This window comes from Zootoca vivipara, chromosome 4 (genome assembly GCF_965207765.1).
Source record: "Zootoca vivipara chromosome 4, rZooViv2.hap1.1, whole genome shotgun sequence".
Classification (NCBI taxonomy): domain Eukaryota; kingdom Metazoa; phylum Chordata; class Lepidosauria; order Squamata; family Lacertidae; genus Zootoca; species Zootoca vivipara.
In genome coordinates, this window is record NC_142587.1 from 95,033,180 (window position 1) to 95,609,895 (window position 576,716).

General features: G+C 46.9%; 8 protein-coding genes and 1 non-coding gene across 22 annotated transcripts; 5 read left to right on the forward strand and 4 right to left on the reverse strand.

Moving 5' to 3' along the window:
* Nucleotides 1–27,977: 27,977 nt before the first annotated feature.
* Nucleotides 27,978–117,177, forward strand: PAK1 (p21 (RAC1) activated kinase 1). Of its 4 annotated transcripts, none has more exons than XM_088668450.1 (16): nucleotides 27,978–28,212; nucleotides 39,071–39,146; nucleotides 72,459–72,669; nucleotides 77,825–77,925; nucleotides 82,661–82,808; nucleotides 84,742–84,779; nucleotides 93,712–93,828; nucleotides 94,962–95,139; nucleotides 99,560–99,623; nucleotides 103,497–103,545; nucleotides 103,757–103,869; nucleotides 107,849–107,966; nucleotides 109,400–109,499; nucleotides 111,286–111,482; nucleotides 112,986–113,123; nucleotides 116,367–117,177. In XM_088668450.1, the coding sequence occupies exons 3-16, from the start codon at nucleotides 72,480–72,482 to the stop codon at nucleotides 116,451–116,453; spliced, it is 1,638 nt and encodes a 545-aa protein (XP_088524576.1). In that variant the 5' UTR covers nucleotides 27,978–28,212; nucleotides 39,071–39,146; nucleotides 72,459–72,479; the 3' UTR covers nucleotides 116,454–117,177. The 4 variants fall into 4 exon arrangements, with proteins under 4 accessions (XP_088524576.1, XP_088524574.1, XP_088524573.1 ...); XM_088668448.1 differs by lacking the exon at nucleotides 39,071–39,146 and adding an exon at nucleotides 71,265–71,355; XM_088668449.1 differs by lacking the exons at nucleotides 27,978–28,212; nucleotides 39,071–39,146 and adding exons at nucleotides 69,203–69,327; nucleotides 71,265–71,355.
* A 10,723-nt stretch (nucleotides 117,178–127,900) lies between these two features.
* On the forward strand, nucleotides 127,901–129,728 carry LOC118084922 (uncharacterized). Its single transcript, XM_035115062.2, has one exon. It carries the CDS (start codon nucleotides 128,835–128,837, stop codon nucleotides 129,726–129,728), a length of 894 nt encoding a protein of 297 aa, XP_034970953.1. The 5' UTR covers nucleotides 127,901–128,834.
* A 12,882-nt stretch (nucleotides 129,729–142,610) lies between these two features.
* GDPD4 (glycerophosphodiester phosphodiesterase domain containing 4) lies at nucleotides 142,611–183,383 on the forward strand. 7 transcript variants are annotated; one of them, XM_060273919.2, is made up of 16 exons: nucleotides 142,611–142,747; nucleotides 148,330–148,524; nucleotides 150,510–150,613; nucleotides 154,535–154,628; nucleotides 155,823–155,882; nucleotides 158,535–158,633; nucleotides 166,858–166,951; nucleotides 169,038–169,183; nucleotides 170,185–170,267; nucleotides 173,406–173,556; nucleotides 174,951–175,175; nucleotides 176,528–176,685; nucleotides 177,648–177,795; nucleotides 178,924–179,006; nucleotides 179,693–179,775; nucleotides 182,756–183,383. In XM_060273919.2, exons 2-16 carry the CDS (start codon nucleotides 148,357–148,359, stop codon nucleotides 182,782–182,784), a joined length of 1,725 nt encoding a protein of 574 aa, XP_060129902.2. In that variant the 5' UTR covers nucleotides 142,611–142,747; nucleotides 148,330–148,356; the 3' UTR covers nucleotides 182,785–183,383. The 7 variants fall into 7 exon arrangements, with proteins under 7 accessions (XP_060129902.2, XP_088524583.1, XP_060129900.2 ...); XM_088668457.1 differs by lacking the exon at nucleotides 158,535–158,633; XM_060273917.2 differs by lacking the exon at nucleotides 182,756–183,383 and having other exon boundaries at nucleotides 179,693–180,022.
* Nucleotide 183,384: 1 nt separating this feature from the next.
* On the reverse strand, nucleotides 183,385–341,588 carry MYO7A (myosin VIIA). Of its 2 annotated transcripts, XM_088668456.1 has the most exons (50): nucleotides 341,318–341,588; nucleotides 320,135–320,192; nucleotides 294,457–294,570; nucleotides 293,697–293,849; nucleotides 288,589–288,773; nucleotides 286,760–286,881; nucleotides 285,972–286,114; nucleotides 284,105–284,218; nucleotides 282,280–282,433; nucleotides 279,392–279,468; nucleotides 277,075–277,194; nucleotides 275,105–275,247; nucleotides 273,834–274,044; nucleotides 271,361–271,496; nucleotides 269,069–269,175; nucleotides 259,411–259,467; nucleotides 251,945–252,082; nucleotides 247,442–247,600; nucleotides 245,610–245,702; nucleotides 241,231–241,325; nucleotides 238,338–238,422; nucleotides 236,968–237,186; nucleotides 235,323–235,430; nucleotides 233,717–233,926; nucleotides 232,203–232,406; nucleotides 231,210–231,386; nucleotides 230,273–230,362; nucleotides 228,588–228,715; nucleotides 226,704–226,830; nucleotides 225,432–225,551; nucleotides 220,919–221,092; nucleotides 217,842–218,069; nucleotides 215,604–215,774; nucleotides 213,606–213,723; nucleotides 212,252–212,378; nucleotides 209,603–209,772; nucleotides 208,589–208,779; nucleotides 206,076–206,200; nucleotides 204,724–204,881; nucleotides 202,398–202,551; nucleotides 200,912–201,067; nucleotides 199,868–199,973; nucleotides 195,163–195,276; nucleotides 194,080–194,167; nucleotides 193,182–193,288; nucleotides 192,130–192,315; nucleotides 190,181–190,297; nucleotides 188,422–188,505; nucleotides 186,920–187,039; nucleotides 183,385–184,520 (listed from the first exon to the last, which is right to left on the reverse strand). In XM_088668456.1, the coding sequence occupies exons 2-50, from the start codon at nucleotides 320,150–320,152 to the stop codon at nucleotides 184,431–184,433; spliced, it is 6,591 nt and encodes a 2,196-aa protein (XP_088524582.1). In that variant the 5' UTR covers nucleotides 320,153–320,192; nucleotides 341,318–341,588; the 3' UTR covers nucleotides 183,385–184,430. The 2 variants fall into 2 exon arrangements, with proteins under 2 accessions (XP_088524582.1, XP_060129904.1); XM_060273921.2 differs by lacking the exon at nucleotides 259,411–259,467.
* Nucleotides 341,589–346,224: 4,636 nt separating this feature from the next.
* Nucleotides 346,225–421,989, reverse strand: CAPN5 (calpain 5). 2 transcript variants are annotated; one of them, XM_035115499.3, is made up of 13 exons: nucleotides 421,858–421,989; nucleotides 401,672–401,849; nucleotides 383,655–383,786; nucleotides 365,793–366,001; nucleotides 363,972–364,164; nucleotides 362,998–363,191; nucleotides 360,423–360,500; nucleotides 358,492–358,687; nucleotides 354,179–354,301; nucleotides 352,431–352,627; nucleotides 350,462–350,583; nucleotides 350,198–350,334; nucleotides 346,225–348,547 (listed from the first exon to the last, which is right to left on the reverse strand). In XM_035115499.3, the coding sequence occupies exons 2-13, from the start codon at nucleotides 401,831–401,833 to the stop codon at nucleotides 348,365–348,367; spliced, it is 1,926 nt and encodes a 641-aa protein (XP_034971390.3). In that variant the 5' UTR covers nucleotides 401,834–401,849; nucleotides 421,858–421,989; the 3' UTR covers nucleotides 346,225–348,364. The 2 variants fall into 2 exon arrangements, with proteins under 2 accessions (XP_034971390.3, XP_060129905.2); XM_060273922.2 differs by lacking the exon at nucleotides 421,858–421,989 and adding an exon at nucleotides 411,625–411,645.
* On the forward strand, nucleotides 355,645–355,753 carry LOC118085809 (U6 spliceosomal RNA). The gene has a single exon (XR_015949868.1). It is a non-coding gene; the product is annotated as a U6 spliceosomal RNA (small nuclear RNA).
* Nucleotides 369,811–370,723, forward strand: OMP (olfactory marker protein). Its single transcript, XM_035115500.3, has one exon. The coding sequence runs from the start codon at nucleotides 369,905–369,907 to the stop codon at nucleotides 370,382–370,384; it is 480 nt and encodes a 159-aa protein (XP_034971391.3). The 5' UTR covers nucleotides 369,811–369,904; the 3' UTR covers nucleotides 370,385–370,723.
* A 23,266-nt stretch (nucleotides 421,990–445,255) lies between the features above and the next one.
* On the reverse strand, nucleotides 445,256–493,272 carry ACER3 (alkaline ceramidase 3). 2 transcript variants are annotated; one of them, XM_035115059.3, is made up of 11 exons: nucleotides 492,916–493,272; nucleotides 471,199–471,309; nucleotides 467,999–468,051; nucleotides 467,090–467,142; nucleotides 464,601–464,682; nucleotides 462,380–462,415; nucleotides 458,271–458,329; nucleotides 456,984–457,085; nucleotides 454,785–454,889; nucleotides 452,913–452,958; nucleotides 445,256–448,149 (listed from the first exon to the last, which is right to left on the reverse strand). In XM_035115059.3, the coding sequence occupies exons 1-11, from the start codon at nucleotides 493,016–493,018 to the stop codon at nucleotides 448,078–448,080; spliced, it is 822 nt and encodes a 273-aa protein (XP_034970950.1). In that variant the 5' UTR covers nucleotides 493,019–493,272; the 3' UTR covers nucleotides 445,256–448,077. The 2 variants fall into 2 exon arrangements, with proteins under 2 accessions (XP_034970950.1, XP_088524587.1); XM_088668461.1 differs by lacking the exon at nucleotides 445,256–448,149 and adding an exon at nucleotides 452,630–452,786.
* A 33,552-nt stretch (nucleotides 493,273–526,824) lies between these two features.
* TSKU (tsukushi, small leucine rich proteoglycan) lies at nucleotides 526,825–559,901 on the reverse strand. Of its 2 annotated transcripts, none has more exons than XM_035115993.3 (2): nucleotides 559,296–559,901; nucleotides 526,825–528,018 (listed from the first exon to the last, which is right to left on the reverse strand). In XM_035115993.3, the coding sequence occupies exon 2, from the start codon at nucleotides 528,007–528,009 to the stop codon at nucleotides 526,948–526,950; it is 1,062 nt and encodes a 353-aa protein (XP_034971884.2). In that variant the 5' UTR covers nucleotides 528,010–528,018; nucleotides 559,296–559,901; the 3' UTR covers nucleotides 526,825–526,947. The 2 variants fall into 2 exon arrangements, with proteins under 2 accessions (XP_034971884.2, XP_088524577.1); XM_088668451.1 differs by lacking the exon at nucleotides 559,296–559,901 and adding an exon at nucleotides 558,642–559,216.
* Nucleotides 559,902–576,716: the final 16,815 nt, after the last annotated feature.

Below are 576,716 nucleotides of genomic sequence, written 5' to 3' on the forward strand. Positions count from 1 at the left end.
TTTAATTTCGTGACTGCTGTCACCATCTGCAGTGATCAAGGAGCCCAAGAAAGTAAAATCACTGCCTCCATTTCTTCCCCTTCTATTTGCCAGGAGGTGATGGGACCAGTGGCCATGATCTTGGTTTTTTTTTGATGTTGAACAAAACACAGCATTTTTAAAAAGAAAAGAAAGCAAATCAATCATAATATAAATAGAAACCGCTTAGAGGAACCCCCCCCCACTTCTACAATCAAGCGGTATATAAATTTTATGAAATAAATGAAATAGACAGCACTGTGCTTTTAAAAAGTTGCCTGATATGGAGCAATTTGGCAGGGATTTTGTTTTTTCTGGCGTGGTGGAGCAAGCTTCACCTGTTGCATTTCTGCCTGTTCTATCGGCTAGTAAAGGCCCAGCGAGTGGCCTGTCATGAGGTGGCAGTTGCTCAAATGCATTAGTCCCAGACCATGGTCCATGAGGCAAACTGGGCTCAGGCAGCAGGATCCACAGGGGCAGCAGATCCCAATGCGGATTTCTATTCCACCTTTGCTCCTGATGTAGATCTTACCAGGCGGGTGACCGGGGTGGGGTGGGGGCACCATTTTCTGTTTCACCTCAGGCGCCACAATCTCTTGGCAGTGGCCCCTGGTTAGTGCAATTTCTGGCAAGGCTCCTAATGAAACCTTAATAGCATCAGGAGGAGTGGAAATCCAACAGGTGATTCTCTACCACAGAATTGCCCTGCTGGAGAAAGCTACCGTAAGTTTGCTGAATGCCTTCTTTCTGCCCAGCTTCCTAAAAGCATAATGCATAGGTAAAAACGACAAACTAATCATCCTGATTTGGTTGCACAAACCTTATGCAGAGGTATGATCTAATCTTTGCTGAGCATTCTTTTTGATCTGTTGACAGGGCAATTAATACGACAGCTATCATTAATCCTGATTTACTTGCAGGGTGTTTCTTCCTGTTAATCAGCCCACACTTCTGAATGCATTTCCCCTTCCTTTTCCAAACCATAAGAAAACAAAAACAAAATCCACCTTTTTAAAATTTAAAGTGGATGTGTTGTGCTAAGAACACAGAATGTTTTAACCCACTTTTAATGGCATAAACCTAAAGTTCCTGCATTTTGAAGCCTCCCCCCCACCGCAAAATACTGACAGTCTGGAGGAACACTTAGCATGTTTAGCAGGAGAAGCTTTTTCCTTCCAACCACAAGAGGATCAAATGAAGGAGAAACTCTGCCTGGACTACAATTCACATCATCCCTGACCACTGGTCCTGCTAGCTAGGGATGATGGGATTTGTAGTTTAAAAAAAACAACCACCAGCTGTACACCCAACTTTGGGAAACCCTGGTTTAGATGGTGCCTGCCATCACTCACAGAAGAAGACGGACAAGCTCCAAGGAGCATGCAATATATACATAATTCTACACATGTTCATTGGTATCTAATGTCATGCAAATACTTTTCCACAAGAGGGTGCTAAAGATTCAAGAATGTTGATGGATGTTTCCTTGTGTTTCTGACTGCCTTGTCCAAACCTGAAGAATAATCTTTTCTGCCTGCTAAGGATAGAATTACAGCAGAAACAACAGTCATGTCAAAGATGTGAATATGCCAGCATGTGAAATGATGATTTTGCTTAGGCACGGTTTATGTTCAAGCTGCTGGGTTGGTTTTTGCCCATTTGAATGCTTTGCCATACCAAAACAAAAACAAAAAACCCAACCCCAAAATAAAATATCCTGGACATGGGAAAGTAGCATGCTAGGAGAAATATGTTCCTTACATAATCAGAGCTGGAGCAGGCCTGGAAAGCCATCTGGTCTAACCTGCTGTTCGATGCAGGAAATCCAGAGTTAGACATCTCCTGGCATATGGCTTTCAAGCAACTTTGAAGATCTCCAGCAAGTAAAAGCCCACGCTATGGTAGGACTATAGCTCAGTGGTAGAGCATCTTCTTTGCATGCTGAAGGTCAATCCCTGGCATCACCCTGAGCTGCTGCCAGTCAGTGTAGACAATAGTGATATAGGCAGTGCTTTTTTTTCCTAAAAGAAAAATGTTTAGGAGTACTTTCATTTTCCTACTCATATTGAAATACTGCCCATCAATGAGGCTAAACTTAGATGCGTCCCCTGCATCCCCCCAGATGCCAAACTAGCAGTTCCAAACCCCCCAGAAAAAAAAGCACTGGGTAAAGGTAAAAAATAAAGGACCCCTGGATGGTTAAGTCCAGTCAAAGACGACTATGGGGTGTGATGCTCATATGGCTTTCAGGCTGAGGAAGCCGGCGTTTGTCCACAGACAGCTTTCCAGGTCATGTAGCCACCAGGACTAAACTGCTTCTGGCGCAATGGAACACCGTTGACGGAAACCAGAGCACACTGAAATGCCATTTACCTTCCTGCCACAGCAGTACCTATTTATATGCTTGCACTGGTGTGCTTTTGAACTGCTAGGTTGGCAGGAGCTGGGATAGAGCAACAGGATCTTAACCCCGTTGCAGGGATTTGAACCCTCAACCTTCTGATCAGCAAGCCCAAGAGGCTCAGTGGTTGCGTCCCTATGATATGGTTGAACCAATTGTCTAATTTGGTATCCCTCCACTTCCTATGCACCCTCTATATTCCATTGTCTAACTGCTCTTGCCATTAAGAAGTTTCTCCGAATGTGACATTACAATCTACTGCCCTGTAGCTCAAACCCCATGGGATCGTGTCCTGTCCTCTGAGGTGGGAAAGAACAAGTCTTTGCCCTGTTCAGTGTGACAGACTTGCAGGTATTCGTAGAGTGCTTTCATGTCCCCCTCAGCCGTCCCTTCTGCAAGCGAGGTAGTCACAGTTTCTCAAGCTTTCCTAAGAGGGCTTGCTTTACACACACCCTGACCGTCTTTGTTACCCTCTTCTGAAACCTGTTCCTTAATTCATAGATATCCTTCTTAACGTGCGGCACCTAGGACTGGGCCCAACACTCCTGATGAGCTCTGACAAGCGCAGAAAAAGGTACTGTTTTCCCTAACACTAGTTGTCTAGGTTTAGGGAAGATTATTTTCATTATAGTATCCAAATATGCAACTAGAGCTGCAAGCTGTTCAGCCTTTAACAGCAGCTTGATTTGCAGGTGTTAGGAGGTGATCACAGTTTAGCTCCAAGCCAAGAAAAGCTTCACCGGCTGAATTCTGTTGAACACAAGGCACAAATCTTCTGGTCAATTGGCAACAGTATGGACTCGGCTACTCTTTGGAAGAATTTACAGAACATTACTGAATATAAGAGAACATCTTCTTCTGCTCCAGAGAGTCAAAAAATTGGCAAACAACCTGAATCAGTTTTATAGTAGGTTCGAAAATAAAGCAGTATTAACTAGTGCCATTCAGTTGGCTCCAGAGGCACCACCAACCACCTCAACCTCTTCTGAAGTCACTCCGCTGAAATAGTGTTCTGCACACTTTGTATAAAGTACTTTTACATTGCAATTGTAGCCGAAACAAAATTCCATGTACTGTATATTAGTACTTGGCCAATAAATTATTATTCTATTCTATTATTCTATTCTATTCTATTCTATTCTATTCTATTCTATTCTATTCTATTCTATATCCAACTCCTTTCCACCTTTGCTCCCTAACTAGTGCAAGACTGGAATATCTTATCTGTTTCATTCATCACGGTGTTGCTGGAGGCCCTATGATCTGATGTTATCCTTTCCCATGTGCTTCATTTATTTGTAATGTAATGTAATTGGCACAATGTGTGTCCTAAGCTCCTTTTCTCTCCCAACCCCCCTAAAAGCAGCAGGCTCACCTGGGCATTGCAGCAACTATTTTCACTCCGACGTCTGTGTAACTTGAAAGCAGATTTGCAGCATTTTTTCAAGTAGCTGGTGCAATAAATCTTTTTCGCTGGTCTGAGGATTCTAACTACCAGAGGCCAGCGGCAAACCAATTGGCACCCAAAGTATGAGCGTCCAACACACACACACATTTGGATACCTTATTTCTTATCGCATTTATAGCCTGTTTCACAACTATGATTCACGATTTGCGTATATGATTTATCCCTATAAGACAATGCATTTGTATACATAGGTTTCTAAATCGGTAAATATAGTCATACCTCTAGATACGAATGCTGCGGATTGTGTACAACACGGGTTACGAACCTGCCGAACCTGGAAGTGCCAGAACGGGTTACTCCCGGGTTTGGCGATTTGCGCATGCACAGACGTGCCGCATGACGTCACACACGTGCATAAGTGCAGAATCGCACGGCGAGCATGCGCAGATTCAGCACTTCAGGTTAAGTACTGCTCTGGATGCATACAGGGCTCCGGAACGGATCCCATTCACATCCAGAGGTACCACTGTACCTGTATTTATGCCATTCATCATTTTTAAAAAAATAAAAATCACCAAATTTATTTCTTATAAACTTAAAGAAGCTTTTTCTATTTGTGGATAACTAATGTCAAGAAACTGAATGGTGTACCAACATGGTGTGAAGCAGTATTAAATAGTGTTGCAGTAGGTAGCAGCTTTAGGGTGAAATCCTGTGGTCCTTGGGAAGACACCCTGGAGCTGATCAGAGCTACATTTCCACACACCCCTCACTGGCATTGCCTCACCCCTCCTTAAATGAGCCGGGAAGGGCTGGGCGATGGCTCTGTGGGGTGGTGAATGCTTCCCTCTGTGAGGGAGCCTTCCCAGACCTGCTGAAAGAGACAGTCATTAAACGGCTTCTTAAAAAAACATCCTTAGACCCGACCAATATGGCCAATTATCGCCCAGTCTCAAATCTTCCATTCTTGGGCAAGGTGATTGAGCGATGGTTGCCGAACAACTCCAGGCATGCCTGGAGGATGCGGACCATTTGGATCCCTTCCAATCAGGATTCAGGCCTCATCATGGGGCTGAAACTGCCTTGGTTGCACTGGTTGATGATCTCCGGTGGGCTAGGGACAAAGGTGAGAGCTGTTTCCTAGTTCTGCTGGATCTCTCAGCAGCTTTTGACACCATCGACCATAACATCCTTCTGGACCGCCTAACGGGGTTGGGAGCTGGGGGCACTGTCATACAGTGGTTCCGCTCCTTCCTCCTGGGCCGTATCCAGAAAGTGGTGTTGGGGGATGAGTGTTCAGACCCCTGCGCTCTCACTTGGGTGCCTCAGGGTTCTGTTCTCTTCCATATGCATTTTAACATCTATGAAGCTGCTGGGAGAGATCACCAGGGGTTTTTGGCTGGGTGTTCATCAGTATGTGGATGATACCCAGCTCTTCCTCTCTTTTAAATCAGAACCAGTGAAGTTGGTAAATGTCCTGTGTAAGTGTCAGGAGGCGGTTGGAGGTTGGATGGCGGCTAACAGATTGAGGTTGAATCCTGACAAGACAGAAGTACTGTTTTGGGGGGACGAGGTGAGCAGGTGTGTTGTAAGCCACCCAGAGTGGCTGGGGAAAGCCAGCCAGATGGGCGTGGTATAGATAATAAAATAAAACATAATTTATTATTATTAGTAAATGTTTTGGTCTGATTTGGCATAAGGCAGCTTCCTATGTCCAGATCACAAAAAGGAGGCAAATTTATATAGTAGCAGATGATCCCTGAGATTAATTGATCTCTCAAGCTTAAGTGTTCAGCTCTTTATTGTTGTGAGTTGTTTTTTCTAAGAAACTCAACAGAATGATAGGAAAGGCAGTGAAGATGTCCTAAAAAAAAATCTGAATTCAACCTGCCTTTTGTTTTCAGAACACATATAGTTGCTAAGAAAAGGCTTATGGAGGCAGCAAAGAACAAAAGCAATAATACTTTGCAAAAAACCTATCCTTAATTAGTTTTTTAAAATCAAAATAGCCTGCATTGTGTTTGTCATAGCCATTATAAAAGCTGAAAATACTATGCAGGGTACTAAATTCTCTGAATGATGATGATTAAATCCAAATGATGCTTCTTGATGCCCATGATTAGGGGATTAGTGGCATAGCCCATGTTTTGCATGCAGAAAATCCCAGGTTCAGTTCTCAGCATTTCCAATAATAATAATAATAAACCCACCGTAGGTGGCAATGGCAGTGCAAAAACCCCGCTTGTTTGCTGCTGCTAGATTGAGTAGACAACAGGACTGGAATGGAATCAGTATAATGTAGTGTCATATGAACGTTGTGGTCCCATGTAAGTTTCTTGATAACCTATTCATTGAAGACCAGTTGCTGGAAACGCCAGGAGAGGAAGTGGAGTCATTGTGCTTCTGGGCTTTCCCACAGGTACCTGCTTGCCCACAAGCAGAACAGGATGCTGGGCAAGATGGCGGGCCATTGGCCATTGGAAGAGCTCTTGTTTTGTTCTTTTATCCCATGGAGGTGGTCATTGGCTGGCCTGTCTGTCATTTGGTAGGTTCAAAGGTGGCAACTGTGCGTGCCTAAGGGCTGTTCACACACGTGTGTCAATGTGGGAGTCAATTCCGGTGCCGCAGACATGGGTAGCGCGGCACCAGAAGTCGCTTCTACGCATTTTTCAGACTTGGCAGCTATGGCAGTGACACAGTCAGGTAATTCTAGATTGTGGACTTAATGGTTTTATGGGAACCCTCTTTGGATGCTAACATGTTTTCTTTCGCTTCAACGTGGGGTAAGCATTACCCTCCCATGGAGGGGGCAAGCCCTGGCAGATGCAAGTCCCACGCTGCCATTTCGGGCAACGCAGGGCCCCAAGCCACTGAGTCACTCCCAGGAGAGACGCATGGCTCGGGCGCGCTGCAGGCCAGGTCCCATGGCAAGTGCCGCCCCCTGCGGTGTGCCATTTTATCACTTCCTCATGGATGACACCCGGGGCGGACCGCACCCCCCCGCACCCTCCTTCTATGTCCCTGCCCCTCTTATTCTGCTGAATTGGGACCCTGGAGTTCAAGATCTGCCCTGACAGCACCACTGGGAAACTGACTCGGTGTGGGATTTGAGATGACTGAGTCACACAAATACAAGATGGGTGACACCTCGCTTGAGAACAGTACATGTGAAAAGGTTCTAGGAGTCTTGGTAGACCACAAACTTGACAGGAGTCAGCAGTGTGATGTAGTAGCTAAAAAAGCCAATGCAATTCTGGGCTGCATCAATAGGAGTATAGCATCTAGATCAAGGGAAGTAATAGTACCACTGTATTCTGCTCTGGTCAGACCTCACCTGGAGTACTGTGTCCAGTTCTGGGCACCACAGTTCAAGAAGGATACTGACAAGCTGGAACGTGTCCAGAAGAGGGCAACCAAAATGGTCAAAAGCCTGAAAACAATGCCTTATGAGGAACGGCTTAGGGAGCTGGGTATGTTTAGCCTGGAGAAGAGAAGGTTAAGGGGTGATATGATAGCCATGTTCAAATATATAAAAGGATGCCATATAGAGGAGGGTGAAAGGTTGTTTTCTGCTGCTCCAGAGAAGCGGACACGGAGCAATGGATTCAAGCTACAAGAAAGAAGATTCCACCTAAACATTAGGAAGAACTTCCTGACAGTAAGAGCTGTTCGGCAGTGGAATTTGCTGCCAAGGAGTGTGGTGGAGTCTCCTTCTTTGGAGGTCTTTAAGCAGAGGCTTGACAGCCATCTGTCAGGAATGCTTTGATGGTGTTTCCTGCTTGGCAGGGGGTTGGACTGGATGGCCTTGTGGTCTCTTCCAACTCTATGATTCTATAACCACTTACTGATGCAGGCATGGAGCAATGAACAGTTCTGTGTGAACTAGCCCATGTGTCTTTCCTCCTACTTGCACTGTAAATTGAAATATATATATATATACATGATAAAAAATTGTGGGCAAAATATCTGAAAACACTTTTAAAACTCTGAACATGTCAATGTACCAGGCTCCAGAATATCCATCACTTCAGACTATTTAAGTAACAGAGGTCTTGATCACACAATGGTTTTGGTTCCAGCAATATTCCCCTATGGTTCAGTAGAAAATAATATTCATTGCTCTTTTCTGTGCCTGTGGGGTTTCTGGCTGATAGAAAATGACAAGCAACATCTCAAAGTGAAAGGGGGGGAATGAAATGTCTTGTACTTTCTCAGGAAGAATGGAGCATACGAATTGGACTTGGGCTCTGAATAGAAATTACATTTCCCTTAAACTCTGTGTAATAAACAGCAACAGTGAAGTAGGACTTGACTCTTCCAGAATAATTTAGGGAGAAGCCCTATGTACAAGAAGCTGGCATAAAGCAAGCTCGTGTAAATTAAGCTGTTGTAAAGTTACACCAGGTTCAAATCCCACCCAGCAGGGCTGCTACTGCTGCTCTGCATATGCAGAGGGGAAACAAGCCTTTAAAATATTGTTGTCAGGTCCATTTACAAAGCAGAATGCACTTAGGATCCAGCCTAAATCCCTCCCCTCTCGCCCCAACCCCAGAATGCCCCTTTAGGGGGGGTTACACCAGCTTTGGCTCAGCCAGTTGAGCCTGAGCCGGGATGAGCCATTTATGCCAGCGTACTTTCAGCTGAGCCAGGGTTGGGGACTTAATATTGGCTGAGCTAGGAATCGGCTGGAAATCTGTTGCATCCTAAACTGCTCACCCCAGCAGATCTCACCTTAGGATTGCCCCCTTAGTCAGTCAAACGGTTGTTTATTTATTTGTTGCTTTCTGTACTGCTTTGCATTTCCGGAAAAAGCTTTAAGCTATTTACAACCTTTCTTAAAACATAAAATAGAACATTACAAAACAGCAAAATAAAACATTACAGATGGAACTCCAATATAAAGTACAACAAGGACCCATATTTAAGGAAGCATAATTAACAGAAAAGGGGAGGCAGGTGGCACTGTGGTCTAAACCACAGAGCCTAGGGCTTGCTGATCAGAAGGTCGGCGGTTCGAATCCCCACGACGGGCTGAGCTCCCGTTGCTCGGTCCCTGCTCCTGCCAACCTAGCAGTTCGAAAGCACGTCAAAGTGCAAGTAGATAAATAGGTACTGCTCCGGTGGGAAGGTAAACGGTGTTTCTGTGTGCTGCTGTGGTTCGCCAGAAGTGGCTTAGTCATGCTGGCCACATGACCCGGAAGCTGTCTGCGGGACAAACGCCGGCTCCCTCGGCCAGTAAAGCGAGATGAGCGGCGCAACCCCAGAGTCGTCTGCGACTGGACTTAATAGTCAGGGGTCCCTTTCCCTTTAATTAGCAGTCTCAATCTTTCCCACCAGCCAAACCGACTAATCATTTATTGCAATGCAAATTCTGAGGTATTTTTATATATATATAAAAAAAACCACACACTTGGCAGCAAGTAACCAGCTTATTCACCCATTTCCATCAAGGGCAACACAGCAACATAACCTTAATATGGGCGGAATCTACACACATATAAAAACCGTTCTGAAAATGCTTTTTTAAAATGCTTTTGAATTTCCCATAAGGCTCACCATCTCCATCTAGTGTCACATTGTATATTGCACTTAAAACACACTTAAAACGTTTTATTTGCAGCTGTATACAGTAGCTGAGTCCTGGGTTGTGAGAGAAAATTCAGGGTTCCCAGAAGTATGGCATACCAAGTTTTTGAATACAAGGCGTGGTGAGCTTACTTGTGATACTACCCTCTTGCCTTGCAGGAATGTCAGGTTCGTAGACGCACACTCCATACGGGCAGGCGAGTCTGTTCCCATCTATGGAGGTGGTGCCTGGACCTCAGTGACAAAACTGTGGCCTCCCCACCTGACTCCGGTTCTGCTGTTGCTGCCTTCTACTCAGCTACCCCAGTGGCTGGTTGCTGCCTTCTTCAGCTCCCGAGGAGGCATTTCACTGCACAGAAAGGGGGGGAACCTACATTCTCACCCCCTGTTCCCCCTTCTGCTACCTCCTAATCCTTCTGCCAAGCCATGCCCAAACCTGATGGGGCTGCAGGGCTCATGGCATCACCCCCAGTTCCAAAATCTGTGATTCGAGGGCTCTCTCGTTTACTAAAACAAGTATTGATATTATTTATTGTGTCCTAAAAAGTGATATTGGGGACGCAGGTGGCGCTGTGGGTTAAACCCCAGAGCCTAGCTTGCCGATCAGAAGGTTGGCGGTTCGAATCCCTGTGACGGGGTGAGCTCCCGTTGCTCGGTCCCAGCTTCTGCCAACCTAGCAGTTCGAAAGCACCTCAAAGTGCAAGTAGATAAATAGGTACCGCTACAGCGGGAAGGTAAACGGCGTTTCCGTGCGCTGCTCTCGTTCGCCAGAAGTGGCTTTGTCATGCTAGCCACATGACCTGGAAGCTATACGCCGGCTCCCTCGGCCAATAATGCGAGATGAGTGCCGCAACCCCCGAGTCGGTCACGACTGGACCTAATGGTCAGGGGTCCCTTTACCTTTAAAAAGTGATATAGATGTCTTTTAAGTACATTTTTAAAAGGGACCTTTTGAACTTACACATTTCGCCCCAAAAATCATCTTTTAAAAAAATAATAATTGTGTTTTTCATATTTTAGGGGATGTGCTATTAACGACAACCTCCAGGACTTATTGCCGACGTGGCCAGCCGCCAGCCCATGAGCTAGCCTGGTCCCAAAGCAATATTATTCGGTCACTGGTGACCACTCCATAGGGACCAGAAGGGACCCAAAAAAAGCAAAGCAAAGAAGAAAGAATATTTTCCACTGCGACCTTAACCAATGGCTGTGGCAACTGGTCACGTAAACTCTTCATGCAGTAGTTTCATTTTAAAAAGAAAGCACCTGCTGATCAACAACATTATAGCTGCTGTCAAGCAAGAGCCACACGCCTGAGACCTCTCAATTGCTCGGAGAGAAACTTTTCTGCTGTAAATGAAGAGACAAAGCACGTTCCCTCTCACTCACAGACAAACCTATTCCCCCCAGCCTGCCCACTCGGTTCTGCACTTCATAGAACACTTCACATCACAGCTTTGTTATGTAAGGCCCCTGTGAGCAGCTGACAATTTCTGACGGGAGGAAGGCCATGAGAAATTCTTCCACCTCATATAAAAATAGCGGGCTGAGCAAACAAAGTGCTCCTTTCACAACCACAGTGTTAAATCACACTTTGAATGACTCACTGCTGAGTCAAGCTCCCGCAAGGAGAGCTTGGCAAACAAAGATGATGGCTTGGTTAGGAGCAAAGCTGCAGCAAAGGTAAACCAACCCACCCCACCCCCCATTTTAAATAACAGCATAGATACGGATGGATGGAGGAATCCTATACTTGCATAGTCCTGGAAGTGGGTGGGTACACTGCAGTGCCGGATTTACCGTCCAGGGGTCCTTTACCTTTTTTACCTTTTAATCCATGAACACCCCATTCCCACCCATCTACACACCTTACCCTGGCTTTAGACAACTGACATGTGTGCTTCCAGGAACACACACACACACACAGAATCATAGAATCATAGAATCGTAGAGTTGGAAGAGACCACAAGGGCCATCCAGTCCAACCCCCTGCCGAGCAGGAAACACCATCAAAGCATTCTTGACCTATGGCTGTCAAGCCTCTGCTTAAAGACCTCCAAAGTAGGTAGCTACTCCTTGGTAGCAAATTCCACTGCTGAACAGCTCTTACTATCAGGAAGTTCTTCCTAATGTTTAGGTGGAATCTTCTTTCTTGTAGTTTGAATCCATTGCTCCGTGTCCGCTTCTCTGGAGCAGCAGAAAACAACCTTTCTCCCTCCTCTATATGACATCCTTTTATATATTTGAACATGGCTATCATATCACCCCTTAACCTTCTCTTCTCCAGGCTAAACATACCCAGCTCCCTAAGCCGTTCCTCATAAGGCATCGTTTCCAGGCCTTTGACCATTTTCGTTGCCCTCTTCTGGACACGTTCCAGCTTGTCAGTATCCTTCTTGAACTGTGGTGTCCAGAACTGGACAGTACTCCATTTTCTGTGACTAACTTGCTTTAACTAGCCAGGATGGCTTATGCTCTAAATACCAGTAATGCTTCCAAATACCAGTTGCTGAAAACTGCAGAAGGGGAGAGGGCTCCTGGGCTCAAATCCTATGTGCTGGTTTTCCAGAGACTATTGTTCAAATATATCTAAAGGGCTGTCACATGGAAGATAGAGCTAGCTTCTTTTCTGCTACTCTGGAGGCTAGGACCCGAACCAATGGCTAGAAGCTACAAGAAAGGATATTCCGACTAAACATCAGGAAGAACTTTCTGATGGTAAGAGCTGTCCAACAGTGGAACGGTCTCCTTCAGGAAGTGGTGGACTCTCCTTCCTTGGAGGTTTTTAAACAGAGGTCGGATGATCTGTCATGTATGATCTAGTTGAGATTCCTGCATTGTGGGGGTTGGACTGGATGACACTTGGGGACCCTTCCAAATTCCAACTTTACAATTCTATGATTCTGTGCTATGCTCAGGCCAGGAAAACACACCACTGAGAACATATTTTGTCTGAAGACAGACTCAGAAACAGATTTAACTGGGGAGTCAATTTGCCAGAGCCCTTTAGTGTTCAGTTACGTCAAATCTTTTTGGTTACCCCATCCTGATCCTTAATAGATTGACATTGATATTACTCCTGGTCTGCATCCTACAGTTCTCGTGCTAGGAACTCTTAATGGCATTGCTTTCCTTTCTGCAAGCAAGGATTCTGCTACCCTACTTCTAGCTTTTGGCCGTTTGTCTCATCCCCAGATCCCAGACGATGGTTCTGTCGCAATAGACTCCTGCCTACTAGAAGCTCATTCTGCAATAAATCCATTGATCCTCAAGGTGTCAAGGACTCATTGTCCTCTGTTAGAGTCAGCTTTAGGTAGGCTTGGCCTTCATTTTTAATGCTTATCTTCACAACAACAAGGACATCAAACAAAGTTGGAACTCTTGGAAACCTGTACGATTTACTGAATCCAGCACAGTGGCAAGAACCGTACATTAAATGGTTGGCCTACTTTTTGATTTCCTTGAGCTGGAGGTTTTCTGCAGGGTACGAAAAGAGCTAAAGCAGAAGGTGGCATCAATTTTATCTTTCTCTAGGCAGCTGTTACCATGGTATTTTTAGGAGCATTTGGAGAAGTGCTAACGGATGCAAGGACAGAAGCGGCAGATTTGGGGGACTAAGAGAAAAGGTAATTGAGCCACACCCCATTGGGAAGAACCAGTGATTCTCACAAACTTTGAGTCATCTTTGGCGATCATGGCGATTATGGAAGATTGTCTTCCATAAACATGGTTTTAACAAAATAAAAAAATTCCTTCAGTAGCACCTTAAAGACCAACTAAGTTTATATTTTGGTATGAGCTTTCGTGTGCATGCACACTTCTTCAGATATCTGAATTTTTTTATTTTGCTTCGACTCAGACCAACACGGGTACCTACCTGTAACTAGAACTATGGTTTTAACAGTGAGTCCGTAAGTGACTGTGGAGGCCAATTTTGGATCCACACATCCTTCCACAGTGGGGACATACCTAGGTTTCTGGGCGGGAGTTGATCATGGTGAAGGTTTCCCAAGCATGCCTTACTCTTAGCATGTTTCTCCCTTTCATCCTGAGTTTGAACATCTTCAAAGTCCATGACACCTTTGGTATAGGCTGTTCTCAAACCAAAGTACTCGCAGGCCAGTGTTCCCCAGTTGTTGGTGTTTATACTCCATTTTTAGAGATTTGCCTTGGGAGAGTCTTTAAACCTCCTTTGTTGACCACCAGCATTAAGCTTTCCATTTTTAAGTTCGGAATAGAGCAGTTGCTTTGGAAGACGATAATCAGGCATCCGCACAACACGACCAATTCATCGAAGTTGATGTTGAAGAATCATTGCTTCAACACTGGTGATCTTTGCTTCTTCCAGTACACTGGCACTAGTTTGCCTGCCTTCCCAAGCGACATGTCAAATTTTTCAGAGACACCGTTAGTCTATAAGGACTCTAAAGCAGCAGGTGACAACTTGGGCCCAATTTGGAATTACACATATCCCTAAAAACTCAGACAAGAAAGATAAACAAATTATTTGCACTGGTCTTTTCTGCAGGTGGTGTCTGAGAGAGACCTTCACCTCAACCATTGTTCTCACGGAGTGAATGTTAAGAACTTGAAGGCTGCTCTTGAACATCATTTCTACTTGCTGAGAATTCTGCAGCTTTGCTTTTAATGAGTCTATTAGACCAGGCATAGGCAACCTTGGCTCTCCAGATGTTTTGGAACTACAACTCCCATGATCCCTAGCTAACAGGGCCAGTGGTCAGGGATCATGGGAGTTGTAGTTCCAAAACATCTGGAGAGCCAAGGTTGCCTATGCCTGTACTAGACCAAGGGTTTCCAAATAACAATGCAAAGTTAAGCGTGACCAGGGCCCCACCTACTTTATCCTATGACCCCACCATGTGGCCTTCAAGCCGACTGAAGTTTCCCGTCCCTGTGCTAGGGGAAGGGGCAGTGCAGGGTCTTCTCAGTGGTGGTAACCATAGTTCAGAATGCCCTGGAGAAATGGCAATAGTGTGGATGCCAGCCACTTCCACCTGTTCATCCCAAATCTGACATTACTGGATCGGCATAGGAAAAAACCACATGAAAGTAGCACCCACATCAATGAAGAAAAATGAGAGCATGGGCCACAGGCAGTGCTCTCTATAGATTTCTCAAGCCTTAACCATCTCTGTATTTCATTGCACATAACCTCCAATGAGTTCAATGAGTCTTACTCTCAGGTAAGTGCATGCTCAGGACTGCAGTCTCAGTTTTCCCTCTGCTCTCCTTTCCCCGCTGACCACCTGTAGGTTTGATTGAGGAAGTGTATTACTTAATTTGAAATGCAGCCTATTAATTACATCCCCCACCCCCACCCTGCTCCCACTCCCCCACAAGGCTTCCAGGCTGCTTGGCAAAAACGAAAGAAGCATGTATTTGCATCTCTTAATATTCTGCTTGTCTGGACGTCGCTATTCATACTGGCTGATCCCCTGAAAAGCCTTTCCTCCGGCTGTCTGATGCCTTCATGGGAATCCATTTTGCCACTTTAAGGATTATAACTGCATTGTCCTGGAATTTCAGCCTGCCCTTTATTAGATGCAAAAAAAGAGACAACAGCAACCCAACAACAACCCAGGGGTTTCTAACGCACACCCTCCATTCCCCCCCCCCGCCCCCGGTAATATTTGGCAAAATGCCTAGTGCTGAGAATGTGGAAGGATAACTTCTTCAAACACTCACACCATGGCTAAGAACCCCTAAGAAGTGCCGCCAGATGCTGTTGCTGGACATAAACTCCCTTCATTCCCACCAGCCAACACTGTCAATTCTCAAGGATGATGTTACCATAGCCACCAGGAAGGTCTTTTCCACGAGTGACTCCTGCAGAGAGGAGGTCATGTCAAAATGACCCAGCTGTTTGGGAAGGGACCAAACACATGGCTCTTGGAGGGAGACCATCATGGTTCATTGATAAAGCAGGCATGGGCGTACCCAACATGGGGCAAGGGGGGCAGCTGCCCCACTAGAAGCAGGGCAGCTGGAGAGGACAGGCAGGGACGCTGCCTGCTGTGCTCCGCCTCAGCCTGCTTGGCTGAAGCGAAATGGCAGCAGCGGCAGCGAAGCTGCCTCCATTGAAAAAAACCTGGGCCTGGACCTGGACCTGGGCTAACTTCAGCCCACACTCCTTCAAGGAGGACTCCCCTGCTCAGCGCCTGAAGGCCCCAGTCCTGCCAATCACCACCTGGCCCAGGGCGGGGCCAAGGCCTATAAGAACTGCTGTTGCTGTTGCTGTTGCTGCTGCTGGGCAGAGAGGGCTCCGTTTTGTTTTGCTTATTTAAAAAAATCCTGTTATTTTTTACCTATGTCATTTTATTAAGGCTGTATTCTTAGTTTTAGATTTTGCTTTATGTGGAAATTGTTTTACATTCGGTTGTGTTTTTTTTGATGTGGTTTATGTATTGTTTGTGACTTTTGTAATTGTGCTATTGCTTTATTGTTTTGATATTTGATTGGGAGCCGCCCAGAGTGGCTGGGGAGACTCAGCCAGATGGGCGGGGTACAAATAAAAAATTATTATTATTATTATTATTATTATTATTATTATTATTATTATTCAAGTCACAGTGAGCACAGCACAGAAAGTGCTGCCCCACAATGCTCTGGGGGGCATGGACGTTGACCATGCCTCCTGGGGGGATCTTGGCCACATCATTGCCAGCTAGCCAATTGGGTGGCTGGGGGGCGTGGCTGGGGGCGTGGCTGGTGTGCCCCCCCCCTAGCTTTGATCCTGGGTACGCCCATGAAAGCAGGTGATGGAAAACACCTCCCTGCCACTCTGGGTCTGGAGAGCTGTTGTTGTTCTGAGTGGATGGTACTAGGCTAGACGGATTAAGCCTGAGAAAAATATTACAGTATTTAGGTTTTTCTGTCCAGTCGTACCTCGGCTCCCAAATGCCTTGGGAGTCGAACATTCTGGCTCCCGAACGATCAAAAACCGGAAGTGAGTGTTCCGGTTTTCAGACGTTCTTTTGGAAGCCAAACATCCGACGGGGCTTCCGCGGCTTCCAATTGGCTGCAGAAGCTTCCTGCAGCCAATCGGAAGCTGCGCTTTGGAAGTCGAGCGTTTCGGAAGTCGAACGGACTTCCTAAACGGATTCTGTTCGGCTTCCGAGGTACGACTGTATATCCATGAGGACTAGAAACACTAATTGTCACACTAATTAGAGATGCACTACAAATCCTGGGTGTTCAGATTTTCAGGTCCCTTCTGTTTCACAAGGCTGCCTTCGGCAAGTTAGGTACCTCCAGGCATTTGGAATATCTCGTTTCTGAGAGTGTTGTCTGAGGATTCTTCACAGCAAACCTCACATGGTTCTGCTGGCACTTAGGAGCTTCTGGTGCAGCATTTTAAAAACAGAAGAGTCCTGTTTGAGGCGGTTACCTTTCCCACCAGGAGGATTCAGTTTAACGCAACAGCTTTGCAACTAGATACCCCTGAGAACAGAAGACCTGAAGGGAGGGGGACTAACTAGCTCAGTGTGCTGTAAAAATCTGAATGCTTCAGGCGTGTTTTGTTCCCTTGAAGGCAAAGGGGAGTTACCGTGTTTCTCATATTATAAGACATGTCTTATATTTATTTTTTCCTCAAAAAAACACACTATGGCTTATTTTCAAGGGATGTCTTATTTTTTCCTCCTCCTCCTGCCGCGGCCGGCATTGCTGCTGCGCCTATCACTATGTCTTATTTTCGGGGTATGGCTTATATTCCTTGAATGCTTAAAAATCCTGCTATGGCTTATTTTATGGGTATGTCTTAAAATATGAGAAACAGGGTACTTTGTACCTTGCCGAAACCAGACGTTAATTTGCCTGTATTTTGTTTCTGTGACGCAATCTATACTTTAGCCACAAGCTCCAAACAGATACAAGCACAACAGAATCTTGTTGACGGAAAAGCGATACCTCTCCAGAGGTCATCAGGTAAAATTGCCGGAGGCTGGAGACAATATTTTTTTTTCTCTGAATGAGAGAGAGAGAGAGAGAGAGAGAGAGAGAGAGAGAGAGAGAGAGAGAGAGAGAGAGAGGTGTTGTGACAAAAGTTATTGTCACAAATTCTCTCCTCAAACAGGCTTTGCAGATTTCTAAGTGTTAGAAAACCCAGTGATGATGGCAGAATGAGCAACAGCACCATACAATGTGCCTATCATACTTCTGACTCGCTGGAGGAAAAACAATCACCTACAGACTTAAATTCTGGAAGGGCAGATTTTGGTTGACCATTGGGAGAGAAATGCCTTGATCAACCTTCCCCAGCTGGCTGCTGTGTTGAGCTAAAAAACCCATCAGCCACAACAAGCATGGCCTGCTGGAAACCACCAGGTTGAGGAGGTCTTATCTTGATCCCAAGAGCAGATCAAGCAATGGAGCCCGTGACTTCAGAGAGGGGTAGCTTCTCCCTTGCTGGAGGCCTTCAAGCAGAGGCCAAGCAGTTAGCCATCTCTTTGGGAAGCTCTAGTTCTGGTTTCCCTCTATGGTGCAAAGGGTAGAGACAGATGACAACAAGCTCTCCTTCAGCACCAGTTCCATTGTTCTAGTTTGGAATAGTTCGAACCAGTTGCTTTTCCACTGGGTGCCATATATTTGGGTGACCTCACCAAGGATGAAAACCGAGATGGGTTTGGGAGGCCATGTGCTATATTTGAGCTTTTCTTGTGAGGCAGATCTGTATATGTGTGTGTCCCAGGTGTTGTTAGGTGTTCTTCCTCTTGTCACTAAAGTGCACTTTGTTAAGTTATTCTTCCAAGTATCTCACGATTAGATCACAAGGGAGTTGAGAAGTGGCTGCATAATATGATTTATCCTTATGGTACAAATATATAAGTTTTTCCAGCTTAAAAACAACAACAGGTGCCGGGACAGCACAAGAATATCAAAGTCTGTGAGCATCTGCAAATATCAAGAATATTAGGAGAAGGAATACCTTATTGTTTTCATTTTAAAAACTTCCTTGGAATCATAGGAGCCAACTCCTAGGGGTTGTGGGGGCTTTAGCAATAAAATAAAATATTTAAGGGGGCTGGGCCCCCACAAAGTTGATGGGCATTTGTGTGTGCATTACATCATGTGACCGATTAAGCGGGGTGGGGCCTACCTGGACCCCCACAATATTTTATTCAAGTTGGCACTCCTGCTTGGAACAAATATTGCCCGTTATCCAGGTTTGTATATAGCCATTCACAGGGCTTCTTTTCAGCCACAATTCGCCGGAACTCAGTTCCGGCACCTCTCAGGTCTGTAGGTGAGGGCCTCCTGCAAACACCATCTTACCAGGAAGTTTGTTCTGCACAATACAGTGGAACCTTGGCTTAAGAACAGCTTAGTTTATGAACAACTTGGATTAAGAACGCTGCAAACCCGAAAGTAGGTGTTTTGGTTTGTGAACTTTGCCTTGGAAGCAGAACATGTTCTGCTTTCTGTTGAGTGTAAATTGAGTCCCCCGGTGCTATGGGAAAGCACGCCTTGGTTTAAGAACGCTTTGGGCTTTGGTTTAAGAATGGACATCCGGAATGGATTAAGTTTGTAAACAAAGGTACCACTGTATGGGGGGGGGGGACTGTTACAAGAGCTATTGTGCAAGAGTTTAACAAACCAGCTGAGCCACTGGCCAACGCCACATCTTGTGTGTGTTCCACATGCTCATTTTGTCCTGTGAAATGAACACCCACCCCCATAGGCTTGCCACTCCCCCCCCCAGTTCAATTCTTGTATTTGAGCAATGGTTTCAAAAGAAGGAATAATAATAATAATAATAATAATAATAATAATAATAATAATAATAATATTTATACCCTGCCCATCTGGCTGGGTTTCCCCAGCCACTCTCAGCGGCTTCCAACAGAAGAATAAAATAATCGATTAAAGATTAAAAGCCTCCCTAAACAGGGCTGCCTTCAGATGTCTTCTAAAAATCTGGTAGCTGTTTTTCTCTTTGACATCTGGTGGGAGGGTGTTCCACATGGCGGGCTCTACTACCGAGAAGGCCCTCTGCCTGGTTCCCTGCAACTTGGCTTCTTGCAACGAGGGAACCGCCAGAAGGCCCTCGGCACTGGACCTCAGTGTCCGGTGCAGAACGATGGGGGGTGGAGACGCTCCTTCCGGTATACTGGACAGAGGCCATTTAGGGCTTTAAAGGTCAGCACCAACACTTTGAATTGTGCTCGGAAACTGTACTGGGAGCCAATGTAGATCTTTCAAGACCGGTGTTATGTGGTCTCGGTGGCCGCTCCCAGTCACCAGTCTAGCTGCCGCATTCTGGATTAGTTGTAAGGGAAGGGAGGAGGTGACACTTCTGCCAGCAATTTTCTCCTTGCGAGGAAAACATTACCTGCCAAGTCTCTTTATGAAGGTGCTGCTAAAAGGAGATCTGGGAAACCTGAGGCTCAGGGTCCAAATGCGGCCTTCTAGGTCTCTTTACCTGGCCTCTGAGAGTCTCCCAGTCCACTCCTAGCAACTATAAAGCGAAATGTAGGGGTGAGTCCAGTTTGGAGAGCAAAATCTGCCTATATACACGCCCCACTTTTAAATAGCGGATTTACGCCTGTGTGTTCTGTTACTCAGAATGTGAACACCCTGAGTGGTTAACATAATATTCAAAAGGACACGGTTGGCAGGTGATGGGCACCGGTGCCATTTTAGAATCCAAAGGAAGCATAACCCCATCATAGCTGTCTTCCAATTAATTGGAAAGAGGTATATCCGTGTATATTCGAAAGGCTTGCAGCTTAGCGGTAGGGGATCTGCTAACACGTAGCAGGTCTTAGGTTCAATTCCTGGCATTTCCAGGTAGGACTTAGAAAGGTGCTTCCCTCAAACACATTAGTGTCAAAACGTCTGAGCTAGTATCTATTCCATGTAGCACTAAAAAAAAAAAATTCTTCTTAAGATTTTCCCTCCCCGGGCACCATTATCTTACCCTCTTGCCACTGCTAAAAGGTCAAGGTACATAACACCTAAGGCTGTTCAAAACATCTCAGAAGCATTTCTCTGCCTCCTCGGCAATAAACGTTGCTGGGACAACTCTTGGGTTGGGGCAACTGGCTAAAATGTTTTAAAATGTTTTAATTTTGGTTCCTCTGTGTTATATTTTTGTTGGGTTGGGGTTGGTTAAATGTTTAGTTGGGGCTGGTGGTTATTTTAATTTGGGCATAGCTGTAAACTTCTTCTTCATTTATTTATTAGTTTATTTAATGTCTGTAAGATATTCTGTTTTTTAATGTCTGATGTTTTATTGTGTTTTTATATATGCTGTGAGCCACCCAGAGGCCTGGGGATATAAACATACTACTACTACTACTACTACTACTACTACTACTAAATATTATTATTATTATTATTACTACTACTTTGTTGTTGTTTAGTCGTTTAGTCGTGTCCGACTCTTCGTGACCCCATGGACCAATGCATTACTACTACTACTATTATTACTGTATTAAGGTAAAGGTAAAGGGAACCCTGACCATTACGGTAGGTCCAGTCGCATTAGGACCTAATGCGCTCATCTCGCATTATTGGCCGAGGGAGCCGGCGTATAGCTTCCAGGTCATGTGGCCAGCATGACAAAGCCGCTTCTGGCAAACCAGAGCAGCACATGGAAACGCCGTTTACCTTCCCGCTGTAGCGGTTCCTATTTATCTACTTGCACTTTGAGGTGCTTTCGAACTGCTAGGTTGGCAGGAGCTGGGACCGAGCAACGGGAGCTCACCCCGTCACAGGGATTCGAACCGCCGACCTTCTGATCAGCAAGCTCTAGGCTCTGTGGTTTAACCACAGCGCCACCTGGGTCACCAGCATTATTACTACTACTGTACTATTATTATTAAACACACACTATTTAATTAATCAACTAATGCACAATCTGCTGCTTTTTTGAGAGAGCCACCTCTGCTGCCTGAGGCAGCTGTCATAGTCTGCCTAATGCCTGGGCCAGCCCTCCATTCACTTGCAGAATGAATAAGCCATGCATACAGTTTACTAGAAGAGAACCTCTGAAAACCAGCTGATGCAGCTCCTGATCCCAGTGTGTGCTTTATGACTTGGAAAGCAACAAAGGAATTGCAAACAAGGGGAGGGGCGTTCTGGCTCCATGTGGCATGCTTGCAGCCCTGCTACTACCGGTACTTCTCTAAGACAGCCTTTGGAGCTGATCTGCAGGTGTTCCACCCAAGACAAAAAGCTGTTAATGAAATCCCAAGCACTCCTTTGGAATCTCAATGGGGCAAGCATTCCAAGGAAGCCAGACGGTTTCTTGCATAACCCCAGCCAAGGAGAAAAACAGCTACTGTATTTAGGAAACAATGCAATGACCCCTAGAGGCGTATTAGCAAGGGAAGCTGTCAGAAGCCTTGGACTGCTGTGCTTAGGTGATGAAACAACATTCTCAGCAGGGCTGTGGCCTCCACCTTCCTGAAGCCTGGGGGGGTGATTTAGAGGTTGTAACAAAAGGTTCGCTTCCAAGTACAGTAGTGGCCGATATGCTAATGACACAACCTTGATGGCAGAAAGTGGGGAGGAATTAAAGAACCTTTTAATGAGGGTGAAAGAGGAGAGCGCAAAATATGATCTGAAGCTCAACATCAAAAAAACTAAGATCACGGCCACTGGTCCCATCACCTAATGGCAAATAGAAGGGGAAGAAATGGAGGCAGTGAGAGATTTTACTTTCTTGGGTTCCATGATCACTGCAGATGGTGACAGCAGCCACGAAATTAAAAGACGCCTGCTTCTTGGTAGAAAAGCAATGACAAAGCTAGACAGCATCTTAAAAGTGTGCATGCACACGAAAGCTCATACCAAAATAAAAACTTAGTTGGTCTTTAAGGTGCTACTGAAGGAATTTTTTTATTAAAAAGCAGAGACATCACCTTGCAGACAAAGGTCCGTATAGTTAAAGCTATGGTTTTCTCAGTAGTGATGTATGGAAGTGAGAGCTGGACCATAAAGAAGGCTGATCGCCAAAGAATTGATGCTTTTGAATTATGGTGCTGGAGGAGACTCTTGAAAGTCCCATGGACTGCAAGAAGATCAAACCTATCCATTCTTAAGGAAATCAGCCCTGAGTGCTCACTGGAAGGACAGATCCCGAAGCTGCGGCTCCAATACTTTGGCCACCTGATGAGAAGAGTAGACTCTCTGGTAAAGACCCTGATGTTGGGAAAGATTGAGGGCACAAGGAGAAGGGGACGACAGAGGACGAGATGGTTGGACAGTGTTCTCGAAGCTACGAACACGAGTTTGACCAAACTGTGGGAGGCAGTGGAAGACAGGAGTGCCTGTCTGGTCCATGGGGTCACGAAGAGTCGGACACGACTAAAGAACAACAACAAAGTAGCCTAAGAAGGGGATGGGGTGGATATTTGGGGTCAGTAAGCAGCAGCAGGGAACCTAAAGCCCCCCACATCACAAAGGAAGTCCTCCCTCCCTTCCACTTTAGAAAAGAGGCAAACTCTTCTACTTTTCCAGAAGGCCATTTTGCTGATGTGCAGGAAGCAAAAGCTATAGAAAGGGAGGACGGCAGTGTTATAACCTGCTGTTGCAGCAACACACACACACTTGTGAGGCGAGATCAATGTGTTTATTGTGGCATTGTCCTTCTTGGACACAAGGGGTAGCCTGGGTTTGTCTGTTGCTGGAGAGACAATGAATAGTCTGGTGGCATGACTAAAAAAATGTAGGCTGGCGTTGAGCATGTATTGTAGTCCAGGGTTAAACTGCTGAACTTTTCAAGAGCTTTGATTCTTTTGGTTAGTACTGAATTGAGACAACGGGTCCCCCCGCCCCCAATCTCCCACTACAGATGTTAATTAACTTAGGAGTGCTAATTAACAATGTTAATTAATGGGGTGCATGGGGTGTTAGGGGAGGGGTAGGACCTCCGATGGGGGTGTGTGTACATTGTGCTCCTTCAGGGGTAATTTGTCCACCTTTGGTCCCCACTCTGCACGGCTCCTAGACTGAAATGGAAGTCTGAAAATTCAGGACAGATAAAAGAAAGTATGTCTTCATGCAGAGCATGGTCAAACAGGGTGCAGTGATGGCCACCAACTTGGATGGTTTTTAAAAAAGGATTCATGTAGGAGGAGAGGGCTATGAATGGCTACCAGCCATGATGGCTGTGCTCTGCCTTTGTGGTTAGAGGCAGCAAGGCTTCTGAGTACCAGTTGCTGGAAGCCTCAAGAGGGGAGAGGCCTCTTGTGCTCAGATCCTGCTTGTGGGCTGCCATGGTTGGCCATTGAGGGCAGGATGCTGGACCAAATGGGCCATTGGCTCTTCTGAAGTTACATTTAGTCCATCTGATGCTTACATGTACAAGCACAATAAAAAAATTCCTTCAGTAGCACCTTAAAGACCAACTAAGTTTTTATTTTGGTATGAGCTTTCGTGTGCATGCACACTTCTTCAGATACACTGAAATAGGAGTCCCCAGGCGCTTATGTGGAGAAGGGGTTTAAACAGAGACATTGGATTCTTATCTCATTATACATGATAAAGCGATCTTCAGCCATCTCAACCCTTGCTTTTTCATGCAAAACCATTTGCAGTCGTTTTCAGCAATCAACAGCTATCAGTCAGTCAATCACCCACTTCCACCACCCTTCTGAGTGATACCCCCTCCTCACCCCACCCCACCCCACCCCTCCCCACCCCTTCTCCACATAAGCGCCTGGGGACTCCTATTTCAGTGTATCTGAAGAAGTGTGCATGCACACGAAAGCTCATACCAAAATAAAAACTTAGTTGGTCTTTAAGGTGCTACTGAAGGAATTTTTTTATTTTACTTCGACCCAGACCAACACGGCTACCTACCTGTAACCATGTACAAGCGCAGAGATCTTTTTCTTGGTGTTGAATAAATTTTATTATTTAAGATTTTCTTCATTTACAAAAGCACACACACTGTCTTTTTCTTCAGGTTGTGTTGAAGAGCATTGTTGTGAGACATTGGTGTTATATGCAATTGGATTTGTGGCGCTGCAGAGGGTTTTTTTTTTTTGCTTGTTGGTGCAGCACTTTGGCCTTTTGGATGTTGAGCGATAGGCCAAGCTGTTCGTAAGCTACCGCGAAGATATTTAGCATGGTTTGGAGGTCATCCTCTGAGTGTCTGCACACTACGTTGTCATCAGCATACTGAAGCTCTATGACGGAAGTTACCGTAACCTTACTCTTTGCTTTCAGCCTGCTCAGATAAAAGAGCTTTCCATCTGTTTGATATATAATATCGACTCTGGAGGGGAGTTTCCCTTAGTCAAAGTGTAGGATCGTGGCAATGAAAAGAATAAATAGAGTTGGGGCGATAATGCAACCCTGTTTAACACCTGGTCCCATTGTGACTGGTTCACTTTGAGAGCCATTGTTATCTGTGATTGTAGCTGTCGTATTATCATGGAGGAGCTGAATGATGTCCACAAATTTATCTGGGCAGCCAATTTTCAGAAGGACAGTCCACAGGGCATAACGAAGGCACATTTGGCACCTCACCAGGGGCGTCTTACCCATAGAGGCTAGTGGCGCAGGGCGCTAGGGCACCAAATTCTGGAGGGCGCCAGGGAAGAGGCGGAGGCTGGACGCGGCGCCTCCCAGCATCAGATCGCCACCCTCACCCACCTTGCTGAAGCAGCGCTGTGCCCGGAGGAGCCGCCCTCCAGCCGCTGCCCACCTCCTTCAGCCCTGCAAAGCCGCTGGTAGCACCAAAAAAAGGTCGACAACTCCGGTGGGTAGGCGCCGGAGGGATCTTTGCACCACGGCGCTGGATATACTTAAGACAGCCCTGCACCTCACCATGAACATCTCCTACCTGGAAACCTATGTCCCCACTGTGGAAGGAAGTGTGGATCCAGAATTGGCCTCCACAGTCACTTACGGACTTACTGTTAAGACCGTGTTTATGGAAGACAATCTTACTCGGCTATGAGTGATCGCCAAAGAAGAAGAAGAAGTATCACCAGCCACAGGTAGGTAGCCGTGTTGGTCTGAGGTAGTCGAAACAAAATAAAAAAAATCCTTCCAGTAGCACCTTAGGGACCAACTAAGTTTGTCATTGGTATGAGCTTTCGTGTGCATGCACACTCCTTCAGATACCACCAGCCAAACATTGTGGTCTGGCAATATACCACAATGCTGAGAAAACAAGCTGTGTTGGCCTCACCCCACAAGGTGCTAGGTGAAATTGCCACAGCTCTCACCACGGGAGCTGATGTGGTTTCACCCTAGTGCCTCATGGGCTGGAACAATGCAGCTTGTTTACACGGCTCAACTGGGTGCAGGAGGGCTCTCGATCCCCAGCTGAGCCAGCCCCAGTGCGCTCTCCATGCTTGTGCGAGCGGTGAAAACATTGGGGCTCCTTTGCGCAGCTCAGCTGCGGGGCAGGAAAGCTTCTGCTCCCCCCCCAGCTGAGCGTTAAACTGCTTGTGCCCCCCAGCTGAGCGAGCCCCATGCCTCTCTGGCTCCTGCATCAGGTATTAGGGCTTGCTCAGCTGGGGTGGGTGTGAACAGTGGGAAAAGAAGCCAAGGGAGGAATAAGGCTGTAACAGTTCCGTGGTGGCCAAGTGACATCAGCATGCTGCAGGGTGTGCATGCATGCTGCAAGACATGCTAATGTCATGTGTGCATGCTGCAGGGGTGTGCTGACGTGCATGCCATGGGTGCTGACATCGGTCGGCCCCAGGCCCCCTCCATCGCTGGGCAAGGCAATGTGTGTGGCAAGGGAAGAGCTACATCAGGAACAAGGGGGTAAGAAAGATGGACAATTGGGATCCTGGGGATCCAGCCACCCAAGGCACTTTCTCCTCATGGGTGGACCGGTCCTGACAGATCACACACATTAGGCTGGACACAGGTAGGCCTCTGCTTGGCGCTTGTGAAAACAGATGCTGGACTAAATAAAAAAAATTGTCCAGTAGCACCCTAGAGACCAACTAAATATGTTCTGGGTATAAGCTTTTGTGTGCATGCACACTGCTGGACTAGATGGGCGGCTGGACTGAGCCAACAGGCAGACTCCTAAGTTCTCTTTTTCAAATTTTTCCTACTTCTGTGTAAATTTACTCTCAAGTAAACTTTCTTTAGGGACCCAGGTGGCGCTGTGGTTAAACCACTGAGCCTAGGGCTTGCTGATCAGAAGGTCGGCGGTTCGAATCCCTGTGACGGGGTGAGCTCCCGTTGCTTGGTCCCAGCTCCTGCCAACCTAGCAGTTCGAAAGCACCTCAAAATGCAAGTAGATAAATAGGAACCGCTACAGCGGGAAGGTAAACGGCGTTTCCATGTGCTGCTCTGGTTCGCCAGAAGCGGCTTTGTCATGCTGGCCACATGACCTGGAAGCTATACGCCGGCTCCCTCGGCCAATAATGCGAGATGAGCGCGCAACCCCAGAGTCGGTCACGACTGGACCTAATGGTCAGGGGTCCCTTTACCTTTACCTTTAAACTTTCTTTAATAAGGAAAGTGCAACCTGGCTGGTCAGTATTTCCCAGGAACGGTGTTTTGTGTGAAAGGTACTCACTCCTCCTTATTTTTCTGTGTTTGGCTGTTTAAACTCTTGAGCTACCCATGTACTTGTTCTTCTGGTGGCTGAATAATGATCCCCCCCTTCCTGTATGAGCACATAGAATTTGTAGTCTGAGAGATGAACTGTCCACCTAGATCTTAAAGGTAAAGGGACTCCTGATCGTTAGGTCCAGTCGTGACTGACTCTGGGGTTGCGGTGCTCATCTCACATTATTGGCTGAGGGAGCCGGCGTACAGCTTCCATGTGGCCAGCATGACAAAGCTGCTTCTGGCGAACCAGAGCAGCACACGGAAACGGCGTTTACCTTCCCGCTGTAGTGGTACCTATTTATCTACTTGCACTTTGACGTACTTTCGAACTGCTGGGTGGGCAGACCTAGATCTTAAGACCTGTTTAAAGGGTTCTGAATGAAACTTGGTATTTCCCCTTTCCCTGTTTAATTCCTTAGTGAACGCTTGTGCCTGCCTGATAGAATGACCGTGTGACCTTCCCCATTCGTGTTTGCGTGCCTATAAGGCAGCGTGGATCTTGCTGAGAATTGGGGGCGTTGTATGTTGCGATCCCTGCATTTCAGGGGGTTGGGCTAGATGACCGCAGGGTCCCTTCCAACCCTACAAATCTATGTCTATGAATGATGGTCCCCCCTCTCTCATATTCCAATTTTGATTTCAATCGATTCCCATTTCCGCCGATCGCTCCCCGAAGCTCTCACCCAGCGAAATCCCCCGCTGTGCGTAATAGCGCTTCGCCATCCCTAATCCTGCTGCTTCCACCGGGAAATCATGACGGTGCGTTTCTCCTCAAACTTTCCCCAGCGCTCTGCCGGCCGGCGCAGCAGCCCTTTTGGCTCCGAGCTCCTCTCCTTCTCTGCCCCCTTCCAACCCCACCTCCCCGTCCAGCCTCCCCACCTCCTGAAAGAAGGCGACGGCGCTGAGTGAGCAGGACACCCCCCGCAGCCATATGAGAGAGGCGGGGCCGAGGGAGGCGAGCCAATGGGCGAGGCGGGGGTAGGTGGCCACGGGGGCGGGCGCTGCCGCAGTCCTCGGGTGGGCAAGGTAGGAGCAGGCGGAGGCTGGCCGGCCGCTCTGACAATAGGGGCGGGCCGAGGGCACGACGCGGCTGGGCGGGCGGCCTCGCCTCGCTGCGGAGCGCCGGCCGAGGGATCGGCAGCCCGAGGAGCCGCGGAGAGGAAGGAGGAGGAGAGAAAAGCCATCCCCGGCTGCCCGTCCGCCTGACCGGCTTGCAGCAGCAGCAGGAGGCGGGGAGAAGCCGGTAAGTCCCCCCCTTAGCGCGATGCCATCAGCCGGACACGCGGAAGCAGCCGCAGAGCCAGCGCTGCCCGGAGCGCCGGGCTCCGACCAGCCGCGTCTCCAGATTCCCAGGCGCGCGCCGGCGCTGCGCTCCGCTCCGGGCGCTGCCAAGTTTGCGCCTTCGCGGGGAAGAGTTCCTTCTCTCTCACTCGCTCTTTTTCGCAGCAGGAAGGGCGAGGACGAAAGGGATCCTCCTGGTGAAGTTTTTTTTTTTGGGGGGGGGTCGATTATTATTTTATTGGGGGGGGCGTTGCGTGGTGCATCTGCCGCACAAAAAAAGAAGGACACGGCTGTATCGCCCTTTCTGAAAAGGCCGGTTCTCGATATTCTGCATTTCATAGAATCCCAGGTTTCCCCGCCCCCCTAGGTATGGGGTGTGTGCGCGCATGAAATAAGATTTTCACACACACACGCCCCCACGCGAAAAGGGCACCTATGGAATTAGAAAAGGCACTCGGCAGATGCTTCCTTGTCAGAATGCAAAATTGCAGGTTTTGTTTGCCCACCTCTCTCCACGCCCCCTCCCCCAAACAAGCAAATAAGAAGAAGATCTGCCGCCCCCCCTTCAAGTGGATGGTGATGGGCCGCCTCCGTGTCCCTTCCATTCAAAAGAATCTCCGCTCCTCCGACGGGCCATTTAACAAAGGGACTCGACCCTGGGCTGCCGGCGCCCCTCCTCTTTTCCCAGGCTGAGTTGGGGACTGGGGCAGAGCTTCCTTGACTCCGGTGGGAAGATGGGAGCCGCCGGGTGTGTGAAGCACCTGGCTCCTTTTATCCGCCATCCGCTTGAGGAATTTAACAGCCCCCCCTCCCAACAAAGGCTTAAAAAATTTTTTTTGGAGGCTTAACAGTACAATTCTCAGAAGTATGTCGTCTTCCCCACACACAATTAGGTTCATTGGGACTTGAAATGCAATTTTTGCAGAACTGCTGAAATGTTTAGCCCCCCCCTTTTAAAATAAATAAATGAATGAATCAGTTTTGCTTTGCTTTGGTATAATTGCAATGTACATCTTGTGCTTTGGACACTGGAAGAAGCGGGTCAGAGTTAAATTTCCCTAGCATCTCAGGGAACAGGATGAAACAAAAGTTGATCTGCTTTGTCCAAAGCTCTAAAGTATTAGGGGTGTGTGTGAGTGAAATTTCCCAGCCTAGCCTTTTCTGGGGGGAAGAATCTTCTCCAAATAACAAACCAGGCCTCTTATTTTCTAATTAGCCCTGTGCATCGTGGGGTAATTCTGGTGCGATTGCATACTCAATATTGCTTAATGCAGATTGATTTGCGACTTAGTATACCTTAATCTTTTTGTTGACCACAAAATCACTGGTTTGGTGGTTTTTTTTTTTAATGCATTGCTTTGCCCTTTGGAGGTGTTGATTCAGATCACTTGATGACTGCAACATGATGAGTTGCATGGGGGAATGAGGCATCACAGGTCAGACCCTTATACTGTATTGCCCAACTGCTGTGTTTCTCAGTGGAGGCAGTTCACACACATCTGAGCGATGTACATTTCACATGTGAACTAGACTTGGTGTATGTGCACAAGGGCATTGAGTGTGCACCTGCAGCACACGAGACTGGAGGCACAGATCTTTGCTAGTTGTGGAGAGTGAAAGCCCAAATTGAATAGGATGTGCCAACACAATGCTATGTAGGCTGGTGCTTCCACTTCTATAGCTGAGTGGTAGAGGGGGGTGCTTTGGTGAACCGGGTTCGCGTCTCCGCTCCTCCACATGCAGCTGCTGGGTGACCTTGGGCTAGTCACACTTCTTTGAAGTTTCTCAGCCCCATTCACCTCACAGAGTGTTTGCTGTGGGGGAGGAAGGGAAAGGAGAATGTTAGCCGCTTTGAGACTCCTACGGGTAGTGATAAAGCGGGATATCAAATCCAAACTCCTCTTCTTCTCTTCTCTTCTTCTTTGCATTCAGAAGGTCCCCTGCTCATTCCCTGGTATCCCCAGGTAGAGGCAGAAGGATCAGGTAGGTGGTGGGAAAGACTGTGCTTTGATACTTTGGAGACCTGCTGCAAATTAGAATAAACAGTATGTGTCTGAGCACAATTCAAAGTGTTGGTGTTGACCTTTAAAGCCCTAAATGGCCTCGGTCCAGTACAGGTGAAACTTGGGAAATTAGAATATCGTCGAAAAGTGCATTTATTTCAGTAATGCAACTTATTATTTTTAATTTTTCTTTTAATTTTTACAAATGCTTTCTTTTGGAAATTCCACAGTAATAAAACAGATAGTTACAATAATACAAAAATAAACAAAAATAAGCATCACTGTTACATTTCATTAATTACATTCCATTTATAATTGACGACAAATAATTACAATTACAACAAATAAAGGCTTGACATATCTTGCTTTGCATGTCATGCATCTATCTCCTATATTGGTTTCACCTTTTAGATTGCATTACTGAAATAAATGCACTTTTTGACGATATTCTAATTTTCCGAGTTTCACCTGTATACCTGAAGGAGCGTCTCCACCCCCATCGTTCTGCCTGGACACTGAGGTCCAGCGCCGGTGGCCTTCTGGCGGTTCCCTTGTTGCGAGAAGCCAAGTTACAGGGAACCAGGCAGAGGGCCTTCTCGGTAGTGGTGCCCACCCTGTGGAACGCCCTCCCATCAGATGTCAAAGAGAAAAACAACTACCAGGTTTTTAGAAGACATCTGAAGGCAGCCCTGTTTAGGGAGGCTTTAAATGTTTAATAGATTATTGTCTTGTATTTTTCTGTTGGAAGCCGCCCAGAGTGGCTAGGGAAACCTAGCCAGATGGGCGGGGTATAAATAAATAATAATAATAATAATTAAACTGGGCCTGGGTTAGATGGGCCAGTGGCCTGACCCACTTTTTGTCATTCTCGTTAGCGCCATATATCTCGAGACACCTCCAGGGTTGAAGCCAAACCGCTGCTTTTGCAGCACAGAGATGATCTCCCTGGGGCACAAGCCCAGACGACAAGACTCCTCAATTGGCCTCACTGATATGGCCCAAAGAAAAGCAGGGCAAGATGTTTGGCACTATCTTCACTGCATGAGTTGCCAGGAGAAGGCGTACAAGTCACCATACAACCGTCTTAGGGACTCCACTGGATTAGTGTAGCCTTTAATTAGCCGGAAGAAGCCTTTTACAGGAATACGTACAGCTGTACCTTGGATCCTGAAAGCCTTGCGAGTCAAACATTTTGGCTCCTGAATGCTGCAAACCCGGAAGTGAATGTTCTGGTTTGTGAACATTCTTTGGAAACCGAACGTCCAACGCAGCTTCCGATTGGCTGCAGGAGTTTTCTGAAGCAAAATCGGAAGCCATGCCTTGGTTTCCGAACGTTTTGTAAGTCAAATGGACTTCCGGAATGGATTTCGTTCGACGTCCGAGGTACCATTGTATGCCGTGTTTCTCCGAAAATAAGACACCGTCTTATATTTATTTTTCCTACCCCCCCCCGCCACAGTGGCTTATTTTCAGGGGATGTCTTATTTTTTTATTACGCGTCCAGCCTTGCCTCTTCCTTGGGGCCCTCCAGAACTGCGCCTATCACTATGTCTTATTTTCGGGGTATGGCTTATTTTAGGAGATGCTTAGAAATCCTGCTATGGCTTATTTTATCGGTATGTCTTATTTTAGGAGAAACAGGGTAGCCGCAAGGCAGCAGAGGTTTAAGACTGGAGTTTTCCTTCTGGCAGGTGGGCCACCTTCCTAGGTGGACGAGCCCCATCTGCCCTGACCCAGTTTAAGGTGGCTTAAAGGGCCATGGGTTCGAGCCCCACGTTGGACAAAAGATTTCATGCATTGCAGGGAGTGAGAGGAGATAATAATAATAATAATAATAATAATAATAATAATAATAATAATAATTTATTATTTATAGCCCGCCCATCTGGCCGGGTTCCCCCAGCCACTCTGGGCGGCTTCCAAAAAAACAAATTCTAAAATACAGAAATCCATCAAACATTAAAAGCTTCCCTAAACAGGGCTGCCTTGAGATGCCTTCTAAAGGTCTGGTAATTGTTGTTCTCTTTGACCTCTAGTGGGAGGGCATTCCACAGGGTGGGTGCCACTACCGAGAAGGCCCTCTGCCTGGTTCCCTGTAACTTGGCTTCTCGTAATGAGGGAACCGCCAGAAGGCCCTCGGAGCTGGACCTCAGTGTCCGGGCAGAACGATGGGGGTGGAGACGCTCCTTCAGGTATACCGGACCGAGGCCGTTTAGGGCTTTAAAGGTCAACACCAACACTTTGAATTGTGCTCGGAAACGTACTGGGAGCCAATGTAGGTCTTTTAGGGCCGGTGTTATGTGATCTCGGCGGCCGCTCCCAGTCACCAGTCTAGCTGCCGCATTCTGGATTAGTTGTAGTTTCCGGGTCACCTTCAAAGGTAGCCCCACGTAGAGCGCATTGCAGTAGTCCAAGCGAGAGATAACTAGAGCATGCACCACTCTGGAGAGACAGTCTGCGGGCAGGTAGGGACTCAGCCTGCGTACCAGATGGAGCTGATAAACAGCTGCCCTGGACACAGAGTTGACCTGCGCCTCCATGGACAGCTGTGAGTCTAAAATGACTCCCAGGCTGCGCACCTGGTCTTTCAGGGGCACAGTTACCCCATTCAGGACCAGGTAGTCCTCCACACCCGCCCGCCTCCTGTCCCCCACAAACAGTACTTCTGTCTTGTCAGGATTCAATCTCAATCTGTTAGCCGCCATCCATCCTCCAACCGCCTCCAAGCACTCACACAGGACCTTCACCGCCTTCACTGGTTCTGATTTAAAAGAGAGGTAGAGCTGGGTATCATCAGCATACTGATGGACACCCAGCCCAAACCCCCTGATGATCTCTCCCAGCGGCTGCATATAGATGTTAAAAAGCATGGGGGAGAGGACAGAACCCTGAGGCACCCCACAAGTGAGAGCCCAGGGGTCTGAACACTCATCCCCCACCACCACTTTCTGAACACGGCCCAGGAGGAAGGAGCGGAACCACTGCATGACAGTGCCCCCAGCTCCCAAGCCCTCTAGACGGTCCAGAAGGATGTTATGACCCTTGTGGTCCCTTCGAACACTTCAATTCTGTATATGTTTTCTTGGGCTCTTGCTGTGAATGCAGGAAGTAAGCCTGTAGGCATGGGGCGTGTCAGACCTGGGGGCCAAATGCGTCCCCCTAGGACTCTCGCTCTCTGTCTCAGGCCACGCTCCTTTCCTGCAGGCCACATCCTTCACGGGCTCTTCATCTTCCGTGAGTGCTTTTTGCCTGGCTAGAATGTGTCTTTGAATTCTGCTAGTGCTTCTTGCTTGTCTAGATGGGGAATAGAGAGGAGGGTGCACCAGTAGATTAACATTTGCTGCGCCTCCTGACCCTGCTTGCCGCTAGCATGTGGCCCTCTGAAGGTTGCTTAGAAAGAAAAATGGACCTCGGGGTGAAAAATGTTCCCTGCTCTTGCTCCGTTAGAGGACTACTCCCTCCTGCCCCTGCTATGAACAGGATACAGCTGTAGCCTGGTTGACGAACACCTTGCGAGTCGAAGGCTTTGGCTACCGAACGCCGCAAACCCAGAAATGAGTTTTCCGGTTTGCAAACCTTCTTTGGAACCCAAAAGTCCAGCACGGCTTCCGATTGGCTGCAGGAGCTTCTTGCAGCCAATCGGAAGCCGTGCCTTGGTTTCCAAACGTTTTGGAACTTCCCGAATGGCTTCCAAGGTACGACTGTATAGGAAAGGCAAGAAATGGATAATTTCTGAGCATCAGGTCCGTAATGATTTCCCCCAGTTCCTCTTCATCTCTCTCTCTCTCTCTCTCTCTCTCTCTCTCTCTCTCTCTCTCTCTCTCTCTCTCTCTCTCTCCCCATGTGCTCACTTAGTGGAAATACTTTCCGGAGAAGCATTCTTCAAATTCGAGTAGCTCAAGCTTTGTGGGTGGCTTGTGACCAACCGTCTGTGGCAGCGCATGGTTCCTGGGAAGGGTTTGCGCGCATTGTTTTATCCGGTTGGGGTCATTTTGCCCTAATGCCCTGGGTCAGTTTCCCCCACTGCTGCTGCAGAGAAGGATGGGGGAGTTGGGAGTGTAGAGATGGATCGTGCTCTTTCTCCAGGGCACAGAACTCTATAGAGGGCATTCACTTTCAGAAAGGGAGCCTCACCACGAGCCTTCTTCTCTATTGAAGGCATTGTTCGCCATCCGTCAATGCAAAGTGTCGGGATGTGATCTTTGCTCCCGTGAAACCGTCCAATAATGCCAACGTCTTCGGTGCTGGCAAAACAAGAGATCCAGCCCACGCATTTCCTCTGGGTTCAGCTGAGCTTTTATGGGGAATTGGTTTGCACCAAGATAAAAAGGAGCAGAAGGCTGTTTCAGCACATGGCCTAAGTTTCCTGTAGGGAATCACAGTCAGTCCATCATTTAAAAAACAAGATTTCAGAGCCACCTTACAAAAAATGGCAACTAGACATTCCGTTTTGGCAACCGCAACCTTGGTTTAAGGGGCCATTAGGTGCCTAGCTTATATATATCTTCAGCTTCTTGCTCTGCTTTCAACCTCACCTCGTGTGTCATACCCTGAGTTCAAATCTCGTCTCTTTCCAGAAATGAGTCTCTATGCTGTACAGGGCACTTAAAAAAAGAAAAAGAAAGAAGAAGCTTCAAGTTACTTTCCTTTCAGCGAAAGGGAGTTAATCACAGGGGTGCCTGATGGGTTGTTAAAGCCATGAATGAAATAAACGGCCTTTATTCTGAAAGCCCTTAAAGATCTAATGGGAGGCTGGCCTGCCGCTCTGTTGGACACAAGGATCCCGATTGTGAGTGTACAATTTCTAATGATGTGTTTTAACAAGAACCATGTGTGATTTGAAAACATTCCAAAAAAAAACCCAAACAAGCCACGCTCCTCTGTTCTTTTTCTTCCGCCCGCTCCTCATGCCGCCACCCCCTGACTAATGCCAGCCCACACACCATTTCGAAAACCCATGTTCCAAATGCAGGTCTCGCATGATTCCAAACGCCTAAATATTTGAGACTGCCCTTTTGCTTCTTTCTTACTTTGCAGGATTTTTTTTTTAAAAAAATGATGCTGCAACCGGGTCCTTTTCAACACCTCCTTTGTCTGAAACGGATTACACAACCGCTAGGGTTGGAAGTACACAAACTCACTGTGCAGGCCGTTTTGCTTCCCCAAGGAGCCTGTATGCAGCAGGGGTTAACGTTTAACCTGCCCCACCCTGCCCAATGATCCGGGCACAGACTATCGATGCTTAAGGGAAGCAAGCCCTTGTTTGCAGCTTTGAGCAACTGAAAGGCAAGATGTGGGGGGATGTGAAAGGCCTCTGTGGGTTCGGGATCCAGGCCTTTTTGCACACCTGTGGTTGTGCACTGCCATCTGGAACCCAGCTGGAGATCTGGTATCGGTAGATCAGTGCCTGGGCTGTGCAGCTTCAGGCTGCGGGTGGGAGCTCACAAGACTTGACTGCACCTCCTTGCAGAAGTTTTCCCACACAAAGAAGAGTAGCATGTCTGTCTGGGAGAAAGCTAGGCTACAGCCCTTCTACCTGATATGCTAATACGAATTCTTGGTTCCTGAAATTCATTCTGATTAAATGATCATAGAATCATAGAGTTGGAAGAGACCACAAGGGCCATCCAGTCCAACCTCCCCTGCCAAGCAGGAAACACCATCAAAGCATTCCTGACAGATGGCTGTCAAGCCTCCGCTTAAAAACCTCCAAAGAAGGAGACTCTACCACACTCCTTGGCAGCAAATTCCACTGCCGAACAGCTCTTACTGTCAGGAAGTTCTTCCTAATGTTTAGGTGGAATCTTCTTTCTTGAAGTTTGAATCCATTGCTCCGTGTCCGCTTCTCTGGAGCAGCAGAAAACAACCTTTCTCCCTCCTCTATATGACATCCTTTTATATATTTGAACATGGCTATCATATCACCCCTTAACCTTCTCTTCTCCAGGCTAAACATACCCAGCTCCCTAAGCCGTTCCTCATAAGGCATCGTTTCCAGGCCTTTGACCATTTTGGTTGCCCTCTTCTGGACACGTTCCAGCTTGTCAGTATCCTTCTTGAACTGTGGTGCCCAGAACTGGACACAGTACTCCAGGTGGGGCCTGACCAGAGCAGAATACAGTGGTGCTATTACTTCCCTTGATCTAGATGCTATACTCCTATTGATGCAGCCCAGAATTGCATTGGCTTTCTTAGCTGCTGCATCACACTGTTGACTCATGTCAAGTTTGTGGTCTACCAAGACTCCTAGATCCTTTTCACATGTACTGCTCTCAGGCCAGGTGTCTCCCATCCTGTATTTGTGCCTTTCATTTTTTTTGCCCAAGTGTAGTACTTTACATTTCTCCTTGTTAAAATTCATCTTGTTTGCTTTGGCCCAGTTGTCTAATCTGTTAAGGTCATTTGTTACTGTACTAATGTGTGAAAACAGCCCCGATCCAAGGATCCCCAGGCATGCACCTCCAGATGGTGGAGACATCAGGCGCCATTCTAGCGCCCGGGCATCTTCACTTGGTTGCAAGTGGCCGACAGCCAGGTGCAAATTTCGAACACTGTGTAGTTTGTTATGGGTGCTGAGAGAATTATTAGGAGACCCCTATTTGCCTCCCACAGCTAGAATCCCCATACTGGTTTAACAATCCATTTCTCTTCCCAGGGAACCCAGAAGCCCTGATAGGTCACATCCACAAAATACATTTAAAGCACTAAGTCCTAAGAGGAGCTGGGTAGGAGGCTCCCCAGGCATGTAGCTCCAGGTGGTGGCACCTGGGCATCTTCACTTGGTCACAGGTGGCTGATAGCCAGGTGCAAAAATGCTCCTGGGAGGAGTGGGAGATTAAGGCGGACATGATTGGCTGCCTTCAAATTTTTGAAGGGCTGTCGCTTAGAAGATGAAGCAGGCCTGTCCTCTTGCTGCAGCGAGCAGTACGAGATCTAGTGGGTAGAAATTGCGGCCAAGCGGATTTAGGCAAAACATTGGAAGATACTTCCTGATGGTAGGAGCTGGTTGATAGTGGAACAAGTTGTTCCAGGAGTGGGTGAGCTCTCCTTCCCGGTAAGTACTTAAGGTGAAAGCCAGGTGGCCATCTGCCAGGAATTCTGGAGTTTGCTTCTTGCGCTGCAGATCCTGCAATCTGCATGTGGTTGGACTGGGTGACCTCCAAGGTGCTTTGGGGGAAAGGCCACAGCTCAATGGCACAACATCTGCCTTGCAAGCCGAAGTTCCCAGGTTCAATCCCAGCTTCTCCAAGAAGGGTTGGGAGAGACTCCCTGCTGGGGCTGGGCAACACCTGGTTTTCAACATCTAGATATATCACCCCCTAAATATACCAATATATCACGATGTCTGAAATAAGCATGGAGCTATGTGCAGTAGAGGCATTGTCTGGTTTCAAATCTGTTGTTGATCGGGGATTCTTACGAACACCCATACCAGCTTTGAAAAGTCGGTTCCGCCATCTTGTCTCAAAATGATGCCCAGTTTTATCCAAACAGCTGATCTCACGAACTGTCTTGCAAAATTTGGTTACGACATCCTCAGAGGTATCGAAATGCATAACAAGTAGTAGATTTGGGTTGACAGTTTTTAGAGGGCCATCGGTGCAAAATAAGCACAGTAGCATTTGGGTTCCATGCACATGTATTTGCTTGTGTATATGTTGTGCAACCAAGATGCATCTAATCCAGGGGTAGACTGATTCCGTTGGCTGAATTCCCACATGTTGGCAGTGGGTGGGCCAGAAGCCAAAGCAGGGTCTCCTTTTCTCCCCCCCCGTCCCCCCAAGCTGCTGTGGAACGGACAGAGTCCTCTTTCCGGAGATCAGACCTGATTTCTTACCAAAGGCTGCATACAACGTCCTGATCTAATCCACTGCCCAGATTCAGTTTTAGATATCCTTTTTAGATGTTCCGATTCTAAGTATGCATAGGGAGGTTGAGCAGCTTGACTTAACTCTCAATGTATGTGTGGCCATTAGAATATATGTGCGTGGAAAGCACTCTGTACATGGCCAGGAACCCCGCAGTAGGGGCTCCCTACAGATGCCCCAACCAACATGTTTCCCGCCTACCCTGCCCCACTGTCTGTTTGCGGGACACACCCGTCAAGGGCTCCTGTAGAAATCGGAAGAATTCAAGGGTAAGTTTGTATAAGCTAAACAATTTTTCGAAAGGAAGGGGAATGGGGCACAGACTAAGTAGGGTGTCCCTTGCAAATTGAGACTGCTGGAGCGCTTGACATAAGTTGCAGCAGCTTCCCTGTGGGTGGTCTGAGTCCCTCTTCCTCCACTGGTGCCTGTCAGTTGCAATCCCACTGAGAAAAGAGAATTGTCCAGCTCTTAAGGCTGTGGATAGAAGCACTCTGGGGGGGAGCAGGTGGCACTAGGGAGCCTTGGATGTCACCTGCTTGAGTGGCTCTTTGTGGCATTCATTCCCCTTCTCAGCGCTGTAGCTAATTTGCCCATTTCCATCAAAGATGCTTCAGTTTGCCGTAGGTTTGGTTCTGCAAGATCAGTTCATGCAGGATGCTCAGCGTGGATCAAAGACTTGCAGCTTTGGGCTTGCTGCTTTGTATCAATAGCCTTAATTAGGATTGCTCTTTATTTTTGCAGAGTGACTTTGGGGTCCGGTTTTCCTTGCAGCTGATTTTTTTTCTGCCTAGAGTTGGGCTAGATGACTTTTGAGGTTCCTCCTCTAGTGATGCTCCTCTGTCAGCGCTCACAAAACTTTAGGAGGTAGAGGGTGGCCGGGGGGGGGGCGGCTAGGAACTTGCCCCTAGGACCTTACAATCTAAAAAAGCCTTCCCCTATTCCCCCACAGGAGCCTTTCATGGGGCCTTCAGATGAAGGGTGTTATACAGTGGTACCCCCGGTTACGAACTTCATTCATTCCGGAGGTCCGTTCGTAAGCCAAAACCATTCATAACATGAGGCACGCTTTTGCTAATGGAGCCTTCCACTGCCGCTGGCACGCGACTTCTGCTTGCATGACATGCAGGGCAAAGATTGCAACTAGGGGTGTCTACTTCCGGGTTAGCGGAGCGCGTTACCCGAAGCATTCGTAAGGGAGACGGTACATAACACGAGGTTCCACTGTACAGATTTGATCATCAACAACATATTGCCAGCCCTTGTTATCCCTTGGTGAGCTCCCACCTACACTCTCCTATGCCTCCTTGATTTATAGCAGTGGTGCCCAAACTCAGCCCCCCCAGATGTTTTGGGACTACAATTCCCATCATCCCTGACCCACTGGTTCTGTTAGCTAGGGGTGATGGGAGTTGTAGTCCAAAAACATCTGGAGGGCTGAGTGTGGCCAGCACTGATTTATAGGATCCTAAACCACTGCTTGATGCAGGCAGACACCCAGGGCTAGAGCGTTTCAAGCACATTTCTGTCTATCTGGTGCTTGAAGGCCTTCCGCCAAAGACAGCCCACTTTTCATACAGGAGAGAAGTTAGAATCTTTGGGAACGCTCTGCAATATCTCTGCTGTTCAGCAAATGGTTTTAGGGGCATGATTCCTGAATTGATCAGCTACTCTGCTGTTAAGGAAGGAATGGATGGCTGGAGCAAATGTTTCATTAAAGTGCTTCTCCATGCTAGAGACTCCCCCCCCCCTCGCTCATTTATTGTTCTGGCCCAATCAGCCTGTGCTGGAGATGGTTAATGCTGCTGTCTCTGCATCGGGCGTAACAGCAGTTAAGAAGCTGAGCTATAAACCTCTCTCATCTTTCTATTCCTATCTGCGACATGGGATAATAATGCTAGACTACCTTACAGGGAGATTGTAAGGATTATTAAGACAGCAGATGTTTCTGACACTCCAAAAGTGATGTTTTGAATGCAGGCAGCAGCACTTGTTCCAGATGCAGAGGTGCTGAAGAGTGACCCATCGTTGGAGGGAGACTGTTGCCTCTCTGCAAGAGTTGCTGCCCTGGCTTCTGTAAATCTGTTGCTTCTGTGTTTTGGGTGTGGCTGGATCACTTTGTTATTCCTTGTTCAGAGATACAGCCAGCTGGCTCTCGGAGGAGGCTTCCTGGTTTTATCTCTGCATGAGTTGCATTCTTAACTCTCCACATCTTGGTTAAGACACACGTGCAAATCAAAGACTCGTGCAGCAACACGGGAGGGACCATAGCTGCCAAGTACCCCGTTTTCCCCGGGAAACCCCTGTTTTTACTTACCTTTTCCCGGTGGTCCCCCGTATCACTTCATCTCCCGTTTTTCTCCGTTATTTTCTCCTGCCGGCGGCCATTCCCCCCCCCCCAATTTGCCCTTCTATGGGCACCAAAAATGGCCGCTGCCGGCTTCAAAAGTCGCATCTACGCATGTCCGGAAGTGCATAGACGCGACTTCCGGTGTCGGCGGCCGCCATTTTTGGTGCCCATAGATGGGCGGAGCGACACCGGAGGTTGCGTTGACGCACTTCCTGACATGCGTACAAGCGACTTTCGAAGCCGCCGGCGGCCATTTTTGGTGCCCATAGAAGGGCAAAGCGACACCGGAAGTTATGTCGACGCAACTTCCGGTGTCACACGGCTGCCGGTCCCGGATTCTGCAGTCCGGGACTTGGAAGGTAAGGGAGGGACTCACCTCACCTCACCAGAACACTGGAAGAGTCCTGTTGCATTGGACCAAAGACACATTTAGCATCCCTTTTCTGCAGTAGCCAAGGAGATGCGTCCAGAAAGCCCAGAAGCAGGATGTGAAAGCAATAGCCCTTTCTGGCCTAGCAAATGGGGTTCAGCAGCTTACTGTCAGCCGTATATCCATCATAGCAGTGTTAGAAATTCCCAGGCGCCAGGAGTGTTTTGCTACTGGCATGGGTCCATTTGCAACCACATAGCCCTTCCAGCTTGCTTAAACAGGTCAGCAGAAGAGCTTTATCTTTCACCCTTTTCTCCAGGGAATACATAGTTCACCCCCACATCCTCAGTTAATCCCTACGATGACCCTGCGAGGTAGGCTAAGAGGCCGTGACTTGACTCCAAGGTCACCCAGTGAGCTTCCTGGCTGAGTGGGGACTTGAACCCTGATCTCCCAGGTCCTAGCCCGACTCTCTAACCACTGTACCACATGGGCTTCCTTGAGTACTTCTGCTATGGGGCTGTTCTATAAATTAAGTACAGTGGTACTTCCGGTTGCAAACGGGATCTGTTCCGGAAGTCCGGTTGCATCCCAAGGAATTAGCAACCAGAGGACCGCTTCTGCGCATGCGTGCAGTTTAGCACTTCTATGCATGCGCACGTTGCAGTTTAACGCTTCTATGCATGCGCATGTTGCAGTTTAGCGCTTCTGTGCATGCGCACATTGCAGTTTAGCGCTTCTGTGCATGCGCACGTTGCATTTTAGCGCTTCTGTGCATGCACACGTTGCAGTTTAACGCTTCTGTGCATGCACACGTTGCAGTTTAACGCTTCTGTGCATGCGCACGTTGCAGTTTAACGCTTCTGTGCATGCGCACATTGCAGTTTAGCGCTTCTGTGCAAGCGCACGTTGCAGTTTAGTGCTTCTGTGCATGCACACGTTGCAGTTTAACGCTTCTGTGCGTGCGCACGTTGCAGTTTAGTGCTTCTGTGCATGTGCACGGCGCATAGAGTGCTTCTGCGTATGTCCGCGGGGCGAAACCCGGGAAAAATACTTCCGGGTTTGCCGCATTCGCATCCTGAAGATTACATATCCAGAGGGATACGTAAGCGGAGGTATGACTGTAGGTAAATAAATATGGGGAAAGCAAAATGTCCCTTAGAGAAGGATCTGAAATATTTTCCTGGAAGCTTGAATTCATTTTATTTTGCTTTAATTTGGTGTTTCGATTTGTTGTAAACCAGTTTGAGCTTTTCTCTTTAAAATATAAAGCGGTATAGAAATGAAATGTATAATAATAATAATAATAATAATAATAATAATAATAATAATAATTCACCTAGACATTTCATTGTGGCCACCGTAACCTAGGTTTAGGGTGTCATTTGGCAATTAGCTTATATATTTAAAAGCTGGCAACAGCCAGGCTTTCACACATTTATAAAACTAATTCATTAAGACAATTAAGGTACCTTTTAAAATACCCAAACATATAAATTCCAAACTCCTTTTTTTTGTGCGCGCACGCACGTTTATGCAGAAGGGAATAATTTTACACGTTGCGACCTGGAAAGTGATACATCAGGGCTGTCTTCAGCGGTGGAAACACCCATTTCCTCCTCAGACCACAAAAGAGATTTAACTCTTGGTGGCAGTTCGAATTTCCTGACTCTCGAGACATTCCCTGCAATGGACCACTGACGCCAAGTGGGTTTGGGTTGGCAAGGTTTTTCAAACCGCAAGACTTCGAGAGACTTCAGCAAGAGTCTGGCTTATTCTCTCTGCTGTGCCTGTAGAGCATCGCAGATAAAAGCCAGTGCAAGATGATTGGGGGTTTGGGGGACGAATGGGGATAAAGAAAGAGGGAAACGAGATTCTCTTTCTCTTTTTGCTTGCTAAAGGCCTACAACAGTTGCCTTGAAGTTGCTGTGCTTGCAGCTGCGTTGATAAGGGAGCACTCATCGAAAGCGATACTCTTTTCCTGCACTGCTAATTTATTTTGAACACATTGCAAGCTCTGCCTTTGTCCTTGCAGTCACTATATTACATGAGAATTGGCAGTCAAGCTTTGCAGGAAGAAGCTGCGGGGAACTTTCAGATCTGCCTCTGAGGTGTCATTCCCTTAAGGCAGGGGTAGATGGACTGTTTTCTGCCTTGGGTGGTCTCTCTCTCTCTCCCCCCCCCAAATCTAGAATCCCCACAGTTCACCAATGTGTGTTAACATCGGAAACTGCCTTCTGCCAAGTCAGATCACAGGTCCATCTAGATTAGTACTGTCTATGCTGACTGTCAGCAGCTGTCCGGGACTTCAAGCCGGAGTCTCACAATCCTAACTGGAGAGCCTGAGGATTGAACCTGGGACCTTGCAAGGCAGACACTCTGCCTCTGATCTATAGCCCATCCCCATAATGTGTGAAAACAGCCCAGATCCAAGGATATGTAGGCATGCACCTCCAGGTGGTGGAGATGTCAGGCGCATACCTGCCAAGTTCCGGCCTGAGAAATAAGGGACTGGACCGGAAGTAGCAGACCGGAAGTAGCGCTGCCGCCATTTTGGAACTGGGCGGAGCATGCTCAGAAGCGACTTTTGATGCTGCTCTGCCCAGTTCCAAAATGGCCGCCGCGCCAGAATAAACCGGGAAAAAACAAAAAAAATCCGGTTTTTCGGCTGGGGACAGCTGGAAAAACGGGGGTTTCCCGGGGAATACGGGAGACTTGGCAGTTATGGTCAGGCGCCATCCTGGAGCCCGTGCATCTTCATTTGGTCACAAGTGGCCGATGGCCCGGTGCAAAATACTCCTGGCGCCTGATGAATTTCAAACACTGCTGTGAGCAACGCCAGATTTACATATAAGCTAAAAAAGCTATAGCTTGGAGCAGGGTTCCCAAACTAAGGCCCGGGGACCGGATGCGGCCCAATTGCCTTCTAAATCCGGCCCACAGACGGTCTGGGAATCAGCATGTTTTTACATGAGTAGAATATGTCATTTTATTTAAAATGCATCTCGGGGTTATTTGTGAGGCATAGGAATTCATTCATTATTATTATTTTTAAAAATATAGTCCGGCCCCCCACAAGGTCTGAGGGCTGTGGACCAGCCCCCTGCTGAAAAAGTTTGCTGACCCCTGCTTTCGGAAGAACTTTCTGGTGGTTCAGAAGTGGAACGGCCTCCCTCGGAAGGTGGTGGACTCTTCCTCCTTGGAGGTTTTTAAGAAGAGGTTGGACGGCCATCTGCCATGGATGCTTCAGCACAGATTCCTGCGTTGCAGGAGGTTGGGCTAGATGACCCTTGGGGTCCCTTTCCAACTCTTGTTGTTGTTGTTTAGTGGTTTAGTCGTGTCTGACTCTTTGTGACCCCATGGACCAGAGCACGCCAGGCACTCCTGTCTTCCACTGCCTCCCGCAGTTTGGTCAGACTCATGTTCGTAGCTTTGAGAACACTGTCTAACCATCACATCCTCTGTTGTCCCCTTCTCTTTGTGCCCGCCATCTTTCTCAACATCAGGGTCTTTTCCAGGGAGTCTTCTCTTCTCATGAGGTGGCCAAAGTCTTGGAGCCTCAGGTTCAGGATCTGTCCTTCCAGTGAGCACTCAGGGCTGATTTCCTTAAGAATGGATAGGTTTGATCTTCTTGCAGTCCATGGGCCTCTCAAGAGTCTCCTCCAGCGCCATAATTCAAAAGCATCAATTCTTCGGCGATCAGCCTTCTTTATGGTCCAGCTCTCACTTCCATACATCACTACTGGAACTCTATGATTCTATTAAATGTAAGGGCCCTTCCACACTTACAGTGGTGGCTGGTCTAACTCAACAATTCTATGCAAGGGTTGGTTTTGAAATTGTCAAAACTATTGACAAATTTATCATTACTGCTTTTGTAAACTGCTTTGAGGTACAGTACTGTTCTTACAATCAAGTGGTACAGTATATAAATTGTCTGAAATAAACACACACAAAAACACACCATTTTTCATTCCTGACGAAAGAGTCCTTTATGAATCAGCAACTAGCAAGTTGCATTTTTAAACACCCAGACACAAACACTGTTTCCCTCGCTTGGCTTGTTCTGCTAAACCAAGAAAAGCTTGCTAAGACTTTTGAGTTAATTCCCCCCCACCCCCTCCTATACATTGTGTGCCTATTCAACACAGATGTGACATGCAGCTTCTTACGAAATTGTTCCAATGCAGATTGATCCCGCCAGCTACAGTCGCTAAAGGAAATCCCTGGTGTGTGAACACAATTGGATGGGATCAAAAATGCAGCGTTCGGCAGATTCTCTAGGCAAGACCCTCCCCCACCTGCCTGACCCCCACCCCACCCCGCCTTGTCCCTGGCAATCCCTTAGGGCACATTTGCCTCTCCCGATATAGATTTCTGGAATGGGTTTATGCAAAACAGCTCCTTCTTCACTCTTAATTAATATATAATTCACATGCCCCCATCTCTGAAGGCCGCCGGGAAGATGACATCAATCAGAGATAAGTCGTTTGTAATTTAAAGATAATCTTTGGGGTAAAGCAGCATGAAGTTAGTGAACTATCCTGGGGAAAACAGTCTACACTACGGTGGGGGATGTGCCAATTTTTTTCCCTCCCCAAGAGGAAAGCAGCTGAGAGGGGGTGTATTTCAGTGAAGGAACAGGCCTGTATTGCAATGCTAAAGGCCCTTGCAGAATTCATATTTTCCCAGGTTGCAGGTGCTGGGAAAAGACCTTTGACAGAGTCCCTGGAGATGGCCTGGCTATCAAAGTAAACAGCACAAAGCTAGGTAGGGGCTTTGTTTTTAAAGTATAAAGCACTTTTTGATTTTCAGCTTTGCTCTGTGCTAAGTGACTCAGCCTCGTAAGGAGAGAGCGGCTGGATTAGACCAGATCTACATCTTGCTTCCCTTCATTGATTCATTTCGGATGTTTCCAAGCTGCCTTTCAGAACGACTGCCTTCCCAATGCCACTAACATTAAACAAGTATGCCATTTCGTGTTTTTTTTATGAAAAAAATTAACAACATGCAACATTAAAAGACATGATTCAAATGTCAACAGAACAGAACAGAACGAATCCAGTGCAATCCAAAATATTTTAGGGAGCAGGCTAGAAGGCGGGGCCCATGACTTACATCATAGGAGCCTACAAAACACAAAACGCTGTTGCTGTATGCAGGTTTTATTTAATTTTTTTATTTTATATTTTGGAAATGTACATCCAGGTTTTGTTTCCTTTAAAAAAAATGGGGGGGGGCAAGAGAGTGGGGCTCAGGGGCCAGCAAACTTTTTCAGCAGGGGGCCGGTCCACTGTCCCTCCTATGTCTCATGCTGTGGAAGACTCCTTAAAATTTCCTAGGATGGCTCTTTAAAAGCGTTCTTCTTTTTTCTGCCCCCCCCTCTTGTTTTCACTAATTGGATTTTAAGGCTCATTCTGCAGACTCTCTTAGCATTCCCGCATGCTGAGCTTCTACATCGGTGAGACCCAGATTTTTCAGGTGCTACTAAAATATCTCCCTTGGTCTGGTCTCAAAGGAAAGTCACATGAACCCAGCTATCAAACTAAGGAATACCTATTAGAATTACTTGTTTTGGTTTCACACCTTACTGCTTTCTTACCTTTTTGGGGGTGACTAAGCAGTGGTTCCCAACAGGTGGTCCGGGGACCCCCAGGGGTCCGCGAGCTATGCCAGAGGGGTCCGCAAGATGCTATTAGAATAAAAAATATATTTCATATGATAACAGATTTTCTGTTTTGGCCGCTTCCTGCATGAGCAGAGTCTAGCGCAAAACTAGAATTAGATAGAGGCAGTAGTTCTGCTGTATGCCGTTAGGTGGCGCTTTACAAACACTACTGTTTTGCAAAGAGGCAGCGCGCACATTCTGCTAATGCTCACCTCCCCAAGATGCTTTGCGCGCGTTGGCTTCATTTGTGCGCTACTGCGCAGGTACCCTGTCTTCTCCATTCCCCTCCCTCCTCCCTGGCGCGCGCTGCCTCTTTGCAAAACAGTAGTGTTTGTAAACAAAGCAAGCATTTTCTTCCATGTGTTTCATGAAAAACAAATATAGGAATCGGCTCGACATGCGGTCAGATTTCAGAGTGAAAGTTTCAAGTTTGGAACCTAATATTTCAGAAATAATGGACTCAAAGGACAGATTTAACTTATCTCAATAAGAACTGAAAAGTAAAACTAACTGTATACTGATGGAGTACTCTGTTGTAACTGTAAAAAGGTAAAGGTAAAGGGACCCCTGACCATTAGGTCCAGTCGTGACCGACTCTGGGGTTGCGCGCTCATCTCGCATTATTGGCCGAGAGAGCCGGCGTATAGCTTCCAGGTCATGTGGCCAGCATGACAAAGCCGCTTCTGGCAAACCAGAGCAGCACATGGAAACGCCGTTTACCTTCCCGCTGTAGCGGTTCCTATTTATCTACTTGCATTTTGACGTGCTTTCGAACTGCTAGGTTGGCAGGAGCTGGGACCGAGCAACGGGAGCTCACCCCGTCACAGGGATTCGAACCGCCGACCTTCTGATCAGCAAGCCCTAGGCTCAGTGGTTTAACCACAGCGCCACCTGGGTCCCTTCTGTAACTGTAAAAAAACATATAAATATAAAATATAAAAAGACTCTTAATTTGGCTCTCACTTTTTAATTTTAGGATTAGGAATTAATGGGGGTCCTTGTCACAATAGTGGCTCGATGAGGGGTCCTCGAGAAAATTTTGTTGGGAACCCCTGGACTAATGTACTGTTGTCCAGCCTCCCTCACAGCAGGCAGCTGTAATATAAGAGGGCCTGGCTTAGGACTGTGTATTTATTTGTATAGCAATTTGATAGCCTGCTCTTAAAATAGTCTTGTATATCTACCTTTTCTCATAGCGCCTGCTGCCCTAATTTAAAGCTTCCTGTCCAAAACAGCCTTGATTTTCTTTAAAGAAAAACCCTCAAAAATTGAGAAGGGCAGGTTCTGATAGAGTAAATCTTAAAACTGATAAGCAACTTAGGAGAGAGATGGCTAAGTTTGTGACTGATGCTTAGAGAGACAATTAGTCAGCGGCGTTGCTTAAGAGCATTTGGACTAAAGGGAAAGGTAAATAATATTTATATAGCACACTGCACTTTTTATGCAAACAAATGCAAATCTCTACTTGGGGATTAATTTCATCGGGACACTTGTAGAAATGTTTTGAGACATGACAACTCGACAGCGTGCCACTTGGCTTGCATTATTTAGATTTCAAGGGGCGGTGGTGGAAATAAGACCCTGAGAACTATTAGCACATTAAATTGATGGCGCATAAATACAGTGTATGTGCTTCTGGGGAGTAGTTGCCTGAAAAAAAAAAGTTTATCCTGTACTATATCCATTTATTCATTAGGCTATTAATTAAACACTTTTAAGCTGTGCATTTATAGTGGTGGAAACATTTCTGAGGGAAAACACGAGTCTGTTCCTCTCTCTCTCCTGCCCATTCTGCATCGTCCTTTGGGGTGAAATTGGCGCATTCATACCTAGCCTAAGCAATGCTCCTCTTGGCATTTGAGAAGCCAAGAGATCTGGGAACAGAGGTGTGCCCCCTGTTTCCTTTGCCCTCCAGGCTTGCCATTTCAACCCTTGCAGTTCTATTCTACGGTGATTCACTCATTCCTCAGTGCCCTCAAAAGACTAGCTGTCAAAAAAATCTCCCCCCCCCCCGGCCAATTTTAAAGGCTGCTTTCTCTCGCCCCTTGTGTTATTAAACTTCCCTGACAGCTGGCGATATTTGATTTGCGCTTGTGTGAGGGAGCTCCCTAATTTGTGATTTAGCTGCCTAATCCGGGGGAAACGATTTCAGGAATCCCTGCGGCTACAATTGGGCTTTTGGGCATGATGTAAAAGCGAAGGCAGAACAGAAGCAGGCTTATTGTGGAATAAGTCCCGTTGAACTCGGCGAGGCTTGCTTTTGCATAAGCATTCCTAGGGCCAGGGTGTGGGGTTGCCGACTCCCAGAGAGACCCCTCCCTGCCTGCTTCTCGACTACCCAGCCCTCCTCTGGCACCCATGCGCACACATCGTGATTTGCAAGGTATCGCCACATCAAATACAGTGGTACCTTGGTCCTCAAACTTAATCCGTTCCGGAAATCCGTTCCAAAACCAAAGCATTACAAACCCAAGGCGTGCTTTCCCATAGAAAGTAATGCAAAATGGATCCATCTGTTCCAGACTTTTAAAAACAACCCCTAAAACAGCAAATTAACATGAATTTTACTATCTGACGAGACCATTGATCCATAAAATGAAAGCAATAAGCAATGTACAGTCTCATACCTCGGGTTACAGCCGCTTCAGGTTGTGTCTTTTTGGGTTGCGCTCCGCTCCAAACCCAGAAGTACCGGAACAGGTTACTTCTGGGTTTCGGCGCATGCACAGAAATGCTAAATTGCGCTTTGCGCATGCGCAGAAGCTCCGAATCGCTACCTGCGTGTACGCAGACACGCAGATGCGGGTTGCCAACGCTGCAGGTTGCAAATGTGCCTCCCGCATGGATCACGTTTGCAACCCGAGCGTCCACTGTACTGCAGTCACACAATCAGTAGCTGAACTGGGTTCCACACAGTCACAAAAACAAAACAAAAAACGCAAAATAAAAAGCAAAAACGGACAGACTTCAGCAGCGTAACATTCACAACTTCCAAAAAAACTTCGGCTTGCAAAAAAGTTTGCAAACCGGGACAGTTACTTCCGGGTTTGCAGCGTTCCGGTTACAAGTTGTTCAAGTGCCAAGGCGTTTGAGAACCAAGGTACCACACTGTATCATGAAACCGTTTCCACGATGTGAACTTCAAACTGGTTTTGGATGTATTGATACATCGCCCAGCCCTAGCTATAAGAATCAGGATTCTGGGTGTGCCACTCAGCAGACAGGGAAGGAGACAGTTAGAGGAACTTATAGGTGCCTCATCTCCTGGAAGACAAGGGGTACGGAATGCCAGCCAGTGGGCCAAATGTGGCCTGCAGTCAAATTTCATCTGTCTGCAGTGAGCAAGCTGAGATATCTATGGTACTCACTGCCCCCCTATCCTCAGCCCTGCACCTCCAATCGCCTTTCTTCACCCTTTCCTTTGCTGAGCTTGTAAACTTGGTTTAAGTAGCCATTTAGCGCCTAGCTTATATATCTGAGTTTAGGTTTTTTTTAAATTAGTTTTTAAAATTTTGAAGTTTACAGACAATTGTCAGACAACCAAAATAAAAAGAGAATTCTGTAGATTCCCCTGGAATTCTCTCTTCCCCTTAGTGGGTCCTTAGTTAACCTTTTCCTCTTGCATTTTCTCCACTAAATCTATTAAATTTCCATTACAAGCGTAATTCAACGTTCAACTACAAGTGTTTTTTCAAGGCTACTAATAATTTTAATTGTTTAACAATGATCCATGGAACGTCTGCGGGCTGGATCCTGAGGGCAATTGGGCTGGATCTGGCCTGCGGGCCGTAGTTTGTATACAGTGGTACCTCGGTTTATGAACACAATTGGTTCCGGAAGTCTGTTCATAAACTGAAGCGTTCATAAACTGAAGCGAACTTTCCCATGGAAAGTAATGGAAATTGGATTAATCTGTTCCAGATGGTCCGCGGAGTACTTAAACTGAAGCGTTCATAAACTGAAGCGAACTTTCCCATGGAAAGTAATGGAAAGTGGATTAATCTGTCCCAGACGGTACGCGGAGTACTTAAACTGAAGCGTTCATAAACTGAAGCGAACTTTCCCATTGAAAGTAATTGAAAGTGAATTAATCCGTTCCAGATGGGTCCGCGGCATTCGTAAACCGAAAATTTGTAAACTGAGGTGTTAATAAACCGAGGTTCCACTGTATAAAGAAATAATAATAATAATAATAATAATAATAATAATAATAATAATAGTGTCACATATGATTCTCAGGGAGGCATCAAAGGGGAACCAGAGATGGATATGGGGAGCTTTAGATAACTCCGCCTTGCCTCCAGCTGGGGATGAGAGCCCAGGGAGGAATGCTTGCCGCCCAGGTTATGTTGAACGAAAATTAGAATCCTGCTGACGTGGCTTTAAAAACATCCATATTGGTGGCCTTAGGGGAAACATCTCAGTTGTGTTATCTGTCACTCTTTGATTCCGTCTTTAGCGGTTTGACCGTCAGGGAGAATCATGCGACTCCAAAGGCCTTTAACGAGGCACTTGAGAGTTGATGGATTGTTCCTGATGACATGATGGAAAGCGTCTCCCCTCAGCACCGGGTGCACAGAGCCAGCTGTTCTTCGTTGGGGGACCAGCCTGCCATGCGAATCGTCTAGCTGCATGATCAAGATAGACGCGAACCCTCCGTGATTTTGGGGGTTGTTTTGTCAGCAGTTCTTGGGGGGGGGGTCTTTGCAAAGCGCAGTGACGTATATCTTGGGGGTGTGTGGGGGGTCTGCTACGCTGTTCCTCCTCTCAAAGCCGCCCCTCCCCACCGCGCGTTTGATTTCGCTCCGTTCTTCAGGAACGCCGCTCGGTGCCGAAGGCCAGTGATGGGAAAACGCAGCTCATTGGAATTGCAGATCGTTCTCCGCTCCTGCATAATGCATGCGGCTGGCGATACATCTGTGAGGGCCGGGTGGACGGCAAGCAAGGGACGTGTGTGTGGGGAGGGGAGGAATCCTGCACTAAAACCTTAAGAAATATACGACAGGATTAGATGACACACCCACCCATGTGCCCTTAATTTCATAGCCTCCTGCCCTGTATAGACCTCATCCCTCGCTGCGTCGTGCCACCTCTGCTCTGGAAGTCTTTGTCTCTATCATCAGATTTCATATGGTGATGATGTCCGCTTGTGGCATGGTAAAATGCACTCTGCGCATGCTCAGGACACACTGCTCCTATGCAATTTTTTCAAAAGTCAAAGGAAATTGGGGAGGGGGCGCAGGTCGGCGGCATGTGGAAAGTCCCCATCTGAGTCTGTTGTGTCTCTGATTAAAAGCAGTGGTGACTAACTGTTTAGGCTTGAGGGCTGCAATCGCTGCTGTCCTGCTTTTCAGATGCCACAAAGATGTGGTGCGTGTAGCCCAGGCACACACTGTCAGAGAGTGAGCCGGCAAGCTCACATAACACCGGTCTTGAAAGACCTACATTGGCTCCCAGTACGTTTCCGAGCACAATACAAATTGTTGGTGCTGACCTTTAAAGCCCTTTAAAGCACATGCATCGGTTGCCAAGACTGAAAAGTCCCTGCCTAAGTCCCCTCCTCCACAGGGTTTGCCCAAGCAATATGAGACTGTGCCTGCGTGCAGCCGCTCCTCTGCCCTTTTCATGCCTCTTCTGGTTCTGGGAGACAGCAGGGAGGGGAGCTGGTCACAGCCCATGTTAGAAACTTGGATGTATAAGCCAGGTGACAAAGGGCTCCTTTAAAACCAAGCTTACAGTCGCCAAAACAGAATGCCTAGCTGCCATTTTGGGGTAAGATGGCTCTAAAGTCTTATTTTTCAACTGATGGACTGACTGTGATTGGTTCTCAGTTAAAAAAACTGGCTACTTCAGATGGCAGCCTTGAGCTAGGTTAAGAACTTTGAGAGGTACCACTGTGGAAACCTTCCGTCAGCAGAAGGACACTGTTGAATTCAACCCAACATCTGCATCCAAATCATCATATGAAATGTATCTTCCTGGGCCGTGTTCAGAAAGTGGTGGTGGGGGATGAGTGTTCAGACCCCTGGGCTCTCACTTGTGGGGTGCCTCAGGGTTCTGTCCTCTTCCCTATGCATTTTAACATCTACATGCAGCCGCTGGGAGAGATCATCAGGGGGTTTGGGCTAAGTGTTCATCAGTATGCGGATGATACCCAGCTCTACCTCTCTTTCAAATCAGAACCAGTGAAGGCAGTGAAGGTCCTGTGTGAGTGTCTGGGGGCGGTTGGAGGATGGATGGTGGCTAACAGATTGAGGTTGAATCCTGACAGGACAGAAGTACTGTTTGTGGGGGACAGGAGGCAGGCAGGTGTGCAGGACTCCCTGGTCCTGAATGGGGTAACTGTGCCCCTGAAGGACTAGGTGTGCAGCCTGGGAGTCATTTTGGCCTCACAGCTGTCCATGGAGGCACGGGTCAATTCTGTGTCCAGGGCAGCTGTTTATCAGCTCCATCTGGTACCCAGGCTGAGTCCCTACCTGCCCGTGGACTGTCTTGCCAGAGTGGTGCATGCTCTAGTTACTTTCTCGCTTGGACTACTGCAATGCGCTCTATGTGGATCACCTTTGAAGGTGATCCAGAAACTACAACTAATCCAGAATGCAGCAGCTAGACTGGTGACTGGGAATGGCCACCGAGACCACATAAAACCAGTCTTGAAAGACCTACATTGGCTCCCAGTACGTTTCCGAGCACAATTCAAAGTGTTGGTGCAACGGCCTCGGTCCAGTATACCTGAAGGAGCGTCTCCACCCCCATCGTTTTGCCCGGACACTGAGGTCCAGCTCTGAGGGCCTTCTGGCGGTTCCCTCACTACAAGAAGCCAAGTTACAGGGAACCAGGCAGAGGGCCTTCTTGGTAGTGGCACCCGTCCTGTGGAACACCCTCCCACCAGATGTCAAAGAGAAAAACAACTACCAGACTTTTAGAAGACATCTGAAGGCAGCCCTGTTTAGGGAAGCTTTTAATGTTTAATAGATTATTGCATTTTAATGTTCTGTTGGAAGCCGCCCAGAGTGGCTGGGGAAACCCAGCCAGATGGGCGGGGTATAAATAATAAATTATTATTATTATTATTATTATTATTATTATTATTATTATTATTAAAAACTCAGTCAGATGGGCGGGGTATAAATAATAATAATAATAATAATAATAATAATAATAATAATAATAATAATAATTCAAGTGCAGCAACTTTCCTGTAGGAAAATGAACCCCTCTCACTCAAGAGTATTGTGTGTGTCCTCATTTTCTACTTCTCTGTGCCAAGGTTATGTAATTCTGGCTAAAGAGAGGCAAACGTGGGTTATCGTTGCTCAGCAGCATTTAGACAATGTTCAGGAAGTTCTGGAAGTTATCCTATAGTTAATCCTGAGTTCCTGGGGCTGATGTGAGTTGTCATCCGAAACGCCCAGAGGACCCCCAAGTTGGCAAAGGTTGTGCAACATCTCCAGCTTGTTCGTGTTGCAAAAGCCCTCTTTTCTTTCTCAAGTGTATGTAACTGGAGCACTTTTAACCCAACCCGGCAGGATATCTCCAGGTAAAATGAAAATAGCTCTTCTGTTTCTACGTGGTGGTTTCTTTCCAAAGCTCTTCTTTCTTTTTTTTCTTTTTAAGCAACTTTTAATTCCCAGCTTTGGGGGACCCAGGTGGCGCTGTGGGTTAAACCACTGAGCCTAGGGCTTGCTGATCAGAAGGTCAGCGGTTCGAATCCCTGTGACGGGGTGAGCTCCCGTTGCTCGGTCCCAGCTCCTGCCAACCTAGCAGTTCGAAAGCACATCAAAATGCAAGTAGATAAATAGGAACCGCTACAGCGGGAAGTTAAACGGCGTTTTCGTGTGCTGCTCTGGTTCGCCAGAAGCGGCTTTGTCATGCTGGCCACATGACCTGGAAGCTATACGCCGGCTCCCTCGGCCAATAATGCGAGATGAGCGCGCAACCCCAGAGTCGGTCACGACTGGACCTAATGGTCAGGGGTCCCTTTACCTTTAATTCCCAGCTTTATGCCACAGTGTCACAAGACATTCACTCGGCTGAAGTCTCTCTCTCCCCTCCTAAAATCTTCAGCCCTAAAGCTGGTTCTTGATCCCTTCTCTGCTGCCTCTACCTTCGCAGCACCTGCAGTTCTTTAAAGAACAAATGCATTTTCTCTCCAGAGCAACGCAGCGAGGCCTTTTAGTGATGGGAGAGCTCGTTGCTGGGACTTCTGCTATTCCCTCTTTGCTGGAGGGCGGATGATGAACCGTGGTTGCTGTTTGAATCGTATCTCACGTAACGGCAGTAAATACATAATAGATAAATGCTGTCAGAGCAGTGGAAGAAAAGGAAGAGAGCTTTTCTTTTCTTTTTTGCGGGTTCCCTCATCTATGCAATGCTATTAAATCAGGCAACAAGCTTTGTTGGGTGCAAATTAATCAACAAAATCTTAATCCAGATTTAAAAAGCTCCACTGCCTCAATGGACAACAATGGGTCTGTCGACAAGCAAAGAGCTTGGGTTGGGGGCTCTGTCGCTTTGTGGGTTTCAGAAAAGAGCTGGCTTTATAAAGAGAGTACACGGCCTCTTTCTATTTCCAAATTTATCTCTGAGACTAGGAGAGAGTTTGTCCTTTCCAAGGTGAAACTGCAGTTCTTTTTGGTCAAATGATAATAAGAACTGCAGGTTGCTGATGCTAACAAGGTTTCGCTGATATTGATGTATCTTTGCAAAACATGGGTCTTTCCTTTCTTCTGTGTCCTTTTGAATTTATTTATATATCTTTTCAGCCTCGTTGACTGCTGCGATAGGGAATGTTTTCTAGATTGGAGAAAAAGAATTAGCCCAGTGATGAAATTCTAGGTGCACTAACTGAAGTTAGTCCTGTTGAGTTCAGCAGAGTTTACTTTTCAGTAAGTGCATACAGGATTGCAGCCACAAAGTAGTCCCCCCCCCCTTGTGGTGCAACCTCCAGGTGTTGTTGGAGTCCATAGCTGTCAACTTTTGGATTTGAAAATAAGGGACCAGCAGCCTCACCTGTCCTGGGGGCAGTCTACGGTATATCTAACAATCCAAGATAGCAGCGGGAAACGGCGCTGGAATAAGGGAATTTCCAGCAAAAAAGGGAAAGTTGACAGCTGTGGCTTAGATTAAGGAAGTTTCCCGCAAAAAAAGGAGGGTTGGCAGCTATGTGTTGGACTCCAACTCCCATCAGCCCCAGCCAATTTGCCCAGTAGTCAGGAGTGATAGGAGCTGTAGTCTAGCATCAATTGGCATTTCAAGCTATGGGAAAAGGCACAGGCTTATCTCCGATCTTAGCGCTGTAGACTCACAGCGCTAAGATAAGCATCTGCTGCTGCCTTTTACCACTAAGCAGAAGCTTGTCTCCCACCACGGTGCTAAAGTCGGAGATTAGAGAAATGCTGGCTTCTCTTTGAGAGTTCACTGTGAAAGTGTAGGCAGAGATTTTAGCCCTGATATTAGCACTCAGCACCACAGCGCTACAATCAGAGATGTTATCTTTTATTTTAGTGCAATGCTGCTTAGTGCTACAATCAGAGATAAGAGACCCTTTATGTTCAGTCTTGGCTCTTGATGCATAACAGCTGACAGGTGGAGATCCCTTGCCAAAAATGCAGTGTTTGAAACTCAGATATATCAGGTAATCACCAAATTGCACCTTAAATCTAGGTTACGGTCACCATAGCAGAATGTCTAGGCACCTTTTTGCAGTGAATTTTTTAATTGTTGTATTGTGGTGGTGGTGGTGAATTTTTTAATTGCTGTGTTGTTCATTTCATTTCATTTCTATACTATATATTTAAAAGGAAAAACTCAAAGTGGTTTTGCAGCTGTATAGCTGAGTCCTAAGTGACATTTTCATAGAATCATAGAGTTGGAAGAGACCACAAGGGCCATCCAGTCCAACCCCCTGCCGAGCAGGAAACACCATCAAAGCATTCCTGACAGATGGCTGTCAAGCCTCCGCTTAAAGACCTCCAAAGAAGGAGACTCCACCACACTCCTTGGCAGCAAATTCCACTGTCGAACAGCTCTTACTGTCAGGAAGTTCTTCCTAATGTTAAGGTGGAATCTTCTTTCTTGTAGCTTGAATCCATTGCTCCGTGTCCGCTTCTCTGGAGCAGCAGAAAACAACCTTTCTCCCTCCTCTATATGACATCCTTTGATATATTTGAACATGGTTATCATATCACCCTTTAACCTTCTCTTCTCCAGGCTAAACATACCCAGCTCCCTAAGCCGTTCCTCATAAGGCATTGTTTCCAGGCCTTTGACCATTTTGGTTGCCCTCCTCTGGACACATTCCAGCTTGTCGGTATCCTTCTTGAACTGTGATGACCAGAACTGGACACAGTACTCCAGGTGAGGTCTGACCAAAGCAGAATACAGTGGTACTATTACTTCCCTAGATCTAGATGCTATACTCCTATTGATGCAGCCCAGAATTGCATTGGCTTTTTTAGCTGCTGCATCACACTGTTGACTCATGTCAAGTTTGTGGTCTACCAAGACTCCTAGATCCTTTTCACATGTACTGCTCTCAAGCCAGGTGTCACCCATCCTGTATTCGTGCCTTTCATATTTTTTTTGCCCAAGTGTAGTACCTTACATTTCTCCTTGTTAAAATTCATCTTGTTTGCTTTGGCCCAGTTGTCTAATCTGTTAAGGTCATTTTGAAGTGTGATCATGTCCTCTGGGGTATTAGCCACCCCTCCCAATTTGGTGTCATCTGCAAACTTGCTCAGGATGCCCTCAAGCCCATCATCCAAGTCGTTGATAAAGATGTTGAATAAGACTGGGCCCAAGACAGAACATTTTGCTTTCCCCATATTTATTTACCTCCTTAATTTAAAGAGGTGTCTCATGGCAGAAGTACTCTAAGAAGCCAGTGTGGTATAGTGGTTAGAGTGTTGGACTAGGGCCTGTGAGATCAGGGTTCAAATCCCCACTCGGTCATGAAGCTCACTGGGTGACCTTGGAACAGCCACAGCTTCTTAACAGGATCGTCGTAGAGGGATTAACTGAGAACCATGTATTCCTTGGAGAAAAATGTGAGCTATAAATGCAATAAATAAGCTCTTCTGCTGGCCTGCTTAAGAAAGCTGGAGGGGCCAGCCGGGTAGAGATGCCCGTCGCCAACCTGGCATCCAGAGATCTCCACGTGGTCGCAATTGGACCCGCGCCAGTAGCAAAATGCGCCTGGCTAATTTCTAACACTGCCGGAACGGTCCCATTCAGACCTCTGTTCTCCACCACTATTTTAACAGGAGATAACAGGGACTGAACATGGCAAGAAACACATGTTTCTCCACTGACCTTTGGCTGCTTCCCATGGAGGAACCGCCCGACATCAACTCACGGAGCCCAAGAGATTCCTGCTCTGTAATTAATACTTAATAACGCTACTTAGCATTCGTGTAGCACTTTCAGAGCACTTAACATGCATGCATTATCTAGCTGCAATCCTTACCACGGCCCTGTAAAGGAACTGAGCGTTATTGCAGCTTGCCCGAAAGCCTTTAGCGAGCTCATGGTGGAGGTGAGATTTGAAGCAGGAGCTGACTCAATGTATTAGCCACAATGTTATATCAACTCTTATAGAAACATAATCTTCTACCCACCTGAGAATCAAAGCTTTCTGAAGCTGGTCTGTACCACCCAAGAGTTTCTCAAACCCCTTGGTACAGGGTGATCGCAGCCGAGAGGAAAGCTATCACCCCAACTTTTTCGTGTATAAGACGAGGGATATATATACAGTATGTGTGTGTGTGTGTGTGTGTGTGTGTGTGTGTGTGTGTATAGTGTTGCTTTTGTTGTTTTTGTTTAGTCATTTAGTCATGTCCGACTCTTTGTGACCCCATGGACCAGAGCACGCCAGGCACTCCTGTCTTCCACTGTCTCCCACAGTTTGGTCAAACTCATGTTCGGAGCTTCGAGAACACTGTCCAACCATCTCGTCCTCTGTCGTCCCCTTCTCCTTGTGCCCTCCATCTTTCCCAACACCAGGGTCTTTTCCAGGGAGTCTTCTCTTCTCATGAGGTGGCCAAAGTATTGGAGCCTCAGCTTCAGGATCTGTCCTTCCAGTGAGCACTCGGGGCTGATTTCCTTGAGAATGGATAGGTTTGATCTTCTTGCAGTCCATGGGACTCTCAAGAGTCTCCTCCAACACCATAATTCAAAAGCGATCAGCCTTCTTTATGGTCCAGCTCTCACTTCCATACATCACTACTGGGAAAACCATAGCTTTAACTATACGGACCAGAGAGCCAGTGTGGTGTAGTGGTGTAGTGTAGTGTAGCGGTAGACTCGTAATCTGGGAAGCCGGGTTCTCGTCTCCGCTCCTCCACATGCAGCTGCTGGGTGACCTTGGGCTAGTCACACTTCTCTGAAGTCTCTCAGCCCCACCCACCTCACAGGGTGTCTGTTGTGGGGGAGGAGGGGAAAGGAGAATGTTAGCCGCTTTGAGACTCCTTCGGGTAGTGATAAAGCGGGATATCAAATCCAAACTCTTCTTCTTCTTCTATGGACCTTTGACGGCAAGGTGATGTCTCTGCTTTTAAAGATGCTGTCTAGGTTTGTCATTGCTTTTCTCCCAAGAAGCAGGCATCTTTTAATTTCGTAACTGCTGTCACCATCTGCAGTGATAATGGAACCCAAGAAAGTAAAATCTTTCACTGCCTCCATTTCTTCCCCTTCTATTAAAATAAATAAATAAATAAAGCATTAAACATTGAAAACCTCCCGAGACTGGGCTGCCTTCAGATGTCTTTTAAAAGTAGGATAGTTACTCATCTCCTTGACGTCTCCTGGGAGAGTGTTCCACAGGGTGGGCGCCACTACCGAGAAGGCCCTCTGCCTGGTTCCCTGTAGCTTTGCTTCTCGCAGTGAGGGAACCGCCAAAAGGCCCTCTGCGCTGGACCTCAGTGTCTGGGCTGAACGATGGGAGTGGAGATGCTCCTTCAGGTCTACTGGGCCGAGGCCATTTAGGGCTTTAAAGGTCAGCACCAGCACTTGGAATTGTGCTCGGAAACGTACTGGGATCTCAGTGCACTTCACAACATAAAATTACAACATAAAGAAAACCTAAAATACATAATAAAAATAGGTATTTGTGGTCCAAAGGAAACCTCCGGATTTGTGTAGGGTTTACTCCCAAGCAATAATAATAATAATAATAATAATAATAATAATAATAATGTATTATTTATACCCCGCCCCTCTGGCTGGGTTTCCCCAGCCACTCTGGGCGGCTTCCAACAGAAGAATAAAATAATCGATTAAAGATTAAATGCCTCCCTAAACAGGGCTGCCTTCAGATGTCTTCTAAAAATCTGGTAGCTGTTTTTCTCTTGGACATCTGATGGGAGGGCGTTCCACAGGGCAGGCGCCACCACCGAGAAGGCCCTCTGCCTGGTTCCCTGCAACTTGGCTTCTCGCAACGAGGGAACCACCAGAAGGCCCTCAGCGCTGGACCTCAGTGTCTGAGCAGAAAGATGGGGGTGGAGACGCTCCTTCAGGTATACTGGACCGAGGTCGTTTAGGGCTTTAAAGGTCAGCACCAACACTTTGAACTGTGCTCGGAAACGTACTTGTCCCGAAGATATCCACAAGGCAGTGGAGGTTTAGGACCAGTGTTTTCTTTCTCCTAGATGGGTTCCCTTCCCAGGTGGATGAGCCCTATCTGCCCCTGTCACGGTCCGGTCGGCAGGCGGTTGAAGCCCTGGCTGGGGACGTCAGGACCAGAGGCAAGATGGAGGTGTAGAAGCAGGAACAGGTGCAGGGCTGAGGGTCCAGTAGCAGGCAGTCGCAGGGTCAAGGAACAAGGCAGAGGCAAAGGTCTGGGAGTCAAGGAGCAAGGCGTCGGCAAGGCAAAGGTCCAAGGGTCGAAGATCAAGGCGTCGGCAATGCGAGGGTCCAAGGATCAAGGCGTCGGCAAGGCAAGGGTCCAAGGGTCGAGGATCAAGGCGTTGGCAAGGCAAGGGTCCAAGGAGCAAGAGGCCAGAGGCAACCAGGCAGGGGTAGCGTTGCTGTGGCAAAGAGCTGAAGGGAAATGCTGAGCTTTTATCCCTCCCAGCTCCTGCCACCAGGTGCAGTGAGGTATCAAGTGGCCTCACCTGAGTGACCACTCCTTGCCTCTCCAGCACAAGCTGAGGTCTTCACCTGAGTGGCCACTCCTTGCTTCTCCAGCACAAGCTGAGGCAGGCCCCAGTCCTGCAAAGCACTACAGGCCCCAGAGCCTGACTCCTGCCCATACTCCTGACAGCTCCTCACACTTACAGCTTGTGCAGAAACAGCCTTCTTGACCATTGGACCTGCTGGTGGTCTTGTCCGCTCAAGCTATGGAGAGAGAAAATGGTCTCCAACTCCTGCTTTTTCTCTTGCTACTGCAGACTGACATAGGGTTTCTGGTTCTCCTGCCTGGTTTTTGCAGCAGGGACCTTGTGTTATGCCTTCCTCTGAACGGAAGGCTTGCCGTGGCGAGGCTTCAAAAACATTTGCTGGAGAGAGAAGCCTAACTTGACAGGCGAGGCTAAGAAATGCTGGGCCCAGTGATAGCCTTTCAGTGAATGGTGGGGTACAGGGTTTTGCTGAGCGAGGTGCTTTATAATTAGAAACGCTCAACTCCGTCCAAGCAGCCCTCTTGGGAAGGGATGTCAGCTAAGAGAATAATGCTTCTGCACCTCTGCCGGTTGGCTGAAGCCTTGCTTGCAGAAATCTGATGAAACCAGATTAAATGGGGGCTCTGGAAGCTGGCAAGGCTGTGTTTGTGCTCAATGAGGTAGTTAGGAAGTTGGCAGTAGCAGAACGGGGGTTTTTTTTGTGGGAGGTCACTGTGGTTTTTCCTCTCTGTTGAGGGAGCTCTGGCTAAATCTGCCTAGTTTGTGCCAGATGTAATCTTGGCCGTGGTTTCTGGGCACGAGCTGTGCCCCAATGCACCAGAAAATAAAACTTCCAGGTTTTATTAAATGATAGTGTAGTAAAATTTAAGCTGGTTCCTATGAACCCAGAGAAATGGATCCTGCCCAGGGAGAGCCCAAGGATCCAGGCAAACAGACAAATTTAAGCGTCTCCTGCCTACCAAATAACAGAGACCAAACCAGGACATACGAAGCAAGGCACTTTTATTTTCGCTGTTGCAACAGGGTCCTTCCTCTCACTCAGGAGAACAAGGAAGGAACCCCAAACAAAGATGTCTTGCCCTCAAAAAGAGATTTGAAATTGGTTTCAGCCCACCCCCCAGAAGCATCATCCATATGTCACAGAAGGGGTGTAGCCCAAGACCCCCCCTCCCTAGATTCATCATAGGTACATCATGAAAGGGGAGGTCTGGTGGCAGTAATCTGAGCATCCTGGACCCTGCCCCCTGCCCCCAAAACCTAATCAACAAAATTGAGAGATATTTACATTTCCCTGTTTCCCAGCCAAGTTAATCACACCCTTTTGTCTGGCAGTCAGGTATCAGGATGCCAGGGTTATCACTTTAATTCCTGAGACAATGAGAAGGTTCCCCCCACCCCACTTCTTCCTTGCAGAGGAACACCTGGTCAGAGAGAGTCAAAATGGTGTCAGTCAGGCCCGTTTTCCTGTGCTGCTTCAGACATGTTTCTGTACATTCATGTACATGTTTTATGAACAATTATTATATATATATATATGACCTCAAAATTCTTATAACAATAGTTTACTGGTAGAGTAGCAACAGGAAACCATGGCTGCTTCCTAACTAAAAGGTAAAGGACCCCTGGACGGTTAAGTCCACTCGAAGGTGACTATGGGGTTGTGGCGCTCATCTCGCTTTTAGGCTGACTGAGCCGGCATTGGTCCGCAGCCGGCTTTCCGGGTCATGTGGCCAGCAGGACTAGAATAATAGAATCATAGAGTTGGAAGAGACCACAAGGGCCATCCAGTCCAACCCCCTGCCAAGCAGGAAACACCATCAAAGCATTCCTGACAGATGGCTGTCAAGCTTCTGCTGAAAGACCTCCAAAGAAGGAGACTCCACCACACTCCTTGGCAGCAAATTCCACTGTCGAACAGCTCTTACTGTCAGGAAGTTCTTCCTAATGTTTAGGTGGAATCTTCTTTCTTGTAGTTGGAATCCATTGCTCCATGTCCGCTTCTCTGGAGCAGCAGAAAGCAACCTTTCTCCCTCCTCTATATGGCATCCTTTAATATATTTGAACATGGCTATCATATCACCCCTTAACCACTAAACCACTTCTGGCGCACAGAGGACCGTGACGAGTGCCAGAGCACACGGAAATGCCGTTTACCTTCCCACCGCAAAGGTATCTATTTATCTACTTGCACTGGCATGCTTTCAAACTGCTAGGTTGGGAGGAGCTGGGACAGAGCAACTGGAGCTCACCCCGTTGCCGGGATTTGAACCGCCCACCTTCTGATCAGCAAGCCCAAGAGGTTTATTTGTTTAACTTTAGACCACAGCGCCACCCGTGTCCCGCTTCCTAACTAGCATGTTGGTTTCATATATATCCAAACACAAGTTGTTTCCTGAAGGAAGAAATAGTCTTAAGTTGTTTCATTGTATGTAGCCAAAACCCTACATATAAAGGATGCATGTAAAGGATGCATATCTCATCTCTGTTACTGTCTTGTTTGGTCACAGGGGGATGCCTTATTTGTTGGATGAAAAACTGGTGATTCCTTGGCGAGGGGAGAACAGCTACAGCTGAGATCTTTTGCAGGATAGGACAGGAAGCATTTCTTAGTTAGCAGGTACAACCCACACTCAAATAAAAAAAGGAAGATAAAAACTCGCATATGAAAGAAATGAGATTAGCTCAGCAGTTCTGTTTGCATCTAGGCGTGCATGAATTATAAATGCTTTGCTTTTATGAGTCCTGGTGAGACTCCAACAATCAATATGCTTTAGATATCCTTATCTGTGTGCCCTTTAGATACCCTGTACCTGAACTAGATACCCTGTACCTGACGCAGGTGGCGCTGTGGGTTAAACCACAGAGCCTAGGGCTTGCCGATCAGAAGGTCGGCGGTTCGAATCCCCGCGACGGGGTGAGCTCCCGTTGCTCAGTCCCAGCTCCTGCCAACCTAGCAGTTCGAAAGCACATCAAAGTGCAAGTAGATAAATAGGTACCGCTCCAGTGGGAAGGTAAACGGCGTTTTCGTGTGCTGCTCTGGTTTGCCAGAAGCGGCTTAGTCATGCTGGCCACATGACCTGGAAGCTGTAAGCTGGCTCCCTCGGCCAATAATGCGAGATGAGCGCCGCAACCCCAGAGTCGGTCACGACTGGACCTAATGGTCACGGGTCCCTTTACCTTTACCTTTAGATGCTGCTTATGAAATGGTGTGGGCCACTAGCTTAAGTGCCTTTCAGACAGAATTAAACGAAGGATATCGGTCTATCGAAGCTGTTAGCTGCATTACCGAAACAGAGCCTTCATATTCAAAAGCGGTATATCCTATGTGCTGACAGCAAGCTGCTCTTCAGAGCACGGGTCTTTATGTACCCAAAGTGGCCCTGTCGACACGGAATAAGGAGTTGACGGCTGACTTGAGGGACAATGGCACCATTTTCAGAAGTACTAAAAATGGCATGGAAAACATCTCCAAGCAGGATGTGGAGACGAAGGACCCCTGGGAGGACTTTGCATGCTCAGTGGATGAGGGATGCTTGCTGATTCTTGAGTGGGAGGGAATGGGAAATCATGGGGTACATATTGGAGTGTTCTGGAAGTGGGCATGGCTAGCTGGAGGGAATGCTGAGCAGCAGGAGCCTGCAGTGAAATGCTTTATTGCAGACCACACATATACTTCTGAAATTTTCAGGAGAAAGCCATTGTTTCCATGTTCTTTGTCCCAGATGCTCCTGGCTGACTATTTTTTAGAGGTAGATTCTTTGACTGGAGATGTAATGGCTGCCACGTGGAGGGTGGAACAAGCTTGTTTTGCTCTGGACGGCAGGACCCAAACCGACGGATTCAAGTTAGAAGAAAGCAGATTCCAGCTCAACATCAGGAAGAACTTTCTGACAGTAAGAGCTGTTAAGACAGTGGAATGAATTCCTGCATTTTAGGGGGTTGGACTAGATGACCCTTGGGTCCCTTCCAACTCTACAATTCTATGATTCAATTCTATGATTCGGCAACTGTGGTTTGATCCAGTAGGACTCCTCTTCTGTGCTTGGATGCCTGCATGAAATCTTTTCCGCATGAGATCAGCTGCCAAGTAGGCTCTTGTCCACAGTTCAACCTTAATGGTTTTGGTTGGTTTTTTTTACTTTCTCAGCTGAACATTTCCGATTGTGATCTGAATTAATACACACACTTGAAGGATCCAATTTGGTTTTCTTGGCTTCATGTTGATTACAGGACAGGTGGTGGCGACTTGGAAGCTGACGCAGAGGAGTCTAAATTTAGTAGCTTTGGGAGATGTGGCTAAACGTCGCTGTTGAGAATTAATAACACTCTCCATTTAAATAATGCTCTAAGGGTAGCATCGCACACATTATTTGAGTGTGAATGGCAAAGATACTTCAAAAAGCTGCAATTATCACTGGTGTTTTGTGCCTCGGATGGAAGACATCAATTTCTGAGCTTTAATTTCTCAGGCTTCTTTTGAAGAGCTGTGGTCTGCGCAGCTATTGTCTCCACATTGGTTCATTTTCGGAGGCTTGACCTGGAAGATGATATATGAAAGCAGTGTAATTGTGCCCGAGTATGAAAGAATCGTCCTCGTCTGAGTCGTCATGAGAAGTCGGCTGCCTAATTGGGTTCTGCCTTTAATATTCGCAGATGATGAATTTGTAAGACGGCTCTTCCTCCACTGTGCAAAGCACTAAATCTCGCATAGCTCATCAGCCTCTCTGGAATTTTATTTTTTGCTTTGTGCCCGGAAGGGATGTGGGTCTGCGATGGTGATGTGCTGGGGCAGCTTTGGCGCAACAAAGGGCGTTGCTCAAAGTAAGGATTTGCAGACAGCGCTGGGATTTCAGCAAAGTGTGAAAGGGACAGCTAGCCTCCCCCTGCCACCCCCTGCAAGATGTGGGGCAAGATTAGTTGGGAGGGACCGGTGGGGTGGGGAAGGAGCTGCTGGTCTGAGTCTGCTCCCCCACCAAGCGATAAATGTAACTTTGTTTGCAGACAGCCTTCGAAATTCTCTAGGCACCAGGCACATTTTGCACCTGGCTGTCGGCTACTTGCAACCAAGTGAAGATGCCCGGGCGCTAGGATGGCGCCTGATTTATTTCTCCACCACCTGGAGGTGCATGCCTGGGGATCCTTGGATCGGGGCTGTTTTCACATACTAAAAACACACCCTGTAGCATTCTAGCCTTGATATTTTATCTGCACAGACAGAACGAATTTCAGGAACCAAATTCATATTGAAAATTGCAACTTTTGAGCCACCTGGCCCCAAAATAGCAACTAGACATTCTGTTTTGGCGACTGTAACCGTGGTTTAAGGAGCTATAGGGTATCTGAGTTACTAACTCTGCTTGCAGAAGGTCTCATGGCCAATCCTCAGTACCTGCACTTCAAGAAAGATCAGGTTAACAGGTGATGGCTTAGAACAGTGATGGGCAACCTTTTGAGCTTGGTATGTCAAAATTCGCCAAAAAACCGAGCATAACTCGGGTGGTGTGTCACTTAAAAAAAAAGTAAAAAAGGTGTTCCCCTTTTTAAAAAAAAAAAGGAAAAAGGGGAGGGGGAAATTATCAAAGTTTTTAAAAAAAATAAAAAATATATTTTAAAATTGGAAAAATAAGGCAAAACCCAGAGGTCTTTCCCAGTGGGACTCTGGGCTCAGGCCTTCCTCCAATGGGTCTGCCACTGGGGAGGTGGGCTCGGGTTGGGCCTGTGCCTCCTCGTGGCCTTCTTCAGCCCACCTGTCCCCTATGCTTGCGTGGCGGTGGGGCAACAGGAAGACAGTACTCAATGCTGGGGTGGATTCCCTCCTCCAGAGCTCCGGTGCGTCGCGGGGTTGGCCGCTCTAGGCCTCCAGGCCCTGGGACTTTGCCTCGTCACTGGCCGGATGCTCTCCTCCTTTGCCTGGTGGGGTCGCTGGGGGGGGGGTCCGGCGGCTCTCCACTTGACGCACTGGGCGCCCCCGGCAATCCCCCCTCCAGAGCGACAGCAGCGGCGTTGATAGTGGTGGTATCGGCAGTGGTTCCAGCGGCGACGCCGGGGCCTTCCTTCTCCCTTTCCATGGTGCCGGCACACCTTGAGTTAGGTGGTCTCAGGCCTCGGGACCCCTTAGCTTTGGCCTGGTGGGGGGCGTTGAGGGGGGTTCGGCGGCTCCCTGGTTGCTGCTCTGGGCTCCCTGGGTGTTTGCACAGTGGCGGTGGCAATCCTGGCGGCTCGGAAGCCGGTCAGGGAGCACAGACACGCTGGCCGTTTCTAATAGCTCCGCGGCAGCATGTCGATGGCCATTTTGCCTCCCCGGAAAACCACAAGAGATGCGTCCTTCTCGGCATGCGGCCGCGTGTCACCGAAAATGGCTACGCATGTCAGTGCTGACACGCATGTCATAGGTTCGCCATCACTGGCTTAGAAAGAGATCCATTCACTTCAAAGGAGAGAAGTTTATTAATGGCCATTATTCATGTAAACATAGCCAACCTGTAAGTTCAAAGTCAATACTTGCTTTTCTTTTTCTTTTTTTTAATAATAATGTTTATTAAGTTTACATTATCACATTCCATTATATTCTTTTTTCTCTTTACCGTGGTACCTCGCAAGACGAATGCCCTGCAAGACGAATTTTTCGCAAGACGAATTTTTTGCAAGACGCATTCGATGGTGACTCGCAAGATGAATTCATTTTGCGAAAAATTTGTCTTGCTAATGCATTGAAATTTAATTAATGCGTTCCTATGGGCAAAAAAATAATAATTCAATGCATTCCTATGGGAAACTATATATTTTTTAAAAAAATTAAAATGCGGTGGAGGAGAAGTCTCCGGAAACTTTCCAAGCAGCTCTGCTTCTCTCTCTCCCCACTCCACCTGTGGCTCCAGCTGTCAGTTTTCGTTTTTCTCTGGTGTGAGATTACGCTGGGGGAATGTCTAAGGTGGCCGGCAGCCAGGGGCGTGAACAGCAGGAGAGGGAGAAAGTTGGTGTCTGAAACACCCACCTGGATTACTGAGATTGCTGGAGAATGTCTCCATTTGCCAGGGAGAGAACCTTCCTGCGGGGATTTCCTAATAGAAAAACATTCCGGGTACTGATAATCAATTGTGGTGCCGCTCGTTTATAATGCCTCCTGCGCCGGAAAATCAGGAATTGACAACCCTGAGCTCGGAATCCTGTAGGATGCCAGCTTGGGTGACGTACACCGAGGCATGCATAGGTTTTTTGTACTGTGTTTTAGGATTTTGCAAGGGTGTGTGTGTATAAGATTTTGCATGGGTTGGAGAAAGAGACTAGGGAGAAAACTTCTGACATAACGCTAGAACTTTTGGACATCCAATGAAGCTGATTGTTTGAAAGGTTCAGCACAGGCAAAGGAAAGGACTTCTTCCTGCAGCACATAGTTAAACTGTGGAACTCACTGCCACAAGAAGTAACGGTTGGCTTTAAAAGAGGGGTAGACACGTTCATGGGGAATAGTCCTATCGATGGCTACTAGTCATGCTCTCCATGTCCTGCTTCCTGTATTAGAGGGACTATTCCTTTTTAGTACCTAGGAATCACAATGGGGAGAGTTTTGTTGTCATGCTTGCGGGGGTCACACAGACATCTGGTTGGCCATTGTGAGAACAGAAAGTTAGGTGGGCAATAGCTTGATCCAGCAGGCTTCTTCTTCCCATCTTATAACCATCAAAAATACACTTCTGAAGAAGTGTGCATGCACACGAAAGCTCATACCAAAATAAAAACTTAGTTGGTCTTTAAGGTGCTACTGAAGGAATTTTTTTATTTTGCTTCGACTCAGACCAACACGGCTACCTACCTTTTATCAAATATACAGTTACAGTCGTACCTCGGAAGTCGAACAGCATCTGTTCCGAAAGTCCGTTCGACTTCTGAAATGTTCGACTTCCAAAACATGACTTCTGATTGGCTGCAGGAAGCTCCCGTCGGACGTCCGACTTCCAAAAGAACATTTGAAAACTGGAACACCCACTTCTGGTTTTTGATCGTTCGGGAGCTGAAACGTTCGACTTTCAAGGTGTTTGGGAGCCGAGGTCCGATTGTATGTTATGTGACTAAATGCAATGCAACTTACATAAGTAGCACACACCTGGATCTTTTATTTAGGAGTTTCCCTCTCTTAATTCTCTCCCCCCCCCCCATTAGCCTTAGATATGTGAAAACATGCAAACACACAAAATTAGTTTCAGGGCATCATATAATGCAGGCAAGGAATTTGGATCCCTGGTGTTAGAATGCAGCGTTCCAACAACCAAGGCATTCATTAAATTCAAGCAAGTTTCTAGACCTTATGGCAGTGGGGGCTTTTATGCCCTGATGCTTGGGGAAAACATCACCAAGGCTGATCCAAACTGTTACTGAGTGAGAGGTAAGCAAACGAAGACATTCTCCCTAGATGCTTTCCTCTCTCCTTCCTCCCCCCCCCTCCGGCCATGTTCTGCAGAGGCAAAGCAAATTATGTAAAATAAACTGGGCTGCTCTGCATATCTGATTTGAGATTGCTGTGTTTGCGTGACCTTGGGGCACACTCTGAATGCTTTCCTACACTGGTTCCTGTTTTGGTAGGAGCGACGTTTTTCAGACTTCTCCTTATTGTGCCGAGAATCCTTCCTACATGGCCAAGCTTGGTCCTCTGCTGGGCAATGAAAGCACTGAATGGCCGATGATCTATGGGCTAATATGCCCAAATGTGAGTCCCAGTTGCAAGTATGAATGCAGTAACTCCAGCTTCCTTGGGGTTCTTCCCCAGGTAATGCAGTACAGAAGGTGCCAGATAGTTAGCAAGTCTGTCTTACCATAAGGTAAAAGTTGGCGCTGTGGTCTAAACCACTGAGCCTCTTGGGCTTGCCGATCAGAAGGTCGGCGGTTCGAATCCCCGTGACGGGGCAAGCTCCCATTGCTCGGTCCCAGCTCCTGCCAACCTAGCAGTTCGAAAGCACATCAGTGCAAGTAGATAAACAGGTACCACTGCGGCAGGAAGGTAAACGGCATTTCCATGTGCTCTGGTTTCTGTCACGGTGTTCCGTTGCGCCAGAAGTGGTTTAGTCATACTGGCCACATGACCCGGAAAGCTGTCTGTGGACAAGCGCTGGCTCCCTCGGCCTGAAAATGAGATGAGCGCTGCAACCCCTTAGAGTCTGTCCAGGGGTCCTTTACTTTTTACCTCACAATGCCCATCAACGTTCGAGTGATCCAAATTGGGATGCTCAGATTTTTTTGGTCCCACAAGAGCCAGCAGACCCACCAGAGCGCTAGAACAAAAAAATGGGAGCATTCTGGGATCCAGTCAGAAGCCAGAAATGACTTCTGTAATTCCAGGATATTCCACTTAAATCGGGACGGTTGAGCAGTATGTCTTAGCACCTTCTTCCTCGCCTTTCTCTAGATTTGAGGTCCTCTCCAGCCATATTAGAAACTCAGATATATAAGTTTCTCCATTAGTTCATTTAATCCTCTTTTAAAGCCATCCAAGTTGGCGGCCATCGCTGCCTCCTGTGGCAGTGAGTTCCATAGTTTAACTAAGTGCTTTGTGAAGAAGTAAAGGGGGTAAAGGGGTCCCTGACCATCAGGTCCAGTCGTGTCCGACTCTGGGGTTGCGGCGCTCATCTCGCTCTGTAGGCCAAGGGAGCCAGCGTTTGTCCGCAGACAGCTTCCGGGTCATGTGGCCAGCATGACAAAGCTGCTTCTGGCGAACCAGAGCAGCACACGGAAACGCCGTTTACCTTCCCGCCGGAGCGGTCCCTATTAATCTACTTGCACTTTGATGTGCTTTTGAACTGCTAGGTGGGCAGGAGCTGGGACCGAGCAACAGGAGCTCACCCCATTGCAGGGATTCGAACCGCCGACCTTCTGATCAGCAAGCCCTAGACTCTGTGGTTTAACCCACAGCGCCACCTGGTGAAGAAGTACTTAATTTTATTGATATACATTTCAGGTCAAGCACAGCTGAGCCTTGTCAGGTCTTCGAACTGGGGTGAAAACTGCTTACTCCTGCCATCTTTGCCAGCTGCTGGCGGCACAAGACCAGGCATTGCCAGTTTTTCTCCTGGCCCTTTGGCATCCCTAACCCCTCCGTCATTGCCAACTTTTCTCTTTTTGCGTGTGGCTAAAAATAGTCGGAGCCACTTGCTTTCTAACTGCTGCCTGACCTGTGGCAATTTAGCAGGGGAAGCTTTTCCTACTAAATCTATACCTGGAAAAGCTTTGACTTCTGGTTGGAAAGCTGGGATCATGGGATTGAATCCATCAGTTGGGTTGAATTTTAACTAAACAGTTCTAATTGGATTTTGAATAAATGTGCCATTATTCGTGACTGCTTCAAATGTCATTGTGTTATCTTCCTTAGCGGTCATGCACACCGCTTTCTGAATAATGCTTTTTATAGGGGAGGGGGCATTGGGGATGAGTTTTGGAAAAAGTTTGGGAACTACTGATCCACCCCAAAAAGAACTTAATTCATGTTCAGTTCACCCAGTGATTACAAGAATTAATTTCAGGTGTAATTAATTGTTTGAATGTTTGATTGTTTGAATGAATGATTGTTTGAATGAATACAGTGAACTTTGTCCTGCTGAACTGGTTCTCATTCCAAGCATGGCCCAAATTTTATTTTAACCCCAAATCCAGTGCTCGCAAGGCAGCGGAATACAGTGGTACTTCAGTTCTCGAATGTCTCCATTGACAAACGTTTCAGAACCTGAACGCCGAAAACTCGCAAGTAAATGCTTCTGTTTTTTTTTTATGTGCCTTGGAAGTCGAACAGCTTCCCCTGTGTGTATCTCAATTTTCTCAATTGAGTTGAGGCTTCCATATTGAGTTTCTGGTTTCCAAACATTTCGGAACTCCAACAGTTTTCCACAGGCATCCCCAAACTCAGCCCTCCAGCTAGTTTGGGACTCCCATCATCCCTAGCTAACCACTGTAGCAGAATACCGTACTTTTCCGTGTATAAGATAAGGTTTTTTAATTTAAACATTTTGTTTAAAATTGGGGGTTGTCTTATACATGGATAGTGCATAGGGGGGGACGTATGTACGTGTGACTGGCTGCTGCTGCGAGCCGGAGATTACCAGCGGCAATTTGGCATGTTATTCATACCTGCCAAGTTGCTGTCAGAGAAATAAGGGACCAGGCCGGAAATAGTAGACCGGAAGTAGCGCTGCCGCCATTTTGGAACTGGGCGGAGCATGCTCAGAAGTGACTTTTGATGCTGCTCCGCCCAGTTCCAAAATGGCCACCACGCCAGAATAAACCGGGGAAAAACAACCGTTTTTTCAGCTAGGAACAGCTGGAAAAACGGGGATTTCCCGGGGAAAACGGGAGACTTGGCAGCTATGCATGTTATTATTGGCTGTGTCAAGGGCTGGTGTTGATTGGCAGTTGCTGTGGCAATTGAGCGAGCGATTGGCGGCTTCTGCCAGTGAGGGGACAGACAATAGGTGGGGTTTGCAGTGTGGGTCAGAGTGATTTTCGGCAACTCCCCCTGAAAAAGCTCAAGAACTATAGACAATCGGAAACCTTAAAATGTATTTTATATAATTGACTTTTTATTTCTATTCTTTGTATATTGTATTGCTATGGCCGATGGCTGACGCAAATAAAAATTCATTCATTCATATGGGCGATCTGACCCCCCCCCCGCAAAGCTCAACAACTCTGGGCAATCTCCCCCCATTTTCTTAATTTGGAGTCCCCCAAAATAGGGGGTGTCTTATACACGGGGGCATGTTATACATGGAAAAACATGGTATACTCGCCTCTGCCCGTTTCCCGTGCGCCTCAATCGACCGTGTCCAAACCCCGTGTTTCTTTTGATCCTAGTTGTAGCTGTCGTCGCTGAAGATGTCCAATAATGGCCTAGAAGCAGAAGACAAGCCTCCAGCCCCTCCGATGAGGAACACCAGCACTATGATAGGCAGCGGGAGCAAAGAGGCCGGACCCTTGAACCACGGCTCCAAACCTTTGCCTCCTAATCCGGAAGAGAAGAAGAAGAGGGACCGCTTTTACCGCTCCATCTTACCGGGAGACAAAAGTACGCTGGCCTTGATTTTGCCTTTTGCTCGCTCGCTTGCTCACTGATTTCATTTGAGAATTGCTCTACGTCAGGCATCCCCAAACTGCGGCCCTCCAGATGTTTTGGCCTACAACTCCCATGATCCCTAGCTAACAGGACCAGTGGCCGGGGAAGATGGGAATTGTAGTCCAAAACATCTGGAGGGCCGAAGTTTGGGGATGCCTGCTCTACGTGAAACCGCTGCTCTTCCAACAGGAGGCTTTCAAGCAGAGGTTGGGTGACTGTGATTCCCTGCATTGCTGGGTGTTGGACTAGAGGACCTTTGGGTCCCCCTCCAACCCTAAATTTCTATGATTCTATGTTTCTAGAGTCTAGGAATCATGTCACAGAATTGCAGAACTGGAAGGGACCCCAAAGATCATCTACTCCAGGCATGTCCAACAGGTAGATAGTGATCTACTGGTAGATCGTGGGGTGTTCCTGGTAGATCCTGGTTAATCTCTGGCCCCTCAGCAATCTTTTTACCAAAAAAAAAAAGCAAAAAAGACCCAACTTTGGCTTACTATAAAAAGCTCAACATCTTTGGCTTACTGAAAAAAGCTCCACAACTTTCGGTAGATCACTGCCAGTCTTTTTACGACAATGGGTAGATCACTGCCAGTTTTTTTTAAATACTGTGAGTAGATCCCAGTCTATTGGGAGTTGGTCATCCCTGATCTAGTCCAATGCTGGGCTAGTGCAAGCATAGCACTTGGTTTCACTGACACAAGCCCTTTAGATTGTTTGACGGAGCCATGTCTCAAGTGCCCCTTGCAATCCTGGTTTGACACCTTCTTTTTCTGGCATGGCTCTTTCTGTGACAGGCCAAAACTCAACAGGTGAAGCTTCGACACCGCTGCATCTCTGTGCTGGGAAATGCCTAACCTGTTGAATGTCTGCCAGCCACATTGCCGTTTAAAAAGCAAACCCTTCCAACGGCACAAGGTGTGACTTCTGCAAGTCAGATCAGGAAAACATCTCATTGCTGTTTCTTCAGTCGTGAAGAAATCAAACAAACCCTTTGCATATTTTTAGCAGCAAGTCAAGATTGTTTACTCTTGGGTTTAAGTTGCTATCTTCAGCTAGAATTCTAATTGAGGCTAGAATCCTCAGGACACGTCCTTGGGTACATTTTTTTTTTAAGTGAGAGAACTTGCAGCTCAAATAAATAGGTTTTGGATACGACATATTTACTCAGATGTAAGCAGCGACTTTGAGAGAGGCCAGAGGCCAGAAAGGGAGACCTGGACATTAATAAAGTCTTTCCAAAGGAATTGCTTCCCACGAGGCACCCCCAAAGTGATTTTCGATAAATGTATAAAACAGTTACATATATAACATCTTGCTTATTGGAAAACAATTTTTTAAAAAACAAACAAAACAAAAACCATAGATACAAAAAACAATTTAAAGCAACTGCGCGGACACAAAATCAGTATACAGTCGTACCTTGGAAGTCAAACAGATTAGTTCCTGAACGTTTTGACTCCCAAACTTCGCAAACCCGGAAGTGACTGTTCTGGTTTGCCAACTATTTTTGGAAGCCAAACATCCGACAGGGCTTCCGTGGTTCCGACTGGCTGCAAGAGCTTCCTGCAGCCAATCAGAAGCTGCACTTTGGTTTCCGAACGTTTTGGAAATCAAACGGACTTCTGAAACGGATTCCATTCGACTTCCAAGATGCGACTGTAGTTCCAAGTTAGATACCAACGGGGTTAGGGTTTTAGAAGGCTTGTTGAAAGAGGAATGCCTTTAACAGGGGCTGAAAAGCTGATAAAAAAGGCACCCCCTCTGATACTAATAAGAGAGAGATCCTATTAGTAGAGGAACCATCATATCAGAAGGCCCAATTCTGACATCATGAGGACCAGACCTCCCTGATAGAATGGTAGCTGTGGGATGCACTTCTGCAAAACACAGCGATCGGTTGCATATGTGGGAATATTTTGGCTCCCCAAGCTATGTAGGGCTTCTTACATTGAATCCATGTCTTGTACAGTATTTCCTTACTATTTCTTTATTAAATTAATATGCTGCCCTTTATCCGAGGATCACAGTATAAAAATGCAGAAATGCATAACAAGCAAAACAATACCCCCTCCCTACACATTTAAAAGGCAATAGATCAGGCATCCCCAAACTTCGGCCCTCCAGATGTTTTGGACTACAATTCCCATCTTCCCCCACCACTGGTCCTGTTAGCTAGGGATCATGGGAGTTGTAGGCCAAAACATCTGGAGGGCTGCAGTTTGGGGATGCCTGCAATAGATTATTTAAGTAGCCCAAGAAAAATGTTTATGCCTGGCACCCAAAGTTATATAATGATGGCGCCCGTTCTTGTGTTGCCACTCTCCAGACCTTTCCTGGAGGAGGCACACAAAGAAGGGCCACAGATGATGCTCGTAGGGGCCGGGTCAGTTCAAAGAGGCAGTCCTTGAGGTATTTCGGTCCTAATCTGTTTAAGGTTTTATAGGTCAAAACCAACACTTTGTATCAGGTCCGGAAACCAATTGGCTGTCAGTGTAGTCGAGGCAGGATTGGTGCTCAAACCGCCTTGTCCCAGTGAGCAGCCTGGCCGCCGAATTCTGCACCAGACTGTCTTCAGGGGCCGCCCCAAGTATAATGCATTGCAGTAGTCTAACCAAGAGGTTGCCAGAGCATAGACAACAGTAGTTAGACTATCCCTGTCCAGATAGGGGCACAGCTGGGCCACCGGCCCAAGCTGATGGACGGCACTCTGTGTCACTGAGGCCACCTGAGCCCCAAGCGACAGACGAGGGTCCAGAAGTAGCCCTAAACTACGTACCCCTTCCTCCAGAGGGAGTGTAATCTAGCCTAGCTCGGCCCCCTACCCAAAAATATTGAGGGGACCGAAGTACACCTTCTGCTCCCTATATAGTTGGCGTCCCCGAATGCCATTAATATCTTCTGCACAGCACCCTGGGGGAAGTCACTGGTTTTTGGCTAACCTTCTACTAGTTGGGGGAAGGACTAACCCACTAGAGAAGGGAGAGGCCCGCTTTTAAGAATCCTGGTTGTAAAAGTTTTAAAGTTCTGGCCTTGCTTGCGCCGCTCGAAAGGCCCCGTTGAAAATGCCCACGAACGCTATCAAAAGGGGATTAGATTGCAAATCCGGGTTCAGCGAGCCTTAAAATTGCTAATCCCCGTAAGCTCCTGCCTCACGCTGCTCTGTATGGTGTTTCAGCATCGCAAAAAAAGAAAGAGAGGGGGAAAAAAAGAGAAAAAGATTACAGCAGTTAATATTTTAATGCGTTCAGACTCAGACCGCCAAAGCTCTTCGGATTTTGGTCGGCGAAAACCATCTGTTGGTCGTATGCTCTTGTAATCCCCTCCCCTCCCATCCCATAACAACGTACGGGCCAGTGGTATTTAACAGGGTTTGAAGGTAATTAATATAGTTCTCCATAGCTGCAGTCTTGGTTAATGGCATTAACAGAACCTTCCATGCTGGGCCAATTTAGGGGGACTCTCTAAAGTGGGCCGCCGAGCACCTCTAGTTAGTGTGGGTACCTGCATTTTAACCCTTTAGGAAAGCGTTAAAATACCACGTAAAAATTAAGAGCTAACTCCAAAAGATTCTTTTTTTTATTGTGTTCTGATATTCATATTTTTTTATTGAAAGAACCACCATTTAAAAGAAATAAAGTGGTACAAAGAAAAAAAGGGGAGAGGAAGTGAGGGGGGGTGGAAGATCAAAGATGTGTAAAAGAAAGGGGGGATCTTCAAAAATGCAATGTAATATATTCCCATAATACATTCTCACATAAATTGATATAGTGTTATTATCCTAATGCATATATAAATGTTAATAGCCTACGACATTCCAAATGTTATCATATTTATCCAAACAAAGTTTACATCTGTAAGCAGACCGTTCTTAAGTTGCAGGTGTTGTCTGGGGAAACCCAGCCAGATGGGTGGGGAATAATAATAATAATAATAATAATAATAATAATAATAATAATAATATTGTCAATCCATTGATTCAAGGGTATCATATATTTAATCTTCCAATTCATCAATATCAGTCTCTTTCTTGGCCACTATTAGGGCACACAGAATCAATTTTCGGTGTCCGGCTGTTAATTTCCATACTGCAGGTATATAGTTGGAAAGAATATTCTCTGCTGAGAGATTTAACTTTTTCTGCACAGTCGGAGTTAGACAGTTCAGCACTTCCTCCTAAAACTTGTTAAGTATATAACTCTAAAAGATTATTGTGAGTTTCCTTCCTCTCCCCTAGCTGCCTCCATGTTTAACAGCTGCGTGTCAGAAACAGCCCGCAAGAGCATCCTTTCCATGTCCTTGTGTTTCTAGGAGAGGAACAGCCACACCTGTTGAATTTCTGCCTGCCCACAAAACTTGGGTTTTTTTAAAGAAAATCAGTCTCAGCCTTACCCTCTTGTTTAGGAGACCGTAGTAGCTATTAGCTCACTAAGGCCCTGTCTGCACTATGCATTCAAAGGACTTCATTTGCACTTTCTACAGTCACGGTTTCCCCCGAAGCATCCTGGGAACCGTAGTTTGCTAGGTGCAGGTGCTCTTGAGGTGTGGCTACAGTCAAATAACCTGCTCCCAAACTGCTTAGGGCAGGAATGAGGAACGTAGTGCCCTGCCAGGTGTTGCAGGACTCCCAACATCCATCAGCCCCAGCCAGGCTGGCAAATCCCCAGGGATTATGGGAGTTGTAGTTCAGCAACCTGCAGACGATCGTCAACATGAGCTCTTGGGTCTGTGCTGAGAAAGACCTGGGGAGGAGGGGGGCTTATCCCACCTTGTGCACCAGTAATTTTATCAATATGACAGCTTCTTTCCCCATAGCTCAGAGCTTTCCAAACTTTTCATGTCGGTGACGTGCTTTTTAGACGTGCCATCATTTTGCGATGTAGCAATTCAGTCACGACACGCAGTATGGAAAGCTCTGCCGTAGTCGTTTGTTACTTCCCTTGCGTCAGATTTCAGATGGGAAGCGTCTTGGGGCAGAGACCTGTCGTCTTGCGCCTTTGAAGCATGTATAAAACTATCTTGTCCGTCTATATAAATCGATAGTAACAATGCTGGCTAACGTAGTCCCCTCCTTTTCGGAATGGTTTTTTTCTTCCCCTTCAAACAGCCAACAAGAAGAAAGAGAAAGAGCGCCCCGAGATCTCCCTCCCTTCCGACTTTGAGCACACGATTCACGTTGGGTTTGATGCCGTCACAGGCGAATTCACAGTAAGGAGAACGGGAGACAGCTGGGGTGGGGGGTGGGGGGTGGGGGCAGCGAGAGATATGAATGGAAATGGTGGATGGTTCTTACCTGCAGTGTTGATGGATATAAACTGCAGACCGCCGGTGATCTGTTTAGTAACTGATGGTTGGGGTATTTATTATTGGAAATAATATATATATGGGCTTCCGGTCTAGCGCCAGCGCCGTCCGGTGGGGTTTGCTTCGAGCTCCGAGGCAGCCCGACTTTGCGAGGGGGGGGGGAAGCAGCGGGAGCGGCGCTGCACCCCATAGAACCCAGTGTCGAGCGTCACTGGGGCAAATGCTCAGCGGAGCCCCAATTCCGACTCCCCAACTCGCCGGTAAGCTCTAATAAGAGCGCCGGTGCAGGAAGGGTTGAAGTCGTGGGGGCCATTTTGAGCGCGATCGTTGCCCTCGCGGAGAGAAGCTCCGAACCGGAGGCGGAGAGCGCTAGATACTTTAAAAAAAAAAGGATTGAAAAGATCGGGAACCGTGAGTAAAAGGACTTTAAAATTTTAATTTACCTTAAATTCGGAACGGGGGTGAGACAGAAAAACGGAAGCCGATCTCCCCCCACTGATGATAAGAAGAAGCAGTAAGAGGAATATTACCCGATGCCAGGGAATGGAAGTTTACAGCCTAAACAATTCCAAGGATTGGAAAAAATAGAATTCTCCCCCAGAGGCAGGGCAAAGGGGGAGAATTGTACTAAGCTGGGAAAACCCCTGCAAACAGTGGAAATTAAAGAGAGAAGCCCCTCCCCCCCCTCCCGAAAGCGGCAACCCGGACAGAACAGCAAGTGGATGGGGAGGATTTAAAAGAAATATTGGAACGGACTTTTAGAGACTTTTAAGTGAATAAAAGGCTGAACTGAGTGTTTAAATTGGATTTGTCGCAGCCAGATTGAAATAAAAATCAAGGTAACAAGTTGGAATGGATTTATTGCATCCAGTTGACTCAAATTGGAGTAGTTACAATTGGTGACCACTTCCTGTTTTCCAACTTCTGCTCTGTCCTTGAAGAGCTGGGAAAATGTCAACAATGGGCTACGCTCCTGGTTTCCAGAGAAAAGTTATGGAACTCTTGTGGGAAATAAAAATCAGTATGGATAAGACTCAACAGCAAATGGAAATATTAAATCAGGATGTACAGGAACAGGACATAAGTGAATCAACAGCGAAAGAAGATGAGAGGACATATGAATCGAACAATAATTTAACCAAAGAAGACGATGATGGTTTGGATATGCAAGACAAGAAAGATCAAATTCAGATTTGGAATACCCCCCCTTCGGAGGGGGTGGAACAAGAGCTGTTTGAGGGGCAGGAAATCCACAAGAAAAACAATGTGCAAACAAGATGGGAACACTGGGGGGAGGACAGAGACATTTGGGTTGAAAAACATGTTAAGAAAGGGGAGGGATGAAGGAGGATGAATATATATTGTTTAATAGGATGGATAAAAAGGGGATTGAAAACTGGATTGCTGATTTTGGAACTTGTTGGATTGGAAGGGAATAGCCGTGATCGGGGGAGGGGGAGGGAAAATTGAGAATAATTGATAAATTAAAGATTGGGAATGGAAAAAAAAAGATCTAAAATATAAGGAGGTCCTTGGAAGAAAATTGTGGCAAGGGAGGGAACAAGATGTATGTTTGACAGAAGCTGGATGTAATAGTAATTGGGAGTATGATGGTTTTGGTAAGACGATTATTAAAGAATATGGATAGTAGATTAATATAAGATTTGAAAGATTAAAAATAGATTGAGGAATATGATAAGATAACTGTTAAATATGATTCAAAATGAAAATCAGATAGAGGGGAGACCGGGGAAGCCCACATAAAAATAATGTTTATGAAAAATGATTAGCTAATAATAATTTTTTTTCTTTTTCTTTTTTTGTCTTTTTTCTTCCTCTTCTTTTTTTTGCTTTTCTTTTTTTATGAGGGAGTATTAAGACTAGATAGATGGTTGGATGGATACCCACTTGCATCTCTCCTGCAAACCTGGAGCCTCTTGGTGGCAGGGGGGGGTTCTGGGGGTGGGAGGGAGGAGTGGGGAGAAATTCAATCATAAAAATGAACCACTATCGACTGCCTGTTTTTCGGGGGATCCTCTTGTGGGCGGAGAGGGCTCTTGGAGGGTGGACAGAAGTAGGTGGAAAATTTGTCATGTTATGTCTGCTTTTGTATGTTCTTTTTATTATGCGAAAATTAATAAAATATTATTAAAAAAAAAGGAAATAATATATATATGATCAGAATAATATTGGAGAAAACTGGATATTGAAACCTGCTTAACCTAAATCATATATCCCAGTTTTCAGTGGCCCTTTAAAGTACGCATCACACAGAGTATACGCAGTCAGAAGTTGACCTGGCTAAGAAAACACCACCAAGAGCGTAGGGAATTATCTCCCTTATATGAAACCCCTTACTAGCTGCACACATATAAAAGTATGCAGATGAAAATATAAATGGTTGGGTTTCTTTAACTGAAATACAAACCGACTCTAAAGAGACTTTAAACTAAAGATAAATGCTTTCTCTCTTAGCAACATTCCAACCTTCAACCCATTCCAAACCTCCCACAAACTCCCACATAACTCCCATTAAACTACCCAAGAATTAACAGCAAACTAGCTTTATAACTAAGCAACTCTCTTACTAAGATTCAACTTGGAATCTCTTAAACTGAGAACAACTGAGAGAGTGATCTACTTAGAGAAGAATCAAACTGAAAGATCTAACTAAGAAGGCTTTCTGACAGAGCCTTATATACAAGAAGCAGAGCCCACGCCTATGAGCAATTAACAGAAACACCAGCACCTGTTTCTCTTAAACAGACAGTATTTACATTAGACCGGCTCTAAAGTAACTTGACTATTCAAAAAAAATCCAACATTTATGGCCTCAGCGTGGTGTCTGACAGTAAGAGCTGTTCGGCAGTGGAATTTGCTACCAAGGAGTATGGTGGAGTCTCCTTCTTTGGAGGTCTTTAAGCAGAGGGTGACAGCCATATGTCAAGAATGCTTTGGTGGTGTTTCCTGCTTGGCAAGGGGTTGGACTGGATGGCCCTTGTGGTCTCTTCCAGTTCTATGATTCTATGATTCTTATCCTCGCTCTTTTATCCTCACAACAACACTGCCTTGTAGGGCTGGGCGATACCTGGTTTTCAACATTGCAATATTATCACCAGCAATATACTGATACATCACGATGTCTGAAATAAGCTTTGCAGAGGCATTGGCTGATTTTTGCATAGCGCACGCGCACACACACACAGAGCGTGATTCACGATATATTGCCAGGTCAAAAATTATGGAACCAACATCACAATATGGACTTCAGACCAGTTTGGGAGGATATATTGATACAGTGGTACCTTGGTTCTCAAACTTAATCTGTTCCAGAAGTCTGTTCTAAAACAAAAGCGTTCCAAAACCGAGGCGTGCTTTCCCATAGAAAGTAATGCAAAATGGATTAATCCCTTCCAGACTTTTAAAAACAACCCCTAAAACAGCAATTTACCATGTTTCTCCAAAAATAAGACACCGTCTTATATTTATTTTTCCTTTAAAAAAACACACGGTGGCTTATTTTCAGGAGATGTCTTTTTTTTTAAGTAAGGTTAAACTGCCTATCACTATGGCTTATTTTCAGGGTATGGCTTATTTTCGGAGAAACACGTTAACATGAATTTTACTATTTAGCGAGACCAATGATCCATAAAATGAAAGCAATAAACAATGTATTGCAGTCAATCAGTAGCTGAACTTGGTTCCATGCAGTCAACACACACAAAAAGAGCTGCAAAAACAAAAACAGACCTCGGCGTAACACTCAAATCAGAAATGTGACACTCAAATTGGAAGCGTAACACTCAAAATGGAGCATGTTCGGCTTCCGAAAAAAGTTTACAGACCAGAATACTTACTTCCGGGTTTACAGTGTTTGGGTTCCAAGTTGTTTGAATACCAAGGCATTTGAGAACCAAGGTACCACTGTATATCGCCCAGCCCTACTGTGTGGTAGGATGGGCTGTGAGAGAAGGTAGCTGGGCTACGCTCACTCATTGAGCTTCACGGCTGAGTGGGGATCACCCTAACCGTTGAAATATGGCAGCTCTCTTAACAATGCATGCTGAACTGAGTGGCACCTTGATTTTGACCCCGGCACCCTGCGTAAAAAAAAGCACACCTTGTGGTCTTTTAAGCAGACTTTGCTAGCTGCGCTGGCAGGAGCTGATGGAAGCTGCAGTCCAAAATATCCAGAGGGCACCAGCTTGGGGAAGGCTGTTCTTTATGTGTGTGTTGCATGCATGGGATTGCTTAAGGTAATAAAACTACAGCCATTGCTGTGCCGCAAGGCTCTCTTAATACATTCTGCTTTCCATGCAGAAGGTCCCAGGCTCAATTCCTGGCCAGGGCTGGGATTTCTCCGCTTTCGAAATCCTAGAGAGCTGCTGCCGGTCAGTGCAGACAGTACTGAGCTGGATGGTCTGACTCTGTATAAGGCATCTTCCCGTGTTCCTACTAAACCAGGCACCCTCAAACTTCGGCCCTCCAGATGTTTTGGACTACAATTCCCATCTTCCCCAACCCTGGTCCTGTTAGCTAGGGATCATGGGAGTTGTAGGCCAAAACATCTGGAGGGCCGCAGTTTGGGGATGCCTGTGCTAAACTGTCTTCATGGCTGCACTGCTTCCCATCTTCCCAGGGGATGCCTGAGCAATGGGCCCGCTTGCTGCAAACCTCCAACATCACCAAATCGGAGCAGAAGAAGAACCCTCAAGCCGTGCTCGACGTGCTAGAGTTCTACAATTCCAAAAAGACCTCCAATAGCCAGAAGTATATGAGCTTCACAGGTAGGTCATGATGAATGGATGGATGAGATACCCTTCCTTGGTCAGGTGTGCTTGGTTAGCTTTTACTTGGCTTGCCTGTGGGGTATTTGTGGGTTTCTTTTGAGACTCCAAATAGTTTGCACATATCCTGGCTACAAACCAACCTGCTGGATGTTCTGGTGGTCACACACACACACGTTAGCAGGATTAAGGTAAATTCAACAGTACAGTCATACCTTGATTTTTGAACAGCCTAGTTCTCGGACGTTTTGGCTCCCGAATGATCGAAACGCAGAAGTGAGCGTTTCGGTTTTCGAACATTGTTTCAGAAGCCAAATGTCTGGCGGGGCTTCCTGCAGCCAGTCAGGGGCCACGCTTTGGTCTGATACTATGAGAGCACGGAATAGAGAACTGAGTGCAGAATCCCAGCTCTGTTCTGAAAAAGAAAAAGACAAGCTTTTTATATAAGGATATGCAGAAATGATGAGAAAATCAAAGGAACCAGTGAAGGGAAAGAAGGGAAGCCGTAAATGATTGTATATACAAATTTTATTTGTATTTTTCATTATTACAGTTTCTAGAGCCACATTCACACAGAAACCAACCTTTCCCTCATTCATATCTTACTTTATAGCAAAACAATCATTTACAACTTCCCGTCTTCTATCAGTCGGTCAATCACCCATTTCCACCACTCTTCTGAGTGATACCCCTCCCCACCCTTTCTCTACATATAAGTGTCTGGGGACTTCTATTTCAGTGTATCTGAAGAAGTGTGCATGCACACGAAAGCGCATACCAAAATAAAAACTTAGTTGGTCTTTAAGGTGCTGCTGGAAGGAATTTTTTTATTTTGTTCCATCTTCCCCTTTCCTGATTTTCCGATCATTTCTGCATACCCTTATAGATCCATTTAGTTCTCTTTTCCTTTTTATTATGCCTTTATGTTAAGGCATACGGTTGAATTTACCTTAATCCTGCCAACGTTTTCACATATTTACAATTGTTTTCCAAACGCTCCACAAAAATTCCCCATTCCTCTTGATATGCTTGATCGTCTTGTTCTCTTATTCTACTAGTCCAACCTGCTCGCTCTGCATTCTTTCCATTTTAGTTGCCAATCCTCCTTGTTAGGGACCTTGTTCACCCTCCATTTCTGCGCCAACAAAATCCGAGCTGCAATAGTGGCATACATAAATATTTTTCCCCCTGACATCTGGGTATTTCCACCTCTACTATTCCCAAAAGGAATGCCTCTTTTTTTTTGGGGGGGGAGGTTTTGTTAAGACATTTCCCCCCATCTCACTGTAACCTGCTGGATGTTCTGGGCCTGCGCTGTGCATTGTGGGCATTTTCAAATGCTGCCTCTCCCTGTGACACATTTGCACACTGATCATACACATCCAAAACCATGGTGGTATATCCAGTGATCACTGCCTTCTTACACAGAAGTGATAAAAAAAATGAGATGGTAGGTGTTCTCTTCTTGTGTGTGGTTGAAGCAGCTCTGTTTTTGCCCTTCCTCAATGTGACATTTAAGTAGGAAAAGCTGCTCATCCTGAGAAGTCTTGGACGGGGGACTAAAAGTGTGCAAGCCTTATTTATTTAAAGTATTTTTACCCCACTCTTCACAGCCAGAGCAGTTTGCAAGTGGTCAGTTATAAGACGCTCTCTGCCTTCGGCCTTAAATTGGAAAATAAACAGCACAAAAGGAAAAGGGATTGGGAGGGACGAGGAAGAAAGCAAACTCCAGCACTAGTTCTTGGTTACAAAGTTCTTATGGAGGAAAGGTTGTTCTGAAACGAATGGCTCTGCAGATTTAGTCTCTTTCCCTTTTCTGTTGGTGATTTTAGAGAATTGGTCGTCGGTGGTTTGATCTGGATTGCCTTTGGTTTTAATTTGATTTTATGTGTAGGGGATCTGAAAGGTTTTCTGTTTTTCTTTCCCCTTCCAGATAAATCTGCAGAAGACTATACCTCCTCCAACACACTGGTAAGTCCAAGTTCAGTCTCCTGGCTATATCGAAGGCTGCAGTCGCAGGCAGAGTCGGCGCTGAAACCAGCAGGCTGATATGTCCCTAACTCAAGGGTGGGAATCTTTGGCCTGCCAGGCCTTCCCACTGGGGGCAACCCATGTACATTCCTGCCCTACATGAAGTCAGGCGCACCCAAGATAAAGTCAGTGGGCAGCGGTCTGCAAAGCCTTCTTGCTCAGCAGTTCATAACCACCTGACAATCTGCTGATGACCTATGGTCATCGCACAGAATGCAGAACCTGTGACGCTTTCGATATTGAGAGACTCCAGTTTGCATTTGCCCCAGATAGCATGGCAACATCTAGGGAGCCACAGATTCCCCATTACCCCATCACTACACCAAATTTTCTTCTTCTTCTTTGGCGATCCCTCAGAGCCGAGTAAGATGGTCTCCCATGAACACAGTCTATACCAGGCACCCCCAAACTGCGGCCCTCCAGATGTTTTGGCCTACAACTCCCATGATCCCTAGCTAACAGGACCAGTGGTCTGGGATGGTGGGAATTGTAGTCCAAAACATCTGTAGGGCCGAAGTTTGGGGATGCCTGGTCTATATACAGTGAGTCCGTAAGTGACTGTGGAGGCCAATTCTGGATCCACACGTCCTTCCACAGTGGGGACGTTGGTTTCTGGGCGGGAGTTGATCATGGTGAGGGTTTGCCGAACATGCCTTCCTCTTAGCACGTTTCTCCGTTTCGCCCTGAGTTCGAGTGTCTTCAAAGCCCATGACACCTTTGGTAAAGGCTGTTCTCCAATTGGAGCGCTCACAGGCCAGTGTTTCCCAGTTGTCAGAGTTTATACTCCATTTTTAAAGATTTGCCTTGAGAGAGTCTTTAAACCTCTTTTGTTTGACCACCAGCATTACGCTTTCCATTTTTAAGTTCAGAATAGAGTACAGTGGTACATCTACTTATGAATTTAATGCGTTCCGAATGCACATTCTTAAGTCGAAAAAAATTGTGAGTCGAATCCCATAGGAATGCATTGGGAGAAAAAATTTGTAAGTCGAAGCAACCCTATCTAAAAATTCGTAAGTAGAAAAAATCCTATCTAAACCGCATCCAAGATGGCGGATGGAGCTCCATTCGTAAGCAGAAACATTTGCAAGTTTAGTTATTTGTAAGTAGAGGTACCACTGTAGTTGCTTTGGAAGACGATAATCAGGCATCCGCACAACATGACCAGTCCAACAAAGGTGATGTTGAAGAATCATCATTGCTTCGACACTGGTGATCTTTGCTTCTTCTAGTACACTGGCATTAGTTTGCCTGTCTTCCCAAGTGATATGTAGAATTTTTTGGAGTCACCATTGATGGAATCTTTCAGTTTTCTCCCGGTTAAAGTTTGAGGACCGCGACATTCGCAGGGAAACCGAAATGCTTGTTTACAAAGCTATTGTACTACCAACCTTACTGTATGCTTGTGAAACATGGGCCACTTACAAACGCCATCTCCAAATACTTGATGGCTTCCAGTGGAATGTGTGAGAAGACTTTATGTCCTGTTCTGAAGGGAAGGGGGTGGTAGATATGTGGAGTTTTGGATTATCTGATGCCCTGCTTCCCAGTTTGTGTGTGATTAGGTCCCTCCGATGTCACTGACATAAAGAGAGCATTGTGATAGGGGGTGTTGCATCAGGGATGGGGGCCTGTGGCACTCGAGTTGTGGCTCCCATCATGTCTCGGGCTGGTGGGCTTTGGGGCCCGAGAACAGTTGGAGAGAAGTAGACTCCCCATCCCTGCATCACATCTTCGTTATCCAGCCTCCACCTCTCCCATCCCACTGTGGCAGATGTACAAGTAAATTGGTAATCTCCTTTAAGATACCTTTTCTGTGCTACCCCAATGGTGCTCATAGTATGTTGTTGTTGTTTAGTTGCTTAGTCGTGTCCGACTCTTCGTGACCCCATGGACCAGAGCACGTCAGGCACTCCTGTCTTCCACTGCCTCCCGCAGTTTGGTCAGACTCATGTTCGTAGCTTTGAGAACACTGTCCAACCATCTCGTCCTCTGTCGTCCCCTTCTCCTAGTGCCCTCCATCTTTCCCAACATCAGGGTCTTTTCCAGGGAGGCTTCTCTTCTCATGAGGTGGCCAAAGTATTGGAGCCTCAGCTTCAGGATCTGGCCTTCCAGTGAGCACTCAGGGCTGATTTCCTTCAGAATGGATCGGTTTGATCTTCTTGCAGTTCCAGTCAAGAGTCTCCTCCAGCACCAGAATTCAAAAGCATCAATTCTTCGGCGATCAGCCTTCTTTGTGGTCCAGCTCTCACTTCCATACATCACTACTGGGAAAACCATAGCTTTAACTATACAGACCTTTGTCGGCAAGGTGATGTCTCTGCTTTTTAAGATGCTGTCTAGGTTTGTCATTGCTTTTCTCCCAAGAAGCAGGCGTCTTTTAATTTCGTGACTGCTGTCACCATCTGCAGTGATCAAGGAGCCCAAGAAAGTAAAATCTCTCACTGCCTCCATTTCTTCCCCTTCTCATAGTATCATAGTATACCCACCTTCAATTTTGGCCAGTTTGCTCACTTAGGCTAAGAGACAGGCTAAGGGACTTAGGTGAACGAGACAGGCTTAAAGCAGGACCATGTGCTCTTGAATGCAAAAGGCCTGAAGTTGAATCTCCCATCATTTCCGCACACAGCAGTTACCGGGAAAGGTGTCTGCCTGAGACTTTGGACAACTGAAGTAGATGATTGTCACCATCCCATCTGCTCTGCACATTTAAAGCAGTCTCATACCAGCTGTGGCTCCCCTGCAAAAGTATCCTGGGAACTGTAGTTTGTTACGGGTGCAGAGTATTGCTAGGGCGTTCCCTTTCCCCCTCGCAGAGATACAATTCCCACAGTTCTTGGGGAGGAAGGATTTGATGGTCAAATGACTGTTTGGGACTCCCTTCCATCAGATGTTAAGGAAACAAACAACTATCTGACTTGTAGAAGGCATCTGAAGGCAGCCCTGTATTGGGGAAAATTTTTATGTCTGATGTTTTACAATTTTTTATGTGCTGTAAGCTGCCCTAGAGTGGCTGGGGAAACCGAGCCAGATGGACGGGGTATAAATAATAATAATAATAATAATAATAATAATAATAATAATAATAATAATAATAATGTGGTACCTCTACTTACGAATTTAATGTGTTCTGAATGCACATTCGTAAGTCGAAAAAATTTGTAAGTTGAATCCCATAGGAATGCATTGGGAGAAAAAATTCGTAAGTCGAAGCAACCCTATCTAAAAATTCGTAAGTAGAAAAAAATCCTATCTAAACCGCATCCAAGATGGCGGACAGAGCTCCATTCGTAAGTAGAAACATTCGTAAGTAGAGTTATTCGTAAGTAGAGGTACCACTGTAATAATATTGGAAATCATAGAATTGTAGAGTGGGAAGGGATCCTGAAGACCATCTAGTCCAACCCCAAGCAATGCAGGAATATGCAACTGAATTGTAGCACTGGGAGAGGAGTAGGGGGTCCCCGTAGAACTCTCAGCACCCTTAACAAAGTTCAGTTCTCAGGATGCTTTGGGGGGAGCCATGAATGTTTAGAGTTTTGAGATACTGCTTTAAACATTTAGTGCTGATGAATCCTTAGGCTGAGCTGCTATAAAGACCGTTTCTTTTATTCAGTGGGGATTTGAAACCTGAATCTCACCTACACAACAAATGGGGGAGAGTGCTGTTGTCTCCAGGTCCTACTTGTGGCTTTCTGGTTGGCCATCATGAGAGAAGGATGCTGGTCTAACAGGACCTTTGGACTGATCCAAGAAGGCTTTCCTTATTTATTGATAAGGGTTAGTGCCTCCAGTAGCTGGATGGCAGGCAGAAACTCTGCAGGTAAATAAATATTCCCTGGCACTGAGCTTCCAGGCAGGGGCATGCTTCACCTGTGGAATTTTGGCCTGTTTTCAGCCGCTGTTAATGACAGCAGCTCAAGAGGTTCCCTTTTTAAAAATTCAAGTGAGGCCTAAGGGCAGAGGGGAAGTAAAATGAATCTGAAGACAGGGAGAACCGGCAGGGCTGGAAAAACTGTTTTGCAAATTGGGAAGTTGGTCTAGTTTTGCTACTGTGGTTGTTGTTCTGTTCTTGCCAGAAGAAAGAAAAGAAACACACACACACACACACACACACACACACACACACACACACACACACACTTGAGTTGAAATTGAAAACAAGCACAGAAAAAATAGTAGGCATGATGTAATCACATTAAAACTAATCTCTTCCAAAGAACGAATAAAATTAAACACCTGTATTTAACACCCACACATTCATCTGGCTTTCTCACTTTGGAGAGATCGTGCTCATTTTTCCTTCTTCTGAAAATATTGTTGTGGACTCTCCTTCCTTGGAGCTTTTTAAGCAGAGGTTGGATGGCCATCTGCCACGGATGATTTAGTTGCGATTCCCGCACTGCAGGAGGTTGGACTAGATGACCCTTGGGGTCCCTTCCGACTCTACAATTCCATGATTCTACGATATCCTGCAAGGCAGCGGAGATATAGGATCAAAAGCCCTCTTTAAAAATGTGGATTTCTCAGGGACTGGGGGAAGTTTAACTTCTCCCTGTCTTCCCCAAGTGTTCCAGAAATGCCCACCAGTTTTCTGCAGGAGCCAGGAGGAGCAAGAAGTTGCCCGTACATTTTCTGCCACCTTCCAAACCCTTTCCAAGGCTGCAGTAAAGGCGCCCTCTTTCCACCTGGCCCATCGACAAGGATAAGCACTTTATTAGTCAGGTACAAAAGGCATGTGGCGTTCTTATTACCCAGCAGGTGAGACAGCAGCTCTTCCTGAACAAAAGAAGGGGAGAGCGAGTGAGAAGGTGCCCAGCAAGCGTTTTGATAATCAGAGCAATGAAAGCAGTTGGCGTGGGCCATCGGCCAAAGTGTCCTTCATTAGCACGGCAAAAGTACGTTGCTGTGCCAACGAACTGTCTTTGATGTCGTCTGGTGGTTTTTTCTAAAGAGCGAGTCTGGGGGAAATCGCTTCGCTCTCAAGTGCGGCAGTGGCAAACGACCTCTTCCCTCCCCTCACCCCTGGCGCTTCCGTTTTAAAAATAAATGGCTGTTTATAAATTATAATAACCACCTGAAGTTATGGAAGGGTTCAGTCTTTCGGAAGCACGGGTCTGATTACAAAACATCACAAATGGTTGCCTTTTACAGTATTTGAATAATTTAATCAGCCGACGTGTCTCTTTCTTTAATATGCCCAATTTATATCCTTATCCATACCCGCAGTTTCACGGGCATTCCTTGTGGAACGGACTCCCTCGGGAACTGGTGGACTCTCCTTCCTTGGAGGATTTTAAGCAGAGGTTGGGTGGTCATCTGTCGTGGCTGCTTTAGTCGAAATTCCTGCATTGCAGGGGGGTTGGACTAGATGACCCTCGGGGACCTTTCCCAATCCACAGTTCTGTGATTCTTTATAGAAGAGACAGATACTGCCCCTTTTTTTCCAAGACCAACTTTGCTACCACCAAAATATTAAGCGTGAGTATCTTCTTTGCTCAGTCCAGTCTAGGTGGCGGCCTGTTTTAAGATAATTCTTGAAGCATCCATGCTTAGATTCACATGACATTACCGGAAAAATTTCTGTGCTGCATTCCACCAAGGGACCTTGAGCTTTGACCACCTTATAGGATAGGATAGGATAGGACAGGGATGTGGGTGGTGCTGAGGTCTAAACCACTGAGCCTCTTGGGCTTGCCGATCGGAAGGTCAGCGGTTCAAATCCCTGTGACGGAGTGAGCTCCCATTGCTCTAGCCTGGCTCCTGCTAACCTAGTAGTTCAAAAGCACACCAGCACAAGTAGATAAGTAGGTACCACATGGCATTTCCGTGCACTCTGGCTTCCGTCACAGTGTCCCATTGCGCCAGAAGCGGTTCAGTCCTGCTGGCCACATGACCTGGAAACTGTGTGGGGACAAACACTGGCTCCCTCGGCCTGAAAACGAGATGAGCACCTCACCCCATAGTCGTCCTTTATCTTTACCTTTTTACCTTATAGGATGCAAATCTGCAACATTAGCACTGTACTTTCCTACCATCTACGTGGGGGTGGGCAAACTGCAGCTGTGCGGCACAATGCGTCCTCTCTCGAACCCAGACCCCTTTCAATGGACCATCCTGTGCTCTCATCAGCTACCCTGATAATGCCTCCGGCTTGCTGGCTTGCCTCCGTGGATCTCTGACTTCTGCCTGTCTGGAATGCACCAGCTGCGCAAAATGACATCTGTGGTCCCGCCCGTGTTTTGCCTCTGGCCCCACCCACCATTAGCATGCGGCCCCCGAAAGGCTTCCCAATAGGGAATGTGGCCCTTCGCCTCAGGAACGTTCCCCACACATGCTCTAGTCAATTGATCTGAAATACATTAGCTTTTGTGACATCGTCGGTAGAGGCCGGTTCTCTTAATCTCAGGGTTGTGGGTTCGAGTTCCACGTTGGGGGGGGGGAAGATTCCTGCATTGCAGGGGGTTGGACTAGATGACCCTTGCGTTCCCTTCCAATTCTATGGTTCTAAATATTACTTGTCTGCAGTCTCCCCCACCTCCTTTTTTCTTTTGTGACATCGTCGGTAGAGGCCGGTTCTCTTAAACTCAGGGTTGTGGGTTCGAGTTCCACGTTGGGGGGGGGAAGATTCCTGCATTGCAGGGGGTTGGACTAGATGACCCTCGTGTTCCCTTCCAATTCTAAGATTCTAAATATTACTTGTCTGCAGTCTCCCCCCACCTCCTTTCTTCTTTTGTGACATCGTCGGTAGAGGCCGGTTCTCTTAATCTCAGGGTTGTGGGTTCGAGTGCTATGTTGGGGGGGGAGATTCCTGCATTGCAGGGGGTTGGACTAGATGACCCTCGTGTTACCTTCCAATTCTATGATTCTAAATATTACTTGTCTGCAGTCTCTCCCCACCTCCCCCCCTTTTTTAAATAAAAAAGTGCCTTCATTTTATGAGGAAGAAAGAAAGCAGGCTGGCTGAAGTTTGCCAGCAGGAGAAAAATTGATTAGGAAGAAAGCTTGGCTTTCCTTGGCAAAACCATGTGGAGTTTCCCTTGAGTGACTTTCTCCTGATAAGCAACAGCGTCCCCTTTCCCGGCCAACACACACACACACACACACACACACACACACACACACCCCTACCTTTTTATCCCACCGTCAGACTGGGGAATAAAAAGAAAGCCCTCTTGCGGTTGCTTAGCAACTGCATCACACTCACCGAATTTGGCAGATTTTCCTGGTCTCCCCGCCACAGGCTGGGGGGAAACCTCAGGCCCCTCCACAGATGAATCTCATGAAGGGCATCCTAAGTGGAATTGGAAGCACACTAGAGATTGCAGGTGTTGATATTCCAAATGAGCAGAAAAGACTTATTATGTGTGCCACAAGAGCCACACGGATCCTGCTAGCCCAGAGATGGAAAGAAGAAAGAGCCCCTAACAGAGAGGAATGGCAAACCAAGCTGATGGATTTATGCCGAAATGGCAAAACTGTCCGCAAAGCTCAGGAACCAAGAGGACAAAAACTTCAGGAAAGAATGGGGAAGGGGGGATTTATAGTTTATTTAGGAGACCACTGAAGGCAAGATGAAAACATTAGCAGGATTTTAATATCGCTTGTAATGTAACAAACCCAGGTGGCGGTGTGGGTTAATCCACAGAGTCTAGGGCTTGCTGATCAGAAGGTCGGCGGTTTGAATCCCTGCAACGGGGTGAGCTCCCGTTGCTCGGTCCCAGCTCCTGCCAACCTAGCAGTTCGAAAGCACATCAAAGTGCAAGTAGATAAATAGGGACCGCTCCGGCGGGAAGGTATATGCCCCACAAATAACCCAGAGATGCCTTTTAATTAAAAGCACATATTCTACTCATGTAAAAACACCAACAAATAACCCAGAGATGCATTTTAAATAAAAGGACACATTCTACTCATGTAAAAACACGCTGATTCCTGGACCGCCCGTGGGCCAGATTTAGAAGGCGATTGGGCCGGATCTGGCCCCCGGACCTTAGTTTGCCTACCCATGAAAAAGACGCATGGATGGGATGGTGGGAAGTCTCGAGATTCAGAGAAATCTCTACATGCGGATGTGTATTTGATATTGTTATAAACTTGCACTTGTAAAACCAAATAAAATTATTTCACCAAAAAAAAAAAAAAGGAATTGGAAGCACAGGGTCACACAATGGCCATTCTATGGGGTTGCATGTCCCCACCCGCCAATGGCCACAGGTTAGGCGTGGGTGCCTGCACATAGACTTTCCACGGGAAGGGCTATAGCCCAGTGGCTGAGCACCCGCATTTGCAAGTAGAAGGCCCCCGGTTCAATCCCCGCTTGCACCTCCAGGCTAAGCAGTGGAGCAGAGGGCCCCAGGTTCATAGAATCGTAGAAACGTAGAATTGTAGAATTGGATGAGACCCCCATGGGTCATATAGTCCAACCCCCTGCAATGCAGGAATCTTTTGCCTAATAAGGGCAATTTTATTTATTAAATTTGTACACATCGTGTGCATCGTGCGCAACCAAAAAGGGGGGGCGGTAGAACGGGCTTAGGCATGCTCTGACGCCGTGCGTTGCTGATGGGAGTTGTAGTCCTAAAAAACAACAACACCAGGTGGGTGAATACTGGCCTGTTATACATTTCCATCCAGATACAGTAAGGCCACAACTTACACGTAGGTTCTGGGAAGCGAAAATTGCGTCTAATCAACGGCGGGTGGGATTGCCAAGTCTCCCCCCCCCCAGATACCCGTCCCTTTTATAATATTCTTAAATTTGTTTTGCCAAGCGTGTGAAACTCGAGGCGCGCAAGTTAAATGCGTGTAAATTGAGAGCTTGCTGTGATTTCGTTTCCCTGCCTCCTAAGCGCCTCTCCTTTCCGTGCAGAATGTGAAGGCGGTGTCCGAGACCCCCGCCGTCCCCCCTGTGTCGGAGGACGAAGATGATGAGGACGATGCCGCCCCTCCCCCAGTCATCGCTCCCCGGCCCGAGCACACGAAGTCCGTAAGTAGAAGTCTCAAAGCGGCTGGGCTCCCTCTTGAGTAAGCATTGGGCCTTCGGAGAATTGATTCGGGTGTCTTCTGCCCCACAAGTATGATGTCGTCTGGATGAAGGGCCGGCCCTGGCTTTTGCTATGGTAGCGTGAGAAGGGAGGCTCAGTGTGGGCCTAGGGAGAGGCTCCATTGCAGGAAGCCAGGCATTCACATTCTCAGCAAGCTGAATTGCAACAGCACCTTGTAAATTCATTGTTGTTTTCAGTGTAAATCTCCCTTTGCAGATTAAAAGTCGTCATCACCTAGATGTCACTCCTAACCACACCTCGTTACTAATCAAGCCATTTTCAATAGCCTAGACTCGGCTTTTCCCAGCAGATCCCAAAATCTTTGTTAATCTCCTTTCCCACACAGAACTAGATATACTTCTAAAAGCCATTTTTCAGACCCATTAGGCCAGGCGTGGCCAAACTTGGCCCTCCAGCTGTTTTGGGACTACAACTCCCATCATCCCTAGCTAACAGGACCAGTGGTGGTCAGGGATGATGGGAATTGTAGTCCCAAAACAGCTAGAGGGCCAAATTTGGCCATGCCTGTTTAGGCCAACTCTTTTCAACACCCACCCACTGGATTTGCAGTCTTGTCCACCAGTTTTGGAGTAGCTTTCCACAGGGCTGCAGTTAGGGTTGCCAGACTCAATAGAGGACAGGACCCTGGTCTGCTGGTTTCTCTTCAAGGTTTCCAGACTCAAAAGAGAGCAGGGCAATAATATAATAATAATAATATAATAAGAATTTATTATTTATACCCCGCCCATCCACTCTGGGCGGCTTCCAACAGAAATATTAGAATACACTAATTTCTTAAAGATTAAAAGCTTCCCTAAACAGGGCTGCCTTCAGATGCCCTCTAAAAGTCTGGTAGTTGTTTTTTCTTTTTGACATCTGGTGGGAGGGCGTTCCACAGGGCAGGTGCCACCACCGAGAAGGCCCTCTGCAGAGAAGTCCTGTCCTCTGGCAACCCTAGCTGCAGTGTGAATCTCAGGAAGTTTGGAACTAAGCAAGGACCTCCTTTTTAGCCGTTTGTAGTGTCCGATTTACCTCGGAACTATTTACATATATATTCTACCTCCCCTCCGCAAAGATATACACCCGGTCGGTGATCGAACCCCTTCCTCCAGCCCCGACCCGGGACGTGGCCACCTCTCCGATCCCCTCGCCTTCCGAAAACAGCACGACCCCTCCAGACACGTTGGCGAGGAGTACGGAGAAGCAGAAAAAGAAACCCAAAATGACAGACGAGGAAATCTTGGAGAAATTAAGTAAGTCTTCTCTTGCTGCTGGGTTTTTCAAATGTAACCTCAGGGAAATGGATATCTTTCAGGTCACCTCACACTGTGAGGTTGTCACCACTTCACAACTGCGGTCTCTCTCTCACTCACTCTCTCACACACGCACATTCTCCCCAGGCTCCACCTTGTGCTCCAGCCGAAGTGCAAAATTTAGCACTTTCACGACACCGAAGCGATGTTTTCGTTTTTTTTTTTAAACCCAGCTTTCACAGTGGTGTCAGCTGATGGGTTCAGCTTCTTCAAAGGAGAAGAGATGCTCTCTCTCTCTGTGTGTGTGTTTGTGTGTTAGGTGTGAATGTCAGAGCCACCCTAGAAACTCTTTCAGTTTCAAAACCCTGGGATGTGTGAGGCTGTATTCTAGCAGTGCTGGGGAATGCAAAAAGATTTCGAATGCAAGAACGGCCCTGTTGGATGGGAACAAAGCCATCCTGTTTTCCAAAAGTGGCGAACCGGACACTTTGAGAAAACATTCTGGTCGTGTGCGAATGCAACAGCCCTTTCATTGCTGCCTGTCCTCTGACCCGCACCCCACTCCTTGAAGCTATATATTTTGGAAAGCATACAGTGCATAGCTGCCAAGTTCCGGCCTGAGAAATAAGGGACTGGACCAGAAGTAGCGCTGCCGCCATTTTGGAACTGGGCGGAGCATGCTCAGAAGCTACTTTTGATGCTGCTCTGCCCTGTTCCAAAATGGCCGCCGCACCAGAAGTCGCGCTGCGGCCATTTTGGAACTGGGCAAAGCAGCATCAAAAGTCGCTTCTGAGCATGCTCCGCCCAGTTCCAAAATGGCCGCCGCGCCAGAATAAACTGGGAAAATACAAAAAAATCCGTTTTTTTCGGCTGGGGAAAGCTGGAAAAACGGGGGTTTCCCGGGGAAAACGGGAGACCTGGCAGCTATGATACAGTGGCCCAACCTGGCCATTCTGTTTAGCCTAAGATTACCAGATTTTTTTGCAATGAATCCAGGGACACCTTAAACAAACAAACAAATAAAGAAATACTACACATTCGGGCCGTTGATGCTGCAGCGATGGCGGTGGCAGAGGGGCCGCCGCCGCCTTGACCTCAACCCGCACGTTTCCCCTTCCTCCGAGGCTTCTATCTCCTTTCTCCATGAGCCTGGGCAGCCCCTGAGCTGTTGGTTCTTCAGGGGTGGGGGAAGCGGTGTGCGGTGGGTCAGGCATGGAAGGCGGAGAAGGAGGGCCGAGAGCGGCAGCGGTGGCAAGGCTCGGGCATGCCTCCCTTCCCATCGAAGCAGCCCCAATCCCATTCCAACTCGAGTGCAAGCAGGAGGGGGCGGGGATCCCTCTGCTGGGAAGGGATGCTGCGCGCTGCCTATCAGAGCAGCCCCGATCCCAACTCCTACTTGCGTGCAAGCAGGAGGGGGCAGGGATCTCTGTTAGGCAGCACGATGCCTCCCTTCCCACCGGAGCAGCCCCTGATTCCACTCCTACTTTGTCACAGTCCGGTCAGCGGGCGGTTGAAGCCCTGGCTGAGGACGTCAGGACCAGAGGCAAGATGGTGGTTGTAGAAGCAGGAACAGGTGCAGGGCTGAGGGTCCAGCAGCAGGCAGTCGCAGGGTCAAGGAGCAAGGCGGAGGCGAAGGGCTGGGAGTCAAGGAGCAAGGCGTCAGCAAGGCGAAGGTCCAAGGGTCGAGGATCAAGGCGTTGGCAAGGCGAGGGTTCAAGGAGCGAGGCGTTGGCAAGGCAAGGGTCCAAGGAGCAAGGTGTTGGCAAGGCAAGGGTCCAAGGAGCAAGGCGTTGGCAAGGCAAGGGTCCAAGGAGCGAGGCGTTGGCAAGGCAAGGGTCCAAGGAGCAAGGGGTCGGCAAGGCAAGGGTCCAAGGAGCAAGGCATCGGCAAGGCAAGGGTCCAAGGAGCAAGGCATCGGCAAGGCAAGGGTCCAAGGAGCAAGGCATCGGCAAGGCAAGGGTCCAAGGAGCAAGGCATCGGCAAGGCAAGGGTCCAAGGAGCAAGGCGTCGGCAAGGCAAGGGTCCAGGGATCAAGGAGCAAGAGGCCAGATACAACCAGGCAAGGATAGCATTGCTGTGGCAAAGAGCTGAAGGGAAATGCTGAGCTTTTATCCCTCCCAGCTCCTGCCACCAGGTGCAGTGAGATATCAAGTGGTCTCACCTGAGTAGCCACTCCTTTCTTCTCCAGCACAAGCTGAGGCCTCACCTGAGTAGCCACTCCTTGCTTCTCCAGCACAAGCTGAGGCAGGCCCCAGTCCTGCAAAGCACTACAGGCCCCAGAGCCTGACTCCTGCCCATACTCCTGACATACTTGCGTGGAAGACGGGGGACAGGGATCCCATCAAAGCAGCCCCGATCCCACTGCTACTTGTGTGCAAGCAGGAGGGGGCGGGGATCCCTCAGCTGGGAAGGGAGGCTTCCCGTTGCCTAACTGAGAGATCCCTGCCCCCTCTTGCTTGCACGCGAGCTCCGATAGGGAGCATGAAGCCTCGCTTCACAGCTGAGAAATCCCTGCCCTGCTCCTGCTTGCACGCAAGTAGGAGTTGGGATCAGGGCTGCTCCGATAGGCAGCATGAAGCCTCCCTTTGCAGCTTAGTTGCTGGGGCCAGGGAAGGTGGAGGCAGCCCAGAAGCTGCATCTTAGAGCCCCTGCATCACCATCATATGGGGACTTCCGGTGAGGCAAAATGGCGGGCGCCACGGCAGCGAGCAGCTCCTGAAGCCAGCCAGAGCCAACTGCGCTACCAGGCTACTGCTGAGACTTCCGCTGCCGCTGCCATGTTTCCCGTGGACATTAGATAAAATCCGGGGACATTCCGGGGATGGAATTTGTCCGGGGACAGATTCGCAAATCCGGGGACTGTCCCTGGGAAACGGGGACGTCTGGTAACCCTAGTTTAGCCTGCTGGTAGACCTGTCCTCCACGTAGCATTTGCTCTTTATTTCAAATGTCCGGACAGTGAGCGCTGTTCCTTATGGCACCAAAATGCATTCACACCCACGCACAAGAGTGAAGTACGGTGGCACCTTGGTTCTCAAACTAAATCTGTTCCGGAAGTCCGTTCCAAAACCAAAGCGTTCCAAAACCAAGGTGTGCTTTCTCATAGAAAGTAAAGCAAAACGGATTAATCCGTTCCAGACTTTGAAAAACGACCCTTAAAACAGCAATTTAACATGACTTTCACTATTTAACGAGACCATTGATCCATCAAATGAAAGCAATCCACAAAAACATAAATGCAAAATAAATAGCAAAAACAGACAGACCTCAGCGTAACACTCAAAACGGAAGTGTGGCACTCAAATCAGAAGCGTAACACTCAAAGTGGAGCACGTTCGGCTTCTGAAAAAAGTTTGCAAATCGGAACACCTAGAGTTTGCAGTGTTTGGGTTCCAAGTTGTTTGAGTACCAAGGCATTTGAGAACCAAGGTACCACTGTATTTGCAGACTTTGGGGGAGCCTAGGGTTTCCAGTGGGTTGGTAAGGAAATCAACAACCTTGAGAGCGTTCCCCCTCCAAAAACAGCCCAAAGAAGACTTGCTCGGTATTGCAGAATTGTAGAGTCGCAAGGGCCCTCTGTCCCACCTATGAGACACAACTTATAATTTCTCTTCATATGTCTTAGTTGTAGTGGATTGGGATCAGCACAGGGCTCATATAGAACTTATATGACACGTATATAATGTATATTTGATGCAGGCATTCTCAAGGCAGCTCATATAAAGGACAAAAGCGGCAACGCCACATTGATTAATGTATCAGCTGACAGCTGATATAATATTCCTGAATACCAGAGAACTTTAAATCACATGACAACAGGAACGGTTTTGCCCGGTGCCTAAGAGGCAACAGAGAGGGCACCAGGTGAATGTGTCCTTAGCATACCTGCCAAGTTCCTCTCTGAAAAATAAGGGACCGGGCCGAAATTAGCATACCGGAAGTAGTGCGGCGGCCATTTTGGAACTGGGCGGAGCATGCTCAGAAGTGACGTTTGATGCTGCTGTGCCCAGTTCCAAAATGGCTGCCGCACCAGAAGTCGCGCTGCAGCCATTTTGGAACTGGGCAGAGCAGCATCAAAAGTCGCTTCTGAGCATGCTCCGCCCAGTTCCAAAATGGCTGCCACGCCAGAATAAACCGGGGGGAAAAAACAAAGAAATCTGTTTTTCCGGCTTGGGACAGCTGGAAAAACGGGGGTTTCCCGGGGAAAACGGGAGACTTGGCAGCTATGGTCCTTAGTTTATCTGCTTAGCAAAGCTAATTGCATTCCCAGGGGTCTGAGGTCTTGCAAGGAGCCCTGATCAGTTCAGATTCTGTCATGCTTGCTTTTAAATTTGTTTGTTCAGGAGAGCTGAGCTGCCTTCCATAGCTCTTTCATTTTATCCTAATTTTTGTTTTCCTTTTTTTGTTCTTGTTTTTGAAGGAGGTATTGTGAGTGTGGGTGACCCCAAGAAGAAATATACAAGTTTTGAGAAGATCGGGCAAGGGTTAGTATATGGTCTCCAGCTTCCTTCACCTCACCTGCCTTCAGCATGAAATGGATCTGGAATTGGTCAAAATGCCTTTTATCCTTTTCTAGAGCATAGCAATCAGTTGTGATGCCATATTACTGAATCCCAATTGTTTGTGTTCTCAGGTGTGTGACTGATTGCCTGAACACAATTGTGACTTATTCAAATTAAAAATTTAAAAATGCCTGGGCTCTTTCCCAGTTTGATTAGCTGTGATGAGATGACTCTACAGTTTTTTTTCTTATACACGGAAAAGTACGGTACCTTCTTTGTTTTTGGAAATGATGAATGCATCTACTGCTGCTGTGTGATTTAATGGGACACCCTTTTTCCTGATCGAAATGCTTCTTAGTTAATCTGACTGATAGATGGATGGAATGTTACAGCCCTGGATAATACGTGTCATTACATGGTGGTGTACGAATATAGCTTCAAGCGGGAGGTGTATGGCAATTTGAAAGCAGAAGCCACGGTCGGCCTGTGTGGCACCCACCAGAGCTTTTGCAATGCAGCCCCCATCGTTGCTAGAGGGACCCAGGTGGCGCTGTGGGTTAAACCACAGAGTCTAGGGCTTGCTGATCAGAAGGTTGGCTGTTCGAATCCCTGCAGCGGGGTGAGTTCCCGTTGCTCGGTCCCAGCTCCTGCCCACCTAGCAGTTTGAAAGCACATCAAAGTGCAAGTAGATAAATAGGGACTGCTCCGGTGGGAAGGTAAACGGCGTTTCCGTGCGCTGCTCTGGTTCGCCAGAAGCAGCTTTGTCATGCTGGCCACATGACCCGGAAGCTGTCTGCGGACAAACGGCGGCTCCCTCGGCCTATAGAGCGAAATGAGCGCCGCAACCCCAGAGTCGAACACGACTGGACCTGATGGTCAGGGGCCCCTTTACCTTTACCCCATCGTTGCTAGCCATTGATCCAGCCAGTCCTGGACAGAATTGATGGGAGTTTATTTATCCTGCCCCCTTTCCTTTCTCGGGTGCCCACAGCAGCTAGCAATGTAAAATCTGAATACCAAAACATAGCAATTAAAATAATACTCCTAAAAACGTCCAGGGCCTAAATATGTACCTACCCCGTTTCCAAAGATCTGCAAAGTGTGTGCTGTGCTTCTTCAGCTAATGTTTACATAGAATTGTAGAGTTAGAAGGGACTCCGAGGGTATTGTATTACCAATCTTACTGTATGCTTCTAGATTCAGGTAGGTAGCCGTGTTGGTCTGATGCAGTCTATATATATAGAGAGAGAGAGAGACCAACTAAGTTTGTTCTTGGTATAAGCTTTCGTGTGCATGCACATGAAAGCTTATACCAAGAACAAACTTACTTGGTCTCTAAGGTGCTACTGGACAATTTTTTTAATTTCTTTATATTTTACTGTATGCTTGTGAAACATGGGCCACTTACAAACGCCATCTCCAACTCCTCAAAAGATTCCATCGGCGGCGTCTCCAAAAAATGTTATGCATCACTTGGGAAGACAAGCGAACTAATGCCAGTGTACTGGAAGAAGCAAAGATCACCCATGTTGAAGCAATGATTCTTCAACATCAACTTCGTTGGACTGGTCATGTTGTTTGGATGCCTGATTATCGTCTTCCAAAGCAACTACTCTATTCCAAACTTAAAAATGGAAAGTGTAGTACTAGTGGGCAACAAGAGATTTAAAGATTCTCTCAAGCAATTTTTTAAAAAATGTAGTATAAACACTGACAACTGGGAAACACTGGCCTGCGAGCACTCCAGTTTGAGAGCAGCCTTACCAAAGGTGTCATGGGCTTTGAAGACGCTCAAACTCAGGACGCAAGGGAGAAACGTGCGAAGAGGAAGGCACACTTGACAAATCCACACCATGATCAACTCCCGCCTGGAAACCTAGGTCCCCACTGTGGAAGGACGTGTGGATCCAGAATTGGCCTCCACAGTCACTTGTTAAGACCGTGTGCATGGAAGACAATCTCACTCAGCTACAAGTGATCACCAAAGAAGAGAAGAAGAAATGTTTCCATACCACTGTAGAGTTGGAAGGGACCCCAAGGGTCATCTAGTCCAACCCCCTGCAATGCAGGAATTTTGCTTTATGGAAACAACTCATAAAGCAAAAGCTGAGCAAGGCTTATAAGGGAATGTTCACTTTTCAAAATCCTTTTGATGTCTGTTTTGTTCATGTTAGCATTTTTTGTGTGGAAATATTTTTTTGTTGGTGGTGGTGTCCAGGCACTATTTTGCCTTACAAGCCTATGGTACATTTTCAGGTTGTCAAAGAGTTATTTGCATGTTCTAAAGGCATAAAGACAGAGCAGGAATCCTACTTCTATTTTTTGCCAGGCAGCCAGCAGTTCCAGGAAATGGCTCCCCACCCACAAACGAAACCGATGGGGGCTCAGTGAAGAGGTTGACTCACAGTCTGAGCTGTGAAAATCTTCAGCCGAGGCGAGAGTTTGCCTTGGTGTCACATGAAATGAGCTGGCAAGCGTTTGCAGAGAGCAGTTCAGAGAAAGTCAAGCTTTTGTTGTTGTTGTTGTTGTTTAGTTGTTCAGTTGTGTCCGACTCTTCGTGACCCCATGGACCAGAGCATGCCAGGCACTCCTGTCTTCCATATAGTTAAAGCTATGGTTTTCACAGTAGTGATATATGGAAGTGAGAGCTGGACCATAAAGAAGGCTGATCGCCGAAGAACTGATGCTTTTGAATTCTGGTGCTGGAGGAGACTCTTGAGAGTCCCATGGACTGCAAGAAGATCAAACCTATCCATTCTGAAGGAAACCGGCCCTGAGTGCTCTCTGGAAGGACAGATCCAGAAGCTGAGGCTCCAATACTTTGGCCACCTCATGAGAAGAGAAGACTCCCTGGAAAAGACCCTGATGTTGGGAAAGATGGAGGGCACAAGGAGAAGGGGATGACAGAGGACGAGATGGTTGGACAGTGTTCTCGAAGCTACGAACATGAGACTGACCAAACTGCGGGAGGCAGTGGAAGACAGGAGTGCCTGGCGTGCTCTGGTCCATGGGGTCACGAAGAGTCGGACACTCTTCAGAGAGTGTATCTGAAGAAGTGTGCATGCACACGAAAGCTCATACCAAAATATAAACTTAGTTGGTCTTTAAGGTGCTACTGAAGGAATTTTTTTATATTACTCTTCAGAGAATAATGGATGGAGGCAGGATCTAGTGGAAGAAAGGCAGATTTTTATTTTTAGGTTGCTGCACACACACACACACACACACACACACCCTTGCAAGGAGGTGAGGACAAAGAAAATGTGCACAGGAACCTTTAATTATTTTAGGCTAAAGACCACCCAAAAAGCACCATTCATAGATCACAGAAAGAGGCTCTCTCCTGTCTGTCAAGATGACCTGATAAATGTTTTAATGATTGCATTACCTGGGTTGCCTGGCCATTCTTTTGAGATGGTAAGTAGGTCACAGGCCTTACCCTATTCATACAGAAAATATGCCCTTAAGGCAGGATTTTTTTATTATTTGTAAGTGAAAAGAACTAATGGGAAAGGTTTCTCCAAGATATTTCCTTCTGCAGAGGAAATATTTGGGGTCATGAAGAATCAAAATAAAAAAAATTCCTTCAGTAGCACCTTAAAGACCAACTAAGTTTTTATTTTGGTATGAGCTTTCGTGTGCATGCACACTTCTTCAGATACACTCTGAAGAATGAACACTCTGAAGAATCAAGATGGCTTCAGGATTGCTCTCCTATACTGTTTCAGATGTGGGGTTTATATACTGTACTTGAGTACGTGTGTTTACCTTGTACATTTATGAACATTTATTTATTGAACATTTATTGAACATTTACAATAATGGCATGCCTAAACTGGTTGTCTTTTCTTTCAGAGCTTCAGGGACAGTTTACACGGCGATCGATGTAGCTACAGGACAGGAGGTAAGAGTGTAGGAGATACTGGAGCCCATTTCACTAAATGAGAGGTGCTCTAGCTTTGATTTTGAGCCTCTCTTCTCGATCTCCGCTCCCCGATTCCCTCCAATTCAGGATTGTGACAAAGGAGACAAGAGTTGGAAACTCGAATTAGATCCAGCTTCAGACAACTAGAGACTTAATTGTAATTATTCCTCTTCCCCCGCCCTCATTCCAGGTTGCAATTAAGCAGATGAACTTGCAGCAACAGCCGAAGAAGGAGCTGATAATTAATGAAATTCTCGTCATGAGGGAAAACAAGAACCCCAACATTGTCAACTATCTGGACAGGTATTTGCGCTTTTCCACCAAGAGGCAATGTCATGTGCACAAGATTCAGGGCAGATGAAAGAAAGCCCTTATTTGCGAAGCGCGTAGTTAAACCGTGGAACTCTATGCCACAGGAAGGAGTGGTGGCCACCAGCTCGAATGACTTTAAAAGAGGATTGGACAAATTCAAGGAGGAGAGGGCTATCGATGGCCACTAGCTGTGATTGCTATGTTCTACACACAATGTTGGAGGCAGTAATGCTTTTGAATGGAAACTGCAGGAGGGGAAAAGGGCTCTTGTGCTCAGGCTTGGTCAGAAACAAAACCTAATTGGAATACTAGATGTGCCTCTTTGTAGTATTGACCAGAGGTGGGCAGAAGGTAGATTGAGATCTGCTGGCAGATCTTGAGGCAGTTTGAAATAGATCAGTGCTGATTTCTGACCCATCATTGCTTAATAATGGCAACTACAAAATCGGGGGGGGGGGAATGCGAGGTGGGTCTTGAGGGAACTTTGGAGTGAGCTCTGTTCAGTTGTGGCATTTGAAATGAATTTCTCAGTTAGGAATTCATTAATTCCAAGTGCCTGTCTTTGGACCTGACTTCCCTTTGGTGACTCTAGAGCAGGGGTTCCCAAACTAAGGCCCGGGGGCCGGATGCGGCCCAATTGTCTTCTAAATCCGGCCCGCGGATGGTCCGGGAATCAGCATGTTTTTACATGAGTAGAATGTGTCCTTTTATTTAAAATGCATCTCTGAGTTATTTGTGGGGCATAGGAATTTGTTCATATTTTTTTCCCAAAATATAGTCCGGCCCCCACAAGGTCTGAGGGACAGTGGACCGGCCCCCTGCTGAAAAAGTTTGCTGACCACTGCTCTAGAGTGTCTAGCAAAAAAATAAAATACAGCAAATTCCACAAGGCCTCAAATCTGCCTGCCTCTGCAACACTGAATCCCAACCACAAAAAGGCCCGAAGTTCATAACTGTATGCTTTGCAAATATCCAAGGTCCCCCCCCCCTAATTTTTGTTTTTGTATATCATATCTGTTGATGCCTCCTTCTAGTGTGTGGCTACATAAAGAGCCTCACAGAATATCTGCTGTTACTATGCAAGTTACATAAAAGGGGGTGGGAGATTTACTTGGAGAACAAGGATGTCCCTGATTAGCATTCTACACATCTCACGTTGGCCCAAACTGTCTTTTAAAATTAAACCACAGTTCAAAAGTCGAGAGCATCATTTTCTAGCAGCTTCTGAAGACTTTGGTTTCCCCACAAAACGTGTGTCTTATTTTCCCCACCAGTAGTTTCACCAGCTCCTAAGTAGGATAGTAGCTTTGTGCAATAACAAAGGATAATCTCTTCAGGAGACGGGAAGATCTTCTTAACTTGATGCAGCCTCCAACTTTAGTGGACTTTGATTAAGAACACAAGAGCCTGTTGGATCAAGCCTTTAGCTGAACTAGCCCAGTATCCTGTTCTCATCAAAACAGATGATGAGCGTCTGGGGAGCTCCCAAGCAGTGCATGAGTGGCAAAACGCTCTGCTCACCTGCAGTTTCCAAGGAATACAGAGAAGCAAATCAGAAACTAAATAACTCTGCATGTGGTTTACACAAATCCATTAACAGTACAGTGGAACCTCGTGTTACGTACCGTCCTCCTTGCAAACGCTGCGGGTTACGAGCTCCGCTAACCTGGAAGTAGATGCCCCTTTTAATGTTTTGTTGAAAGCCGCCCAGAGTGGCTGGGGAAACCCAGCCAGATGGGTGGGGTATAAATAATAATAATAATAATAATAATAATAATAATAATAATAATAATAATTGGCTGGTTGGCTGGAACAGGAGTGCCCACATTTAGACATTTTTGGAATAGGGTAATATTGAATGATAGAATGAAGTATTGGTTACAGGTAGGTAGCCGTGTTGGTCTGGGTCGAAGTAAAATAAAAAAATTCCTTCAGTAGCACCTTAAAGACCAACCAAGTATGTGACTGGTGATTGTTCAGCGAACATGCCAATGTGAGCAATCCAATACTGTAAATAATATTAGAATCGTAGAATTGTAAAGTTGGAAGGGACCACAACGGTCATCTCGTTCAACCCCCTGCAATGCAGTGATCTTTTGCGCAAAGTGTGCCTTGAACTCACAACCATGAGATTAAGAGTTGCATGCTCTACCAACTGAGCTATCCCAGCAATCTATTTAATCCCGTTCAAGCACTATGTACTTTAACACCGCAGAGGATCACGTTTGCAAAAACGTGGAAGAGTAGCCGAGGAAGAAAAGAATTAGTTGGAAGAAAAGAAGGAAGAAAATAATTAGTTGGAAGCCGTAACAGTAAGAAAGATGCCCATGGGAACAGATGGCAGTTGTCAGGTTGACAATAATCTGTTTTCTTTAGAAAGGGGAACTGACGACCTCTAAAAAAAAATATTGAGAAGCTGGTGACCATAAGGTCCTAAGACATTGGATGCTGTGAGTTCAGTTCACCTTCCAGACCTGCTGCTTTTGGCTCTTTTTCTTTCCTCCGGGGAGAAGTCGCTGATGCTCTGAGCGCTTCGCTTCCTCCTTTCCCAGCGGGGCAGAAGCTGCAATGGGGCTGGCTCAGCTGCCTTTGCCAGAAACATGTTTGTGCTGAGATTCTCCGGACTGAAAAAGTCCCCCGCTGCGGCTGTCCCCGAAGCGGCCGTCACAGAGGCCCTTAGCTGTCACTGTTCTCCAGCAGCCCAGTCCCTGTTCATTCATTTATAGCAGTTTTAGCCTATTCTGAAAAAACAGCAATAAGTTGTTGAGATGGAGAGGAGGACAGAAACACCGGGATATCTTCGTTTACAGATGGGGGGGGGACCTGTGAAAATTCATGGGTGGGAACGAAGGGTGGGGAAATTAACCTCGAAACCTAGGAGAGGGGCTCATACTGAGTCGGATCACTGGTCCATCTAGCGCAGCGTTGCATACACTGACTGGCAGCATCATGATTTCAGACAGGGAAGACCCCTGGCCATAGCTGGAGATGCTGGGGATTGAACGAGGCTTGTGCCTTGGGTGGCGGGGAATCAAGTCAGTGCTGCTAATGCAGCAGTTTGACTTCACCCCCGGAGGTGCACTCCATTGCGGACGGATGTCAACAACAAATCTGCTTATGTTCTATCACCAAGCTGGCGCCCTTCAGATATTTTGGCCATGCTGAGAATTGCTGCCCAAAGCATAGGAAAGCTTCCACATTGGCAATGTTTGATGCAGACCCCTCTTCCCCCCGTCATTTGACACCTGAGATGCGTGGCCCACCCTATTCCCATAATTATCATTTGTTTTTAATTTTAAATTGTTGTAACCTGCTCTGGGACTCGCTGGTGAAGGGTGGGTCATAAATTTGAGGATGCGTGCTCAAAGGAGTCCTACGGAAACTGGGGACTGGGGTGCCATCCCTTCAGGGTCGCAGAATGTGGAAACGCCTCACCAGAGTTCTCTCTGCTGGTGTTTCCCCCCTTTTCTGCTAGCAAAATACTCAAATGTATTCTCACCACAAATTTCCCAGGGCTAGCACATTCCCTGGCTCATTTCTGGACAGTTTTCAAGCTGGGAAGAAGACAATATGCCATTTCTCTCTCCCCTCTACCCATTTTGGGGCACGCACAAGGACTTTCTCGGCCACATATAGAAACCCCCGTCGATCCTGCAACCATCCCTCTCACGCTTTAGAAGATAGCCACAAGGTTTCTGCCTGTTCCGCCCTCACAACGACCTTGCGAGGTGGGTTAGGCCGAGCGAGAGACTGCCTCCTCCCTGGCCACTCAGGAAGCCGAAACACGGAGCAGGAATTTGAATCCGACCCGCAAGCCTGTTACTTTCCACTGTCCGTTTTGTGCTACCATCTCGCTCTGCTGTCAAAATAGCTCTGCTCTCTTGGTTTGGCAATGCGGTCGTGTGTTGTGTGTGTGTTTGGTGAAGAGGACACAATGACCGCCTGTTATTTCTCTGGCTTCTTCCCGCAGTTACCTCGTGGGGGATGAATTGTGGGTAGTCATGGAGTATTTGGCAGGCGGCTCCTTGACAGACGTGGTGACAGAGACCTGCATGGATGAAGGGCAGATTGCCGCCGTGTGCCGGGAGGTAAGGCCTTAAACTCCATATATATTTCATTCCAAATGGAAGTCCAGGGCTTTGCTGGCAAATGGGATGCGCTGCTTGGAGTTCCCATGTGTGTGTGTGTGTGTGTGTGTGTGTGTGTGAGAGAGAGAGAGAGATGGAATTATTTGAATTTCCTGGAGTGCCTCCAGACTGTCAGTATATTTCGGGAGGGGTGCAAGCGCATTCTAGGAACTCTAGGCGTGCGCAACTGGAGTAGGTCAAAGTGCTTTGTCGCCCAAGCACAACAAATCCACTTTTTTAAAAAGAAGAAGAACAAAGAAACAAGCTTTTCTAAGTCATGGGGAAATGCAGCACAAAGCGTTAGGATAAATGAAAGATTAACAGGAAGACATTTATGCACCCTGCAAGAGGATCAGGATGAATGCTGGATAAAAGTTGCAGTTTAAACAGGTGCCTAAAAATAAAGTGGTGATCTTAAGGGGGTCGTGTTCAAATCCTGGCACTGCTAGTTAAGAAGGATCAAGTAGCAGCTAGTGGAAAAGACCTTTCTCGTAGGACAGCTGCTGCCAGTCCGGGATGGGGGAAACTTTGTCCTCCTCGATGCCTCAGGCAGCATGGCCAAAGACCAGCTGCGACGAGAGTTGCAGTTTACTTGTTTGTTATTTTATTTATTAAAGTTATATACCGCCGTTTGTTCGAAGATCTTGGGGCGCTTCACGAGATAAAAATACAGGAGAGAAGCACAAAATAAATAGTTGAAATGAAACAACACACACACACACACACACACACACACACACACACCAAAAGCCCGAATTTAAAAGGCTGTAGAATATTAATCAGGCCAAGGCCTGTTTGAAGAGGAACGCTTTTCCCTGGCGCCTAAAGGTGTATAATGAAGGCTCCAGGCGAACTTCCTTGGGGAAAGCATTCCACAACCGGGGAGCCACTGCAGAGAAGGACCCGTTCTCATGTTGGCACTCTCTGGACCTCTCACAGAGGAGGCACAGAAAGTAGGGCCTCAGGTGATGATCTCAGGGTCGGGGGTGGTTTATATGGGGAGAGGCAGTCCTTAATGCCTGGCTGGAGCAGCCACTTCCTGTCATTATATGTGCCAGAATGAATTTTCTGCAAAAGCATTCTGTGAGAAGTGACGCACATATACTTATCTAATTGCATTTATGCACTGCCTTTCCTCAAGGAGCTCGAGCTGGCGTACGTTGATCTCAAACACCCCCCCCCCTGCACAACAACCATGTGAGGTAGGCTAGGCAGAGAGTGAGTGACTGGTCCGAGGTCACCCAGTGAACTTTGTGGCTGAGTGGGGATTCGAACCCTGGTCTCCCAGGTCCTAGTCCAATGCTCTAACCACTACACCACACTGGCCTGCACAAAACCTCATTTGTTGTTTGCAGTACTGATTGTTGCTGCTTGTTTTTTTCCTTCTTCCACAGTGTCTCCAGGCATTGGAATTCCTCCATGCCAACCAAGTCATCCACCGGGACATCAAGAGCGACAATATCTTGCTGGGGATGGATGGCTCTGTCAAGCTAAGTATGTGGACAGGATGGTTGGGGAGAATTGCACACCTCGAATTTCAAAGCCACCCTGTTTTGTTTTGTTTTGTTTTGTTTGGAGCAGGGGTTCCCAACAAAATTTTATCGAGGACCCCTCATCGAGCCACTATTGTGACAAGGACCCCCATTAATTCCTAATCCTAAAATTAAAAAGTGAGAGCCAAATTAAGTGCCTTTTTATATTTTATATTTATACGTTTTTTACAGTTACAACAGAGTACTCCATCAGTATACAGTTAGTTTTAATTTTCAGTTCTTAATGAGATGAGTTAAATCTGTCCTTTGAGTCCATTATTTCTGAAATATTAGGTTCCAGGGAGGAGGGAGGGGAATGGAGAAGACAGGGTACCTGCGCAGTAGCGCACAAATGAAGCCGACGCGCGCAAAGCATCTTGGGGAGGTGAGCGTTAGTAGAATGTGCGCGCTGCCTCTTTGCAAAACAGTAGTGTTTGTAAAGCGCCACCTAACGGCATACAGCAGAACTACTGCCTCTATCTAATTCTAGTTTTGTGCTAGACTCTGCTCATGCAGGAAGCGGCCAAAACAAAAAATCTGTTATCATACGGAATATATTTAATATATTTCTTATTCTAATAGCATCTTGCGGACCCCTCTGGCATAGCTCGCGGACCCCTGGGGGTCCGCGGACCACCTGTTGGGAACCACTGGTTGGAGGATGGATGGCGGCTAACAGATTGAGGTTGAATCCTGACAAGACAGAAGTACTGTTTTGGGGGGACAGGAGGCGGGTGGGTGCAGGGGACTTCCTGGTCCTGAATGGGGTAACTGTACCCCTGAAGGACCAGCTGCACAGCCTGGGAGTCATTTTAGACTCACAGCTGTCCATGGAGGCACAGGTCAATTCTGTGTCCAGGACGGCTGTCTATCAGCTCCATCTGGTACGCAGGATGAGACCCTACCTGCCTGCAGACTGTCTAGCTAGAGTGGTGCATGCTCTGGTTATCTCCCGCTTGGACTACTGCAATGCGCTCTACGTGGGGCTACCTTTGAAGGTAACCCGGAAACTGCAACTAATCCCGAATGCGGCAGCTAGACTGGTGACTGGGAGCGGCCGGCGAGACCACATAACATTGGTCCTGAAAGATCTGCATTGGCTCCCAGTACATCTCTGAGAACAATTCAAAGTGTTGGTGCTGACCTTGAAAGCCCTAAACGGCCTCAGTCCTATATACCTAAAGGAGGTCTCCACCCACATCATTCAGCCTGGACACTGAGGTCCAGCTCCGAGGGCCTTTTGGTGGTTCCCTCACTGCGAGAAGTGAGGTTACAGGGAACCAGGCAGAGGGCCTTCTCGGTGGTGGCACCCTCCCTGTGGAAAGCCCTCGCATCAGATGTCAAGGAAACAAATAACTATTCTGACTTTTAGAAGACTTCCGAAGGCAGCCCTGTTTAGGGAAGTTTTTAATGTTTGATGTTTTATTCTGTTGGGAGCCGCCCAGAGTGGCTGAGGAAACTCAGCCAGTTGGGCGGGGTATAAATAATAAATGATGATGATGATGATGATGATGAAGGTGCCCCAGAAGGGAAGGAGCTGTAGCCCTGCTTTGTTTTCCTGCCTCCCCTGGGGTGGCTCAGCTGGTAGCGCGTAAATATTAAAGAAGATAAGAAGACCTTCCAGTCTAAAACTTTGATGCGAAAACCAAATTCTGCCTGGGACTCCTCCAAAGCAAAGGAAAACTGCTTCTTCTTCTCCTGCTGCTCCTCTTTTGATTTTCCTCTTCTCTTCTCTCCTTCCCCGTCAGCCGATTTTGGCTTCTGTGCTCAGATCACTCCCGAGCAAAGCAAGCGCAGCACCATGGTGGGGACGCCATATTGGATGGCGCCCGAGGTGGTGACGAGGAAAGCCTATGGACCCAAAGTGGACATCTGGTCTCTGGGGATCATGGCCATCGAAATGATAGAAGGGGAACCTCCGTACCTCAACGAAAATCCGCTGAGGGTAAGCGTTTTCGTTCTAACTGACTTTCAGCGCCGCTGTTCCTACAGAAAAGGCTTCGTTTAGGCCAGCTGTCCCACTGGGGATTATAAATGTTTCTCATTTATCCAGTGTGGATAAAAATCAATGGTATTTTTTTAATATATAAAAAATTAAAAAATCAGATTTTTTAAAATTTTAAATCTGATTTTTTTCAAAATTTAAATTGGATTTTAAAACCAAAATGCTTTTGGAGGATTCCCCCCCCTAAAGATAGTTTTCTGTTTAAGTTACATTATTGTCCAAAGGCTGTTCATCAGGAAATAAGGATTTGTTTTAAGTTTTTAAAAAATCAGTAAAAAAAAAAATTAACCACATCAGTTAACAAACGAATACATATGCTCTAATGTTATTGTTTTAGTTAAATAAATTGTTTAAATTGTTATTAAGGAAATGATTATTTTTCTCCGTCCAATAAAGAACAGCAGAAAAGTTTTCCAAATATAAACAGTTAACTTATTAAACCTCACAATAACTTCATAATTATCTCAAAGCAAAAAATAAAATAAAAAATTCTTCCAGTAGCACCTTAGAGACCAACTAAGTTTGTCATAGGTATGAGCTTTCGTGTGCATGCACACTTCTTCAGATACACCTTCAGATTCATAAATTCATAATTATCTGTCTATGTATTTCTAATAGTATAACGCAGGGGCTGGCAAACTACGTTCTCCAGGCCGGATCAGGCCCACCTGGGTCCTAAATCCAGCCCGCCCCGCGAAGCCAGAACCCGCCGCAAAGCCGAGACTCCCGGCGATGGCAACGGGAGGAAGAGGCTGAGCAGCGGCGGCTCTGCCAATCATACGCAGCGCCTGGTTTACCTCAGCGGCATTTGATTGGCAGAGCTGCCGCCACTCAGCCTCTTCCTCCCGCCCCTGGGAAGGTTAGCGCAGCGCCTTCGTTCTCTAGGCGGGGAGGAAGCCTGGAAAAAGTTTGCTGACCCCTGGTATAAGCACATCAATATTTTTTGATATAACTGTAAAAACTACTCTGAAAATTTATTATTCCGAAAATGAAACCTTCATCTGGTTGTGAATATTAAGATGATACCAGCAAGAAGGAGTCTTTCTGTAAAAATATGATATAAATCAAGTCTTACTGACTAGTGATTTACATCGTGATTTGAATCATGGGTTTAAATCGATTTGATTTAAATCAAATCCACCCTGCATTTACCTGACTTTGCACTGGTATCTCTGGTATTTATTTATTACATTTATATACCACCTTTTTCTTCCAAGGAGCTCAAGGTGCTATCCGTGGTTCTCCTCCCCATTTCACCCTCACAACAAACCTGAGAGGTTGGTTAGGCTTAAGAGATGGTGAATGGCCCAAGGCCACGCTGTGAGTTTTATGTCTGAGCGGGGATTCGAACCCTGGTCTCCAACACTGTAACCATCAGTCTCTGAGCTGAGCCCTTTTCCTCCTCCTTCTTCTCTTCCCACCCGCCTCGGTCCTCTCTTTTAGGCTTTATATCTTATTGCTACCAACGGGACGCCCGAGCTGCAGAACCCGGAGAAGCTTTCGCCCATCTTTAGAGACTTCCTTAATCGCTGCCTCGAGATGGATGTGGAGAAGAGGGGGTCTGCGAAAGAGCTCCTCCAGGTAAAGGAGAAAGATAACCACACAGAATATTTCTCCTGCGCCACCCGCTCTTCGAGAAAACAACAACCCAGAAACTGGAAATGAATGCCTGTCACTGGGTAGGAGCGCGGTTTGGGGCTGCTGTCCTGGTGTCTGCCTTCTGGACTTTCTGTGGCCTCTGGGAGAAATAAGATGGTGTGTGATAGTTAAACTGTGGTACTCACTCCCACAAGGGCCAGTGATGGCCACCAACTTGGGTGACCTTAAAAGAGGACCGGCCAAATGCACTGAGCTGTCAGTGGCTATTACCGGTAGCTGTTCATGTAGTAGAGCACCTGCTTTGAGTGCAGAAGGCGCCAGCTTCAATCCCTGGCCTCTCCAAGTAAAAGTCTCTCTATCTGAAAACCTGGAAAGTCACTGTCCGTCGGTGAGGACAATACTGTAGGCCAGTGGTTCCCAACAGGTGGTCCAGGGACCCCCAGGGGTCCGCGAGCTATGCCAGAGGGGTCCACAAGATGCTATTAGAATAAATAATATATTAAATATATTTCGTATGATAACAGATTTTTTGTTTTGGCCGCTTCCTGCATGAGCAGAGTCTAGCGCAAAACTAGAATTAGATAGAGGCAGTAGTTCTGCTGTATGCCATTAGGTGGCGCTTTACAAACACTACTGTTTTGCAAAGAGGCAGCGCGCACATTCTACTAACGCTCACCTCCCCAAGATGCTTTGCGCGCGTCAGCTTCATTTGTGCACTACTGCGCAGGTACCCTGTCTTCTCCATTCCCCTCCCTCCTCCCTGGCGCGCGCTGCCTCTTTGCAAAACAGTAGTGTTTGTAAACAAAGCGTTGTTTTTCGCGGAAGCTACAGTTCGCGTAGTTAAAAATGGACCGTTGGTTAAAAAGTGGTTCGTTAAAATGACAAAGGCCTACAGATGAAGAGGAAGAACTGTAAAAAACGTATAAATATAAAATATAAAAAGACTCTTAATTTGGCTCTCACTTTTTAATTTTAGGATTAGGAATTAATGGGGGTCCTTGTCACAATAGCGGCTTGATGAGGGGTCCTCGAGAAAATTTTGTTGGGAACCCCTGCTGTAGGCAAATGGTCTGGCTCAATGTAAGGCAGATAGAGAGAGAAAGAAAGAAAGAAAGAAAGAAAGAAAGAAAGAAAGAAAGAAAGAAAGAAAGAAAGAAAGAAAGAAAGAAAGAAAATAATAATAATAATAATAATAATAATAATAATAATAATAATAATAATAGGCCACCTATCTCTTTCCCCCCGTAATTTTTATTAAATTTTCTGTTTTACATTTTAGAATATTCATTCATTCATTCATTCATTATTATTAAAAAAGACTTTATTTCAAATCTTTAAAACATACATCAAAAGAAAACAAATTTACAGAGTATTAAGACCAAGCATGTACATAGATATTAATTCCCCTTAGAATATTCATTTAAACAACCTTAAAATATCAATGACTTCCCTTCTTCTCTTTCCATGGTTCATTTCGCATAACATAAATCCCTGCATATTTTATATAAACTAAACCATTTAGTATTCCATTATTGCATCCATCAAAACTTATTTACACTGTTGAATTTATCTAAATGCTGCTATACACAATTTCCACCCCCATATATTCCATAATCATCTTCCAATCTTCTTTAAATGTATGTTCTTCTTGTTCTCTTATTCTATATGTTAGGTCCGCAAGCTGGGCATATTCCATCAGTTTAAGCTGCCATTCTTCTTTAGTTGGAACCTCGCTCGTTTTCCATTTTGGGGCTAACAAAACACGGGCCGCAGTAGTGGCATAAATAAATAAATAACCTTTGGGAAATTCCGTCTGAATTATCCCCAACAAAAAGGACTCTTCTCGCTGAGTTGCCCCAGCCACTCTGAGCAGCTTCCAGCAAAATACAAAAAACACAGTAAAACGCCAAACCTTAGAAACTTCCCTAAATAGCAATAATTTATGATTTTCGAGTATGGGGAGAATATAGTCCAATTCTTTTGACAGCTTCTTTGGGCCAAGCTCTTTGGGGAAGGGCAAAGTACCTGCTTCAGTCCCTGGCATCTCTAGGTATGGCTGGGTAAATCCCCCTATCCGAAAAACCCTGAAGAGCTGCTGCCAGTCAGTGTAGGCACCACTTGTGGGATGTAATGCAACATTCCTTATTTCCCTAGCATGGGCACAGCCAGGGGGACATCCAGCCAGTGTAACTTCCTGTTCCCCTGGTCTGGAGCTTCTCCATGTGATCTGGGAGATGGGCATGGCTCTGGCTGACTCCATAAAAGAGCAGAGTCATGCAGCCATTTCGTTTGTCTTGATACTGCTATTGCTTTGTTACCGATATTTTGCTGCCATGCTGCTCTTCTGCAGCCATTTTGTACTCTTAATGTAATTTTGCTGTCTGCTGGCTCTTAGCCAGCAGCACATGAGTTCAGTCTCCATATGAGATGAACTCACAGTTTCTTTTGGTAGCCATTAAGTACGGTCTGCCTTTCAGGGATCAAATCGTGAACTGAAATGTGAGTAAACTTTTTGTTGCTTTACTCAGAAAGACTCTTGTCTCTTTATTCCTTTAAGAGGGATCGAAAGGGGACCCCAGGAAATAATCTTAACTAAGAGTTTCAAATGAATCTGCAAACTAGCTTCCAGCTATAATAATAATAATAATAATAATAATAATAATAATAATAATAATTATTATTATTATTATTATTTATTATTTATATCCCACCCATCTGGCCGGGTCTCCCCAGCCACTCTGGGCGGCTTCCAACAGAAGAATAAAATACAACAATCTATTAAACATTAAAAGCCTCCCTAAACAGGGCTGCCTTCAGATGTCTTCTAAAAGTCTGGTAGTTGTTTTCCTTTTTGACATCTGTTGGGAGGGCATTCCACAGGGCAGGCGCCACCACCGAGAAGGCCCTCTGCCTAGTTCCCTGCAACTTGGCTTCTCGCAACGAGGGAACCGCCAGGAGGCCCTCGGTGCTGGACCTCAGTGTCCGGGCACTATATTGAGGGGAATCTGCTCTGCTAGCGTGAGTGAAGGAAGGATAATGCTTATCCAATATATCCTTTCCTACTATCTTTAACCTTCCCACAACACTGAGCTAATTGGATCAAAGCTCTCACCCAGGTCTCAGGCAGCTTCCCAGGTGCCAGCCCACCTTTGAATTTACCGCCATTGGTTTATCGCTTGAGCCGGCCGGTCATCCTTTGCTGAAACCCGTCTCCTTCTTTTCCAGCACCAGTTTCTCAAAATCGCCAAGCCCCTCTCCAGCCTCACTCCTCTGATCATCGCGGCGAAGGAGGCAGCAAAGAACAACCACTGACGTGCTCCGCGGGGCTGCCACCGCCATGCCAAACCCTCTTGGCTTTTAACCTTTTCCGAAAACGCCTGTTTCAAAGGGCCTGGCTCTTCCGCGACTTTTATAGCCGCGCCCCGAAGCTTTTCATCCTGCGAGATCGGGACCGCGGCATCGACGTGCACCCGAAACTCAAAAGCAGACACCTTGGGGTGGAGGCAGGTGTCACCCTCAAAACTGTGACATGGAATAAGTGTGTGGGGCGGAACTTGTATGTTTCAAAGGGCCATTAAAAGGGGCTCTCTGATCTCGAACAAAATAAGTTGCCAAGCCAGTATGTTTTCATACCTTTTAGTGTGTTGTTGAATTGAAGAAGAGAGGAAAACATGATTACATGCAATCTTTTAGGACAATTGGAGATACTGCATTTCTCACTGCCTGTGTTTTCTTTTGCCTCTGCAAAAAGCCCCCTGTTCTTAAGACTACTGAGAGATGGGCATAGTTTGGATTACATGAAAACTAGCACAGAGAGTGTTTTTCTTTTTAAAAAAATAACCTCAAGGGAAATGGAATTTATTCCTCTGAACCACTGGATAATGGTCAGAAGTGAGCATCCTATATCTGTTGGAAGATGGCAATTAATGAATGTTCATCATGCTGTGTGTTTGGGGGCTGGGTGGTGGTGGGATTTTTTGTGTGTGTGAAACTTAATTGCCCTCTGATTAAATTCTCATCCTTGTTTCCACCCTTCTGACCGGCATCATCTGTGTAAATCTGTGCTTTTAATTGCGTTGTGAATTTGTCAGAAAGGTGAAAGGCTTTGTATACGCAGAGGGCTCTGTTGGCCAAAAGGCCATGTCTGAGATCAAAGGACAATTGAAAGTGCAGCAATTCAGAGAGACCAAAGTACTGGAGGCTAACTGCGAGTGCAAGAGACATTTGGAGAGAGAGACACACACAGAGAGACTGTATTTGTCTGTGTTTATATACTACTATAATACTAGACATCTCCTAGCCAAGATGCGCGAGATGAGGTGTTCGGTCTTGCAGGACAGCCTCAATATGGTGCGTGTAACGGATCCTTGGAGGATCGGAGCGAATGATAGAATTGTAGAGTTGGAAGGGACCCCAAGGGTCATCTCGTCTAACCCCCTGCAAGGAAGGGAGGAGAAGTTGCACTGATGTTGGTGCCACTCTGTACTTTAAAGAAGACATAAAGGCCAACTAGCTAGAAGTTCCCAAAGGAGTGGAAATCCCTTCTGGTGGTGCTATCGAACCCCAAAAGCGATTTATTAGTACCGGGGACATACTATTGCTTGCCTGACCCAAATGCCCAGATGATCTTGACATGTAGTTTGAAATTGTGGAGGCATCTAAAGGAGGAAGTGTTTTGTCATAATGGGCGACTTCAGTTACCCTCACATAGACTGTGCAGCATAGCTGCCAAGTCTCCCGTATTCCCCGGGAAATCCCCGTTTTTCCAGCTGTTCCTAGCTGAAAAAATGAATTTTTTTGTTTCCCCCCGGTTTATTCTGGCGCGGCAGCCATTTTGGAACTGGGCAAAGCAGCATCAAAAGTCACTTCTGAGCATGCTCCGCCCAGTTCCAAAATGGCGGCAGCGCTACTTCCAGTCTGCTACTTCCGCCCGGTCCCTTATTTCTCCGACAGCAAATTGGCACGTATGCTGTGCAGCATGCGTGAAAACAGAGTGGCTTCCTTCCAGCCAAACATGCTGAGGGCTATGCTATAAAGTCACCCTAATTTCTAATCTAGGTTGGGGTGGTGGGCTTCTTCATCCCAAGGAATTGCGTGCTGGGTGGGTATGAGCAGAGTCGGTGTGGGTGGACCTATGAAATACATTCTTACCTTTTTACAGCAAGCTGCAGTCTAGCCACATAAATGTGCAGAGTTTTCTACACATGCATCAGAATCCTTCGTCCCAGGAAGCAGGAGACACTGTCACACTTCAAAGACACATTCCAGCTGGGCAAAGGTGCTTCAGTAAGATGCAGAGGAGGCCACTGTGGTCCATGGGATGTGGCTTAGGAAGTGTCTTGCAAACTGGATACAGAGGTGTGGAGACATGTCTGGCCCTACGGTTTCCGACCCCTTTTCTAATCATATGACCGGCTTGCTCTTTATCCTTTGCCTAAGGAACAGTAGTATTCTTTTGCCTTGCATTTCACAATTTCAGAAAAGCGATCCTTCAGAAATAAGGAGGAGGGAGGCTGCTCTACGCCTGAGCTTGCCTCCTGTTGGATTTCGAAAGCCACGCCATGCTCTCGTTTCTGCAGCGATGCTTCTGAATTCCAGTTCCTGGAAACAACAGGGGATCTTGAGCGGGTCACGCGACACGCACAGGATTTCAGGCCCGGAGGATGGTTGTCCTGAATTTGGGCCACGTCATAGAACAGTGACAGCGAACCTTTTAGAGACCGAGTGCCCAAACTGCAACCCCCCAAACCCACTTATTTATCGCAAAGTGCCAACACGGGCAATTTAACCTGAATGCTGAGGTTTTAGTTTAGAAAAAAACGACTTCTACATTAACATCTTTGGTCTTAAAAGAAAAACACAATAACAGAGCTTCCAATGATAGAAACAACGTTTTATTGAAAGGTAAAAAGTTTGCATTATTCCTGTTTGGGAAATCATGAAAAAGGGGAATGACTCCCAGACAACATGGCCGTTTTGATAATTTCCCTTCCAGAAACTCTTCTTTGGGAAATTTCAAAGTAGAAGCTGAATGGCCATCTGCCAATGATGCTGTAGTTGTGATCCCTGCATCGCAGGGTTGGACTCTTGGGTTCCCTTCCAACTCCCCACAATCCTATGAAAAAACCAAAACAGCCTCCCCTGCCCTCCTTTGTGTGTCTCCTAGCAGGGAGGGTCTTGCACTTACCCATGGTGATGGGGGAGAGTTCAGCTCAAAAGTTTGCTTCCTGGTCTGAACAAGCAGGCGAAAAGGAAATCCCGGAGTGAAGCCCGGAGACGCGCAGCAGTTCAGCGCTCTGCTGCTGTCGGTCGCAGCCTGGAATGGAGGTGCCCCAGCACAGAGTTTGTAGGGGCAGCGCACACACTGAGTAGAGCTGCGCATGCACGAGTAGCCGGTTTGCCACCCGTGGGCTGCGGCCTCGGTACAGAACTGCCAGTAACCCCGGCGGCATTTCGATCCCTCCCACATGAGCGGGTTTTAGAAGTGCAGCCCGGCGGGCTAGCCATCGAATCATAGGATTGTGGGGAGGTGGAAGGGGCGACGGCATATGTGCCCACAGAGAGGGCTCTTGAGTGCCCCCTCTGGCACGCGTGCCATAGGTTCGCCACCACTGTCATAGAATCATAGCATTGGAAGGGATTCTGAGGCTCGTCAAGTCCAAGCCCCTGCAATGCAGTAATATGCAGCTGTCTCATATAGGGATCGAACCTGCAACCTTGGCGCTATAAGCACCATGCTGTAACCAGCTGAGCTACCCATGGGCTGACATGTTGGAAAGTACAGTATGTAATACCTTGAAGCAGCTCACATCCCCTGGTTGTGTATAAGGGGTTTATCCACACTTACCTTTCCTCTGGTCGTCCGAAGCACAGTCCGTGCTTTAAAACTCCATGTCTGAGCGCTCTTTTTCTTGCTCTGGAGCTTTCCCTGCAAAAACTTGCTCTTTAAAGCTGAATCAAGCAGACAGCAATCTGTGGAAAAAACTGAATTTATGTTTGCTGCAATTGAGCGCCAAAGAGCAGGTTTATGTTGGGCAAACAACAACAACACTGATACGGAGCTTTTATTAAGGGGAGACTTGTGCCTAGAAACAGCAGGGCGAAAAATAAGTGTGGATAAGTCAGGAAATGCAATTTGCATGATGATGCAGATAGAACTCCCATCTCTCTATTTCTGCAAATGCCTCTGTAGCAAAGCCATGATAATCTTATTTAGAATTTGCTGGCTATCATTTATATGCTATGTTATCTGACAGCGGCTGCACCTGAGTCAGCTAAGGAATGAGCGAAAGTGAGATTAAAATCCCGTATTAAAACCACTTGTCGGTTCAGTATATAAGCACGTAAAGGTAAAGGACACTGGACAGTTAAGTCCAGTCAAAGGCAACTATGGGGTTGTGGCGCTCATCTCGCTTTCAGGCCGAGGGAGCCAGCGTTTGTCCACAGACAGCTTTCCAGATCATGCAGCCAGCATGACTAAACCGCTTCTGGCGCAACGGGACACCGTGACGGAAACCAGAGCGCACAGAAATGCCATTTACTTTGCCGCCGCAGCGATACCTATTTATCAGCTTGCGTGCTTTTGAACTGCTAGGTTGGAAGGAGCCAGGGCAGAGCAATGGGAGCTCACCCCGTCATGGGGATTTGAAACGCCAACCTTCCAATCGGTAAGCCCAAGAGGCTCAGTGGTTTAGTGCCACAGTGCCACCTGCGTCCCTAAAACACAACCCTATAAAATCCTCAAAATGATATAGAAACGGCTCGGCGGCTTTGATGTCGGGAAGCTGTCTCCCCGCCTGCATATGTCATGATGGGGATGACAAATCTGACACAGAAATGCCCCATGGTGTAGAGTGAAGGCTAGAAAGTTACCGTGAGATAGACTCGGTTACCTTTTGGAAGAATGTAATCAGGCTGCCTTGGGGCGATAATGGTATTCAGAAGCACAACTGCCTCCACAATTGCAGTCAGCAATGCTTCTCAATGCCAGCTGCTGGAAACCACAGGAGGGGAGAGGTGCACTTGCGTTCGAATCCTGCTTGCTGCATTCCCACAGGCATTTGGCCAGCCACTGTGAGAACAGGATGCTGGACTGGACGGGCCATTGGCCTGATCCAGCAGGCTCTTATGGTACTAATATAAGGAACATTCACGCACCTGACACCTCCACTCTTTCAAATATTTGTTTTATCCATCTATATATATAAATGTAAACTGGGCATGTCCGTTCCTCTCTAATGTTCAACGAAACCGCTTGACCGATAGCGTTGAAATTTGGACACAACGCCACATGCGAATAAGAGGGTAACCTAAGACACTTTCCATAGACAAATGTCACACCAGGGCCACGTAAAAAAAAACCAAACCCATACCTGCCAAGTCCCCCGCTGAAAAATGCGGGATCGGCAGCGACGCGGCACCAGAAGTTGCATAGAAGCAACTTCTGGGGCCTCTCTGCCCATGTGTGGGCACCGGAAATAGGGCAGAGTGGCACCGGAAGTTGCTTCTACGCATGTCCGGCGGCCAACTTGGTGACGGCCGCCACCATGTGGCCGCCGGGAATGCATAGAAGCGACTTCCGGTGCCGCTCTGCCCTATTTCCGGTGCTCACACACGGGCAGAGCAGCACCCAAAATGGAGGCTCCCTGGCAGGTAGGAAATCCAGGGGATTTCCGGGATTTTTCTCCATTCGAAAGAACAGCGGGAAACAGATTAAAATCCGGGGTTTCCCCGCGAAAAATGGGATACTTGGCAGCTAAGCCAAAACCCCGTGTTTCAGAACACATAACTCACCCTTCAGTGCATGCTGGGAAATAGAACCCAGAAGCTGACAGTTCCTTTTCCAAGGGTGGGGGCCAAGGAATAGAGATACAGGGCGGAGGCCTCAGCTCGCATTTGCATACTAGGCCAAGCCAAGGCCTACAGACTAGGTCTCGGCTCTACTTTACAACCTACAGACTAGGCCTCGGCTCTACTTTACAGACTAGGCCGAGTGGAGCCCTGAGTAGTGGGGGGGAGGGGCCCGAATAGGTCATGGCTTGAGCCAGGGTGGGGGGAGTCACAGGGATGACCGGGAGGTGGGTGGAGGGGGGGACGGGATACCTCATGGGTCGTGACAGGATGGGAGGAATCACAGGGATGAGACACTGAAATAGGAATTTGGGGGGGCCTTGAAGACCCAGAGAAGTAAGGGTTCTGACCCAGGAGGAGTCCAAGAACCTCAGCACAAATTAGGAGCTCTTACTGACAGCGAAATGACAGAGACTACACCAGGACTTCCTAAAAAGCAAGGCGATTTTAAGACAAAATAAAAAGCTGTTGCAACAGCGGTTCCTCTCTCACGTAGCAAGACGGAGCGAAGAACCCCGAACAAAGGATTTTTCCGACTTTTATCGTTTTTCTTCACTGAGTTGTGTATTGGTGTCATTATTACAGTGGAACCTCGGTTTATGAACACCTCGGTTTATGAATTTTCGGTTTATGAACGCCGCGGACCCATCTGGAACGGATTAATTCACTTTCCATTACTTTTAATGGGAAAGTTCGCTTCAGTTTATGAACGCTTCAGTTTATGAACAGACTTCCGGAACCAATTACACCCATGTTTCAGTTTATGAACGCTTCAGTTTAAGTACTTCACGGACCCGTCTGGAACGGATTAATCCACTTTCCATTACTTTCAATGGAAAAGTTCGCTTCAGTTTATGAACGGTTACTCCGCGGACCGTCTGGAACGGATTAATCCACTTTCCATTACTTTCAATGGGAAAGTTTGCTTCAGTTTATGAACGCTTCAGTTTATGAACAGACTTCCGGAACCAATTGTGTTCATAAACCGAGGTACCACTGTATTAGACAAGCTAGATGGCGTTGTGATAAATGGGAAAGGAGGCAAGTTACATTTTAGCAATACAGACAGATACAAGTTTATAAGGACGTGAGTGAAACACTTAAAAGTCTTGACATTTCCAGTATATATAAAAGAATACATTCACAGCCATAGCTTTCTTTTTATACATTCATTAACATAACCTTTCTATAAGACCATAGTTTTATTGGATCAGAAAAAGGATTTTAGGTTCCCAATATCTTCTTTTTGGGAAGGAATGCTTTGATGTGGAGATTTAGCCAGGAGGGTGGAGGGACGGTGGAAATACCAGTGTTGCGAGACCCTATTTACTTAAGGCATTTGCATCTATTTGGAGAGATTGTAAGGGTGCTTAGGTGAGACTTATGCAAAAGGGAGGTGGGGGCGTTTTCCGGAGACAGTCTGGATTGGGGATTTCCCTCTCCCTCCCTCAAGGAATGACCCTTCCTTGACCATTATCCCTGGTCTGGAAAATGGCTCCTGTCATGACAAGGAAGTGTTCCCCTCTCTGTACATTTGTGTTCTCATGAGTGCAATGTATAGCGTTCAATTCTCTACAACACACAACCACTGGGGGGGGGGAGGAAAAACACATAGTCCACAGGGGATGGACACATCCTCCCCCTTTCCTGGGAAACAAGGACCATGAGTCAGGCACAGCAAAGCGTGTCCGGGCCAGCTAGTTTATTTATACAAGTATTTACCTGCCACCTTCTCGCAAATTGTTGGGTTGATATTATAGAGCAACACAGAAACATTTAACGTAATAAAGAGCAATCATTGAAATGACTCGTGACATTAAAAAAAAGCCACCACGAGGCAAATGAAAGTCAAAACTGAGGATTTTCACCAAGAGAGTGTCCCATGGCATGTGATCATCGATGACACTCAATGCCAGACTTCTGGTTGAGTCCATTCAGGCCTCTGTAACATGGCAGACAAATGGCAGCGCTCCTCTGGAAGCGGGCTGTGATAAAAGGGTTCAGGTGGACCAGCGGTGGTCAAGTCAGACAGAGGCCTCTTGAGAAGCTCACAACAGGACAGAGGCAATGCGGCCTAGTGGTTCGAGCATCAGACTAGGACCTGGGAGACAAGGGTTCAAATCCCCACTCGGTCATGAAGCTCGCTGGGTGACACTCTGGACCGCTCACTGCCTCTCAGCCTACCCTACCTCACAGGGTTGTTGTGGGGGGGTTAAATGAGGAGGGGGGGAATCATGGAGCCCCGCTTGAGCTCCTTGGAGAAGAAAGGTGGGAGTTTAATGCAATTAAATAAATAAAACAAATAAACAGAATTAGCAGTGACAGACACGGAGATAAATACCCCCCCATAGTTGCCAAGTACCCCGTTTTCCCCGGGAAACCCCCGTTTTTACTTACCTTTTCCTGGTGGTCCCCTGTATCACTTTGTCTCCCATTTTTCTCCGTTATTTTCTCCTGCCGGCAGCCATTTTTTCCCCTTTCTGATTTGCCCTTCTATGGGCACCAAAAATGGCCGCCGCCGGCTTCAAAAGTCGCATCTACGCATGTCCGGAAGTGCATAGACATGACTTCTGGTGTCGGTGGTGGCCATTTTTGGTGCCCATAGATGGGCAGAGTGACACCGGAAGTTGCGTCGATGCACTTCCTGACATGCGTAGAAGCGACTTTTGGGTGCCCATAGAAGGGCAAAACGCCGACGCAACTTCCGGTGTCACACGGCTGCTGGTCCCGGATTCTCCAGTCCGGGACTTGGAAGGTAAGCCCCCCCCCTCTGTGAAATGTTCTGCCTTTTTAAAGGCAGTGGGTGGCTGCTGAAATGTGCAGCTGTAACAACAACAACAACAACAACAACAACAACAACGTAGAGTCGGAAGAGTCCCCAAGGGTCATCTAGTCCAACCCCCTGCAATGCAATGTTGTTGTTGCTGATGCTTTATTATATTTATACCTCACCTTTCTCCCTGACGGGGACTCAAGGTGGGCAGTTTATCTCAGTGGCCCAACTGCCTCCTTCGCCTCCTTTAACCCGAAAGAGTGGAAGCACATGAGCGATGAAGCCTAAGCTGGACGGAAAATTTTATAAGTCTTTCAATCTGTGGTAAAAATGGGTCCTGCTTGGTGCTGTTTATCCTTTTAATTCTCCGAGCACTAGACCTTTTCTGCATCACCTCCATTTCCACGCCCTCTGAGAATGTTCGCTGATCTCAGGGAGGCCATTGTGACATCAGTTGCAGGCCAGATTCCAGCATCCAGCCTTGGATTGGTCGGGGCTGAGCTCCAGGAGAGCATGTAGGCAAAAACCTTTCAAAAACTCTGGCTCTCGGGTGAGTAGGCAAAGCTTGGCTTTCTGCTTTTATTTCATCGCCTCCTTTTCTACACGAAACCGATCAGAGCCCCTGGCCAGGAGGGCCAGCCTGGCGTCCGCAACCATAGGTACCTGGGGCCGTGGGTGCCATGCAGTGTGCCTGGCCATGGCACCAAACTTTGTGGGTGCCCAGCACCTTCACAGGGACCTTTGTGGGTGCTCGGGCACCCAGGGCCCCTGGAGGTTGGTACCTATGGCCCTGGCATTTTGGGATTGCTTGAATTTATTTCCACTGTATTTCCACTGTGCCCAGAGCAGCTTACAAAAGGCACCCACTTTTTCTCAAATCCAAAATATGGGGGCGGTGGGCAGTGACAAAGCAGTTTACAAAATGTATCAAGAAATACAGAAATCGGCCCTGTTAACAAACATTTGTTGTTGTTGTTTAGTCGTTTAGTCGTGTCCGACTCTTCATGACCCCATGGACCAGAGCATGCCAGGCACTCCTGTCTTGCACTGCCTCCCGCAGTTTGGTCAAACTCATGTTGGTAGCTTCGAGAACACTGTCCAACCATCTCGTCCTCTGTCGTCCCCTTCTCCTAGTGCCCTCCATCTTTCCCAACATCAGGGTCTTTTCCAGGGAGTCTTCTCTTCTCATGAGGTGGCCAAAGTATTGGAGCCTCAGCTTCAGGATCTGTCCTTCCAGGGAGCACTCAGGGCTGATTTCCTTCAGAATGGATAGGTTTGATCTTCTTGCAGTCCATGGGACTCTCAAGAGTCTCCTCCAGCACCAGAATTAACAAACATAGAAGAAACTCAATATTGCAAAAGAAATAATCTAGACTTAAATAAGTAAAATGCTTTTGGAGTAATTCTTTTCATAAAATTCATACGCTGCTTGATTATTAAAAAATAAAAAAGCCCAACAGTGTCAACGTGGTTTTAAAATTATTGGGGGAAACAACTGTTTAAAACATTCAAAATATAAAACCAGCAATAAACTAAAAACAGATTAAAGTATGCACCAACAATCGACACAGCTGAGTAGGCTTGTCTAAAAAAATTGGCTTTAGCAGGCACTGAAAAGAGTACAGTGAAGGCTCTTGCCTGATGTCAATTGGCAGGCAGTTCCAAAGGGTAGGTGTTGCCGTGCAGAAAGATGGATTTCTTCCAAACGTGGAGCGAGTGTTATGTGGCGTCTGCAAAAGTACCACTCCTACAGATATAAGCGCTTGTGTGGCTACACATATTGGGTAAGGCGATCTTGCAGGTAAATTGGTCCCAAATTGTTAATAAACTGTTTAATTGCAAAATAATTCGCTACAGGTAAAAAAAAAAGCAAATTACAGAAGCATTAAAATATATTTAAAATATGCAATAAAACAATGCCATTCAAAATTAAAAAGGTTAAGTCCAGTCAAAGGTGACTATGGGGTTGGGGCGCTCATCTCGATTTCAGACCGAGGGAGCTGGCCTTTGATCACAGGCAGCTTTCTGGGTCATGTGGCCAGCAGGACTAAACCGCTTCTGGCACAACGGGACACCGTGACGGAAACCAGAGCACACAGAAGTGCCGTCTACCTTCCCGCCGCAGCAGTACCTATTTATCTACTCGCACTGGCATGCTTTCGAACTGCTAGGTTGGCAGGAGCTGGGACAGAGCAATGGGAGCTCACCCTGTCGCAGGGATTCAAACCGCTAACCTTCTCATCAGCAAGCCCAAGAGGCTCAGTGGTTTAGACCACAGCGCCACCCACATCCCTACACCATTCAAATAGTATAGCAGAGATCCTACGGTAGAATCATACCATCATAGAATTGTAGAGTTGGAAGGGGCCCAAGGGTCTTCTAGCCCCCTGCAATGCAGGCGTCTCAACTAAAGGATCCACAGTTCTCCTGTAAGAACAGCTCTTACTGTCAAAGAGTTCTCCGTGAATTTGAGTCGTGCTCTCCTTTCTTGTAGCTTGAAGCCATTGGTTCGAGTCCAGAGCGGGAGAAGAGGGAGCAGCTTGCTCCCTCTTCCATGTGACAGTCCTTGAGATGTTGAGATCCTGAGTCCTTGAGTCCTTGAGATATTGAGTCCTTGAGATATTGAGATCATAACCAATGCATTCAGAATAAAGGTCAACTCACCCATAACAAGATCGAAAAAATGTCCAGGGGTCTGTTTAGTAACAGTTCAATAGAAGCCAGAAATACAATTATGAAGAAAAGTAGAGAGGAGAAGTGGTATATAGACGGGAAACCAATTGTGGTGTACAGAGATATTCCAAACCGGTTTTTTATATAAAAGAAATGTTTACAAAGAGTTGACCATTTTTTTTGACTGAAAACAAAATAAGATTTCGATGGGAGTACCCTGAAGGTGTATTATTTTATTACAAGGATGAAAAATTTAAGATTAAAACAGAGCAGGAGATGAAGGAATTTGGAAGAAGCCATAAAGAGTTGGGGAAAATACAAGGAGTGGTAGAGGAACCTGATGGAGATAAATAAGAAATTGAGCAGGATATATATATATATATATATATATATATATATATATATATATATATATATAACGATAAGAGGGTGGAAAATTAAGCTTAGCAGGTACTCATGAGAGGAAAGTGGAAACTTCTCGAAAATTAGAAGAAATTTTGATAGATTATATGGACAATAAATACCAACGATGGGAGACTCTAACGGGGTCCCTTCTATTGAAATGGTTAGTTTAGTTTTGTTGTTGGTTTGTTTGTTTTTGTTTTTCTTAGGTTTGGAAATTGTAGCAAATTTTATTAGTGGATGAATGGTGATAGGAAAAATTGGATACAAGGTAAAAACTAAATCAACAGCAAAAACTTGACAGTAGGGCAAAGGAACATTATGAAAAGAAATATGTAAAAATATATCAGTAAGATGTGTTCAATGTATGAATACAAGCAATATGAATTCAACCTCATAACTAGATGTTATAAAATACTTTATTACAATAAGATAACAGGGTATGAATATTAAAACATAACATACGATACAAAAGAAGTTCATTAATTTGGTATAGTAAATACATGATTGACTAAAAGCCAGGTTATATACTGTATGTATATTCAATGTTATGTTTATAAGTTGTGAAAGAGAGAAGAAAATTAAAATGAACTGTGAAAATATCTGCGAAAAAGGGAAAGATGACAGAAGGAAGACAGAAGAAAGAAGAATGGAAGTCCAACATATAAAGTTGAATAGAAATTGGACTTAATAATATTTTTATTTTTGTTTCTAGCTTTATGTTTTTCCCTCCCTTTCTTTTCTTTTCTCTTTTTCTTTTCTTTTCTTTTCTTTCTATTTGATTGGAAAATTAAGAATTTAAAGCCATGATAAATGTAATGAATATAATGTAATGAACATAGAAATGAAAAACTTAATAAAAATTATTGCAAAAAAAAAGAGAGATATTGAGATCCTGGGAAAGATGAGTTGTTGTTTATTTCCATGTCGCCCTTTTCATCTCTGCAGAGCCCACAGCCCCTTTGCTCCTCTCGGAAGCCAAGCCCTGTCGCACCATGGACAAGTCTGCGCTGTGCCACCTGACGGATGCCAACGGGAATTTGAAAAACCAGATCTGGGACCTGAGAGAGACGGCCGCCAACCTTGATGCCGAGAAGCAGGAGATCCTGGTGGAGAACAAGAGCGTCAAAGAGCAGAACCGGAGCCTGGAAGCCAAGATCGAGTGTTTCAAAGCCATGGCGGAGGACTTTGAAAAGGAAGAAGAGGAGCTCCAGGGAGTGCTGAGGAAGCTGGAGGAGACGATCACGCAGCTGGAATCCCAGAACACGGCCTTGAAAGGCACCAACCATACGCTCAGGACCGAAATAGAAAAGGTGTCCGGCCACATCGTTCTGTTCCAGGATTACAAGGCAAGGCAAGACCAGGACATCTGCCGCATGAAACAGGTGATGGAGCACATCGTCAGCTACTTCAAGCAACTGGAAGCAAAGATCGAGACTGCTGAGCAGAGATTTGGCGAGGAGCAGAGCGAAGTTGCTGAGCTCCAGCGCACCTTGGATGAGCTTGAGCAGATCCGCGAGGTCCAGGAGAACGAGATCCTCTGCCTGAAGGACCAGCTGGAAGAGGCATCGTTCATGAGGATGGAGACAGATGAGAGCCTCAAGGTCCCGTCTCTGCTGCACGAGATGGTCCAAGCCAAGCTGGTCCAGGATTCCTTGGCCATGCAGAGCAGCCTCCTCCTCCTGCTGTCCAAAGTCGTGTGGCTGTTGCTGGCGGTGGCCGTTTGCCTGGGCTTCCTGAGCGTCTTGGCCAAAGTCTACCTCTTTGTCTTCAACCAGGACCTGGAATCCGGAAGCCAAGCTCTGCTGTTCACGGACCGCCTCCGTTTGCTGGCGGAAGTCCTCTCTCCACATCCCATGAGCAGGTCGAATGGCTTGCTGCCCTATTGAGATGGACGCTGCAGCGCGGGAAGCAAACCCGGTGGAGCTAGCCGCACATTCTTGTACCAAAATCGTGTGCCTTCAAAAATTAAAAGGACCCCCCTCCCCTACTTAAGAAAACAAATGCCCCAGCCTAAATTTCCATCTGATTCCACATGATCTTGCCGGAATATTCAACACAGGTGTGCCCCCACCCACTTATGTTCCTGCATAAGTGAAAATCACATAATTGGGGAATCACCCTCCAAACCCCCTCTAAACACCCAGTCTGACACTCTCTTTCCCACTCAGACCAAAATTGGGGATCCAGACCAAAAGTCAAACTAGGATTGAAGCTCTGGGGCTGGCTGGCGGCTGGAGGGCGAGCAGGAAAGAAGCTGCTGCTGCTGCGCTACCTCACGTACCAGCTGTTCGGTGGGGAGGCTGAGCAGCTGTCAGGCAGCCAACAAGGTTGTTTGCAGATCAGAGAAGGAAAGTGAAACTCTGGCTAACTTGCAGCTAGTTTCTTTATTAAGGAAGCAGAACAAAGAACACACAGAGATTACTAAGCAGGGCCGGCCCTACGGCCAGGCTGGGTGGCGCACGGCATCACGGCGCTGGCCCGCCAGGAGGGCTCCGTGAGCTGTGCCCGCCCGCTGGCCGGCCGGCCCGCCGGTCTGCCGCGCAGCTGCGCCCATGGCAACTGCGCTGTGCCTGCCCGCCCGCTAGCCGCGCTGCGCGCTGCGCCCACCCGCCCACCGCACTGGGAAACGGGGCGGGAGGGCGCCGGAGGGATCTGGCGCACCACGGCGCCAGGGTCGCTTAAGACAGCCCTGTTACTAAGGATTGCTCTTGTCTAGGACTCTAGGTGAAGCAGTTGCTCATACTGGCTTGCAACTCCCCCTTCGCTCTCTATCTCTCTTTGTCAGGTCCCTTCCTCTGCCTACACAGAGCCCCAAGGGACCCTCTCTGTGTCTGCCTGGCTCTCTGCTCTGTAACACACAAAATATGTCTTGTTCCGGGAGGCGGAGGGGTGGAGGCTTGCGGGCTGTCAGCAGAGAAGCTGTCTGGGTGGGTCTGTGGTGGAGCTGCCAAGTCTTTGCCCTGGGCTGGGGCACCTGCCTGTTTCCTCCTCTTCCTCATCCTCCAAGCTCCCAGCCTCCAGCACTTCCTAGCTCTTCCCCTTCTCTGGCGTGTGGCGGCCAGTTTCCCACCGCCAGGAGCCAGGATCCAAACCCTCTGTGCTTTCCCTGGTGGGATCTTGGTCAGGTGGCTTCCACCACCCTTCCTCATCTAGCCAGTCGCTGACAGCAACCTGAAGCAAGCCCCAATGTGCCTCCAATCTCATTGGGGCTTCCTCCGTCCTCTTTGGGCTCCAGGGAGGGTCTCCTCGCGAGCCACAAGGGCTCTCCAGCTTTGTCCTGCCATTTCCAGGGTTGAATCTATCTATTTACTTGAGAGCAGTACATGTGAAAAGGATCTAGGAGTCTTGGTAGACCACAAACTTGACATGAGTCAGCAGTGTGATGCAGCAGCTAAAAAAGCCAATGTAATTCTGGGCTGCATCAATAGGAGTATAGCATCTAGATCCAGGGAAGTAATAGTACCACTGTATTCTGCTCTGGTCAGACCTCACCTGGAGTACTGTGTCCAGTTCTGGGCACCACAGTTCAAGAAGGATACTGATAAGCTGGAATGTGTCCAGAAGAGGGCAACCAAAATGGTCAAAGGCCTGGAAACGATGCCTTATGAGGAACGGCTTAGGGAGCTGGGTATGTTTAGCCTGGAGAAGAGAAGGTTAAGGGGTGATATGATAGCCATGTTCAAATATATGAAAGGATGTCATATAGAGGAGGGAGAAAGGTTGTTTTCTGCTGCTCCAGAGAAGCGGACACGGAGCAATGGATTCAAGCTACAAGAAAGAAGATTCCACCTAAACATTAGGAAGAACTTCCTGACAGTAAGAGCTGTTTGGCCGCGGAATTTGCTGCCAAGGAGTGTGGTGGAGTCTCCTTCTTTGGAGGTCTTTAAGCAGAGGCTTGACAGGCATATGTCAAGAATGCTTTGATGGTGTTTCCTGCTTGGCAGGGGGTTGGACTGGATAGCCCTTGTGGTCTCTTCCAACTCTATGATTCTATGATTCTATGAATTTAACCTTCGTGATTTCAACCATGGGTGGTTGAGGGCACACTGGCCGAAATGGCACAAGTTAAATCCAAGCAGGGCAGAGCGCTTCAAAGATCACACAGGGACACCTGAGTTCCTGCGAGGTCTCAAATGAGCATCCTGGGCCTCCTAGACCTGGCGTGCTGAGCAGGCCTTGGCGCCACCCCCCCCCCCCAAGCAAGGCAGAAAAACCGAAAAGCTGTTTTCTTGCTGGGTCTGCTCAGGGTTACCCAACACAGAGTGTTTAAGCTCTCTGCAAGGCCTGCTCTGGGTGCGAGCTCTGGGAATATTGGGTGTTCTCTCTCCCCTTGTTGCCCACTAGCTGTGGGGCAGCTCCAAGACTTTGGGTACACTCGATTTTTGTGTACATGTATATGCAATACACGTGATTATGCTCTACTTGTTTTGCTTTATTTTTTAATGTACTTAACAGGATTTACGTGGCACTTGCAAGAAACCCTCTCAGTGGCTTACAAAAATAGAAAATGAAATGTTAACATTCTCAATTAAAAACTCCTCCTATAAGCTTACCTTCCAAGTCCCGGACTGCAGAATAGAGGACCGGCAGCCGTGTGACACCGGAAGTTGCGTCGACATAACTTCCGGTGTCATTTTGCCCTTCTATGGGCACCAAAAATGGCCGCCGGCGACTTCGAAAGTCGCTTCTACGCATGTCAGGAAGTGCGTCAACGCAACTTCCGGTGTCGCTCTACCCATCTATGGGCACCAAAATGGCCGCCACCGACACCGGAAGTCGCGTCTATGCACTTCTGGACATGTGTAGATGCGACTTTTGAAGCCGGTGGCGGCTATTTTTGGTGCCCATAGAAGGGCAAATCAGAAAGAAAAAAAAGGCCGCCGGCAGGAGAAAATAACAGAGAAAAACGGGAGACGAAGTGATACGGGGGACCACCGGGAAAAGGTAAGTAAAAACGGGGGTTTCCCGGGGAAAACGGGGTACTTGGCAGCTATGCCTATAAGGGGAATGCAACCCCATCCAGGTCAGGTTGTCTCTTGGATACAGGACCCCCTCATTTGCAGTGCCTCCATCTCGTCAAGATTCAAGCTTAGCTTATTTTCCCTCTTCCTTATTTCCCCTCTTTCCTCCTCCTCCTCCTCCTCCTCCTCCTCCTCCTCCTCCTCCTCCTCCTCCTCCTTCTTCTTCTTCTTCTTCGCCAATCACTCGTAGCCGAGTAAGATTGTCTTCCATGAACACAGTCTTAACAGTGAGTCTGTAAGTGACTGTGGAGGCCAATTCTGGATCCACACGTCCTTCCACAGTGGGGACATTGTTTTCCGGGCAGGAGTTGATCACGGTGAGGGTTTGCTAAGCGTGCCTTCCTCTTAGCACATTTCTCCCTTTCATCCTGAGTTCGAGCATCTTCAAAGCCCACGACACCTTTGGTAAAGGCTGTTCTCCAATTGGAGCACTTGTAGGCCAGTGTTTCCCAATTGTTAGTGTTTATACTACAGTACATTTTTATAGATTTGCCTTTGAGACAGTCTTTGAACCTCTTTTGTTGACCACCGCCATTACGCTTTCCATTTTTAAGGCACTGGTCCAGGGCTCTCAGATGAAGAAACCGTCCCTTAAACTCTCAACGATGGCCCCCAGTGTCCTGCAGCACCCCACAGTGTAAAAACCAAGGGCCCAAAAAGCACTCTCCCCATGCTACTCTCTGGACTTGGGCCCATAACACAGTGAGCCCAATTCCCATTCCATAGTCCAGTCCATATAATTAAAGAATTGTATAGTTGAAAGGGGTCCCGAGGGTCATCCAGTCCAACCCCCTGCAATGCAGGAATGTCAACTAAAGCATCCAGGATAGATGGCCCTCCAACCTCTGCTTAAAAACCTCCGATGAGAGTCCACCACCTCCCAAGGGAGACCGTTTCACTGTCGAACGGCTCTTACTGTCAGAAAGTTTTTCCTCATCTTAGTCGGAATCTCCTTTCTTGTAACTTGAAGACATTGGATCGAGTCCTACTTCCCAGAGCAAGGAAAAACAAACCTGCTCCATCTTCCACGTGACGGCCCTTGAAATATTTGAAGATGGCTTTTGGCTTGGCTTCAAATCCTACTGCGACCCATGAGCAATTTGCACTCGTAGCCTACAGTACACCATCTTTGTAGGTGTTGCCTTGTGGTTGGCTGAGACAAAACATAACTTCTGTGTCCTTGTCAACACTTTCCAAAGGCTAAACAGACAGCTGAGAATTGGCAGTTTGTGTTTCTGAACCTTCATGACCAAGCATTATGGGAGCTCCCCCATGTGGAGTATATTGAGAAAGTGCAGACTTAATTTTTAAACATATTTTTTGCACCCTCTGGAGGTTGCAGCTAGATGGTTTTCATCTGCCATGCTCAGGTTGGGTTTATTTGCTTTTTTAAAAAGTCTGTGCTTTAAATATCTAATCTTATTTGCATATGTTAATTTGCATTATTGAGTCTTCTTTTTGCAGTCTGAGGGAGGAGCAAGGGGACATTTTGAACTGATATATCTTATGCACAACGTCTCTTGTCCTTGAAACAGTCTCTCAGAACTTCCCAGGAACGTCTGGCATGAAAAAGCAAGGGTTGAGATGGCTGAAGATCGCTTTATATATTTATTTTGTTTTGACTACGTCAGACCAACACGGCTACCTACCTGTAACTAGCTCCAATTACCAGATAAGGCTCTATTCCATATAAAGGTCTGGCTGCAAACATTAACAGGTGTGATCAATCAAAGCTAACATGGATAACTTTTAAAGGGACTTTCCAGATTATGTTTACAGTGTATAACAAAAGGTTACATGCTCAATAGAATCAAAACAATTATCTTTTCCTTGAAACAGTCTCTCAGAACTTCCCAGGAACGCTAGATGGCTATTACTATCGTTATTATCAATAGCGATTTATTTCAAGGGCTTTCCGTGAGAAATCCTGAAGTGGTTCACAATATAATGAAAACATTTAAAAACAATTGCATAAATAAAAATGGTGCTTAAGTGTGTCGTGCACGCACGCACACACACACACAAATGTCACACATGGATTCTTTTCCAATACAACAGAGATACCAATTGGTGAGTTGGTAAATATGGGTCAGGACTGTACCACTTCCAATTACAGGTGGAGAAAATCCTATGATGGAACACTCCTTGTTGGTGGGGAAAGGAGGAAAGGAATAGAGCTACTTTCCCTGGCATGGCAGATGCCAAGACTGAGGATATAGAGGATATAGAGGATATAGAGCAGTGACGGGCAACCTTTTGAGCTTAGTGTGTCAAAATTCGCCAAAAAACCGAGCATAACTCGGGTGGTGTGTCACTTCGAGAAAAAACCCACAATTTCGCAATATTTATAGTTTAAATAACAAAAATGTATACTTGTAATACAGTGGAACCTCGGTTTATGAACACCTCGGTTTACGAACGCCGCAGACCCATCTGGAACGGATTAATCCACTTTCCATTACTTTCAATGGGAAAGTTCGCTTCAGTTTATGAACAGACTTCTGGAACCAATTACACCCATGCTTTGGGTTAAGTACGCTTCAGGTTGAGTACTCCGTGGACCCGTCTGGAACGGATTCATCCACTTTCCATTACTTTCAATGGGAAAGTTCGCTTCAGTTTAATTACTCTGCAGACCGTCCGGAACAGATTAATCCACTTTCCATTACTTTCAATGGGAAAGTTCGCTTCAGTTTATGAACGCTTCAGTTTATGAACAGACTTCCGGAAATAATTGTGTTCATAAAGCGAGGTACCACTGTATATAACTGTATTTAATAAACCAAAAACTAATTATTTAACCAAACCAAACCAAAAACCCCTTATTTATCACAAAGTGCCCAGAGTTGTTGAGCTTTTTGGGGGGAGCTGCTGACCAAAGTTTTGGAGGTTTTTTTGGGGGGTGCAAAAGTTGCTTTGCTTTTTTTTGGGGGGGGGGAGAAATAAATGACGAATAATACCTTTGCTGGAACTATCATGCAGTCTGCCAAAGCGCCGAAAAAACTAGCACGGAACGGGTTAAAAAATGAACGCTGTTACACCCAATCATCGTCTGCCAAAGTGCCAGAAAAAACAGCACAGAAAGGGTTAAAAAGCCAGTCTCTAGCTACCAGCAGCAACAACAACAACAACAAAGGATCCGGGTTTTAACAGAGGAGACAAGCTGTAGCGTGAGGAGGAGTGGGAGAACAAATGGGGGGGACAACAACAGCGCGAATGGGCCAATGGGGCGCGTGCCAGCAGCGAGGGCTCTGCGTGTCACGTCTGACACGCGTGTCATAGGTTTGCCATCACTGATATAGAGCATGCTCTTTCACGTTCCTTTGGGGAAGACCCCTAGATCAGTGGAAGAGCACTTGCTCTTTAACGCAGAAGGCCGCAGGTTCAATTCCTAGCATCTCAAAAGACTGGCTGCCTGAAAGCCTGGTGAGCTACGGCCAGTCGGTATAGGCACCATCTATTGAAAGCACATCTCCACCAGCAAAAGTGTAGGGTTGCCATATGCCTGGACATATCCGGAATACTGCAGTCTGCAGCAGTGTTCGTAAACATATAACGCAGAAAAACTTAAATAACACAACCATTAACGTCATATCACTCGTGATTCATTCCAACATCATTTCAATGTATTCCATTATATGCTGTAGTTCATATTGGGTATCCATATAACATAAATTGGTTCGAATGTACTTCCAAATGGATGTGTAATACTTGTTTCGCCAAAGTTGGCTTCTTCAGTGAGCGAATTGCTGCATGTTATAAGGGAATAAAAAGTCAGTCTTTTTTACCACCAAAAAAGTCAGTCTTTTTACCACCAAAAATGTCAGTAATGTTCTTATCAATGTATGTACAGTACATACCTTTCCACGATAAAGTACTGGCTGGAAAACTCCAGGTAAGTAACGCTCCAATTACCAGATAAGGCTCTATTCCATATAAAGGTCTGGCTGCAGACATTAAAAGATGTGATCAATCAAAGCTAACACGGATAACTTTTAAAGGGACTTTCCAGGTTATGTTTACAGTGTATAACAAAAGGTTACTTTATCGTGGAAAGGTAAGAACATTACTGACGTGGGGCTACCTGGGGGTTTTTCTCCGTTATTTTCTCCTGCTGGTGGCCATTTCTTTTCTTTCCGATTTGCCCTTCTATGGGCACCAAAAAAGGCCGCCGCCGGCTTCAAAAGTCGCATCTACGCATGTCCGGAAGTGCATAGATGCAGCTTCCGGTGTCGGCGGCGGACATTTTTGGTACCCATAGATGGGCGGAGCGACACCGGAAGTTGCGTCGACGCACTTCCTGACATGCGTACAAGCGACTTTCGAAGCCGGTGGCGGCCATTTTTGGTGCCCATAGAAGGGCGAAGCGACACCGGAAGTAATGTCGACGCAACTTCCGGTGTCACACGGCTGCCGGTCCTCTATTCTGCAGTCCGGGACTTGGAAGGTAAGGGCAGAGGGCCTTTTTGGTAGTGGCGCCCGCCCTGTGGAACGCCCTTCCATCGGAGGTCAAGGAGATAAACAACTACCTGACATTTAGAAAACACCTAAAGGCAGCCCTGTTTAGGGAAGTTTTTTATAGGTGATATTTTAATGTATTTTGGTATTTGTTGGAAGCCGCCCAGAGTGGCGGGGGAAACCCAGCCAGATGGGCGGGGTATAAATAATAATAAAATAATAATTTTGGTGGTAAAAAGACTGACTTTTTATTCCCTTATAACACGCAGCAATTTGCTCACTGAAGAAGCCAACTTTGGCGAAACAAGGCACATAACCTGGGTAAACTTGTATTTTGCTTTTGGATATTTTTTGCTTTTTTGGATACTCCATTGCCACCTTCATATAAACATCTCGTCTTCTCCTGGATGCTCCGCTGCCACCTATTCTTGTCACTGCGATTGGATAATCCATTCTGTGGAATAACCGCTAACTGACATTGTCAGACACAGTATATTCCAAACTATATATTCCTGGTAGCGGTGAACAAAAAATCGCAAGTATTACACATCCATTTGGAAGTACATTTGAACCAATTTATATGTCATATGGATACCCAATATTAACTACAGCATATAACTGAATACATTGAAATGATGTTGGAATGAATCACGAGTGATATGACGTTTTCTGCTGATTTTCTATAAAAATAGCTTAAAAATTGGGTGGGGTTTTTTTTTGCCAAAAAAGTGCAACAACTTTGGGCAAAAAAGGTTCAACAACTTTGCCAAAAAAGTCCGGATTTTCACTGTTTGAAATATGGCACCCCTACAAGAAGTGTCAAGAAAAGGGTTCCCTTGCTTAGGCCTCTGGGTAAAGAAACTGCTTTTTGGCATTCAAAACGATCTTATCGGGCTGAGTCACTTGTGTTATCTAGCTGTACTCTGCTTCAAGGCCAGGGATGAGGCCAGCTAAATGGGAAATGGTTTCAGCTGTGTGGGAATGCATGTACGCCAAGTTTCCAGAAGTTTCCAGCCTCAAAGCCTTCTGATTGGCTCAAGAGACTCACCTCGGTTGCTATGCCCTCTGCAATGCCTGGAGACCAAGCCTTTTGAGGTATGGATTATAGCAGGGGTCCCCAAACTAAGGCCCGGGGGCCAGATGCAGCCCAATCGCCTTCTAAATCCGGCCCGCGGATGGTCCGGGAATCAGCATGTTTTTACATGAGTAGAATGTGTCATTTTATTTAAAATGCATCTCTGGGTTATTTGTGGGGCATAGGAATTCATTCATATATTTTTTTTCCAAAATATAATCCGGCCCCCCACAAGGTCTGAGGGACAGTGGACCGGCCCCCTGCTGAAAAAGTTTGCTGACCCCTGGATTATAGCCTGCATAAATGATCTTATGGGCCGTATTGAGTTAGTTCAAATGAGCATTGTTATTTTAGTCCATGTAATGGCCGCAACCCAACCGAGCCTCAAACTTCCCCACCGAGAGCTAGGACTTGCAACCATGTGCTCTGCTGGCCTCGGGGCACATCCTGTCTCCTTTGGCTAGCAAGACCTCCTAGAACTGGCTGTGCAACATTGCTCTCTGATCAACAGCGCTTCCAACTTCACCGGACTGGCCCGTGACAAATGGCCCCAGGCTTGCCACTTATGCTGCCTCTCTGGGATCGGAAGACGGGAATGGCCTGAAGGTGCCTCGGCCCAAGGGTCCAGATGATTGCACCGAGTGATTTCATAACGGATCTCAAAAAGTATGGGGAGGCAGGATGGAAGCATGGAGAACACCACAAGCTAAAGCTTGCTGGGTGGACCAGCCACCTCCCAGCAACACCTTCCATCATGGCTCTGGTCCAGCGAACCTGAGATGCACGGACCTCCTCCATCAGGAGGGGTATCCACTCCCCAGTCCTTCCAGTAAGGACCAACTGGCACCAGAGCCTACATCTTGTCCCTGGAGGCATAAAGAAGCACCTCTGCCACTGGACACAGGTGAGTGGACTATATACTCCTTGGAGGACCAGGAAAGACCTAATAATAATAAAAAATATAATAATAATAATAATAATAATAATAATAATAATAATAATAATAATAATAATAATATATTTATACCCCGCCCATCTGGCTGGGTTTCCCCAGCCACTCTGGGCGGCTTCCAACAGAAAAATGAAATCAAACAATATATTAAACATTAAAAGCCTCCCTATACAGGGCTGCCTTCAGATCTCTTCTAAAAATCTGGTAGCTGTTTTTCTCTTTGACGTCTGATGGGAGGGCGTTCCACAAGGCGGGCGCCACCACCGAGAAGGCCCTCTGCCTGGTTCCCTGTAACTTGGCTTCTCGCAACAAGGGAACTGCCAGAAGGCCCTCGGTACTGGACCTCAGTGTCCGGGCAGAACGATGGGGGTGGAGGTAAGCACCAGCACTTTGAACTGTGGTCGGAAACGTACTGGGAGCCAATGTAGATCTTTCAAGACCGGTGTTATGTGGTCTCGGCGGCCGCTCCCAGTCACCAGTCTAGCTGCCGCATTCTGGATTAGTTGTAGTTTCCGGGTCACCCTCAAAGGTAGCCCCACGTAGAGCGCATTGCAGTAGTCCAAGCGGGAGATAACTAGAGCATGCACCACTCTGGCGAGACAGTCTGCGTACCAGATGGAGCTGATAGACAGCTGCCCTGGACACAGAACTGACCTTGCGCCTCCATGGACAGCTGTGAGTCCAGAATGACTCCCAGGCTGCGCACCTGGTCCTTCAGGGGCACAGTTACCCTTTTCAGGACCAGGGAGTCCTCCACACCTGCCCGCCTCCTGTCCCCCACAAACAGTACTTCTGTCTTGTCAGGATTCAACCTCAATCTGTTAGCCGCCATCCATCCTCCAACCGCCTCCAGGCACTCACACAGGACCAGGCATTCACTTAATGATGGGCAATTCTCTCTCTCCTGCTTGGTCTCTCATCTCCTGGACTTTTTATTCATTTCGGCAACCCCGTAGAGTTCAAGGTGTGATTGCCGTCATAAAGTGCAGTGCACATGTTATAAAAGGATGCCCATCCTTAGATTTTTTTTCCCACATGCTATGGGCATTCCAGAAAGCAAGTTTATGGCTTCATAGCTCTCTGGGGCAGTCATCAACACAGAGCAATTTCCCCTTGAAGTAAAGGATCTTGACCCTCAGTGTGACACTGCGGCAGAGAGGCTGTTGTCAATTCAACATATTGTGAACCAGGAGTGGTTTTATGGTAGACAATCTTCGGAGTTTCACAAGCAGGCAATGAAACAGGGAGAGCCCTCCCTTCAGAGCAGGAGAATAGGCCTCATCTGCACTAGGCATTTAAAGCAGTATTGTACCACTTCAAAACAGTCATGGACCCCCCCCCCCAAAACACACACACACACACACACACACTTTTAAAGGAGTTTATTTACAGCACATACAAACACACTTGTAATACTAAACATGAAAATAATAATACACAATCAAAAGAAAAAACAAAGAAATACAAATAAAGCATAGTAACGTATGAAAACTTATACAAAACAAATAGCCAACCATATTATATATATATATATATATATATATATATATATATATATATATATATATAATAATTCAGTTCTTTCTTTCTTCCAATTGACTTCCTTCATTCTCAACACGGTTCTCTTTTCGTTTTTTGTAAACTGTCTCCTTCTTAGTTTGCTAGTACACTTTTTTCTTACAACTTTTTTGTCCGGATTTTCACTTTTTGAAATATGGCAGCCCTACTTAATGGCGTTTCAGTGCACTGCTCTGGTTTGTCAGAAGCGGCTTAGTCATGCTGGCCACATGACCCGGAAGCTGTACGCTGGCTCCCTCAGCCAGTAAAGCGAGATGAGCGCCGCAACCCCAGAGTCGTCCGCGACTGGACCCAGGGCCGGTGCTAGGGCTTTTTGCGCCCTAGGCAAAATCGCCTTCTGGCGCCCCCCGGCACATGCGTCATGATGCATGTGTCACGCATCATGACGCATGCGTCATGCCCCACGCACAACGCCGCAAGCCAAAAGGAGAGCTCAGCGCCCTCCCGCCTGTGGAGGGGGCGCTATGAGCTCCTCAGCGGCTGCAGTAAGCGAGCGGCGGCGGCAGCGCCCATAGCTGAAGGCTTCAGCTACGGGCGCTGCCGCTGCTGCCACCGCCACCACTTGCTCGCTCTCTGCAGCCGCTGAGGAGCTCACAGCGTCCCCTCCATAAGCGGGAGGAGCGCGAGCGCGCGCTGTGGGAGGGCGGCGGTGGCGCAGGGGTTTTGCGGGGCAGGATAGCCAGCGCCCCCTCCATTTACGCGCCCTAGGCGACTGCCTAGTCTGCCTAAATGGATGCACTGGCCCTGACTGGACCTAATGGTCAGGGGTCCCTCGACCTTTACCTTACTTAACAGTCAAGCCCTCTTCCCTGGGAACTCTGGGAATTGTGGTTCTGTGAGGGGGCCAATAGGGTTTCCCAGCACCTCTCGTGCAGGAGAGACCATTGCCCAATTAGCTAATGATTGGAAAGGAGCATTTGAAGGCTGACAACAGGGCTGTGTTTCTAGAGATTCTCATGCCACTCAGGGGTGAGGTATGCGGTTCTCTAATCTGAGAGCTTCACGGAGTTCCTGCTTTTCAAAGGGCCGTGGCCAAATTCATATCCCCGAACAGTCTCAGACAGTTACACAATAGCAAACAAACTTCCTTTTGTGAGGCCGGTCATTTCCCCCCACTCCTTTCTTCTTCGGCCTCCCTTCAGCTTCCCAAAAGAAGGCTCTTTTCTAATTGGATTTACATTTTGTTCAACTTCAAAGTGCTCTTGTCAGTCCTAGATAGTTCATCAGGATTTTCACCCCAATCTGAATAACACACCAGGACGAGGAGACATAAAAAGGAAAATTTATTGTATGTAATATGAACGAAACTGTTTTCTGCAGAAACCTTAAATAATAGAAATGATTTCTTCTCATTTGCCATACTCCAGATCTGCTTGACGATTTTGCTAAGCGCAGATGCTCAAAATAATAATATCTGTTGGCAGAATTTTTAAATCAAATGGTTCGTGTCTGATGCGGAAGCAGGAACACTGAGAACCAAATTCTCCCTTCTTCCTCCCTCCCTCCCTCCCTGCCTCCTGCACCGCCATATGGCAAACAACTTTCCCCATTTGGATTACATTTCAATCTTTTCCAGCCGCCTTTGGATTGAGCTTTTAAAGAAAAATAACAATGATCACAGATGGCAGGTGCCCCGCCCACTGTGGGAGGAGCTTAGTTGTTCGCAGCCCTTCTTTCTTACTTTGGGGATTCCAGCTGTAATTCTCTTTGGCTGCGGAGATATAACAAGCAGAGGTCACCACCATGGAAGGGAGGCAGTGAATTGGGAGGGCGCTCGAGGAGGAGGAGAACTGCAAATCGTTTTGGGAAAAGAAATCTGAGGTGAGTGACATCTCTCCCCAAAAGGGCTTGTCCTGGATGCTGCCTTGGTTGTTAATGTCCTTATTAAGATTCCCTGCAGAGTAACGGTTTTGAAAGTGTGAGGAGTTCTCTTCCATTTGCCCCCAAACCCACCCCACATCTCCATCCTCGTGGATGGGAACAGAGTGCTAATGAGGTGACCTTTTGCAAACAGACAGAGCAGGGACAAATCCTTTGGCAGAGGGGGAAATCTCACCCTTGGCTCGGATGGATGCGTTTTATTAACAAGTCTCGAAAGCCACGCTGCGTTCTGAGTGATTTCTTCCTATATAACGGGCCGTGAGCACGCATCTAAAACCGATGGATGAGTTGGGTGACCCTCTCTTTTGGCCGGTGCCAACAGCAGGAGGGGATCAGTGGCAGTGAGAGTTTGCAAAACATCTGGCAAGGAGGCTTCCCCGTCATCTTGCAAATGGAGCAGCGAGTAATCTGTGAAATGTTAACATCTGGGAGGAAGCCGTAGCCAGTTCCCAAAGTTGTCGCCGAAGCCAAAAGAGCCAAGAGGCAGAATCACACTTTCCCCAAACTAAATAACTCTGTATGTGGTTTGCGAAAAAAGAATTGGATAGCTCAGTCAGAAGAGTTATTCTAGCTTGCAGCAGCGGAATGACGAAGCAGGTTTAAAATTATATTTTGCTTTGTTGTTAGAGTATGAGACTCTTAATGTGAGGGTCATGGGTTCGAGCCCCACCTTGGGCAAAAAATTCCTGCATTGCAGGGGGTTGGATTAGATGGCCCTTGGGGTCCCTTCCAACTTTGCAATTATATGATTAGCAGTAATGTACAAAAACTCAACACCTTCTAGTACTTAAATGATATTAACAATGCCAAAACAATAAAGGCATACACAACTCAATATCTCAAAGCTAAACAGTCCAAATATTCCCCAGTAAGTCCAGGAGAACAACTCTCTTTTGAGCTTTGTGAAGAATCACATTATCAGTAAAGCACACATCTGTTGTTGTAGATTTCAGCACAAGCAATCTATCAGTTGTAATAGCTTTTAACCGTATTTGTATATATGTTTTTTAAAGAGGGTTATTTCTGTTGCAAATCTATTGTGAACAGTGTTAGGAAAGTTGTTGCACGTGCTAGACAACTACAGCTTTTTAACCTCCAGGAAAAGAGAGATGGGGAAAAGGCTTAAAGTTGGGTTTATTTTTAGACACCTGGGGTTCGATTTAAAGGTTGTCTTCTACAGGGATGGAGAAGGAATTTGATTTTGTTTGCATTTTAATGAGAAAACACCCGACCCACACTTCTCAAACCAATCAAAGTGAAACACAGCAACCCTTTCTTTGAAATTCAATGCAATTTTCCAACCAAAACGCATATATCAAAGGAAAGTACATTAGTGAAAAATAACATATATAATGCATCAGATATGAGGAAATTACTGGCAAAAAGTATTGTTCAAAGAGGAGTAGCAAAAATGTGTTATTAGGAGAAATTCGCACTAAAATGCTGGTGAATTTTCACTATTGGGCTATAGGGTTGCTTTTATTTTTATTATTTATTTTGTGGTTGTTTTATATATTGGTTTTATTCTGTGAACCACCCTGAGACCCACAGGTATAGGGTGGTATATAAATTCAATTCATAATAATAATAACGATGATGATAATGAATATAATTGCAAATTGCTGCTGAAGTGTGAATTTGCTCAAACTCCAGCTTTGCACAGGATTCAATGGTTGGTGCAAAGGCTCCTGGGATTGCACTTTCAAAGGCTCATGGGAGTACTGTTTTTGTGCCCTTTTTGTGCCCTTTCTTCTGGGCTATTTTAGGGCCAGTTTTGCCATTTTAAAACTCACTTCTGGGGCCGGTGCGACACACGCTTGTGCTATTAAAGAAAAAAAATACTTTAAAAGGAGAGTCACCCTTAAAAATTCAGACCTTTGACTGACTTGAGAAACAGACTCCACGAAGAATAGGATGGGAGCCACATAATATAAGAGTATCTAATGTGAGGACTGGGTTCCGCCACTCCCGTTTGCTTGGGGATCATATCACGCTCTTGCATATTCTGTTTCTGTAATTGCTCCTGCCCTGAAATATCCAGTAACTCTCCCCACCCACCCCTTTGCTTCTGTTTGATAAAGGATCCCTTACGGTAAAGGAACCAGGACGGAATCCGCTGGGTTCGTAAAACTTCCGTGCATTCCTACTACTTCTCTTGCCGTTGGAGATCTAATGTGAAACTGAGCCCCACCTTTGCCTGGTCTAAATGTTGGAGGAGGGAGAGTTCTTGGACTTCCAGCTCCCATCCTGCCCCAGTTTCGGTAGCAAGTGGTCAAGGAAGATGGTAACTGTAGTTCAACACCATCTCGGGCATTAAGAGGGTGGAGGGGGCCATCTTGGAAGTCAGGAGGGGGTGGTAGCTTGCAAGAGAGCATTCTCTGTAGGAGAGTAAGGTAAAGGTAAAGGGACCCCTGACCATTAGGTCCAGTCGTGACCGACTCTGGGGTTGCGCGCTCATCTCGCATTATTGGCCGAGGGAGCCGGCGTATTGCTTCCAGGTCATGTGGCCAGCATGACAAAGCCACTTCTGGCAAACCAGAGCAGCACACGGAAACGCCATTTACCTTCCCGCTGTAGCGGTTCCTATTTATCTACTTGCATTTTGACGTGCTTTCGAACTGCTAGGTTGGCAGGAGCTGGGACCAAGCAACGGGAGCTCACCCCGTCACAGGGATTCGAACCGCTGACCTTCTGATCAGCAAGCCCTAGGCTCAGTGGTTTAACCCTCAGCGCCACCTGGGTCCCTACCTGTAGGAGAGTAGGAGAGCTGAAAATAATGCCAATATATTTCGCCTCTGCCAACCAATGCACCCCTTTGTTTTCAGATGGCACAAGTCCCAAAAGCCCAGGACACAAATTTTCACCGTCCTCTAGCAGATATGGGGCTCATTTATCATCATTAATGTATTTAGCGTTAACTCTGGAAGTGGATACTCGATTCTGACCAAACTAAGCCTACTTTTGTGATTGCAAAGGTAAAGGACCCCTGAAAGTTAAGTCCAGTTGCAGACAACTCTGGGGTTGTGGCACTCATCTTGCTTTACTGGCCGAGGGAGCTGGCGTTTGTCCGCAGACAGTTTTTCTGGGTCATGTGGCCAGCAGGACTAAGCCACTTCTGATGAAACCAGAGCAGCACACGGATACGCCGTTTACCTTCCCACTCTATCTACTTGCAGTTTTTGGCGTGATTTCGAACTGCTAGGTTGGCAGGAGCTGGGACCGAGCAATGGGAGCTCACCCCATCACGGGGATTCGAACCGCCGACCTTCTGATCGGCAAGCCCAAGAGGTTCAGTGGTTTAGACCACAGCACCTCCTGCATCCCTTTTGTGATTGTACGTTGTATTAAAGTGTTCCTAATGTTGCTGATATCGTAACATACCTTAGGAACTTATGGTGAAGGCCAGATGAAAAATATCTGGAGGATGATATCTGAAGGACCACAAGATCATCGGTCCTGTGTTAAATGTAATAATAACTGGGGACAGGTTGAAGACCTTTAGAGGACAGAGATGAAATGAGGAGCTCCCTTTTTGAGATATGCTTTGGCCTTGTGAAAATGCCCCCAACACCCCCCTACCAATCTTCTGAGGGGCATGCGAACATAAGTGGGGAAAGTGTTGTGTTTGCCGAAAGTCCCATCTGAGCTATGCATTTAAAGTAGCATCGTGCCGCTTTAAACAGCCATGGCTTCCCCAAAGAATCATGGGAAGTGTAGCTCATTAAGGGTCCAAGAGAAAGAAGCCGAGAAGGCCATTTCGCCAGCTGATTAGAACAAAAACCAACTTGGTTCCTCTTGGCCAACCTTTCCAAAAACTGCTGCCCTACAGATGTTCTGGACTCCACAATCTGGCCACTTTCTGAACTATTGTCCCAATCTAAGCATTTTTCATGGTGACCTGGAATTTTTGAAAGTTGCAATAGTGCTTGTTCCAACACATTAGAAGGTTCTGTGGCAGTTAAGTGATTCACTGGGAGGCCTGTGGATGCTGCAATGTTGATTTCTTGGCAGGAAGATAAACTGAGACTTTGGATTAAGTAGCATCCAAGGTACATTGGGGAAGGACAGAGAATGGAGCCGGCTTCTTCAAGGGTACATAAATCATATAAGTCAATTTTTATTTCGGATTACATAGTACCTGAGTGGGGACCATTCTGTGCTACTGTCTGTAGCAGAAGGGCAGACCGTACTAGGCTCTCCTGAAATGGTTCCTGTATTTAAAAATGTATATTATGCTCATAGCAAAGCCTCTGGTTGATGTTTACAGACAGCTTAAAATCACAATACAGTGGTACCTCTACTTACGAATTTAATGCGTTCCAAATGCACATTTGTAAGTAGAAAAAAATTGTAAGTCGAATCCCATAGGAATGCATTGGGAGAAAAAATTCGTAAGTAGAAAAAATCCTATCTAAAAATTCGTAAGTAGAAAAAATCCTATCTAAACCGCATCCAAGATGGCGGACGGAGCTCCATTCGTAAGTAGAAACATTCGTAAGTAGAGTTATTCGTAAGTCGAGGTACCACTGTACAAACAAGTAAATCAGACCCTCCAAGTGTCCCTATTTTCCAGGTACATCCCTGATTTAGAGAAGCTGTCCTGGTTTCTGATTTGAACCTGGAATGAGGCTACTAGATGGGTGACAGGGACTGATTTCTGGGACCATCTGTTCTAAAGGATCTTCACTGGCTCCCAGTACATTTATGAGCACAATTCAAAGTGTTGGTGCTGACCTTTAAAGCCCTAAACCAGGCACCCCAAAACTTTGGCCCTCCAGATGTTTTGGACTACAATTCCCATCATGCCTGACCACTGGTCCTGTTAGCTAGGGATCATGGGAGTTGTAGGCCAAAACATCTGGAGGGCCGCAGTTTGGGGATGCCTGCCCTAAACGGCCTCAGCCCAGTAGACCTGAAGGAGTGTCTCCACCCTGGACACTGGACACTGAGGTCCATCTTCGAGGGTCTTCTAGTGGTTCCTTCACTGCAAGAGGTGAAGCTACAGGGAATCAGGCAGAGGGCCTTCTCAGTGGTGGCACCCACCCTGTGGAACGCCTTCCCATCAGATGTCAAGGAGATAAAGAACTACACAACTTTTAGGAGACATCTGAAGGCAGCCCTGTATTGGGATGTTTTAAATATTTAATGTTCTAATATGTTTATATATGTGTTGGAAGCCGCCCAGAGTGGCTGAGGCAACCCGGCCAGGTGGGCAGCATATAAATAATATTTTTTTTTGGCGATTTTTAAATTATTACTCAATGGTGTTATCCGACTCCATAAAGAATCAGTTTTAGGACATGCTCAGGACTTGAAGTCAAAAGAGGGTTGCATGTGTGAAGAGAAAGTTTGTGCACAAGCTGCATACTTCACAACAGACTAGAGATGTGATTTTTTTTAAATAAAAAAAATGAAAGCTGAGACCCTTAGGAGAAAGGGTCCTATATTCCCCTTTGGCATCCCGCTGTAGCATACGCAAAGACCTGAGCAAAAACAGTTGACTCTCAGAGTTCTTATTTCAGGTGGAGGATAACGCAGAAGTCCCAGAAATGGACACTCGCCCCATCACCGTCGGACAGCTAAGGAAACCATGGATGAGTTTACTGCGTCATTATGAACACCGATGCTTTACCCGCTGCCTGGCTGGCTTGTACAGCTGTCAGTGGCAACGGGATCGCCAGAACAGGATTGAGCGGGGCCAGTGCTGCTGCTGCAGGGTGAATGCAGATTCCCGTTAGATTCCTTAAGAAATAAGTCCCAGCGCATGGCTGGAAAACCTTGCCCCTCTCTCCCAGTGGTGTAGCGTGGGTGGCCGACACCCAGGGCTGCTCAGAGTGGTGGGGGGGGTGGGAGCGAGGTAAATGGATGGAGAACGCATGCACATTCAATTGTCTAACGGCGTCCGCATCACCAAGGAGACCGCAGCCACAGAAATAATAATAAAAAAACAAGAGTCGTTCCATTGTCTGGAGAGGTCGCACGGAGAAGCCGTTTTCAATGGAGCCCAGCAACAGAACCTTGCAGCCTGCGCCCCTAACAATTTTGCACCTGGGGCAATAACCCCTGTGGTGCTCCCAGGCTACGCCACTGTCCCCTCCCTCTGCCCAACGGGCCTATTCCTTTGGGGGGAACTGGCTGAGGCATGGGCGGGTGGTGGTCAGACCCCAAAGTGAGTGGGCCAAAACATGTACACCATACACACTCCTTCTCTTCCTGTCTCCTTCCCCTGCCTCTCTCCGTCTTCTCATTCTTTGAGCAGGGGTGGAGGAAGGGGTGTGTGGTGGGGGCGGGTCACCCCAGGTGTCACCACTGAGAGGGGTGACAAAATGCCGAGTGGCACTCATCGTGGGGCCTGCAGCACCCCCAATCCACGCAACTCTCCTGAGAGTGACGCAGTGGCTTGGGCGCCCGCAGCCTCTGTTGTTGTTGTTTAGTCGTTTAGTCGTGTCCGACTCTTCGTGACCCCATGGACCAGAGCACGCCAGGCACTCCTGTCTTGCACTGCCTCCCGCAGTTTGGTCAAACTCATGTTCATAGCTTCGAGAACACTGTCCAACCATCTCGTCCTCTGTCGTCCCCTTCTCCTAGTGCCCTCTATCTTTCCCAACATCAAGGTCTTTTCCAGGGAGTCTTCTCTTCTCATGAGGTGGCCAAAGTATTGGAGCCTCAGCTTCAGGATCTGTCCTTCCAGTGAGCACTCGGGGCTGATTTCCTTCAGAAAGGATAGGTTTGATCTTCTTGCAGTCCATGGGACTCTCAAGAGTCTCCTCCAGCACCAGAATTCAAAAGCATCAATTCTTTGGCGATCAGCCTTCTTTATGGTCCAGCTCTCTCTATGGTCCATACATCACTACTGGGAAAACCATAGCTTTAACTATACGGACCTTTGTCGGCAAGGTGATGTCTCTGCTTTTTAAGATGCTGTCTAGGTTTGTCATTGCTTTTCTCCCAAGAAGCAGCCGTCTTTTAATTTCGTGACTGCTGTCACCATCTGCAGTGATCAAGGAGCCCAAGAGCTACCGCAGCCTCTGAGCTACCCCAAACGGTCCGCCCACCGCCTCCCCCCCCAGCTGTAGGGTGGATGAGTGGGAGGAGGCAGGCAGACACCTCGGAGGCTCTGCGAAGCATCCTGCCCCGGCTTGCCCTGCCCCGTGGCTGGCTGGCGCCACCCCTGGGCACAGGGCACGCGCACCTCCCTAGGCGCCCGCTCGGCTTGCTCCACCGCTGTCTTTGAGCAACCCTTTCCCCTGTCCTTCCCACCCTCTTCCCCACTTTCTCCCACGTCCACCAATGTATCTTTAGACGCCAGGCAAAAACTCTCCTCTTTGGCCTTTAACAATCAGTGCCCTCTTAGAAGTGGGCGGGATGTTTTAAATGCATTTCTTTTGCTTTTAATGTATCTTGGGGAGGGGGGGGGCGCGCGTTCCCAGTCTGTCTGGTTGTCTTTGGGTCGCCCTGGGCAAGGTGAAGCGGCTAGCAAATGAATAAATAAATAAATGTGTGAGAACATTTTAAAGAAATAACCTCTGTAGATAAGAAGGAGAAGGATTTCTTATTCAACTAAACCAGGGTGCTGCCAGCCATTTTGCACATTTGCATAGGAGAGGAACTTTCAGTTGAAAAAAAAAGAGCTTTCATTTTTTATTTTTTTTAAAAAAGTTTAATGAAATCTCATTCGGGTTTTCTTTCCCTTTGTTTCCAGAGGGAGTGCATCTTTTTCCTCCTGGTGTGCCTGGCGTTCTGCCTTTGGTTCGTCTTTCTGTACCTGTGGGGAGAAACCAAGAATGACTACCATAATTTTGACTGGTAGGTGCCCTGGTTATCTGACCTCTGAAAGCAACATCCTTAAAGAAAAGGGTTGCTTCTAGGAGTGGGGGAAGTGGTAATACAGACCACGACCGATTTACACATGTCCATTGGCGCACAACTGCACACAAGCGCATTGTGGTGTCCCAGAAGTGGCCAAAAAAGGATGCATAACAGGGTGGATTATTTTTAACTGGGTAATAATAATAATGATAATAATAATAATAATAATTTATTATTTGTGCCCCACCCCTCCGGCTGGGTCTCCCCAGCCACTCTGGGCAGCTTCCAGCAAAGATTAAAATACAATAAAATGTCCCAAATTAAAAAAATTCCTGAAGGGCAGGGAAGCAAACTGCTGGCTTATCTTGCATCACTTTATTTCCTGAAGTGTTTGGCTTATTTCCTCTTGGTTGCTTTAATAAACTGTTCCCAAAAATGTCTTTTAAAAAAAAACTTCCCTAAACAGGGCTGCTTTCAGTTGTTTTCTAAATGTCAGGTAGTTGTTTATCTCCCTGACCTCCGATGGGAGGGCGTTCCACAGGACGGGCGCCACTACCGAGAAGGCCCTCTGCCTGGTTCCCTGTAACTTTGCTTCTCGCAGTGAGGGAACTGCCAGAAGGCCCTCGGAGCTGGACCTCAGTGTCCGGGCAGAACGATGGGGGTGGAGACGCTCCTTCAGGTATACTGGGCCGAGGCCATTTAGGGCTTTAAAGGTCTGCACCAACACTTTGAATTGCGCTCAGAAACGTACTGGGAGCCAATGTAGGTCTTTCAAGACCGGTGTTATGTGGTCTTGGCGGCCGCTCCCAGTCACCAGTCTAGCTGCCGCATTCTGGATTAGTTGTAGTTTCCGGGTCACCTTCAAAGGTAGCCCCACGTAGAGCGCATTGCAGTAGTCCAAGCGGGAGATAACTAGAGCATGCACCACTCTGGCGAGACAGTCCGCGGGCAGGTAGGGTCTCAGCCTGCGTACCAGATGGAGCTGGTAGACAGCTGCCCTGGACACAGAGTTGACCTGCACCTCCATGGACAGCTGTGAGTCCAAAATGACTCCCAGGCTGCGCACCTGGTCCTTCAGGGGCACAGTTACCCCATTCAGGAACAGGGAGTCCTCCACACCAGCCTGCCCCCTGTCCCCCATGAACATTACTTCTGTCTTGTCAGGATTCAACCTCAATTTGTTAGCCACCATCCATCCTCCGCCCGCCCATAAAAGCTGTACTGCAGCTTTTGTTTCTTGTATTGTATGCTATTGTGTTACAATTTCAAATTACATGGTCCACATTGCCATTGTTTTTCAAAGATAGGATGTGGACCATGGGAATGAAGCCTGCGGAACGGTGGTGTTCTGCAGACCGCAGTCTGGGAGCCCCTGGTCTAGGATAATGTCAGGGACTGGACTGAGGAGGAATGGTGGAGACCTCCTTGTCGGATTACGCTGGGGCGTCCACGCAGCCCCCGAGATGAGCCAAACCTCTCTGGGCATCTTCCTGAAGTTGCGCAGCTCTGGGACATCCATAAATCATTGGTCCAGGCACGCTCCAGCGACACATAGCAGATGCCTATGTGCACAAACAGGACGCGGGTGGCGCTGTGGGTTAAACCACAGAGCCTAGGGCTTGCCGATTAGAAGGTTGGCGGTTCGAATCCCCGTGAAGGGGTGAGCTCCCGTTTCTCCGAAAGCATGTCAAAGTGCAAGTAGATAAATAGGTACCGCTACAGCGGGAAGGTAAACGGCCTTTCCGTGCGCTGCTCTGGTTCGCCAGAAGTGCCTTTGTCATGCTGGCCACATGACCTGGAAGCTATACGCCGGCTCCCTCGGCCAATAACGCGAGATGAGCGCCACAACCCCAGAGTCGGTCACGACTGGACCTAATGGTCAGGGGTCCCTTTACCTTTACCTATGTGCACAAACACTCAGCAGAGTTTAGCAGAAACAAAGTGGAGATTGGTGTGCTCTTTCTAAGCTTTTATTAAGCAGTATATACAGGACAAAGTGATCACGGCGTCCTCTCACTTCAGCTCCGAGAGAGAACAGAAAGTAAAAAGTACAAAAACACAACAGAGCGGAAGAGATAAGGCTAGCTTCCGTTCTCAGGCTTGCCAAGCCCAGAAAGTAAACACAGACAGGTGATGTAACAATCACACATCAGCAACGGAGGAGTGAAATGCTTACACTCCTCCTGAACTTTCCCAAGAAGAGGAGGGCAGTATAGATTTACAACAGTGGTTTGCAGAAGGCTGCAGAGGGGAGAAGCTGAGAAATATTGGAAGAGAGGCAGAAGGAACAAGAAGCACCAATGGAGAAACAGCTGACAGACTCAGTGTCTTTGGAAAGCATTCTTGATGCCCCCCCCTCCCAGGACCCAACGGGCATTGAGAGTAGGAGAACAGAAAGCTCAGATCATCTGACGCTGGGATGACATAGAATAAGAGAGACGGAGGGGGTGGGACTTTACTCGGAGCAACGCCATTATCTAAGAGAGATGGCATTTCTATCTCTCTCTCTGTGAAAATTGGATAAAAGACTTGGTAAGAACTCTTCCTGTTTAACTACTTCTTGTCTGTCACCATGGGAGGGGTGAAGCCTGACAGATAATGGTTTTTATACTGTGTCTTGGGAAACCCAGGGAATCCTCACTGAGAAACGCAGTAGTGGCAGGCAACCCTTTCTGAAATCCAGCTTCTTCTTGCCTATCTTCCTTCTGCAACCCACAGGCCCCATCACCCCCATAAGGAATAGCCAGGCAGGTGCCGGAGCTGAAATGCCTGCGAGGCACAACCGGCCCTACTGTTAGGCAAAGTGAGAAGACAGCCTCGGGTGGCAGGTTCAGGAGGGCAGGGCCATAGCGATTCCTAAGCCCAGCCCCTTGACCATTCCCTTCTGTTGGAGTACAGAGATGTGTCGACCACATCTCCTGGAAGGTTGAGGAAGGTTAAATTATGGGATTTACTCACACGAGAAGTTGTGATCGGCACCAACTTGGACGGCTTCAAAAGAGGATTAGACACATTCATGGCTATCAGTTGGGTATTATGCAGGGGCGTACCCAGGATCAAAACTAGGGGGGGCAAGGGGCGGGGCCAAGGCACGGGAGGGAAGGGAGGAAGCATGCACGGCGGGGCAGGGGAGGAGCCAGAGCACGATGGCTGCCAGGTGAGGGGGCTGGCGGCGGCAGCAGCAGAAGCTGCTGAGTTCAATGGGACTTGCTCCCAGGGAACAGCACACAACAGGGCAAGCTTCTTAGCGCCCGCTCCGCCAAGCGGCACTAATGTGGTGGTCTTTTAAGGTACCCCGCATGCCCAGAAGCACTCTCCTTTTTTCTTTTTCCCTCCTCTGAACACAGTTCAGCAGCAGGATCAGCGGCAGCGGGATCCTGCATTCAGAGGATCCCGCCCGCCGCGCCCTCCCGCTTCCCGCCGCGCCCTCTGGTTCCCTGCCGTGCTTGGCCTTACCGGAGGGCGCGACGGGGAGCTGGAGGGAGGGTGCAGCGCGGTGGGCGGGAACGCCGAACTCGCGCTCCGCCGGGCTGTGCTCCGCCTCTGCCCACCAGCCCCGCCGGCAGCACCGCTCTCATGCGCCGGCCCTGCTTCTAGGGGGGGCAGCTGTCCTCTCCTGCCCCGCGCTGGGTATGCCCATGGTATTATGTTATGCATTACTCCCCACTCCTCTCCCTTCACTGGGGAGGATTGTAGCTCTCTGTCTGAATTGCAGGAGAACTGCTGCCAGCCTGTGTAGGCAATATTGAGCTAGATGGACCATTGCTCTGATTCAATATAAGGCACCTGTTTATGTTCTCCTCCTGCTTAAATGTTTGGACTCTCCACGGGAACATGGCTGTCATGACGAGCCCCTGCCTTTCAAGATTTAGAACCCCGGCTCTTCTTATACGTAACGAGTTTGCGTTGCATTTCTAGGTACAATTATGGGAACTTGGGCTTTTGGTTTCACTGGTCTGCCGTCTTCCTGATCCTCGCTGCCGTCGTGTTCACCTATCTCTTGTTATTACTAGTAAGCGCAATTCTCTTTTGATTAAAGGCTTCCCAAGGGGGTGGTTCAGATTGGCAGCCAAGTCTCAACCAAGGCGCAGAACCGAGGCTGTAAAAGCTCTGGGAGGGGACCATATCTGTGGAGACTGGAGTCATGGGCCGTGTAGGTGGAATAATGCACACCTCACTTGTAGAAAGTATTGGGTTCAACACCCAACGTCCCTTGATTTGTTTTAGCAGCTTTGCCCCCTGGGCCTTTCAACCCAAAGATATAAGGCGCTATTTGATAGCAGTATCGGAACAGGAATAGACTCTTCGAGAGACCCTCGAGAGCTGCTGCTATTCCAAACAGACCTGGGGTCTCCAACATGGTGCCCACGAGCCCCAGAGCACCCTCAGACACCCTCTGCAGTGCCCACCAAGGCCTCCCAGTCCTCCCAATTTTTGAAGCTGTGGTGGGGAGTTTGCCTGCTTGGGGTGTATGTGTTTCTGAGCATTACCCGACTTTCTCCTGTGAAACAGATATTCGGTGGCGCCCACGAGAGTTCCTTAGATTTCCAAATGTGTCTCCGGAGCCATAAAAAGTTGGTGATTACTGGAGCGAACAGTTGTGGACTAGACGGACCCATATTCATATACTCAGCAGATCAAATGATCTTCAGATTGGCTCGATTCCCAATTTTATGTAGCTTTGTGCTTTTTTAACTGCCCTGTGAGACCCAGGTGGCGCTGTGGGTTAAACCACAGAGTCTAGAGCTTGCTGATCAGAAGGTTGGCGGTTCGAATCCCTGCAACGGGGTAAGCTCCTGTTGCTCGGTCCCAGCTCCTGCCCACCTAGCAGTTCGAAAGCACATCAAAGTGCAAGTAGATAAATAGGGACCGCTCCAACGGGAAGGTAAACGGCGTTTCCGTGCGCTGCTCTGGTTCGCCAGAAGCGGCTTTGTCATGCTGGCCACATGACCCGGAAGCTGTCTGCAAACAAACACTGGCTCCCTCGGCCTATAGAGCGAGATGAGCGCCACAGCCCCAGAGTCGGACACGACTGGACCTGATGGTCAGGGGCCCCTTTACCTTTACCTAACTGCCCTGTGACCTTCGGATGAAGGGCAAGGAATGAATTGAATAGAAATCCATACTCCCATCGTTGAAATCAACCAGGCTCCAGGGCTCTGAGTTGTGGGTACGACTAAGTACCTTCCTGTCGATGTTTCCGCAGATCATAGCGGTGTGTCTGATTTCAGAGAGGCAGCGGTTGTATCTGCACTGGAGTCACAAGGTAAAATCGTTTAACCTCCTGCCCTTCCTTGTAATAAAACGATTTCAGGCCCAAGTCTCTGTGTAGGAACCAGGTCACCCTCTGGACTAGTGCCAGAAGAGTACCTGAGACTAGCAAGGGCATCAAGCAGCAGAACATCCATGTCAAATCATGCTAGAGTCTTTCTGGTTCAAGCAAATGTCTCGCCTAGTCCAGTATCCTGTTCTTACAGTGGCCAACTAGATGTCTCAACGTACAGTGTACAAGCAAGACTTGGGCGCAGCAGCGTTTTTCCCACTCGGAGTGCCCAGCAACTGGGCATACTGCCTCCGATAACAGCTTGATTGGTTGATTGTATTTCTGTGCCACATTTCATTCGAATGAACCCCAAAGTGGCTTACGGACAATAAATAACAACAGCACAACAGAGCATAATCTTAAGCGGTAGAGCATAGCCATTGCAGCTACTAGTCGTTGACTTTGAGGAATCATAGAATTGTAGAATTGGAAGGGGCCGCCAAGGGCCATCTAGTCCAGGCCCAAGAGACTGCGATCTACTCACAGAGTTAAAAACTGGCAGTGATCCACCCCTTTTGGGGGCATTTAGGTCAAAATTGTTGAGCTTTTTTTAGAAAGGAAAGCCCTGTTTGGGGGGTTTCAGGACAAATTTGTTGAGCTTCTTTGAGGGGAGCCAGTGATCTGCCACAGATGTCCAGTGATCTACCGGTAGATCACGACCTATTACAGCAGGGGTCAGCAAACTTTTTCAGCAGGGGGCCGGTCCCCTGTCCCTTAGACCATGTGCTGGGCCGGACTATATTTTGAGAAAAAATATGAACAAATTCCTATGCCCCACAAATAACCCAGAGATGCATTTTTAATAAAAGGACACATTCTACTCATGTAAAAACACCAGGCAGGCCCCACAAATAACCCAGAGATGCATTTTAAATAAAATGACATATTCTACTCATGTAAAAACATGTTGATTCCCGGACCGTCCGCGGGCCGGATTTAGAAGGCGATTGGGCCGCATTCCGGCCCTTGGGCCTTAGTTTGGGAACCCTGTATTACAGTATTATTATTATTATTATTATTATTATTATTATTATTATTATTATTATTTTATTTATACCCTGCCCATCTGGCTGGGTTTTCCCCGCCACTCTGGGCGGCTTCCAACAAATACCAAAATACATTAAAATATCACAGATTAAAAACTTCCCTAAACAGGGCTGCCTTTAGGTATTTTCTAAATGTCAGGTATATCTCCCTGACCTCCGATGGAAGGGCGTTCCATAGAGCGGGCGCCACTACCGAGAAGGTCCTCTGCCTGGTTCCCTGTAACTTTGCTTCTCGCAGTGAGGGAACCGCCAGAAGGCCCTCGCCGCTGGATCTCAATGTCCGGGCTGAATGATGGGGGTGGAGACGCTCCTTCAGGTATATAGGACCGAGGCCGTTTAGGGCTTTAAAGGTGAGCACCAACACTTTGAATTGTGCTTGGAAACGTCCTGGGAGCCAATGTAGGTCTCTTAGGACCGGTGTTATGTGGTCTCGGTGGCCGCTCCCAGTCACCAGTCTAGCTGCCGCATTCTGCATTAATTAATTGACCTACCCCCTGCAATGCAGGAATCTCAATACATGGGGGACAGCTGCCCAGCCTCCGGCAACCACACACTTACAGGGTTAAGAAACCGTTTTTAACTCAGACTGAAATTCCCAGGTGTTAAAAAAAGGTTGTTTATGTATGCCACTACTGCGGCCCATGTTTTGTTAGCCCCAAAATGGAAAGTGAGCAGGCGAAGAACTACCAAAGGAAGGTAAAAGACTTTTTATGTATGCAATGACGGCAGCGAGAGTGCTATTTGCCCAGAGATGGAAGGAAGGAGAAATACCAAAAGAAGAAGAAATCGATGGAATATGCGGAAATGGCGAAACTGACGGGGATGACCCGAAACCAGGAAGATCAAGTATTTTCTAAAGACTGGAGTATATTTGTAAATTATTTAAAAGACCACTGTAAACAGTTACAATCTTTGGCAGGGATGTAATGACACTTGTAGTGTGGAATTATTTAAGATAATTTTGGTTATTAAACAGATGGATAAGGGTAAAAGATGCAGCAAATTTAACCTTAAATATGAAACCCATGGAGGGAGGGAAGGAGGTCCGAGGGTTCAAAAGAACCTTATACTTTAATGTTTGAAATGGATATGTTTAATGGATATGTTTAAAAAAATATTGAAAAAAGAAAGTGAGCGAGGTCCTAACCAAAGAGGATTGGCAACTTAAGTTGGCAGAATTTGCGCAAGTCGCAGACTTAAAATATAGAATAAGAGAACAAGAAGAGCATATGTTTAGAGAAGATTGGGAAACATTTAGTGAATATATGGGGAAATAACTGTAGAGCTGAAAACACTGGCAGTATTAAGATAAATTCAACAGTGTAAATAGGTTTTGATGGATGCCATAATGGAATACTGAATGGTATAGTTTTTGTAAAATAAGCAGGGATTTATGATACATAAAATGAACCATGGAAAGAGAAGGGAAGGCACTGATATTTTAAGGATGTATAAATGAGTACTTTAAATTGTAAAACAGAACGCTTAATAGAAATTATGTATTTTTAAAAAAGGGGGGGGAATTGTTTTTAACATTTGATTCCCTTAGATCGCGACGGTGTTTGCCCTGGGCATCTCCTGCTTTGCCTTTGCCATGGTAACGCTTCTCTGGAGGGCGCAGTGGAGCACGTTCTACCTGTCCTTTCAGGTGAGGAAACCGCTAGGCTCCGTGTGAAGGATTTCTGAAGAGCCCAGTGGGGAGCTGCTGGTACATGAACTCGATGAGGCCTTTTGCACACACGACGCAGCAAACCTGGGTTTGCCACGAAAGAGAGTTGCAGTGAACCCTTCTTCCTCGGGCCTCCTTGTTTATGACAGGCACGTTTGCAAACATTGGGGAAGTTTCATGGTGCAGTGAGCGGTAGATCCCTTGGTCCGCATGCAGAAGGTCCAGGATCAGTCCCTGACATCTCTCGGTAGGGCTGGAAAAGGACCCTTCTATCCCACTGAAAGTAACATGCTACATGATGTGTGTGCATGAAACCCTCCCCGGGGTTCAGAACAGCTGGGAACAGCTGTGAGGGCATGCTGGGTGGCGGCGGTGGTGGGGGCTCTTCCTACGGCCAGCTGTGCCCTCTCGCTTCCTGTCAGGGAGGCAGCGGCAGCGGTGCGCAAAGCTACGTGGTGCCACTGGGAGCCAGTGTGGTGTAGTGGTTAAGAGCGGTAGACTCATAATCTGGGGAACCGGGTTCGCATCTCCGTTCCTCCACATGCAGCTGCTTGGTGACCTTGGGCTAGTCACACTTCTCTGAAGTCTCTCAGCCCCACCCACCTCACAGAGTGTTTGTTGTGGGGGAGGAGGGGAAAAGGAGATTGTTAGCCGCTTTGAGACTCCTACGGGTAGTGATAAAGTGGGATATCAAATCCAAACTCTTCTTCTTCTTCTCCCCCATGCCTGCCCCGTGGCAGTAGCGAAACTGCTGAGGAAGCCTGCGTGGCAAGCGAGTCTCAAGCTGCCCAGTGCAGGGGGCGGGGAGGGGCGCTGAGAACGTTGCCCCCCGCCCCTTGCATTGAGGAAAAAGGTGGAGGAGGGATTCATTCAGATTTGGCGCAGTGGGAGGGGAAAGCTGGAGGGGGGGCACTACCATTAGGACTCAGTTCAGAGGTAAGGATGGTTAGGAGCGTACTCTCCATGCAGTTAGTGGTTAAAAACAAACAAACACCAACAAAAAGTCCTTTAAAGACATGGGTGGATTTTAAGGTCCTATTAGATTCAGCAGGGCTTACTCTCAGGTAAGTGGTTAGGGCCGCAGCCTTTGTGACCCAGGTTTTGGGTCCTTTTTAGGTTCAGGATGCCACTGCTTTACACCAGGCATCCCCAAACCTTACCTTCCAAGTCCCGGACTGCAGAATCCGGGACCGGCAGCCGTGTGACACCGGAGGTTGTGTTAACGTAACTTCCGGTGTCACTTTGCCCTTCTATGGGCACCAAAAATGGCCGCCGCCGGCTTCGAAAGTCGCTTGAACGCATGCCAGGAAGTGCGCCGACGCAACTTCCGGTGTCGCTCCGCCCATCTATGGGCACCAAAAATGGCCACCGCCGACACCGGAAGTCGCGTCTATGCACTTCCGGACATGCGTAGATGCGACTTTTTTTGTGCCCATAGAAGGGCAAATCAGAAAGGAAAAAAAAGGCAACCGGTAGGAGAAAAAAATGGAGAAAAACGGGAGACGAAGTGATACGGGGGAACACCGGGAAAAGGTAAGTAAAAACGGGGGTTTCATGGGGAAAACAGGGTACTTGACAGCTATGCCCCAAACTACGGCCCTCCAGATGTTTTGGCCTACAACTCCCATGATCCCTAGCTAACAGGACCAGTGATCGGGGAAGATGGGAATTGTAGTCCAAAACATCTGGAGGGCCGAAGTTTGGGGGTGCCTGCTTTACACCCCCCACCCTACCCCCCCATTATTTGAAAACTTCAGCTTTGTACTCAAACACAAATTGGCCGGGAACTTCATTCTCTGTGTCTTTATCAATTTATTTAAAGAACAACCAACTGGTGATTGTGTTAACTTTTTGATATGTGGTGATTTGAATCATAAGGATGAATTAGAAGAGCTGCTGAGTCTTGAATGGGTCTTGCTTTGGAATTGAGGACTTCATTAAATTTTCATCTGCCTTTTCATTTTATTTTGTTTTAAGGTCTTGTTAGAGAGAATGTGTAAGTGTGGTGTCAGCTCTCTCTCTCTAAAAAAAGGCCAACAACTCTGAGGAACCTTTCTTGAAAAAGGTCAACAACTTTGGGGTCCCCCCCCTTAAAAAAGGTCGGCAACTCTGGGAAACGGGGGGTGGGCGCCGGAGGGGTCTTTGTACCACGGCGCCATACATGCTTAAAATGGCCCTGCTCTCCCCGATCGCTAAACCCTGTTACCTCTTGAGCTTCCAACACCTCCTCCTCCCAGTCTTCTCCCTCTGACCACTCATTGTCACCCCACCACCAGCCCCTGGACTCTCAGCCTTCTTTCCTTGGGGGCTCCCCAGCTGGTTCCTCCCGCCATTCATCTATGTCCAACCCGTTTGTGACAGTGCAGAGGAATGGAATCAGCTGCGGTTTGGATGCATGTGTAACCAGGTGCACCTGGACTTATAGCTGTATGCACAGAACGGGGAGGTCATTCCAGGGTGAGAGACGGCATTCCTATGAACGCCAGTTGCCGCTTGGGGATTGCAAGCGAGGAGAGCGCTGCTGTTCTCCTGTTCTGCTTGTGGGCTTCCCTTTGCAGCATCTGGTTGGCCATTGTATAGACCTGAAGGAGCATCTTCATCCCCATTGCTCAGCCCGGACCCTGATCCAGCTCCGAGGGCCTTCTGGCGGTTACCTCCCTGCGAGAAGCGAGGTTACAGGGGACCAGGCAGAGGGCCTTCTCAATAGTCGTGCCTGCCCTGTAGAACACCCTCCCAGCTGATGTCAAACAGATAAACAGCTATCTGATTTTTCAATTTTTCGTGTGTGATGTATTGTGCTTTTACTGTTTTTTGTTGAAAGCTGCCCAAAGTGGCTGGGGCAACCCAGTCAGATGGGCAGCATATACAACAACAACACCAACAGCAACAACAACAGTTGTTGTTATTGTTATTACAACAGGATGCTGGACTAGATTTGCCCCGTTCAGCCTGATCCAGCAGCGAGGCTCTTCTCTCTCTCTCTCTCTCTCTCTCTCTCTCTCTCTCTCTCTCTCTCTCTCTCTCTCTGTATAATTTTTATTAAGTTTTCTGTTTTACAATTTAGGATACCCATTTTACATCCTTAATATATCAATGACTTCCCGGTATGCCCCGCAGAGGACATTAAGGTCCACAAATAATAACATACTGGAGATCCCGAGTCACAAGGTGGTTAGGGATGGGCCTTCCCCCCTTGCCTCCCACTTCCCGTCTCCCGCTGGGCATGGGTTCCGCTACCTTGCCTGAGCCTCGGACCCCACTTCCTGAGTCACCGCTTGAGCTATCCCCTTCCCTGCTGCTACTGGCGCTGGGCGATGAGCTGGTGTGCAGAATGGGAGGGACCTGCCTGTATCTCTTGTCCCTCACATCCACCCCCAGGCTCCCCTCCCCCCCTCCCCGAGGGCTCCGAGGGAGCCGAGGACGACTGGAAGCCAAGAAAGTCCGTGGCGTCGGAGCTGGTGGGGGTGAAAATCTCCCCCCAGTCTGGAGACTTCCCCCCTTCTCCCTGGGAGGACTGAAAGCCCCAAAAGTCCGTGGCATCAGAGCTGGTGGGAGTGAAAATCTGTCCCAGTCCTCTACTGACTCTGACGTGCCCGTCTCCGGGTAAAACCATACTTCTTCAGGTTCTTCAAAACCCGCTTCCCATCTCCATGGGGAGCTGCTCTCGGATTCCCCTCCTGAGAGTCCCTCCCCCTCCCCTTCCCTGTCCCTGTGCCAGGGCTTGGGTCTGTGAGGGAAGAGAGCGTGAAACTCTTCCACTAAGAATTCCTCCTGTATCTCTGTGGCCGGCACCCACTCATTTTGTGACGGCAGGGTGTCTTCCCACCGTCATCCTCATGGGGGGGGCGTCTGGTGGGTGATGGCCCCTCCCAGCAACTCCCTGCCATCAATGGTGGAGACGTGCAGGGGAAAGTCCAGCTGCAGAAGTTGGATCTGATGCGCTTCTGCAAAGTCTCTCGAAAAAAAGTTGGCCGAGGCACCACTGTCGATGAGCCCTAAAACCGTCAGGGGGTACCCATTTGGGAGTGTCAGAGTCACTTCTAGAATCACGCCTGCTTGGGGGTGGGGTGGGCTGGCGGTGCTCCGCTGAGCGCGGGAGGGCGGGTTGGGGCTGTCGTTCGTCGCTAGCGCCTGGCTGCTGCCCCTTGTCTTCTGCAGCCAGGCTGTCTCGTTTCCCTGCTGTGGTGCTGCGTCAGTGGGGGAGGGCACAACCGTTCCCGCCTTCCCTTGCCATTCCCTGCGGTGGGGGCAGTTTCTGACGAGGTGGGTAGGGGAGTTGCAGAGGAAGCAGTTCCCGCCCCTTCCCTCCTTGCGTTTTGGCGCCGCTGGGGTTTGAAAAGCCCGCGCGTGCGCTCCATCAATCTGCATCGGTTCCGGATCTGGGATGGCCCTGGGCGGTGCTGGGGGTGGGGCTTGGGGTGGGGGCTGATGATGCTGCCTTTCTTGTGAGCGTGAGAACCACGGTCGAGCTGCGCGCGTCGCCTGTTTGTCGTTCCACTTGGATTCTTGTCTCACGCCCACCGCTAATGCTGCTTTACTCAATTGATCCATATTTTGTGGCTTTGGCCCCCTCGAAAGTTCATCCTTCACGTCCGCATGCAACCCCAGGTAAAAGGCAGGCTGCACTGGGTCACTGTGCAAATCCCACCCCAGTTTGTGAACTAGCATTGTAAACTTCGCCCAGTATTCTCTGACCGTCATTCTGCCCTGCGTCAAATTGTGAAGCTCCTCCTTCGTAGCTTCCATCTCACTGTCGCTTGCATACATTACTTTTAGGGCTTCTAAAAATAATTTTACATTCTTCATGCAAGGATTTTTTGACGTGATGAGCGGCCTGACCCATTCTCTTGCCCCCCCCGTCAAGTGTTCCACGATATAGGAGACTCTGTGCGCGTCATCAGGAAACTCCGCGTTATGCAGTTCCAGCGCATAATTAATCTCAGTCTCAAATCCTAGATACTCCTTGGGGTCTCCATTAAACTTGGTTACTAGGGCTTGCCCCCTCCGCACTGGTACTACTTGTGGCTGCCCCCCCCCACCTCTTTCAAATTATACAAATACATATCAATTAAACCGAATATTATGCCAAATCATATAATATTTTCTGGAGTTCCCATGCTTCAAAAATTTGGGGATTCCTCGCACCCGTCTACTGCCGTCTTTTTCTAAAGTCCAAATCTTCACTCAAAATCCAAAATAATCCCGATCTTTCCCCACCAGTCACTAAAATGTTTTCTTCTTTCATCCGATTTTTTCACAGCTGCTGAAATAAGTATCAAACGAGAGTTCACATATATTCTTTCTCCTGTGTGAGTTTTAATCGTTCTGGCCCCCCCATATATCTTCTGTCTGGAATGTCCTGTTGCGTCAGTCTTTCAACACGGAGCAGCGCCATCTTAAAAAGCTTAGATCACTTTTGCTTTCTTAAAACTTTTTTAAACCAACAATCTTTGTAAAATTTACAGCTTTTCCAGGCAAAGATACAGCCGTCACAGTATGCATAGACTCTTGATAAGTTTGTGGCTCTCCTTGCCCTGTAGCTGAACTTAGCTTCAGATCGCTGTTCAAATTCAAAGTGCGTCACAACCATAAATCCACCGAACGCATTCCAGGGACTCCGACCATCCAGTTAAAGGGGGGCTTCTCTCTTCAGTAGTTTTACAACTTCAAATGATATGCTCAATAGAATAGTTTATAGAATTCATTACTCACTCAGGTATTCTTTATCTCTCATTTGTTCCAAACAAACAAGGACATCCCGTCCGGGAAGGTATGAAGTAACTCGTAGAGTATATAAAAAAATAAAAAAGCTCACTTCCCTTCTCATTACCGTGTTCCCCCCTTTTTAAGACACCGTCTTATAACTTTTTTTCCTCAAAAAAACACACGGTGTCTTATTTTCAGGGGGTGTCTTTTTTTTTAACGATGCTACATGACTTGGGTTTTGTGAAGCAAGAACTGTCTATGGATAGATCTGCTCTGGGCGCCGGCGCTGGAGCCCTATCGGTTGCAAAAGCTGACGTAGATTGCAACGTAAAAGAGGAGATACTCAAGCCGTTGCATTGGGACACCTTGTTGAAAAAAAAGTGAATATCTCCCCGTTCGCGACGCTTTTAAAGCCTTCCCTTTGTCCCCTTCCTGAGCTGACTCTCGAAACATTAATGAACTCCCTCCCCCTTGCCCTTCTCCCCTCTAACGTGGCTGCCTGCCTGCAGGGACGATGAGGTGGGAAACCTCTTTGCCAAGTTACCGTACAGCAGTTAAGAGAGGGATGCGGGCAGACAGGTTGCCCTCCTCGCCACCCCTCCAGGCTCCCTGCGCTCCACCGGCAGCTCCTCTTAAGCAGTGGGGGCGGGAAGTGATCCTGCTGAGGGATCTGGCTCCGGAGACTCTGCAGCGAGTGGGGTGGGGCTGCTTCGTCCAGCGGCAGGCTCACAACCCCCCCCTCGCCGTCGCTAGGGCTGCCGAGGCTGGATCGTGTCCCTCATCCCGCGCCTGCGCTGCGCGCCAGGTTTTGCCCGATCTGGTTCCGCGAGTTCCTAAAGAACTGTGAGATCCAGATCTGCAAGTTCCTAAAGAACTGCCAATGCCGCCGCCGCCGCCTAAGCTTGGTGGGGCTCGGTGAAATTGCAGCCTGACGGCCCAGAGAAACAGCGGGCCGTCACCTACGCTGCAGAAAAGCCTCCGGAATCGTGTGGGAGGGCTAGCGGGCCTCCGGCCGCCGCTCTGCCTCCGGCCATGCTGCGCACAATGTTCCGGCGGCGCAGCTCCCGCCGCCGTCAGTCGCCCTGCTGCCGCTCTGCCTCGGGCCATGCGGCCCACAATGTTCCGGCAGCAGGGCTTCTGCCGCCGCTCTGCCTCCCGCCGCTGCTCTGCTTCGGGCCATGCAGCCCATAACGTTCCAGCGGCACAGCTCCCGCCGCCGTAGTCGCCCCGCTGCCGCTCTGCCTCAGGCCATGTGGCCCACAATGTTCTGGTGGCGCAGCTCCCACCGCCGTCAGTCGCCCCGCTGCCACTCTGCCTCGGCCATGCGGCCCACAATGTTCCGGCAGCAGGGCTTCTGCCGCCGCTCTGCCTCCCGCTGCCGCTCTGCTTCGGGCCATGCGGCCCACAACGTTCCGGCAGTGCGGCTCCCGCCGCCGCCAGTTGCCCCGCCGCCGCTCTGCCTCGGGCCCCCTCCCATCTGGTCTCAAGCCTCTCTGAGGCTCCAAAGGGAAGCAACAAGGTACGTCTTATTTTCGGGGTATGTCTAATATTTCGCGAATGCATAAAAACCCTGCCATGGCTTATATTATGACTACGTCTTAAAAAAGGGGAAACATGGTACGTCCCCATCAATCTTTCTTCCAGATAAAATACAGCTTTGACTTCTCACCCTCAGCAGCACAAATTCCTTGGCAGTAAACAGAGCTTCTGCCCCTCCTTCTGAAGCATGTCCATGAATTTACGCCTAATTATCTTCTTTAATCATGGAGATCCCGCTCTGCAAGTTAACGTCCGGGAGTTCCGACATTTCATGAGTGCTCTCAGCCCAAGCCCCCCCCACTCCTTGAACAGTCGGAGTGGGTTTGGGGGCATCGCGGGCCCGCGGGCCCTCTCTGTAACCCCCGGAGAGGTAGGGGGGTTGCCTTTAACTCCCCTGGCAACCGCCGAATTCCTCATGAAGGTCGGAGAGATGGAACAAGGGTCAGCCATTCCTGCAGGCGGAAGCGGAACTCCTTCTTATTCTATATTTCAAGTCTGCGACTTGCACATATTCTGTCAACTTAAGTTGCCAATCCTCTTTGGCTAGGACCTCGCTCACTTTCTTTTTCCAATTTTTCCAATTGGCTTTTCATAATTTTTACATATTTTAACATATCCATTTCAAACATTAAAGTACAAGGTTCTTTTGAACCCTCGGACCTCCTTCCCTCCCTCCATGGCTTCCATGTTTAAGGTTAAATTTGCTGCATCTTTTACCCATATCCATCTGTTTAATAACCAAAATTATCTTAAATAATTCCACACTACAAGTGTCATTAAATCCCTGCCAAAGATTGTAACTGTTAAGTCTGCGACTTGCGCATATTCTGTCAACATAAGTTGCCATTCTTCTTTAGTTGAGACCTCGCTAGTTTTCTATTTTTGTGTGTGCGTTTTTAAAGAGCGATGTGTCAGTTAGCCCCAAGCGTTTCATGGGGACACTTTGTCTTCCCAACAGGTCACGGCTCCCTTCCTCCACATGGTTGCCGTATTCATTATGGTCCTCCTGGCGTGGCCAGTGGCTCTTCATTTCTTCTGGACAGACAACAAAGGTACAATGAGCTCTGCTTGCTAAGCATGAACATCTCTTTGCAGATAGCGGCTGGGGCTGTTGCTCCTGGGGACGGCATCTGACTTCGGCGGGGTCCTTGGCATGGGTCTGCTGATGAGCCCCCCACAACCACAAAGTTTTGTTGCATGCCCTCCCTGCCAAACTGCAAGCGGCGCAAGAGGTTCCAGATACTAACCAACAGTTTGGTTTCCTTGGAATGAGAGACAGCGGAAACTGTGGCGTCTTTAGGATGTATGGTTTATTTACACATATATACAACCCGATGGAAAAGGGACTCAGGTGGTGCTGTGGGTTAAACCACAGAGCCTAGGGCTTGCTGATCAGAAGGTCAGTGGTTCGAATCCACACGACGGGGTGAGCTCCCATTGCTCGGTCCCCGCTCCTGCCAACCTAGCAGTTCGAAAGCACGTCAAAGTGCAAGTAGATAAATAGGTACCGCTCTGGCGGGAAGGTAAACGGCATTTCCGTGTGCTGCTCTGGTTCGCCAGAAGCGGCTTAGTCATGCTGGCCACATGACCAGGAAGAGAGCCAGTGTGATGTAGTGGTTAAGAGCGGACGACTTGTAATCTGGGGAACCGGGTTCGAGTCTCCGCTCCTCCACATGCAGCTGCTGGGTGACCTTGGGCTAGTCACACTTCTCTGAAGTCTCTCAGCCCCACCCACCTCACAGGGTGTTTGTTGTGGGGGAGGAGCGGAAAGGAGACTGTTAGCCGCTTTGAGACTCCTCCGGGTAGTGATAAAGCGGGATATCAAATCCAAACTCTTCTCTTCTTCTTCTTCCCTCGGCCAATAAAGCGAGATGAGCACCGCAACCCCAGAGTTGTCCGCAGAGTTGTCCCAGAGTTGTCTGGGGTCCCTTTACATTTACAACCCGATGGAAGAGTTCACAGCATTAACTCCCCAAAAGGAATGGCTTCTCCCATACTCATAGCCTAGGAATTGAGCAGAAATATAATAATAATAAATAATAATAATAATAATAATAATAATAATAATAATAATAATAATAATAATAATATACCCCACCCACCTGGACGGCTCCCAACAGAGTATTAAAAACACGATAAAACATAAAACAATAAAAACTTCACTAAACAGGGCTGCCTTCAGATGTCTTCTAAAAGTCAGGTAGTTGTTTATTTCCCTGACGGGAGGGCGTTCCACAGGGCGGGCGCCACCACCGAGAAGGCCCTCTGCCTGGTTCCCTCTAACCTCACTTCTCTCAGTGAGGGAACTGCCAGAAGGCCCTCGGAGCTGGACCTCCGTGTCCGGGCTGAACGATGGGGGTGGAGATGCTCCTTCAGGTCTACTGGGCTGAGGCTGTTTAGGGGCTTTAAAGGTCAGCACCAACACTTTGGATTGTGCTTGGAAACGTACCGGGAGCCAATGTAGGTCTTGGTGTTATATGGTCTTGGCGGCCACTCCCAGTCAAGCATGGCTCTCGCTCTCTGGCTTCTGCCTGCAGCCTGTTTTCTGCTCTCAGCTCACACACAACCGCTTGGGCAACTGTCCTTCTAGATACCAGCCAAGTGAGGGGGGAGAAAGGCCCACTCGTGTGCCCAGAAGGGTGCCATCGCTTCTTTTGTTACGCAAATGATGGCCGCTAAGAAACTGGCCTTACTAGTTGAATGACAGAATCCTCCATAAGATTTTAACACTTGCTTGCTTGCTTCAGGACCTCAGGGACTCAAGTATCATGCAAACTAGCCCCACAAAGTTGCCCCCACAGTGTCATGGGACCGCCCTCTAGAGCAGGGGGGTCCAACTTTTCATAGCAAGTGGGCCGCAAGAGTACTTCGACATGGAACCCATCAGAAAGTTATCAAGTTTCAAACCGTGTGTTTTGAGAGAGAATCCACTAACAACCTGTATTTCGAGGGAAATTGGTTTAGAAATGTGGGGTTTCATGCTGGTTTATTTTTATTTAATTGCATATTATGGCAAAGAAAGAAAGAAAAAAGGGCTTGTGGGTGAGAAGGCCAGCAAATACTTATTCAGTCCAACTTGGACTTGTCCTCCTTCCCACTCAGCATAGCAAAGACCATGACTATTCTTGTTTCGTTCAGTTCTGCAGGTATTGATTATTTCCCCCTACTTGGCCATCCTCCTCTGCCTTCTCTTCATTCCCCTGGGGTTGCATTCTCCCTGTATTATGGAGAAGGGGGCGTTGGGTCCCAAGCCGCACCTGATTGGCCACAGAGGAGCACCAATGGTAGGTTGAGTTGGAAGGGCGGGGCGGGACTTCAGGATTACCTGACGCCATTACGCTTCCTCCTCCGTTGGATAGTTGGTTTGTTTTTAACCTTTAAAGAAATCCAAACCATTTTCCTCGCCTGATGAAGAGCTCCTGATGAAGGCCACTATTTTGCAACGTTTCTGTTGGTCATACTCAACTAGGGACTACAGTCAACATGTGCGTCCTTACACAATACACAAGACCAGGCATCCCCAAACTTCGGCCCTCCAGATGTTTTGGACTAAAATTCCCATCTTCCCCGACCACTGGTCCTGTTAGCTAGGGATCATGGGAGTTGTAGGCCAAAACATCTGGAGGGCCGCAGTTTGGGGATGCCTGCACAAGACCGTCGTGGCAAATATTTGTACAGTCCCTGGGTGGGGAAACCTTTTCAGCTTGAGGGCCACATTTAATTCTGGGCAGCTTTCCAGGGGCCACATGCCACAAGTGGACAAGGCCAGAGGCAAAAAGAAGAAGTGAATTTTACAAGTGTGCAGTTGTCTCCTTTCTTCTCCACACTCTCCCATAGCTCTATCCAAGCCAGTCAGAAGCATTCCCAGAATTCATTTTAAGAAAGAATGGGAAAGATTTGTAATTTATTTAAGAGACCACTGTAAGTAAACAGAAACATTAGCAGGATTTTAACAACACTTGTAAATGCAACAAATACGTTGGATAAAATGGAGAGATATTAAAATATTGTTGATGAAATAATATGCAGTAGGAAAAGATGACAATAGGACCCGTGGAGAGGATGGAGGGAAGTCTAGAGATTCAGAGGAATCTCTAAATCTGAGTATGTATTTGATACTGTTAAAATGTTACACTTGTAAAATCAAATAAAAATTACTCCCCCCCCCCGCTACCCCAAAAGCATTCTCAGAGTTTCTTTCCAGGAAATGCTCGAGGAGGTTGCAAAACAGGGATTGGGGCTGTTTGCCCATCCGTCATGTCTTCCTCTCTCATTTTTATAATAGGTAGCTCCTGAAAATACAGAGATGTCGTTCAGAAAAACTGCCGCTTACGGTGCTATCGGCTTTGAGACGGATGTCAAAATTAGGTGAGCTTCTGGAACACAGTTTCCCAGATGGGGTCAAACTCCCCCCCCCCCGTATGTGCCCCGCTGTCTTAAGGGATCGTTATTGCCTGCTGCGTTTAAACCATCTCTTTTAACTCACTAACTGTCGCTGCCTTCTTGGTGCTGCTTTAAGAACCTGCTGGATCAGGCCAGTGGCCATTTACGTATAAGCTAAACAAGCTATAGCTTAGGGCCCCACTCTCTTGCCCCCCTAAAAAAATTGAAGGGAAAAGAACTGGATGTACATTTCCAAAATATAAGATAAAAAACAAATAAAATAAAACCTACATACAGCAACAGTGCTCCCTAAAATATCACTGGTTTGCTCCCTTCTATATATAGGGTACGTACATTCTGCATGGACTGTTATGTGCAAATGGCTTGAGATACCTATTATTTCCATAAATTACCATCTAGCATATATTCAACAAAAAAAAACAGCAACAATTTGTTGTGGACAAAGGACAGCTCAGAGCTGGTGCGTCCATTTACGTGGACTAGGCCATTGCCTAGGGCGCAAAAATGGAGGGGGCGCTGCCGAGCCTGCCCCGCAAAACCCCCACGCCGGTAGTGGCGGCAAGCGCCCGCAGCCGAAGCCTTCAGCTATGGGCGCTGCCGTCGCCGTCGCCCGCCCGCCCGCCCGCTCGCCGAGGAGCCCCCAGCGTCCCCTCCACAGGCGGGAGGAGCGCGAGCCAAAAGGAGAGCTCAGTGCCCTCACGCCCACGGAGGGGACGCTGTGAGCTCCCCAGTGGCTGTAGCGAGCAAGCGGCGGCAGCGCCCGCAGCTGAAGCCTTCAGCTATGGGCGCTACTGCCGCCGCCACCGCTCACTCACTCGCTCGCTGCAGCCGCCGCCGCTGAGGAGCTGAAAGCGTCCCCTCCACAGGTGGGAGGGCGCCGAGCTCCCCCCTTGGCCCACACTCCTCCCGCCAATGGAGGGGACGCAGGGGCATCAGCGGTGTGCGTGCGTGCGTCATGACGCATGCGCCCGGGGGGCGCAAAAAGCCCTAACACCGCTCCTGGGACAGCTGGACATATAAAGGGCCCCATTACCTTCAGTAGTTTAGGGCCTCATCAAACCTAAATCCGGCCCTGTCAGTGGCCCCTCTATAGTCCAGCATCCTGTTCCCCCAGCGGCCAACCAGATCCCTCTGGGAAACCAGCAAGCAGGATCCGAGCATAAGACCCCTGTCTCCTGCTGTGGATTCCAGCACCTGGCATTCAGAAGCACCGATGCCTCCAAGTGACCATTGCCATTGTGGCATCTCTAGTGTCCTCTTTCACAACCATTCAAGTTGGTGACCCATCACTGCCTCCTGGGAGAACAAGTTCCATAGCCTGGCTAGGCACCTGTGTGACGAAGGGCTTTCTTTTTACCTGTCTTAAATCTTCCAACGTTGAGCTTTCCTGGACGTCCACAAGTTCTATTGTTACGGGAGAGGGAAAAAAAACCTTTTGCATTGGCCCGCCCCCCCAATTTCCCCTGCTTTGATATTTGATTGCATTTTTCTTTCGGAGGGGAACCTCTAACAGTTGGGTAAGATCATCAGTATAACAGGTTGTGGCCAATGTAAGAAGACCTGTGCTGGAGCAGGGCCATCTAATCCAGCATCCTCTTCTCACTGGGCAGTAGGGATGCGGGTGGCGCTGTGGTCTAAACCACTGAGCCTCTTGGGCTTGCCGATCAGAAGGCCGGCAGTTCGAATCCCCGCGATGGGGTGAGCTCCCGTTGTTCTGTCCCAGCTCCTGCCAACCTAGCAGTTCGAAAGCACGCCAAAAAGTTCAAGTAGATAAATAGGGGAGGTAAACGGCATTTCCGTGTGCTGTGGTTTCCGTCACAATGTCCCGTTGCCCCAGAAGCGGTTTAGTCCTGCTGGTCACGTGACCCGGAAAGCTGTCTGTGGACAAACACCGGCTCCCTCGGCCTGAAAGCGAGATGAGTGCCACAACCCCATAGTTTCCCTTGACTGGACTTAACCGACTAGGGGTCTTTTACCTATCTTACTTTTACCTCTATCAGCAGAGTGACATTCCCCTTTTCTGCGCAGCAAAGCGTGAGCGTTAGGTTTGTTAGAACCTCTGCAACAATATTATACTTCAATATTATACTTCCTGGCAAATCCCCTTTGTCCCTCTTAAAAGAAATACACAACACAATAGTATTAAAATAAGATAGAGTTTACTCACATGACATCCTGAGTTAACAGCATAATCTCAGAAAGGCAGGCTTATGTGGAAAAGTTACAAATATATACATCTGGAGACTACTTAGTAAAGTGAGGCTCCATCTGGTCTCTCTCTTGGCAGCAGGCCAAGAGGGAGAACCATCCTAACTGGAGATTCTCTGGAGATGTGTTCCCGTTGAAGGAGAAAAGGCTAAGAGAGAGAATGGCTGCTGGCTGGGGGCTTTTGTCTGCCAGCTAATCCATCTCATCTGCATATCTGGAGGAACAGGAACTGAACTTAGTCAGGTGTCCCTCCAGGTGAGTTCCACTTAGTGGACACTCTAGGAACTGTTGTGACTTGTCTGCCCCAGTGTTCCATCCCACAAGAGGCATAATTCCTCTGACAGTGGAGGCAGAATGTAGCCATGGTGGTTAGTAGCCGTCCAAATAAATCATTCCATGGGAGGAAGGACTTCCACCAGTGCAATGGACCTTTACTCTCATCTGCTGTCCCTCATATCATTCCTCAAACCACCCTAGATCTCCTCTGAAAGGTAGCAAGTGGCCAGTGGGGGTGGGGGTGGGGGACACACGGACGACCCAGAGCAGATTCAGTGAGGTGGAATATGTGAAATGACACACAAAATACTTACATGCCATACATTTAAAGCATGTGGCTTCCTGCAAAAATATCCTGGGAACTATTGTTTGTTATGGGTTCTGGGAATTTTGAGTGGCCAAGTGCAGCCCCCACGATCCTTTGTGGGAAGGCGATTGCTTTAAATGTATGCTTTTTCTGGTGTGTGTGTGTAGCTACACTACGGTTTCCCACTCTCCCCTGAAAACTGGAACTGGAAAGAACATGTGACACATCTCAGCTGTTCTCGGGCAACCTGGCGAATGGCCTACCTAAGACCCCAAGCATGACGCGCGGAATTGCTTTTCTGTTTTGAACAGCTTGGACGGCGTCCCCTTCCTCATGCATGACGACACGCTAGAAAGGACCACCAACATTGAGGCTGTCAATCGCACGTGGGCGAAGGTGTTTGCTGCCAACTTCCCCTGGAGTGAACTGGACAAGCTGAACTCTGGAAACTGGTTCTTTGAGGTATGTTTGAACGGGACTTGAAATGGAACTCAGCCCATCACATCCCCCAAGTTGCCTTCTGGGGAGGTGAGCAGCGGAATAGCCTTCTGAGAGCCATACCTGCCAAGTTCCTTCTTGAAAAATAAGGGATCGGACCGGAAGTAGCAGACCGGAAGTAACGCTGCCGCCATTTTGGAACTGGGCGGAACATGCTCAGAAGTGACTTTTGATGCTGCTTTGCCCAGTTCCAAAATGGCCGCCACACCAGAAGTCGCGCTGCAGCCATTTTGGAACTGGGTAGAGCAGCATCAAAAGTCGCTTCTGAGCATGCTCCGCCCAGTTCCAAAATGGCCGCCACGCTAGAATAAACCGGGGAAAAACAAAAAAAATCTGTTTTTTCAGCTGGGAACAGCCGGAAAAATGGGGGTTTCCCGGGGAATACGGGAGACTTGGCAGCTATGTTCCGAGAGCAGGCTTGTCCATGTTTCCAACTACAGCCTGGGCCTCTGTGTGCTCTGCTTTACCCAAGCTACCACTGTCCACCTTAGAGCTCACCTAAATGACCCTCCATTCGCAATACACCTTACCCAAGTTGCCCCCCCTGCTCACTCTTCTCCCCAGCCCCCCCTCACCGACCAAACCCCCATTCCCCTTGGACTTCACCAACTTTCCTGTATGCCTTTCCAACCCATTTCTCTTACATCTCACCCAAACTCCCGAACATCCAATGGGGCTTCAGAAGCTGCTCTTTGGATTGGAAGTCGAACGGACTTCTGGAACGGATTCCGTTTGACTTCCGAGGTACGAAGTATAGCATAGTGTGAGCAGGCTACTAGTCTGTATTTAGTCACGTTCATGCCGTACAGTTAAGGAACGTTTATTGTTGTTGTTTAGTTGTTTAGTCATGTCCGACTCTTCGTGACCCCATGGACCAGAGCACGCCAGGCACTCCTGTCTTCTTCCACTGCCTCCCGCAGTTTGGTCAGACTCACGTTTGTAGCTTCAAGAACACTGTCCATTGTTCAGCCTGGATGCTGCAGTCCAGCGCTGAGGGCCTTCTGGTGGTTCCCTCACCGCGAGAAGCAAAGTTACAGGGAACCAGGCAGAGGGACTTCTCAGTAGTGGCCCCATCCCATAAGATGTCAAGGAGATAAAGAGCCACACAACTTTTAAAAGACATCTGAAGGCAGCCCTGTATCAGAAATATTTTTAATGTTTGATGTTTCGCTATGTTTTATATATGCTGTAAGCCGCCCAGAGCGGCTGGGGAAACCCAGCCAGATTGGTGGGGTATTCTTATTCTTAATAAATAAAATGGTCATGGCACCCCTAACAAAGGAATCTTGGGAACTGTAGTTTACCTTTCACAGAGCTACAATTCCTAGCACCTTCAACAATTCCTAATTCCTTTGCAGAAGAGACCATTCTTTGAAATGCCCCCGCTCTCGCCTGAGGATGAAAAACTGGCAAGAAAACAGAGAGTCTACAAGCTCAGCGATCTCTTGAAACTTGCCTATCAGGAGGACAAACTGGTCCTCTTTGATCTTCAGTACCCTCCAGCGTATCACCCTTACAGGGACACCTGGATCAACAGAATCGTGGAGGTCCTCCAAAACGAAATGGGGAACAAATCCCACTTGGTACGAGACATTCCCTCCTCTGAAACCCCGCCCCTCTTTATCCAACTTGAGTTTCCCCCGAGAATGTTGTGTGTGGGCCAGATCCTGACCCACATGGTATCAAATCACCGATGGTGATTTAAACAACAACAACAAACAGGAAGCTTGCCTATATTAAGTCACACCATTGGTCCATCTAGCTCAGTATTGTCCACACTGATTGGCAGCAGGTTTCCATGCCTGTGTTCTGATCTGAACATGTTCCCCAGATGCAGCCCGGGGAGGTTTTATCTCAAATTTATGCAGCAAAGGCTCCCTCTTCCTTACCTGTCCCAGATTGGTGCAGTGAGAGAGAGCCGAGATACGGGAGCTGGCTTGGTTAGCTAGATCTCCATCAGAGACTTTACTGCGATCCATACCTCCTGAGATAAGGGGTGGTGGTGGTTTCTAGGCATTAGTTATCAAAGCAAAATCAAATTCATTTGCACACTCCAAAACAACGTGCAAATGGCGCCATCCTCCGAAATTTGCGCTTCTCCGAATTTCACGATGTTGTTCTCCAACCGGGTAGCGGGAACAGAAACACACCTTGTTTGTGGATGTTGCTTTGCAAAAGCAGCCTGTTCTCGCAGAGGCCCACCAGTTGCTGATAGGAAGTCCACAAACAGAATGAGTGCAGCAGCTCCCGGCAACAGGCATTCAGTTCTCCTCTATTAATTTTGTCCTCATTCATTTTTTAAAAAAGGGTCATCTAGTAAATGTGGGTTGTTGTTTGTTTTTTGTAAGCCTGATTGAATATGCTTTATAGCAAGCCCGGTTGAAAACATTCAAAGTAAAACGACACCAACCTGTGGCAACTGCAACAAAATGTTGCAGCGTGAAGGGCGCACTGTTCCAGCCAGCCAAACCCTTTGGTAGAATACTCCATTCGATTTCCCTTCCCAACCAATTTTCCATTCCTCCATCTCCATCACTCCACAGCTATGGAGCAAAACTCATAGAATCATAGAGTTGGAAGAGACCACAAGGGCCATCCAGTCCAACCCCCTGCTGAGCAGGAAACACCATCAAAGCATTCTTGACATATGCCTGTCAAGCCTCTGCTTAAAGACCTCCAAAGAAGGAGACTCCACCACACTCCTTGGTAGCAAATTCCACTGCCGAACAGCTCTTACTGTCAGGAAGTTCTTCCTAATGTTTCATTCCACATTGGGCTGCCATATTTCTGCAAACGTTGCCCCCCTCCCTGCTGGGTGCTGACCCCCTTCTTCTTGTGTGTTGAGGGGGCTTCTGTGGCTTCAGAAGCACCTGCCTTTGCACCTGTACCTGGAAGACGGAAGGAATAATTTCTGTTCATCTTCTGCCAATCGCAGGTCCTGTGGCTGGAACCAAGGGATAGATCCATTGTCCAGAGCTTAGCTCCTGAATTCCAGCAGACCTCAGGCACAGCTTACCCAGTTGAGGTCCTCCAGGTGAAGGGCATTTCCAGGCTCAACTTGGACTACAGAGATTTGCGCTGGGTAGATATTCGGTAGGTTGACCGGACAGAGCCGTCTCCGCCTCCCACCCTCAGAGAACAGATTGGAAAACCAAGTCTTGATTTCCGCGGAGAATGTTTTGGGCAAATTTCAGCGAGGCGTTTATGAACTGGCAGATCAGTGGTTTCCAAAGGGGGCTGGTACCGCCCCCTGGGAGGTGGTGGGGTTGCCTAGGGGGGTGCTAAGGGGCAAGAGGGCAGCAGGAGGGTGCTGGAAGTGGCGATTTAAGACTCCTGCTGAGTGACTTCAACCCACATACAGTGGTGCCTCGCTAGACGAATGCCCTGTAAGACGAATTTTCCGCTATACGAATAGGTTTTGCGATCGGAGGTTGCCTCGCAAGACGATGAGTTTTTTTTATGGCCACCGCTTCGTCTTGCGAAGTGTGGCCATAAAAACCTCCGATTGCAAAACCTAGCGAAAGGGGCATTTGTCTAGCAAAGGGGAACGAGCTGCAGTACAGGAAGAAGGCAAAGGAAGACCAGCTGAGAAGCGCTGACAGCTGATCTTCCTTTGCCTTCTTCTGGCAGCTGCAGTTCATTCCCCTTTGTGTTCCGCTGGTCTCTAGACCAGCGGAACACAAAGGGCTGTAGCGCGGGAAGAAGGGGGGGAGAAGTGGAGGAACTGCTTGGGGTCTGGCCTGACGACAGCGGCAAGAAGGGGAGTCAAAATACCTCCAGAGCAAATGCCTGTTCTTGAAGCTGAGCTATGGAACTCCTTGCCACAAGGCTGCTGCAGAGAATTTAGCAATACTGAAAGACAGCTTAGGTAGCAGTAGGAAATGATGTTGGCCCTTGTGAGCTGATTTTGCCCAACTCAGCCTCTTTCCACCAGTGACTTTGCCTTGGCGCCATCATTTTGTGACTGGCAGGCTCTGTAATTTGCAGCCACCAAAAGCAGGGCCTCAAAAAAAAAAACCCCTGCTCTAAGAGGAACTCCTGTGCTTACTTGACAGGGAATACGCGAAAGCCAACATCTCAACCAACCTCTGGGTGGTCAGCGAACCATGGCTGTTTTCCTTGGCGTGGTGCTCTGGGGCCGATTCTGTCACCACCAATGCCGTCCACACCCTAGGGAACTTCCAGCGGCCTCTATTCCTCTTGGTAAGTGGAGACAGCATCTCCCCGCCAGTGAAGGAGAACCATGGCTACTTGTCGTGGTTGATAGCCACTGAGACACCAGTACGCCACAAAGTTTGGACTACCCTTTACAGTGGTACCTTGGTACTCAAACGCCTTGATTCTCAAACACCGAAAATCCAGAATTAAGTGTTCCAGTTTTCAAATGTTTATCGGAAGCCGAACGTCCGATGCGGCTGTCGGCTATTGTTTCTGGGGTGCCTGCACCAAACAGAAGCTGCGCCTTGGTTTTTGAACATTTTAGAAGTAAAACGGACTTCCGGAACAGATTTAGTTTGCGCTTTTGTTTTTGCTATTTATTTTGCGTTTTCATTTTTGAGGCTTTTTCGGTTCATTTGTTTTTGTGGCTGTATGGAACCCAGTTCAGCTACTGATTGATCGTTTGTGTAACTGCGGAAATGGATAAAAGCCCCCCATCCAAACAATGACTATCATCAGTGCAGGTAAGGGAAAAAAATTAATTGTAATTTTTATCATCTACAATACTGTCTTATTTATTTTATAGTACAGTACATTGATTGTGCTTTCATTTTATGGATCAACGGTCTTGTTAGATAGTAAAATTCATGTTAAGTTGCTGTTTTAGGGGTTGTTTTTCAAAGTCTGGAACGGATCGATCCATTTTGCATTACCTTCTATGAGAAAGCACGCCTTGGTTTTGGAACGCTTTGGTTTTGGAATGGACTTCCAGAACGGATTAAGTTTGAGAACCAAAGTACCACTGTACTTATAAAAACGTGCTCACTTATGGCAGACTATCATTTATAAGAGAGTTGGTTTGAGTGAGGTTTCACTGCCCATCTCAAGACCCTCCAAGCACCCTTATTTTCCAGGGACAGGCCCGGATTTACAAAAGCCATCCCGGTTTCTGATTTGATCCCAGAATGCCCCGCTTTTCCTTAGGATGTCCCCATTTTCACCGGAGAAATGTTGGAGGGTACAGATAGGACGTCCCTATTTTCATTGAACTGTTGCACTGTCAAATAGCCCGGGTCCTTCTTTCTCGTCATTCTTTGCAGAGTCCCACCCACCCCCCATTTCTGCAGTTTCACCTTGAGGAGTGACTCCAGTTTGTCCGCTGTTCTGTTACAGACACCCGGCGAGTACCGGAGTATGTGGATAGTGACAGACGTCTTGGCGGTCCTCTTCATCCTTCTCATATTCACTTTTCACTGGTAAATTCTTCCCCCTACCCCATGCACCCCCAGGATGACAACAAGAACAAGTCCTTCTCAAGGCCTCCAATCTGTACTCACACTGAGCTGGAGCCTCCAGAGGTTGGATGCCCATTTCTCACGGATGCTATAGCTGAGATTCCTGCATTGCAGGGGGTTGGACTAGATGACTCTTGGAGGTCCCTTCCAACTCTAAAATTCTACGATTCTGCAATTCCTCCTGAAGTTTTTAATGTCTGATGTTTTATCATGTTTTTAATATTCTGTTGGGAGCCACCCAGAATTCCCCAGCCAGATGGGTGGGGTGTAAATTATTATTATTATTATTATTATTATTATTATTATTATTATTATTATTATTAAAGCTAGTTGTCAGGGGATTGGACTAGATTACCCTTTGAGACCTTTCCAATTCTACAATTCAATGATTCCAAGTTTCTCCCAATTGACTCCAACCCTGCTGGCATGCGTACCCCCGTGTATGCAATTAAAGGAAATTATTTTTAGAGAGTGCGGCTCACATATTCCCCTCCCCCACCAGTAATCCTTACAATGGCCCCATAAGGTAGGCCAATATTTGCACACCCACACCCACTCACCCATTGCAAACAGAGACCTGGAGGTGAGTGTTGGGGTATGTGTGTGAGTTTCATGGACTGTGAATAATAGCATATTTCCCCCCCCAGGTGGAGAGAGGTGGGCCACACCACCTACGAAGCTCAAAGCAACGGGACCTTTGATAATGATCTATGCAGCACACCTGAGACAGGTGAGCCTTGCCCTCTCTACCTTCTAGCAGGCAAGAGTATTTCTCCATCCAGCACCAACCTGCTCCAGCTCTTAAGGAGAGCTTCCCCGCCTTTACCTGCCACCTGATCAGCACCTTTAACTGAAGATGGAAGGCCGTTTTGCTCGATGAAGACCTACGTGGAACAGGAAGTCCTCACATTCTCCTTCCTGCCCAAGAGCATCCAATGGCCAGGCTGGGTGGACAGAGCCGGACAGGGTCTGCTTGGCCGAGGGGGCAGGAAACTGCAGGACAAAGGTTCACTCCGGGGGGGCAGGTGATCTTCACACAAACAAGGGAAAATCCAATATATTTCTGCCTGCTTGGCACCTTTCCAAAGGGCGCTTGACTGAGAATGTGATATATGTAGTTTGTGCACGCACACATGCACACACACACACACGCACACACACAAAACAAGTACTAGGGCCTGTTACCCCTGCTTGCACCACTTGCCTACCCCATCCCCCCACCTGACCGCCCTCCCTTCATTTTGCACCCCCTCTCCCTCCGCCACAGCTTGCCCCAAGCCCCACCAACTTTTCAAGGAGCAGGGAGGCGCTTCACAGAGCGGCTTGCTAAACCGCTCTGCGAAGCAACGGCACCGACTTGGGCCTCACACTGTGAGTGCCCAGCATGGCCCGCCCACACTGTGATGTCATGATGCACATGCTGTGACATCATGACACATGCTGTGGTGTCATGACATGGTAGTGGGGGGGGGTGAGCTCCGGTGGCGCTGCGACTGGACCCCTCCCTCCCTTCCGAACTCCATGCTCTCTCTTTCCCCAACTCTGTGCTCTCTCTTCCACTCCACGCTCTTTCCACGGAGTGTGGTGCCCGCATGCCTGCCCCCATGTTTTGTGGGTGCCCAGCCCCTATATGGGGAATTTTGTGGGTGCTCGGGCACCCAGAGCCCCGGGGAGATGGCACCTATGGTGTGAAGCCTGCCTCCTGTTAAACTGCAGGTGAACAGTGGCTTCCTAACTCGCTGTATGAAGCACCTCCGCACCACCATTGAACAACTCACCTGGGCCTGCCTGCCATTCCTTGTGCTGCAGTTGGCGTGGGAACTACGTAGGGTGATGACTTTTTTCATTTTTTTTTTCTCAAAAATTATTTCCTGTAGCGCAAATGGATGAACTTTTGCCTATTAATGATTAAAATGAGGTATATCCCATTGAAATATTTAAAAAGGTTACGCACAAACTGTTTTTAATTTTTTTGTATGCCGTTTTACCATTTCATAAAATTGTACAGTGGTACCTCTACTTACGAATAACTCTACTTACGAATGTTTCTACTTACGAACGGAGCTCCGTCCGCCATCTTGGATGCGGTTTAGATAGGATTTTTTCTACTTATGAATTTTTAGATAGGGTTGCTTCGACTTACGAATTTTTTCTCCCAATGCATTCCTATGGGATTCGACTTACAAATTTTTTCGACTTACAAATGTGTGTTCGGAACGCAAAAAATTCGTAAGTAGAGGTACCACTGTATTAACAATTCTATACTGTATATATTTCGTATCTAATTTGGACACAACACCACATTCCACAATGGGGAGTGTTCTTAGCAACACAGGGTATACAAATGTCACACCTGCGCAAGGTAAAAGCCCTTTTTCGGGACCTCAAAACTCAGCCAGCACTCCCTGCCAGGCATGCTGGGAAAAGAACCTACAGGAGAGGTAGCAAAACATCCTCCTCTAGTGGCGTCTATACTGTTACTGCAGCTAAAAAAAAGCTTCCTTGTGTGTTTGATGACCCTATATATAATGTTGTATATATGTGACTCTAAAGCTTGGGTTCAATTTTATATCTGCTTACAGTGACTTCAAAAATGGTCAAAAAACTGATAAATAAAATTTTTAAAATCATTTTGTGCGTGAGGTTTTTTTTAATCAAATCTCTTTGAAAGTAAGATTTTATCTAATCTTTAATGAAAGCTCATCAAATTATGATACAGGGAAATGAGGTTGTAAAAAAGTCATCACCCTAGTGGGAACCTATTGTGGTCACACACTACAATATATTACATTACATATTTATGTATAAAGAATATATATCAGTATCGGTATCCACACACACACACAGCTTCTACATGTAAATTGCTCAGTTGTTCAAGTTGTGGTCTTAAGTTCATGGACTAAATATCTTGATTGTCCACACTGTGAAAACTGTATTTTATACATTCCAAAGACCGGATCCTGTAAATATAATTCCACCGCTTCAGGCTTCTGGGCTTGTGTGTTCCCCTCACCACTTTTCATGCACACAGGTTCAGAAGATTGTGCTTCTGATTTTAAGCAACCCACAGTCCCCCCATGATCTGAATTCAGGGACCTGTGATCCATTTAAATCAGGCATCACCAAACTTCAGCCCTCCAGATGTTTTGGACTACAATTCCCATCTTCCCCGGCTACTGGTCCTGTTAGCTAAGGATCATGGGAGTTGTAGGCCAAAACATCTGGAGGGCTGCAGTTTGAGGATGCCTGGTTTAAATGATGGCTAGTGAGAACAAGCTACAAAATAAACTGTGGCTTCGAATCCTGGCTTTTCTCAAACCATGCTTTAAATCAGGCATCCACAAACTTCGGCCCTCCAGATGTTTTGGACTACAATTCCCATCATCCCTGACCACTGGTCCTGTTAGCTAGGGATCATGGGAGTTGTAGGCCAAAACATCTGGAGGGCCGCAGTTTGGGGATGCCTGCTTTAAATTAACCACAGTCTTCTGAACCTTGTTCCACGTCACATGGAACCTTGGTTAGTTTAAACTTAAAAGCAACCATTCTCCTCCTCTGGCATACAAGAGCAGTGGGGAGGAAGAAGTGTGCAAACCTTGAGTTTCACCATAGTAGGAAACCAACCAGCTTTTCCTAATATTTCTGAACTGGCTTACAGGCTATTCCCTGCATATAGTGGTGAGATATATTTCATCCTTATATATTTTCAGAACTCGACAGGATGCCGACTGTGGCTTGAGAGTCTCGCATGCCAGCTGTTTTGGTGGAGAGAATCCTCTAGACAGAAGATTCTTTCTCCTCCAAGAGCTTTGCTCTCTAGGAAGCCTCACGGATGAGGACACTCACGGCACGGCGTCTGGAATTGCCGGGAGAGAATGCCCGACAGCGCTTGGATTTGCACAGCTGACGTTATGCCGTAGACCAGCGATTCCCCATTTTTCTCCCTTTCTTCCCTGACTAAGGGGCATGAAGAGCCTCTTCTCTCCATGTTCTTAGGAGATGCAGAATCTGGCTCAAGTGGATTGTATCTTGTCCTCATGCATAAGGCACTGGACCATTCTTTGGAGTGACAAAAAGGCACCCACTTCCCCCGCTTTTGGACATTTTGGTTGGGTGTTTCTAGTGAAAATCCAGGGGCTCTCTTTGCCTGTGTGGAATCCTGCTGCAAGTAGGACTGTGTTGGCTCAGGGTGGGGTGGGGGTGGGGTGGGGGTCCGCAGCCAGTCTTCTCCCATAATGTCCCCTGCTGCAAACCCAATCATTACTTTAACTTTTATATGCGGTATATATAAGAAATATGAGTTTCTTAAGAAATAAAGAAAGGAAGTGAATTCCACACATAGAATCCCATTCTGTTTACTTCTAAAGTTTGGTGTACCTTGATATGCTGGGTAGCTCTGGAACCTGGAACTTCCAGAATTTACAGCGCCCACTCTTCTCCTTTGACCCAAGACTGGAAAATTCTGGGCACAATGTGAAAAACGCCTTTGCCAAACAACCCACCACACCGAATATTCCTCATCAGGTGTTTCCACCGAATTTCCTCAGATAGGAGGAAGTTCTGTTCGAAGCCCCCTCCAAAGACAGTCTCTACAATCTTACCAGCTGAGAAAAGCCACCCAACCCCATTACGTTAAATAAATAAAAGAAATATGAAACAAACAGCCATCAAAACCAAAACCTCCTTAAATAAGTCCAGCTATTGCACATTTAAGCATTTCACACACCCCCACAGAGTTTGTTAAATCTCAAGTCCATCTATGCTTTTGCCCTTCAGGTTATTATTATTATTATTTGTTTCCTTTTGTGAAATGCGCTTCCTCTCCTCGGCCTTTTGACATTTCATTTTGAAAACAAGCAAACGAAAAGTATTTCGCTTCTCATCTTCCGAAGAGGGAAGAAAGATAAAGAGGAACGAAAAAGCCCCGAACCCACTAGATTTTTATGAGATCATTCCGTTCCTGGCACGGGTCAGAGTCCGCCCATCTCGTCGACGGTAATGTGTTTCAAAGGCCTTACACGGAGCTTTCCCCCACACTGTCCTTGGCGAGTCCTGCCATTTTGGTTCCATTAAAAAAACACACAACAACAGGCTGGAGTTTTGCTGTCAGCCGTCAGCGTGATGGAAGATGCGTTGAGGCTTAAATCCAGGAGCGGGGAGAGGAAAGGGGAGGCGACGCAAAGGCTGTTCTCACAGATAGTCATCCTCGCTGGAAGGGGACGTCAACCCACAGTCCTCGGAATCGGAGTCTGACATGCTTTCGGAAGGAGTCCGGCTCATCTTCCACACATGGGTGGAGAAGGTCTTCCCCCAGCTGCAGGGGTAGCCCACAGTCCTTAGCTGATAGAGTAACTCCAGGCCAAGAGGCCCGTGGCTCCTCTCACTTCACTTGCTGCCTTTCGTGCTCCTCTGTTTGCTCATCGCCGTCAGCATCTGGCTGATGTAAGACGTCAGGAGGTCGTCCATCTTGTAGCCCTGAGGGAAGAGTCGAGAGGGACAAGTTTCACACACCCTGATAGCACTGTCGGCATCCGGGGGGTCGAAAGGCCAGCTGGCTAGCCCCCGGCTGGATCGTCCCTTTCTCAGCCGTGCAACTGCGAAGATCCATCGACCTTGGGCTCCGACATGAATAATAATAATACAGTGGTGCCTCGCTAGACGATCTTTTCTTATAATGAAAAATTTGTCTAGTGAATCCCATAGAAATGCATTGATTTTTTTTTTGCCCATAGGAATGCATTAATTGAATTTCAATGCATTCCTATGGGAAACCGTGATTCGCTAGACGAATTTTTCATAAAACGAATTCGTCTAGCGAGGCAACCTCCGCTAGAAAAAACCTTTCGTTAAGCGGAAATTTCGTTAAGCAGGGCATTTGTTAAGCAAGGCACCACTGTAATACTACTACTACTACTACTACTACTAATAATAATTTATTATTTATTATTTATTATTTATACCCTGCCCATCTGGCTGGGTTTCCCCAGCCACTCTGGGCGGCTTCCAACAGAAAAATGAAATAAAATAATCAATTAAACATTAAAAGCCTCCCTAAACAGGGCTGCCTTCAGATGCCTTCTAAAAATCTGGTAGCTGTTATTCTCTTTGACATCTGGTGGGAGGGCGTTCCACAGGGCAGGCGCCACCACCGAGAAGGCCCTCTGCCTGGTTCCCTGCAACCTGGCTTCTCGCAACGAGGGAACCGCCAGAAGGCCCTCGGCACTGGACCTCAGTGTCCGGGCAGAATGATGGAGGTGGAGACGCTCCTTCAGGTATACTGGACCGAGGCCATTTAGGGCTTTAACGGTCAGCACCAACACTTTGAACGGTGCTCGGAAACGTACTGGGATCAGTGACTCAAGCCTCCCAGACTTGAGCACACAATACTTAGCAGTGTAAACTGCCCAACAGAAGAGGCTGAGGCTGTGGATACATACAACAACTATGGATTTACATAAACCAGTACAAAGAAACATGTCGTCTCTCCTTGCCATCTTCTCTGAGAGAGAGAGTCAAAACAAAAGCAATACAGCGGAAGTTCCGCTTCCAGCTCTGAGGTCCAGAAAGCTTGTTATTATAATATATATATTTATGAAGCAAAAGCAGAATTTCTCATGCACCATTGGTTCTGCGCCAGGACCCAAATTCTGCCCTGACAGAAGGAGCAAGGATCTGAGAAACCCATGGCAGAGAGGGCCATCTTCTGCCTCAGACGCAGCCGTGCTTGTGAATACCAATTGCTGGAAACCTCAGAGGCAGGGAACAAGGGGCAGTGCTCTTGTCGTCAGATCTTGTTTGCGCATTTCCCACAGCCATGCGGTTGGCCACTGGGGGAACAGGGTGGTGGACTAGATGGGTCACCAGTAGGGCCGGCGCGTCCATTTAGGCAAACTAGGCAGCTGCCTAGGGTGCCACAATGGAGGGGGCGCACTGGCCAGCCTGCCAGCCTGCCCGGCGCTGCCCCCCTGTCACCTGCGCCTGTCACCTGTTGAGCGGCCTGAAGATGGTCAGCAGCTGACAGGCGCAATGGAGGCGGCCCCAGGCTCACGCTCCCCGCGCGAAGCTCCGGAGGGACGCGGGGAGCGCAAGCCTGGGACCGCCTCTCTGCTGTTCAGCGGAGGCGCGAAGCTCTGGAGGCATGCAGGGAGTGCGAGCCTGGGGCTGCCTCCTCCGCGCCTGTCACTGCTGAGCGGCTTCAGGCCGCTATCCCGAGGCACGGGCGTGCCTCCGGAGAGCGGCCTGAAAGCGCTCAGCAGCTGACAGGCGCAGTGAAGGCGGCCCCAGGCTCGCGCTCCCTGCGCGAAGCTCCGGAGGTGCGCGGGGAGCGCGAGCCTGGGGCCACCTCGCCGCACCTCTCAGCTGTTTTTTTATTTTTATTTTTTATTTTTCTACTTTTTATTTTTTCTATTTTCTATTGTTATTTATTTATTTATTATTATTTATTAATGTGTGGTGGTGGTGGGGTGCCAGAAGGTGATCTCGCTTAGGGCGCAAAAAACCCTAGCGCCGGCCCTGGCCACCAGCCTGATCCAGCGAACTCTTCTTACATTCATATGAGTGTTTCTAAGCTAGGGTTGTGGGGCTGGATCTGGCCAGCATTCCACATCATCTCCCCACCACCTTGGGGACCAGGTTTGGTAGGGAGGTGGTGCCACCAACCTGCCAGTCACCTGACATCACAATGGCACCAGGCGGCCATTTTAAAACTCAACCCATGCAGGCCAACTCAAGCCCACACAGCATGACCAACAGCAGATGGCCAAGGCCTTGGAGGAGCCTGTGTACAGGGGGTTTCTGAAGCCCCACAGCCTGAAGGTCCATTTTCCTCCCCATTTGGGAACTGTGTGCGCCTGGAAGCGTTTTGGGTGACTTACCAGCGAAGTCTCGCAGAGCAGCTTGCTCCCCCGCACCAGGTTGCCGATGGTGATGTGGAAGTAGGTGTTGCCGCTGCTCCAGTTGGAGATCTTTGTGAACGGGTGCGTGATGAGAATATCCTGGGGACACGGGGAAGGAAGTCAGGAGTGTCACCACAGACCCGACTCTGGACCCTGTCTCCCCACTCCATCGACCCAGCCTTCAGCAACGCCATGGAAACAAGGGATCCACCACATAGGGTCCTGAAATGATCTGTGAAACTCACATTTCTCCAGGTTTTGTGATGCAATTCTCCATCCAAAAGTGGGATATCAATATGTGAACATTAGGCATTGGTTGGTGGGCATCTGTCTGTCTCGAGACACAGTGGAGTGCACCTCTGGCGGTGAAGTCAAACCACTGCCTTAGCAGTGAGCTCCCCGGCTGCAAGCCCGGGCAGTTTTGGTATAAAGGTAAAGGTAAAGGGGCCCCTGACCATCAGGTCCAGTCGTGTCCGACTCTGGGGTTACGGTGCTAATCTCGCTCTATAGGCCGAGGGAGCCGGCGTTTGTCCGCGGACAGCTTCCGGGTCATGTGGTCAGCATGACAAAGCCGCTTCTGGCAAACCAGAGCAGCGCACGGAAACGCCGTTTCCCTTTCCGCCGGAGAGGTACCTATTTATCTACTTGCACTTTGATGTGCTTTCGAACTGCTAGGTTGGCAGGAGCAGGGACTGATCAACGGGAGCTCTCCCCGTCGCAGGGATTCGAACCGCCGACCTTCTGATCAGCAAGCCCTAGACTCTGTGGTTTATCCCACAGTGCCACCTGGGTCCCTTTTGGTATAATTGTGCATAAAAATGCATATATTGGCAAAAATCGAGATATAAAAATGCGTTGCATCAGGGAAAATTACGTACAAGAAAATGCGCGTAGTAGGAGAAATACATTCCAAAACGTTGATGAATTTTTGGGACTCGGAGGACGTTAAAAGCAGCAATCACAAAGTGATGCAGAAATGCATTGAACTGAATATAAGATCAAAAAACTGAAGAGGGCAAATATAGCCACCTCCAGTCAGTGATAGAATGCAGGGAAAAGGCCTTTAGGTTCCACCTCATCATCTACATCAGGGTCCCCAAACTAAGGCCCGGGGGCCGGATGCGGCCCAATCACCTTCTAAATCCAGCCCACGGATGGTCCAGGAATCAGCATGCTTTTACATGAGTAGAATGTGTTCTTTTATTTAAAATGCATCTCTGGGTTATTTGTGGGGCATAGGAATTGGTTCATTTTTTTTTTTCAAAATATAGTCCGACCCCCCCCCCCCACAAGGTCTGAGGGACAGTGGACCGGCCCCCTGCTGAAAAAGTTTGCTGACCCCTGATCTACATCATGTTGGTGAAACTTTTTGGCTGCAGGCCGACTTTGGCAGATGGGCGGGGCAACACACCTGCCAATCTTGATACTTTGCATGGGTGACAGAAAAGCTTTAGGGAAGCTGCATGAAAGACCTGCCTTACCTTGGTTTTGCGATCAATGAGGCTGACGCCGTGCTTGTTGATGGCGATCAGGAGGAGTTCTGGGTAATTTGGATCAGTTGTTTGCTGTTTGGAGTGCAAGGATGAAGACATGTTAAAGGGCTGGGGCCAAAAATGACACCCACATGCCAAGGCCCCTGCCCCTCTCATTATTATTATTTTAAATAAGGGTTGTTTTGTGTGTGTGTGTGTGTGTGTGTGTGTGTGTGTGTGTGTGTGTGTTGCTTTTTCTGTGTTTTATTTGTTTGGCATGTGCATGCAGATGTTTCGTCTTGTTTTCAGGCCAGGGGGACATTGCCTGCTTCAATTCTGTGCAATGGGTATTTTTTTGTGCCTGCAACAATTCAAAGGTTGGGGACCCCGGCTGCCCGTTTAGGAACTGATTGGGTTTCATTTGTTTATTTAATAAAATTTATACACCCCTTGATTCAGGGCCGGCGCTAAGGCAAGGCTGGGTGGCGCAATGCGCCAGGGCACCGGGCCGCCAAGGGGGCGCTGTGTTGCTGTGCCTGCGGCAGCCGCGCTGTGCGCGACACCCGCCACACAGCCGCACTGCGAAACGGGGCGGTGGGGCACCGGAGGGATCTTCGCACCATTATTATTATTATTATTATTATTATTATTATTATTATTATTATTTATTTATACCCTGCCCATCTGGCCGGGTCTCCCCAGCCACTCTGGGCGGCTTCCAACAGAAGAATAAAACACAATAATCTATTAATCATTAAAAGCCTCCCTGAACAGGGCTGCCTTCAGATGTCTTCTAAAAGTCTGGTAGTTGTTTTCCTTTTTGACATCTGTTGGGAGGGCGTTCCACAGGGTAGGTGCCACCACCGAGAAGGCCCTCTGCCTGGTTCCCTGTAACTTGGCTTCTCGCAACGAGGGAACCGCCAGAAGGCCCTCGGTGCTGGACCTCAGTGTCCGGGCAGAACGATGGAGGTGGAGACGCTCCTTCAGGTATACAGGACCGAGGCCATTTAGGGCTTTAAAGGTCAGCACCAACACTTTGAATTGTGCTCAGAAACGTACTGGGAGCCAATGTAGATCTTTCAAGACCGGTGTTATGTGGTCTCGGCGCCAGATACGCTTAAGACGGGCCTGCCTTGATTGTTAACAAAACACACACACACACCTCAAAGTGGTTTACAAACAAGAAAACAGTATAATCAGAGAAAAAATAATCACAACCCTACTTGAAAACAAGTTAAAACAGATTAACATCGCCTCCACTCTCTAAGCATCAGGGCAGGGCCGTCTCAAGCAGGTCGGGCGCCCTGGCACTGAGGCACGGAGATCGCTCCGGCGCCCCCGCCCTCGCAGCGCACAGCACGGCTTCTGCACGGCTTCGTCGCGCAGCGCCCCCCCTGCCGGCCCGGCGCCCTGGCGCCCCCGCCACCAGGACTGCACCTAGAGCCAGGCCTGCATCAGGGTAGGCTTTTCTAAACGGGAATGTTTTTTGTAGGCACTGAAAAAGAGTACAGTGAAAAACGCCTGCTTGATTTCAATATGCAGGGAGTTCCAAAGGGTAGATGCTGCCACCCTAAATGATATGCCAATTCATCTGTGTATATATATTATTTTTATTATTCATACCACGCTCCAGGGATTATGAACAAAAGGCAAGAATACAGATTTTGTCACTAAAAGCAGCAGGCAAGCAAGCAAATATTTCTGATGCCCATGTTCCACCCTAGATCCCTGGGCCCTCCAGAGGACATAAAGATGGACCCATCTCTACCTTCACTTCGAAGAAAGCAGATCCAAACGTAGGCCACTTGAATACAATCTTCAGGAAGGCAAGCTTGGATTCTTCTCTCGTTTTGCCAGCGTGCTTGTTGAAATAGGCCACAATGGACTGCACAGAAGGAGTAAAATACATTTCGGTTTCTCATTCTTCTAAATCTGAAGTTCCGTTTCCCAGATTTCCTCCACATCAATTTGTGATTTTTTTTAAAAAAAAGTCTTCATGAATATTCACCAGCATTTTGGTGCGAAATTCTAATTTGAAAGCAATTTTGCCTCAAGTTCACTTTTTTGCAAAGCAGTTGTCCATAAACAATGCATTTTATATGCATTTATTGGCACATTTCACCCTAGTATATGCATTTTTGTGCATGGTAGTTCAGTTGTGATTCCTGCATTACAGCGGGGGTTGGACTAGATGACCCTTTGGGTCCCTTAGCATTCTAAGATACTATGATTCTATTATTTAGTGCACTGGGAAAAGGAAAAGGAAAACAGAGAAGTGCTGATTTAAAAGGATGACTGTGTTTCAGTTTTAGTTACAGGTAGGTAGCCGTGTTGGTCTGACGTAGTCGAAACAAAACAAAAAAATCCTTCCAGCAGCACCTTAAAGACCAACTAAGTATGTCTTTAACTAAGTTTGTCTTCAACTAAGATACCAAAATAAAAACTTAGTTGGTCTTTAAGGTGCTGCTGGAAGGAATTTTTTTTATTGTGTTTCAGTTTGTGTATTGTAACAGAAAGTGAGAATCAGGTATGTTTGCATTTAAATGCAAACTGAACTGAATTCTACCTCCATCTCAACAAGCAATCAAGGACACCAACCACATAATTTGTGTGCAAGTTAAATGATGTTAGGGATCTGGGGTTTTTTGATCTGGGACAGTGCTGGATTTAGTATAAGTTAAACAAGCTATAGCTTAGGGCCCCACTCTCTTGGGCACCCCCCCAAAAAATAAAAGGAAAAAAAATAACTGGATGTACATTTCCGAAATATAAGATAAAAAACAAATAGAATAAAACCTACATATAGCAACAGTGTTTTGTGTTGTGTAGGCTCCTATGATGTAAGTCATGGGCCCCGCCTGCTCGCCTGCTTCCTAAAATATCACTGGTTTGCTCCTTTCTGCTGACGCCTTGCCAACAAAGGTCTGTATAGTTAAAGCTATAGTTTTCCCAGTAGTGATGTATGGAAGTGAGAGCTGGACCATAAAGAAGGCTGATCGCCAAAGAATTGAAGCTTTTGAATTATGGTGCTGGAGGAGACTCTTGAGAGTCCCATGGACTGCAAGAAGATCAAACCTATCCATTCTGAAGGAAATCAGCCCTGAGTGGTCCCTGGAAGGACAGATCGTGAAGCTGAGGCTCCAATACTTTGGCCACCTCATGAGAAGAGAAGACTCCCTGGAAAAGGCCCTGATGTTGGGAAGGATTGAGGGCACAAGGAGAAGGGGACGGCAGAGGACAAGATGGTAGGACAGTGTTCTCGAAGCTACGTGACCAAACTGCGGGAGGCAGTGGAAGACAGGAGTGCCTGGCGCGCTCTGGTCCATGGGGTCACGAAGAGTTGGACATGAATAAACGACTAAACAACAACAACAACAACAACAACAACAACAACAACAACAATATATAGGGTGCCTACATTCTGCATGGACTGGTTGTATGGCAACATTTGCAAATGGCTGTAGATAGCTATTAGGTCCATAAATGACCACAGAGCATATATCCGCCACACAAAACAGCGACATTTTGTTGTTGACAAAGGACAGCTGGACATAAAGGGCACCATTACCTTCAGCAGCTTAGGGCCTCATCAAACCTAAATCCGGCCCTGATCTGGGAGATGGTAGTGCTGCAAAAGACATGCATGTAGGAAGGAAAGGGTGCAAAGTGGGGTCCAGGGGTGCAAGTGGGACATTGGGGGTGCTGGAGCAGACCTACCCTCTTCCAGTCATCTGGAGACAGCTGCCGAATGAGAGACTCGGGCACCAGCTCCTTGAGGAGTTTAGGAATGGTGGGGAAATAGGACTTGTCATCTTCAAACTTCACCCTATAGATGAGGGCCCCAAGTTGCAGGACTTCCTCCCTCGAGCATTTATGGTAGCCACGAAGGTACTTTGGTAATTCCTGCACCAGGGGGAGAGAGAAAGAGAGAGACAGAGCATTTTGCAAAGTCACAGCAGCAAAAAAGAGGACTCTGCCTGTAGAGATGGAGAGCACCACATTTTCCTGTGTATAAGACGATCTTTTTTCCCCTTAGAAACAATAGGCAAAAAGTGTGGGTTGCCTTATACCTGGATAGCGGGGGGACGGACGGACAGGTGATTGGTGGCAGCAGCAGCCAGTAGGAGATTGGCAGCAGCAATTGGGCGTGTGATTGGTTGCTGTGGCCAGGTCTGCTCACGACTGGCTGCAGCAATTGGCCGGTTGGTTTGCATGTGTGTGCCGGCGTGTGTGCAACCGGTTGTAGTTGCGTCAAGTGGGCAGGTGGGCTTTTGGCGGCGAGCCTGCATATGATGTGTGCAGTTTTCAGTGGCGGGCAGGCTGTAGAGCAATTGGTGGCGTTGAACCTCCCCCCAAAGAAAAGTTCAACAACTCTGGACAATCTCCCCCCCAAAAAAGCTCACCACGTTTGGGCAATCCCCCCCCATTTTTATTTGTTACGGCCCCCATAAACAGGGGGGAAATACGGCATATCTTTCTTTCACAGCTTCTGGATGGGTTCATGGGGCGGTGTCTTGCACAAAGCCTGGAATAGCCTGTTGTTGTTGCTGACAAATAGTGAACCAAGCAAATTGCGCTCCGGCCATTTGCCTGAAGGGTACTTCTCCCTCGCTGCTTCTAAAAGGATCCTAAATGTAGGTGCCTGAGGTCAAGAGTTAACTTTTCTGTTAATGTGACCTTTGTCTCATTGCTTTTGCAGTTGCTAATGTGAGACTACAAATGCCTGACCCACCCACCCCCCAGACCGCATGTTTGGTGATAGGTAATACCTGATAATAGTGGAATATGGAGTCGGCCATCGAATCCTTTCCAGGCACAGTGTTTGTCCATAGTTTTTTCATGAAGAACACTTGGTAGGTGAGAGAAGGCACTATCCCTGCCCAAAGAAATCGTTGCAAAATTAAGCTAGGAAGTGGCTGTGCATTCCAGGGCAGCGTACTGTATGTGGAACGACAGCCTAGTTCTCCCCGAGGTCTGGGCTGGAGCACTTTAGATAGGAATCTGTGACCAGACCATTTTGCTTTTCTCGCTTTCCCCATGAATATAATGCATATTTGCATTGCCTTTTGACTAACATGATACATTTTTGCGCACGCTCTGCTGCAATGCATTGCGTTTTTCTTCACGTTACTTGGCTGTAGAATTGCGCTGCAAAATATGGAAAACCACCCTGAGATCTATAGATGGAAGGGCTGTGAACAAATTATAATAACAATAGCAATGATGATGATAGTAATGATGTGTGAATTGTTTTGGAAATTGCAAAATAGGCACGTTTGCCTTTTAAATGCACGCGCTCACACACACACGCACACACAATCCTTGCACGTAGAAAACTAGTATGTCAGGGAGAAGTGTTCTAATTCCAGCCTCAAAAGAACAGGCAGTCATGAGCTAGTGTGGTGCAGTGATTAGAGTGTTGGCCCTGGGAGATCAGGGTTCGAATCCCAATCTGCCATGTTGCTCCCTGGGAGACCTTGGGCCAGTCATTCAATCTTAGCCTAACCTACCTCACAGGGCTGTTGTGGAGATAAAATCAGAGAACCATGCATACCATTTTGACCTCCTTTATTATGAATGATAAACAAAGGAAAACGGACGTTTCCATCAGGCTATCATTAAGTGCTCTCCAAATGAAAGGACACAGGCAATTATACAGGTATTTACCATCTTTTGGTGGTCTGGCTTTCTTGATCCAATCTGTCAGGTGCCTGACAAAGTCAAAGAAGAAGTCCCCTTCAGGTACGCTGATGACCTGGAAGAAAACATAGAATCATAGACCCATAGAGTTGGAAGAGACCACAAGGGCCGTCCAGTCCAACCCCCTGCCAAGCAGGAAACACCATCAAAGCATTCCTGACAGATGGCTGTCAAGCCTCCGCTTAAAGACCTCCAAAGAAGGAGACTCCACCACACTCCTTGGCAGCAAATTCCACTGCCGAACTGCTCTTACTGTCAGGAAGTTCTTCCTAATGTTTAGGTGGAATCTTCATTCTTATAGCTTGAATCCATTGCTCCGTGTCCGCTTCTCTGGAGCAGCAGAAAACAACATTTCTCCATCCTCTATATGACATCCTTTTATATAATTGAACATGGCTATCATATCACCCCCTTAACCTTCTCTTCTCCAGGCTAAACATGCCCAGCTCCCTAAGCCGTTCCTCATAAGGCATCGTTTCCAGGCCTTTGACCATTTTCGTTGCCCTTTTCTGGACACGTTCCAGCTTGTCAGTATCCTTCTTGAACTGTGGTGCCCAGAACTGGACACAGTACTCCAGGTGAGGTCTGACCAGAGCGGAATACAGTGGTACTATTACTCCCCTTGATCTAGCAAAGGCAATGAACATGGCAATGAACCAACGGCAAAGCAGCCTGTGCTTCCACTTGCCAAGCGAATCGCGCCTGTTGATTTATGCTGGTTTTGGAAGGTGCTCAGGCTTTGGTGAGCCTGCGTGGAAAAAGCATTTCTACAATGGAGGGGTAGCCAGCCACCGAGGATGCTGTGATACCTTGGGCTCATGGATGGCCAACTGCAGGGATATTCTTGGCCAACCTTTTTCACTGCTCCATTTGCCCCAACCCCCCCCCCCCGAATTAAGCCTGGAAGGAAGGGAAAGGAATGTCACCTGTTGGCTGCCTGGTGGAAATATCTAAGCCCATGACGCAATGGCGATTTGTATGATTCCAGCCGGGGAAGCTGTCCACAACCCTCTGATATGATGCCAAATGAAGCCCTGGTCGTCCACTCACCTTGTCAGAGATTTTGACAAAGAGGCTGAAACCCTCCGGTGACTTAAGCAGCAGCCGGTTGGAGATGTTCTGGCAGAAGTCCTTGGCTTTTGTGCTCGATTCCACTTCAAACGCCTGCCAAAAAAATAAAATAAAAATGGAGCAGGAACTTGAGAAGGTTGTGGTGCTTAAGGCCTGAGACCTTATTTATTTATTTCATGTATCGCTTACTGCCAAAATCATACGGGGGGGGGGGGCTATTGTTTTCGTTTGTCACTCTGGTCTGTGTTTTTATATCGTAAACCACCCTGCGATCCTTGGCTGGAGGACGGTACAGAAATTTAATAAATGAAAATGAAAATGACATGGGCTTCTAAGTGGTTTGCAAAGTGTTAAAAGCAAATAAATAATTATTTTATGACGTTTGTATTCAGCCCTAAACCTGTAGATCTCAGAGTGGTCCACAATATAAAATTGCGAGCAGCTGTTTTATTACAGAAAAATTTCAGAAACAGACTGGAAAGAGAAGTTGCTGAATTGGAACTCATTACCAAGCTTAAAACCATGGAGCCACCTGGGATGAACAAAGACATTGGATTCTTATCTCATTATGCATGATCAAGCTTTCTTTAGCGCCTCAGCGCTTGCTTTTTCCCCACAGGACCAATTGCAGTCATCAGCAGTCGTTAACAGCCATCAACAGGTTTACCACTCCTATCAGCCCATCACCCATTCCCACCCCCCCACCCTCTGGTATATACATAAGGGTCTGGCTCCTCTGTTTCAAGTGTATCTGACGAAGTGTGCATGCACACGAAAGCTCATACCAAAATAAAAACTTAGTTGGTCTTTAAGGTGCTACTGAAGGAATTTTTTTATATTGCTTAAAAAAAGGAATACATGATAAAAACAAAAACAAAGACAACCCAATAGCAACAATGCAATATAAGCATCCCTCATTAAAATATGCAATAAAACGATCCCATTAAAATGGATCACCTAGTCCTGCTACTCATCTGTGGAAACCTGAACCCAGCTCTTTCAGCTTCTGCCTTCTGTAAGAAGGCACAGTTTTATGAAGACTAGGACTAGCTGCCTGAGAAACAGTTTCTTTCCAAATGCGATTTTGGTTTTAAATGCAGTGTAAGGTAGTCTCTTTATGGGGGTATATTGTATTTAATTATGGGGTATCAGAGTCGGGGGGGATAATCAGGATGGGATAGCAGGCTTGTTGGTTTTGAATGTCTGATGTAGAGTTTTTTTCAATTTCATTTTTTTTTTTAAATATTTTTTATTAAATTTTCCGATTATAAACAACAAATAAAGACAATCATGACAATCTTATTTCCAAATCCGAATGTCCACATCCAAAATATAACATATAATGAAAACATATACAATGAAGAAAAAAAAAACAATAATAACAATAAAATTACCTAATTTTAAATTTCTTAATTCCTTATTGGACCCCCCTCGAGCCCCCTTTTTAACGGTTCCAATATCGGCTCCACTTTACAGGTTTCATTTTTTCCCCAAAACCTCCTATTTCCCCATCTGCAACCTATATAATTGCTTAAAATCCCCTTCAAATGTCTAAGTTACAATACTTCTTAACATATATTCTAAATTTCTTCCAGTCTTCTTGCAGCTTCTCGTCTCCCCGGTCGCGTAGTTTCCCGGTCAGGTCAGCAAGTTCCATATAGTCCAACATTTTCATCTGCCATTCATCCACTGTTGGTAGCTCAGATGTCTTCCAGTACTTTGCTAGTAATACTCTTGCCGCAGTCGTGGCATACAAAAACAAATTCCAATCTTTATTAGGTAATTCTCTTCCCATTATGCCCAAAAGAAAGGACTCTGGTTTCTTAATAAACGTAGTCTTAAAGACTCTTTTCAATTCATTATAAATCCTTTCCCAGAAGTCCTTTACTAATGGACACGTCCACCACATATGATAAAACGTTCCTATTGCCTCCTTACATTTCCAACATTTATTATCCTGGTTATGGTACATCTTTGCAAGTTTTGCTGGGGTCAAATACCATCTATACATCATTTTCATCATATTTTCTCTCAAGACCGTGCATGCCGTAAATTTCATATTCTTTTTCCATAACCTTTCCCAATCCTCCATCATAATGTTGTGTCCCACATCTTTTGCCCAATCTATCATTACCTTTTTTGTTTGTTCATCTTTCGTATGCCACTGCAGTAGCAGATTGTACATTCTGGAAAGATTCTTTGTCTTTGGATCTAGCAGTTCTGTTTCCAGCTTGGATTTTTCCTGTGAAAAACCATTTTTCTTATCTAGCTTATACATTTCATTTATCTGGTGGTATTGGAGCCAGTCATCTACCTTACTTCTTAACTGCTCATACGTTTTTAACTTTAATTGGCCTCCTTCCTCCACCAAGATATCTCTATATTTGGGCCACCTGGCCTCCATAGTCAATTTTTTATGAGCCTTAGCTTCCAAAGGTGAGATCCACAGGGGTGTTCTCCTCTCTAATAAATCTTTATATTTAATCCACACCTTCAACAATGATTTTCTAATTACATGATTTTTGAAACTTTTATGATTCTTGACTTTGTCATACCATAAATATGCATGCCATCCATAAGCATTATTAAATCCTTCCAAATCTAAAACATCTGTATTTTCTAGTAAACACCAATCTTTCAACCAACAAAAAGCGGCAGCTTCATAATAAATCTCAAGATCTGGCAGGGAAAAACCTCCTCTCTCTTTACTATCTGTTAACAATTTATATTTAATTCTCGGTTTTTTCCCTTGCCAAATGAACTTAGATAACACCTTCTGCCACTCTTTAAAGCATTCCACCTTATCTATAATTGGCAACATTTGAAACAAAAATAACATTCTTGGCAATACATTCATTTTCACAACTGATATTCTTCCTGACAAAGACAATTTTAAATCCGACCATCTTTCAACCTCCCTCTTGATCTCATTCCAAACTTTCACATAATTATTTTTATATAAATCCAAATTTTTCGCAGTTAAATTCACCCCTAAGTATTTCACTTTTTTCACAAATTGTAGGCCGGTGGCTTCCTCCAATGTCTTTTTCTCTTCCGGTGTCAAGTTTTTATCTAACACTTTGGTTTTACTTTTATTCAATTTAAAACCAGCAACACTGCCAAACTCTTGGATTAAGTTCAGTGCGTTAATCGCACTGGTTTCTGGGTCTTGCAAAGTTAAAACAAGGTCATCAGCAAAGGCTTTTAACTTAAATTGTTTCCTCCCTACCCCCACTCCTTTAATCGATTCCTCTCTTCTAATCATTGACAAGAGCACCTCCAGGACCGATATAAATAAGAGGGGTGATAGGGGGCACCCCTGTCTGGTTCCTTTTTCAATTCTAATTTCCTCTGATACCCCACTATTTACAATGATTTTTGCTTTCTGCTCTGTGTAAACTGCATTTATCGCATTCATAAAACCACTTCCCGTCCCCATCCTTTCCAAATTCTTCTTCATAAAGGCCCAAGAGATATTATCAAATGCCTTTTCCGCATCAATAAAAATCAACATCGCTTTTTTGTTAATTTTCTCCTGTAAATACTCCAAAATATCAATTACATTTCTAATATTATCCTTCATATGTCTGCCCGGCAAAAAGCCAGCCTGGTCCGAATGAATCAAATCCCCCAACACCGTCTTCAATCTGGAGGCCAAAATATTTGCAAAAATTTTATAATCCACATTCAATAAGGATATGGGGCGGTAATTCTTGATTTGAGTTTTGTCCATTTCTGGTTTTGGTATCAGCGTGATGAAAGCTTCTTTCCAGGAGTCCGGTGCCCCCCCTCCCCTCAGGATCTCATTGCACAAATCTGTCAGTGGTCTTATCATCCCTTTAAAGCTTTATAATATTTAGCTGTCAGTCCGTCCGGTCCCGGGGCTTTCCCGAGTTGCATCTGATTTATTGCATTTTCCACTTCTTGTATCGTTATCTGGTGGTTAAGTAGGGTAGTTTTATCCTCTGGAATCTTTTGCAACCCATTTCTGTCCAAAAACTGCTCGATCTTGTCCAAATTCTCCTTTTCTTTTTTATATAGCTGTTTGTAGTACTTCTGGAAGCATTTTCTGATCTCTGCAGGTTTCTCTATATTTCTCTCATCCTGAATTAAATTTGTTATTATATTTTGCTTCTGTCAAAATGCAAATAGATAAATAGGTACTGCTACAGCAGGAAGGTAAACGGCGTTTCCGTGTGCTGCTCTGGTTCGCCAGAAGCAGCTTAGTCATGCTGGCCACATGACCTGGAAGCTATACGCCGGCTCCCTCGGCCAATAATGCGAGATGAGCGCGCAACCCCAGAGTCGGTCACGACTGGACCTAATGGTCAGGGGTCCCTTTACCTTTACCTTTATCATTCAATAACTATCTATCATCTATCTATCATCTTCCTTGACTGAAGATACTCTCAACAGCCCTGTTCCCAACTCACAGACTATAGTGTCTCCACATCTGAAGGCAGCCCTGTTTAGGGAAGTTTTTAATGGGTGACATTTTAATGTATTTTAATCCTTGTTGGAAGCCACCCAGAGTGGCTGAGGAAACCCAGCCAGATGGGCGGGGTACAACTAAACAACAACAACAACAACAACAACAACAACAACAACATTTTATCCACAGGCTGTGGCCTTGTTTATTTTGTTCAATTCCCCCCCTCTTTCCTTTCCTTTTTTTTGCTTTTACCTCATCTGTGTCATCTGGGAAGTACACTTTATGGAAAATCTGAGTTGTTTTGTGCTGAATTGCCTCGACTTCTACCAGATGGGGCGGGTACTTCCGAGATCCGTTCCTGAAAAACAAAACAAAAACAAAAAAAACTTGCTGTAGAGCATGCCTTCATTTATTTATTTAAAATTACTTAATGCATTTAATATATCCTTTCTCTCAAGCTGGGATTCAAGGCAGCTTCCAACATTTAAAAACATCACTTATGAAATACAAAGCAATAAAAACAAATTACAGTCGTACCTTGGAAGTCGAACAGAATCCGTTCTGGAAGTCCATTCAACTTCCGAAACATTTGGAAACTAAAGCGCGGCTTCCGATTGGCTGCAGGAAGCTCCTGCAGCCAATCAGAAGCCATGGAAGCCCCATCGGACGTTCGGCTTCCAAAAGAACATTCAAAACCCGGAACACTCACTTCCGGGTTTCGATTGCTCAGGAGCCGATTTGTTCGGGACCCAAGGCGTTCGAGATCCAAGGTCCGACTGTAGTTGAAAACAACCCGAAAGAAGATCGCAGGGTCTGCGCTGGTTCATAAGGGGGAAAGCGGCTCTTGAGGTATTGCGGTCCCAATCCTTCTGCATGCAAAGCAGCTGCTCCACCCATGAGCTGACAATCCCTTCCTAGCAGCTTGGGTAAAGGTAAAGGGACCCCTGACCATTAGATCCAGTCGTGACCAACTCTGGGGTTGTGGCGCTCATCTCGTGTTATTGGCCTAGGGAGCCGGCGTATAGCTTCCAGGTCATGTGGCCAGCATGACAAAGCCGCTTCTGGCAAACCAGAGCAGCGCACGAAAACATCGTTTACCTTTCCGCTGTAGTGGTACCTATTTATCTACTTGCACATTGACGTGCTTTCGAACTGCTAGGTTGGCAGGAGCTGGGACCGAGCAACGGGACTTCACCCCGTCGCGGGGATTCGAACCACCGACCTTCAGATTGGCAAGCCCTAGGCTCTGTGGTTTAACCCACAGCACCACCCGCATCCCGCCACCCAGCAGCTTACCTGAGTGCTTTCTGCAGCCTCTGAATGCAGTCCGTGGCAAGCAGGTGATGCTTTCGAGACTGAACAAACCGCTGGACATGGGGCAGGAGCACATTACTGGGGGGGAAGAGGCCCGTACACAGCCAAAGGAGCTCCCAGCCTCTCTCTTCGCTGTACCTTTCCAGTAAGAAAACAAGAGCACACGGGGAAGAAAATGTGTCACTGCGGCACAAACACACACCAAAAGCCCTTAGCTTAAAACAGGCATCCCCAAACTGCGGCCCTCCAGATGTTTTGGCCTACAACTCCCATGATCCCTAGCTAACAGGATCAGTGGTCAGGGAAGATGGGAATTGTAGTCCAAAACATCTGGAGGACTGAAGTTTGGGGATGCCTGGCTTAAAATCTATAAAACATTTTTGTCGGCTGTTTCCACACCTTCTCCATTATTGGGGTTTCCCTTCTTTCCGTGCATTTACAAACAGCACCGGGTTTATAGTCGAGTTTTGTGACGTGCATCTTATTTGTTACTGTGTATTTTTCACAAATCTGGAAAAGTTCAATCAAACTAACAAAGTACCAGGAGATCAATAAAGAACAGAGAAGCTTATTTCTGTTTGGTTTGGTTTTGTGACCTGTGCCAATATACTAGAACACAGTCAGTCTCTGCCATTGTTGTTCAAACAGCGCTCCCATTTTTGTACAAACCGTTTCCTGAACCTGCGATATACAGGTGAAGCTCGGAAAATTAGAATATCGTCGAAAACTGCATTTATTTCAGTAATGCAACTTAAAAGGTGAAACCAGTATATGAAGATAGATGTGTGACATGCAAAGCAAGATTTGTCAAGCCTTTATTTGTTGTAATTGTAATTATTTGTCATTAGGCGGGTCAATTATAAAGGGAATGTTATTAATGAAATGTAATGGCGATGTTTATTTTTGTTTATTTTTATATTATTGTAACTATTTGTTTTATTACTATGGAATTTCCAAAATAAAGCATTTGTAAAAATAAAAATAAAAAATAAGTTGCATTACTGAAATAAATGCACTTTTTGACGATATTCTAATTTTCCGAGTTTCACCTGTAAAATAATTCTTTTTTGTGTGTGTGCTTAAATTCTACGATCCTTGAAGATTGCTTGCCAGTGTTTGTCCTTCATTTGCATTTATCCCCCCGTCTTATTAGGGTATGATTTATTTATTTATTTTTTAAAAAACTCTGTTATGCCAATTATTATTAAGTAATTGATTTGATATTTAGGATTTCTCAAATCTCAACAAAAATCTGTAGCAAAGAAAGAAATGAAAAATGAGGTGGAGACATTTGGCAAAAAATTCTGCTTGCACCTACAAGCACATTCCTGGCTGATTCAAATATGGGAAGGTAGGAAGAGCTTCTCAGGTGAGGCAGAGCTGCTACATACTGGCAGTGAATCTTTCTCTGTCCACAGAAAGTTCTACTGCAAATGTTATTCCCGTGGAGACACGTAGAACCTCTTACTTAATGTGGTTGTCAGTGAGCTGCTTCAGAATTTGCGAGTAAATCTCATCTTTGAGCGGTTCGGCTTTCAAGGCGCCTTCAAATATCTGGTCTGTTAGCTCGTTCACCGAGCGGGTTCTTTTCGAAGGGTAGTCACCCATATACTTCAAGATGGGTGCACAGGAAAGGTTAAGGGTACAATAACCGGAACAGGCAGGAAATAATAAGGTAGCATTTCTACATCGCTTTTCTTGCGAATATTCAAGACGGCTTAAAAATCAAATGGAAACAATAGTCGTACCTTTGTTTTCAAACAGCTTAGTTCACGAATGTTTTGGCTCCCAAACGCCCCAAACCTGGAAGTGAGTGTTCTGGTTTGCGAACTACTTTTGGAAGCCAAACGTCCAGCAGAGCTTCCACAGCTTCCGATTGGCTGCAGAATCTTCCTGCAGCCAATCGGAAGTTGCGCTTGGGTTTTCGAATGCTTTGGAAGTCGAACGGACTTCCAGAACGGATTCCATTCAACTTCCAAGGTACGTGTGTACACCATTTGGTTGAATGGCAAAAGCAGTGCGGGAGGGTGGGGGACTAAGGGAAAGAGGGTATTCTCCTTTTGCCTATCATGGGAAGATTTTTGAACTGAAAGAAGAGACAAAGTTGGCCTGTTTTGTTGGGACCATGAGCTCTTCAAAGCGGTTTGCACAGGAGTATCGACCCTGGATGTTGTGAGGTTTGTGGGGTGCAGGAAATAGTTGATCACATTCTATGGTTTTTTTGGTGGGTTTTTTTTGCAGTACAGTGGTACCTCGGTTTAAGTACCCAATTGGTTCCAGAAGTCTGTACTTAACCTGAAGCGTACTTAACCTGAAGCAAACTTTCCCATTGAAAGTAATGGAAAGTGGATCAATCCGTTCCAGATGGGTCCGCGGAGTACTCTACCTGAGCGTATTTAACCCAAAGTACCGGTATGAGTGTAATTGGTTCTGGAAGTCTGTACTTAACCTGAAGCGTACTTAACCTGAAGTGAACTTTCCCGTTGAAAGTAATGAAAGTGGATTAATTCGTTCCAGACAGGTCCACAGAGTACTTAAACTGAAAGTACTCAAACCGAAGCGTACTTAAACCGAGGTATGACTGTATACAGAAGACACAAGGCCTCTCATTTGTAGGTTTTTGTGATTTGGTATTACAGACTTGTCCGTTGACACTGCCTTCATAAAAGGGGCTTAGAGCTGGATAATTTACGTCAGTTTGTGAAAGGTCGGAGGCTTCCTGGAAGGCTGTGTGTGAGAAATGTGATCATACCATTGCCACACCATAAAACCAGAAGAGGAAAAGGAAGGAGGAGGAGGAGGAGGAAGAAGAAGAAGAAGAAGAGATGGAGGGACCAATACACAACAAGGGTCATGGGACTTTCCCTAACAAAACTTGTTCTCTTAAGAGGTGGGCTGGTGGGACGCCCACTGCCATTTCCTAACACTTCACTGGCTTGAGCCAAATGAACAGTATTTTGGAAGGAACAAAAACCACCCAGATTTCAGGGACCGGGCTGAGGAGGGCTGCACCGAGGAGGAATGGTGGGAGCCACCCCCTCCCCCTGCTCATGAATCTCCCCAGGAGCAGGAGGACAGTATAGATCTGGAACAGTGGTTTGCAGAGGGGCATAGTTCAGAAGCCAGAAGCTGGGGAAAACTGGATGGGGAACAGTTAGGAGAAGAAACACTGGGAGAGAGAGAGTTAACCTAAGGTTACCAGACATCCCCATTTCCCAGGGACAGTCCCTGGATTTACAAATCAGTCCCCATACAAAATCCATTGAAGTTGAAAAGCGTCCCCGGATTCATTGAAAAAAATCTGGTAACCTTAAGTTAACAGATTCACAGTCTCTGGACAGCATCCACACACACCCCTTCTCCAAAGTCACAGAGAGCTCAGAAAGTATCAGAACAGAAAGCACAGAGGCTACAAACTCAGATTACAAGACGTATGAATGACGTAGATTAATAGGGACTATGGGGGGAGTATCCCTTAATTGGGAGCACCGCCATTTCCAGGAGATGTGTTCTTTGTTCCCTCCCTGTGATTATTAAAGATTCTAACTGGTAAGGCGCTCCTTTCGTTTGACCTCTTATCTACTGCCACGGAGGGTGGGTGGGTGGGTGGGAGAGGAAACCAATTCCCCAAAGCCTGTCACCAGTTTGTCTTTCAGACTCTGCCAGACAGGTAAAATGAGACCACTGGATTGTGACCAACTTCAGAAAAGGGATGGGCAAAGCTGACTACCACTCTCTCCGTGGCCTCATTCATGCCTGTTGGCTCAACGGGGGCACAGCACTTGGAAGGATATCAATGAACGCCATGCAGGCTTCTTGCGAGAGCTCCTCACTGCCCAGGACCTTCTTCAGCAATGGCTGCTTGATGGGCTCCCGGGTGTAGGACCACATCTTGTCTTTCCCTCGGTTCTTGGTGATCATGACTCTGCTCAGCGTGTGCTTGGGAGGAGGCCTGGGGGGGGGCAGAAGACAAAGCAGTGAGGTGCGGCTCTCTCCCCTGCTTGCTTGCTGCTTTAACTTGCAGTTCACATCACAGCGCACCCTCCCCCAAACTCTCAGCTCCCTTTTTCCTTTGGTCCTTCTTGCTTTGTGCTGAGTTGAAGGGGGGCCATTTGCCATCTCCCAAAGAGCCCCCTTCCTTTGTTTTCCTTACACCTCGCCAGGAGGTTAGCCTGGCTATTCCAAAAGTTAGAAGCCTTGATTAGATGTTAACATTTGCTGGATCCAGGGATGAAAGGGGCCTGCCACCCATAAACTCATAACAACACCTTCTCTTTTCTATGTAACAATATTATGCTGCATTGCGATGCATTATAAGTGGCGCCTGCAACAAAATGTCGCAGCGTATCTTCCTACCTAAAGTAGGACGGCTGCCATTTGGACTCTATTTCCATCCCACTGCCTGAATTTGCTGTTAGAGGAAGTGATATGATACTCCAACTTTCTGCTTCAATTAGAGGCATCCAGTTTAGAACAACAAAGGAAACCAACATTTTTAAAAAAACAAAAAACACCCCACAACACACACACTATTAATAGGCAAACCATTAGGCAAATGCTGACTGTGACAATGGAGGAGGAATGACTAGAAGACACTGATAGACTTCTCCTCTATAGTTTTGTCCAATCCTTTTTTAAAGTGATCCAAGTTAGTGGCCATCTCTATCTCTGGTGGAAACCAATTCCATAGATGTGTTGTGTGATAAACTTTCCCTTGCATGTCCTAAATAAGGGGTCAGCAAACTTTTCCAGCAGGGGGCCAGTCCAGTGTCCCTCAGACCTTGTGGGGGCCCAGACTATATTTTGGAAAAATATATATGAATTCCTATGCCCCACAAATAACCCAGAGATGCATTTTAAATAAAGGCACACATTCTACTCATGTAAAAACATGCTGATCCCTGGACCGTCCGCAGGCCGGATTTAGAAGGCGATTGGGCCAGATCCGGCCCCCGGGCCTTTAGTTTGCCTACCCATGCTCTAAATCTTCCAAAATTCAGCTTCATTGGGTTCAAACGGGTTCTAGCATTGTGAGAGACAAAGGAAAACTTCTCCCTGTCTGCTTTTCTCCAGCACAGAAAGGGACCCAGCTGCAATTTCAAGAGACTGGTAGACTTCTCTGCTCCATTTTAAAAAAAATGCTTACCTAAAATAATCGTAGGAGAATTCTTCCAGGGTATATGGCTTCATTCTTTCTTCGCTGTCCGACATCACCAACTGGGCTGTCCTTATGACATCCTGCCTCTGGTCTGGTGTCATGGTAACCAAGGCCTGGGGTGCGGAGAAACATCCACCATTAATTATGGCACAGAATAACAGTGAAATGACATTAATATCACATAGAGCAGTGGCTCTCAAAGGAGCGGCATGCCACACCAGTATGGCAGGAGAGAATGGGAAGTGTGGCAGGAAGATTCAAGGCAATCAATCAAAGAAATAGTTAAACTTTTCAGTGTGGTGTAGTATCAAAATGTTTTTCCAAGCTGACAACATGTGTATGTCTGAACTCTGCAGCTCAGATACCACTTTTGAACTTACATTTTGTACTTTTGTAACTTGGATAGTAGTTCTAACCCTGCCTTCCTTTTGCTACTTTAATCGCTGCTTGGAGACCTGGGTTATGTAAGTAAATACTACTTTTATTTCTTCACAAAACAATGTGTGTGATTGCTGTTTTTATTTTAGTTTTTTATTTATACTTTTCAAATTTATACATTTCATTAGTTTTACAATCCATTTTAACACTTCTAAATTTGACTTCCTTCCCCCTCTTTCTGTTGGGTTTCTTGAATGATCAAAGTTGCTTTTGAGCCGGTCTAATGTCAATACTGTCTGTTTAAGAAAAACAGGTGCCGGTAATTTCTGTTTAATTGCTCACAGGCTCTACTCCATGTATATAAGGCTCTGTTGGAAAGCATTTTGTGTGAGAGTATGGTGGGAGGTTTGGAGGGTTGGAATGTGGGTATGTAAAGTTGCTGGGAGAGGGAGCGTTTATCTTTAGTTTAAAGTCTCTTCCGAGTCAGTTTGTTTTTCTGTTAGAGAAAGCCAACCTTTTGTTTTTCTTCTTTATACTTTAAACAGGTATACTGCTAGTCAGGGGTTTCATGCTAGGTTGGGGAAAAATCTTTAAACTCTTGGTGGTGTATTTTAGCCAAGTCAACTTCTGTTTGCGTATTTTGTTTTTCTATAAACTCTGCGTGAAGCGTACTTTGAAGGGTCACTGGGAAACTGGGGTATATGATTTATGTTAGCACTTTTAATACCCAGTGTTCCCCAATATTATTTCCTAATACTTTCTGCGGTTCCTTAAATTTATTTTTTATTTCTTCTGCATTTCCAAATTCATTTGACTTGCTCATTTAATGATCTCCTGGAAATACATACTCTTATAAAACTGTTGTTGTTGTTTAGTCGTTTAGTCGTGTCCGACTCTTCGTGACCCCATGGACCATAGCACGCCAGGCACTCCTGTCTCGCACTGCCTCCCGCAGTTTGGTCAAACTCATGTTCGTAGCTTCGAGAACACTGTCCAACCATCTTGTCCTCTGTCGTCCCCTTCTCCTAGTGCCCTCAATCTTTCCCAACATCAGGGTCTTTTCCAAGGATTCTTCTCTTCTCATGAGGTGGCCAAAGTATTGGAGCCTCAGCTTCACGATCTGTCCTTCCAGGGAGCACTCAGGGCTGATTTCCTTAAGAATGGATAGGTTTGATCTTCTAGCAGTCCATGGGACTCTCAAGAGTCTCCTCCAGCACCATAATTCAAAAGCATCAATTCTTCGGCGATCAGCCTTCTTTATGGTCCAGCTCTCACTTCCATACATCACTACTGGGAAAACCATAGCTTTAACTATACGGACCTTTGTCGGCAAGGTGATGTCTCTGCTTTTTAAGATGCTGTCTAGGTTTGTCATTGCTTTTCTCCCAAGAAGCAGGCGTCTTTTAATTTCGTGACTGCTGTCACCATCTGCAGTGATCAAGGAGCCCAAGAAAGTAAAATCTCTCACTGCCTCCATTTCTTCCCCTTCTATTTGCCAGGAGGTGATGGGACCAGTGGCCATGATCTTGGTTTTTTTGATGTTGAGCTTCAGACCATATTTTGCGCTCTCCTCTTTCACCCTCATTAAAAGGTTCTTTAATTCCTCCTCGCTTTCTGCCTCGCTAACTGTAGGTTATTACAATAATCCTGCTAATGTTTTTATGTGTTTACAATTTATCTGTAAATATTCAATAAACCATTTCCATTCTTTTATAAAAAGTTTGTTATCTTGATTTCTTATTTGGCCATTTCTGCATATTCCATAAGTTTTTGTATCCATTCTTCCTTTACTGGGACTTCTGCTTCTTTCCATTTTGGGGCCAGTAACATTCTTGCTGCTGTAGTCACATACATAAATAAATTTCTATACAATTTAGGTAGTTCTGTCCCTGTAAGTCCCAAAAGAAAAACTTCTGGGGTTTTTGTTTTGTTTTTTGTTTGTTAAATAAAAGTTATTTTGAACATCCTTTTCAATTCATTATATATCATTTCCCAGAAAGCTTTAACCTTACTACAAGACCACTACATATGATAAAAAGAACCTTCTTTCTCTTTACATTTCCAACATCTGTTTGATTTAGATTTATAGATTGCTGTTTTTAACCACCGTTCCTGCAACTTACCACAATCTCCATAGGAGGCATGGTGACCGTGGGCAGGACGTAAACAGAATCTGTCGGGAAGTCCCCTTTCTGTTTTGTCCTCTCATTGATCCCATTAGCCCAGCCAGAATTCATCACGTTCTCTCCTGTGTCCTGATCGAGAATGATCAAGTCTCCTTTGAGGAAGCTGAGGAAGCCCGATTCTTCACCCGCTGCGGGAGACAGAAACAGCCGTTCATCTTAGTTATTCATCCAGTCCAATCCCCTCCAATTCAGGAATCCCAAGTAAGACATTGCCCAGTGGGGACTGTCGTCCGACAACAACTGGAGGGTGCAAGTTTGGTGAAGACTGTTCTAGGGTACACACACAGGCCAAACACAGTTTTTGCATGTGCTTTTAATTTAGAAGATGCGCCCTTTACATAAAATACACACTCTCCAATGCACTCACTAGTAAAAAATGTGCATCTGCGTACAGATCTCTTGCATGTTGTTTGCATGCCCCCTTTTGCTCGGCGGAAATACATTGCAAAATCCCGAAAAGTGTGTTAAACCAAAGGAACTGTGTTCTAATTCACAAGCAAGCTCAGGACAGTGCACTATGAAAAGTGACCCAGACAATATCCCCCCCTTGATATTGTTTTAAGGCATAGCTGCCAAGTCTCCCGTTTTCCCCGGGAAACGCCCGTTTTTCCAGCTGTCCCCAGCCAAAAAACCCCGGTTTATTCTGCCGTGGTGGCCATTTTGGAACTGGGCGGAGCATGCTCAGAAGTGACTTTTGATGCTGCTCTGTCCAGTTCCAAAATGGCTGCAGCGCGACTTCTGGTGCGGCGGCCATTTTGGAACTGGGCACAGCAGCATCAAAAGTCACTTCTGAGCATGCTCCGCCCAGTTCCAAAATGGCCGCCGCGCTACTTCCGGCATGCTACTTTCGGTCCGGTCCCTTATTTTTCAGAGAGGAACTTGGCAGGTATGTTTTAAGGATTGAACACTGACATTCCCCTAGATACGTTTTGTTCAGCTCAGTTTCCTTACTAGGATTTGGGTTGTCCTGGAGCGTGACCACGAACTTCGACCTCTTCCTCAGCCCTTCCAGGAATATGACCACCAGACCTCGGATGTCCTCTGCGTTGTTGGACGTGAAGGTGTACTCATCTCCCTTGATGGTGGCCAAGGTGAAGCTCTGGCCCTGAAGCTTCCCACCTCTAGAACAAGCGCCGTAGGAAAAGAACCATTGTGTAGTAACATCAGCCCGAGAACACAGTGGGGAATTTTAAGCCCTGGGCTTTCTCCACCTGCACTTGAAAAGTGCACTTCCATTGCCCAGGCAAACAAACCAGGTCTACAACCTCCAGAACAATGAGGTGACAGAGCAGCCTGTTGTCAGATACGCTGGCAGGCACAGGAGTTTCCCCCTTCTCTCTGGAGCTCCACCTCCATCATTCTGCCCGGACACTGAGGTCCAGCACCGAGGGCCTTCTGGCAGTTCCCTCGCTGCGAGAAGCCAAGTTGCAGGGAACTAGGCAGAGGGCCTTCTTGGTGGTGGCGCCTGCCCTGTGGAACGCCCTCCCAACAGATGTCAAAAAGGAAAACAACTACCAGACTTTTAGAAGACATCTGAAGGCAACCCTGTTCAGGGAGGCTTTTAATGTTTAATAGATTATTGTGTTTTATTCTTCTGTTGGAAGCCTCCCAGAGTGGCTGGGGAGACCCGGCCAGATGGGCGGGGTATAAATATATTATTATTATTATTATTATTATTATTATTATTATTATTATTAAGCCTCTGACAGGCTTATAGTCTGTCTTATTTACAACAGCATACAGAGAGAGCAGCCTAAGGCCACCCTCCACCAGGATATCTGAATCTCCTCCCCTTCCACAGCAAGAAGCACGGCAGTATCCAGTTCTCCCTCCCTTGTCCTTCCGTTGTTCTTTAACCCTTTCAGCCCTCTGAGTTCAAGGGGAGGGAGGGAATCCCCCCCCCACACTCATATGAAGAGCCTTCCAAACACTCCCTATCTTCTGGTTGCTTAGCTACTATCTCAAAGCTGTGGAACTCTCTCCCCCCCCCCAAACTGTGTGGCCTCTGAATCTGCTGCTGGGAATGTTGAAGGAAGGGGGGGCAAACCCTACCCTTCTTCCTCTGTCAGTGGCTGCTCTGTCTCTGACTGTATTCCTCCATCTTCAGAGTCAGACCAGCCTCTGGCATCTGACTCTGACCAGCCCCTGGCAGCTGTACAGCTTCAGGCTTCAGTTGCAGGGAATGCCACACCCAAACAGAAAAGGAAGAAAAGCCATTGATTTAATTTTTTAAAATATTTACATAGGGGTTGTGTAAGCTGAGCAGTTAATGTGCACAACAGCTGGCCATTGTGAACATTCACCAGGCCCCATGGAGAATGTGCACATTACCGGTCCATGAAGAAGTTGTTGTGCACATTACCTGGCCAACAGATAACAATCTCCAACATGCCTTGGAGAATGTGTCTATTGTAACTGCATTTTGTACAGCAACCAAGCATTTGTACAGTATCCAAGGCACAATCTCTAATGGGCCTTGACTGTGTTTTGAACATTCTCTGGTCAATGTGCACATTCTCCAGTCAATATGCACATTATCCAAGAAGCATGCCCCCTTTTGCCAATATATACATTTTATGGACACTATGCCTTTGGACATACCCCTTCCCATATAAGGTAAAAAAGATAAACGCGTCTATGGGGTGCGGCGCTCATCTCGCTTTCAGGCCGAGGGAGCCGGCATTTGTCCACAAACAAACCCGTGTTGCAAAATATGACTCAGCAATATCGAAAGCAACACGATGGAGATCAAGCTTGTAAAGCTAATCGGCAAATGTCCAATTCTGATGTCCAACTCTGAACTCTGCTGAACAGTGTTTCTGGATAGCAACTACAGTTTCGTTCAGTTCTTCATCAGCCAATTAGTTGAACAAACACTCGTGAGTAGAAAGATGGACATCAGAATTGGACATTTGCCGATTATACAAAGCTTTACAAGCTTGATCTCCGCCGGGCAAAGTCTGGCACCGTGACTTATTCAAGGACTTTCAGAGACTTCAGTTTGATAGTTTTGATGTTCTGCATTATTCCATAAAGTTTTCTATACTGTAATTGTTTCTGGCCATCGCGTTGCTTTCGATATTGCTGAGGCATTTGTCCACAGACAGATTCCCGGGTCATGTGGCGAGCAGGACTAAACCGCTTCTGGCTCAATGGGACACCGTGACGGAAACCAGAGTGCACGGAAACGCCGTTTACCTTCCCGCCGCAGCGGTACCTATTTATCTACTTGCACTGGTGTGCTTTCGAAACCTAGGTTGGCAGGAGCTGGGACAGAGCAATGGGAGCTCATGGCGTTGCAGGGGTTCGAACCGCTGACCTTCCAATCAGCACGCTCAAGAGGCTCAGTGGTTTAGAACGCAGCGCCACCTGCGTCCCAACCCATACCCGTATCAGCATACCTGTTGAAGTGGAAAGGCTTATAGAGACCTTTTCCTGTCCCGTTGCTTTCACAGAGAGTGGCTGAGATGAGTCTTTGAGATTGTGGGCAGGATATGTTACAGAGGGTCTTTCCCCAAAGAGCAGAGGACTGAACACTTCAGCACATTGCTTGGCTCTGTGAAACAGACTTACCAATTAGCTAGCATTTTACCACCTTACCTGCTGCTGGAGACGGCCGTGATCTCTGGGAAGGAAAGTTCCAGAAGGACCTGCTCTTGTTCATCTACAAAATACACTCCTGTCCAGTTCACAGCTACAATAACGTCGTTTTTGGGAAGGCTGGGACCTAGATTTGAAACAGGGTGGATTTCATTTAAATCAAATTGATTTAAATCACGATTTAAATCACTAGTCAGTAAGACTTGATTTAAATCACTAGTCAGTAAGACTTGATTTAAATCATATATTTTTTAACAGAAAGACTCATTCTTGCATATTTACAACCAGATGAAGGTTTTGTTTTTGGAATAATAAATTTTCAGAGTAGTTTTTATGGTTATATCAGAAATTACTGATTTGGTTATACCATTAGAAATATATTGACAGATAATTATGAAATTATTGTGAGGTTTAATAAGTTAACTGTTTATATTTGGACAGCTTTTCTGCTGTACTTTATTGGAAGGAGAATAATAATAATTTCCTTAATAACAGCTTGAGCATTTTTTAAAAACGAAAACAATAACATTATAGCATATGTATCCATGTTTGTTAACTGATGTGGTTAAACGTGTTTTTTTTAAAAAAAACACCCTTAGACTGAGTTTTAGCACACATGAAAAACTTAAAACAAATCCTTATTTCCTGATGAATAGCCTTTGGACTATAATGTAACTTAAATAGAAATCTATCTTTAGAAAGATTTTCCCTCCAAAAGCATTTTATTTTAAAAATCCATTTTAAATAAAACAACCCCGATTTAAATAAAAAAAATCTGATTAATTTTTTTAAAAAATAATAATTGGTTTTTATCCACCCTGGTTTGAAAAGATGTGCAATAAGATGACTTCCAGTCCATCGCGCTGGCGAGAGGACGCAGTGACCTCGAGCTCCGAGGTCTCTGGCATCTGCGGGGCAGGCGGATTCGCCATAAAAACTCTGGGAAGAGCGTCCCGGGGGCTTAGCAGCCCAGCGGAGCTCCGAATTTGCGCGATTTCTCCGCTGCCCAGGCGGCACAGTAGAGCCACCGAGAGCCAGCGGAGTGTGAGTCGCGGGAGCCATTTTGGGCACCACCGTCACCTCCTAGAAGCGAAGCCCCGAGTCTTCATCCTGCAAGCGGCGGATTCTTCCATTGGGAATTTTAAGAGAGCAGCTGCCCCTGGCTCTTTTCCCCAGTTATTACCGAATAGCAGCTGTTTCACCAGCCTCCTTGAACTGTTCCCAGCTGGTCCTTACAAAGAACAGTAACTAAAACTCAAGAAGTGGGCCTGTCAGTAGATTGCCATTTTTCACCACCAACATCTATAGTTATGAGCGGTGCAGCCTATCATGAGGTCTAGTTTCTTGGGTTTACCTGAGAACTTGAAAGCTTCGTAGAATCTGGAGAAAAGCAAAGGCCACTTGAAGCGGGCAAAATCCACCACATCTTCCTTGACTTTCTTGGGGTCCGTTCTCTTCTGTGTATAGATTCCCTGTAGGAAGGAGGGGAGAAAAAAACCAAGTTGATAAACCTCAGTGAACATCTTTCACGGTTTCGAGTGGATCAAGCAACTCATATAGCATTACTGAGCAATCTAAATATATATTTTCAGCAGTTGTAGCCTTGCCCCACTCCAAAGATACTTAGATCGCAATCCTATATACCAGGAAGGGGGAACCAGTGGCCCTTCAGCTGTTGCTGGACTACAATCCCCATCATCCCTGACCATTGACGATTCTGGCTGAGTCTGATGGGAACGTGGTTAAACAACAACTGGGTTGCTGCATGTTCCCCAACCTAGATAGATAGATAGATAGAGCAGTTGTTTGCATGCATCTGTCTCAAGAGACAATGGAATGCACCTCTGGGAATGAAGTCAAAGCACTGGAGAATCACACCGCCTGCTGTGGCTGTAGAGATCAGTAACTCGTAACTGCTACCTCCTGAATTAGCAGCACTGAAGTGGCCTCCCCGGGGTGCAAGCCTGGGCAGTGTGTATGGAGGTCCTGGGCTGCCCAGACGAACGGACCTCCCCCTCGGCCTCACGGATGTGGTCCAAAGGAAGGAGGCGTACCAGGCACCATCCAACCGCCTTAGGGACCTCACTCTGGATTTTTGTAGGGTTGACTCCTTAGGTTTCTCTTCTCCCCAAGGAGATATATCACACCTTGGAATAAATCCCATTAAACTCGGTGGGACTAACTTCTCAGTAGACATGCATCGGATTGCTCTATTAAGTGTGTAAAGAGATTAAAAACAAACAAACCAACAACAACAATGAAAGGAAAACAACTCATTATTAACTCAAGAATAATCTGTAATCTGTAATGCTTTCTTCCCCCTTGTTCAGAATTGTCCCCTCCAGCTTCCCCCAACCTGTTGCCTTCCATATTTTTGGACTACGACTCCCATAATTCCTGACTATTGCCCCTGCTGCCTGGGGCTGATGGGAGTTGTAGTCCAAAATATTTGGAGGGCACCAAGGTTGGGGACCAGGTACTTGCTCGAAGCGTGGCAGCTCCGGGCAAAAGATCTTTCGCATCATCTGCTATCTGGATCGAAGAAAACCTCTGGATTTAAACTTGGATTTTAATACAGTGGAACCTCGGTTTATGAACACCTCGGTTTACGAATTTTCGGTTTATGAACGTCGCGGACCCATCTGGAACGGCTTAATTCACTTTCCATTACTTTCAATGGGAAAGTTCGCTTCAGTTTATGAACGCTTCAGTTTATGGACAGACTTCCAGAACCAATTACACCCATGCTTCGGGTTAAGTACGCTTCAGGTTGAGTACTCCACGGACCCGTCTGGAACAGATTAATCCACTTTCCATTACTTTCAATGGGAAAGTTTGCTTCAGTTTATGAACGCTTCAGGTTAAGTATGGACCTCCAGAACCAGTTACACTCATACCAGTACTTCGGGTTAAGTATGCTTCAGGTTGAGTACTCCGTGGACCAGTCTGGAACGGATTAATCCACTTTCCATTACTTTCAATGGGATAGTTCGCTTCAGGTTAAGTACGCTTCAGGTTAAGTACAGACTTCTGGAACCAATTGGGTACTTAAACCGAGGTACCACTGTATTTGCAAAGCATGTGTTTTAAGCTGAGGGGGAATTTGGTGCACCAAATTATACATTTTGAAGCAGTGTCGTGCCACTTCAAACAGTCAGGGTCCCCGCCCCCCCCAAAATTAATAATCCTGGGAATTGTAGTTTGTTAAGGGTGCTGGGAGATGGCAATATGGGCGCACAGCAGGCCAGGAGAAGGAGTTTTCTGTTAGTATAAAGAATGGATGCAAATTTCAAATTAGGATGCCGCCACTTAAAATGAGTGCTTTTCCTAAAATGAGTGCTCAGCTCCTTGCCTTTTTGTGGGCAGCTATGATGAACTGGGCCCACTTCTCAATGGTTTTCGAAGGCGTGATCTCTCTGTCGGGGATGTAGGAGGGGATCAGGTTCAGGAGCCGCTCCAAGACCATTTCCGACCCGTAATCCACGTAATACTGCTGGGAAGCCAGCTCTGCCAGGTCTTCTTCCTGTGGAGAAAGGGGTTCCAGAACTAGTATTCGGAAGCATAGCCATCTCCATTTATGGAGGCAGAGCATAGCCCTTGATAGCCCTCCCCTCCAGGAATAAAGAAATAAATAAAGAAATAAAGAAAACCACCAAACCCTCAATTCTGGCACGCGGGAGGTCACCTAAATTATACAACTTAGTATTTGAACCATTGGTATTAGTAACTGTTTTATAATTTGGTAATGTTGTAATGAGGCTACGATTGGATTGAAATTGAAAATTAATAAAAAATTATTTTTTAAAAAAACTTTTCTCTGTCCGCTTTCCCCATAACATGCATAATTTCACAAACTTCTATCATGTTGATTCTTACTGTTCTTTTCTCTGAACTGAGAAGATCCAAACGCTGCAAACTTTCTTCACAGGGTAGTCAACAATTTACTGAGGCAATCTTTTTGCTGCAGTATCTAACCAGTACTGGGTGAAATTTAGACCCTTCTATTATATTTTATTATTTTGCAATATTATATATTATATTTTATGGTCATATTTGATATTTTTATTGCAATTTTTATTATAATTTGTCTGACTCTTTTATTAGCCAGTGCCGTGCGGTGGTTAGCATGTTGGACTAGGACCTGGGAGACCCGGGTTCAAATCCTCCACTTGGCTATAAAGCTCACTGGGAGTCACTTTTGTCCAGCCACTCAGCCTAACCTACCTCACAGGGTTGTTGTGAGGATTAACCGAGGAGGGGGAGAACAATGTGGTCCACCTTCATCTCCTTAGCAGAAAACATGGGATATAAATGCAATAAATAAAAATAAATGCATTATGGACTGGAGTGAAATTTCACACTTAAAAACTTTTCTTTCCACTTCCTTCCAGTCCCAGTTCATTTAGAAAAGTGGGATAAAGTGGTCAAAATGAAGTTAATACACTACAAATGTGGCATGATGTGTTTATGTGACAAATTTAGAGCAAGGGGAATGCTTTCTTGAAGTTTTTACTCTAAATGTTTTTGTACTGTATATACTGGAAGCTGCCCAGAGCGGCTGGGGAAACCCAGTCAGATAGGTGGGATACAAATGTTGTTGTTGTTGTTGTTGTTAAACTTGTAGGACCACAGCCAGTAAGATTCATCTATGCAGTCGCTGTACGAAGTCCGTCTGCTGTCAGAATGAGCAAACTCTGTTGACAGCCCCATCCAAAACCACCAGACGGGATACCTTTTCCACATGGGATGCCAATGTTCGTTCAAAATCCGTCCTAATAATTCATCCATAGCTGCCAAGTCTCCCGTTTTCCCTGGGAAATCCGCGTTTTCCCAGCTGTTCCTAGCTGAAAAAATGGATTTTTTTGTTTTCCCCCGGTTTATTCTGGCGCGGCGGCCATTTTGGAACTGGGCGGAGCATGCTCAGAAGTGACATTTGATGCTGCTCTGCCCAGTTCCAAAATGGCTACAGTGCGACTTCTGGCGCGGCGGCCATTTTCGAACTGAGCAAAGCAGCATCAAAAGTCACTTCTGAGCATGCTCCGCCCAGTTCCAAAATGGCGGCAGCGCTACTTCCGGTCTGCTACTTTTGGTCCGGTCCCTTATTTTTCAGAGAGGAACTTGGCAGGTATGAATTCATCGCCGCCCTGGTTTTCATGGGGGAATAATAATAATAATAATAATAATAATAATAATAATAATAATAATATTTGTACCCCGCCCATCCAGCTGGGTTTCCCCAGCCACTCTGGGTGGCTTCCAACAAAGATTAAAATACATTAAAATGTCACACATTAAAAACTTCCCTAAACAGGGCTGCCTTCAGATGTTTTCTAAATGTCAGGTACGGTAGTTGTTTATCTCTTTGACATCTGATGGGAGGGCATTCCGCAGGGTGGGCGCCACTACTGCCTGGTTCCCTGTAGCTTTGCTTCTCGCAATGAGGGAACCGCCAGAAGGCCCTCGGGCAGAGCGATGGGGATGGAGACTCTCTTCCAGGTATCATGGTCCGAGGCCGTTTAGGGCTTTCAAAGTCAGCACCAACACTTAGAATTGTGCTCGGAAACATACTGGAAGCCAACATAGGTCTTACCTTATCGCACCGGTATTCCCCAAACTTCACCCCTCTCACGATCTGTTGATAGATGAGGTTCGTCGCCACGTTGTCCTCGTTGGGGTTGTGCCAGGGCGTGAAGATTTCCTTCCTGAAGAAGAGCCTCCACGGGGCGTTGCGTTCCTGAGCCCCCTGCTCTTTGGCGTATTGCTCGCACTGAGACACGGCATCCATCACATGGTCGCTGCCGCTGCCGAGGGAAGAGACCTGGAAAGGGGAGCGCAAAACAGGTAAAAGTTTGGCGCGCCCCCTTCCAATAAGTGGCTGGAGGCCCTAAACAAACGGGATTCCCATTGTTGGAAATCCTGGTCCTCACTGCATCCTTGTTGCTGTGTGCGGAGGGCCGGATTTAGGTTCAATGAGGCCCTAAGCTACTGAATGTAATGGGGCCCTTTATATGTCCAGCTGTCCTTTGTCAACAACAAATGGTTGCTGTTTTTGTGTGTTGGATATATGTATGCTATATGGTAATTTATGGACCTAACAAGTATCGAAGGACATTTGCACATAACAATATATATATATAAGGTTGTGGCAAAAGGATTTGAAGTTTACCGCCTGTTATAATCTGCAGGAAAATATTCTCAAAATGATGTACAGGTGGTATCAAACACCAGACAAAATAGCCAAGATGTATAAAAACAAATCACCAAAATGCTGGAGGTGCTAGAAGGAGATAGGAACCCAAATGCATATGTGGTGGAAATGTCCAGAAATAAACAAGTTTTGGAATAATATTTATGAAGAGTTAAAGAAAATGTTGAAGTGTAAGATCATAAAGAAACCAGAAATGTTTTTATTAAATATAATACCAGAGGACATTAAAGATGCAAGTAGAATATTACTTATGTATGGTATTGTAGCTGCGAGGGTTCTTATCGCTAGAAAATGGAAAAACAAAGATGCACCAAATATAACAGATTGGCAAATTCTAATGAAAGAATATTCACAGCTAGCTAAAACTACTGGAAAAATTAGAGGTCAAACAAAGCAAAAAGTAAAAAAGGAGTGGAGGATCTTTGAAGATTACATAAATTTGATTAAATAACCAAATCCTGAAAGCAGACCAGAATTGAACCATGCTGAAATTTAAAAGGACAAGGAAATATTGATATGAAACTTAAGTGTGAATTTAAATGGATGTACATAACTTACACAGGATATGATTGGAAGAAAGCTGCTCTTTCTTCTTCTTCTTTTTATATATATATATAGTTTTTATTTTTTATTTTTTTCTCATTTTTTATTTTTTCCCTTATATTTGCCTCTGTTTTATTCTTTTTACTTTTTACTTTCCTATTTTTGAATTTTCTCTCTCTCAAATGTGGAATTCTTTATACAGTATGTAAAAATGAAATGTTCTAATTTTCTTTATGTTTATGTAAATGTAAATCTGTATGGTTTTTAATAATTGAAATAAATAAAAAGTATTTTATATATATATATATATATATATATATATATATATATATATATATATATATAATCAAAGTAATTGCTGAACTGAAATACAATTAAGAAGAAGTATATTAATAGTGAAATAATTATTAAGCTCTAACTTAAAATTATTTTTTATTCATAACAAACTGAATAATGCAAACACATTGTCATTTGGCAATAACAAAAGTTCCTTTAGAAACACAATTTACAAAGACTCAGAAACTTGCTATAACATGAAATAATAAAAATAGGTGTAAATATATGATGCAAACTACTAATAATTATAAATAGCAGAATGTAGGCACCCCATATATAGAAAGGAGCAAACCAGTGATATTTTAGGGAGCAGGCTAGCAGGCAGGGCCCATGACTTACACCATAGGAGCCTACACAACACACACACACTGTCGCTGTACGTAGGTTTTATTTGTTTTTTATCTTCTATTTTGGAAATGTACACCCAGTTCTTTTTTTCCTTTAATTTTTTTTTGGGCCCCCAAGAGAGTGGGGCCCTCTGCTATAGCTTGTTTAGCTTATACATAAATCTGGCACTGTGTGTGCGGAGGGTTTGTCTATGGAGCCCTTTACAGTTTGGTCCTAGGCAGGGCCGGCCCACCCATGAGGCGACATGAGGCAACCACCTCAGGCGGCAGATTCCACAGGGGCAGCAGATCCCAATGTAGATCTTTATTCCCCCCTTGTTCCTCAAATAGATATTCACTCACACCCTTCTTGAGGAGGGGGGGGCACCATTTTGTGGTTTGCCTCAGGTGTCAAAATGTCTTGGGCCGGCCCTGGTCCTAGGTATCATTATTCCTACTAACATCATCGTAGCGGTAGTAGCGGCAGCAGCAGTTATCTCATGAATCTTCTTCAACATGAATCTTACATAAAAACAATGAAAAGTTGCTTTGAAAACATCACAAAAATAGCAACAAAGTTAAAAAAACAATGTAAGAAAATAGGTGATTTTTATTTCCTTCTCAAGCAAGAAATTTAGTGAAGATATCATACTATATTATTTTTCTAAATTTAAGGTTATGATCCAGGTTTTCTTTCTCCTATAATAGTGGATGGAAAATTTTGTATAATCTTTTTCCTGATTGTAATTTAATGTGTGTGTCTGTGTGTGTGTTTGTGTATATATACACACACACAGAGAGAGAGAGAGAGAGAGAGAAATTTCAGACACATTTTGTATGTGCCAAGTAACGTGTACAAAAATGTATATACTAGGGTAAAACATGCATAAAATCATAAATCAATGAACAAATATGCATTTTTATGAACATTTCCCCCTAGCACATGCATTTTTCTCACATATGAGGAGAAAATGTACGTGACCTGCATTGCAAAATTCAGAGAAGTGCAAATTTCAAAGGCTGGCTGTGTTTCGGTTCTTGTATTGCTTTGGAAAATGCAAAATATGTAGGTCCACCATTAAAAGTGAAGCGGATTTCTCCCTCATTTCTGTAAACAAGAACAAACGGTTTGTGTTGAATGCTGGAGGGCAGGGGACTGGGACCTCGCTCCATGAACGCCGCCTTCCCTTTAAGATGGGTTTGGAAAGCAACATATTAAAAACACGTCTAGTTTCCCCTATACCTGTGGCCTACCTTGTCGAACAGAGCAATGTAAAGCGAGAATCCAAAGTGGTCCTTCAGGCTTATCTTGTCCGCCAAAGAGTTGCAGAGCTCTTCGGCTGTTGTCGCAGAGTCTGTCAACAAGGTCTTAGTCGTCCCGTCCATGAATGTAACAGGCAGCATGATGGGTTTCTTAGATTTGGTTGCCTAGCAGAAGAAAGCCATTAATTTTTTAAAAAATTAAAAAACGAACAAAAACAAAGTAAGATTGCAGGCTTCAGATTTTCGACCTAAAGTAGGACCTCCAGTAAAATCTCCCCCTGTGCCTGGTGTTGTAGGCAAATATTTAATGTTCTACACAACCATCTGAAAACAGGATTAAAATAAGACCCCATAAACACCACACGTTCAAAGCAGCGTCATACCACTTTAAACAGTCATGGCGTCTCCCCAAAAGAAATTCCTGGGAACTGTGGCTTGTTAAGGGTGCGGAGAGTTCTTTGGAAACCCCTATTCGCAGATTTTCTTCCCCAGAGTTCAGATTGTTAAACCAATCCGGGAATTGTAGCTCTGTGATGGGAATAGGGGAGATTCGCCTGGTGCCTTCATTATATATTTTTAGGTGCCAGGAGAAAACGTTCCTCTGCAACCAGGCCATTGGCTGATTAATATTCCACGGCCTTTTAAATGTGCTTATGGGACCCAGGTGGTGCTGTGGGTTAAACCACAGAGTCTAGGACTTGCTGATCAGAAGGTCGGTGGTTTGAATCCCTGCAATGGGGTGAGCTCCCGTTGCTCGGTCCCAGCTCCTGCCCACCTAGCAGTTCGAAAGCACATCAAATTGTAAGTGGATAAATAGGGACCGCTCCGGGGGGAAGGTAAACGGTGTTTCCGTGTGCTGCTCTGGTTCACCAGAAGCAGCTTTGTCATGCTGGCCACATGACCCGGAAGCTGTCTGCGGACAAACGCCGGCTCCCTCGGCCTATAAAGCGAGATGAGCGCCGCAACCCCAGAGTCGGACACGACTGGACCTGATGGTCAGGGGCCCCTTTACCTTTACCTTTTATGGGAAGGGGGTGGTTATAGTTTGGTTGTTTTAGTTACTGTGTTTTTATCTTGTATTTGTAAACTGCCCTGAGATCTTGTGATGAATGAACGGCAGTCTATAAATTACAATAATGGTGATTACAATTACAGTCAAACCTCGGTTTGCCACAGCCTCCATTTGCGACCGCTTTGGTTTCCGACCACCGCGGACCCGGAAGTGTTTACATCCGGGTTCCGCGGCGCTCGGATGTGCAGAAGTGCTCTGCGCAGCGCGCACATGCGCAGAAGCGCTCTATCGGTGCTTCGCACACGTGCAGAAGCGTGCCTTCAACGAGCGACCGATTCAGGGAGCGACCGGCTCCGCGGAACGGATTGCGGTCGCAAACCGAGGTACCACTGTATAATGATGATGATTCTCCGAAGCCGTAACAAACTACAGTTCCCAAGATTCTTTGGGGGAAGCTATGACTGTAAAGAAAAATATTGCATAGGAACCTGGAATGTAAGAACCATGGATGGAGGTAAGCTGGATGTGGTCAAAAATGAAATGACAAGAATAAATATCGACATCCTGGGCATCAGTGAACTAAAATGGAAGGGAATGGGCGAATTCAGTTCGGGTGACTATCATATCTACTACTGTGGGCAAGAATCCTGTAGAAGAAATGGAGTGGCCCTCATAGTCAACAAAAGAGTGGCAAAAGCTGTAATGGGATGCAATCTCAAAAATGACAGAATGATCTCGATACGAATCCAAGGCAGACCTTTTAACATCACAGTAATCCAAGTTTATGCACCAACTACCGGTGCTGAAGAAAGTGAAATTGACCAATTCTATGAAGACCTACAACACCTTCTAGAAATGACACCAAAGAAGGATGTTCTTCTCATTACAGGGGATTGGAATGCTAAAGTAGGGAATCAAGAGATAAAAGGAATAACTGGCAAGTTTGGCCTTGGAGTTCAAAATGAAGCAGGGCAAAGGCTAATAGAGTTCTGTCAAGAGAACAAGCTGGTCATCACAAACACTCTCTTCCAACAACACAAGAGACGACTCTACACATGGATATCACCAAATGGGCAGCATCGAAATCAGATTGATTATATTCTCTGCAGCCAAAGATGGAGAAGCTCTATACAGTCAGCAAAAACAAGACCTGGAGCTGACTGTAACTCAGATCATCAGCTTCTTATAGCAAAATTCCAGCTTAAACTGAAGAAAGTAGGAAAAACCACTGGGCCAGTAAGATACAATCTGAATCAAATCCCTTATGAATACACAGTGGAAGTGAGGAACAGGTTTAAGGATTTAGATTTGGTGACAGAGTGCCTGAAGAACTATGGATGGAGGCTCGTAACATTATACAGGAGGCAGCAACGAAAACCATCCCAAGGAAAAGGAAATGCAAGAAAGCAAAATGGCTATCCAACGAGGCCTTACAAATAGCGGAGGAGAGGAGGCAAGCAAAATGCAAGGGAGATAGGGAAAGATACAGGAAACTGAATGCAGATTTCCAAAAAGCAGCAAGGAGAGACAAGAGGGTCTTCTTAAATGAGCAATGCAAAGAAATAGAGGAAAACAATAGAATGGGGAAAACCAGAGATCTGTTCAAGAAAATTGGAGATATGAAAGGAACATTTCGTACAAAGATTACCATAATCAAGGACAAAAGTGGTAAGGACCTAACAGAAGCAGAAGACATCAAGAAGAGGTGGCAAGAATACACAGAGGAATTATACCAGAAAGATATGGAGGTCTCGTACACCCCAGGTAGTGTGGTTGCTGACCTTGAGCCAGACATCTTGGAGAGTGAAGTCAAATGGGCCTTAGAAAGCACTGCTAATAACAAGGCCAGTGGAAGTGATGATATTCCAGCTGAACTATTTAAAATTTTAAAAGATGATGCTGTTAAGGTGCTACACCCAATATGCCAGCAAGTTTGGAAAACTCAGCAATGGCCAGAGGATTGGAGAAGATCAGTCTACATCCCAATTCCAAAGAAGGGCAGTGCCAAAGAATGCTCCAACTACCGCACAATTGCGCTCATTTCACACGCTAGCAAGGTTATGCTCAAAATTCTACAAGGCAGGCTTAGGCAGTATGTGGACCGAGAACTCCCAGAAGTGCAAGCTGGATTTCGAAAGGGCAGAGGAACCAGAGACCAAATAGCAAACATGCGCTGGATTATGGAGAAAGCTAGAGAGTTCCAGAAAAACGTCTACTTCTGCTTCATTGACTATGCAAAAGCCTTTGACTGTGTCGACCACAGCAAACTATGGCAAGTTCTTAAAGAAATGGGAGTGCCTGATCACCTCATCTGTCTCCTGAGAAATCTCTATGTGGGACAAGAAGCTACAGTTAGAACTGGATATGGAACAACTGATTGGTTCAAAATTGGGAAAGGAGTACGACAAGGTTGTATATTGTCTCCCTGCTTATTTAACTTATATGCAGAATTCATCATGCGAAAGGCTGGACTAGATGAATCCCAAGCCGGAATTAAGATTGCCGGAAGAAATATCAACAACCTCAGATATGCAGATGACACAACCTTGATGGCAGAAAGCGAGGAGGACTTAAAGAACCTTTTAATGAGGGTGAAAGAGGAGAGCGCAAAATATGGTCTGAAGCTCAACATCAAAAAAACCAAGATCATGGCCACCGGTCCCATCACCTCCTGGCAAATAGAAGGGGAAGAAATGGAGGCAGTGAGATATTTTACTTTCTTGGGCTCCTTGATCACTGCAGATGGTGACAGCAGTCACGAAATTAAAAGACGCCTGCTTCTTGGGAGAAAAGCAATGACAAACCTAGACAGCATCTTAAAAAGCAGAGACGTCACCTTGCCAACAAAGGTCCGTATCGTTAAAGCTATGGTTCTCCCAGTAGTGATGTATGGAAGTGAGAGCTGGACCATAAAGAAGGCTGATCGCCGAAGAATTGATGCTTTTGAATTATGGTGCTGGAGGAGACTCTTGAGAGTCCCATGGACTGCTAGAAGATCAAACCTATCCATTCTTTAGGAAATCAGCCCTGAGTGCTCCCTGGAAGGACAGATCGTGAAGCTGAGGCTCCAATACTTTGGCCACCTCATGAGAAGAGAAGAATCCTTGGAAAAGACCCTGATGTTGGGAAAGATTGAGGGCACTAGGAGAAGGGGACGACAGAGGACAAGATGGTTGGACAGTGTTCTCGAAGCTACGAACATGAGTTTGACCAAACTGCGGGAGGCAGTGGAAGACAGGAGTGCCTGGCGTGCTATGGTCCATGGGGTCACGAAGAGTCGGACACGACTAAACGACTAAACAACATGACTGTTTAAAGTGGTACAATACTGCTTTAACTGTATAATGCAGATGGGGCCTAAAGGTTCTGGAAATATTAACTTTCTGATGTTTGTCCCCTCAAGAGTGTTTTTGTGTTCACGGAGGAAAACATCACCTTGCAGATTATATTGGTCTCTTGTGATATGGCTTACATAAATCAAGCACTTTTTACCTGAAGTTCCAGCCAGCTTGGCGGCTGGGTCCTTGTCCCATTGGCAAATGTCCTTCTGAGCCTCTCTTCACAATAAGGAGCATAACCTGGGGGCCCTCCATTGATGAAGTTCCTTAAATACTGTATGCCAAGACAAAAGACGGCAACGAGAACTTCCACATGGCTTTCAAACATTCAAAAACACAGTCGGCAGCACCATGTTTTTAACTATTCAATTTATGATTTCATGCTTCTGGTTTCCGGTCCAACATTTGATTCCTGCCGCACACCCACCCCCTCAAGAAAGAAGTTACAACCCCCCCCCCAAGATTCCCCAGTAAGGACAGTTAAGTAAGTATCACAACCATTCAAAACATCCCTAACATCCCGCAAAATGAATAAATAAAACAGTGAGATAGCTTTACCTCGTAACAATTTTAGAGAAAGTTAAAAGCGCCAACACGTTCCTGCAAACCTAATGTGAGAAGCGGACTTCCCCAGTTTCACAATTCCTTTTATTTATTTTTAAGTAGTCTTATTGAATTTTATTTATTTGGTTTTTCTGATAAAAATGTTACAGTCATATATCAAACATAAATAATAAAAACAAGATGCCAAGGAATCTCCTGGACTTCCATCCTCCCCTTTGTGGGTCCTAACTCCTGCATCTTTTATGATGCTCCAAATGATGCTCCGTTGTATCCAGAATTCACATTAAACGACAAGTGACATTCCAATCCTACTAATGATTTTAACTGTTTCCAATGGTCTTTAACAGGGGCTGGCAACGTGTGGCCCATGGGCCGGTTGCGGCCCACAAACACTGTTTTACCGGCCAATGAGCTGCCCCTGAACCAAACCGCCTCCTCGGCGAGTCCCCTGGGCGCTGCGCTAAACCAGCGGCACCGGAAATCACATCTGCGCACGCGCAGATACCAGAAATTGTGTCTGTGCATGTCCAGACGCCAAAAATCGCTTCTGCACAGGCACGATTTTCAGCGTCTGGGTATGCACAGAAGCAATTTCCAGCGCCGCGGACATGTGCAGACGCAATTTTCGGCGTCGAGCTGCACCAGTCCGGCCCACAGACGATTTCCATGGGAGTGATCTGGCCCATGGCCGGTAAACCTTGCCAACCCCTGGTCTTTAAGATAAGTTATAAATTTTCCCCATTCCTCATTAAACATTTCCTGATTTCTGATTCTTCCTTTCATTTTAGCCATTTTAGTCCATCAACTTCACCTGCCATTCTTCTCTGGTAGAACAACAATTCCTACCAAGATCCAACATTACCTTGACAAACTTTTCTGAAGGGGCAAAGCACCCCACACACAAGGAGACGAGGATCCACCCTCGGGCGTGGCTGCTTTTGGAAGGGTTCTGGGTCAGCTGTTTGCAGATCTGGCAATAAATTTCGTCCCTGCCGGAGGAAGAATGGTTAAGTTTGGATCATGACTCTCAAGTCCCCTCCACGGACAGAATCCATTTGCAAGAGCTAAGTAGAAGCGCCTCTTGCGGACAGGCTCATGTACAGGTGGAAACAGCGCCGTACAGTGAGCAGAACATCTCTTGGCTCAGCCTTCCTCATCTTGAGGTCCTCCAGGTGCAATACCCACTATCATTGTCCATTTGCTGTGCCGACTGGGGCTGATGGGAGTTAGAGTTCAGGAGCATCTGGAGGGCATCAGGTTGGAGAAAGCTATCTTGGGAGGATCTAATACTGAAAAAACCCCAGAGACGCTGCAGAAGGACAGGGCACAAAAGTCTCTCTTTGGAGATCCCAGGTGGGATAGCATATAAGATGCTTTAAGTAAGAGATGAAGAAATCTGCCAGTTTTTCCAATCTACACTTCTCCACATTTCTGCATCAGTTTAAGGTTTTTATTTTTAAAGTCCTCATGAATTTTTGTGCAAGTTTCTAATAATATATGCATATCCCTTCCCATTTTGAAGGTTACTTTCGAGCAATACGTGTATTTTAAAAGCACACACACACACACACAATCATCTATCTATCTATCTATCTATCTATCATCTATCATCTATCATCTATCTATCTATCTATCTATCTATCTATCTATCTATCTATCTATCTGTCTATCTGTCTATCTGTCTATCTGTCTATCATCTCTCTCTATCATCTATCCATCATCAATCTATCATCTATCTATCTATCTATCTATCTATCTATCTATCTATCTATCTATCTATCTATCTATATCTATCTCTATCTCTATATCTATCTATCTGTCTGTCTATCATCCATCTATCCAACTATCTATCTATCTATCTATCTATCTATCTATCTATCTATCTATCTATCATCTATCTATCTATCATCTATCTACATATGCATTCATACACATTACCGTATATGTTTGGAGAACTGCATCACAAAATTTGGATAAATGGGAAATTTTGAAGGCTTGCTGTGTTTCAGATCACAGTTTGATTCAGAAAGTGTGAATGAGTTAGGTTCACCAAACTGGCTTTCTCTCTCACCCCTGGCTGGCTTGTAGCAGGTGTGCCTACTTTTTGATTCCAGTTATGCACTGTTTGTATATTGCTAAAAAAAGAGTGAGGCAAATATTCCAAGAGTGCTGGTCTCTGCCATTCAAAGGAAACCAAACTCAGGCAGTGCTGTCTTTGGAACCTCTTGCCACTTGGAGGAAATGGTGGGTGTGAACAATATGTTAGGGGGAAAAAAGGTTTTCCGTTTCAGTTTCTCTCAGTTTCGCCAATCTTTTATCCACTCTGTTCTCTACATATCCATACCAGATTGTGAATTTTCTTTTAAAATCCTCATGAAAAAATTATCAGCATTGCAGTGCAAATTATTCCTAACACACACATTTGCATATGCAATTTTGCCTAACGTACACATATTAGCAAAGCGATTTTCTGTCATATAATGCATTTTTAGGCACTCTTTACCTCCATCTGCACATCTTTGCACACATTACATTGTGGGGGGACTGCTTTGCAACATTTGGAAACATGCAAATTTCGATGGTCGGCTGTTTCAGTTTGAATATTGTTTTGGAAAGTGTGAATTATGAAGTTTCTCCTTTAAATACAAGCCGAATCTAATTCCTCCCCAATCATCCCTAGAGAAGGCCCGGTGACAATTTTAATGCCCATACAGAATGTTTCTTCTTTTTCATACTAATATCTAACCTTAATGCTGGCCTGAGGATGCCATTACCAATAATGAAATGGAGCTTTTCCAAATTTGAGGTAGGCCGGTCCTCAAGCATGCTGTTGCCTTGGACGGTGGACTCACCATCGTGAAGACGCTTGGTTACCTAACAAAATAGAGGGAAATGTTAAATGTGTGAACGAGGCATTGTCCCCCCCTCCCTAACTCCCACCCACATACAGACTGAGGGGTAGGGACCTTGACAAGCTAGCTCTGCTCTAATACTCAGCCAGGACATTGTTGAGGCAACTTGGATGCTTGATCTCAGCTGCAGGAGCACTCTCCGTGGTCCTGAAACCACCCCTTGCCCTCTCTCCAAGGTGCTGATTTCTGCATAGTCTTGCTTTGCCTCACTATCTTGCCTGCCTGCCTGCCTGGGAAACCAGGAACGACTGAGCTCTGTTTGCTTGGATTATCCCTCCTCCTTGGTGTTGGGCATCCCTGTAGCTCATGATGGGGAAGAACCCAAACTTGGCGGTAAAGCAACCATGGTCAGAGGCAGTAATGCTTCTGAATATCCACTGCTGGAAACCACAGGAAGGGAGATAACTCTTGTGCTCAGGTCCTGATTGCTGGTTTTCCATAGGCATTTGGCTGGCCACTGTGAGAGCAGGATGCTGGACTAGGTGGGCCACTGGCCCGATCCAGCAAGCTCTTCTTATGGAGAAGGTCTGTAGTTCAATCAGTGGCATCTCCACCTAGGGCTGGAAAAGTGTTTCTCAAATGTGCAGCTTCCGTTGGACCACAACTCCCATAATCCCTGACCAATGGTCCTGCTAGCCCAGGATGATGGGAGTTGTAGTCCAACAGCAACTGGGGACCAGAGTTTAATAAACACAGTACAGAACGGCTATTTATTTATTTATTTATTTCATAAATCGCTTCCTGTGAAGCATCACAAAGCTGTAAGTATATGGCAGCTCCTTATTTATTTATTTATTTATTTATTTATTTATACATACCCTGCCCATCTGGCTGGGTTTCCCCAGCCACTCTGGCGGCTTCCAACAGAATATTAAAATACAATAATCTATTGAGCATTAAAAGCTCCCCTAAACAGGGCTGCCTTCAGGTGTGTGTGAAGAATAATTGCTGTTCTGCTAGAATGTTAATATAGGTTTAAATTGCCCAGAAAATAACATGGAGCATATTCTCTCCTCCTTATTTTATATTTTAAATATAACATTTACCCGTACGCATGATAGTACTGTTAAAGTGGAAAGAATCCCAAGGCAGAATTGGAAAGGAGGCAGATTTAGGTTCTGCCGAAATAAATTAGCTGACGAAATTACCAAGGCAAGCGAGGGATTCTATGCCTGGGTAACAATGGTGGAAATTCATCACTTGGTAAGATATTGGTAAGAGAATTCTGTCCCAAAACAAGTGTGTAAAGATTTTTACCTCTTGTATGAGATTATGTATGACCATAACTCCATCTCGAAAATAAAATATAGACAGTGGTAGATTGTGTAACGTGAATTGCACCCCATCCCTTGTATGGTTGTACAACTATTTTGGTCAACTGTTAATTAGCTTTTAGCTCTGTTCCTATGGTCCTGATGGTTGTTTCCTACTTCGATTCTCGGGGGGGGGGGGGACAACTGGAAGCCCTGCAGACCAATGAATGGTTGTGCATCCCAAGCTGCAAAGAACTATGGCTCACCTCTTCAGTGAGTTTTGATTTCTTCTTGAGGGTCAAGGAGACCAGCTTGTGCCGCACACTGTTCTTCTTGTGGCTGTCTATGTGAGCGCTCTGCAAAGGCAAGAGGAACAGCCTTATTTCACAGAACTGTAGAGCTGGAAGGGACCTCAAGGGTCATCCAGACCAACCCCCTAGCAATGGAGAAATCTTTTGCCCAACGTGGGGCTCGAACTCATGGCCCTGAGATTACGAGTCCCATGCTCTCTGCCAACTGAGCTCGAGAGAACTGATTCCATGTGCACAACACAACTGTGCATGGGGTTGGGAGGTCTAGGTTCAAATTATACCAACCCTGCAGGGCAGCTGGAACCCCTGTTTTGCAAATTTGGGAAAGTGAGGCTGCAAAAATTTCTCCCCAAGTCATTTAAGAAGTCATGCATAAGGCACTGAGCTGAGCCTCACCTCCCTGATCAGTAAAATGAGAATACCATGTGCCTCTTAGGTTTATCATGAAATAGGACAAGATAAAAAAAAATCCAGTGCTTCCTATTTTTAAACTGCAGAGCCTTATAAATGTGCCAATAATAGCTACATGGGTTTCTGTTTGGATGCGGAGATTAGCACCAAAAAAAGAAAAAAAGACAACGCTCTCAATATTATGTTTGTAGAGTACATCACAACCAGAACGTCCAGGTGCATTAAGAACCAAACAACAACAACAACAACAACTTTATTATTTATACCCCACCCATACAAAAGACCACCATAGAAAGAATCAGCAAAATGAAATGCAACCTTAGATGACAACTGGGATCTCAACTTGCAATTTGTGAACTAAATTCTCACGAACTACAGCAGAAGAGTCTTGCGGCTCCTTAAACTCTAATAGGTTGGTTTTTATTCATTTAACTCCTACTTTATACCACCCACTGGTATAAAGCACATTTCCGCCTCTTACCTCTCCTTCACCTTGTAGAGCTTGAAGTTCTTTTTTGTACGTCTTCTTCCCCAGGGTCTCATAAATTTTGGTCATCACCGGGATTTTCTCGCTGCCATCGCTCATTGCTGTGTGGTATTTGGGCTCAGGAAGGTCACCCATGAAGCGAAGAATCGTAATCCACACCGCAAGGGCTGCCTGTTGTTGGTTTTTTTAAAAAAAGAAAAAAGAACCGTAATCATCAACTTGTCAGTTATCCTTGCAGGGGCAGGCAGGGGCAGATCTCCAAATGGATCACCAAGGATTCTGACTTCCATACTTTCTTCAATAATAGCCTTCCCCCTCCCTTCTAAATTAGACTGCTGAGATCAATCAATCGTTTTATTTGTATGCCGCCTTTCCCAAGTTAGAACTGCACTGAAGGCAGCTTGCAAAATATTAAAAAGTTATGCGACTAAAAAAATGACAAAAGTATACAAGCAATAAACAAAATATCAAAAAGTACACAACCAAATTGAACAAGTTCAACATAAATCATAAGAACAAAGATAAAGATACAAAAAATGAACGCCAACAACGCCCCTTTCCAACACCCTCCCAGGCTAATATTCTGTTCAGCAGTCTCAGATTTCGTAGCTGGAGTCAGTCCAGGCCCTGTCCTCCTAGGTCAGGTGGAAAAAAGCACCTGCAAGGCAGGGAGCAGGTCTTCCAGGACTCACAGCCAAGATCAGGCATCCCCAAACTGCGGCCCTCCAAATGTTTTGGCCTACAACTCCCATGATCCCTAGCTAACAGGACCAGTGGTCAGGTATGATGGGAATTGTAGTCCAAAACATCTGGAGGGCCGAAGTTTGGGGGTGCCTGGCCAAGATGAAGAAAGCTTGTGGGGAAAACCAGGAGTGGACAAAATCAGGTAAGATTCACAGGGCCTGTTCACACAACCACTACTGGTTTCAGAGGACTAGTTAACAGAACCATTACTGCTCTTCTCCAGAGCTGCTCAAACAAACTCACCAGCTGGTCCCCCTCATCCTCGTGGTACAGGAGCGGCTGCTTGAGGGGCCGGCGTATATATGTCTGTGTGGTTGTGCCCTGGAAGTATGTAGCGGCAAACTTTGCGAATTTGTACTCCGAGAGATCCTCCTCCTCCTCCTCTGGCAAAGGCAAGGCTGTTTCGAGGTCGTCTTCCTCCAACTCCTTTTGTGCCCTCTCGAGATCCTGGGGAGGGAACCAGCGGAGATTTAACTTGGTTCAGTCTGGGTCAGGGGCGCCAGCCCTTCGAAGCTGAACCGTTTTGGGGGGCCCAAATATTTTGGGTGTGTGGGCTGGGCCCCTCCAAGGTCCAAAAAGCATGGACACAAAATGTGGATCCAAAAAAAGTGTGGTTCCAGTGGCCAGCTCCTTTTCCTTCTCCTTCGGCTAGGAGGAGGAAGAGGAGGAGCCACCGGCCATTGAAGCCATGTGGCTCCACCTGATGTTGGGACGTCACACGCGCAGTGTTGCCTCCCTCCACTCCCCGCAAATCACCTTTGCAACAAAAAAAACCGCTGAGCCTAACTGCAAATCATCACTGGGTGGCTTTGGGCTGGGAGAAGATGCTGCAATTTTGGGGTAAGCTCTTCCTTCCTAAGGAAATCAGCCCTGAGTGCTCACTGGAAGGACAAATCCTGAAGCTGAGGCTCCAATACTTTGGCCACCTCATGAGAAGAGAAGACTCCCTGGAAAAGACCCTGATGTTGGGAAAGATTGAGGGCACAAGGAGAAGGGGACAACAGAGGACGAGATGGTTGGACAGTGTTCTCGAAGCTACGAACATGAGTCTGACCAAACTGCGGGAGGCAGTGGAAGACAGGAGTGCCTGGTGTGCTCTGGTCCATGGGGTCACGAAGAGTCGGACACGACTAAACGACTAAACAACAACAACTTCCTTCCTAAGCTTACTGTACTTTCCATGTATAAGACGCCCCCTATTTTGGGGGACTCAAATTTAAGAAAATGGGCGGAGATAGCACAGAGTTGTTGAGCTTTTTGGGGGGGGATTACCCAGGGTTGTTGAGCTTTCTTAAGGGGGGATTGCCAAAAATCGCTCACCCGCACAGATCGCTAAATCCACCTCCCGCCTGTCCCATCGCCGGCAGAAGCTGCCAATCACCCACACAACTGCCGGAGCATCAGCCAATCAGCACCACCCATTGACGCAGCAACCAATGAAATGGACAATAGCCGCTGACAGCCTTGGCAGCAACCAATCAAACGTCCACCATATGGACTACCCATGTATAAGATGACCTCCACTTTTCAGCATGATTTTTAAAGGAAAAAGCAGTCTTATACGCAGAAAAGTATGGTAATTTAATACATTGTTTCTAGAAAACCAGAGTCCCCCCAACTTGGTGTTGGATTGAGATGATCGCAATTGTAGTCCCAAACATCTGGAGGGCACCAAGTCGGGGAAGCTGCTTCCTCAACATGCTAACCGAACCATGATATGGAGTGGGGTGTGTGTGTCAATGTCTCCTTCCAGTTACCTCAAACCCATTGGGGGCCTGCCCTTCTTGGCCAGGAAAAGACGACGTGGTTCCCAGGAAGCCAAACATTTTGTCCACCATGTCGGAGTCGTTGACGGGTTCATTTCGGGCCTTTTCCATTTTCTGCAAGAGTTCCTTCTTGCGCCGAGCTTCTTCTTTTTCCTTTACTTCCCTTTCTGCATCTTCCCGAGCCAGCTGGGCCAGGCGTATCTAGGAGAGAGGTGTGGCAATGAGTATCCAGGATCCGAGAGGCACACAGGCACCAGGCAAAAGCCCCACCCCTGGAGGCCTGCCAGCCTTTTGCGCAGTCGCCGCAACACAAATCCTGGGGCCACCATTTCTTGCCAAGGCCAGGCATCCCCAAACTTCAGCCCTCCATAATGTTTTGGACTACAATTCCCATCACCCCTGACCACTGGTCCTGTTAGCTAGGGGTCATGGGAGTTGTAGGCCAAAACATCTGGAGGGCCGCAGTTTGGGGATGCCTGGTCTAGGCAAATCATTGGCACCACCATATTGAATTACCACTTACATTAAAAGAAATTTTTTAAATAGCTAAAAAAAAATGGGGAGGGGGCATAATCTCCTACTATATCTGAATGGATTGAAAAGATTTGGACCATAGTAAATATGATTAAGCTAGCGTATTACAAAGAATAATACTGTATAAATTAGCCTAACAGAACTATGGAAAATCGGGTGGGTTTTTAGTACTGTTTTGGAATAAGAATTCCAACCTTATGCTACTTTCAACCTGCTATAACAGTATTTCTTTATGTTCTTTATATTTGGTGTATTTTGTTTATTGATAAAAATAGTGATAAAGAAATCTCAAAGCCGTTTGCAGTAGGGAAAATTCGTTAAAGCAGTGAAACCAAATTGCAGCCAATAGGGCAGAAGGGTCTAGTGCTACTGATCAAGGAAAGTTTCGGCAAACCTGATATTTTATTAAGTTGAGAGGGAAACCTGGTGCTCTCTAGAAGCAGTTGGATTCCAACTCCCATATGCACCAGCCAGCATGACCAATGGTTAGGGATGAAGGGCCCTAAGTCCACAAACATCTGGAGGGTCACATAATCACACAACCGTCCATGCCTCCAGAATGACCCTTGTACCGTTTTGTAAAGAAAATTTCAATACCCAAGTAGTAAGCAATAAAAAGGTGCTTTCTTCACTAGTTAACACACACACACACACACAGAAGTTGGGTCGACGTAACTTCCAGTGTCGCTTTGCCCTTCTATGGGCACCAAAAATGGCCGACATTGGAAGTCGCGTCTATGCACTTCCGGGCATGCGTAGATGCGACTTTTGAAGCTGGCGGCGGCCATTTTTGGTGCCCATAGAAGGGCAAATCGGAAAGAAAAAAATGGCCGCCGGCAGGAGAAAATAACGGAGAAAAACGGGAGACGAAGTGATACGGGGTACCACCGGGAAAAGGTAAGTAAAAAGGGGATTTTCCCGGGGAAAACGGGGTACTTGGAAGTCCTTAATGTATTCTGGTCTCAAGTTATTAACTAATATGAGAACTTGGCCTAGGGGCACCCAGAAACAGTGGATTCTGCGCCATTAAAGAAAGGGACACAGAGCAGAAGCGTCAACCCACTTGGTGTTTTTTCTCTGCTTCCTCTTTCGCTTTCTTGGCACTCATCTCCTTCCTCAGACGTTCCTCTTCCAGGAGGCGGAGCTTTTCTGCTTCCAGGCGGCGGCGGTACTGGGGGAGGAAGGAAATTCAGAAGCACTGCTTGAATGGGTGGCTTCATTCATCACCCAGCCTGCATTTTAGAAGGTGAATGGCCACCGGGGAGAACTTGGGGCCAAGCTAGATATGAGGCAGGAGACATATGAAATGAAGGCTGCGGTGACTTGGCATTTGATGGCAGCTGTAGTGGGGGGGGCATACTTTCCCCACAAACCATCTGAGCACCCAAAGTCTCCTTTCCCCGACTAATTTTCTCTCCGCTGGATAGCCATGTTCAAATATATAAAAGGATGTCATATAGAGAAGGGAGAAAGGTTGTTTTCTGCTGCTCCAGAGAAGTGGACACGGAGCAATGGATTCAAACTACAAGAAAGAAGATTCCACCTAAACATTAGAAAGAACTTCCTGACAGTAAGAGCTGTTCGGCAGTGGAATTTGCTACCAAGGAGTGTGGTGGATTCTCCTCCTTTGGAGGTCTTTAAGCAGAGGCTTGACAGCCATCTGTCAGGAATGCTTTGATGGTGTTTCCTGCTTGGCAGGGGGTTGGACTGGATGGGCCTTGTGGTCTCTTCCAACTCTACGATTCTACGATTCTATTATTCTAAGGTATGGAAACTCAATATCTTTCCCCTGATGGAAGGGAAAGCAATTTTGTTTGTGGAGGGAAATCACCCATGAAGAGGGGGCAGATGTCAGGGACTTGACTGGACACTGAGGAGTGGGTACCGGGAGAAAGGGGTTAGCTGTGATTCCTTCATTGCAGGGGGTTGGACTAGATCACCCTTGGGTCCCTTCCAACTCTACAATTCCACTTGGTCACAGAACCCGGCTCCTCCAGGTCCTAGTTCAACACTAACTAAAACACCATGCCAGCCCTCATCAAACCCTAGGACAGGCATCCCCAAACTGCGGCCCTCCAGATGTTTTGGCCTACAACTCCCATGATCCCTAGCTAACAGGACCAGTGGTCAGGGATGATGGGAATTGTAGTTCAAAACATCTGGAGGGCCGAAGTTTGGGGATGCCTGCCCTAGGATATCCCATACCTAAAATATCACAGACACCTTTCAGTTCCACAGCCCCTCCCAACAATATAAAATGCTGAACTATAAATGCATTTTTGTTTTATGAGATACACCTCTTTCATTAAATTCCTACTTTTCTGTTCCATTTGGAAAAGCTGTTATTTGTTTTGTGACTGATATATATATATAAAGTTTCTGTGGCCCACCTTGGGACCTTATAGTGATGGACGAATAAGGTATCTTTCTATATAAACAAACATGTAAGGTGGTCGTCACGCTGCAGTTCAGTGTAAGGTCAGACCAGCAGGCAGGCAACTGAGGGAGTGAGCAAGCAGCGTGGGGAGGCAGGTGACCCAGGCGAGATGTTTAATGGAGGGGGAGGTGCTCCGGGGTTGGCCAGGTGTGAGGAAAGAGGGGAGGCAGGGCTGGCAAGTGGAGCAAGCAGGGGAGCAGACCCTAGCAAATAAAAAAGTAGAAATATGCCTCGGTCTGGCCTTTAGGGGCAAGGCAAGAAGCACACTTACCTCTCCCTTCAACCGCTTATACAGGCGTCGAGCGATCATGCCCCTGGCGTATGCTTGGATGGTAAAGACTGCCCAGAGGCGATGGCGGAAGGCTCTGCGCACCAAGAACCCCCGGCACCTGGCTTGGAACTCGATGATGCGCTTGCGGGCCATGTGGTACCTCTTGTGCAGCTTGCGGGAGCGGTAGAGGGCTTGCAGCCTCAGGAAGCCGATCCTCATCTGTTGGGGTGAGGGAGAAAGCGGGGGAGCAATTCAGGGAGCAATTCCTACGCGCAAACAACTGACATAAAGCACACCGGTCTAAATTATGCCGGGGATCGAACCTGGGACCTTCTGCATGCAAAGCAGATGCTCTTCCACTAAGCTATGGCCCTTACCCCATTCATTATTTCCTTCCCTGCTGTAGTATGGAGGAGCATCTCTGTTCTAAAGGTGCAACTCAGCCTTGGGGTGGGGGGTGAAGACACATTGCGGGTTGTCTCAGACTTGACCTTGACCATGCTGAGACTTTGGGGAGCCATGACTAGCCAGCCATAGGCAATTCTGGGCTGGGTAGGCACAGGGGCGGAGGAAGGGTCGCCCACTGAGGGGTTTGTGTGACAAAATGCCAGGCAGCACTCACCGCCGAGCCTGCAGTGCGCCTGAGCCACATGTCTCTCCTGCGAGTGACGTGGTGGCTTGGGCGCCCGCAGGCTCTGGGTGAATTGTAAGTTTGGGTGACCTGAGAGAGGACAGAGAGGGAGTTTGGGTGAGCTGTAAGAGGAATGGGTTGGAGAGGCATATAAGAGGGTTGGTGAAGTCCAAGGGGAATGGGGGTTTGGTGAGTGAGGGGGGGCTGGGGAGAAGAGTGACCGGGGGGGGGGAGCAACTTGGGTAAGATGTATGGCGAATGGAGGGTCATTTCGGTGAGTTCTAAGGCGAACAGTGGCAGGTTGGGTGAAGCAGAGCACATGGGGGGCCAGGCCGCAGGGGCAAAGGAAGGGGGTGCGGTGGAGGCGGTACGCCCCAGTGTCACCACTGAGGGGGGGTGACAAAATGCCGGGCGGCACTCACCGTGGAGCCTGCAATGCGCCGGAGCCACGCGTCTCTCCTGGGAGTGACGCGGTGGCTTGGACGCCCACAGGATCCATGCTGCCCCAAACGGTCCGGCCGCCGCCTCCCCCTCAGCTGTAGGGCGGCTGAGTGGGAGGAGGCAGGCAGACTCCTCGGAGGCCTCACGGAGCGTCCTGCCCCGGCTGGCCCCGCCCCCGCAGGCAGCTGGCCCCACCCCTGGGCACAGGGCATGCGCACCGCCCCAGGCGCCCGGTCAGCCTGCTCCGCCGCTGGGTAGACAATTGGTTCAGAAACCTGCACGCTCCAGGTGTACTTACAGCATCGTAGTTTCTTCGGCAATTATGCCCCCTCCAGTTCCGCTGGATCATTAGAGCTGCATTCCTCACTTTCAGGAAATTGGACCTGGGAAAGAGGCAGTTACAATCCATTTTTCTCCTTGGGAACTCTTTGTTTTTAAGCCCTGACCCAGGAAGAAACGCAATTCTTGACAGATTACCTCAGAAAGGTGGACAAATACAATCACTCTATTGTTCCGATTCCAAATGGTTTCAACTGAGTTTACTTGCATGTTTATATCATTGGAACCTGCCCATTGACTGTAGAAGGCAGATTAGAAATCGAATAAACAAATGTCAAAGTAGAACAGGCCTATTCCCCTAAGAGTGGCTTTGGGGCTAGTTAATGAAGTGAGTCCTCTTTCCCTACGTCTTTGAGTTAATATGTAAAGGAACGGGTCAGCAAAAACAACTGTTCAGGCTTCTTGCTCAAGAATAATTTTTTTATTTGTTCTTTGGACTGTTTTTTCCTGAACTCTGCAAGGAAAGCGCCTGCTCTCGAAGGTTTGAATTCGGCCAAAGATTGCTTCCCTTTTCAGCATCCAAACACCAATGGAGCAATGCTCGATAGACATTAGGGTACAATTTGTTTCCTGTTTGTAGTTTTAATGTGAAATCAGAAAGGTGCTTTGAATGAGATTGTGAGCTGTACGTGACTGTAAGCAGTACTGAATAAAATAATAATAATAATAATAATAATAATAATAATAATAATAATAAATTATATATACCCCGCCCATTTGGCTGGGTTTCCCCAGTCACTCTGGGCAGCTTCCAACAGAAAAATAAAACACAGTAATCTATTAAACATTAAAAGCCTCCCTGAATAATTTGCTGCTGCCTTCCCTCTTCTTCTTCCTCCAGGATTAAGCCATCTGAAATGTTTATGTTTTTCTAAATTACATAGTATTTTTTTTAAAAAAAAAATCTCTAAGCATTATACAAAAATTCAGAATAAACACAATCTGTATATTTAAAAAATGTAGCCATTGCGCACACGGATGTAACAGCCTTCCTCAGTAACCGCTGAACTGAATTGCATCAAATTAGGACAAAGTGTACCTTGCCCATCAGGGACGGATCTGGCATAATTTCCCCCCAAAAAAACCCACACCTTTCAGACCTAAAATAATGATTAAACACAAAAAGTGGCACCCAAATTAGACATCACCAGCAGAAGGTCTGAAGACTCCAGCAGCATCCAACAGAAAGACAGATCGCACGCTGCTGCCTCCAAAGCCGCGCCACCAGATGACATCACAAAATTCCACAGCAACCAACTGAAAACAGGCCTTTTGCAGCAACAAGGCCCAACATTGCCCAGCAGACTGAATAGGCCGCAGCAGACTAGGCCGCTTTCCAGACTAGGCCAAGTGGAGGTAGGGGCCTGCCTGGGGGGGATGGGGGGGCCGAATAGGGGGCAGGGATAAGTAATGGGTCAGAACAGGGTGGGGGGGAGACACAGGGATGGAACCTGCCCTCTCCACAGTATCTTGCCTCGGCTTTGCAGACTAGGCCACTTTCCAGACTAGGCAAAGTGGAGGTAGGGGCCTGCCTGGGTGGGGGATGGGGGGCCCCAAATAGGTCATAGGTTGGGACAGGGTGGGCCCAATCACAGGGATGAACCGGGGGATGGGGGGAGGAGGGACAGAACAGGGCGGGGAGGACACAGGGATGCGCCTATGTAAACATAACACAGAGAAAAACAGGGGGACTCTGAAGGTGCGGGAAGTCTGAAGTGGGACTCTGAGGCTCCATTTAACCAACTGAGCCACCGCAACGCGTGGCAGGGCCAACTAGTAAGAATTATAAAATGCTACACAACCTGAAGACCAGTATTACAAAAACAGGCAAGAACAGGCATTCAGCAATAACAGGGCAGAGGTATTTGTTTTCAAGTCACCTGAAGCAGCTGATCTAAGTGACCGTGCAGGTCTGTACATGACAGGGATGGATGGATCTGTTAAACTCAGTTTTTCCTCTGCTTTTTGTTTTTGCCACTCTTAAGTTCAGTTCTCTACATTTACACACCAGTCTTAATTTTTTTTAAAAAAAAAATCCATGCAAAGTATACACATATACCCTAGTATATGCATTTTTTGCACATGATATTCAGCTGCAGAACTGCAGTGCCGGATTTGGAGGAGTGCAAAGTTCAAAGGATGGCTCTGTTTCATCTTGTGCATCGTTTCGGAAAGAGAGTAGGAATAAACAGGCGGTTCTTCCGATGGAGGAGGGATGTAGAAAGTGGGGTCCTCTGAGAATCGGTTTGGGGACCTGCATTTTTCAACTTGTTCATAATTGATCTGGGGTTAGGGATGGGCAGTTAGGCGGCCAAGTGGAGAGATGCCCTGTTTGCATGCCATGCCCTCCCTGGTTAAGGAGACAGATGAAAGATGTTTTGTAAGCTCAGGGATTTTTAATGTTCTTTTTTTTTAATGAGATGATTATAGTAAATTAAAGTAAATAAAGAAGAAAAGGAAAGAATCGAAAACAAGAGAGGAGGAGAATACATTAGAAAGGTTTTTTAAAAAACAACAACGGAGGGAAACAGCAATAACCCAAAAACAAAAATATATATACTTAATGCTACAAAACTATATAGTATATATGTGGATGGATAAACATGGTTTATATGTTAATCTATGTGTCACTATGGTTTTGACAAATATGTTCCAAGTATCATTAAATCTGCCCATGCATAATCTTCGCCTGATTTCCGTTTCCCTCCTTGCCCACTATTTCTACCTTACGGGAACCGCCATGGCTTCACCACAGCAACCAAATGAAAACAGGCCTTTTGCAGCAACAAGGCCCAACATTGCCCAGCAGACTGAATAGACTAAGAGTAGTCGTCTCCATCCAGGCTTCCTACCTGTCCTTAAATCCACGGACCACTTTCTGGATGAGGATGACCTTGTCTGTGATGGCCTTGTCTCTCTCTATCTCCAGCAGCATATCGTGGTGATCCTGAGGAGAGGAACACATCAGCAGGCCACTCGCTTCTGGAACTCCGCAGGACAGCACGGAATTCATTTCATTTATCCTATATAATAATGTCCAAGTTGTCCCTGCGTCCAGTTGTCCCGTGTGTCCCTGGGGTACTGCGCATGGGCCCCAGGGACACAGGGATTGGACAGCAGAGACGACGTACACACACGCGCACACGCTCTCCCCCCCCACCCCTCTGCCAACTGCCGCTCCCGGCCGGACAAGCGCCTCAGTGTGCTTGCGCTAAAGAGCGAGGAGGAGGAGGAGGCTGCTTTAGCCCCCTTCCCCCCCCTACGACCAGCAGACCAAGGGGCTCAGTACCTTGGATGCCGGTCTGGTGGGACATGATGGCAAGCAGCCGCCAGGAACTGCCGCCTCTCGGGCCGGGGGCAAAGGCAGGAAGCGGCGCCGGGGAAAGAGAGCCGCAACTCAGCGCCTCGCTTGCCTTCGCCCCGGCGGAGGCTCCTTCGGGCCAGGCAGTGGCGCCAGGACTCGGGCCGGAGACACCGGGGAAGCGGCAGAGACACCGGGAAAGCGGCAGAGTCACCGCTGCCATGTGCAGCTGAGGACGCGGCGGGCGTCGAGCCGAGGGGGCCGCCGGGGAGGCCGCCTCAAGCTCCGGGCTCCTTCCTTCCTCCTCCTCCTCCTCCTCCAGCAGCAGCAGCAGGAGCGCGACAATGGTGGGACCCCCTCCTCCCATCTCCCGGCAGCTCCGGCCGCCCCTCGCGGCTCCTCACGGGCGTCGCCATAGCCTCTGGCTGGCTGCTGGAAGAGGAGGAGTAGGCTCGCTGGCCCTGGGATCCACCCACCGCCTCCTCCTTTCCGCCCCTTGGCTGCCTGAGCCCCGACACCTCTCCTTTTCCTAGCGGCGCCCATGGTGTCCTGGCCGAGGAGGTGGCGCCGCGGCCCTGGCTTCTGCCGAGACACGCGCTCTAGCGCCCGTTTTTAAACGGGCTGAATTCCACTAGTTCTTATATATTTATTACCGGCAATTGCACATCCTGCTCTTCCCTCACGGTCAATACTGCTGTACTGGTAGGAAGACCACTCTCTGCCGCAAGGTCCATTTCCACCTGGCCCAGATTCACCTTGAACAGCTAAAAGAGGCTCCTGGGATGCCGGAGGGACATTGCTGGGTTGGAGCAAGTGTCTCAATTGTTTTAAAACGTTTTAAATGGTTCTAATTTTGGTTCCTCTGTTTTGTTTTTGTCGGGTTCGTTAAATGTTTAGTTGGGGTTGGTGGTTATTTTAATTTGGGTATAGCTGTGAGCTGTTGATCATTATTGTTATTACTGTTATTGTTGCTGCTCTTTTTGTTATTGCTGTTATTGATTTATTGGTTGGTTTGTTGTTTGTACAGTGGTACCTCCGGTTGCGAATGGGATCCATTCCGGAGGTCCAGCCGCATCCTAAGGAATTCGCAACTGGAGGACCATTTCTGCGCATGCGTGTGGCGCGGTTTAGCGCTTCTGCACATGCACACGGCGCGTAGAGCACTTCTGTGCATGAGGGCGTGACTAAACCCAGAAAAATACTTCCAGGTTTACCATGTTTGCATCCCGAAGCTTACGTATCCAGAGGGATACGTTAGCAGAGGTACGACTGTATAGGATAGTTTGTTTTTTTTAATGTGTGATGTTTTGTTATGTTTTTATATACAGTGGTACCTTGGTTTTTGAACGTCTCCGTTGATGAACATTTCGGTTTTCTAACGCTGTAAACCCGGAAGTAAATGCTTTAGTTTTCGAACATGCCTCGGATGTCGATCATGCCACGTGGCTTCCGTTGAATGCAAGTTCCTGAGGCCTAGCTGTCGGCTATTGAGTTTTCAGTTTTCAAACGTTTCAGAACTCGAACCATCTTCCGGAATGGATTACGTTCAAAATCTGAGATACCACTGTATGTTGCAAGCCACCCAGAGTGGCTGGGGAAACCCAGCCAGATGGGCAGGATATAAATTAAAATATGGTTGTCGTTTTTATTGTTGTTGTTGTTGTTAATAATTGTCAATAATAATATCAATTGTTAATAATAATAAGTTTAAAATTCCACAAACAACCTTCAAAAAACAGTTAAAAGCTCCTAAAAGCAACCACCTAAAAGCGATTTCAGGGTTGTCGGTGACAGAACTTTCAGCCACCAGCTGTCTGAGTAGGCAGGAATGTTTCTTGATTTGTCCTAAACACTAATAGTGAGGGGAGATTGACACACCTCAGTCAGGAGGGCATTCCACAGGAGGTTGTGTGTTGTATAACGCATGTACTGTTGAAGCGTCCCTTTTGCATTTCAGAATTGAAAAGAAAGAAAGAGGGATGGCACAGGAAATTAAACAGATCCATTTCTCCTAGTGGGCGTAAGTGAAGCAGGACCCACTCAACCCACAAGTTGGGCAACCACCCCCTCTGCTACCACTGCTCAGTTCCTCTGCTCCTCCAGGGCCCACAAAACTTACCTGGGCAGGAGAAGGGAGGGGGGAAGGGAGGGGAACTACAAGTTCCCACGTTCCCGGCAGGAATTCCCACCAGAAACTAATCTCCACCTCCCGTTTCTCTTGCCCCTTGGTGGGAGAACTGAACTGCAAAATTCAGAGAAGTCTGGATTTCAAAGGATAGCTGTGCATTACTGCTTCGGGAAGCCTGAATTTGATGGGTTTGCATTATCCGGAACAAAATGTATTCCCCATCCCTAACTTCAAGTGTTTGCAAGGTTTTCTGTGCTTGCAATGGAGTATGTACAAAAGATTTTGGGGCAAGCATTTCACATCGCTCCATTTCTCACGCACCATTTGGAGAACATTTAGGAACTTCTGGGAATTTTGGAATTGACCATTGCTCAGTCCCCTAATTTTAAGGGAAGGAGGAAACAGGAAAAGGGCGGGCACTTCTTTTCCTTTCATCATTGTTTTCTGCTGCTCCAGAGAAGCGGACATGGAACATTAGAACATGGACATTAGAAAGAAGATTCCACCTAAACATTAGGAACATTAGGAAGAACTTCCTGACAGTAAGAGCTGTTCAGCAGTGGAATTTGCTACCAAGGAGTGTGGTGGAGTCTCCTTCTCTGGAGGTCTTTAAGCAGAGGCTTGACAGGCATATGTCAAGAATGCTTTGATGGTGTTTCCTGCTTGGCAGGGGGTTGGACTGGATGGCCCTTGTGGTCTCTTCCAACTCTATGATTCTATGATTCTATGTAGAAGCAAACGGTTTTGGGTTTTTTGAAAGAAAACTGAACCCCAGCTATCAAGTTTGGGAATCACTGCTTTAAGGATTTTCTTTCCTCGACCTTCACTGTTTGATTTCTTCCTTGGGCCACTGGTGTCAAGTCTGGTATATAGTCCTGCCTGCTTCCAGATTGGCCCAGCCCAAAGCAGACCTTTTGACAAGCTCATTTCCCCATTTCCTCCTTGTGCAGCTGCACAGCCCTGATAAGGCTCTCTGGAGGAACGGACGGGAACTCTTAACACTTAACTAACTAAGCATTAGGCGAGGAATATCCTTTAAAAAAGAAGAAGCATACAGATAACAGCGGAGAGGTGATTAAAACAGCAGCAACACTCCTGTACAGAAGAGGTTTATTTCTTGCCTATTATTTCATGCTTCTTCGTGGGGGAAGTATCAGTTCCCTACAGAACCATAATGAATCCCTACAGTAGAAATTATTTTGGATGGGAAACTGAAAACGGCAAAGCTTTCCTAGTTGGTTTCTTTTTGGTGTTACAATGGCATGTCTGGTCACTGGGGAAACTTTGTGGGGAAGAAACTTTGTGGGGAAGCCGTTCCTTATGAGGCTTAAATGTTCAAATATATAAAAGGATGTCATATAGAGGAGGGAGAAAGGTTGTTTTTTGCTGCTCCAGAGAAGCAGACACGGAGCAATGGATTCAAACTACAAGAAAGAAGATTCCACCTGCACATTAGGAAGAACTTCCTGACAGTAAGAGCTGTTCGGCAGTGGAATTTGCTGCCAAGGAGTGTGGTGGAGTCTCCTTCTTTGGAGGTCTTTAAGCAGAGGCTTGACAGGCATATGTCAAGAATGCTTTGATGGTGTTTCCTGCTTGGCAGGGGGTTGGACTGGATGGCCCTTGTGGTCTCTTCCAACTCTATGATTCTATGATTCTAAGAATCTTTATGCTTTGATAGCATCTCAGCCTTGAAAACAATTGCTAAATGGTGGCTGTTGCCCCGTTTGAGATATCAGCTAGCCACCAAACACACACGTTCTGCTTCCGGGCATATGCCCCCAACAACTTGCTTGCCATCTTACCTTCAGGAAAATCTTCGTCTTGCCAATCTGCCAGTCATCGTCTCTGCCCAACACGGCTTCAGCGATGCGCTGGCAAGTCCCCCGCAAGTCTCCCTGGAAGAAATAGTGGGATTTTCATTTCTTTTACTTAATTCCATTCATTAATCACTCCTCATAAAACGTCCCAAAGTGACTTTGCAGGGTAGAAGATAAGGAAACTCCCATCGTCCAAACAATATAATGATCAACGTAGCATGCGTCACATTTAGGGGGGAAATGTTGTAGCATTACTACAGATACTACTAGACTCTTTATCGAGGATGGCCTAAGACGTTTTGGCACCTGAGGCAAACCACAAAATGACCCCCACTCCTGGTCAGGGAAGAAGGGGCAAGTGAAGATCTACAGCAGGAACTAAACGGCTCAGGACCGCAATACCTCAAGGGTTGCTTCTCTCCATATGAACCCACCTGGACCCTGAGATCATCTTCTGAAGCCCTTCTTCGTGTGCCTCCTCTGCGGGAAGTCTGGAGGGTGGTAGCACGTGAACAGGGCCTTCTCTGCAGTGGCTCCCCATTTGTGGAATGCTCTCCCCAGGGAAACTTGCCTGGCGCCTTCATTATACACCTTTAGGCGCCAGGCAAAAACGTTCCTTTTTAACCAGGCCTTTGCCTGACTTGATCTACACATCCTATACCCTTTTTAAAATGTGTTTTTTTGTGGGGGAGGCTATTGGGTTATTGTTTTTATTTTTATTAACTATTTTGTGGGTTTTTTTAATCTTGATTTTATTCTGTGAACCGTCCTGAGACCCCTGAGTATAGGGTGCTATATAAATTCAGTAAGTTATAATAATAATACAGTGGTACCTCGGTTCTCAAACGCCTTGGTACTCAAGCAACTTGGAACCCAAACACTGCAAACCCAGAAGTAAGTGTTCTGGTTTGCAAACTCTCTTTCAGAAGCCAAACATGCTCCGTTTTGAGTATTACGCTTCCGGTTTGAGTGCCACACTTCCATTTTGAGTGTTATGATTCTGATTTGAGTGCCACACTTCTGTTTAGAGCGTTACGCTCTCTGTTTTTGCCGTTTACTTTGCATTTTTGTTTTTGCCGCTCTTTTTGTTTTGTTTTTGTGACTGTGTGGAACCCAGTTCAGCTAGAGATTGATTGATTGTGTGACTGCAGTACATTGTTTATTGCTTTCATTTTATGGATCAGTGGTCTCATTAGATAGCAAAATTCATGTTACAGTGGTACCTCGGTTTACAAACACAATTGGTTCCGGAAGTCTGTACTTAACCTGAAGCGTACTTAACCTGAAGCGAACTTTCCCATTGAAAGTAATGGAAAGTGGATTAATTCGTTCCAGACAGGTCCGTGGAGTACTTAAAGTGAAAATACTCAAACCGAGGCATACTTAAACCGAGGTATGACTGTAAATTGCTGCTTTAGGGGTTGTTTTTAAAAGTCTGTAATGGATTAATCCATTTTGCGTTACTTTCTACGGGAAGCGCATCTTGGTTTTGGAATGCTTTGGTTTTGGAACGGACTTCTGGAACGAATTAAATTTGAGAACCAAGGTACCACTGTAATAATAATAATAATAATAATAATAATAATAATAATAATAATAGCAGATCCGGCATCCAGGGAGCATGCTGCAGCTGTTGCTGCCGCCGTAGCAGCGGGTAATACATTCCTTGGAGGCCAGTTCTACTTGTCCTGTGGATCTTGCCGCCTGAGGCAGCTGCCTTACCTTGCCTCAAGTGTGGGCCGGCTCGGCTCTCAGCATGCTTATTAATGCCACAGGATCTCTCTCTTTAGAGCTATGAGGAGTGATTTCAACTGTACCTGTTTGTATGCTGGCTTCACCCCAGGCATGAGCACTCGGTACCGGTCCACAAACTCCACGAAAGTGTAGCGGATGGGGTACCCAGCCCTGCGGATCCGGATGGTTTCCATCATGCCGGAATACCTCAGCTGGCGGACACAGAGCTCCCGGTCAAACAACTGCAGTGGTGGGGGAAATGACCTCAGTGTCAATGCTTTTACCCACTCGCTCCTGAATTTATGAGCTTAAACATTTCCCCCTTTTAAGTATTTTGCGAGCTGCCGATTATTACTGGGGGAGAACGCCTGACAACCAAAAACACTTTGTAACAGAATAAATGGGCAAAAAAGGAGAGTGTTACATGCAGAGGCCGGAAAGGAGAACATTTCTGAAGGCAAGGGGTTGGGCTGGATGTCCTCTGAGAGACCTTTCCAGCTCTGCAGGATTTTTTTTTTTAGCTGTAAGGTTAGAGTCTGTAGGAGAGGAAAATGGCAAGAATAGAAAGGTCAAACAAGTTAATGCATTTGAATGATGAGCATGGCACATTTGTTTATTTGTTGGTACCAACTCTTTACTATGTGGAGGGTTGTGTACAGTTCTATGAAATTAAACCATGGTGTCCTTATGGCAAGTTCTTAAAGAAATGGGAGTGCCTGATCACCTCATCTGTCTCCTGAGAAATTTCTATGTGGGACAAGAAGCTACAGTTAGAACTGGATATGGAACAACTGATTGGTTCAAAATTGGGAAAGGAGTACGACAAGGTTGTATATTGTCTCCCTGCTTATTTAACTTATATGCAGAATTCATCATGCGAAAGGCTGGACTGGATGAATCCCCAAGCCGGAATTAGGATTGCCGGAAGAAATATCAACACCTCAGATATGCAGATGACACAACCTTGATGGCAGAAAGTGAGGAGGAATTAAAGAACCTTTTAATGAGAGTGAAAGAGGAGAGCGCAAAATATGGTCTGAAGCTCAACATCACAAAAACCAAGATCATGGCCACTGGTCCCATCACCTCCTGGCAAATAGAAGGGGAAGAAATGGAGGCAGTGAGAGATTTTACTTTCTTGGGTTCCATGATCACTGCAGATGGTGACAGCAGTCACGAAATTAAAAGACGCTTGCTTCTTGGGAGAAAAGCAATGACAAACCAAGACAGCATCATAAAAAGCAGAGACATCACCTTGCCGATGAAGGTCCGTATAGTTAAAGCTATGGTTTTCCCAGTAGTGATGTATGGAAGTGAGAGCTGGACCATAAAGAAGGCTGATTGCCAAAGAATTGATGCTTTTGAATTGTGGTGCTGGAGGAGACTCTTGAGAGTCCCATGGACTGCAAGAAGATCAAACCTATCCATTCTGAAGGAAATCAGCCCCGAGTGCTCACTTGAAGGACAGATCGTGAAGCTGAGGCTCCAATACTTTGGCTACCTCATGAGAAGGGAAGAATCCTTGGAAAAGACCCTGATGTTGGGAAAGACTGAGGGCACTAGGAGAAGGGGACGTCAGAGGACGAGATGGTTGGACAGTGTTCTCGAAGCTACGAACATGAGTTTGACCAAACTGCGGGAGGCAGTGGAAGACAGGAGTGCCTGGCGTGCTATGGTCCATGGGGTCACGAAAAGTCGGACACGACTAAACAACTAAACAACAACAAAGCAGTTTTTTAAAGCACAGGCACGAATTTTCCCAAGTAGGCATACTAAACGTGAGGATAAAAATCCACGTAACCCTTTTCAACACGGACATTACAAAAGCAGGCAGCAAGAACGATGATAAGCAAGAACGGGAATAAGGTTGTTTTAATTTAGGCGGCCGATTTAGTAGCAAACCTAAACAGAGCCATGGCAGCAATACCTAACAGGGCCCTAAGCCAGGCGTGCCAACTCTAGGGGGCGAAGGGCCCCTCGGGCCCCTCAATATTTGTTTTAATATTAATATTTTGAGGCAGCCGTGCTTTGTGTTTTAACCACTGGGTATGCCATTGGCTGCGGCTAAATGCACTGCTCCAGTTTGGCTGCTTGGAGAAAAACAATTTGTACCGGGAAGATTCACTCATAGACACCTGGACAGAAACAAAATCTGTTTCCTTTATATCTGCAAAGCTTGATGCTCCCACATTTTGCAAAATTAACTAGAAGTCCTAACAGGGAACGTAATGCAAAAACAGGCAAAGCTCTTTCCACTGGTTTTCCCCCCACCGGTTTCCTGAAATCCTGTTTCCTGTCACTATCAGCTCTTGATCCTCTCTGACCTCAGGCATAAAAATCCTCTCCTGGGGGGAAAAAGATGTTTTTATTTCACAGGCTACTTTTACTGTCAGATTCCTGTTGTGGTGCCATTTGTTCTCTTTGGCTGCCCCGTGTATTTTAAGGGTTTCGATCACAACTTTCAGTGGCGGGGGAATGAACACCATCTCGTAAAGAAAACACAAGGTATACTGTGGTCCCGGGATGTCCACAAAACTCAAGAGGGGAGGAAAAAGGGGTGATGAGGAGGAGGAGGGCGGGAGGAAGGAAGAAAGGTGGCAAAAAGAGAGGTTGAGAGAAACAGTGGGGCAGGAAGGGATGAAAGGAGACAAGGGGGGAGGAGAGGTGCTTCAGTCGCAAGTTTGCCCAGCTGGCAAGTTTATGCTATAAGAATTCTAAGGTCTCAAATATAGATGAAATGTTCATAAATGTACAAGGCAAACACATACATAAGTATATAAGCCATGTGTCTGAAATAGCACAGGAGAGCAGTCATGAAGCCATTTTGACTCTCCCAAATTGACCTCAAATATTCCTCTGCAAGGAGGAAGGAAATGGACAGTCTTTGGACCAGACATCCCCAAACTGCGGCCCTCCAGATGTTTTGGGACTACAATTCCCATCATCCCTGACCACTGGTCCTGTTAGCTAGGGATCATGGGAGCTGTAGGCCAAAACATCTGGAGGGCCGCAGTTTGGGGGTGCCTGCTTTGGACTGTAGGGGCTTACACCTCCCTTTTCAAACATAGTTTGGCGAGTATCAATATGCGTAAGAAATTCAGGAACCAAGTATTTACCATCTCAAAGGAATGGCCAGGCTACTCAGAAAATGCAATCGAGTAAGGCATTATCAGGATAGACAGGAGAGAAGCAACACTCTCAAATTTCTGCTGGAGACCGCCTCCTTCTGTGATGCATGTAGGATGTTTCGAGCGGTGGTCTTGGGCTACAGGGTGGGCCATTTCAAAAGTCTTTATAGAGGCTTGCGCACCATTGTTCAGGGTACTCCTCCCTGCAGCGTGTGGCGAGTGGGGACCCTGTTGCAACAGTTTATTTTCTTTAATAAAGATCAGGCTTACTAGTTGCTTTGCTTTCAATATACCCTGGTTGGCCTCTGCTTTCTCACTGCCCGATCTCCCAAGGGACTCTATACGGGCTCTAGATACCCCATAAGGGAATTAGAGGTATTTTTCTTACAACATTTACACAGCCAGTGCGAAGATATCAATGGATATTCCCCCAATTGGGGGGGGGGGGCGAGAGTTAAGAAAGATTGGAGAGCTAAGCACAACCAAGCACAACGGCTTCTTCTCACTCAGTGGAACTTCTCCTCCCCAAATCCGCTTTGGGGTCCCCCCAACTCTCTGGAGCAGATGGAGGGGTGTATGGGTGGGATGCAGGAAAAGGAAAGATGGGGGAACTTTCACTGTACAAGTGGAAATCTATAGGCTCATGGAGATAGACTGAGCCTAGAATCTCGGAAGGAGGACATGGCAAAAAGACAGGCTCCCCAAACCCTGCAGAGATATGAGGCTAACCTGCCTCCCCCCCCCCCCCGGGTGTGCTGCTAATGAAAGTCCACCAAGTAAAGAAGAGGCACAGGAACATAAGTCAATCCTGCTGGATGAGGCCAATGGCCCATCTCGTCCAACAGCCTGTCGTCACACTGGCTGGGGGGGGGGGGAACCCGCAAGCAGGATTCGAACGCAAGAGCCGGTCTCCCCTCCTGTGGTTTCCAGAAACTGGCATTCAGAAGCCAGTTAAAAATGGAAAGCGTAATGCCAGTGGTCAACAAAAGAGGTTTAAAGGCAAATATATATATAAAAAATGTAGTATAAACACCGACAACTGGGAAGCACTGGCCTGCGAGCGCTCCAGTTGGAGAACAGCCTTTACCAAAGGTGTCATGGGCTTTGAAGACACTCGAACTCAGGACGCAAGGGAGAAAGGTGCTAAGAGGAAGGCACGCTTGGCAAACCCTCACCGTGATGACCTCCTGCCCGGAAACCTATGTCCCCACTGTGGAAGGACGTGTGGATCCAGAATTGGCCTCCACAGTCACTTATGGACTCTCTGTTAATATTGTAACAAAAAATTAAAATAAAATAAAATTCCTTCCAGTAGCACCTTAGAGACCAACTAAGTTTGTCATCGTGTTCGAATTGGGAAGTAGTGGCAAGTAGCCTTCTGCAAGTGACCTAGAGCCTGCCCCCTCCCGGTTAAAAACCCGCTTTATCCAGAAGAAGGGAAATGGGCGCGTGGCTTACCATGGGCTTCTTGTATTCGTTGGGCTTGATGCAGCGGACGAAGAAAGGCTGGCAGACACTGAGAGTCCTCATCAGCAGCTCCAGCGAGCGCTTGAACTGGCTGCTGAGAGTCGGGGAGCGCTTCCTGGTCTCTGCCCCCTGGAAAGAAAGGGGGGGGAAGCGCCACAGAGGATCAGTGTCCGGAAATGAACGGATAATGCAAACAGCAAGCAGAGCATTTCCCCCTCAAGCTGGGTCAAAGGGGACACTCTGTTGCACAGGAAGCTGCGTTTCAGCAAGGCAGGCCGTTCGTCCGCCTTGGCCGGGGCTCCAAAGCCTTTCTGGATTCCTGCCCCCTGTTTCCATTAGCTCATCCCCACTGCCACCTACCCTAGACAAAGCATTATTCAGGAGAGCAGAGGAAGATAACAACCCACTAAGATTCAAAAGAGTTGGTTGCAGCCATCCAAGCTCTCAGGCCAAGGGAAATTTGACACTCTGGAGATGGCAAGGGTTGGACCTGGGACCTTCTGCACTCAAGGCATGTCTTCTGCCACTGTGGGAAGGGGACAAAGGCGCAGAGGGTACGTCCGTTCATGGAGACCAGTTCTCACAGTTGAAGGAACCTCCAGAGGCAGAAGCAGTGTATCCCTGAATACCACACGCAGAGAACAAACAACAAGGGAAGCTGCAGGAAAGGAGATTCCGACTAAACCCCAGAAAGAACTTTCCGACAGTAAGAGCAGGTCTCCCTTGGGTGGATGTGAGCTCTCCTTCCTTGGAAGTTTTTAAGCAGAGGTTGGATAGCCATCTGCCATGGAGGTTATAGTTGAGGTTCCTACATTTCGGGGGTTGGACTAGATGACCCTGGGAACCTCTTCCAACTCTACCATTCCATGATTCTATGTACAGAGAATGTCACCAATAGGAACTCTGGACACACTGCCTGGTACCAGGTTAGGCTATTTCTCCATCTACCCCAATGATGTTTGCTCTGACCGGCAGCTGCTTCCTCAGATACCAGGCAGAGAAGCTTCTTTTTCACCTGCAGTGATGGATATATATGCTGAGGAAGCCAAGGAGTGGATCTGGACATTCTGCATGCAAGGCACATGGCCCTCAGAAGGTCACACGGACCTTTGGGCTGCAAGAGGTTTGCCACCTCTGCTTTAGGCCACAACCGCACCATCCACGTTAAAAGCACTACGATGCCCGCAAATAATTCTGGGAACTACAGTTTGTTAAGGGTGCTGAGAGTTGTGAGGAAACAGTGACGCTGTTCCAGAAGGCCTGCAAATGCCATCTTGGTAGTTAAGAAACCCCAGAAACTTGTTGCAAGAATGAGCTTCAATGTTCTGTTTATCTGTGTGCTCGGGGGGGCGCTGGGCTGTTGGCCGAGAAAGAGGGGCTATCTGTAAGACGTGGGAAATTTTATTTATTTATTAAATTTGTATACCGCCCTTCATTTGTAGATCTCAACAGGGCCGTCTTAAGCGCCCCTGGCGCCGTGGAGCGACGGATCCCTCCGGCGCCCCCCGCCCCGTTTCCCAGCGCGGTGGGCGGGCGGGCGCAGCGCGGCTACCACAAGCACTGCTGCGCGGCGGGCGGGCAGGCACAGCGCGGTGGCCGTGGGCGCAGTTCGCGGCGCCCTCCTGGCGGGCCGGCGCCATGGTGCGCTGCGCCACCCAGCCTGGCCCTAGGGCCGGCCCTGGATCTCAAAGCTGATCGGAGCATCGACCAGGGAGAGTGATGGGAGGCTCATGCCAAACTGACGGATGCTGTCTTTTGCAATGCTTACCTAGTAGCACTTTGCAGACAAGCCATGTCAACCTCACTGGAAGTTTTGAAGCAGAGGTTGGATGGCCATCTGCCATGGATGCTTTAAATGACATTCCTGCATTGGACTAGATGACCGTTGGACTTGATGACCATTGAGTAAAGATGCCTTACTCTAGCTAAAGGCTAGGCCAGTCAAAGGTGCTCATCTTGCTTTCAGGCCGAGGGAGCTGGCGTTTGTCCACAGACAGCTGTCCAGGTCATGTGGCCAGCAGGACTAAACCGCTTCTGGCGCAATGGGACACCGTGATGGAAACCAGAGTGCAGGGAAACGCTGTTTACCTTCCCGCCGCAGTGGTAGCTATTTATCTACTTGCAGTGTTATGCTTTCGAACTGCTAGGTTGGCAGGAACTGGGACAGAGCAACAGGAGCTCACCCCGTCACACAGATTCGAACCACAGACCTTCCGATCGGCAAGCCCAAGAGGCTGAGTGGTTTAGACCACAGCGCCACCTGTATCCCTCTACACCCAACTCTACAATTCTATGGTTCTATGATTCTATGACTTCTCTCTGCTGTGGTGTCTGACCTGCATCTGTAACAGCAGGCTGTGTTGCAAGTTTACACCTTCCCATCATAAAGCACAAGAACTGGCCATTCTGGCATTTTTGACAGCCTTCTTTGGTATCTCTGCATCAAACCACACACCCAGGCCCTTCATTTGGGTCTGCAGTTCAGAACAGGGAAATCCTCTATTCCCTTCCCAAAGCTATAACCCCTGGAGTTCCCTGTGAAGAAGGACTGGTTGCTAAACCACTCTGGGAACTGTAGTTCTTGCGGCAGGATTGCTCCTCAAATCATACCTGCCAAGTCCCGGACTGCAGAATCTGAGACCGGCAGCCGCGTGACACTGGAAGTTGCGTAGACGCAACTTCTGGTGTCGCTTTGCCCATCTATGGGCACCGAAAATGGCCACCACTGGCTTCAAAAGTCGCGTTTACGCATGTCCAGAAGTGCGTAGATGCAACTTCCGGTGTCGCTCTGCCCATCTATGGGCACCGAAAATGGCCGCCGCCGACACCGGAAGTCACGCCTACGCACTTCCGGACATGCGTAGACGCAACTTTCGAAGCTGGCGCCGGCCATTTTCGGTGCCCATAGATGGGCAAATAAGAAAAAAAAATTGGCTGCCGGCAGGAGAATATAAGGGATAATAACAGGAGACAAAGTGATACGGGGGACCGCCGGGAAAAGTTAAGAAAAAACGGGGGTTTCCCGGGGAAAACGGGATACTTGGCAGCTATGCCTCAAATCCGTTTCGTCGTTGTAAAGGAAGATCCCTCTTCCTCCAAGATAAAGCCACATCATAAAGTTCACAAACAAAAAGCCAGTGGGAACAGAGCCTGGAATGCTCATTTTAAAAAGGAACTTTTAGTCAAAGTCCAAAAAGGAACTGAATCCGAGTTTGGCTCATGCTCAGTTCAAGGGCTGCTGTCTGACCTGGTATAGCAGCAACCAATGACAGGCCAGCCAGCAAGGCACTGCCCATCAGGTGGGGCCTCTGATTGGCTTGTTTGAAAGCTGGCGTTCAGATGGGAAGTCCCGCCCTGAGATCCCGTCAGCCAGGGGAAATCTCAAATGGCCAGCAAGCACGTGAGAACTGTCTGCCAGAAGCGAGGGGGATCGCAACCGCTGCCCACCTGAAAAGGGCGAGCATCCATTCTGTTCAAGTTCATACAATTTATCCTCTGCATTCCTCCCCCCCCTCCAGCATTTAGAACGTTACTTGCTGCTGTGTCAAATTATAACACTTAAGAAAAGTAAGAAAACATCACACGGTGCGATGTCAATGGCCCCAATAATTATGATCTTTAAGCTTAATGGCCCCAAAGTCTTAGGAGGCAAAAAGAATTAATGCAAGAGAATGAACTTGAACTAAAAATTGTTCAAAGTTCTACCTACCCACAAACAGACTTAATTCACATTCCATTCACCCAGCAGTTCGTGGGAGCTACTCTCAGGTATAGCTCAGAGATTTTTCGAACTACTTCAGGTGAATTCGTTAAAGCAAATCAGTTCGTTCTAATGTTCAGTGAACCTTGGTGTCTACGGAGCACATAGCTTCGGTTCACATTTAAAAAGTGTCACATCCCATTTTTACGGATTTGACTAAACCCTCAAATAAGCAAAGTGACTCAGGAAGTAAATTCCCTGCCCAGCCACAAATAAACAGCCAGCATCCTTGAGCGACAAGTGTCCAATAAGCTTTTCCAATGCCTCTTCAGTGGGAGTCCCAGATACCCAAAGGAAGATCATGTGTAACAAAAATCCCCTTCAGTGCCTGCTGCCCATATAATATTTAACAGAGAATGGATTCTATCATCTATCATCTATCTATCTATCTATCTATCTATCTATCTATCTATCCACTGAATAAAAGTGGGGCCCTGAGACCTGTGGGTATAAAGCGGTATATAAATTCAATAATTTCAATAAATAAAAATAAACTATCCCCCAACCACCCCTTGGGAATACTGTATACAAACACCACACAATCTGTCTCTGTAATAGATTTGAAATTGCTTTTGCATTTGGTTTTTGGTTTGCTTGCTTGCTTTGGTAAGCAGGAAATACTTTTCTGCAAATTCGGGTATTTTATTTTAAAAAATTAATGAATCACATGGGATAAGGTACGGAATGATCTTTGAAGCATTGGATTTATGCCCTGGTAGCAGTCCATCCCCATCAACAGCCTAGTTCAGAGCTTTCCAAACTTTTCATGTTGGGGGGACACACACTTTTTAGACATGCGTCGTTTCACAACACAGCAGTTCAGTTTTACTAGCAAACCAGAAGTTGAACTAACCCCTTTCCAGCCCCGGGAGGAGCGCGGGGAGTGTTTGTGTGACACACCTACACACTGCAGCTGACACACTAATGTATCATGACGCAACAGTTTGGAAAGCTCTGGTCTAGCTGAAGCATTTTGAACCAGCTGGAGCAAAGTGGACGGGGGCACCAGTATTTGGCTGGACTTAACACATAGTGAGTCCAGAATGCAAGGTTCCAGGAAGAAGGACTGCCCATTAAATAACTCTATTAATCCCAGAGGGGGATGAGCCTGGAATAGGTCAAGGGGAGGATAAAAGGGCTCAGCCAAGCATCAGAGGAAGTTGCCAGGTTGCAAATGCCTGGCGTCCTATCCATAGAATCATAGAATCATAGAGTTGGAAGAGACCACAAGGGCCATCCAGTCCAACCCCCTGCCAAGCAGGAAACACCATCAAAGCATTCTTGACATATGCCTGTCAAGCCTCTGCTTAAAGACCTCCAAAGAAGGAGACTCCACCACACTCCTTGGTAGCAAATTCCACTGCCAAACAGCTCTAACTGTCAGGAAGTTCTTCCTAATGTTTAGGTGGAATCTTCTTTCTTGTAGTTTGAATCCATTGCTCTGTGTCCGCTTCTCTGGAGCAGCAGAAAACAACCTTTCTCCCTCCTCTATATGACATCCTTTTATATATTTGAACATGGCTATCATATCACCCCTTAACCTTCTCTTCTCCAGGCTAAACATACCCAGCTCCCTAAGCCGTTCCTCATAAGGCATCGTTTCCAGGCCTTTGACCATTTTGGTTGCCCTCAACCATTTTCGTTGATCCGACCGATCTAGCCTTTCTTTACCTTTACCTTAGCAGGTGGGTCTTACTGACTGCCATGGAAGGGGTAAGGAAAGGTGCCTGGATGAGAGGAGACTGATAGGAAATAGGCTAGCCATCTTCAAATAGCTCAAGGGCTGTCAGGTGGAGGATGGAGGAAGCTTGCTTTCTCTTGCTTCGGAGGGTAGAACCCAAACCACCGGCTTCAAGTTACAAGAAAGGAGATTCCGAATCAACATCAGGAAGAGCTGGTGAGAGCTGTTCAACAGTGGAACGGTCTCCCTTGGCAGGTGGTGGACTCGCCTTCCTTGCAGGTTCTTAAGCAGAGGTTAGGTGGCCTTTTGTTAGGGATGCTTCAGCTGAGATTTCTGCATTGCAGGGGGTTGAACTACTGTAGATGACTCTCGGGGTCCCTCTATGATTCTATAGTGGCACCGCGCAAGACGAATGCCCTGCAAGACGAATTTTTCGCAAGGCGAATGCGTCTTGCGATCTGATGGTGACTTGCAAGACGAATTCGTTTTGGGGGAAATTCATCTTGCGAATCGCGGTTTCCCATAGGAATGCATTGAAATTTAATTAATGCGTTCCTATGGGCAAAAAAAGAAATATCAATGCATTCCTACAGGAAACCGCGATTCGCAAGACGAATTTTTCGTAAAACGAATTGACTCACGGAACGAATTAAATTCATCCTACGAGGCACCACTGTGTGTTGCTGGACCACAACTCCCACCATCCCTGACCATTGACCGCACTTGCTGGGTATCATGGGAAATGGAGCCCAACATTTAGAGGGCCACAGATCCACACACACACACACCCAAAAAATTATGGTGGCCATGTTTTTGATCATCCTTCTCCAACCTGCTGCCCTCCAGACATCTTGGACTACATCTCCTAGAATCCTCAACACCTAGTGGGGCCCCAGAAGCACTGACTTTGCTAGTCAGACTCAGCCCAGTAGACCTGAAGGAGCGCCTCCAACTCATACCTCAGAGAAAGAAGGGACCGGGAGGAAATAGCAGACCGGAAGTAGCGCTGCCACCATTTTGGAACTGGGCGGAGCATGCTCAGAAGTGACTTTTGATGCTGCTTTGCCCAGTTCCAAAATGGCCGTCGCGCCACAAGTCACACTGCAGCCATTTTGGAACTGGGCAAAGCAGCATCAAAAGTCGCTTCTGAGCATGCTCCGCCCAGTTCCAAAATGGCCACTGCGCCAGAATAAACAAAAAAATCAGTTTTTTCAGCTAGGAACAACGGGGGTTTCCCGGGGAAAACAGGAGACTTGGCAGCTATGCTCCAACTCCATTGTTCAGCCCGGACACTGAGGTCCAGCTCTGAGGGCCTTCTGGCAGTTCCCTCACTGCGAGAAGTGAGGTTGCAGGGAACCAGGCAGAGGGCCTTCTCGGTAGTGGCACCCGCCCTGTGAAACGCCCTGCCAGCAGATGCCAAGGAAATAAACAGCTATCTGACTTTTAGAAGACACCTGAAGGCAGCTCTGTTTAGGGAAGTTTTTAATGTTTGCTGTTTTATTGTGTTTTTACTATTTTGTTGGAAACTACCCAGAGTTTCTGGGGAAACCCAGACAGATGGGTGGGGTATAAATATTAAATTGTTGTTGTTGTTGTTGTTGTTGCTGCTGCTGCTGCTGCTGCTGCTGCGCTCTGAGCTCTTGCAGGAAGGTAGACTCTCCTGGGACACCCGACCAAGTAATTGTCAGACTAATGCGAGGTCCAATTTAGCCTTTGATCCCTGGAGGAAAAGCCCCTGAACCGCTTTGATTGCCCTTCGCCATCACCTTTTCCAGCATAATGTAGTGGCTCCAGGCATCCCTAGCAAAGGCAGAGAACAGCCTTGCATCCCTGAGGCAAGCCCTCCGCGAGTCCGCAACCACCTCTGTCCTTTCGCGAGCGATCTGCTGCAAAGGACGCAAGGAGAAGAGTAAAACCGGCGATAGAGGAGGGCGGGGGGGGAGCATTAGTGGGGTGGGGGGTGGGGAGAAGAAGTGAACATACCACACACAAGGGAGCTCTTTGGCTTATTTTTACCTTCAGACTGGGTGCTGGCGACTGCCCAAAAGCACTGGACGCATAGCCACAGAGAAACTACAGGGGATCAAAAGATAAAAAAACAAACAAACGAGAGACAGAGAATAGGAGAAAAAAAAGTGAAAAAGAAGAACGACTAAGACAGGACTTCCGAGCTATTCACTAACCACAAGCAGCTGGTCCGGGGGTGTTTGAAACCCAAGTGTTGCAGCGGCTGCTTTTGCATAAGTATTATGCTCCTGCCACCCAGTGGTAGGAATGGAGGCAGAGGCAACTTGCTGGGTGGGGTGGGGTGGGTTTCAGCTGCTATGCTAGCTTCCCTGCAAGGGTGGGGGCCATGGCTGCTTAGCAGGATGGACAAGGTGGTGGGGAGGTTGGTGCAGTGCAAACTAGGGATGTAAGAAGATATCGTTGCGTGCTGCATTCGTTGCACGCAACTCTGTTTCCATTCTGCTGCAGATCGCCTTCCGCTGCAAAATCATGTTCACTAATGTAGTTATTTCGCTGGGTTGATTTCTGTTCTGGACACCGGGGGAATAAGCAAACCCCAGCATCTTCCGCTCCCATTTCCTTTTCATTGGAATTCAACACTCCCAGTGCAAATACGCTGCGGGAACTAATTTGGCACTCCTGGGGATGTGTTTGCACTGCACCAATTCCCACCCCCCTCAGTAAGAAGCAATGGCACACCCACTTGGAAGCTAGAGCAGTGGCTTCACCCCACTTCTGAATAGAGGAGGAATCCAATTGGTCGGAGGCTACACACTCCTCTGGATTTTGCGTCACAGTTTTGCTGCTCAAAATAGCGTCCACAAAAACACACATTTTACTGTTCTGTGTATTTAACTCAAAGGCTCATTGAAGAGCATTGAAAAATATGCATTTGGGGGGCATGCATACAAAAAAAAGGTGTGCATTGCTGCAGATAATATAATGTGTACAATTTTCGGTTCATTCTTTGAATAATTCTGCATAAAATGGGATAGAGCAGACTTATGGTTGAGCCCCAGCAAAAATGAATTGGAACAGACGGAGGCGGATCTGTCCCAGTGTGCAAAGATTTTAGTATAAAATTGCAAACTTTTTTTTCTTTATTCTTCATCCTTTGCAGTGGAGTGGTAGAAGTTGTGTGCATCTGATCAGGCATCAGATTGGCTCATTGCAGCAAGCAGCTTTCATAGAATTTGGATTTCAAGCAGTAACCGAGAGCCTGCTTATTTTCTGTGTGCTGACTGATCACAAAACTTATCTCCACCCCCACCCCCACATCCAATAAATACAAGCCCCACAGATCCAGCCCATCCTTCAGACCCCAGGACCCCTGAATGCTCCAGCGACAGCATCTTGAACACTGGGACCCCTGGGATCTGTAGAATCTCATGGCTCCCGGGTCCTCAGTAAGGACTCGGGAGCCTTGGGAAACTAGCAGCTCCCAAGCATCATATTGCCCCTACCAAGTGCTGTTGCTAATGAGAACAATCTCAACAGCCTTTGCTACTGCTGCTGCCAGGTTAGATTTAGTGGGATGTGGCAGAGGGTGTCTTTCTGGCAATTTGCCCACCGCCTGACAATTGATACCCAGTGATATTTTTCTTGCACAATATGGGTGGCTATACTCGTTTTTGGCCCCAGCGTTGCATTCCCTGTTGGCTGATGCCTTGGAGGCAAATATCCAAGCGATGGATGTTGCCCAAACTGGATGTAGCCACCCCACAAAGTTGCATACACTCAAGACCCACAGTCCCCCATCTCAACTAACTTGTGCACACCATCTGAGGTTGGGCAAGGGGTTATCAACCTCACCCCACTCCTCAAATGATCAGTGATGACTGGGGAGCAGGCAATTTGCGTCCTCATCGGGATGCAATGGAGACCCAGCTCTATGTATACATTATTCCCCACTCCCTTTTTGCAACTGCAAAAATTTGCATTGGGCAGGGGCTGATCCAGCCATATACATCAGTCTTTACAGACCTGGTCACCCCAACATCAATGCCACCCCTGACATATGAAGGTTCCACCACAGTTAAGATCTCTCCCATCCAGTGTATCATAGACAAACATAGAGACCCTCTACTCTCACACAAGGGTTACCATATCCCTCCCACCCTGCCAATTAGATACAATTGAAACCTCTTTTATGCTTTAAACCAGTTGTTCCCCAAGTGGGTTGTACCACCCTCCGGGGGGGGGGGGTTACCAAGAGGGCAGCAAGGGAGGAGCTGAAGGTGTCAGTGACTTTGAAAAGCTGGTGACGCTGGACCAAGTTCATCCATTTTATTGGATTAGTTAAAACTACATAACTTCAATTTTCAAACAGGTGTGCAATGGATCCTTACTGTTTTGGATTTTGCTGCATTATTGCAGTCCTTAGCGGGTTGTGCAAACCGTTATTCTGAACAGCACTTTTTGCAAGGGGACATTGGGAATGAGTTTATAGCCCGAAAAGGTTTGGAACCGCTGCTTTAAAACTCTTCAGTCGATCTGGCTGCAATAGCTATAGAAAGGTGCAACTTGGAATAGAATATATGCAGTGGTATTTACTAGCTGGATAGACAGTTATAGTGGGGAAAGTGGGGGCCAGGGAGACATTTCCTGGGAATTGCATAGCCAAGAAACAACCAGCTTAGCAACAGCCTTGGCGTGGCCTCATGATTGAAAAGTAAAAAGGGTGTTCTGGATGTTTTTGGCTCATGTTTGTTTACTTCCAGTGCACACAACTTCTGATGGGCACTGGGTGGCTTAGAAGTAGCAATGATTGGACTTCCCAGAGGTCAGTTGTGCCCAGGCCTGAATGATCACATTTTAAGCCTGTGCTGAACTCCACATCCTTTCAAGCCCCACAAGGGTCAAAACGCCTCTATTTAAGTGTGCACATCAACAGGGCCGTCTTACCCATAGGCGCTAGGGGTGCGGGGCACCCGGGTGCCGGGTTCTCAGGGGCGCCAGGCTGAGAGTCCAGGGCCCGAGATTTGAGTCCAGGGAAGAGCCCGCCCGTCGGTCGAGTGCCATGGTGGGCTCTTCTGCTGCAGGCAGCACTGCGCTGTGAGTTCGGGGGCGACCAAGCCAGCAAGTCGCTGAAGCGGCTGGCCGGCTCTGCTCTCCTGTGCACCTGGGACTGGGCAACCTAGGAGCGGGGGTGCTGGGCGGATCTTTGCACCATAGCTGCCAAGTCTCCTGTATTCCCCAGGAAACCCCCGTTTTCCCAGCCGTTTCCCGCTGGCAGCCCGGATTTTAAAAACCCCTGTAAATCCCCCGGATTCTTACTGGCCCGGGGAGGCTCCTTCTGCACATGTCTGAAGTCTCTGGACATGCGCAGAAGCGATTTCTGGTGCTGCAGCCATTTTGGAAATGGGCAGAGCATGCGTAGAAGCGACTTCCGGTGCTGCTCTGCCCAGTTCCAAAATGGCCGCAGCGCGACTTCTGGTCGCAACGCGACTTCCGATCCCGGATTTTTCAATCTGGGAGTTGGCACCTATGCTTTGCACCCTGGCGCCGCATATGCTTAAGACAGCCCTGCACATCAACGCACTTATTAAGCGAAAATGTCATGCATTATAGCAGGGGAAACTCCCCTGCAGATATGTGTGGATTAGTGAAAATATCAGTTAAAAAATTATGTATAGTAGGAGAAATTCAGGCAAAAAATTCAGGCAGCTGCTCTCCAAGGTCTCAAGCACAGAGAGATCTTTCTCCTCTTACCAAAGTTCCCGTCTTTTAACTGAGGTTGTTAGGGAACCACAAATCTTAGGGTCCCCCCCCCTTCCTGACATTTATTGCTGCTTTTCTGCCCAAAGGAGTCAAAAGCAGAGCATATCATCGAATAAAATAGAAAGTGCCTAAATGAACACAGACTGCAAAGCATGCATATTGGAATAACAAAATCTGAGCAATGCACAAACACTCTCTCACACACACAGGCCGGCAAGGAAAGAAAACACCAGTTAAACAGCAGATGAGGAGAAAATAAAAGCCATTGGCTTGATGGAAGTGGATGGCTTTCACTAGACACTGGAAGGCCACTCAAGTGGGTGGACAGAAAGGTCTGGAAATCGGGGAGGCTTCCAATTCCTGGGTGCTGCTACCAAGAAGGTCCTATCCCTGCCAGGGACCAAGGGTGCGCTTGCCCATGGGGAATATTGCATTTGTTTCCCTGATAATAGTACTAGCACTTCTGTTTTCAAATGCTCCTTACCAGCGCTATTTCTCCGGAAAAAGAGGTGCCAGAGCTCACCATGAACTTCTCCCTTGTTCTCTTAGAATGGCAATTGTGCCCACCTGAGAGGTGCCGAATTCCAGTGAGCACCAGCTGAAAAAAAGAGAGCCCTGCATGCTGGTATTCTGCCCCAAATCACGTTGCTTTACTCCTGCAATTTGCCAGGTTAAAGGGGCTTCACATGGCGATTTTCCAGAATCAAATAACAAGAAATGAGCGCTAATCACGAGCTATATTCCATGAGTTTTCCACACTGTTATGTTGTGTGGAAGATCAAACACAATGGGGAAATCAACCGTTTTTGGATTCGGCAAAACCACTGGAGATGATCCGGGGGGACCCGAGTCCAGCCTGCTCCCTTGAAATAGGAGAATATTGGAGAAGGCTGGGCCTCCATCTATATAAATAAAAATGTAAAGATAACCTTGTTCAAAATTGATAATCTCTGAAAGTGCTTGACTGATTGCTTTGAAAATTTGACACAACATTGCCACACCGTACACCAGTGTTTTTATATACTGTACCTAGATTATATAGATGTCTCACCTGTGACAGGTAAAAACATGCTTTTTTAGAATAACATCGCCATCTGCTAGATGTCAAAGCAGCACAGCTACAGACTATCTCTGACATCACAATAACATTGCCCAGCCAGGGGAACAGGTCAGGCCCTTCCCAAGATGCACATGGGGTATGGGGGGTGGAAGAGAGAGAGGGGTCAGGGTGAGGGTGACGGGTGCCATCACACGGGAGGAAGATGACATCACGCAGCGGGGGGACCAGAGAGAGAGGTGTCGTGACGTCTGGGGTGAGGAACGAGGGTGCTGAGTGGAGGAGGGCCGTGTCTTTGGGGAGGATGAATGGGTTGGGCTGGGGTGGGGGGATCTAACAGAACATGCTTTCTCTTTCTGAGCCACAGCAACGCGTGGCCGGGAACAGCTAGTCCTCAATAAGGGGGCATGGGCATACCCAGCGAGGGGCAGGGGGGCGGCAGCTGCCCCCCCCAGAAGCAAAAAAAATTATAATACCGTATTTTACGGACCATAACCCACACTTTTTCCCTCCAAAAACTGAAGGGGAAAAGTCGCTGTGGGTTATGGAAATCGGGCTGTTTTCACCCTCTCCGCGGCTGCAGCCAGCGACAGGAACATGGGAGGGGGGAGGAGCAGCCTGAGCTGGGGGGGGGACGGGAGCTCCTTCCTTCCTTCCTTCCTTTCTCTCTCTCTCTCTCTCTCCTTCCTTCCTTCCTTCCTTCCTTCTCTTCCCCTCTCTTGCCCCCCCCCCAGTTTTGATCCTGGGTACACCCCTGTAAGGGGGTAATACTGACAAGGTGCTTGTAAGGCATAGCTGCCAAGTTATCCCTTTTTTACAGGGATTTTCCCTTATGCTGAATAGGCTTCCTCGCGAGAAAAGCGAAAACTTGGCAGCTATGTTGTAAGGATAACAGAGTGACAATGCACCTAAAATGCTGCAAACACTGTAAAGCAAATGCCAAGTAACTACTAGAGTTGCTACGAATAGGTGAGTTTGACTTTGGGAAACAAAAGCAGGCATGCATCGCATCCCTAGTTCTTATTGCTTCCTTTCAATCTGGCTTTTTTAATGCTCTGCCGGCTCAAAATCCAGAGGCGCTGTCTCTTTTATTCCTGTTGAAGCTGTTCCCTCTATGGCACCTGAACACGACCTTTGCCTTTAAGCTGTTCAGTCGAGGGATTTGATGCGCCGGCAAAGAGCCGACCCCTGACCTCTTAACACTGAGCTAGCTCTCTATCTCCTTATATGTGTTACTCTTCTGCATCATCCCCACCATGCAAAAAGGCTGTGGGGAGCCTTACCTTTCTGATTTAGAGCAGCCCCTTCCATGCTCCCTTTCTCAGCCATGCGCTTAAGCCGCACCTCCTGACCTCCCTGTGCTTAAGAGGTGTTTTAAGAGTCACATCTTAAGTGACACTTAAGGCTCCTGCTCAGCGGCTGGTTTTTTTAAAAAGAAATGTTGACAGTGTCATCAACTAAGCAGGGCCACCCACTGACAATTGTGCGGGGCCAAAGGGCTCGTTAACCCCTTCCTCTCCAGCAACAAATGTTTAAGCAAAGGCCCGCCCAGGCATCGGCCAAGATGCAAGCAAACAGGGGTGTTGGAAGCTCTCTCCAACTGAGTAAGGATGGAAGGCCCACCCAGTGTGCAAAGGGCTTGTTAGCCTCTTCCTCTCCAGCAACAAAGATTTTTACAAAGGCCTCCCTTTGTTTCTCCAAAGTGTTAGCAGGAGTGTCTTTGGCCGGTTCCCGAGTTGGGGAGGCTCGTTTGACAACAACGAGAAACCAAGGCTTCAGGGTTATCAGCCCAATCCTGTGGAACTCCCTGCCACTAGATATTCGGCAGGCTCCTTCTGTGCCAACTTTTAAACACCTGCTGAGAACTTTCCTATTCTGCCCGGCTCATGCAGGCAATTAAGAATACATCCTCCACAATGGCCTATTGATGTTTGTTTTTAACTTATGTTTACTACTACTACTACTAATTGTATCCTGCCCATCTAACTGGGTTGCCCCAGCCACTCTGGGTAGCTTCCAACAGATATATAAACATATTAAAACATGAAACATTAAAAACTTCCCTATACAGGGCTGCCTTCAGGCATCTTCTAAAAGTTGTAGAATTATTTATGTCCTTGATGGGAGGGCATTCCACAGTTCGGGTGCCACTACCAAGAAGGTATTTAACTTTTATTATCTTATTGTTTGGTTTTATGCTTTCATATTGCTGCAAAGCACTATGGTGTATTTTTACAATGCAGCGGTATATACATATTATAATAAATAAAGGGAGGGGGGAATAAAGCAGCCAAGATGCAAGTAAATAGGGGAGTTGGCCACTGTCTGCAATTGAGTAGAGCTGATGGTACTCCTGTATAGGGATCTATAACCCCTTGTTCATCAGCCTGTATAGGGATCTATAACCCCTTGTTCATCAGCCTGATTAGAGCAACAATGGTTTAAACAAAGGTCCCCCAGGCATTAGCCAAGACATGAGCAAATTGGAGTGGGTCCAGCATGGGAGAATCATATAGAATCATAGAGTTGGAAAGGACCCGAGGATCGTCTAGTCCAACCCCTTGCAATACAGGAATATGCAGCTGTCCCATACGGGGATCGAACCTGCAACCTTGCAGTTATCAGCACCACGCTCTGTCCAACTGAGCTATCCAGCCATATCTTCCAAATGAAAGCCTCTTTTTCTGGTTCATACTGGGGAAGACGGACTTGGTGCCCTTTGCTTGTGTTTTTGGATCAGGAGGTGCACAAGAGCTGGGAGAAATAATAGAACCCAGAGGGTAAGGTAAAGGTAAAAGGTAAAGGACCTCTGGACGGTTAAGTCCAGTCAAAGGCGACTATGGGGTTGTGGCGCTCATCTCGCTTTCAGGCCGAGGGAGCCGGCGTTTGTCCACAGACAGCTTTTCGGGTCATGTGGCCAGCAGGACTAAACCGCCTCTGGCGCAACACCATGACGGAAACCAGAGCGCACGGAAACTCCGTTTACCTTCCCGCTACAGCGGTACCTATTTATCTACTTGGACTGGTGTGCTTTCGAACTGCTAGGTTGGCAGGAGCTGGGACAGAGCAACGGGAGCTCACCCCGTCGCACGGATTCGAACCACCGACCTTCCGATCGGCAAGCCCAAGAGGCTCAGTGGTTTAGACCACAGCGTCACCTGTGTCCCCTCGATCCAGGGGGAATGAATAGGCACACGGGTTGCCTAAACAGGCTGCATCTCTTCCCTTTACAGAGGCCATCCTGGCTTAGGAAAAGGATCAAGTGAAACTTTCCTAAAGCATTGGTTCTGCTGGTCTCTAATCGCAAGTATGCCCTTTGCCTTGGAATTTTTGAGCATGGCTGCACGATGGTTTGGGAGACGGTGGATGCGCTCATATCATGCCAGCATGCCCAATTCTGGCCATCCGCATGCACAAAGAGACTTAAATCCCTTCAGGTCCCATGGCCACCCATATGCCAGGCAGGGGGAGCTGCCAGAGGGCAGGCATCCCAGAGCAAAAGGTAGAATCTGCCTTTTTTAAAAAAAAAAACCAAACACATTGCACATTCCCAACCATGCACACATCACTAAACCAGGAACATAAAATGAACATCACAAGAGCTCGCCTTCTGTGGTTTCAAGTATGGCTGTCACCTGACTGAATAAATCTTAGCTGGTTGGGCGACTTAGCTGATTAATAGGTATAAATTTGCATGCAAGAAAAAGGTATAGAATTGCAGGAAGAAGAATGTTTATAGATGATGCTCAAAGGAGGCATTTAAAATTTGCAGCTTGATTAATCAAGCACATGTTATCAGGCCATCAAAATGTTTTGAAGTGACTTATCTAACATTGATTGATTGATTGATTGATTGATTGATTGATGGATTGATTAAGGTCAGTTGTGGTGTAGTGGCTAGAGTGTCAGATTGAGGGCTGGGAGACTAGGTCTCAAATGCCAGCTCAACCAAGAAGCTCACTGGGCGACCTTGGGCGAGTCACTGCCTCTCTCAGCCTAACCCACCTCACAGGATTGTTGTGGGGATCAAATGAGGAGCAGGGAGAACAATGCACATCACCTTGAGCTCCTTGGAGAAAAAGGTGGAAAATAAATGCAAGGAATAAAATAAATATTGCAGCTCCCGTTTCAGAACTAGCAGCACCGGCCAAAGGAAAACTGGGGTTAATTTCAACATCAGTTGCATGTGGCGGTACAAAGACATGGGAAAGGGATAGCTTTAGCAATAAATGCTGGAGAATGATCATCTCCCCCCAGCCATTATGAAAAAATTCAATGTGTTCTTCAAAACACAAAAAAACCAGGATCTGCAATGATAAAAGGGCTTCTTGTAGCAGCTTTGTCAATTGAAGCAGGGTTTCCCAAACTTGGGTCTGTTTTTGTTTTTTGGGTTGCAGTTCTCATCATCCCTGACCACTGGTCCTGCTAGCGAGGGATGATGGGAGTCCAACGACAGCTGGAGACTGAAGTTTGGGAAATCCTGAATTAGAGAATATTTAGCCGCATTCGATTTTCCAAAAAGAAGGAAATGCTCTCTGCCTCGGTTAACCCTTTGTATTTCCTTTTATACTCTATGAGGCTGGTATGCTTTTAAATGGATGCCGAATTGCACACAGATACTTTTATGTGGTGGGCCCTTTAGTTTGTGCAAAGAATTGGGTATCAAGAATGTACAAAGGGTCCTGGCGGAACTGTCCGAAGGACCACCCAGTTTGGCATTCTGTTCTCAGCCGGATGACCCAATGGGAAGCCCAAAAGCAAGACCCCCAAATGCAGCAGCACTCCTGCCCAATTGTAGTTCCCAGCAACTGGCATTCAGAGGTACTCTGCCCATGTTCCTATTCCGCACCCGACAACTCACCCTACCCCTCCACAATAGAGATTTATTACCATGGCTACATCGGCCTGGAAGATCTGTTTGATGAATTTGTTCCTCGAGGAGTGGACCAGCTGGATGATGTCTCCATGAAGTGTGTCCCTGTTTTTCTCCAAAAATCCTGCAGTGGAGAAGACAACAGCATGAGCCCAGAATTATTTACACTGCTCTGAGGTTTTTTTGGGAGGGGGTGGGTAGGTCAGTCTGCATGATGCTCTGAGTCCCTTCCGGTTCCTGGGATCATGTCTCTGTGCAGGGTAGAAAGTATGAGGAGCAAGAGCGCAAAACCAGCTCCTATGTCCTGGCAATGGTTGTGGCATAGCTGCCAAGTATCCCGTATCCGCCGGGAAAACCCCTTTTTTCTCACCGTTTCCTGGCGGTCTCCCGTTTGGCGAAAAATCCCGGCATTGTCCCTTAAATTCGCTTCTTCCCGGCGGCCATTTTTCTGGTGCCGCTTTGCCCTTCTATGGGCACCAGGAAATGGCGGCACCGGCGCTGGAAGTCGCTTCCGCGCATGACCGAAAGTTGCGTGACGCGACTTCCGGTGGCGCTTCGCCCTTCTATGGGCATCAGAAAATGGCGGCGCCGGCGCCGGAAGTCGCTTTTACGTGTTTCCGGTCATGCACGGAAGCGACTTCCGGCGCTGGCGCCGCCATTTTCTGGTGCCCATAGAAGGGCGAAGCGCCACCGGAAGTTGCGTCACGCAACTTCCGGTCATGCGCGCGCTGCCGATCCCGGATCTTTACGATCCGGACTTGGCAGCTATGGGTTGTGGCTGACTAGTTAAGTGCCACAATTAGCATAATCATGCCATAGAATGAATGGGTGGGCCTCCTCCCCGCACCCTGTCTATCTGTCAGGTGGACAGAACAAGAGGAATGTAGCGTGTGAGAGTTGAGCTAGAAGCAGGCTGGAAACTGAGAGACCAAGAAGCATAGAATCACAGAGTTGGGAGGTACCACGAGAGTCATCTAGTCCAACCCCCTGCAATGTGGGAAACTTTCACCCAATGTGGGGCTTGAACCCACAACCCTGAGATTAAGAGTCTCCTGCTCTTATCGACTAAGCTAGCATGCTGTGGGATAGCCAGCCTCATATAAGCAATATGCTTCAGTTTAATTAATGCACGAAGGGGTTAATGCCATAGAGTAAGCTGTCCTGCCAGGTTTAGCTAGGTCACTCCTCATCTTGGGAGGAAGGTAATTATTCCCCATCAGTCTGCCTGAGAAGCTCAATGTGGTTGCTCCAAGCTCAGACCGCATGGCTCTTCCTATACTAATAATTTAGGAACTTTCAACACTGTAACTAAGCCAAGTTTTACTATCTGTGCAACAGTTTCTGACTGATGTATGTAAAAGCACATGAATCTGACTTTTGGAGAGTGTGTAAGTACTGTAAACCATTCTTAACTTACCGAATGTGTGATCTTTTTCTATGCTGGGGGAAGAGGGAAACTTTGGAAGGAACTCACAAGGGCATATTTTAAAGGTCTAACAGCCTATATTTCCATGCTTTACTTTGCTGCATTTTGTGATTTTTAAATCTCTGCTGGCATCCTCTCACCAAAGAGCACTTGCCCCACACCTGGATCTTGGCATCCAGGGAATTCACCTTTTATATGTTTATTTTTCCCCTTTGCCACCAACATCTGCTTGATCTGTGCTGGATTCCAGGCTGTGACCAATTGAAAAGCAAGATCTGTTTAGCTGTTAATGCCACGAGCCCTCCATCTTGTGCTCAGGTTGCATATAGGTGTAAATAAAACCACATATCTTAAAAACACCACACTCTCCGCTGACTTTCATTCCAAGGAAGCTGAATCCAGAGTAAGAGCTTGGAACCCCCAGGATTCTCTCACAGCACAGAGATTGGGAGAGCGCATTACAATATACTCAAGTCTGAAGCCCGTTCCATCTCATGGTGGGCACAGGGTAAGTTTTCGACTGCTTCCTGATGGGGACTCAGTATCAAAAACAGGTCGTTCAGATACTGCACACAGGCAGCTGCCTCACACCTGCAGACTCCTGCTGCTCTGGAAGGTGGGACTCGAACCCATGGCTTCAAGTTGCAGAAAAGGAGACTCCGTCCAGGCACGCAGAAAAACTTTCTGACAGTAAGAGCTGTTTGGCAGTGGAACAGACTCCCTCGGGAGGTTGTGGACTCTTGGAGGTTTTTAAGCAGAGGTTGGATGGCCACCTGTCATGGAAGCTTTAGCTAAGATTCTTGCATTGCAGGGGGTTGGACTAGATGACCCTTGGGGGTCCCTTCCAACTCTAAGACTCTATGATTCTGTGACTTTGACGTACCTTTCGTCTCATAGTACACGACTCCAGCGAAGTGGTTGATGCCAAACTGGGTGTCGTAGTTGTTTTTGGGAGGGATGTAGTTGGTGTTGAGCTTATGCTGGGAGTTCAGCTTGTGCAGCATGGTTGTGTCGGTTCCCTATATCAATTAGAACACAATAGGCCACAATCATGATCAGTTTGATCTTCCTTTTTCTCCACCGAACCCTCCTTGTATCTTATATGTCAGGGTTGTTAAGACTACTCCTGAGTAACGACCTTCCACATACTTGTCTTTTAAAAGTCTTTATTGGTGCACGTTATTTACAGTGTAGTGAGCTGTCGGTTTCATGTCTTCTCATTCCGTATCAGAATCCGGCACTGCCCCTTTTCGCGACTTTGACCAACATAAAAGCCTCGGGACAGTGAATCTCCTCCCCTTTCTCCTCCTCCTCAATACCGGTGTCGGGGGGGGGGAGGGTCTACAGTCTGCCTTCTCCCTGTCCACCCTTCCCACTGCTCTCTCTTCCTTCCTGTGGAGCAGGGGCTCTCCAATGCTGCCAGAGCCCTGGCACTCCTTCTACGTCTCCTGACTCACCCCTTCAGACCCTGTGCTTTCATGACTGCTTGGAGACAGACTGCTCCTCATGAGAGGGGGGGGGTTCTCTATAATCCCTCCCTCTTACATTATACTACCTGGATGACCTTCTTTCATTAATTAATTTTTTTATTGATTTTACATAATAAGATTTTACATAATAACAAAGACCATACACTTACATAACATATTTTTCACATTCTCCTACCCCCCTCCCAGAGCCCTCTCCTCCCACAAGAGAACCCCCTGAGAGGGAGGCAATCAAATGTGGTTCATTTTATAGTTGGGTCTCTATCCACCCCCCCCTTCCCCCCTGAACCTCCCTCTGCCACCAAGAGGTCCCAGGATGGCAAGGATAGGAACAGGCGAATATCCACCCAGCTGTTGTCTAACATTAACATTCAAAAACGGTAAGAAAAAATAAAAAATAAAATAAAAATAATGACAAAAAAAGAAAAAACAGAAGAAGAAAAAAAACCACAGCGTATGATAAAAATAAAAACAAAACACATAACATCAAAAATTCAAATCTCATCTAATTTCCTAAACATTGTCTATTGGGCTTCCCCAGACCCCCCCCTTTGTTGATTTTCATTTGTCAGCTCCATCTTTACAGTTTTCACTATTTACCAACCATTCTAATCTCATTTAATTTAAAATTTGGATGACCTTCTTTCAAGGGGGCAATGATCCGTGTCTGCATATGCAAATTTATGTGCTAGCTCGTGGCATGGACTGGTTGGACACAGAGGAAGGGTGGGAAGAATCAGCTGGGGAACCCTGAAGGGAAGAAGGCTCAGAGCCTGGGGAGTGGTGGCAGTTCAATGATGAGTGGTCAGAAGGAGAAGACTTGGGAGGAGGAGGAGGTGTTGGAAGATGAATGGGTAACAGGCCTTAGTGAGCAGGTAGAGCCATAGCTGCCAAGTTTTCCCTTTTCTCGTGAGGAAGCCTATTCAGCATAAGGGAAAATCCCTTTAAAAAAGGGATAACTTGGCAGCTATGGGTAGAGCCCATGGCAGAGAGCAGTCCAGAAGCAGAGGCAGAAGTGGAGGAGGGGTCAAGAAGCAGATATGGGTCTGGTTGGTGAACAGCCACAGGTGTCTCCCCCTCTTGCTACAACAAGCTCCCCTTCCCTCTGATGTCCCAGGACCAGGAGAGGCATGAAGTGAAAGGAGCAAAGGCACTCAATCAGCCACAGTCTCTAATTGCTTGTGTGTGTGTGTGGGAACCCTGGAAAGGAGGTAAAGGTAAAGAACTCCTGGATGGTTAAGTCCAGTCAAAGGCGACTATGGGGATGCAGCGCTCATCTTGCTTTCAGGCCAAGGGAGCTGGCGTTTGTCCGCAGGCAGCTGTCCGGGTCACGTGGCCAGCATGGTGCAACGGGACACCGTGATGGAAACCAGAGCACACAGAAACGCCATTTACCTTCCTGTCGTAGCGATACCTATTTATCTACTTGCACTGGCTTGCTTTCGAACTGCTAGGTTGGAAGGAGCTGGGACAGAGCAACGGGAGCTCACTCCGTTGCGGGGATTCGAACCGCTGACCTTCCGATCAGCAAGCCAAAGAGGCTCAGTGTTTTAGACCACAGCGCCACCGGCTTCCCTGGAGAGGAGGAGACATTGGGGGCTGTGGGAAGGGTTCTGTTTAGATCTCATAAAACAGCTCACATCGGTGCTAAGGTCCCAGATGATGCTGGCCTCAAATATCTGAAAGACTTCTTCCTTACAGACCCTCTCGAGTGCTGAAATCAGCAGAGGGAGTTATTGCAATCAGATCCTTCTTGCAGGTTTCTGATGGACCTGAGTGCAGTAACTGCTGATTTCAGCACCGGTGAGAGCGAGTGTCGGAAAGAAGGAGGTCTTCCCTCAATCCAACACACAAGTTCTGAATCCTGACCTTGGGGAATTTGCTCTCCTCGTCAATGAGTGAGATGATGTTCATCGGTTTGATGGCAATCATGTCGAGGGCATCCTGGTTGTCGGTGAACTCAATGTGCTGCCAGTTAATGTTCTCCAGGTTGTATTCCTCCTGCTCCAGCTTGAAGACGTGGCGGACGAAGAATTGCTGGAGGTTCTCGTTTGCAAAGTTGATGCACAGCTGCTCAAAACTGGGGGAGGGATAACAAGCATCATCAATGAGGGAAATACAGAAACAGATTTATTTTTTTTAATTAGCTCAGGAATAATTTGGTAACAGATGCAAGAATTATTATTATTTTGCTAAGAATTAATACCCAACGGGATGAATTGAAGGACCCCCTTCTCCCAGATATACCCATGTACTTAATTCAAACATCTGAGGCCCTCTTCTGGGTGCCCTCGCCAGGTCTACCAGAAGCAGGGCCTTTTCAGTGTTGACACCCCTTGTGCACTCCAGCATAAGGCCAGCCCTACCATTAGGCAGAGCATGAGTCCTACATTGAACATCCCTCTTTAAACACGATCACTTTCATTAGGTGCCTGGATTGGACACCCCCCCCCCCTTCTCTTCAAATCCAAACAAAGGAGAGTGTCAGGCTTCGGGGACTTGACTTCTTCCTCCCTTTTGGCCATAGATAAGCGAAAAGAGTCGCTTACCATATCGAGAGTCTTTAATGATCACAGCAAAAAAACAAAGCAGCCATTCTCGGAATGAAGGTGTTCCCAATTAAGGTTTTCCTCCACTTCCCCCCTAGTCACTTCCGCATCTTGCAACCTGATCTCACAACCACTGTGCTTTTTGTGCAGCCACCTTATCTGTGCGATGTGACCATGGACTGGTATGCTGCTATCTTTCCAGAGAGAGAGTCGGTTAGCTCTCTCTCTCTTCCAGTTCTTCCTCACTTTGCTGTTCACCCCCCAGTGCTTCCCAACTTTTGTCTTTAGAACTATGCCCCTCTGCAAACCGCTGTTCCAAATCTATACTGCCCCACTGCTCCTGGGAAGATTCAGGATCCTGATCAGGAGCAAGGGGAGGGGAAGGCTCCCACCATTCATCATCAGAGCAGTACTCCTCAGCCTAGTCTCTGACAGAGTTACAAAGAGGTTCTCACTGTGATTGAGCCTCACTTTTCCTTCTACATCCTGGGCACTGATGGATGGATGACACACACACACCCCAACAGTATCTCTGCACCCTTCTACCAGCTACCACAGCAGATTTTTGCTGAACATTTCTCGCTCCTGTACCTGTTCACAGTGAAGTTCTCAAACCCAAAGATATCAAGGAGTCCAATGGATCTCCTCACACTTTTGTGTTCGTGGGAAGGAGGTCTGTAAATGGCAGCGTTGATCTTCTCCACAATCCACACGAAAAGCCTTCCGTAGATTCCCTGGAAAGGTTGGAGAAAGGGAAGGGAAGTAAATGCCATTTATTTTATAGCTTGCCTCAAAAGCTTTGGTTCTTCAACATGCCTCTTGCTTGCCCAGGGATAGGAACTACTCACGATAATTGGAATCCAGAATTTTACCATGTGCATTTTTTATTTTTATCTGATTGAAGAGCATTAAGAGCATCTTATGCTGGCATTTCAGCTATCTAAAGGATGACTGAAGAATTGTAAGAATACTCTGTGTATTGTGTAGAGTTTTTATTTCCATTCAGATTATTGCATGGTACTCAGGGCCGGATTGAGGTTTGATGAGGCCCTAAGCTACTGAAGGTAATGGGGCCCTTTATATGTCCAGCTGTCCTTTGTCAACAACAAATTGTCACTGTTCTTTGTGTTGAATATACAGTGGTACCTCGGTTTATGAACACAATTGGTTCCGGAAGTCTGTTCATAAACTGAAGCGAACCTTCCCATTGAAAGTAATGGAAAGTGGATTAATCCGTTCCAGACGGGTCCGTGGAGTACTCAACCTGAAGCGTACTTAACCCGAAGCATGGGTGTAATTGGTTCCGGAAGTCTGTTCATAAACTGAAGCGAACTTTCCCATTGAAAGTAATGGAAAGTGAATTAATCCATTCCAGATGGGTCCACAGCGTTCATAAACCGAAAATTTGTAAACCGAGGTGTTCGTAAACCGAGGTTCCACTGTATGCTGTATAGTAATTTATGGACCTAATAGGTATCTAAAGCCATTTGCACATAACAAAATATGTATTTTATCAAAGTAACTGTTGAACTGAAATACAATTAAGAAGAAGTATATTAAGAGTGAAATAATTATTAAGCTCCAACTGTATGTATGTTTTGTTTTATTTATTTTTTAACTTATATTTTGGAAATGTCCATCCAGTTTGTTTTTTCCTTTAATTTTTTGGGAGGCCCCCCAAGAGTGTGGTGCCCTAAGCTAGAGCTTGTTTAGCTTCTACGTAAATCCGGCACTGATGGTACTTCACATGCTGAGGAAATATTATTTTGAGATACGTTAGAGGCAATTGGGACGAAGCATTGCACAAATAGTCGAAATAAATAAATGGATTTCCATTTTGTGGCTCTATCTACTTCTGTTACTGCATAGCAGAATTTTTACACCTGGCGCTCAGTTTCAATGACTTTTATATTGTCTCTTCTTGTCAGCTCCCATTTTTATGCAATGGATTTTGTTGACAAGTGGCCTCATGTCCATTAGATTTCATGTAAAAGGTAAAGGACCCCTGGACGGTTAAGTCCAGTCAAGGGCGACTATGGGGTTGTGGTGCTCATCTTGCTTTCAGGCTGAGGGAGCCAACGTTTATCCCCAGACAGCTTTCCGGGTCATGTGGCCAGCAGGACTAAACCGCTTCTGGTGCAACGGGATACCATAATGGAAACCAGAGTGCACAGAAACACCATTTACCTTCCCGCCGCAGCGGTACCTATTTATCTATTTGCGCTGGTGTGCTTTCGAACTGCTAGGTTGGCAGGAGCTGGGACAGAGCAAAGGGAGCTCACCCCGTCGTGGGGATTTGAACCGCCGACCTTCTAATCGGCAAGCCTAAGCCACAGCGCCACCCGCAGCCCTTAGATTTCATGTAGACAGAAACTGATGATAGAATTCATTTAGGTTTCTTATCCTTGAATTCTTTAATATCCCTACATAATTTCAACCTGCTCCAGGGAAACCCACAAACTTGAGTGTTTTGTAAACCGCTTTGACATTCCACCCGCCCCTACATCAAGCGGTGTGCAAATTTTAGAAAATAAATAAGAGAGAGATGGGAGTGAGTTTACCTTTACGAAGGCATCCCTGACATCCAGCGCCTGCTCCATGCTGAGAGGGGTGGAGACGGTCTCCCCCCTTGTGATGATAGTCCGGCTGGTGAGACAGTTCATTAGGTCCTGTGGGTCGACCTGCATTGGAAATAAAAGCCATTCACTGCCCCCTGCAGCTTTGATCTGAGCATATGAAAGGATGTCATGTGGGGGAGGGAGAAAGGTTGTTTTCTGCTGCTCCAGAGAAGCGGACACGGAGCAATGGATTCAAACTTCAAGAAAGACGATTCCACCTAAACATTAGGAAGAACTTCCTGACAGTAAGAGCTGTTCGGCAGTGGAATTTGCTACCAAGGAGTGTGGTGGAGTCTCCTTCTTTGGAGGTCTTTAAGCAGAGGCTTGACAGGCATATGTCAAGAATGCTTTGATGGTGTTTCCTGCTTGGCAGGGGGCTGGACTGGATGGCCCTTGTGGTCTCTTCCAACTCTACGATTCTATGATTCTATGATCTATCGCCTCACCCCCGACTTTCAACAACAAACTTAGGTGGGTGAGGACAGGCTGCTTTGTAGCTAAAGGGGAACCACTGAGAAACATGAGGGAGACGTCAGAACGCTGTGGGGGAATCATAAGAACTGCAGAAGTACAGCATCTACATCAGGGGTTTTCTGGGGCCACTGGCACCTGTTTAGAATTTTGCAAAATGTGTCGAGGGCACCAATCAGGAAGGAGGCGTGGCACAACACAAAATGCCTCATTATCAGTATCGCATAACACAACATGGCTATTGTGGGGCTATGGCACATTCTAAACTGGTTGCTGTGTGGGCGGGGCATAATAATAATAATAATAATAATAATAATAATAATAATAATAATTTATTATAATTTATTATACCCGCCTATTGGCTGGGCTTCCCCAGCCACTCTGGGCGGCTTCCAACAGAAAAAATAATAATAATCTATTAAACATTAAAAGCCTCCCTAAACAGGGCTGCCATCAGATGTCTTCTAAAAATCTGGTAGCTGTTTTCTCTTTGACATCTGATGGGAGGGCGTTCCACAAGCGGGTGCCACTACCGAGAAGGCCCTCTGCCTGGTTCCCTGCAACTTGGATTCTCGCAGGGAGGGAACCGCCAGAAGGCCCTTGGAGCTGGACCTCAGTGTCCGGGCAGAACGATGGGGGTGGAGACGCTCCTTCAGGTATACTGGACCGAGGCCATTTAGGCATAACACAACATGGCTTCTGTGTTCAAAAGAGAAGGAAAGCAGACTGGGCCACAAAATTGTGCATGCATCCAGGGTTTTTCCCCCCAGTCAGAACTTACTGGAACTCAGTTTGGGCACCTCTCAGGTGGGTGCCGTTGCCATAAGAGAACAAGGGAGGCGTTTGAAGTGTAGGTGGGTTCCCACGAGGCAAGACACAGTGATAACAGCAAGAACCTTTACAGTGGTACCTCGGGTTACAAACGCCTCAGGTTACAAACTCCGCTAACCCGGAAGTTCTACCTCGGGTTATGAACTTCGCCCCAGGATGAGAACAGAAATTGTGCACTGGTCGCACGGCGGCAGTGGGAGGCCCCATTAGCAAAAGTGCGCCTCAGGTTAAGAACAGTTTTGGGTTAAGAACGGACCTCCGGAACGAATTAAGTTCGTAACCCAAGATACCACTGTATTGAACACAGAACTCAACAACAGGGGCAAAGCAACTGCTTATATACATTTCTGAAGGCCTGGGCCACTCCCACTCCCAACATGATTGGCTGTCTAAACTTCCAAGCTGCAAATCACAATTCAGAGTTTAAGGGCCAATGGCAGAGGCCCCAATCCTGAAATGGTCTGTGATTGGATATCATGTATCGAATCAGAATCCTTAGTCCAGACTCAAGCTCAGGCAAACACAGACCACTGAATACATAACAGCGTTCGTGGTGAGTTCTGGCACCTCTTTTTCTAGAAAAACATGTTCCTCCCTTCCCCTCCATCACCTACCCAAGCAATTCAGGGTGTGGAGAGGCATTTCATCAGCCACCGCCACACTCCCTCGTAGAGAGAAGCTCAAGCGTGTCTCCATCCGCATAGTGTTTTTCTCTCTTTTGTGGGACCACATTGAGTCTGTGGGTCCAGAGGCCATGCCCTACCAGCTCACTGTCTGGTACTATCCCCGTGAATCGCAACAGGATCCTGCGACCTCAATTTCATTTCACTTAAGTTCAGGGTGATTTTCTTTCCCAGGCACCATCACTTCTGTTCTCCTTTCTGTGCATCCGTTCCATAGACCACCCCCCCTCCGAAGAACAAGCAAGCCAGACAAGGAAGGGAGATGTTCAGCTCACCTCTAGTAACGAAGCCGCAGTGATCAGCGATGCAGACTGAACCACCTCGCAGGCATCCAAGTTGTCATAGGTCCGAGCTGTGTGAGGCAATATCCGAGAAAAGATGGTTGCAAAAACGGTTGATACAAGAGCATCTAACATTCTTACGGGTCGCATCTAACATTTGAAGTCAACTAGCAGCACAATCGTTTCACTGGCAGAACGTTGCGGAAGGGAAAAGACAAGCACCTTACCGATGATTGTTTTGCGTCAAGATGCACGGCAAGGATCAGCTGTTTCACAACAAGAATCTGCAGGCACAGCTGTTGGATTCCTTCGTTTACCAGCCTTTAAACCCTGCTATTCATTAGTGAAAGGGCTCTCACACTACTGGGGGAGAAGAGATTGTATACAACCCTTTGTAGCTGTATTTTTTGTGTGTATGTGGGATGTATCGTTCACTGAAGCAGTCAAATTCAATATTTTTGTTTCCTAGAGTGGACGCACAGGGGAATTGTCAGAGGTTCTTGCGGCTACTCTTGAGTAACGACGCTCCACACCTCCTTGTCTTTAAAGTGTTTTTTAATTGTGCATCTTATTTACAGTACAAAGAGTCTGGAAAACATGTCTGCTTAGTTCGAGTCAGAACCTCACAATGGCTTCTTTCTGTTTCGCGCCCAACATAAGAGCTTGGGAACCCCAAAGCGCCTCCCTCTTGCCCTACAGGGTGCCATGCGCCTCAATTCAGGCGTCTGGGGGAAGGGCCGTCCTTCTGACTGCTCTCCATTGGCCAATCCCGTCATTTCCTCCCCAGCTGCTTCCTTCTCTACTCGGTGTTGAGGCTCTCACATGCTGTCAGAGCCTCTCCCCTCCCTCTCTACTTCCTGATTCCTGTAATCTGATCCGCTGCTGGACTTGCTGCTCTGCGAGGAACTCGACCTGACGAGGGGGGGCTGTTCCCTATAAGCCCTCCCCCTTACAGGAATGTTGCTCCACACTTCCTGCCACACCTGCTCTGGAGCATCCCCCCCCCCGTGTGTGACCAGGTAGGTGGGCATGACCCTAGCAGACCCTATAAATGCCAGTCATGCAGCCATCTTCCTCTCTTTCAGCTCCTTTGCTGCTCTCTTGCCATCTTCCTCTCTGCTGGCTCTTAGCCAGCAGTACATGGCTCATCCTTACAGAGGATGGAAGCCACAAGGTAGAAAGTCTGAGGCCTAGCTCAGACTTCTTGTCTCTACAAATGGACCTGTAACTGCAAGATAAAGCCTGCTCAATACTGTGAACTGAATGCAAGTAAGCTTTATCATTACTTTTAAACATGACTGTTGTGTCGTTATTGTTTTTAAGAGGGAATTAAGGGGGAAATTTACAAGCCAGGCTAGATTGCTTAATTTATATCAGGCACCCCCAAACTTCGGCCCTCCAGATGTTTTGGACTACAATTCCCATCTTCCCTGGCCACTGGTCCTGTTAGCTAGGGATCATGGGAGTTGTAGGCCAAAACATCCGGAGGGCCACAGTTTGGGGATGCCTGACTTATATGATTCTAACGAATCCATCAACTTGCTTCCAGCAATGGGCAAGGGAATGTGCTCTGCTACTAGCTCACTAGCGTGAGTGAGGAAGGATAATATTGAATCAATATATCCTCTCCTGCTATCCACACCATTCCTACAGTGTGAATGTATGTTATGGAGCATTCCACCATCTCATTCCCCCTCACCGCTGTACGGACTTATCACCTCACAGAGAACTAAGCCAAAGGTTACGAACAACCTCAAAACAGCACACTTGGTTCCTATCGTTCTGCCCAGACATTGAGGTCCAGCGCTGAGGGCCTTCTGGCGGCTCCCTCACTGCGAGAAGCAAAGTTACAGGGAACCAGGCAGAGGGCCTTCTCGGTGGTGGCACCCGCCCTGTGGAATGCCCTCCCACCAGATGTCAAATAAATAAACAACTATCTGATTTTTAGAAGACATCTGAAGGCAGCCCTGTTTGGGGAAGCTTTTAATAATTGATGAATTATTGTATTTTAATATTTTGTTGGAAGCCATTCAGAGTGGCTGGGGAAACCCAGCAGATGGGCAGGGTATAGATAATAATAATAATAATAATAATTAATTTGTTGTTGTTGTTGTTGTTGTTGTTGTTGTTGTTGTTGTTGTTATCAAGCTAGACCATCCCACCATTCACCAAGGCTCATTTTGCCGCATAGGCATTCCTCACACCTTCTGAAAACAGAATTCGCAGTGAGTACTGTTTAGGCGATCATCATTTCACACATACCAGCCTCCACGATGCATCACACAAATATTGCCATGTGGTCTCCAAGCAGTGAGAAGCTCTGAGGGTGGTGCTACGTAGCTGCCAAGTCTCCCGTTGAAAAATCTGGGATCAGCAGCGGCGCGGCACCGGAAGTCGCTTCTAGACACGCGTAGAAGCGACTTCTGGTGCCGCTCTGCCTGATTTCCAGTGCCCAGACATGGGCAGAGCGGCATTTCCAGACATGCGCAGAAGGAGCCTCCCTGGCAGGTAGAAAATCGGGGGATTTACGGGATTTTTTTTTCCTATTCGGGATAACAGCGGGAAACGGATTAAAATCCGGGGTTTCCCGCGAAAAACGGGAGACTTGGCAGCTATTTGCTGCTACTTGGATTCAAGGTTCCTTTAGAGCAGAGATCATTGATGTTTTGTGCCATTTTGCAATATCCAGTTCATAGGAGAGCATAGGTGGGGGGAAATGGCATTCATGCCCTATATCATGTGAGAGATCAGGTATTCACTGGCACACAACTAGCCTGACAAAAGGTTTGGCAACCCGCCAGCTGCAACAATATTAAATTTAACTGTCTCTCTGGGGAAATCCAATTTGCCGCCGTTATCCAACTCTTTGCCGGGCATACTACCTTCATACCGCAAGTTCCCCATGTGCAGGATAGCAGCCAGGAGCTTGGAGATCTCCCAGTTCTCCGTGTCGGTGAACATGAGGACTTTCATTGCCGCTCGGATGTTTGAGTACTCTTTGCTGTCGTCTCGGCCGTCGCAGGTAATGCAGTTGCCCTAATGAAGATGAGATGGATCAATGAGCCATCAACAAGGAGCAGAAATACTTGTGCCAGGTGGCGCACAATATTGGACATCTGTAGCCTAATCGGCTTCTTATTCTTATTATTTTGCAAGGACAAAAATAAGTGCATCTCATCTCGAAGGCTCTTCAAAGAGGCGACGATATGAAAGAATGACAACTAAAAACAGCAAGCAGAAACCATCAAATAAACAGCAAGTCATTACTAAGGGCTACTAGGAGTTTAATGCAGCTGGGATTTCTTCAACAATTTCTTGCCACAATAATAATGGATTTCTTAGGCCTTACTGGTTGTTCTGCAAGGCTTTCCCATTGCAAGCATGTTAGTGTTGTATGGAGGGATTATAACACCTGAGGTTGAATCTTGACAAGACAGAAGTACTGTTTGTGGGGGACAGGAGGCGGGCAGGTGTGGAGGATTCCCTGGTCCTGAATGGGGTGACTGTGCCCCTGAAGGACCAGGTGCGCAGCCTGGGAGTCATTTTGGACTCACAGCTGTCCATGGAGGTGCAGGTTAATTCTGTATCCAGGGCAGCTGTTTATCAGCTCCATCTGATACGCAGGCTGAGACCCTACCTGCCCGCGGACTGTCTCACCAGAGTGGTGCATGCTCTAGTTATCTCTCGCTTGGACTACTGCAATGCGCTCTATGTGGGGCTACCTTTGAAGGTGACCCAGAAACTACAATTAATCCAGAATGCGGCAGCTAGACTGGTGACTGGGAGCAGCCGCCGAGACCACATAACACCGGTCTTGAAAGACCTGCATTGGCTCCCAGTACGTTTCCGAGCACAATTCAAAGTGTTGGTGCTGACCTTTAAAGCCCTAAACGGCCTCGGTCCAGTATATCTGAAGGAGCGTCTCCATCGCTCTGCCCAGACACTGAGGTCCAGCGCCGAGGGCCTTCTGGCGGTTCCCTTGCTGCGAGAAGCCAAGTTACAGGGAACCAGGCAGAGGGCCTTCTTGGTAGTGGCACCCACCCTGTGGAATATGCCCTCCCACCAGATGTCAAAAAGAAAAACAATTACCAGACTTTTAGAGGACATCTGAAGGCAGCCCTGTTTAGGGAAGCTTTTAATCTTTAAGAAATTTGTGTATTTAAATATTTCTGTTGGAAGCCGCCCAGAGTGGCTGGGGAAACCCATCCAGATGGGCGGGGTATAAATAATAAATTATTATTATTATTATTATTATTATTATTATTATTATTATTATTATCATTAGAGTGGAGCCAAAGAACCACTAAAAAACCAAGGAGAGTCTTAAAACAGCAGAAACATAAAGAAGATTGATTTTGGAAAGGCTTGGGGGGGGGAGAGAGAAAGGTCTTTGGCAAACGTCACAATGCTGAGTGGGTGCGCTTCTGAGCATGCACAGAGTAACCATAGGAAGTTCCCTGCATGTGGAGATCTAGAACGGCATGCCAGGAAGAAGCAACCTAGCCTACCCTCCCTCTCCCTGACATGCTAGGTTTCTAAGTGCAGGTATTTTCTTTTCTTGGTATGGAGGAGTTTTCCATTGTGTGAGCTCCTGTCTGGGGTCTGAAATGGCACGGTCCACAGACAGAGGCTTACCTCAGTGAAAACCAGGCCTCAGATACCAGTGAAAACCCATCCCCTTTAATCTTAAAATGGCTTTGCCCTCACCATTGAGAGGTAGTTATAGTCTCCTGCTTTCCGAAGTCCAAGCATCTTCTTCTGTTCTGGCGTCATTCCTTTCAGCATGCAGTAAAAGACATGGTAATTTCTCTCATCCTGGGCCTGAAAGAGAAACGGGGGGGGGGGAGTAAAGCTCTATTATTATTATTATTATTATTATTATTATTATTATTATTATTATTATTTTCTACCCTGCCCATCTAGCTGGGTTGCCCAAGTCACTCTGGGCGGCTTCCAAGACATGAAAACATAATAAAACATCAAACATGACTTGATTCCTTTCCCTCAGCCTTTTCTTCTATTCCTTCACCTACTCCTCCTACCGCCCCTTCTTCCTCTTTCCTTACCCATCCTAATATTTCCTTATATTTCCTCCTAAATTTTTCAATTTCCTGGGAGCCTTTAATTGTGAACCTTCTCCCTTTGAAGTAAAATGTTATTCCATCCAATATTTCCCATCTGAAATTAATTTCATTTTTCCTCAGTACTCCCACAATCTCTCTATAATTGTCCCTTTTGTGAAGGATTCTATTCGGAATTTCTTTGTACACAATAATTTCTCTTCCATCTATCACTAATTTTTGTGTAAAGCTCTGACTCAGAATTAAATTTCTAACATCCATGGAATTAAACATTACAAGGCAGTCTCCAGGAAGTTTTTTTGCTTTCACTTTGGAGGACTTAACTCGAAGAAGAAGAGGTAGAGGTAGACATAGATGAGGATAAAGAAAACATCAAACATGAATAGTAACAATCTGATCCAATATAAAAGTCACAATAACTTTAAAATAAACAACTTCTATCAAACAAAGCAACATTCAACAATCCATCAGAATCTAATAGTAAACAGTAAAGTCAAACATCAGCAAATAATAATTAAACAGGCCACATCAGCCTTGAGTTCCAAGTCACTTGCGAATTTACAAATTTTTATATGTGTCAATGCGAATTAAAGTTAAGTTACTGTAGCTGTGGCATAAGGGATTTTATCAAGAGTGGGTTGTATTTGGTTTGTGCAATAGTCTGGAGGCAGAATTAAAGGGAATCAGACCTTGAAGTACAGCATGTGGGAAGCCACACAAAATTTATAATCGGCTATTCAGGTAGGTAGCCGTGTTGGTCTGACGCAGTCGAAATAAATAAAAAAATTGTCCAGTAGCCCCTTAGAGACCAACTAAGTTTGTTCTGGGTATAAGCTTTCATGTGCATCTGAAGAAGGTATCTTTCATGGTATCTGAAGAAGTGTGCATGCACACGAAAGCTTATACCCAGAACAAACTTAGCTGGGCTTGCCGATCAGAAGGTCGGTGGTTCGAATCCCCGCGACAAGGTGAGCTCCTGTTGCTCTGTCCCAGCTCCTGCCAACCTAGTAGTTTGAAAGCACACCATTGCAAGTAGATAAATAGGTACTGCTGTGGCGGGAAGGTAAATGGTGTTTCTGTGCGCTCTGGTTTCCGTCACGGTGTCCTGTTGCACCAGAAGCGGTTTAGTCCTGCTGGCCACATGACCTGGAAAGCTGTCTGTGGACAAACGCTGGCTCCCTCGGCCTGAAAGCGAGATGAGCGCCGCAATCCCATAGTCGCCTTTGGCTGGACGTAACTGTCCAGGGGTCCTTTACCTTTATCTTTTACCTGGCTAAACTTATCGAACTCTTTCCTACGTTTCTACGATGACTACATTTCCAGATGTGATACGCATAAGCTTGCCTTGCTAGGTGTTATGTATGGGCATAAACAGACGGGCGTGACATGCTTTGGGTTCCATCCTGAACCTAATGGAAACTTCAGAAGGACAAAGGGTAAGTCATACATGTGGAGGATGAATACCTAAGCCTCTGCCACCCAAAGACCCTCACCTGTCGGCAAACACGAGATTTCTCCAGCAGGTACTGCTCAATCTTCGCTCCTTCAATAGCACCCCGTTTGTTGAAATGGATGTCAATGTATTTACCAAATCGGCTGGAGTTGTCATTGCGAATCGTCTTTGCATTCCCAAAAGCTACAGGAGACAAAAAGAAAGGGAGGAAACAGTTGCGTCCCCAAGAGTTCTCTCCGACTTTTTCATAACCGGTTTTTAGTAGGGTTGTTGCCCGGCTGAAGAAACCTTAATGCTGTTGTGATTTTAGGGGTGGGGGTATGGATCTGGAAGGGATTCAACTGCTGAATTAACGAGACAAGGGTCATAATAATCCGCTAAGTATGGGCTGTTAAGGTAACAAAGGAAGTGGCCTTGTGCCAGAGGGAAGATGGGCTGGGGCCTCCTCCCTCAACTGTGCGGTAGATAGAAAGACAAAAGGCAGAGCTGGAGGTCTCAGCTATTGAAGCTAGAACCAGGCAGCAGGCTGGGAAGCTGGGAGACAGAGCCATGCCTGATTTCTGCTTGAAGCCAAGGCTGCGGCAATGGGAACCGCCAGGTCCTCATGGGGTGACAATGCTGTGAGCCCCTCCATCGTAGGCTCAGGTTGTATATATGTGTAAATAAACCCTATACCCTAAATATACCACAGTCGCCAATGCCCCTCATTCCGTAGAAACTGAACCCTGGGGCAAGCGCCTGGAAACCCTGGAATCTTGCAGCGCCCGGTGATTGGCGTGTCAACAGTACGTTACAAAGAAGTATTCTTCTCCACGTTTACGAACTTGCCTTCTAGGATGGGATTGGCTTCCAGCACTTGCTGTTCAATCCAAGAGTGCTGCCCGCTGATGGCAGCCAGGAACTGCAGGATCAGTTTGGTGCTTTCTGTCTTCCCTGCGCCCGACTCACCGCTGTGACGATGACAACAACAAAATTGGGTGTAACCATACGGCCAAATCTCGTCAAGGCAAAGGACAGCAAAGCTTCTGTGGCCCCCAATGTCCTCACTTCTCCATGATCCCAGACCAGTGCCAGATTTATGTATAAGCTAAACAAGCTATAGCTTAGGGCCCCACTCTATTGAGGGCTCCCCAAAAAATTAAAGGGAAAAAAACACCTGCATGTACATTTCCAAAATATAAGATAAAAACAAATAAAATAAAACCTACATACAGTGTTTTGTGTTGTGTAGGCTCCTATGATGTAAGTCATGGGCCCTGCCTTCTAGCCTGCTCCCTAAAATATCGCTGGTTTGCTCCTTTCTATATATAGGGTACCTACATCATAGCTGCCAAGTTTTCCCTTTTCTCGCGAGGAAGCCTATTCAGCATAAGGGAAAATCCCTTAAAAAAGGGGATAACTTGGCAGCTATGACCTACATTCTGCATGGACTGGCTTTTGATACCTATTAGGTCCATAAATTACCATATAGCATAAATTCAACACAAAAAACAGCAACAATTTGTTGTTGACAAAGGACAGCTGGACATATGTCCCATTACATTCAGTAGTTTAGGGCAGGCATCCCCAAACTTCGGCCCTCCAGATGTTTGGGACTACAATTCCCATCTTCCCCAACACTGGTCCTGTTAGGTAGAGATCATGGGAGTTGTAGGCCAAAACATCTGGAGGGCCGCAGTTTGGGGGTGACTGGCTTAGGGCCTCATCAAACCTAAATCTGGCTCTGTCCCAGACACAGGGAGATGTCAAAGACAGCTTCTAGGAGCCACAGGGGAATTTAGTGTGAGCCTTCAGACCAGGCCCCTTGAAATATACTCGGAGTCGAGAGTGAATTTCATGCTCTTTATTCAGCTCTTAGTCATCAAGGAGAAGAAGAGAAGAATGCCCTTTCCCCAAAACCATCTGCTTATATACATTATTTACACAATGGGCTTTGCGTGATTCGCTACTTCAGGGCTACACCTGTGGGCCAATCAGTTTGTGGATTGACTTCTGCCAGCCGCCTGATTGGCTGCTCCTGCAGGCCAATCAGGTTGCGGATTCACTTCCACCTGGAGTTGGATTGGGTGGCTCCTGTGGACCAATCAGACTGCTGATTCTGGATCCTATTGTTCTATGATTCAGCTCAGTACATAACACCCCTAAAGGGAATTTTCTCCCGAAACAGCTCCCTGCTTTGCCAGGGCCAAGAGTCTGTTGCCAAAATCCCCAGTAAGTGTCTCCGCTAGCAAAGCTGGGGGGAAAGACCCTTGCCTTAATGTCAGTCCTGGGTAAAATGGACCTGCGGCTCAAACTCCTGACTAATAATAATAATAATAATTTTAAACAAATATTTATACCCCGCCCTCCCCAGTCAGAACCGGGCTCAGGGCGGCTCACACCAATAAAATTACAATAAAACATAAAAAGCAATTAAAATACAGATTAAAATACAGTATTAAAATTTAAAATGCAGCCTCATTTTGAGTAGTCAAATTCAAGCCATGAGGGAGGAAAAACGCAGGGGTCAGACTAAGTCCAACCCAAAGGCCAGGCGGAACAGCTCTCTTCTTGCAGGCCCTGCAGAAAGATGACAAATCTATAAGAAGCCACAGCTCCTTCAAAGCAAAGAGATGGAGTCCTTGACAGCCACATACCTGTGAAATTCATCCACCCACCTTATAATACAACACTGATCTTTGTTGTTCCTCTGCATGTTAAAGTAGCAGTTGTCTGCGATGGCGAAAATGTGGGGCGGCATCTCCCCAATCTTTTTGTTGGTGTAGAGGCGGATCTGTTCCGGTGAGTAGATTGGAAGCAGCTGGTAAGGGTTCACAGCCACCAAGATTGAGCCGGTGTAGGTCTGGAGAGAGGAAAGACTTGTTCACACAAGGATAAAAACATAAGAACAGCTCCGTTGGATAGGGGTGGATGAATCGGTCAATTTCAGTTTCTCTCTGCTTCTCGGTTTTTCAGCCATTAGATGAAATCCCCAGATTTCTGCAGCTGTTTGGTTGTTGTTGTTGTTGTTTTTTTAAAAAAAAGCCCTCATGTGCCTGCATATTTATGTATGTGATTTTGCATTAAAACACACACACTTTTGCAAGTGACTTTCCCTAATAAAATGCATTTTATGTCTTACTGTCATTAATAATATGCAGTTTTATGCACGCTTTCTTCTAATATTCTTAATTTATTCAATGGTATAGAAATTAAATACAGTGGTGCCTCGCTAGACGAATTTAATTCGTTCCACGGGTCTTTTCTTATAACGAAAAATTCGTCTAGCGAATCCCATAGGAATGCATTGAATTTATTTATTTATGTTTTGCCCATAGGAACACATTAATTGAATTTCAATGCATTCCTATGGGGAACCGCGATTCGTTAGACGAATTTTTCATAAAACGAATTCGTCTAGCGAGGCAACCTCCGCTCGAAAAATCCTTCCGTTAAGCGGAAATTTCATTAAGCAGGGCATTCGTTAAGCGAGGCACCACTGTAATCTAACGAGTGTCCACTTTTTCATACACATTCTTTGGTTGCCTCAGTGTGCCCTAAATTACTGGAAGGAATAAATGGATCTTCACAGAAAACCAAACCTGTTACTATTGTTGATCAATGTTTATTGGGAGCACGTAAATAAAAGATCAAGGACTTAAATAGTCCAGGGGATTAGAATAGGTTCTACAAGCTAAGCAATGGAAAATTGCTTTGGAATCCATACAAAATGTTTCTTGAGATTTAAAATTGAGAATTGCTATTTTGAGTATCCTGGACTCCACAATGACTTTGCAGGAAGGCATTGTCTAATCCAGGCATCCCCAAACTGTGGCCCTCCAGATGTTTTGGCCTACAACTCCCATGATCCCTAGCTAACAGGACCAGTGGTCAGGGATGATGGGATCTGTAGTCCAAAACATCTGGAGGGCCGAAGTTTGGGGATGCCTGGTCTAATCCCTATAGATGCTGGAGGTGAAATGCTGGAAATTCCTCGCTGAGACGCATGATATGAGCACATTAGTGAGGAACAGAGGCCCCTCAAATTTTCTACGGTTAGCAGAAGGAACGAAACAACAAAATGACATCATTATTCAGTGCCGTTGTTTCTATGCATGCAAAAAAAAAAAATGGTGCCGTGCACAGGCAGTTAGGCAAAGCCTTTGGTGATGCTCATTTCACCAAAATGTGAATATTAAGAAACAAATCACTGCAACTCCCAATACTGGTCTTCTCCCTCGCTTAGACAGAGTTTGCTGCTAGTTCTTTGTAGTTAGCAAAGCCGCACAGCCGCATAGCAAGCCAGTGGAGGATGAGGTTTAAACAAATGAGTTTATAAAGCCAATGCAAACAAATGGAAGAACTCCACAGCGCTTAGTATCAATGAATGACCAAGCAGGTCACAATGAGATGACAAGGCGCTTTGGGGTGGGGGTGGGGAGGCATGTGTGAAAATGGGATGGCTCAGCTGCTTGGCTAGTTAGACTTACCCTGCCGCCACAGTTGGTCTAAAATTTGAAAAACAGAGGCAGAGGGGAATACATGTTCTCGGTTATCAGCAGATCACAAAACTATTTGTCAAAGTCAAAGACATCCGAGGAAAGGAGGAGGAGGAGGGAAGAGGAAAAGGATGCCCTATGCTGTCCCACGGCTGAGCATGTAATTTTGTTAAGAGGCATAAACCACAAACTGAAACATACGATACAAGGGATCTCTGAGGGGACACCATTGGGATTATAACCTGCCCCATCAACCCCATTTGCCAGCTGCCAGGATCGGAAGCGGGCAAAGAATCAGGGGACATGGAGATGGCATCTTAGGTCAATGCCCCATCCAGGGAACTGGAAGAATATGGTGTCTAATGAGGTGCTGCGCCTAACCCTTTTAATTTTTATTATTTAAAAATAATAATCTACAAATGCAGTGCTTTCAAACAATAAGGCAGTTTGCTGGGAATAGGATTTATGCAAATATTAGACTTGATAGAACCTTTTTTGCTTGGTAAATTAACTTTTGGCTGGAAGAGGAAGGCCTTCAGCAGACACCAAAAAAGACAACAGAGCCAGTGCCTGCCTGATATTCATGGGGAAGAGAGTTCCAAAGGACGCGTGCCCAGCTTCTATACTGTGCTGAATAGGCTTCATGATAAGATGACAAGATGGTCTCCACTGGAATCCTTTGCTTGCAGAGCACAGTGGTCAGTTGGGTAAATAAGGGCCGAGTCAATCTTTTAGATGAAAAGGTAAGGTAGGTAGGTAAAACCATGGACGGTTAAGTCCAGTCAAAGGTGACTATGGGATTGCGGCACTCATCTCACTTTCAGGCCGAGGGAGCCGGCGTTTGTCCACAGACAGCTTTCTGGGTCATGTGGCCAGCGGGACTAAACCACTTCTGGCGCAACGAAACACCGTGACAGAAAACAGAGTGCACAGAAACTCCATTTACCTTCCCGCCACAGTGGTACCTATTTATCTACTTAGACTGGCATGCTTTCGAACTGCTAGGTTGGCAGGAGCTGGGACAGAGCAACGGGAGCTCACCCCGTAACCGGGATTCGAACCGCTGACCTTCTAATCAGCAAGCCCAGGAGGCTCAGTGGTTTAGACCACAGCGCCACCTGCGTCCAGTGACACAGGTCCCCAGGCTGTGTAGGGCTGCGTTCACCAAAAACAGCCCCTTAAACATATCCCAAGACCTGATTTGCTGCCATTGCAACGCCTCCAGCATTTGATGCTTGGCACTCTATAGATTTACCCCTTCATCAAACATCCTTCTGAACAGCTCCTTTGAGAGACAGCTGGACAGCTCCCCCCTCGAATGTGATGCTGGCGACCTGTCCATTGGGACTCATTGCTTAAGCAGCCCAGAGCGAATGAGTCTTGTGGGACGGGGGAGCGATTCAGTAAGAACCATCAAGGAGCCTAGGGTTGCTAATCTGATGAAAAATTCATAGCTGCTTCAGGGTTAACCTCCTAAGAGGAGACAGATATCCAGGACAGTGTTTCACGCACTTAATGAAAAGTTAATGCGCTGCGCGGAGGCCGGAGTGCTCAGCTGCCTGTGGTCGCACCAAGATGTGACTCCCTCTCTTCTTCCTCCTCCTCCACCACCCCACACACAAATGCAAATTTAAATTCTAAGCAGAGGCAGGAATCAGCAGCGGAAGAGCATGGGGTTGTTTCTCACGCATACAAGATCCGTTGCGGTAGGGTATGGGGGGGGGAGAGGAAGGCTCTCTCACTCTCCCACCCCGGCCATGTGCTCTCAGCACATGGCCACCACCCCAGCTGCTTCCCCAAAGGCAGGCCCATGACTGTAGGCAGAGGTCGGCTGGCCATCTGTCATAGAAGCTTCCGTTGAGATTTCTGCATTGCAGGGGGCTGGAATAGATGGCCCCTGGTGTCCCTTCCAACTCTACAATTCAGTGGCTCCCTGAGAGCAGCGTCCTAGCCCTTTAGATCTTACACTGAGCCAATTTTATCCTACCATACAAGACTGTACGGTAGTGGCACCCGCCCTGTGGTACGGTTGTGGCGCCCATCAGATGTCAAAGAGATAAACAAGTGCCTAACATTTAGAAAACATCTGAAGGCAGCCCTGTTTAGGGAAGTTTTTAATGTGTGACATTTTAATGTATTTTAATCTTTGTTGGAAACCTAGCCAAATGGGTGGGGTACAAAATTATTATTATTATTATTATTATTATTATTATTATTATTATTACAGTGGCACCTCGGTTTATGAACACAATTGGTTCCGGAAGTCTGTTCATAAACTGAAGCGTTTATAAACTGAAGCGAACTTTCCCATTGAAAGTAATGGAAAGTGGATGAATCTGTTCCAGACGTTCCACGGAGTACTTAAACTGAAGCGTTCATAAACTGAAGCGAACTTTCCCATTGAAAGTAATGGAAAGTGGATTAATCCATTCCAGACGGGTCCGCGGAGTACTCAACCTGAAGCGTACTTAACCCGAAGCATGGGTGTAATTGGTTCCGGAAGTCTGTTCATAAACTGAAGCGAACTTTCCCGTTGAAAGTAATGGAAAGTGAATTAATCCGTTCCAGGTGGGTCCACAGCGTTCGTAAACCGAAAATTCGTAAACCGAGGTGTTCATAAACCGAGCTTCCACTGTATCATGTAAAGCACTAAGTGGGCCTATTGGTCTATGGAATATGCACAGTCCATCTTAAATGGGGACACTTTATTTAAAGGTTGGCCCGTGTTAGGGCCTTTTTGTGGGATGTATCATCACCTATAAAAGGGCTAGTCATGCAGCCACCATCCTCTTTTTGCCTTTTTTGCTCTTTTGCTGTCTGCTGGCTCTTAGCCAGCAGCACATGGCTCATCCTTACAGAGGATGGAAGCCACAAGGTAGAAAGTCTAAGGCTTGGCTCAGACTTCTTTTCTCTACAAACATAAAGATAAAGCCTGCCTTCAGAATACTACTGTGGACTGTAAGCAAACTTTACTCTTACCCGGTACTTTCAATCAAGATTTTCGTGTTGTTATTATTATAAGAGGGAAATAAAAGGGGAATTCTTTAGAATGCTTTTTGAAATGGTGGGGGTGAGGATTGTTATTGATGAGTTTTCCACCCTGGGCTCCTTTTGGGAGGAAGGGTGGGATGATATAAACGGAACAAATAAATAAATAAATTATTATTATTATTATTATTATTATTATTATTATTAGTTATTTCCTGCAAATAAAGTTGGATTAAGAGGGGATGAGCCTGGGCAGAGACAGGGAGCAAGAGACAGGCATGGCCTCCTGCGATACTCACATAGATCAGGTGTTCCCGGTAGCGGATGAGCAGGTTGCGGAGGATGCCTGCCTCGTTCAGGTCTCCCAGACGGATCATGTCCTCCACCCCGTGGATAGAGGTGGGGTGCATAGGTTTGATGTGGGTGGCATTCTGGGGGGATATCCAGTGCTCCTGCAAAAGGGCAGGGGGAGAGCAGAGTGTGCCGGAGGTTAGAAAGAGACAAGAAAAAGCAGACAGCATGATCAGGTGTAACAGCATCTGCAGAGGATCAGTTAGATCACGCAAGCCGAGTCCAGGGAGGAATGCCCTGGTGATGCTTTACTGAGCAAAGTGAACAAAAACAGCGTATAATTCGAGGAGGAAGGGTTTTTTTACTAAACAAGCGGAGGAGAAGCTTCTTCGGAACTGCACAGCCAACTGGAGCACTTGCTACCTCAGTAATCTTCATGCCTGGTTGGTAAGCAACATTTCTAACACACACAGAGAGAGACAGCACTGGGTAGTTGACTGAGAACAGAATTAACCCCTAAGTTACAAACTGAATGATCCCTGCTGTTGCACTTCCAACAGGACAATTAAAGATGGCAGGGAAGCGATTTGCAAGTGGATTTAATAAAATAATATTTGCTGAACATCCGGTTCTGCCGAGTCGCGAATGGAGTCTGCTTAAGCACTCATGTTCCTCAATACGAAATGGAGATCTCTCGCGGCAGAGCAAGACCTAGGAGGAAGACACAGCCAGAATAAGACCGTCGATTTCCATTTCCATCTTACATACATTTCCTTCATCGTCTAGAACCTGGATCTGCCCAGAATCACACAGCTTGACCACTGCTCCGATGGGAACATCGAATTCCCGCCCGGTCTTCAGGTCCATCCATACATAATCTCCCTGGAAGGAAACACAAGGAGTAATTTAATTAATGAGGTTATTATTGAGGCTCCCAGTACGTTTCCAAGCACAATTCAAAGTGTTGGTACTGACCTTTAAAGCCCTAAACGGTCTCGGTCCTGTATACCTGAAGGAGCGTCTCCACCCCCATCGTTTACCCCGAACACTGAGATCCAGCTCCGAGGGCCTTCTGGCGGTTCCCTCATTGTGAGAAGTGAGGTTACAGGGAGCCAGGCAGAGGGCCTTCTCGGTAGTGGCACCCGCCCTGTGGAACGCCCTCCCAGCAGATGTCAAAGAGAAAAACAACTATTTTACTTGTAGAAGACAACTGTTTAGGGAAGTTTTTAATGTTTGGTGCTGTACTGTTTTTCATATTCGGTTGGAAGCTGCCCAGAGTAGCTGGGGAAACCCAGCCAGATGGGCGGGGTAGAAATAATTTATTATTATTATTATTATTATTATTATTATTATTATTATTATTATTATTGATGGAAAACAAGCAAAGGAGAGCAGGATTGAAGGTGAAGCGGTAATAACTTTAATAATAATAATAATAATAATAGGAGCTTAAGCTGACAGAATATGCTCAGCTTGCAGATTTAACATATAGAATAAGAGAACAAGAAGAACATATGTTTGGAGAAGATTGGAAAACGTTTGTTGAATATATGGGAAATAACTGTGTGCAGCTGAAAACGCTGGCAGCATTAAGATAAATTCAACAGTGCAAATAATTTTTGTAAAATATGCAGGGATTTATGATATGTAAAATGAGCCATGGAAAGAGAAGAAGGGAAGTAATTGATATTTTAAGGTTGTAAAAGTGAGTATTTTAAATTGTAAAAGAAAATATAATAATAATAATAATAATAATAATAATAATAATAATAATAATAATAGGTGAGTCTTTAGCATATGACAAAAGCTGTACAATGAAGGCACCAGGCATGGTCAGAAGAGAGATATCAAACACACATTTCTCCTGCTACCTTTGCGATACATGAACTCTCCACATACCTAGAATTTCAAGAAGGAGATGTACGAGTTTGACCTTTGTACACTAAACAAGAATTGCAAAGAGGCACTGTTTCCGGCTTACTGGAAAGCTAACAAAGCAATTGCTAGCAAATCCAAAAAAAAAAAAATTGCTGGATTTTTTCTTGTCTTTTTTCGAATTTATTGTGTCTCTGGTTTATAATCTGAAATAAAAATGCTCTTTCCATCCAGGTTGAGGCAGCGCTATTGAAGGGGCTCTGTGCTGGATGTTTGAGAGTTAAAGCTGAATTAAAATTGTAATTTACAGTTTTGAAATACATTTGTTCTATGGCTTCAGATTATGAGATTACTTTATATGACTCTGTAACAACAACAACAACAACAACAACAACAACAACAACAACAACAACAACAACAACAACAACAACAACGGCACTAGATTCGAAATGAACACACTAAATGTTACATCTCTATTGTCTTTTCAGGAACAAGCTGAAAAGTGGAAGCCTGCTTTTAACAATCCGAATCTGTATCTGCAGTGGATTTGAAATTGTGGCATAGTGCTGGTCTAAGACTTGGGGGTAAAGGTAAAGGGACCCCTGACCATTAGGTCCAGTCGTGACCGACTCTGGGGTTGCGCGCTCATCTCGCATTATTGGCCAAGGGAGCCGGCGTATAGCTTCCAGGTCATGTGGCCAGCATGACAAAGCCACTTCTGGCGAACCAGAGCAGCACACGGAAACGCCGTTTACCTTCCCGCTGTAACGGTTCCTATTTATCTACTTGCACTTGGATGTGCTTTCGAACTGCTAGGTTGGCAGGAGCTGGGACTGAGCAACGGGAGCTCACCCCATCACAGGGATTCGAACCGCCGACCTTCTGATCAGCAAGCCCTAGGCTCAGTGGTTTAGCCCACAGCGCCACCTGGGTCCCAAGACTTGGAGGAGCAGGGTTTAAATCCCCACTCAGTCATAAAGCTGATGGACTTAGGGTCTACCCTACCTCACAGGGATGTTGTGAGGATTGAATAGGAAAGGGGAAAACCAGGTATGATGCTTCCTTGAGCTTCTTGGAGGAAAGGTGGTTTAGGAATCTAATGAAGGAAAGAAATCAAATTTCTTGTTCAGTTTATATCCTGCTCATCCTCCGGAAGGTGCCCAGGGTGGCAACACACATAAAATATAAAGCAATTAGAGCATCTAAAAAACAATTCCAATGCAGATGCAGACCAGAAAAGATCACACATGAAATATGCCATCAAATGCCAACAGTGCCATCAAATGCCAACAGATCTCTATATGGGACAAACCCTATGCCAAAGGATAAATGGACATAAATCTGACACCAGGAATCACAAGACAGAGAAGCCAGTAGGAGAATAATAATAATAATAATAATAATTTATTATTTGTACCCCATCCATCTGGCTGGGTTTTCCCAGCCACTCTGGGCGGCTTCCAACAAAGATTAAAATATAATAATTCATCAGATATAAAAAAACTTCCCTAAACAGGGCTGCCTTCAGATATTTTCTAAATGTCAGGTGACATCTGATGGGAGGGCATTCCACAGGGAGGGCGCCACTACCAAGAAGGCCCTCTGCCTGGTTCCCTGTAACTTTGCTTCTCGCAGTGAGGGAACCGCCAGAAGGCCTTCAGTCTCCCAGGACATTAAATACAAGATCTCAAAGCAGCTGTCTTATTACAGAAGAATTTTAGGAATAGACTTGAAAGAAAAGTTGCTGAATTACAACTTATTACTAAACTGAAATGGGATGCGGGTGGCGCTGTGGTCTAAACTACAAGAGCCTAGGGCTTGCCGATCAGAAGGTCAGCGGTTCAAATCCCCGTGATGGGGTGAGCTCCTGTTGCTCGGTCCCTATTCCTGCCAACCTAGCAGTTCAAAAGCACATCAAAGTGCAAGTAGATAAACAGGTACCGCTTCAGCGGGAAGCTAAACGGCGTTTCCGTGCGCTGCTCTGGTTCGCCAGAAGCGGCTTAGTCATGCTGGCCACATGACCTGGAAGCTGTACGCTGGCTCCCTCGGCCAGTAAAGCGAGATGAGCGCCGCAACCCCAGAGTCGTCTGCGACTGGACCTAATGGTCAGGGGTTCCTTCACCTTACTAAACTGAAAACTATGGAGAGACCTGGTCTGAATAGAGATATTGGATTCTTGTCTCATTACACATGCTAAAGCTATTTTTGGTCATCTGTTTCAGTGTATCTGAAGAAGTGTGCATGCACACAAAAGCTTATACCCAGAACAAACTTAGTTGGTCTCTAAGGTGCTACTGGACAATAAAAAATATATTTTTGACATGAAACGTGTGTTTTACTTGTTTTTAATGTTGAGGTATTTACTGTCAAATCACCTCAAGATGTTTTCTAGGAAGCGACTCGTATAGGGCATTAAATACATTAATAAATTAATAATATATAGATATAGCTCTTCCTGCAAAAATTAATTGCAATCAGAGGGTGCTCCTGTCACTCAGGGGGAATCTTCTGTTGGTGCCATGCCAAAGGTCCTCCCTCAAATCTAAAACTTTTTTATCAGTTCTGAATTGGTTTCTTCCCCACTATCTGCAGTCTTTTCTGTGCCAATCCCTTCTTATCTGTCACCAGAGGTCAAAAGAGCAGCCCGGTCCTGTCCTTGTCCCATGACTCTCTACTCAGCAAGGAGCGTGTGGAACCAAAGGAGAGATCACGTCCTCACGTCCTCTCTAGAGGGTTTGAAAAGGAGAACCGGCTGGATGGGCAGAGAGAGTGAAGCTGATCTCGGAAAAGGGAAGGACACAGCAAATAAGGGCCTGGCGACTTCTGTTTCAGTGTATCTGAGGTATCTGAAGAAGTGTGCATGCACACAAAAGCTCATACCAATGACAAACTTAATTGGTCTCTAAGGTGCTACTGGAAGGAACTTTTTTTATTTTGTTTCGACTACGGCAGACCAACACGGCTACCTACCTGTAGCAAAAAGGATGGAGGGGGATTAAGGGAGGTCTAAGCCCCCCACACCTTCCAGGTCCACTCTAGGCCCCGCCCTCCGGTACCAAGAGCTCCGCCTCCCAGACCCCACCCAGATTGTTTATTTCTTTAGGTGGTTTAGACACTAATCCACAAAGAAAATCTCTAAAAGGTTTGCAACATCCCTTTAAAAACGCTTTTTTTAAAAAAAATGTGCGTCATATTTTAGCGCAGGACTGCCAAAAATTGTTGTTACTGTTTTTTATTGCTGTTATTAGAATTTATCACTCCACCATCACCCCAAGGTGTCAGTTAAAACACAATATTAAAAGCAGTGCTTAAAATTTCAGAAATAAGACAAAATCAAAGTCTCAAGTGCCAAAATCCAGGGTAAAGGGGTGTGTTATCGATGATGATGAGAAGAAGAAGAAGAAGAAGAAGAAGAAGAAGAAGAAGAAGAAGAAGAAGAAGAAGAAGAAGAAGAGGAGGAGTTTGGATTTGATATCCCGCTTTATCACTACCCGAAGGAGTCTCAAAGCGGCTGACATTCTCCTTTCCCTTCCTCCCCCACAACCAACACTCTGTGAGGTGAGTGAGGCTGAGGGACTTCAGAGAAGTGTGACTAGCCCATAGCTGCCAAGTTTTCCCTTTTCTCGCGAGGAAGCCTATTCAGCATAAGGGAAAATCCCTTTAAAAAAGGGATAACTTGGCAGCTATGGACTAGCCCAAGGTCACCCAGCAGCTGCATGTGGAGTAACAGAGATGCGAACCCGGTTCCCCAGATTACGAGTCCACTACTCTTAACCACTACACCACACTGGCTCTCCAGAGAGAATATATCCTCTTGAAAATTAGCATAAACTGGAAGAACTAACACGGGACAGGGCATAAGAGATCTAAAACGCAAGCAGCCTCACCTACCAAATATACAAGCATGCATTGTTATAAATAGAAATAAACACCAGCAACTGTCACTTCTGCTTCCGCTCTCTCCCCAACATGTTCCAAGAACTGGTGGTGCTAGGTGAGAGGAGAAGGAATAAAGGATATGAAACTGAAACCATAGCTGCATGTTAGCCATGCATGGGCCTATGGTTTGTGGATAAGGGGGAGCAAGGCCAAGGAACTAGCTCTGCCCTTGATGGAATTGTATGCGCCATGGGCCCTGAGCCCTGACGCATACGTCTTGAGCATGGATGTCCGCAAAGGAGCACCTGTGGTGGAGTACAGTCATACCTCAGGATACGTCCACTTTATGTTGCGTCTTTTCAGGTTACGAACACGCTGAACACGGAAGTCCCGGAACGGGTTACTTCCGGGTTCGGTGCGTCCGTGACCTGCGCACATGCGCAGAAGCGCCAAATCATGCTTTGCGCAGAAGCGTCGCATTGCATCACGCACGTGCGCAGATGCGGCACTTCATGTTGTGGCCCTTTCATGTTGTGAACGGGCTGCCGGAACGGATCCCATTCGCAGCATGAGGTACCACTGTAGTTGAATTGACAGTGGTACTGCATGAAGTTTGGAGCTCCACCCATGGCCAGCCCCACTCCTTCCTCCCATAGTCACTTGCTGGGCCTGCATCCGAATAATGCACAGACTGGGTTGCATTCAAGAGGAGGTGGGATTGAGGTGTGGGCTCCTACCCAAGCAACCTAAGAAAAAGGTAATTGACAGGATCGAGACAGAAGAACATCACACCAAGAAAGTGGAGTCTGCTCTTTGTTAGCAAAAACAGGACCTGCAATGCCTTCTTACATCCCTAGATGCGGGTCCCCCATGGCTTGCCCTCTGTGAGGATGAGCTCGCAATCAATCACACAGAGTAAGTGAAGCTGGCTCTTTATTAGAAACTACAGGATCTGCTCAGGAGCGTCAGGCCTCATGAGCACAGGCAACTCATCTCCATAAGATCTTGCCCCCTCAGTTGCTGAGACTGAAGGTGCCTGCCACCCCACAGCTGCCGATGTCGCCTCCTCTCAAGGGTCCCCCCCCAAGCAATCTGAGACTGCGCCTGAGTGAAACTAACCTCTCCTCCGCCCTTTTCATGCCTCTCCTGGTTCTGGGAGACCAGGGAGGCGCAGAGCTTGACTCTTCACCAGCCTGATTCTTCACTGCCTCTTGGCCCCCCTCCTCTCCTGTTTCTGGACTCTCCTGTTTCTCTCTGTGAAAGATTCTCCTGGCTCACGAAACCCTGTTACCTCTTCATCTTCCGACACCTCCTCCCCCCAGTCTTCTCCCTCTTCTCCCTCTGACCACTCATAGTTGTCCCACCATCAATCCCCAGGCTCTGAGCCTTCTTGGATTCAAACTACAAGAAAGAAGATTCCACCTAAACATTAGGAAGAACTTCCTGACAGTAAGAGCTGTTCGGCAGTGGAATTTGCTACCAAGGAGTGTGGTGGAGTCTCCTTCTTTGGAGGTCTTTAAGCAGAGGCTTGACAGCCATATGTCAAGAATGCTTTGATGGTGTTTCCTGCTTGGCAGGGGGTTGGACTGGATGGCCCTTGTGGTCTCTTCCAACTCTATGATTCTATGATTCTTCCCTTGGGGGTTCCCCAGCTGGTGCCTCCCACCATTCCTCTGCGTCCAACCAGCCCATGACAGTAATATGGACATGTTACCAAAGTAAATCACTGTATTGCCAAAGCCCAGAGGGATATGAAAATCACCGGAATGCCTTTTATGGAAATGTAGGAGCTAGTAAGACTATTTGCCTCTATAGCCCAGTGTGGGATGCGGGTGGTGCTGTGGTCTAAACCACTGAGCCTCTTGGGCTTGCCGATCAGAAGGTTGGTGGTTCAAATCCCCACAACGGGGTGAGCTCCCATTGGCTATCCCAAGAGTTGGCAACCTTTGGGGAATACCAGTACCCCTTTTAACCATGTTGTGATGACGCTCACAGCGCTTTTCATCAATTTGTGAATACTAGCACTTTGGTTTTTAATCCTAAAAAGCACTAACAATAACAGCAACATTTACATAAAACCATAGCGAAACGGCAACCTTCCAAAACAATTAGCCGACACAAGGAGAAGTCAACCATCAAGCACTTGCTTAAAAAGAGCTATCGTGGAAGGCCTTTGAAATCCTGAGAGGGCCCAAGCAGACCTCTAAAGGGAAGGTGTTTCAGAACTAGGTGCCACTGCCACAGCCGAAGAATGAATGAAGCATACAATGGAAAGCTCCCCCCCCCCGCTCTGCCCCCTCGCCACTGGCCTGTGCCAGCCCACCCACCAAGGTCCCCCCCAACAGGAAGAAGTTTTTGCCAGCCCTGCCCCAAACTGCTGTGCTCCCTCCTCCCCAAACAACTGCCCTGGGATTTAGGACTCTAAAATCTGCCAGGCGCATCTTTCCAAGGTGGTCAGGAAATCAGGACACAACAAAGGTCCACTTTGGGGAGCCTTCTACGGAGACCCGGAAGCTGCAGTTAGTGCAGAATGCTGCAGCACGATTGCTGACACGGGTGAGCAGTATACCCACCAGTGCTCAGAGATCTGCACTGGTCGTCGATTTGCTACCTGGTGAAGTCCAAGGCTATTAGTATTTAACAACCTGGGACCCGTTTGCCTATGAGATCACCTTTCCCCTATATGCGCCCACTCAGTAGCTGTGATTGGCAGAACTGGCAGTATTACATGTGCCACGTAACACCCATTCCACATTTATAAGCAATCAGTCTTGTACCGTGGGCAACACACCTTTGGAACTCCCTGCCTATTGACCCCAAGCAGGCGCCATAAATGTACGCTTTTCAATGCCTGCTAAAATCATTTTTGCTCTGGTAAGCCAGACGCTTGGAAAGCTGGCGTGAGTTTTAATTTAAGCCCATTGTTACTTTAGCTTTTCTTAAGTCTTAAACTATGGTTAGCGATAATTTCATTGCTTGGTGAACCGCTTCTGAGGTCTTTTGACAATCGAGCGGCGTATAAGTTTTATGAAATAGATAAGCAAGATTGCAGCCTGCAAGAGCCGGTGTGAGTCTCTCTTACCGATAGGAGCGTAGTGGCTTTCAGAACTTGGTTGACATTACGGATGAGGGCCCACTTTTTCTGGTCCCTCTCGTGGACAGCCGGGTTGCTGTAGCCTGGGAACATGGTGGATTCAGCCTTGCTGGCATTCCACGGAGGTTGCTCTTAATTCTCTCTCTTTCTCTCTCTTTCCTTTCTTTGAGCCTTAGACGAATTCCTTCATCTGGAGAAGCAGCAACATAGTTCTCTGGGATAGCAACTCCTATTCCCCCCCCCCCCCGTCTGTGAGGTTCCGGCTTACTCTTTTCAAGTCACAAGCCGGCTCCTTGCTGGGACATACTCCTCAGATGAGATCCTGAACACATTCTTTGTTGTTTGAATGGCATTTCTCCAAATCCACTGCGGTTTCAGCACTGTCTTCGCCTCCGAGGGAAATCCGCACTGGATCCCAGGCTCCAGCTCTGGAAGAGGCTAGAAATTCATATCTGAGGGAGGTGGGTGTAAAAAAAAAGGAAAAGGGGCTCTTCTCTTCCGGAGCTCCCAGCTCCCCTTATTCCAAGAAGAGGCTCCACGGACCTTCGTGCCTTTCAACAGCTCTCTCGGGTACTTATTAATCCACAGATGTAAGTCGGTTCCCCCGTGTAACACATGGCTTTTAATTAACCTAATACCTCCGAGCGCCAAGTTAACCAAAGCGCAAATGGGAACTCAAAACCAAAGGCCATCTGCGGACGCCTTAAACCCCGTCGCCGGGCTGCGGAGCCATGGCAACGGAATTTTAAATAATTGAGCGTGAGGCATCCTGAACAGTTAATACCTACTAAGTGGATGGAGTTGCAGGATAGACCCTAGGAGGGAGACGGCACGTGATGGTGACTTCATAAAATGCCTGATGATTGGCAGAGCAATATTATGCATGTTCACTCAGAAATAAGTCCCGGAGGTATCTGCTTCCGGATAAGCATGGATAACAGGTGTAGGGGAGAATGACGCCCTAAAAAGCCAATGTGGCCCTCCAGGCTTCTCTATGTGGCCCTTTGAACTCTCCTCTGGCTACGCCACCTCCCCCCTAAAAACATTCCTCAACATTCCTGCTTTAGACCTCGAGTGTTGCTGCCTGGCTAGAAAGTGTATCATATATTATTATTATTATTACAGTGGTACCTTGGTTCTCAATCCGTTCCAGAAGTCCGTTCCAAAATCAAAGCGTTCCAAAACCAAGGCGCGCTTTCCCATAGAAAGTAATGCAAAATGGATTAATCTGTTCCAGACTTTTAAAAACAACCCCTAAAACAGCAATTTAACATGGATTTTACTATCTAACGAGATCATTGATCCATAAAATAAAAGCAATAATCAATGTACAGTGCTACCTCCGGTTATGAACGGGATCCATTCTGGAGGCCCGGCCGTATCCTGAAAATTTTGTAACTGAAGGACCACCTCTGCGCATGTGCAAAGCGCACGAGTTGCAAACCCACTTCCGGGCTTGCCGCGTTCGCAACCCGAAAATTACGTTACCCGAAGGTAACGTAACCCGAGGGTCCACTGTACTGTACTGCACTATAAAATAAATAAAACAGTACTGTAGATGATAAAAATTATTTCTTTTTCTTACCTGCACTGATGATAGTCATTGTTTGGATGGGGGGGGGGCTTTTATCCATTTCTGCAGTCACACAATCAATCCATCAGTAGCTGAACTGGGTTCCACACAGCCACAAAAAACAAATCAACCGAAAAAAGCCCCAAAAATAAAAATGCAAAATAAATAGAAAAAACAAAAGCGCTAAACTTAATCCGTTCCAGAAGTCCATTTGACTTCTGAAATGTTCGAAAACCAAGGCGCAGCTTCTGATTGATTTCAGGTGTCCCGGAAACAGTAGCTGAAAGCCGCATCAGACGTTTGGCTTCCAAAAATTGTTCAAAAACCGGAACACTTACTCCCGGGTTTTTGGCGTTTGAGAACCAAGGCGTTTGAATACCAAGGCGTTTGAGAACCAAGGTACCACTGTATTATTATTATTATTATTATTATTATTATTATTATTATTATGGCCCTCTGCCTGGTTCCCTGTAACTTCACTTCTCGCAGTGAGGAAACTGCCAGAAGACCCTCGGAGCTGGACCTCAATGTGGGGCTGGGCGATGGGGGTGGAGACGCTCCTTTGGGTATATGGGGCCGAGGTTGTTTCGGATTTTAAAGGTCAGCACCAACACTTTGAAGTGTGCTCAGAAATGTACTCAGACCCAGTGAAGATCCTTTAGGACTGGTGTTATATGGTCCTGGCGGCTGCTCTTAGTCACCAGTCTAGCTGCCGCATTTTGAATTAGTTGTGCTTTCCGAGTCCCCATCAAAGGTAGCCCCACGTAGAGCGCATTGCAGTAGTGCAAGTGGGAGACAACCAGGGCATGTTCTACTCTGGTGAGACAGTCTGCAGGCAGACACACAAACACACCCAGAGAATCATAGAATTGTAGATTTGCAAGGGACCCTGACAACCATCTAGTCCAGATGTATCAAGCTGTCCTATATGGGGATTGAACCTGCAACCTTTGTGTTCTCAACACCATGCTCTAACCAACTGAGCTATGCACACACATATATGTTCCCTCCTCCTCCTCCTCCACCTCCACCTCTTTCTTCTGTATTCAATTTATATACTGGCCTTCATCAAGAGATCTCAGGGCGGTGTAGATGACATTAAAAACATATTTTAGAGAGTGTAATACTGTACTATAATGAAAGCAAAAAACAAAGTGATAGAAACTTGGGGCCGGTTTACCTGCAAGATGGTCTTCCCCCATATATGCCAACTCGACTGCTTTGATTTGCAGAACTGGCGCTGTTAAAGATGCCACATAACCCTCATCCCACAGATGTAAGAAATCTATCTTATAGTGTTGGAGCACCCACACTTTGGAAATCTCCCTGTCGTACCTTGGAAGCCAAATGCCTCGCCAGTCAAACGTTTCGGCTCCCAAACGGCCCAAACACGGAAGTGATTGTTCCGGTTTGTGAAGGTTCTTTGGAACCCGAATGTCCGACGCGGCTTCCGATTGGCTGCAGGAGCTTCCTGCAGCCAATTGGAAGCTGGGCCTTGGTTTCCAAATGTTTTGGAAGTTGAACAGACTTCCGGAACAGATTCCCTTTGACTTCTGAGGTACCATTGTACTCTTTTCGGTGCCTGCTAAAAGCTTTTTCATTTAGACAAGCCTATCTAGAAATGTTTTTGAATTATGGTGCTGGAGGAGACTCTTGAGAGTCCCATGGACGGCAAGATGATCAAACCTCTCCATTCTGAAGGAAATCAGCCCTGAGTGCTCACTGGAAGGACAGATCCTGAAGCTGAGGCTCCAATACTTTGGCCACCTCATGAGAAGAGAAGACTCCCTGGAAAAGACCCTGATGTTGGGAAAGATTGAGGGCACTAGGAGAAGGGGACGGCAGAGGATGAGATGGTTGGACAGTGTTCTCGAACAGGGCCGGCCCTACGTGCAGGCTGGGTGGCGCAGAGCAGCACGGCGCCGGCCCGCCAGGAGGGCGCCGCGAGCTGCGCCCGCCCGCTGGCCGGCCGGTCCGCCAGTCCACCGCGCAGCTGCGTCCACCTGCCCACCGCGCTGGGAAACGGGGAGGGAGTGCACTGGAGAGATCCGGCTCACCACGGCGCCAGGGGCGCTTAAGACGGTCCTGTTCTCGAAGCTACGAACATGAGTTTGACCAAACTGCGGGAGGCAGTGGAAGACAGGAGTGCCTGGTGTGCTCTGGTCCATGGGGTCACGAAGAGTCGGACACGACTAAACGACTAAAGAACAACAACAATCTAGAAATGTGGTATATTGACACATGTCTTAATCTGTTCTTTGTTTATTACTGTCATGTGTATGTATATTGGGTAAAACTCCAAACAAAAATGAATGTATTAGCGGAAATGTGGAGAACGGAACTTAAGAGAAGGGAAATGAGAAACTGAAACTGAAATTGAGATGGGTGGAATGTCAAAGGTTGCAGAAGTAGCATATTTTGTGTGAAGGGTAGACTCCTGTGAGACTTGGAAGTTTTGCCTTTCTGTATCAGGAGCGATTAGATGATGCAGAGATACGGCTGCCCCCAGAGAAAACTTGACTGGAAGGAGGCTTGGGTAGAGTTGTCCATTGAACAGAGATGCATCTGGCAGCCTCCCCTATGTGTGGATCCTTCGGGCTCACAAGAAAGTTTATTTCTAACAGTACCGTGGTACATCTCTCATCACGGCTCGCAGCTTGGGAATTACTGCTCTTGTGTCTCAGGGCAACACCAGCTTCAGATGTTCAGGCATTGCAAGCGGATACTTTCCCTATTGAAAGGAGAGCCGCAAACTCAGCCTTTAAATAATACAGCAACCTCCTTTCACACCACTTTGGTCCCTATGAAACTTGCTCAAGGATGGACAATACAGAAATCCTCTGCCCCAGAGTAAAATAGGTAAAGGTAAAGGTAAAGGGAGCTGGCGTTTGTCCGCAGATTGTGGCCAGCATGACAAAGCTGCTTCTGGCGAACCAGAGCAGCGCACGGAAACACCGTTTACCTTCCCGCCGGAGCGGTCCCTATTTATCTACTTGCACTTTGATTCTAGGTACTTCTGTCTTGTCAGGATTCAACCCCAATCTAGCCCTCCCCTTAGCAGACCAACAGATCAGGATGCTTGCCTCACTGTTTATTTTCTTACCGTGCATCTGGTAGTTCCCTCCCTGTGAGAAGTTAGGTTACAGGGAACCAGGCAGAGGGCCTTCTCGGTAGTGGCACCCACCCTGTGGAACGCCCTCCCACCAGATGTCAAAGAGAAAAACAACTACCAGACTTTTAGAAGACAGCCGAAGGCAGCCCTGTTTAGGGAAGCTTTTAATGTTTAATAGATTATTGTATTTTAATATTCTGTTGGAAGCTGCCCAGAGTGGCTGGGGAGACCCAGCCAGATGGGCGGGGTATAAATAAAATTATTATTATTATTATTATTATTATTATTATTATTATTAGTGTTTATTTATTTAAGTGAGCAAATTACGACTCTGCAGGCCGTCAAAGTCAATTAGCAACATAAAATCAAAAGCTATAGATATCAAAATAAGAAACGGCACGCTTTCAAAAGCATGGCCTCCATAAACGATTCATTCTTGCCCACCAGGGGGTCCCATTCGGCCCATGAAGCCATTCCCCCTCCCCCCAGAACATACTGACCCAGGTGTTTCTGGTGATGGCAGCCGATGGGCAGGAGAACAGGGTTTAATCCTGCATTAGCTACCGTACCCTGCTCCCAGCAGGGAACAGGGTCATGCAGCCTGGGCAGCAGGATTTAATCTCTGCTTATCAGCTGACAAAGCAGACAGTCAAGCCTTCTCAAAAGTGCAGGAGAAGCAGAACCTTTGAAAAACACTTTAAGACAGTCGCTGGTCCTATGTCGGCTAAAATGGGACCCTCGGTGTGGACGGGGTGCTGCCTTAAACCCCTTTTCAAAGGAGATGTTTGAAGCATTCACCCCACATAGTTAAAAAAAAAGGTGGCAGTTAAAGGTTAGGGTAAAGGGACTCCTGACCGTTAGGTCCAGTCATGGACAACTCTGGGTTTGCAGCGCTCATCTCGCTCTGTAGGCCAAGGGAGCCGGCGTTTGTCCGCAGACAGTTTTTCCGGGTCATGTGGCCAGCATGACAAAGCCCCTTCTGGCGAACCAGAGCAGCGCACGGAAACGCCGTTTACCTTCCCGCCGGAGCGGTACCTATTTATCTACTTGCACTTTGAGGTCCTTTCGAACTGCTAGGTTGGCAGGAGCTGGGACCGAGCAACAGGAGCCCACCCCGTCGCAGGGATTCGAACCGCCAACCTTCTGATTGGCAAGCCCTAGGCTCTGTGGTTGAGACCACAGCACCACCCGTGTCCCACTAAAGGAGGCAGGAGGATGCCTCAAAATATGCTTTAAATGTTGTTGTTGTTGTTGTTGTTGTTGTTGTTGTTGTTGTTGTTGTCATGGGTAAAAATAGAATACGGAAATTCCTTCAGTAGCACCTTAAAGACCAACTAAGTTTTTATTTTGGTATGAGCTTTCGTGTGCATGCACACTTCTTCAGATACCTGAAGAATCTGAAGAAGTGTGCATGCACACGAAAGCTCATACCAAAATAAAAACTTAGTTGGTCTTTAAGGTGCTACTGAAGGAATTTTTTTATTTTGCTTCGACTCAGACCAACACGGCTACCTACCTGTAAATAGAATACGGAGCCTCTGATTTCATGCAACAGAATCATTCAGAAAAAACACTCAGATAGGTACTGTTATAGGTAATATCTGAGTTGGGGGAAAAGAGTCACAAAAATCGAAAGGAAAGGGAGGGGAAGTCAGTGACATTTCATTCTTTTGCATTGCAACAGTAAAAAAAAAAGCTTCTGAGAAGGGATTTAAGGCAGCCCCTACTGTCCTGATTCAGCTGGAATGGGATCATCGAGCTGCCTTTAAGCACTTCTCAAAAGCGCTGTTTGCTCTCTTCCTCCCGCTGCCACTCACAAAATAAGGATAAGAGGTCTGATCTTAAAGTAATAGACTGGGGTACTTTAAGGGAATAATAATAATAATAATAATAATAATAATAATAATAATAATAATAATAATTTATACCCCACCCATCTGGCCGGGTTCCCCCAGCCACTCTGGGCGGCTTACAACAGAAACATTAAAATACACTAATTTCTTAAACATTAAAAGCCTGCCTAAACAGGGCTGCCTTCAGATGTCTTCTAAAAATCTGGTAGCTGTTTTCCTTTTTGACATCTGATGGGAGGGCGTTCCACAGGGCAGGCGCCACCACCGAGAAGGCCCTCTGCCTGGTTCCCTGCAACTTGGCTTCTCGCAATGAGGGAACTGCAAGAAGGCCCTCGGAGCTGGACCTCTGTGTCCGGGCAGAACGATGGGGGTGGAGACGCTCCTTCAGGTATACTGGACCGAGGCCGTTTAGGGCTTTAAAGGTCAGCACCAACACTTTGAACTGTGCTCGGAAACGTACTGGGAGCCAATGTAGATCTATCAAGACCGGTGTTATGTGGTCTCGGCGGCCGCTCCCAGTCACCACTCTAGCTGCCGCATTCTGGGTTAGTTGTAGTTTCCGGGTCACCTTCAAAGGTAGCCCCACGTAGAACGCATTGCAGTAGTCCAAGTGGGAGATAACCAGAGCATGCACCACTCTGGCGAGACAATCTGCAGGCAGGTAGGGTGTCAGCCTGCATACCAGGTGGAGCTGATAGTCAGCTGCCCTGGACACAGAGTTGACCTGTGCCTCCATGGACAGCTGTGAGTCCAGAATGACTCCCAGGCTGTGCACCTGTGGGAGGAAGCTTTTCAAAGGCATTTGCAATCCCCCCCTTTTAAGTCCCCCAACACGCTTCAGGCTGTTGACAAGCTGGGACGTGGGCAGAGGAGCACAACTAAAAAGGTCTAGAAGCTGAGCCTTATGAGGAACAGTCGAAGGAGCTGGGTATGTTTAGGCTGGAAAAGAGGAGACTGAGAGGAAGTATCTGAAGAAGTGTGCACGCACACGAAAGCTCATACCAATAACAAACTTAGTTGGTCTCTAAGGTGCTACTGGAAGGATTTTTTTTATTTTGAGAGGAAATATGGTAGCCGTCTTCAAATATCTGAAGGGATGTCACATGGAGGATGGGGCAAGCTTGTTTTCTCCTGCTCTGGAAGGTAGGACTTGAACCCAGGGCCTCAAGTTTCAGGAAAGGAAATTCCGACTAGACATAAGGAAAAACAGTCAGAGCTGTTCGACAGTGGAATGGTCTCCCTTGCGAGGTTGTGGGCTCTCCTTCCTTGGAGGTTTCCAAGCAGAAGTTGGATGGCCATCTGTCATGGATGCTTTAGCTGAGATTCCTGCATTGCCGGGGGTTGGACTAGATTACCCTTGGGTCCCTTCTAGGATTCAATCTTAAAAGGGGGAAGCCTCACAGAGACTTTGGCCAGCCTTCTCCCTTCCGCCTTTAAGATCAGAGTGAAAAGGATTTGGAAAGGTGCTACCCACCTTTCAAAATTGGCCTGCGAGGCAGATCCTGATAAGAATCTGGTCTGCAGAGTCAGGAAGGTTCCTCAGCCCCTGGTTCCTGGGACCTCTGTTTTGTCTGCCTCCTTTTCCAAATTAACAGCTCCAAACGTTTCCTTGCAGGGAAGTTGCTCCAGCCCTTTGATCGTTTTCATTGCCCTTTTCTGCACCTTTTCCTGCAACATCCTTTATGAGATGCAGCAACCCAAACTGTACACTACAAATTTGTCTTACTTGACAGTTTTATTTTCAATCCTTCCCTTGATGGTCCTTAACATGGAATTCTCTTTTTCGCAGCTACCAGGCAGAGGGCCTTCTTGGTAGTGGCGCCCACCCTTTGGAGCGCCCTCCCATCCGATGTCAAGGAAACAAACAACTATCTGACTTTTAGAAGACATCTGAAGGCAGCCCTGTTTAGGGAAGCTTTTAACGTTTGATGTTTTATCATGTTTCTAATATTGTTGGGAGCCACCCAGTGTGCCAGGGGAAACCCAGACAGATGGGTGGGGTATAAATATATCATCATCATCATCATCATCATGATATGATATGATAGCCATGTTCAAATATATGAAAGGATGTCATATGGAGGAGGGAGAAAGATTGTTTTCTGCTGCTCCAGAGAAGCGGACACGGAGCAATGGATTCAAACTACAAGAAAGAAGATTCCACCTAAACATTAGGAAGAACTTCCTGACAGTAAGAGCTGTTCGGCAGTGGAATTTGCTGCCAAGGAGTGTGGTGGAGTCTCCTTCTTTGGAGGTCTTTAAGCAGAGGCTTGACAGGCATATGTCAAGAATGCTTTGATGGTGTTTCCTGCTTGGCAGGGGGTTGGACTGGATGGCCCTCGTGGTCTCTTCCAACTCTATGATTCTATGATTCTATGATCACTGAGCTGTCCACCATAGACACCAAAGAATACAGCACGCGATAGATGGAGTCGATCCTTCAGCCATGGTAGGGGAATTGACCCTTGACCTGTGAAAAATATTGGTGTTCCAAAAATGTTTCTGGATTCATTTGTGCCATGTTGGGGCATAGAGATTGCTTTTAGCAAGAGTCATATCTCGTGAAATAAAAGTTATCACATCTTTCTGCTCTTTGTTTCCTCTTCCAGCAGGAGAAAGGGAGAATCTGATCTCTTGCCTTCCAGCACACTCTCCTGGTATTAGTTGAAATTTCAGAACTGTGCTGCCCGTCGTTGAAGACAACGGCCAGATGGAGGCATATTTCCCTACACACACACACACACACACACACACACACACACACACACACACACTTCAGAAATTCAGGGAAGTGGGCAAAGATCCCACTCACCATTTGTTGAACTACGTAGTTTCAACAACTGCTTACTCATGTGGTTCTATGCATAGTAAAGGTAAAGGGACCCCTGACCATTCGGTCCATTCGTGACTGACTCTGGGGTTGCAGCACTCATCTCGCGTTATTGGCCGAGGGGGCCAGCGTACAGCTTCCAGGTCATGCAGCCAGCATGACTAAGCCGCTTCTGGCGAATCAGAGCAGCACACAGAAACACCGTTTACCTTCCCGCTGGAGCGGTACCTATTTATCTACTTGCACTTTGACGTGCTTTCAAACTGCTAGGTTGGCAGGAGCAGGGACCGAGCAACGGGAGCTCACCCTGTCGCGGGGATTTGAACCGCCAACCTTCTGATTGGCAAGCCCTAGGCTCTGTGATTTAACCCACAGAGCCACCCGCATTCTATGCATACTGCTAAGCAAATCATTGTGTTCATCCTGTGTTTCAATGTTGACCAACAACAGGTTACGTTATTATATTAAGGATGAAGATGAAAAAGTGGGTGTCATACGTAAATACTGTATAGTCCTGCGTATAAGACTACTTTTTAACCCAGGAAAATCTTCTCAAAAGTCGGGGGGTCGTCTTATACGCCGGGTCTTATTTCTTATACGGCGAGTATATCCCAAACTCTATATTTTAACTGGAAAGTTGGGGGTCGTCTTATACGCCCAGTCGTTTTATACGCCGTAATATACGGTATCAGCATTTTTGCACACTCTCCTGATGAGTCAATCAATGATGGCTGGCACACTCGCTAAATTCGGCTCCAGATCCCATAAAAAAGCATACCTTCCAACATTCCTCTGATGAAAATAGGCCGCCCTATTTAATAATAATAATTTAATTTTACCCCACCCATCCGACTGGATTGCCCCATCCACTCTGGGCAGCTTCCAACATATATAAAAACATAATTAAACATTAAACATTTTTTTTAAAAAAACCCTTCCCTATACCAGGGCTGCCTTCAGTAAAAGCATATTTACTTATCTCCTTGGCTTGGGGGTTGGATAACTCCATACCATCCAACATCTCTCCGATGAAAATAAAGAAAAGTGGGACATTCTGGGATCAAACCAGAAACTGAGGTGGCTTCTGTAAAACAGGGACACTTGGAGGGTCTGGAATTTGTCCATTATCTGGTTGGCCATTGTGATAACAGGATGATGGTCTACAAAGTGCTCTTCTTATGTCTTTAAATTTAATAATAAATAAATCAATAAGTGTAGCCCCCGGGGTGCGAAAGCCTCCCCCCCCCAATATTGTCAGACAACAGTTGAGCATGTATAGATTCACGATGACATTATTTTGGCAAAATACGCACAGTGGTTCTCGTTCTACAGCTCCTCCCCTGGCACCAAGCCAGCACCGCTGAAGGAAGGACGTGGAGAATGTCAACATAACCGACAGCATCTCCTGGCAGATGATATTATGGTCAGATAAGAACAGTCGCCTGCTTTGCTGCAAAATGAGCCACCTCCCCCTTGCAATAAATCTGCGTGGAAGCTGCCTTCCAGGGAGTGATTTGTGGGTCGTGAAACTGCAGCCTGTGACCCAGAGAAAGGCTTCGGTGGTGGGTGGCACAGGCAGTAAAATGGGCCTGCCCCTCTTCCTTGGCAAACGGCCATCAATCATTCACATTCCATTTGGCCTGGCTGCACAAAAGAGGCCACTCGGCTGGGAGAAGAAAAACTCTCCGTTCTGTGCTGGTGAAATTGGCAGGAGGAGGGGGGTGGCGGGCACTTTGAGATGCTGGGATAACTCAGATCTTGTTTGCATTTTAATGAGGAAGTCGCTGATTCGCACCTCAATTGCAAATCAGACCAAAAAACCAAACCCCAACCATCCTTCAAAATTCATACTCCACTGAATTTTTCTGGGAGGCCATTCTCCAACCAAGCGATTTGCACAAAACGCATGGTATTAGGAGGAACGGTGCATAATAGCATAGTGATTAGTGAAAGTAGCAAACAGAAATGCCTTGTAGTGGGAGGAATTTCTTTTTAGAATATGCAGTTTAATCAAACGTGCATGGAATGCAGCCGCTAGACTGGTGACTGGGAGCGGCCGCCGAGACCACATAACACCGGTCCTGAAAGACCTACATTGGCTCCTAGTACGTTTCTGAGCACAATTCAAAGTGTTGGTGTTGACCTTTAAAGCCCTAAACGGCCTCGGTCCGGTATACCTGAAGGAGCGTCTCCACCCCCATCGTTCTGCCCGGACACTGAGGTCCAGCTCCGAGGGCCTTCTGGCGGTTCCCTCATTACGAGAAGCCAAGTTACAGGGAACCAGGCAGAGGACCTTCTCGGTAGTGGCACCCACCCTGTGGAATGCCCTCCCACTAGAGGTCAAAGAGAACAACAATTACCAGACCTTTAGAAGGCATCTCAAGGCAGCCCTGTTTAGGGAAGCTTTTAATGTTTGATGGATTTCTGTATTTTAATGTTTGATGGATTTCTGTATTTTAATGTTTGATGGATTTCTGTATTTTAATGTTTGATGGATTTCTGTATTTTAGAATTTCTGTTTTGTTGGAAGCCGCCCAGAGTGGCTGGGGGAACCCGGCCAGATGGGCGGGGTATAAATAATAAATTATTATTATTATTAAAATGTGCATATTAGGAGAAATTCACACTGGAATGCTAACGAACTTTCAAGAGGAATTAAAAAAGAAAAATCTGCAGGAATGTGGGAAACAGGATTTAAGTTTGGAAGAATGAGAGAGAACCAAAATGGACCAGTTTGTGCATCTTTAGTAGTGATCCACTAAGATGAGTGTGGCCCACCAGACATGTTTGGGCGCCCACCGGATGCCCCAAATTGTGTGGTGGTGTTGGGAATGTTAGGCATAGTACAGAGAGCCAATACGATCTAGTCCAAGGATAGGGAATCTCAAGCCAAATGCAGACCACCAGGCCTGGGCCACTCCCACCCCAACGTGATTGGCTGTCTAAACTTCCAAGCTGCGAATCATGAATCAGAGTTTAAGGGCCAATGGCAGAGGCCCAAATCCTGAAGTGTTCTATGATTGGATATCATGTATCGAATCAGAACGCAGGGGCTCAAAATCCTTAGTCCAGACTCAAGATCAGGCAAACACAGACCACTGAATACGTAACAATATGTATGTACTAATTACAGGTAGGTAGCCGTGTTGGTCTGAGTCGAAGCAAAATAAAAAATTCCTTCAGTAGCACCTTAAAGACCAACTAAGTTTTTATTTGGGTATGAGCTTTCGTGTGCATGCACACTAATCTGAAGAAAGCTCATACCAAAATAAAAACTTAGTTGGTCTTTAAGGTGCTACTGAAGGAATTTTTTTATTTTGCTATGTACTAATTGATACTGAATGCATTGATAAAGAAGTCACTTTGCCACAATTAGTGGAGATTTAGCTACTACTTACAGTGGGTTCTGTACATGGATTAGGAAGGAAGCACCATCTTGTTTGCCTCGGGCGGCATGGGCGTACCCAGGATCAAAACTAGGGGGGGGGCAAGGGGAGGGGCCAAGGCACGGAAGGGGAGGGGCCACAAAGTGGGCGGGAACGGCGAACTCGCGCTCCGCCGGGCTGTGACCCTCTCTAGAAGCAGGGCTGGTGGGCGGAGGCGGAGCCCAGCCCAGCGGAGCGCGAGTTCAGCGTTCCCGCCCACCGCGCCGCGCTCCCTGGTTCCCCGCCGCGCTTGGCCTTGCCTGAGGGCGCGCCGGGGAGCTGGAGGGAGGGTGCGGCGCGGCGGGAATGGCGAACTCGCGCTCCGCCGGGCTGTGCTCCGCCTCTGCCCACCAGCCCTGCTTCTAGAGTAGGGCAGCTGCCCTAACTTGCCCCGTGGTGGGTACGCCCTTGTCGGGCGGCACAATGCCTTGGGTTTATACGTTTCATGAAACCTTCAAAGCTGCAGCAGGAACCTCCCCACACCCATTGACCACTCAAGACCAGACCCTCCAAGTGTCCCTATTTAGAGAAGCCATTCCAGAAGGTCGCACTTAGCATGTCCTTATTTTCATCAGAGAAATGTTGGAGGGTATGGAGTTATCCAACCCATGAGCCATCTGAAGGCAATCCTGTATAGGGAAGGTTTTTTTATGTTTAATGTTTTATTATGTTTTTTATATATGTTGGAAGCTGCCCAGAGTGGCTGGGGCAACCCAATCAGATGTGTGGGGTATAAATAGTAAAATTATCACTATGGAATGGGACGTCCGTATTTTCATCAGAGAAATGTTGGAGGATATGCAAGACACCCACCTTTCCCCACCACCTGAATCTTCATTGCCCCATTGCACCCACTGTGGAGGCATTAATTGCCTCGTAAATCCATTTGATGGCCAGGATCCTGACAGAGGGTGCCGTTAAAAATGCCAAACGCCTCAATCTCTCCAGCTAATGAGTAGGCCCCAGTGATTCACATTTCAATCTATATGCAAATGGACCATCCGGCAGGCACTCACAGCACCGTTTGTGGCCCTGTTTACTGCCGTCCAGAGAAGCTTCCAGGTTTGGACATCAATCCTGTACAAGACAAGAATGGACAACAGCTTGCGGAGTGTGTGATTTATGAGGGAGAGCTCACACCCGTGGTGATGATGTCTGGGAGGCCAGCAGTAATTGTTGCTTTGCTTCATGCCCCTCACTCATCCAAAAGCACTCGGTGGTCAAATGCCTTATCTTTTCACAAGGGCCGACATTGATGCCGAAATCCAGCATTGCCTGAGCTCCGCGAGTGCGGCTTTCTCCTGACTGAAGTTCAGAGCGTTTGAGGACCGGGACATTCGCAGGGAAACCAAAATGCTTGTTTAGAAAGCTATTGTACTACCAACCTTACTGTACGCTTGTGAAACATGGACCACTTATAAACGCCATCTCCAACTCCTCGAAAGATTCCATCAACGCAGTGTTTCCGAATAATTTTACACATCACTTGAGAAGACAGGCGAACTAATGCCCGTGTACTGGAAGAAGCAAAGATCACCCGTGTCGAAGTGATGATTCTTCAACATCAACTTCTTTGGACTAGTCATTTTGTTCAGATGCCTGCTTATCATCTTCCAAAGCAACTACTCTATTCCAAAGTTAAAAATGGAAAGCGTAATGCTGGGGGTCAACAAAAGAGGTTTAAAGACTCTCTCAAGACAAATCTATATAAAAAAAATGTAGTATAAACACTGACAACTGGGAAACACTGGCCTGCGTGAGCTCCAGTTGGAGAACAGCCTTTACCAAAGGTGTCATGGGCTTTGAAGACACTCAAACGCAGGACGAAAGGGAGAAACATGCTAAGAGGAAGGCACGATTGGCAAATCCACACCGTGATCAACTCCCGCCCGGAAACCTATGTCCCCACTGTGGACATGTGGATCCAGAATTGTATAAGATATGAATGAATGTTAAAGAATGTATGGATTATTTTTTTTGCAAAAACATATATATATGTTACTCCGTCCAATAACTCAAACAGAACAGTTGTGATTGTTCTGTGATGTTGTGTTGGGTTTATTGTGTTTTGACAAGCCTTCTTAAATCTTCTTAAATCTTGGTATCTCGGATTCGAATTGGTTTCACGTATGTGGCGTTTTTTATTATTGCTTTTTAAATTTGTTTTTTTAAAAAAAATGCAGTTGTTTTAACTGTTTTCATAACGTTATCCTGTTGTTAATTACTTCAGGGTACCTCATGGGAAGCATTTCATAAATGAATTTTATGCAAAAACGTATCTGTATCTTTTCTTCTTCTTTGGCGATCACTAGTAGCCAAGTAAGATTGCCTTCCATAAACACATTTTCTTTTATGACTGCTGGGTGGTGACCCCACTGGGTGCAGTAATCCAGTCAGGGGGAAAGGGAGGCAGACTATGTTTAGGGCACCTTTTCTAGCCCCTCCCTCTTTTCGGGAGTGAGCAGAGTCATGGATACAACTGCCGAGCTGCGCAACTGCCTCATTCCTTGAGTCAGAGCGACTGAATCTGTATCCACCGCCCATGTTCCGGTTCATGGCTAGGGGCTTCCAGATTTCACAATCCTGCCCCTGTTACCATTTGCCGATCTCCATGGGACTTTGGGGGTTTGGGTTTGGGATGGGTTTTTGGAAGGTGCCCGTGCGTGAATTTGTTTCATGTGTGTAGATCAGTGCGACCAACGCACAGTCTTCGCAGTAAGGCTCTGTTCCAATGGCATGAGGAGTCACGGCGACTGGTAGATTCTTATCTGCTGCAGCCTTCATCCACCTTCACAGCCGTTGTAACATACCTCTTGTTATCGTCCGCCTGTTCTGCTGTTGAGGACTTCTTGGATCATTCTTTGTCTAGCTCCTTCCCTTTGACCTTACCGCCTTGGGTGACCCTGCTGGGAGTACAATGGTACCTCGGTTTATGAACACAATTGGTTCCGGAAGTCTGTTCATAAACTGAAGCGAACTTTCCCATGGAAAGTAATGGAAAGTGGATTAATCCGTTCCAGACAGGTCCGCGGAGTACTCAACCTGAAGCGTACTTAAGCCGAAGCATGGGTGTAATTGGTTCCGGAAGTCTGTTCATAAACTGAAGCGTTCATAAACTGAAGTGAACTTTCCCACTGAAAGTAATGGAAAGTGAATTAATCCGTTCCAGATGGGTCCGCGGCGTTCGTGAACCGAAAATTCGTAAACCGAGGTGTTCATAAACCGAGGTTCCACTGTATGAGATTCCCGACAGCTTCGCTCACAAGGGTCATAGGAACGTGCAAGCCCATTCACCAAGACAAGGTGATGACCTAGCGGTTGAGATATATGTATCTACATAAATATGGATTTCCAGCATGCAAAAACAGGCTCTGGAGGATTGAGTGGATGAGATCAATAGTGGGTCCAACAGTCAGAAGGTGGTTTCTACACATGCTGTAGAGCAGGCATCCCCAAACTTCGGCCCTCCAGATGTTTTGGACTACAATTCCCATCATCCCTGACCACTGGTCCTCTTAGCTAGGGATCATGGGAGTTGTAGGCCAAAACATCTGGAGGGCCACAGTTTGGGGATACCTGCTATAGAGGGAAGCAAGGGGCAGATGGAGCTCATCCAACTGGGAAGGAAGTCCTTCTAAGAGAAAGAAACTCTGGTCCTAAACCTCTGCTGCCTTGTGGGTTATCTAAGGAGTAAACCCTACACAAATCTGGAGTGGGGTCCCTAAGACAGTTGGATGGTGCCTTGTGCGCCTCCTTCCAGCGACTCTTGCAGCCAAGCAGGTGCCAAACGTCTTGCTCTGCTTTCCTTTGGACCACATCAGCGAGGCCGAGAGAGGGGTCTTGTCATCTGGGCAGCCCAGGACCTCCAGACACACTGCCCAGGCTTGCGCCTCAGGGAGGTCACTCAGATGCCGCCAACACAGCGGTTCGACTTTACCCCCCAGAGGCGCACTCCATTGTCTCTCGAGGCAGACGGATACCAACAAACATACTGTATCTACACCTCCCCCCCCCCCACAGCACATATAGACTGTAAATACTTTAGAGACTTTTTTTATAGTAGAAAGCAATATACGCATCTATGAAATCAAACCAGCCCAAAGGCATCGTGTGTCCCCTCCCAATGACATCATTACAGCCGTTCCACGAGTCCCTGGCAAGAGACCTGACAATCCCTATATGCCACGAGAAAGTCAGCATACTCAACATGCACAGCCAACCTGTAAACAATTTATTTACTTATTCCTTAACTGATTCTTTTTTTAAAACAAAACCCCGAAGCCCTGCCCTATCTGAGGAACATAAGAAGAAAGGAAATTTCCTTCCACTCTGCTCACAGCTCTGTATGAACAGGTGCGGTTCTGGGGAAAAAACATAGGTGTACGGTGTATCACCTTCCCTTTCCCCCCTTTTTCTTTTTGCCTTTTCAGCAAGGTGTCTCATTAAGTTCCCGCGATCTTCTCTAATCACTGCTGTGTAGTTACCTTATAGCTGTTTCCCCTCCAACCAGTTGAGAACGATATAATCTGCCCCTTGCATGAAGCCAAACACTTCCTAGCTAGTTAATCTACACAACACACGTCAGTGATTCCCTTTAAGCCAATCAAGGACTAAGGCCAATGAGATACAAGAGATAAAAGTGTCCACTTGCCCTCTTCCAGAAACAGGTGGGGTGGGGTGGGGATGCCACATAAAAATAGCCAGGGACGTATCCACCCCCTCATCTCTGACAAGGTTTCTTCCTAAACCAGGGGAGCAATATCTTAAAATTAGCACTGTCAACAGAGAGCGGGCACGCAACTTACCTGCCGTAGAATAACCATGGCTCCTGCGTAAACTCATCGGCAGTCAGCGCCAGTGGGCCTGGGGAAGAAAGGAGAATCAGAGAATTAGAGGGACTCGTTCATTATCACCCTCATTTTGGAGAGGTCAAGATTGCGATCAGTGAAGAAGCATCATTTTGTCAAACACACACGCTTGGGCCCGGACTACGTAAGAAACGACAACAACGGCACGCACGGCTATAAATGTGACAGCTATCGAACTCTTCGTTCTAGACAGCAGAAGATAATCCTCGAAATCTAACCAGGTTAATATCCACACAGCCTCCCTGCAGTGATAAGCACGGATTCTCCCTGTGGAGTTTCTTGTATAGGAGGCAAGCTGCAAACAAAACAGCAGAAACCGGGCAAAATAATGGCAGGGTTTTCTGCATGGTTTGGACTAATAAGAGTTCCAGGAAAAAAGCATGTCGAGCGTAGAATGTGGTGCTTTTGAAGAACAAGCAATTTTTTTTAATATTTATATTTTATTAAGGTGATGTCAGTTAAAAGAAATGAAGTGGTACAGACAAAGGAGGAGGAAAAGTGAGAGGGAGAAAAACAACAATAACAAATATAAAAGTAAAATAAAAAAATTCCTTCAGTAGCACCTTAAAGACCAACTAAGTTTATATTTTGGTATGAGCTTTCGTGTGCATACCACTTTCGTGCATGCACACGAAAGCTCATACCAAAATATAAACTTAGTTGGTCTTTAAGGTGCTACTGAAGGAATTTTTTTATTTTGCTTCGACTCAGACCAACACGGCTACCTATCTGTAAATATAAAAGTGAAAATGTGCAACAACAAAAAAACCAATATATTATATTCCCATACATTCTTGTATAAAATGGTATAGTGTTATTGTCCTAGTGCTTATGTAAATGTTAATAGCCCTACTACATTTTGTATAAACTCATTCCAGATGCTATCGTATTCTTTCCATAGAGAGCCTGCGCCTGTAAGCAGTCCATTCATAAATTGCCAGTGATGTCAATCTCTTGGCCACCATTAGGGCACGGAAAATCCATTTCCCCGTTGCCCCGTTGCTTATTTCCATACTGCAGGTATATAGTTCAATAAAATATTTTCCGCTGAGAGATTTAACTTCTTCTGCACAGTCATAGCTATACAGTCCAGCACATTCTCCCCCAAAACTTGTTAAGTAAAGAACACTGTACAAACAGGTGTTTCAGAGAGGTGAGCTCCTGTTGCTTGGTCCCAGCTCCTGCCAACCTAGCAGTTCGAAAGCACCTCAAAGAGCAAATAGATAAATAGGGACCGCTCCGGCGGGAAGGTAAACAGCATTTCCATGTGCTGGTCAGGTTTGCCAGAAGCGGCTTTGTCATGCTGGCCACATGACCTGGAAGCTATACGCCGGCTCCCTCGGCCAATAATGCGAGATGTACAAACAGGTGTTTCAGAGAGGCATTGTCCTTGCCACATCTCCAACACAGAGCTATCTTTGTTGCTGTTTAGTCGTTAAGTCGTGTCCGACTCTTCATGACCCCATGGACCAGAGCATGCCAGACACTCCTGTCTTCCGCTGCCTCCCGCAGTTTTGTCAAACTCATGTTCGTAGCTTCGAGAACACTCTCCAACCATCTCATCCTCTGTCATCGCCTTCTCCTTGTGCCCTCAATCTTAGCTAACCCTTAAAGGTAAAGGTAAAGGGACCCCTGACCATTAGGTCCAGTCGTGACCGACTCTGGGGTTGCACGCTCATCTCGCATTATTGGCCGAGGGAGCCGGCGTATAGCTTCCAGGTCATGTGGCCAGCATGACAAAGCCACTTCTGGCAAACCTGACCAGCACATGGAAATGCTGTTTACCTTCCCGCTGTAGCGGTTCCTATTTATCTATTTGCTCTTTGAGGTGCTTTCGAACTGCTAGGTTGGCAGGAGCTGGGACCAAGCAACGGGAGCTCACCCCGTCACAGGGATTCGAACCGCCGACCTTCTGATCAGCAAGCCCTAGGCTCAGTGGTTTAACCACAGCGCCACCTGGGTCCGTTAGCGCCACCTGGGTCCATTAGCTAACCCTCTTAGCTCATCCTTATCTTAGCTAACCCTTTTTTATACAACTGTAAAGGAGTCCAATAAAGTTTTAAGAATTATTTTCTGTTGTATTTGTCTTAATTTAAAATCTAACGACACCTTAGGTATTAAAGCTAGTACATTTCCCACTGTCTGGGTAATAATGAAAGTTCCAAATTCTTTATCCCAATCATCTTTTACTTGTCTGCATATTGAGCTTGTGTATTGTTAATAGATATCTATAAAAGTAATTGCTGGCTTTTTATTTTTGAATGAGTGGTCCAATTGCCCCAATATCTCAGGTATCTCCGAAGCTGAAAGGGCTCTCAGCCCACACTTGGTAGGAGATGTTGTAACTGAAGATATTGCCATTGGGCTCCATGTGAAAGATGATATTATTGTCTTAAATAGCAAAAGTATAAAATTCATCTTCCCCATCCATCAGTTGTTCCAGTGTCAATACATCTGCTTCCATCCAATTTTCCCATCTCACCATATTTCTTTGCCATTTTCAGTTTGGGGTTTCCCCACAGGGTAAGTTTAGCATGTGAAGAACAAGCAAGCTTCTAGCTCTCGCGATTGCGAGGATGTGCTTATATTCTCGGAAGCCAGAGAGGCAGCGGAAGGGATTTCCAGTGGAGTTCCCTTGCCTGGCAAAGCGTGAATAAATTATGCAAATTAGGGCATGCAAATAGAAGAGCAAATTATGCAAAATAATGGGGACGTGGGTAGGCAGTCAATAAAAGCAGCTAAACTGCCTGGCTGAATTGGGTGTGTGTGTGAGAGTATTGGCCTGGATACCAAATAAACATCCTTGGGGATACAGGCATTCCATAAGTGGGGAATCACCATAAAAATGCCTCTGGGCCTCTTCATATCACCCTTCAGACTCTCACCAGGTCACATTCCCTTCCCAGAACAAAGCAACCTGCTGGAATGTGTCCCTGTCCACTGTAAATTCATCTGATTTGTCTGGAATGAGAATGGAAAACTAGGAAGAAGAAGAAGAAGAAGAAGAAGAAGAAGAAGAAGAAGAAGAAGAAGAAGAAGAAGAAGAAGAAGAAGAAGAAGAAGAAGAAGAAGAAGAAGAAGAAGAAGAAGAAGAAGTGTGCGTACTGGCCCAGAATGTAAGCACTGCTTCGTGTGTGTGTGTGTGTGTGTGTGTGTGTGTGTGTGTGTGTGTGTAATTAAACTTTCTGTTTTACAATTTAAAATACTAATTTAGACATCCTTAAAATATCAGTGACTTCCCTTCCTCTCTTTCCATGGTTCATTTTGCCTATCGTAAATCCCTGCATATTTTACAAAAACTAAACCATTCAGCATTCCATTCTTACATCCATCAAAACTTATTTACACTGTTGAATTTATCTTAATGCTGCCCACGTTTTCAACTATACACACAGTTTCCCCCCATATATTCAATAAACGTTTTCCGATCTTCTCTAAACGTATGTTCTTCTTGTTCTCTTATTCTATATGTTAGGTCTACAAGCTGCGTATATTCTGTTGGCTTAGGTTGCCATTCTTCTTTAGTTGGGACCTCGCTCGTTTTCCATTTTGGGGCTAACAAAACATGGGCCGCAGTAGTGGCATACATAAATAACCTTTTTTGACACCTGGGAATTTTGGTCTGAATTATCCCCAACAAAAAGGACTCTAGTTTTTTTTTTGGGGGGGGAGTACTTTTAAACATTTTTTTCAATTCATTGTGGATCATTGCCCAATACCCTTTTACAGGTCCACCACATGTGAAAGAATGTTCCCTCAACCTCATTGCATCTCCAGCACTTATCTGATTCAGTCTTATACATCTTAGCAAGCCTAAAGGTAAAGGTAAAGGGACCCCTGACCGTTATGTCCAGTCACAGACGACTCTGGGGTTGCAGCGCTTATCTCGCTTTACTGGCCGAGGGAGCCGGCGTACAGCTTCCGGGTCATGTGGCCAGCATGACTAAGCCGCTTCTGGCGAACCAGAGCAGCACACGGGAACGCCGTTTACCTTCCCGCTTGGAGTGGTACCTATTTATCTATCGGTACTTGCACTTTGATGTGCTTTCGACCTGCTAGGTTGGCAGAAGCAGGGACCGAGCAACGGGAGCTCACCACGTCACGGGGATTCGAACCGCCAACCTTCTGATCGGCAAGCCCTAGGCTCTGTGGTTCAACCCACACCGCCACCCGCATCCCTTTAGCAAGCCTACTCGGAGTTAAATATCATCTGCAAATCATCTAACACCTGTAAATCATCTATGGAATGTAAGCAATTCTTCAACTCACTTTAGTCTCTGACCCACCCCTGGTACTGTATATGGTCCTACCCCACTTCTTTCAGCCATGAAGGTCCCTCCCTTCCTCCCTCTGCAAAATAGAACGGGACCCCTGCACCTTCCAATCCCAACCAACCCCCCCCCCCCCGTTGGCTAAGCCTTCATTTAAATCCCTGAGGAACGACTCCTACATCTCCCATCATCCTTGACCCCTGGTCATGCTTGCTGGGGTTCATGGGAGATGGAGTCCAGCAACAAGCTCCCCATTCCTGCTCGTCGACCCAAAGGTGCCACCACGATTGCCTGCATTTCAGTGATGGCTCTTCTCCCTCCGGGTGTAACCTATATTAGCAACCTCCAGCTGACCCCTGAGGGCAAAGATGCTAATTAATAAGGAATAAACAGGATAACCTTCCCAGCAAAGGTGCATCGGGGGGGGGGGAGAAAAAACATGGGTGCAGGGAGGCGTAAGATGCACAAGTTAGTGCCTTAGATTCTGCCATCACTCAGCCCTAACTAAACCCATTCTTACTCCTTACAATCGCACCTGCCTCAAATCAGGTATGTCAACCGTGCCGGATTTATGTATAAGCCAAACAAGCTATAGCTTAGGGACCCACTCTCTTGGTACCCCCCCCCCCAATACAGTCATACCTCGATTTAAGTACGCTTCGGTTTGAGTACTTTGAGTTTAAGTACTCCGCGGACCCGTCTGGAATGGATTAATCCACTTTCCATTACTTTCAATGGGAAAGTTACAGGTAGGTTTTATTTTGTTTCAATGGGAAAGTTCGCTTCAGATTAAGTACGGACTTCCAGGATCAATTACACTCATACTTAGGGCTAAGTACACTTCAGGTTGAGTACTCCGTGGACCCGTCTGGAATGGATTAATCCATTTTCCATTACTTTCAATGGGAAAGTTCGCTTCAGGTTAAGTACACTTCAGGTTAAGTACGGACTTCCAGAACCAATTATACTCATACTTTGGGTAAAGTTCGCTTCAGGTTAAGTATGCTTCAGGTTAAGTACAGACTTCCGGAACCAATTGTGTGCTTAAACCGAGGTACCACTGTATACTTTTTCTTAATTGTATTTCACTATTAATATACTTCTTCTTAATTGTATTTCAGTTAATTACTTTGATAAAATACATATTTTGTGATGTGCAAATGGCTTTAGATACCTATTAGGTCCAAAATTACCATATAGCATATATTCAACACACACAAAAGCGACCATTTGTTGTTGACAAAGGACAGCTGGACATATAAAGGGCCCCATCTAACCTCAATCTGGCCCTGTATGTCAGCCCAGGTGAGGGGCTATAATAGCACAGGGCGACCCGGTCCCAGCCTCCCCTCACATTCACACGTTGAATGCAACCTGAACAAGCTGCAGGTATGAAGAGGGTCTTCAAATGCAGAGTCATGGGTGTGCAATAGGGCCAATTCATACAATCTGCAATTATATATAATCTCAGCACCTGGAGACAAGGTTGTGCATCCACACAGTGACCAGAGGAGGAATGACCACTGGGAGAAGCGCAGAGAGAAGAATGCCCTGGTGTATCTGCAACAACACAACCGGACGCCTTCATTTGCCCCAGCTGCAACAAAACATGTCTCTCCTTTATCGGTCTCTGCAGCCACAGCGGGTGCTGAAACTCTCCATTGGTTTGACTTCAAGGCGCCCTCCTCCATTGTCTCCCGAGACTGATGGATGCCAATAACCAACAAAATAAGTGGATTTGTGCAATTTTTAATCCCACGAAGGGGCTTCCAAAATACGCAGAAGAAAATAGAATCACAGAGTTATAAGGGACCACGAGGGTCCTCTAGTCAAACCCGCTGCAATGCAGGAATCTTTCACCCAATCGGGGCTCGAACCCACAGCCCTGAGATTAAGAGTCTCATGTTCTACCAACAAAACATAACCGTAAAATGTCACTTAAATCTGGTTTGTCATTCAGCGACAAGCCTGCACAACTTATTTATTTGTTGCTTTTGTGTCTAGGTGGCCTACACGGTCCTCCCCCTCCTCATTTAATCCACAGAACAACCCTGTGAGGTAGGTTAGGCTGAGAGGCAGTGCCTGGCCCATGGCCGAGCGGGGATTTGAACAATGGTCTCCTGGGTCCTAGTCCGACATTCTAACCACTATGCCTCACTGCCACTCCCTTGGCTTTGCATCAGGGCCAGCGGCAAATGTGGAATGAGCAATGGCCTGACTTGGTGTAATTCCCCGCAGGTCCTGATATTCACAACACATTGTGAGGTGCAAATCAGTTGGGCTTTGAAGGACCTGCTGTTGTCGGTTTTTTTAAGAAGCTCATTGGAAGGCTCCATCAGGGGTTGAACCCAGGCTGAGGAGGCATGCTTGAAATTCCTTGCAACTGGTGGCAAACGAATGAATGAATTTAACATCCAGTACCAATGCCTCTGTGGATTACTTGGCAGCCTGGCTGGTCATGAGATTTAAAATCAGCAGACGGCCAAACCAAGGGAGATTATGATGAAAAATGCCAAGACTTGCTAACAAAAGTGCAGGTTGATGACCAGAGTGTTTCTGATTCGTTCCCCCCCCCTCTCCCCTCCCCAAGGCTGCCTTCCTATTGCGGTTGCCAACTAACTAAATATCCTGGCTGCTCCTGTGCCTTTAAGAACAACTTGAGCCGCTGAAGCTTTTCAGGGCAGATCGAACTGCTGTGTAAGGCGCAAGAGCGGTGAACACATAAAAAAAGAAGAAGTTAGCAACTCCTGCATTCAATAATGTATTTGTGAGCTTTCCTGCCCTATTGGGCAAAGTACCCCCTGCCTTGCAGAACATCTTTGAGAGAAGAAAAGGCTAGGGCAGGCATCCCCAAACTTCGGCCCTCCAGATGTTTTGGACTACAATTCCCATCATCCCTGACCACTGGTCCTCTTAGCTAGGGATCATGGGAGATGTAGGCCAAAACATCTGGAGGGCCAAAGTTTGGGGATGCCTGGGCTAGGGAGTTAACCCTTTCACAAATCCTTAGTGGAACTTCACGCAAAAAAGCTGACGGATTTTAATGAGGGTTTTTTAAAAATAGCAAATTGCGCAGGAACACTTAAGATTGGGAACATAAGAAATGAAGAGAGTGAAAACAGATACCAGTATATCCATCCGCCCCTATCTGAAAGTGAGCCCCATTGAACACAGTGGGTCGTAAAGGCTCATCTCGCTTTATTGGCCGAGGGAGCTGGTGTACAGCTTCCAGGTCATGTGGCCAGCATGACAAAGCCGCTTCTGGCAAACCAGAGCAGCGCACGGAAACGCCGTTTACCTTCCCACCGGAGCGGTATCTATTTATCTACTTGCACTTTGACGTGCTTTCGAACTGCTAGGTTGGCAGGAGCTGGGACCGAGCAATGGGAGCTCACCCTGTCGCGGGGATTCGAACCACCGACCTTCTGATCAGCAAGCCCTAGGCTCTGTGGTTTAACCCACAGCGCCAGTGGGTCTTAATTTTGAGCAAATAATATACATAGGGATTGCTGTGCTTGTTTTCTCATAAGAAATTCGATAAGACTCCGTCAAGTGTGTATAGGATCGCAGCTTCAGTCTGGATCATAGCTGCCAAGTTTTCCCTTATCTCTTGAGGAAGGCTATTCAGCATAAGGGAATTTCCCTTAAAAAAGGGAGAACTTGGCAGCTATGGTCTGGATCCAGCCCAGTGTGTTTCATTGCTCCATGTGGAATCCTATCCTGTTGCTCTCTGCTTTCTGCTCTTGTTTATTAAGATCGTTTTGAATGCTTAACTTATCCTCTAGAGCAGGCATCCCCAAACTGCGGCCCTCCAGATGTTTTGGCCTACAACTCCCATGATCCCTAGCTAAGAGGACTAGTGGTCGGGGAAGATGGGAATTGTAGTCCAAAACATCTGGAGGGCCGAAGTTTGGGGATGCCTGCTCTAGAGTATTTGCAAGTCTTCCTGGTTTTGTGCCACCTACGACACATGGACAGGTATGTTATCAATGTTTCATGGGGGTTCTGACGAGACCCATCAGGAAACACACATCAATTTTTCAACCCTCTCAGAGAAAGCACAATGAATTAGTCCCTTACTTCTGAACCTCAGAACAATATGCCGGAGAGAAAGTGGGGGAAGCGTGAATAGTGTGGCCTTCTCCTCTTGCTTTTGGCTTTTTTTGTCTAGCCAGTTTTGTAAGGTTGCCAAGGAATTCGATACAGGTTGGCCGCAAAGGGACAGGGCAGGTGATTTCCTTTTGTCTGCAGGCTATTGTGTCTGCAGCCATCTGAATCAGAGAGGAGATCATTTAGCAACACAAACGGGTTTAATCGTTTCAGCATGAGGAAAGCCTGGTAGCAGATGCTACAGGATTCAGATCCCTTGCAGTTTGGGCCTAGAAGGGCTCTATCGGAAAAAAAGGCTTATCCAGAAGATCAGTCCAAATGAGCCCCCAACAATGTAATATCATCCTCAGGGCAGCCACTTTTGCAGAGGAAATGTCTCCCTTAAAAAAAGAGGATGTAGGAAATGAACAAATTCAGAAGACGTCTAGACCAACACTTTTTTCTCTGACCTTCCACCCTCTCCTTTTCTACCCACAGGGAGGTTTCTGATCTGCAGTCTGCCGTCCGCCGTCCGCCCCCATGTGCCGTCTGAAGTGGTACAATCCAGGAGAGGATCTACCAGTCGATTTTGCTGAACTTATAAATCTGCTCCTTCTTTTGCACGCACACCATTTCGAAAGAGATTTCGATTAAAAAATATTTGCTGGCTAGGGGTATATATATATTTCGGTTTCCTGTTGCCATGCTGGAAAATTCTCCTACCGTGCTCCATCAATTCATGAGAAATAGGAATTGCTCTTGAAAATTCATTCGGGGGGGGGGAGGAAATGCCAACGAAATACTAGTGGGTGGAGTGCAGAGTTTTGATGCACGTACCTTACTTTTAAGCTGGCCAAGGGGTGCTTGGGAGTGTCTTTTCCTTCATTCTACAAACTGCCTCACCTGTGGTCTGCACCCTGCAGCCTCTCCAGCGGCCTGCACTTCAGATAAAGCCAAGAGGATTATATATTGAGGCCAGGGGCATCTTACCCATAGAGGCTAGCGGCACGGGGCGCCAGGGCGCCAAGTTCTGGAGGGCGCCAGGGAAGAGGCAGAGGCTGGACACAGTGCCTACCGGCATCAGCCTGCTGCCTCCACCATACCACGCCACTGCACACCTCCTCTAGCCTCGCCGGCAGCACCAACCTCCCTAAAAAAACCTCTGGGAAACGGGGGAGGGGTGTGCCGGAGGGAGCTTTGTGCCATGGCGCCGGATATGCTTAAGACAGCGCTGACTGAGGCAACCCTCTCCTGAGGCTTCCCCCAGAAGCACACGCAGTGTTAAGTGTTGAGGGAAGTGTGAAGAGGACTCTGTGAACAGGATGCAACCTAAGACATATCAGTCTAAACCAGGCACCCCCAACCTTTGGCCCTCCAGATGTTTTGGACTACAATTCCCATCATCCCTGACCACTGGTACTGTTAGCTAGGGAGTTGTAGCTGCTCCAGAGAAGCGGACACGGAGCAATGGATTCAAACTACAAGAAAGAAGATTCCACCTAAACATTAAGAAGAACTTCCTGACAGTAAGAGCTGTTCGGCAGTGGAATTTGCTACCAAGGAGTGTGGTGGAGTCTCCTTCTTTGGAGGTCTTTAAGCAGAGGCTTGACAGGCATATGTCAAGAATGCTTTGATGGTGTTTCCTGCTTGGCAGGGGGTTGGACTGGATGGCCCTTGTGGTCTCTTCCAACTCTACGATTCTAAACTTTAAAGGACAGGGAGGTCAGTATAGAGGTAACAACAACAACAACAACAACAACAACAACAACAACAACAACAACAACAACAACAACAACAACAACAACAACAACAACTTATTACTTATACCCCGACCATCTGGCCAGGCCTCCCCAGCCACACTGGGCGGCTTCCAACAGAATATTAACACAATAAACACAATAAAACATCAAACATTAAAAACCTCCCTAAACAGGGCTGCCTTCAGATGTTTTCTAAAAGTCAAATAGTTGTTTATTTCCTTGACATCAGAAGGGAGGGCGTTCCACAGGGCGGGTGCCACAACCGAGAAAGTCCTCTGCCTGGTTCCCTGTAACCTCACTTCTCGCAGGGAGGGAACCGCTAGAAGGCCCTTGGAGCTGGACCTCAGTGTCCAGGCTGAATGATGGGGGTGGAGACGTTCCTTCACGTATACTGGACTGAGGCCATTTAGGGCTTTAAAGGTCAGCACCAACACTTTGAATTGTGCTCGGAAACGTACTGGGAACCAATGTAGGTCTTTCAGGACCGGTGTTATATGGTCTCGGCAGCCGCTACCAGTCACCAGTCTAGCTGCCGCATTCTGGATTAGTTGTAGTTTCTGGGTCACTTTCAAAGGTAGCCCCACGGAGAGCACATTGCAGTAGTCTGAGCGGGAGATAACCAGGGCATGCACCACTCTAGCAAGACAGTCTGCGTGCAGGTAGGGTCTCAGCTTGCGTACCAGATGGAGCTGGTCCGAGATACAGGGATAGTCTGGGAATCTGGAAGTCCCTTGCTCTGCGCAAACCCCAGAGTTTCGCCCAATCTTCCAGCAGGAAGTCTCTCTACTGTGGAGCTCTCCGTAGGGCTGGGAATGCTGTGCCTGTGACCTAAATAAGCCACATTCTTCTGAGATTGTTTGCAGGGCACTGTGTCTATTTGCAGAACAAAGTGCACGTTGACAGGTGCAGAAACTCTATGGCCCCTTCAATTCCTGGAACCGGAAGCCTAAGGAACTCCCAGCTAGGGACTTCAGAAGCCTCTCACCCACCTCTCCAGGGGAGGTTGACCTGTGTACGGCAAATCTTGTCTGATATAGAATCAGAGAACTGTAGAACTGTAGAGTTTTGACCTATAAAGTCTTAAACGGCTCTGGACCGCAATACCTCAAGGACAGCCTCTTTTCATACGAACCTACCCAGACCCTGAGATCATCTTCGAAGGCCCTCCTTCATGTGCCTCCTCCATGAGAGGTCTGGAGGGTGGCAACATGAGAACGGGGCCTTCTCTGCAGTGGCTCCCTGTCTGTGGAATGCTCTCCCCAGGAAAGTTCACCTGGTGCCTTCATTACACACCTTTAGGCACCAGGCAAAAACATTCCTTTTTAACCAGGCCTTTAGTTGATCTTATTGACATCCAACATCCTTTTAGAATGTGCCTTTTTAAGGGAGGGGAGTTATTGGGTTGTTGTTTTTATGTTTACTAGGTATTTTGTGGTTTTATTATTATTATTATTTATTTATACCCCGCCCATCTGGCTGGGTTTCCCTCACCACTCTGGGCGGCTTCCAACAAAGATTAAAATACATTAAAATATCACAGATTAAAAACTTCCCTAAACAGGGCTGCCTTTAGGTGTTTTCGAAATGTCAGGTAGTTGTTCATCTCCTTGACCTCCGATGGGAGGGCGTTCCACAGGGCGGGCGCCACTACCGAAAAGGCCCTCTGCCTGGTTCCCTGTAGCTTTGCTTCTCGCAATGAGGGAAGCTCCAGAAGGCCCTCGGCGCTGGATCTCAGTGTCCGGGATAAACGATGGGGCTGGAGACGCAGGTATACAGGACCGAGGCCGTTTAGGGCTTTAAAGGTCAGCACCAACACTTTGAATTGTGCTCGGAAACATACTGGGAGCCAATGTAGGTCTCTTAGGACCGGTGTTATGTGATCTTGGTTTTATTCTGTGAACCGCCCTGAGACCCACCCACCCCGGGTATAGGGCGGTATATGAATTCAATAAATAAACAAATAAAATAAATAGAGTTGGAAGGGACCCTGAAAGTCATCTAACCCAACTCTCTGCAGTGCAGTAATCCTGCCCCACAGCCGTCCTTGGGTGGGCTCGAACTACCTACCTTCTGGTTCAGAGCCAAACATACTGACCCACTGAGCCATTTGCATCCACATTTTGGGGCAGCCAAATCTTCAGCCCCCACCCTCACCACTACCACGGTCAAGGCCGGATTTAGGTTTGATGAGATCCTATGCTACTGAAAGTAATGGGGCCCATTATATGTCCAGGTGTCCTTTGTCAACAACAAATGGTCACTGGTTTTTGTGTTGAATATATGCTCTATGGTAATTTATGGACCTAATAGGTATCTAATAGGTAACTAAGGGTTACCTATTCTGTGGGTTAAACCACAGAGCCTAGGAGTTGCCGATCAGGACGGCGGTTCGAATCCCCGAAATGGGGTGAACTCCCATTGCTTGGTCCCTGTTCCTGCCAACCTAGCAGTTCGAAAGCACAAAGTGCAAGTAGATAAATAGGTACCACTCTGGCGGGAAGGTAAGCGGCGTTTCCGTGCGCTGCTCTGGTTAACCAGAAGCGGCTTTGTCATGCTGGCCACACGGCCTGGAAGCTGTACGCCGGCTCCCTCGGCCAATAAAGCGAGATGAGCGCCGCAACCCCAGAGTCGTCCGCAACTGGACGTAACGGTCAGGGGTCCCTTTACCTTTTAATAGGTAACTAAAGCCATTCGCACAGGTTGCCATGCAACCAGTCCATGCAGAATGTAGGCACCCTATACAGTGGTACCTCTACTTACGAATGTTTCTACTTACAAATGGAGCTCCGTCCGCCATCTTGGATGCGGTTCAGATAGGATTTTTTCTACTTACGAATTTTTAGATAGGGTTGCTTCTACTTACAATTTTTTTTCTCCCAATGCATTCCTTTGGGATTTGACTTACTAATTTTTTCGACTTACAAATGTGTGTTCAGAACGCATTAAATTCATAAGTAGAGGTACCACTGTACATAGAAAGGAGCAAAGCAGTGATATTTTAGGGAGCAGGCTAGCAGGCGGGGCCCATGACTTACATCAGGCATCCCCAAACTTCGGCCCTCCAGATGTTTTGGACTACAATTCCCATCTTCCCCAACCACTGGTCCTGTTAGCTAGGGATCATGGGAGTTGTAGGCCAAAACATCTGGAGGGCCAAAGTTTGGGGATGCCTGACTTACATCATAGGAGCCTACACAACACAAAACAATGTTGCTGTATGTAGGTTTTATTCTATTTGTTTTTTTATCTTATATTTTAGAAATGTACATCCAGATTTTTTTTCCTTTAGTTTTTTTTGGGGGGGGCCAAGAGAGTGGGGCCCTAAGCTATAGCTATACAGTCGTTCACCACCACTATAGAACAATGCAGGGTGGCATAAAAGAGTGGCATGGTTAAACACCTGTCACAAGGGCTCAGACCCCCCCCCCATGGTGTTTTGTATACAGCGTGGGGACTCTCCATCTTCCCCTTCACCTTAGGCAGAAGAATATCTTGAGCCGGGCTTGGATTCACAGAGGAATCCGGTGGAAAATTTGGTGCCCTTCCGCAGTGGAGCATCAGCAGTCGCTTAAACACCCGATGAAAGTTTAATAGCTCCTAGGCCAAGAAGAGAAAACTCAGCGGTGGTCTGTCAAGAGGCGTTGTGTAATGTGAGGACATAATTTCCTTCGGGACATAATCCCCATCGCTGAGGGCAGCCAAAACGGCCATTTAATCCAGGCTGGAAATGGCCGGGGGGGGGGAGGCGGGAGAGAAAACAGATCGATGCAGAAGACAGATGCTATACCCCAACCCCTGCTGAGGGAGCTAAAGATGCTCTTTCGATGATGGGTGGGTTTCATTAAAGAACTGGGAAATATACCGTATTTTCCCATGTATAAGACGCCCCCGTGTATAAGATGAACACACTTTTTTTGAACCTAAAATTAAGAAATAGGGCCAGAGTCAAAGCCCAAACCTGTGCATTCACCATCCATGTATAAGATGGCCCCCAATTTTTGACTATTTTTTCTACGCAAAAAAAAAATCCTCTTATACATGGGAAAAAATACAGTACTGTAACTGGACTCAGGGAAGTCCAGCCTAGTAATATGTACATAAGTGCGTATACTGAGGCAAAGTGTCCACAAAACTGCATATATTCGTGAATATAACATACATAAATGGAACGGATTAATCCACTTTCCATTACTTTCAATGGGAAAGTTCGCTTCAGTTTATGAACGCTTCAGTTTATGAACAGACTTCCGGAACCAATTGTGTTCATAAACCGAGGTACCACTGTATACTGTTGATTAACTTTCAGCATTTAACAGCAACAACAAATAACAAACTGATGTGGAGAACAGATCCGATCACTGCGAAAACCGGAAACCGAAATCGATAGGTCTACCCAGCCTTACTCCCGAGTAGTCAGCCAGCCTCTGCAGCCCCTGAAAAGGCTTTGGAAGCGGGTGAGCCAAAAAAAGGCTTTCGTTCACGGCAGAATAATCCCTTCCATGGTAACCCGGCGATTGTGAAGTCACAAGTTAGCAAGCACGAGACAGGGAAGAGGAGATGGACAGGATCAGGGGAGAGCAGAACCCTGTTCCTTCACACTGTGCCTCCCAAAATTCACCACCCCAAGATGTATGTTGGCCTGGAGAACTTTCAGAGGTTTTTCTTCCGGGGAATCTATGCAGCAGAAACTTTCTCCGGCTCCCAGCTGGTAACAACTACCAACAACAAGAAAAAGGAACTCTACAGAAGTTGTATTTCTTTCCCCTTCAAGGGGCTACAATGGAACATAGAGAGCTGTCTTACATTGCATTGTGTGCCTGTGCAGACAGGCAAGGGTTTAAAATACTAAACCACTAGATATTTGCTCCCTCTTCTGTTTTAATAAAAGCTGGGGATCCAGGCCAACTAATATTCCAAATGGCATGGCTTCAGTCGGGGCATAATCTACCCAACAGGGCCATATGGCAACCCCAAACTGTCTTGTCATATCGCGTATCTGTTGCAGACATCTGGGAATTTGGGGACACTCCCTTGAAGAAGTGTGTTCGAATTCTGAGTCAGCCAGAGGTAGAGGGGTGAACTGCCGTGGGATAAATACTACAAATAAATTAAATAGGGATGGAGGAGAAATTCAGCTAGCTTTAAAAGGTGAACCTTCCTAATTTGAGAACCAAAACACACCATAATAATAATAATAATAATAATAATAATAATAATAATAATAATACCCCGCCCATCTGGTTGGGTTTCCTCGGCCACTCTGGGCGGCTTACAGCACACTCGTCTGAATTTTGTAATGCAGTTTTCCAGTCCCGTTGCTATGTGTGAAAATGCATATACTAGCTGCATGTTGCGTGTAAAAACGGAAAGGTGAATGGAAATAGCAACGAAAGGTGCATTAGATGAGGGGACATCGCCTTGCAAAAAAAAAAGTGCAGATTAGGCAAAATTGCATGCAAAAATTTGTATATCAGGAGCACTTTGCTCTCAAGTGCTGGTGAATTCTCACAAGGGCTTTTAAAAAGGAAATCTCAAACTAGTGTGGAGAACTGAGCTTAAGAACTGATGGGTTGTGTATTTTTGTGATTATATATTGCAAACCACCCAATGATCCTCAGATGAAGGGCAACGTAGAAATTTCATTAATAAATAAACTTATATATACGGTAAGCATATAAATAAAAATGTGTTGCTTGGATCTTAAGATAAGTTAAGGTTCAGTGTTATCTATGGCATGCTTACCCAAAAGTTAGTCCCAATGGACCATTTTAAAATCTAAATTGTATTTTAATCTGCATTTTAATCCATTGTTTTTCTTTCTTATACTTTTACTGTAACTTTATTGATGTCAGCTGCCCTGAGCCCTGCTCTCACTGGGGAGGGCGGGGTATAAATATTATTATTATTATTATTATTATTATTATTATTATTATTATTATTATTATTATTTTCACCCTGGCGGATATGCTTAGCATTGCAGCCTTAATGATGTTCGTGGAAGGAAAGTTCCTCTTCACTGCCCCTGCAGCCTCCTGCAAAAGTCCCCTCCTATTATTGTTCAGGGTCAGGTTTAAATATTTTTTCCACTGGTGCAAGAGACTCCATGATCGCCAGCACCTGAGACCTACCACTTTCCCCTTGAAATTCCCACCTCCTACTTTTAGCACACCACTAAACTTCCGGACGGGGCATGTCCCTTTGCAAACCTCCTGGTATCCCATTGGGGCAGTGGTGGAGCAACAGTCGGGGCGGGGCTGACGCATGTCCCGGGGCCATGGCGTGTCGCCTGCAAGGGTGTGGCGCACATCTCGGGGGCATGCCACATCGCCCGTGGGGGTGCATCACATAGAATCATAGAATCATAGAGTTGGAAGAGACCACAAGGGCCATCCAGTCCAACCCCCTGCCAAGCAGGAAACACCATCAAAGCATTCCTGACAGATGGCTGTCAAGCCTCTGCTTAAAGACCTCCAAAGAAGGAGACTCCACCACACTCCTTGGTAGCAAATTCCACTGCCGAACAGCTCTTACTGTCAGGAAGTTCTTTCTAATGTTTGGTGGAAGCTTCTTTCTTGTAGTTTGAATCCATTGTTCCGTGTCCGCTTCTCTGGAGCAGCAGAAAACAATCTTTCTCCCTCGTCCATATGACATCCTTTCATATATTTGAACATGGCTATCAGATCACCCCTTAACCTTCTCTTCTCCAGGCTAAACATACCCAGCTCCCTAAGCCGTTCCTCATAAGGCATCGTTTCCAGGCCTTTGACCATTTTGGTTGCCCTCTTCTGGACACGTTCCAGCTTGTCAGTATCCTTCTTGAACTGTGGTGCCCAGAACTGGACACAGTACTCCAGGTGAGGTCTGACCAGAGCAGAATACAGTGGTACTATTACTTCCCTTGATCTAGATGCTATACTCCTATTGATGCAGCCCAGAATTGCATTGGCTTTTTTAGCTGCTGCATCACACTGCTGACTCATGTCAAGTTTGTGGTCTACCAAGACTCCTAGATCCTTTTCACATGTACTGCTCTCAAGCCAGGTGTCTCCCATCCTGTATTTGTGCCTTTCATTTTTTTTGCCCAAGTGTAGTACTTTACATTTCTCAGGGGCATTGCGCGTGGTGCAGGGGCATGGTGTGTGTGTGTGGCGCGCGTTCCGAGAGGGCGCACTGCGCATCCCAGGGGAGGGACCACCGCGATGCCACACTTTCCCCCAAATGGTACCTGGTGCGGTGCACTCCCCCCACCCCCCTATGTACACCAGTGCACTGGGGAGCTGGTTTGGGGGGAACTGGTATCCTCCTAGGGAACTGGTTTTGGGGGAATGTAGAGAACAAGGGGAAGGGCTAATTGCCGCTCTGCTTCAAGTCACTTCTGTTCCAAGATACTTTGCAGTTAAGACATCGGACTAATATTATAGGCCATTGCATTTCAATGTGTAGTTTGCCCCTAACGACATCTGCTAAACAGAATCTGTAAAGATGCACGTTCGACAGGTCTAGTGGGCAGAATATCTGTATTTACAGGCCGCCTGTCCTGTGTTATCCAGAAGGATGTCGGTTCTCACAGCTTCCACTGGGGCAAAGCAAAAGCTCCGCATTCCTCCCAGCAAATGGATTCTGCTGCCTTCTTGTTTAGAAGTTGTCCTGACCTGATTAAAAACAGAAGCACAGAAAACGCCAGCATCCCGTGCCGTCCTTGCAAAGTTGTCTCATTAAATGCTTGGGTAGATGCAAGGAAGACAGGAGTGCCTGGCGTGCTCTGGTCCATGGGGTCACGAAGAGTCGGACACGACTCAACGACTAAACAACAACAGATACAAGGGGTTTCTCTCTCTTTCTTGGCAAGTGAACCAAGCTCTGGGTTTATGTCAAGGACCTCGTGCAGAAGACCCCAAACTGTACCATTTACTAGCATGCCAGGCAGGGCCGTCTTAAGCATATCTGGCGCCCTGGCGCCGTGGTGCAAAGATCCCTCCGGCGCCCGCCCCCCCCCGCGCCCCGTTTCCTAGCACGGCTGTCTGGTGCATTGCGCCACCCAGCCTTGCCTTAGGGCCGGCCCTGATGCCAGGCAACAAATGCAGCCACCACTCAATGCATTTAAGTAATTGTGGAGAACCCCTGTCGGCTAATGAAGGCTGCCAACCATGATGGCTCTGCCCTGGCTGCCCAGTTAAGGGGCAGCAATGCTTCTGCAAACCAGTTGCTGGAAACAACAGGAGGAGAGAGTTGCTCTTGTGCTCAAATCCAGGCATCCGGTCGGCCCCTTTGAGAACAGGATGCTGGACCAGATGGGCCAGTGGCCTGATCCAGCAAGCTCTTCTTATGTTCTTTGTGGAAATGCCTTTTTGGTATAGTGACTCTTTCTCAGCCCCCCGTTTTGTATACCACCCTTTTATTTCTGCACCGGGCATTCTTTTCTCTCCTGTTTAGTTTGAGGCTGCTAAATTAGATCAACTTATTTGTGTTGTTTTTTATGATGTTTTATGGATTTATTTTCTGTAATGATTGAGAAGACGATTATTATTTAAGTGTTCTCAGTAAAAAAAATTTATTGTTCTATGTTCTTATTTTGATAAGAATGTAAAAATAGGCTTGTTTGAACAGGCCAGTAGCCCATCCAGTCCAGAACCTGTTCTCACTCTAACCAGCTCATACCTGCCAAGTTCCTCTCTGAAAAATAAGGGACCGGACCGAAAGTAGCATACCGGAAGTAGCGCGGTGGCCATTTTGGAACTGGGCGGAGCAGCATCAAAAGTCGTTTCTGAGCATGCTCCGCCCAGTTCCAAAATGGCCACCACACCAGAATAAACCGGGGGGAAACAAACAAAATCCGTTTTTTCGGCTGGGGACAGCTGGAAAAACAGGGGTTTCCCGGGGAAAACGGGAGACTTGGCAGCTATGAACCAGCTACTGTATATGCCTGTGGGAAACCAGCAAGCAGGATCTGAGCATAAGAGCCCTCTCTCCCCTCCTGTGGTTTCCAGCAACTGGTATTCAGAAGCATTGCTGTGAAGGAAGAGCAATAACCATCAAGACTAGTAGCCATTGATGGCCCTTTCCTCCATGAATTTGTCTGTTTCCCCTTTTAAATCCATACTTTGACAGAGTATAGCCAATGTATCTAGTAGGCATCTATAGTGGGTACCCTTCATGCAAGGTATGCGGGTGGCGCTGTGGTCTAAACCACTGAGCCTCTTGGACTTGCTGATCGGAAGGTTGGTGATTCTAATCCCCGCGACAGGGTGAGCTCCCGTTGCTCTGTCCCAGCTCCTGCCAACCTAGCAGTTCGAAAGCACGCCAGTGCAAGTAGATAAATAGGTCTAGTGGGCAGCGGGAAGGTAAATGGCATTTCCTTGCACTCTGGTTTCTGCCACGGTTTAGTCCTACTGGCCACATGACCCGGAAAGCTGTCTGTGGATAAACGCCAGCTCCCTCGGCCTGAAAGCGAGATGTGCACCGCATCCCATAGTCGCCTTTACCTTTCATGCATTTATCTAATCCTCTTTTGAAGCCATCCAAATTGATGGCCATCATTGTCTCTTGTGATATCTTGTGAGCCACACTGGCTACAATTTTGTGGGGAGATGGCAGACAAACAAATGTGGTGATACTGCTGCCTGATCCCTTCTACTCTATCTGAACACTAAAAAACTAAGTACAGAATTGGAAGACCATCTAATCCGCCAGATTACCGCCCACAACCCTCCTGGGTAACGGTTCCCATTATCAAAGTGCTTTCAAAAGGCTTCTCCCAATTTGTTCGAAATCTACCCTTGCGTGACATAAGCCCATTGATCTAGGCTTGTGGGGCAAAGAGAACACAGTTGTGGTGTGTGTGTGTGTGTGTGTGTGTTTGCAGGCTAGTGAGGAATTGAGCATTTGCAGTTGCAACAATTCAAAGGTAGCCTAAAATGTTCTGCAAGTTCTCGAGTCTCAGCCAACATCGAACACCATGGAACGCAAATCTACAGCGACAACAGACTGTGCCGCTTTTTTGTTCCTGACCCAACCTCTGAGGGCCAGCTCAGTGTCTCAAACAACCCAGTTATTGTTTGTGGCGCCCATTTTATGGATGTTGATGAAGCAGTGTGAGATTTAAGAGGTAAATCTGGCAGCTGGGGGTGGGGTGGGGGAAAGAGAGAATTTAGTTGAAGATGGTGGGATGGGTCTCACAATCAAGAAGTTGTGTCCCGCCTTCTCCTTCAGCAACTTTTCAAGCAGGAATGGAATGTCTAATCACTTAATAGGTTAACCAATTGAAATAAATTGCAGTGCAACCTTACACGCCTTTTCGAAAGAAAGCCTCGTTGAGTTCCATGGGGAAGACTCTCAGGTCTATGTATAGGATTGCAAAAGCCGTAATCAGTGAAAAAGGCGCCTCTGGTTAACCAAAAAGTAGGCATGTTTTATTAAATCCCCCCAAAAAGTGGATGGCAAGGATGATTTTAGAAGTTTTTCTTTCCCTCTCAAACGTGAGGCAATGCCTCTTTTGACAGCAATCCGTCACTTTAAAAACAATGTATGCATCTTGCTTCAGAACTGCTGCTTTCAGCGGTATGCAAATCTGGCGGTTATACGACTCAATTGATTAACTAAAACTCATTTGATCACTCAACTACAATGTATTTAATTGAGCCACAACTCTAATTACAAGAGGGGTTTTTTGGGGGGGGGGTCTGCCTCTTAGATCAGGGAAGGCAACGGTAAAGCATCTCCCTGTTTGACCACAGAAATCTCTTTTTTTGCTTTTCTTTTTACGTATCTGTTTGCTGTTTTGGATAGACTCCCAGAAGTGACTGTCCTCTCACCCACCCCACATACACACAAAAGCAACAACAACAGTGAAAATCGCCCAGTCTGTGGGAACAAGAGAAAGCCTGCGATGAAATCTCCGCAGCTCTAAGAGGCTTTTGAGAAAATCCCTGTGAATTAAAATGGAAATCCAGACAAACTGTACTGGCCAGCTCTAGACTTGGGTCTGCTTGCTAGCAGCTTACCTTAGTGGTGCATGGGAACTTCTTCTCAGAGTCCACAGCCGATGGGCATCTCTTAAAAGAAGCCAAAAGTCCAGTTCTGAGGGAGATCTTGGTGCGAGCAGAGTTCAGTTCAGACGGCACAGATGGCGAATGAGTGCATCGCCTGGCTGTCAGTTTTTCCTTCCCCACCAGCTCGCTCCCCTTCCTTCCCATTCGCTCGCTGTCAAGAGCTGCTTTGCACAGTACCTGACTCACTCCAACAGCCTCCCATTCATGCACACTGATCCGTCTTAGCCGGGAGGAGGGGCTGAGCAGAGAGAGATTACCGAACGAGACAAGAACAGGGGCAGGAGCTGGACTCGCAAGCGCCGATTCCCCGGCCCAACTTCTTTTGGGGAAAGGAAAGGCTAGGTGCCAACTTTTTCAAAGCCTGATACTTCTCACGTCCTGGCACTTTTCATAGAATCATAGAGTTGGAAGAGACCACAAGGGCCATCCAGTCCAACCCAGCCTTTGTTTTATGTAGGCCCCTGCCAGGCCCCCACTAGGCCCAGGGAGGGGGGGGAGGGGAATAACCCACAGCAACGCACTTGAGGGCACGGCAAGGGGTTTTTACTTTAAAATTTAGCACCACTACCCATCCCCCAAATCCCCCACCAAATAGCCACAGGACAAATATAAACACCATCCTGTTGGTTCTCATAAAACTGGGCCCAGTTTAGGCTACTGTCACACTATCATGAACAAGTGTGATCTCAAATATTTACGCCTCTCCCCAAAGTCTGGGTAAATAAAAATATCTTTTAAAAAAAAATTCAAATTTTATAATCACAATAATTGATGAATTCAACATTTTCCCAATCAAGATAAAAAACAAACAACACAGACTTCCCCTCGCCCCTCCCATGGATTCCAATTCCCCCCCACAAAATTTATTGCATCTCATTTTATCTCCAAATTCTGTTTCCCCCTCATTTATCTTAATTTCCAAATATTTGATTATATAAATGTTATATCAAACCTGCTAACGTTTTAATATATTTACAGTGGTCTTTTAAATACAGTGGTGCCTCGACTTACGAATTTAATCCATTCCAAAGGCACCTTCGTAGGTCGAAAAATTCATGTCGAAAAACGCCATTGGAAACACGATTTCCCATAGGGATGCATTGGAAACAGAAAAATTCGTTAAGTCGAAGCAACCCCATCTAAAAATTCGTAAGTCGAAAAATCCCTATCTAAAACCACCGCGGTTTTCTTTCGGATGTCGAGACATTACCCCCATTCGTAAGTTGAAAAATTCGGTTGTCGAGTCGTTCGTGAGTTGAGGTACCACTGTAATCTATAAATCTCTTCCATTCCTACTCAAACTTTTTCTCATCCTGATCTCTGATCTTCGTGGTCATCTTTGCCATTTCAGCATAGTCCATCATCTTAGTTATCCATTCTTCTTTTGTTGGTATCTTCTCCTATTTCCAATTCTGGGCAAGCAACATCCTTGAGGCTGTTGCCGCATACATAAACTTTGCGGTCCCTAAGTATTCCATCCCGTTAGTCCAAGTAAAAAAAAGGCCTCTGGTGTTTTTTTTTTAAGGGAAAGTTATCTTAAACCTTTTCTTCAATTCAATATAAATCATTTCCCATAAGACCTTTACTTTTCTACAGGACCACCACATGTGGTAAAAAGTACCTTCCTTTTCCTTACATTTCCAACACACTATAGATTTTTGCTAGTTTTCCAAAATAACAAAAGGGTAAATAATGATAATAATAATAATAATAATAATAATAATAATAATAATAATAATAATAATAATTTATTTATTTATACCCCGCCCATCTGGCCGGGTTCCCCCAGCCACTCTGGGCGGCTTCCAACAAAACATTAAAATACAGAAATCCACCAGACATTAAAAGCTTCCCTAAACAGGGCTGCCTTGAGATGCCTTCTAAAGGTCTGGTAGTTGTTGTTCTCTTTGACCTCTGGTGGGAGGGCATTCCACAGGCCGGGTGCCACTACCGAGAAGGCCCTCTGCCTGGTTCCCTGTAAGTTGGCTTCTCGTAGCGAGGGAACCGCCAGAAGGCCCTCGGCACTGGACCTCAGTGTCCGGGCAGAACGATGGGGGTGGAGACGCTCCTTCAGGTATACTGGGCTGAGGCCGTTTAGGGCTTTAAAGGTCAGCACCAACACTTTGAATTGTGCTCGGAAACGTACTGGGAGCCATTGTAGGTCTTTCAGGACCGGTGTTATGTGGTCTCGGCAGCCACATAACTCGGCGGCCGCAGGTTAAATATCTTAACCTGGCGAATAAATATTGGCAGTTTTGGTTCCAGGTGAGTTTCCCTGGGAAGAGTGATCCATAAATGGAGGGGAGGGGACCACAGAAAAATTCATTGGATGAGGACTTTGGTGGGGACACAGATCTACACCTTGTAATTTCTATGGCTAGGTGCCTCTGGGAAATTAAAGATGGCGGGCTGGATTTCACCAGCACTTCAATTTACAGAGCCTTCAACCGTCCTATGAAGAGAATCTATCACATTAACACAGCCACCTGTCAAAATTCCAAGTCATCCAAATTTTGTGATGCAGCTCTCCTTACAAAAAATACATTGGTCAGGGGAAAAGTGTACAGAAAGAAATAAGGTATTTGTGAAAATAACGTGCAAAACATGCATTGTATTAAGGGGAAATGTTTTGTACAAATGGGTATGTTGGTCAAAACGGCATACAAAAAGAATGTGTTTATTCAGAGGAATTCACACTAAATTTTCATAATATATGTATCTTTAAACTGCAGTTCGTTGCAGAAATGTGTGCTGAGTTTGTGATTGTGAAAAGGGGAAACGGAAAAGCCAATCCATAACCAGGAGGTGCTAAACGTGTTTAGGATCAGGACCGAAAGTTGCACCAGTTCCTAAATTGAAATGATCCAGATTAAATTTGGGAAGTCTGTTGTCAGGTGGAAGCATCAGAGGAATTTCAAAGACAAGAGAGAGAAAGAAGAGATTTTTTAGCAAGACAAGCAGAGTTTCCACATAGCACTGTAGTTGTTGCCTAAATCATCCATCCCTTTTGACTTTTCAGCTGCTGTTAGATCTGCATTTGGACAAGGAGGAAGGCGAATGTTGGGCTCAGACCGAAGCAATCAGCAAATGGGAAACAAAAACAGGACTGTCTCCTCCCAGCAAGCAATATTCTAAGCGCAATAGCTCCACGGTGTGGGCAGAAGCTATAAACTGTGATTGATTGCAATGGTTGGGCTCTTTAACCATTTTTAAATTATGACTTTTATTCTTGCTGAGAAGAAAGAGAGCATGGTTGCGGTTACAGGTGTCTGAAGCCCACCTCTGAATCCCTGGAAATGCAGATCCCTGGAAATGCGGTTGGAGGATGGATGGCGGCTAACAGATTGAGGTTGAATCCTGACAAGACAGAAGTACTGTTCTTGGGGGATAGGAGGCGGGCAGGTGTGGAGGACTCCCTGGTCCTGAATGGGGTAACTGTGCCCCTGAAGGACCAGGTGCGCAGCCTAGGAGTCATTTTGGACTCATAGCTGTCCATGGAGGTGCAGGTCAATTCTGTGTCCAGGGCAGCAGTTTATCAGCTCCATCTGGTACGCAGGCTGAGACCCTACCTGCCCGCGGACTGTCTCGCCAGAGTAGTGCATGCTCTGGTTATCTCCCGCTTGGACTACTATAATGCGCTCTACGTGGGGCTACCTTTGAAGGTGACCCGGAAACTGCAATTAATCCAGAATGCGGCAGCTAGACTGGTGACTGGGAGTGGCCGCCGGGACCACATAACACCGGTCCTCAGAGACCTACATTGGCTCCCAGTACGTTTCCGAGCACAATTCAAAGTGTTGGTGCTGACCTTTAAAGCCCTAAACGGCCTCGGTCCAGTATACCTGAAGGAGCGTCTCCTCCCCCATCGTCCTGTCCGGACACTGAGATCCAGTGCCGAGGGCCTTCTGGCGGTTCCATCGCTACGAGAAGCCAAGTTACAGGGAACCAGGCGGAGGGCCTTCTCGGTAGTGGCGCCCACCCTGTGGAATGCCCTCCCACTAGAGGTCAAAGAGAATAACAATTACCAGACCTTTAGAAGGCAACTTTTGGCAGCCCTGTTTAGGGAAGCTTTTAATGTTTGATGGATTTCTGTATGTTAGTATTTTGTTGGAAGCCGCCCAGAGTCGCTGGAGGAACCCGGCCAGATGGGCGGGGTATAAATAATAAATTATTATTTATTATTATTATAGATAGGAGTTTTCTGTTGCTTTGCAAACAGTGCTGCATATATATTGGACAAACAGGCCAAACCCTACACCAAAGGATAGGTAAAGGTAAAGGGGCCCCTGACCATCAGGTCCAGTCATGTCCGACTCTGGGGTTGCGGTGCTCATCTCGCTCTATAGGCCGAGGGAGCCATCGTTTGTCCGCAGACAGCTTCCGGGTCATGTGGCCAGCATGACAAAGCTGCTTCTGGCGAACCAGAGCAGCGCACGGAAATGCCGTTTACCTTCCCGCCGGAGCGGTCCCTATTTATCTACTTGCACTTTAATGTGCTTTCGAACTGCTAGGTTGGCAGGAGCTGGGACCGAGTAACAGGAGCTCACCCCATTGCAGGGATTCGAACCGCCGACCTTCTGATCAGCAAGCCCTAGGCTCAGTGGTTTAACCCACAGCGCCACACCAAAGGATAAATGGAAACAAATCTGACACCAGGAATCACAAGACAGGGAAGCCATTAGGAGAATACTGCAATCTCCCAGGACATTCAGTACTGCAGCTGTCTTATTACAAAAGAATTTCAGGAACAGACTTGAATGAGAAGTTGCTGAATTACAATTTATCAATAAACTGAAAACTATGGAGAGAAGAGACCTGGTTTGAAAAGTGTGGAGGGGAAGAAAGAAAAAAAGAAAACCCAAAGTCAAGTAATTTATTGATAAGACTCAGCCATTTTTTGGCTTTTAATTGCAAATCTCATACAGGCAGTCAATTTCAACATTTTCTAAAATTGCGACTTCTCAATAATATATTTCCTCAGTTTGCATTCATACACATCACGGGGCATTTATTGGATAAAGTGCGAGTGATAAGACTTCATAAAGGTACAAAAAACAACTGTTGGAACCAGCAGACCTTAAATCAGAAACATCACCTATCACCTATGGATCACACGCCCGATCCTGATTGTCATTCCCCTCTCTGAAAACAATCTCAGTTTTACTTCCAAGGACCAAAAGCCCAACTCTTATGTCCCTAAACAATGGGCGGAAACAGTGAACGAAGTTTTGGCTAGAATAATAAACATTGAGCCATTCTTTTTATTTAAAAACAAGCAAACCCCAAAGTAAACATCTGAAGGTATTTTTGGTCCCAATAAACGGATTAAATTGAAAGCCCTATTGATGTTATGGCTTATTTCTTACGGGCAATATTCCCATCACACACACACACAGGCACACCACCCTGAAATGCACAAGTTGGAATTAAATCTGTGGTTGAACTCTCCAAATGGAATCCCCTCCCATTTCAATCCGGAAACACATTTTGCTAATGCTCTCCAAAACAATCACCTTTCAAAAATCAAACTTTCCTTGCATATAGAAAACTAGCACGCAGAACATCAAGGAGATAGCCACCTCCCCTGCTCATTAGGCTAGTTTTCAACAAGCAGGGAGTGTCTCTTATATGGGAAATACATGACAGATGTGATCCCTCTACTGCCCTGGTTTTGCTGCGTGTACAGTGCCGTCTATAAACAACAGCAGGCACGTTCCATAGGGTTGCAGTATGCAAGACCAAGTGTGCATAGGAACACGGGAAGGTCTATCTAGATCAGTATTGTCAACGCTGACTTGGCAGTTGCTCTCCAAGGCTTCAGACAGGGGTATTTCTCAGCCCTGCCTGGGAACTGAGCCCGAGACCTTCCGCATGCAGAGGAGATGCTCTAACCACTGAGCCATACCATCGCTTGCTATGTTAACTGCAAATGGTAATGGAAGTTCGGTGTTTGTTAGAAGTCATGTGCAAAGGCTACCCGAGTCGCTGGGTGTCTCCACACCTTGTAGTAGCGACTTACATCGTTCCAGCTATGCGCTGTGTGAAATACTTTCTTTTGCCTGGCCTGAATCTCCCGACATCCATCTTCATCGAATGTCCCCAAGTTTTTGTGTTAAAAGAGAGGAAGGAAAACTTCGCCCCATCCACTCACCTTCCCCTTTTTAGCTCAGTATTTTCAAGGAAATGGTGATGCTTATGTAGCCAGGCAGCTGAAATCCTGAACCAATTCTGCAACCTCTGGCAATCACAGAAACTGGGTAAATATTCACCTCTCATTTTGTGCAATTGCATTCTGGGTTTTTTGCTAGTCAACGGGGCCGCGGGGGGGGGGAGCACGAGCTACTAAAAGCTCCACCGTTCTGCTACTGGAAATATGGCCTTCTGAGATTTCAGTTGGCTTCGCTCACACGTTTGCACCCATGAGGTCTAGAACCTTGATCTCTTTAGGAAGAAAATGAGAATTTGCCTGAGCCAACTTGTGCATGTGGAGAGCACCTAAGCAACAAATTCCTGGTGTTTCTTCCTGAGCATCCTGCAAGCGAGGCCTCGTCTCCTCCCTGCCTTTTCCCACCTTTGGGGAATAGCACCCTTGGGGATATGTGAGTTAGGAAATGAGCCCTTTGGCCAGGTTGGCAATATGTGGTGGTTTTTTTTCAGGCTGGGTACAAAGCCCACCCCCAGCCACGCATGTGCGCATGTGAGACAGATTTCTCTGTGTAAACATACAGCCCCGAGTGGGACTTCTTTATACTGCCCAGAGGCCCATCGCTGGCAGTAGAATTATGCCCGGGACTTGTATTTGAAAACACTCCCCCCCCCCACTTCTTGAAAAGGCACCGTTGTATAAAAATCAAATCAAAACCTAACGCGAGAGAGCTGGTCCCCTTTTAAAAGTGAACGCATGCACAGTACATGATGCAGGTACAGATATAGATAAATGTATATACTGCATATTGCAAGATCGAATGTACAGGTGGCACGAAGGGAACCGTCCTTCTTTTAGATGTTAGTCAGGACGCTGCTGGTGAGCAACTGCACCTTGAGGGTCCCCGGAAGCTCGTTGACGCGTTTGCTGCCTTTGTCCTCCAGGTGGAGGATGTGCATCGACAGGAGGTTGTTGGGGTCACCTGCAAGGCTCACCTGGCCCAGAAATGTGTCGCTGATGAGGTTATGGTCCCAGACCTGGAGGGAGAGAGGCAGAAGTTGGTGGACAATCGGAGAAAGAACGTGCCCACAGACCAGGGCTGCGTGCATCCAATCGCATCCACAGTGGACCTAGCAGACCTCGACCAACCAAAACCTAAAACCTAAGCATCTAGTCCTCATGATTGAAGAGATGATGATAATAATAATAATAATAATAATAATAATAATAATAATATAATTTGTACCCCGCCCATCTGTCTGGTGTTGGTGTTGACCTTGAAAGCCCTAAATGGCCTCGGTCCAGTATACCTGAAGGAGCGTCTCCACCCCCATCGTTCTGCCCGGACACTGAGGTCCAGTACCGAGGGCCTTCTGATGGTTCCCTCGTTACAAGAAGCCAAGTTGCAGGGAACCAGGCAGAGGGCCTTCTCGGTGGTGGCGCCTGTCCTGTGGAACGCCCTCCCATCAGATGTCAAAGAGAAAAACAGCTACCAGATTTTTAGAAGACATCTGAAGGCAGCCCTGTTTAGGGAGGCTTTTAATGTTTAATAGTTTTATTTCATTTTTCTGTTGTAAGCCGCCCAGAGTGGCTGGGGAAACCCAGCCAGATGGGCGGGGTATAAATAATAAATTATTATTATTATTATTATTATTATTATTATTATTATTATTATTATATTCACGCTAATGCAACAATGATCCAGGATGGAACTGTGAAGAAAGGACAGGCTAGGACAGGCATGTCAAACCTGCAACCCTCCAGATGTTTTGGCCTACAACTCCCATGATCCCTAGCTAGCAGGACCAGTGGTTGGGGAAGATGGGAATTGTAGTCCAAAACATCTGGAGGGCCGCAGGTTTGACATGCCTGGGCTAGGAGAAGTGTGTTTTTCATGCCTGCTTTTATGCCATCCGTGGGCTCGCAGCTGTAAATATGACACCCATTTCCAAATATCTAAAGGGCTGGCCCATGGATGGCGGAACAAGTTTGCTTTCCGCTGCTCTGGAAGTAGGAATCTGAACCAGTCAACCTAAACTAAAAGGAAGGAGATTCTGACGAAGCGTACAGAAAAACTTTCTGACGGTAAGAGCTGTTTGGCAGTGGAACATAATCCTTTGGGAGGTGGTGAACTCTCCTTCCTTGGAGGTTTCTAAGCAGAGGCTGGATGAAGATCTGTCCTGGATGCTTTAGCTGAGATTCCTGCATTGCAGGGGGCTGGACTGGGTGACCCACAGGGTCCCTCCAAACCCTATAGTACTATAGTACTAATCATGATTAGTACTTAGGGAGCTGGGTATGTTTAGCCTGGAGAAGAGGAGGTTAAGGGGTGATATGATAGCCATGTTCAAATATATAAAAGGATGTCATATAGAGGAGGGAGAAAGGTTGTTTTCTGCTGCTCCAGAGAAGCGGACACGGAGCAATGGATTCAAACTACAAGAAAGAAGATTCCACCTAAACATTAGGAAGAACTTCCTGACAGTAAGAGCTGTTCGGCAGTGGAATTTGCTACCAAGGAGTGTGGTGGAGTCTCCTTCTTTGGAGGTCTTTAAGCAGAGGCTTGACAGGCATATGTCAAGAATGCTTTGATAGTGTTTCCTGCTTGGCAGGGGGTTGGACTGGATGGCCCTTGTGGTCTCTTCCAACTCTATGATTCTATGATTCTTTGATAAAGGAAGCCTCACCTGAATGACAATGGGCTGCCCTGGCTTCTTGCGGTAGAACAGGCCTTTCACATCAAACTCTGGCGTCACGGTGCTTTTCACCACCGGCGAACGGATCTTCTCGCCTTCACATTTAATGATCACGTAGGGGTCCACGCCTGAATTAAAACAACAACAAGGGTTGCTGAAACCCCGAGACAGGCTGAAACCCTCTACTCCCCCTGCAGATTTCGGGCATGTCGCGTGGGTGGGGTTGGAAATGGGGGTGGGATCAAGGCCCTGCACCTTCTTGCGAATCCTGGTTCTTCAGCCCGGAAGCCGAGACGACGTGGACTTGCGACACCATCTGCGGGTAGCCACACATCCCACTCCAACAGGTGTGCGGCGGCTCGTCCAAGGTCAGCTCCCTGTAGGGTGGATAAATATAAATGAAAAAATCAATAAAAATCGGATTTTTTAAAATTTAAATTGGATTTTTAAAATACAATGCTTCTGGAGGAAAAATCTTTCTAAAGATAGTTTTCTATCTAAGTTACATTATAGTCCAAAGGTTATTCATCAGGAAATAAGGGTTTGTTTTAAGTTTTTCATGTGTGCTAAAACTCAGTCTAAGTTGTTGTTTGTTTGTTTGTTTGAAAAAATCGTTTAACTACATCAGTTAACAAACATGGATACATAGGCTATAATGTTATTGTTTTAGTTAAATAAATTGTTTAAATTGTTATTGAAGAAATGATCATTTTTCTCCTTCCAATCAAGTACAGCAGAAAAGTTGTCCAAATAGAAACAGCAACTCCATAATTACCTGTCTTTGTGTTTCTAATAGTATAACCAAATCAGCAATATTTGATATAACCGTAAAAACTACTCTGAAAATTAATTATTCCAAAAACGAAACCTTCATCTGGTTGTAAATATTAAGATTATACCAGAAAAGAATGGGTCTTTCTGTAAAAATAAAAAAAAAAGATTTAAATCAAGTCTTACTGACTAGTATCTGAAGAAGTGTGCATGCACACAAAAGCTCATACCTATGACAAACTTAGTTGGTCTCTAAGGTGCTACTGGAAGGAATTTTTAAATTTTGTTTTGGCTAGTGATTTAGCGTATTTTTCACTCCATAAGACACACTTTTTCTCTCCTAAAAAGGAAGGGAAAATGTCTGTGTGTCTTATGGAGTGAAGGCCCGCTAGCAAGAGTAGGCTTGGTAGCCGCCATTGGGAGCTTGGTAGTGGTGGTTGCCCCTGCGAGAGCTGGCAGTGGGATCAGTGCCCCGAAAGGGCTCCTTTCAGGGCACTGATCCCATCGCCACTACTCGCAAGAGCGGGGGGTAGCCGCGGTTGCCCCTGCGAGAGCCGGTGGTGGGATCAGCTCCTTTCAGGGCGCTAATCCCGCTGCTGCTTCTCGCAAGAGCAGGCTTGGTAGGTACTTCCTCCCCCCCCCTTCCTCTCTCTCTCTCTCTCTCTCTCTCTCTCTCTTTCTTACCCCTTCCTTCCTTCTCCCTTCTCTCTCCCTCCCTCCCTCCCTCCCTCTCTTCATCTCTCTCTTTCACCCCTTCCTTCTCTCTCTCTCTCTCTCTCTCTCTCTCTCTCTCACGCCGTCCTTCCTTCCTTCCTTCCTTCCTTCCTTCCTTCCTTCCTTCCTTCCTTCCTTCCTTCCTTCCTTCCTTCCTTCCTTCCTTCCTTCCTTCCCTCTCCCTCCCTCCCTCTCTCCGTCCCTCCCTCTCTTTCACCCCTTCCTTCCTTGTCTCTCTTTCTCTCTCTCTCACCCCTTCCTTCCTTCCTTCCTTCCTTCCTTCCTTCCTTCCTTCCTGAGGCTGTCCTCAAGGTCTGCTTGCTTCACAACGAGGCAAGAGGAGGGACAGATGGCAGCCCCTTCTGCCCCTCCTCCTAGCTCACTGTAAATCAAGCAAAAGGAGAGCCACTTACACACTCTCCGCAGCTCTCACTAGAAAAAAAAAATCCCCCTTGTTTTCCTCCTCTAAAAACTAGGTGCATCTTATGGAGCGAAAAATACGGTAAATCGTGATTCAAATCGATTTGATTTAAATCAAATCCACCTTGGTTCCCTGGAAAGAGGAAAGGGAGGGGGGAAGACACCTGAGAGACATCAGTGACTTTGCCCCTGACCTCCAAGCATCCTCTATTATCAGAGTCCCACTAAGCGCTGGGGTGCAGGCAGCCAGGTGCAAATATGGTCCCAGCCGGGATCAAGAGGCCTGCAGGAAGCCTCCGCTCCGCGGAGAGCAGCTTACTGGCAATCGGAAGGCACATCTGTGAACACCCTGAGGAGGAACTCGCCCACATGGCCGGCCTCGAAGGTGGTGGGGATGATGACGTAGCGCCCTTCCTTCAGGTCTGTCCTCAGGAAGACAATGCGGGAATTGATATAGATGGAACTGGCTACCTTGGGCTGCAGAGTGTGCATCCGGTAAGTCCTGTTCAGCTCCACCTGGGCAGAAGAAAGCACAGAAAAGAGGAGGAGGAGGAGGAGGAGGAGAAGAAGAAGAAGAAGGGAGATTTAAACTATGGAACTCACTGCCACAGAAGGCAACCCAGGTGGCTTTAAAAGAGGACCTTGTCTACCAAGCAGTAGATAAGGTTAAAGAAGAATGGGAATGTTATTAAAATTATTTGACAAAATTTGGTTCCAATAAGTACACTTGGCTTTGTCTAGATCAGGCATCCCCAAACTCGGCCCTCCGAGTCACCCCTAGCTAACAGGACCAGTGGTCAGAGATGATGGGAATTGTAGTCCCAAAATATCTGGAGGGCCGAGTTTGGGGATGCCTTGTCTAGATTCATTTCACAGATAGAAAAATAATTATTTTTTTGGCCATATAATATTGTATTAATTTTTTACAATACAATGGTCATATTCAACTAATTCCACATTTTTCATACCCGAAGATGGGGACAAATAATTAAACATAGATTAAAAACAGTAATACTGTGGTTGAATTGAAACTGCAAAGAGTAGACGGAAGTCAACAAATCAACAAATTTGAATATACTTTATTGAACACTGCTTACTGTCGATTGATAGAAATTTTTATTTTTTAATCGTTTTTCGGTTTTGCTGATTGTTTTTCTTTTTCTTTTTCCCTTCCTTTTCTCTCTCCCCCTAGCCTTTGTCGTTTATTCTTTGTAATGTTCTTAGATTTACCTATTTATATTTGTATAGTGATCTTAGATTTCTTTTATTACGCACACCGTAACAATTATTTCAGTCTAAGAATACCAATGTAAGATAAGCTCATCTTTTGCTTTTCTTTTTTGATGTTGTGTGTGTGTGTGTGTGTGTGTGTGTGTGTGTGTGTAAATTTCGAAGGAAAAGGAAAAAAAGAGGACCAGGCAAATTCATGGCTACTAGCTGCAACCACGATGGCTACTAGCTACAACCACTAGGCTCTACCTCCACAATTGGAGGCAGCAATGGTTCTGAATGCCTGGGGAGGGGGTGGCGATGAAAAGCTTTTAAAAGCCAAAGTCAGGAAGGCGTTGAAGGTTCTGAATCATTTCTTCAGAGTCCAAAATATATTGTGAGTAAGGGAGTTAAAGAATTCCTATAGAAACAGACACAGGAGTAGAAATGGCTGGTGTTTTGACTTTTCAACTTGTGTGAGGAACAGGTATCAATTCAGCCAATACAATTGGAATTTGCTGCCGCTGTTGCTTTCGGTCAGCAAACCACACCTATTCGATTACGTTTCCAAATCCAGTAGCCACATTTGCATGGCGGTTGCTCTGCGCTGAAACAAATGGAGCGAAATAGCGTAACGACAGCGGAACTGGCGCAACTTACGTTAGCTACGTAAAGTCGCCGCAGAGGACAGTAAGAATAACGAGGCCGTTTCTGCAGCGGAACCGCAGGAGAGTAGAAACAGCGTTGCAGGCAACGGACATGGAGCAGAACAGAAAGCAATCCCTCTACGCGTCTCTAACGGTGAGAAGCAAGAATCAGAAACAGGCCAGCGGTTTCACACAAACACACACTCCTGACCTTATAGATGTCAAATCCGATAGCCAAATTCTCTCCCTTGCCCTCCTTCCGACTGGTCTTTTTGGGCTTCTGTTGGATGCAAAGGAGCACTTCGTCTTCCGTTTTCTTCACGTCAAAAATGTACTGGGCCGGAAAAGAAAAGCAATGGAAAATGAGAAGGGTTTAATTTGGGAGAGGGGAGCACTTGGTTGGCAACCTCCAAGCCAGGGGATCTAGCGCCCACCGTTCTTTGGTGCACCCTCTTGGCTAAGAGGCTGAGCTACAAATCAGGGAATTCCCAGTTCGACGGAGGTTTCAGGCCGTTTTCCCGTCTCTACCCAGCCTGCGCTCCGGAAAAGGGTTGTAGCTCAATGGCAGAGCAGTTGCTTGGCATGCAGAGGGTCCCAAGTTCGAACCCTGCCATCTCCAGGCATGGCTGGCATAGATCTCCTTCCTGAAAACCCTGGAGAGAGCTGCTGCCAGCCTGTGTGGGTAACACTGAGCTAGATGAGCCAATGGTCTGATTCTGTACAAGGCAACTTCCTATGTTCTCATGTTCCTTGCTTAAGCTGGCCCAGTCTCTCAGTCCCTGTACCAAGCATAGGCAAACCCCGGCCACCAGATGTTTTGGGACTTCAACTCCCATCATTCCTAGCTAACAGGACCAGTGGTCAGGGATGATGGGAATTGTAGTCCCAAAACATCTGGAGGGCCGAGTTTGCCTATGCCTGCGCTGTACTTTCTAATAAGCTGAGAGCTGTTAGAAGACTCCCGTTTCTCTCCCAGATTTGCGATTTCTAGGGTAGTTTCACAGCCCATCCGCCCTTCCAAGGGGACTTTGGGAACTGTAGCTCTGTGAGGGGAATAGGGGATTTCCAAACTACTCTCAGCACCCTTTAATCAATCAATCAGTTTATTATGGCCATAGACCAGCGGTTTAAAAATAGCTAAAATACAAAATAATAAAAGCAAGATACAATAAATATAAAAGCAAGCCAGAATTACAGCAGAGAGACAAGAATGGGTGATCAGCAGGTTAAAACAACTAGAATTATAGAATAAAATAAAAATATAAAATACTACATAATAACACACCCATGTGACTTCCCTCTCCCACTACTCGTCATCTTTTAGTCTTAGAGTTCTTATTTACATTGCATCTTATATATCTCATCCTTAATGTTCTTAATATGGTTAGAAAATTTTCCAGATTTTCCTCTACAAGCTTTTTTTTTTTTTTAAATATTTTTATTAAAATTTTTCAACATAAGACAAAAAGAAAAAGAAAACAAGCAAGAGAAACACACAAAAACATGAAACCAGAAAAAAAAATACACAAAAAATAAATAAAAACACATTCTAATTACTTGTTCCTTAAACCCTTTACATTGTCTTTAGGGACCTCCTCGGGTTTCCCTCCCTTTGGTCCCTTAGAGATTATTTAATTAGCAAATTCTACATCATTTTAATCACATTAAAGATCATACTTTTTAACTATCGGCAGCACATATACTAAAATTGGAACGATACAGAGAAGATTAGCATGGCCCCTGCGCAATGATAGTTACAAGCTTAATCTATACATACCAACATGTTATCCTTAGACCAGTGTTTAAGTCAGATACACTTCAAAACATTTCCATTCTGTCCTTAATTCCTGATTAGTCTGATACCTTATGGCTGCTGTTAATTTTGCCATTTCCATGAACTCAGATAGTTTGCAAATTCAATCCTCTTTTGTGCATATGGTGTTTCCTTTTCAATTCTTTGCAAGTTTAAACTTGGCTGCTGCTGCTGTTGCATACAAAAATAATCTTTCTTTATCTTGTGGAATATCCTTTCCGATTAAGACCAATAAATATGACTCTGGTTTTTTTCCTATAGAAATTTTGAATATTTTTTTAACTCCTCATGGATACATCCCCAGAATTTTTTTAAAAAACTTTTTCACAGCCCCACCAGACATACACCTCCTTGCACTTGCAGCAGAGATTGGATTTTGACTTATAAATTTTAGTGAGCTTTGAAGGTGTCATATACCACCTGTAGAACATTTTCATAATGTTCTCTTTGACAGGTAAATCATATCGGTCTTCAAAAGCCTTTCCCATTCCCCACCCCTTTTCTTTTTACTCGTGGGTTATTATGAATGTTTAATGTCTGCCTGCTTCTGAAAATAAAAAAATATTTTTTAAAAAAACAGCAACTAGAATTATAACTAGTTGAAGACTATCTCTCAGGACCCTTAACAAACTACACTTCCCATGATTCTTTGGGGGAAGCCGTGACTATTTAAAGTAGTATGATGTTGTTTTAAACCAGGCTTCCTCAAACTCGGCCCTCCAGATGTTTTGAGACTACAATTCCCATCATCCCTGACCACTGGTCCTATTAGTTAGGGATGATGGCAGTTGGAGTCCCAAAACATTTGGCTGGCCGAATTTAAGGAAGCCTGCTTTAAACATTATACAGCGGTACCTTGACTAAATTCCAGTCTTTTATAAGTCCGTTTTGGACTAAGTCCAATTGCAACCCGGAAATGAGTGCTCCGGGTTGAGTCATTTTTTAATATATAAGTCGGGCCCATCATCATCATCTGGTTCCTACTGAGTCTGTTTCGTTTGTTAATTGAGTCCCTCGCTGCTAATCAAAGGCTTCCAGCTGTTGAGCTGTTGTTTAAATTCGTGTTAAATTGCTGTTTTAGGGGGTGTTGTCTAGAACGGATGAATCCATTTTCAATTACTTTCTAATGGGAAAGCACGCCTTGTTTTAAGTCCGCTTTGTATTAAGACCGGACTTCCGGAACGGATTATGGTCTTAAATCAAGGTACCACTGTACTACGGATGGGGCTTTGGGCCCCCATACATCCTGGAGGTCCTATGCCTGCTGCACAGAGTATGGGAACCATTTCTACATCTGCGTGAGCTGCGGAGAAAGCTGCCGCCTTCTTTGCCCTTTGCAACCTGCTCACTGCCAGTGTAGCCTTATCAGCTACTAAGGGTCCTTTAAGTTGCGCCCAGGCAGGACAAAGACAGTCAATAATGACACCGGGGGTTGAATTCAGAGAAAGAATTTAATTTCTTATTAATAAGAGACTCTTGGTGGTCAGCTCCACGACAAGAGTAAAGAAACACAAATTGCAAAGCTTCTTATACACTTCTTGGGCTCCTTTCCCTCTCCTTAAGTTGCGCCCAGACAGGACAGAGACAGTCAATAATGACACCGGGGGTTGAATTCAGAGAAAGAATTTAATAATCCTTAAATTTAAGGGACTCTCAGTGATCCATGTTTCACGACAAGAGTAAAGAAACACAAATTTGCAAAGCTTCTTATACACTTCTTGGGCTCCTTTCCCCCTCCTCTGTAAATGTGCGCACGCAAGGGGGTCACAAGTACATATAAGACAGATCCGTATCCGGTCCTGTGCATAAACACATGCTGGCTCATGCTGCCCCGGTAGCATCCTCACTCAGCCTTGAGTAAGACTATGCGTCAAGGATAGCAGCTTCCAGCATCAGGCTGGCAGTACATCCGCTGATAAACCTCTCTGCCTCTCATTCTGTGTTCCAGACAAGGTCAGCTCTTAGCCTTGATAGCAAGCTGTCTTACTGTTACATTGCACTTTGCCACACAGAGAGGCAAAGAGAGCAATGGGGGGTGGGGTGGCTAAGCCATGCACTCAGAATTATACAATGCAGACTATATGATCAGATTTAGCTCAAAAAAAACAATTGGCAAATCTCTCTCCACATTAGCTTCCCTAGGTTTTCGAGTCCAGAAGCAGACAGCAGATGCCAGAGACTAATAATAATAATAATAATAATAATTTATTTATACCCCGCCATCCCCAGTCAAAACCGGGCTCAGGGCGGCTCACACCAATAAAATTACAATAAAACATAAAAAGCAATTAATTAAAATACAGATTAAAATACAGTCTTAAAATTTAAAATGCAGCCTGATTTTAAGTAGTCCATAAATCCAAGCCATGAGGGAGGAAAACACAGGGGTCAGACTAAGTCCAACCCAAAGGCCAGGCGGAACAGCTCTGTCTTGCAGGCCCTGCGGAAAGATGACAAATCCCGCAGGGCCCTGGTCTCCTGTGAAAGAGCGTCCCACCAAGTTGGGGCCAATACTGAAAAGGCCCTGGCCCTAGTAGAGGCCAATCTAGCCGCCTTATGGCTCAGGATCTCCAGAGTATTGTTGTTTGTGGACCTTAAGGTCCTCTGCGGGGCATACCAGGAGAGGCGGTCCCGTAGGTACGAGGGTAGGTACGAGGTACGTACACTGCCCCCTTGCTCCCCCTCTCACCTGCCACTCCCTGCTGCCTCACCTGTGGGTTCTGCAGGAAGGTGTCTCTGTTGTTGACACAGCCCCCGCAGCGGTTCTTCAAGGGGTCTTCGTGCTTCGTCCAGGCCCCCCGCAAGACCACCTCCTCCCAGGTCTTATGGATGCTCAGGTACGACGTGTTGATGAGGCGGCACTTGATGATGTCGGTGAAGTACCTGCAGAAGTCTTCAAACATCATCCTGCGGCGGGGAAGAGTTCAAATCTCAACTCAGGACCGCAATGCCTCAAGCACCGCCTCTTCCCATATGAACCTACCTGGACCCTGAGATCATCTTCTCCTTTTAAACCAGGCCTTTGGTTGATTTGATTGACATCCTATGCCCTTTAAAAATGTGGGTGCTTTTTTGAGGGGGGGGCTATTGGATTGTTGTTTTTATTTTCATTAGGTAGTTTGTGGTTTTATATCTTCATTTCATTTAGTGAACCGGCCTGAGACCCCCAGGTATAGGGTGGTATATAAATTCAATCAATCAATCAATCAATCAATCAAGAGTTCGAATCTCGACTCAAAGCCTGGCCAGGTTAAATAGGCCTTGTATCCCTTTCCTTTGGTGTGGTGCCACCTTTAAGATACTTCAGCTAGCTGAATCTGACCCAGAAACGCTATCCGAGGACCACTGCTATAGCACAAGACTCTTCATCTCGAGGTCGTGGCTTCGAGCCCCAGGATGGGCAAAAGAGTCCTGCATTGCAGGGGGTTGGACTAGATTACCCTTGTTGTCCCCTTCAACTCTACAATTCTATGATTCTGTGACCTGCATAGTGGCTATCGATGGCTACAAGCCACAATGGCTCTGCTCTGCCTCCACAGCTGGAGGCAACAATGTTTCTGTATACAGTGGTACCGTGGTTCCCAAACACCTTGGTTCCCAAACGCGGAAAACCCAGAAGTAAGTGTTTTTGAACATTTTTCAGAAGCTGAACATTCAATGCAGCTGTCGGCACCGGGGCGCCTGCACCAATCAGAAGCTGTGCCTTGGTTTTCGAACATTTCGGAAGCAAAGCAGACTTCCGGAACAGATTAAGTTTGGCTCTTTTGTTTTTGCTATTTATTTTGTTTTTGTTTTTGAGGCTTTTTCAGTTAATTTGTTTTTGTGATTGTGTGGAACCCAGTTCAGCTACTGATGGATTGATTGCATGACTGCAGAAATGGACAAAAAAAACCCATCCAAACAATGACTATCATCAGTGCAGGTATGAAAAATATTGAATTTTAATTTTTATCATCTACAATACTGTCTTATTTATTTTATAGTACTGTACATTGATTATGGATCAATAGTCTCATTAGATAGTAAAATTCATGTTAAATTGCTGTTTTAGGAGTTGTTTTTAAAAGTCTGAAATGGATTAATCCGTTTTGCATTACTTTCTATGGGAAAGCACACCTTGGTTTTAGAACGCTTTGATTTTGGAACGGACTTCCAGAACGGATTAAGTTTGAGAACCAAGGTACCACTGTACCCGTTGCCGGAAACCACAGAGCACTCCTGCACTCAGGTGGGCTTTTCATAGGCATCTGGTTGGCCACTGTGACCAGCACTCTAACCACTACTCCGTGCTGTCCTTTTTTGTGAGAGAGGGAAACCTCCCTCTGTCCACTTTCTCGACAATGTACATCATTTTTGTACTGTTCCATCACATCTCCCTTTAAGCATCCTTTCTCCCTACCTAAACAAAAAAAGCCCCGACTTTTTAACTAAAAAGCCAGAGGGGCGTTGTGCCAGCCCCTTAACCATTTCCACTGCCCGTTTCTGCGCCAATCCCAGCTCAAAACCCAGCACCCCCGTAAAAAACTTAAAACTGGGGTTGGCAGCTTTTGTACTGAGGAAAAACTCTGAGAGTTGCCCTGGGCTACGGAAGGAGAGATAAAGAATTCTCCACTTTTGCTTCATACGCACAACGTTAACTCACCAAAATTCCCCATCGTCTTGGACAGTCATTCCCAGTTTCTCTCTCTCACTGTTGCTGACTTTCTGCCATTCCTCTGAGCTGCGAGAAAGATAATAATAATAATAATAATAATAATAATAATAATAATAATAATAATAATTTATTATGTATAAATTATTATACATAATAATATGTATATGGTCTGAAGCTGAACATCAAAAAAATATCAAATCAAAAATATCAAATAAAAAAAAATAAAAAAAAAATATGGTCTGAAGCTGAACATCAAAAAAACCAAGATCATGGCCACTGGTCCCATCACCTCCTGGCAAATAGAAGGGGAAGAAATGGAGGCAGTGAGAGATTTTACTTTCTTGGGCTCCTTGATCACTGCAGATGGTGACAGCAGTCACGAAATTAAAAGACGCCTGCTTCTTGGGAGAAAAGCAATGACAAACCTAGACAGCATCTTAAAAAGCAGAGACATCACCTTGCCGACAAAGGTCCGTATAGTTAAAGCTATGGTTTTCCCAGTAGTGATGTATGGAAGTGAGAGCTGGACCATAAAGAAGGCTGATCGCCGAAGAATTGATGCTTTTGAATTATGGTGCTGGAGGAGACTCTTGAGAGTCCCATGGACTGCTAGAAGATCAAACCTATCAATTCTTAAGGAAATCAGCCCTGAGTGCTCCCTGGAAGGACAGATCGTGAAGCTGAGGCTCCAATACTTTGGCCACCTCATGAGAAGAGAAGAATCCTTGGAAAAGACCCTGATGTTGGGAAAGATTGAGGGCACTAGGAGAAGGGGACGACAGAGGACAAGATGGTTGGACAGTGTTCTCGAAGCTACGAACATGAGTTTGACCAAACTGCGGGAGGCAGTGCAAGACAGGAGTGCCTGGCGTGCTATGGTCCATGGGGTCACGAAGAGTCGGACACGACTAAACGACTAAACAACAACATTATGTATACCCCGCCCATCTGGCTGGGTTTCCCCTGCCACTCTGGGCGGCTTCCAACAAACATTAAAATATATCAAATATCACAGATTAAAAGCTTCCCTAAACAGGGCTGCCTTCAGATGTCCTCTAAAAGTCTGGTAGTTGTTTTTCTTTTTGACATCTGGTGGGAGGGCGTTCCACAGGGCGGGTGCCACTACCAAGACTACATTGGCTCCCAGTACATTTACAAGCACAATTCAAAGTGTTGCTGCTGACCTTTAAAGCCCTAAACGGCCTCGGTCCAGTATACCTGAAGGAGCGTCTCCACCTCCATCACTCTGCCCGGACACTGAGGTCCAGCTCCGAGGGCCTTCTGGTGGTTCCCTCCCTGCGAGAAGTGAGGTTACAGGGAACCAGGCAAAGGGCCTTCTCAGTGGTGGCGCCCGCCCTGTGGAATGCCCTTCCATCGGAAGTCAAGGAGATAAACAACTACCTGACATTTAGAAAACACCTAAATGGAAGTTTTTAATCTGTGATATTTTAATGTATTTTGGTATTTGTTGGAAGCCACCCAGAGTGGCGGGGGAAACCCAGCCAGATGGGCAGGGTATAAATAATAATAATAATAATAATAATAATAATAATAATAATAATAATAATAATAGGAAACGCAGAAATCATATTAATGTAGTTACATGACATATTTTTAAGCGCCAGGCAAAAATCTTCCTTGTCAACCAGGCCTGTGGCTGATTAACATTCGTTGTCCTTTTAAATGGTATGGAGTTTGGTTTGGTTTATTATGTATTCGGCCTTTTAATTTGGTGTATTTATGCAGTGAACTGCCCTGAGATCTTCGGATGAAGGGCAATATACAAATTTAAGTAAGTAAGTAAGTAAATAGTTATGGGTTGTTTTTCTCATACATGTATTTTTTCGTGTATCAGACTATATTTCCCACCAGATTTTAAAATTTTAAAATTGGGGGTCGTCTTATACACGGAATGTTGCAATTAAATATATACAGGTGAAACTCTGAAAATTAGAATATCGTCGAAAAGCGCATTTATTTCAGTAAGGCAACTTAAAATGTGAAACCAATATATGAGATAGATGCATGGCATGCAAAGCAAGATATATCAAGCCCTTATTTGTTGAAAATTGTAATTATTTGTCGTTAGGCAGGTCAATTGTAAATGGAATGTAATTAATGAAATGTAATAGCGATGTTTATTTTTGTATTATTTTAACTATTTGTTTTATTACTGTGGAGTTTCCAAAAGAAAGCTTTTGTAAAAATTAAAAGGAAAATAATAAATAGAATCATAGAATTGTAGAGTTGGAAGAGACCACAAGGGCCATCCAGTCCAACCCCCTGCCAAGCAGGAAACACCATCAAAGCATTCTTGACATATGCCTGTCAAGCCTCTGCTTAAAGACCTCCAAAGAAGGAGACTCCACCACACTCCTTGGTAGCAAATTCCACTGCCGAACAGCTCTTACTGTCAGGAAGTTCTTCCTAATGTTTAGGTGGAATCTTCTTTCTTGAAGTTTGAATTCATTGCTCCGTGTAATAAGTTGCATTACTGAAATAAATGCACTTTTCGACAATATTCTAATTTTCTGAGTGGCCTCCCCCCCCCCCACATACTCACGTGTCACTCCAGGGGCCGTTCCACTCTTTCTCCCCCCAGGGGTTCCTCAGCCTGATCATATCGAGCTTTTCGGACTTGAAGTAGGACAGCAGGCCGTGGCCCAGGCGGACTCTCCTCACATCTGTGACGGCGTAGGCGTGCCCTTTGACCAGGCCGCAGTCCAGCCGGGCTTCCATGTCGGCGGCCGAGGTGGCCTTGCCGAGGGGACAAAGGAAGCAGAAGAATTAAACAGAGGGCTTAGAAACATCCGCCCAAGGGACGCTGGCAAAGGGTTAGGGGAGGTTAAGGAGCCAGGTTAAGGAGCCAGGACAAACCTAGACAGCAGGAATCTCAACTACAACATCCAACCTCTGCTTAGAAACCTCCAGCCAAGGAGAGTCCACAGCAATATAGCTGTATTGAATTTGACAGCACTACGGATAGCTCAGTCGGCTTAGTTACAGTGTTGAAAGTTCCTAAATTATTAGTATAGGAAGAGGGGCTTGTTAGAGCCATGCGGTCTGGGCTTGGAGCAAGCACCTCAGACCTCACACATTGAGCTTCTCAGGCAGACTGATGGGAAATAATTACCTTCCGCCCAAGGTGAGGAGGAATGACCTAGCTAAGCCTGGCAGGACAGCTTACTCTATGGTATTAACCCCTTCGTGCATCAATTAAACTGAAGCATATTGCTTATATGAGGCTGGCTATCCCACAGCATCCTAGCTCAGTTGATAGAGCAGGAGAATCTTAATCTCAGGGTTGCGGATTCGAGTCCCAGGTTGGGTGGAATATCCCTGCATTGCAGGGGGTTGGACTAGATGACCGTCGTGGTCCCACCCAACTCTACAATTCCGTGGTTCCGTGGACACCAATCCTAATAGGTTAAGCAACGCTTACATCTTGCGCCAGATTCTTGGGAACTGCTTAAGAGTCAGGAGACGATGAGGCCCACCCTCCCGCGGTTACGCCAAGAAGACCTGCCGGCTCCTTACTTTTATGGAACAGCTGATGAGACCTCCCCGGTTGTAGACCTTCAACACGCGCTCAAAGAGGACATTGCGTTTGGCTTCGTCGTTCGCATAGCCGCCTTCCAGCAGGTCGATGGGTTCCGAGACACCTCCGGTGAAGTCCACCAAAGCGTCGGCCGTGTTGCCTCCGTCTAGGGCCTCGTAGCATCCCGAGAGTCTACGCATTGGGGAAGAGGAGCATAAGAAGACGGTGCGCAACAAATATGATGTTTGTGGTGTAAGCTCAAGGCTATGCCACATAAAGGTTTTTGTCTCTTGTGGTTCAGGCCTTGTACATAGCCAGGAAGACATTTAGTCAGACGTGCAGAGGAAAATCTCCCTCAAAGCGATGCAGCCAATCCGAACGCTGCTCTGCTTGGTTTCTAAGCATCGCCATCGCCTCCCTCTTGGTTTCCTCGGAATAGAAACATAATGCCACATAAAGGTAAAAGGTAAAGGATCCCTGGACGGTTAGGTAAAGGGAGTCCTGACCATTAGGTCCAGTCCCGGATGACTCTGGGGTTGCGGCGCTCATCTCGCTTTACTGCCCAAGGGAGCCGGCGTACAGCTTCCGGGTCACATGGCCAGCATGACTAAGCTGCTTCTGGCGAACCAGAGCAGCGCACGGAAACGCCGTTTACCTTCCCGCCGGAGCAGTACCTATTTATCTACATGCACTTGACGTGCTTTCAAACTGCTAGGTTGGCAGGAGCAGGGACCGAGCAACGGGAGCTCACCCCGTCGCGGGGATTCGAACTACCAACCTTCTGATTGGCAAGCCCTAGACTCCGTGGATTAACCCACAGCGCCGCCCACCTGGGTGGTTAAGTCCAGTCAAAGGCGACTCTAGAGTTGCGGCTCTCATCTCGCTTTCAGGCTGAGGGAGCCGGCGTTTATCCACAGACAAGGTTTCCGGGTCATGTGGCCAGCAGGACTAAACCGCTTCTGGTGCAACGGGACACCGTGACAGAAGTTAGAGTGCACGGAAACGCCGTTTAACTTTTTACTGCAGCGGTGCCTATTTAACTACTTGGACTGGCGAGCTTTCGAACTGCTGGGTTGGCAGGAGCTGGGACAGAGCAACGGGAGCTCACTCCGTCACCAGGATTCGAACCACCGACCTTCTGATCAGCAAGCCCAATAGGCTCAGTGGTTTAGACCACTATGCCACATATCACGCCATCTAATAGCAAACGCAGCTGGTGCATGCAAATGCTTAGAAGAGGCGCCGCAAGTTCAGCAGCAGAGATCGTTCTGCACATAACTTAAGGGTTAATTCTATTCCGAGGAAACCAAGAGGGAGGCGATGGTGATGCTTAGAAACCAAGCAGAGCAGCGTTTGGATTGGCTGCATCGCTTTGAGGGAGATTTTCCTCTGTACGTCTGACTAAATGTCTTCCTGGCTATGTACAAGGCCTGAACCACGAAAGACAAAAACCTCTGTTTGGTTTTCCTCAAATTATACATTCATTTGTTCAGTTTACTCAGTCATCAGGATTTATTTTCTCTCTGGGCTCTCTTCGTGTCATTGAAGTGACATTGTTAACAAGAGGGAAATGTGAGTGCACATCTTTTAAATTTTTGTCAACGGTGTATCCAGGGCAGGTAGCTGCCAAGTCACACCTCTGGTCCATCTAACTCAGTGCTGCCTACACTGACTGGCAGCAGTCCCCCCCCCCCGGACTTCAGGTAGGAGTTATTTCCCTAGCCGGAAAGCTCCGCGATGGATGAGTGGGAATTTCAACCCTGGTCTCCCAGGTCGTAGCCCAGCGTACTCTAACCACTAGGCCACGCTGCCTCACTCACTTGGCGTAGGCCTTTTCCACCAGTGCGCACCACAGCTCGTTCTTGGAGTTGGAGTGGCAGTAGATGAGCTGGTTGTGGAGCGTGGGCAGGCGGTCGTCAATCACCACATCTACCCAGTCGCCAAACCGCCAGAACTGGAAATGGAAGATTCCGGCATAGTTCTCCGGCTTCTCAGCAGACCACTCTTGCTCCTTCCAGTCTGGGATGACCTGCGTTGGGGAGAAGTAAAGGGCCATGTTACGTACCTACCTACGCCGTCAGGCAGAGTTTGCCAGCATTCTTTTTAAATAAATATTTATTAAGCAAAAAAAAAAAAGGTTAAACAATACAAATTGCCAATACATAATCAATTCTAACCCCCCCCCTTTTTTTCTCCCCTCCCACCCTTTCCCTCCCTCTCAGGCCTTCCCTCAGCTCCCTTCTCTGATTTGTTTATACATGATGTTTTCTGCATGTTAATAAATTGCACATATCATTACATTATCTATCAAATGTTCTACTAATAAATTGTGGGTGTTTATTCAAAACCTGCCAAGGAGCCCAAATCATTTGGTTGTCTTTTTGAGTAATTTGTAAAAAGTTCCCATTCTTCCTTAAAGTCACGATTGTCCTCCTCGCATAGTTTCTATGTTAATTGTGCCGCATAGTTCCGCATAGCTCATCCATTTTTCTTGCCATTGTTCTTTCGTTGGGACTTCCTCATTCTTCCATCCTTGTGCTAGCAAGACTCTTGCCGCTGTTGTAGCATACATGAATAAGTTCTTTGTTTTCTTTGGCAGGTCTTGTCCTAAAATCCCTGACAAAAATGCTGAGTTTGCCAGCATTTTTTTTTAAGAATTAAAGTGCATTACATCACTAGAGTGGGGTGGGGTAAGTTATTTATTTATTGCATTAGCATTCCGCCTTCTTCTCCGAAGAGCTCGAGGTGGCACACCACACTTAATCCCCCACAACAACAACCCTGCGAGGTAGGTTAGGTCGAGAGGCAGTGTGACTGATGCAACGAACCCCCTCGCCGAAGTTGCCAATCGATTATGAGACGAAAGGGTACAGGGGTAAAGCAATCTCCACTCAATTCCATACGCCTTAAAATAAAACCCTCAATTCTGGGCTTCTCAGTAAAGAGTGTCTAATTCCAGCTTCCGTGGCCTGATCTCACAAACACTCAGGGTTAATTGAATGAACCACCTCTTGCCTACAGAACAGGGACTCCCTCAACTCAGATCCCCACTGTATCAGTCTGCCATATCACCCTGGCAAACCTGTGGCACTCTAGGTTTTCACCATACTGCCCTTCCTGTGCGACTCTAGGACACAAGCTATTTCCCTTTTCCTTAGGTAAGTTTTGCCCTTTTCTGAGTCTCCACTTCGGTGAGTTTTAATACGCTGCTGGAATAACCAAGACGATACTCTTTGGCACCAAAAAGAAGATGAATTTTATTTTCTTGAGAACATACGTTTTTCTTTTCTTTTCTTAACGATGTATAAGTTTACAAGCAGTCAAAACAAAATAAAAAATAATAATCCTTCCAGTAGCACCTTAGAGACCAACTAAGTTTGTCATAGGTACGAGCTTTCGTGTGCATGCTATCTGAAGAAGTGTGCATGCATACGAAAGCTCATACCTATGACAAACTTAGTTGGTCTCTAAGGTGCTACTGGAAGGATTATTATTTTTTAATTTGTTTTTACAACCTTAGTTACAGTTATACATTAACTCTGTCAGACTTTAACTTCGAGTTATCCTAAGCCTAACCTAAACCACCACTATCCTGGCCCCACAACCTTCTTCTTCCCTCTTCGTCACCACACTCTCCCTCTTCCAACTGCCAAAACGGTTCCCAGCCCCATCGCGAGAATGCAGAAGGGATTTTTTGGGATGCGGAAGTGGTTTTCTCGAAGCTACCAACATGAGTCTGACCAAACTGCGGGAGGCAGTGGAAGACAGGAGTGCCTGGCGTGCTCTGGTCCATGGGGTCACGAAGAGACGGACACGACTAAACGACTAAACAACAACAACAACATCCAACATACAACATAGAAACAAGATTCCAAGGAATCTCCTGGACTTCTCTCCTCCTCTTTGTGGGTCCTATTGTTAATCATTTCCTCCTGCATCTTTTATAATAATCCAAATCTTTTACCCCTCCATTGTGTCCAAAATTCACCATTAAACTAGAAGTGTTATTCCAATCCTACTAACGATTTTAACTGTTTACAATGGGTTTTTTTTAAAGATAAATTATATTTTAAAAATCCCCCATTCCTTATTAAAATGTTGGTCTTCCTGATTTCCGATTCTTCCGGTCATTTTAGTCACTTCGGTGTAATCCATCAATTTGATCTACCATTCCTCTCTGGTAGGGACAGGTAGGTAGCCATGTTGGTCTGATGTAGTCGAAACAAAAAAAAAAAAATCCTTCCAGCAGCGCCTTAGAGACCAACTAAGTTTGTCATTGGTATGAGCGAAGAAGTGTGCATGCACACTTAGTTGGTCTCTAAGGTGCTGCTGGAAGGAATTTTTTGATTTTGTTTCTCCGGTAGGGAGATGCACAATATTTAAGGGAGCATTCTTCCTTGCCCATCAGCCTTCGAGCAAATCCTGTCTATTGGTCTCCAGTGTTTCTTTCACATGCTGTGCTTCCTTTCTGCCTGCAGGTGGCTCCAGAAAGCCCCATTTGGAGGCTTGCCTGGCAAAAGGTCACAATTCTTAGGGAACACCTTTTAAAAAATGGGGAACCGCAATAAAACGAGTGCTCCTTCTCAGCGTACTCCATTCCATCCCTACTGCCGGTCAGCAGGTATTCTGTAGACATTGAGCACACTGAGCTTTCACTGTTTTCCCTAAAGATTTGTGTTTCCATGTTCCTGCAAATCTTGGGGTTTGCTGACTCGTAACAATGCCTTCCTCTTGTGTGCTGATGGTGCTACAGAAGCATGGATATTCACCTCCGAATGTCAGAAATAAAAGGAGGGGGGTAAGTATATCTGTTTCTAAGAAGTATTTGGCTGATTATTATTATTAGACAGCATCTTAAAAAGCAGAGACATCACCTTGCCTACAAAGGTCCGTCTAGTTAAAGCTATGGTTTTCCCAGTAGTGATGTATGGAAGTGAGAGCTGGACCATAAAGAAGGCCGGATCTCCGAAGAATTGATGCTTTTGAATTATGGTGCTGGAGGAGACTCTTGAGAGTCCCATGGACTGCAAGAAGATCAAACCTATCCATTCTTAAGGAAATCAGCCCTGAGTGCTCACTGGAAGGACAGATCCTGAAGCTGAGGCTCCAATACTTTGGCCACCTCATGAGAAGAGAAGAATCCTTGGAAAAGACCCTGATGTTGGGAAAGATGGAGGGCACTAGGACAAGGGGACGACAGAGGACGAGATGGTTGGACAGTGTTCTCGAAGCTACGAACATGAGTTTGACCAAACTGCGGGAGGCAGTGGAAGGCAGGAGTGCCTGGCGTGCTATGGTCCATGGGGTCACGAAGAGTCGGACACGACTAAACGACTAAACAACATTATTATTATTATTATTATTATTATGAACGGCAGGCGGGGGGGGAGAATATGGGGATGTTTCTAGCATGATCTTAGCCTTCTTTACATGCTTCAATGCCATACGGGGTGAGGAGACAGGAAGCCTCCTTCCCCCTCCTGAATTGCCAGCATACGCCCCTCGCCCCTGCCCCCCACCCCGAGAGGCAGGCCCCATCCGAAGCACAGAGGAGACCTCATTTAAACCCGACCAAGAATGCCATGTGCCTTGTTTGGGAACGGTCGCCAGGCGTGTTGCCAGGGAAGCTGACATCAGAGGCCGCGTCCCCTATAGATTTATCGCACAGCCTCGGGATCCGTCCCTCGCCTGCAAATGAAGTGAGGGCACACGGAGGAAAGCCCCCGAGGGTGCTTCGCGTCACCGGAGCAGGTTGCCTAGCACCGCTGGGACAGGGGAGGGCCGGCGAGAGAGAGAGAGAAGGAAGAGTTTGCAAACAGTGTCATATTTTTCTTCCTACATCTCGGACAGTTGGAGAGAGAGAGAGGCAGTGCTGCAGAACACGGCTGAAGGAAAGGGAGGAGAGGGCATTGCGGGCAAATCGAGGGTCTCGATGGCTTCGGAGGCGGCCGAGCTGGAGCTCCACTTGGTGCAGGACGCCGAGCTGACCCGGTGCATGCGGCTCCGGGTCGAGAGCCTCCAGCAGAGGAACGAGAAGCCGCAGGACGGGGAGAAGCTCCTGCAAGCCAACGAGTTTGTCTACCGGCTGGACTTCTCGCGCCAGCAAGGCCTCCGCTTCCTGCGCTGGAACGTGGTGCTGGAGAAGCCCGGGAAGGTCACCGTCATCGGCACCTCCCAGCATTGGACGCCCGACCTCACCCACCTCATGCGGAGGCAGCTCCTGGAGCCAGTGGGGGTCTTCTGGAAGAAAGCTGGCGCCCAGGAGGTCGATTGGAACGAGGCGGATGCTCTGGAGTTTGGGGAGAGGCTGGTGGAGCTGGCCAGGATCCGGAAAGTCATGTATTTCCTCCTGGCGTACACAGACGGCCTCGAACCGGCCCAGCTCAAGTGCTCTGTCGTGTTCGAAGTCTGAGTTTGCCCTCTCAACCTGCTTAACTTCTCCTGTTTTCTCCCCGCTGCTGCTGCTGCTGACTCTGTGGCTCCTTTCTCGTTTTCTAAAACAAAATTGCACTGTTGAGACCGTGCCGTTGACTTCCTCCTGCTTGTCCCAGGTGCCTGCCTCAATTTGGGAAGGCTGCTTATTTCCTTTGATTTTAGTTTTTTGCTTCTCTAACTTGGAAGGCCAGGCTGGCACACCCGCGCTTTCAACGCCACGTTCCGTAGGATTCAGAGAAGCGGCGAGCGGCGCAGCTTAGGTGGCAAAGTTTCCTGCCCGGGGGGGTGGGGGGGGAGTGTTTTCTGTTTTGAAGCTTTGGGACGGACAGACGCACAGAGGAGGAGAGGGCTGCTATCAAGGGCTGCTAGCTAAGATCCCTATGCTCTGCTTCCACAGTTGGAGGCAGCAATGCCCCAAATGCCAGTTGCTTAAAAACCTCAGGACGAGAGAATCACAGAATCTTAAGAGTCGGAAAGGGACCCAAGGGTCATCTAGACGAACCCCGTGCAATGCAGGAATCTCAGCAGGAGAGAGTTGCTGCTCTTGTGCTCTCAAGTCCTGCTTGCCGGTTTCCCACATGCCTCTGGTTGGCAATGTGAGAACAGGATGCTGGACTAGATGGGCCACGGGCCTGATCCAGCAGGCTATTATTATGTTCTTATGTGCCGGTGAGGCACCAGCCATGCACCATGTTAATCTGCCCCGTGGCATCTATCTGTATAAATTAGCACATGCAAATTTTATGCCATGCATTTTCTTGTTTATTTGTTTGCAAAGCCCCTAGCGGTGGAGTCTTCCAAGGCGATGGGGAGGAGCTTAAAACTTTCCCCTTGCTTTTTGTGTGTGCAAAAGCTGTCCTGAATGGGCTTCCGTAGCACCACGTCCTTGGCCGCCTTGTGGTGCCGCGAGATGTGACGCTGTGAGCAACTGCAATATGTGCACCTGGATCTATATATATTCCTTTTCTAGATGCTGTGGCTTTTGGGAGCCAGGCCATTAGTTCAGCACCTTCATTTGCAGAGTGTGAGCCCTCCTAGATCTACGGCTTTCTGCAGCTCAGCTGCTGCTTTCAATTTCTCGGCGGCTGCCAGTGTCTCTGTGAACTTCCAGAGCGCTTTATAAGTAACTAGTGGATTTTAGCCCGTTTAAAAACGGGCGCTAGAGGAAGCGGCCTGCCGGGACTGGCTTGGCGGTGGCGGGTCTTCCCGCCACCACCAAGCCAGTCCGCAGCGGGGTTTTTTCGCCGTTTGCCTTCCCCTGGGGGAGGCAAACGGCGAAAAACCCCGCCGCGCCGCAAATCGGCTCCGGGACTGGCTTGGCGGTGGCGGGTCTTCCCGCCACCGCCAAGCCAGTCCGCAGCGGGGGTTTTTCGCCGTTTGCCTTCCCCTGGGGGAGGCAAACGGCGAAAAACCCCGCCGCGCCGCAAATCGGCTCCGGGACTGGCTTGGCGGTGGCGGGTCTTCCCGCCACCGCCAAGCCAGTCCGCAGCGGGGGGTTTTCGCCGTTTGCCTTCCCCTGGGGGAGGCAAACAGCGAAAAACCCCGCCGCGCCGCAATTCGGCTCCGGGACTGGCTTGGCGGTGGCGGGATGTTCCCGCCACCGCCAAGCCAGTCCGCAGCGGGGGCTTTTCGCCGTTTGCCTTCCCCTGGGGGAGGCAAACAGCGAAAAACCCCGCCGCGCCGCAATTCGGCTCCGGGACTGGCTTGGCGGTGGCGGGAAAAAGGGGAGGAATTCCTCCCCTTCTTCCCGCCGCTGCCAAGCCAAAGCGGGCCTCCCTCCGCGCCCGCTGCCGCTTCGGCTTCCTCGGGTTCCCCGAGGAAGCGCCGTCCCATGCCGGAGGTGTGCGGCAAGGCTGCCGGGGGGGGAGCGCTTCTCTCCCCCGCCGCCTCACCGCGCACCTCCAGCATGAGACTGGGCTTCGGAGCGGCGGTTGGCGGAGCGGCAGTTGGCTGTTCCCTGTGTCCCGAGAGCGCGGGTCCAATCCCTGTGTCCCTGGTTGTCCCTCCGTCCAATCCCTGTGTCTCTGGGGGACATGCGCAGTACCCCAGGGACACACGGGACATCTGGACGCAGGGACAACATGGACATTATTATATAGGATGGCGTTTGTGAACCTGTGGGTTTCGGGTGCCTTGAAAAGTTCCTCAGTCTTCAGCCAGCCATCGTTTGCTTGCTTGAGAAACAATTAGCCCGTTTGGGAAATAATTGGAAAGGAAAAGCGCCGCGGAGCTTGGCTTTGCTCACTTCTGTGCAACATCAGAAGGTGGTTCTCTGGTTCAGACACACAGTCCTGCCTGAAATGACACAACAGCCCGTTCTTGCCACGCAATCTATGGCAATTGCACTTCCTTGCTATTGCATTGCAATTTGATGCACCCACCTGCAATGTAGCAGCTTGTATTCTCAAAGCTTCCTTCAGAATAACCTTTTTGTGTAAAAAAATATTGTAATAAAATATAGATATAGATATATATATTATTTGGAACGCAATTTCCAGCTCGTGATCTCTTTCTATTATAAGGGTGAGATCCTCTTTTCACTGTGTCTTGTTCGTTTCAGAATATCGGCGTGTTGCCTTTGCATTTAAAAACGACACTGGAATTGTGCTGCGGTTGAAAAACAACCGTAGCTACAACGACGATAGGTTTTCTTAGTATATTGTAGAGCGGGAAGGGAGGAGATTCACTCGAGGCTGGTGCTAATCCCTGAAAGACGTCCCTGTCCAGGTAAAGGTAAAGGGGCCCCAACTCTGGGGTTGCGGCTCTCATTTCGCTCTATAGGCCGAGGGAGCCAGTGTTTCTCCGCAGACAGCTTCCGGGTCATGTGGCCAGCATGGCAAAGCTGCTTCTGGCGAACCAGAGCAGCGCACGGAAACACCGTTTACCTTGCCGCCGGAGCGGTTCCTATTTATCTACTTGCACTTTGACGTGCTTTCGAATTGCTAGGAGGGCAGGAGCTGGGACCAAGCAACGGGAGCTCACCCCGTCACGGTGATTCGGACCACCAACCTTCTGATCAGCAAGCCCTAGTAAAACCTTGGGTAGCAGAGACCCGGCCACAACCTCCCAAACACTGGTCTCTTCCCCTGTCAATCAGCTCTCGCCACTGGGAAGCTTCTTAACTGAACTCTGCCCTTCCATTATAGCCGTGCTCTCTGGAGGAACGGAAGGCAGATCTGCCCCATTGCCTGTGGGGCATCCCATCAGGGAGGGCCAGATTTAGGTTTGATGAGGCCCTAAGCTACTGAAGGTAACGGGGCCCTTTATATGTCCAGCTGTCCTTTGTCAACAACAAATGGTCACTGTTTTTTTGTTGAAAACATACTATATGCTAATTTATGGACCTAATAGGTATCTAAAGCCATTTGCACATGTTGCCATGCAGAATGTAGGCACCCTATATAGAGAAATGAGCAAACCAGTGATATTTTAGGGAGCGGGCTAGCAGGTGGGGCCCATGACCTACATCATAGGAGCCCACACAACACAAAACACGGTTGCTGCATGTAGGTTTTATTTGGTTTTCATCTTATATTTTAGAGATGTACATCCAGTGGTTTTTTCCTTTAATTTTTTTTTGGGGGGGGGGGCCAAGAGAGTGGGGCCCTAAGCTATAGCTTGTGTAGCTTATACGTAAATCTGGCACCGCCGTCAGGGTACCTGAAGGCAGCTAGACTCATAGAATCATAGAATCATAGAGTTGGAAGAGACCACAAGGGCCATCTAGTCCAACCCCCTGCCAAGCAGGCAACACCATCAAAGCATTCTTGACATATGCCTGTCAAGCCTCTGCTTAAAGACCTCCAAAGAAGGAGACTCCACCACACTCCTTGGTAGCAAATTCCACTGCCGAACAGCTCTTACTGTCAGGAAGTTCTTCCTAATGTTTAGGTGGGATCTTCTTTCTTGCAGTTTGAATCCATTGCTCTGTGTCTGCTTCTCTGGAGCAGCAGAAAACAACCTTTCTCCCTCCTCTATATGACATCCTTTTATATATTTGAACATGGCTATCATATATATAAAAGGATGTCATATAGAGGAGGGAGAAAGGTTGTTTTCTGCTGCTCCAGCTGTTTTGTCTCTCCCTAACTTTTTTTATGCAGGGGTCTGGTCGTCAGATTCCCTGAATGCAGAGGTTTGAGATTAGGGGAGGGGGCATATTTTGCTTGCAAGGCCATTCTTAGCTCACATCCACATACCTTTGAAGCATTCCGGCTGTAGCTTCCACCAGAGAATCCCGGGAACTACAAATTTTTTTTAGGTGCCGGGAATTGTAGTCCTGTGAGGGGTTACCTAACAACACCAAAGACGACACCAAATTGGGAGGGGTGGCTAATACCCCAGAGGACAGGATCACACTTCAAAATGACCTTAACAGATTAGACAACTGGGCCAAAGCAAACAAGATGAATTTTAACAAGGAGAAATGTAAGGTACTACACTTGGGCAAAAAAAAAATGAAAGGCACAAATACAGGATGGGAGACACCTGGCTTGAGAGCAGTACATGTGAAAAGTGTCCAGAAGAGGGCAACCAAAATGGTCAAAGGCCTGGAAACGATGCCTTATGAGGAACGGCTTAGGGAGCTGGGTATGTTTAGCCTGGAGAAGAGAAGGTTAAGGGGTGATATGATAGCCATGTTCAAATATATAAAAGGATGTCATATAGAGGAGCGTGAAATGTTGTTTTCTGCTGCTCCAGAGAAGCGGACACGGAGCAATGGATTTAAACTACAAGAAAGAAGATTCCACCCAAACAATAGGAAGAAATTCCTGACAGTAAGAGCTGTTCAGCAGTGGAATTTGCTACCAAGGAGTGTGGTGGAGTCTCCTTCTTTGGAGGTCTTTAAGCAGAGGCTTGACAGGCATATGTCAAGAATGCTTTGATGGTGTTTCCTGCTTGGCAGGGGGTTGGACTGGATGACCCTTGTGGTCTCTTCCAACTCTATGATTCTATGAACAAGTCTCAGCATTCTGCAATTCCCAGGATTTCTTTTGGGGGGGGGAGCATGGGAAGCATTGACAGGCCCCCTCTCCCTGTTGAACTTCTGACACTTGTTGAAGACAGCAGAAGTACTTTTATGGTTTCAACTGATTTTACACTTATTGCACACTGCTTAGAGGCTACAGTGTTAAGCGGTATATATTTAAATAAATAAATGCAATGTCCCAGAATCTCTGACCATTGACCATGCTGACCGGGGGGGGGGGGGTTGAAGTCTGGAGGGGGCACAGATTTGCCCCATCCTTGCTTTGCAGCAACATTTGCCCCTGAGATGCAGACGTGGTTCACAATGATCGTCATGCGGGGGGGGGGGGGAATTAGCGCATTCACTTTAAACTCCCATTGCAAGCACCTTTAGGAATCTGAGATGACGTTTGGTGTCCTCCCTTTGGGACTTCGTGGCGCTTTGCTTAAAAAAGAAAAATGCCTTAAATTCAATTTAATTTTAGATCGGGGTTCTTTTAGAAAGCGATACATTTTAAAGTCTTGTTGTTTTCTTACACTAAAAAATCATTTTAAAATTTATTCTTTTAGCGATTTGCTCTAATTCACCGTGTTGAGGCTGTCCTTTGACACGCAGCGCAATTATTTTTGCATTTAGCGAACGGTTACAAGAGTGCAGAGCTCTGTTTTTAATTGAAAGGGGGGTTGCTTTCAATTCCTTCTCTGCTTCCCAGTTGCCTTTTGGCCTTTTGCATGCAAAAGCAAACCTTGATGGTCGTCCCACTCTGGCATTTTGCGGAGGAGGGTGCTTCTCTCCCCCCCCCCTCAAATGCACTGCATCTTTCTCCCCCTTTATTAATATATGGCTCTTGGAGGCAGATATCAGCATCAATATTAAACAGATTTCTTCTCCGTATGCCTCTCTCTGTCAGTGTGCGGGGCATATTTCATCTGTATTTACAATGCCTCAGTAGCTAATGGACTAATGGGACTTTCAGGGGTTACGTTTGCGATACATTGGCCCTCTTTCTCTGACCGCAAGAAGCTATTACCGTTTCCACATTTGCTTTTATCTAGATCTTCCTAAGAGAGGGCTGGGAATATTTCAGCCAGTCACTCCTAATACATCTGGCGCTGCCAAGAAAAGTGTTTTCATCCTGCCCTTTGGCTGAAAAAGATTCTTGGAGCCATTTGCAGTTCAGTAACAAGCCAGGCCATCTCTGCCCCTCAGGCATAAAGGTAAAGGGACCCCTGACCATTAGGTCCAGTCGTGACCGACTCTGGGGTTGCGCGCTCATCTCGCATTATTGGCCGAGGGCGCCGGCGTATAGCTTCCAGGTCATGTGGCCAGCATGACAAAGCCGCTTCTGGCAAACCAGAGCAGCACATGGAAACGCCATATACCAGTTCCCGCTGTAGCGGTCCCTATTTATCTACTTGCACTTTGACGTGCTTTCAAACTGCTAGGTTGGCAGGCATAAAGGTAAAGGTAAAGGTACCCCTGACCATTAGGTCCAGTCGTGACCGACTCTGGGGTTGCGCGCTCATCTCGCATTATTGGCCGAGGGAGCCGGCGTATAGCTTCCAGGTCATGTGGCCAGCATGACAAAGCCGCTTCTGGCAAACCAGAGCAGCACACGGAAACGCCGTTTAACTTCCCGCTGTAGCGGTTCCTATTTATCTACTTGCATTTTGATGTGCTTTCGAACTGCTAGGTTGGCAGGAGCTGGGACCGAGCAACGGGAGCTCACCCCACCACAGGGATTCAAACCGCTGACCTTCTGATGAGCAAGCCCTAGGCTCTGTGGTTTAACCCACAGAGCCACCTGGGTCCCTAGGTTGGCAGGCATACAATCTAACAAAAAGGGGGAAATGAATGAGGAAGAAAGAGGGAAACAAGCAAACTTGGGTTCTTGGAGTGACTCACAGTCCAGTAACAAACAAAACCATCACTGCCCCTCAGGCTCACAATCTTAGATGTCAAGGAAATAAACAACTATCTGACTTTTAGAAGGCATCTGAAGGCAGCCCTGTTTTTAATGTTTGATGTTTCACTGTGTTTTTAATATTCTGTTGGCAGCCACCCAGAGTGGCTGGGGAAACCCAGACAGATGGGCGGGGTATAAATAAAATAATAATAATAATAATAATAATAATAATAATAATAATAATAATAAATTTATTATTTATACCCTGACCCTCCAGAGCAGGAGAAAACAAACTCGTAGATCAAGGTGCTTGCTCACCTGCCATGCTTGCTACAGGACCAAGAGCAAAAGTTTGGGAACGTCTAGCAGCGTTGTACTGCAGGACAGTCCTGTGAGGCTGGGGGGAAAAACAACCCTCGAAGTGGAAACTGTCTCCCGATTATCTCCATCATCATGTACTTCTCTAGAGGCCCAGATGATGGCTGTGACATAAGGAAAGTTGCATCCCTGCGGGAGGTGTGTGTGATGCAAGCTTTGGGGAGAGAAATGTCTCAAACAATCTCACCCCGGTTGCTCTCCAACACAGGTGCTCCAGATTGTCCTTTGGCCAGCGGGACTTGCATTTGCCAAATTTAAATCTGGTGGAACAGCTGATCGGCGCCGACTTCTAGCCCAGCGATCCCACAGTAGCTAAAACAGGGGGTCGAAGACAGTGCCGACTGAGAACTCTGGAGGGCAGCCGATCCCCGTGAGGCTTGGTCCCCACTGAACACCAGTGCTTGGGTCTTCCTTTGCAGGGTGGGGATACTGGTCACCTGGTGTCATGGTGATGTCAGGTGATTGACAGGCGGATGCTGTGCTCACCCATCAAAGCAGCCTGCCAGCCACGCAGGACCTCAGGATCGGGTCAGCCACACCGAAAAGGGTCCTTGCTCCTGGTGTAGTGTTTAGAGCAGGCACCCCCAAACTGCAGCCCTCCAGATGTTTTGTCCTACAACTCCCATGATCCCTAGCTAACAGGACCAGTGGTCAGGGATGATGGGAATTGTAGTCCAAAACATCTGGAGGGCCGAAGTTTGGGGGTGCCTGGTTTAGAGCAAGGGCAGGGGACTTTAGGCCCTCCAGAAGTTACTGGACTCCTAATTAGCATCAGCCACAGCCAGCGTGGCCAATGGATAGGCTCGAGATCAGAGGTGCCAGAGATTAAACCTGGGACCTTCTGCATGCGAAGCAGGCGTCCTAACATCTGAGCTAAGGACCGTGCCTAGGCCAGAGAGATGCCTTTGTTCCTCCTGATAGTCCTTTCTCACACACTGAAACCCTGCAGAGCTGCTTTGAATTAGAAACGCTATTTATTTTATTTTATTACGTTTTATTTATATCCCGCCATCTGACTGCGTTGCCCCGGCGAATCTGGAGAGCTCCCAACCAAATTTTTAAAAACACAATAAAACATTAATAATGCCAAGGTTGCAGGTTTGATCCCTGTATGGGGGCAAGCTGCATATTCCTGCATCGCAGGGGGTTGGACTAGATGATCCCCAGGGTCCCTTCCAACTTTACAATTCTATGATTAACAATTAAGAACCAATCTCGCAAAGAAGTGTCGCCGCTTAAAGGACCGGTGCAAAGTATGATCCCCATTAAAGAAAAGGAAAGAAGTAGCTAGCCTCTGCTCGATTGCTGTCCTCATTCTCTGGCTTCCCCATGGCTGACCTCGCATGCACAAACTTGAAAGCCTCTTTTCTCCCCTCCTTCGCTTGCAGGACCAATAGGGACCCAGGTGGCGCTGTGGTTAAAACACTGAGCCTAGGGCTTGCCGATCAGAAGGTCGGCGGTTCGAATCCCTGTGACGGGGTGAGCTCCCGTTGCTCGGTCCCAGCTCCTGCCAACCTAGCAGTTCGAAAGCACGTCAAAATGCAAGTAGATAAATAGGAACCGCTACAGCGGGAAGGTAAACGGCGTTTCCATGTGCTGCTCTGGTTTGCCAGAAGCGGCTTTGGCATGCTGGCCACATGACCTGGAAGCTATACGCCGGCTCCCTCGGCCAATAATGCGAGATGAGCGCGCAACCCCAGAGTCGGTCACGGCTGGACCTAATGGTCAGGGGTCCCTTTACCTTTACCTTTTACCTCGCTTGCAAGAGCAAGGAGGCTCTTTCCATTACTCTGATGCTCCAGCAGATGACTTTGCCCCTCCTGAAAGTCTCAAAGTTGCACACTGCTGCATTACCTCTACTGAATCCCTGCACCAACCGCCCTCTAAAGTTGGGCATGAAGCAGGCTGTCTGTCTGAAAAGGCTACGTCAGAGCAAAAAGTTTCCAGCCTCAACCCCGTCCAGCAAGGAATACAAAAAGACTCCCAAGAGGCATGCGATCGTCTCTGCTCCCACCGGGAGAGCTAAGGGATTGGAAAGTTAGCATCGAGCAAACAAACAAAACAAAACAAAAATCGGGTTGCCGGGGGAAGGAACGGCAATGTCTGAAATAATGAGGTCCTCATGGGTCCTCTTCTCCTCTTTGAATGGAGTCTCCTAGGGCCAAGAGCCCGGAGCAGATTGGGAGGCAATTTGCGCAGCTGAAGTCAATGGAAGGAAGTCAAACAGGGGGAGAAGGCAAGCAGTGACTGGCAGCCAGCGCAGAAAGCAAATAATAATAATCCTATATTATTATTATTATTATTATTATTATTATTATTATTATTATTATTTATACCCCGCCCATCTGGCTGGGTTCCCCCAGCCACTCTGGGCGGCTTCCAACAAAACATTAAAATACAGAAATCCATCAAACATTAAAAGCTTCCCTAAACAGGGCTGCCTTAAGATGCCTTCTAAAGGTCTGGTAATTGGGGTTTCTCTTTGACCTCTGGTGGGAGGGCATTCCACAGGGTGGGTGCCACTACTGAGAAAGCCCTCTGCCTGGTTCCCTGTAACTTGGCTTCTCGTAGCGAGGGAACCGCCAGAAGGCCCTCGGCGCTGGACACAAAATAATTCAAGACAGTAACAATGCATTGGGCATTTATTCAAAAGCCAGTTAAAGTTATTTAGGTTTACTATGCAAAACTGATGAACTTGATTTGGCAATAGCAGGTTTTCAAAGTCTGCTACTCATTTGCACGTCCCAAGACTCTTAATCTCTGTATTAGAGATTGTTGAAGACCCACATTGGGGATAAGATTCCTACATGGCAGGGGGTTGGACGAGATGACCCTTGTTGTCCCTGCCAACCCTACAATTCTATGATCTGACGAACACATCAGAATCACAATTTGCTAAGTGTGGACAAGCAGAAATCCAGCGTTTGTCCACTAGAGGGCAGCAGCTGCCACAAGCATCTTTTCCAATGGGGGTGAAGATTACAAACAGGAACCGGCTTTTAAATTATATTTTTGTTCGGGCGCCTTGGGCACTTCAATTTCTGGTGCCGGAGGTTGGAATACAGTCGTTGCAACTTCTAATCCTTGGCAAGCTTTTGTCCCTGTGTGAATCCGTCTGTTTCCTCTGAAAGCCCTTGCAAAGTTCAAAGGATGAGGCTCTAAAATTAAACAGTGAAACGGAGAATAATCCTTCCAGCCTCCTGCTCTCACAGTTGCCAATGAGATGCCCCTGTGGGAATCGCACAATCAGGACCTGAGCACAACAGTGCTCTCCCCTCTGGCGAGAACTGGTAGGGAATCTCAATCTCAGGGCTGTGGGTTCGAGCCCCAGGTTGGGCACAATATTCCTGCCTAGGGGGTGCCTTCCAACCCTAGAATTCTATGATTCCCAGCAAGCAGTAACGCTTTCAGGAGGGGGTACGTCCCTTCCTCTTCCCCCTCTCTCACATACACCCCAGCAAGCAAACAATTCATACACAGTCCTGTGGGATTTGGGGGTTATCCCTGAATATTCCTTAGCCAATAAGAAGGAGAAGAATTCATTGTTTATACCTCGCCCATCTGGCTGGGTTTCCCCAGCCACTCTGGGCAGCTCCCAACAGAATTAAAAACTTCCCTGAACAGGGCCTGCCTTCAGGTGCCCTCTAAAGGTTATATAGTTATTCATTACCATGACATCTGATGGGAGGGCGTTCCACAGGGCGGGCACCACCACCGAGAAGGCCCTCTGCCTGGTTCCTTGTAACCTCACTTCTCGCAATGAGGGAACCACCAGAAGGCCCTCGGAGCTGGACCTCAATGTGGGGCTGGGCGATGGGGGTGGAGATGCTCCTTTGGGTATATGGGACTGAGGTTGTTTCGGACTTTAAAGGTCAGCACCAACACTTTGAAGTGTGCTCAGAAATGTACTCAGAGCCAGTGAAGATCCTTTATATGGTCCTGTTATATGGTCCTGGCGCCGCTCCTAGTCACCAGTCTAGCTGCCGCATTTTGGATTAGTTGTGCTTTCCGAGTCCCCGTTAAAGGTAGCCCCACGTAGAGCGCATTGCAGTAGTGCAAGTGGGAGACAACCAGGGCATGTTCCACTCTGGCGAGACAGTCTGCAGGCAGACACACAAACACACCCAGAGAATCATAGAATTGTAGAGTTGCAAGGGACCCTGACGATCATCTAGTCCAGATGTATCAAGCTGTCCTATATGGGGATTGAACCTGCAACCACCGAGAAGGCCCTCTGCCTGGTTCCCTGCAACTTGGCTTCTCGCAATGAGGGAACCACCAGAAGGCCCTCGGTGCTGGACCTCAGTGTCCGGGCAGAACGATGAGGGCGGAGACTCTCCTTCAGGTATCCTGGACCAAGGCCATTTAGGGCTTTAAAGGTCAGCACCAGCACTTTGAATTATGCTTGGAAACGTACCTTTTCTGCAGCAGTGTGAAAGGGTGCGGCGTCTGAGCAGTGCATAATGAGGAAGAGATTGCAGTGCGCGTGTTTGTGTGCTGATGTGTATCTGCGTAGCCCCCACCCGTTCGGCACATGGCTCATGCAGGGGCAGCCGTGGGCAGCCGGCCAACAAACAGCCAACAGGCAAACGGCATAATCTAGTTGATGGGATTCAGGGCGGATACAGCAGAGGAAGGGCAAAGCAGAAAGCCCGGCATTGCAGGAAGGGCAGGGCAGCCATAACTCTTTCATCGAAACCACGGGGGATTCTGAGACCCATAGCAGTCAGGAAGGAATGGCTTAAGCTTTTGCATCAATGTGGTCTCCTCCATTGGAACGGTCTTTGCCAGCCTAGGCTTTTCCGGGTGTTTTGGACAACAACTTCCATCGGATCCAGCCAGCTCGCTGCTGATGGAAGTTATGGTCCAAAATATCTGGATGGCACCACTTTGGCGAAGGTTGCATTAAAAAAAACAATCCCCGAACTGTCCTTAAAATCTGTTGGTTTTATCTGTATTTCATCCGCTCTGGTGAAAATAGGGACATCCTATTCCATCCCTGCCAAGATTTCTCCAGTGAAGGAAAAGCGGGACATTCTGGGATCAAACCAGAAACTGGGGTTGCTTTTGTAATTCTGGGACTGTCCCTGGAAAATTGGGGCACTTGGAGGGTCTGCAGGCCCGGCTCTACATGCAGGCTGGGTGGCGCAGGGAACCATGGCGCCGGCCCGCCAGGAGGGCGCCACGAGCTGCGCCCACCCGCTGGCTGACCGGTCCGCCGCGCAGCTGCGCCTGCCCGCCCGTCGCGCAGCAGCGTCTGCCCGCCCACCCGCCGCGCAGCCGTGCCTGTTGCACCCGCGCGGCGCGTGGCACCCACCGCGCTGGGAAACGGGGTGGGAGGGCGCCGGAATGGGGCGGGAGGGCGCCGGAGGATCCGGCACACCACGGCGCCGGGAGCGCTTAAGACGGCGCTGAGGGTCTGGTTTTTCAATAATTTCATTGGGTCTCAGGATGCTGGACAGCATGGTCCTTTGGTCTGATCGAACAGCATTCTTCTTATGTTCAAATTCCCAAATTCTGTTGCATCTCATCTGAAGGCGTCTGGGCCCAATCATAAAACCATCAAAAGTAAATAGGATAGGATTGCAGGGAAGCTAAAAAGAAGGCAGAAGTCCTTCAGACACTGTCTTTCCTCCCCTGGCATTGTTCCGGGTTTGGAGAACCATCAAAACATTTCCAAACTTTCCTTCCCAATCATGAGGACTAGAGACTTGTGTTTTTAAAACAAGAAGTGGTGAAGAGAAGTCTTTCAGATCCTGTCTTTTCTCCCTTGGCATTGTTCTGGCTTCGGAGAACCTTCAAAACATTTCCAAACTTTCCTTCCCAATCATGAGGACCAGAGACTTGTGTTTTCAAAACAAGAAGTGGTGGGGATTTGCAAGAAGCCAGGTTTTGCCAGCCACACAGGTCGGCTTTGCAAGAAGTGAAGTGCACATTGACAATGCTCCTAAAGTAAACACAAGCAACAACCACTTTTCCAAGGTCCGCCTTTACCTTTTGCCACAGGGCTTCTCTCGATGCCAGGGAGGAGCAAGCCGCCACAAACCAGCAGTTCCCCACCTGGCCCTGGTGCAAGTCGTGAGAGCTGATTCCATCCACAAAGAGGTGGGGGTCGTCGCAAATGTCCTGCACAGAGAGAGGAGGGAAAAAACACAAGATGAAGAAGACACCATTACTGGCCCCAACAACATCCAACATACCATCTCAGGACTGTTTAATTGCTCATCGTCTAACATTGTGTATGCCATCAAATGCCAACAGTGCCCTTCAGCTCTCTATATTGGACAAACAGGCCAAACCCTACGCCAAAGGATAAATGGACATAAATCTGACATTAGGAACCACAAGACAGAGAAACCAGTAGGAGAACACTTCAATCTCCCAGGACATTCTATACAAGATCTCAAAGCAGCTGTCTTACTACAGAAAAATTTCAGAAACAGACAAGAAAGAGAAATTGCTGAATTGGGACTCATTACCAAGCTTAAAACCACGGAGCCACCTGGGATGAACAGAGACATCGGATTCTTATCTCATTATGCATGATCTAGCTTTCTTTTGTGCCTCAGCCCTTGCTCCCCCCCCCCCGCAGGACCAATTGCAGTCATCAGCAGTCGTTAACAGCCATCAACAGGTTCACCACTCCTATCAGCCCATCACCCATTCCCACCCACCCCCACCCTCTGAATATACATAAGGGTCTGGTTGATTCTGTTTCAGTGTATCTGACGAAGTGTGCATGCACACGAAAGCTCATACCAAAATAAAAACTTAGTTGGTCTTTAAGGTGCTACTGAAGGAATTTTTTTTATTTTGTTAAGATGAAGAAGAGTCACTGCCGTCCAGTGTCAACAAAACTGAGCTGGGCGGGCCAGAGGACCAGTTTCTCCCCTAAATATTTGGAAGACTCTGCAACATCCTGGGCCAGAAATCAGATTCCTGTGCAATAAAAAAAAAGCATCATCTCGGCACAGAGCAGGGAACATCTGCTTAGGAAAATGCCGAGCAGGGAACCCAAGTCGCTGTTTGACCTCTCCTCCTCTGCTTTCCGGAATGTTTTGACAAAGAACATAAGTGAGCAGAGACCCAACATCAAGGGACCTAGATCAGGCTCATTTGCAGCATGTTGTATACATATGACTCTATTTCATCTGATCCACCCACTGTAATTATTAAGTTTGCAGATGATACTACCATAATGAGTCTAATTGCAGGTGGAGATGAATCAGCGTACAGAGGGGAAGTTCAAAAAGTATAAACATGGTGCTTAGAGAATAACTTGCACCTAAATATTAGTAAGGGACCCAGGTGGCGCTGTGGTTAAACCACTGAGCCTAGGGCATGCTGATCAGAAGGTCAGTGGTTCGAATCCCTGTGACAGGGTGAGCTTCCATTGCTTGGTCCCAGCTCCTGCCAACATAGCAGTTCGAAAGCACGTCAAAATGCAAGTAGATAAATAGGAACCGCTACAGCGGGAAGGTAAACGGTGTTTCCATGTGCTGCTCTGGTTTGCCAGAAGCGGCTTTGTCATGCTGGCCACATGACCTGGAAGCTATACGCCAGCTCCCTCGGCCAATAAGGCGAGATGAGCGCGCAACCCCAGAGTCGGTCACGACTGGACCTAATGGTCAGGGGTCCCTTTACCTTTAAATATTAGTAAGACAAAGGAGATGGTGTTGGACGTTTGGAGGAAGAGAGGGGAACTAGCCCCATTGTATATCTGGGGGTGTTGTGTGGAGAGAGTCTCTTTCTTTAAATTCCTGGGGGTTTGCCTTAGTGAAGACCTCACTTGGAAAAAACAATATAACTCAGGTGGTTAGGAAGGCCCAACAGAGACTCCATATTCTCAGGATCTTGCGAAAGAACAATGTTAAATAACAATTGATGATCTCCTTCTACCGGTCCACAATAGAAAGTGTCCTCTCGTATTGTATCACAGTGCGGTACGTTGGCTTGACAGCCACGGACAGAAAGTCTTTACAGAGGGTGGTGAACACGGCACATGATATCATGGGCTGTCCCCTGAGCCCGCTAGATGACATCGCAAGGGATCGTTGGCAAACTGAGGCTGGCAGTGGCCCTCCTATCCAATGCCATACAAATAAACCCCTGGGATGAATTAATTCCCAATCTAGGCCATAGTGTCTGTGGCTCTGAATGACAGAGAAGTCACTTTCCAGTACCTAACAGCAGACGCTGCAATCCAAACCACGCACCACGAATGATGAAGAAGCAAAAGTTGCCCTCTCCAAGATATTCCCTTCTAGCATAAAAACAACAACAGGAAAAACCACCACCCCCAAGTCCAATTCAATCAGACTCTTGCTGGCTTGTGTCAAAGTCTCAGGTCGCAGAACAAGACAAACAGACAAACACACAGATTGCATATTAAGTTTGGGATGCTGAGAAAGAAGGGTCTGTTTTCCATTAAGCAGGCATTACGAGAGGCAGGCTCTTCCAAGCACCGCTGCCAAGCTGGATCTCCTCCTTGGAGCCACACAAGTCAGGCTACTTGGAAGAGAAATATTACGATCCGACAGCAGCAGGGTTGTGCAGCTTTTTTGCGCTGATAGTCACTCCTACCCGACCCCCGCCACCGGCAAGGAGGGACCATATAGGCTGCCTGAATTTACTTAAGGATGTAAACCGAGCTGGCTGGATCAGGCCCAATGGCCCACCTCGTTCAGCACCCTGTTCCAAAGAGATCGCCTGTGGGAAACCAGCAAGCAGGATTCATAGAATTGTAGCATTGGAAGGGACCCCCCGAGGGTCATCTAGTCCAACCCCCTGCAATGCAGGAATCCCAACGAAAGCATCCATGACAGATGGCCATCCAACCTCTGCTTAAAAACCTCCAGAGAAGGAGAGTCCGTTCCACTGTCAAATGGTTCTTAGTGTCAGAAAGTTCTTCCTGGTGTTTAGTCAGAATCTTCTTTCTTGTAACTCGAAGCCACGGGTTCGAGTCCTACCCTCCAGAGCAGGAGGAAAGAAGCTTGCTCCATCCCCCATGTGACATCCCTTTAGATATTGAAAGATGGCCATCCTAGCTCCTCTCAGTCTCCTCTTTTCCAGGCTAAACATACCCAGTGAGAGCCAGTGTGGTGTAGTGGTTAAGAGCCGTAGACTCGTAATCTGGTGAACCGGGTTCGCGTCTCCGCTGCTCCACATGCAGCTGCTGGGTGACCTTGGGCTAGTCACACTTCACAGTGTTTGTTGTAGGGGATGAAGGGAAAGGAGAATGTTAGCCGCTTTGAGACTCCTTCGGGTAGTGATAAAGTGGGATATCAAATCCAAACTCTTCTTCTTCTTCTTCAGCTCCTTCCTTCAACCGTTCCTCATCAGGCTTGGTTTCCAGACCTTTAATCATCTTGGTTGCCCTCCTCTGCACACATTCCAGCTTGTCAACATCCTTCTTAAATTGTGGCACCCAAAATATAAATAAATAAATCGTGGCACCCAGAACTAGACACAGTATTCCAGGTGTGGTCTGACCAAGGCAGAATAGAGTGGGACTCTCATAGAATCATAGAGTTGGAAGAGGCCACAACGGCCAAGGAGTGTGGTGGAGTCTCCTTCTTTGGAGGTCTTTAAGCGGAGGCTTGACAGGCATATGTCAAGAATGCTTTGATGGTGTTTCCTGCTTGGCAGGGGGTTGGACTGGATGGCCCTTGTGGTCTCTTCCAACTCTATGATTCTACAGTGTCCTCGTTTCTGCACACCTGCCTGCAAACATGAATATACCTGTCTTATTTTTAAAGTAGGCTTCCGGAACCTGCTGTTAACTCTGCTCTGCTAACAGGGTTGCACACCTTGGCGGGTGTGAAATGCAGGAACTCATTTCGCTCCGGGCCTCTGATCCTCTTCTTTGCTTTCATCCATGCATGAAACCACTCAAATTAACACCCTTCGCTTGGCTGAGCCGTGCGGCTTTGCTGATAACGCTGCTCTGCTTTCGTGGCTGTGCAACGTCTCACCTTGGCTTCTCTCTCGCAGGCAAGGCATGCACCGCTGAACGGCAAAAGCATGTTCGGCACACCCTCAATTAGCAGCAATGTGCCCTCCTCCCCACATCGAGGTCCACGAACGACCTTCACACTCAGGACACCGAGCTCGCCTTGCCAGCAAATGCAACTGCAGCCGTTTGGTCTGAGCTGTCGATAAGGCCCAGATTTACATCACAGAATTGTAGAATCGTCAAGCTGGAAGGGAGCCAAGAGGTCATCTAGCCCAACCCCCGGCAATGCAGGAATCACAGGCTCAGTCCACTAAATTTTTCCCTTTGAAAAACAGCCTGGGGTTCCCCCAAACAAGTCATTTTGTAATGATGGTGTTACAACCTTGGTGGATCACGGGGTGGCTGTAGACGTAGCGTATCTTGTTTTCAGTAAGGCTTTTGACAAAGCCCCCCGTGATATTCTTGTGAACAAGCTGGCAAAATGTGGGTTGATTTGTAGCTGGTTGACCGAACGAACCCAAAGAATACTCATTGATGGTTCCTCATCATCCTGTCTTATGGGCAGTGCTGCGTGTGGGAATGTTCAGGAATGTGGATGAGGAAATATTATTAAATATATCCTCTCCCAGCTTGTGTTAACAAGCTCCAAACTTAGCAGAGTAACATTCCCTTTCAATGCACAACATTGAACGGTCATACGGGTTTGCTTAAACCTCTACAATAAAGTATATTTCCTGGATTTTCCCCTTTATCCCACTAAAAAGAAAAGGCACAACACAGTGCTCTTTTAAAAGTATAAAAAGAGTTTACTTACAAGCTTCTTGAGATACAGCACAACTCAAGAGGTAAACTAGCTTAGATAAAAGTAGTATATACATGTGAAGTACACTTATATGAAGTGAGACTCCATTTCCTCTCTCTCTTGGCTGGAAGCCTAGAGAGTGTCTCCTCACTAAGATGTTGCTTGCTTGAAGTGTGTGGTCCAAGAGAGGGAAATGGCTACTGGCCAGTGAATTTATCTGCCACTTTTTCCATCTCATTTGCATGTGTGGAGGAACAGGAAACTGACCTCGTCAGGTGTTCCTCCATGTGGACACTCTAGGAACTGTTGTGAGTTGACTGCACCTGTTTACATCCCACACTGCGTACCGTACTTTTCCGTGTACAAGACTAGGTTTCCCCCCTTTAAAATCATGCTAAAAAGTGGGGGTCGTCTTATACATGCATTGGGTGGACGTTTGATTGGTTGCTGCTGCGGCTGTCAGCAGCTATTGTGCGTTTTATTGGTTGCTGCGACAATGGGTGGTGTTGATTGGCCGAGGCTGCGGCAATTGGGCGGGCGCTTGGCGAGGGGAGAGACGAGAGGCGGTTTTAGCGACACGTGCGGGTAAGCGATTTTCCCGCCTAACAAAAGCTCAACAACCCTCGGTAACCCCCCCCCAAAAAAGCTCAACAACTCTGGGCAATCCTCCCCCGAAAAAGCTCAACAACTTTTTGCCATCTCCCCCCATTTTCTGAAATTTCAGTCCCCCAAAGTAGGGGGCATTTTATACATGGGGGCGTCTTATAGATGGGAAAGTACGGTATATCCTGCTCTAAAACAACACCCGAAAAGAATTTGGCACACAGGCTCTCTGAGCTCTCGTGCCATGAAAAGCTGAAATAGATCAGCCTCTTTAATAAAACCATGCAAACTGAACAAGTTTGCAGAACTAATGCTATAACTTTTTTCCCGGGTGCCATGGTTTCCTGCCTCTAGCTTTTGGTGGGGTGGGGGTGGGGAAGGACACTGGAAATCTGCAGATAGATCTCCCGTTCTCTGCAAAACTTCTTTTCGAAGGAGCTGAGGGACCAGATGGGGCTGGAATCGAGAGCCTGTTTTGGCTGTAGCACCGACCCTGTGGAATATCCTCTCCAAAGAGAGACATTCTGGAAGCTCCACCTACTGGATATATCAAGCATCTCATAAAAAACCTCAGCTGTTTTACCCAGGCCTTGGAGGGGATTATTCTGTCCAGTGTAGCTGATTTGGTGCTTTAAAACAGCACTTTTGATGACTTTTTCTGTTTCGTAAGCTGCATTTTATTGTATTGCATTTTGAATTCGATGCACCACAGAGTTTGGGAATCGCTGCTCTAGTGGGTGTGCAATAATGCAGTTCAGTTACAGGATAAAATCTAAACTGTAATTTACGGGCAGTCCCTACATGGCCTTGGAATGAACCAGTTATCTCCTTGGAACATCAAGTACACGGTCTGTCCCTGCATCTTTGCCTATGTAAAATGAGCAGCTCTTTCCCTGAAGGAAAACCTCTCCCAAAATTCTGCAGGTTTCTCCACCACCACACTATGACTCCTCTCTCCCCCCCTTACACACACACCTATTAATTATTATTAATTATTATTATTATTATTATTATTGATAGATAGATAGATATCTTTATTGTCATTGTCCCCTTGCGGGAACAACGAAATTACTCGGTTGCTACATCCACTCAGATAAAGCATTCCGCATAATCCAAAATTACAAAACCTAGTTAAAAACAGTAAATATAATACAAATAACAAGTAAAATAAGATGACTTCAAAGTCCAGGCTTTCCATTTAAGGCCAAAATCGCTCTAGAGAAGAAACTGTTCTTGAGACGGCTCGTTCTTGCCTGCATTGTTCTACAGTAATACCTCGGGTTACGAACGCGATCCGTTCCGGATCGCAGTTCGTAACCCGAATAGTTCGTAACCCGGACGCGATGCGCAGCGCCATTTTGCGCATGCGCGGCGAAAACACTTCCGGGTTTGCGCAGTTCGTAACCCGAACTGTTCGCAAACCGAGGTGTTCGTAACCCGAGGTACGACTGTATATCTCCGTCCCGATGGCAGGAGCTGAAAGAAATGGTGACCAGGGTGCGTTGGATCTCTTGAGATGTCTAGTGCTTTTCTATGGCACCTGGTGGTATAGATTTGTTCTAAGGTGGAGAGTGAGCAGCCAATAATGCTCTCTGCTGTTTTAATAATTCTACACAGCCCTGCTCTGTCCTGAGAAGTACAGCTTCCGTACCACACACATAAACCGTACGTGAGCACGCTCTGTATGGCACAGTGATAGAAGGCAAGCAGCAGCTTTTGTGGAAGATGGTTCTTCCTTAAAATTCTCAAAAAGTACAGTCTCTGCTGCGCCTTCTTCACAAGCCCCCTTGTATTAACACTCCAGGACAGATCCTCCTGTAACTCAATGCCTAGAAATCTAAACGTTGTTACCCTCTCCCAGGGCTTCCCAACAAAATTTTCTCGAGGACCCCTCATCGAGCCGCTATTGTGACAAGGACCCCCATTAATTCCTAATCCTAAATTAAAAAGTGAGAGCCAAATTAAGAGTCTTTTTATATTTTATATTTATACGTTTTTTACAGTTACAACAGAGTACTCCATCAGTATACAGTTAGTTTTAATTTTCTCCTAATTTATTTTTGAAAAAATCTAATGACTTACTTTTGTACTCTGGGAGCTTTGTTTCAAGATGGCGCCGGAGTTTCGCTGGTTTCATACATTCATTCGAAAGGCTTTCATAGCAAATTACACATTGAGGTTTAGGCTGTTCCTCAGGTCCAGTGACCGTAAAACCGATTTCCAAGTAATCAGAGTTATATTTTCTAATTTTTCCAGTAAGCTTAACACTGATTCAAGGGACGCCGACGATTTAGGTTCAATGGACACTGACAAGATCAGTTCGAGAGTCACTGACTTACTTGCTTGAACATCAAATGCATTATCTTCCTCTTCATCTGTAGGCCTTTGTCATTTTAACGAACCACTTTTTAACCAACGGTCCATTTTTAACTACGCGAACTGTAGCTTCCGCGAAAAACAACGCTTTGTTTACAAACACTACTGTCTTGCAAAAAGGCAGCGCGCGCCAGGGAGGAGGGAGGGGAATGGAGAAGACAGGATACCTGCGCAGTAGCGCACAAATGAAGCCGACGCACGCAAAGCATCTTGGGGAGGTGAGCGTTAGTAGAATGTGCGCGCTGCCTCTTTGCAAAACAGTAGTGTTTGTAAAGCGCCACCTAACGGCACACAGCAGAACTACTGCCTCTATCTAATTCTAGTTTTGCGCTAGACTCTGCTCATGCAGGAAGCGGCCAAAACAAAAAATCTGTTATCATACAAAATATATTTAATCTATTTTTTATTCTAATAGCATCTTGCGGAAGCCTCTGGCATAGCTCAGGGACCCCTGGGGGTCCGCGGACCACCTGTTGGGAACCACTGCCCTCTCCACACAAATGCCGTCAATCAAAAGTGGCTGGACCTCGTTCTTCTGTCTCCTAAAGTCCACCACAAGCTCCTTTGTTTTCTTTGTATTTATGAGCAAGTTATTAACTCTGCACCACTCTGTCAGCCGCTCTACCTCATCTCTATAGTCCGTTTCACCCTCCTTATCGGAGATGAGCCCGATCACGGTTGTGTCACCTGCAAATTTGACAACCCTATTTCTAGGGTGGGCAGCGACACAATCATAGGTATAAAGAGTATAAAGGAGCGGACTAAGCAGACATATTATTATTATTATTATTATTATTATTATTATTATTATTATTATTATTATTATTATTATCTGCCTTTTTCCCTAACAGGGAAAGATAAAAACAAAAACAGGTAAAAAAAAACCCACAATAATTTAAAAGCAAGTAATTAAAACACGGGACCCAGGTGGCACTGTGGGTTAAACCACTGAGCCTCTTGGGCTTGCTGATCAGAAGGTCAGTGGTTCGAATCCCTGTGACGGGGTGAGCTCCTGTTGCTCGGTCCCAGCTCCTGCCAACCTAGCAGTTCGAAAGCACGTCAAAGTGCAAGTAGATAAATAGGGACCGCTCCAGCGGGAAGGTAAACGGTGTTTCCATGTGCTGCTCTGGTTCGCCAGAAGCGGCTTTGTCATGCTGGCCACATGGCCTGGCAGCTGTACGCTGGCTCCCTCGGCCAATAACGCGAGATGAGCGCCGCAACCCCAGAGTCGGTCACGACTGGACCTAATGGTCAGGGGTCCCTTTACCTTTTTAATTAAAACACACACATATACACACACACACCTTACAAATAGTCACAATGAAAACAGCACGGCACCCATCACCAGCCGTCATTAAAAGCAGTTCATTTGCAAATGTATCAAAAAAAACACAGGGCATCCCATTTTCCCACGTGAGATCGTGACAGCCATTTTGGGTCTTGCAATCCCACCCCGAAGAAAAGCCTTTTTTCCAGGGCGAGATTATGGAGCGGGTCACATGACTCGCCTGGAAGCACGTCCTGGAAAGCGCGTGTCCCAGTTTTTGGTGTGAAAATGTTGGAAGGCGCGCAAGACGGTCTTCACCCGCTAGCAGAGGGACAACAAGGAGGGGAACTGTCTGGCTTCTCCAGGGAGGAAGTTCCAAAGTTACCTGGGAGGAGCCACCACCGAGAAGGCCCTGCCTTGCGTCCCTAACTAGCATGCCTTTGAGGGTGGTGGGGCAACGAGAAGGGCCTCCCCTAGAGATCTCAAAGGCTGGGCCGGTTCATATGAGTTAATACGGTCTCTCCCCTACCTATGGAACTACACTTGCCTTGATAAGGTAGAAGGGTGGCCCAAACTGTTAACCTTTTTAAAGTTAATCTTCCTGGGACAATGTGAGGTCTCCCAACGAAAAAGACGTGAACTGCTTTTAGCAGTTCCTAGAAACTGCCCCTCCTTCCCCTAGTGGTGGAAAATTTGCAAGATGACAAATGCGTTTGGCTTTTCCCTGCAGGGCAAAAGAAGACTTTGGTTCTTCGATTTGTATCAGCTGAGGTTCCAAGAACTGTGTTGGCTCCACGTTCTCAGGTATGTTGAAAATCCTGTTAGACCTGCAGCTGAAGGAGTGGGCAGAATCAACTGGCCCTTGTGGGAGCTCCGTGCCCACCAGGTCATCCGTATCAGTTTCTGGCCATCTTCGGGTTTAGTTTGTTTTCGCAACGTTCTCCCTTCGTTATTTCAACACCAGTATTGGCAACACTGAGCCGCTTTATGCAAGGTCAAAGGATTTGTCGCCTAGACCAGTCTAGTCCATCCAAAGGGCAAAAGGAGGTCTTCCTCACCCTTGCCAGCTCATTTTCTCCTGCCCTGGAGGGCAGGACTCGAACCCATGGCTTCAAGTTACAAGAAATGAGATTCTCCCTAAACATCAGGAAGAACTTTCCGACAGCAAGAGTTGTTTGACCGTGGAACAGACGCCCACAAGAGGTTGTGGACCTTCCTCCCTTGGAGGTATTTAAGCAGAGGCCTTCTGCAATGGATGCTTTAGCTGAGTTTCCTGCATTGCAGGGGGTTGGACTAGATGACCCTTGGGGTCCCTTCCAACTCTACAATCCTATGAATTCACCGATCATCTTCCTTCAGAACCACAATGGTGTGTGCCCAAAACCTGACACCTCATCAAATTTCAGGTGTGCTGCAGCTGAGCATCAGGAGAATCTGGGACTATCATGCAGTCCTGCCAGACTGTTCTTGGGCTTGGTGGAGAGGAGCCAGTAATTCAATCATCTGCCTTCAGCTCAGCTAACCTTATTTCAGAAGGGAGAAAGCTCAAAACGAGCTCTGGCCTAAGACGCAAAGAAAAAAATCAAATGCACTTTCTTTTTTTTAAAAGACCCCATTGATCAGCAGACATACTAAACATTAAAGGCATTGCTACGGAATTTAAGTGGCTCATCCTTCTGCAAAACCTTTTTGCAAGAAAACACCCCTCCAAGTGATGTCCTGACCACCGCTCAGTGCTAGCACAGCTCCAGCTTTGCATGGAGAAAGTCCCAGATTCGAATCCTGCAGCACCAGTTAAAAAGGATCAGGAGATCCACTGCCAAACAGAATAGACAACGCTGAGTTAGAGGGACTAATCCTGACAGCTCAAGAATGGAAGATGGCAGAATCGCCAAGGATGTGCTGTAAGGCAGGCATCCCCAAACTTTGGCCCTCCAGATGTTTGGACTACAATTCCCATCATCCCTGACCACTGGTCCTGTTAGCTAGGGATCATGGGAGCTGTAGGCCAAAACATCTGGAGGGCCGCAGTTTGGGGGTGCCTGCTGTAAGGGGAGCTGGCTTCAGACACCAGGCCTATTGGGTAGACCAGAGGTTTTCAAGCTTTTTGAGCCCATGGCTCCCTTGACCAACTATATTCTTTCTGCGGCACCCCTGTGGGGCTCAGGAGCCCAGTTATGCCACCCCTTGCCTGGAGAGCTGGCAGCCCTTCGCCCTTTTTCCGAACACCCTCCCTTGTGGAGTGTTCCCTCTGTGGAGGGCTGCTGCAACCAACAGGTGTTTGGGAGCCAGGGGCATGAGAGGGCATCAGAGGAGGGAGGGAAGGAACGAGGGACAGAGGCCAGAGTTGCCTGCAGCACCCCTGACCACCATCCAAGGCACCCCTTGTTTGAAAACCACTGGGCTAGACCAACTCTGCGTTAAAAAGATGCCCTCAAATGTGACACGAAGGCTGGCAACATCAACACTGCCATGTGAAAATGACTTTCAGGTGACCATAGCAGTGACCAGAGGAGGAAGGGCCACTGGGAGGAGAGCAGAGAGAAGAATGCCCTGGTGCATCTGCAGCAACACAACCAGACGCCTTCATCTGCCCCAGCTGCAACAAAACATGTCCCTCCTGTATCGGTCTCTACAGCCACAGCAGGCGCTGCGACTCTCCAACGGTTTGAGTTCGCCCGCAAAGGCGCACTCCATCGTCACCCGAGGCAGACGGGTGCCAGCCAACTAGTGACGATATAAAGGAGACGAAAGCAGCCGAAACAGACAGACAGACACACACACACACACCCCAAGATGGCCAGAAATAAGGGTGATCTGGTGGGAATGTGGCACGTCGCTCCCACAAGGGCCAGTTGATTCCGCCCACTCCTCCTGCTGCAGGTCTAATGGGATTTCCAACATACAGTGGTACCTCTACTTACGAATTTAATGCGTTCCGAACGCACATTCGTAAGTCGAAAAAAAATGTAAGTCGAATCCCATAGGAATGCATTGGGAGAAAAAATTCGTAAGTCTATCTAACCCTATCTAAAACTTTGTAAGTAGAAAAAATCCTATCTAAACCGCATCCAAGATGGCGGACGGAGCTCCGTTCGTAAGTAGAGTTATCATACCTGCCAAGTTGCTGTCAGAGAAATAAGGGACCGGGCCAGAAATAGCAGACCGGAAGTAGCCCTGCCGCTCGGAGCATGCTCAGAAGTGACTTTTGATGCTGCTTTGCCTAGTTCCAAAATGGCCGTCGCGCCTGAAGTCGCACTGCAGCCATTTTGGAACTGGGCAGAGCAGCATCAAAAGTCGCTTCTGAGCATGCTCCACCCAGTTCCAAAATGGCCACCGCGCCAGAATAAACCAGGGGAAAACAAAAAAAATCCGTTTTTTCAGCTAGGAACAGCTGGAAAAACGGGGATTTCCCGGGGAAAACGGGTGACTTGGCAGCTATGAGAGTTATTCGTAAGTAGAGGTACCACTGTACCTGAGAACGTGGAGCCTACACAATTCTCAGAACCTCGGCTGACCCAAAACAACACAACGCTTGCTTTTGCCCTGCGGGGAAGAGCAAAGGACATTTGTCACCGTGCAAGTTTTTCAAAACAATTTTCAAAGCGATTTCCTAGGAACGACTAAAAGCAGTTCACGTCCTTTCGTTGGGAGACCTTGCGCTGCACAACTGACCCTGGAAGATTAATTAAAGAGGTTAAGAGAGAAAGGCGATTGCAACTGTTATCAACGCCAGTGCATTTGTGGTGGAGCGGGAAATATGCTACTTTAACGATATGTTCAGAACTATCGCTGGAACCAGCTTTCCTTTATCAAAGTTCTGGTACAAGCTCGAGAAATTCAGCGATCCCTAGAAGATACTGCACACAGAGGGCCTCTGCGAATGGTCTTTTTGCAGCAAAACCTCGTGATTCTGCTGATCTTTGCCCCCCCCCCCTTTTTGCATTTTAAGAACAGTCAGCGGTGCCTAATCTTCTCCAAAGGCCCATACCTGCCAAGTTGCTGTCGGAGAAATAAGGGACCGGGCGGAAGTAGCAGGCCGGAAGTGGCGCTGCCGCCATTTTGGTACTGAGCGGAGCATGCTCAGAAGTGACTTTTGATGCTGCTTTGCCCAGTTCCAAAATGGCCGCCGTACCAGAATAAACCGGGGGAAAACAAAAAAATCTGCTTTTTCAGCTAGGAACAGCTGGAAAAACTGGGAATTCCCGGGGAATACGGGAGACTTGGCAGCTATGCAAAGGCCTGTTCTCACAACGGCCAGCCAGCTAGCCAGACAGGATCATGTTTCTCAATACCAGTCACTGGGGAACCGTAGCAGGAGTGCGCTGCCTTCCGAGTCTCTCAACACATGCTCAGAGGCCCTCTGCTCCTGAATGCCAGTTTCTGAAAGCAAAACATCAATAGCCCCAGAAATGCCACAAAATATTGTAGCCCCGGATGGACTCTGGTGAAAACTTGAAGGGAATGGCATATACTTTTATTATACCGCAAAAGGACAGCAAACAAGAAAATGGCGAAAGAAGCATTTTGACACTGATACAAGAAGACGAGTGGAAATATTTGGTGGACAGACAGGTGCTTGTTTTTCCTTAGGAACTGGCAGGATCATCGATGGGTTTATTGGGTGGTGAAAGCTTATAGGATGGGGATAGGTTGAAAAGGATAGATAAAAAATTAAAGACTGATTTATAAGGTGTGGACTAGGAAAGGTTACATATAAGAAATTTCTCGAGCTGATTTTTTTTGGGGGGGGGCGAACAGAAAGTGGGGTTAGTTGAAAATATGGGAAAGAATGAAATATGGAAATTAGATTTAAACAAGTTATATAACCCTTGGGCGGAAAGATGTAAAGGAAGGTTTGTCGTGGTAAATATTGGTTATCAATTTATAATAAATTAATAAATTTAAATAGGAGAAGTAGGAAAGTTTGGGGGGGGAAGAAGTTGAATAATGATGAGGTTAATAAATAAGGGATTAATTAAGTTAATAATTGGTTAATTAGAAAATGGTGAATAACCTGTCAAAGAGGAAATAAAATGAAATCCAGAAGGGGGATCGAGGGAAGTCACCTAATGATGTGATGAAAAATGGTTTTATATAAGAAAATAGTAGTATGTTTTTGTTTGGCTTTTTTATGTTTTGTTGGTACATTTTTTGTTGTTGTTGCATTTTTGTACTTTTAATGTTGGTTTTTATAAAATGAATAAATATTATTTGGGGGGGGGTATTGGAAGTAGCCCAGAGATTTGGAAAACCAAGTTCAAAATCACCTTGCCGTTGGTCACTGTCTCTTGGCATGATCTACCTCACAGGGTTGTTAGGGGAAAACAAGGGGAGGGGACAAAGTTAAACCACCACATGTTCCTAAGCTTCTTAGAGCAACATGTTGCCAAAACAACAGGGAACCACGTTGTCCTAAGAAATTTGGCTTCATTTTGTCCTCCTGCCTACCCAGATATCCTTAATATTTCAGAACTGTCGCCATTTTTAATCTTGCCCCACCTCCAATAATACTGTGGTCCCTCGACTTACGAACTTAATCCGTTCCGAATGCACATTCGTAGGTCAAAAAGTTCGTAAGTCGGAAAGTGGTTTCCCATAGAGGAAAACAAATATTCGGAAAAATTCGTAAGTCGAGGAAACCACATTTAAAATTCATAAGTCGAAGAAAGCGATTTAAAACCGTCAATGGTTTTCCGTTCGGATGTAGAAAAATTTGTAAGCATGCGCCCATTTCTCCCGTTCATAAGTCGAAAACTTCGGATGTCAAGTAATTCGCAAGTTGAGGGGCCACTGTAATCGTCTTTTCTTTGGCCTAACACGTAGCGCTTTTTATCTACTAGTTTATTTTTCTCTTCCTGACCAGCAGCTCCCTACACCAGCCGGGGAGCCATGCAGGTCTTCTGTACTACAACTCTAGATGCTATACTCCTATTGATGCAGCCCAGCCAATGCAATTCTGGGCTGCATCAATAGGAGTATAGCATCTAGATCTAGGGAAGTAATAGTACCACTGTATTCTGCTCTGGTCAGACCTCACCTGGAGTACTGTGTCCAGTTCTGGGCACCACAGTTCAAGGAGGATACTGACAAGCTGGAACGTGTCCAGAAGAGGGCAACCAAAATGGTCAAAGGCCTGGAAACGATGCCTTATGAGGAACGGCTTAGGGAGCTGGGTATGTTTAGCCTGGAGAAGAGAAGGTTAAGGGGTGATATGATAGCCATGTTCAAATATATAAAAGGATGTCATATAGAGGAGGGTGAAAGGTTGTTTTCTGCTGCTCCAGAGAAGCGGACATGGAGCAATGGATTCAAACTACAAGAAAGAAGATTCCACCTAAACATTAGGAAGAACTTCCTGACAGTAAGAGCTGTACGACACTGGAATTTGCTGCCAAGGAGTGTGGTGGAGTCTCCTTCTTTGGAGGTCTTTAAGCAGAGGCTTGACAGGCATATGTCCAGAATGCTTTGATGGTGTTTCCTGCTCGGCAGGGGGCTGGACTGGATGGCCCAACTCTATGATTCTATGATTCTATGAAAACCATCCTTGAGAGAAGAGAGTTTCTTCACAGCCATGTGAAACACTCCGACACACCAGTCGACAATGAGGCAAAAGGGACTCCATTTCCTCCAGCCTCCACTTTCCTCAGTGCTCCCTCTCCCATCCTTGACCAAACCAGACAATTATTGCCTTGTCCTCCTTGAAATTCAAGTGCTTTGTTCGCCTGGGCGAATTTTGCAGCTGAGGCAAAAGGAGGGGGAGGAGGAAGGAAAGAAAGAGATTCTCTCTTGAGAGATGCACGTTTATGCAGTTTGCCGGAAAGCACATCAATTCAGAAATGAAATTAAAGCGCCAAGCTCGTTTAGAGACACGCAACGGGTGCCGAAATGACCCATCCTAGGAACAGTGAGCAACTGTTTTGTATTGTGTTGCTATTAGGCCTAAGAGACTGCCTGCAAATTGAAGGAGAAGTCTTTTCCAGCTTGGTACCCTGGAGATACTAGGGACTACAACTCCCATCAGCCACAGCCAGCATGGGCAATGGTCAGGGATGGTGGAAGTATGCAGATGACACCCAGCTCTACCTCTCTTTCAAATCAGAACCAGTGAAGGCGGTGAAGGTCCTGTGTGAGTGCCTGGAGGCGGTGGGAGGATGGATGGCGGCTAACGGATTGAGGTTGAATCCTGACAAGACAGAAGTACTGCTTGTGGGGGACAGGAGGCAGGCAGGTGTGGAGGACTCCCTGGTCCTGAATGGGGTAACTGTGCCCCTGAAGGACCAGGTGTGCAGCCTGGGAGTCATTTTGGACTCACAGCTGTCCATGGAGGCGCAGGTCAATTCTGTGTCCAGGGCAGCTGTCTATCAGCTCCATCTGGTACGCAGGCTGAGACCCTACCTGGCTGCAGACTGTCTCGCCAGAGTGGTGCAAGCTCTGGTTATCTCCCACTTGGACTACTGCAATGCGCTCTACGTGGGGCTACCTTTGAAGGTGACCCGGAAACTGCAATTAATCCAGAATGCGGCAGCTAGACTAGTGACTGGGAGTGGCCGCCGGGACCACATAACACCAGTCCTGAGAGATCTACACTGGCTCCCAGTACGTTTCCGAGCACAATTCAAAGTGTTGGTACTGACCTTTAAAACCGTAAACGGACACGGTCCTGTATACCTGAAGGAGCGTTTCCACCCCCATCGTTCTGCCCGGACACTTGAGATCCAGCACCAAGGGCCTTCTGGCGGTTCCCTCCTTGTGAGAAGTGAGGTTACAGGGAACCAGACACAGGGCCTTCTCGGTAGTGGCACCCGCCCTGTGGAACGCCCTAACAGCAGATGTCAAGGCAATAAGCAACTATTTTACTTTTAGAAGACAACTGAAGGCGGGAAGTTGTTAATGTTTGATGCTATACTGTTTTTAATATTTGGTTGGAAGCCACCCACAGTGGCTGGGGAAACCCAGCCAGATAGATGGGGTATAAATAATAAATTATTATTATTATTATTATTATTATTATTATTATTATTAAATAGCAGCCAAATATTCCAAAATACCTAGGCAGGTTAAGAAAGGTGGCCCTATGGTCAGGATCCAGCATCATATCCATGTTTTAAAATATACAGTAGTATAGAAATGGAATTAATAATAATGATAATGATAATACAGTGGAACCTCGGTTTATGAACACCTCGGTTTATGAATTTTCGGTTTATGAACGCCACGGACCCATCTGGAACGGATTAATTCACTTTCCATTACTTTTAATGGGAAAGTTCGCTTCAGTTTATGAACGCTTCAGTTTATGAACAGACTTCCGGAACCAATTACACCCATGTTTCAGTTTATGAACGCTTCAGTTTAAGTACTTCGCGGACCCGTCTGGAACGGAATAATCCACTTTCCATTACTTTCAATGGAAAAGTTCGCTTCAGTTTATGAACGGTTACTCCGCAGACCATCTGGAACGGATTAATCCACTTTCCATTACTTTCAATGGGAAAGTTCGCTTCAGTTTATGAACGCTTCAGTTTATGAACAGACTTCCGGAACCAATTGTGTTCATAAACCGAGGTACCACTGTAAATTCAATGGGGCGGGTACCACCCCTAGACATTGTGGTGACCACAGCCTAGTTTTAAAAAGCCATATGGCAATTAGATTACCGTATACATCTGAATTTCTAACACTGACTGCAGAGCCCACTGTACTTTTCCGACAAATAATTTTCCACGTTGGCCTTTATGGCTTTGCACCAGCTTTGAAGGCGGCAGCTTCGAACTCCCCACCATCGCCGCCTGATGTTGTTGCAATGCCAGGGGGCGGACATGTCAAACTTCTCCCACAAGGAGTAAGGGAGACAAGGATCAGACCCAAGAAGCAGGAGCGCCCATAGTATTAGCGTATCTCCTGCACACAGACTTTCAGGACTCCCTGAACCATTTTTTCCCCCATTTCCTTTTAAAAGCATCACCGCAGCTTCACAATGCATCCCTTGCAAAGGTTCGCCTTACCTTTGGCCGTTTCCATTGCACACCTTGAATTCGCGACTTGTAGAAGAGGGAGTCGTCGTTGGCCGGGAACAAGGGGTCTTCAAAGAGGGCTTTCCTCCGCTGGCAGTCTTTCTTCAAGGCAGAGTAGCGCTGGTTCTCATACGGCTTTGCAGACGAGAACATCGTTCCCTGGCAGCCTCTGTGGGGACAGAAGGAAGAGGGGCACCACCCTTCGGTGAGAGATGGGCAGGGCCGGACTGAGGTTTGATGAGCCCCTAAGCTACTGAAGGTAATGGGGTCCTTTATAGGTCCAGCTGTCCTTTGTCAACAAAAAATTGTCGCTGTTTTTCGTGTTGAATATATGCTAGATCAGGGGTCCCCAGACTTACCCGGCTTTGGGCCGGTGCCCGCCGTGCCGATCGCGCAGCGGGCCGGAGGGCAGGGCAGTGCGCGCCCGTGCGCACACACACTTGCTGGCGCGGTGGCGCGCTTCCAGATCGGAAAAATCACCGAAAATCATTTGTGTGCATGCGTATGGGCCTCCCCCCAACCCGGAAGTGCACCGGAAATGACCTCTTCTGGGTCGGGAGAGGACCATACGCATGCGCACAAATGATTTTCGGTGCTTTTTTCCGATCTGGAAGTGTGCCACCACGCTGCGCGCCGTAAAGGCGGGCAGCGGGGGTCGTCGCGGGCCGGATTGGGAGGCCAATTGGGCCGCATCTGGCCCGTGGGCTGTAGTTTGGGAACCCCTGTGCTAGATGGTAATTTATGGACCTCATAGGTATCTCAAGCCATTTGCACATCACAAAATATGTATTTTATCAAAGTAATTGTTGAACTGAAATACAATTAAGAAGAAGTATATTAATAGTGAAATGATGATTAAGCTCTAACTTTAAATGATTGGGGGGGAACATGACTTACATCATAGGAGCCTACACAACACAAAACACTGTTGCTGTATATAGGTTTCATTTTATTTGTTTTTTATCTTGTATTTTGGAAATGTACATCCAGTTGGATTTTTTTCCTTTAAAATTTTTTTTTGGGGGGGGGGCCAAGAGAATGGGGTCCTAAGCTATAGCTTTTTTGAGAAACTGTTTTAACTGCTATAACAAGGGTGTCTGTGGACCTTAAACTGAGGCTCATAAAACAAAAAATAATATTTAGAATATACTGGACCCCATTAAATTTGTTTTAAAAAGGGCATCACCACCTGGCAAATAGAAGGGGAAGAAATGGAGGCAGTGAGAGATTTTACTTTCTTGGGCTCCTTGATCACTGCAGATGGTGACAGCAGTCACGAAATTAAAAAACGCCTGCTTCTTGGGAGAAAAGCAATGACAAACCTAGACAGCATCTTAAAAAGCAGAGACATCACCTTGCCGACAAAGGTCCGTATAGTTAAAGCTATGGTTTTCCCAGTAGTGATGTATGGAAGTGAGAGTTGGACCATAAAGAAGGCTGATCGCCGAAGAATTGATGCTTTTGAATTATGGTGCTGGAGGAGACTCTTGAGAGTCCCATGGACTGCAAGAAGATCAAACCTATCTATTCTGAAGGAAATCAGCCCTGAGTGCTCACTGGAAGGACAGATCGTGAAGCTGAGGCTCCAATACTTTGGCCACCTCATGAGAAGAGAAGAATCCTTGGAAAAGACCCTAATGTTGGGAAAGATGGAGGGCACTAGGAGAAGGGGACGACAGAGGACGAGATGGCTGGACAGTGTTCTCAAAGCTACAAACATGAGTTTGACCAAGCTGCGGGAGGCAGTGCAAGACAGGAGTGCCTGGCGTGCTATGGTCCATGGGGTCACGAAGAGTCGGACACGACTAAACGACTAAACAACAACAACAGCAGCAGCAGCAAAGGTATCTAACTGTTGGAGATGCAACAGGGATAATGCTCCTCTAAAACGTATGTTTTTTCATTGTCCTATATTGAGAATCCATGGGGTCCATGGGGTCACGAAGAGTCGGACACGACTAAACGACTAAACAACAACAACAACAATATTGAGAAAGATTCTTGGCAGAAGGTAACTGAAACCATCAAAACAGAACTGTACGTGTCAAAGGTGCTGATGTGGCTACTCTAGAGTAACGACTCCACGCGGCATAGTCTTTTTAGACTTTTATTAAGTGCTGATTATTTACAGTGCTCAGAGCGATCTATATACATGTTCACGGTGAGGTGTCAGTACCTCTGAATGGAGATTGGCGCGTTTTCTTCCAGCAAAGAAGCTTTGGGAGACCCAACCTCTTCCCCCTACGTTTTCGGCGCAATTCCGGAGTTGGGGGAATTGGCCTTCCCCCTGGGCTACCCCTTTCCTGTCCCACCTGGGTGATGGGCTCCGCAACCTTGCCTGAGCCTCGGACACCACTTCCTGATTCTCCGCTGGAGGCAGAGCTCTCCCTGCTCTCCCCAGTGCTTGGGGATGGGCTGGAACTTAAGATGGGAGGGACTTCCCTATATCCCTTGTCCCTCACAGTACGGAACGGCCTTACATTTACAGAGCAAAAGATCCTCTTGAATTATATACCCAGAACATGGAACCTTACAAAAGGACGATACGAATGGACTCTCCGTGCCCTGACAACAGCAAAAAGACTGATACTGACGAATTGGAAAAATAAAAATGCGGCTCCCTTCTACGATTGGTTTGAAGATGTATACAAACTCGCCACGTGTGAACAACCTGCATATAAACGAAGACTGTGCCATGGACAAATTCAATGATATTTGGAATCCATTCTTACAAATACTGTAATAGGTTACGGTCAGGTGAAGTACAACAACCACCTTGTAAAATATAAAGTTTTGGGGTTCCCCCCCCCCAGACACCTCAATGACTCACTAAAGCTAAAGCAGGGGTGGAGAAAGGCTGGATTCCTCTCTGAATAGTGTTTAGAGGGCCACATGTCTCTGGTGAGTGGGACCAGAGTCCAAAGTGGGAGGAGGCTTGTTTTTACGCATATTACAAGAGCCTTCGGTGCAAAGAGGCAGAAACACCAGATGTTGGTAAGTCCCGCTGAAAGAGAAAAAATGCCACTCTGTGCCCCCAGATGTTGATATTCTGCTCTGCACGGATGACACTAAGATTTAGTAGCGGTTCTTGAAAAAGCTGCTCTTTCTCCACTCACCCCCCTTTTAATTAAAAAGGCCTCCTGGATCCAAGCCAAGGACTTCCTGATTAAATACTTTCTCCCAAGAGCAGCTGGAATTTGCAGACACAGAAATGGCTTTACCCAGCCCAGAGGAAATCGGAAGACCTGTGATTTCTCCATCAGTAGGACCAAGAAGTCCAGACTCCATTTGACTTTCTGCTGCTGCTGTTTCTTCTTCTTTTTTGCATGCACAATACAAAGCCATCGCTTCCAGCTCAAATGGCTGGGCTGACCCTGAAATTTCGCTGCCCGAGACAATGGGGAAGATGGTGCCCCTCCCCTCATTCCAATAATAATAATAATAATAATAATAATAATAATAATAATATTTATACCCCTCCCATCTGGCAGGGTTTCCCCAGCCACTCTGGGTGGCTCCCAACAGAATATTAAAGACAATAAAACATCAAACATTAAAAAGCTCCCTAAACAGAGCTGCCTTCGGATGTCTTCTAAAAGTCAGTTGTTTATTTCCTTGACATCTGGTGCCACCACCGAAAAGGCCCTCTGCCTGGTTCCCTGTAACCTCACTTCTTGCAGTGAGGGAACTGCCAGAAGGCCCTTGGAGCTGGACCTCAGTGTCCGGGCTGAATGATGGGGGTGGAGATGCTCCTTCAGGTATCCAGGGCCAAAGCCATTTAGGGCTTTAAAGGTCAGCACCAACACTTTGAATTGTGCTCAGAAACGTACTGGGAGCCAATGTAGATCAGGTCTTTCAGGACCGGTGTTATGTGGTCTCGGCAGCCCCTCCCAGTCACCGGTCTAGCTGCTGCATTCTGGGTTAGTTGTAGTTTCTGAGTCACCTTCAAAGTTAGCTCCACGTAGAGCGCATTGCAGTAGTCCAAGTGAGAGATACCCAGAGCATGCACCACTCTGGCAAGACAGTCGGCAGGCATGTAGGGTCTCATCCTGCGTACCAGATGGAGCTGGTAGACAGCCATCTTGGAGACGGAAGGCGACCAATCTGACAAGTGATCCTGTTCCCAAACTGGTGATGAGGCAGCATCCTTCACCTTGCGGAGGGCAGAAAAGTGGCGTCCGGAGCACAGAGGGTGTCACAGACTGGTTGGACGCAGAGGAAGGGTGGGGGGCACCGGCTGGGGAACCCCCAAGGGGGAAAGGTCCAGGGCTTGGGGAGTGGTGGTGGGACCACAATGAGTGGTCAGAGGGAGAAGATCGAGAAGAGGAGGCGCCGGAAGCTGAAGAAGTAACAGGGTTTAGTGAGCAGGGCAAGTCTGTGGCAGAGAGAACTTCAGAATCAGAGGCAGAAGCAGAGGCTGGAGAGGAAGAGGACCAAGAGGCAGAGTTAAGCCTGGCTGGTGAAGATGCCAGGGAGTCTCCCCCTCCTGCTGCAACAAGCTCCCCTCCCCCTTGGGTCTCCCAGTACCAGGAGAGGTATGAAGAGGGAGGAGGAGAGGTGGGCTGCAAGCAGGCACAGTCTCAAAAGGACCTGGGGGAGGAGGAGACTTAGGGAGCTGTGGGAAGTTCGGGACCTTCAGTCTCTGCAGCTGCCTCATAGGGGCAAGATCTACCGGGAAGAGGTGCTGTGCTCACTAAGCCTAGCAGCAGATCCTATAGCTTCTAATAAAGAGTTAACTTCACTTACTCTGTGTGATTTATTGCTTACTTATCCTCACAGAGGGCAAGCCATGGGGTACCCACATCTAGGGATAGAAGAAGGCATACGTTGTTTTCCATTCCATCCCAATCTCAAGCAGCACTGTTTCTGTTCTGCTGCAGTCCATCTTCCACCCAAAACAATATTATTCATCTTGCGCAAGGTTTCCACTGATGGATTCTGACCAAACATACAGCTTTCCAAAATATATAGTTAATATTGGTTTTCCCCCCCTATTGTGCATTTCCCCCTTTTCTGCTTTTCTTTTCTTGTTAATGTTAATTTGGCCAAACAGCCAACGAATCTGGACTGTGCAATTTGTCCAGCACCTTAAAAATCACCCAAACTAGAATGACATTGACAGTCCATGTGCAACTTGCAAGGCTCTGGTGCAAGAATAAAAAAATTGCATCCCATTTTGAAGCACAAAGTGGTAACAAGCAGTCAGGATACAGGCCTAAGGAGCATGAGCCTAGGTGGAGAAAAGTAAAAATTGATTCCCGAAGAGGTTTGGGGGTAGACTCAGGACAAGAAAGCGAGGGGCTTTGCAAGGAATCTGAAATCCTCATATTGATTTGAAGCAAACCAGCCTAGTGTCTGCCGTGAATATCCTGCCTTAATAATTAGATGCCCTCTAAGTATAAAAGAATTGGTTATATGGAGGACTATGAAAGTTATTCATTTTTCTATTCATTTCCATAGAAATAAGCTGTAGTTTTCATCAGCCTTCCATTTCCAGACATGAAAAGTCCTCATTGTGTGTCTTTCTGCTTCACAAAGCGGGGGGGGGGGGGGCATGAAATGCAAATTCGAGAGAACATGCCACCCCCAGCCAGCTAATCCAAAAAGTTTCATAACAGGCCCAAGAGAACAGCGTGAATGTTTGCGCAAAAGCCTCGGATAAAACCGCTGGCTGCTTCTGAAGCCCTATGCAGCAGTTTAAGTGAATGCAGATTGTTACAACTGGAAAGTTTAAAACCTTGGCCAGATATTTTATTCAGGCTCCGGGTCATGTGAATACTGCAACTGCCCGACAGAAAATTGTTAGATAGCACCCCCAATTTGCAAAAATAAAAGAGTATACAGTGGGACCTCAACTTACGAACTACTCGACATCCGATGTTTTCGACCTGCGAGCGGGGAAAGTGGCCACACGCTTACGATTTTTCCGACATCCGAACGGAAAACCCGTTCGTGGCTAGATGCGGTTTCCTCGACTTACGAATTTTTCTGTTTCCAATGCATTCTTATGGGAAACCGCGTTTCCTATGGGAAATTCGACTTACGAAGTTTTCGACCTACGAGTGTGCATTCGGAACGGATTAAATTCGTAAGTCGAGGTCCCACTGTACATTTTGACACTTGCACTCGTCACAGCCCTGAGCTTCCCAGTACAAGCTCACCGTGGAAGAAAAATGAACGAAGACATTCCCCAAAAGGATCCTCGATGGGCACACTGCCTGCCTACCATTGTGCAAGAAGGAGTCTTGATCCAATAAAGCAATGAGCCCTCCAGTGTCTTCTCCATTTCTCAAGGTTTCGGGGCTTGGGAAACTTTTGCTTCTACCCTGTTTCTCCGAAAATAAGACGTAGCCATAAAATAAACCATAGCAGGATTTTTAAGCATTCAAGGAATATAAGCCACACCCCAAAAATAAGCCATAGTGATAGGCAGTTTAACCTTGTAGGTTAAACTGTACCATACTTAATTTAAAAAAACCAAGACATCCCCTGAAAATAAGCCATTGTGTTTTGTTTTGTTTTGTTTTGTGTTTTGTTTTGTTTTTAGGAAAAATAAATATCAGACGATGTCTTTTTTTTCGGAGAAACACTGTATGAAAGGCCAGTGACCTACAATGGTGGCCGCAGAAAACAGCAGCTGGAATTTGCAGGTGGCGCTGTGGTTAAACCACTGAGCCTAGGGCTTGCTGATCAGAAGGTCGGCGGTTCGAATCCCTGTGACGGGGTGAGCTCCCGTTGCTCGGTCCCAGCTCCTGCCAACCTAGCAGTTCGAAAGCATGTCAAAATGCAAGTTTCCATGTGCTGCTCTGGTTTGCCAGAAGCGGCTTTGTCATGCTGGCCACATGACCTGGAAGCTATATGCCGGCTCCCTCGGCCAATAATGCGAGATGAGTGCGCAACCCCAGAGTCGATCACGACTGGACCTAATGGTCAGGGGTCCCTTTACCTTTACCTTAAGCCCAAGCACATGGAAACGGTCGTACTTTGCTATATTAGTGGCTGTTGCCACTGCCTGCCTTGAACAACACGGATCACAGGTTTAACTTGGCAACTAATAAGTTAAAGAATAGCCCTGCTGGAGGTACTTCTACAGTGCTACCTTGGTTCTCAAACGCCTTGGTTCCCAAACACCGAAAACCCAGAAGTAAGTGTCCTGGTCTTCAAACATTTTTGGGAAGCCAAACATCCGGTGCGGCTGAGAGCTATTGTTTCCGGGGCACCTGCAGCAATCAGAAGCCACGCCTTGGTTTTCGAACAGTTCGGAAGTCAAACAGACTTTCGGAACGGATTAAGTTTGGCGCTTTTGTTCTTGCTACTTATTTTGCGTTTTTGTTTCTGAGGCTTTTTCGGTTCATTTGTTTTTGTGGCTGTGTGGAACCCAGTTCAGCTACTGATTGATTGGTTGATGGTGTGACTGAGGAAATGGATAAAAGCCCCCCCATCCAAACAATGACTATCATCAGTGCAGGGAAGAAGAAAAAATGCAATTTTTAATTTTTATCATCTACAATACTGTCTTATTTATTTTATAGTACAGTACATTGATTATTGCTTTCCTTTTATGGAGCAATGGTCTCATTAGATAGTAATATTCATGTTAAGTTGCTGTTTTAGGGGTTGTTTTTTCAAAGTCTGGAACGGATTAATCCGTTTTGCATTCCTTTCTTTGGGAAAGCGTGCCTTGGTTTTTGTTTTGGAACGCTTTGGTTTTGGAGCAGACTTTCGGAATGGATTCACTTTGAGAACCAAGGTACCACTGTGTGATATCGTGAACCTCCTGTATGATGGGTGTGTATTTTAATGAACTGAATCTAGTGAAAGATTATGCGTCATTGGGAGTGAGTGTGTGTGAACTTAAGAGTGTTTAGCTTAACTTTCTTTTTTCTTTTTTCCCAAATATATTTATTAATTTTATAAAACTGAAACAAGAAAAAAGCAAACATAAAAAACCCAAAAATACAAGAAAGAATCGCAAAACATAAAAATACAAAATACACATTACAAAAAGAAAAAAGAACCATATTAAATCACTCATATGTCTTAACATCCTTGACTTCCTCAAATCCCTCCTTTCTGCTTTTCATTATACAGTGGTGCCTCACTTAACGAATGCCCTGCTTAACAAAATTTCCGCTTAACGAAAGGTTTTTTCTAGCAGAGGTTGCCTCGCTAGACGAATGCGTTTTATGAAAAATTCGTCTAGCGAATCGCAGTTTCCCATAGGAATGCATTGAAATTCAATTAATGCGTTCCTATGGGCAAAAATAAATTAAAAAACAATTCAATGCATTCCTATGGGATTCGCTAGACGAATTTTTCGTTATAAGAAAAGACCTGTGGAACGAATTAATTTCGTCTAGCAAGGCACCACTGTATATCATCCTTAGTAATTTCTATATCATGCTTCAATTATCTTGTTATGACCTTAACTAGCAAATTTCTATATTATACAATCTTTCTAGTTGTATGGTTGTAATTCCCAATATTGCTCTCTTTCCCTCTAGTGGGATAGGAGAGCTGGGGGAAAGAAATCACACCTGGCAACCAATACATGGGTAGACAAGTCTACAAAGCCCAGGACACAATTCTTCATGGCCCTCTAGCAGCTATGGTGGCTCCTTTGCCAGAAGTAATGTATTGAGCGTTAACTCTGAAACCACAGTTCCTGAACACCTTGGAAGCCGAACGTCCGGCGCGGCTTCCGATTGGCTTCAGGAATCTCCAGCAGCCAATCGGAAGCCGCACCTCGGTTCCCGAACCGTTCTGGGAGTCAAACGGACTCCCAGAATGGATTACGTTCTGGAACCACGGTCCCACTGCACTCGATTCTGACCAAACAAAACCTCCTGGCGTATATTTTGCTCTAGGAGGCTTGGTTTGGTCAGAATCCGACTCGTGCCACAGCGAAGAAGCCGAAAACGTACGTCTTTTGGTCAAGCCAAAACAGGACAACTGGGATTGGGATCAGAAGCCAGGAAGGCTTCTGTTGCTCCATGGTGGTCACGCTTAAAACGGGGCAGTTGCACGGTATATTTAGGTCATGAGGACATTAGGAGAGCTGCACTGGATCAGGCCAATGGCCTCCCCAGCCCAGCACCCTGTTCTCACACTGGTCCTCCAGATCCCTGTGCAAAACCCAAAAAGTAGGAGCTGAACAAAGCAGCATTCTCCCCAACCACAATTCCCAGGCAACTGGTATTCAGAGGCAGACTTTGTCCAACAGTGGAGGGTAGAGAATAGCCATAGGCACAACTCGCAGGCTTAACATATAAAATAAGAACATCATACACTTAAAGAAGATTGGGAAACGTTTATCTGAGTACATGGGAAATAATTGTGTACAGCTGAAAACGCTGGCAGCCTTAAGATAAATTCAACAGTGTAAACAAGTTTGGATGGATGCAATAATGGAACAGTGAATGGTATAGTTTTTGTAAAATAGGCAGGGATTTGATATGTAAAATGAAAATGAACCATGGAAAGAGAAGAAGGGAAGTCACTGATATCTTCAGGATGTAAAAATTTGCATTTTAAATTGTAAAACAGAACGTTTTACAAAAATTAAATACAAAAAAAAAGAGAGAATAGCCATCCATCATGGCTAGGATATGACTCTAGACTGGATGCAAATTAAGCATATAAACATGAATAAAGCTTATTGGTATTAGTATTAGTATTTGCTGGCTGAAGTTAGCTCACAACTAACAAGCCCCACATTTCGCCCTTTCTCTCCACAGTAGGCTTGTATTTCTTTAAGCCATAAGAAAGTGTTGGGAGGGAGATGCAATCATTTATTTGCTCATTTGTTCATTTGCTCAGCCACGGCTGCAAATATTGCCGTTCCGATCTGCAGCAAAGCAGAGACTGCTCCGGATTGCCGAAACCTGGAGGCTCCCCGTTCCCTCCTTTTAGTCAAACACGGGTCAACAAAGGTGGAAACTTACAGTGTACACAAGAGGGACAGGTTCTCTGTGTGCCCTCTTCCCTCCCACGCTGTAAAACACAGGACAGTCCATCGCACTGAGTCACTGCATTCTTCCAATTATTCATGGGAAAGGTTATCTTTTTTAAGAGCACACCCCAAGATCAGGGTGTTCCCAGATCAATAAGAATGGCACTGAACAAATGCACGGCGCCCTGTTTCCAAACAGAGCAAGGCACACACATACACAAAAGGAGTCCCATGGCTCTCAGAAACTAATAGCCAAAGCCTCTCGGTTGCTAAAAACATGTCGTAATTTGTAGTGATGGGAGGAGGATGAACTTCATCAGATAAGGCTCAGGGAAAGCTTAAAAGTTATCCTCCAACTCCTAAAGTAGGGCTTTGGGTTAGTTACATGGGCGTACCCAGTAAGGGGCAGGGGGCAGCTCCCCCCCCCGAAACAAAAATTTTTACCGTATTTTATGAACCATAACCCACACTTTTTCCCTCCAAAAACTGAAGGGGAAAAGTCGCTGTGGGTTATGGAAATTGGGCTGTTTCCGCCCCCCTCCGCGGCTACAGCCAGCGACAGGAACATGGGGAGGGCAAGAAGCAGCCTGAAATCGAGCTGTTTTCGCCCCCTCCACGGCTGCAGCCAGCGATAGGAACATGGGAGGGGGGAGGAGCAGCCTGGGCTGGGGGGGGGGGCGGACGGGAGCTCCATCCTTCCTTCCCCCCTCTTTCTTTCTTCCTTCCTTCCTTCCTTCCTTCCTTCCTTCCTTCCTTCCTTCCTTCCTCTCTCTCCCTCCCTCCCTCCCTCCCTCCTCTCTCTCTCTCACCCCTTCCTTCCTTCCTTCCTTCCTTCCTTCCTTCCTTCCTTCTTTCCTTCCTTCCTTTCTTCCTTCTCTCTCTTCCCTCCCTCCCTCCTTCCTTCCCTCTCTCTTCCCCTCTCTTGCCCCCCCCCCCAGTTTTGATCCTGGGTATGCCCCTGGTTAGTTAGGTTTGTTAGCAGAGTCTGGAAAACCATGGCTAACTTCCACCAACAGACTCGCTTAGATGCAAAGCAGAAGTTTGTTGCAATGTTTTGAGGGACTCACAGCTGAAATTCCCACACATTCCGGAGCAAATTGGTGTGCCCAGTTTCAGTCTGGCAGAAACGCCCCCCGAAATGAACTCGACACACAGTGGATAGATAAAATGGAAAGAGCAAAGTTTTTCTGCTTCTCTCATAACACAAGAACTCGTGGACATCCAAGGAAGCTGAAGGTTGGAAGATTTCAAGAGAGGTAAAAGCAAATACTTCTTGACGCAGTGTGTATTTAAACTACGGAACTTAGAATCATAGAGTTGGAAGAGACCACAAGGGACATCTAGTCCAACCCCCTGCCAAGCAGGAAACACCATCAAAGCATTCTTGACATATGGCCGTCAAGCCTCTGCTTAAAGACCTCCAAAGAAGGAGACTCCACCACACACCTTGGTAGCAAATTCCACTGCCGAACAGCTCTTACTGTCAGGAAGTTCTTCCTAATGTTTCGGTAGAATCTTCTTTCTTGTAGTTTGAATCCATTGCTCCGTGTCCGCTTCTCTGGAGCAGCAGAAAACAACCTTTCTCCCTCCTCCATATGACATTCTTTTATATATTTGAACATGGCTATCATATCACCCCTTAACCCTCTCTTGCTTCTGTAAGAGACAGTGAGCTTGATGGCGATGCTCTGCCTCCTTGGTCAGCCATGCTTTTGGGTAACAGTTGCTAGAAGCCACAGGGGGAGAGAGTGCTCTTGTGCTCAGGCCATGCTTTCAGACTTCCCAGAGGGATCATCAATCCCTCTGAGGAGAGGATGCTCAACTAGATGGGCCATTGGCCTGATCCAGCAGCCTCTTCTTATGTTCTGAATTATATCTCATGCTCGAGATCTGAGCCCTGGAGCTAGGAGAGGAGACTGAGAGGAGACATTGTAGCCATCTTCAAATATCTCAAGGGTTGCCATATGGAAGATGGAACAAGCTTGTTTTCTCCTGCTCTAGAGTCTATGACCTGAACCAATGGATTCAAGTTATAAGGAAGGAGTTGCCGACTCAACTTTCTGACAGCGAGAGGAACAGACTCCCTCAGGAAGTGGTGGACTCTCCTTCCTTGGAGGTTTCTAAACAGAGGTTGGATGGCCATCTGTCCTGGATGCTTGGCCTGAGATTCCAGCTTTGCAGGGGGTTGGACTAGAGGACCCTTGGGATCCCTTCCAACTCTACGATTCTAGGTTTAAGACAGAGAACTTTCACAATGTAAAGTGGGAAGGGCTGGCTGGAGCTGGTGGAAATCGTAGTCCAAAACATCTTGAGGACACCAGGTTGGCAAGGGGTGGCACGGGTTTGCCCAGAAGCAAGCTTTCCCGTTTGCGAACGTTTTTCAGAAGCCAAACATCTGACGCGGCTTCCGCTTGACTGCAGGAAGTTCCTGCAGCCAATCGGAAGCCATGCCTTGGTTTTCGAACCGTTTCAGGAGTCAAATGGACTCCCAGAACGGATTACGTTCGAGAACCAAGGTACCGCTGTACAAAATCAGCAACCCGTGGGCTGGGGCAGGACTGCCCAGCCTACATCTGATCCCCAAATACAAAACACACGTTTTCAAGAAGGCAGAAGATTTTGTGTAGCTTCCAAACTGGATCATTGTGCCAGTGGTGCGGGAAAGCTATGCCGATTCTCATTCTCCTCATCCTCATATGACTTTCCCTCTTTTAAACAATGGCTGTCTAGACTGTGGGCTTCTAAAATTGGCACCTATTCCACGGGACAGAAGTGCCGTGTTCATACTTTCTGCATAACTGGTCGAAATCGCCCACTGAACCTCTCCATGCCACTCCCAGCCGCTGAATCGCTGTGCTGGGAACAAGCTCACCTGAGGATTTAAGCCTGTTACATTTCTGTGTTTAACCATTAAAAAACCCCAGCAAACCATCATTTACTGGTCCTGTGAAAGTATCACTAGCCAGCTCGGGAGCTAAGCCTGCCAAACCCGAGAGGTAACGCAAGAAAATTGTTTGGCAAAGGCGCGGGGCGTCCCAGAGGTGTTTGCTCCTCTAGAAAGTTCAATAATGTATTGACATTGGACAATTCTTTTTTTTTAAGATTCTATACATCCTGGCCAAAGTAGTATGTTCACTTTAAAAGACTACAACAGAAAGTAGAGGTCAGTTACTTTGGCTGAGGCAGAACAAGTCACAATCTGGGAACATTGGGGTAACTGTTGAAAATACAAGGGTGCACAAAATAACCCCTCTGCAAAGCCACAAATCCAACTCAATGGTGTAACGTTGGAAAATGATGATCACTTCTCCTACCTAGGCAGTTATCTTTCCACAAGGGCCAACACTGATGCTGAAATCCAGCATCGCTTGAGCTCTGCGAGTGCGGCTTTCTCCCGATTGAAGTGCAGAGTGTTTGAGGACCGGGACATTCACAGGGAAACCAAAATGCTTGTTTACAAAGCTATTGTACAGTACTACCAACCTTACTGTACGCTTGTGAAACATGGACCACTTATAAACGCCATCTCCAACTCCTTGAAAGATTCCATCAACGGTGCCCCCGAAAAATGTTACACATCACTTGGGAAGACCGGCGAACTAATACCAGTGTACTGGAAGAAGCAAAGATCACCAGTGTTGAAGCAATGATTCTTCAACATAAACATCGTTGGACTGCCCATGTTCTGCGGATGCCTGATTATTGTCTACTCTACTCTGAACTTAAAAATGGAAAGCGTAATGCTGGTGGTCAACAAAACAGGTTTAAAGACTGTCTCAAGGCAAATCTAAAAAAAAATGTAGTATAAACACCAACAATTGGGAAACACTGGCCTGTGAGCGCTCCAACTGGAGAACAGCCTTTACCAAAGGTGTCATGGGCTTTGAAGACACTTGAACTCAGGATGCAAGGGAGAAACGTGCTAAGAGGAAGGCACGCTTGGCAAATCCACATCGTGATCAATTCCCGCCCGGAAACCCACTGTGGAAGGACGTGTGGATCCAGAATTGGCGTCTACAGCCACTTACAGACTCATTGTTAAAACCGTGTTTATGGAAGGCAATCTTACTCGGCTATGAGTGATCGCCAAAGAAGAAGAAGAAGAAGACCAGCTAAATAGCTCCTTAAGCCAGGGTTACAGTCGCCAAAACAGTATGCCTAGTTGCCATTTTGGGACCAAATGGCTCAAAAGTAGTCTTTTTCAATAAGACTTTTTGGTTCCTGAGATTCGTTCTGATTGTGCAGATAAAATATCAAGGCTAGAATGCTACAGGGTGTGTTTGTAGTGTGTGAAAACAGTCCAGAGCCAAGGATCCCCAGGCAGGCACCTCCAGATGGTGGAGACATCAGGTGCCATCCTGGCAACCGGGCATCTTCACTTGGTCGCAAGTAGCCGATAGCCAGGTGCAAAATGCACCTTTCAAATTTCAAATGCTGGCTATACCTGTTGGTGCACTTTCCATAAGAGGTTTTTTTTTTTAGGTATATAGTGAAGAGTTGTTGTTGCTTAAATGAATCTGATTTTTAAAACATCAGTTAATTATATTAAGTGGCCATCTACAACACACACAGACAGGTTCAATTTGTCCATACTGTGGGTTGTTTATTTTAGAGTACACACAGAGGATCTCATCAAACTGACTCAAGAAGCCCTCTCTCTAAAGGCTTCCTTCCTGCATCAAAGATTGAACTATTGGGGACGGGTCGGGGAGAATATCTGTCTTGAAGTCAAGCGGGTTTTTTTTAAAAAAAAACCAGCACTATGGGTCACATACTGTATTTTATTATTGTGGAAGGAGATGAATATTTATGACTCTGGCAACCGAAAAGCACAGACATTTATTTCCAACCTTGCAAGAGCACAGCAACTGCCAGCCCTTGCTTCTAGAAAGTTCTTGCCACTTGGATTAAGCAGGGGTAGGCAAACTAAGGCCCAGGGGCCGGATGCGGCCTAATCGCCTTCAAAATCCGGCCCACAGATTGTCCGGAAATCAGCGTGTTTTTTTCTTCATTTTTTTTATTGAACATAAATTTCATTATACAATTGTACTAGAATTACATCTCACTTACAAAACAAAATAAATATAATTCCGTTGACTTCCCGTCACCTTCCACTGTGTGTCTCCTTTAGATTTCCAATGTACAGACCTTACTCATCATATTCTTATTTTTTTTCTTTTGTACATATTAATTCTAATCATACCCAATTATCTAGATCTTTGTTACAAACCAGCCATCATTCCAAGACTGCCATGAAGAGTCGATCATTATTATCGCTTTCTTGCAAGTAATTCCTGAAATTCGGGAATCGTCGTGTTTTTACATGAGTGGAATGTGTGCTTGTATTTAAAATGCATCTCTGGGTTATTTGTGGGGCATAGGAATTCGTTCATTATTATTATTATTTTCAAAATACAGTCCGGCCCCCCACAAGGTCTGAAAAAGGTTGCTGGCCCCTGATCTAAAACTACTCTGCTTTGTGCAAGGGGTCCCAGGAGGTCGCTGGTGTGGGACCCACGGGTGCCAGCGATTCCACCAACCGCACACAGTGCCCATGAAATGTCTCGGGAAGTATCACCTCAAGAATCACAGGATTGTGGAGTTGGAAGGGACCCGAGGGCCATCTAGTCTACCCCCTGCAATGTAGGCATCCCAACTAGATCATGTATGACAGGCGGCAAAGTGACCTCTGCATTTAAAAACCTCCAAGGAAAGGATTGTTTGCATTTCCTGCTTGCATTGCCTTGGCTTCTCCTACATTCAACAGGATCCCTTTTCACTGGATGCCAGAATTGGACACCCACAGTCTCTTCCAGTCTGAACAGAGGTAAAATAATAATAATAATAATAATAATAATAATAATAATAATAATAATAATAATTTATTATTTATACCCCGCCCATCTGGCCGGGTTCCCCCAGCCACTCTGGGCGGCTTCCAACAAACCATTAAAATACAGAAATCAAACATTAAAAGCTTCCCTAAACAGGGCTGCCTTGAGATGCCTTCTAAAGGTCTGGTAACTGTTGTTCTCTTTGACCTCTGGTGGGAGGGCATTCCACAGGGTGGGTGCCACTACCGAAAAGGCCCTCTGCCTGGTTCCCTGTAACTTGGCTTCTCGTAGTGAGGGAACCGCCAGAAGGCCCTCGGCGCTGGACCTCAGTGTCTGGGCAGAACGATGGGGGTGGAGACGCTCCTTCAGGTATACTGGACCGAGTATTAATTCAGTTAATACTGAATTATTAACAATAATAATTCAGAAAGCTTAAACGTCAGAGGCAGAATAGTTTTTCTAATAACCACTTATGGCATAGCAAAGCTGCTAAGCACTTAACAAGCCATGCAATTGCCAGCTTCCCCACCTTGGCACGGCTTCTATGACTTTAGCAGTGAGGTTGCCCACTTTTGGGGGCCAAGGAGCACACCCACAAAGGGGCGAAAGTGTCATAGACTACCACACACAGAGAGCCCGCGAGGCATTGGCTACAAACGAACGCTACTTTCACACGCAAATTCGGCAAAGGAGGAGGGGACTCATCTGAGGCCACCACCCTAAAAAGTGCTGATCTGCATTTTTTTCCTCCCCACCCCCCACCCCACCAAGATAACTGTACGGCATGCCAGCTTTTTGCGAATTAAAATCAGAAGCTGCACTCAAGGGAAGATGGGAGGAAGCGTGCCCAGAACAGCAACTCGTACAGAGATCCAGCTCTGAGAGGCGGCATTCCACAACCGCTCCCAACACAGAGTGAGACATCAGCACAATTGCGTGAACTCATAAGCAACTGAGTGGAAGGAGGATTGCAAGAGATCTCCCAGGAGCCTATAATTAAATTTCTGTCTCACGACACCCTAGCGGCTCTGTCTAAGTGACATATGTGCAGCAGGATGCGGGAATACTGTAAGTCTCATCTCTGCTCTCAGAACCCCATATCTACACAGACACAGACAGACAGACAGACAGACAGACACACACACACACGTACCAGTGGTGGGGAACCTCAGGATGCAGTCTACTGGCCCCAAGCCAAAAGTTGCATCAATTGCTTTGCCCTATTTTGCCTCCTGACATGTGCCCCCCCATCCGGAGATTCCCTACCAGCAGCGTTAGAAATTAGCCAGGAGCCAGGCGCGTTTTGCTACTGGCACGGGTTCAGTGCCGGATTTACGTATAAGCTGAACCAACTTTAGCTTAGGGCCCCACTCTCTTGGGGGCCCCCAAAAAAATTAAAGGAAAAAAACTGGATGTACATTTCCAAAATATAAGATGAAAAACAAATAAAATGAAACCTACATACAGCAACAGTGTTTTGTGTTGTGTAGGCTCCTATGATGTAAGTCATGGGCCCCGCCTGCTAGCCTGCTCCCTAAAATATCACTGGTTTGTACAGCAAAAAAGTTGTCCAGATATAAACAGTTAACTTATTAAAACTCGCAATAATTTCATAATTATCTGTCCCTATGTATTTATAGTAGTATAACCAAATCAGTAATTTTTGATATAACTTTAAAAGCTCCTCTGAAAATATATTATTCCAAAAATGAAACCTTCATCTGGTTGTAAATATGCAAGGAGTCTTTCTGTTAAAAAATGATTTAAATCAAGTCCTGCCATCTAGTGATTTAAATCGATTTTATTTAAATCAAATCCACCCTGGTGGCGAGGAATTCACTCTGCCAATGCTCAGAGGCACTCTCATCTTTTCCAACTTCATGTCGTCCAGCAATAAAAATGCATGTCAGGGCTGACCCACAGACACACCCAGCAGCCAACATAAAATATTCCTCAACTGGGGTGGGGACGAGGAATCGGATCAGAAGCGAAGTGAAGCCCATTTAATTTGCAATGGATTTTGCACATGTTCCCTCCTTGGATGCATCATCAAGCAATGACTTACATGTGTCAACAGGGCCAGAGACCCCGTCTTAAAAGCACCCAGTCTGCATTTAATGCAGAGGGACAACGGGAAGATTGGAGAATGCAAAGCTAGCAGAATAGAGAGAATAGAGAGAGCGACTTATATATACACACACCTTATATTTAAAGCATATGGCTTCCCCCACCCCCGCCCAAGAATCTTGGGAACTGTAGTTTCCACCCACACAGCACTACAGTTCCCAGCAGCCTCAAGGAACGACTGTTCCCAGGAATTTCTGGGGGAAAGCCATGCACTGCAAATGTGTTTCAAAACTGCTTTAAATGTATACAGAGTGCACACAACCCAGGAATGCAGATTGCCCGCTTGCCTCGGAAACAAACAAACAAAAAAAACAATCAGCATAGTCTCAAGTCATGTGAAAGGACAGGAAGTGGTTTGGTGGGTTTTTAGCAGAAAACCCTGAAGAAAGCTTTGAGATGGGCAAAAGAGAATGAAAGCAGAGAATGGATAATGCTTCGAACAGAGAAACCACAAACCCCATTAAGTAAAGGTAAAGGGACCCCTGACCATTAGGTCCAGTCGTGACCGACTCTGGGGTTGTGGCGCTCATCTCGCATTATTGGCCGAGGGAGCCGGCGTACAGCTTAGGCACTCTTCTGGTGAATCAGAGCAGCACATGGAAACGCCGTTTACCTTCCTTCCGGAGTGGTACCTATTTATCTACTTGCACTTTGCTGTGCTTTCGAACTGCTAGGTTGGCAGGAGCTGGGACCGAGCAACGGGCGCTCACCCCGTCGCGGGGATTCGAACCGCCGACCTTCTGATCGGCAAGCCCTAGGCTCTGTGGTTTAACCCACAGCATAAATGAGGATGCTTAATTTCTTAAGAGTGTCACACCCTTTGCTCAGGAGGGGATTCTTCCGCAAGCCAGACATCATCTAGTCTAAAATCACCAGTTGCGGGTGGAGGGGGAGAGAATAACTCTATATATGCCTTGTATTATTTAGGAGAGAACCCTGCTTTTTTTTTTTAACTCCCAGGGCTCTGTTTTGAGACACAATCCCTCTATCACAAGGACTAGAAACTTGACTGCCAGGACCTGCACAGAGTATAGTAGGAAACACTGGTCTGGGAGGTATTTATTAAATAGGGAGGGCTGTGACTTACTGCTGCGGGCGCTGATTCAATCTTCTCTGCTCCCTTGCAGTTATTTTACTATCAAAACACACTTTTTAGAGACCCACATGCCCTGTAGCTTCTAACAAAAGTAGGGTCATAATCGCCTAAGACAACAATTCAGTTCATATATGCGTAAGCAAGTGCTGCTCCCCCCCCCAAAACACACAAAACACCAGCTACTCTGTATAAAAGGTGAATTAAAAAATGCTTTTAAACGAAATGAAGGTGATGTTGATTGGGGGACAGAGGGCCCTGGCAGGTGGTCTTGCTTCTCAACACCTGGAAACAATTGTTACATAATGCGCCTCCTCCAGACGATACAGGACTTTCTCTGCCCAGAAGGAAGCAAATCGACCCCTGGAAACTCACTGCAATTCAGGGGAGCACAGAGCATGTCCGAGTCCTCAAGAGTTTGAGGGGCCGGGAGGCGAAAGCAATCTAGAACGAAGCATGTTCCCAAAATCGCAGGGGTGTGTGCGGTTTTTGCGCGTGCACAAGAACAAACGAACAGCAGCGAAAAGAGATCTCAGGATCGCAGTTGCAACCCTTCTGCTTTTCCTCCTGCAAGGAGACCTTGCTCGAGACTAAGCCCCACTGGACCTAGCAGAACTTCCTTTCCTTAAAGGGAGGTGGATTCCTCTACCGATTGCTTACCGCCTTCCTCTCAATCAATCAATCAATCAATCACCCCGGAGGAAATACAGAGCAAGCATGCACGAATATCCTAGTCACAAGACTGAAAAAAGAAGGATGTGTGTGTGTTTTGTGGGTAAGGCAGCCTCTCCATCGTCTTCCCTCATCAGCCCAACATCTCCATTCTCCCCGCTTTTTAAATAACAGAAAACGAAAGCCAAATGCGCCTCCGCAAACCCCGCACTTTTCCGATTCGTTTTGTCTGCGGGTGCACACACACACACACACATGCAAGATGCGTGCACATGTGTGCAGACGCAGGAGATTTCCTGCGGATCCAGAGGGGGAAAGAGAGCAGCTTTGTCTCCCTCCCCACCAGCTAGATCTCCCTCCCTCGAGTCCCATGGCATTGACACGGGGGAGTGGGGGGCTTCTGCAAAGCTCCCCCCCCACACACACACACACTACCGCAGGCACAAGAGGGAAACCGGATTCACTCCTGATCCGCCCTGCCCTGCACGCTTTGCCTTACCTTCCTCCCAGGAAAGGCAGCCTCTGTAGGATCTGGTCTGTTTCTCCAGAGCTCCCCTCTCTCCAGGACTTTGCTTGCTCGGGGCGGGGCTTCGGGAGGCAAGGGGCGGGGCATGGGGCGTGGGGCGGGGCTGCAGTCGGCGCATGCGCCTGACGCGCGGCACCGGCGGTGCGTGGGAGCGTTTCCATTCACAGAATTCGTTCATTCAGACCTTTGCTTGGGAGAAAGTAACTCCGTTGGGGTTTAAAAACTTAGGCACGTGCAAGACCGGGTCGCCCAGGGACTCTTAAGGGTACGCTCCTTCCTCGGGCTGCTTCTACTCGCGAGTAAGCCCTGCAATATTGCCACCTTCCACAGAATGGATTGGATGGAATTCTTCCACGGAATTTATGAATTGCGTGAAGAACTTTCTTTTGTCTTTCCCGATTGAATGCCCTGGCTCCCACCAGTGGAATCGTAGAGTTGTAGAGTTGAAAGGGACCCCGAGGGTCATTTAGTCCAGCCCCCTGTAGTGCAGGAATAAATCCCCTTATTCAGCAAGAATCAGAGTCAGGCCACCGTCCCATCACTGTGCATTGTTGAAGAGGTTTCTTTCTCCACCCATACCAGTTACTTTTAAATAAAAATAAAAAGCAAAACCAGCAACACTGTAAGTACCACATGGCTCTTGTTGCATTCGTGTTGGAAATACACCCTGTGTAAACACACAAACCCCATTTGCAATGACGACATCCTTTATTATTGTGCGGCTCGATGTTATCTTTGTGTGACTTGACCACAGAGTGTTGTTATGTTGCTGCTATTGTACATGCAAAGATTATTATTATTATTGTTATGTTGCTGCTATTGTACATGCAAAGAGTGGCAAAAGCTGTAATGGGATGCAATCTCAAAAATGACAGAATGATCTCGATACGAATCCAAGGCAGACCTTTTAACATCACAGTAATCCAAGTTTATGCACCAACTACCGGTGCTGAAGAAAGTGAAATTGACCAATTCTATGAAGACCTACAACACCTTCTAGAAATGACACCAAAGAAGGATGTTCTTCTCATTACAGGGGATTGGAATGCTAAAGTAGGGAATCAAGAGATAAAAGGAACAACTGGCAAGTTTGGCCTTGGAGTTCAAAATGAAGCAGGGCAAAGGCTAATAGAGTTCTGTCAAGAGAACAAGCTGGTCATCACAAACACTCTCTTCCAACAACACAAGAGACGACTCTACACATGGATATCACCAAATGGGCAGCATCGAAATCAGATTGATTATATTCTCTGCAGCCAAAGATGGAGAAGCTCTATACAGTCAGCAAAAACAAGACCAGGAGCTGACTGTAACGCAGATCATCAGCTTCTTATAGCAAAATTCCAGCTTAAACTGAAGAAAGTAGGAAAAACCACTGGGCCAGTAAGATACAATCTGAATCAAATCCCTTATGAATACACAGTGGAAGTGAGTAACAGGTTTAAGGATTTAGATTTGGTGGACAGAGTGCCTGAAGAACTATGGATGGAGGCTCGTAACATTATACAGGAGGCAGCAACGAAAACCATCCCAAGGAAAAGGAAATGCAAGAAGGCAAAATGGCTGTCCAACGAGGCCTTACGAATAGCGGAGGAGAGGAGGCAAGCAAAATGCAAGGGAGATAAGGAAAGATACAGGAAACTGAATGCAGATTTCCAAAAAACAGCAAGGAGAGATAAGAGGGTCTTCTTAAATGAGCAATGCAAAGAAATAGAGGAAAACAATAGAATGGGGAAAACCAGAGATCTGTTCAAGAAAATTGGAGATATGAAAGGAACATTTCGTACAAAGATTACCATAATCAAGGACAAAAGTGGTAAGGACCTAACAGAAGCAGAAGACATCAAGAAGAGGTGGCAAGAATACACAGAGGAATTATACCAGAAAGATATGGAGGTCTCGTACACCCCAGGTGGTGTGGTTGCTGACCTTGAGCCAGACATCTTGGAGAGTGAAGTCAAATGGGCCTTAGAAAGCACTGCTAATAACAAAGCCAGTGGAAGTGATGATATTCCAGCTGAACTATTTAAAATTTTAAAAGATGATGCTGTTAAGGTGCTACACCCAATATGCCAGCAAGTTTGGAAAACTCAGCAATGGCCAGAGGATTGGAGAAGATCAGTCTACATCCCAATTCCAAAGAAGGGCAGTGCCAAAGAATGCTCCAACTACCGCACAATTGCGCTCATTTCACACGCTAGCAAGGTTATGCTTAAAATTCTACAAGGCAGGCTTAGGCAGTATGTGGACCGAGAACTCCCAGAAGTGCAAGCTGGATTTCGAAAGGGCAGAGGAACCAGAGACCAAATAGCAAACATGCGCTGGATTATGGAGAAAGCTAGAGAGTTCCAGAAAAACGTCTACTTCTGCTTCATTGACTATGCAAAAGCCTTTGACTGTGTCGACCACAGCAAACTATGGCAAGTTCTTAAAGAAATGGGAGTGCCTGATCACCTCATCTGTCTCCTGAGAAATCTCTATGTGGGACAAGAAGCTACAGTTAGAACTGGATATGGAACAACTGATTGGTTCAAAATTGGGAAAGGAGTACGACAAGGTTGTATATTGTCTCCCTGCTTATTTAACTTATATGCAGAATTCATCATGCGAAAGGCTGGACTAGATGAATCCCAAGCAGGAATTAAGATTGCCGGAAGAAATATCAACAACCTCAGATATGCAGATGACACAACCTTGATGGCAGAAAGTGAGGAGGAATTAAAGAACCTTTTAATGAGGGTGAAAGAGGAGAGCGCAAAATATGGTCTGAAGCTCAACATCAAAAAAACCAAGATCATGGCCACTGGTCCCATCACCTCCTGGCAAATAGAAGGGGAAGAAATGGAGGCAGTGAGAGATTTTACTTTCTTGGGCTCCTTGATCACTGCAGATGGTGACAGCAGTCACGAAATTAAAAGACGCCTGCTTCTTGGGAGAAAAGCAATGACAAACCTAGACAGCATCTTAAAAAGCAGAGACATCACCTTGCCGACAAAGGTCCGTATAGTTAAAGCTATGGTTTTCCCAGTAGTGATGTATGGAAGTGAGAGCTGGACCATAAAGAAGGCTGATCGCCGAAGAATTGATGCTTTTGAATTATGGTGCTGGAGGAGACTCTTGAGAGTCCCATGGACTGCTAGAAGATCAAACCTATCAATTCTTAAGGAAATCAGCCCTGAGTGCTCCCTGGAAGGACAGATCGTGAAGCTGAGGCTCCAATACTTTGGCCACCTCATGAGAAGAGAAGAATCCTTGGAAAAGACTCTGATGTTGGGAAAGATTGAGGGCACTAGGAGAAGGGGACGACAGAGGACGAGATGGTTGGACAGTGTTCTCGAAGCTACGAACATGAGTTTGACCAAACTACGGGAGGCAGTGCAAGACAGGAGTGCCTGGCGTGCTATGGTCCATGGGGTCACGAAGAGTCGGACACGACTAAACGACTAAACAACAACAACATTGTACATGCAATAAAAAGAAGTTTAAAAATAGATGGAAGAAGATGACGCAACAGTTTCAGCTGAGAAAATATCCAGTAACTCTTATGGTCCGGTCAGTGATTGTGGAACAGGATAAGACCACAGAACACTGCAGCAGCATGTTCGGTGCATTTTCCTTTACGTGCATGGGCCTGAGGTTGCAGTCATAGCGTGTTGGGGTTGCAAAGGGATATTGGAGGTCCTCTAGTCTGACCCCCATCCTCAATGCCGAATCTGCAATGCAGGGTGCAATTACAGCATCCCTGGTGCCGATACAAATTGCCCCCTCCCTGGTCAGCAGACAAGTAATTTGGTGAATGGGGATCAGGTGATCTCTCTAGCTGATCTGCACAGATCAGACATGGCAGGGCTGTGTGTTTGTCCACATGCAAGTGTGTGTGTATTGGCTGAGGGTGGATGTGGCCCTCAAGCTTTTTAAAAAAGGGATTAACCAACCGTGATTTAGGGATGTCATTGAATGGACCCTGGAGAAATTGTATTCTTTCACCTGCTTGACGCTACACCAGCATTATGCCATGCTTTTGCTGTTTCTTAAAACCTGAGCAATTTGGGTTTGGAGAATATTAAATGTTTCAGGATTTAAGAGTGTGATTTTGGCCGTGACCCACAAACCACTTAAACCAGAGTATCTCCGGTTTGCCGACTTTGGCAATGAGAAACTAGCTTAGGTTGAACTTCAGTCTACGTATATCTCTCCTGCGGTTTGCAAATTGGCATTTTCAAATGCTGCGGGAGCATCTAATTCAAGACAGCCTGAAAAATAGGTTGCTATAAAGGAGAATGACAGGTTTCGAAAGAACTCGTAAGGACAATTGAGGAACCTGGAAAGCTGCCTTCTGCAGAGTCAGACCATTGATCCATCAAGTTCAGTACTGTCTGCACAAACTGGCAGCAGCTCTTCAGGATATGTCCCACTATGAGAACAGAATCCTGGACTAGATGGGCTATTGGCCTGATCCTGATGAACTCGTCATGTTCTTCTCCCCCAGGCAGTCTCGGGTTAATAGTACAGAGTGTGTGCCTTTAGTTTGCAGTACACCAGGAAGTGAGTTTGTATTTTTTTCCAGTTGCATTCAACCAAATGAGCATTAGCTTAATATCACTTCCTGAAGCAAACAGCCAGGCTTAAATATACCGGTAGATCTATAGCTTTTTGGAGAGCTGTTTCCCCTCTGCTTGTAACTACAGCCCAACACACAACACAACACAACACAACACAACACAACACAACACACTGCAGGTCTAATAATAATAATAATAATAATAATAATAATAATAATAATAATATATTATTTATACCCCGCCCATCTGGCTGGGTTTCCCCAGCCACTCTGGGCGGCTTCCAACAGAACATTAAAATACAATAATTATTAAACATTAAAAGCTTCCCTAAACAGGGCTGCCTTCAGATGTCTTCTAAAAGTCTGGTAGTTGTTTTTCTCTACAATAGAATTGCAGAGTTGGAAAGGTACCCCCAGGGTCATCCAGTCCAACCCTGGCATCCATGACAGATGGCCACCAAAGCTCTGCTTCAAAACTTCCAAGGAAGGAGAGTCTACCACCTCTCAAGGGAGTCTGCTCCACTGTCGAACAGCTCTTACTATCGGAAAGTTCTTCCTGGTGTTAAGCCGGAATCTCCTTCCTTGTAAATTGAAGCCATGGGTTCGAGTCCTACCCTCCAGAGCAGAAGAAAACAAGCTTGTTCCCCCTTCCATGTGATAGCCCTTGACATATCTTTTTCTTTTTTTTGCCATCCCTTTATTTCACATACAAACAATGGAAGCATCAGTTTCAACACAACCTGGTGAATCACAAGCCTGGTGAATCTGGAGTGATACCTGATGATCTGACGTCAGTAGTCTTGACAAGGGACTTCGTTATTTTACACCCAGGTGCTACTGGACTCATTCTGTCTGCCTGTTCCAGTGTTCCTGACCACTGGTCTTGCTAGCTAGGGATGATGGGAGTTGTAGTCCCAAAACATCTGGAGGCACACTGGTTGGGAAACACTGGCCTGTTCGATACAGTCAGCCCGCAACTTGGCATGGGGGTTATATTGCGAAGACTGTGCTTAAAGTCCAAATCAGGTATAGTCAAAACACACTGGGTGGCGCGGCAGCCGAGATTGCCAAAGTCTTTTCTCCTGGACGCCAACCCCTTTCCCACCCACTTTTAAATTATATATATATATATGTATATATATATATATAGCCAAACACCTAAATCTGAACACGCACAAGTTAAATACGCGTTTGTTGTGAGCCTTGTCCTTGACATATCTGAAGATGGCTATCCCATCTCCTCTCAGTCTCCCCTTTTCCAGGCTCAACATACTCAGATCCCTCGACTGTTATTTGTTATAGTTATTTATTCAATTTATACACAGTACTGCCCTAGATCCGTGGGTCTCAGGGCGGTTCACAAGCCCAAACCACAATATGAAAACACAAAATACATAATCAAAATATAAACAGAACCAGCTGAATAATGCCCCCAACACATAACAACAGTTTAAAACTATTATTATTATTATTATTATTAATTAAAAAGTACTTTAAAAGAATGTGGACAGCACTCTCTGCTGGGCAGCAAGCAGCCCTTTTGGAGTCTGTCTGGCCCAACCCTGGTTCCTTGTAAAGCTTCGTTTCCAGATCATCTTAGTTGCCCTCCTGTGGACATGTTCCAGCTTGTCCATATCCTAATTATTTTGTGGCGCCCAGAACTGGACACAGGACTCCAGGTGGGGTCACCCTCTGCCAAGCTGGCCTCTTCCCTGGTGTTTCTAGATTAAAACTCCCATCAGTGGTGATGGCTGAGGCTGGTGGGCTTTAAAGTTCAGCACTGACACTTTAAAACATACTGGGAGACTGTGTGTGTGTGTGTGTGTGTGTGTGTGTGCATTTTGATTCATAACTGGGAGTTGAACTTTTGCTATGCCTGTGTGGTTCATAATCTGTCTGAAGTGCCATGCAGATGTCCTTGGGCTGAGGTTGTGGCTTCCGCTTCTAACACAACACACAAGACACACAAGACACAGAGGTAAACCAAGGCAGGAGCCACTGTGCGTTTGTGGGCTTGCAGTGCTATAAGAATTTTAAGGTTCAGATCTGTATATACCGTATAAAACCACATGTTTGAAACCCCACAGTTTGGGTCCTGAATGAATTGACCTCAATATTTCTCTGAAAGGTCGAAGTGGGAAATCTCCCCATTGTCTCCTTCCTCACAAAATCCTGCCCTAACAAATCCTGTCTTAAGGGCACATTCAAGATATGAAGAATTGATGCTTTTGAATTCTGGTGCTGGAGGAGACTCTTGAGAGTCCCATGGACTGCAAGAAGATCAAACCTATCCATTCTGAAGGAAATCAGCCCTGAGTGCTCACTGGAAGGACAGATCCTGAAGCTGAGGCTCCAATACTTTGGCCACCTCATGAGAAGAGAAGACTCCCTGGAAAAGACCCTGATGTTGGGAAAGATTGAGGGCACTAGGAGAAGGGGACGACAGAGGACAAGATGGTTGGACAGTGTTCTCGAAGCTACGAACTTGAGTTTGACCAAACTGCGGGAGGCAGTGGAAGACAGGAGTGCCTGGCGTGCTATGGTCCATGGGGTCATGAAGAGTCGGACATGACTAAACGACAACAAGATATGAAGAGGGTGTGAGCCTGTGACCTGTGATCTAGATTCAGGAATTAAGTACTGTAGTTATAATAACAAAAGAGTGGCCAAACCAGATACAATGCAATCAGATAACTTGCCAAAACAAGGCACTCAGATTTCTGCTGGAGACCGCCTTTTCTGTGATGTATCTATGATGTTTCTGGGGGTGGTCTTGGACTCCAGGGCGGGAATTTAAATTGTCTATATAAGGGCTTGCACGCATGGCTCTGGGTCTCCCCCCCCCTTGTGTTTTTTTGGGGGGGACTACCCTGTTGCAACAGCTTTTAATAAGGATCAGGCTTAACTAGCTGTCTTGCTTTCCATTAGAACTCTGGTCTGGTCTCTGTTACTTTTGCGCCGGCAGGCCGTTAAAATAACGTCTTGCCGGGGTTCAGGCTTCCACCCGGAATCGGACCCGTTACAGTGGAACCTCGGTTTATGAACACCTCGGTTTACGAATTTTCGGTTTACGAATGCCGCGGACCCATCTGGAACGGATTAATTCACTTTCCATTACTTTCAATGGGAAAGTTTGCTTCAGTTTATGAACGCTTCAGTTTATGAACAGACTTCCGGAACCAATTACACCCATGTTTTGGGTTAAGTACGCTTCAGGTTGAGTACTCCGTGGACCCGTCTGGAATTGATTAATCCACGTTCCATTACTTTCAATGGGAAAGTTCGCTTCAGTTTATGAACGCTTCAGTTTAAGTATTCCGCGGACCGTCTGGAACAGATTAATCCACTTTCCATTACTTTCAATGGGAAAGTTCCCTTCAGTTTATTAACGCTTCAGTTTATGAACAGACTTCCGGAACCAATTGTGTTCATAAACCGAGGTACCACTGTATCTAGATAATTCTCTTAAATTCTTACAACAGCAGCAAAGCCATTCCTTCGGCAAGGGCAAAACACTTTCTCCACCCTCTTCACTATAATAGTATAGAATCATAGAATCATAGAGCTGGAAGAGACCACAAGGGCCATCCAGTCCAACCCCCTGCCAAGCAGGAAACTGATAGTAGGGAACCTGATAATAACCTGGCCAGTTTAATACCGGTACTTTCCTTCTTTGTTTGAGAAAGGTTCATCTAAAGAGGAGATCCCGACCCAGGCCAACGGAGAGGGGAGGGGAAGCAGGAAGCAAAGGGGTAGGAGGCCAAGGTTAATATTCAACCTGTTTCAGACCTCAAAGGGAGTTTCAAACTGGTTGGGGGTATTCAACTTCCTCCTACCCCTTTGCTAAAGGTGGCCAATTGACCAGGAAAAAAAGACAACCCGACCTTTACTTTTAAGAACACTTTGATCTGGAGAAATCAACAAGGGAAGTATTTTCAGGGAAAGGGACTAAGCACCACTGCTGCCTGATTCAAACAAGGAAACAAAGCTGCTGTTAAAGGCAGAGGAGCAGGATCTGGTAAAGAAGTTGGCAGCCTCGTGAATAACTCTTTGGAAGCGCTGGATAGCAGGGGCTTGTGCTACCAATTCAGCCCAGCCATGCCCATGTTTACTCAGGTGAGTTATTATTAATAATATTAAGTTCATAGATTGCTTAATACCAGTGTCTCCAGACACTTGTGGATCATCTTTTTCAATCCCTTTTGATGCAAGAATGTGCAGCTGTCCCGCCTGGGAATCGAACCTGCAACCTTGGTGTTATCAGCACGGCATTCTAGTGTGGACGATTGTATTAAGTTGCTACCTGTTCTACCCAGCCTCGGCCTGCACAGTTGGCCCGCATAGCAGGCAGAAACTCAACAGGTACCGGTAAATCTCCTCCCTTGTGCAGGGAAGCAGCGATGGGACCTCCCTGAACAGCACCCCACGTGGTAGTGTTAGGCATTTGCTACCGCAGGTGATGCAAGCCTAGCAGCTTGCAGGCGGAAACCCCACTTCGATTGCAAATGTGACACGGCTGCCTTCTGCTTTGCAAAGCAGAAAAGGCCATTAATTCAGCCCTTCCTGCCTTGTCAGCTGTCCCAGTGCCAACTGTGGGGACATTAAGATTAGAATCATAGAATCATAGAATCATAGAATCATAGAGTTGGAAGAGACCACAAGGGCCATCCAGTCCAACCTCCTGCCAAGCAGGAAACACCATCAAAGCATTCCTGACATATGCCTGTCAAGCCTCTGCTTAAAGACCTCCAAAGAAGGAGACTCCACCACACTCCTTGGCAGCAAATTCCACTGCCGAACAGCTCTTACTGTCAGGAAGTTCTTCCTAATGTTTAGGTGGAATTTTCTTTCTTGTAGTTTGAATCCGTTGCTCCGTGTCCGCTTCTCTGGAGCAGCAGAAAACAACCTTTCTCCCTCCTTTATATGACATCCTTTTATATATTTGAACATGGTTATCATATCACCCCTTAACCTTCTCTTCTCCAGGCTAAACATACCCAGCTCCCTAAGCCGTTCCTCATAAGGCATCGTTTCCAGGCCTTTGACCATTTTGGTTGCCCTCTTCTGGACACATTCCAGCTTATCAGTATCCTTCTTGAACTGTGGTGCCCAGAACTGGACACAATACTCCAGGTGAGGTCTGACCAGAGCAGAATACAGTGGTACTATTACTTCCCTTGATCTAGATGCTATACTCCTATTGATGCAGCCCAGAATTGCATTGGCTTTTTTAGCTGCTGCATCACACTGCTGACTCATGTCAAGTTTGTGGTCAACCAAGACTCCTAGATCCTTTTCACATGTACTGCTCTCAAGCCAGGTGTCTCCCATCCTGTATTTGTGCCTTTCATTTTTTTTGCCCAAGTGTAGTACTTTACATTTCTCCTTGTTAAAATTCATCTTGTTTGCTTTGGCCCAGTTGTCTAATCTGTTAAGGTCATTCTGAAGTGTGATCCTGTCCTCTGGGGTGTTAGCCACCCCTCCCAACTTGGTGTCATCTGCAAACTTGCTCAGGATTCCCTCAAGCCCATCATCCAAGTCATTGATAAAGATGTTGAACAAGCCTGGGCCCAAGACAGAACCCTGTGGCACCCCACTAGTCACTACTCTCCAGGATGAGGAGGAGCCATTGATGAGCACCCTTTGGGTTCGGTCAGTAAGCCAGCTACAAATCCACTGAATGGTAGCATTGTCTAGCCCACATTTTACCAGCTTCTTTACAAGAATATCATGGGGCACCTTGTCAAAGGCCTTGCTGAAATCAAGATAGGCTACATCCACAGCGTTCCCTTCATCTACCAGGCTTGTAATTCTGTCAAAAAATGAGATCAGATTAGTCTGACATGACTTATTTTTCAGGAACCCATGCTGACTTTTAGTGATCACAGAGTTTCTTTCTAGGTGCTCACAGACTGTTTGCTTAATGATCTGCTCTAGAATCTTTCCTGGTATTGATGTCAGGCTGACTGGGCGGTAATTGTTTGGGTCCTCTCTTTTCCCCTTTTTGAAAATAGGGACAACATTTGCCCTCCTCCAGTCTGCTGGAAGATTGAATTATGCGAGCGCTGTCAGGTCTGAAGCATCCTTGTGGAGAAGCGGGGTGTCACGGGGTGGGGGGGAGAGGAAGGGGAGGGGAGAGGTGAAGCTGACTCAGCACTTGGGGCCCTTCCAGCTGAGTCGGGGTCACCAGATGTAAATAAGGAGGCTTCTCAATCGACTTTTCTTAGGAAGATCTGGCAGGTCCAGCTTCTCATTGTTATTTGGTTTGGGGTGCTTTGTTTTGTTTTGGGCTTGGCCTAACAATATATGAGGGGACCCAGGTGGCGCTGTGGTTAAACCACTGAGCCTAGGGCTTGCCGATCAGAAGGTCGGCGGTTCGAATCCCTGTGATGGGGTGAGCTCCCGTTGCTTGGTCCCAGCTCCTGCCAACCTAGCAGTTCGAAAGAACGTCAAAGTGCAAGTAGATAAATAGGAACTGCTACAGCGGGAAGGTAAACGGTGTTTCCATGTGCTGCTCTGGTTTGCCAGAAGCAGTTTTGTCATGCTGGCCACATGACCTGGAAGCTGTACGCCGGCTCCCTCGGCCAATAATGCGAGATGAGCGCGCAACCCCAGAGTCGGTCACGACTGGACCTAACGGTCAGGGGTCCCTTTACCTTTACCAATATATGAATACAAAATAGCATATGCAAAAAAGAGAAAAGAAGAAAGGGTGTTATATGCAGTTTCCTGGGAATAACCTCCTTTGCACTTGATGGTGGCTTACTGCTGACTGCGTAGGTTCAAGGTGTAAAACACGTTGAGAAATAAAACCACTCTTGCAAAGAAGATTTCCTTTGACTCCATCAAAGGAAAGAAATATCCACTCTGCTGGATTAATTTCATTATTCCCGAATTCTTGGGCGCAGACGAGCTTTCCCCTCGAAGTCTTAAGAACCCTCTTCTCGGTTCAGTATTCTCCCTCCAAATGCACACAAATCAAATAGCTTACTGGTAGTTCATTGTTCTTATAATCTTACACGGTTCGAAAAAAAGGGGGGGCGGATCCTGTATCTAAGTAACTGCTGCAGATCTGGTGCCCCCTACTGGCCACTGGAAAACATGAGCTGCTGGTGGCCTGTATACTGTTTGCACCTGTCTACCTTGAGAGGCAGTAGTGATGTATGGAAGTGAGAGCTGGACCATAAAGAAGGCTGATCGCCGAAGAATTGATGCTTTTGAATTATGGTGCTGGAGGAGACTCTTGAGAGTCCCATGGACTGCAAGAAGACCAAACCGATCCATTCTGAAGGAAATCAGCCCTGAGCGCTCACTGGAAGGACAGATCCTGAAGCTGAGGCTCCAATACTTTGGCCACTTCATGAGAAGAGAAGACTCCCTGGAAAAGACCCTGATGTTGGGAAAGATGGAGGGCACTAGGAGAAGGGAACGACAGAGGACGAGATGGTTGTACAGTGTTCTCGAAGCTACCAACATGAGTCTGACCAAACTGCGGGAGGCAGTGGAAGAAAGGAGTGTCTGGCGTGCTCTGCTCCATGGGGGTCACAAAGAGTCGGACACGACTAAACAACAATCTTGAGTGTGCCTCTGGGGGTGAAGTCAAAACACTGCATTAGCAGAGCCGAAGTGAGTTCTCTGAGGCGCAAGCCTGGGCAGTGAATATAGATGTCTTGGGCTGCCCAGACGACAAGACCCCCTTCTTGGCCTCGCTGATGTTGTCCAAAGGAAAGCAGAGCAAGACGTTTGGCACCAACTTGGCTCTCACTTCCCTCTACAGCAGGCACCCCCAAACTCGGCCCTCCAGCTGTTTTGGGACTACAATTCCCATCATCCCTGACCACTGGTCCTGGGGATGATGGGAGTTGTAGTCCCAAAACAGTTGGAGGGCCGAGTTTGGGGATGCCTGCTCTACAGCATGTGCAGAAACCGCCGTCTTGACTGTTGGGACACACTCTTGGTCTCGTCCGCTTCATCCATCAGAGCCGGTCTTGTCTGCAGGGATAGTCCTTTTTTTTAAAATATATTTTTTATTAATTTTATCAACAAAATACAAAATACTAAATACAAAAATACAAATACAGAAAACATCAAAATACAAAATACAAAAATACACAAATCAAACAACATATAACGGAAAAATATATCATTTCTCAACCATTTTAATATTCATTGTCTTCCGGCTTCCCCAATTCCCTACTATCTGATTTTCATTTTTATAAACTTCTATAGCAGTTTCTAAATCATCTTCCTTATCCATCATGTAATCCCTTTAACGCTTCAAAGTTAATTCATCTTCATATCATCTACCCTAATTTCTGACTTTCAATCTTCTATTATCTCCCTAATGCCTTAACCTCTTTATTTTCCTGGATATTCAAACTCTAATTGTCAAATACATTCCCTATATACGTTTTAAATTTCTTCCAATCTTTTAAAACTTTGTCATTTGTCTGGTCCCGGAGTCTTCCTGTCAGTTCTGCCAGTTCCATATAGTCCATCATTTTCATTTGCCATTCCTGCATCGAAGGCAATTCCTCTTTTTTCCAATATTTTGCTATTAAAATCCTAGCAGCTGTGGTGGCATACATAAACAAATTAACATCGTTCTTGGGAATTTCTTCCCCAATTATTCCAAGCAAAAAGGCTTCCGGTTTTTTCAAAAATGTGTTTTTAAACATCTTTTTCAATTCATTATAAATCATTTCCCAGAAGCCTTTTATCTTTGGGCATGTCCACCACATATGGTAGAATGAGCCAACATCCTGCTTACATTTCCAACATTTATTGTCGCTTTTGTGGTACATTTTAGCTAACTTGACCGGCGTCAGATACCATCTATACATCATTTTCATCAAGTTTTCCTTCAACACCGTACAAGCCGTAAATTTCATACCTTTCTTCCACAATTTTTCCCACTCCGACATCATCACATTATGACCCAGATCCTTGGCCCATTCAATCATAACTGATTTCGTTTGCTCATCTTTCAAATGCCATTCTAACAACAAATTGTACATTCTGAACAAATTCTTGTGGTCTGTCTCTAATAATTCCGTTTCTAATTTCGATTTTTCTGGTTGAAATCCTATTTTTTTATCTAACTTGAATGCTTCATTTATCTGCACATACTGAAACCAATCGCTCAACCTATCTTTCAGTTGTTCATATGGTCTTACTGCAGGGATAGTCCTTAACTCATTGAGGGTTTGAGACCCATCTGCTACCCTCACCTGGTTTAGCCGGCCAGTCAAAGCCATTCCTGGGATGCGGCTGTTTCTAGGAGCCGCAGGTGAGAGCCGGAGTGCAAGGTGAGGACAAAAGGTGGACAATCTATCCCAGAAGGAGCACGACGTGCCCCCCAGCAGAGGTACTACCCCTCCCCTAACACAGGCATCCCCGGACTTCGGCCCTCCAGATGTTTTGGACTACAATTCCCATCTTCCCCGACCACTGGTCCTGTTAGCTAGGGATCATGGGAGTTGTAGGCCAAAGCATCTGGAGGGCTGCAGTTTGGGGATGCCTGCCCTAACACTACCCCGCCCACCACCACCTGCAAGCTACCATGTGCATGGTGTTTATTGGTGTTTATCAGCAGGTGGCAGCAATGACCTTGTTTAACTTATACATAAATCCGGCACTGACAGGGTCCTGCTCCTTCGGAGGACTGAAGGCATGGTGGAGACTGCCGTGGCTTTAAGAAATATGGTTTATTCACCTCTTTTTTCACCTTCCGTCTGCATGGAGTCCAGGTATCACGGCATGGTCGTTTCGAGAGGGGCTTGTCACTGGCGGAGGAAGAGGAGTGGGGGGGAGCGCCCCGCCCCCGGCAGCGCAATCCCAGGTTGTCATCGCGGTTGCTCCCCTGCCCCCACAGGCGGCACATCCCACCCCCAGGACACGCACCAGCCCCGCCCCTGCCTGCTCTCCGCCCCCGGTGCCGGGGCATGAAGCTCCGCCACTGGGCATAGCTGCCAAGTTTCCCGCTGAAAAATGTGGGATCAGAAGCGGCGCGGCACCGGAAGTCGCTTCTATGCATGTCTGGACATGCGTAGAAGCAACTTCCGGTGCCGCCGCCCGATTTCCGGTGCCCATACATGGGTAGCACGGCACCGGAAGTCGCTTCTATGCATGTCCGGACATGCGTAGAAGCAACTTCCGGTGCCGCTCTGCCCGATTTTCAGTGCCCAGGCATGGGCGGAGCGGCACCGGAAGTCACTTCTACGCATGTCCGGACATGTGTAGAAACGACTTCCGGTGCCGCGCTACCCATGTCTGGGCACTGGAAATCGGGCGGCGCCAGGACCCAAAATGGAGCCTCCCTGGCAGGTAGGAAATCCAGGGGAATTTACGGGATTTTTTTTCCAATCCAGGCTGCCAGTGGGAAATGGTTTAAAATACGGGGGATTCCCGCGAAAAACGGGAGACTTGGCAGCTATGCCACTGGGGCTTGTACCCCGCAGCAGTGCAGGCAGCCTTCAGCCAGCCTGCCCAAGATGGATCTCCCACTCTTTTGCCTGCTTCTTCTTCCCAGCAACCCTTGCTCCCGTCACCTCAAACACACACCCCACCGCCTTGGTAACATCTCATTCCCCAGGCCAAGAGATTATTCCCCAATGGCCCATCAAGACTTTTTATCATGCTAACAGGTTTGCTCTTCGCCAAGCCAGCCAGGCTGTTTGGCATAAGCCAGCTCAGGAATTCTCTGTCTGGCGCAGCTCTGCAGCTTGTACTTTAACCCATAGCTCGGCTAATCAAAATCCTAGCATTTATTCATTTCTAGAGTTTAGGGGAGTTTCCCCCTCCCCAATCTGTAACAGTATAAAAGGGAAACAGAGCTGTCTGCTCAACTGCCCATGTCGACAACTTCTTCTATGGGTGTACATAGGCAAACTCGGCCTCCCAGAAGTTTTGAGACTACAATTCCCATCATCCCCGACCACTGGTTCTGTTAGCTAGGGGTGATGGGAGTTGTAGTCCCAAAACATCTGGAGGGCCGAGTTTGCCTATGCCTGACATACACACACACACACACAGAAACTACATAGAACAGGTGATTGACATTTTTTTTTTTTGCAAACTTATGCCAAGTGGAGATGTTGGCTTTCGACCTTGGCACAAGCCAAGGAGCTATTTGGATGTGATTTGGTAGGCAAATTGAGTTTAAGCAGCTGGAGAGCATTAGTCAATTGGTTTTTTCATTATACATTTTGATTTTTTTTTAGACACTGCGTAACAAAATAGGCCACTGAAAAAGGCAGAGCAGCTGAAACGTGTTTGGTTTTTAAGCTATCCAGAAAATTGGATCGATGGATGTTAAGAACATTTTAAGCAGGCATTTTAGCTGTCTAAGGAATATGACTAAATACAGGCACGTTTCATGTACCATACAGAGGCTTTCTTTTTATAGTTTATTGCAGGCATCCCCAAACTGCGGCCCTCCAGATGTTTTGGCCTACAACTCCCATGATCCCTAGCTAAAAGGACCAGTGATCGGGGATGATGGGAATTGTAGTCCAAAACATCTGGAGGGCCGAAGTTTGGGGATGCCTGGTTTATTGCATAGTTCCTCACATGTTGTGGATATATTATTTTGATGTATGTAGAGTTTATTGTTTTATGTTGATGCATCAGTTTTATATTTGGAGTTTCGCATCCTGGATTTTGGTATATTCCTGTCTTTTCTGCTATAAAGGTTCAACTCAATTTATATTTAATAAATTTTCTTAAGATCTCTATGGGCACCACAAACATTAGATTTTGTGTGTATTTGTATATAGACTTCTACTTTTACCTACCCATAATTTGTTCAACAGGTGCAAAAAAAGGAACCTTAAAACTCACGAAGGCACACCTCAAAAAAACGAACGAGGAGGGAAAAGAACGAACAACGGAGTCCTTAATTAAATCAAAAATCCTTTAATAATTATTAGCTAGAAAGTCATAATTAATGCTGAAAGGGTAAATTGATTAAATACGTCATTAAAATCTGAAAAAGCCACTTTTATTGCAAAATAGCATTATATATTATAAGCTTCTTTGTTGAGAAATGAGTCCCATAGAAAGATTTCAATATAGTATATCAAAATGCTTGAAGAGTATTCATCACAATGGCTTTTATATACAGTTATCTGCTGTTTCATGATACAACCACAGTTAAGTTCGTCTGTAAAGGAAAATGTTTCTTTCCAAAATAATCCCACAGGTCCGGAACAGCAAGAACAAAAAAAAGGTGTGAAAACCAAGTTTGGTCACTTTACATAAGATATCCCCCACATCCCTTTCGACAGCCCGGTTCCATTTCCATTTTAAACAAATAATAATAATAATAAGCGACATCTTAAAATCAGTGCATTAAAAAGTGTGTCCAATAATCAAACATTCATTTGACACGGCAAGAAAGAAGCAATACTTGTTTTAGAGGGTTTCGGAAACAGGGAGGTCCGAGGAATACTCCAAAGAGATGCCAACCTGACGGGCAAGACCCGCTGCTGCAAACCGAGTGCCGGAAACCGAGAGGGGGTTTCTGGGTAAAGGAGCAAAACCAGAAAGAACGGAACGCCCCACACACCACGCCCTGGGAAATCTGGGTGCTGGTTCTTTAACGTGGAAGCAAAGCGGTAGAAAGTGTACTTTGCACATGGGAAAGCGTAAACGGCACAGAGGGATAAGCAGCAATAAATACAGAAACCGTAAATACAGAGGGGTGGGGAGCGTTTTCCATTCTGAGGATCACATTCCTTTCCAGACCTTCTGGGACCAAAAGTGGGCAAAGCACTGTATAAGCAGGCTGGTTTCTACACATGGCTCGCCCAACTCTCTCTCTTCGGCAAGGAGCGCAAGAGTTCAAGGTCTCAAGAGTTCGAGGACATATTTCAGCCAGGCAAAAACACCCAAGGGTGGGGCAGGGCAGGATTAAGAGTATGGCCTGGGAAAAACCCAGAGAGCTGGGTACAGAGGACCGGCTCCTCGAAACCTGAAGTTCTCCAACCCTGGCGCAACAGGGCAGATGACACAGCCAGAGATCCATAGGAGCAGAGTTGGAGGTGTGGAAAGGAAAGTTGAGCCAAGGAAGCGAAAACTGGCAAAAGTTCAGGAACCAGGGACTTCCGCTCGCGCTCGTTATGGCTGACCTGTACCATCTTCACGACCCCCATGGGGAATTCCCGGGATGACGGGAAGGGCCGCTGGCCCGCGGATGCCCCTTAACCCACCCGAACCTTTTGAGGGGGTGGGGGGGCCTGGACCGAGCACCCATGGGGGCCGGAGCTCCTGGAGGCCACCCTATGCGAGCGCGATCTCCATGATGAAAGAGAATAATTGGATTTAAATTCATGGACATGCTTCAAAAGAAGGGGGAGAAGATACTGCCAGGACTTTATCAGCTTCTGAGCGAGAAGAGAGTGGAGGGAGTATTTCATCATCAAGAAGAAAGAATGATTGGGACGGAACGAAAAGGGAAGTGAACTTTTTATTTTTATACTTTAAGATGTACCTACCACCTTCCCGGACGGACTGTCTGATTATTTGGGACAAATGGAAACGAACTGTGTGGCATCGGAATTCATATAAATAGAGGATTGTCATCTGGTATGATTTTAGAAGTTGCTTTGTTAAACTGTTAAGAGTAAAAAAACCTCCCCAGTCCGTATGCTTATTGGAATGGCCTGGAAAACCGCCGGCGAGTTGGATTTACGAGCTGTGGCATATTTGGAATTTGAGGGATAATAGCAGCCTAATTGGAGTCTCGGAACGCAGAGGGCAGCTAAAAGGCGAGGAAAGTCATAAATCGGCTATAAGAGATTGTGCATAATGTGAACTGGCTGTTCCTCGCCAAAAAGCTGTACTCTTGCGATCGACGGACAGTTTAGAAGAAGATGGAATACGATCCGAGGCGTTCAAGATGGCGCTGGCTTGTGTCAGACTGTTGACGCGGCAAGAAAGACACTCCAGATCAAGAGAGATTTATGGGGAGGTTGGACTGGACAAAAAACCCACACAGGAAGAATGGATATGTGTTAAATCTTGTTTGATGCCTATCTCAGAAGCTGCGACAAAAGACAAAAGAGAGAAGAAAACATCTAGAGGGACTGTTGGAAAAAAAATTGGGATTACTGTGGATTACAGCAAGATTTTGATATCAGGATTAGGATGGCAGTGTGAATAGTCTTCTAGAATCCCCAGGCATTGAAGCATGGGAAGTCTAAAAATTTGTTATGATTTGGCATAATATTTGGCTTAATCGATATGTATGTGCATAATTGGATATAACTGAAATAATTGAATTGTGTTTTAATTGGAAAATTTAATAAAAAGTATTTTTTTTAAAAAAAGAAAAGTTCAGGAACCAGGAATTTGCTCAGCAGAATTAGGAGAGAAGGCAGTTTAGGTGAGCCTGCACTGAACCCCTTCAGCCTTCAGGTGAGGAGGTTGCATAGCTGAAATGGTTCTCCACGGATAAATTAATTCTCCACACAGAAGCCTGAAGGGCTGCAGAGCAGAAGTAGGTTGGCTACCTCACCCAAAGATTTCTGCATTTCACACGTGTCTGATCTGTGCACATCGCCGCCCACTGTGGACATCCAAGGCACCCTTTAAACCCAAGCTCCCTCCTCCTGCTCCCTTCTACCACCCCACTTTTAGCTTTCGCTAAGAAGAGTCACTGGCAAATATTTTAGTGCTGTTGCCAGAATAAACTGCAGCCCAAACCGCCTGGTTTGTGAAGACAGCCCGACTGCATTCCTGGTTCTCCCCCCGAGCAGAATGGGAAGGCAGTTAGCTAAGGAGCGCATACAGTTGTGCAAACTTCTCAGAAGTTAAGGAGGGAGGGAGGGCTTTTATTTAATACTGTTCGGTATTCAAATACCAACATAGTCCCAATCTTCAATTGCTTGCCACTCATTCAAATGCAATGCTCAGATTCAGTATATGGCGGCATCCCATGTTCCTTCCTCAATCTGTCAGATGATCCACATTGCCATTATGACGGAGAAAAGGCAATTTAAAAAAGAGCAGGATACAATCTGTCCGCCTCACAGGGATGCCGTCAGATATTATGACACAACACCTGGTCTTTCCAAGCAGGGGGTCACCCAAAAAATACCCCCTGCAACAACATCTACTGTCATTGCCAAATCAAACATTATACCACAAGTCTTGAGATACACTCTTGTGCCAATTAATTGAAACAAAGCATGTTTTATATCTTACTCTAAATCCTGTACAAACATGAAAAGTCAGTTGATCATTATGGTGTCGGAAGCCTACAGCCAATAGAAGGAATGATGCGCTCGCCACAATACATTGAGGTTCTACGAAAGAGAGTTATTCCAGAGCTGGAAGAGGTATCCTGACGGTCCTGGGATATTGCAGCAGGACCTAGCCCCCTGTCACACATCAAAGTGGTGAAGAAATTCATGACAGAGCAGCAAATACAGGTACTTGATTGGCCAGAGAATTCCCCAGATGTAAATCCCATTGAGAATTTGTGGGCTATATGCAAACGTTGCCTCTGTGCTGTAGACTGTACGACTATGGAGAAGCTCATTCAGGCACTGATTCAAGTGTGGTACAGGGATCCGAAAACCAACAGTGACTGTTCAAAACTAGTAGACTCCATGCCAAACAGTGTACAAATGCTGCTTAAAAATAGCAGAGGTAATATCCTTTAAAAGGTAAACGGGCCCCTGACCATTAGGTCCAGTCGTGACCGACTCTGGGGTTGCGCGCTCATCTTGCATTATTGGCCGAGGGAGCCGGCGTACAGCTTCCAGGTCCTGTGGCCAGCATGACAAAGCCACTTCTGGTGAACCAGAGCAGCGCACGGAAACGCCGTTTACCTTCCCGCCGGAGCGGTACCTATTTATCTACTTGCACTTTGACGTGCTTTCGAACTGCTAGGTTGGCAGGAGCTGGGACCGAGCAACGGGAGCTCACCCCGTCGCGGGGATTCGAACCACCGACCTTCTGATCAGCAAGCCCTAGGCTCTGTGTGTAGTATGTGAGTTTTGTACAATAAACTACATTGTTTGTTTCAATTAATTTGCACAAGGGTTTTATTTTTTAATGACTAGACTGCGGAGCTAATTCAGGTTTGCAAATAAACTGGCAACGTTCACCATTGTCCTCCGCGTAAAACTATTTCAACGGTTTGTGGGACTGAAAGGATGCAGAGTTCTGCAAGTTCCTGCTGTTGGGTTCACCTGGGGAGAAGATTCAGATCCTTCACGGGTGAGAGAGCTAGAGAGACAGCTAGAGAGAGACAAGCTAGATTGTTTTAAGGAGAAACAGAAATGGAGGAGGAAGAAAGAGGCCAGCTTAGGGGCAAAGACCTTGTACCTCGTGGATGTGAGTAGTTTTTCCCCCCATTATGGGTCCAGCACCAGCCTTTGGCTCCATATTGGACATGGTCTTAAGATACATTCCAGTTGGGGTGGAGATTGCAGCTCATCACCTCCTGGCTGCAGGTCACAGGGAGCTGATTTTTTAAAATTAAAAAAACTGAGCCCTCTGCTTGGGGAGATACAATCGTAGTAAATACAACCTTTAAGTTCCGGGCTCCACGTTTTAGCTGGCAGCATCTCAGAGCCAAAGTGCACACGGCGTTTACAGGCTTCCTAATGTTGTGCGTCTCTTTTTTGTTGCAGCAAACAGTGTGTGGCAGGGAACAGCATCAACAAGACTCAGAATAAGGCTTTAACACCCGCCCCCCAAAAGCAGAGTTTCAACACACAAAGAGCAGGAGGGGCGGATTTTCAAGGGACACCACACATAATTCCGCTTTTATTTCATCCATGCCATTTATATTCCTTCTGGGCGAAGGCAGCCTGGGTTCCCCCCCCGATAAGGGACAAGCTCCCCAAGCATTCACACACAACTTTCAGTATTGCACAGGTTCAGTTAAGCCAAGATGGGAGTTTTAGAGGCACACGGTCTTTAGCAGGGGTAGCCAATGTGTAGCCCCCGTAGACATGGACCCCCAACCACTGCGGCTGTGTTAGGAGTCAAACGTCATCCATAGTGCTCCATGTTGGATACCCCCGGTCTGAAAATATTACATTCTTTTCTTCCAGTGGTGTTTTCTAAAATACATTTGGACCAAACATTGCTCTTTTCAACTACATAAAGTGAAGAAGCGGGTGCTTAGCCGTGCCAGATTTTGCTACAGAAAGGAATGCTTTCATGCAGGTCCTCTGTGGAGTCACTGGCGAGTAGTCACACCTCCAGGATGGCTGAAGGGTTTAGAGCAGGCATCCCCAAACTGCGGCCCTCCAGATGTTTGGGCCTACAACTCCCATGATCCCTAGCTAACAGGACCAGGGGGTCAGGGATGATGGGAATTGTAGTCTAAAACATCTGGAGGGCCGAAGGTTGGGGATGCCTGGTTTAGAGTATGTTCCTCTCTAAAACAGAGATGCAAACAGGAGCAGGTGTGCCTTTAAGACGACTCACTTTTAAACAGGCCTCTTTCCTTAGCTAGCAGAGCTCTGCTGTAGCCACTGCAAATTTTATACCCCCAAAAGGCTTACTTTAAGAGCCATTTGCCCCCAACCACTATGGTGGGATCTGAGCACATCTCCTGAAAGGGGATTGGCCCCTAGCAGCGACTCCCATAAAACCAAGAGCATTTCTTTGATGGGCTTTAAAAAAATAAATAAATTGGGAGCAGCTGAATCCAGTCACTCCGATCGCATCCAAATGGGGAGATGGGGCAGAGCCCCACTTCCTGCCCTCCAACGAAGGTTGGCTGGGAAGGAGGCAGGGCCAGAGACGTGAACCATGCAGTAGCTCCAGGAGTTTTTATGTCTTGACGCCGCAGGAGTTTGCCCATCTCCATGGAAATAGTGCCTGGAATGCCTCACTCTGGTATAAAAAAAGCGTTAACAGCCATGGCATGTTGTGGTGGGCGGTAGGCAAGTCATGGAATTTCTCTGCAGGAAGCTCTGAATGGCACCCACACGCCTCTCCCTCTGTGCTGGGCCCGCACCCAAGAGACTTTGCCCCCGCTGTGTGGGCAAAACATTGGGCGCTCTCAACGCAGCTGCAGCTGAGCCAGCCTTGCGTCTCTGCACAGCAAAGAGAGAGGGAGACGCTGGGATTTCTTATTGTTTACCGCGTAATCACTTATCACGCTGCCACAAAAGAGCTCCGAATCAAGAGTCTGCGATTCCGCCTCGCTCTCAGAAACATGCCAAACACGCGTAAGATTGAGAGGGAAACTGCAAGTCGCAGAAGTCTGGGTGGGCGGGCAACGCAGCAGCCCCTTGGGTCTTCCCATCCCATATGAAAAAGCAAGAGGAGGCCGGGGCCGGCAGCCACACGACAGAAAAATGCGACTTCGAAGACTCTTCACCTTGGGTGCCCTCTTTCCTCATTCACCCACTATTTGGTGCAGAATTGATACTCCCAAAGGAAGCTGCTAGCCATCATGATCTTGGCTATAATTATTATTACTATTTATGATTTCCAAGATACCTAGAACTGGGGGAAAACAGAATCTCCCGGTAGGACTGGGAAACAGACCTTGCTGGAGAGCAGCTACAAGTCAGTGTAGAGCAGGGGTGGCCAACTCCCAAGAGACTGCAATCGACTTACGGAGTTAAAAACTGGCAGTGATCTACCCCCTTTTTTGGGGTTCAGGTCAAAGTTGTTGAGCTTTTTTGGGGAGGAGGAAGGCCCCTTTTTTAGGCATTCAGATCAAAGTTATTGTTGAGCTTTTTTTTAGGGAGACGGAGAGCGCCATTTGGGGGGGGGGTGCAGGGCAAAAAAATTGAGCTTTTTTTAGGGGAGCCAAAGTTGTTGAGCTTCTTTGGGGGGGAGCCAGTGATCTACCATTGATCTACCACAGGCATCCAGTGATCTACCGGTAGATCACGATCTACCTGTTGGACATGCCTGGTGTGGACAATACTGAGCTACATAGGGATCCCGAAATCTAGAATGAGCACAAGGCAGTTCTTATGCCCCTACAAGCAATGTGATGGGACAGGGTGGGAGATGGGTTTTGGGGCCTGGGGGGGGGGCTGGGCTCAAGAGCGGCAAATGTCATTGGCAACTGAAAGCCTGGATACTTGAGGCCCGCGAGACCACATTGCACATCACTGATCTGTAACCAAATACAGGCATGAGATACCAAACATGATTCGCAGGTTGGCCAATTCACAATAAGAGCCAAGAGAAAACCAGAGGGAAGTCAACCATGAGCAGTGTTGGAAACTCAGGTGCATAAGCTAGGTGCCAAAGGGATGCTTAAATCAGTCGCCAAAACGGAATGCCTAGTTGCCATTTTGGGGGCCAGGCGGCTCAATAAATAAATAAATCGTATTTTTCAATGCGACTTTGTGTTTCCTGAAATTTGTTCTGATTCTGCGGATATAAAATAAGCGGGTAGGATTCTACACGGGGTGCTGCTAGCGTGTGAAAACAGACCGGATCCAAGGATCCCCAGGCATGCACCTCCAGATGGTGGAGATGCCAGGCCCCATCCTGGCACGTGGGCATCCGCACTTGGTCACTAGGGGCCGATAGCCAGGTGTAAAATGCGCCTGGCGCGTGGCAAATTTCAAACATGAAGCAATGCCCTTCCTCAGACTTCACGTGGGGGAAATGATCTCGTGAATGCAGCCCTTTGCAGCAGAGCAGGGCTGGGAAACCTTTTTGGCCTCTGACCCCCACACCCCACAGGCCAACGCTGTCAGTCAGCTGGGACCATGCACCTGCCAATCATCTGATGTCATAATGGCATCAGGTGTTTTGACAGGCGGTTGTAGAGTCTGCTTGTCAGCCAGCTTGCAGGGTTGAGGGGGAGATAGCAATGAACGGCTTATGCACGGAGAGAGTTCAATCTAAGAAGCAGTGACCCCTAATCTCGACCGCATGGGAACTCTTATTGCATGAGCACAAGGTGGGGGTGGAGAAATGCACTTTTGTGATTCTTCCACTTTTAAGTAGCTAGAAAACTCAGGAAGGCAGCAAATATTCCAAATGAAGAGAAGCCAAAGCAGAGAAAATAATGACACGGGACGCTCTGGTTAGGAATAGCCTGTGCCCTTTTTCTTAAGGGGTGTGGGTGTTTCGGGTACCGGTGCCATTCAGGAACTTCTTAAAACAAACTGAGCTGCTCACGAGAGGCTGCTGACTTTAGCCAAAGCACACAGAAGCTCAAAGCATGCATGGAAGAAAAGCAACGCAACAAAACCACATTTCCTTCACTATCTGGCAGAATCCGACAGAAGCCGAACAGCCCAATTCTTAGCTCCTCACATCGTAAGAAGCACCCAAGGCAAAATTCCTGCTCGAGATTCAGGGATGCCTACCAAACTGCAAAACACATCCACACCCCATCAGTTTTCAGGTAGCGTAACTGTAGAATTAGGCATATGTCTCTTTTTAAGAACCTCTGAAGCAATAGTCAAGAAAAGGGCAGATGACCCAATTGACACTTTTCTTCGTTTTAGGAAGGCACAATCCTAACTTTCTTATGATGTTTTTTTTCTGCCCATCCTCCAAGGAGATCAGGGTGGCATGCCCAATATTCTCAAAACAGCCCTGTGAGGTAGGTTAGGCTGAGAGATAAAAGACTCAAAAGATGACACGTGTGCATCTGAACAGTTGTGCATGGATTTTGTACTCCGGGAGGCAGGCAGGCAGGCATGGATTAAATTTGTTTGCGAATGAGAACCGGCGATTGGTTACCTCCAGGTAACTATTTAGGACCGCAATGAAAGTCCAGCTTCACAGTTCACATCTCCAAATGGTCAGAGGGCGAGAGCTAAGGCAGGTTTTGTTCCTTTGGCCTACAATTATCCCATGGAGAGGGAGTGGTTTTTTGGAGGGATGGTTCTCCTACTCTGGTTCAAAACATTTTGCAGCTGCACAGTGATCGGAGAAATGTGCCCCAGCATCCTCTACTGTTCCACAAGGGATCCTGGGTCACACCTCTCCAGCTAATACTGTTTTATTGGTTCCACAAGTAACCACTGGGGTGGACAACTGGACTTCTGTTTATAGACACCCCCCCTATCAAATTAAAATCCCACTGTCTGTAAAGAAAACAGGACATATCACTCGGTTAAGAGAATAACACTCCTACCCCAGCTCCCCTTATTGTATGCAAATTGCTAAAGAAACAAGTTTTTGGAAAACCAGAGTAAAGCCCCGGACTGTTAGGATGTACCAGCAGACATATAGAGTACGCCTGAGAACACAGAGACCCCTATAAAGATCAAATAGATGGTCTGTCCGTTCCTGTCTGGCTTCAATGATGCTCAGACGCATTCGTTTTTCACCCACAAATGAAAATTCTGGCCAGCCAAATGAAAACCTCTATAACCCACCGTCAAGACACACTTGTTTTCTGTGAGCAGCACAATCTGCCAGCCCAGCAGCTCCAAAAATATGGTACACAGAAATCCCACGCCCTCGTTTTGACACCTCAAGCATAGAAGAACCTCTGATCGTGGCTTCTGTAGATAGGCTGGCTCTCGCTTCTACAGATTCTCTGCAGCTCCAGAGGGAAGGGAAGGGGGGATATTCCTTTGCAAGAACGTCCAACACGCCAGTCCAAGTGGTTTATTGTAGACTCTCTTGATGCATCTGGGGTAAGTTGTCTCTTCAGCGCTGGTCAGATGTCCTCGTCATTGCTTCTTCGCAGATTCTTGCTTATTGGTCGATTCTACTAAGAGAACAGGCCAAATCCCAAAGAGAAACTATTGAAAGGAAGGGAGAAAAGGGGTTCTTAAGACTGTTGGGCCGAAACATAGAAACACAACACACAACACACACACCTCCCTGGAGATTGCCAACTAATCAGACAAAACGTTCCGTTTTTTGCTCCTGTCCATTTAAAAGCAGCTTGATCTGCAGACGCCAGTGGGTTTTCATGGCATGCAAGCAAGGAGATTTGCTAATGGCCACAGACCAAGCTGCTGTTAAAGACACAGGAGTCAGGGGAATGAACATGATTAGTTATTCCACTTTACGCAGTGTTTATGCACAAGAGCACCTGGGTGACTCTCTCTTCTGATAAAACGTTTATGGGTTTAATAGGCAAAAAAAGATGAAGAGCTGTCATACTGTACAATACTGAGTCGAACCCTTGGTCCATTTAGCTCAGTACAGTCAACACGGACAGCAGCTCTCCAGGGTTTCAAGCAGGGAGTCTCTCCCAAGCCTACCTAGAGATGCCCGCAAGGACTGAACCTGGGACTCTTTAGGCTCCCCCACTGAGCCGTGGCGTCTCCTGGACTCAGAGCACAAGCAACCAGGAATTTTAGCCGGCTTGGGGAAGACAATGTTCACCTTCAGGTTAGAAGAGGCAATTCACATGGCCTGGATAGGTGCGAGAGAAGCCGTTACGTGCAGAGAAGCGTTCTCGTCGCTGCAATCCTGGGATCCTAAACCCTAGCACTGCGGCACTGGGAGGAAGCCATTTGGGGACCTCTTGCCATCAGAACAAAGGGACCTTTGTTAAGGCAAGAGGGGAGACTGACCTGGCCCCAGCCATCAGCCCGAGGAGGGGTGCAGTTGCGGAAGGACGCTTGCCTCCCTCCTCTCTGCCAGAAACTGAATGCTCTGCTCCAACTGCCCCAGGGACTGCAGAGGGCGGGACCTTGTGGCCCCATTTGCCAGCTGGGGGTGCATGGGCTCCTGGGTTTTTTTAAAATATTAGTGCAGGAACCTCCGTGGCACTGTTTTCGGTGCCTACAAAAAGCGGTTTCATTTAGGCAACCCTACCCGGACACGTAATTTTAATATGCAGATTTTCTCTGCATTTTGATGATGTTATTATGTTATTCCTGCATTGCAGGGGGTTGGACTAAATGACCATTGGGGGTCCCTTCCTACTCTACAACTCTATGCTCCTTTGTCTGCTGCTTTTAAAGTCTGTTTTTAATTCCTATGTCTACCTAGCATTTTATACTAACTTATGCTTTCTTAAAGAGTACCTGCTATATAAATCTTGTTCAATAAAGAAAATTAATATACATGAAAGGCGGTGCAGTTATTCGATCAAAAGGCATCTTCAAAAATGACATTTACAGTGGTACCTCGGGTTACAAACTCCGCTAACCCAGAAATAGTACCGCAGGTTAAGAACTTTGCTTCAGGATGAGAACAGAAATCGTGTTCTGGCGGCGCGGCGGCAGCAAGAGGCCCCATTAGCTAAAGTGGTGCTTCAGGTTAAGAACAGTTTCAGGTTAAGAACGGACCTCCGGAACGAATTAAGTTCTTAACCAGAGGTACCACTGTACTTTATTCTGTTTTCATTTTTACGCATTTCACCGGGTGCACCAAAAAAGCTACAACATCAAGGATAATACAAGGAAACAGTAACAACGGTCATCACCCATCTAAATGCAAACCAGTTAAATCATTAAACAGAAAATTCCTTAACAGCCTAAACAAAACAGCAAAGCAAGAAAAAAAAGACAATCCTTTATCTCCGCCCAATGACATGAAGCTTTAAAATGCTGTAGTGTTGCATGCTGGAGACACTGCCCCCACGCCCCTTGACCCCTTCGTCTGCCCAAGCAAATGACTTGGCAAGGCCTTCCAAAGCTTAGCTCTCCCCTCCCTCTGTGTGCCCTGCGAAGCAATGAGCATTTTGTGAAAGTGAAGCAAGTTCTTAGCTGCTGGGCTGTTTCTTGGAAGCTTTTCCAACTTGTGGCACTTGGGCAAACCTTTGCTATTTTAAAGTAGGTGCCATTTGGAAAGGTTCCCGCTTGGATGCCTGCCTTGTGTGTTAGTTCAGTGCTGCGACTGAAGTGGAAGAGTTTCAAGACAATTAGGCATGTCCCAACAATAGGGAAAGCTACCGTACGACCACCCCGTTGAGACTTAGCAATATTATCGCCTGGAGTGTGCCCTTGCTGTCTCCACACACGAAAAAAAGGGGGCAAGCTGTTTCGTTACTGTTGTGGGACAACGTTCTGGTGGTTCAGAACCATGTTTCAGAACAATGTTCAAAACAACCATGTTCTGATGGGTTTTTTTTTAAAGAGGCTTGTGCCTTAGGCCCCGAGAGACCTAAACATTAAACATTAGGAAGAACTTCCTGACAGTAAGAGCTGTTCGGCGGTGGAATTTGCTACCAAGGAGTGTGGTGGAGTCTCCTTCTTTGGAGGTCTTTAAGCAGAGGCTTGACATATGTCAAGAATGCTTTGATGGTGTTTCCTGCTCGGCAGGGGGTTGGACTGGATCTCTTCCAACTCTACGATTCTATGATACACCCTCAAAGCAAGCGAGGCATGAGGTTAATGGTGTGAATGCAAGTAACATGCTTGGGTTTGGTTTTTTTTATGTAAATAGGAAGCAAGAGCAGTGTAGGGGTTGGAGTTTAACATGCTCTTCCCCCCATCATGGTTCCAACAAAATTGCATCTCTGAAACTGGAACTTTTGTTTCAAGGGAAGCTGATTTGCTGCTGCCCAGTGGAGGCACTGAAATGCAAGCGGCAGGATCCGAGAGACCTCAAAATCACTTACATCATGGTAAATATGAGGTGCTCTTGGACTCCCGATGCCCACCAGCCGTCGCTTAATGGCTCTGGTGAACAGAACCAAGGGAGCTGGGAGTCACATATCTAGAGGGCCTACATCTGGTTTAGAGTTTGGGGAAAATAAAACACCCGCATGCTATTCAAGTAATTGTGCATTGATTAGTTACGCTTACTAAGAAAACGCATCGTTCTGAAGTCAAAGATTGCTCCTTGTTCTATGCCAGGCATGTCGAACAGGTAGATCATAATCTACCAGTAGATCACTGGACGTCTGTGGTAGATCACTGGTAGATCACTGGCTCCCCCCAAAGAAGCTGAACAACTGTGGCTCCCCTAAGAAAAGCTCAACATTTTGCCTCCCCCCGAAAAAAAAACTCAACAACTTGACCTGAACCCCCCAAAAAGGGGGTAGATCACTGCCAGTTTTTAATTCTGTGAGTAGATCACAGTCTCTTGGGAGTTGGCCACCCCTGTTCTATGCTGACACACGCATCTACCACCAGAGGGCCACCTGTCACTGAAGGTTTTGCAAGATGTTAAGGTGAATTTTAAAAGGAGTTAAAATCAACTAGGGGTACACGTTTTTAAACCGACTGAAAAGTTTTGCAGTTACTGTTCTCGTTGATTCATCAGTGAAAACTTTTGCTTCCTTTATACCGAGGGGAAAAATGAGATCTGTATCTAAAGCCCAGGGATGTAGGAAATGCTGCCGGAACAAAGGAGGCAGCCTTAAAACAGATCACTTATCCATCTATTGTTTACCCTGGTGGTTCTGAAAATCCCCCTCTATGGACCACTTGAAAATTGCTGGTCTTGGCAGATCATTTAATTATTATTATTTTGTGCCTGCCGTCACACGCTGTATCTTTATTGATTCTTTTATCTCCTATATTGTATTTTATTGTATGACAATCTGAATTCCACAGAACTCAAATTGTATGCATTCTTCACAGACGCCTTTTTGGTCTGCCTGAACGAAGCCTGTGGTCCACAGACCACAGTTTGGGAACTCCAGTGGCTGGCAAAAGAATTCCAGGGCTATCAAAAAATTCCCAGGTTCAGAGAAAAAGAGAGGGGAGGGGGGGGGAAGAGGACTCCTTTCCCGATCCTGCTAACAAGAGAGGTATGTCAGGGATTGGCAACCTTCTGCATGCCAAGCATGCGCTCCACCACTGAGCTATGGGTCCTTGTCTACACATGTGGAGAGGGGGGAATTTAAGAGCCTTGCAGGAGCAGATTCCAAAGAACATTTTTGCCCTGAATGCCGCCTCTGAGCCCAAAGGAGGAGCATCACAATGCTACAGAATCTTACTTCAAAGAAAGCACACTGTCGCACCCTGCCAGGCTGCAAGATCAATTGTGCCTCAACACCTGCACCTTCCTTCTAAGCAATTTGGTTGCGTCCATTAATCCAAAATTCCTGTAGAACTGCTTCAGCTACGATCGCTTAAAACGCCTGGCTGCTTAACGCCTCGAGACCCTGAAGTGGTTTTGCTGGCGCTACGATCGATCACCTGGTCGATGAATCGCATTTGGAAGATGCAATAAATCTCCTTACAGCTGCAGGTGGGCACAAGTAGCTAACTGGAAAACGCTTATGTATCCCTTCGTTTCTCAAGAGGTCCTTCCAGACACGGGACCATTTGTGCTGGTGACAAAATTAACTCACTACAAAAGGACTCAAGCAGGTTTTACAACTCAATAGAATTTATTGGTGGGGGCGGAATGACATTGGTTCATTATGTTTTTGAATAATAAAGCTCAGGATGCAGGTGTCCATTTATCTTCTTTCTCAATGTTAAATTGACACTGCAGATTTTATGTATGCCATATCTTTTGTTTTTCCCTACAGGAAAAAGTAAATCAAAAAAGGAAAAAAAAACCATCACTACCACTCTTATTATATGCTTCTGTCCTAACAAGCCCCGTCACTTGCACAAGCCGCAAATTACGGTACTGTAGAATTCCTTACCTTGACCTTTGGCCTGTACTTCAGGTAAAGTGTCCTTGAATATAAGCTAAAGAGGTAGGTGGAGAGAAGGAAATGAAGATTAAAACAAGCGCTTGGGTACATCAGCTTAGGTGAGACGACAGAACACGGCCCCAACTCAAGTGAACACCGGAGCTGCTGGGCAGCTCAGTCGGCAGAGCACAGGACTCTTAAATCTCAGGGTTGTGAGTTTGAGCCCCACTTTGGGCAAAAGATTCCTGCAGTGCAGGGGGTTGGACTAGATGACCCTCGGGGTAACCTTCCAACTCTACAAAGGCAAAAGCAACCAGCCTCCTGTTTTGCGTGCCTGGGAGCAGGAGGTGGCAGAGAACCTGGCAGGGAACCATACGAGGTCAGCTGGGCCAGCATCTGATGGGACAGAGAAGCCCACTGCTGAGTGGAGCTTCTGATTGCTGAAGCTGGGACTCTTGTGCAGCGATACTGAGTTGGGGGAATCATAAGAGGAGCCTGGCTCTGCTGGATCAGGCCCTGTCTAGCACGCTGCTCTTCCGGTGGCCATCCTCATGTCTATGAGAAGCCAGCATGCAGGGCCTGAGTGCAACTACCTTCTCCCCGCTTGTGATTCCCAGCAGCTGGTATTCAGAGCTCAGGTGGAGAGGGTGGGCGGGCACAGCTACAGCCAGAGCCAACTTACAGGCATTTTGCCTCCCGAGGCAATTGTCTCCTCTGCCCCCACGAGGCCAGCTGTATAGTCAAATTATTGTGGCACCGGGATGAGTTAACCCCACAAGTAGGGCTGGGCGATATAATAATAATAATAATAATAATAATAATAATAATAATAATAATAATAATAATAATAATATGTTATTTATACCCTGCCCATCTGGCCGGGTCTCCCCAGCCACTCTGGGCGGCTTCCAACAGAAGAATAAAACACAATAATCTATTAAACATTAAAAGCCTCCCTGAACAGGGCTGCCTTCAGATGTCTTCTAAAAGTCTGGTAGTTGTTTTCCTTTTTGACATCTGTTGGGAGGGCGTTCCACAGGGTAGGCACCACCACCGAGAAGGCCCTCTGCCTAGTTCCCTGCAACTTGGCTTCTCACAACGAGGGAACCGCCAGAAGGCCCTCGGTGCTGGACCTCAGTGTCCGGGCAGAATGATGGAGGTGGAGACGCTCCTTCAGGTATACTGGACCGAGGCCATTTAGGGCTTTAAAGGTCAGCACCAACACTTTGAATTGTGCAAAACCAGTTTGAAGTCCATGGCGCGTTATCGGTTTCATTTTTTGACCTGGCAATGTAGCACAAATCATGATGTGCGTGCATGCGTGGTAAGCCAAAATCACAATGCGGGGAAAACCATGAAGCCAGCGAATGCCTCTACATAGCTCCATCCTTATTGCAGACATTGCGATATATCAGTACAGTATATCGTGATGTTTAGCTGGTGATATATCAAGAAGTTGAAAACCAGATGTTGCCCAGCCCTGCCCTACCCACAAGTGCCTTCTCTCCCCCTTCCTGACAGTGAAAAACACAAGAATAACAAATTGTTATTTATTCTGTTGCCCTTTCAGAAGAGTCCCATGTCAGCTGCCTGAGGCAGCTGTCCCACTCTACCTAATGACAGGGCCGGCGCTGTACCAGCTGCTGCCATTCCTCCCTGCCAATCCCCTTGACACCTGTCGCCCGCTGCTGCTGCTCCTCTTCAATACATACAGCCCAGGACGCAACTCTAATCTTATTAACAGAACTTTTTACCAAGAAAGCAGTCACGCTTCTTAATCTTCTGGAAGGAAGGTTAATGGTTTACAGCTATGAAGTTGGAAGCACATGGGCCAGGAGTTTCCCCACCCAGAGCCCACGAGAAGGGGAGGCCGTACCACACCTGAACAAGATATGAAGGTAGGAGCCGAGGCCTGTAAGAATGTGCCACCAAGCGTGAAACTGCGTCACGACGCTCACAAGCGGAGGTAGCCTCTCCCGCAACGCCCTGTGGAGAGGGGGGAGAAATAGGACAGAGTCACAACTTGGGCCTCTAAGCTGCTCAATTTACATACCTGTCAGACCAGAAATGTCCAGATTCCTGGGTGTCTGCTTTCTAGGAAGATCTACAGATACTAACTCAACAAATTTTTTTGCCTGGCAGCTTGCTGAAACAGTGCTTTCCGTTCTCTTGCAGAATAGATATTGGAGGCCAAGTTTGAAAGGTGACCTTTGTCAAAGCTGCACACTCGAGGAAAAGCGGGCTCGCCTGACAGAGGACGAGCCAGCGTCAAAGGTGTGGGTAGCTTTTTCGGTGCACCCGGTTTACTTTTCCATGCGCAATGAGGCTTCCTCACGCCAGCAGAGACAAGCACTGCTTTTTGTAACCGCATGTTCCATTTGATATAGAAGAAACAAAATTTAAAAAAATTCCTTCCAGTAGCACCTTAGAGACCAACTAAGTTTGTCACTGGTATGAGCTTTCGTGTGCATGCAACCTTAGTTGGTCTCTAAGGTGCTACTGGAAGGATTTTTTTTATTTTGTTTCGACTACGGCAGACCAACACGGCTACCTACCTGTAACTTGATATAGAAGGCCATTTGTGCGGGTTACAGGGTTTATTCCACCCCCAGTGGCTATGAAAGAGACTGTGGAAAAAGACTTGTCTGACAAAAGCATGTCTCACAGCCCATTTGCAGCCCAATGATGCAGACTTAACGTCACTAAAGCAATCTCTCTGGGTGAAGCTCACCCAGAGTAGCTCTTCCATGTAGCTCAGGACTGTCTGATAAAAAGCTGCTCACCTTCAGTCCAACACGGTCTCTAGAGGGCAGGCAATCACTGTAGCAGCAGGATCAAAGACATGCACTTGTTGCTCCAGTTGTTTAGGTAACTTTCAAGTCTCTGCAATTCTCTACCATGGAAGCTAAATGCTGCAGCTGCAAGGGGACCTTGGCCACACACAGTTGTCCTCCTAAACGCAGCTTTGCCCTCCAACCTTAGAACTGGGGGTGGGGGGGCAAACCATGTTCTCACCACAACCTCCTAACCCAGAATCTTCCAATACTGTTTGTCAACGCTGACTACAGTCTTACAGATGGCACCCTATCGTTCCACAACTGTGTGGTCTACCTTCAAATGCTACGGCTACAAGAGTGCAGTTCTGGACCGACTGAGACACTGAAGCTACGATTTAGGAGCTACGATTTAGAACAGAGTGTACACTGAATATGCTGAATTAGGTAGTCTATCTGAAAAAACTAAAAATTAAACAGAGAATTGAATTTGTATCAAAAGGGGAGGCCTTCAGAACGTATCTTAAACAAAATTATACAGTGTTAAAATCTGTAGCAGCTTTTGAGTGATCCCAGCAGTTTTTATTAATTGCTTATATAAATATAAACATTTATAAATTGTGAAAATATTAATATAAAAAAAATGTATTTTGATATGGCAGTAAATTCATGTCAAAAGAATTAAGGAATAAATGGGAGGTCGGGTATAAAAGATAATGAGATTTTTATTTTTATTGTAACATGAAATCGCAATCGCAAATTGCTGCCATAATTTTTATCTTATTAACAGATTGTGTAAACTTTATTTTCTTTCCATTTCCCTCCCCTCTTAAGTTGTACCCCTTTTCGGTATTGGTTTTTTAAATTTTTTGTATGTAATAAGCATGGAAATAAGCATGAAAAAAATATAAAAAATAAAAAAGGGAAAAAAATAGAAGAGAGTGTTCAAGGGTGAAGCATCGCCATGGGTGATTTAGTACTGCATGTTGTATAGGCAACTCCCCACTTACGTGGGGGTTATGTTCTGGGGCACCAAGAGGCAGGTCTCATCTGGACAACCCACGACCTCCAGACACACTGCGCAGGCTTGCGCCCCAGCTCTTTGACTTCACCCCCAGAGGAGCACTCCATTGCATCTCAACAACAACCATTATTATTGTTGATGATTTGTTACCCCAAGCTCTCGGGGGTGTGTGTGTGTGTTACAATATTTCAAAAACAGTATTAAAAACGGGGTTTTAGAGTCAATTTCCCCCAAACTGCAAAGTCAGGGAATGAGAGGAACCACGCGCCGCAGTTCGCTTACCTCAGTTTATCGCAGAAAATGTTGTCTACGTTCCAAAGGAAAAAACCCAGCAAAAATACTGTCAGGGACGTATAGCCTAGGCCCCTCAGCCACGGGTATACCCTGGAGAGAAGCAAATGAGATTTTTCAAACACCTTAAAGAAGATTTAAGAACAGGAGTAGAGCCCTGCTGGATCAAGACCAAAGGTCCATCTAGTTCCCGTGTTCAATCCCCGGCCTCTCCAGGTATGGCGGAAATCTTGGGAGAGCCACTGCCGGTCGTGTTGGCAATGCTGAGAAAGGCTGACCAGTGGCCTGAATCAGGCTAAGGGAGCTTCCTGTGCTCTCACACTGGCCAACCAGAGGCCTCTGGGAAGACCGCGAGCAGGACCTAAAAGCAACGGCTCTCTCCCCAATTGCTGCTCTCACCAACTGGCATTTAGAAAATGCACCACCTCCAGCAGTGGAGGTGAAACTCAGCTATTTTGGCTAGAAGCCACCGATGCTTTTATCCTCCACAGATTGGCCTAATTCTCTTTTAAAGGTAAAGGTAAAGGGACCCCTGACCATTAGGTCCAGTCGTGACCGACTCTGGGGTTGCGCGCTCATCTCGCATTATTGGCCGAGGGAGCCGGCGTATAGCTTCCAGGTCATGTGGCCAGCATGACAAAGCCACTTCTGGCAAACCAGAGCAGCACATGGAAACGCCGTTTACCTTCCCGCTGTAGCGGTACCTATTTATCTACTTGCACTTTGATGTGTTTTCGAACTGCTAGGTTGGCAGGAGCTGGGACCGAGCAACGGGAGCTCACCCCGTCACAGGGATTCGAACCGCTGACCTTCTGATCAGCAAGCCCTAGGCTCAGTGGTTTAACCCACAGCGCCACCTGGGTCCCGGGTCTCTTTTAAACTGATCCAAATTGGTAGCCATCACAGCCTCTTGTGGGATCGAACTCCACAGTTCAACTATGTGAAGAAGCCCTTCCTTTCGACTGTCCCGAAACTTCCAACACTTGGCTCGGTTGGGTGTCCTCGGGTTCGAGGTATTAGGACGGGGGTTGGGGGGGGAAATTATGATTCTATGAATTAGCCTGCACTTCTGGACCCCTCCGCAACTCTCCCACGTCCTGACTGAACAAGCCTAGCCTGAAGGCTGCATGATATTTTTGACTCAGGCTTGTTTGTTGGCTGAAAATGGGGGAAAAAATTGAGAACACTAAAACATATTAAGCAAAGAAACAAAACCCCAATAACTCCCCTCCCACAAATGTTCAAGTGCAAGCGTTTTAAAGTTAACCCGTTCCTTACCATAAGACTATATATACAGATCGCAGTACTAGAACAGCCACCAGCGTCCCATACATAACCTGTAGGACAGAGCAGAAGGGAAAAAAGGTTTAATTTTCTCTGTCTCTCCCCTCTCCGGTAAGTTAATAGAATACTATGCTTCCCTGCATGAAAGGTGTTGCGCTTTGGCAAACATATGCAAGGCTAGCTAAAATTTAGCCTTCCGTTGCTTTAAGGAAATGCATGCCCGGGGGGGGGGGGAGAGGGACAAGTCAGATTTAAGAGAGGGGAAAAGAAAAACTAAAATAAACTGACTTCGATTCCCCCCCCCAACTGCCTCCCGAGACCATGTTATTCCAGTCCATGCACCTGACGATTTTTGCTTTCAAAAGCTCATGTAATATGTTAGTTGATAATGTGACCCAATGATTCCTGTGAAATCAATCGCGATTTCCCCCTTGCTTTCCCCCTCAACACCCCATTTGCTGCTAAAGCTGACGTTCAGGCTGTCATTCCGCATCTTTGCTTTTGTTAAATTCGGTTTCTGTCCCTCCCACTCTGCGCTGAGCAAAAGGGGAACTGTTCCGGGAGGCCTGCAAGCACCGTCTTGGTAGTCAAGATAACCCCAGAATTAATTGGTAGTTTGATGAGCTCATATATATTTGCACTGACTTGCTCTGATCTATGCTAACTGGCTTGCTTTGATGTTGCATTTATCTGTGGTGGGCTCCTGGGATGCTGGGCTCTTGGCCCAGAGAGGGGAGCTATCTAAAAAGCTTGGATAGTTGCCACCTCCGCCCTCGTGGGTCAGGTGGGTTGATGGGAGGTTCTGGCCAGACTGCCTTACGCTGTCTTGCCTATAAGTATAGCATACACATTTGCAGACAAGCCATGATAACGTCCTGCCGCCGCCGTGTTCTTCCTGCGTCTGCAAAGGCATCAGGCCTCTCCACCTTTCTTTACTAAAGCTCTAGAACAGGCACCCCCAAACCGCGGCCCTCCAGATGTTTTGGCCTACAACTCCCATGATCCCTAGCTAAGAGGACAAGTGGTCAGGGATGATGGGAATTGTAGCCCAAAACAGCTGGAGGGCCGAAGTTTGGGGATGCCTGCTCTAGAAGGCAGCCCTGCTTAGGGAAGCTTTTAATATTTGATGATTGTATTTTAATATTTTGCTGGAAGCCGCCCAGAGTGGCTGGGGAAACCCAGCCAGATGGGTAGGGTATAAATAATAAATTATTACTATTATTACTACAGTATTATTATTATTATTATTATTATTATTATTATTATTATTATTATTGGATAGCTGTCAGGAGAGCATGAGACACTTAATCTCAGGGTTGTGGGTTCAAGGCCTATGTTGGGCAAAAGATTTCTGCATTGCAGGGGGTTGGACTAGATGGGTCCCCTTCCAACTCTACAATTCTTTGATTCTGGCATTTCTGACATCCTTCTTTGGTATTCCTGCATCAAACCACTCGCTCAGGCCCTCCATTGGACCTGCGGTTCTGAGCACCACCACAAATATGTTCAGGATTTCTTCCTTAAGCTTCTATCCCCTCCCTCCATCCATGGCACTTGGTCTCCAGCCCGAGGAAAGTAGGCTTGCAACGGTTATCTGACTTGAAATGCTCTCCCTCCCATTTATTGATCCAAGTAGCGAGAGACCCTGACCCTCACAATTCACAGGTATACTGCCAATAAGGTTGGACAGCAACTGATGATTTCCTTCTATCGGTCCACGACAGAAAGTGTTCTCTCATACTGCATTACGGTGTGGTATGCTGGTTTGACAGCAATGGACAGAGAGTCCCTACGGAGGGTGGTGAAGACAGCACACACTATCGTGGGCCAGGCATCCCCAGATGTTTGAACACCATCTTCCCCGACCACTGGTCCTGCTAGCTAGGGATCATGGGAGTTGTAGGCCACAACATCTGGAGGGCAGCAGTTTGGGGATGCCTGTCGTGGGCTGCCCCCTGAGTCCGCTAGATGTTATTGCGGCAGACCGTTGCCTCAGAAGAGAGAGGAACATTCTCGGGGATGACTCACATCCTGGCCAGCACCTTTTTAATCTCCTGCCCTCGGGCAGGTGATATAGAAGCATGATAAGCCACACCAACAGGTCAACGGAACAGTTTTTATCCATGGGCCGTGAGGCTGCTGAATGGAAGACAGCAACATTGCAGCTGACGTTCGGGGTTGGTGGTCGTACGACAGCACACAGAATGTAACAAGGACGGAGAGATTGTGGGGGGGGAGGAGGGGGGCTCATTTAATCTCACTGTAAACAAGTGGTACAGTGACAATAAAGTATTTCTATTCCATTCAATATCTGTAGCTCCCCCTCTACAACCGTCCCTTCAATGTTTGCGGTGTCAACCTCACTCTTTGCTAGATTTCTTTGCTTCCAGTATCTTCCACAGCTGAAAAAAGCTCTTCTCCTAAAAAATACACTACGTTCCAGAACACTAAACCAACGGAAGCATGCAAATTAGCCCGTGCATATCAATTACCCAAAGGGAAGTGTCTTGCTGGTTGGTTCTCTAATATAGTCAGAACGTATAATCTGCCAGTGTGCTTTGCTCACTGTGACATTTAGTATCACATGAAAAGGGATTGTCAAACTAGGAAGAGGAGGGAGAAGAACCAGCAGGAGCTGGTGAGACAGCAGCAAGAGAGCAGATTGTATCAAAAGACAGGGAGCATATTATATTGGATACTGATCCATTTGGAAGACTTGCTGTGTTGACATATGTTCATGTATCTAGTTGCTGCGATTCTAACATGCAGAAAATATGCATCTAAATAGGGGAAAACCCTATTGAGAGACTCCATAATGAGAGACTCCAGACACACTTGGAACGCAGTCGTGTCTGCCTGTGTGCTGACAATTAATTGCAGAAAGCAAGGAGTGCTTTCTAATCTCTTGCCAAGGTACGTTATTTATATCATGCTTGGAACAAAGCTTCTGCAATTATTAAAAAACACATCGCCAGAGGGCAGGGTTGAACGTTGCTCACAATTAGGCAAATGTCTTAGCCCTACCTGCAGTCTCTAATTTGGTACATCTGAATTATCAGCAGCTTGCCTACACAGGTGTGATTTTACCCAACACAAATATAATGTTAACTTCGAAAGGTAGTGCTTACCCCCCCCCAAAAAAAACCCATGTCCATTCAGAAATGTTAGACAGTTACTGGGGGAGAGGAGAATAGATGGCTGAGTTCTTTGTCTCCTGCAGCAGAGGTAGTAAAGGGTCCCACCCAACTGGCTGCCTGGGCATTTAGAAATTTGATGCAGCCGCCTAGGAAATCTAAATATTTTTCTCACCGGAGAATCCTATGCATGTTTACCCAGAAGTAAACTGCACTGTATTCAGTGCAGCCCTCTCCCTGGTCAGGATTGCACCTTCAGTCTGCTACCAAAACCATTCTTCGCAGACATCTCTCTAAAGGCCTTAAAATGTTGGCAGCTATGTATCTTTCTCCTTCCTCTCTGCAGAACTACCCAAACCAGGTTGCAACGCCAGGTGCAACAAAGTTAGCATAACCACATGCCTTTGGTGGTACTACGCATCAGTGGAAACTGGTGGGAGGTGGAAGGGAGAGGCCCCAAGTGGTTTGGAAGATGTAAAACAGGCACCCCCAAACTGCGGCCCTCCAGATGTTTTGGCCTACAACTCCCATGATCCCTAGCTAACAGGACCAGTGCTTGGGGAAGATGGGAATTGTAGTCCAAAACATCTGGAGGGCCGAAGTTTTGGGATGCCGGATGTAAAAGGAAGAGAAGCAACAGTGTGGGATATTTTCTTGATGGGGGTGAGTTTCTCCCATAGATTTAGCCACATAACAGGTCTGCTTGCTGTATGCCAATCACCAAACTTTAGCCACCCACAGATAGAACTAAGTTGGCAGTTGCACACTACAGAACTTGATTTCTTTGCAAAGGGATGATGAACAACTAGTGGTTTCCTGGGCTGCGATGGATCTGGGAAGTCCCGGCAGCCCTCTTAAGTTCTACTCGTGATGCAGTAAGACGCCTGACTACAGTTTCAAGCACAAGGAAAAGAAACGATGAGCGATTGCATCCCCTCTGTTTAAACCGACAAATGAGCAACTGTTTACCTGATGAAACACTGGCTGTTTCCAATTTAGGTATACCTGCAGAAAGGAAACACAAAGAAATATATGCATAAAGCAGCTCTTGCTGGTGTGTACCGCAGGTGACCAACCTGTGGCATGAGAACAGGAGGGTGCCCAGGTGTGGGTGTGGTGTGGTGGCACTCCTGGGTCAGGCTGTGGCTTTGGCTGGCATTTTAGCCCAACGCTCTCGTTCTAAGTGACTACTGGGGAAGGGCAAGGAGGCCCCAGGCTACAAATGACCGCAGGAATACCTGATGCAGCTCGGCAGCTATGGGTTGCAGGGTACAGCAAATGCTTTGTACACGGTCCCTGGCACCTCCAGTTAGAATGCTCTCAGGGACAAGGAAAGTCTTCTGTTTGAGCTGCTGCCCTTCAGCACTGGCTAGATAGGCTAGCAGCCTGACTCAGAATAAAGCAGCTCTGTATGTTCTACAGCAGTTTTCCCCAACCTTGTGCCTCCAGCTGTTTTCGGACTACAATTCCCATCATTCCTGACTACTGGTCTTGCTAGCTACGGATGATGGGAGTTGTAGTCCCAAAACATCTGGAGGCACAAGGTTGGGAAGCACTGTTCTACAGTTCTTAATGCATCTATAGCAGCTCTGCAGGAATTCTCTGTTTGCCATGTATACAGTGGTACCTTGGTTCTCAAACGCCTTGGTTCCCAAACACCGAAAACTGGAAGGAAGCGTTCCGGTTTTCAAACGTTTTTTAGAAGTCGAATGGCCTATGCGGCTGTTGGCTATTGTTTCCAGGGCGCCTGCACCAATCAGAAACTGCGCCTTGGTTTTCGAACATTTCGGAAGTCAAATGGACTTCCGGAATGGATTAAGTTCAAGATCAAGGTATTTGGCACTTGTGTTTTCGCTATTTATTTTGCGTTTTTGTTTTTGAGGCTTTTTTGGTTAATTTGTTTTTGTGACTACGTGGAACCCAGTTCAGCTACTGATTGATTGATTGATTCTGTGACTGTGGAAATGGATAAAAGCCCCCCATCCAAACAGTGACTATCATCAGGGCAGGTAAGAAAAAAACATTAATTTTAATTTTGATCATCTACAATATGGTCTTATTTATTTTATGGTGCAGTACATTGATTATTGCTTTCATTTTATTGATCAATGGTCTTGTTAGATAGTAAATTTCATGTTAAATTGCTGTTTTAGGGGTTGTTTTTCAAAGTCTGGAACGGATTAATCCGTTTTGCATTACTTTCTGTGGGAAAGTGCACCTTGGTTTTGGAACGCTTTAGTTTTGGAACGGACTTCCAGAACGGATTAAGTTTGAGAAACAAGGTACCACTGTATTCACCATTGCCCTGTATACCTAAAGGAGCATCTCCACCCCCATCGTTCAGCCCGGACACTGAAGTCCAGCTCTGAGGGCCTTCTGGCGGTTCCCTCCCTGCGAGAATTGAAGGTGCAGGGAACCAGGCAGAGGGCCTTCTTGGTAGTGGCACCCGCCCTGTGGAGCACCCTCCCACCAGATGTCAATGACATGAGTAACTACATAACCTTTAGAAACATCTGAATGCAGCTTTTTAGGGAGGCTTTTTAATGTTTCGCTACGTTTTTATAGGTGTTGAAAGCTGTCCAGAGTGGCTGGGGCAACCCAGTCAGATAGGCGGAGTACAAATATTAAAATTATTATTATTAATGCAAGCGCTCTGGCACTGAACTACAAAAGGGTGCAGCAAATTTTTCTGCTGCTCCAGAGAAGCGGACACGGAGCAATGGATTCAAACTTCAAGAAAGAAGATTCCACCTAAACATTAGGAAGAACTTCCTGACAGTAAGAGCTGTTCGGCAGTGGAATTTGCTACCAAGGAGTGTGGTGGAGTCTCCTTCTTTGGAGGTCTTTAAGCAGAGGCTTGACAGCCATATGTCAAGAATGCTTTGATGGTGTTTCCTGCTTGGCAGGGGGTTGGACTGGATGGCCCTTGTGGTCTCTTCCAACTCTATGATTCTATGAAATCACTCAAAAATCAGATCGGCAGCACCTTGTCCTGCCTTTCCCCCCCACTGCTATTTTCCCCAGTGCCAGGAGTAGTGCCCTGGGCTATTCATGGCTGCAGAGTCATCTGCAACTGGGCGCGGGAGAGGATTATTGTAGTATATTCACAGATGCTATTTGCAAAGGGCAGGGGAAGAGGAGGAGGAGGAGAAGTCTTCTAAAAAAGAAACCACAAAACTGTACTGCTTACTATGCTGACGCCAATGCTGTAGCCTATTAGTATAAACAGGAGGGGATAATTGATTGTTTTCTTGTACTTGAAACATTCATACCTGAAACAGACACAAAGATGAACAGTGATGAGGCAGCAGTGACAAAGGCAGCATTCATTACAAGGTCTTTTAAGGCTGGTGAACAGGTTGAGTTTCTTTTGCTGGTGACTGGAAAGGGGGAGAAGCTCACTACACTTGCTTGGTGGAGCATGTAAGAACTGGCCAAAACCCACTAAACCCTCTCCCTCCCTCCCTCCCTCCCCACTAATTTTTAAATACTAACGCAAGAAAATGTTTTTCCACGCTGAGGATGATTTGAAAGAGAGATTGCAGCTTGTGCAATATGCACTCAGTACACAATCGGTTCTGGGAAGCAGGGATGGGGTTTTTTTTGCGTTTTCAAAAACCTCCCAGACCTGTTTCACGGAACAGTGGGACGAAATAAATGCATGGACAAGCATAGGAACCAAAGCCTTGTCGGGCGACTGCAAAAAAAGCATTTGTGGCTCTTCCAGACAGGCTGTTTCTTAAACATTCGTTACGATCTCTTTGCACTGAAGTTAGACGTCAGTGCCTTTATTCCACACTTTCCAGGGCATTTCCCCGTCATATCTCGTCATCGCAAAAGTTCCGTTTGTTTGTTCTGTAAGCAGGTTTGTTGCAAAAGAGCGCCAAGTCCACTTTCATGATGTAACCTTCGTCTGCCAATGCACAACTAAACCCTACTCGCCAAACAGTGGCAGTCTGGAAGTGCACTGCCTGCCCTCATCCTGCTAATTCACAGTGTCGTTTTCCTCTCTAAACATAATTCATCATGGGGTAAAGGAAAAACATTATTGTTTGGAGGAAGACACCGAGGCTCACCTGTGAGAGGAGGCGGCGGAAAAGAACAGCGAGTACAAAGTGAAGTGGAGAAAGACATGGTTATTAAACTGGGCAGGACTGTTTAGTTACCTACTGCCATGAAAATTACGTAGCACCGCCAAGTTATAATTGCTCTTTGTGCTGAGTGTGCAGCCAAGCGGAAGCTTTATGTAGGCTCTGCGGGCAGCAGGTTTTGCTCCAAGATGGGAGATTTTGTTATTCTGTTCTAAGTGATGCTCAGACTCTGCAGGTCTACAGGGCTATCATGAAAGCACAAACTATAGTGCCTTGCAAGATTAGCACCTGAGAGTCCCAGGGAGAGAGACCAAGATGATCAAGGGTCTGTAAACCAAGCCTTATGAGGAATGGTGGAGGGATGTTTTCCCTGATAAAGAAGAGACCGAGAGATTTGATAGCCATCTTCAGATGGCTATCTTGGCATTCTCAGCACCACGCTCTAAACAGCTGTTCAACCATTATGGTTTCCGAGATTTCATCAGCCGGTGCGTAGTCACTTTCAAGTGCACCACTGTGAACACAAGGGTTAGAAATTTGCTGCTTTATGAAAAGGGGAAGCAGAGATTTTTGTGGGGGGAAACAGAACTCTGAACCACTGGCGCAGTCTGTTAAACTGCACAACACACACAGAGTTTTGACTATAATCAGGCTGCAATTTATCCATACTTCTCTCGCTAAACTCCTGGAAAACGGCTGCTTTCTTTTCCGTCATACAACTTCCTAGGTCCTGCTGAAAACAAAACTGAAATATCCTAGCTGAGATTATATCCAGCTGCTGTGCATTTTCAAGCCTGCATTTACCTCCGCAATGTGGACGCGGCAAGAGTGCAGTGGAATCAGATCAAAGGCCCATCTAGCCCAGTGGTCCTCAACCTTGGGCCTCCAGATGTTTTGAGACTACAATTCCCATCATCCCTGACCACTGGTCCTGCTAGCTAGGGACCATGGGAGTTGTAGGCCAAAAACATCTGGAGGCCCAAGGTTGAGGACCACTGATCTAGCCAACCGAGCTGTTTAGCACAGTGGCCAACCAGATTACCTCTTGGAAGCCCACAACCAGCTGATGATGAAAGAAACATTCCTCCCGTGTCAATGGTTCCCTGGCAGTAGGGACAGACAACCACATAACACAAGAGGTTTTATGTAACCGTTAGGACTAGTAGACGCTATCCTCCACGGGAAGAAGAATCAGCAAAGGAGGGAAGCTCGGAACTCGTGCATCGCCAAATATTCTCCCCCCCTTTCACCTCTGTCAGGTGTGCTTCCAGAAAGGTTTTTAAAGGAGGGACATAGACTTCAGGGGGAGAATCAGTGAATAGGAAAAGGGCTGCGTGCCCCCGTGTCCATCAGTTCTCCTGGCAAATGTTGCTAGGGGGCGGATCCTTAAATTTCCCAGCAGCTATAAAAATGGGTGGTCAGAGGAAATGGCTTGCAGTCTGGCGTGAGCACTGCAGGTTCAAGGGCTCTGTGGCCCAGTGGTCATTTTAACACCGTCCCATCCCCGTCCCCCAATGTCAGCAAGATAAAGAATACACCTACAAAGTAGAGGCAAGTGGCATTAGGTTTTAGCGAGACAAATACTTACAGGCAGTAGACAAACATGCAACAACTGTAGATCATGGGCAGCTCATCCAACAGCTTCAAAAAAAAAAAAGAAGAAGCAGAAAAGTATTTACAGTTTAATAAATTTGGGGAGGAGGCAATATAGGGTTGCAATTTTTAATGGCAGCATTGAGTCAAGAGCGACACGCAATGTTTTGTGAAGTGATCAAGGTGGTCAGAGGCAGCCTGGAACGGGATTATCTCCCTGCGTGGGATTGCAAAGGCACCACCAGGTCTAGTAAGAGGCAATACTCCATGATGGCAGACAATAGTGGTCAATTAGCCAGCAGTTAAAGAGGTCAGCAAGCGCCAACAGGAGGAAACTGCTATATTCAAAGAGATAAATTAATGTACATGCTAGAGCGAAGCTGGCTGGCTGGATAAACTCTGACCATTACATAATAAAAATAAAAATACAAGAGCCATTATCAGAGGAGATACTAAGCTGTGCAATGATATAGACTCCCCAGTATAGCAGCTGGGCATCCTGTTATCAACTGCATTTGGGCAATGCTTACTGGGCAATGCCTAAGAGCACCTAGGGATATTTCCCTTAGTCACTATGCTACACAGGACCTGAAACATATTTGCAGCCAAACTAGTCTCCATTTCTACAGACCACCCCTCTTCCCAAAGTAACATGTTCACAGACTGGCTCTTCATATTTATTTATTCTAAAAAGGCTTCTGTCTTATTTCCAAGATTTCTGAATGCACTTTGTAGAAAGCACATTTTAACCATTTGGTACAGTTATTATTTTGCATACGGGGTATTTGCTTACTTAGATTTGTCTGTAGTAAAAACTTACAACTGCTCCAACCACCCCATAAAGAGTTCTAGGAAGAAAAAAACACCCATAAAAGACGTGTGGACATTTTAAAACAGTACTAACCTGCATTTCATACTTTAGGGTCATGTGAAAGCACCACGAGCCCAAACCTACGGCTGAAATCCAAGGAAGAAAGCGTTAGGGGATGGCATGCTGTAGGCAAAATACTTGGCTACTGTAACATTGACCTTCAACATGAATTGATCACAGTTGGAACCTATGCTAAGAGATCTACCAGAGTTCATTCCAAGGCCTTTCCACGGCAGTCAAATGAATTTCTGAAACTCCAAACACTCCTTTTTTCCTGCAACCAAATGTGGACCTACAAGCTCCTAAAGTGAAAGAAGGAAATTGGGCAGCTAGATTGGAGCCAATCAAAATATTGGGCTAGCCCAGTGTTTCCCAAACTTGGGTCTCCAGCTGTTTCTGGACTCCAAATCACACCACCCTTAGCTAGCAGGACCAGTGGTCAAGGATGATGGGAACTGTGGTCCAAAAACAGCTGGAGACCCAAAATTTGGGGAACACTGGGTTAGACAAACCAAGGTCTTCCTTGTACCCAAACCAACTTTGTACTCATGAGTGAGAAAAGGCAGCAAACCTAAAATGGCTGTTCAGGAGGTGGGGCTGTTTCACACGACAAGTTAATTGAGACTTTAGGGAAGTTTTTAATGTTTGATGCTGTACTGTTTTTAATATTCGGTTGAAAGCCGCCCAGAGTGGCTGGGGAAACCCAGCCAGATGGGTGGGGTATAAATAATAAATTATTATTATTAAACACTTAATAATAATAATAATAAATTTTTATTTATACCCTGCTCTCCCCAGTCAAAAACCGGGCTCACACCAACAGAATTACAATAAAACATAAAAACAATTAATTAAAATACAGCCTCATTTCAAGTAGTCCATAAATCCAAGCCATGAGGGAGGAAAACACAGGGGTCAGGCTGAGTCTAACCCAAAGGCCAGGCGGAACAGCTCTGTCTTGCAGGCCCTGCGGAAAGATGACAAATCCCGCAGGGCCTTGGTCTCCTGGGAAAGAGCGTTCCACCAAGTTGGGGCCAGTACTGAAAAGGCCCTGGCTCTAGTAGAGGCCAATCTAGCCACCTTATGGCTCGGGATCTCCAGAATATTGTTGTTTGTGGACCTTAAGGTCCTCCGCGGGGCATACCAGGAGAGGCGGTCCCGTAGGTACGAGGGCTTTAAAGGTCAAAACCAGCACCTTAAACCTGATCCTGTACTCCACCGGGAGCCAGTGCAGCTGGTAAAGCACTGGATGAATGTGATACTTGCGGTAGCATTGGCATTTCCCTTAGTTTCTTTGCTCTCCAGCAGGTCCTATGAAATTATTCGCCCAAGGAGTTTTCAGAAACTAGATGGCCAACCGATAAATGGGTTGAAGAAGTCCAGTAAGGCAGGGAGCACACTGGTTCTCTGTGTAGTCCAGGATGTTAGGTTCTTGTCGTGAGCAGCATGTGTGCAGGGAGGGTAACAGGAGGAGGATGCATGGCGCAGCTCTGCTATTGAAGCAAAGCTTGCCTGGTCTTGCAAGCTGCCTGGCAAGAAAACCTATTTCTAGCCACGAGATACCCCAAGCTCTTTGGAGGAAGAATGAGGTGTAAACGGGGTGGGGAATGAGCAAAAAGAGACTCCGACAATCATGCTTGTCAAAGCGATCGGACCAAGCCTAAAGTTTTCAATTCTAACTTAAGCAAGTTGGGACTCGGCGAGCCGAGGGAGCGCCTTCTCCCATATGGACCGACCCAGTCAGCAAGATCAACTAATGAGTCTTCTCCGACATATTTAGCAGCCTGCAGAGAGCCAGTTCAAGGTGACCCGGGCACGGGCATTTTTTGCTGTGCAACCCCTCCCCCCCAAAAAAAATTAAGTCTAGGGCCAACACAGGTGTGCTCCCACCACTTGGAAAAAAAAGTGTTAATTTTCCCAGGTCTTTGCTGGCAGTTAACACCAGTTGGTTTTAAATGGAATTCTCATTTTGCCCTGGCTAGTATGCTGCTACTTACTACTTTATTTGTTGCATGTGAAGTTTTATGAAAGGCGGTACAAAAAAAAATTATAGGTAATGTAAGGGGGAGGGATTATAGAGAACCCTCCCCCCTCATCAGAAGCAGCCCGTCTCCAAGCAGTCATGAGAGCGAGGGGTCTGAAGGGGACCTGGAGACTCCACCACACTTCTTGGCAGCAAATCCCACTGTCGAACAGCTCTTACTGTAAGTGGAGGGATTGCTGCTCCTCACAATCATGCCAGTGGCATTTGAAATAATCTTACGGATTATTTTTTTTTAAAAAAAGCTTCTCTGTTCCTTGAAACAAACTTTAAATCCTGGCTTTTTTGAAAGCCACTAATCATAGTTCCGGTTCCTATAGAACAGGGGTGGCCAACTCCCAAGAGACTGCAATCTACTCACAGAGTTAAAAACTGGCAGTGATCTACCCCCTTTTGGGGAGTTCAGGTCAAAGTTGTTGAGTTCTTTTTATGGGCTGCAGGGCTAAAATGTTTAGCTTTTTTCTTCTCTTTTTCTTTTTCTTGGAGGTGAAATAAATTACCTGCTAAAGGGAGGGGAGGGGGGTCGAAAGCTCGGTGGAGCGGAAAGGTTTTATTGTTTGTTATTGTATGGCTGTATGTTGTGAAAGTAAGAAAAAAAATATTATTAAATAATGTTTAGCTTTTTTAGGGGAGCCAAAGTTCTTGGGCTTCTTTGGGGGGAACCAGTGATTTACCAGTGATCTACCACAGATGTCCAGTGATCTAGCAGTAGATCACGATCTACCTGTTGGACGTGCCTGCTATAGAATGGGAAGCCATGTTTAATTGCAGTTTCCTAGTTTGTTTCTCTACTCAAGCAAAGAGAGGAGTAAACTTTGATTTAATTGTGCAAACGCTCTCAGGGACTCTCCTTTGGGAGCGACAACTATTCAAGGTGTGGTTTTCTATCCACTTGCGTTTCTTAACGAGTGATGCAATGCCAAAGACTCTTTTTAAGCTGCCCCCAGCAGAAGGGTACTTGAACAATGCCTCACAGTTACAGGGATTCTTGCTTGAGGAAAATCAAGGGACGTGGTCACAGCAGCCCATTTTAAAGATAGCAAACAGGCTCCAAGAAATGCATCTTGGTTTCCCTTTGCCATAGGGACACAATCTGGGGAAAGCAAGGATAAAACTTGCCACCACTTGTCACTCGAAAAGTCACCCGACTCCCCACACCATCAGGATATAGAGTACAAACTGCCCCACTTACCTGCGACACACAAATAAGCTATTATATATCGTGTTTCGAGGCCATCTCTGTGACTCTGAATTGCACCATAGATTGGAGGTAGAATGAAAATCAAATTACTAACGGTGTTCCCTGCGTGAGAAAAACAAAAAGCAAAGCGAAAAGGGATTAGCAAGGACCAGTGAGCAAACTTTAGATGATTTAAAATCTGCTCAGCAAAATAAAATAAAATAAAATAAAACTTCCAACAGTACCGAGAAGAAAACAAGTGAGGTTATCCCAAACTTCTCTGCTCTTTTTAAAAAGAAAAAAAAGCTTTATTTTTCATACAAGTTGGTATTGATGAAACTTTCAAAATGGCTATTAAGAACTCTCTCGAGTTTCTATGGTCTAGCACAGGAGATGGCATGCAAGAATAACTCTTCTTCGTAGTGTAACATTTCACCTTTAAAATAAGTGAATCATAGAATCAAAGAGTTGGAAGAGACCACAAGGGCCATCCAGTCCAACCCCCTGCCAAGCAGGAAACACCATCAAAGCATTCTTGACATATGCCTGTCAAGCCTCTGCTTAAAGACCTCCAAAGAAGGAGACTCCACCACACTCCCTGGCAGCAAATTCCACTGTTGAACAGCTCTTACTGTAAGTGGAGGGATTGCTGCTCCTCACAATCATGCCAGCGGCATTTGAAAAAGATAACACAGTTTTATTGATATCTCTCAGTAGCTTCAAGGAATGATTTCTAAAAACCATGTTCAGTGGCAGCAGACAGGTTACCGGACGTCAGGTTCAGGTAACAGAGGTCCAGCATTGCCACCTTGCTATGCTTGAAATTAAGGAGGATCTCTAAAGAGATTTTGCAAGGCACAGAACACTAAACTACACCCAACCAGCAACTCACATCTTTTAAAGTGTTCTTAATCACAGAATCATAGTGTTGAAAGGGACCTCAAGGGTCCTCTAGTCCACCCTCTTGAAATGTAGGAATCGCAGCTAAAGAACCCCTGATAGATGAGAGACCCAAGAACAATTATCACCAAGGCTAAAGTGCTGGAAAAAAAATGTCCAATTCCAAGGCACACTTTCAGGTGGCTTATTAAGTGTTTGTTTCCCCACTCCCAGTAGTAATAAACATTTTTTCCAAGTATAATCTGGGCAGTAAACATTTCCTCACTGATTCTTTCAAGGTGGAGGGGAGAAAGGCACAATGAAACTGTCTGTAGGTAGTAGAACATGGGTAGGCAAACTAAGGCCTAGGGGCCGGATCCTGCCCAATGGCCTTCTGAATGCGGCCCGTGGATGGTCCGAGAATCAGCGTGTATTTACATGAGTAGAATGTGTGCTTTTATTTAAAATGCATCTCTGGGTTATTTGTGGGGCATAGGAATTCATTCATTTCCCCCCCAAAAAATATAGTCCGGCCCCCCACAAGGTTTGAGGGACAGTGGACGGAAAAAGCTTGCTGACCCCTGTAGTAGAATCAAGGTAAAGGTATTTTAGTAGCTTAAAAGACATTCCGCTAGTAAGTCCTAAAGTGTGAGGGTGGCTGGAGGAATGCAGGAATGGCAGGAGAAATAAATTGAGTATTTGAAGATGGCGAAATTGACAGCTATAATCAGAGATGTACCCAGGCAGAGAATCATGGAAGAATGGAGATATGTACAGGATTATATGGAGAAAGAGAACTTAGAGTGCAACTTAGTGATGTGCTTAGAATAAATAAATCACAAGAGGAGAATTTAACATATTGCATTTATTAATATTGAAATCTTTACATAGATATAGCAGGAGATACAGCAATGGATTAACAATTTATTTAGGGACGCGTGTTGCAAATAATAGGAAGCAAATTTATTTATTTATTTTTCTTTTTTTTATCTGCATTTTTCTTTTTATTTGTTTCTTTTTTCTTTTTCTTCTTCTTTTTCCTCTTTTTCTTCTTTTTGGTTTTTTGTGGTTTTCTTTCTTTTTATTCTTAAAGTAGGTACTTAAGCTCCTTTTTTTTTTGGAGGTTAGGTATTATTGAGTTGATATACGATTTTTTTTTTCATTTTTGAATTTTTAATGTATCATTTGTTTTTGTATGCCTGATTTTGCATTTATTTTTTCTTTGTATTTTGTGCAATTATCTGAATAAAGTTTCTTTTATTAAAAAAAAAAAGTGTGAGGGTGGCTGGGTGGAAGAAACTCTCTTTCTCCATGTGCTCCCAAATGCCATCAACACAGGCATGTATCAAAGGAAAATTCCATGGTGGCGTGGCGTGCTTCTTTGACTTGCCTTGGGTCCTTACATAATGCTCCATCGTCTCGCGTAGTTTTGCACCACGCAACTAACCGCCCCAAGGAAAAAAGGTTCAAAAGGAAGCTTTAGTTCACCTTGCAAGCATGAACGGGTAAATAAGGTGCAGGAGGGTAACTTGCCCATGACAAAGGGTGGGTGGGTGGCGGGGAGAACACTTGCAATTCAACCCATATACAATTATTCCTCAGAAGCACCTGAGCACTGAAGTCACACAGCCACACCATAGTTTTCAGATTGTTTTGTAGAAATCAGCTCTCTCTCCAATAAAAGCTCGGAGGTGTTATTCAGGGAGGGTATCTCAAATGAAGAGTCCTCAGCACCATCACAAACTACAATTTCCTGGCTCCTTTGGGGGAAACCAATACACTTATCCCAACAGAAAATACACTTAAGTTTTCTGCAGGTATATGCCCTATGGTGACTGCCGTTAAGTTGGGCCTTTGTAATTAATAATAATTCATTATTAATTGAAGCTACAAACATGAGTTTGACCAAACTGCGGGAGGCAGTGCAAGACAGGAGTGCCTGGCGTGCTATGGTCCATGGGGTCACGAAGAGTCGGACACGACTAAATGACTAAACAACAACAATGAATAATAATAATAATAATAATAATAATAATAATAATAATAATAATATTTATATGCCACCCATCTGACTGGGCTACCCCAGCCACTCTGGGCAGCTTCCCACAGAATATTAAAACTATGATAAAACATGTTTAGGGAGGCTTTTAATGTTTAATAGATTACTGTATTTTATTTTTCTGTTGGAAGCCGCCCAGAGTGGCTGGGGAAACCCAGCCAGATGGGCGGGGTATAAATAATAAATTATTATTATTATTATAAAACATTAAAAACTTTACTATACAGCGCTGCTTTCAGATGCCTTCACAAAGTCAAATAGTTGCTTATTTCCTTGGAAGGAAGGAAGTCAAAAGCACAAATTTGTACTTCCTTTTTTTAAAGGTGCCTTACTTGAGTTACACTGCTATATAACATATTTTAAAATGCTCTTAAAAATTGCACTGCTTTCTTGTGAGGTGGGGAGGCCATTTAACTGGACTATATCCAAGAGCAGGATTTACTGAGAAGTTCCACCTTCTGCGCAGGGAAATCTGCAAAGTGCTCCTGGGCAGCAGTCAAACTTTCCTGCTCAAAAGGAGAGGGAGAATAGTTTCAAATGGTTACCTAAATGTCCAACAGAACTGGACACTTTCAGAGGCATTCCAAGCTTTACCTTTTTTTTCTTTTCCTCCTAAGCAGAGAACTATCCCTACATGGTCTGCATCATTTCAAGTGACACACTCTAAGCTTTCCACACCTGGGAACCACCTTTACATAATGGAGAAGAAAATATACTCTGTGCCTCCTAAGCAGCACCTTATTTTCATGCCCACCTTCTTCTTGTAAGCAACTCTCACCTCTCCAAAACTCCTTAATGGAACACCCTCCTCGCGTTTTCTCCCTGAGTCCAAATGGCAGTGGTGTGGTTGATGCAAACACCCAGTTGGTCCTGAGACATGAGTCGAAGGCCAGTGGTTTAAAGCAGATCTTGTGGGGAGCACGATCCAGCTGTCAACATGCAACCCATGCCTGGTTTAAAGCATGGCTTGAGAATGTTTCTTGCCAGAATGGGAAATACCTGTCTCGGTGTACATTGGGGGTCCCTTCCAACTCTACAATTCTAAGATTTCTATGATTCTATGAACTGCCAACCTAGCAGTTCAAAAGCACGTCAAAGTGCAAGTAGATAAATAGGTACCACTCCAAGCGGGAAGGTAAACGGCGTTTCCGTGCGCTGCTCTGGTTCGCCAGAAGCGGCTTTGTCATGCTGGCCACATGACCTGGAAGCTGTACGCCGGCTCCCTCGGCCAATAACGCGAGATGAGTGCCGCAACCCCAGAGTCGGTCACGGCTGGACCTAATGGTCAGGGGTCCCCCATGACTCTGGGTGAAAAGAACCCTGCCACACACATACAAATCTGCAAATGACACATTTCCTACGTGGAAACTGACCTGTGTGCAGGAAACTGAATCATCTGAAGTTGCCTTTGACTGCTTTCGTGAGATACATTGACTCCCCGCCCATTTCCTGCACCTGTAAGATGCTGTTATGCAGACACACACTGTATATGGTCAAATGTTAACGCTTTTGAGGGTACCGGTTTTCCATTGCCAGCCTAGCTGTATCCATTAGTCATTGCACTGCCATAAACACTCTGAACACTCGAAAAGAACCTTTCGGGCCCAAGAACACAACCTGACAATAGCCCACAGGTTGCTTCTTGTCATAAAAATGCCATTCCCCCATAACACTGGGGGGGGGGGAAGAGTCAAGGCATGGCCACATTGTTCCTGGAACAAAGCTCACTCTTGAAAACAATGTTATCAGGAGTGTGCTTTTAAGGGCAGAGAAGTATCGCAAACCAATTCCGTGCAGCTTAATGGAAGCCGACAGATTAGAAAGGGAGAGTTTCAGCAACTAAACCAGAGACTGAAGAAATCCTGGCCACAACCAAACCAACTTTTACCCTTGCTTGTCTAGCTTGGCTTTAAGGTAGCATACCTCTGCTTCAGCTACTAATGATAACTGATATTTAAAATATGATGCTGATATTTTTATATTTTTAAATGTGGATAAAAATACTGGTTGAGATCCAACACTTCACAAGCAGCAGTCTAGTCATGTAAAGGGGTCGTCTCTGTGCTAAGTGCCCTGCACATCCACAAAAACCGCACCAGAGGGTTGGGGGAATCCTTGCATGGGAGTCTAGAAGGAATTCAGAAATCAGCCACTAGTATGCTCACTGGAGCAAGACAGTTTGAGCATACAGTCAAACCTCAGATCCTGAATGTCTCCCGTTCGGAACATTTAAGCACCCGAACGCTGAAAACCCCAGAAGTAAATGCTCTGGTTTTCAAACATTTTTTTGGAAGCCGAATGTCCAACACGGCTTCTGTTGAGTGCAGGAAGCTCACGCAACCAATCGGAAGCCGCGATTCGGTTGTCGAACATTTTGGAAGCCGAACGGGCTTCCGGAACGGATTACGCTCGACAACCAAGGTTTGACTGTATTACACCGAACCTGGCCTGACTGTCCATTAGCTTCCAATTCAAAGTACTGGTTTTCCCCTATAAAGCCTTTAACAGCTCAGAACAGCAATGCACCAAGGACCGCCTCTGTTGGACTCTATGCTAATCATCAGAGGCCCTTCCTCGTATGCCCCCTCCATGAGAATACAGAGGGTGGCAAAACAAGAATGGGCCTTTTCTGCGGTGGCTCTGAGTCTCTGCAGCCTGGTTTGACAAGAGGTGATGGCAGCAGCAAGGAGGTCTTGCTGGAGACCTTCCTTCATGGTGCTTGTGCCGACTGCTCCAACTCAGGAAAGTTTTCTGAGCACCTAGCATCCCTACAAAGGACTCCGACACAGCAACTTCTGGAGGTGAATTGCTCGGCCACCACTATGGTTCAACGGTCCAGGCATCACACCAAACCACCGTTAAGCTTCCTTAACCATGATTTATAAATGGTGCATGGGAAGAACAACCGGTTGTGGCACAGTATCATTTGTCACATATTTGCAAGAGATGCAGCGAGTTCTAAATAAAGCACTGTCATGCAAACATTCAATTACAAGAAAATAAATAAATCAGGATTTCCATAGCCATTTGAATAACTAGCTTTCTTCCTAAGCTGCTCATTTGTCCTGCATGGTACATAATCAAAACGCATTCTAAAACTGCCTGCCCGAAGTGGATGCTGTTACGCAAGAGGGGATAAGCACCATCAGACATCACATGATATGTTGCAGCAACCCAACATCTATGCATCAGGGAAATTGGCAGCCAGGCAAAGAGTCATCCAAATATTTTGGGCAGAGCAACCAGAGAAGTTCAGAAGGAAGCTTTTGCTATGTTCGAAAGCATGCAAACTTTTGTACAGCTTTATGCAATTTCAATTTGCTCACTATGTGGCAGTTGCTGCTTCCAGCCCTCTGGACTTACCCCATCCAAATAGCTGGGGGGGGGGTAGGAATCTCACATTGCAGCTGCTGCCAAGTCACCACCTAAGATTTCTAAGGTGGGTAGAGAGAGAAGGCAAGCAGCTCTTTACTCCAAGCCACCCACATGCCACTATTTCTTGGGTGAGCACACCCTTTCAAACATGCTGTCTCCCTTCAATTCCCTTCACTGACAGCAGTCACGAAATTAAAAGACACCTGCTTCTTGGGAGAAAAGCAATGACAAACCTAGACAACATCTTAAAAAGCAGAGACATCACCTTGCCAACAAAGGTCCGTATAGTTAAAGCTATGGTTTTCCCAGTAGTGATGTATGGAAGTGAGAGCTGGACCATCAAGAAGGCTGATCGCCGAAGAATTGATGCTTTTGAATTCTGGTGCTGGAGGAGACTCTTGAGAGTCCCATGGACTGCAAGGAAGATCAAACCTATCCATTCTGAAGGAAATCAGCCCCGAGTGCTCACTGGAAGGACAGATCCTGAAGCTGAGGCTCCAATATTTTGGCCACCTCATGAGAAGAGAAGACTCCCTGGAAAAGACCCTGATGTTGGGAAAGATGGAGGGCACTAGGAGAAGGGGACGACAGAGGACGAGATGGTTGGACAGTGTTCTCGAAGCTACGAACATGAGTTTGACCAAACTGCGGGAGGCAGTGGAAGACAGGAGTGCCTGGCGTGCTCTGGTCCATGGGGTCACGAAGAGTCGGACACGACTAAACAACAACAAGTGCCCAGAAGCCAGCAAAAGTGTCCCATATCCATAGCTGGCGCCGTCTCACCTTCCCTTCTCCTTTTCCTCCTCTCAGACCTTAGTGAAATAGTGCAAAGAACCATTTTAAAACCTGGCACATCCACATAAATTTATGAATGGTGGCGGTGGCTCCTGAATTGTTTAAATGGCACTGAGAAAAAATGCTCACTGCCTTAGGAAATCTGCGCTACGTTTTGTGAATGAGGGATGTGGGGGTGCACGTATTCCTGTATGGTAATTGATAGGGACGACACTGAGAGGAGGAGCTCATTCTGGAATATTGACAATACAGTACTACTTTGGCGACTGACATCTCCATCTGGCTGACCCCTCCAGCTTTCTTAAGCAGGTCAGCAGAAGAGCTTATTTTCTGCATTCCTATCCCACCTTTGTCTCCAAGGAGTACATGGTTCACACACACACACACACACACACACACACACCTCAGTTAATTCCTACAACAACCCTGTGATGGAGGTTAAGAGGCTGCGATTGACTCCAAGGTCACCCAGTGAGCTTCATGGCTGAGTAGGGATTTGAACCCGGACCTCCCAAGTCCTAGTCCGACACTCTAACCACTACACCACACGGGCTTCCCAGAGTCCTTCTGCTATGAGGCAGCTCTATAAATTAAGTAGGTAAACAAATATGGGGAAAGCAAAATATCATTTAGAGAAGGATCTGAAATATTTTCCTTGAAGCTTGAATTTGTATTACTCTGAATGGTTTGCTTTGCTGTTTTAACGTGCTGCAAACCGCTTTGAGATTTTAAAATATAAAGTGGTATAAAGATGAAAGTAACAGCAACTCACCCCCTCACGGGGGGGGGGTTGCCTAGACATATCATGGCAGTGACCGTAACCTGGGTTTAAGGTGCTGTTTGGCAATTAGCATGTACAGTGGTACCTCGGTTTACAAACACAATTGGTTCCGGAAGTCTGTACTTAACCTGAAGCGTACTTAACCTGAAGCGAACTTTCCCATTGAAAGTAATGGAAAGTGGATTAATCCGTTCCAGACGGTCCGTGGAGTACTTAAACCAGGCACCCCCAAACTAAGGCCTAGGGGCCAGATGCGGCCCAATCGCCTTCTAAATCCGGCCCGCGGACGGTCCGTGAATCAGCATGTTTTTACATGAGTAGAATGTGTTCTTTTATTTAAAATGCATCTCTGGGTTATTTGTGGGGCCTATCTAGTGTTTTTACATGAGTAGAATGTGTTCTTTTATTTAAAATGCATCTCTGGGTTATTTGTGTGGCATAGGAATTCATTCATATATATTTTTCAAAGTATAGTCCAATCCCCCACAAGGTCTGAGGGACAGTGGACCAGCCCCCTGCTGAAAAGGTTTGCTGACCCCTGACTTAAACTGAAGCGTACTTAACCTGAAGTGAACTTTCCCATTGAAAGTAATGGAAAGTTGATTAATCTGGCTAAGATGTATAGAATGAGTAGTAAAACTTGCTGGAAATGTAAAGAAAAAGATGGTGAATTTTATCATATGTGGTGGACATGTGATAGAGTTAAAAGATTTTGGGAAATGATATATAATGAATTGAAAAAGATTTTTAAATATACCTTTCCCAAAAAACCAGAGGCATTTTTGTTAGGAATTATGGGAGGGGAGATTGTGAAAGAAGACCAAATACTGTTTATGTATGCGACAACCGCGGCCAGGACCTTGTTGGCCCAAAAATGGAAAAACCAGGAAATACCAACGATCGATGAGTGGCAGATGAAACTGATAGACTATGCTGAATCAGCAAAACTGACATGCAGGATCCGAAACCAGGGAGAGACAAAGTTCCGAAAAGACTGGAGTAAATTTGTGGATCATATGGAGAAGAACTGTAGAAGTTTAAAATCACTTGCAGGACTGAAATAAATCCTACGAATTGACTAAAGTGAGGATAATAATAAACTGCGAGACAGGAGTAAATAAGAAAACCGCGGGAAGGGAGGGAGGGAAGTCAAAGCTCGGCAGAGCAAATTGAGATGGGTGAATTTAAGATGAATTGTATCAAAAATGTTGTTTTGTTTGTTTTATTTGTTAATTTGGAAAAATTGAATAAAAATTATTATATAAAAAAAAGGAAAGTGGATTAATCTGTTCCATACGGGTCCGCGGAGTACTCATCCTGAAGCGTACTTAACCCGAGGTATGAGTGTAATTGGTTCCGGAAGTCCGTACTTAACCTGAAGCGTACTTAACCTGAAGCGAACTTTCCCATTGAAAGTAATGGAAAGTGGATTAATCCGTTCCAGACGGGTCCGCGGAGTACTTAAATTGAAAGTACTCAAAACCGAGGCGTACTTAAACCGAGATATGACTGTATCTGAGGATGGCTGGCAGAGCTGAGGTGGCCTGATCGCTACCAACACCACAAGCAACAGCAGGAGGAGGAGAAACAGAAAGTGCTGCTTCCTCTTAATTTAAAAAAAAGACAACATTGCAATGATGCCCGTAGAATAAGCCAGCAGCTGACTTCCCTTCTTGTGGTTTGGGTGGGGTGGAGAGGAGAGGAGCCGGCCACCTCCCTCATGTATTCTTGCCATCGTTCTCTTTCCCCTGCATGTGCGTTACTGAGTTGTCTCCCAAACCCAAGATCCTTCTAAATGGAGACACCGGATGTAAGGAGGAGACAGTATAGAGAACCTCCCCCTTGCATCAGAAGTAGCTCCTCCCCAAGCAGTGATGGAAGCGAGGGCTCTGAGGAAACCAGTCAGGAAGTAGAGGGAGAGTGCCAGGGCTCTGGCAGCATGGGAGAGCCCTGGCTACACAGGAGGGAGGAGATAGAGGGGGAAAGGGGGGAGAAGGAAAGCATGGAGCATAGACCCTTTCCTCCGGTTCCGGAATTATGCAGGAGAACAAAGGGGAGGAGGTTTACTGTCCCGAGACTCTTATGTTGGAGGAAGTCACGCGGAGGGGCAGTGCCGGATTCTGCATCGGAATGAGCAGACATGTTTTCCACACCTGTCTCACTGTAAATAGAGTGCACCAATAAAATACTGTTTAAAGACAAGCATGTGGAGCGTCGTTACTCTGGAGTAGTCGCAAGAACCCCTGACACCAGCTATTGAACTCGGAACCTTCATGATATCGAGTATGTTCTCTACCACTCAGCTAAGGTGCTCTGTCTCAGAAGACAAGAGGCAAAAGGATCCAAAGGCACGGAAGCTTGCAAGTGTGAGCGGCAGACACTCCTATGTTGGCTGTGTGACCCCCGCAGGGCACCTGCAAAAAGGTTGGTCATAGCTGTGTTAGGGGAACTGACATATCGCCTTCAGAATCAGGATATGGCAACCATGCTTTTAGCTGTAGACGGAATATTCAAAAGCAGATTGGTTGAAACTAACGGCATGCCTTACTGAAGTGTTTAATCTACTAGAATATGGATGGAAATGGCATTGGACACCAAATAAGTCGGTATTTTAGCGGGAAATGCTATGGAATGCCTAGACTCCACACATGTGCACACGATATGTATTTAATTTACTAGATTTGCTGCCAGAAGATAATCTCTACTCTGCAACAGATGCAACTGTATTATCCATTTCACTGTTGTTTAGTTTAACTTGTTTTGTTTTTATCCTGTAAGCCTCCCTCAGAACTGCTGGTTATAAAGATCTGAAATAAATATAAAAGCACACAAAGGTTCAGAGGCTGTAGGACACCAAATGCCAGTTGCTGGGAGGCAAACAGGAGGAGAGGGTTACTGCCCTCAGGCCTTGTCAAAGGTCTTCCAAGCTGGCAAGCTGGACCTTTGATATGATGATACAAGGGCTTTCTTGCCTTCTTAAACAGGGAATGGAAGAAAAATCAAAGCAAAATAGTAATTGATAAAGCAACAGGTGAATGAGTGTATGAAACAAAAATAATAGATTTAGCAAAATTTAAAATTTACTTTAATTTAATGAAGCTGGAAAGGGAAAAAAGGGGGGGCGGCGACAAAAAGGCAACTAAAACCTTGAAGTTAGTACTGTACTCTGGAATCTGAAGTACTGATATCCAAACATGTGATGTTACTTCCCAAGAATTAGGAACATTCTTGCAATGCCTGAGTTTTTAACACTGGACCGTAAACTATGTTTACATGGTGTTGAAGATCCCACGAGCTAGAACTATTTTTAGGAATTATTCTGAATGATATTTGTGCACCTTCCCAGATACTAGACAACAACTAACTGGACAGTACTTCTTCCTTCTGACAGCACCCAGAGTTCTAACCTTGGGTTTAGAAAATGCCGCAGGCTGAAAACCACAAAGGCACGATCTTAACCGTGGATGACCCCCGCGTTGTACCTTGGACAGATTCCAGCATGGGTGACGGGAGTTTTTGCCCATTCAAGGTTCTCCCACTATATCAGTCGGACACAGAACATAATGCTTCCTGACTAACCCTTCGTATGGTGGATTGCTGAAAGCAAGAGGAATTAAAACAAAGAACTGCAGTCCTGCTGATAATAGTGTGGGGGGGGAGAAATGCCTTCCAAGATGAAGAGGAACCAAAGGTACAGTGGCTACAGAGAGAGAGGGGGGGGGACTGCTGAATAGCCAAGCGAGCATCTAGTCCAGAATCCTGCTTCCAACAGTGGGTAGCTAGCTGTTTCCGGGAAACCCCAAACCAGGGCATAAATGCAAAATTCTCCACCCTCCCACAACACTAGCCAGAGGTTAATTAAATGCCATGGCTGATGGCAAATGATGGATCGATTCTCTATGAATCCCCTTTTCTAAAGCTGTCGAACCTAACACCCAGCACAACATCCTACAACAGCAATTCCGCAAGTTAATTTTATGCTCTGTGTGAAGAATCATCTTTTGTTCAACCAGCAATTTCACTGGATGATCCCAAGAGACTTTTTCCTACACCATGCAGTCTGTCACGTCCCCATATCTGTCATTTCCCCCCCCCTAAACTAAAAGCACCAAATGCTAAGTTTAGCTTTTCCTCTTGAGAACACGGTTCAGAATCCTTTGGTTATCCCTTTTCTGCATCTTTTCCATCTCTGCATCACTCTAAGTGAGATGAGGCAACCATAACTAAGACATTCCAAATGCAGCTAATTCAGAGGCAGAATTATACCGGCAGTTTATTTTCAATCCCCTTCTTATCGATTCCTTTCGCTGAAGTTGCTGTTTGTGGAGCAGTGAGCTATCAATGACAAGCCCAAAAAATTATTTCCTGGGTAATCACAACCAGTTCACACCGTGTGTGTGTGTGTGTGTGTGTGTGTGTGTGTGTGTGTGTGTTCATAATTAGCTTTCTTTGCTGCTATGCACATCACTTCTGAAGTCTCTTACACTGAACACTGTTTGTTATCATGTTGCCCATTCACCCAGTTTGGAGATATGCTTTTGGAAATGTCCAGTCAGCTTGAGTTTCCCCATCCTGAAACCAAACCTTGCTACCTTGCCACTCAATCCCAACTTGATACCAAATAAATGGTCTCAAAGCAATCCTTGGGAGGCCTTGCTCTTTACTGTACTTCCTTCCATTGTAAAAAACTGCCTGTTTATGCATACCCTCTGCTTCCTGTTGGTTAACCCATTACTTACAAGAAAAGACCTGTCCTTTTATCCCATGATTTACAAGCTTACTCAGAAGGCTGTGGTGACAGACTCTGTCAGAGTCCTCTGAAATTCCATGTCTAATGAATTGCTGCATCTACACATTTGATGACATGCTCAGTTTAATCCTAAAAGCTTGGAAAGGCAAGGCTTCCCCTCTGCAGAAGCCATGCTGATCCTTCCTCAGCATCGCTTCTTCTTCTCTATCAGGGGCAGGGAATCTTTTGCAGGACCACATATACCAGTGGTGCATGGGTCCAGCCAAAGGGAGGAAATGGGTAGAGCAATGGGCTTTGTACAGTGGGCCACAAAAAAATCAGGAGTTTCAACACACACCTCCCTCCACCCAGGCAAGCAAGAGGCATTTATTGTATTTAAACCCACCTTTCCTCTAAGGAATTCCAAGTAGCATACGTGGCTCTCCTCCTCCTCCCTATTTTATCTTCACAACAAACCTGTGAGGTAGATTAGGCTAGGAGACTGTGACTGGTCCAGGGTCACCCCACTGAGTTTACTGGTGGATGAGTGGGGGATTTGAACCCTGGTCTCACAGGTCCTAGTCTGGCCCTCTAACCACTCCACAAACTGCTTAAGAAAGTTTTCCAGTCAGGCAAATCACGAGGAAAATGTGAAGCAGGGCGAGTGAAGCATGTGGCTCGGGAGTGGTTCAGAAACCCTGTTCTGTATGTTGAATATCTCAAGTTTAAATAATGCTTACCCAAGACAGATGTTAACAGGTGTCTCTCTTTTTAGGGACTGCTGTTACACTAGCCAATTTCAAGGCCTCTATCAAGGAGGCTGATTTTAATGACAGGTTGTGTATTTTTATTAGATCAAGCATTTCACGTTTGAGTCCTTATAAGAATTCTTGGGTGTAACTGTTCTGCTTGCACCTGATGGCATCTCTAACACACTTAAATCTTCAGATTTGGGATGCTTGAATTGCTCAACGTTCATTCTCCTTGTACCTGCTCAGATCTCTGTAAATACTAAGTGACATCAGCCCAGATTACTCTAGGACAGACTTGTGCGGCTGAGACCCAACGCTGTCATTTTACCAGCAGAGTGGCATGTCGGCTTAGAATCAACAGAACAATAACACTCTGTCGAGTGGAGCAGCCTTCAGAGGGGCCAAAATTTCCCCAGCCACAAGGGGTCTGAATTCAGGCACGTGGCAGCATGCAACAGCTGCGGTTACACCAACCGTACTCCTACTCTTTTTACTAGCAAACCATATCAAATGCCGCCTCTGCAGTATGTAGTGTGGGGTTCTAGCTAAAGCTATGATGATATGGCCTCACTAAAGGTTTCTTGGATTTTCCAAGCATCTCTTCTGCAAATCTCCTCCTCCAGCCCTGCTCTCTCTCTCCCACCTACCCTGTGGTCTGAAGTTTCATTGCTTCACGGTTGTGTCTGTGGGTTCGTAGTTGAAGATGGCACATTCATGTTGATTTTTTTAACTGTATTTTATTACTTATTTTATTATATTGCATTCTAGGTAAAGGTAAAGGGACCCCTGACCATTAGGTCCAGTCGTGACCGACTCTGGGGTTGCGCGCTCATCTCGCATTATTGGCCGAGGGAGCTGGCGTATAGCTTCCAGGTCATGTGGCCAGCATGACAAAGCCGCTTCTGGCAAACCAGAGCAGCACATGGAAACGCCATTTTCCTTCCCACTATAGCGGTTCCTATTTATCTACTTGCATTTTGATGTGCTTTCGAACTGCTAGGTTGGCAGGAGCTGGGACCAAGCAACGGGAGCTCACCCCGTCACAGGGATTCGAACCGCCGACCTTCTGATCAGCAAGCCCTAGGCTCAGTGGTTTAGTAGCCCACAGTGCCACCTGGGTCCCTACATATTGCATTCTACTGTATTGCAATTCGAATTCTACAAATAAAATACAGCATTTAAGAAACAAAAGAAGCAACAAAAACAATCTAGCACAGCGCATTGCAATTGCCACAAGAGGCAAGTGGGCTGCCAAGACCCTCACCAATTTTCAAGTGGTCCATGGGTAAAAGAAGTCTGGGACCCACTGACCTACCGTAGTCTGAGGGAATGCAAGAGTTCTTACTGTTCATGAAGAGCAACTGCTGGTTCAGGCCACACTTTCTCCCTTGGCTGTGGGCCATGGTTGGGCAATGGGCATGGTGGAGATAATGATCTGACAATTCAGACCAAAGCTTGTGATGTGGCTACCAGGACTGGGGGGAAAGGCTGCTCACTTGCAAGAGTCCAGCAACACAGATCCCACGCGGAAAATGGATACCTTGCCCCAAGCTACTGTACTTTCCACAATGGCAAAACTGCACAAAAGCTTCTCTAGGGATTTGCACCAATATTCAGCTGTTCTCAACTTTAATCAACGCCACCTGGTATTCATTTACATGTCTCAATTCCGTATTAGAACGGCAAGTAAAATCTGGATACAGGGAACCATAAAATAATTCAATCTGGACAGGGTAGCATTCAATCTGAATTTTAAGTCCCCTTTCAGGAATGGGCTTGAAAATTGTGCATGAACACAGCTTGAACTGCTAAACGAATCAAGGTGAGCCAATAAGAAGTCCAAAATGGCAATTTAGGTCCTCTGGGCATTCCCTGATCCTAAATGTTTTCAAAAGATAGTCCAAATACAACTTATTAAATAGTCCAAGTATTTCTTATATAAAGGCTGGCATTTCACACCATTGCTACATTATACTAATTTACTTATTAGACTACAACCAATCGGAAAAGGCAGGCCAAGATTTTTACATAATTTATAGTTATATATTGCACACATTGGATTTAGTCTCATCAAGACCTGTAGCCTAGTTAAGCAAATTTAACTTGGCAACAGGTCTTGATGAGACTAAAGCTAGTAACTTATTATAAGAAGAGTACATAATTCTTATAAATGTTCACTGCTTGTTTGACCAGAACAAATAGTGTGGTTTTTGTCCATGAACCCCTTTGGGGTCAAAGTGGTGCAGCAGACAGTGCATGGCAGCAATCCTGTCCAAACGTACCCAGGAATAAGTCTTATTGAACCCAATGGGGCTTACTCCCGAGTAGACAAACAGGATTGTACAGTAAGGGTGTGAGGCCTCGGCCACACCACAAACTCAGAAGCTGACCACAGGCATGCCACCCTCCAAACTATGGGAATTATAAATCTGGCCTACTTTGGAGGGTTGCTGTAAGGATTAATGAGACTATGTTAAGTGTTTTAAACAATTCCATCTGTGCCGTGAATTGCAATAAGCAAAACACTCATTGCATTATGACTTGTTGGACATGTGTAAAGGGAGGGGCTGTATGGTGAAATGGCTCTAACGTAGGAGAGGCAGTGAATCTCTACTCCCTCTTGGTTTATGAATGGTGGATGCTCACCAATCCAGTATTATGGTATAGTATGCCACCCTGCGAACTGAAAGGGCAGGTTATATATTTTAAAATAAACCAGTAATAAAGAGACAGAGGGCAAACAGTACTTTGCTGGTGCTGTTCACCTACCACCAAGACACACACAGCAGTAAATGGCAACCATGAGAGAAAGATTTTTTAAAAAGAGGTTTACTGCGTGACCCCCAACTTGTACTGCCCCAGGTAACTCTATGGGTGGAGAGTGTGCTTATAAGGTAGGGATGAGGAACAGGATCTTGATCCCAATCTGGCCAATGCTCCAGATTCTTATCTCCCCCACGGGGCAAGTTTGATAAGGGGGCCGCCTACTCCTCAATCATCTGATGTCACAATGTCAGGTTATCCAATTCCACCCTGAGCACAGCAGTTTCGGGCTCACACAATCAGCTGCCATACATCCAATCCTATCTTCTACAGCAGGCATCCCCAAACTGCGGCCCTCCAGATGTTTTGGCCTACAATTCCCATGATCCCTAGCTAACAGGACCAGTGGTCAGGGATGATGGGAATTGTAGTCCAAAACATCTGGAGGGCCGAAGTTTGGGGATGCCTGTTCTACAGTAAAGAAATTTCCACATGTGGCCTGGAATACAATTCTTAAAACGCAAGTTGCTAGGAGTTATAGACCCTACAGTACTTAAATATGAAATCAAGAGTTGCGTCGTATCTTCAACAAAGCCCTCTCTCCTTGAAAAAGCTGTGGTATCCAAGCAGGGTGTGATTCAGTACGCCAGTGGCTTTCAACCATGGCACCCTAGATCAGGCATCCCTAAACTGCGGCCCTCCAGATGTTTTGGCCTACAACTCCCATGATCCCTAGCTAGCAGGACCAGTGGTCGGGGAAGATGGGCATTGTAGTCCAAAACATCTGGAGGGCCAAAGTTTGGGGATGCCTGCCCTAGAGTGCCATGAATGATGGTCAGGGGTGCCGCGGGCAACTCTGGCCTCCCTCCCTCTTTCCTTCCCTCCCTCCCTCCTCTGATGCCCTCTTGCGACTCTGCCTCACCAAGCCTTGTATGGTTGTTTCTTGCAGAAGCTAGCCAGGGGGTGCTGGTTGCCAGGAGCTGAAGTGGCTTCAGGGTAAGCAAGCTAGTGGGTGAGGTAGCCCAGCTCTTGCTGTTGGGAATGGATGGGCAAGTGGGATGCCAGGCAGGCAAGCATCACATTGGGCTTTCTTGTGCTTGTTGTGTGCAATGCCTGCCTGAGAGCTGAGTGTCCGCCACCAAAGGGGAGCCTTTCCACCATGCAAGCCCACTAAGCTAAGCTGCTAGCCTCATTCACTTTGGCCAGTCTCCATCAGGTCACTGAGGCTGGGGGCATCCTCTTCCCAGGCCCCTGTGGGGCGGCGTGAAGAGGCACCTCTCTTTGGGGCGGGGGGGGGGCCCTCAGAGACCAGACTCTGGCTGTCCAGAGGACTCCCGAGGAGAGGGGAAAGAAGAAGAGGCTGAGGGAACACCCCACAGGGGAGGGTGTTTGAAAAGGGGTGAGGGGCTGCCAGCTGGGTTTTCTGAGGCTCGGAGGGCACTTCTCCACAGGGGAGCTGCAGAAAGAATATAGTTGGTCAAGGGAGCCTTGGACTCAAGAAGGTTGGAAACCTCTGAGTACACAATACCAGAGCCCTGCCTTTGTTAGTGCATTTCCTTAATTCGACTTAATCTCAGGGTGCAAGTCTTTAACCTGATGAACACGTCCTGCCTGTATGGGTTCCCTTCTCAATTTTGCTTCTCCCCATCCCACTCTTTGCATAAATTACCTTCAAAAACTAAATGGATCCATCCAGAGGCCAGGGCAGCCAACGGTTGCAATTATTATGCAGCTTTAGGAGTTATTCAGGTGCCTCTGCACAGATTCCCATAACACTACCGTATTCATTGCTTGCTCAAATTAATATAAACTGACCTAATGCCCAAATCAGGTGAACTACAATCAGCATGCTGCGAATTGCCTCTGCGGCAGAAACTGTGTTTCACATCGCGGTTTGGAGGAAATTCCTGGTTAGTGTGGACCAAGGCTTCCTCAATTGGAGCAGAAGAGCAAACTTTGACTACCGTAGGACAAACCAGGCATGAGATGAGAGAATCCACACATATGAGGAGAGGAGGGAGTGTGAGAGCCTGAAGGGAATTCCAAACCATTACCATATATTCCGGCGTATAAGACGACTGGGCGTATAAGACGACCCCCAAATTTTCCAGTTAAAATATAGAGTTTGGGATATACTTGCCATATAAGAAATATGACCCGACATATAAGGCCCCCCCCGACTTTTGTGAAGATTTTCCTGGGTTAAAAAGTAGTCTTATACGCAAGAATATACTAGCTGCCATGACATCCTTTCCTTAGGGAATGAGAAGGGATGCATATGAAGTTGACACACATTTAAAAGGGAGATTCTAATTTCCATCTGCTCCAGCACTCTGTTCGAAAGAGTAAAGTCATAGGCTCTTGAGCAGCTCTGTATGTAGGGACAGCAATGCTTTGCCCTTTGGAAAATACCCCCAAGACATCCTTTCGATAAATGAAACTGAAATGAATTTTGCCTCCACTGCAGAATATCATCTGGGACTTATGAAAGGCTGACTCATCTATCACACAACAGCACTAGAGAGCATCACAAAGTGTTTTGTCCCATGGGGATCCTTGGGGTCTCTAACAGTTAGATCACAACTAAGCGGCAACAAATAACCTCAAGCGCACAGCCTTATTTAAAGAACTAAGGTGCCTGGCAGGATCAGACCAACGCCCCCAAAATTCAGCATTCTTGCGATTCAAGAATCTCAAATCTCAGTTATGCAAATGCATGCCATAAACTAAGATATGAAACCAGTGTTGTCACATTTCCAAGGAGGCTAAGAAAGCTGAACAAGCCATGTACCAGGGGTCATTAATGTGGTGCCCTCCACATATTAGACTACACCTCACAAAAGCTCCAGCCGGCACAGTCAATGGCCAAGGATGATGGGACTTGTAATCCAACAACATTTTGAGGACACCGTGCTGACTACCCTTGCCATTCACTTTCAAGATTGTAATAAACCATTACGAATTTGGTGGTCCACCAGTGGTCCACCTCAGACCATGCTCCCCTTTCTAACATATCCTGATCTCTGGTGGGGGCAGCATCCTATTCTCTGGGTGTTGCCAGCACATCAGATTCTTCTGTGCGTTGTTCGAAATGGTTTTGGGAATCTTGTTTTTCCTGTGGTTCTGTGTGGTTTTAAGTAGGTATTAGTTTTGATTAGGCTTCTAGAAGCTGTCAGCAGGCGAAAGCAGCCACACCCTGGGAATGGCTTCCAATGGCAGGTTAAGCCAGGTGATGGTAGCTGATGGGTCTCAAACCCTCGGTACGTTGAGGACTTCCTCTGCATGCACAGATTGAGTGGACAAGACAAGAGGGCGGTTTCTGCACGTGCTGTAGAGGGAAGAGAGGGGCAGATGGGGCTCGTCCACCTGGGAAGCTAGCCCACCTAGGAGAAAGAAAACTCTGATCCTAAACCTCTGCTGCCTTGAGGGATATCTTCAGGAGAAGAAAAGGCTAAGGAGTAAACCCTACACAAATCTAGAGTAGAGTCCCTAAAACAGTTGGATGGCGCCTTTTGCACCTCCTGCAACCAAGCTGGTGCCAAATGTCTTGCTCTGCTTTTCTTTGGACCACATCAGCGAGGCTGGGAGGGGTGGGGGTTCTTGTCGTCTGGGCAGCCCAGGACCTCCAGACACACTGCCCAGACTTGTGCCCCAGGGAGATCACTTTGGTGCTGTTAACACAGCGGTTTGACTTCACCCTTTGGTACGCACTCCACTGTCTCTTGATACAGACGGATGTCAACAACAAGAAGTCCGATCGTGTTTTAGCTTATGTTTATGGTGGCTGTCACCCAGAGTATTATTACTACTACTACTATTTTAAAAAGGCAAGCTATTGATACAGTACTTAAACAGATAAACAAGATGTGTCACCCTTTAAAACATCCCCTTCCTGAAACATTATCTGTGAAGTGGTACTTGACAACATCAAGGGTTCTTTTTTTAAAACCAGAGGAGAAGATACACTGCAAAATGTTTCTCCCACCACTATCTGGCAGGACACCCCAGCCAAATTCTATAGTGTGGGGTGGCTGGGGTGGGGAACTTGTGGTGCCCAGACGCTGCTGGACTCCAAAACCCCACCAGCCCCAGCCGCTGTGGCCAACCGTAGTTCAGCAACACCTGGAGAGCCACAGGCTCCTCACACCTGCAAAAAGGTGTCCCTATTCCACTCCTACAAGCTCCATCCAGGTGTGGTGAGCTAAGTGGGAGATACCTTCTTATTCCATCAGGCTTTTAGGAACTGACTGCTTTTAATCAAAGTGCTAGCGCAGTGTTGTTTTTAATCGTAATAATCCGCAGGTTTTTAATATATCTGCTATCCATTAATGTTTCCTCCTATCCTTTTAGCTGTTCTTATTTTATCTGTAAGCCACCTTGAGTCGGGGGCGGGGGGAGGCAAGTCCTGTGATCCTTCATCCAAGGACCACAGGACAGTTTGCAATTTTTCAATTAGCAATAATCGCGCCTCGGATTAACCTCCCTGGGATAAGTATATAATTATGATACTCACAGTGGGGTAGCCATCAGGCACCAAGGTGTTTTGTGCGGTCTCTCTTCAACCGAATAATCTGACATAACCCTAATTGGAAGGGGAAGAATAATTTGCAAAGGGCCCCTTTTGCTACTTCCCCATGCAAAATGAATGCACGGCACAACTATCTGCCACAGAGTGACTGTGGTGCAGACGTCAGAGGGTCAGACTAGGACCTGGGAGAGATGGGACTTCAAACCCTTTCTTAGCCTTCGGTGCAAAATAAAAAAATCCCTTCAGTAGCACCTTAAAGACCAACTAAGTTTATATTTTGGTATGAGCTTTCGTGTGCATGCACACTTCTTCAGATACTTCGGTGATCATGAGCCACCTTCTCTTAGCCTAACCTACCTTGCAGGGTTGTTGCGGGGATTCATTTATTTATCATTGCCTTGCCCAAGGCAAATTGCAATGAAGAGAAGGAGAAACACTTTGAGCTCCCTGGAAGGGCAGGATGCAAATGCAAATTATTATAATAATCTGGTACCGTGCCGGTTTATTGTAACTATTGGTACAGTTTTAACTGATTTTTATATACAGTATGCGCATATATAATATACATGCACATAGTTTGAATTCTACTTCCCTCTTTTTTCCCTTTACGTATTTCACGTTTGCATTCTTACATTGCAAACCAACCCCTGTGTGACCTTCGGATGAGGGGCGGCGTGCGAATTTAATAAAATAAATCAAAATCCCCGCGTATGGTGGTTTTTGCAGCCATAGTTTTCCCACTCCCGCCCCATCTACGCATTTAGAGGCGTTCCACCCCCACCCCCCCAGTTTTTTAAAACCTGGAAGCCGCTTCTAGTCCCTAGGGACCCGGGGGCCAAAATTACGGTTAACGTAATGATAATAATCCTAATTATGTTACACGGGGGGGGGGCGGTGCTCACGACCTTCCCAAATCACGCCTCCCACCCACCCCGACCCCCAACCCTTGAGGGGATGTCGGGGAAGTGGATCCGTCAATCATCCCCCGCCGCGCATTAAGGAGGCCGCGGAGGAGCGTTTCCGCCGCGCACGTCTGAACGCGCCGACCTGCGACCCGCGTCGACTCACAGAACTCGGCGATGTAGTGGGAGACGACGTAGTTCTCCTCGCACCAGTCCAGGGTGGAGGTGGGCTTCCCCCAGTAGCCCTCGCGGTCGCCGGCGGGAGCCATGCCGCTGCGTGACGCCGGCCTGGTTGGCGGGCGAGGCGGGATGAGGGAGAGAGAGAGAGAGGCGGCCGGCGGGCTTGAGGGAAGGAGGGCGGCGGGGTTAAAAAAGAAAAAGAAGGGCGGCCGCCGCTCCCCGGATGGGCCGTCCGCCGAGCTGGCCCCGCCCTCCCGCCGGCTGGCGGCGGCGAGAGAGGCCCGCCTCGCAAGGAGGAGAAGGAGGCCTGCTCCTCCTCCTCCTCTTCTCAGCGGGGCCCGGCCTCCGCGTCGCCATGGAGACGGGCTGAGGCCTACGCACCCCGCCGAGCCTTCCGCGCCTACGCTGCTGCTGCTGCCGCCACTGCCAAGGAGGCCTCACTACGCCGGCCTCCTAACTGGAAAGGAGGAGGAGGAGAATAGGCCGAGCAGGGGGAAGCGGGGGCTGGGCGAGGGCCTGCTTATTGACAGGGGGCTCTGGAGGCACAGAAAGAAACAACAACAACAACAACAACAGGCCGAGCAGGAGGAAGAGGGGCCGGGCCCCTGCTTATTAAGGAGGGGAGGCAGAGAGGCAGAGAAAGAAGTTATAATACAGTAATGATAATATAGAATCATAGAGTTGGAAGAGACCACAAGGGCCATCCAGTCCAACCCCGTGCCAAGCAGGAAACACCATCAAAGCATTCTTGACATATGCCTGTCAAGCCTCTGCTTAAAGACCTCCAAAGAAGGAGACTCCACCACACTCCTTGGCAGCAAATTCCACTGCCGAAGAGCTCTTACTGTCAGGAAGTTCTTCCTAATGTTTAGGTGGAATCTTCTTTCTTGCAGTTTGAATCCATTGCTCCGTGTCCGCTTCTCTGGAGCAGCAGAAAACAACCTTTCTCCCTCCTCTAGATGACATCCTTTGATATATTTGAACATGGCTATCCTATCACCCCTTAACCTTCTCTTCTCCATGCTAAACATACCCAGCTCCCTAAGCCGTTCCTCATAAGGCATCGTTTCCAGGCCTTTGACCATTTTGGTTGCCCTCTTCTGGACACGTTCCAGCTTGTCAGTATCCTTCTTGAACTGTGGTGCCCAGAACTGGACACAGTACTCCAGGTGAGGTCTGACCAGAGCAGAATACAGTGGTACTATTACTTCCATTGATATAGATCAGGCACCCCCAAACTTCGGCCCTCCAGATGTTTTGGACTACAATTCCCATCATCCCTGACCACTGGTCCTGTTAGCTAGGGATCATGGGAGTTGTAGGCCAAAACATCTGGAGGGCCGCAGTTTGGGGATGCCTGATCTAGATGCTATACTCCTATTGATGCAGCCCAGAATTGCATTGGCTTTTTTAGCTGCTGCATCACACTGTTGACTCATGTCAAGTTTGTGGTCTACCAAGACTCCTAGATCCTTTTCACATGTACTGCTCTCAAGCCAGGTGTCACCCATCCTGTATTTGTGCCTTTCATTTTTTTTGCCCAAGTGTAGTATCTTACATTTCTCCTTGTTAAAATTCATCTTGTTTGCTTTGGCCCAGTTGTCTAATCTGTTAAGGTCATTCTGAAGTGTGATCCTGTCCTCTGGGGTATTAGCCACCCCTCCCAAATTGGTGTCCTCTGCAAACTTGCTCAGAATGCCCTCAAGCCCATCATCCAAGTCATTGATAAAGATGTTGAATAAGAGTGGGCCCAAGACAGAACCCTGTGGCAATATGATAATGATAATAGTGGTGGTGGTGGTGATAATAATAAATAATAGGCTGAGCAGAGGGAAGGTGGGGGGCTGGGAGAGGGCCTGCTTATTGACAGGGGGCTCTGGAGGCAGAGAAAGAAATAATAATGATGATAATATCTGATGATGATGATGAAGATAATAATAATAATAATTAATAATAGGCCGATCAGAGGGAAGGGGACACTGGGTGAGGGCCTGCTTATTGACGGGGCTCTGGAAGCAGAGAAAGAACTAATAATAATGATAATAGTGATGATGATGATGATGATAATTAATAACAGGCCAAGCAGGGGGAACGAGTGGCTAGGTGAGGGCCTGTTTATTGACAGCAAGCTCTAGAGGCAGAGGAATAAATTATAATAATGATAATAGTTATGATACTGATAATAGTGCTGCTGCTGCTGATAATAATAATTATTATTATTAATAGGCTGAGCAGAGGGAAGGGAGGCTGGGAGAGGGCCTGCTTATTGAGAGGGGGTTCTGGAGGCAGATAAAGAACTCATAGTAATGATAATAAAAGTGATGATGATAATAATAATAATTAATAATAGGCCGAGCAGAGGGGAGGGGGCACTGGGCGAGGGCCTGCTTATTGACGGGGCTCTGGAGGCAGAGAAAGAACTAATAATAATAATAATAATAGTGATGATGATTGTGATAATTAATAATAGACCGAGCAGGGGGATCGAGTGGCTAGGCGAGGGCCTGCTTATTGACAGGGAGCTCTAGAGGGAGAGTAAGAAATAATAATATAAATGAATAAATAAATAAATAAATAATAGGCCGAGCAGGGGTAAAGGGGGGCTAGGGTGGGGGGCTAGGCCTGCTTATTGACAGGGGCTCTGGAGGTGGAGAAATAATAATAATAATAATAATAATAATACTGTAATAATAATAAAGGTCGGGCTGGGGGCCTGGGCCAGGGCCTGCGTGGCCACCTGCTTATGGCGAGGTGGAGACTGCACAGCCTTTAGGGGACCATGAGGAGAACATTTGAAAGCAGCGCTACTGGAACTTGCAGTGCCTTTTTTCTATAAGCATAGTTTTATGATTTCCAATACGTAACAACAATTACCATCTACAGAATAGATTTCTTCTATGGCATGTTGTTAGTAGTTCTTGAACTACCCCGAGATCTGTGGGTATAGGGTGGTATACACTAATAATAATAATAATAATAATAATAATAATAATAATAATAAATACGATAATTACAATAAAAATGAAAGGACAGCATCCCAACTTTCCCTGCTCCAGTATAGATCAGTGTGCCAAAGCCTGTGACTTCAGTAGCAGCTGTCCTTAAGGTTTATCGGGAAAGTCCTTAGTAAAAGGACACTGTATTTCAACAAAATCGTCTACATCATTTGCATTATTCAATATATGTAATCTCTTGCTTAATTTTTCAGATACAGTGATGGACCATGCATTCCATTTCCAAGGAGAAATGCACAGATGTTGCAATCTGCGCCACTAGTAGGCGTCCTGCTACTAAAACAAAAGTAATTTGTTATTTGCAGGAAAGGTCAGGTTGCCCTTCTTTAAAAATAGTTACCTATCCCAAACTTGGGGTAGCTGATTTCTTGTCATGCCTTTATTGTCAAATCTTATTCATTTTATTTACTTGCTTTCATATCCATTCCTTCCTTCCTTCTGTACCTCTTGTTGTAAAACATCAACAAGTGGCCTGCAAAAGAGATGCAGGCACCGGAAAGAATGGAGCAGGCACCACCTGCTTAACAACAAACAACAACAACAACAACAACTTTATTGTTTATACCCCACCCATCTGACTGGGGTATTGTTTATACCCCACCCATCTGACTTTATTGTTTATACCCCACCCATCAAGCCTCAGACACTCTGGAGGGCTTGATCTCAATAGGCAAGTAGTTCCCACACTAAACGGTTGAGTTCTTATGAATGCAGAACAGGTGTATAGAACCGTAGAATAGCCCAACCTTCAGCAATGTAGGAACCTTTTTGCGCAACGTGGGGCTGGTGGGAGCTAAAGTCCAGCGACATCCAGAGAGCCACACACTCACCTGCTCACAAACAACACGTAAAACAAACCATGAATATAAAGCAGATTAGCGTCCCGTCCTCCAGCTGAGCAGAACGAGTTTGTGGGTTGACGTTAAGAAGCCAGTACTACCGTTCCCACAAGCGGATGTTAAGTGGCTTCTCAATTCAGCTAAGATTGGCCTCTTCCCGCATAAGGAATCTGGGCACCAAAGAGCACCGGCAGCTTTTGGAGCAGCACAGTTTTGGATTCCAGGCTGCAAACACACATTCAAACAAACTTGAGCGTTTCCCAGAAATGTTGAGCGATACTTTTAGGCTGGCTATTTGCACCCTTCACCGAAAGCGAAACTTTCAGAAATGTTTGTGTAGGGTGCTACTTGAGAGAAACATCTGAGGAATTTGAGGGAAAGTCAAGGCAGATAAGGCAGAAGACAGAAAAACCAGTAGGAGAACACTTCAATCTCCCAGGACATTCTATACAAGATCTCAAAGTAGCTGTCTTACTACAAAAGAATTTCAGAAATAGACTGGAAAGAGAAGTTGCTGAATTGCAACTTATCACCAAGCTCAAAACCATGGAGGGACCTGGTTTGAACAGAGATATCGGATTCTTATCTCATTATACATGATAAGCGATCTTCAGCCATCTCAACCCTTGCTTTTTCATGCAAAACCATTTGCAGTCGTTTGCGGTCATCAACAGCTATCAGTCAGTCAATCACCCATTTCCACCACCCTTCTGAGTGATCCCCCCTCCCCATCCCCACCCCTCCCCACCCCTTCTCTACATAAGTGCCTGGAAACTTCCATTTCACTGTATCTGAAGAAGTGTGCATGCACACGAAAGCTCATACCAAAATAAAAACTTAGTTGGTCTTTAAGGTGCTACTGAAGGATTTTTTTAATTTTATTTCTATGGGAGTTTCCCCGCTTCCCTCCCCTCTGTCGCTGCTGGCTTTTCCCTACCCCAGCATTTGAAGTAATGCAAATGTGGATGCTTGAATGTCATTTCTCTTTGGAGTTTTAGCACACTTCTGCTTGTGGGATGCTACCTTGTATGATTTTTGATGGGTGTTAATGGAAATGGCTGCTACATCTCCTAAGACCCAGGGATGGAGCTGCTGGTTAGAAACTGTTAAGATGGTGCCACCTAGAGGAACCAAAAAAAAGCTATGCTGGGTATTTACTGTATTGCATTCTTCAGGACCTCCCAGACAGGAGATGGCAGAAGAAGAAAGAAAGAGACCATAGAAAGCTGCCTTATTTCTGGTCAAACTATGTAGAGCAGCGAAGTTGCTCATCCTGGACTTGTGTTCTTGAGGTGGTGCCACTTTCCCCAACAGCTCCAGGACTTCTCCAGTGGGTCCCAACTTTGGAACTCCCTTAACAGAACCTTCATGTCCTGGTGCCTTCAGGCAGTGAGTGCAAAGCCTGTCTGTAGAATCATAGAGTTGGAAGAGACCACAAGGGCCATCCAGTCCAACCCCCTGCCAAGCAGGAAACACCATCAAAGCATTCTTGACATATGGCTGTCAAGCCTCTGCTTAAAGACCTCCAAAGAAGGAGACTCCACCACACTCCTTGGCAGCAAATTCCACTGCCGAACAGCTCTTACTGTCAGGAAGTTCTTCCTAATGTTGAGGTGGAATCTTCTTTCTTGTAGTTTGAATCCATTGCTCCGTGTCCGCTTCTCTGGAGCAGCAGAAAACAACCTTTCTCCCTCCTCTATATGACATCCTTTGATATATTTGAACATGGCTATCATATCACCCCTTAACCTTCTCTTCTCCAGGCTAAACATACCCAGCTCCCTAAGCCGTTCCTCATAAGGCATCGTTTCCAGGCCTTTGACCATTTTGGTTGCCCTCTTCTGGACACGTTCCAGCTTGTCAGTATCCTTCTTGAACTGTGGTGCCCAGAACTGGACACAGTACTCCAGGTGAGGTCTGACCAGAGCAGAATACAGTGGTACTATTACTTCCCTAGATCTAGATGCTATACTCCTATTGATGCAGCCCAGAATTGCATTGGCTTTTTTAGCTGCTGCATCAGGAGAGCCACTACCAGTCAGTGCTGGCAATATTGAGCTAAATGTAGTAATCCTCTGAATTAATAGAAAGCAGCTCCTTATGCTCCTTGATTATGGTAATAATCAATAATTACCATAATCAAGGACAAAAGTGGTAAGGACCTAACAGAAGCAGAAGACATCAAGAAGAGGTGGCAAGAATACACAGAGGAATTATACCAGAAAGATATGGAGATCTCGTACACCTCAGGTAGTGTGGTTGCTGACCTTGAGCCAGACATCTTGGAGAGTGAAGTCAAATGGGCCTTAGAAAGCATTGCTAATAACAAGGCCAGTGGAAGTGATGATATTCCAGCTGAACTGTTTAAAATTTTAAAAGATGATGCTGTTAAGGTGCTACACCCAATATGCCAGCAAGTTTGGAAAACTCAGCAATGGCCAGAGGATTGGAGAAGATCAGTCTACATCCCAATTCCAAAGAAGGGCAGTGCCAAAGAATGCTGCAACTACCGCACAATTGCGCTCATTTCACACGCTAGCAAGGTTATGCTTAAAATTCTACAAGGCAGGCTTAGGCAGTATGTGGACCGAGAACTCCCAGAAGTGCAAGCTGGATTTCGAAAGGGCAGAGGAACCAGAGACCAAATAGCAAACATGCGCTGGATTATGGAGAAAGCTAGAGAGTTCCAGAAAAACGTCTACTTTTGCTTCATTGACTATGCAAAAGCCTTTGACTGTGTCGACCACAGCAAACTATGGCAAGTTCTTAAAGAAATGGGAGTGCCTGATCACCTCATCTGTCTCCTGAGAAATCTCTATGTGGGACAAGAAGCTACAGTTAGAACTGGATATGGAACAACTGATTGGTTCAAAATTGGGAAAGGAGTACGACAAGGTTGTATATTGTCTCCCTGCTTATTTAACTTATATGCAGAATTCATCATGCGAAAGGCTGGACTAGATGAATCCCAAGCCGGAATTAAGATTGCTGGAAGAAATATCAACAACCTCAGATATGCAGATGACACAACCTTGATGGCAGAAAGCGAGGAGGAATTAAAGAACCTTTTAATGAGGGTGAAAGAGGAGAGCGCAAAATATGGTCTGAAGCTCAACATCAAAAAAACCAAGATCATGGCCACTGGTCCCATCACCTCCTGGCAAATAGAAGGGGAAGAAATGGAGGCAGTGAGAGATTTTACTTTCTTGGGCTCCTTGATCACTGCAGATGGTGACAGCAGTCACGAAATTAAAAGACGCCTGCTTCTTGGGAGAAAAGCAATGACAAATCTAGACAGCATCTTAAAAAGCAGAGACATCACCTTGCCGACAAAGGTCCGTATAGTTAAAGCTATGGTTTTCCCAGTAGTGATGTATGGAAGTGAGAGTTGGACCATAAAGTAGGCTGATCGCCGAAGAATTGATGCTTTTGAATTATGGTGCTGGAGGAGACTCTTGAGAGTCCCATGGACTGCAAGAAGATCAAACCTATCCATTCTTAAGGAAATCAGCCCTGAGTGCTCCCTGGAAGGACAGATCGTGAAGCTGAGGCTCCAATACTTTGGCCACCTCATGAGAAGAGAAGAATCCTTGGAAAAGACCCTGATGTTGGGAAAGATTGAGGGCACTAGGAGAAGGGGACGACAGAGGACAAGATGGTTGGACAGTGTTCTCGAAGCTACCAACATGAGTTTGACCAAACTGCGGGAGGCAGTGCAAGACAGGAGTGCCTGGCGTGCTCTGGTCCATGGGGTCACGAAGAGTCGGACACGACTAAACGACTAAACAACAACAACCTTATGCTCCTAGGTACCAGCTGATTCTATTTTTGTTGTTGTTGTATTGTTATTATTCAAGGACAGGCCAGTAGAGGGCAGTGGGCCAATGCAGATCAGACCCGTCATGGAAAAGCAGCGCTTGTCTGCTTGTCTGGAAATGAGTAAGCAGGCTGTCTTCACTTCCCAACAGAAGACTTGGCAGGAGAAATGGAGATGGGGCACACAAAACCGCCCCAACATCTCCTTGCGCTGTGAGAAGAAAAGGGGGAAATGGAACTATTGAACGGTTAACCGGCATGGAATTCAATAGAGTGCACAGTTCTTAAGTGAAATCTCTCAAACGGCGCCATAAAAGACCTCATTATCCTTCACTTTTGCAGAAATGGAAAGGGCTGTTTGGATAAAGGAAAAGGTAGGGCTGTGATTTTTTTTTTTTTAGTTTGAAAAGGCAGTCTTTCAAAGAGGAAACAGATGTTTCTCAATGAAATACAAAGCGGGGCAGTACCGTAGCTTTTAGTCAAGCAATTTAGGGCTTGTCTCCATTGCCAGCAGCCGGGATTTTATTAAAATAAAATCATAGATCAGTTGTAGAGCTCAGGCAAAACAGAAGATCCCAGGTTTGGTCTCTTGTTTAAAAGGGTCAGGTGGCAAGGGATGAAAAAGATCTTTTTTCTGCCTGAGACCCTTGAGATCTGCTTATAGTCAAAACAGACAAGACTGGGCTGGATGGATCAGTGGAATCGTACTTCATATGTGTGTCTCCCTGTTGTCTTTGTCCATGGAGTTTTCTTGGCAGGGATACTGGAGTGGCTTGCCAGTTCCTTCTCCAGGTGGATCACGTTTAGTCAAAACTCTCCACTATGACCTGTCCATCTTGGGTGGCCCTGCATGGCATAGCTCATAGCTTCTCTGAGTTATTCAAGCCCCTTCGCCATGACAAGGCATTGATCCATGAATGAATCCAGCTGAACTATTTAAAATTTTAAAAGATGATGCTGTTAAGGTGCTACACCCAATATGCCAGCAAGTTTGGAAAACTCAGCAATGGCCAGAGGATTGGAGAAGATCAGTCTACATCCCAATTCCAAAGAAGGGCAGTGCCAAAGAATGCTCCAACTACCGCACAATTGCCCTCATTTCACACGCTAGCAAGGTTATGCTTAAAATTCTACAAGGCAGGCTTAAGCAGTATGTGGACCGAGAACTCCCAGAAGTGCAAGCTGGATTTCAAAAGGGCAGAGGAACCAGAGACCAAATAGCAAACATGCGCTGGATTTTGGAGAAAGCAAGAGAGTTCCAGAAAAACGTCTACTTCTGCTTCATTGACTTCATTTTCCTTGGAAAAGACCCTGATGTTGGGAAAGATTGAGGGCACTAGGAGAAGGGGACGTCAGAGGACAAGATGGTTGGACAGTGTTCTCGAGGCTACGAACATGAGTTTGACCAAACTGCGGGAGGCAGTGGAAAACAGGAGTGCCTGGCGTGCTGTGGTCCATGGGGTCACGAAGAGTCGGACACGACTAAACGACTAAACAACAACAACAAATGTGCGTCTCCGGGGCCAAAATCAAACCGCTGGCGATCGCAGCGCCTGCTGTGGCTGCAGAGACCGGTAACTCGTAACTGCTGCCTCTCGCATTATTTTTGCTGCATTAGCAGTGCCAACGTGACCTCCCCGGGGCACAAGCCTGGGCTGTGTGCCTGGAGGTCCCGGGCTGCCCAGACGACAAGACCCCTCCTCTCAATCTCGCTGATGTGGTCCAAAGGAAAGCAGAGCAATACGTTTGGCACCAGCTTGGCTGCAGGAGCTGCCCGAAGGCGGCATACAAAGCACCATTCAACCACCTTAGGGACTCTGCTCTGGATTTTCCTCTCGCAAAGATGTCCCGCATAGCTTTACAATAACAACACCTGATCCTGATTTGACATATACCTTGCTTCTTCCCTCCCCTTGTCCCCATTTCAACCTTAGAAAAGCAAAGGGTGGTGACGGGAATAATTCCACATAAATTGCATCTTTATTGCTACGGCAAACCAATGGCTTTCCAGACGGTGTGGGACTCTCCATTCCCATTGCCCCAGTCAGCGTAACCAAAGACCTGGGGTAGCTCAGTCGGTAGAGCATAAGAATCTTAATCTCGGGCATTGCAGGGGGTTGGAATAAATGGTCCCTTCCAAATCTACAGTTGTAAGAAAGAAGGGGGGTGGGTGGGACTTGCAATCTTGCAACATCTGAAAGACCATGAGTTTACCACCCCTGCCCTAGATCAGGCATCCCCAAACTCGGCCCTCCAGCTGTTTTGGGACTACAACTCCCACCATCCCTAGCTAACAGGTCCAGTGGTCAGGGATGATGGGAATTGTAGTCCCAAAACAGCTGGAGGGCCAGGTTTGGGGGTGCCTGCTCTAGCTGAATAACACAGGCCTGGTACAGGGCACAGGATCTACTTGCCAGGTCTACTTTTGCTCTCTTATTAGAACACCAAGATCTACCAACCAGAGCCAGGTGCAAAAGACAGACAGTTTTAATTAAAGAACAAGCTGTCTTTGAGCACACGCTAAGGCTTAGCCTAGGGCTACATTCACACGGCAGTTTCCTCTACCTGTTAATTTCTGCCTTTTAGCTGATATTTCACATGTTGTAAAAGCCATTTCTGGAAGTCTGGCGGAACAGAGCGTTGCTCTCAGAAGAAAACTATTTGCAGCCCATTCTTAGTCCCGAAAATACCATAGTGGGAGTTTCGCACTGCAATTTCCTCAGCGTTTCATGGATCACACCACGTGGCAAAAATTGGCGCATTCCAGCTCGCAGTTCTTGCTGATTCGTGGGGGAACAGAAGCACATGTGTGCACAAGGGGTGGCAACACGTCTGATGATGTCCGCTGTTGCGGCACACCAAGCCCACTGGCGTGAATGAAATTTAGCGTGACATGGCAGCATATTGATCGAAAAGCCACAGCTCTGTAACCCATCAGGGGCTGCAGGGCGAAAGGAACATCACAAAATGGGACGGGAGCATGAGGATTATAATCAGCAAAACTAATACAATGGTGCACCCTAGGGATTTATCGTTCCAGAACTGAGCTGAGCTCCTAGTCCCTTCATTAGAAGCACAAAACTGGCTCATCTGGTCCAGGCATCTCCAAACTGCGACCCTCCAGATGTTTTGGCCTACAACTCCCATGATCCCTAGCTAACAGGACCAGTGGTTGGGGAAGATGGGAATTGTAGTCCAAAATATTGGAGGGCCGAAGTTTGGGGATGCCTGATCTAGTCCAATCCCTGTACTTTCACACAGTATAATCCACAGCCCAATGTAGGTGGGGCACCCTTGCCAATCTACTGCAAACCACTCAGAGACCTACTGGTAGATCCTCATTGACCTTCTGTCCACCCCTGGCTTAGGACGGTCGCAGCTACAGTGCTGGGAGCTCAACAACTCCTCCTCTGACATCATTTCAGGAATCAAATGAGCAGGCACCTCTGGAGAAGCCCCGTCATAATTAAACCAGGATAGCTGCAGGGATTATTGAGATTGGCAAAAGGCTCGGGATATAATCAGCTCGCTGACTTGATTGGACAGAGCTGTCATTTCCAATCCATCACCTCCCATCTCAGTAAATAGGTGATGTGACCGTTTCTTTTCTTTCCCGCCACCCAGCACAATGCATTTGCTTTCAGGGCGGAGGACAGGAAGCAACTGCATCTCTTCATCTGCAAATGGATTTGCTTATTAAATGAATTTATCCTTTTATATTGGAATGGGACTTTTCTGGGGAGGAAGAGTTTCCCTGTCCCTTAATGCTGCTGTTTTTCTATTTCTTTGTTTGAAGTATTTGTGTGCTGCTTTTTGGGGTTGGCTTTCATAAAGTGGCATACAACTTGAAAAGATCTGATTTAGACACAGCTAAGTACTAAGCGGGATGCAGGTGGCACTGTGGTTTAAACCACTGAGCCTCTCGGGCTTGCCGATCAGAAGGTTGGTGGTTTGAATCCCCGCAACAGGGCGAGCTCCCATTGCTCGGTCCCAGCTCCTGCCAACCTAGCAGTTCGAAAGCACGTCAGTGCAAGTAGATAAATAGGTACCGCTCCGACAGGAAGGTAAATGGTGTTTCCATGCACTGCTCTGGTGTCGGTGTTCTGTTGCGCCAGAAGCGGCTTAGTCATGCTGGCCACATGACCCGGAAAAACTGTGGAGTGGACAAATGCTGGCTCCCTCGGCTTGTAAAGCGAGATGAGAGCCGGAACCCCAGAGTCGTTCACGACTGGACTTAACTGTCAGGGATCCCTTTACCTTTACCTTTAAGTAGTAAGCACACACACAGAAGTCTCAGGAATCATCAGCATAAAAAGGGTTGTTAGAGAAAGGCAGACTGGAAGAAATGAATGAGTAAAAAGCACATTTGAAGGTCTGTATTGGATGGACCATATTGAGACCATACTGTATTGAGAGCTGGACCATTAAGAAGGCTGATCACCAAAGAATTTATGCTTTTGAATTATGGTGCTGGAGGAGACTCTTGAGAGTCCCATGGACTGCAAGAAGATCAAACCTATCCATTCTGAAGGAAATCAGCCCTGAGTGCTCACTGGAAGGACAGATCCTGAAGCTGAGGCTCCAATACCTTGGCCACCTCATGAGAAGAGAAGACTCCCTGGAAAAGACCTTGATGTTGGGAAAGATGGAGGGCACAAGGAGAAGGGGACGGCAGAGGACGAGATGGTTGGACAGTGTTCTCGAAGCTACCAACATGAGTCTGACCAAACTGCGGGAGGCTGTGGAGGACAGGAGTGCTTGGCGTGCTCTGGTCCATGGGGTCACGAAGAGTCGGAAACGACTAAACGACTAAACAACAACATCGAATGGACCATAAGAGGGAGTTCCACAACCAGAGTGCCACCACTGAAAAGGCCCTGTCACTTGGGTCTGCCATGACTGACTGTATTTGTGGGTACTCGAGGAAGGGCTCTTAGTGTATACTCGATTCTGACCAAACGAAGCTTCTGGTGTATATTTTGCTCTCGGAGGCTTAGTTTGGTCAGAATTGAGCATATACTTCCAGAGTTAACACTAAATACATTACTTCTGGTAAATGAGCCACCATAGCTGCCAGAGGACCGTGAAAATGTGTGCTGCAAGCCTTTTAGACTCATCTATCCAGGTACTATCTGCAACTAAAGGGGCACATTGGTTGCTAGATGTGAATTCTTTTCAGCTCTCTTACCCCACTAACCAGCCCAAGTCATTTTGCTGCCTGAAGCAGAGCATATGACATCCTCTCCTTCCCAGAGTCAAGGTATGTAGTACTCAAACCTAGCCAAGTTATTTTTAACATCCCACAAGCACCTCTCCCTCTCCCTGGCAGTTAAAATACAATAGTAACACATTAAATAATCAACGATTTGCTGTCTTTTCAGCTGCCTCTGGTGGCCTCCTCACTCTACCTAATGGTTGGGCCGGCTGTGGGTCCCTCCAGTGAGCTGCACCCCTTAAACATCCCAAAAGTCTGTTCTTTCATCTCTGACTTCCTAATTTGCTTGTTCTGTATATTTTTTTGTCATCCTGTTTCAGTGTGGAATGATTCTGATTACCCTCAGAAAATATTCTCTAATTAATCTGATAAATTCCTGCAAGTTCCGCATGACAGACCTCCCGCCCCTTTCAAAACAACAGCTTGGCCCCCGTGAAATCTGTCCCTGCCGTGCTTTGCAGGCACATTAAAACGTTTCAGATGCTTCCCCTTTGGAGAATTTTAATGGGCTGAGTGAACAGAACCCTTTGGAGAAATCAAAGGGACAGAAATAATCAACACGGCTATTTTCTCATGGAAGCGAAAGAAAAGACTCAAACCTGCTCATTTAACAACTGTGGAGAAATACAACATCAAACCAGGGTGTAAATAAATGTGGGTAATTAATTCTTTTTTAAAAAGAAATCCCAGTGTTTTTTCCCCTTCCCTTTAAAAACAGGAGCTGAGAAAACTCTCTGCATTTTCTTAGAGATAAAACAGATCCCCACTCAAGTCCTCTTGAGCAATGGGAAGCACATTTATTGCTCAGGGACGTAGCCAGGATCAAAATTAGGGGGGGGCAAGGGGCAAGGGGCGGGGCCAAGGCACAGGGGGAGGGGCCACAGTGGGGCAAGGAAAGCCATGGTCGTTCAGGGGCGAGGGGGCACCAGGATCAGCCCGAAATTGGGCTGCTCCGACCCCCTCCTCCCCCTCCGCGATCGCCGGGGCGGGTGGAGGGAAAGCTGGCTTTCCCTCCACCCGCCCCACAGCCAGCAAAGGAGAAGGGAGACGTCCCTTCTAGCCGGCTGGCTGTGGGACGGGTGGAGGGAAAGCCCCAGAGCCACACAAAGTGTTTGGCTGGCTTTCCCTCCACCCGCCCCACAGCCAGCCGGCTAGAAGGGACGACTCCCGTCTCCCTGGCTGGCTGTGGGGCAGGTGGGGGGAAAGCCAGCGAAACGTTTTGCGCGGCTCTGGGACTTTCCCTCCACCTGCCCCACAGCCAGCCAGGGAGAAGGGAGACGGCACTGGGCAGCGGTGGGCAGCGGTGGGCAGCGGGGCAGGCTGGCCACCAGCGGCCCTGCTTCTAGGGGGGGCAACTGCCCCCTCCTGCCCCCCTGCCTACGCCCATGTTATCGCTAGCTATGATGTTGCAGTTATTAACTAACTGGTATCTGGGCTGGCTGAAGACATTTTGCCGTCTGAGGCCAAGGACATAGATGGCGTCTCCTGCCTGTTCAGAAGCCCAATAGAATAAAAGTTGCCTCTTCTTTCAATAGCTGTGAAGAAATATTGTCTTCCACCACATCAGAAGCCAACTGGAGATTAACTCTTATTTCAACACTCATGACCAGGTAAGCCATCTTCTGCAGCAGCAAAGCTAGTTTAGGATGGCCTGGACATATAGTGTAGTGTACACAACTCTGTCCCCCAACAGAAGGACTGGTCTGGGGGAGGGTGCTTAGGAGGAGCAGCCAGACAACTGCCACTGCTTCACCCCTGCAACGAACCCCCTCGCCAACGTTGCCAATAGATTATGAGATGAAAGGGTACAGGGTAAAGCAATCCCCACTCAATTCCTTACGCCTTAAAATAAACCCCTCAATTCTGGGCTTCTCAGTAAAGAGTGTCTAATTCCAGCTTCCGTGGCCTGATCTCACAAACACTTAGGGCTATTTGAATGAACAACCTCCATCCTACAGAACAGGGACTCCCTCAACTCGGATCCCCACTGTATCAGTCTGCCATATCACCCTGGCAAACCTGTGGCACTCTAGGTTTTCACCATACTGCCCTTCCTGTGCGACTCTAGGACACAAACTATTTCCCTTTTCCTTAGGTAAGTTTTGCCCTTTTCTGAGTCTCCACCTCGGTGAGTTTTAATACGCTGCTGGAATAACCAAGACAATACTCTTTGGCACCAAAAAGAAGATAAATTTTATTTTCTTGAGAACATAGGTTTTTCTTTTCTTAATGATGCATAAGTTTACAAGCTTAGTTACAGTTATACATTAACTCTGTCAGACTTTAACTTCAAGTTATCCTAAGCCTAACCTAAACCACCACTATCCTGGCCCCACACCCTTCTTCCCTCTTCGCCACCACACTCCCCCTCTTCCAACTGCCTCCTTTCTAAACCGGGCACCGTCCCACCTCCTAAAGATGCGCTGTCAGTTAAGCTGGTGGTGAACTCTTTCTAATCCAGGGTGTACTAAATCTTCCATCCTGGGGCTAATCCGTTACAACCCCCAACCCGATATCTGCCACCTTTGTCTCATGGTAGGGCCAGCCTCACCTAGTTTGATATATCAGTTTGCCTAGCTCTGAATGCTCAGCTCTGTTTTTGTTTAGTCGTGTCCGACTCTTCGTGACCCCATGGACCATAGCACGCCAGGCACTCCTGTCTTGCACTGCCTCCCGCAGTTTGGTCAAACTCATGTTCGTAGCTTCGAGAACACTGTCCAACCATCTCGTCCTCTGTCATCCCCTTCTCCTAGTGCCCTCAATCTTTCCCAACATCAGGGTCTTTTCCAGGGAGTCTTCTCTTCTCATGAGGTGGCCAAAGTATTGGAGCCTCAGCTTCACGATCTGTCCTTCCAGTGAGCACTCAGGGCTGATTTCCTTCAGAATGGAGAGGTTTGATCTTCTTGCAGTCCATGGGACTCTCAAGAGTCTCCTCCAGCACCATAATTCAAAAGCATCAATTCTTCGGCGATCAGCCTTCTTTATGGTCCAGCTCTCACTTCCATACATCACTACTGGGAAAACCATAGCTTTAACTATACGGACCTTTGTAGGCAAGGTGATTTCTCTGCTTTTTAAGATGCTGTCTAGGTTTGTCATTGCTTTTCTCCCAAGAAGCAGGTGTCTTTTAATTTCGTGACTGCTGTCACCATCTGCAGTGATCAAGGAGCCCAAGAAAGTAAAATCTCTCACTGCCTCCATTTCTTCCCCTTCTATTTGCCAGGAGGTGATGGGACCAGTGGCCATGATCTTGGTTTTTTTGATGTTGAGCTTCAGACCATATTTGCTCAGCTCTATTGCAAGTCAAATGCCATTTCCCCCCGATAGTCCTTGGTTGGTTTGGAATGTTAAAATTAAATTCTGCGCTTGGGCTATCAGTGTTTTGCAAACCAGAGACCCCACACCAGTTGCTGTGTAGAGAGGGATTGTAGGGATGGTGGCTAGATTGGCACTGGCACGCCACACCAATTATGCAAGGTTAGAGATATGTGTTGGCAAACCACATGAACATCAGGATGGGCGAACAAAGGGTTTAGCAGGAAAGCAGGACAAAAGAGGTAAAGGGATAGTGCTGGATAGAACTGGATGGTGCTGGGAAGTCACAAGAATGGGTCACAAGGTGTGCATGAGGACGGGGCATGAACAGAGCATGCTAAGAGAGCATGAGGGAGAGAGCACGTACGCAATCGAGGTCGTGTGGGTGTTGCCAGAGATACATATGCATAAGTAGTGCCTTGTTTGGTGTTACTGTACCACCTTCTGGCTATTATGTGTCCTTATATGGTGTGAGGCTGTGCCTAGAGCAGTGATGGGCAACCTTTAGAGCTTGGTGTGTCAAAATACGCCAAGAAACTGAGCAAAACTCGGGTGGTGTGTCACTTCGAGAGAGAAAAAAACACAATTTCGCGATATTTATAGTTTAAATAACAAAAATGTATAATTGTAATATAGAACTGTATTTAATAAACCAAAAACTAATTATTTAACCAAACCAAACCAAAAACCCCTTATTTATCACAAAGTGCCCAGAGTTGTTGAGCTTTTGGGGGGGAGCTGCTGACCAAAGTTTTGGAGGTTTTTGGGGGGTGCAAAGTTGCTTTGGTTTTTTGGAGGGGTGCCCCAAAGCTGCTGTGCTTTTGGGGGGGAATGAGAACAGAAATAAAAGACGAATAATACCTTCGCTGGAACTAACACGCAGCACCGACACAGTCTGCCAAGGCACCAAAAAAACCCAGCACAGAACGGGTTAAAAAAACGAACGCAGGTTACACCCAATCATAGTTTGTCAAAGCGCCAGAAAAAAACAGCACAGAAAGGGTTAAAAAACCAATCTCTGGCTACCAGCAACAACAACAACAAAAAGGGATCCGGGTTTTAACAGCTGAGAAAAGCTCTAGCGGAGACAAGCTGTAGGAGGAGCGGGAGAACAAATGGGGGGGGACAACAGCAACAACAGCGGGAATGGGCCAATGGGGCGCGTGCCAGCAGTGAGGGCTCTGCGTGTCACGTCTGACACGCGTGTCATAGGTTCGCCATCACTGACCTAGAGAGCTAATCATTGACCCGCATGAGAAAATGTCAATAAAAGGAAGCGTTCTGACGGAGTCCGAGGTCGCCTTCCCATTGAAACATCCATCCTGTCTCCTCATCGTTTTTGCCAGCGCAACAAGGGATGCGCCTGATTCATCACTTCTCGGTCTGATCTGTGCACCACGCTCTCCTCTGCTTTGAACCGGTCCTTGTCCCGAGCCAAAACCCTGCGGCAGCATTCTACCTTGCTGCAGCAACTTCCAGAAATCAGTCACAAAAGGGCAGGGCCTGCCCAATGCATTTTGCCGCCTGAATCAGACAAGAATTCCCTGTTCTGAGATGGTGCAGAAGGTGACGAGGCTGGTGCAATGGGGAGAATGGAGTTCGATCGAAGAACAGTTACGGGAGGAAGAGGTTAAAATGGCCTCTCTCTGCGAGGCTTCCCTGGCCTTCAGAGCAGCTCCTTGGGGCTCTTAATTGGTAAAACGAAACCTGGGGTTGATCCAAATTGCAGCTGCCCCATGCAAAATCCAGCTTGCGTGGGGAGTGTGTGCATCAGCCCCAAAAGTACCATTCAGGAGCAACCCCAATTCACTGACTCAGCAAAAAAAAAAAGCACCAAGCAATATGATCAAATTAAACAAAATTAATAAAGGAAGCTGGCAACCCGCCTGCCTTTTGTTCGAAGCTAATGGACTCCTTTTGAACCCTGTTTGCTGCTGATTCAACTACCAGTGTCCCATGAGCGGAAGAGACAAAAATCAATGTGGCCGATAATTATGTAAGCTTCATATTTCCATGGGAGAAGTATAGTGGGAGACCAAGGCAATAGGTTAGGGCTTGGAACTGGCACAGGAGGGTGTGAGCATCTTCCCAAAAGGATTGCAGGGAATGAATGGGCTTTCAGAGGGCCAGTTTCAAGACAAGGAAGGAAGGGGCAGGGTGCTGCTCAGTTCATTCCCTCGCTATATTGTCTCCCTGCTTATTTAACTTATATGCAGAATTCATCATGCGAAAGGCTGGACTGGATGAATCCCAAGCCGGAATTAAGATTGCCGGAAGAAATATCAACAACCTCAGATATGCAGATGACACAACCTTGATGGCAGAAAGTGAGGAGGAATTAAAGAACCTTTTAATGAGGGTGAAAGAGGAGAGCGCAAAATGTGGTCTGAAGCTCAACATCAAAAAAACCAAGATCATGGCCACTGGTCCCATCACCTCCTGGCAAATAGAAGGGGAAGAAATGGAGGCAGTGAGAGATTTTACTTTCTTGGGCTCCTTGATCACTGCAGATGGTGACAGCAGTCATGAAATTAAAAGACGCCTGCTTCTTGGGAGAAAAGCAATGACAAACCTAGACAGCATCTTAAAAAGCAGAGACATCACCATATATAGTTATATATAGTCCATATAGTTAAAGCTATGGTTTTCCCAGTAGTGATGTATGGAAGTGAGAGCTGGACCATAAAGAAGGCTGATCGCCGAAGAATTGATGCTTTTGAATTATGGTGCTGGAGGAGACTCTTGAGAGTCCCATGGACTGCAAGAAGATCAAACCTCTCCATTCTGAAGGAAATCAGCCCTGAGTGCTCACTGGAAGGACAGATCCTGAAGCTGAGGCTCCAATACTTTGGCCACCTCATGAGAAGAGAAGACTCCCTGGAAAAGACCCTGATGTTGGGAAAGATTGAGGGCACTAGGAGAAGGGGATGACAGAGGACGAGATGGTTGGACAGTGTTCTCGAAGCTACGAACATGAGTTTGACCAAACTGCGGGAGGCAGTGCAAGACAGGAGTGCCTGGCGTGCTATGGTCCATGGGGTCACGAAGAGTCGGACACGACTAAACAAAAACAGAGCTGAGCATTCAGAGCTAGGCAAACTGATATATCAAACTAGGTGAGGCTGGCCCTACCATGAGACAAAGGTGGCAGATATCGGGTTGGGGGTTGTAACGGATTAGCCCAAGACGCCCAAAATCACTTCTGCCCAGACGCCCAAAATCACTTCTGCGCAGGCGCAATTTTTGGCTTCCGCGCATGCACAGAAGTAATTTCTCGCTTCCAGGCATGCGCAGAAGCGATTTCCAGCGCCCTGGACATGGGCAGCGTGGTGCCGGAAATCGTTTCTGTGCATGTCTGGCCCACGGATGATCGTCTGTGAATGATCCGGCCCACGGCTGGAAAACATTGCCGACACCTGTTCTAGACCACAGCAAGGTGTTGTAAACAAAAACTGCTCCCTTTCCCTTATGGGGTACACAAGAGCCCTTATAGAGTCCTTTGTAGGTTCTCCATCGGTAGGAATAAATAACAGAGGCCAACCAGAGAATATTGAGAAGCAAAGCAGCTAGTAAGCCTGATCTTTATTAAAGGTTGTGCTCCCCACTCACGCAAGAGGGAGGAGGAGGACCCCGAACCAAGCATGGAAGCCCTTATATAGACTTTTGAACTGCCCACGCTGGAGCCCAAGACTGCCCCTCCATACATCACAGAAGGGGTGTAGCCCAAGACCACCCTCCAATACATCATAGAGAAGGGGTGGACTACAACAGAAATCTGAGTGCGTTGTTTTTATCCTGTCTGCCAGGTTACCTGATTGGATTACCTGGGCATCCTGGCCACTCTTTTGTTATGATAACTACTCAATCCCTGAATCCAGGTCACAGGCTCACCCTATTCATCTCTTAAATGTGCCCTTGAGGCAGGATTTGTGAGCAAAGAGACAATGGGGAGGCTCCCCATTTCCTTCGACCTTGCAGAGAAATATTTGAGGTCAATTTGGAAGAGACAAATGGTTTCAGGACTTGCCGTATTTTTCGCTCCATAAGACACTCTTTTTCCCTCCTTAAAAAGTAAGAGGAAATGTCTGTGCATCTTATGGAGTGAATGCATGGTCCCTGGAGCCGAATTGCCCAGGAGCAAAAACAGATTGTGCTGCTTCTTCTTCTTTTTTGAAAGAGCTAAAGCAGGGGTGTCAAACTCAAATTCATCGGGGGCCGCATCAGCAGTTTGGTCACCCTCAAAGGGCCGGTTGTATCTGTAGGACTATGTGTCCACTCTTTATTATTATAAATTATTGTCACTGCATTCAATTATTACTGTTTTTTGTAATAATGTAAGTAATAACTAGCTCTGAAAGCAGAAACATAGTCAGAATAATGGCAAGTAGATATTCAAATGTACAATTATTGTACAATTTATTGAAAAATGATTTTTGGTATCTGCACTGGGTGGTGGAGGCTCACTAGGGTTTCATGCAGGACCTTTGCAGAGCTACTAGTACCTGGAGATGCTGGGGTCCTTCTGCATGCAGGACAGATGTTCTGCCAGTGAGCCACCACCCTTCACCAAAGGGACTGGCTGAGGTTGACTCACTGGAGCTGCTCTCCTGGTTCCAGGGTTTAAGGGCCAGAAGTATAAAGCAGCATCCTATGTTTCTGAGGAGAGGGAGAGGGAGGGGAGGGAGGAAGGAAGGAAGGAAGGAAGGAAGAAAAGAGGGAGTGGGAGGGAGAGAGGAAGGAAGGAAAGAGGGGAGAGAAAGAAGAGTAGGAAATAAGGAAGGGAATAAAGAAGAAAAGAAAAAGAAAGAGGGAAAGAAGACGGAAAGGGAGAAAGAAGGAAGGAAGTAGAGGGAAAGAAAGAATAAGAATGAGGGAGAGGAAGAAAGATGGGAAGGAAGGAAGGAAGGAAGGAAGGAAGGAAGGAAAGAGGGAGCAGGAGGGAGAGAGGAAGGAAAGAGGTGAGATAAAGAAGAGTAGGAAAGAAGGAATAAAGAAGGAAAGAAAAAGAAAGAGGGAGAGAAGACAGAGATAAAGAAGGAAGGAAGGAGAGGGAAAGAAAGAATAAGAACGAGAGGAAGAAAGAAAGGGGGGGGGTCACCGCCTTGATTCAGCGCCAGAAAAGAGCACGAAGGGACCCAGGGGCAAAAAGCATTTCCCGTGCAGCATGAGGCAGCGGGTGTCCGTTTTAGGAGAAGTGCGTAAAGCCTCAGAGTTGCACGTTCGTCAGGCTGAGCCGCTGCTGAGCTCACGTTCTGAGGCTGAGCAGGAGGAGGAGGAGGTGAGGCAAGAGGAGGCGGCGGCTTGCCGGGTCGGTGCCCGGCAGTGCTGTGCGGAGAGTCCCGAGCCTCTGGGACGCAGCAGTGCGCTGTAGCACTTTGAATCCTCCTCCACACGGCGCTGCTGGGTGCTTTGTCTGTGTTTCAGCAGCAGCAGCCGTTTCCAGGCGCTGAGCCATGGCAGGAGGAGGAGGATTCAAAGTGCTACAGAGGCTCGGGACTCTCCATGCGGCGCTGCTGGGCGCTGACCCGGCAAGCTGCCTCCGCCTTCTCCTGTGGCTCGGGGCGGCCCACGCAGCGCTGCTCTGGCCGCCTTTCTAACCCCCCCCGCCCCCAGCTATTTGTCTGCGCTTTGTTGGCGCGGCGCTTCAGCAAGGCCCCGCTGCTGGGTCCCGCTGGCTGGGGCGCTCGGCGGACCACATGACGAGGTCTGGCGGGCCGGATTTGGCCCCCGGGCCTTGTGTTTGACACCCGTGAGCTAAAGGGTAACAAGAGGGAAAGAGAACCCGCTCAGCAGCTGATTGCAAGAGATTGGGGGGGGGAGATAAGAGAGGCTAGCTCCCTTCCCAGCCCCAGCCCCTTGCCCAGGCCTCCATTGTTGTGTTTCCCCAGTGACATGTGACTGGTTGATTAGATTATCTGTCTGGAAACTGTAGAAATGGCTCCCTTTCCTTTCCTAAAGAAGCTGCAGAACTGTGAGTTGAACTCCATAAAAACAGGATTTTTTCCCCTTTGCAAGGTAAGCTCAACAACTTTGAGCTGATCCTCAAAAATGGAGCTTTCCCTCTTTGCAAAAAAGCTGCACAACTCTGAGCTGATCCACCCCAAAACGGGGCTTTCCCCATTTGCAAAAGAAGCTGCACAACTTTGAGCTGATGCTCAAAAAAATGGAGCTTTCCCCCTTTGCAAAAAAAAAGCTGCACAACTGTGAGCTGATCCCCCCAAAACCCCAGGGCTTTCCCCCTTTCCTTCTCTAAAAATTAGGTGCGTCTTTTGGTCAGGTGTGTCTTATGGAGCGACAAATGCGGTATTCTGTGGGTATCAGACATGTGGTCTATACATTTATGTATGTGCTTGCTTGGTACATTTATGAACATTTACTTTATATATAAGACCTTAAAATTCTTATAACAAAGGGTATTAGTAGTTTTTTTATTAGAAAAAATCCATACCCAACTCCCAACCCTGCTGCAAATACAACAAAAGAGAAAACCAAGGAAGCCGTTTACTTTTCCTTCCAAGAAACGGAATCCCCCAGAGAGTATTTACATTGCTTTAAAGAAGAGAATGGTTATAGCTATAGTAAATTGGCTTTCCTGTATTTGTTTTGGAACAGAAACAACATTCAAAGGAAACACTTGTGAAAGGGGAGGGGGCGAGGAATGAAGGGAAAGGTGTCACACGTGGCGAGCTCTATTTAAGTTGAAGGAGTGTCTCAAATATCCCAAAAGTGGGAGGCGTTTTGTGGAAAGTACGAGGAGAACAAAAGATTTATTAGTAGCACTGAATAGTTTTTTGAGAAAAATTCTGTGTCGGTTAAGAAACCTAAATTACTTAATTGGCTAATGATTAAAAGTTCTGTCAGTTGACTAAAACGGCAACCCTGATTAACTGGGAAACACATTTTTTAAAAAAAATGTTAACTGTTTTGAATAAGTACCTATACAAATGGCAGCTAACATTTAACAGAAGCACCTTCTCTTGCCACAGAAGTCTTTGAAGACACCCCAGTCAAGAGCAGGGCCAGCGCACCCAATTGCCTCAGGTGGCAGGCTGGGGACAGTTGGGCATATCTGCCAAGTTGCTGTCGAGAAATAAGGGATCGGACTGGAAGTAGAAGACCGGAAGTAGCGCTGTCGCCATTTTGGAACTGGGCGGGGCATGCTCAGAAGTGACTTTTGATGCTGCTTTGCCCAGTTCCAAAATGGCCGCCGCGCCAGAAGTCGCACTGCAGCCATTTTGGAATTGGGCAGAGCAGCATCAAAAGTCGCTTCTGAGCATGCTTCGCCCAGTTCCAAAATGGCTGCCGCACCAGAATAAACCGGGAAAAAACAAACAAATCCGTTTTTCCAGCTAGGAACAGCTGGAAAAACGGGGATTTCCCGGGGAATACGGGAGACTTGGCAGCTATGCAGTTGGGTGGTGTGGCAGATTTGGGCCCCCAAATACCATGCTGCTCACCTCCAGCCTCCTTTTTTCTCCCCCCCCCATTTCCATCATCACGCTGGGGCTTCCATGGGCTATCTCCAGTCCCCTCAGGCGGCAGGAGTTTGTGGCAGCGGCAGCAGGGAATCCTCCATGTTCTCTTTTGCCTCAGGTGGCAAAATGTCTTGCACCAGCCTTGGTCAGGAGGTTAAGGAAGAACATTTTTGGTCCCCTCCAGACTGATGGCAGTTTTCCCCCTGTCTGTTTTTGTGGGTGTGTTCTGCAGCTGGTAACTGATGTGGCAATAGTGCATTCGTGGTGTATTTATTAATTTAGTAATTCGTATTAAGTTATGAGTTACAGGTAGGTAGCCGTGTTGGTCTGACGCAGTCAAAACAAAATAAAAAAATCCTTCCAGTAGCACCTTAGAGACCAACTAAGTTTGTCATAGGTATGAGCATTCGTGTGCATGCACACTTCTTCAGATACACTGAAACAGAAGTCACCAGACCCTTATGTATAGTCAGAGGGTGGGGAGGGGTATTACTCAGAAGGGTGATGGGAATGGGTGATTGGCTGATAGGAGTGGTAAACCTGTTGACGACTGTTAACGACTGCAATTGGTCTTGCAGGAAAAATCAGGGGCTTGAGGTGCTAAAGAAAGCTTGATCATGTATAATGAGATAAGAATCCAGTGTCCTTATTCAGACTAGGTCTCTCCATGGTTTTAAGCTTGGTAAAGGTAAAGGTAAAGGGACCCCTGACCATTAGGTCCAGTCGTGACCGACTCTGGGGTTGCGCACTCATCTCACATTATTGGCCGAGGGAGCCGACGTATAGCTTCCAGGTCATGTGGCCAGCATGACAAAGCCGCTTCTGGCAAACCAGAGCAGCACATGGAAACGCCGTTTACCTTCCCGCCGGAGCGGTCCCTATTTATCTACTTGCACTTTGGGGCGTGCTTTCGAACTGCTAGGTTGGCAGGAGCTGGGACCAAGCAACAGGAGCTCACCTCGTCAGGGATTTGAACTGCCGACCTTCTGATCAGTAAGCCCTAGGCTCAATGGTTTAGCCCACAGTGCCACCTGGGTCCCCTTTAAGCTTGGTAATGAGTTGCAATTCAGCAGCTTCTCTTTCCAGTCTGTTTCTGAATTTTTTCTGTAAAAGATGGCACTTGCTAAAACACATACAGGCCCTGTGAGTGGAACTGCTGTGGCCTGGCTGGACACAGAGGAAGGGTGTGTGGGGGGGGGAACCAGCTGGGGAACCCCCAAGGCAAGAAGGCTCAGAGCCCAGGGAGTGGTGGTGGGACATCGATGAGTGGTTAGAGGGAGAAGAGGGAGAAAACTGGGAAGCAGTGGTGTTGGAAACTGAAGAGGTCATAGGGTTAAATGAGCAGGGAGAGTCTGTGGACAAAAGAAGTCCAGAATCGGAAGTGGAAGCAGGAGAGGAAGGAGACCAGGGGGGTCTCCGCCTCCTCCTGCGACAAGCTCCTCTTCCCCTGGTCACCCAGGACCAGGCGAGGCATGAAAAGGGAGAGGAGGGGACTTGGGCAGCTGTGAGGAGTTGGGGACTTTCAGTCTCAGCAACTGATTTTCATGGAGGAAGACCACCAGCGATGAGCTGTTCTCCTCATTAGGGCCAACACTCAATCAAGTCAGTGGAGATCGTGTTGTTGCTAATAAAGAGTTAAGTCCAACTTTGAAGAGTGCGGTTACCGACTGTCACGCTCCTGTGACCTCAAATGACCTCAAGTGGCCACCACCAGGCAAGGCTTCTGAAAAGCGGTCAAGGGGTTGAAGCACCTCAGTGAATAAATTCTAAAGTAGGCTTTCCCCAAGCTAATATAATTGAACTACAGTTCCCATAATCCTTGACCCCTGGGCATGTTAGTTGTGGTCGATGGGAGCTATAGTCCAACAATATACAGAGGGCCATGTATACTTTTGGTATCAGAGAAGCTTGCAGATAGAGTCCCCTGGAGAAGTAAGCTGTATTTAAGAGACCAAGGGCTCAGCACAACTTATCTTCAAGACTATCGTGGTCCCTAAAATATTCTACGATTCTATGATGCAAAATCTATACATCAGAATCATAGAATGGTAGAGCTGGAAGGGACCATGAGAGTCATCTAGTCCAGCCCCCTGCAATGCAGGAAACTTTTGCCCAACATGGGGCTCGAGCCCATGACCCTGAGATGAAGAGCCTCATGCTTTACTTGCTCCCACCCCCTCCCCATCTTTCTGTGTTCTTGGGGCAGTTTGGACACACACAGAACTTCTGCCATCACAGTGAGTTTGAATTCATGGCTGGAGTTTTAAGTGTGCCTGCGGAGAATGTAGCAACCAGACGCCAATTACCACCGAGGAAGGAAACGCTTTGGCGTAAATGTCAGCTCAGTTGAAAATGAACAGGGCATCGTAAAGGCCTTTGAGGAGGAGTAACAGAGAGGCTCGTAATCTTTGCCTTGAAGCTGGCCTAGCCCCGAGATGTGACTCAAAAGAGGAACAGGAAAAGTTAACGATCCTTTCAAAATGCACGCCGGATCTCCCAGCACAGTAAAACGGCAATTAACGGGGACGTGCCAAGAGCTTTCCTTGCTAAAAAGGATGCAATGGATGGCATCTTTTATTTACCCTCCTCGTTTAAGACCTGTCCTGAAGTTCTGGTAGGGAAGGGGGTTAGGGTTAGGGCTGGCGTATTAAAAGGAGGGTTCGGGCAAATCCCAGGGCCGGCTCTGTATGGTGTCAAAGGGTACAGTAAAGAGATACATGACAAAAGCCTATGTGTTAAGGGCTTCCCTCCATTTTTGTTCCATAGCCTTGATTTCTAATCTATTTTGATGTTTGCTGCTTCATGATAGAGGAGGAAGAGGAGGCCATTTCCCACAAGGGAATAACTGAATGACCATTTTCCGTTTGTGCCATGTAAACTCAGCCCCACTGGCTGGGAAGGGGTGGTCTCTTCCTGGCATCCGGAGAAACAGGGGTTTTGTTTTGTTTTGTTCCATTTGCAGGTCATTGCCGCATCCACAGAGCCAGTGTGGTGTAGTTGTTAAGAGCGGTGGACTCGTAATCTGGTGAAACGGGTTCGCGTCTCCGCTCCTCCACATGCAGCTGCTGGGTGACCGTGGGCTAGTCACATTTCTCTGAAGTCTCTCAGCCCCACTCACCTCACAGAGTGTTTGTTGTGGGGGAGGAAGGGAAAGGAGAATGTTGGCCGCTTTGAGACTCCTTCGGGTAGTGATAAAGCGGGATATCAAATCCAAACTCCTCCTCCTCTTCTTCTTCTTCCCTCTGCAGAGTCGAGTCTGGAACCTGGATTGTGTCTCCAACTGCCAGGGACCAAGAAGAGCTGCATTGTTTTGAGTCAGAAGACACTTTGGGAACAGATCTTGGTTCAAAGGCAGAGGAGAGATGGGGGATAAAACTCGCCCCCAAGGACCATAGCTGCCAAGTCTCCCGTTTTCCCCGGGAAACCCCCGTTTTTACTTACCTTTTCCTGGTGGTCCCCCGTATCACTTCGTCTCCCGTTTTTCTCCGTTATTTTCTCCTGCCGGCGGCCATTTTTTTCTCTTTCTGATTTGCCCTTCTATGGGCACAAAAAATGGCCGCCGGCGGCTTTAAAAGTCGCATCTACGCATGACTGGAAGTATGTAGATGCGACTTCCGGTGTCGGCAGCGGCCATTTTGGTGCCCATAGATGGACGGGGGCGACACTGGAAGTTGCGTCGATGCACTTCCGGTCATGCGTAGAAGCTACTTTTGAAGCCGGCGGTGGCCATTTTTGGTGCCCATAGAAGGGCAAAGCGACACCGGAAGTTACGTCGATGCAACTTCCGGTGTCACACGGCTGCCGGTCCCGGATTCTGCAGTCCGGGACTTGGAAAGGTAAGCCAAGGACATTCACCATTTCGTAGCATCAATGAACCCTAAAGCTGAGAGTAGCCCATCAATGGGAAACCTACAGATGTTGTTGGACTGCAGCTCCCACTAGCCAAAGCTAGCATGGCCAATGGTCAGGGATGCCAGTTGTAGCACATCTCATGGAGGGTCAGAGGTTCCCCATCTCTAACATAATGACACAAGAAGAGCTTGCAGGATCAGGCCAATGGCCCATCTGGCCCACCACACTCTTCTCACAGTGGCCAACCCACAAGCAGGATTCCAGCACGAGAGCGTCTCTCCCCTCCTGTGGTTTCCAGCAACTGGTATTCAGAAGCATTGCTTCCTCCAAATGTGGAGGCACAGCATAGCCATTGTGGCTGGTAGCCTTCTGCTCCATGAATTTGTACAATCCTTTTTTAGAAGCCCATCCCAGTTGCCTCCCACCATTGCCTCCTGTGGGAGCGAGTTCCAAATTTCAGCCACGTTGTGTGTGAAGATGTTGACTGGTCCAAATTTTCTCCCTGAAACATATCCCTTTTCAGACTCAGCCAGCTCAGCCAATGGTCAGGGACGATGATGGAAACTTACCGCAACATCTGGATAACTACTGGTTCCCCATCTCAGTCCAGCATCTTGCCCTGAAATACGTCCCTTTATCAATCACAGAAATCTGGATTGTTCTAGTTTGACTCATTCGTTGGCCACATTCAGCAGCTGCAGCCATCAGATACCACGAAAAGGAACTGTGGTGACGTGTCATGTCGAGATCAAAGAGGATTTTATAGAAGACGAAGCACAAGGCAAGCATCTCATGTTTTTTTTTTTAAAAAAAGGCTTTCCCCAGAATTCTTGAGCCGCTTTGTGCTGCCAGATAAGCAGGACTCTTTGCCTTTCCACATCAGCTGATCAGAGCTTTTTTCTTCTTCCTCCTCAACGGCATCAAAGAGTTCCTGTGAGTCACAGGAGCGGAAAACAGCCCATTCAATCCTATGGGCCTGGGAGAGGTTTGACAAGGTTATCCAGATAAGTGGGACTTTGGATTCTCAGGAAAAAGAAAGAATAAAAATCAATCAATCAATCAATCAATCAATCATGACCCAGGAGTTTATTCCACCCATAGCTCTGTCTCAGGGGATGCTGTGCAGGCGATAGGAAATCATCTGAGCTCAACACTTAACTTTTCAATTAACACCCTGCAAGATCATTAACGATTGTTGCTTTTGCAGCACTTTCAGCGCACCAGGTATATGATAGCATTATGGTCCCTCTCTCCCTCAAACAACCTTTTACTCCCCATTACTCATATTATTCAGTAATCTTACTTACTTTGCCATGTCTCCCACCCCTCAAGTCTATAAACTGAGAGCACAACTTTTAAGTTTGACGCACCAAGCACTTTTTGGGGTTCCACATAGCAAGGGGAAAGATCCGTCACGGTGGGAAAGTTTTATAAGCTTTTTGGCCACCGCTGATGTTCTCACGGAGGAATCCCTGAAGAGGAATTCTGGCGTGGGCTGTAATATATCATTTGAAACCACTGGGTTAAGATACGTTCTGTGGTTCCCCAGACTAACCTCTGGTGCCTTCCAGATCTTTCGGACTACAACTCCCATCAGCCTTACCTAGCAGGACTGTTTTGAGTTCCTTCGGCATGACCACACCATGCCTGCGGCATCAAAAGCTAACCGGACGCTGGTCTTAAGATGCAGACATGTATCTCCCCACACCCCCTCATAACCCTAGGAACTTGTGGACATGCAATGGCGTTGGCGGTTGGAAAGTTCAGGGCAGACAAAAAGGAAGGACTTCTTTTCACAGTGAATAGCTGATCCGTGGAACTCGCTCCCAAAATGATGGTCACCCTATCGGATGGCAGGCTAGTTATGGGTTTGGCCTGATCCAGCCTGATCTTCTTAAGGATACTGACAAGCTGGAACGTGTCCAGAAGAGGGCAACAAAAATGGTCAAAGGCCTGGAAACGATGCCTTATGAGGAATGGCTTAGGGAGCTGGGTATGTTTAGCCTGGAGAAGAGAAGGTTAAGGGGTGATATGATAGCCATGTTCAAATATATGAAAGGATGTCATATAGAGGAGGGAGAAAGGTTGTTTTCTGCTGCTCCAGAGAAGCGGACACGGAGCAATGGATTCAAACTACAAGAAAGAAGATTCCACTTAAACATTAGGAAGAACTTCCTGACAGTAACAGCTGTTCGGCAGTGGAATTTGCTACCAAGGAGTGTGGTGGAGTCTCCTTCTTTGGAGGTCTTTAAGCAGAGGCTTGACAGGCATATGTCAAGAATGCTTTGATGGTGTTTCCTGCTCGGCAGGGGGTTGGACTGGATGGCCCTTGTGGTCTCTTCCAACTCTACGATTCTGATTCTAGTGACACCCAACAGTCCCCCACATAAAGTGAGCTTGTGCCTAGAACATGTCCTTTGTTCTTCTTGGGTTCTGTGGTAGCCATGCAGGGGAAGCCTCGTCCAGATCGTTCCTCCGCCTTTCCCCCACCCCACCCGACAGAGCCGGGATCAGACGGGGCTTCAGAAGCCTCGTCCGATCCCGGCTGTGACAAGCGGCGGCGGCGGGGGGGGGGAGCGGAGGAACGGATCCGTTCCTCCGCTTCTCCCCGCGCTAGTGTTCCGCTGGTCTGTGTCAGTTGCCCCTCACTGCTTGCGGCAACTGGCAGAGACCAGCAGAACACAAAGGGGAACCAGCTGCAGCGCGGAAAGAAGGTAAAGGAAGATCAGCCGACAGGCGTTGACAGCTCATCTTCCTTTGCCTTCTTCCCACGCTACAGGGAATGCCCTGTAGGTTTTGTGATCGGAGGTTTTTATGGCCACGCTTCGCAAGATGAAGCGGTGGCCATAGAAAACCTCATCGTCTTGCGAGGCATCCTCCGATCGCAAAACCTATTTGTATAGCGAACAATTCGTCTGACAGGGCATTCGTCTAGCGAGGCATCACTGTAGCATAGATTCAACACAAAAAACAGTGACAATTTGTTGTTGACAAAGGACAGCTGGGAATATAAAGGGCCCCATTACCTTCAGTAGCTTAGGGCCTCATCAAACCTAAATCCGGCCCTGCAGGGGCCCCTTGTTCGTGTAAAAACAGTTAATCCAAAAGGGGAAAGTATGGAAATCCCTGCCCTAGTTTATCCAAAATGGAAAGTTGGCACACGGAAGATTCAGGAGAGACAAAAGGAAGTTATTGCAGTTCATATCTAAACTCTGGAACTCACTGCCGCAGGAGGTACGGATGCCCACCAATGTGGATGGGCTTAAAAACAGGATTCAATAAATTCATGACGGGTAAGGCTATGAACAGTTACTAGCTGAAGTGGTTAAGTTCTTTCTCTGCTGACTAATGCTTCTGGCAGCCGTCCCATACGGGGAACCTGCAACCTAGGTGTTATCAGCACCACGGCACCATCTACAGGTTTACCACTCCCATCAGCCCATCACCCATTCCCACCCACCCCCACCACCCTCTGTATATATATATATAGGGTCTGACACTTCTGTTTCTAGTGTATCTGAAGAAGTGTGCATGCACACGAAAGCTCAAACCAAAATATAAACTTAGTTGGTCTTTAAGGTGCTACTGAAGGAATTTTTTTATTTTGCTTCGACTCAGACCAACACGGCTACCTACCTGTAACTGGCATTAAAAAGTGTTATTGTGCTTGGATCCTGCTTATAGGCTTCCCAGGGGGTTGCATCTGGCCACTGGGAGAAGAGGATGCTGGTGTTGATGGATCACTGGCCTGATCCAGCAGGCCTCTTCTTGCGTTCTCTTATATATTTTGGCAAAAATATGTTAACTCAAGTGTGCTTGAAACCTCTAGGCTTTCATACCATACCATAACCAAGTTTTGAGAAGTGTGGCTCAGTCATTTATGGAATATTAACAACACATTTCAGGTATAGTTTTATTGGTCCCCCCCCCTTACAGTTATCTTTGCATCTGGTCTTGGTTTTTAGACTCTGTATCTTCCTTTTAAAAGAGTCTCTATCTTTTGGCTTTCATCCTGTTTTAATTGCACACTGCTTCAATAGGTTTTTAAGCAGGGGTTGTCTTGGCCATCTGCCATGTTTGCTTTAGTTGAGATTCCCGCATTGCATGGGGTTGGACTAGATGACCCTTGGGGTGCCTTCCAATGCTACCATTCTATGATTCAGGGTTTGAACCTAGGGCAGCACACAAAGCATGAACGCTACTTGAAGTTGCTGTCTGCAGCTGCTGGAGGGCACCAGGCTGCCGTAAGCTGAGCTAACAGATAACCTAACAGATAACCTCTGTACTGTATACCCAACTAGAAATCCACTGCCAAGGGTCAAACCTAGGAACGCTTAAGAACATAAGGAGAGCCTGCAGGATCAGGACAGCTGCCCATCTACTCCAGCATCCTGTTCTCCCAGTCAGAGGCGTAGCAACCCCAGGTGGTACCCGGTGTGTTGTTGTTTTTTGTCAACCCCCCCCCCCCAATCGACAGCCCGGGGTAGGCTTGGCAGTCACGGGCGGGTGCTGAATGTCACCCCCTCAGCGATGACACCTGGGGTGGTCCACCCCCCTCCTATGCCTCTGCGCCCCCACCCCCGTGATTCCCAAGTACCCCGAGCCATCGGGGGAAGCTATGTCACTTTGCCAGGGTGCTGGCAAAGCGGCACAGCTCATCCTCTCGGGAGCCACGGCTCCTGTCCGTCCCCCTCCCTCCGTCCTCGGCTCACTGTAAAGCGGCAAAGCGGGAGCCGCTTATGGTGAGCCAGGGAGGGAGGCTGGGAGGGGGTCCCCAGCTCGCCGTAAGCGGCTCCTGCTTTGCTGCTTTACAGCGAGCTGGGGAGGGAGGGAGGCTGGGAGAAGGGCCCCCAGCGGCGGCCCTTTTTGGTGCCCATAGATGGGCGGGCGACACCGGAAGTTGCATCGACACACTTCCGGTCATGCGTAGAAGCTACTTTTGAAGCCGTCGGCAGCCATTTTTGGTGCCCATAGAAGGGCAAATCAGAAAAAAATTAAATGGCCGCCGGCAGGAGAAAATAACGGAGAAAAACGGGAGACGAAGTGATACGGAGGACCACCGGGAAAAGGTAAGTAAAAACGGGGGTTTCCTGGGGAAAACGGGCTACTTGGCAGCTATGTTCCACATGCGGCTGCAGCAGCGCAATGACTGCTCGTGCCGATGCGCCCGGGCCGGGGCAGCAGGGCAAGCACCCCACGGGGTGCCTTCTTGTAACCCCGCAGACATGGAGCCCGGGGCACACCGCCTCCCACCCCCCTTGCAATGCCACTGCTCCCAGTGACCAACCAGGTGCCTGGGGGAAACCAGCAAGCAGGATTTGAGCACAAAAGCCCTCTCCCCTCCTGTGTTTTCTGGCAACTGGTACTGAGCAGCATTACTACTGTATCTCCTATTGGGGAGCAGATGACTAGTAGCCATCAATAGCCCTCTCATCCATGACTTTCCGGAGCAGCTGCTGGCTCAAGCTTGTGACGGAGATGGAAGACGGTTGTCCTCCTCTTCTCTCCCTGAGTTCTCCTTCACCCCTTGCTGTGGGACCCAGAGTGGTGGGGCTGAGCTTCCTTGACGGTTGGCCCTTCAGGTTTGGGATCATAGAATTGCAGGGTTGGAAGGGACCTCCAGGGTCATCTAGCCCAACCCTCTGCGATGCAGGAATCGGAGCTAAGGAATGCATTACAGATGCCCACCCAACTTCCAAGGAAGGAGAGTCCACCACCTTCTGCGGGAGCCCGTTCCACTGCTGAACAGCTCTTACCACCAGAAAGTTCTTCCTGATGTTTAGTCAGAATCTCCTTTCTTTTCATTCGAATCCACTGGTTTCGGGTTCTACCCTCCAGGGCAGGAGAAAACAAGCTTGCTCTATCTTCCATGTGGCAGCCCTTCAGATATTTGAAGATGGCTATCCTATCTCCTCTCAGTCTCCTCCTCCAGGCTAAACGTACCCAACTCCCTCAACCGTTCTTCATAAGGCTTGGTCTCCAGACCCTTGATCATCTTGGTCACCCTCCTCTGCACACCTTCCAGCTTGTCAACGTCCTTCTTAAATTGGGGTACCCAGAACTGGACACAGTCTTCCAGTTGTGGTCTCACCAAGGCAGGCTAGAACAATACTATGACTTTCCCTGACCTGGACACTACTGTGGGTACAGCCTAGAATACCATTAGCTTTTTTTTTTTTTTGCTGCTGTGTCACCCTGTTGACTCCTGTTCAGCATGTGGCCCTCTAAGACCTCTAGATCTGGGCAACCATTGGAGGGTGTCTGTCTTTCTCACCGTTCCCAGCTAGGGATATTGCCAGGCTTAATAAGGGGAGAAATTTGGGAGCTGGAAGAATAAATCAAATGAACTCACGCACAACAACCTGCGTCTCCAATCAATCATTGTAATCAAGTATTGAATTATACAAAATATATAAATTAACAGTTTTTACAGAAGGCACATTTGAGGCTTATTGAAGTCCAGGCATCCACACACAATCTCCTTGACCCTTGTCACAAAGCATAGGGTGCTGTTGCTACTGACCCATGACTGTCGTGACAACTTAGAATCTCTTTCTTGGTCAGCCCGGTTTGTCTGTGGTACTGTCCTTCTCGGACTGTCTTAATGCACTTTACATCCTTCCCGAGGGTGATGCTTTTGATGGAAGGCAGAAATTTCAGCATCGTTTTTGATACGGAGTTCGCCACCCCTGTGCCAGACAGGTTGAGCTCCTGCAAAGAATTGAGGCTGTAGAAAACCTCCGCATTCAAGGATTTGACATTGGGGCTGTTGGACAAATCGAGCGCTTGGAGAGCCGGCAGGTCTTTGAAGGCGTACGGCAAAATCTCCACCAGGTCGGGAATCCCACTGAGCGACAGGTGGATCAAATCTTTCAGCCCTTGAAATGCCCCTTTCTCAATGGCCGCCACTGGGTTCCCGTCAAGGTTGAGGAACCGGAGAGGGATCCCTTGGAGATCGGGGATCCTCTTCAACCTGTTTCCAGACAGGTTTAAGCTCTGGATGTTGGGAACGGCTTTGCCCTGGTGTCTCGAAACGAGGCTGATCAAGTTGTTCGAGAGGTCCACGTTGATGGGCTTCCCTTGACCTTTGGACGCAAAGATGTTCGTGCTGATGTCCAGGATGAAGTTGTTGCTGAGGTCGACATCCCCCAAAGGCGACCCCGAGAAGCATTCGTCCGGAAGGGCGACCAAAGAGTTGTGACTCAGGTCCAAAGATTCCAGGTAGCGGAGTCTGGAGAAAGTGGTGGGAAAGATCTTGGAGATCTTATTGTAGCTCAAGTCCAAGCTAACCAGTGTGGTATATCCGGGGCCGGTCAACATGGACTCGTTGATGGAGTCCAGGTTGTTGGACGATAAATCCAAGTAGGTCGTGTCCAGGGGAATGGGGACAGGCACGATATGGGGCCCGATCCCACTGCAGTCCACTTTGGTTAGGCTGAAGCTGTCGAAGAGACCGAAGCTCTCCACTTCACAGTGGCACCCTGGGAAGCAAGTCTTCGAAGCGCCAACGTTGGGGGAGATCAGCAGCAGGTGGAACCAGATTAAAAAAGGCATTGCTGGGATCTGCAAACAGGAAACACAAGCGGAGAGTCAGGAAGAGTCACCAAATAGTGGCACAGCGTGAAGAAGGTACAATTAGTGGGATGGATAGTTCCAAGAAGAATCTTTGAAAAGGGGTGGTCCTTACAAAATTACCCTGATTTGGAGGTTGCAAATTAAGCGATCTGGTTTCTAGATGGCAGCAATGCATCAACAGCTCGCAAAGACTTTGTCCGGACTCCTTCATATCCACTGCTTGCCACAGTTTTCACCTGAGTGCCCAGGCAGCCACTGCCTGCATTTTCTGGCAAAATCTGCTCTTTGTTCTGTGTCCAGGGCAGCTGTCTACCAGCTCCATCTGGTACGCAGGCTGAGACCCTACCTGCCCGCGGACTGTCTCGCCAGAGTGGTGCATGCTCTAGTTATCTCCCGCTTGGACTACTGCAATGCGCTCTACGTGGGGCTACCTTTGAAGGTGACTCGGAAACTACAACTAATCCAGAATGCGGCAGCCAGACTGGTGACTGGGAGCGGCCGCCGAGACCACATAACACCGGTCTTGAAAGATCTACATTGGCTCCCAGTACGTTTCCGAGCACAATTCAAAGTGTTGGTGCTGACTTTTAAAGCCCTCGATGGCCTTGGTCCAGTATACCTGAAGAAGCGTCTCCACCTCCATCATTCTGCCCGGACACTGAGGTCCAGCACCGAGGGCCTTCTGGTGGTTCCCTCGTTGCGAGAAGCCAAGTTGCAGGGAACTAGGCAGAGGGCCTTCACGGTGGTGGCGCCTGCCCTGTGGAACGCCCTCCCAACAGATGTCAAAGAGGAAAACAACTACCAGACTTTTAGAAGACATCTGAAGGCAGCCCTGTTCAGGGAGGCTTTTAATGTTTACTAGATTATTGTGTTGTATTTTTCTGTTGGAAGCCGCCCAGAGTGGCTGGGGAGACCCGGCCAGATGGGCGGGGTATAAATAAATTATTATTATTATTATTATTATTATTATTATTATTATTATTATTATTTGTTCCAAATGCTTAAGTCGTTTTTATTTATTTCATGAGATCTATACACCGCTTGATTGAAAACAACAACAACCCTCAAAGACAGAATAAAAACGAGAAAAATTCACAACCCGACTTAAAACATGCAAAAGTTAAAATGCTAAAAACCGATTAATATTACCTTCAACTTCCTATGCATCTGGATAGGATTGTCGAAACAAAAAAATAATGTTTCTGGTAGGCACCAAAAAGAGCACAGTGAAAGTGCGTGATTGATCTCAATAGGCAGGGAGTTCCAAAGTGAACGAGTTCTTACAAAAGCCAAACGGGAATTATGTGGCGCAATAGTAGTGCCAGTTCTGTTGTTTGAACTTTTTTTCAACTATTATCTTTTGTACGTTTTTAGCTTTCTGCATTTTATTGGGGTTGGTTTTAATTTCTGTGAGCCACCCTGAGTCCTAGTTCTGGGGGAAAGGCGGAATATTAATTTGGCGTGCCCCCTTCTTGCCAAAATCTACCACGCTCCTATGTGCTGGTGCCGTGCACTGAGAAAATATGTGCGCTCGTTCTGTGCTACACTCCCTTTATTTAAACAAGCTTTGCAAACAGGGCAGGGTGCATCTTTGCCCTGGTTCCGCCATTGTTTGGTTGGGTGCCACCCTACCGAGTTCATCTCAAGCTGCGATCTGGATTTAACTTCCTCCAAGTTTCTGAAACAAATCTCAGAATTGGCTTAAGAAGTGCAGTTTGCCATGGTTTTCAACGCCACAACCCTGAAATTAAGAGCCTCATGCCCTTACCAAGGTGATTCAGCTGGGATCACTCAGACAGCAGAGCACGCGGCTCTTAATCTCAGGGTTGTGGGCCAAAGATTCCTGCATTGCAGGGGGTTGGACTAGATGACCCTCGGGACCTCCTTCCGACTCTATGATTCTATGCCAAAGTTTTTGTTTTTCTGAAAGCGGTGACCATAATGGGCACATTTCCCCTGTGGGCTCCCTGATGAGAGCGGATGGATTTTTTAAAGCCTATTGAACTTTGAAACATGCCACTTTTGCATGCTTGACAATAAAATAAAACCAGGCTCCTATCACTTCTTTCTTAATCCCCGTTTCAAAAAATTGAACCCAACTGGGTCAATACTTCCTAATAGCAACACGGTGCTCTGTTCTTTTCTCTGGGAGAGGTGAGGAAAGGCAGTTTATATCCCTGGCAAGTGCCATTAACAGCCATAAACTTTGGAACTGGCCTGATTGATCTCAAAAACCAAAGCAATCGGACCCCAGTGTGAATTTACAGCGGTGGAAAAGTTTAGCAGAAGAAAAAAGAGAGAGGGGGAAGGCGGGAAGAGAGAGAGAGAGAGCTATTTGAAAACGACAGACAATAGAGATAAATTCCACAGCCTCGGGAGGAAAGGAACGATCATTAGGGCCTTCTATTTTTAAACAGGAAAGAGAGAGACAGCAGCCCAGCAGTGAATAAAGCTGTAGGAAATAAATCAAACCTCGAGTGATGTTGTTTTAATAGCCTCTCTTTGCCAGCCCTTTAAAGCATCCCCCTTCTAAAAAAAAAGCCCCGTACCTGCTGTTTGTCAAGTTTTAATAGACTCCTGGGTTGTTGGGTTTTTCTCCCCCCCCCCAAAAGCACTGATTAATCTGTCCACCTGCATTTAAGTCAAGACTCCACAGCTAGTTACACACAGATTTTCTGCCACTCTTGTTTTTCCGACACAGGTCATGTTAAGAAAAGGAAAGGGTGGGGGGGGGGAACGGTGGCAGGCTTTAGCTGTTTTAAGCTGAAGCCTCAAGGAAGGGAGCGAGAAGCTGGTTCTCTTACCTGCTTGCCAACTTTCATGCTCACCCATAAAAGCTAATATGTGACGAGAGTGGAGAATCATAGAATCAGAATTGTAGAGTCGGAAGGCAACCCTGAGGATCATCTAGTCCAACCCCCTGCAATGCGGGATTTGCCCAACGGAGCGCTCAAAGCCACAACCCTGAGATCTCATGCTCTACCAACTGAGCTATCCCAGAGGAAGACGGATTGACTGGTAAACCGCTCTGGGAATTGTAGCTCTGTGAGCAGGTATAGGTAAAGGTAAAGGTAAAGTGACCCCTGACTGTTAGATCCAGTCATGGATGACTCTGGGGTTGCGACGCTCATCTCGCTTTACTAGCCGAGGGAGCCGGCATACAGCTTCTGGAGAATGACTAACCCACTTCTGGTGAATCAGAGCAGCGCACAGAAACGCCGTTTACCTTCCCGCCAGAGCAGTACCTATTTATCTACTTGCACTTTTGGCATGCTTTCAAACTGCTAGGTCGTTGCGGGGATTCGAACCGCCAACCTTTTGATCGGCAAGCCTTAGGCTCTGTGGTTTAACAACTCTCAGCACCCTTTAGCAAACTACAGTTCCCATGATTCCTTGTGGGAAGCCGTGAATGTTCAGAGCAGTAAGATGCCTAGGCCAGCGTTTCTCAACCGCTGTTGAGTGTGCCGCGAGACGCTGGCTGGTGTGCCACGGCGTGCAGCGACGAGAAGGGCGATTTGCATTGTCACGTGCCTGGCGGCCACCAATGAACATCACTACCCCGCCAGAAAGCAATATTTCTCCTCCTCTTTCCTCTGGACGGCTTCCAACAATAAAATAGTAAAAGCACAAAACAACATCACACCCTAAAAACTTCCCTGAACAGGGCTGCCTTCAGGTGTCTTTCAAGAATCATATAGCACAGGCTTCCTCAGCCTCGGCCCTCCAGATGTTTTGAGACTACAATTCCCATCACCACTGGTCCTGCTACCGGTAGCTAGGGATCATGGGAGTTGTAGGCCAAAAACATCTGGAGGGACGAGGTTGAGGAAGCCTGATATAGCTGTTTATCTGTTTGACGTCTCATGGGAGGGCATTCCAGAGGACAGGCGCCACCACCAAGAAGGCCCTCTGCCTGGTTCCCTGTAACCTCACTTCTCACAATGAGGGAACCGCCAGAAGGCCCTTAGTGCTGGATCTCCATGTTGGGGCTGAACGATGGGGGTGGAGACGCTCTTTCAGGTATACAGGGTCGAGGCCGTTTAGGGCTTTCAAGGTCAGCACCTACACTTTGAATTGTGCTCGGAAACGAACTGGGAGCCAATGTAGGACTTTCAGGACTGGTGTTATATGGTCTCGGCGGCTGCTCCCAGTCACCGGTCTAGCTGCCACATTCTGGATCAGTTGTAGTTTCCAGGTCACCTTCAAAGGTAGCCCCACGTAGAGCGCATTGCAGTAGTCCAAGCGGGAGATAACCAGAGCATGCACCACTCTGGCGAGACAGTCTGCAGGCAGGTAGGGTCTCACCCTGCATACCAGATGGAGCTGGTAGACAGGTGCCCTGGACACAGAATTGACCTGCGCCTCCATGGACAGCTGTGAGTCCAAAATGAACTCCACACAGTTACCCCATTCAGGATCGGGGAGTCCCCCACAGCTGCCCACCCCCTTGTCCCCCAGAAACAGAACTTCTGTCTTGTCAGGATCCAAGCTCAGCCCAGTGAATCTCATCCTGCAATCTGCCCATCGATCCTGACCTGCCTGCTGACACCCCTGAGCTCAGCATCTGAGCCACAAATCAAGCAGTCCTGTGTTCAGAATAGATTTTCGACCCTTTCCAAGCAAACGGGCCCTAAATGACCTCCTTCACTGTCTGATCATTATTCAGGGCGATTTATGGTTCTCCTGAGTTTGCCTGCTCTTCTTTTTTGGGGGACGGGGACGGGGACTGGGACAGGAGTGATTTTATCCCTGCAAGAAAACAAATAGAAAGCTATGAAGACAAATAAGCCGACCAAAAGCAAACACAGACTCAGCCGCCAAGAGAGGAAGAAAAGCTTCATGCTCGGCCCTTAATTAACCCCAGATGCCTGCATTTTAGCCCCCAAAACAGGCAACATCCCTGCTTCCTCTTGAAGGAGTCCCTGCAGCTACAAAACTTCACTTTAAATTTAGAGTTTCTACCCTGCTCTTCAGCCAAAAAGCCCCCCCCCCGGGCGGCTCAAGTAGAATCAATTCAGACCTGACGGCCCCTGCCTGCAGGCTTGCAATCTGAAACGCAACAGAACAACACACAAGGGCAAAGGGTTAGGGAGGGAAGAGGAAAAACAAAGAAATCTCAGACAAATTCTGCCCCCCCCCCCCAGAAAAACAACCCCCGAGACGAGTCCTGAAGATTTATACTAACTTGTGAATCCTAAACATTAGGAAGAACTTCCTGACAGTAAGAGCTGTTCGGCAGTGGAATTTGCTACCAAGGAGTGTGGTGGAGTCTCCTTCTTTGGAGGTCTTTAAGCAGAGGCTTGACAGGCATATGTCAAGAATGCTTTGATGGTGTTTCCTGGTTGGCAGGGGGTTAGACTGGATGGCCCTTGTGGTCTCTTCCAATTCTATGATTCTATGATTCTATGAATCACTGAATAGAACATGTTGTACAAGTCGTGGTGCATGTATGGAAAGGTAGGTTTTCATAATGTATTTTTTTTGGGGGGGGGGTGTTCAGGGGAAATTTAAAGAATACATTTTTAAAAGAATTTAAAGAATAAACACTGTTTTTCCAAAAAGGTTCCAAGGGCAACTCACAGTCAATCAATTACAACAAGATATCCCTGTCTGCAAGCTTACAAATTAAAGTTCCCCTTCAACCAGGCCTTTGGCTGAATAACATCTGATACCCATTTTTGCGCCCCACCCATGATGTTTTTTGGGGAGAGGGGAATTATTTGTGTGTTTTTGTTCCTATCTTTATCATGTATTTTGTGTGTTGTTGTTTTTTTAAAAAAATATTGAATTTTTTATGTTGTGAACCGCCCTAATGACAATTATTTTATTAATATTTAATAAATATTAATTAAAACAAACTTGGCACGCAAGGAAAAAGGGACGAGGAGGGACAAGGAAGTGTCTGGCGGAGCTGGGGTTTCAGCTAAGCGGCTGGAGCGAGCCCTGCTTTCCCAATCTCTCCCACTGAGGCAGTGTGGTGCAATGGTTGCTCCCAGGTGGCGGGAGAGGAGAGAGGTGGTCTGCTGGCTCTTGCTGCTTCCCCTTCCCCCCATACACCCCCCAAAAAATCCTGGCCACCTGTAAGGGGGAGGGATTATAGAGAACCCTCCCCCCCTCATCAGAAGCAGCCCGTCTCCCAGCAGTCATGAGAGCGAGGGGTCTGAAGAGGTGAGTCAGGAAACGGAGAGGGAGTGCCAGGGCTCGGGCAACATCAAAGAGCCCCTGCTCCATAGGCAGGAAGAGAGGGAGGCGGAAAAAGTGGACAGGAATAGGTCAGACAGAAGACCTGTTCCCCCCCCCCCCCGACGCCGGAATTGAGGAGGAGGAGGAAAGGGAGGCGCTTCTCAGTTCCGAGGCGTTTATGCTGGTCCCGAACGTGGAAGGGGGTAGTGCAGGAATCTGACTCGAGCGGGTAGACATGAAATGAGCAATCCGTTGCACTGTAAATAATGTGCACCAATAAAAACGTCTGAAAGACAAGCATGTGTACGGCCGTTACTCAAGAGTAGTCACAACACACCCTGACACCACCTATATTTCTTAAGCCTGCCCTTGGAGCAAGGATAATACTCTGGTGTGTCTTGGGTTTACAGCTTCCCTCTTGGCAGAGCCATAACGCAACATCTGTGGCCGACTGGAGTGGGGGGGGGGGGATTTACTGCGAGAGCTGTCTGGAGAGGAAAAAGACTTGTCACCCCCCCACTTGTCTTCCCCATCTCCCCCCACCCCACCAAGGGCCAGGATATCTCTTTAGATCTATTTCCTCCACCTCCAGATTTATACAACCTTTTGGAGGGCACCGTGTTGGCAACCAGCCCCTCTTGGTTCCGGCTCCACCGACCGAAAGATCACTTGTAAAGGGGCTTTCTTTGGACATAACTTGCAAAAGCTAGCAACACGGTTTTCATCTCTTCCCCCCCCCCCATTGTGGAAGACACAAAAACATTTCCTCCTCCATCTGGCAGTGACCCAGAACGGGGCATGGGCATTGCCCCCCCACCCAAAGCAAAAAAAAAATCATTTCCCTACCTGAACCTCGCCCCATCGCATGCAGTGCCTTTTATTTAAACTGCCCAAATAAATATAAAAAAGCAGATTGCAAGTTTTGGCTCTGAGTGCATCAAGAGGAACTCAGTGGCAGGAAAAGGTGGGGGAGACATACAACCCAGCTTCTCTCTAACACACTTTCAGGTCTAGAGAAAGCACTTAAGTCACAGCAGGGTGCAAACATCCTGAAGACAGTGGAAAGGGATTAAACCTGGAGGCCTGGCACCTCTTCATGACAGGTATCTTCTTATAAACAGGAGGTAAAGAACACAAAATACCACCCACTGCTTGAGACTTCAGTTTGTTAGGAGCTGAAATTCAGGTTTGTTGGGAGCTGAAATTCAGATCTTTTAGGAGCCGAAATATTTTTTACAAGAACCTTAAAAGAGAGAGTAGGCTCTCAAGTTCAAACAGTATTATTATTAGTACTATTATTATTATTTGCATTTGTATCCCACCTTTCCCCCGTGGCGTACACAGTTCTCCCCATTTTTTCCTCACAACAACCCTGTGAAGTAGGTTAGGCTAAGAGATACAGTATAGTGATTGGTCCAGGGTCACGCAGTGAACTTCATGGCCGAGTGGGGATTTGAACCCTGGTCTCCCAAGGCCCTAGTCCAACACTCTAACCACTACACCACACTGACTCTCGATATGCCACTGAGGGGTGGGGCTTTTGGTCCGACTCAAGTCTCCGCGGGGAAACCTCGCCCGGCTTTTGCACGCATGCTGCAAAAATAGTGCAAAAACATCACCTAGCGATCCCGCGAGACGTGAGTTCAATCCCAGGAGCCCTTGCACTGTGGTAGAAATTAGCTGGGCACATTTTGCTACTGGCATGGGTTCAAATTGTGACCACATGGAGATCTCTGGGTGCCAGGTGGGCGACAGATCTCTCCATTTGCCTGGCACCTCCAGCTTTCTGAAGCAGGTACAGCTTATTCATTGCATTTCTACCCTCCCCCCCATCCTTTTCTGGTTTAATGTTTTACAAAATGCTTAGAGATTCTTTTTTCTTCAAAATATAAAGTGGTATCATAATGAAACGAATAAAAAATAAACCTCACTGGGTTTTTTTAAAGGCTCTCACGCATTCTGTTGCGGCAACCATAACCTAGGGCAGTGATGGTGAACCTATGACACGCGTGTCAGACATGACACGCAGAGCCCTCACTGCTTGCACACACCCTATCGGCCCATTTGCGCTGTTGTCCCCCCCCCATTTGTTCTCCCGCTCCTCTTCATGCTACAGCTTGTCTCCGCTGTTAAAACCCGGATCCTTTGTTGTTGTTGTTGCTGGTAGCCAGAGATTGGTTTTTAAACCCGTTCTGTGCTGGGGTTTTTTGCGCTTTGGCAGACTATGTCAGTGCTGCGTGTTAGTTCCAGCGAAGGCATTATTCGTCATTTATTTCTGTTCTCTTCCACACACACCCCCCCAAAAAGCGCAGCAGCTTAGGGGCATCCCCCCCCCAAAAGCAAAGCAACTTTTGCACGCCCCCCCCCAAAAAACCTCCAAAACTTTGGTCAGTAGCTCCCCCCCAAAAGCTCAACAACTCTGGGCACTTTAGTATGGGGTTTTTGGTTCGGTTTGGTTAAATAATTAGTTTTTTGTTTATTAAATACAGTTCTATATTACAATTATACATTTTTGTTATTTAAACTATAAATACGTATCATGAAATTATGGGGTTTTTTCTCGAAGTGACACACTACCTGAGTTATGCTTGGTTTTTTGGCAAATTTTGACACACCAAGCTCAAAAGGTTGCCCATCAATGACCTAGGGTTTAAGCCAAGGTGCCGTTTCTAACACTGCCATTGCACCGCCTTTGAGCCTCGTGGAGAGTTGGGAGTGTGAGCAAAAAGGTTTGGAGGTAGCAACTGTTGTGTTTGTGGGCTTTTTCGATGGTGCCCCCACGATTTCGCTTAAACTCCTCGGAACGTAATGCCCAGGTGAATGGGGTGTTGCCTGTACTCTGCCACCTAAGCTGCAGCCTTATACCAAGTCTGACCGTTGCTCCATCCAGTTCAGGATTTTGTGGTTTGACAATAAATTCCTCTTCCCAGGGAACTCTGAGGAGGGCAGGGAGTCTCCTAAGAACTCCCAGCACCCTTAACAAACTACAACTCCCAGACTGTTCAAAGTGCTAGGTAAAGGTAAAGGACCCCTGGAAGGTTAAGTCCAGTCAAAGGAGACTATGGGGTTGTGGCGCTCATCTCACTTTAAGGTAGAGGGAGCCGGCGTTGGTCCGCAGACAGCTTTCCAGGTCATGTGGCCAGCAGGACTAAACCACTTCTGGTGCAACGGGACACTATGACAGAAACCAGAGATGCGTTTTTTAACAACTAGGTTGGCAGGAGCTGGCACAGAGCAACAAGAGCTCACCCCATTGCAGAATCATAGAATCATAGAGTTGGAAGAGACCACAAGGGCCATCCAGTCCAACCCCCTGCCAAGCAGGAAACACCATCAAAGCATTCTGTCAAGCCTCCAAAGGAGGAGACTCCACCACACTCCTTGGCAGCAAATTCCACTGTCGAATAGCTCTTACTGTCAGGAAGTTCTTCCTAATGTTTAGGTGGAATCTTCTTTCTTGTAGTTTGAATCCATTGCTCCGTGTCCGCTTCACTGGAGCAGCAGAAAACAACCTTTCTCCCTCCTCTATATGACATCCTTTTATATATTTGAACATGGCTATCATATCACCCCTTAACCTTCTCTTCTCCAGGCTAAACATACTCAGCTCCCTAAGCCGTTCCTCATAAGGCATCGTTTCCAGGCCTTTGAACTGCGCGAGCCAGGACGTTTTGCTGTCAAGTTCCAAGAAAATAAACCACGGGGGTGGGGGTGAGGGCAGAGGAAAATCCTAGAAAGCCGCCAGTTTGAGGCAGCCTTGCCGCCAGACAGGGTAAGAGGAGGAGGATGAACAGTTCGGGTTGAACACCACAATGCCACAAGTCCCTAGTCAAAGTGCCTCCCCTTTGCTCATCTCCCCACAGCCCTTGGCAGACTTGTGAACGTTACGTTGCAACACACAAAGGAGTGGGGAGAGGCAATGGGGCTGTCAGAAGCTCTCAGCAGGCACAGAAAAGAGGAAGGGCCGCTTCAACCGCAGCCAACTCGCTATTGCACATGCCAACGGCCCTCTGACCCTAATTGGGAGAGGGATCACAGCTGGAGGGCAGAGCTAAGGTGTGGGTTTTAGGGGGTTTTTTTGCACCCAGAAAGGGCTGGGGAATCTCCAGTTAGAAGTGGAAGGAAGGAGCAGTTTCCAGCGAAGGAGGACTGGGAGATGAAATGGACAGAATATGCCGAAATGGCTGAATTAACTAGTAGAATTCAAGACCAGGAGAAGTTAGTTTTTAAGAAAGAACAGGGGAAATTCGTGGGATATATGAAAAATCATTGTGAACAACTCAAAGCGTTAGCAAGTTCAGACTAATTGGAGCGGGGGTTGGGGGGGGATAAAATAAGATAAGATGGTGAAACAGAAAGAAAAAGGAGTACGGTGCTACCTCAATTTAACAATTGGTTCCGGAAGTCTGTACTTAACCTGAAGCGAACTTTCCCATTGAAAGTAATGGAAAGTGGATGAATCCGTTCCAGACGGGTCCGCGGAGTACTTAAACCGAAAGTACTCAAACCGAAGCGTACTTAAACCGATGTATGACTGTACTTTGAATATGCAGCAGAAAGGGGGAAATTATAATGAGCCATGGAAGGAGAAGGGAAGTTGATATTAACGATGTGATTTAATTCATGCAATTTGTTTAATTGTTGTAAAATTGAAAACTATATATAAATTGAGAGAGAGAGAGAGAGAGAGAGAGAGAGAGAGAGAGAGAGAGAGAGAGAATATCTACTTAACAATGAAAGAAGAGCTTGCTGGATCAGGCCACCTCTGGCAGTGGAAGCACAGCATCACCCCCCCCCCCCCCCCCGTGGCTAGTAAAACATTGATAGCTCTTATCTCCCATGAATTTGCACGCCTTCCTAAAGTTTGGTCCGTCTAGCTCAGCATGCTGTACTTTGGCGGGTGGCTGCCCTCCAGGGTCTCGGCCACATAAAGTCCTTCCCCATCTCCTGATCCTTTGATCCGGTTGCTGGAAACCGCAGGAGGGGAGAGGGTCTGTTGTGCTCAGGTCCTGCCTGTCCGTTTCCCATGGGGGCATCTGGCTGGCCACGGAGAAAACAGGATGTTGAACTCCCATTGGCCGGAACCAGCAAGGCTTTCCCTATGTGCTTAAAGTGTTGGTGCTGACCTTTAAAGCCCTAAATGGCCTCGGTCCAGTATACCTGAAGGAGCGTCTCCACCTCCATCATTCTGCCTGGACACTGAGGTCCAGCACCGAGGGCCTTCTGGCAGTTCCCTCGTTGCGAGAAGCCAAGTTGCAGGGAACTAGGCAGAGGGCCTTCTCGGTGGTGGCGCCTGCCCTGTGGCACGCCCTCCCAACAGATGTCAAAGAGGAAAACAACTACCAGACTTTTAGAAGACATCTGAAGGCAGCCCTGTTCAGGGAGGCTTTTAATGTTTAATAGATTATTATGTTTTATTTTTCTGTTGGAAGCTGCCCAGAGTGGCTGGGGAAACCCAGCCAGATGGGCGGGGTATAAATAAATTATTATTATTATTATTATTATTATTATTATTATTTAGGAAATTATCTCCCACCTTTTCTCCAAGGAGCTCTTATGTGGGTCTCCCCTCCCCATTCTCTCCTGAAAACAACCCTGTGAGGTAGGCTAGGCTGAGAGTGAGTGGCTGGCCGAAGGTTACACAACCAAGTTCCTGGCTGAGTGGAGATTTGAACCCAGGTCTCCCAGATCACAGGAGTGGGATAGAAACATGGCACGCCATCAACTTCTCCAGATCATCCAAGCGGCTCCTTGCAGCCTCCCGGTTCCTGATAGGAGGGGCGTAGCATCCCAGCGGAGCTCAAAGACAAAACGTTCCAAGATAAAATAAGCTGGCCTCAGGGACAATCAGGAGCCTGCTTTGCAATTTACGCACGACTCTAACCGATTAATCAGGTTAATTAAACAGAGGAAATGTCTCTATTTCTGGGATGTGTGTTTTGTTTATTTGGAGTGCAGGCTGGGACTGCTGCGCAGGTTTAGCCCAGAGAAAAGAAAATTGATCAGAGATCCATCTTGAAATATGGGAAGGGCTCTCCCCCTGGAAGATGGAGCAAGCTTGCTTTCTGCTTCTCCAGAGGGCAGGATCCGAACCAATGGATTGAAGCGACAAGGAAAGAGATTGTGACTAAATATTAGGAAGAACGTTCAGAGGGGAGGACCTGTTCAACAGTGGATTTACTCCTCCCAGCAGTCAATCGCACCATGCAACTTAGAGTTAAGTCTTTATTGGCAAAACACAATTGGCAAAGGAGTGTCAAGCCGAATGAGCACAACAGCTCATCACAGGTGGGTCTTGCCCGAGGCATCAGTTACTGAGACTGAAAGTCCTCACCTTCCCACAGCCGGCTGTCCCCTCCCTCTCTAGGGTTTCCCCACCCCAAGCAATCGGAGACTGCGCCTGCCTGCAGTCAACCTCTCCTTCACCCTTTTCATGCCTCTTCTGGTTCTGGGAGACAAGCGAGGAGGGGAGCTTGTTGCAGCAGGAGAGGGAGACACCTGTGGCTCTTCACCAGCCTGACCCGTCTCTTGGCCTCCCTTCCTCTCCAGCCTCTGCTTCTGCCTCCGATTCTGGACTTCTCTCTGCCACATACTTTCTCTGCTCACTAAACCCTGTGACCTCCTCAGCTTCCGACGCCTCCAGTCTTCTCCCTCTGACCTCTCATCATTGCCCCACCACCACTCTCTGGCCTCTGAACCTTATTCCCTTGGGGACCCCTCAGCTGGTTCCTCCCACCATTCTTCCGCGTCCAACCAGTGGCGTAGCGTAGGGGGGTTTCCACGTGTGTGTGTGCTACGGGCGCAAAATTGATAGGGATGCAAAATTTCAAAACCCAGTGCTGCCCGAATACAGCTGCATGCTTCCACGGAAAACAGCTTCTCTATGCAAACCAGGAAATGACCTCCCCAGACAACGGAGCAACTCTTATTTTCTTATCTCCGCGACTGAGATCTCCCAGCTGACACGGATGCCATTAGGCTGTTGAATGTGCTTGTGTATTCCAATCATTAACCTCCCTCCCACCACCTCTGCGCAGCCCGGGGCTCTGGCAACCCACGCTACACCACTGCTTCCAACCAGCCTACAATACTGGGCTAGAATGCCTCGATATGTGTTCAAGCCCTCCCCTGGGGCCGTTGCATCACAGGGCATTGCTAACAACAGGCAAGCTTGCAGGGATGCTTGCTCACCACAAGCGATCTTAACAACGAGGAACCGTTGAGGGCAGGGTTTCCAAACGGCCGTTTGAGATGCTGCAAGATCTACGGGTGAGATTTCTGCAGCTGCAAGGGATGGGGGTGGGGAAGGGCCCGGTCCATTGGGGATCTGCTGTGCCGCTTTGCAAACCAACCTGACATTGATGCAGGGAGCTGCCTTTCGGCCCCCATACATCGTTCCAGAATCTGTCCGTGCCCAAAGCTGAATTGACTGCCTTGAGCACGGCTGGCTGACCACAGGCGAGGTGCCAACCCGCGGAAAAGATTCCTACAGCTACCACCTGCCAAGGCAAGGAAGTGGAACGAGCCAGCCTGTGTCTGGGCAGGATTCCAGAAGCGTTGGTCCACCGTCTCAAAAAGACAAAAGGACTATTGTGGTGCCACGAGGGGCTTGGGCGGGGGGCTGATGCACACACGGGAGTGTGTCTGTGTGCCAAAACATTGGAAACAACGTAGCACAGGACAACTGCATGGCTGCCTTGAACATCCCTCCCTGAAAATGTTCCCTAGCACCTGCATGGGTCTTGCACAAATGAGGTTGTGATCAGTGGCGTGCGGTGAATTTTTTGGTAAAGGCAGAGGCGCCTGCTTGCGAGGGTGATTGGCAGAGGGGGGGCAGCGCTGGGACATCCTGACATCACAAGCATGAGCATCGCGTCTCCCTCCCTAAGCTGGGCGAAAGCTTCCCAGGCTTTGGGAAGAATGCACCAGGCTTTAATACTTGAATACTTTAATCACTGGGGAAATATCACTGGCTCCCCAAGATATCGGCTTGGCCAAGGAGATTCAGCAGGAATGTGGCTACTTCAAGAACAAAGATAGAATCATAGAATCGTAGAGTTGGAAGAGACCACAAGGGCCATCCAGTCCAACCCTCTGCCGAGCAGGAAACACCATCAAAGCATTCCTGACAGATGAGGGTTCCGGTTTCCACCGGCAGGAATGGCGGACCTGTTTTCCATCCCTCTGACCTTCGTAAGGAATTTGGCGGTTGCTAGGGGAGTAAATGGCAACCCCCTACCCTCTCCGGGGGTTACGGAGAGGGGCCGCTGGCCCGCGATGCCCCCAGACCCACTCCGACTGTTTATGGAGTGGGGGGAGCTTGGGCTGAAAAGCACTTACGAGGGCCAGGACTCCCGGACGCTAATCTGCATGGCGGGGATTTCCATGGTTAAAGAAGATAATTAGGCTTAAATCTATGGACATACTTCAGAAGGAGGGGAAGAAGCGCTGTTTACTGCTGAGAAATCTATGCTGCTGAGGGAGAGGAGTTAAAGGCTGTATATCATCTGGAAGAAGGATTGATGGGGACGGAGCGATAAGGGAATTGAGTTTTTTTTTATTTTTCTTCATATGAGTTACTTCGTATCTTCCCAGACGCGATGTCCTGGCTTGTTTGGAGTGAAAGAGAAGCAAAAGACTGTGTGAGTTGAACTTTATAAACTGTTGTTACTGAGCATATTTTTTAAAGATGTGGAGTTGCCGATGAGAAAAGCCCCCCCCCCCTAGTCGGACGGAAGGAGTCCTGGACGCGTTCGGAGGATTTATGAGCTGTGACGCACTTTGAATTGGAGCAGCGACCTGAAGCTAAGTTCAGCTATAGGGCAAGGAGATCCATTAATTTACCAAGAGTTTATGGTTTGATGTTTGGGTCTTCTGCCTGGAAAAGCTGTAAATTTTATAAAGATCGTTAATCTTCATGGCTATGAGAGAAAACGAAAGTGATTTGAGCTTTTTAAGATGGCGCTGCTTCGACGCAACAGGGAGCTCCAGACTAAGAAGATTTATGGGGAGGCTGGACTGATTAACCCACACAGGAGAAAGAACATTTGTGAAACCTTGTTTGATATTTATCTCAGCAGCTGGGAAACAATCGGTTGAAAGTGGAAAACATCTATGTGACTGTAAGGGGAAGATCTGGATTATTATGAACTTGGAGGACGATTTGAACTTTAGAAAAAAGACGGCAGTGGACGGTTGCGAGGAATCCCCAATTTCTTGAAGCATGGGAACCCAAATAAAAAATTCTTTAGACGATTTGGCATAACATTCGGTTTGATTGATATATATATGTGTATAATTTGAAATAATGAATGTGATATAATTGGTTTTAATTGGAAAATTAATAAAATATATTTTTTTTTAAAAAAAAAGCATTCCTGACAGATGGCTGTCAAGCCTCTGCTTAAAGACCTCCAAAGAAGGAGACTCCACCACACTCCTTGGTAGCAAATTCCACTGCCGAACAGCTCTTACTGTCAGGAAGTTCTTTCTAATGTTTAGATACAAGCGCCCTCCTGACATGAGTTACAAATCCACCATATATCCCAGTCTCCCCCAAAACTGGGGGCTGCTAGAAGTTTTGGACTACAACTCCCATCAGTCCTATGAAGTGTTAGAAACTCAGATATGTAAGCTAGGTGCCCGATGGCACCTGAAATCTAGGTTGCAGTCACCACAGCAGAATGTCTTTTCACCAGGGGGTTGGACTAGATGACCCTTGGGGTCCCTCCTGATGCTACAATTCTACAATTCTATGATCGCAAGTACAGTCGTACCTTGGAAGTCGAACGGAATCCTTTCCGGAAGTCCGGTCGACTTCCAAACGTTTGGAAACCAAAGCACGGCTTCTGATTGGCTGCAGGAAGCTCCTGCAGCCAATCGGAAGCTGCGGAAGCCCCGACAGACGTTCGGGTTCCAAAGAACGTTTGCACACTGGAACAGTCGCTTCCGGGTTTGCGGCGTTCAGGAGCCAAAACATTCGACTTGCAAGGTGTTCGGGATCCAAGGTACGACTGTACATTGCTTGACTGCAACTTCCTCTTACAACAATTCACTTGTCCGGTATGCAAGGAGGAGAGAGATACAGACAGTGGAAATGGAAATGGTATTAACTATGGACTAAGGCAGAGGGGTTTATAAACTGGGGTCGAACTTGGTGCCCAGAAATCTCCTTGTAGTCGCATTTGGACCTGCACCAGTAGCAAAACGCGCCTGGCTAATTTCTAACACTGCATCCTGGCTGTGGCTGACAGTGTAACCCAAAACCTTTGGAGGACACTGGGTTGCCCGGGGGGGGCATGTGTGTTTAGAAGGCTGCTCTAGCCACTAAACCATACTGCTGAGTGTATGACTATATGCCACTGAAGAAACAGCAACTTTTGTCTCTCATTAAAGTTTATCGACAGGGAAGGGCAGACACTGGCCTTCATTTCAAGCCATGCACATATCTATTTTAGTCCCAAACGAAGGGTTATTTCGAATTGCCTGCTGAGCCAAATTCTGCCAGGCACTCTCTTGCAGTTCAGCCACACAGTGAAACCACAGAGATAAAACAAATATCAAGCCTTTGCTGTAAGCAGACAAACCAGGAAGCCGAGTGGAACTTACTTCTGAGTAAAGACGTTGCAAGGCTCGGAGTGTCAGAGGGCCTCACTGCAGTCAGAATTTCACATTTCTGATCTTATATCCTTGCCTACTTGCTTTGGGGTGTCTGTCTCCTTGCAAATTGCCCCCCCCCGCTGCCGCAAAAAATTTAACTCTCGGTGCTCCAAAATAATTTTACTTCATCCAAAATCTGGCACAAAAAGGGTCTCTTTCTCTGTTTTATTTTCTTTTTTCCTTTTCTATACAATTGTGTTTTGTATTTTCTTATAAACGGGTTTGAACTACATGGTTTAATATGTTAAAAAAAACTTTATATATAAAAATGGGCGAGGAATTGATTGCGAGAAAGAACCAGCCAAAAAGTGAGACACGGTCGGTCTTCTCTCTCTCTCTCTCTCTCTCTCTCTCTCTCTCTCTCTCTCTCTCTCTCTCTCTCTCTCTCTGTGTGTGTGTGTGTGTGTGTGTGTGTTTGTGTCCTGCCTCGCTTGGCTTGAAACTCTCAAGAAACTGCGAAGACAAATGTAAAAGGAATACTTGTCTTCAAAAAAGTGCGCGCAGGCCCCTCCTTTGCACAAACGCCCCCTCCCTCCTCCTCCTCCTTCCACAGGAGGGCCAGTGGAGGAGGAAAGCCAAAAGAACCAGCGAAGGGACAGAGGGAAAAATCCCAAGCTTCATAGAAAAACTGCTTGCGTTCAGTGGCATGGAAGGGAGATGGAATCAGGAGTTCAGTCTGCAGCTGGATCGGGCCAACGGCTCATCTACTCCAGCCTCCTGTCCTATTCCTGGCCAAGCAGTTGTCTGCAGCAAACCTGCAAGTAGGATTCAAGCACAAAAGTATTCTCTCCTCCTCCTGAGGTTTCCAGCAGCTGGCCGGAGGCATAGCTGCCTCTCACGGATGCACCTTTTAAATAAAACGCAGGTGACCTTTTAAAATGGCATGCTTTCCAAGTTCTCCAGAGGCTGGTTCAGGAATCCACATCCAGATCAAGGACAACAGCTTCTCTATGCAAACCAGGAAATGACCTCTCCAGACAATGGAGCAACTCTTCTTTTCTTATCTCCGCGACTGACATCTCCCAGGTGACGCGGATGCCATTAGGCTGTTGAATGTGCTTGTGTATTCCAATCATTAACCTCCCTCCCACCACCTCTGCGCAGCCCAGGGCTCTGGCAACCCACGCTACACCACTGCTTCCAACCAGCCTACAACACTGGGCTAGAATGCCTCGATATGTGTTCAAGCCCTCCCCTGGGGCTGTTGCATCACAGTGGAAAGCACAGTGGTACCTCCGCTTGCAAACGGGATCCGTTCTGGAGGTCCGGCCGTATCCCGAAGTTTTCGCAACTGGAGGACCGCTTCTGTGCACGCGCGAGGGGCGAATCACTTCTGGGGTTGCTGCTTTCGCAACCCGAAGTTTACGTTACCCAAGGGTAAAGTAACTCGAGGTTCCACTGCATTAGAACCACACTATTCTGCCTTGGTCAGACCACACCTGGAATACTGTGTCCAATTCTGGGTACCACAATTTAAGAAGCATGTTGACAAGCTAGAACAGGTGCAGAGGGCAGCAACCAAGATGATCCAGGGTCTGGAAACTAAGCCTTACGAGGAATGGTTGAGGGAGCTGGGTATGTTTGGCCTGGAAAAGAGGAGTCTGAGAGGAGATAGGATGGCCATCTTCAAATAACTTAAGGGCTGTCACATGGGAAATGGAGCAAGCTGGTTTTCTCCTGCTCTGGAAGGTAGGATTCGAACCAATGGCTTCAAGTTGCAAGAAAAGAGATTCCGGCTAAACATCAGGAAGATGTTTAGAGGAAGAGCTGTTTGTGGACTTCCTTAAAAGGTGGTGGACTCTCCTTCCTTGGAGGTATTTAAGCAGAGATTGGATGGCCATCTGTCATGGATGCTTTAGCTGAGATTCCTGCATTGCAGATGACCCTCGGGGTCCCTTCCAACATTACAATTCTATGATTCTTCTGGCAGGCTCCTTGCAACAGCGTGCGGGGGGAAGGGGGCTTCTTGCATTGCATGCTGCTCACCTCGAATGCATGTAAATATTGGTTGTGGGGGTTTTTTTATATTGAGCTTCATCAACTGAACTCAACATCAAAAAAAACCAAGATCATGGCCACTGGTCCCATCACCTCCTGGCAAATAGAAGGGGAAGAAATGGAGGCAGTGAGAGATTTTACTTTCTTGGGCTCCTTGATCACTGCAGATGGTGACAGCAGTCACGAAATTAAAAGACGCCTGCTTCTTGGGAGAAAAGCAATGACAAACCTAGACAGCATCTTAAAAAGCAGAGACATCACCTTGCCGACAAAGGTCCGTATAGTTAAAGCTACGGTTTTCCCAGTAGTGATGTATGGAAGTGAGAGCTGGACCATAAAGAAGGCTGATCGCTGAAGAATTGATGCTTTTGAATTCTGGTGCTGGAGGAGACTCTTGAGAGTCCCATGGACTGCAAGAAGATCAAACCTATCCATTCTTAAGGAAATCAGCCCTGAGTTCTCCCTGGAAGGACAGATCGTGAAGCTGAGGCTCCAATACTTTGGCCACTTCATGAGAAGAGAAGAATCCTTGGAAAAGACCCTGATGTTGGGAAAGATTGAGGGCACTAGGAGAAGGGGACGACAGAGGACAAGATGGTTGGACAGTGTTCTCGAAGCTACGAACATGAGTTTGACCAAACTGCGGGAGGCAGTGCAAGACAGGAGTGCCTGGTGTGCTATGGTCCATGGGGTCACGAAGAGTCGGACACGACTAAACAACAACAACAACAATTAGTTGTGGGTGGATTCGTGTATTCCCCACCCCCCACCAAGGGAGAAATGGCATAATGTAGCAGCCGAGAGCATGAGCTGCACCATTCCTTGCATGGAGCCTAAAGCTGATGTTCAATGCAATTCCATGACACTGTGAACCATTTATGGAGGAGAAGGCAATTGGATGGCCATTGGCCATGACAACAGTGCTTTGCCTCCACAGCTGGAGCAATGATCCTTAATACCAGTTGCTGGAAACCGCTAGAGGGGAGAGTTGCTCCTGTGCTCGGGTCCTGCTTGTCCGTTTCCCAAAGGCATCTGGTCAGCCTCTGTGAGAACAGGACGCTGGACTAGGTGGGCCATTGGCCTGATCCAGCAGACTCTTCTAAAGTAGAAGCAGCAGGTTCCCAGGGGATGAAGGCATTCCTTGGAAGCTTATCCAGAGGTGACGTTAATGAGAAACCTTGGGGACAGGCTGACCAGAAGACCAGTTGGCTCAGATTTTTTTTAAAATTGCCACCTTCAAATTGTCACTTTAATTGACGTGACACTACTGCCACTGTATTGTATGCTTGTGAACCACCTATAAACACCATCTCCAACTCCTTGAAAGATTCCATCAACGGTGTCTCCGAAACTTTTTACACATCACTTGAGAAGACAGGCCAACTAATGCCAGCGTACTGGAAGAAGCAAAGATCACCCGTGTCAAGGCAATGATTCTTCAACATCTACTTCGTTGGACTGGACATCTTGTGCGGATGCCTGATTATCGTCTTCCAAAGCAACTACTCTAATCCGAACTTAAAAATGGAAAGCGTAATGCTGGTGGTCAACAAAAGAGGTTTAAAGACTGTCTCAAGGCAAATCTATATAAAAAAAATGTAGTATAAACACCGACAACTGGGAAACACTGGCCTGTGTGAGCTCCAATTGGAGAACAGCCTTTACCAAAGGTGTTTGAAGACACTCGAACTCAGGATGCAAGGGAGAAACGTGCTAAGAGGAAGGCACGCTTGGCAAATCCACACCGTGATCAACTCCCGCCCGGAAACCTATGTCCCCACTGTGGAAGGACGTGTGGATCCAGAATTGGCCTCCAGAGTCACCTACGGACTCACTGTTAAGACCGCGTTCATGAAAGACAATCTTACTCGCCTATGAGTGATCACCAAAGTGAGAAGACTGCCACTGTCGTGCTTTGTATCATTTTAAAGTGCTATTTGATGCTTGAATTTGGATTTCTTTTCCTTTCCTTTCCTCCTTTGCAAGCCACTTTTATTGCAATCGCAAAAAATCGCTAACAGAAGCCACCTGGTGCAACCACACTTGGAAGACTCTTGAAAAGTTCGGATGGAGTCAGCTGGAAACGGCAGAGCTGGAAAAGGTTCAGAAATGGCCACCCAAAAATGATCAAGGTACAACTCTCCCTTTTTAAGTTGGGGAAAAGGAGGGTAAGATGGGGGGGACCATGACCGAGAGTGTATAAAATATTATGGTGCAGAGAATGTGGAGATTTCTTCCCCCTTGCACATAACAATGGATCTCAGGAGCATGCAATAATAATAAAAATGAACATTGGGTGATTCAGGCTAGCTAGATAGAAGGAGGGCACAGGCCATTGTTAATCTGCAGAATGTGCTTCACGGATAGCCACCAACTTAGGTGGTTTGAAAAGAGGATGAGACAGATTCGTTGAAGTTAAAGCCTTCCCTGCGGTGGCTGGAACAGGAGGACAGAGGCACAGAGATGTATGGAAAGAACAATCTCATTGTCTGGATAGGTCTCACTTCCTGGCTCACACTGAGAGGCTATTTTTAAATGTTCCCAGGGATGGAAGAGAGAGCTGCCCATAGGCACTAAAGAGGGTTAGTTAGAAAAAGTAAAGACTTTAATGCAGCTGAAACTGGTAATGTTTTTTTTGTCGCGCACACAAAAATCCCTAAATGTAGCGGCAGGAAGAAGAGCTCCTTCGGCAACACAGTTATTATTTACAGTGGTACCTTGGTTCTGAAACGCCTTGGTACTCAAACAACTTGGAACCCGAACGCTGCAAACCTGGAAGTAAGTGTTCCGGTTTGTGAACTTTTTTTCAGAAGCTGAACGTGCTCCATTTTGAGTGTCATGCTTCTGATTTGAGTGCTATGCTGAGGTCGGTCTGTTTTTGCTATTTATTTTGCGTTTTCGCAGCTCTTTTTTGTGACTGTGCTGGAAGAGCAGAGTTTGTAGCACCCTTATAGCTTACAGTAGCCCATAGCTACTTAAGTTACCCCAGAAAATCCTCCTCCCAGATCAAGCCGTTAGTTGCACGGAGAATCCTCCTGCAGGACTGGCTGTATTTTCAAAAAATGTCCGTCCCCCCAGCAAACTGATACTGTAATACTACAAGGCGTGAGCTATAACAGAGATATTTGGCTTTAATGCTTACTTTTCTTTTCTTTTCAGCCACCGGTGAACCAAGTAAACACTGCAACAAAACCATCACTCCCTCTTAACAGCAAACTCAGGTGTGAGTGCCGACAGAAAAGGAGCCGAAAGGGGGCCGCCTAAAAGTACAAGGGGAGTTTTCAGCAAGCTGAGGGCAGGGGAGGGGGAATACAGTGGTACCTCACAAGACGAATGCCCTGCAAGACGAATTTTTTGCAAGACAAATGCTGTTGGGAAGAGAGGGCTCTGTTTTGCATTTTTCCTGTTTAAATTCCTGCTATTTTTTACCTATGTCATTTTCAACTGTATTAATGCTGTATTCTTAGTTTTGGATTTTGATCTATGTGGAAATTGTTTTCCGTTTGGTTGTGTATTTTTTGATGTGGTTTATGTACTGTTTGTGACTTTTGTAATTGTGTTAATGCTGTATTGTTTTAATATTTGATTGGGAGCCGCCCAGAGTGGCTGGGGGGACTCGGCCAGATAATAAAATAAATAAAAATAATAAATTATTATTATTATTATTGACCAAAAGTGCACCTTAGGACACATCCATCCCTCCCCTGTGGCTGCGCATTTGCAAAGGAAGTTCAGCAGGGTGGGGCAGCCGGCCTTTCAAGGACGCTTATCCATCATCGTTGATCATCTCATTGCTCCCTGGAGAATTTTCCAAGGAGCATGCTATGCACAATCCCACAGTGAGCCAACACTACGACATTCATAGGCTAACTAATGCCAGTGTACTGGAAGAAGCAAAGATCACCCATGTCAAAACAATGATTCTTCAACATCAACTTCGTTGGACTGGTGTCACGTTGTGCGGATGCCTGATTATCATCTTCCAAAGCAACTATGGTTCTCTATTCCAAAATGGAAAGTGCAATGCTGGTGGTCAACAAAAGAGGTCCAAAGACTCTCTCAAGGCAAATCTTTAAAAATGTAGTATAAACACCAACAACCGGGAAACACTGGCCTGCAAGCGCTCCAATTGGAGAACAGCCTTTTCCAAAGGTGTCATGGGCTTTGAAGACACCCGAACTCAGGATGAAAGGGATAAACATGCTAAGAAGAAGGTAGGCTTGGCAAACCCTCACCATGATCAACTCTTGCCTGAAAACCCATGTCCCCACTGTGGAAGGACGTGTGGAGCCAGAATTGGCCTCCACAATCACTTACAGACTCACTGTTTAAACAGTGTTTATGGAAGACAATCTTACTCGGCTACAAGGGATCACCAAAGAAGAAGACAACATTCATGAATGGGGAACCTGCCTCTCCCCAAGTTGTCCTGGAAGGAGAAGGGACAACAGAGTTATTATTATTCTACTAGACCAAGGAAGACGGGCTCCAACTTAGTCTGATGCATATCTTATGATAATTCTCTTGTTAGTTGTGCTGTTTTAAATGTGCATTTTATCTTTGACTTCACTTAGCAATGTTTTGTTTTCTGAGATGTTTAAGATTTTTAACTTTGTAGAGTGTGTATTCTGTAGTTGACCTCCTTTGTAATGTTTTATTTCGAAATCTTTGGGATACTATATTAGTGTTTTTATTGTTTTAGTTAATCATGTTGCTTTGACTGTATACTCTAAAATTTGATTTACATCAGATTGTTTTATTGCTGCTTTAATGTTCCGTAAACCGCTTTGAGGTTTTTATTAAAAATATAAAGCAGTAAATAAAATATCCTCAGTTGCCACAAGGAGAACAGGGTGGAGGGACGTTCGCCAAGGGTCCCGACTCCCAAGAGATGCTCCCTGGCAAGCAACATTACAGCCTCAAGGATGACAGACAAATACATGCTTCTCTCCAAATGCCTGGGAAAATAAGTAACAGTCTGTTTTGGGGTGGTCTGTTGTTTGGATGGGTGCGGGGGTTATTTTAGGCTGCTGTTCGTTTATTTTCATTCATTTCCTCAATTTCATACACCACTTGATTGCAAAGAAACCTGGAAGCGGTTTGCAAGAAGAAACACGAAAGAATAAAATTGTCAGTAAGACTTTAGGAAAGTTGAAATAACAATAAACTACAAACAGATTAAAACTCGCACCAACTTTCTAAATATCTGGGTTGGCTTGTCTTAAGCAAAAATGCTTTTAGCGGGCGGGCTATACATGCTAATAGTAACACCTTGAACGTGGCCCTCATTGCCTTTTCAGTATAATTGCTTTAATGCATTTCTGATTTATATATTTTGTTCTGCCTGTTCTTGTTCCCGTTATAGTCTTTCCTGGACTCCTTCAGACCATGCAGAAGTGATGCATAGATTGGATGGGAAGGGGCTCTACATGAGTGGTGGTATTGCACCTCTATGCAAAATTTGTGTTGCTTCTTCTATTAAGACTAATGCAGACCAAAGCTGTGTACACATTTATATACCTTTCAACCACATCTGAACAGGCCCGGCTTGCCCATTGGCTCTAGTGGCGCATTGCACCTGGGCGCTCAGGAGGCGCTGAGGGGCGCCCCAGCAAGTGGGGGAGCTGCACAGCGGCCTCCCTTTCCCCTCCGCCAGCCACGCCGCTCAGCGGAGAGCAGGGAGGTAAGCGAGCAGAGCAGGGGCACTAGGACCCTGCTCCGCTCTGCAGGGTCATCCCTCACCCCGGCGCTGCGTTTCATTGGTAGAGGCGCCGCCACATGGCAGCAGCTCTACCAATGAAACGCATTGCCAGGGTTGGCGGGAAGGCTGTCAAACTTCCGAGCCCAGGAGCCGCTCGGCCTCTGAGGCACCCCGGCTGCTCCTGCAAAGAAGGCCGCTTCCTTGCTCCGGGCCCGGCGGCGGCAGGGCGGCCCTCCCTCCTCGGGTCCCGCCCCGCGCTCCTCTGATGCGGCGGGGCCGACGGTCTCGGGTGTCCCGAGTGGGAGGGCCTCCGGCTTTGGCGATGGCCCTGGTGGCAGCGAAGGGGCGCTGGGCTGGCAACGGGGCCTGCCGGACTCGGAGCTCAGCAAGGCAGGCGGAGTCGCGCTCCCCTTGCAGCAGCCTCTTGAGCTCGCCCGGCAGCTCCTCCGCAGGCCCGTGTACAACAAGCCTCCGCTGGGCAGGGAGCCGGGAGCCGTGCAGGCCGGAGGGGAAGGGGGGGGGGCAAAATTTTTATTTGCGCCAGGTACCCTTAAGACGGACCTGCATCTGAAGTATGTTTTCACCTCAAAGAATTCTGGGTAATGTAGTTTGTTAACAGCTGCTGGGATCTCTTAACCCTGAGAGGGCTAAATAACATTGCCCAGAACTCTTCGAGGGAAAGAATGTGGATTAAAGGTATGCAGAACCTGATTTCGGTTTCTGAATCAGCAGAATAAGTCTTCCGTCTGTTTATTTTTTTTAAAAAAAATACCCCCCCCCAAAAAAAACCAAACACACAATGGTTCAGAGTCAATTCATCTGTCTCGGACTTCCTTTTGACTAAGGCATGACTAATAAACCTTTCCTCATTTTCTTGCCGGAGGTTTTCTTTAAATATGACAATTACCGGTATTATTATTTTTCTTGCCGAGGCATGAATTCTCTCCATGCTGGAAATCTAGGCCTTGACTCGCCTACATGCATAGGATCACAGAACTGTAGAGTTGCTGGGTACCACTGAGGGTCAGATCTAGTCCAGCCCCTTGCAATAGGATTGCATTCTTAAGGCAGGGGGCACCCATATTAGCACCCGTGGGCACAACTTTTTCAGGTCGACTTCTTCCCCCGTCTACCGCCACAGAAACTGGAGCGGCACCCTCGTCACCCGCTGCTAGCTGCCCACCCAGACATTTGACTAGCTCCCATCATCTGCTACCACAAAAGCGCCTCAAAGCGACTTGCAATGCAAAACAAGAAATAGCAACAAATATCACCATATGCAGGAACAAGGATGAAACCAGAACCTAAAAAGTGCAAGCGTAAATAGTCACAAAAAGACATACCCAACTCACGCCACCAAAAGCATGAGAGGCCATACACATATCCAATAACCCTCCAAGTTGAGGGTAAATAAGTCCTGGGTAAACAAAAACGGCTTTGCCTGGTGCCTAAACATAGGCAATGACTCTGCCAGGTGGGCCTCCCTGAGGAGAATATTTCACAAATGGGGAGCCACCACTGAGGCGGCCCAGCTGGCCCATCCTAGCAAAGCCACCCACCTTGAAGGACATGCCATGCTATTTTCTCACTTGATACCTATGCATGTTCATCTTCCTTTGCCTGTTTTTATGTTTTTATGTTCTTTCTATACTGTGTTAGTTTTATGATGTTAGCCGCCCTGAGCCTGGCTCCGGCTGGGGTACAAATAAATAATAATAATAATAATAATAATAATAATAATAATAATAATTTTTATTATGATTATTATTCCTCATTCCCCATTGTCAATTTCAGATTGTAGCTTCCTTGAGAGCAGGGAACCCACCTCTCCTGTACAATACAGCAAGGCACCACAGGCAGTGAATCAGAGAATCGTAGAGTTAGAAGGGATCCCAGGGGTCATCTAGTCCAACCCCCTGCAATGCAGGAGTCTCAGCTGAAGCATCCATGACAGATGGCCATCCAAGCCTTGGCTTAAAAACCTCCAAGGAATGTGGCGTGTAAAAAAAAACACCCCAAAACAATGATCTCTTCTTACATCAAAGACAGGATATTCTAAAACTCAGAGCGATTCCTGCTTTCTTCGTTTGCGCAGACACTTAAGCATTGCACCCAAACCCAGCCAAGATCTCTATTTTTACGTTCTGGAATTTCAATCCAGACAGGGCAATTGACATGTCTGGGCTTATCTCCCAAGAGCAAACCTTTTAACCTCTCTCAAGCTTTGTGTTCAGAGAAGGGGGTTCTCCCTCCCTCAATTCAGGAATCCCTTTAATCCTGTCATAACTTACTAGGGAAGTTTTTACAGCAGAGGTCCCAGAAACAGCCTCCTACTCACTTTCACAACCTTTTCCCGATAATTTGGCCTGTTTGGGGGACGGGGAGGGGGGGGGGAGAAGGAGAAGAGAGAGAGAGAGAGAGAGAGAGAGAGAGAGAGAGAGGAGGGTGAACTGCAAGGTGGAGGATTGCTATGGGTGGGTGGGGGGTCATGAAAACAGAGAAGGGGGCAATGTTTGAAATCAAAGGCTGGGCATTGGAGGCAGGCACCAGAACGCCAGCCGCCGATCATATTACTTGCAGCCACCGTGGCAATTGCTAGCACATATCCAGGAAGAGGAGAAACCCAGACCAGAAAGTGGAGAGGGAACCAAAGAAAAGGAGCAGTTCAAAATATAGAAATACAGTGGTACCTTGGTTTACAAACACAATTGGTTCCGGCAGTCTGTACTTAACCTGAAGCGTACTTAACCTGAAGCGAACTTTCCCATTGACAGTAATGGAAAGTGGATTAATCCGTTCCAGACGGTCCGTGGAGTACTTAAACTGAAAATACTCAAACCGAGGCGTACTTAAACCGAGGTATGACTGTACCTCGGTTCTCAGACTTAATCCGTTCCGGAAATCTGTTCCAAAACCAAAGCGTTCCAAAACCAAGGCGTGCTTTTCCATAGAAAGTAATGCAAAATGGATTAATCCGTTGCATACTTTTAAAAACAACCCCCAAAACAGCAATTTAACATGAATTGTACTATCTAACGAGACCATTGATCCATAAAATGAAAGCAATAAAGAATGTACTGCAGTCACACAATCGTCAATCAGGAGCTGAACTGGGTTCCACACAGTCACAAAAAAAAGCCGCAAAAACAGAAATGCAAAATAAATACAGTGGTACCTCGGGTTAAGAACTTAATTCGTTCCGGAGGTCCGTTCTTAACCTGAAACTGTTCTTAACCTGAAGCACCACTTTAGCTAATGGGGCCTCCTGCTGCCGCCGCGCCGGCACAGCACAATTTCTGTTCTCATCCTGAAGCAAAGTTCTTAACCCGAGGTACTATTTCTGGGTTAGCGGACTTTGTAACCTGAAGCGTTTGTAACCGGTGGTACCACTGTAGCAAAAACAGACAGACCTCAGCGTAACAATCGGAAGTGTGGCACTCAAATCGGAAGCGTAACACTCAAAACGGAATTAAAAAATTCCTTCCAGCAGCACCTTAGAGACCAACTAAGTTTGTCATAGGTATGAGCTTTCGTGTGCACGCACACTTCTTCAGATACACTGAAGCAGAAGTCCCCAGACCCGGTGTGTATATATAGTCAGATGGTGGGGGGGGAGGGAGTGGGTGATTGCCAGACTGATAGCTGTTGATGACCATTAACGACTGCAAATGGTCTAAAAGCAAGGGGTGAGAATTCCTTCCAGCTTTATCATGTATAATGAGATAAGAATCCAGTGTCTTTATTCAATCCAGGTCTCTCCCTGGTTTTAAGCTTAGTAATAAGTTGCAGTTCAGCTACTTCTCTTTCCAGACGGACCCAAAACGGAGCATGTTTGGCTTCCGAAAAAGGTTTGTAAACTGGAACACTTACGTCTGGGTTTGTAAGCTGCTTGAGTACCAAGGCATTTGAGAACCAAGGTGCCACTGTATAGCAGATTTCATTTGCCAGGGGGAAGGAAAGTTTCCTCACCCTGCTGAATGCCCTTTAAGGCTTGACAGGAGGCAAAACCTCCTCTCTAATGGAGAACAAAGGTGTCATGGGCTTTGAAGACACTCAAACTCAGGACGAAAGGGAGAAACGCGCTAAGAGGAAGGCACGCTTGGCAAACCTTCACCGTGATCAACTCTGGCCGAGAAACCTATGTCCCCACTGTGGAAGGACGTGTGGATCCAGAATTGGCCTCCACAGCCACTTACGGACTCACTGCTAAAACCCTGTTTTGGAAGACGATCTTGCTCGGCTACGAAGGATCGCCAGAGAAGAAAGAAATTGGTTCCCATTTCCGAAACCCAGGATCTTAAGGTAGGGCTGGGAAGAACAGCTGTCTGAAGCTCAGGAGACCCACTGGTGTCTGACGCTGTGGAAGGCAGATTCTTACGAGCTTCTGTTTTTGGAGTACCTGCTTGGCATATAGAAGGCACCAGGTTCAATTGCTGGCACTTCCAGGTAGGGATGGGAACTGCCCCATCTGAAACACTGAAGGGAGCTCCTTCCAATCAATGTAGACCCGCTTCCAGATGGTTTGCAGAATCAAAGAATTGTAGAGTTGGAAGGGACCCTGAGGGTCATCCAGCCCAACCCCCTACAATGCAGGGATAGGCTGTTGTCCTGTATGGGAATCAAACCTGCAAGGTTGCCATTATCAGCGCCACGCTCTCACAAGCTGAGCTCTCCAGGCTGTTAGTCTGAAACATCTGGAGCAGGGGTGGCCAACTCCGAAGAGACTGCGATCTACTCACAGAGTTAAAAACTGGCAGTGATCTGCCCCCTTTTGGGGTGTTCAGGTTAAAGTTGTTTAGGGAGGAGGAAAGCCCTGCTTTTTTAGGGGTTCAGGTCAAAGTTGTTGAGCTTTTCTGAGGTGGGAAGAAAGCCCTGTTTTGGGGGTGAAGGGCTAAAATGTTGAGCATTTTTAGGGGAGCCAAAGTTGTTGAGCTTCTTTGGAAGGAGCCAGTGATCTACCAATGATCTACCACAGACGTCCAGTAATCTACTGGTAGATCACAATCTACCTGTTGGACGTGCCTGATCTGGAGGGAGCCAGGCTAGTGAAAGATGGACAACACCAAACTCAGTGCTTCTAAGCTTGGAGAGGCCATTTTCAAATGCTCACCCCACTTATTTGTTTTTTTTAAAAAAGGAAGCAGAAACACGTGGGGGTGAATGTTCCAGGTGAGCCTGCACCTTGCGCAGAAACTTGCAAGTAGGGAGCATCCAAAAACATGAATTCCGACCTCCAGCGGTATAGTCCTTTCCCCATTTCAGAACTATACCACCTTATTCTACCACCCACATGTCTCTATCCCTCACAGCTACGGTACATGACTGAAGTGACCCTGCTGACAGGCACGTGCGTTTCGAAGTTCTGTTCCTGGTCCGTTCACATGTGCAAGCCATCGCTGGGTGCATGTAGACCAACAGGCCAGAATGTGTACATGCAAACACACATTTGCCCCTTGGTTTCCATGTCCCGTTTGACTTGTACACTTCAAATGTCTTAAGTATGTAACTACCCAAACACCTAAGGAATCAGCCCTAAGGAATCCAATGAATTCGTTCCACACACTAACACGTGTTAGTGGCATCCAAGGCTACACACACACCAGCAAGGCAATTTAATAATAATAATAATAATAATAATAATAATTTATTTATACCCCGCCCATCTGGCTGGGTTTCCCCAGCCACTCTGGGCGGCTTCCAACAGAAAAATAAAACACAGTAATCTATTAAACATTAAAAGCCTCCCTGAACAGGGCTGCCTTCAGATGTCTTCTAAAAGTCTGGTAGTTGTTTTCCTCTTTGACATCTCTTGGGAGGGCGTTCCACAGGGCAGGTGCCACCACCGAGAAGGCCCTCTGCCTAGTTCCCTGCAACTTGGCTTCTCGCAACGAGGGAACCGCCAGAAGGCCCTCGGTGCTTCTTCGCAATTAAATGTTTTAAGCTCCTCACTCAGCTGGCAAGAAAGCAGTTTCATTTGAAAGCATCCTTTCTTAAGCCAGAGCTTTGCAAAAGTCCTGGAAAATAATGACTGCCTTTGATTTCAGGAAGGGAAAACAGACATACAACACACCTCTCTTGAACAGACCGGCTTCAAGGGCGTCCCTCGGTTTTGATCAGCTCACTCCATCGCAGTTTCTTTGGAAACCGACCCTTTAAGTTTCAAAGCACGTGTACGTGTGTGTGTGTGTGTGTGTGTGTGTGTACGCTTGTTCCACCCGCAGGGACAGAAATGGGTGCTTTAAAAATCCACCCCAAGAAAGACACCTCTCTCTCCAACGGATGGATGAGTAGAAAACAAACCAGGTATCCAACGTGGTAGTTTAGCATCGATTAAAATAAAAAAAACGAATGGATGAATGAAAGGAGGGAAGATGCAGGACATCAGAACGTCTGAATGCGCCCATGAAGGAGGATGTGGCGAGCCTGCCTTCCCGTCAGGGGAAACGAGCTCCGGGGAAAACACGGCGCAACTTTCATAAAGCTCACCTTTGTCTGCCTTTTTCTCCAGCTCTTGCAACCTGGAAAGAGTCCCTCCCCGCGCCTGCTCTCCCCAAACGATGCGAATCCCAATTCGCATTCACGCCCGCCCTTTTCCAAGTTCGGGTCTCCGGCAGAGCAAGGCAGCGCCGACCCCCCACCCCACCCCTTCTCTCACGAAAAGACTTCCAAAAGAGGGTTGCCAAAATCAGAAAGTTTTGCAAGAAGAGCACAGACCGCCGCTCACCTTCCTTTTTGTGTTTTTGGCTTCGGAGACTTGAAATGGAGGAGAGGCTTCCCTGCTTCCGTCTCCTCCTCGGCAGCCAGCTCCTCGCCAGCAGAGGTGGGAGCCGACCCGGGGCTCGGAAGAAGCAATTAAAAAAGAAAAGAAAAACACAACCAAACCGGCAGTGGAGCAAGAAGGGGTGGGGTGGGGGGTGGGAAGCGAGGCTTGCAATGGAATCCACAAGGAAAGCAGCTTTCAGAAGTAGCCGAAGCAGCTGCCGCCTCCACGGCCACCGCTTTGCAAATCGCGGCTGCTCGGCTTGTCTCTTTTTGTGGAAGTCTCCAGCGGGCAAACTGGATCTCTTTTCTCCGCACACACACACACAAAACACACCCCTCCTGGATCAGCCTTTCACCTCTGCTCCATGCAATCCCTCCTCCTCCTCCTCCTCTTCTTCTTCCCCCTTCAATGCACTAATCCCTCCTTCTTTCCCCGCATCTCCTCCTCTCCGGCGGCCAGGCGGGCGCGCGCTCTGTGCGAGCATGTGCCGGCTGCCTCCCCAAAGGCACCAGCTGAACAGCGGCGGCTGCTGCAGCTCCTCTTCCCAGTCTTCCCCGGCCGGGGAGCGTCTCCAAAGTGCACAGCTCCGCCCCGCGCGCCCAACCAAGGCGGCACGCCAGCTGCCCGGGCTCCGGGCTTGGGGAGGGCGCGCACTTGTGCTGCTGCTGCGCGCGCGCGGAGACAAGAGGCGCTCAGGGATCGTCTCTCTTGTGCGTGCACAACTTTGCAGGCGGCGGTCACCTCTCCCTGGGTGGGTGGGGGGGGAGAGGCATGGCATGAGCGTAGCCAAGGGGGGTGTAAGGGGGCAACTGTCCCCTATTATCCTCAGTGGGTTTTTTCCTTAACAAATGTTTAGGGGTACTCTCATTTTTCCTACTCCTATTGAAATACTGCCCCTCGATGAGGCCAGACTTAGATTCACGAAATGTTTAGGGGTTCGTGTACCCCTGTGCGTACCCCCAGAAAAAAGCACTGATATTCCTCAAAGAATTGGAAAGCATTTAAAAATAATTAATTAACGGAGGTTCTGCTCCCCCCCTCCAGCAGAAGCCTGCCCCCATCTCCCCCCCCCAAAAAAAAAGATTTGGGGGAGATTTCCCCCAAACAGCTCATCAACGTGTTGAGCCCCCTCCTAACAAAAATCGTGGCTATGCCCATGAAGCGAGGGTGCAACTTTGCAAGGAGAGATTTGTGTGTGTGTGTGTGTGTGTGTGTGTGTGTGTGTGTGTGTGTGTGCTGCAGGCAAGGATAAGGGGGGGGGCGTGCAGTCTTTCAAAGGCAGAGGTACAGGGGGCGGCTGGATCTCACTCGCTCCCACTTCTTTTCCACCCACCCAACTCTGGAGGGGGTGGGTTTGTATGTTAGGGACAGGAGGAGGAGGTGGCGAGCGGTGTGGGGGGGGGGGAGGTAGAAAGTTTCAGCAGATGGATGCAGAGAAGGGAACATCTGTGGGAGGGGGGAGGGGAGGTTCTGGGCTCTTTTCCAGAGCCCCCCCCCCAGTAACAGCTTGGTGGAGGGCAGAAAGAGGTCCTGGGAGACGGGGCGGGATGAGGCGGAACAACTATTCCAGCTTTCTTTCATTTTGGTGATAAATTTGGTGCTGCTTGCTAAGGACCTGGGTTGAAGGAGTCTGAAATGAGTGCAGCCACAAAGTGGGTGGCACTGTGGTGTAAACCACTGAGCCTCCTGGGCTTGCTGATCAGAAGGTTGGCAGTTTGAATCCACCCAATGTGGCTGTCCAGAGGCCCTTTACCTTTTCTTTTTTATCCTGGAAGTGGTGGATTTATACTAAATATTCCTAAACCGGCTAACCTCCGCCCGAGCGTAATTAATTCAATGGAGTTTTGAGCCTAGATCTGTACAGGGTAGCCAAAGGTCAGACTTCCACTACGTACACGGATATGGGTCGACTAGACTCTGACCATGTGCAAAGTGCACCCTGTTGGTGCCCAGTAACAGCTGGGGTTGAGGGCTGCAGAACGGTGCCAGGAAAGAATTTCCTGGGTTAGCTCATGCAAACCAGCCCAGCCAGTTGAGATGAGTAAAGAGCCACTGAGAAGCAATAGGGAGCCAGGTATTGGCCATTAAGGGCAACTGGCAATACAAAAGCTATCCTTCCCGCTGCTGCAAAGAGTGGAGAGAGACAAGACGTCACACAGGAAAGATGTGTGCCCCTTTTAAAACAGTGGGGTTTGGAGAAGAAGAGGGGAGATTTAGCCAAAGTTCTTGGGAAGGAGAAAGGAGGAGCCAGAACAGGTGGCATAGGCTTTTTCGGGGCAAGAACCATCTTGCCAGGCTGGGCAGAGACATGGAAATGGTGATGTCTTGGACTCCAGTGCTGTGGGGATCAAGCCCCTTTCGAGGTGTAATGCTGCAAACTCTCTTCCTCCACCGAGACCCATGTGTAAAATAAGCCATATGTCTTAAAACGCTGCAATCTCCAACATGCCTCAATTCCCAATGGAAACACAACCCTGGGTTCGAGTCCTACCCTCCAGAGCAACAGAAAACAAGCTTGCTCCATCTTCCTTGCCCTTGAGATATTTGAACATGGCTATCTCCTCTTCTTCCAGGCTAAACATACCCAGCTCCTTCAACCGTTCCTCATCAGGCTTGGTTTCCAGACCTTTGGTCATCTTGGTCGCCCTCCTCTGCACACCTTCCGTATCCTATTGGCAGTGTGTTTGTAATATCGGCAGGGGCCAAAGTGTTCTATGAATAGGTAGCAAAAGAGGTTTAAAGACTGTCTCAAGGCAAATCTTTAAAAAATGTAGCATAAACACTGACAACTGGGAAACACCGGCCTGCGAGTGCTCTAGTTGGAGAACAGCCTTTACCAAAGGTGTCATGGGCTTTGAAGACACTCAAACTCAGGGCGCAAGGCAGAAACGTGCTAAGAGGAAGGCACACTTGGCAAACCTTCACCGTGATCAACTCTGCCCGGAAACCAATGTCCCCACTGTGGAAGGACGTGTGGATCCAGAATTGGCTTCCACAGTCACTTGCAGACTAATCATTAAAACCATGTTTGACGATTACTTAAAAGGATACTGACAAGCTGGAACGTGTCCAGAAGAGGGCAACGAAAATGGTCAAAGGCCTGGAAACGATGCCTTATGAGGAACGGCTTAGGGAGCTGGGTATGTTTAGCCTGGAGAAGAGAAGGTTAAGGGGTGATATGATAGCCGTGTTCAAATATATGAAAGGATGTCATATGGAGGAGGGAGAAAGATTGTTTTCTGCTGCTCCAGAGAAGCGGACACGGAGCAATGGATTCAAACTTCAAGAAAGAAGATTCCACCTAAACATTAGGAAGAACTTCCTGACAGTAAGAGCTGTTCGGCAGTGGAATTTGCTACCAAGGAGTGTGGTGGAGTCTCCTTCTTTGGAGGTCTTTAAGCAGAGGCTTGACAGGCATATGTCAATAATGCTTTGATGGTGTTTCCTGCTTGGCAGGGGGTTGGACTGGATGGCCCTTGTGGTCTCTTCCAACTCTATGATTCTATGTTTATGGAAGACAATCTTACTCGGCTACAAGGGATCGCCAAAGAAGATGATGAATAGTAGCATGCAGGGGCACACTAGCAAGAGTATCGAAGCCTCCGGCAGCAGCCATCTGGAGTCATGCTAACAGTTGCACCAGATTTACTAAAGTTTGTTTGTTTCAGTCTCCCCGGGCATCCCTCTAATAAAGTTTGCAGCAGCAAATATTAACACTGCCATTGTTACAAACACATCTGCTCTGCACCCTCGCTTAAGCTGGTGCGGGTTAGCTGATGCATCAGGAAAGGTCATTACAGAAAATTGCATTAGTCAGCCCAGACTATCGCAGATGAACCCACCCTAGTGACTTCACTGAGACGTTTTGTAATCTGAGGCACACCCGGCGATGTAAGCTTACATTCCTTCTTCTTTCTGCGTTGGACTAACATCATAACAAAACACATTCAGCCATGGCAAAATTGGCCTGAATGGTGAAGCCTGAAGGCATTTGCATCCTGATTCCTCATGAGGACTAGCTGCTTTTTGGTATCTCAAAAAACGAGGAGCAACTTCTGAGGTTTCCCCGAGGTTGTTCATAGGAAGCTCACCATCAACAACTGGAGTTTTGGGGAGATTTCAGAAAACTTTAGATATGGGTCATTAGATTTGGTTTCATTTCCAGGTGAACAGTTCACGGTCCAGAGTCCGTGGTCATTCGTTTAAAACACAAAGAATCCTTGTGAGATAGAAGGTTTCCACCTTTCAGCCTGGATTATTATGTTTGCCGTGTCTCTGGGGCAAAATGAGTAGGGTAGCAAGAGGCTTCTCCTGTACTGGGTGTAAGCATGTGGATCTTGTCGCTTTATTCAAGACAAATAGGATGTTTCCAGATGGGGGCTGCAAAAATGCTGTTCCAATATCCTAAACAGTATATTGGTTACAGGTAGGTAGCCGTGTTGGTCTGAGTCGAAACAAAATTTAAAAATTCCTTCAGTAGCACCTTAAAGACCAACTAAGTTTTTTTTTTTTTGGTATGAGCTTTCGTGTGCATGCACACTTCATCAGATACACTGAAACAGAAGTAACCAGACCCTTATGTATATTCAGAGGGTAGGGGGTGGGGGTGATGGGAATGGGTGATGGGCTGATAGGAGTGGTAAACCTGTTGATGACTGTTAACGACTGTTAATGACTGCAATTGGTCTTGCGGGGGGTGGGGGAAGCAAGGGCTGAGGTGCTAAGGAAAGCTTGATCATGTATAATGAGATAAGAATCCTATGTCTCTGTTCATTCCAGGTCTCTCCATGGTTTTAAGCTTGCTAATGAGTTGCAATTCAGCAACTTCTCTTTCCAGTCTGTTTCTGAAATTTCTCTGTAATAAAACAGCTGCTTTGAGATCTTGTATAGAATGTCCTGGGAGATTGAAGTGTTCTCCTACTGGTTTCTCTGTCTTGTGGTTCCTGATGTCAGATTTATGTCCATTTATCCTTTGGTGTAGGGTTTGGCCTGTTTGTCCAATATAGACAGCTGAAGGGCACTGTTGGCATTTGATGGCATACACAATGTTAGAAGATGAGCAATTGAATAGTCCTGAGATGGTATATTGGATGTTGTTGGTGACAGGTTGTTTTACTGGGTTTTCCACTAAAAGAATAAACCTTGATTAAATGGAGGGAAATGCGGGCTAGCACTTGGGAGATGGAGAAAAGGTTGTTCAATCCTTGCAGACCTTTATTAGTGTAAATAGCAATTTCAGTTTCAAAGACTGAAAAAGAAAGAAAATAGTGGCACTATTTATTAACCTATAAACCAGTTTAGCTTTATTTGGTGTTTTTTTTTTAAGGAAGACATCTAAGATGTACACAATTGTACAATTCTCTTCTGCCTTGGTCAGACCACACCTAGAGTCCTGTGTCCAGTCCTGGGTACCACAATTTAAGAAGGCTGTTGACAAGCTGGAACATGGGCAGAGGAGGGCGACCAAGATAATCAAGGGTCTGGAAACCAAGCCTTATGAGGAACGGTTGAAGGAGCTGGGTATGTTTAGCCTGGAAAAGAGAAGACTGAGAGGAGATAAGATAGCCATCTTCAAATATCTCAAGGGCTGCCACATGGAAGATGGAGCAAGCTTGTTTTCTCTTGGTTCAGCAGCTAGGACCTGAACCAATGGCTTCAAGTTACAAGAACAGAGATTCCGAATCAACATCAGGAAGAACTTTCTGACGGTAAAAGCTGTTCGACAGTGGAAGAGTCATAGAATCATAGAATCATAGAGTTGGAAGAGACCACAAGGTCAATCCAGTCCAACCCCCTGCCAAGCAGGAAACACCATCAAAGCATTCCTGACAGGTGGCTGTCAAGCCTCCGCTTAAAGACCTCCAAAAAAGGAGACTCCACCACACTCCTTGGCAGCAAGTTCCACTGCCGAACAGCTCTTACTGTCAGGAAGTTCTTCCTAATGTTTAGGTGGAATCTTCTTTCTTGTAGTTTGAATCCATTGCTCTGTGTCCGCTTCTCTGAAGCAGCAGAAAACAACCTTTCTCCCTCCTCTATATGACATCCTCGCACGAGAGGTGGTGGGCGCTCCTTTGCTGGAGATTTTCAAGCAGAGGGTGGATGGCCATCTGTCATGAGTGCTTCGGTTGTAACTCCTCCATTTCAGGGGGTTGGACTAGATGGCCCCTGAGGTCCCTTCTGAAAACGGAATTAAGTAACCCCGTTTCCCTGCCTGTAGAAGGCTTGCTGGGAAACCCGTATAAGAAACTAAAAGGTTACCTATCGGACGGAGAAAGGAAACACAGATCAACCATGGTCAAGTCGGAGCAAAGCAGCTATTAAGCCTGATCTTTATTACTGCTGTTGCAACAGGGTGCTCACTCACCCCACGCAGGAGGGAGGAGGAACCCAGAACAATGGTGTGCAAGCCTTTATATAGACTTTTGAAATTGCCCACCCTGTAGCCCAAGACCCCCCCCCCCAATGACATTGTACAGGAGCAACTTCAAACTGCGATGTAATGCAGACCTACAGAACGATAGAATTTCTACAAAAGGATATTTTAGGCTCAGATCGAAAGAAGTCAGAATTTCACCGCTCATGCCTTCGGTATCTGGACAGAGTGCATGATGGGAAACCAATGGCTGCCGCCTCTGTGACAAACTAGCATCGCAACTGAAAGTGAAAGAAGTCTGTTTGGTATTCAGCACTATCGGTGATTGAAATTCCGCTGAAAAGAATGGAGGGTTTTGATGTGGGAGAAAAGGAACTTTGCTCTTTCTCTGATGAACACATCATTTTTTAACAGACAAGAGAAGTTATCGGAACATTTCTTAACAGGCTCTCAAATTTATGGCCTGGGTGGAAGAATTGCAGTGTCAGGCTTTATCGCCTGTGCTATGGATTTTATAGCTGGCAGGGACTGTTATGATAATACCATCTGACCTCCTGTACAAAACAAGCCGGAGAATATTACTCAACAGAGCTTTTATGGAGCCCGTAACTTCTGACTGCTCTGGAAACAGTGCTCAAATGTGCCTCTCAGCTGTCACATTTAATTCCTTCCCTGTTGCCATTATGAATCATTTCTTTTTCTTAATTTTCATTGGTGTTTTTTTAATCCAAACAGCAGAGAGAGTCCCAAGAATCATTGCAGGAAACCATTATTTTCCTTGTTCTGATGCCGAGTAAACATGCAGTTTTGTCGATTATTAATCTTTATATAATGGATGTTGGAAGTTCGGGAGCAACTCTGCTTGCTGAAAAGGGTTTGTGTGGGGTTTGTTGTTGTTTAGTCGTTTAGTCGTGTCGGACTCTTCGTGACCCCATGGACCATAGCATGCCAGGCACTCCTGTCTTGCACTGCCTCCCGCAGTTTGGTCAAACTCATGTTGGTAGCTTCGAGAACACTGTCCAACCATCTCGTCCTCTGTCGTCCCCTTCTCCTTGTGCCCTCAATCTTTCCCAACATCAGGGTCTTTTCCAAGGATTCTTCTCTTCTCATGAGGTGGCCAAAGTATTGGAGCCTCAGCTTCACGATCTGTCCTTCCAGTGAGCACTCAGGGCTGATTTCCTTCAGAATGGATAGGTTTGATCTTCTTGCAGTCCATGGGACTCTCAAGAGTCTCCTCCAGCACCATAATTCAAAAGCATCAATTCTTCAGCGATCAGCCTTCTTTATGGTCCAGCTCTCACTTCCATACATCACTACTGGGAAAACCATAGCTTTTACTATACGGACCTTTGTAGGCAAGGTGATGTCTCTGCTTTTTAAGATGCTGTCTAGGTTTGTCATTGCTTTTCTCCCAAGAAGCAGGCGTCTTTTAATTTCGTGACTGCTGTCACCATCTGCAGTGATCAAGGAGCCCAAGAAAGTAAGAACTCCCTCAAAAAAAGTGTGGGGTTTAAGCAGATCAAATAAGGGACCTCCAGATTCTCAGGCTACCCCTGTACCTTTAACCTCTGTGCTGACCTCTCTCCTTTAAAGTTTAGACTGATACAACTTAGGTTCCATCCAGTTTACAATTTCCTCCTCCTCCTCCTCCTCCTCCTCCTCCTCCTCCTCCTCCCACTTTTCCTGGACTTTAAGGCGCAAGGTCATCTTGGATGTATCTTCTGAGAACAAAGGGACAATATAATTTTTTTAAAAAATCCTTCCAGTAGCACCTTAGAGATCAACTAAGTTTGTCATTGGTATGAGCTTTCGTGTGCATGCACACTTCTTCAGGTACAGTCATACCTCGGTTTAAGTATGCTTCGGTTTGAGTACTTTCAGTTTAAGTACTCCGCGGACCCGTCTGGAATGAATGAATCCACTTTCCATTACTTTCAATGGGAAAGTTCGCTTCAGGTTAAGTACAGACTTCCAGAACCTATTTCACTCATACTTCGGGTTAAGTACACTTCAGGTTGAGTACTCCACGGACCCGTCTGGAATGGATTAATCCACTTTCCATTACTTTCAATGGGAAAGTTCGCTTCAGGTTAAGTACGCTTCAGGTTAAGTACAGACTTTGGGAACCAGTTGTGTACTTAAACCGAGGTACCACTGTACATTGAAACAGAAGTCACCAGACCCTTATATATTGTGAGAGGGTGGGGAGGGGTATTACTCAGAAGGAAAAAGCAAGGGGTGAGATGGCTAAAGATAGCTTTATCATGTATAATGAGATAAGAATCTAATGTCTTTATTCAGACCAGGTCTCTCCATGGTTATAAGTTTGGTAATAAGTTGCAGTTCCACCAAACTACCAAACTTAAAACCATAGAGAGATCTGGTCTGAATAAAGACATTGGATTCTTATCTCATTATACACGATAAAGCTATTTTTAGCCATCTCACCCCTTGCTTTTTCCTGTAAGACCAATTGCAGTTGTTAACAGTCGTCAACAGGTTTAACACTCCTATCAGCCAATCACCCATTCCCACCACCCTTCTCAGTATTACCCCTCCCCACCCTCTCACTATATATAAGGGTCTGGTGACTTCTGTTTCAGTGTATCTGAAGAAAGCTCCTACCAATGACAAACTTAGTTGGCGTCTAAGGGACCCAGGTGGCGCTGTGGGTTAAACCACTGGGCCTAGGGCTTGCTGATCAGAAGGTCGGCGGTTCGAATCCCTGTGACGGGGTGAGCTCCTGTTGCTTGGTCCCAGCTCCTGCGAACCTAGCAGTTCGAAAACACGTCAAAATGCAAGTAGATAAATAGGAACCGCTACAGTGGGAAGGTAAACGGCGTTTCCATGTGCTGCTCTGGTTTGCCAGAAGCGGCTTTGTCATGCTGGCCACATGACCTGGAAGCTGTACGCCGGCTCCCTCGGCCAATAATGCGAGATGAGCGCGCAACCCCAGAGTCGGTCACGACTGGACCTAATGGTCAGGGGTCCCTTTACCTTACCTAAGGTGCTACTGGAAGGATTTTTTTATATTTTGTTTTGACTACGTCAGACCAACACAGCTACTTACCTGTAAAGGGACAATATGGCTTCTTTGTTTCTACAGCAGATTAGCTAGTTAGGACTTTAGAACTCTTTCCTGTGCAGGATGTATTTCTCTAAATTTTCCTAACTTAACTTCTGCTGTTGCATACAAACTCTGCAAGCTAACAATGGGAGGCTCGGCTCAAGGCAGAGAGACCGTGGCTTGTTGGTAGGCTATTGGCCAATCTCTGGGGAACCACAAAGTCACTGAGTGTGACTGCTTGATGGTGGGATTCTTGCTGAGTCAGACAAAAGGATAGACGTCTTCACACAGCCTAGAGTTTAACTGTGATTTCCTTCCTCAAGATGAGCTGATGGCTTCTTTGATGGCTTTAAAATGGGGCTAGGCAAACCCATGTAGGATAAAAACACCGTCAGTGGCTGCGAGTTGATATTAGGGATGGGGAGGAAATTCGATCCACTTGAACCTACGCAATTCACACTTTGCGTGGCAATTTGCAAACCGAAAAACAGCTGTCCTTCAAAAGCTGCAGTTTTCTGAATTTTGCAAGGGCAAGTTCCTGCAGCCAAGCAAAGTGTACAGAAATTGCACACAGCGCTCAGAGAAATACGGTAGCTTTGCAAAAATGCCTGTGTTGGGGGGAAACACATACAAACCTGTATATGACGAGAAATTTGTTGATAGGTGTAAGGGGGAGAGAGTATAGAGAACCTCCCCCTCTCATCAGGAGCAGTTCCTCCCCAAACAGCCATGATAGTGCGGGGTCTGAAGGGGCTAGTCAGGAAGAGGAGAGAGAGTGCCAGGTCTCTGGCAGCATGGGAGAGCCCCTGCTCCACAGGTGGGAAGAGAGAGAGGCGGAAAGGGGGGAAAGGGAAAAGACGGAGCGCAGACCCTTTCCCCCGGCACCGGAATTACGGAGGAGGAGAAAGGGGAGGAGATTCACTGTCCCGAGGCTGTTATGTTGGTCGAAATCACGCAAAGGGGCAGTGCCGGATTCTGGATCGGAATGAGCAGACATGCATCCAACTGCTCGTTACACTGTAAATAGAGTGCACCAATAAAGACTGTTAAAAGACAAGCATGTGGAAAGTCGTTACTCTAGAGTAGTCGCAACAACCCTGACAATAGGTTTTCATGTGTCCTGTTTTAACAAAATTGCAGATTGATGCGAATATGCTGAGAATGGGAGACGGGGGGAAATCAGAAACTGATAGGATCCGAAATTGACCAGTTTGTCCATCCCTAGTTATCATAACTACGTTCTGTCTGCAGAACAAGACTCTGAATACCAGAACTTGGAGAACGTGAGAGGGACAGTCTGTTACCTTCATGCCTTTGATGATGCTCCGCCCACTTTTCACCTCTGGCGTTGCTAATCACTTGCATATGGCCCCTGACAGGTTGTATGGTAGGAAAAGTGGCCCTCAGTCCAAAAGAGGCTCCTCACCCCAATCTAAAAGTAATATTTTATTATTTATACCCCACCCATCTGGATGGGTTTCCCCAGCTACTCTGGGCGACTCCCAACAGAGCACTAAAAACAGAATAAAACTTCAAACATGAAAAACTTCCCTAAACAGGGCTGCCTTCAGGTGTCTTCTAAAAGTCCGATAGTTGTTTACAGTGGTACCTCTACCTGCGAATTTAACGCGTTCCGAACGCACATTCGTAAGTCGAAAAAAATTGTAAGTTGAATCCCATAGGAATGCATTGGGATAAAAAATTCGTAAGTCGAAGCAACCCTATCTAAAAATCCGTAAGTAGAAAAAAATCCTATCTAAACCGCATCCAAGATGGCGGACGGAGCTCCATTCGTAAGTAGAAAAATTCGTAAGTAGAGTTTTTCGTAAGTAGAGGTACCACTGTGTTTCCTTGACATCGGATGGGAGGGCATTCCACAAGGTGGGCGCCACCACCGAGAAGGCCCTCTGCCTGGTTCCCCGTAACCTTGCTTCTCGCAGGGAGGGAACCGCCAGAAGGCCCTCGGAGCTGGACCTCAGTGTCTGGGCTGAACGATGGGGGTGGAGACGCTCCTTCAATCTATAGCGCGTGAGCTTCCCTCCTCCCAGCCCGCCGTTCTTCCTGTTTGCCATTCCTGCCAACCACTGAGAAGCTCTTTGTCTGGATGAGTGGCAATGATCCCCCGGTCTCATTCCTCCTCCAAGCTCATCAGAGGGCTCGAAGGAGGACTAAGCAAGAGAACTGAGGTTTCAGTTCATATTGCAGATTTCCTTGCAGAGTTGGCTGAGCTCAGGGACACAGAAACTGCACAGTGGGTCTCAATGCGACTTGCAATGAAGCGGCGCTACCCCAGCCGACCCCTACCCCTTTACGCAGAGCTAGGGACTTGGCGCACAAGTCTCCTTGCTTCCAACAGCTGTGCTTTTCTTCCCGAGATGTTTTGATATGCTAATCGGTCCCTGTCATATCTCATAAAGGCATTTTGCAGATGGAGAGGGCCCTTTGCTTGAATGTAATCTGTCTGAGCGGCGCTCTTTTTATTTTTATTTTTTGCCCAATTTTTTTTATCGATTTCCCAAATTTTACCAAATCAGCCACAATTTAAGGCAAATCTAATACAACCCCCCCCCAAACCGGTTTCCTGCAATCCGTTCTTGATGCGTCCAAAGTTTCCCCTTGTTGCTGCTTAATTTTCCTAATTGTTCGCATTCCATTTGTTACAGTTAACCTTATAGAACAATGGTTCTTTACAGGCCCGGCTCGCCCATTGACTCTAGTGGCGCAATGCACCACGGTGCCTGGGCGATCAGGGGGCGCTGAGGGGCGCCCCAGCAAGTGGGAGAGCTTCGCAGCGGCCTCCCTTTTCCCTCCACCAGCCGCGCAGGGAGGGAAGCAAGCGGAACAGGGGCACTAGGACCCTGTTCTGCTCTGCAGGGCCAGGGTCATCCCTAACCCCGGCGCTGCATTTCATTGGTAGAGGTGACGCCACATGGCAGCACCTCTACCAATGAAACGCAGCACCTGTTGACGGGAAGGAACCCGGCGTGGCCCAGCCTGCCCAGGCACCCCGACACGCTGGGAGAAGGGAGGAAGGCCGCGCAGAGCAGCGGTACCCCCTCCCCCACTCAATCCGGCATCGGGCAGGCAGGCAGCCTCCGGCACAGCGCGGCCCTGCTGTGAGGTGCGGGGGCCGCTGTGAGGCTCCCGCCGCCCGGCATGCCAGGTAAGAGTTTTCCTTTTTTTAAGAGTGGGGGGGCGCCCGAGGGGTCCCTGCACCAGGGCGCCCGATGACCTTAAGACGGCCCTGGTTATTTATTGCTTTTATTTATCCTTAGCCATCAGCCATCCACTTGCCAATTCCTGCACGTACAATATTTTAACATTTGCAGTATCTGCGAGTGAGTTACTCCGCAAATTATCAGTCCACAATAAATGGGTACTTAATCATTTCTAAAATAAGTTCCTTTCCTTCCTTCTGCATGCATAAAAGCCTATTCGTTCTCTTTTACTAGATGTTTCCCCTTTTCTATTTATCTGTGCAGTCCGCTCTGTCCAAGATTCTGTCCAGACCTTTTGCTCCGAGCGGCACTCTTTCTCCCTCTCTTGAAGATGAAAGGATTTGGCGGCCGGTAGTCACAACTGTGAAATGGCTGGCATGTGTCATGGGCTGGCTGGACGCAGAGGAAAGGTGGGAGGAAGCAGCTGGGGAACCCCTAAGGGAAACCCCCGAGGAGGAAGGCTCAGAGCCCTCAGATTGGTGGTGGGACACTTAGGAGAGGTTAGAGGGAGAAGATTTAGAAGGAAGTGCTGGATGCTGTAGGGGAAACAGGGTTTAGTGAGCAGGAAGGGCCTGTGATAGGGAGCAGTTCAGACTTTGGCGCTGAAGCAGAGAGGGGCCAAGGGACTTCTGAAGAATCCAGGGAGTCTCCCTCTCCTGCTGTGACAATCTCCCCTCATTCGATCTCCAAGAACTTGCAAAGTAATGAGAAGAGCAGAACAGAGGTCAGCATAGCTGCCATGTCTCCCGTTTTCCCCGGGAAATCCCTGTTTTCCCAGCTGTTCCTAGCTGAAAAAACGGATTTTTTTGTTTTTCCCCAGTTTATTCTGGCGCAGTGGCCATTTTGGAACTGGGCAAAGCAGCATCAAAAGTCACTTCTGAGCATGCTCTGCCCAGTTCCAAAATGGCGGCAGCGCTACTTCCGGTCTGCTATTTCCGGCCCTGTCCCTTATTTCTCTGACAGCAACTTGGCAGGTATGGAGGTCAGAGGTGTGCAGACACCTTTTGAGACTGCTTGGGAGACATCCAGGAGAGGAGGAGCCTTAGAAAGAGTGGAAGGCAGGGACCTTCTATAAGTTTTTATTATTATCACTCATTATCACTTTTAACATTTATCATCAGGCACAAATTTTAATCGTTTTACAAGTGGGATTCTCGGAATCCCTGGACTTTCCTCCATGGTTTCCCCAAATATTCTTTTCAAGCTGCATCTTATCATATTCTCCATATTTTCTTAAATCTCAATTTTTATCAAAATTCACACTTCATTGCAAGTGTTTTTAAAACCCCACCAATGTTTCCAATTGTTTACAGTGTTCATTCAAGTAACTTATAAAATTTCCCCATTCTCTATTAAATTTATTGTCCTCTTGATTTCTGATTTTCCTGGTCATTTCCACCAATTTCGCATAGTCCATCATCTTTATCAGCCATTCTTCTTTTGTAGGTAAATTGTCTTCCTTCCACCTTTGGGCAAGTAGCGTCCGCACAGCTGTTGTAAGAAGGCAGGGACCTTCAATGGTGACAACTGCTCCATAGGGGCAACACTTACTGGGAAGCATTGCTGAGACCACTAGGCCGAGTTGTCCGTTTGTTCCCTTGAATAAAGAGTTAACTTTGCTGACAACAGAGATCTGCTTCCTTTCTTGATGACCTGCGTCTGACTCCAGCCCTGACAACAGGAAGAGTCTGTGGCACAGAAAAGTTCAGAATCGGAGGCAGAAGCTGAAATAGGAGACTGGGATGAGGGAGGCCAAGAGATGAGTCAGGCTGGGTGAAGAGCCCAGGGTGTCTCCCCCTCCTGCTGTGACAAGCTTCCCTCCCCTTTAAAGCCCTAAATGGCCTCGGTCCAGTATACCTGAAGGAGCGTCTCCACCTCCATCATTCTGCCTGGACACTGAGGTCCAGCACCGAGGACCTTCTGGCAGTTCCCTCGTTGCAAGAAGCCAAGTTGCAGGGAACTAGGCAGAGGGCCTTCTCGGTGGTGGCGCCTGCCCTGTGGAATGCCCTCCCAACAGATGTCAAAGAGGAAAACAACTACCAGACTTTTAGAAGACATCTGAAGGCAGCCCTGTTCAGGGAGGCTTTTAATGTTTAATAGATTATTGTGTTTTATTTTTCTGTTGGAAGCCGCCCAGAGTGGCTGGGGAAACCCAGCCAGATGGGTGGGGTATAAATAATAAATTATTATTATTATTATTACTTGTCGCCCTGTCAAGTACAGGAGTTCCCCTCTCCTTTCTGGTAGCTCACCAATAAGAATTAACGGGCTTGAAAACAAAGGGAAACGTTCCCTCTGCAGTAATTTGCTGTTTACCAAGAGGTAAAGCTGACCCAGGTTAGAAACTTGTAAGGAATGAACAGTGAGTGATTGAATCCATGAGAGCAAGGTCAGAGTTAGGTCATTGTGATTCAGGATGCTTGCATGCTAAGCGTAACCCAGAAAAGCTGGGAAGCTGGCCAATTGTTATCTTTACTCTTGCATAAATAAAGTATATCATTCACTGTATAATATTATAGATTTCAACAGAAATAAGTCATAAAAACAACAAGAAAAAGCAGACGAGTCAGTAGATCAGTGCACACTCTAATCAGTTCATGGATCAGGTCCAAAGGTATGTTAGTGTCTATTCCACCTGTGTCTGTTCATCAGGTTCATGTTATCCACAAGGAGAGTTGTTATTGTTCCACAGAATCCTTTCACAAAGTCTAAGACAAGGATTTCCGGAATATTAACCTTGTTTCGCCGTCCTGGGCTTCACCAGTAGTGCAAGTGCTGGGTAATGTAAAATCATACAATACTACACATACATTTTCACAAAAGAATAATATAATTACCATAGACAACTGTACATACCATATGTGATGTATCAAAATAGAGGATCTATCTATGGCATAGTAGTAGCCACGATAAACAGCAACTGTTACAATGTGGGGTTATATGGACAAGCAACAATATTGATTTTAGTTACAGGTGTTGGCAATCCACAGATACAAAACTTCTTGTTTATCAGAAAACACTTGCTTCATTGCCACAAGGATATCAGTTGCCTACTCTGACTCCTCCTCACTTCCGCAGTAAGAAGCGTGCCAACAGGAAGTCCCTTCCTCCCTGCGTCTCCTTTGTTCTCTGACACGCTCGGACCTCCGATTTCAGGAGGAGGGAGGAAGTGCCCCACCACTCTTGACTGATGTATCGTGCAGCTACTCCCTCCCTCCCGGTTGCTTAGCTACTATCTCATAGCTGGGTATCTCCTCTCTCAACTGTGCAGCTTCTGTGTCTGCCTGTCTCTCTGTTTCTAGAAAAGCTGGAAGTGGTGGTGGTGGTGGGGGGGTATTTTCCCTCCTCTACTGTTAGAAGCTGATCTCCCTGAGATTGCATTCCCCAGTCTTCCGATCCAGACCAGCCCCTGACACTCCCAGCACTAGAAGAGGCATGAAAAGGCAGAGGAGAGGTTGGTTTCATGCAGGCTCAGCAAGGTCTGATCAAATGTATAGTCAGCATGGGTGGGGCCAGCAGCCATGATCCCAGCTGCTCCATGTCTTTGCGATATTGGTTGCGCCTAGATTTAGAAAAACTGCGGGAGGCAGTGCAAGACAGGAGTGCCTGGCGTGCTATGTTCCGTGGGGTCACGAAGAGTCGGACGCGACTAAACGACTAAACAACAACAACAGATTTAGAAGGTCTGCGTCAGGATTATACATCGGCCGGCCCAGAAAGGGAGACGAGCTGGTTTTCTGCCATTCAGGCCAGTGGTTTGGTTTGGACGAACAATAAGGCATACGCAATTCAAATTCCAGCTGCAAACAGGAAAAGAATCTGGCAACGAAAAACCCCAAGGGTGAGTCACTGCGACTTCCCTTATGCGGCGCCAAGGATGGATGAACCAAGATTACATAAGGGACCAGGCAAAGGGGGAAACCTTTAGGAAGGTATTTGCTGTGTACACACTTCTGGCTGCCAAGCGCAATCTGCGAGGCGAGAGAGGTGGACGACAGCTTCCCTCCCCCACCGCCACCATTGCTGTGCAGTTGGGCAGCCTTTAGAAATGTTGAATTTTGAAGGAAGGAGGTGGTTGTAGAATACTGTAGTGAGAGCGGGTGTTAGACTTGCCAGCGGGTGAGAATAATTCTCCATGCCATATAATAATAATAATAATAATAATAATAATAATAATAATTTATTATTTATACCCCACCCATCTGACTGGGTTTCCCCAGCCACGTTTTTGCTATTTATTTTGCGTTTTTGTTTTTGCAGTTTTTTGTTTTTGTGACTGCGTGGAACCCAGTTCAGTTACGGGTGGATTGATTTTGTGACTGCAGAACATTGTTTATTGCTTTCATTTTGTGGATCAATGGTTTTGTTAGATTCATGTCAAATTGGTGTTTTAGGGGATGTTAAAAGTCTGGAAAAGATTAATCCATTTTGCATTGCTTTTTATGGGAAAGCACGCCTTGGTTTTGGAATGCTTTGGTTTGGAACAGACTTCCGGAACGGACTAAGTTTGAGAACCAAGGTACCACTGTATGTGTAAATAAATGCTGGAGATGTACCGAGGTTGAGGGTACATTCTATCATATGTGGTGGATCTGTAAAATGTAAAACAGTATTGGGAGATAATTTACAAGGAACAAAATGTTTAAAAGTACTTTTCATAAAACAAAACAAAACCCAGAGACCTTCTTATTGGGGATAGCCCAGAAAGAAATTCCCAGAGTTAA

Excerpts from the sequence above, each read along its gene's own strand:
- PAK1 (XM_088668450.1), top strand. The coding sequence starts at position 72,480 with ATGTCCAATAATGGCCTAGAAGCAGAAGACAAGCCTCCAGCCCCTCCG. Across the intron at positions 77,926-82,660 it reads CCGTCACAGGCGAATTCACA|GGGATGCCTGAGCAATGGGC; the intron begins GTAAGGAGAACG and ends CCATCTTCCCAG. Across the intron at positions 107,967-109,399 it reads TTGCCGCCGTGTGCCGGGAG|TGTCTCCAGGCATTGGAATT; the intron begins GTAAGGCCTTAA and ends CTTCTTCCACAG.
- LOC118084922 (XM_035115062.2), top strand. The coding sequence starts at position 128,835 with ATGGACAAGTCTGCGCTGTGCCACCTGACGGATGCCAACGGGAATTTG.
- GDPD4 (XM_060273917.2), top strand. The coding sequence starts at position 148,357 with ATGGACACTCGCCCCATCACCGTCGGACAGCTAAGGAAACCATGGATG. Across the intron at positions 154,629-155,822 it reads CCTATCTCTTGTTATTACTA|ATCATAGCGGTGTGTCTGAT; the intron begins GTAAGCGCAATT and ends ATGTTTCCGCAG. Across the intron at positions 176,686-177,647 it reads TTGCGCTGGGTAGATATTCG|GGAATACGCGAAAGCCAACA; the intron begins GTAGGTTGACCG and ends CTTACTTGACAG.
- MYO7A (XM_088668456.1), bottom strand. Across the intron at positions 226,831-228,587 it reads ATCCTCAGGCCAGCATTAAG|GGACGAAATTTATTGCCAGA; the intron begins GTTAGATATTAG and ends TTCCTCCGGCAG. Across the intron at positions 225,552-226,703 it reads CTTCAGAAAAGTTTGTCAAG|TATTTAAGGAACTTCATCAA; the intron begins GTAATGTTGGAT and ends CTTGGCATACAG.
- OMP (XM_035115500.3), top strand. The coding sequence starts at position 369,905 with ATGGCTTCGGAGGCGGCCGAGCTGGAGCTCCACTTGGTGCAGGACGCC.
- CAPN5 (XM_035115499.3), bottom strand. The coding sequence starts at position 401,833 with ATGTTCTCGTCTGCAAAGCCGTATGAGAACCAGCGCTACTCTGCCTTG. Across the intron at positions 363,192-363,971 it reads TCATCAGCTGTTCCATAAAA|GCCACCTCGGCCGCCGACAT; the intron begins GTAAGGAGCCGG and ends CCCCTCGGCAAG. Across the intron at positions 360,501-362,997 it reads AACGGCCCCTGGAGTGACAC|CTCAGAGGAATGGCAGAAAG; the intron begins GTGAGTATGTGG and ends TCTTTCTCGCAG.
- ACER3 (XM_035115059.3), bottom strand. The coding sequence starts at position 493,018 with ATGGCTCCCGCCGGCGACCGCGAGGGCTACTGGGGGAAGCCCACCTCC. Across the intron at positions 458,330-462,379 it reads AACAGCCAGTGTTTCATCAG|GTTATGTATGGGACGCTGGT; the intron begins GTAAACAGTTGC and ends TCTGTCCTACAG. Across the intron at positions 457,086-458,270 it reads TCTGTATATATAGTCTTATG|GGTATACCCGTGGCTGAGGG; the intron begins GTAAGGAACGGG and ends GCTTCTCTCCAG.
- TSKU (XM_035115993.3), bottom strand. The coding sequence starts at position 528,009 with ATGCCTTTTTTAATCTGGTTCCACCTGCTGCTGATCTCCCCCAACGTT.